This window comes from Microtus pennsylvanicus, chromosome 11 (assembly GCF_037038515.1).
Source record: "Microtus pennsylvanicus isolate mMicPen1 chromosome 11, mMicPen1.hap1, whole genome shotgun sequence".
In the NCBI taxonomy this organism is placed as follows: domain Eukaryota; kingdom Metazoa; phylum Chordata; class Mammalia; order Rodentia; family Cricetidae; genus Microtus; species Microtus pennsylvanicus.
The window spans coordinates 41,705,582-42,282,297 of record NC_134589.1 but is presented as its reverse complement, the minus strand read 5'-3'; the positions used below and the strand labels follow the sequence as shown (position 1 = coordinate 42,282,297).

At 44.1% G+C, this 576,716-nt stretch overlaps 6 protein-coding genes, 3 non-coding genes and 3 pseudogenes across 19 annotated transcripts; 4 read left to right on the top strand and 8 right to left on the bottom strand.

The window, feature by feature from the left end:
* Positions 1–34,037: 34,037 nt before the first annotated feature.
* On the bottom strand, positions 34,038–34,377 carry LOC142831889 (small ribosomal subunit protein uS10-like; annotated as a pseudogene).
* Positions 34,378–72,001: 37,624 nt separating this feature from the next.
* Wsb1 (WD repeat and SOCS box containing 1) lies at positions 72,002–88,636 on the bottom strand. 3 transcript variants are annotated; one of them, XM_075991438.1, is made up of 9 exons: positions 88,326–88,636; positions 82,234–82,402; positions 80,705–80,973; positions 78,863–78,994; positions 77,415–77,515; positions 75,009–75,181; positions 74,463–74,576; positions 73,510–73,617; positions 72,002–73,099 (listed from the first exon to the last, which is right to left on the bottom strand). In XM_075991438.1, the coding sequence occupies exons 1-9, from the start codon at positions 88,363–88,365 to the stop codon at positions 72,940–72,942; spliced, it is 1,266 nt and encodes a 421-aa protein (XP_075847553.1). In that variant the 5' UTR covers positions 88,366–88,636; the 3' UTR covers positions 72,002–72,939. The 3 variants fall into 3 exon arrangements, with proteins under 3 accessions (XP_075847553.1, XP_075847555.1, XP_075847554.1); XM_075991440.1 differs by lacking the exons at positions 77,415–77,515; positions 78,863–78,994; positions 80,705–80,973; positions 82,234–82,402; positions 88,326–88,636 and adding an exon at positions 76,423–76,542; XM_075991439.1 differs by lacking the exons at positions 77,415–77,515; positions 78,863–78,994; positions 80,705–80,973; positions 82,234–82,402; positions 88,326–88,636 and adding an exon at positions 76,411–76,498.
* On the bottom strand, positions 83,061–83,702 carry LOC142860336 (peptidyl-prolyl cis-trans isomerase A pseudogene; annotated as a pseudogene).
* Positions 88,637–192,406: 103,770 nt separating the features above from the next.
* Nf1 (neurofibromin 1) lies at positions 192,407–455,183 on the top strand. Of its 6 annotated transcripts, none has more exons than XM_075991443.1 (59): positions 192,445–193,089; positions 235,811–235,954; positions 237,877–237,960; positions 242,335–242,525; positions 245,605–245,711; positions 259,730–259,797; positions 260,019–260,094; positions 260,788–260,945; positions 264,767–264,940; positions 265,360–265,482; positions 265,943–266,017; positions 267,748–267,777; positions 273,082–273,213; positions 284,572–284,706; positions 286,979–287,092; positions 292,260–292,339; positions 295,101–295,224; positions 297,642–297,800; positions 299,986–300,235; positions 300,879–300,952; positions 301,161–301,244; positions 303,249–303,689; positions 304,070–304,209; positions 304,483–304,605; positions 305,735–305,818; positions 306,592–306,708; positions 307,638–307,819; positions 308,305–308,516; positions 313,707–313,868; positions 314,401–314,504; positions 316,707–316,842; positions 321,416–321,478; positions 326,522–326,680; positions 327,550–327,647; positions 329,199–329,345; positions 330,968–331,114; positions 332,859–332,969; positions 396,884–397,316; positions 398,092–398,432; positions 402,008–402,210; positions 408,133–408,326; positions 409,085–409,225; positions 409,896–410,175; positions 410,621–410,835; positions 411,708–411,769; positions 411,906–412,020; positions 412,666–412,767; positions 414,459–414,599; positions 416,869–416,995; positions 418,844–418,975; positions 419,863–419,998; positions 422,605–422,762; positions 429,049–429,171; positions 429,701–429,828; positions 430,158–430,258; positions 432,721–432,863; positions 433,200–433,246; positions 434,508–434,724; positions 451,641–455,183. In XM_075991443.1, exons 1-59 carry the CDS (start codon positions 193,030–193,032, stop codon positions 451,781–451,783), a joined length of 8,550 nt encoding a protein of 2,849 aa, XP_075847558.1. In that variant the 5' UTR covers positions 192,445–193,029; the 3' UTR covers positions 451,784–455,183. The 6 variants fall into 6 exon arrangements, with proteins under 6 accessions (XP_075847562.1, XP_075847558.1, XP_075847557.1 ...); XM_075991442.1 differs by having other exon boundaries at positions 192,446–193,089; positions 297,639–297,800; XM_075991447.1 differs by lacking the exon at positions 434,508–434,724 and having other exon boundaries at positions 192,407–193,089; positions 297,639–297,800.
* Positions 358,518–361,266, bottom strand: Omg (oligodendrocyte myelin glycoprotein). The gene is made up of 2 exons (XM_075991437.1): positions 361,120–361,266; positions 358,518–360,206 (listed from the first exon to the last, which is right to left on the bottom strand). The coding sequence occupies exons 1-2, from the start codon at positions 361,120–361,122 to the stop codon at positions 358,878–358,880; spliced, it is 1,332 nt and encodes a 443-aa protein (XP_075847552.1). The 5' UTR covers positions 361,123–361,266; the 3' UTR covers positions 358,518–358,877.
* Positions 372,718–381,853, bottom strand: Evi2b (ecotropic viral integration site 2B). The gene is made up of 2 exons (XM_075991436.1): positions 381,558–381,853; positions 372,718–374,439 (listed from the first exon to the last, which is right to left on the bottom strand). The coding sequence occupies exon 2, from the start codon at positions 374,421–374,423 to the stop codon at positions 373,068–373,070; it is 1,356 nt and encodes a 451-aa protein (XP_075847551.1). The 5' UTR covers positions 374,424–374,439; positions 381,558–381,853; the 3' UTR covers positions 372,718–373,067.
* Positions 387,880–391,770, bottom strand: Evi2a (ecotropic viral integration site 2A). Its single transcript, XM_075991435.1, has 2 exons — positions 391,634–391,770; positions 387,880–388,734 (listed from the first exon to the last, which is right to left on the bottom strand). The coding sequence occupies exon 2, from the start codon at positions 388,712–388,714 to the stop codon at positions 388,031–388,033; it is 684 nt and encodes a 227-aa protein (XP_075847550.1). The 5' UTR covers positions 388,715–388,734; positions 391,634–391,770; the 3' UTR covers positions 387,880–388,030.
* Positions 426,337–427,781, top strand: LOC142831888 (keratin, type II cytoskeletal 8 pseudogene; annotated as a pseudogene).
* A 10,850-nt stretch (positions 455,184–466,033) lies between the features above and the next one.
* Positions 466,034–572,698, top strand: Rab11fip4 (RAB11 family interacting protein 4). Of its 4 annotated transcripts, none has more exons than XM_075991432.1 (15): positions 466,034–466,324; positions 494,713–494,800; positions 496,137–496,225; positions 554,622–554,851; positions 559,027–559,152; positions 559,695–559,829; positions 560,005–560,040; positions 560,500–560,599; positions 560,824–560,927; positions 561,953–562,093; positions 564,345–564,426; positions 565,072–565,209; positions 565,284–565,439; positions 566,449–566,592; positions 567,483–572,698. In XM_075991432.1, exons 1-15 carry the CDS (start codon positions 466,166–466,168, stop codon positions 567,597–567,599), a joined length of 1,845 nt encoding a protein of 614 aa, XP_075847547.1. In that variant the 5' UTR covers positions 466,034–466,165; the 3' UTR covers positions 567,600–572,698. The 4 variants fall into 4 exon arrangements, with proteins under 4 accessions (XP_075847547.1, XP_075847546.1, XP_075847548.1 ...); XM_075991431.1 differs by having other exon boundaries at positions 558,958–559,152; XM_075991433.1 differs by lacking the exons at positions 466,034–466,324; positions 494,713–494,800; positions 496,137–496,225 and adding an exon at positions 532,844–533,370 and having other exon boundaries at positions 558,958–559,152.
* Positions 469,947–470,049, top strand: LOC142832009 (U6 spliceosomal RNA). Its single transcript, XR_012907108.1, has one exon. It is a non-coding gene; the product is annotated as a U6 spliceosomal RNA (small nuclear RNA).
* Positions 511,429–511,536, bottom strand: LOC142832122 (U6 spliceosomal RNA). The gene has a single exon (XR_012907199.1). It is a non-coding gene; the product is annotated as a U6 spliceosomal RNA (small nuclear RNA).
* On the bottom strand, positions 514,988–515,095 carry LOC142832012 (U6 spliceosomal RNA). The gene has a single exon (XR_012907111.1). It is a non-coding gene; the product is annotated as a U6 spliceosomal RNA (small nuclear RNA).
* Positions 572,699–576,716: the final 4,018 nt, after the last annotated feature.

Genomic DNA, 576,716 nt, shown 5'->3' with positions numbered 1-576,716 from the left:
GGTGAGAAGGCACCACATGACAGAAACACGCCCTAGGCAAAGTTCAGCAGTTCCTCAGAACCATTCTTACAGGTCGGTTGAAATCCAGAGGAGTGTCCAACCCTGCTCACTTTGCTGAAATGGTTTAGACTGGATTGTGTAGGATACATTTGAATCCTTGCCTTGCCTAAAAAGCCCTTTGTTTTGTGGGAATTGTAGGTATTTGGGGAAAAGTCCTGCAGGCAGCATTTTTGTTTGTTTTTTTCTGGCAAGTTCTGAAGGGAACACTGCGACCATACAGTGGTCAGGCTATTTCAGCAGCACATAGTTAGGAAGGGGAAATGAGCCACCACTGAGGGAAAAGTGGAGAAGAAGGTGCTGACTCCACAGGGAGAAGCTGGGGGAAGCTGGAAAAGCTGGGAGAAGCTGGGGGAAGCTGGAAAAGCTTGGGGAAGCTGGGAGAAGCTGGGGAAGTTGGGAGAAGCTGGGGAAAGCTGGAAGAAGCTGGGGAAGCTGGGAGAAGCTGGGGGAATCTGGGGAGAAGCTGGGGGAATCTGGAGAAAGCTAGGTTGTACACCAGACCTCTAGAATCCTCAGAATCCCTATCTACAAAATCACAGGGTTGAGTATCTTTCTTCTAAGGTAGCAGGTCAGACTGAGTGAACAGGGTCACATAAGCAAGCTCTGGGCCACAGGTTGTAGGAATAGAGAGAGTTCTGGTCTTATAGGAAGAGGGCTGGCTCACAGGTCCACTGACCCACCTTACACCTCTGAGACTTCTATTTTAGCATCTACAAGTCTCAATCAAGAGACACAGAAGCTGGGCTGTCAGGGCTCCTGTTGAAGGTCTACCCTAGTCTCCAGTGTTACTGTAACAAAGCACCTGAGACTGGGTGAGCTATCTATATCCATCTTCATTTAGCAAGACTGAATTTTTATATTATTATTATTGATTTCATTATTTGTGTTCTGGAGAATGTGCGAAGGTCAGGGGACCACTTGCAGGCCCGGTTCTCTGATTTGACTCTAAGGGTCCCAGAGATGGCACCTGAGTCCTCGGGTTCATCAAGAGCCGCCTTTCCCTGCTGAGCTGACTCACTGGCCTTGGTTTATTTATTCACTTGCTTTTTTGTTATTGTTTGTTTTGTTTTTGAGACAGGGCCTCATGTAGCCCAGGCTAGCCTCAGTTGTCTAAAGTTGGCTCTATAGCCCAGGAGAACACTGTTCTATTGTTCCACTTCACATGTTCAACCATTCTTCCGACTTGAAGCATGGGCATCCCTTCAGTGGGTGGCCGTGAGATTTGCACTAGGGATTTTAAAGAAAGCAAAATGTTTTCTAATGATTTTCGTTTCAGTGACTTTAGGACAAGATTAAAACTCTGAACTCTAGTGCCATTAAAAAGAAAAAAGAAAAGAAAAGAGTAGTCATATCCAGGACATACAAAGAGCTCCCCCGAGGCTGGAGAGATGGTTTGGCAGATATGAACACTGACTGCTCTTCCAGCTGGGTTCCCAGCTTCTACCCTGGACAGTTCATAACCACCTGCAATCCAGCTTCAGGATCTGATGCCCTCTTCTGGCTTCCTTATACACCCACACACGTGTGACACACACATATAAAAAGAAACCTAAGATAAACAAAACTCCTACAAAAAGATAATGCAAATACAAATAATCCACCTTAAAAATGGACCACAGGGGGGGCTGGAGAGATAGCTCAGCAGTTAAGAGCATTGCCTGCTCTTCCAAAGGTCCTGAGTTCAATTCCCAGCAACCACATGGTGGCTCACAACTATCTATAATGGGGTCTGGTGCCTTCTTCTGGCCTGCAGGCATACACATAGAATAGTATACATTATAAATAAATAAATAAATAAATAAATAAATAAATAAATGGACCACAAGGGTGGGCAAGAAGGCTCAGTGGGTAGTGGCACTTGCTGCCAAGCCCGATGACTGGAGTCCTAGTCCCAGCACATACGTGGCAGAAGAATAGAACTGATTCCCATAATTTGTCTTCCTGCCTCCACATGCATACGATGGCACATGTGTACCTGGACTCACACACACACACACACACACACACACACACACACACACACACTGTATACAGAAGTAAAGAGATGTCTTTAAAATGGACCAAAAGGGCAGAGGAGAAGGCTCAGTCAGCAAAGTGTTTGCTACTCAAGCTTGAGGACCCGAGTTTGGACTCTTGGCCACCATGTGAAAAAGCCTCGAGTCTGGGGCTGGTGAGATGCTCAGCAGGCAGAGACACTCGCAGTCTTGAGAACTGAATTCAATCCCTGGGACCATATAAGGGTAGAGAGAAAGCTCAGCCGACCCCACCAAGCTGTCCCCTGACCTCTATGCACACGGTGACAAATGAATGACATACACGCTCCTTTGTCTTTTAAAACCTGGGGCCAGCAAGATGGTTTCCTGTAAAAGGTCCTTGCCCCCAAGCCTGATGTCCTGAGCTTGATCCTTCAGACTCAGATTATAAGGAGAAAAACTACTTCCTCCAGCCTCTGACTTCCACAGGCACGCGTTACGGTGTGTGTGCCCGATCCCGAGAATGTAATTTAATTTCATGTTCGTTTACTCTCTGTCTGTCTGTCTGTCTGTCTGTCTGTCTGTCTGTCTGTGTGTGCATGTGTGTGGGGGTCTGGGGGGGGGTCTGTGGGTCAGAGAACAGCGTGTGGGAGCAGGCTGTCTCCTTCCACCATCTGGACCCTGGGATGAGCCCAGCTTGTCTGACTTGTAAATGCTAAGTCATCTCACTGGCCCAATAATAATTCTTATTATTTAGAGACCCTGCCCCAAGGTCTAAAATGCAGACAAATGGAGGGTCATAGTGAGCACTTAACTATTCCAGGACACGTATGCCCCTGTTACTGAGGTTTCTGCTTTGTCCCGAACTCGCCCACCCCTGGGTCCCTGTGTTGTAGCTCTAGTGAAAGGTCACCATTCTTCCCACAAGCAAGATGTGTCTGCTCAGGGCAGGGCCTGAGGGGCACTTTGACACCCTTCTCCCAGAGGGTTTTGGCCTTTTTACTTCTTCCCTGGCTCATTTTTATTTCTTCTTAATAATTTATTTTTATTTTATGTGCATTGGTGTTTGGCCTTCATGTATGTCTGTGTGAGGGTGTTGATTCCTCTGGAACTGAAGTTGTAAGCTGCCTTGTGGGTGCTGGGAATTGAAGCGTGGTCCTCTGGAAGAGCAGACAGTGCTCTTAACCACCAAGCCATCTCTCTACCTCTCTTATTTTTTTGTTCTTTTTTTTTTTTTTTAAAGACAAGGTCTCATGCATTTCTGCTGTGGAATAATCCTTCTGCTCACTGTAAATATGTATTACTCTCATTTGTTAATAGAGTTGACTGGCAGGACAGAGCTAACCTGCAGTGCTGATGGGAAAACTCCACCTTCTTATTCCAGGCTGGCCTTGAACTTACGATGCAGCTAAGGATGGTCTTGAACTTCAGATCCTCCCATCTACCTACAAAGCTGATATTGTGGACACAGTAGCACCATGCCTGATTTCTTGCGGGGCTGAGGGTAGATCCCTGGGCCTCCTGCGTGGTAGGCAAGCTCTCTACCAGATGCTGGCTGATAGATCGTGCCCTCAGAGAATGCACACACCCACTTCTCTCTCCTCTGTGCTGTTTTCTTTCCCTCCCTCCTTGCCTTCCTGCTTCCCTCCCTGCTTCACACCCCCCTTTGATGGTTTCTGGGCCTCTGCAAGGCTAGAAAAGCACCCAACCTTAGTGGGGGATCTCTTTATTTTTCTTCCCTGCCTTTACTTCTATCCATGTTCCTAACATGACAGGGCACATACTTGTTTACTGTCTGTCTGTCTGTCTGTCTGTCATACCAAGTGTCAGTTCCACTAGGACAGAGACCAGCTTGTTCACTACTGTGCATCAGTGCCCGGAATAAAATGCTCAGTAGACACTTGTGTCTTATTGTCACTGTGCTCTCGTGACAACCCTGGGAGTGTGTGTGTGTGTGTGTGTGTGTGTGTGTGTGTGTGTGTGTGTGTGTGCACGTGCTCATTTGTGTGCAAGTGTATTCCTCAGACACTTTTTCATTGGCTTGCAGCTCCCCAAGTGAGCTGAGCTGTCTCTGCCTCCCCCATGCTGACACTACAAGTGTGCACCCCCACACTCTGCTTTTTTGTGGGTACTGCAGATCAAACTTGGGGTCTCATACTCACCAACCAAGCTCCAACTCTGGGAGACTGTTTTAGAGAAAGTAAACTCTCACTGCCTGGCATGGTGACTGTGGTGGTTTGAATAAAATTGTCCCCACAGGCCCATAGGGGATGGCACTATTAGGAGGTGTGGCCTTATTGGGGTAGATGTGGTCTTGTTGGAGTAGATGAGTCACTGGAGGCCGGTTTTGAGGTCTCAGATGCTCAAGCCATGCCCAATGTAAGCAGTCTCTTCCTGCTGCCTGCTGATCCAGATGTAGAGATTTCAGCTCCTCTCCAGCACCACGTCTGCCTGCATGATGTCATGCTTTCTGTCATGCTGATAATGGAATAAATCTCTGGACTGTAAGCCAGCCCCAATGAAATGTTTTCTTTTCTCAGAGTTGCCGCTGTCATGGTGTCTCTTCACAGCAATAAAACCCAAACTAAGGCAGCAGCTCAAACCTTTAATGTTGACATCTAAAGGCTAGGGCAGGAAGATTGTATGCACTGCACAGTGAGTTCTAAACCAGTTTAGGCTACAGAATGAGACTTAATCTTAAACTGTCTGCCAAAAAAATATTGGAAAAAAATTAAAAAGGCATGGATCACTGGACCTAGTATTTCATATCTGTATTCAGTTCTAGGGAATCTGAAGCAGGGCTACCCCAGCTCTGGGCTAGCCTGGACTACATGATTGGTTGTTTTCTGTGTCAAACTCATCTCTAAGGGTGAGAAAGTACAGATGTATCATTCCCTTGATTTTTGTATACTGAGAAGGTCATGTTCTGAATGGTTTCAGTGACTTCCCAGAGGTCTCATGACAAACGGCTGATTTCAAACTTGAACCTGGGTCTTGGGAGCCCCAATGGCCTTTGAGCCACACAGCAGCCAACAAACAGTTCAACCTCCAGACATGACAACAGAAGGCAGAGAGCTGTCAACAGAGGAGCGAATTTGCTGGTCACTGGTGACCAGGGACCTCTTCCTCCCTGTCTCACATCCTGGGAGAGGGTGGGACACATGTTAGCTCTCCCTTAACTTGGTGGGGAAGAAGAAAGTCAGACCACAGTGTCTGACACAGCCCAACATTCCCTGCTTTCTTTTCACAGATGACCGACACTCCCAGCTATGTGTGGCCTGACATACACTCACATGAGCTTCCTTGTGCGTCGAGAGCCACAGGTCTGCCTGGCGGAGTTCCTTGAGGTAGGACGAGGGGCAGGGAGGAGCTCAAACAGGAGGAGATCTGGAGGCAGAGGCAGGAAGATGAGGAGCTTGGGGCCAATCTGAGTTTTGTGGGAAGTTGTGCAAGAGACAGAAGAAGCCATGGTGTCAAGTCTAGCAGAATGTTCTCCCGATGAGACAAAGCAAGCTGGTGTGTGGGATCAAACACAGGTGCAGTGAGCAGCCTGGCCCTGCTCAGTCCTCCAACCTGTGGGACCATTAGGGGTCTGAATTAGCCGGAAGTGCCTCACTGCTCCCTGTCACCTCCATTTAACACACGGGTTCCCGGTTCCGATTACTCATTCTGCCCAGGTGATCTACCCCAGTTCTGCCAGTGACATCACTTCCCTCAGGGCTGGCCGAAGGCTGCTGACCTCCTCCACTGCCCCTGGGATTTATCAGCAGCCTGCCTAACCTGAACCAGGAGGTCCCAGGGACTCTTTGTTCCTGGCGCAAACCTGAAGAAGGCTGTAATGTCTAATCCTGGAAGGGCCAAAGATCAAAGGGGCTGTGAAACACAAGGAGAGCCATTTTTCTCTCAATCTGAGGGTGATTGCTTCTAAGGGCAGTCAATGTAAAAACCGTGAAGACTTTTTCACGGTAAGGCATCTTCCCCTAAGAAGTCTAGAGGTCCCTGTACCCCATGAAGCTGATCAACAGACACCCAGAGACACATCTGCAGTCATGCCTTAAAACATCTTATTTTCCCAAGCCTCTCTCCCCGGAAACCATTGCAATGATCTGAGGCTCTCCAGCCCTAGCACAATGGGGGGTGTTTCCCCCTTAATTACAGAGGCGTGCTGGGAGGAGGCCAAGCTCGTGGTAAATGAAGCAAGGATTTATCAGGGAGAAGGAAGATGAAAAGAAGGCTCCAACTCGTGCTTTGCCAGAAGGAGAAGGAACACAGAGTCCTCATGCTCACGGCTCTCGTACTAAACTTAGCCAGCTCTCATGGTTCCAGAGTTGGCAAATCAGCTCATGGGGTCCTAATAAACAGTCATGGGCGCAGTGACTCACCGACAGCAGCCGTGTGCGGCATGGAGCTGCTTTCTGTCAGCCAGTACCAGGATGGTGCTGAGTCTTCTCCACACAACCGGCTTGTGGACCATGAGGTGGGACAAACTAGTGTTGTCCGAAGAGCCAGAGAGGCCTGCAGGTGACAGAGTCCAGAGCAGAGAAGGGGAGGGAGCCTCAGTGTCTGGGAGGTAAGAGCAAGGTCCTGTGAGGCCACACAGTGAGGGTATGAGCTGTCCTGGGGACTTCGTCTGAAGGGACATCATGACCAGCAGGGCATAGAAGCAAGGGAGACGGTATCATGGGGGCATTCGCAGTTGTTAGGGATCTCTCTTGCTGCTTGTAGACAGTTGGTCATCAATGGAAGCTGGTTTCCAGGAGAAGGAGCCAGGGAATGAACATCCTTCACCCTGGTTCTGACCTGGTTAGGTTGCCCTGGCCAGACTGTGCCAGAGACAATAATCAGAGCCAAAACCTAAGTCCCTGATGGAATGGATGGGCTCTGGATCCAAAGCAGCTGGAGAACCAGAACCTGCCAGCTACGTCAGGATGTTCTCTCCTGGGCTTGGAAGGATCATCAGCCATGGTGAGGTAGCAAGGGGACTCCTGGGCTGAACAGGTACTGAGAGTTCCTGGCGGAAGTCAAGACGAGCTCATCTGAGCAGCAAAGAGCAGTAGTTGACCTGGAAGGCTGAAAAGAAGGGAATGAGGGGCCCTGAAGGCTGGGAGTAGAATGAGGCAAACAAGGCAAGAATGTGCAGGCTTGCTGTGTGTGGAGAGTGATCTGGCTCCCAGGGAAATCACAGAGCCGGAGCCGAGTGAAGTGGCCTGGGGAGCATCCTAATGAAGGAGTTAGTCACAGTTCAAGAGGCCCCAGGGGAAGAACTAGGTTAATGAGAGGAGCCCACAACCGTCCATCCAACACAGGGAAGAGCGTGCCGGCAGCACTGCCAAAGCTGCCAGCGGTATAATCAGAGGCAGTGAGTTCCCCAGCAGCGGGAGGCTTCTAGCAGATCGCTTGCTGGAGAAAGAAGGAGCAGAGACTAAATCTAAGTCCCTCCCAACCTTTTCTGTCTTCTGTGTGGGTTCCCCCTGGAGATCTAAAGAGGGAGACTTGCAGGAACTCTCTGCTCTTCCCAAGTGGCACTCAGAGACCAGGAAAGTCTGAATATTGTGCCCAAGGTCACCAGAAAGCAGCAGAATCGGGAACAGAGAGCCTTGTCTGCCCCACCACCCAGGCTCCAGACTTTCCCATCTGGCTTCCCAATTGGTGTTCCGACTGGTGCTATTTTTGACTGGCTCCCTTGGCCAGGATGGAGAGTGAGACTACCAGGCTGAGCCAGCATCAGATTCTAGGGCCCAGGTGAGGCGAGAAGGGAGCCACGGGCCTGTCCTTACACCCAGGTTTGTCACCAAAAAGGGATAAGGGTGAGCCATACCCAGCCTGGTGCTGTCCCCCTGCCTGTCAGGAGGGTCTGTCATGGTCGTGCAAGAATGTACTCTGGTGTTAGCAGTCTACCCAAAGGAAATCATCTTCACTTCCTCTAGGGAACATTCAAGATCCCCAGGAGAATATTGTTCTCCAGGCCACCCAGCTGACCACCCAGCTTAGAGTTCTGTTTCCCAGAGTCCACAAACAACTGTCTGCACAGCTAGGCAAAATAGCTCACACCTGTACTCCCAGCCCCTAGGCAGGGCCGGCCAGAGGATCAAGGATTCATGGCCGGACAGAACAGCATGAGATTTTGTCTTAAAAGAAAATACTGAGAGAGAGAGAGAGAGAGAGAGAGAGAGAAGAAAAAAGGAGGAGCTGGTGAGATGGCAGCCAGGAAAGCCATGTATGTGCTATAAAGTCCGATCACGTGAGTTTTATCCCGGGAACCCACATGCTAAAAGGAAAGAATGGATTCCCACAAATTGTGTCCCATACACATGTGCCTCCCACACTAAATAAATAAATGCAATAAAATAAATGATCAATACAATAAAATCAGTCCAAAGCTCCTTTCAGATCTTTGTGGTTGTTGTTGTTGCTTCTTAGATTTATTTTGACCTATGTGCACATGTCTGTGTGAATGTGTGCCACGTGTGTGCAGATGCCTTCTGAGGCCCAAAGAGGGCTGTAAATCACCCAGAGCTGGAGTTACAGGCAGCTATGAGCTGTCCACTTCTGTGCTGGGAATCGAACTCTGGCCTCTGGAAGAACAGAGTGCTCTTGAGCCCTGAGCCATATCTCCAGCACAGCTGTCACTGTCTGATGTGTGTGTGTGTGTGTGTGTGTGTGTGTGTGTGTGTGTGTGTGTGTGATGCAGCACTGGGGCTACGGGTATATGTACATGGTTACACTGTCTTTTTTATGGTTGTTGAGTCTTTATGCTTCACTGCTAAGCCAGCCCTCTAGCCTGAAAGTGGTGTGTGTGTGTGTTTCTGGGGTACAGAAGATAAAATCCAGGGTGTCACATAAGCTACACAAGTGCTCTACCACTGAGCAACAGCCTCAGTCCTTTTCATCCTTGTGATTTTTGGGGGAAAGGATGTCCTTTGTTTGTTTTGGTTTTGACAGGGTCTCACTCTCCTGAGTGCTATAATTAAAGGCCTGTACCACCACTCTCAGCCTAAAGGACCTTGAACGCCTAAGCCTCCTCTCATCACCTCTGAAGGGCTGAAGTTCCATGCGTGTGTTGCTACACCTGGCTGTCTTTGACTAGCATGTGTTAACTGTGTGTTGATGAGGTTCAGTGTTGAATTTCCGTACGTTCTATAGTGTGCACTAATCAAAGCCAACCTGCCTGTGTCTGCTCTTTCCAACCCTTCCCAGCCTCTCTTAGTCTCCATTTTATATTCAAGCTGCCTTTTATGAGATTTACTAATGTCTTTATTTATTATGTATGTGTGTGCGTATGTTCGTATGTGTACATTCAGGTAGATGCCCCAGAAAGCCTGAAGATGGGATCAGGTCCTCTGTAACTAGAGTTACAGGTGTTTGTGAGCATCCAAAATGGGTGCAAGGAGCCAAACTCGCATCCTCTACAAAAGCAAAACGTACACTCAACCATTGAACCATCTCCCTAGCCCCTGTCAAGTCAACTCTTGGCTTCCCAACATGAGAAATAACATGTGATATTTGTCTTTCTGCATCTGGCTTATTTCAATGATAACACTCCAGTCCTAACCGTCTTCCTGCAAAAGATAGGATCTCATTCTTGACGGGCAGCGAGGCTGGTTTCACATGCTACAGGCCTACAGGTTTCTGTATGGTCTGCTGGCATCATTTCTTTGGAATATCTACCCAGAAATGGGATGGATTGTGCAATCTATCTGTTCTTAGGGCTTTGTTGTTGTTTTGGGGGTGGGGCATGGATAGTCAAGAGGACAATCTGTGAGAGTCACTTGTCTCTTCGAAATGTGGATCCAGGGGATCAAACTCAGATCGACAGCCTTGGTGGCAAATATCTTAACCCGCTGGGCCATCTGAATGACCTTCTGCTTTTTGCTTTGACAGGGACCTCCATGCTGTAGAGCAGAAATTCTCAAAGCTTATTACTCACTGAAAGGAATGACTCTTTCCTCACAACCCACAAACTAGTAGTGTGCACACTGGTGCTTAGCTTACTCTGGGCAATGCTCCTTAACTCCCTGTTCTACTTAGAAAACACTCATTGATCCCGACATACACTGAACTGATTTAATTATTCATTAATGGATCATGAGCTACAGTTTAAAAATCACTACAACTTAGACAGTCATTCTCAAAACTTTTTGAAGTCAGAATAAATAAAGAGGGTGGAAATGTTGAAGGATGAGTGAGGGGCCGGGGATGCGACTCACTGGGGAGAGTGTTTGCCGAGTGTTGTGAAGCCCTGAGCTCAATCTCAGTTCCAAGTTACCCTGGGCCTGGAACACACATCTGGAATCCCAGCACTGGGGAGGTAGAGGCACGAAGATCAGGAGTCCAAGGTCATCCTTGGCTACAAGAGACCCGTCTAAAACAAACAAACTACAAAAAAAGAGTAAGATTGTGTGTGGTGGCTCACATCCATAGTCCCAGCACTTGGGAGACTAAGTCAGGGTTGCTATGAGATCAAGGCCAACCTGGGTTATAGAGTAAAACCCCGTCCAAAACCAAAACCAAAATCCCAAACTAAGCATATATGTTGGGGCAGGCAGGCTTACTGGCACACCTGTAGTTCCAGCACTCTGGAGGTTGAGACAAGAATGATTGCCATGAGTTGGAGCCAGCCTAGGCTACAGAGCAAGACCCTGTCTTGAAATAAATAAATAGAGAAAGTGGGGAGGGATGGGTAGGATGAAGGTAGTGAGATCAGAGAGCAGGAGGGGGTGTCACACGAGTCTCAGCATGGTCGAGGAGTGATGGAGGAAGGTCATTGGTTAAAAAATAAAGAAACTGCTTGGCCTTCATAGGTTAAAACATAGGTGGGAGGAGTAAACAGAACAGAATGCTGGGAGGAAGAGGAAGTGAGCTCAGAGGCCATGCTCCCCTCTCCTGGGCAGACGCAATGAAGCAAGCCGCCAGGTCAGACATGCTGAATCTTTCCTGGTAAGCACACCTTGGGGCGCTACACACATTATTAGAAATGGGCTAGTCCAGGTGCGAGAGTTAGCCGAGAAGAAGCTAGATATAATGGGCCAAGCAGTGTTTAAAAAAATACAATTTGTGTGTTGTTATTTTGGGGCATAAGCTAGCCAGGCGACCAGGAGCTGGGGCTGCAGGAACACAGCCTGCAGCTCCTACAACAGAGAAGGACTGTCACAGAGCAGTCATTGGGATGGAGCAGGACAATAGGGGTGGGAACTCTATTCCAAGAGGTTAACAAGGAAGAGATGGGGAGGTGAACGCAGAACTTGTGGCCTCTCTTTGGAAAAGTTTGAGAGAAAAGAGAAAGTCCATTCCCTTGGATTAGGATGTGGGAGATAGCAGAGGAGCCAGCTCTCAGAACAAGGCTGGAAACCACGTCCCATTAGGGAGGGGCTGAAGCATCTAAAACTCTGCCAATCAGCATTGAGAGGGTGAAGCAAGGGATTGGAATGTCCATGGCCTGACTGAACTGTATAGCAAAACTGTCTGAAAAATCCAGCATAGCATAGTACAACACAATACAGTACAACATAGTACAAATTGCCCTCCCCAGTCTATGGTAGGGCCTCTGGTAGAGGTGAGCCTGGAGTAGAATCATGAAGTCCTACTCTTGGGGCAGAGGCCCTGACACTGCAGGTCAGAGGGAGTCACTCTCTTGAAGGGACAATTTTTTTTCTAAAATTATTATAAATGGATTTACAATAATCCATTGTAGTAGGAGGGGCGGCTTGTTGGGGTTTCCATTCTGTCCAGTTCCCACAGCTGGCAAGTCCCAAAGAAATCACACAGAGAGGTCTATATTAGGTTATAAACTGATTGACCCATTAGCTCAGGCTTTGTATTAGCTCTTGTAGCTTCTATTAACCCATTATTCTTATCTATGTTAGCCACATGGCTCAGTACCTTTTTCAGCAGTATAGGTCACATCCTGCTTTTTCAGTGGTCTGGGCAGGACTGGGGGAATGGGCTTCCTCCTTCCTAGAATTCTCCTGATTTCATCATCCTGCCTCTACTTCCTGTCTGGTTGACCCACCTATACTTCCTTTATTTAAAACACGGTTGACAGAATACAGACAATTCTCCTGCACCAATCCGTACTAGCTTCCGACTCTCAATTCTAAGTCCCTTGAGTGCTAGGATTGTAGGTATGTCCCACCATGACTGGCTGAAAAGCATTGTTTTTGCCGGGAAAGACTGTCATGTTCTCTGAAGACTACTATTCTGTTAACTGAAAGTTTGCAAGCAAATGTCTACCCACCTACTCAGGACACAATGACAAACCAGAGACAATTCCAGCTTTGACAGAACAATTCAGTTCATTATGTTCACTCAGAAAAAGAAGGGCTGTTTTATTTTTATATGCATGGGAGAGGAGAGAGAGAGAGAGAGAGAGAGAGAGAGAGAGAGAGAGAGAGAGAGAGAGAGAGAGAGACTGTGTACTTGTATGAGGTGCCCCAGAAGACCTGATGAAGGCACTGGATCCCCTGGAACTGGAGCTACAGACAGTTGCCCAGTGTGGGTACTGGGAACAGGACTCAGATCCTCTGGAAGAGCAGGGTGCTGCTGTCTTATCCACTGAATCATCCTCAAGACCTAGGCCAGGCTTTCTAATGTGACCACACTTGAGTTGGAGCGTTCCCAGTACTGAGTATAACCCTGGAAAGCTCGTGAAGTTATGGGCATGGAACTCAGTGGGCTCCGTGCAACATCTCTCTTACCTCTCTCCGGGCTGAGGGATGGCCTCCTTTCCAATGCAGTATGGAGATGATGGAGATGCGTGTGAGTGTGATTGGTACCCTGCTGGGCCCAGACAAGGGCTGGGAAGCTTCCTGGATCTGAACCCTCCAGGGCTCAGGTGAGGATGAAGGTTTTTCCCTTTGAGGGAACATGAGACAAAGGGACAGAAGCCCAGTTAAAAGTCCCAGCCCCACCTGCAGAGAGGGAATAGGCCTTATTATATGCCTGACAAGATGAAGGGCAGTCTCTGTATCTAACTCCATTCTTTTTTTTAAAGGATTTTGTTTTTATTGCGTATTTGCCTGCACGTATGTATGTATGTATATCACATGCACACACCTATTGCTGGAGGAGGCCAGAAGAGGACATCAGATCCCCTGGGACTAGAGTTCGAGATAGTTGTGAGCCCCAGTGTGGGTGCTGAGAATCAAATCCAGGTCTTCTGGAAGAGCAGGCAGTACTCTTAACCACTGAGCCATCTCGCCAGCCCCTCTAATTCTGTTCTTAAATGGTAGCAACAGCCTTCAAGATGGGTCTCTTTGGGCTGGACTTTTGTTTTATGAGAGATTTTTAAAAAAAATTTTTTTTTTGGCTTATTTACTTAAGATTTTTGGATCAGGGTTTCCTGTAGTCGAGCTAATCTCAAACTTACTATAAAATAGAGGATGACCACCAGGTGGTGGTGGCCACGCCTTTAATCCCAGCACTTGGGAGGCAGAGGCCAGCCTGGTCTACGAAGCGAGTTCCAGAACAGCCGGAGTTGTTACACAAAGAAACCCGCACGCCTTTAATCCCAGCACTCGGGGGGAGGCAGAGGCAGGCGGATCTCTGTGAGTTCGAGACCAGCCTGGTCTACAAGAGCTAGTTCCAGGACAGGCTCCAAAACCACAGAGAAACCCTGTCTCGAAAAGCCAAAAAAAGAAAAAAAGAAAAGAAACCCTGTCTCAAAAAACAAACAAACAAAAAATCTTAATTTTTTTAATAGTTACATTTCCCCCCGTGTGCGTGCATATACACCATGGTGCCCTGGTGAAGGTCAGAGGACAACCCGCGGGACTCAGTTCTCTCACTCCATCCTACAGCCCCATTGCTCTGAGGACTCTTGTTTCCAGGGCCAAGCACACTCTCTGACTTCTTCATTAGCTCCTGAGAGGCCACGTGACTCATGCTAAGCCAATCAGAGGGTCTTGCTTGCTAGGCAGCGCCATCAAGGGAGGGTCACATGGTCCAAACTGGGCTATATCATAGCTTTCCCCCAGGAGTTTCCGGGTAGAGCTGGGGCGTCATCGCCTTCCTTTCCGGGAACGCAGCACTGGAGGAACCAGCCCGGTGCCTCTGGGATCGTGTTTCCTGCCACTGAAAACACCACTCCCAGGTGGCGTAGGTGGAAACTGATTTCACCCACAAGTCCCAGAGATCCAACCACACGACCACAGTGACTTTTCACATGCAAAGCATTCCAGCAGATACCATTTCTTGAGTTGGTTCAGTAAAAATTTCCTTCAGAATATTTTAGCCCGGTGTGATTTTCTTTGGCCCCAGATGGCTATCTCAGGACCAGTCCTCAAGACCATGCTTTAGACAGAAAGAGGAGGGAAGAGGCAAGGGTAAGAACATTCTAAAAGCCCTGTTCCAAAGTTCCCACTTATATCTCATTGGCTATTCCTACAAGCCTGGAAAGTTGGGACATGGCTGGCTCCACCCATCACACTTCAGCAATAAAGAATCTCTTAGTAAAAAGAGGAAGGGGAGGGGATGTTGATGGGTGAGGGTCACCAGAGATGGCATGGGAGAGAAGCAAGGATGGGCAGGGAGCCTCTATCTGCCCTTCTTTGTCCTATGAACCAACAATATCTTTCTCTTCGTAAGAGGGAGTGAGTTGAGTTTCAGTCACCGGCCACCTGGGCATCCCTGGTTTTAGATGACCCAAACTCCTCTGTCTCCCCTGGCTCTCACCCCAGGGTTCCTCTCACAGATTTCTATGCTGCGTTTGAGCAGAAGCTTTTGGCACCAGCATCACCCTTCCTCGTGCTCCAGCTAATAAATAGCACACTGTAATTTCTATGCCAGCTCATTTCCCGCCCTTTGGGGATCCTGCCAGGAGGCCTGAGGCAGGCCCTACCCCACCTCCATTAGATCAGGAACTAATTGCGGGTGATTGGAGAGCATTCCTGGCAGGCCTGGGGAAAGCCCAGAAATGGTGAAGACTTGGGGCAGCTCCCCCAAGTCAACCCACTCAAAACAGAAGAAAAACTAGACATTATTTGCCTATGGCTTTTGAAGTTGTCCCCATGCCTGCGGCCTGACACTCAGTGGGAGTGGCCCAGGAAACAGTGAGTGGATGGTCCGAGGCCCACAGTCAGTGTAGGGCCATCTACTTACCCAATAGCAGATAAAAGACTGACTCTTTAGTACTTAGCTGGCTATTTGCCACTGATGGCTTGCCTGGAGAGGAGCAGGGGCAGTCCCGTTCCTCCTGCCAGGGTCCTCAGTGGGTGGGAAGTAAAATAAGAGCCCACTCTTAGTCAAAGCATGCATCTGAGCAAACCAATTTTCAAGCAGAGGTTGTGTTTGCTCCGAGCAGCAAGGTGTTCAGGGAAGCTGTCTGAGACCAGAGCCAGGCACCACACCCATCTTCCAGCTGAATGCCGTGACCGTGAATACCCGTTTAATCTCTCAGGCCTAGAAAACCCTAAGTCTCGGTACCTGCTCCTTCAGAAAGGCTCATGCTTTGAGAAGAGCCAAGGCTTTGGTGTTAAAGGCCTGAGTTCAAATCCCCATCTAGAGCTGCACACAATGACATATGCCAGCAATGGCAGTTCTCATATGCTAACATAGGAGGATCACTAGCTAAGGGCAGCCTAGCTACAATAGCAAGACTCTGTCTCAAAAGCAAACAAACAACCCGGGAATGCAGCTCAAGGAAGAGAGCTTGCCTTGAATTAGCCAAGCACTGTGAAATGAAAGGCAAACAAACCCCAGTGGACCTTTTCTGCCTGGTGCAGTGGTGCAACCTTCAATCCTGGCTGCCGGGTGCAGTGGTGCACACCTGTAATCCTGGCTGCCGGGTGCAGTGGTGCAACCTTCAATCCTGGCTGCCGGGTGCAGTGGTGCACACCTTCAATCCTGGCTGCCGGGTGCAGTGGTGCACACCTTCAATCCTGGCTGCTGGGTGCAGTGGTGAACACCTGCAATCCTGGCTGCTGGGTGCAGTGGTGCACACCTGCAATCCTGGCTTCTGGGTGCAGTGGTGAACACTTGCAATCCTGGCTTCTGGGTGCACACCTTCAATCCTGGCTGTTGGGTGCAGTGGTGCACACTTGTAATCCTGGCTGCTGGGTGCACACCTGCATTCCTGGCTGCTGGGTGCAGTGGTGAACACTTGCAATCCTGGCTTCTGGGTGCAGTGGTGAACACTTGCAATCCTGGCTTCTGGGTGCAGTGGTGAACACCTGCAATCCTGTCTGCCGGGTGCAGTGGTGAACACTTGCAATCCTGGCTTCTGGGTGCAGTGGTGAACACCTGCAATCCTGGCTGCCGGGTGCAGTGGTGAACACTTGCAATCCTGGCTGCTGGGTGCAGTGGTGCACACCTGCAATCCTGGCTGCCGGGTGCAGTGGTGAACACTTGCAATCCTGGCTGCTGGGTGCAGTGGTGCACACCTGCAATCCTGGCTGCCGGGTGCAGTGGTGAACACTTGCAATCCTGGCTGCTGGGTGCAGTGGTGCACACTTGCAATCCTGGCTGCCGGGTGCAGTGGTGCACACCTGCATTCCTGGCTGCTGGGTGCAGTGGTGCACACCTGTAATCCTGGCTGCTGGGTGCAGTGGTGCACACCTGCAATCCTGGCTTCTGGGTGCAGTGGTGAACACTTGCAATCCTGGCTTCTGGGTGCACACCTTCAATCCTGGCTGTTGGGTGCAGTGGTGCACACTTGTAATCCTGGCTGCTGGGTGCACACCTGCATTCCTGGCTGCTGGGTGCAGTGGTGAACACTTGCAATCCTGGCTTCTGGGTGCAGTGGTGAACACTTGCAATCCTGGCTTCTGGGTGCAGTGGTGGACACCTGCAATCCTGTCTGCCGGGTGCAGTGGTGAACACTTGCAATCCTGGCTTCTGGGTGCAGTGGTGAACACCTGCAATCCTGTCTGCCGGGTGCAGTGGTGAACACTTGCAATCCTGGCTGCTGGGTGCAGTGGTGCACACCTGCAATCCTGGCTGCCGGGTGCAGTGGTGAACACTTGCAATCCTGGCTGCTGGGTGCAGTGGTGCACACCTGCAATCCTGGCTGCTGGGTGCAGTGGTGAACACTTGCAATCCTGTCTGCCGGGTGCAGTGGTGCACACCTGCAATCCTGGCTGCTGGGTGCAGTGGTGCACACCTGCAATCCTGGCTGCCGGGTGCAGTGGTGCACACCTGTAATCCTGGCTGCTGGGTGCAGTGGTGCACACCTGTAATCCTGACTGCTGGGTGCAGTGGTGCACACCTGTAATCCTGGCTGCCGGGTGCAGTGGTGCACACTTGCAATCCTGGCTGCCGGGTGCAGTGGTGCACACCTGCAATCCTGGCTGCCGGGTGCAGTGGTGCACACCTGTAATCCTGGCTGCCGGGTGCAGTGGTGCACACCTGCAATCCTGGCTGCTGGGTGCAGTGGTGCACACCTGTAATCCTGGCTGCTGGGTGCAGTGGTGCACACCTGCAATCCTGGCTGCCGGGTGCAGTGGTGCACACTTGCAATCCTGGCTGCTGGGTGCAGTGGTGCACACCTGCAATCCTGGCTGCTGGGTGCAGTGGTGCACACCTGTAATCCTGGCTGCTGGGTGCAGTGGTGCACACCTGCAATCCTGGCTGCTGGGTGCAGTGGTGCACACCTGTAATCCTGGCTGCTGGGTGCAGTGGTGCACACCTGCAATCCTGGCTGCTGGGTGCAGTGGTGCACACTTGTAATCCTGGCTGCCGGGTGCAGTGGTGCACACCTGTAATCCTGGCTGCCGGGTGCAGTGGTGCACACTTGCAATCCTGGCTGCCGGGTGCAGTGGTGCACACCTGTAATCCTGGCTGCTGGGTGCAGTGGTGCACACTTGCAATCCTGGCATTTGGGAGGCAGAGAAAAGAGGATCAGGAGTTCAAATTCATCCTCAGCTTCATGGAGAATACAATCTTTGGTGTCCACCTAAAGATGGAAGGAGAGACCCTGTTCCACAAAGTTGTCCTTTGTCCTCTACACTTGTACCATGGAATGTGCACGCATGTGCATGTGCGCGCGCACACACATTTAAAACAAAACAACCAAACAATCAAATTCTCATTTACCGCTTACTAGCCACATGAATTTGGGCAAGAGTGTTATGCCTTCATGAGTCTCTGTGTGCTATTTGCATGCCTGGTGCCTGCAGAGGCCAGAAGAGGACATGGGATCCCCTAAAACTGGAGTTACAGATGGTTGTGAGCCTGACATATGGACACTGGGAACTGAACCCAGGTCCTCTGGGAGAACAACCAGTGCTCTTAACTGATGATCCATTGCTCCAGGGTCTGGGGAAATAATTTAATCTCTTCATTCCTCCATTTCTCATTTTAAAAATTGGGGGTAATAGCTGGGCAGTGGTGGTCCAGGCAAGGGATGTGACTGTAAAAGAATAGCCAATAAGCCAGGCACAGTTGTGTACGCCTACAGCCCCAGCATCTCGGAGGTGGAGGCGGGAGTATAGAACTTCAGGGCCAGCCTCATCTCATTTCCATGTTGAATTCAAGGCCAGTCTGGACCACAAGAGACCCTGTTTTCAAAACAAACCAGCAAAAATCCCTAAGAAGTGAGGAGATTCTAATGGACGCCAGCTGCAGCGGTTGTCAGGAAATGGTGGCATCCTGATGCTGATGGTGCTGGTTATGGTAACCACGACTCTGGTACTTAAAACAAAGGATGCCCAGGAAGTTGTAGCCACTGTTCCTGTGTTCCTGTGGGTGCTGACTGCCACTGACATGGCCCACGGACAGCGTTACATGTGACCTCAGCATACTTCCTCGTGTGAGAGCACCCTAGGGTGGGGCTGCCTTTTTACAATTTTAGTGATTTTTGTTGTATGGGAGATAAAGCCCAGTGCCTCCTGCACGCTATGCAAGCAGTCTACCAATGAACCACACCACCAGCACCATCTCAGTGATGACATCAGGATGTGCACAGGGCCCAGTACCACAGAGATGCTCAATGTCTGTGTGTGTCCTTCTATTCATCAGAGGCCATGGGGCATCTCAGCCCTGACATCCATGTATCTAGGGTGGAGATTAGGGATCCTTAGAACCAAAGCCTGGTGAATGTGAATCCCAAGATCCCCTGGTAGCTGGGGTAATTCACTACCCAAATCTCTCTTTCAGCTGGTGGAAGAGACAGATCTTTCTAGCAAACGCTAAGCCCAGTTCAGCTTAGCCACCATCTCCTGTTCCTACTCCATGCTTTCTCGGGAGCAAGCTGAATTCTGTGCTCCCTGCCCAACATTTATATTCCCAGCTATTTATAACCCTGGCTTGCAGCAGTCTGAGACCGACGCTGAATGGGTGGCGTGAAATCTGGCCTTGCACTGACGCAACAACCCCAGCGGTCCCTGGCACCCGTCCGAGCATCTCGTCTCGCAGACTGCCTTGCTTTCTTTGTATAGGCTTGTGTTTCTCTGGCTGCCATCTTTTGCTGCTCAGATCATGTTGTCCAGGGAGGGGCAAAACTCTGGTTCAGAGTTACCTAGTCCGTGGGGGCCCAACTTGTTTTGTGGGACCCTGAGAACTATGCCTCTCTTTCAAACCCCCTCTTGTAGGAAGTGAAAAGATGGCCCTAACTTTTCCTAGGGAAGTAGAGGAGAAAATGAACAACGCCCTACAGTTTGAGGAGATCAGAGATGGACGAGGGGAGGGAAGGGCGGGGCACTGTGCACAGAGAAAGTGATGGGAAGGGCAGATGCTGCCACAGTGTGCAGAAAGGCTCAAGAACTGGCCTACAACCCCAGGGCGGCCACTGTTGTGCTGGATGCTCTTGGGAAAGTTGCTTAACCTCTCTGTCAAATAAGAAGATATTAAACCGGGCTCTCTGTGAATTTAAAGACAGCCTGGTCTACAGGCCAGCCAGGACTACAGAGAGAACACGATAGAGAGAGAGAGAGAGAGAGAGAGAGAGAGAGAGAGAGAGAGAGAGAGAGAGAGAGAGAAGAGAGAGATTATATCCCACTGCTGGGTCACTGACAGGACTGACAAAGTGGGGTGGCTTTGTGTGTTTTCATAGTGCTGGGATGGAACGCAGGGCTTTACATGGGTCTCCTGCTGATGATACCGGGAGACATGGTCTCCAGATGGATTTGTGGCAACTTCAGAGCACAACCTGGGTGAAGGCAGGTAGGCTCCCCACCCCACACACGACGGCTCTCTGCAGCAAGCTGCGGGATACAAGCTGCTGCATGTCTCTCTCCTTTCTTCCCCCAGACGCTCCTGGACTACAGGAGGGAAAAGGGCTGAATCCATCCATGTCCCCCATGTGTGTGAGGGCTGTCACTCAGAAAGGTGGCCAACATGAGGAAGAGCCTTGCCATCCATTGCTCAACTGGCTGGTGGTTCCCATTCATGTTGTCGTGAGTCACAGCTGATCCCACAGTCAAAGGTGGAAGTTATACCAGGTAGGTCCTGCATGACCACAGAAGCTTCGTGGGTGGGAGGGGGAGGGACAGGATGGGATAGAGTGAGGCTCATAGGAGAGAACATGGCACCAACTGGGAGCTGAGCCCATGACTTGATCCCAGGGTCTCCTGCTGATGATACCGAGAGACATGGTCTCCAGATGGATTTGTGGCAACTTCAGAGCACAACCTGGGTGAAGGCAGGTAGGCTCCCCACCCCACACACAGTTAGTCGGAACAGGAGGGGAGACAACCGACAGCCCAGCAGACTAGCCTGAGGCTCCATTGGGAAGCCCAGAAGTCGCGGAGTGCCATGCTAAATGGAGCAGGCCAGACTCTGAGAGATGCTGCTCCTGATCCTCACACTGCCCCCTGATGGCTGGGAGGCCTGGGACAAACTCTTTGTACAAATAGGATAAACCATGATCTTTGTATGCAGAAGCACAGATAGACCTGTGTTCAGGATCAGCTTCTCAGGTGTGGGCAGAGAAACAAAGCTGAGAGACTGGCCAGCTGTGCCCCCACTCACCACAGCTTGGGGTGCCAGAGGCTGCTTGATGTAGGGAAAGAAGACTCCACCAGCTCAGTAAGCTGGTACCCTCCAATTCTTTCTTTACTTGGGGCCGCAAGATCTCCATCTGTATGAGGAGTGGTGGTGGTGGTGGTGGGGTTATAGAAAAGGAAGAGGGGGGGAGGAAAGGAGGGAAAGACACCCCAAAGCCATTCTAGGCAGAGGCAGAAAACCAAACCCACTGGCAGAACGGTACAGCATGGTCAGAACTGAACACACTGGCATTTCCTTGGCAAGGAGGGAATGGGCCAGCAAAGTCATCCCACCCCAGCCCCCTTCGCTGCTTTCAGTTTCTGTCACAATGTGATGCCAGCTCCCTGAGAGAAGCAGGCAGCTGTGAGGTTGGCTGCTAGCCCACACCAAGCTCCAAATCAGAAGCAGGCCCACCCTGTCCCAGCGGCAGCCGCTCACCTCCTCCCATTCCTGTGCTTCAGTGCCTCTCATCTCTCTTTGTGTTCTGTATCTCAAAACAGTTCCCTCTGACTGGAGAAAACTCCAGAAGCTCCTTGTCCAGTCACTGCACACGTGTCCCCCAGGGTGCTAAGCCACCCTCCAGTGTGTGCCCCTGCTTCTCGGTCTCACCTGACAGGGGACTGGGCACATCAAAAGGACAAAACTGAAGGGCTAGCCTGGTGCTCTAGTTCTGCTGCTGGACCCCAGAGGCAGCCAGGCTTCCCTGTCCACAAGGCACGGCCTGACTATATGATTCCACAGGAAGCAGCCCAAGAAGCCTGCTTCAAGGGCTGACATCTCAGAAGCTGGCCTCTCCAGCAGTACCCTTCTCTTGGGAAATTTGACTTTCCAGGGTGACACCTCCCACCCCCACCCCCACCGCAGAGCAGACAGGCCCAGTTTCATGAGTGCCTGCTCTATCGTCCGCTGTTCTCTGAGCTTGCCATGCTATATCTCACTCCATCTTCCCCATGACCTTTCGAAGTCGCCTCCTACACGTGGAAACTGAAGTGACTTACCCCAGGGCACGCAGATATCAAAGGTAAGATTTGAATCCGGCAACTCTAACTTCAGAGCCAATGCACTTTGACCAATGTCCCATCCCAGAAGAGATAGACAAGGCAGTAAAGAGAACTGTCCTCTCAATCTGATGGCCTTTAGACAAAGGGAAAGTCAGAAGCAGGGAGGCTCTGCCACTGTCACCTTTGAAGACATTCTGGAATTTTCAGTGTACAAATAAGAGAAGAAAATCAGGCTGATATGAAAGAAGGCAAGGGTGAGAGCTACTTAGGCCTGGGTCTGAAGGTCAGCTCTGCAGTTATCTGACTGACAGGCCCTTTGTGTGTGCGAGTATGCTGGAGTGTGCATGTGTGCGTGTGAGTATGTGAGTGTGTGCACGTGCAAGTGTGTGAGTGTGCATTGTGTGAGTGTGTGTGCATGTGTGTGAGTGTGCATGTGTGTGAGTGTGTGCACGTGCAAGTGTGTGAGTGTGCATGTGTGTGAGTGTGCATGTGTGTGAGTGTGCGTGAGTGTGCATTGTGTGAGTGTGCATGTGTGTGAGTGTGTGTGTGTGTGAATGTGCATGTGTGTGAGTGTGTGTGAGTGTGCATGTGTGTGAGTATACATGTGTGTGAGTGTGAATGTGTGTGAGTGTGCGTGTGTGTGAGTGTGCATGTGTGTGAGTGTGAATGTGTGTGAATGTGAGTGTGTGTGCATGCAAATGTGTGAGTGCATGTGTGTGAGTGTGCATGTGTGTGAGTGTGAGTGTGTGCATGCAAATGTGTGAGTGCATGTGTGAGTGTGCATGTGTGTGAGTGTGCATGTGTGTGAGTGTGCATGTGTGTGAGTGTGCATGTGTGTGAGTGTGTGTGAGTTTGTGTGCATGTGTGTGAGTGTGCATGTGTGTGAGTGTGTGTGAGTTTGTGTGCATGTAAATGCATGCAGGTGTATGAACAAGTATGTGAGTGTGTGCGTGTACAAGTGTGTGTGAGTGTGTGCCGTGTGTGTGCGAGTGTGAGTGTACACATGTGTGCAAGTGTGTGTGCCTGCTCAAGTGTCTGTGAGTGTGCTAGGGTGAGAGTGCGTTGCTGTGAGTGTGCATGTGTGTGCAAGTTTGTGAATGTGGTTGTTGCCATAAGTGTGTGTGAATGTGCATTGTGAGTGTGTGTGTGCAAGTGTGTGAGTGAGAGCGTGTTTGTTGCAATAAGTGGATTGTGTGATTGTGCGTGTGTGTGTGTGCGTATGAGTGTGAATACGTAATATTCTGCAGTGTCTCAGTTTAGGAAGAAGAAATTTGAACAATAGAACAAGGGAGAATGGTAAACCACTCTTTGAGGATTAAACACAAACAATCATGTGCTGGGCATAGTGGTGCACACCTTTAGTGCCAGCACTTGGGAAGCAGAGGCAGGCAGATCTCTGTGAGTTAGAGGCCAGCCTGGTCTATGTAGCAGGTTCTGAGACAGCCAGGATTACATAGAGAGACTCTGTCTCAAAAAAAAATAAATAAATAAATAAAAGCAATCAGGATTAGGCATGGTGGTGCTCGCCTTTAATCCTGGCTAGCCAGGAATTCTCTGTATAGAGTAGGTTGGCCTCCAATACACAACGGTCTCCCTGCCTCTGCCTTTGGAGCATGGAGATCAAAGGTACCCACTACCACCCACTTCTGTGAATAGGAATCGCTCTCAAGAATGAAGATGAGTAAGTGCTGGAGAGTGGCTCACCAGTTAAGAGTCCTGGCTGCTCTTCAGGAGGACCCAGGGTTGATTTCCAGAACCACGTGGCACTCACGACTGTCTGTCACTCCACTCCTAGGGAATCCAATGCCCAGGCCCACACAGAGTACACAGACTTACATTCAGGCAAAACACTCTGCTGACATACGCAATTAAAGAAGGGAGGGAGGGAGGGAGGGAGGGAGGGAGGGAGGGAGGGAGGGAGGGAGGGAGGGAAAGAGAGAGAGAGAGGAAGAAACAGAACATGAGGGCAGCGGGATGGCTTAGCAGATGACAATGCTTCCTGCCAAGCCTGGAGACCTGAGTTAGATCCCCAGGACCCATAGAGTGGAAGTGGGGGGACCGATTCTCAAGCTGTCCTCTGTGGGTCATGGCATGTGTGTACAGAAATAAATAAAATGGTTTTTTTTTTATTTTAGCCATTCTGACAGGTGTAAGATGGTATCTTAAAGTTGTCTTGATTTGCATTTCCCTGATCGCTAAGGAAGTTGAGCATGACCTTAAGTGTCTTTTGGCCCTTTGAAGTTCTTCTGTTGAGAATTCTCTGTTCAGCTCAGTGCCCCATTTTATAATTGGGTTGATTAGCCTTTTACGGTCTAGTTTCTTGAGTTCTTTATATATTTTGGAGATCAGACCTTTGTCAGTTGCGGGGTTGGTGAAGATCTTCTCCCAGTCGTACACCCACACACTGAGACAATGGGAATGTTCTATCGGGAATTCACCAAGGCCAACTGGCCTGGGTCTGAAAAAGCATGGGATAAAACCGGACTTGCTGAACATAGCGGACAATGAGGACTACTGAGAACTCAAGAACAATGGCAATGGGTTTTTGATCCTACTGCATGTACTGGCTTTGTGGGAGCCTAGGCAGTTTGGATGCTCACCTTACTAAACCTGGATGGAGGTGGGCGGTCCTTGGACTTCCCACAGGTCAGGGAACTCTGATTGCTCTTCGAGCTGATGAGGGAGAGGGACTTGATCGGGGGGAGGGGGAGGGAAATGGGAGGCGGTGGCGGGGAGGAGGCAGAAATCCTTAATAAATAAATAAATTTAAAAAAGAGAAATACATAAAATGTGACTTCAAAAAAAATTTTTTTTCAAGACAGGGTTTCTCTGTAGCTTTGGATCCTGTCCTGGAACTAGCTCTTGTAGACCAGGCTGGCCTCAAACTCACAGAGATCCACCTGCCTCTGCCTCCCAAGTACTGGGATTAAATTAAAAGAATCCATTACTTAGAAAAGGGTAGAAAGAAGATGAGGGATGGGGGATGTGGCGCAGTTGGCAGAGTGCTTGCCTAGCGTGCAAGAGGCCCCAGATTTGGGTCTTAGTACCACATAAACCGTGGGTGGTGGCACATGCCTGTAATCCCAACACCAGCAGAGGAGGAGGGTTAGAAGTCCAGGGCCGTCCTTCACTGTGCCGTGAGCGGGTCACGGGCCATGCAGCTATCATGAGACCCTGTCTCAAGAAAGTGAAAATAAACTGAGAGAATGCACGTCCCAAAGCCCTATGTTGCCTTCTTAAAGCACACGTGTTCAGCACAGAATGAAGCAACCAAGGTATCAATGTGGCTGCTCTCAATCCCTTTAGACAGATGCTGCTGTCTGAAGGGCCCAGCACAGCACTGCCCTGTGGAGTTCTGACACACGTGTCAGTGACAGCGTGAAGGACTGGAGGGCAGTAAACAGCAGAAAATAGCCCACCAAATGATGCAATATTAACTCCAACTAGACCGTGAAACCACTAAACCACTAGAGAAACCACTAGAAATGCCCAGAAACAATACATAAATTAAGGCCCAGTGTGGTTACACACGACTCTCATCCCAGAACTCTGGAGGGAAGCCAGGAGTTTGAGGCCAGGGTGAGCTGCAGAGCTAAACCGTGTTTAAAAGGGAAAATCAAACAAGGATTTTTTTTTTTTTAATTTGTGGGTATTATGAGTTTCTGTGTATTACTTGCTCAGGAGCCCACAGAGGCCAGAAGAGGGGGTCAGATCCCCTGGAGCTGAAGTCCCAGATGATTGTGAGCTGCCACTATGGGTACTGGCCACGGAACCAGGGTCTTCTGGCAGAACGTTCTCTTAACCTCCGAGTCGCCTCTCCAGCCAAAGGTAAGGAATTCTAGAGAATTTTCAATGAATTTGGAAACGGCGAAGTTGTGCTCCACTGTAAGGGGTCACACCCGGCGCTGTCACAGTTCAGAAGGCTTCCCCCCACTTCCAGCCTTCTGCCTCCCCTTGTTTTCCACCTCTTCCTCTGTACTTAACCAAGTGCCCAGGAAGGGCAGAGTAGCTGCAGTTCTCTGATGAGTCTGTACGGACACACCACACTGGCAGATAGATCCCCAGCTCTGGGCTCTGTACGGACACACCACACTGGCAGATAGATCCCCAGCTCTGGGCTGCCAATCCTCATCGGCTTCCCGGCTCCCTGGCTTGTGTTAGCCTTACATACAAGCCCCTGTTTGCCCTGCTGGGTCTTCAGACACAAGCAAAGCAGTGGAATGAGAAGACAGCAGCCAGAGCTAGGGAGCCATGGGCCCTCCTGCTCTCAGCACTCCCTTTGGCTCCTGGGGTCCCGGCCCCAGCACAGCTCTGCCAGATTTTTCTTAGCCATGCAGATGAGACATAATGACTCAGCCATGAAGTCATTCATTTATGGTTTTATTTATTTAGTACCATGGGCCTACTCTCTAGCAAAGGCTGGGGAGACGGAAATGGGAAGCCAGTATCCTACCCACATCCAACCTCCCAGTTGGCTAGGGGCCAGACACTTTCTGTAGCTAACCCTAGTGCTGTGGGCAGGCACATGGTAGCGGTAAGGGCATCATGCTGTGGAAACCGAGATGATGGACGTGGCGGGAGGCTCCTGGAGGAGGGGCAGTGCCTGTGATGAATCCTCATGGTGAGTAGAAGCAAGCCAAGTGATGAAGGGGGACCAGCCTGCACGGTGGGTGCACACCTGTGATCCCAGGGTTCAGGAGGGAGGATGAAGAGGTCCAGGCCAGTCTGGGGTGTCTTCCAAATCCGGAAGCCCATTTGAGACACTGTTTCAGAATGGGCTAACTGGTTACTTTTTGTATTGCTGTGACCAAATTCCAACAGGAAGCAATTTCAGGGAAGGATGGGGGGTTCCATTTGGCTTACAGTTTGAGGAGATACAGTCCATCATGGCATGGCAACAATAGCAGGAAACACCTGGGTACATTCATCTATAGTCAGGAAGCAGAGAGTGAACAAGAAGTGGGCCTATAAAATCTCGAGGCCCACCCCCGAGTGACCCCACTTCCTCCAGCAAAGATCAACCTTCTAAAAGTTCCACAATGTTCCCAAACAATGTCATCAGTGTTCTTGAGTCTGGGGGGTGTGGGGACGCGTCCCATTCAAGCTGTAGCACTGAAGGAACACTCAAACAGAAGGTGGGTAAGCTATTGAAAAGAGGCCCCACTCGTACAAAAGCCACAGAGCTGGGCTGTAGCCTCTCTTCTGGGCCTATGCAGGACTTCACGGTGGCTGGATCTTGGCATGAGATGGGTAGAGGTTTGGCAAGGAGACTGCAGAGGGGTGTCAGGAGCCAGGTGACGACAGCCCAGATGGTGGGGGAGTTTCTGTCATTTCTTCAGTCCTTCTGCCTTCATAATCTATTGTAAGTCAGATTGTCCTTACCTGGCCCAGACGCTCCTGGGAAGTTTTTGATGACTGGAAGTTCTCCCTAATTCAGGCCTGTTCGTCCCCAGTTTAACATCTCGGGAGTTTGTTTAGGAACAGGCAGGCTGAAGGCACTGTTCTCACAACAGTGATCAAGCCCCTGGAGGTAGTGGTTGCTGTCTCCCTGCACCCTGCCTGGGGCCTGAGCCATTTCCTGGCCTCTCCTGCCTGTCTGTGGAAAACCAGGCAGATGTGAGGCTGTCTGCCCTGTTCCACACAGTTTGAGGGTGCTTTTCAGAACCCATAGTTTATCCACTCTTTTTCTTAAACTATATTAATTTATTTTTTGAGATGGGGAACTCAGGGATCCCATGACGCCCCGAAGTCTCTGTGTAGCTGCAGACGACCTTGAACTTCTAATCCTCCTGCCTCCTGCCTGTGCAGGTGTGTGTGGCGCTGAGGTTCCAACCCAGAGCTGTGCACAGGGGGCAAGCGTTCTACCAACGGAGTTACAGTGCCAGCTGTCCGCCAGCCCCCTCCAGTCAGCTCTCTCCAATGTCTCTGTTCAGTTCTCACGGCTGCCATAGCGAGCAGCGGCAGCCAGAGTAGTGCAAGCTCTCGGTTCCAGAGGCCGGAAGTGCAAAAGCCTGCGTCTGTCTGTAGGACTGCTGTACCGAGGCTCTCAGGAGGGCTCTTCTCACCTGAGCCTGGCTTCTACACCTGTGGACAATTAATTAGTGGTGTTCCTTGACCTCACACACCCCTCTAATCTGCTTTTTATCTTTACGGGCCTCTCCCTACGTGGCCATATTTCTGCACTGACTTCCTTCTGTGTGCCTCTGCCCTTATTTTCTTAGAAGGTATCAGTTTCTAGACTCCTGGTCTACTATCATCTTGTCTTAACTCGATAGTACAAACAAATACCCTGGTCCCAAATGTAGTCACGTTGCGGGTTGATTTGCGTGTGTCTTCTGGAGGATGCGATTCCAATCCACTCCAAATGCAGCAGAAAGCAGTGCAACAGCAGGAAGCTGCCCAGGAATTGCCATGCATGGCGATGAAATTATTTATCTCTGAGCTATGAGGAAAAGCAGGGACAGAATGCACAGGAATCTGAGAAGGACTGTGCCCCGGGCTCAGGGACAGAGTCCAGACGGGAAGCTGGTATGTTCTGTCACCAGACTGTCTTGTGCTTTTCCTGGCTGCTCCTTCTACCCTGCAACCAGCAGGAGGGAAGGCGGTGCTCGGAGGAAGGAGCCAGGAGAAGCTCTGCTGGCCTTGTGTGCACGAGCCCTGGGTGGTCCCAGCATCCGAGATGCTGCGGTTGTCAGAACCGCTGCTGACCTCATCTGGGAGGCAGCAACTCTGTCTGCCGTGTAGGGAAAGACAGGAAAGACAGGAATGTTTCTCAGAAGAAAAAGAGATATAGGAAACATTCCTGGCAAAACATAGCTTTGTCTTTTTTCTGAGCCACCAACTGCCCAGTGTGGGAGGGACAGTCTCACCACCTTAGGACTTCAGAGTCTGCATGAACCCCAGGACCTTCCTGTGCTGACTAGGGCAGAGGGGCTTTACAGACAGAGCTACCCAGAGTTCGTGGCTGAGATTCAAGTCAGCTCTGTGAGACCCACAAACCCTGGCCATAGGTGTCACTTGCACGCTTCCTATGCCAGGTCACCCTGCCCCTAGAGAAAACAGGGATGACCTCTTGCTGTTGGCTACTCTGGGGCCTCCCATGATGGTTTTGATGAGAATGGTTCCCATAGGTTCATATATTGGAATGTTTTGTCCTGAGTTGGTGGAACTGTTTCAGAAGGGTTGGGAGGTATGGCCCTATTGGAAGAGGTGTGTCACTGAAAATGGGCTTTGAGGCTTCAAAAGCCCACACTATCCCCAATTAGATCTCTCTGCCTCTTTTGTGTCTCAAACTATAAGCTCTCAATACTCAGTGATACACCTGCCTGCCCATAGCCATGCTCCCCTGCTGCAATGGTCAGGCACGCGCCCACTGAAACCTTAAGCCCCAATGACCTCTTTCCTCTGTTAGTTGCTTTGGTCATAGTGTCTTCCTGAAGCAATAGAAGAGTAACTAAGACACCCCACCTCCCACATCCTGTATCAATTCTCTGTGGTGTTCACATAAGGAGACAGCCCTCCTGCGGTCAGTCTCTGAGATTTGGGCATGTAGTGTTGGGTGAAACCTTGGATCATTGGCATGGTTTCTTCCTCTTACTACCATAGTGACTGTGTGGTGGTTTGAATGGAATGCCCCCCATAGACACCTGTGTTTGAAGACTTAGTCTATAGCGAGGGGCACTATTAGAAGGTGTGACTTTGCTGGAGTGGGTGTGGCTTTGTTGGAGGAAGTGTGTCACAAGGAGGTGGGCTTTGAGGTCTCAGAAGTTCAAGCCAGTTCTTTTCTTGCCGTCTGCAGATCCAGATGTAAAACTGAGTTCTTTCTTCAGTATCACGTCTGCCTGCATGCTGCCATGCTTCCTGTCATGATGAAAATGGACTGAACCTCTGAAACTGTAAGCCTACCTAATTAAATGTTTTCCTTTTATAAGAGCTGCCGTGGTCATGGTGTCTCTTCACAGCAATAGAAACCCTGACTAAGACAGACTGGCTAAGGAACTCTCTCTAGCATGGGCTGTTCCAAAACTTGAGATCCTCCTGCCTCTGCTTTCTGAGTGCTGAGATTACAGGCAAATGCTATCACACCTGGCTCCCCTTTTCCAAGTTCACCTCTGAATACGTCCACATGGCTGGAGAAGGGAGGAGTCAGTGGTTGGTTGCTACCTCTGCCAGGAACACCCGGCCTCTGTAGTCTTCCTGAGCAGCACCTGTTTTCCGAGCTGACCCTCCATTGCCACTTTGAGACATCCTCCCCGGTCAGTTCCCTATCTGTCTCCTGATGGAGGAAGGTCATTGGTTAAATAAAAAGAAACTGCTTGGCTCTCATTGGTTAGGAGATAGGTGGGAGGAGTAAACAGAACAGAACGCTGGGAGGAAGAGGAAGTGAGCTCAGACTCCACAGCTCTCCTCTCGGGAGCAGATGCCTCAGAGAGATGCCATGCTCCCCGCTCCAGGGAAGATGCACGCTATGAAGCTCCGACCCAGGATGGACTTAGGCTAGAATCTTCCCGGTAAGACCGGTGCTATACAGATGATAAGAAATGGGCTAGTCCAGGTGCGAGAGTTAGCCTAGAAGAGGCTAGGTAGAAATGAGCCAAGCAGTGTTTAAATGAATACAGTTTGTGTGTTGTTATTTCGGGGCAAAAGCTAGCCGAGCAGGTGGCTGGGGTGTTGGGGACACAGCCCCACCGCTCATATTACTACAGTCTCCTCAGATGGATGTCCTTCAGGGACCCTTAGACTGAGCTGGCTGCTTTGCAGGCCTGACTCCCTGACAGACTGTGGGTTCCTTGAGGCCACAGGCTGTAAGTTCTTTACATCAGTACACCTAGGGCTTAGCTGTGGATGCTTAAGGTGGGCCTTGTCAGCTTGGTGGCACACATCTGGAACCCCAGCTCTCAGGAAGTGGGGGAGGAGAATTGGAAATTTGAGGCTAGTCTGGGCTACATATCAAGCCCTTGTCTCAGAAAGCCAAGGGCTGGGTTGTGGTTCGGTGGAAGACTGTGCTCTTAGCATGCACAGGGCCTTGGGTTGTTCCAAGAGAGAAATAGTGTCTCCTTGAAGTGCAAACAAGAGAAGCAAGGAAAACCCAGGAAAGAGAAAAGGGGGGAGGGAGTATGTCAGCCAGGATGGACCCTAGGCTGGGCCGGTCAGGCCTGAGACTCATCTCGACCCCACCCCTGACCACAACATTACACTCTGTTTCTGCTCGTTCTGGTTCTGCTGTTGGAAATTTTATTATGAAATAGTACACATGCCTCCCTCCGCAAAATCACACGTGGACACTCGGATGAGTTTTCAAAGTGGACACGCTCATGAGGACAGCACTGTCCTGTGGAAGATGCTCTGAACAGGTCCCCACATCTGCCTTCAGGCCCTGTGACAATAGGGTGAACACTGTTCAGACGCTCTACCAGTGACACCCCTGCCCCCTGATCCTCATACCCTGAAGAATACGACACGCGCCTTGTCGAATCTAACGTCTTTTGTTTAATGACATGACCGTGGGAGTCACTCAGCTTGGGAATTATACATTACTGCTTTGTGGAAGGACTTAAGCTTTTTCTACACATGACCTCTTTGAACCTAAGAAGATGTTTACAGTTTCTGGTACAAGGGTAGATAAAGTGGATATTCAAATCAAACATTTACTGATAATCAATCACAGAGAGTTTAATGGCCAGCCCGGAACTGGAGCTTATTCGGAAGATTTTTGTTTTGTTTTGCTTGAGCCAGGATCTCTCTGTGTAGTCCTGACTGTCCTGAATCTCCCTATGAAGGTCAAGCTGACCTTGAACTCACAGAGGTCTGCTGGCCTGGGTCACTTGGTTAGGTACTTGCAGCCAAGTTCAAGCTCTGGGGCCCACAAGACTGAGGGGGAGAACTGACTTCTGCAGGTTGTCTTCTGACTACCACACGGGGGCTGTGCTATGTATGTGCTCACATTCCTATGCACACACCTTAAATAAATAATTTAGGAAGAATTTGATCCTGGCTGAATATCTGATACCCTGGGGCATAGATCATCTTCAGTGGCTTTCCTATTAGTTGCTTGATAGTTTGAAATTTTTAAATTAAAAAACTTGATTTATTTTACATATATGAGTGTTTTACTTGCGTGTATATCTCTGTATCACATGTGTGCCCGGGAGCAGGGGGAAGACACTGTCAGGGCACATGCAGGGCCGTGACCAACTCAGCCCCATCCCCTGGAAAGCTTGCTTGACTCAGGAGTAAAGTGTGCATGGAGGGAGAGGAGCTAGAGATGTGACCACATCCTGTGACTTCACGGAAGGCCGGCTGTAAATGCCAGGAAGAGGAGGAGGGCTGGAAGAAACTTAAGAGGGACAGTTGGGGACTGAGGAGGCAGGAGGTTTTGGAGGGATGTGGGGAGAGTCAAGAGAGAAGCCTTGAAGCCAGTGGGGCTGCTTCTTAAGCTTTGCTGTCTTGGATCTGAATCCTTGTCATCATTTCCTCGGGCTAGCATGACAAAAAATAAAAATAATAAATAAATAAACAAACAAACCTGCAAACTGTGGGGGGGGGGGGAAGAACAAAGCAAAACAAACACCAGAGGCGTATCTTTTAGGGTTCTGGAGACCAGTCTGAATTCCAGGTGTGGTCTGGACCACACTCCCCTCAAGTCTTGCCTGCTTTTCCCTGCTTCTGGTGGCTTCTGTATGGTCCAGAGGCAGGTCCCGTCTCAGACCTGTGGTCCACAGTAGGACCTGCAGAGCATGGGGAGCTACAGGCAGCACCTGCATCTTTTCCTGTGAAGCACAAAGTCCCTGGCATCGCTGTCTGTCCAGTCTGCCCTCTTGTTTCCTTTGGCGGCTTATGCCATGGTGTCAGAACTAAAATGCTTGCCGAACCCCAGGTAATTCCCCTGGGTTTTCCACTAAAGTCTTTACAATTTTAGCACTTAGGATTTTGAGGGATTTGTTGTTTTCTTTTTGACAGTGTTTCAGGTTGGCCTCGAACTCTATGCAACAGAGGATGACCTTGAATTCCTGATCTCCTCCTGCCTACCTCTTCTGGTTACTTTTTAATGTGTTCCCAATGTTTTGAGTCTGATAAGCTAAGAAAGGTCCTCAGATGAATACATAGATAACACATTGGTCACGGAGCAGAGCTCCCTCCCATGCGCCTCCTCGCCCCCCTCTCCTTCCCCTCCCCCCCTTCCCCTCCCCCCCCTTCCCCCTCCGGAGTGCCCTGTGGCCCAAGCTCTTTGGGGCTGCCATTTGATGTGGGGGTGCTCCAGGTGGAAGGGAAACACACACACAGCTGCGAGGCACCCACGGACCGCAGTATGGAGACACCTTAGTTAAAGACCACAGTGCTAGAGGCCAGAAGCCGAGGGGTGGGCTCTTCAGGCTCTACAAAGCAGAGATGCTGGAGCAAGCCGCCCTGGGGATGGAACTTGTGGTCCAGAGAGAGAAATCCCCTTACAGTACAGCTGAGCAAAGCCGTCCCTGTTGCCATGGCCACCACCATTATTATCACCAGCAGCATCAATCCCCACCATGGCAGTGATGGCTAGCACATCTGGCCAAGCACGAGTGGACACAGGAAGCAACCAGAACTCTGCGGAGAGTAGCCAGTGCGAGTGGAAATTGTCAGGGCTGCTTTGGGAAATGCAGCTGTGCACGTGCCTTGCCCTTAATTCGGCAGCTGCCTTCCTGGGTCACATCCCAGTGACAGTGAGCAGCTGGGTATATTTAATCCCAGAACTCAGGAGGCAGAGGCAAGTGGATTTCTGTGAGTTCAAGACCAACCTGAGAGTTCCAGGCCAGTCAGAGCTACATGGTAAGACCCTGCCTAACCACCACCACTGTCAGCACACACACACACACACACACACACACACACACACACACTTTAAAATAAACCAATGTCAGTGAGCACATGAGCTACCTGGACACTTCCACTATAGCTGCATTCTTAATAGGCAAAAATCTGGTGGAAACCCAGCGTCCACCTACAACAGAATGAATGTGTCATGGAATATTTGCATCATGGGATGTCATCCAGCCCAACTTCTTCTTTTTTTTTTAACAACCGATTAAGTCAATTTATTAAAATAGTTGACTTAGGCATCTGCAATAGTGACTTCAACCTCCACTCCCGGCTCAGTACTGATGGAAGTAACCTGTTTAACAATCTCGGAAGGGCTGTGCAAGTCAATGAGCCGATTGTGGATTCTCATTTGGAAACAAACCCACGTCTTGGGATCTTCACCACAAGGTGTTTTTCTTGTAGTGAGTCCAGGGTCTTGGTGGGCATGTGCACTGGCCCCTTCACTTTCAGGTTCTTCTCCTTTGCGCCTCTGATCAGGTCAGCACACATCTCCAGCAACTTCACCTTGTGGCTGGTGAGCATGATTCGAATCCGGGTTCCACAGGCGTCTTTTCGGTATCTTTGAAAGCCATGGCTGCGGCATGGCTTCCTGATGGACTTGTTCCAGCAGCAACGAATAGCTGAGAGTCAGGAGGGGGAGCGGGCTGAACAGACCTCCGCGGCACACGCCACCACGCCTTAGAAAGCTAGCCAACTTCTTGCACTGTGGGTTTTGACCCGATATGGGTCATATAACTGAATGTCAGTATTGGCAATGGTGAAAGCTTTCTGAAGACACAATGGCTAAAAAGTAATTGAAAATCAAAGAAGTGACTGATCCAAGGTGTTTCTGATAGCATTTGTCCATGTCACATTGCGTGACTCTGACATACACTTTACTCTGAATACACAGCATGCATACTTTGCACATGCATGCCTGAAGGAACGTTGGCTCGGATTTGAGATTGTAGGACCTAGCCATGACAAGCTCAACAGAAGCCTGAGTCTCAGTAGTTTACCCTGCAGCAATCCATGGTTTCCATAAAAAAAACCACAAACTGAGACAACCCAGGCACCACCCAGAAGCAGACCATCCTAAAGAAATTCTGAACGCTCCAACTGTTGTAGACAGGGTCACCTGCCAGCACACACCCATCGCTTTTTACCAGGACACCCCTAGACAAATGTCAGCCTACCAGGGGGTCCTAAAATTTAGAAATCCCTCACCCCCACCTTTGCTACTATAAAAACCCAACTCCCAACTCTAACTGTTCTTGCAGAGGGCCCAGTTTTGATTCCCAGATCCACCTCCAGCTCTAGGGGATCGGAAAACTTTGACCTTCATGAGTACCAGGTACACATGTGGTACATAAGCATATATGCAGGTTATACACCCATAAAAAATAACACTAAGCAAATCTTTAAAAGACAGACAGATTGTCTTACAGGTTGAGGCAGCAGGAGCCATGGCAGGTTTACAGCAGAGGAGCCAGGAGCCTGCTGTGTGGACACAGACTCTTAAGGAGCAGGAGAAGCAAGGGAATTTCCTAAGGAGGCAATTAACTCTTGGTGACCAAACAAGAGATCAAGGGTGTAGCTAGATGGGGCATGGCCACAGAGCTGATGAGAAGCAAGCGGGATATATTTTGAAAGTAAAGATAGCTGGGTTGGATGTGGCACTTAAAACCACCACCAACAAAAACAACAACAAAAAAGCAAGGATAGAGCTGATGACGGTAATGCTAAAATCCCAGCACTTGGGAGGTGACGGATGAAGATGGTAAGTTTAGGCTATCCTGGGCTACATACTAAGACCTGTAAAAACAAAAAGAGGAAGAGAGGAAGTGGGGAGGAACAGAAGGGGGGATAGGAGGGAGGGTAGGAGAGAGAAGTAAATAGAAACAAAGGAGAAAGAGAAGGAAGGAAGGGAGGAACAAAGGAAGGAAGGAGATATTAATGATAGTGGCAGTGTGGGTGTTTAGATCTGAGAAACTGGGAGGTTGGAGATGCCACTTCCAGAGACTGGGGAAGGCATGAGGAAGTGGAGGGTACAGATGTTTGGGGTCGGACCTGTTAGTCTGAGACGCCTCTTGGATTTCCAGATGGGGACTTTAAGGTAGCAGAGTACCACAGATTGTGTGGAGAAGCCAGGGTCTGGGAGCCTGTCCATGAGCTTGGAGTGCTTTCAGGATGCCCCGCGGTCAAGCTCCCTAGGACTTTAGGACTCAAACAACATCCTGGATGTCCTTTGGGTCAACCAGCCTCCACGATGCAAGATGGTCCTACTGATGCAACCTTCTGGTATCCACACCTCACAGGATCTCCCATCCCCCACAAGCACAGACCAGAGCACAACTGAGCCATGGGACAAGCCGTTGCGGAAATGCTGGCTGACGATGACCAAGGAGAGGTCACAGGAGACGTCCTGATTGTCCCTGGCTCTTCGTAAGCATCCTGAAGCAGCTGTGTGCAGGCAGTAAGGGCCACAGCCACCACCAGCGACTGTGGCAGCCACTTTCTTCTTGCTGTAAGCAAATACCCGGCCAAAGCTACTTAACCATGGGAGCCTTGCTTTAGCCTGTGGGTGGAGAGAAGGCAAGGCAGCTGGGCTCCATCCATGGCATCAGAAGCTTGTGGCAGAACTTGTTACATATGTATCTGGGCAGCAGGAAGCAGGCCTGCGTTACCATGCCCAGTCATCTAGTCTTCCCTCGATAGCAGATGGCTTGACCATAACCTCCTGAGGGACCCTGAGTCAGAACCACAGCCGTCAGCTAAGCCTCTTCCAGATTTCCGGCCCATAAGAACTATGTGAGACAGGAAACTTAGGTTGCTGTAATCTGCTAGGGTTGTGGGATAATTTGTTATGCAGTCATACATAATGGATATGCTTTCTTTTTCAACGCTAAGGAGGCTGGGAGGGTGGCTTCTTTGACTCATACTGTCTTTTACCTCTTGGTTCCCCATATGGTCACAGGGCAGCAGCCTGCCCTGTAGATGCTTTGAATTCAGCTCACCTGGACGAGGTATGCTTCCAGCCTCTCACCAAAATGTGCCATCTCTCCTGCAGGTCACATGCTCCACAGAGGTCAGAGGTCACAAAAGCTGATAGAGTCTCGGGTCTCAATCTGCCCTCCTTCCCACTCCATCCTCACGGCCTACAGTTCCAGCAGAGGACAGGAGGACAACAGTATCACCCTGTTCGCACAGCTAACCCTGCCCTGTAGAAGCCTGGAGCCAGCAAGACAGCCTGAAGCCCTTCAGCTATGCCAGCCTCAGCAGGCACAAGGAAGGAGTCCGGGGCCGAGGAGCGCCCAAGAGATTCTCCATCCATGTCACATCATGGAGTCTGACCTGAGTCCCAACCAGGAGCTGCACCAGGCCTCACTCCGCAGTGGAATGTATCAGAGACCAGGGTCTAGGGCGAGGGCACGCCATTCAGTAGCTGCTGGCTGTGTGACCTTAGTGACTGCAGTGAGGGCACACCATTCAGTAGCTGCTGGCTGTGTGACCTTAGTGACTGCAGTGAGGGCACACCATTCAGTAGCTGCTGGCTGTGTGACCTTAGTGACCGTGGGTGAGGGCACACCATTCAGTAGCTGCTGGCTGTGTGACCTTAGTGACCGTGGGTGAGGGCACGCCATTCAGTAGCTGCTGGCTGTGTGACCTTAGTGACCGTGGGTGAGGGCACGCCATTCAGTAGCTGCTGGCTGTGTGACCTTAGTGACCGTGGGTGAGGGCACACCATTCAGTAGCTGCTGGCTGTGTGACCTTAGTGACCGTCGGTGAGGGCACACCATTCAGTAGCTGCTGGCTGTGTGACCTTAGTGACCGTGGGTGAGGGCACACCATTCAGTAGCTGCTGGCTGTGTGACCTTAGTGACCGTCGGTGAGGGCACACCATTCAGTAGCTGCTGGCTGTGTGACCTTATGTTGTCATCCTCGCCCATCCAGCCTCAGTCTTCTCAGCAATCAAATGGGAGTAGAAAGTATTGTGGAGATGGGCATTGTGGGTAAAGTGTCTGCTGTGCAAGCATGAGGACCTGAGTTCAATCCCCAGCACTTACACCAAAAACAAATGAATAGGCCAGGCGGTGGTGGCCTTTATTCCCAGCACTAGGGAGGCAGAGGCAGGTGGATCTCTGTGAGTTCGAGGCCAGCCTGGTCTATAGAGTAGTTCCAGGACAGGCTCCAAAGCTACGCAGAGAAACCCTGTCTTAAACAAACAAAACAACAAACGAACAAACAAAAAAGCAACAAGACATGCTGGCCAGGCATGGTGATACACACCTGAGGTTGACCTAGGCTTCTACATACAAGGAGCCGTAGGTGCGTTCAGGTGAAGGGGAGAAATGATTCTATAAAGTTTTCCGCAGACCTTCACATGTATGCCCAGATGCCAGCACGTGCAAACACACACACACTGGGAATGGCAGGCAGCCTATGGGTCCCTGGTACCAGATGATGTGCGGAAGCTTTGCTCTCTGTGCCGCCCAGTACATCGGGTTATTATGCTATGATGTCATGGCTGCTTGGGGACTGGATGGGGAAACCCCACACTTTCCATAGTCCTTGGTTCCTTTTTGTGACACCCAGTGACAAAGCCTTATCCCTACTACCCTTTCCAGGGCTGTTGAGAAGACAAAAATAGGAGCTTAAATGGGTAAATGTCTAAGAGACTGTGGGGTAGGAGACTGACTGATCTGGGCCTTAGAGACCATCAACTCTTTCCGTACCTTCAGCTTCTTTGTGAACAGGGATCATCTTCAGACTCCCCAAACCCTGAATTCCCCAAAATGACCAGAGGAAGTTGGGTCTTCAAGTAGGAGGTAAGAAAGTTGCTAGAGAAGTTTCTAGAAGAAAGACTTCCATCCAACTGCTTTCTTTACAATATACATCTGTTTATTTACTGAGCTATGTTTATATATAATTAAGAGTGTCACCCCTTAACGTATGTATGCGCACCTCCTTTGGGCTGGGCCCCAGCAGGCTATGAGCTGCCCTGTGGAGCTGGGAGCAGAACCTGGATCCAACAAGTGCTCATCCCGAGTCATCTCGCCAACCCCACTCTGCGCGTCTCATTGGTTAGTGCCCAGGGAAGTGGACTTAGCCCTAGCTATGCTCCGTCCTAAGCACTTTACAAAGCCCAGTGATCATCTAGGAAGCGGCTGCTATATCGGTGTGAACACCTTGTGTGGTTCCAGGTCTCCCAGCAACCTTGCAACGCAGCTGGTGGTGTCCTCATGTGACTCCCAACAACTCAACCTAAGTGAACGGAGCAGCTAGACGTGGAAGTGGATTCTGTTGGATGCCAAAGCCCATGGCTTCCGGCATGCGGTATGCTAGAAATCCCACCAGGGGGGAGGCTGCCAGGGACAGGAAGGCCCAGCTAATTTGGAAAGCCGAGGCTGAGAGGTGACCTTCATTCAGCCTTTGGGACTTCCAAAGTCTCTCCACAGGTCATAAGAAGGTATCCGGACCTCAGCAGGTGTGTGGACACTCTTCCCTCCTTCCTTCGTGTTGAAGATGAATAAACTGGATGCTAAGGGATTTATCAGGGACGTCAGCTGGCTCCTTCAATACACAACATTCCTTTAGGGAACACTTGTGTTTTACTGAGGGGCACAGCCTCGTCTTTGATCTGAAGCTAGGAGCCAAGGAATGAGAGTATTCTCCAAGCATCGACTCTGGGCCAGGGATTGTGTACATATTATCTTCTAACAACTCCAAGAACCAAATACTTCCATTTTTATTCTCAATTTACATATGTGTATGTGTGTGTGCCTTCATGTCTACATGTGTACCAGGTGCATGTGGGTGCCTGGGAAACCCAGAAGAGGGTGTTGGGTCCCCTGGAACTGCCTGATGTGGGTGCTGGAAACCAAACTTAGGCCAGTTGCAAGAGCAGCAAGTGCTCTTAACCACTAAGCCATCTTTCTGGACCCAATTCCCATTTCCAAGCTGAAGAAATTGAGGTTCAAAGAAGGGAAAAACATTGGTCAGACTGAATTTGAACTCAGATTTGGTTAACTCCAGAGTGAGCCAAACTCCTTTGACACAATGCTTTGTGGTTTGGGTTGCAGTTGGGCCACTGAGGCAGGTCAAAGTCAGGTCAAAGCTGTCCTGTTCCCCAGGTGGGAATCCAGACCAGACAATTCTAGGTACACACTAAGGATTCACTAAGGAGCACACTTCCTTCCCATGAGGCTCAGTTTTCAAGGCACGACACCAACAGAGTAGGAAGGCGTGGTCCCAGAGATGCCTCTGTTTGTGCCTTTAGCTGCAAAGCCGCAACTTGGGGACCATCTTACCCACGTGCCCATTCATTGGAGAGTGTCATCATGCCATCTCCCTAGACAGGGTCCTGTTCTAACATCTCCCAGGACCACAAACACATTTCCTTATGCTTTTCCTTCCCAGTCTTACTTTTGATTTTGGTTTTGGTTTTTGAGACAGGGTCTCACTATGTAGCCCTAGCTGACCAGGAACTCACTATATAATCTAGACTGGCCTCAGACTCACAGAAATCCTCCTGCCTCTGCCTTCCAAGTGCTGGAGTTGTAGGAAGAAGCCACCATCCTGTCCCTTTAAGAGACAAGCCCTGCCCACTGCCCCCTCCACCACCAAGACAGGTGGATCTTCCTTCTGCTTTCAGTCTGAGCTCCTTTCTTTCCATCTCTCTCTCAAAGAGTTAGCTGCTGCCATGTCTCCTCTCCTCCCCCCACCCCATCTCCTCTCTCTCTCTCTCGGTTTCTTTCCTCATCCCCCTTCTCCCTTCCTCTCCCCTTCCCTTCCATAACCCACTAAATAAATATCCAACCTCACTCTGCATGGCGTGCCTATTCATATGTCTCACACCTGCTGGGTCTGTGGCTCCTTGTGGGACTGGCTACCCCATCTCCATCTCTTACCCACCATGCAGCTCCCTGCCTAGGATCCTGGTGTGGGACAATGGTCTGTATTCTGTCAATTATATTTTAAATAAACGCTGATTGGCCCATAGCCAGGCAGGAAGTATAGGCATGACAACCAGACAGGAAGTAGAGGCAGGTCAATGAGAACAGGAAAATTCTGGGAAAAGGATGCAGTCCTAATCTAGTCACAGAAGAAGCAAGATGTGACTACCTCGCTGAAAAAGGTACCAAGCCACATGGCTAACATAGACAGGAATAATGGGCTAATATAAGATATAAGAGTTAATAAGAAGCCTGAGCTAATGGACCAATCAGTTTATAACTAATGTAGATCTCTGTGTGATTTCTTTGGGACTTAACGATTGATTGCAGGAACTGGGCAGGACAGAAACCCTGACAACAGGACCCATTTGCCCTCATGGCCCATGAGCCACTATGTGGCTCCCTGCCTGAGACTCACTGCTCCTCATGGCCCGCTGCCCACTGCTGCCACTTGGGGACCTGCAGCATTTTATTTTTACCATAACAACCATGCCTCTATACAATTGTCATCACACATTTGACTTTCATGTGTGTAATAAACATCTCTCTGTCTGTTTTGAGACCAGGGTCTCAGGCTACCCAGCGTGGCCCTAAGCTTGCTACTCCTCCAGGGTCACTTTGAACTTCTGAGCCTCTGGCCTGTACTTCCTGAAGGCTGGGATTACAGAGGCTCATGTCAGCTCCCACTTCACGCAGTGCTAGTGGTCAGTCCCAGGGCTTTGTATGAGTTAGCTGTCCTGGTCGGTTTTGTGAACTTGACACAAACCTAGGAATACTGGGGAAGAGGGAATCTTGATTGAGAAAATGCCTCAAATGCCTCCATAAAATTGACCTGTAGGCAGCACGTGGTGGCGGCACACACCTAATCCTAGTACTCAGGAAACAGAGGCAGGTGGATCTCTGTGAGTTTGAGGTCAGCCTGGTCTACAGAGTGAGTTCCAGGGCAGCCAGGGCTATTACACAGAGAAGCTCTGTTTAAAAAAGAAAAGAAAAGATTGGCCTATAGGTAAGGTAAGTCATTGTCTTTTAATTAATGATTGATGTGGAAGTGTCCCCCCACTGTGGGCAATGCCATCCTTTAGCAGGTATAAGAAGCAGTCTGAGTAAGTCATGAGGAGCAAGCTAGTAGGCAGCATTCCTTTCTGCCCTCTGCTTTAGCTCCTGTCTTGAGTCCCTTCGCTGACTTCTCTTGATGATACAGTGTGTCTTAAAAGGAATAAGATAAATTGTATCCTTTCTTCCCTGTGGTGGTTTGAACTAGAATGGCCCCTACATAGGCTCCTATGTTTGAATGCTTGGTTCCCAGTTAGTGGGTGGAACTGTTTGGGAAGGATTAGGAGGTGTGGCCTCTATGGAAAAGGTGTGCCAGTGGGTGTGGACTTTGAAGTTTCAAAAGTCCATGCCAGAGTCTCTCTCTCTCTCTCTCTCTCTCTCTCTCTCTCTCTCTCTCTGCCTCCATCTTCCAGGTCAGAGGTAAATTCTCAGCTACTGCTCCATAGCATTCCTGCTGCCATGCTTCCCACCATGATGGGAACCATCATGCTAACCCTCTGGAATGGGAAGCAAGCTCCCAGTTAAATGCTTTCTCTTATATGCCTTGGTCATGGCATCTCCTCACAGCAACAGAACAGTGACTAAGACACTGGCCAAGTTACTTGGTCACAGCACTAGAAACCCTAAGTAAGATACCATCAAAACCATGACACTGGTATCGTAGGCAATGCTCTCTGGAGCATCTTCCCTCCGGTCCAATAGGCCTAAAACCTAGAGTACAGTCAACTTCGACAGTAGTGGCGGCAGCTAACACTCAGGCATTTACTCCAGCAGCATTTACTGAATCCCAGCTCCGCTGTAGATGTCACAGATATGGCTGTGCACAGGAAATGCAGAGAGCCCTGTCCTTCATGGAGCCCAAGTTCTGAGGGACTGTTGTATGTGCATGGGCCCAGCCACCTTCCGTGGCTGAGCTCACTTGTTCCTCACACAAACTCTCGTCTTTATGGCTCTGACACCCAACCTTCAGAAGAGATGAGGAGGGGGCATAATGACCTACACGTGTTGAGCTGTGTCAGCAGTGGGCAAGGGAGGGGACACAGCTCCATGTCACTGCCTTGCAGCCCCCTCCTCCACAGGAAAAGCCAGGATTCTCCAGCACTGAGCAGAGAACTTCAGGACAAGTCTCAAGGCTATGAAGAAGCACTGGGAGTTTATTAAGAAAAAGGTTTAGATCTTTCAAAATGGCTCACGCAGAAGGGCACTCTCTAGACAGCCCGATGCTGAAAGGAGAAAGGAGAAAGCTGGCCCCACAGAGCTGTACTCTGACCTTCAAATGCACACTCTACTCCACACACATCACACACACACACTTATACATCACACCCACATCATACATACACAGACATACACATCACACACATGCATCACACACATCATACATACACACAATACACATCACACACCCACACATATGCATCACACACATACATACATGTATCACACACACATATACACATCACATACCCACACACATATATTACACACACATACATTACATCACACACACATCATACATACACATACACATCACATACCCGCATACATAGATTACACACACCATTCACATCACACACCCATATACATACATACATCACACACACATACATACATACACATCACATACCTGCATACATACATCACACCCACATATATACATCACACCCATACATACATCACACACACCATACATACACACACATCACACACACATGCATCACACACATCATACATTCATACATATCATACATGCATACATATCACACTTAAACACATCATACACACACACTTTTAAGGAAAACTACCTTAAGTAAGAAAAGAATTAACACAAATTCAAGCACAGAGCTGGGGGCCTGGAAAGAGGAGCACTTAGGGAAACAGTACACACTTACACGTGAGTGCAGACTAGCCACTGCAGGATTTTTGTGGCTTCTAGAGACTGTCCCTCCCTTCTCCCTTTTCTGGTAAAAGAGAGCACAGGGTGGTCCCTGAGGTGCCCCGCCGTGATCCGATAAGATAAACTGGAGGTCACAAAGGTTACACAGGAGGAGGATTAAGTCACAAATGCAAATGAAGCTTAGGGCCTCGCTTGCAAGATTCCCCAAAACTTGCAGTTTTACAGCTGACCGAAGAGAAGGGCCACGCTTAGTTATAATAGCTACGCCCTAAGAGTGGTCCATTACTAGCTTCATGGTTTTTAATGACTTATTTATTATTTTACATACATTGGTGTTTTGCTTGCATGCATGTCTGTGTGAGGGTGTCAAATTAGCTGGAACAGACAATTGTGAGCTGTCATGTGGGTGCTGGGAATTGAACCTGGGTCCTCTGGAAGAGCAGCCAGTGCTCTTAATGGCTGAACCATCTCTCCAGGCCCTATTTTCATGTTCTTATTTGGAATATCTCCATATGAAAGAATATTGTCTCTGTGGGCAACCTTCAGAACACATTTTGTTAGTTGTCCTGGACTTCCCAGGTTCCTGTATCCCCTTCATTTTCCAGGTCTCTCTGCCTTTCTTCCTTAGGGCTGCCTCAGATGCCAGGTCGAACAAGCCGTTTGTATTTATAATTCCTGCAGCGCAGGGAGGTCAGGAGGCCAGAGTCAGGGTTGTAGGGTGTGGTCTGAGACCTGCTGTGTCACTTCATACTCCATGGGTGGCTCTAGAAAAATAACGGATATTTCCATACTCAGTTAAGTCTGTGGGTCTCTGGAACCTGGGATGAAGCAAAGGGGGAAGCCAGAGGACTGTCATGGGTCAGGAAGGCCACTATGACTGTGGACTCCTCTTCTTCCTGGTGGGGCCCCCGCAAGTACAAGTTCCTGGAACAACCACGTCGCAGTACCCACAAGGATCACTATTTAGGGAATATGTCAGCAGACAATGTTGGAAACACCGCAGGAGGAAGAGGCCAGAGGAGTAGAGGATGAAATTACTATCTGCGGTGTGAAGCCGTGGGATCCGGTACTGAAATCCTACCCGCTGTTGGCAGGGTGTGAGAGAAACGATCCCAATCGGAATACCCCAGGTCTCTTGGTTTCCCCAGCCCAGACCATGACGACCATGACAGGTCTGCGGCTCCTGCAGGCCGCCCTGCAGGCTTTTGGCGCCCCCTGCCGGGTGGGAAGCGCCCTGCCACGCACCGAGTCTCAGCAACTTGAAAAGGTCCTGGCCCTGCTTGGGGGCAAGATTAAGTCACTAGGAAGAAAGGAAATGAGTCACCACTGTCCGCAGCTGGGGGGCGGCCCGGGGAGAGTGGCGAGGCCACAGGAACTCGGGACAATGGCGGGAAGTGAGAGGAATGTGGGCCCAGGACAACCTCCAACACCCCCTGCGCCGCGGACCAGGGAGGGAAACCTCGGAGGAACAGGGACAAGACTCTGGAAGGCACCAAGGAGTGGGACCAGAACTCCAGCAGGGTGGGCTGGACCTGGGAGGGCGAGACAAAGGCCAGTCCAGGATGCCCGTATTACCTTTCCTACATCCACTGAACTTCCTAAAACTTTAGCCAGACACTCCCGGGGAACCCGGGCAGTGAAAACCAGGCCGTGCTATCACAGCCATGGGATCTATTTTCCGGAGGGAGTGTGTTCCCTCCATAATGATGTTAGTAATCCTTGCCTGAGCCTTTAGAAGAGTTGACCTTTGGCCTCAAAATAGCTCTGGCCCCATCTGGATGAAGATAGCTAACTGTCCTTGTTGGGCCTGCTGCGTTCCCTCTCCCAAGGTAAAGTTGAGGTATGCAGTTGGAAAATGTGTTCCAAACTAGTTGTCCATTCCTTAAGTCCTAAATACTCCTTTGGTAAGTACTTAGCCCTCCATCTTGAAATAATAAGCAAACTTACATTCTGCTCGGACAAGGAGGCCTTTCCGTGTGTCTTTCTTCCAAGATGTCCACTCTACGTTGCCCCTCACCCCCAGGTGTGTGCTGAGTCCCCCAGTAGGTTTTTCTTTCCTGTTGTTCCCTCTGGCCAGTCTTGAGACAGTCACCAGGGGAAGGCATGCCCTGTGGTTGACTAGGGAAGTAAGGACTCCATGACCTGGAAATGTTCCACCGGAGAGAGGGGAGCAAGTGTAACTTCCAGGTGTGAAAACTTCTAGGTGTGCCCAAATGGCTCCTAGAGTCCTCCTGCCTATTAGGTGAAGGTGGTCCAGAGGACACCCCAGCGTACAGTCTGAGATACGCCCTAGTGGCCAGGTGACTCCTCCAAAGCCTTCCTAAAAGCTGGGTCTGTTAGGGAATTCCCTGAGCATCCCACAGGACAGGACAGCATTACCCATAATACTCTACTCCAGTAGCCTCAGCAGTGCCTAACTTCAAAGTCCTGGGGGAGCAGAGCTGCATCTAATCAATTGAGGAAGCCCCTGAGGTTGCCAAGAGTCCCCTCTCTCCGGACGGTCCCTGTGCACACAGTGCCCCCGTACGCACATTTAGAATCCACAAAGATAGTTACTCCTTTTCCTTTGCTGGGCTTCAAAGCCCCTGCCAGAGCTGAGTTCTGCCAACTGGGCACTGGTGCTAGCTGAAAGGGTTCCAGATTTGAGTGTCAAACCCTGTCTCCTGAGCATATTCAAATCTCCAAACTCCATTCTGAACGAATGGCCTTCCCTCCCTAAACAACTGGAGGTCAGGACCGCGCAGAGGCTGCAGCTCAGGAGCTGACGTCACGCATGCTCAGGCCCCACCCACTTCAGGAGGGAAAGCAGCAGGCTTGGCAGAGGGGTGGGTCACTTCAGGAACTTCCTGGAGAACAGCTGGTACTCCGCCATTCTATCTGGCCACTGTAACTGTCACTTTGAATTAAAACTAGATTCTCCTGATGTTGTGGGGGTCTATACTCTGAGAGGCTGTCCTAGGTTAGCAATATGCCTCAGGGGGCAGGAATCCTGTGGCCACTATGGGTCTCTAATGTCCCCATCCCTCGCAGCCAGTGAGTCTAACTACTTACTGAGGCAGCCTACCCGCTGAGACGCTGGTCTAAGCTGAGCTCAGAAGGCCTTCAGATGCTTTATAGTTTGGGGGAAGGGGTTGTTTAGAATATACCAGTTTTTTCCACAACTCAGACTATATTCCCCTCCTCTAGTTTGGCATAATTGTGCTATTTCCTAAGAAAACCTTATAGACTCTGGTAGCTAAGATGTTGGGGAGTATGGGGGTGGCGGTCAGAATCCAGTTCTCTCAGAGCTGCCCTCCTCTATTGCCCCACAAAGTAAAGTTGGGTATGTAAGGGAGGAGGGTGGAATGTGGGCTCACCCAGTCTCCTAAATCATGGACCAGAATCAGTCTAAACTGATAGGGGCTGCCACTAAATCCTTGGGACAAAATGGTCTCCGCCCTTCCCCACTTTTTATCCTGTATGAGATCGCTGGCCTGTGGCAGCCCCTCCCTCTCCCAGAGCCGAGGGGAAGAGCAGCCTGGTGTCTGGCAGGCCCATCCGTGTCTGTTCTGCAAACCTCTTCCTCCCCTTCCCCTCCCCCTCCCTTTGCAGCCTCACTGCCCCGCAGTTTAAACTAACCAATGAGAACACAAGTCACCCTATAAGGAGACAAAGAACCCAAAACAGTGTAAAAGGCTCTGTTCTGGAACAGCTCACGCTCTGTGGGGAATACCCCAGAGAGATGAGCTAGTACACCATAAACTGCTTCCCACAGATAAGCCGTAGCGCCCCATCTCTCTAAGCAGAAGCCTGCAACCCTCTTGTGTTTTCAGCTACTTCCTTGGGCAGAAATCCCTTCCCCTCACTCCACCGCCCACGGGGATGACTTCTACCTTTAAAGTGATCTCCATGGAATGCTTCAAAGGACACGGTGAAAAGGCAACTCAGAGACCAGGACAAGATACCTTGCAAATCGTTTATCTGGTCAGACACTGATATCCTGAACACACGCAGACTCCTCAGTAATAACAGCAGACTCAAACAACCCAACTCGAAACTTGAACAGACGTTTATCCAAGGAACATCTACAAATGGCCTGTGAGCATAGGTCAAAGGCCTGGGAGATGGCTCCTCTGTACACATGTACTGAACAGGCCTGGCAACCAGAATTTGATCCCTAGAGCCTATATGGTGGGAGGAGCGGACCAACCCCATCAGCTTGTCCTCTGGCCCTGCACGCCACAAGAGCAGTTGAAAAGATGTCTAGTAGGTCCGTTCACCAGGGAAATGAGAAACCAAACCACAAGAGCTGAGATCCCCTTTCACAGACACTGAGAGAAACAGGAGTTGCTTAAAAAAAGAGGAGAACTGGGGACGGAGAGATGGCTCAGTGATTTAGAGCACCGGTTTGGTCCTAGCGCCCCCATGGCCACCCTCAGCTGGTTCAGAAGACCCAGTGCCGGGCAATCAGATGCCTCTTCTGACCTCCCTGGGCACCAGGCACACCCATGGTGCACACACACACACACATAAAAACTGAATAAATACTGGGTGGGGGTGGGGCGTGCCTTTAGAGGCAGGTGGATCTCTGAGAGTTTGAGGACAGCCTGGTCTACACAGCGAGTTCCAGGACAGTCAGGGGTGCACAGAAAAACCCTGTCTCGAAAAAAAAAACAACAATGATAAGAAAATTAATAATTTTTTAAAGAAAAAGAAAGTGGAGAATTGAAGCTGGAAGTGATGACACAGAACGAGACACTAAACACTTGGGACGTATAAGTTCATGGTCTTCTGATACATAGTGAGTCTGAAGCCAGCTTCGGGCCCTCACAAAAGAGAGAGAGAGAGAGAGAGAGAGAGAGAGAGAGAGAGAGAGAGAGAGAGAGAGAGAGAGAGCGCTGGAGAGGAGCATTTGCCGCTCTTGAGGAGGACCCAGATTCTCACAGTCATCCAGGTCCAAGGAATCAGAAGCCCTCCTCTGACCTCCTTGGGCACCTAGAAAACATGTGGTGTGTGTGTGTGTGTGTTCAGGCAAAACACTCATGCACATAAATCTAAAAATACTTTCCGAAAAAAGAAAAGTGATTTAAAAGCATCGGAACTCTTGTGCCTATGGGCAGGGGTAGAGAAATGCGGCAGCTATTGTGGAAAACAGTATGAGGGATTGTAAGAAATTCAAGCTGGATATAATCCCAGCCCTTGGGAAGGTGAGGCAGGAGGATGGAGAGTAGAAGGTCATCCTGGACTATCCAGTGGGATGCAGTCCTGAAAAACCAGCATCACCCTCCTTCTCTTCCTCCTCCTCCTCCTCCTCCTCACCACCACGACCATCATCAACACCATCATCATCATCCTCATCAAGTAGGGCTGGAGAGATGGCTCAGCAGTGCCAAGCACTGGCTGCTCTTGCAGAAGACTTGGGCTTGAAACTCAGTACATAGTGTTTCACAACCACATGGCGCCCTCTTCTGGCCTCTGAGGGCACTGCATGCACATGGTACACATACATGCTTGCAGGCAAGACTCTTAATACACATAAAATATACATAAATAATATTTTTTAAAAAGCATACTAAAACTAGGTTGGAAGTTCTCACATGCTGCTAATTTCAGTACTGGAAAGACCGAGCACAGAAGATCACAAGTTCAAGGCCAGCCTGGGCTAGACAGTAAGTTTGAAGACATGAAAATCACACAAAATAGAGAGAGTGGGGTGGAGAGGAAAGAAAGGCAGGCAAGCAATAAAACTCCGTGTGTGTGTGTGTGTGTGTGTGTGTGTGAGAGAGAGAGAGAGAGAGAGAGAGAGAGAGAGAGAGAGAGAGAGAGAGAGAAGTGGGGGAGGAGAGTTGAAGAAATGACTTAGCTGTTAAAAGGTCCTGAGTTCATTTCCAAGCAACCACATGTGACTCACAACCGCATCTAGTGGGATCTGATGCCCTCTTCTGGCATAAAGGCGTACATGCAGATAGAGCTCTCATATACATAAAATAAATAAATCTTTAAAAAAAGGAAAAACCCAGGGGAGTTCAGGATGGCACCCCACAACCAAACAGAACTGTTTCTTCCACAAAGCATGTGGAAAATCCCATTAATTGGGATAAATTAAGATTTATATTTTTCTCAAGAGGGCAGTCACACTCACTTATTTCAAATCACCTCCAATGATCAGAAGTCAAGAGGGCCCAAAAGGCTCCTGGGAAGCCCAAGACACCCCAAATCCTACTCTACATGACATGAGCTCTTCTCTGTCTTCTCTGCTGGCCCATATCATTCTAAGAAATGTATCTGATCTCTTCAGCTAAGCTAACCAAAGGCTTCAGTAGGACAGGGGCAGCAGCCAGGAAGGGGTGCTGCTTTGAGAGACGAGAGAAATTCAGGCCACTACAGAGCCGGTACACAGAGAGCCTTGTGGTGCTCAGTTCTTCTCTCCACCACGGTAGAGGAAGAACATGAAGAATGTCTTCATTTTGTTTCCTGTCACTGTAGAAACACAGCTTAGGGGACCAGCAAGATGGCTCAGTAGGTAAAGGAGCTTGCAGCCAAGTCTGAAGACGTGGGTTCAGTCCCTGGGGCCTACATGGTGGTAGGAGAGAAAGACTCCCATCAGCTGCATGGGCTACACCTCTGACCTCCACAGGTATGATATCCCATGTGCATACTCCCCACATATATAGATACAAAACGAGTACACACACACACACACACACACACACACACACACACACACACACGTACACACTAACTTACAGGAAAAGCGCTACTCCTAGCTCAGAGTTCCAGTGATGATGGTTACAGTCCATCATTTTGGGAAGTCACAGCAACAGGAACAGGAGGCATCCACAGTCAAAAAGCAGAGGGTCATGAATGCCCAGCTCCACCCAGTCCCCTGGTCCATTGTACAGTCAAGGATTCCATTGGGGAACCATTATTGAGGTAGAAGAAATGCCAAGCAATAGAACTGATGTCATAAAGGATTCACTAGATTTACTAACAGATTTGTAGCACAGGTTCCAGTTGTTCTTAATAAAAACCCGGAGTTGGATATTAGGGAGTGAAAGCTGAGAGATCAGAGGAGCAGTACAGCCCGCCACTAGAGAGACCTTTTACCTCTACAGAACCCGCAGACTGCAAGGGCGATCCTGTCCCCAGACTGTGTCCTCTGACTGACTGCTTCAGACTGCATCCAAAGAATGCAAAGAACTCCTGTCCCCTCCCATCTTCTATTCCTCTCTCTGCCCAGCCATATCATTCCTGCCTCCACCTCCCTAGTGCTGGGTTCGCCTTTGTGTGAGCTTCTTTTATAGACTGGATCAACTTCGTGTAGCTCAGGGTGGCCTTGAACTAACAGAGATCCCTCTGCCTCTGTCTCCAGAGTCCTGGGATTAAAGGTGTGTGCCTGGCATCTCCAGGGGCTTAGCTCTGCACTCTGATCTCCAGGCAAACTCTAGTTTCTAAAACACAAACAAAATATCACCACACAAATTTGCTTAGGAGATATTGAGTCGCATAAAAGTGGAATTTAGCTAAGGGAACGATGCTTCCAAAATATCTCCAAAGAGAAGTAGCCTGCTAACCAGGCCTGCTAGAGACAAGTGAGATTCTCAGGCTAGGGTGTGAATGTTTCTTCACCAGGATTCACGAGCTGTTAGCCCCATCCCCACATTGAGGAACATGCTTCTAAGGGGCAGCTCACGGGGGCAGTCTGGGGTCACGACTACTGTTAAGTCCTGACCTACCATAAAGCCTCCAGGTCTCTTCTTGAGAAAATCAGAATTCTGATAGGTGCACAAGATAACCCAGGTAACTATTTGAAAAAAAGAACAACACTGATGTACTTAAAATAATTCTGGTAAGGTATCTGCTTTTATAAATCTCCCATCTGCCCAAGTTGCTAGACTTGTAGTCTCTTGTCTGTATTTAAATTGTTCAAAGTGTAACGTGGGGCTGAGACCTTAAAGGAATTTAAGGAAGTGTGGAATGCATAAGCATCCGGTATATATAAATTAGTAAAAGCTTTAGTTTGAGGCCAGCTCCTCTTTGAGCCAGACAAGGGCCCCTAAAGTGCCTCTCCTTCATTCAACTCCCTTGTGTTGGAGTGATTGCTCACTGGGAAGATATATTATTTCTATGCTTGTATGGTTGGTTTCAATGGTTTAAAACGGTTTAAAACAAGTTAGAATAGGGCTCACCCGAGGAGGGAGCCCCTCCTGAAGAAGTGTTCTGATCGCCTTGATGGATACTGAAAGCTGACTGTGGGCCACACCTTCTGGTGACACTGCAAATTCAAGGGGGGCTTCAGGAAGATCGTGGTGCCCTTTGCCGTCTTGAGCATCTCTTTTGTCCAGGAGTTGATGTTCCCTGTGGCTCCTCTGCTGAGAGCAGAACCAATGTTTCCAACTCCCATGGTGGACGAGGAACTAGCAGCCGTCCAGACCAGAACTACCGAGGCACGCAGCTTTGGTGCCTTGCGGCGTGAGTTCCCTTGTAAGACACAGGCCTCTTGGCACATGCGACCAAAACTTCCAGTTTGGTTCCTCCCTGGAGACAGAGACAGGCGGATCTCTGTGAGTTCGAGGCCAGCCTGATCTACAGAGCCAGTTCCGGGACAGCCTGGACTGTTACACAGAGAAAGGTTCTCTCAACACAAACAACACCAAAAATAGCCACTACAGATGTTCACAGAAGCTTTGCTCACCATGATCCCATGGTGGAGGCCACTCAGACATCTTGTCAATGAATGAACGATCAATTAATCCTTGAGAAAAACAACTTAAAAGCGGGAAGGATTTTCTTTGGCACTAGGGAATATCTTTCTGGGCATGCTGTTAGTGACCGGCCCTCTCCAACCAGACCCAACCCCCAAAGTTTCTTCCACTTCCCCAAACACTTCCACATCTAGGACCCAAACCTTCACAGCAGAGACATTTCATATTTAAGCTACAGTAAAAGGAAGAAACAAATTGTGGCACATGCACACAATGGAACGCTACTCAGGCATAAGAAAGAATAAGCGAAGTCTGGGACTAGAGCTCAGCAGTAGAGTGCCTGCATAGCGTATGTGAGGGTGTGGGGTCCATCCTCAGCATCTTCCCTCATTCTCAAAGGAGTGGATCACCCGCATATGCTACAATGCGACTAGACCTTGTGAGCGTTATGCTAAACGAAAGAGACAAAAACATCAAAGGAAAGCCTCTGGGTAAAGGCTCATTGGGTAAAGGCGCTCAGTCGCTCAATGCATTTATGATTCAGGCCTGATGATCTGAGTTGGCTCCCAGAGACCTGTGCCAAGGTGGAAGAGAGACCCAACTCCACCGAGTTGTCCTCTGACCTCCACAGGTGCACCAGGCGCACGCGCAAGCCACACAGCCAACAACACAATAATAATACGACGTTTTAAAGAGACATAAGCGGACAGTTATGATACAGTTCTGTTTATAGAAAATGTCCAGAATCGGCAAATCCATAGAGGCAGAAATCAGACTTACAGATGGGGTGATAGCTGATGGGGTCTAGGGGCTCCTTTAGCTCCAGTGTGCATTCACGCTTTGAGCTGCCGCAGGTGAGGCTGTACAACACTGTGAAGGTTCTAGATGGCACTGAACCGTTCCCTGGAACCGAACCCAGGCCCTCGCAGCCAGTGCTCTGAACTGCCGAATCTTGTCTCTGGCCGCTAAAAGTGGTGTTTGTTTTACAGGCCATAGTTTGTGGCTCCGTTTTACAAGCAGGGTCTGGCTGTAGTCCGAATGCAAACACAGAGGCAGGACGTCTCTACCTTGTTGGGCATGTAAACACCTGCTCTCACGGCACAGGTGATAACCTACCACTAAGAGTAAAATGGCACCACCTCACCTGGAGAGACGGCTCAGTGGTTAAAAGTACTGGCTGCTCGTCTAGAGGACCTGGGTTGGGTTCCCAGCACCCACATGCTGGCTAACATCATCTGTAACTCCAGTCTCAGGGACTTAACACCCTCTTCTGACCTCCTTAACTATCAGGAATGTTTGTGGTACACAGACATACATACAGGCAAAATACTTATACACATTAAATAAACAAATAAATAAGAAAAATTTTAAGCTGGGCAGTGGTGGTGCACACCTTGAATCCCAGCACGTGGGAGGCAGAGGCAGGTGGAACTCTAAGTTTAAGGCCAGCCCGGTCTATAGCATAAGTTCCAGGACAACCAGGGTTACACAGAGAAAGTCTGTCCCCAAAACAAAAAAGAAAAAGAAAAAAAATTAAAGGTGCCAACTTTAAACTTATCAAAATAATAATACATTTTTAAGTAATTAAGATCAGAATAAAAGAATCTGTGCTTGCCTTTACCAACTGTCAAGAGAAATTGGGATGGCTTGGCAAGTTGCCACTCGTGTGTGTGTGTGTGTTTGTTTTGGCGTTTAACAAATCTGACTCTGTGAAAGTCGTGTGTGTCTACCTAAGTTTCTAACAGCACGGTCACTCAGTGAGTGATCATAAACCTTTCAATCCGTTTCTGGCCACTAGAGGGCAGTGCTGCATGGAGGCTCACTTCCAGCCGCCCTGAAAGAGGCCCCTTCCTCCTCCGCCCCACACGAATCTAGCTGGGCAGATCTGGAAGGCCTCTGTCCCAGGAGAATGCGGAGAAGCTCTCGAGTCACCATGGACGCTGGCTCTGGCCCCACTGCTGCCCCCGGGGCTTGGCAGGTTGCACTGGAAAAACTGGGTCAGGCATGTGGCCTAGTTTGCTGGTTCGCAGCACAGGCCAGGGATGAACTGGGGAGTGCGAAGGGCGGCTTGGTTTGCTCCCTGGCTCATACAAGCGACAGATGTCCTAAGGGTTCCTACTAAGTGCCAGGACTTAGTGAGTGAGGGTGAGGGGACATACAGTCAATTTGGAACGAACTCCCAACGCGCAGGTCACACGAGTTCACTGTGTGTCGTCTCAGGATACCCGGCTGGGCTGCCTGGGCAGATCACCAAGTCAACCGCCTCGTTCACATATGCCGTCTGACTGCCCGGTGTGGAAGGCCGGTCTTGACACAGCAGCTGTGCTCCATCCTTGTCCAGCTGAATCCCAAATTCTTTAACAGAGCTCTCCCAACAAAAGGTTATTTAAGCAGAAAGGGAGTTTTACTCAGGTACAGGCAAGACCTTTCAAGTCTGTCGGACAGACAGGTTAGCAAGTACACATCCCACCAGCAGATAAAAGAAATGATAGCTCCTGCTTTCTTAGGCTACGGAGGGCCAGGCGGGTTTAAAAGAAGGAAGGACGCATAGGGCTTTTCCAGATTAAGAATTTTTTTTAAAAAAAAAAAGTATTGAAGCCGGGCAGTGGTGGCACACGCCTTTAATCCCAGCACTTGGGAGGCAGAGGCAGGCGGATCTCTGTGAGTTCAAGACCAGCCTGGTCTACAAGAGCTAGTTCCAGGACAGGCTCCAAAACCACAGAGAAACCCTGTCTCGAAAAACCAAAAAAAAAAAAAGTATTGAGTGTGATAGCTAATCTTGGTTGTCAACTTGACTACATCCAGAATCAACTAAACCCCAAGTAACTGGGCACGCATGCCTGTGTGGGGTTTTCTTGATCAATCACTTGAGGTGAACAATCACACCCTAAATCTGGGCCACACCTTCTGGGTGGCAGCCCACTTAAGAGGACGTGGAAGAAGGAAGCGTTTGCTTTTTGCCTGCTTATCCTCAATCTCAGCAGCAAGCTCGTCCATCCTGTTGCTGAGGCTTTCCTTGGTACTAGGACCGGCTCCTTAGGGATTCCGGTATTGACAGAAGACGGCAGCTCCTTAGGAATCTTTCAGGACTCCAGAACCAGACTGGGATTGCGGAGATGTGCCGCCTCCTTGACCAACAGGATTCTTGGCCTTCCCATAGTGAGATTGCTACTGTTGGACTATCCAGAACCCACCTGGAGTCTCTCTAATCAATCGTATATAGCCGGAGGTGCACGCCTCTAATCCCAACACTTGAGAGGCAGAGGCGCGTGGATCTCTGAGTTCAAGGTCTACCTGGTCTACAGAGTGAGTCCCAGGACAGCCAGGCTACACAGAGAAACCTTGTCTCAAACGACCAAACACACACACACACACACACACACACACACACACACACACACACTCTTATATATATCCATATATAATAAATCATGTGTATATTCATTCTTCCAGCTGTGCTCTTTTGGAGACCCTGACTGACACACTGAATGTTGTTTTCGTGTGTGTGTATGATGTGTGTGAGCACATGTGTCGCAGCACTCGGAGGTCAGAGAAAACTTGGTTGTGGCAATTCTCTCCTTCCACCTTCACACGAGATCCGGGGCTGGAACTCAAGTGGTCGGGTTAGAGGGGCAGGCACCATTACCCTCCGACAGCCCATCTGCGCTAAGCCAATCTCCTCCTTCCTGACGACCATATTTGCTCAAGTCTAGGGGTCGCCATGGAAACTGTAAGTTATCCTGGTCATGGTGAGTAGGAAACCAGGATGCGTAACCACGAGCTGGGTACCAAAACAACTGGCTGGGGGCCTTTTGCCTTGTCTGAATGAAAATTCCCAATGCACAAAAGACAGCCTTTCTTGGGGACGGCAGTTCTGGGCCCTTGAGAACAACTTGGAGGCTTATGGCTCCAAACTCTAGAGGGTAGAGCCTTATCACTCCTCCTGCCTCTGTGACCCGGATGCTGAGGTTACAGGTATACGTCACATGTCTAATTTATGTGGTGCAGGGAATTAAACCTGGGGGCTTGAGTATGTAGGAAAACTATCAACCAGCTAAGCTACAGCTGCAGCCCAGCCTTGGTTCTTAGAACAAAAGTAATTGTAGGGTTTTTGTTTTTTAGTAGTAAGTCTAAATATAGCGGGTTTTTTGTTTGTTTGTTTTTTCAAGACAGGGTTTCTCTATAGCTTTGGAGCCTGTCCTGGAGCTAGCTCTGTAGACCAGGCTGGCCTCGAACTCACAGAGATCCGCCTGCTTCTGCCTCCTGAGTGCTGGGATAAAAGGCGTGCGCCACCACTGCCGGGCAATATAGCCTTTTTGTTGTTGTTGTTTTTAATTGAGTTATACACTTTTCTCCACTCCTCTCCTTTCCTCCCCTCTCCCCTTCTACTTTCTCCCATGACCCCCATGCTCCCAATTTACTCAGGAGATCTTGTCTTTTTCTCCTTCCTATGTAGATCCATGTATGTCTCTCTCAGGGTCCTCTTTGTTGTCTACACTCTCTGGGGTTGTGACCTGTAGGCTTGTTTTTCTTCGCTCTATTTCTAAAAGCCACTTATGTGTGAATACATATTATATTTGTCTTTCTGGGTCTGGGTTACCCCACTCAATATGATTTTTTTCTAGATCCATCCATTTGCCTGCAAATTTCAAGATGTCATTATTTTTTACAGCTGTGTAGTACTCCATTGTGTAAATGTACCACATTTTCTTTATCCATTCTATGTTGAGAACCATCTAGGTTGTTTCCAGGTTCTTGCTATTACAAATAATGCTGCTATGAACACAGTTGAGCACATGTCCTTGTTACCGGTATGATTGAACGTGTTTTGGTTATATACTTAACAACAATATTACTGGGTCTTGAGGTAGATTGTTTCCTACTTTTCTGAGAAATCTCCATACTGATTTCTCAAAGAAAAAAAATCAGGAAATAATCTACCTATTTTTTTTTTTTTTGAGACAGGTTTTTCTCTGTGAAACAGTCCTGGCTGTTCTGGAACTCTGTAGCCAGGCTGGCCTCAGATTCACAAAGGTTCGCCTGCCTCTGCCTCTGATTAAAGGTGTGCGCCACCATAGCCCAGCATATTTGCAGGTTTTGTGTTATTGAATATCCCTGCTTGATAGGCATTCTCAATAAATGAAATTATGTTCATTCATCATTTTAGTGAACATCTCTAAACTTATGTTTCTTAATGACTCCCTACTTGTTTTCTTATATTTATTTTATGCTATGAAAACGATGCAAACTTGCCTTATTGGAGTTCAAAATGACTGTAAAGCAATAGAGCTGGCTCCCAGCATCAGCACCGCCTTTGGTCCCAGAGCTGCTGCTGAACAGGCAGTGATGGCTGGAGAAGACTTTCAGAGCTGCTGCGAGACTTGGAGGTGAGGACCGTAGTGGCCGGCAGCTGCAGGTTAACAGTGTCCGACTGAGAACAAGCCTCAAAGCTGATCTTATAGCTGCAGAAGAAATTTCCGAAGACCAATCAAAGATAGTTCAGCATTCAAATCACACTGGAATGGTGAAAAAAACCTCACACGGGGTGGAGGACATTGTGAGCTGACTGAAGATGTTAAGAATCTTCCTTTCAGCCGGGCGGTGGTGGCGCACACCTTTAATCCCAGCACTCGGGAGGCAGAGGCAGGTGGATCTCTGTGAGTTCAAGACCAGCCTGGTCTACAAGAGCTAGTTCCAGGACAGGCTCCAAAACCACAGAGAAATCCTGTCTCAAAAAACCAAAAAAAAAAAAAAAAAAAAAAAAAAAGAATCTTCCCTTCAGCTTTCATCTTCTCTCCCTCCCTCTCCTCCCCTTCTTTCTCTTCTCCTCCTTTATTTATCTGGACTGAAGAGATGAATCAATGGCTAAGACCGCAGCTACACTCGTGACTTGCAGACTGTAGGCAGACGTGGGTTCAGTTCCCAGCACCCACACAGCAGCTCCCAACTCCAGTCCTAAAGCATCCCATACACTCTTCTGGTCTCCTTGGGCACCGGAAATGCACATGGTACCCAGACACACATCCGGACAAAATAATCATATAAATAAAATAAGTAATTTTTAAAAGGTGTATTTGTTTTTATTTTATGCATGGAACTGTCTGACTATAGGTGTGTACACCCCAGGTCTGCCTGTTGCCTGAGGAGACCAGAGTAGGGCGTCAGGTCCCTGGGACTGAGTTGTAGACAACTATGCACTGCTATAAGGTGCTGGGAAGTGAACCCAAGTCCTCTGCCAGAGGAGCTGGTGCCGAGAGCTGGCCATCTCTCACCCCTTCTCCTCTCTTATACTAAGCACAATGAACGATTTGTAAGTCCGATTATAACATTTAGTGGGTTGTATACAACCAGCATCCATGCCAGGAGCGGTGACACACCTGTGATCCCAGCACTAGGGAGACAGAGGCTGGCAGACCTCGGAGAGGTCAAGGTCAGCTTGGTCTACCTAGTGAGCTCCCTAACAGGCCCTAGACAACTGACTCCATGGTGGAGTGCCATTTGAATCATTAAACTCAGCACAAAGACAGCACCACCTGCCAAAACGAAAACAAAGACCCGATCCATCAACGTCTGTAGTCCCGGAAAGTCTCTAAACGTGCTAACCTTGGCTTTTGGGTTCTATAGTTCCTCTTCTGGCTGACTGCTCTTGTGAACTGAACTATGTCAACCCAGGATGTGTTTTTTTGTACTTAAAAACTCACCTGAGAAAGGCTCAGGAGTACACTGGGTTCCGGAACACTCAGTGTAGCTGCTGGCCAGCGAATGAAGACTTTCTATTGACTTAAACCCATGTCTGAGTAGTCCCCTCTGGTGGATACTTCATAAGTTCCAGAACAGCATAGAGAGACCCCGTGAAACAAACAAACAAATGAAACCTCCTTAAACAACAAACAAACAGATAGCACTGTGACCACCTCGATGGATGGACAAAGAGAACATGAAGGCACCTCAAAGCAAAACTTGAATCAAAAACCAAAATCCATCTTGCTCACTGTCTGATGGTCTAACCCTCTATAGCTTCCTGAATCCCGAGGGACTTTGCATCTGAGAGGTCTGTCAGTGCAGCAGAGGGCCCCTGAACACCTCACTGCCAGCAGCCACTTGGCTCATTCCAGAGAACCTAATCACTCTATAACAATAGCACAGGGCAGTCAATAGCTAAGCCTTTGCCTCCTCCACATGGTCGCCAGACCTCTTGTAAACAAGCCAATGGCCACTTCTTGAAGCATCTTGACTGCCTGGAGTGAGGAAAAGGCTCCTACAACGTCAAGGCACAGGAAGTGCTTTCCAGGGATTTGACAAATCCCAAAGCACGCATTTTTTTACACCCCAGGAATAAACATTTATTTACCATTGGCAAAAAACCACGTTGGTTGCAATGACTCCTATTTTGATGAGTAAAGACGTGAGCCTACTTATGATGAGTTAACATTCACAGTCTGAAATCATGCTTTGTGTGTGTGTGCGTGCATGCGTGCATGTGTGTGTGTGTGTGCCAACCAAATAGCCGTTGCTGCTCTGGGGTGGTCTGCTCTTTGGCATTGGCCTCTTTCTGAAAGTCCCACGATTGAGCCTGCCGCTTCCTCCTCTCCTCGGTTCCTCTGCAGCTGCAGCCACTCTCTGCCCACGGGCTTTGCCATCTCCACCCATGATCATGGGTAGGCAAGAAAAGACGTCTGGGGACAGCACAGGAGGGCATCTCCAACTGGTCGGCAGAGCCTGGAGTTCCAGAAGGCTCCCAGGCACTCTCTGGTAACGTGCAGCTTCTGTTGTGTAGAAGGAGGGTGAGGTCAATGGGTAATCAGTTTCATGGGTTTTAGTTTTCTTTGTGACAGACTGGAAAATGCTGCTGGGGGTGTGAATGGTACAGCCTGGGTGTTCAGCCACGAGGAATGTGTGGGCCACAAATATTGTCACTGCTGGCTGGCACCAGCCACAGATCTGTTTCCTGGGGTTCGTTCTTTCTGTTTTAATATTTGTGTTTGTTCATGCACTCATTTTTGTGTGAGTGTGTGTGATGGGTGTTTGAGTACAGGTCTGTGGATGTCGCAGAGTGCCTGAGCTGGTCAGAGGACAGCCTTGGGTGTTGGGCCTCTCCTGCCCCTTGTTTGAGGCAGGTGTCTGGTGTTTGCCAAGGTGCTGTGTATTCCAAGCTGGCTGGCCCTCGAGCCTCCAGCAGACTCCTGTCTCCATCTCCCTCTCACCCCAGGAGCGTTGTGATTACAGACGCGCACCATTGTTGCAGCTTTTATGTGGGCTCTAAGATCCAGACTCAGGTCACCAGTCCTGTGTGGCCTAAACAATCTATTTGAATTTTTTTTTCTTTTGAGAGACAGAGTTTTGCTTGGTAGCCTAAGATGGCTTTGACCTCATGGGCTACCTTCCTGCCTCACTCCCCAAGTGCTAGGGTTATAGGTGTGAGCCACCAAGCTCATATCAAGGCCAGCCACTGTGAAGTATAGGTACAGCCCTCCTACCTGTCAATCATAATCCATTTGTTAGCCACAAACTTTTCTCTGAAACACTAGGGGAGCGTTCTTATTCCTTTGGACTTGCTTGAACAGTCTCTTCCTCAAGGCAGGGTGTAGCTGCCCACAAGCCTCTTAAAATTCATCCAAGTGGCTGGAGAGATGGCTCAGCAGTTAAGAGCACTGGCTGCCCTTACAGATATCCAGAGTTCAATTCCCAATACCTATATGGCTGCTTACAATGTCTCTAACTCCTGTCCTAGGGCCTCCAATGCCTTCTTCTGGTCTCTTTGGGTACCAAACAGGTACATGGTACACAGATATCTATATAGACAAAACGCCCATACACATTAAATAAATAAATTTCGTCTAATCTAGTATTGCCTAGGTGAAGTCACATGGGCATGAAGCAAGGCCTCCTGTAGTCAGAGTTGTGTCTTGAACGGCTATCATGACGATGTCCCTTGTGACCCGAGTACAGCTCTGTGTACAGTTCCCCTCCTCAAGGCCACCGAGCTCAGTGGGAGCATCTATGGGCTTGCCTACAGCACAGCAGACAAAGTCAAAGGCTCTTGCAGAAGGAGATTAAACAGGACGGGGGATGGGGACTGCAGCTGGATTGACAGAGTGCTTGCCTAATACATAAAAGCCCTGGTTTCAGTGCCCAGGGTTGCATAAAATAGGTACGCTGGCGCACTCCCGTAAGATCCCAGCACTCTGGAGGCAGAAGCACGTCATCCTTGGCTACACGGCAAGTTTGAGGCCAGCCTGGTGTATGTGAGACCCCCCAAAGGGAGAGGTGGTGGGGAGGACTTTGCAGACACTGCTGCCGCCTATAGCTTTTAGCTGTGTCCCTGGCCAACCCCACTGGGCTCCTCAGCATTGCTCCTGTGAGCTGTTTGCAGACAAAATTGCAAAGACAACAGAAAATGTCTGTGCTCCGAACATTGGCCAAAGAGGATTTGGTTAGAAAGGTCCCTCCTTTCACATATTAACTCCATGACTCACGTGCCAGGACGATGACTTCCCAGGCCATGACACTGGTGGTCAGTATGGACTTGCTACGGTGAGACATTTGCTGATGATAACTACATCCTGAAGAATCCAGTCTTGGCACCTTGTTCATGCAAATTCCAGACCACAAACATGGATGGGCCCCAGTTTTTCGTCTTACTGCTAAGCCTGAGTAACTGGTTGGATGGCAATCATGTGGTCTCTGGGAAAGCAATGGAAGGCGTGAGCATCGTGGAAGCCATGGAGCAATTTGGGCCCAGGAATGACAGGGCTAGCAAGATAGGTACCAATACTGGTTGTGAACAGCTCTGATGCACCATTGCTGACACCATGGACAGCTCTGATGCACCGCTGCTGATCGTGGACAACTCTGATGCACCGCTGCTGACCGTGGACAGCTCTAATGCACCGCTGCTGACCGTGGACAGCTCTAATGCACCGCTGCTGACCGTGGACAGCTCTAATGCACCGCTGCTGACCGTGGACAACTCTAATGCACCACTGCTGACTGTGGACAACTCTAATGCACCACTGCTGATCGTGGACAGTTCTAATGCACCATTGTTGACCGTGGACAGCTCTAATGCACTGCTGCTGACTGTGGACAACTCTGATGCACCACTACTGATCATGGACAGTTCTAATGCACCGCTGCTGACCGTGGACAGCTCTGACGCACCATTGTTGACCGTGGACAACTCTAATGCACCGCTGCTGGCCATGGACAGCTCTAGTGCACCATTGTTGACACTGTGGACAGTTCTAATGCACCACTGCTGATCGTGGACAACTCTAATGCACCATTGTTGACCGTGGACAACTCTGATGCACTGCTGCTGACCATGGACAACTCTAATGCATTGCTGCTGACCGTGGACAGCTCTATTACTTTTGACTCTACTGCATCTTAACTATTGGACCATTCCTTCAGTAGTTCAGGAGAGAACCCTCCACCCCAGCTACTCAAAGCATCCCATAATCTTTTTGCTTTTACGAAGACTGGAGTTCCTTTGATGTCTCATTTCCCCCATTCCCCTCCACGTCTAGCTGGATTGAGGAGTAAGTTTATGATTATAAATAAAAACTGAATAAGAAAAAAAGGCCATGGAGAGATGGTTCAGCAGGTAGAGGGGCCTGCACCAAAGTCAGACACCCTGAGTTCCATTCCCAGGTAGGAGAGAACCCAACTCCTTTAAGTTGTCCCCTGACTGCCACACATGTGCCATGGCATACATGAGGTGCCCCCCACATATCAAAATGTAGTGAAAATGTTTTCAAAAGAAGAAAAAAGACTTAACCAAGCTTGACAGATATTCCCAGGGACATTCAGCATAGTGTTCAGCATATTTAACAGTGAGTAACTCCTGCCCCAGAGGCCTAGGAAGAGTTGAATCCCTTTGATCTGTCTCATTTATAAAACAGGAGGGTAACCAGAAGTCAAGATGGTGGCCTCGTTGATTTGAACTGGCCTTATTCTTCCTGGCCTGATGCTCTTGTGTTTTTTTATTTTTTTTATTTTTTTCCCTCAGCTACCACTGTGAAACAAGCAGGTATCCCTGTGCACAAACTCATTATGTAGGGGTGCCAGCTCGGGGCTCAGAGCTCAAGGCTTAGGGGTAGAATGAGAAAGTGGGGATTTCTGACCGGTTCCCACCAGATGGCTTCATCCTTCCTCACTCCCTAGTCTGCGATTTGGGGCCAGGCTCTGTGTCCCTCTTCCTTAACCTCAGCCTGGAAGTGTCTTGGGAGTGGACATTTCTTTTTCTCTCCCAAATTCTCAGTCTTTTCCAAGAAAAAGAACACTTTTATCACCCGGTGCAAAAGTAGGATGAACTTCGGGGTTTCAGCAAAGCTAGAAGCAAACAGACCCGGGAGCAGACAGTGTTTGGAGAGACCTGGGAGGGGTGGGGGAGGGGATGGAATGACCTGAGTACCTAACAGGAGGTCAGCTGCAAGACTCATTGGTGTGAAAAATTGGTCTGTATTCTGTCAATTATATTTTAAATAAATGCTGATTGGCCAGTAGCCAGGCAGGAAGTATAGGTGGGTCAATGAGAATAGGAGAATTCTGGGAGGAAGGAAGCAGATTGTGCAGTACTGACCTGATCACAGAAGAAGCAAGATGTGACTGCTCCACTGAATAAGGTACTGAGCCACATGGCTAACACAGACAAGAATAATGGGCTATATAAGAGTTAATAAGAAAACAGTCAGAGAGCTGGCTGAGAGGATTGGGGCGCTGCCCGCAGAGCCCAAGGTTGCCGGTTCGAGTCCCAGGTAAGTGAGTAATGTACTGTGTGTCTGTCTGTGTCTCTGTGCTTGTGTATGAATGTCTCTGTGCTGTCTGTGTGTGTGCTGTGTGAATGACATCTGTATGCATAATTAATTGGAAAAAAGGTTTTAAAAAAAATCTCTGTGAGTTCAAGACCAGCCTGGTCTACAAGAGCTAGTTCCAGGACAGGCTCCAAAACCACAGAGAAACCCTGTCTCGAAAAAAAAAAAAGAGTTAATAAGAAGCCTGAGCTAATGGGCCAATCAGTTTATAACTAATGTAGACCTCTGTAGACCTCTGTGTGATTTCTTTGGGACTTAATGATTGCAGGAACTAGGCAGGACAGAAATCCGGACAACTCATCACCCTGTCTTTCCTTCTAGGTGTCTCTTTTCACTTCAGTCTCACCCTCTCCAGTCCCACCCTCTCCAGTCCCACCCTCTCCAGCACCACCCCTCCAGCACCACCCTCTCTGGCCCCGCCCCTCTCTGGCCCCATCCCCACCCCTCTCCAGCCTCATGCCCTCCAGTCCCATCCTCTCCAGTCCCACCCCTCTACCCACCTGAGGTTGGGCCTTATGGGTGTTTTAGTTTCCTGTCCTGTCCTGTCTCAGCCTGCACTCCTATCTAGCTGCTCCCTCATCCGCCCCACCTGCTCAAGCCTGGGTCTGATGCTAATCTCTTCCAGTTGTGGTCAAGAACTGTTACCCTCAGCTCCCAACCACAGCGTCAGAACTGTACCTCGTTGCTATGGCCTCTGATGCTAGGACTCAGAGTACTGCTCAGGAAGGAGCAAATTCCCAGCCCTAATTACTAAATATTTAGAAAACCAAAAAAAAGCATCTGTTAAAACAGTGTATGTTTATTTTAAAAGACTTAGGAGGAAGCAGATAGGTTGGCTGTATGGTGGAGGATAGCAGAGAGGCCCAGTTCAGGAGGCCTGGGCTCTGGAAAGGCTGGAGAGGCTGTGCAGGGTCCAGATGGACTGGGCCCAAAGCTGTGAGAAGTTTAAAGAGTATGGGTCTGATTTGCATCTGAAGGAACAGAGCGGCCAAAGGCTGGTGGGGACCTCGTTAGCAGGAGTGGAGCCAGGAAATTATATCTAACGGAGAGCTTGGGCACAAAATGCACACTCGTTTTCCTCTGGGAAAGAATCAGAGGTCTATCTCTGTAGAAGAGGAGGCCTCCCTGGCCTGGGAAGTAGCTCAACTGTAGATTACTTGAAGCTTGGAAGATGCCCTGAGGGAATTGGTGGAAGCAGGACAGAGTCTCCTTCAACAAGGACTCGCCTTAAAAGGAGAGAAAAGCACGCTGAAGCTTCCAGGAGGAAACAGGACCAAGTCCCCAGCAGCCAGCTCCATCTGGCTGGGACTCTTGGCTCTCACTTTGACCTTGCTGGCTGGTTGGTTCCTTCTGCACGGATGCAGGCCTGTGGCCATGGCCCAAGGGTCTGAGAGGCTGTAGCTGCCCTCTCTCCTCTGGCATGCCTCAGAGAATCCCAGGTAGGTTCACAACACCTGTGCCAGGTGGCTTACAACTGCCTGTAAATCCAGATTCAGGGGGTTTGGTGCCCCCTTATGGTTTCTGAGGGCACCCACATGCATAAGGCTTGCTCATTACACACAGACACACACACAATAAAAAACTTAAAAAAATCTTAGCCAGGCAGTGATATCTTTTATCCCAGCACTTGGGAGGCAGAGGCAGGTGGATCTCTACGAGGTTGAGGCCCTCCTGGTGTACAGAGTGAGTTTCAGGACAGCCAGGGCTACGCAAAGAAACCCTGTCTTGACAAACACACACACACACACACACACACACACACACACACACACACACACACACACACACATATATATGAGGTTTTTGAGACAGGGTCTCATTTAGATCAGGACAGCCTCAGCTTGCCTCCACCTCCCAAGTGCTGGGCACACTCACATTCAATGCCACATCTGGCCTCTGGGAGGAGAATCAAAGTCTAACTTTTCATCAGAGAAGTGTGGCAAGAATGACTGAGCTTTGCTACTGTCTTGTCCTGGCTTTGCCCCTTTCCATCAACAGCATCTGTGAGCTGACACAGAGAACTCCCATCCAGTACAATCCAGCCTCGAGGACTCTGGTCCAGATCTTCTGAACCAGTGAAGCCAATCTTGCTGGTACAGGAGGTTCCTGTGGCTTGGTCAGGTGTTGATTTTCCACAGGAGAGCTGTGAGGCCACCTCACTTCTCACCTTCAGCCCAGCCCTGCTGAATCCTGCTACAGCCTGCTTGAGTTGGATTTGTCATTCGAGCAATAAAAACGATTTGTTTGCATGAGACCTGTGTACCCAAGGACAGCAGTGTGTGTGTGTGTGTGTGTGTGTGTGTGTGTGTGTGTGTGTGTGTGTGTGTTAGGGAGGACTAATTTCCGGTGTAATTTTCCTAGGCACTGAGCAAAGGGCAGGGCACAATAGTCATTCTGTGTTCGTTTCAATTGCTTCGTTATAGTCAGGGTCATTCCTTGTTTGTTTTTTTTCCACAATCCAGTGAAAAGGGTAGGGTGTATTGGGGAAAGGTTAGCCTGACATCATGGCTGGCCTCCCTGGGAAAGGTGGCGGTCAGGGAAGTGGGCGATTGGCAGATGCACAGGCAGGAGATTGACTTGTTTTGTTTTCTGTCTAGCATCCATTTTGGGCCTCAAGACCGTCAGATCATCTCCACCTAGAAGAGGAAGTTAGTGTCTGAACTCACACAGCCATAAAAGGAAGCCGATAACATCCCAGAACTGCTGAGAGCACCGGGAAGTGGAGAGAGCCTGTGGTCCATGCTCTACAGACATCGGGACCAAATGTCAAGGAGCTGCCAGGACCCAACACTGCAGAAAGGGAGGAAGAGCCGGAGTCAGCCATGTGGGAGACACTATTACATCACTAAGCAGCCAAGCTAGCAATCACACGAGTCTTCCTCAGGGTAGCGGCCTCAGTCACCATGTCTGCCACAGCCTCTGGCATTGAGCACGCATGACCGATGACCCAGTTGAGGGAGCTGCTTTTTCCACATAGCATAAGCTTAGTGAGTGGACCCTGAGCCTCTCATCCAAACCCTGCAGCTCAGCTTACATCCATGTCTGCTCACCGCATCAAGCCTTGGCACCAACAACCAATCCTTGTGACCCAAATGCCAACAGCTCCCGTGGGAAAGCTGAAGAATCTCCTCAGGTATAAGGAATTTGCCTTCTGAATAGGGAATCAACATCTAAGAATGATTAACTTATTCGAAACAGGGCTTTATTTGAAAGTCCAAGAAGCCAGGGAAGAAATGAGCTCACACAGAATTCAGGCAAGTTTGCAATGATCTGGGGTAGCTTATCTGGGACCACCAAAGAGACCCTTTAGCTCATCGGCTATCCTGAGAGCTGGGCCCAGCTAAAATGATGGAAACCAAACCAGGCTGGGAGGAAGTAAAAGAGGCGGGACCACCTGGCTTCCTCTCTGCCTGGAGACCCCTGAAACACAGAAGGCCCACAGGAGTGGCTGATTCTCTGCCCAGCTCCACCAATATCATCCAGAAGAAAACTTGAACCCCCTGCAGAGGCAGGTATCACTGGGTGTAGAACCGACTGTCACGTCACCATGACATCCCGACAGAACCAATTTAAGGGACAAATACTCTGCCTCACTTGGTCCAGCAGGCAGAGAAGGCACGGCAGTGGGAACACGCAGCCACAGTTGTTCACACAGTGGCAGATTAGGAAGTAGAGAGAGCTAGACCAGAAGCAGGGGGAAGGCATAACCTTCAACCCCCATCCCCGCCCCAGCATTCAGTGACCTGATCCAACCAGGCAGCCCCTACCTCCAAGCATTCAGGACAAGCCTGTGGAGGAATTCTCAGATGCGAACCCTGGTGGTGGCGATGCTCAGAAGAGGCCAGCTTTCGGCTTTAGCAGAGCATACGGCTCATAGGAGGCACACCTGCCGGCGCCTTTGCTCTGTCGTTACAAAGCTCACAGATTGGGGGGCTTAGATGCCATGAACATTCTCACAGCTTTGTGGGGTACAGGTCGGATCCAGGAGCCAGCACAGTTGGGGACTGGTAAAGGCCCCTTTCACCGCCCTTTCTTATATCTTAATCGGGTAGACATGTCTCTCTAGGGTCACTTTTATAAGGACACAAATCCCATTATAAGGGCTCCCATCCTCATGCCCTGAACCACTTTCCCAAGTCCCTATTTCCTAATACCATCTCATTAGGACGGACAGTTCAACATGCGAATGGGCTGGTGGTCAGCGGCCGGTTCCTGACATACAGTAACTGTTCTTTTCCTCAGTAATTACCTCGATGGACACCGAGAACCACACGACTTTCTGGTTTCCCTTTTGTGTTTAGGGCCCTGTGGTTCCCAGTTAACATTCGCCTCAGTCCTGGCTCTATTTTCTATCTTCTTCCTTGGTCATTGCTGAATCCATCCCCCTTATTCTTGTGTACGACTGACTGGCCCGCCGCCTGCAGGGCTGAGGGCGACAATCCTTAGTCGCTACCGCACTGACTGGGAAACACAACCTGTCGGGATGGCAACTTCTGGCCCGCAGATCATTTTATTCCACAGGGGGAGAAATTCATTTTGTGTGTGTGGCCACGGGAGAGCAATTGGGTGTCTTCTTTGAGAGCCCTCCACTGCACTCCGTCAGACAGGGTCCCTAATCGATTCTGGTAGGGTGGCTGGCCTGTGAGCTCTGGGAATCTGCCTGTCTCTCCAGAGTTGGGATCACTAACTCATGTGCCAGACACTCAGTTTTTCACGTGGGTGCTGGGGATCTGAACTTAGATCCTCACGCTTGCACAGCAAGCATTTTACTGAGCCCTAAAGTTTGTTTTCTTTCTTCCTTTTTTCCCTGGCGGTGCTGTAGGTTGGCCTCCAGCATGCCGGGGAAGCACACTCGCATTCAGCTTTTTTCCCAGCCTGAAAGTGGATTTCTGTCAGTAAGCCACAAGGTAAGCATCAGCCGACTCTAGCGGGAATCCATCCTGCTAGAGATAATAACAAATGGATCAAATGACTACCACTTAAAGCTTCGCGTCGCCTGTAATATCTCTACCCCAGTGCAGACCCAATTTTTGCTTTCGCTTCTGGCTAAAGGCAAGCTTTAGAGCAAGGGATGTTTTTGTTGTTCTGGATTTTGCTAGCTTGTGTTTTGTTTTAGATTTTGTGTGTGTGTGTGTGTGTGTGTGTGTGGTTTTTTTTTTTTTTGTTTGTTTTTTGTTTTTGGTTTTTCGAGACAGGGTTTCTCTATAGCTTTGGTGCCTGTCCTGGAACTAGCTCTTGTAGACCAGGCTGGCCTCGAACTCCCAGAGATCCGCATACCTCTGCCTCCCGAGTGCTGGGATTAAAGGTGTGCGCCATCACTGCCCAGCTATTATGTGTGTGTTTTGCCTGCATGTATGTATATGGGCCACAGATGTGCCTAGTGCCTAAGGAGGTCAGAGGAAAGTGTTGCATCCCCTGGAGCTGGAGTTACAGTTGTGAACTGCCTGTGTGGGCTGGGAACAAAACCCCAGTCCTCTAGAGCAGCCAGTGCTCTTACCCACTGAGCTGGCCCTCCTGCTCATGGGCCCTGTATTAAAAGCTGACTAGCAGAACATTTATCCTAAAACCTTGAACAACCTACTTGCGGCTGCACTGAATTGAGTGCGGTTGCTGTGTACACAGTTCATACACGTTTGCTTCTGTGTGTGCGCACTCTGTAAGTATTCAGAAACACACACACACATATATATACACATGCACTTGATCGTTCCACTTTTGTTTTGAAAAGGTCACACGTTGGACGTAAGTCTCCTGCGTTCGTCACACATCAGATCTGAGTTTTGGTCACTTGTTGGCTGAGCTCTCAGTGTGGCATACACGCTGGTACTCGGTGCTCACGGAAGTCTCAGGGCAGTGGATCTGCTCCTGTGCTTACCTCTGTTTAGTGGTGGGGGTGCCCATGAGTCATGGGCCTGTGCAGGTCAGAGGGCACTGCGCCAGTCATTCTCTATTCCACCATGTAGGTTCTGAACTCAGGCCTTCAAAGCTTGGCAGCAAGGACCCACCCCCGCTGGGCAGTCTCTTCAGCCCTGGAGTAATCTACATGTTCATGATCTGCATGGCCCATAGCTACAATGCACATAGGCCAGAAGCTGGTGGGAACTGCCTGTATAGAACGCTGTGTCCCCTCTGTAATATTATTGAGTTGTGTCACCCAGCCCCTGGCCTGGGAATTACCCTGGTTCGGAATCCAGTTCCCAGCCTGCCAAGCGCTGACCCCTCCCCAGCGAGGGTCAGGACCACTCCCACAGGGTAATTAGGCTCGCGCTGGAAAAAAACAGGGTTTCTCTGTCTTCCCCTGCCATGCTCCCAGCCACCCAAGAGCGTGGCATTCACTAAATGTGGGCATTTTTGAATCGGTCTAATCTGTTTTGATTGGAGTTTTTCGCACCAGCAGAGAGGCTCGGTTAGGAAATTGTCCTAACACCCTCTAGGTATTCACTCTGATGGCCTCCATGGTTTCTGCCATATGAGACAATGTTTAACTCCTCATGCTTTTTCTTTTCTTATCCTTGAGGTCGGCTGACAGCCAAGTCCACTGCCTAGACTAAGGATCCGGCTAGTTTCCTCCAGTCCATTGTAGGTCTTGCTGCCCTCAGGGCAGCGCAGACCAGCCCAATCCAACTTTATCTCAATCACAAGCAGGCAGGAATTTCAAGGATCATAAACTGAGGGTTTGCCAACCTAAGATCAGGTTACTGGCCTTAAAGTGGTATCCATCATTAAGATAGCATGAGACACTTCTGCATTCATACCCACCCTTACAGAGTGGGAAAGCAGCTGGGACGCAGGAATAGGAGGATCTTGGGAAGTTATGGGCCACCCAGGCGAGCTACACAGTGAAACACTGTCTCAAAACACAACAACAAAAAGCCAGGCAATTAAATCTGCCAATAATCCCTTGCCAGCTCCCCAAATGGCATGGCAGAGAGAGGCAAGGAATATACAAGGGGAAAAAACCCACCTCAATTTAAAATCAGTTAGAATCTGACCCAAGAGCGAGCCCAACCACCTTTTATCCTTCCTCCTTTTTTTGGTCATGTACAACCAACATCCTGTCACTACCCACTTCCTCTAAGACAAGAAGGAAGCGGAAGTTCAGGCAAGTTTGCATTTGTCTTACATTCTGTGTGTCCCTTTCCTATGGCACCGAGTTTGCAAACAACTGGGGCCATCTCAAGCAGAGTGGACCATACAATTAAGTCTCTTTACATAACTAGTATTTGATGTGGTTAGAGAAAATAAATAATCGTGTGAAGATGAAGTATAATTTTTAAAAGCCTATTTTTATGTATTTAAATTTAAAAAACCAACACAAGAGGTTAGAGGTGCTTTTGCTTCTTGTGTAATATAGATGCCACTTGAGAAATTACTTGGATTCTTTCCTGGCTTTCATAACCACTTCTGTATACTTTAACATAGCCAACATGAAGGAATTCCAAATATTCTCAGTGAGATGGCCGTATCTTGAGACCATGCATGGCTAATGGAGTGTGGTGTGCTTCTCTGAGGACCCAGACTGCCAGTCTCTACCATTTAACCAAGCAGCTTTACCTTGAGCCCATCAGTTTCTCGAAAAGATATTCTTTAGCTCGAAGCTGTTTTCTTTTGGCCTACAGTTTTGGTGTTTCTAAATAAGCAAAACTTCTAAACAAGCCCAGAACACAAGGACACGCACGTGCTCATGAATCAATGCCTTCCTGTCACATGGTTTTTTTCCTCATTGTTTCTGCTTTGGGTGCTTGTAGGCCACCATTAACCTTTCAATGCAGCTAGACAAAATTATTACACAATGCAACACACGAAAGAGACATTTTTTGCAATGTATTTTTGTGTCTTTTAATTAAAAAACTTAAGATATAAAACAAGCATTTTACATAATGCATACATTCTCAACATCTGCAGATGAGATAAATAACAGAAGGCAAAAGCAGACATATTGTATTGCTTCTCTTTGGTAAGTCACCAATATCATTCTCTGCAAAAAACAGAATATGTGTTTGTCTTTTTTAAAAAAAACAAAAACCCATGATCTTAAAACAACTGTCCCTTAGTATTAACAAAATATTGAGCAATAATGCAGTGGGTGTAACTTCAAATTGACAAGAAAGGATAATACTTTATTCTCTGAGGGTTAAGTAGCTGCTTTCCAAAATTAAGGCCTACAGAGAAACAACCTTTTTCTAGCTACCTCTGTACTGGCTTTTTAAAAACATCACATTCAAACTCCCTGACACAATTCTTGCAGACCTTTTCATTACACAAAAACTCTCGCCAGTCTGACACCACCCATCCCGACTAATCCCATTTCCTATGAGGAGATTCTGCTTTAATTCAGCATCATCTAAACTCAGTGTCCCAATAAAAAAGACCAAAAATTCCATTGAATTTGTTCCACCAAACAGCACATATATACACCGTGGCTCTACTGGAGCAATATATACAGGTCAGAACTGAGAGTTAGAAAACTAGAACGGCCCATTCAATACATAGCAGCTTGTATCTAAATATATACAGGTATGTATATGTTTTCACAGTTAATCTTTAAAAAAAATTACATGATATGTTCAGAAATATTTCTATGGTCTATAAATAATACTTTAAAAGTTCAACTAACAAAAGAAATGAAGAGTCAATCAAATTAAATAATCTTCCGAGCCTTTAGAACAAATGCTTGCGTGGGTAAAGCTCGAGGTGTTGTCTGGTGAAGAGTGTCTGTCAGGCCCCACCAGGACAGGCAGTCTTCCTTCTAAACCCGGTAGGAGAGAAATTCCAAAACTTTGGAAGGAACCGGAAGTTTCTGGACTTCTTGGGTGGGCATCACTCTTCGGATTGACATGCGACATAGATGCTGAAGGCTAGGGACTTGCCTTGGAGTGGCCCAAAAATAAACACTTCCATCATGTGTTCTTAAGAGAGAAAAAAAAAAAAAAAACAAAGCATGGTCACCCAACTTAAACGTATTTCATGTCCTACAGCTAGCTCTGTCAGAACCACAATCTCACTTTAAATCCAGTAAGAAGTAACCAGCACAAGGCAGCAACAGGATTATAGTTTGCTTAGGAAATTTGCAGGACTGTTTGTGTTAAGAAACAAGAGAAAAAGCTGGAGAGATGGTTCAGCTGTTAAGAGCACTTGATGCTTCCAACACTCACACAATGGCTTACAAATACTGAAAACTCCAGTTCTAGACCACACCCTCTTCTGGCTCCCACAGGTACTACATGCACACGGTACAATGACATGCAAGCATAATACCCATGCACATAAACTAAAAACAAATCTTCAAAAGAAAAAGAAACAAGAAAGACGTACTTACCCGGCAGCTAAAACACTGCCATCGGTAGAAAAGGCACAGCAGAGACCATTGCTCAAAGGGGCAACTTGTACTGGACAGTCCTCATCAATTCTCCAGAACCTCACCATTCTGGAAGGGAAACAAGTCATGGAGTTGAAAGTCAGAAAGCAGTGCTTTTGTGTTGAATCACACAGCATAAACACACAAATCACTTGAGACCACGGTGACTTTGGTTGAGACAGGCTATTATGTAACCCAGGTTGGCATCACGCTCCTGATCTTCCTGCCTCTACTTCCCAAGAACTGGGATTACAGGGTCTCTATCCAGCTAATAGTAAGTTTTTGTTGCTTGAATACGGTCTCATTACATAACCCAAACTGGACAGTCTCCTAAAGTGCCAAAATCACAGGCATGAGCCTCCACATCCAACTAGCTCAGTGACACTAGTATGCTTTATATACTATTTTATATTCTATACCATTTGGTAATTTGGATGAACTCCAAAGAAATCAGAAGGCATGACTCTGTAATCTCAGTGTTTGAACCTATGATGTTCACAACTGGAAGCTTTCTCATTTTCTTACAGATAAAATGACATAATTTGCTTTATTCTTTTCTATCTTTGCTTAATCTCAAAAGCATTGACTACCAATTTGACAGACGTATGCCACCATAGTCAGCAATGCAAAAAAAAAGCAAGGTGTTGCCTAGAGAGACATTAAAACCCAGCTACAGGATGGGTATAGTGGTCCACATCAAATTCCTAGCACTCAGGAGGCAAGGGTAGAAAGATCTTAAGTTCAAGAACTACCCAGCCTACATACCAAGACCATTTTAAATACAAACAAAATAGCCAGGCCCCCACAAAAACCTGAACCTCACTAAAGAAAGGTGTTAAGACTTAAAACATGCTTTCATTAAGAATGAAACCTTTAGAAGGTATGAATAGTCAAACGATACTCCCAACACTTACTTGTCATCAGCAAGGCTTGCAACATGCAGTCCATCATGACTGAAAGACACAGCTCGTACCCATCGGTCATTTGCTCCTCCAGCAAATATCGGAGTAGGCGGGGGAAACAAGTGCCTGGGGGCAGAGACTTCTTTTCAGTGGGTTTCAGAATCAATTCAAGAAACAAAATGGCCTTGGTATCGCGTTCACTGACCTTTGAATAAGATTTAAAGTGGGCCTCTGATACAACTAAGATGGGGGAAAAGCTGTTACAGCTGAGCTAAATGTTAACAGGAAACCAGGGGTACAGTAACTGTGCTTCCCAGCTACAACTGCCAGCAAAAGCAAGGGCTTTTTCATAACATTTAAGACCAACTTCTGTTTAATAATTTTCCCAGGCATGAAACTCTAGTATATTACCATTTCTACAGAATCAGACATTTAACACCAAGACCCACCTAAAAACAGCCATATTTATCTAAAGCTTTGCACTATTCAAGTGCTCACATAACTTTTACTTTATGAGATTGCTAATTTTACATTGTTAGGGATTCTAACTGTACTCACCCGAATTCCATCAGAATGTCCCCACTGTGTGGATCCCAGACATACACACGAGTATCGTAAGATGCAGTAGCGAGCAAAGCTCCATCAGGAGAAAAGTCACAAGCTACAACATCATGGTGATGCCCTTCGAGTCTCCTTATCATGGTGTACGTATCCATATTCCAAAGGAAAACCTGCAATAATAAAAAGGCAAATGTTATAGCTTCATTTAGACACACAGAGGACAAAGGGGCATATCTTAAACTACAACTACTACTTTAATATCACATTGAATTAATTACAAATTATAAGTAATTTAAAGAATATGCTCAGTGTCGTAGATTAAAAATCAGTCTTTAAGTTAATTAAAGCAGACATGCAAATTTCTATTTCAAATGTTTCTGTTAAATGTTAATTTAAAAAATAGGCCTAAAGGGAAAATAAAGGCAATGCAATTTAACCACTGAAATCCATTTATTCCAAAACTAATTAACTAAAATTATGGTAATAAATAGGGTTAAGTATTACAAACCCCTTTCTCTTTTTTTTCCAGAAACTACCAATTTTAAAAATATATACAGACAGAAAATGTAATGTTAGCAAATTGTTACTCCATTGGCATCTCCTTTGAGATAATCACTTGTTTACAATAGGCTTGGGTCACCACCGAGAGCCTAGGAAGAGAAACAGATACTGCAAGAAAAGAGAATTTTCACAGCCAAATGTAATTTTGTTGGCAAACAACAAAGATGTTAAACTACATTACAAACGAAAATGCTATTTTATGAAAATAATGTATTTAATTACAATGCTTTTTTGTAATTAGCAGTCTTATTTTTCCAAACTGACTAGAATCATTAGTCACTTTCAGCATAAAAGTTAAATTACTTAAAAAATAAGATTACATAGAGTCTAAACTGTGCAGAAGGTTCTTTTGCTGTTTTTTCCTTTTTTTTTTTTGCTTTGAAGCAGTGTCTCACCAAGGTATCCAGGCTGTCCTTGGATTGGGATCCCCTTGCCTTAGTCTCCTGAGGAGCTCTAGACCGGATTCTAATGCTTACTGCAGTCTGCTAGATTAAGCTTGGAGGTTTACAGCAAGCCTAGTGAGACAGCTTCCCTCCTCTTGCTACTTCCTTTCTGCACACATTATTTCCAAAGGGAAATAAGTATAATAATAACTGGGTCAATGATTTAAGGTACTGCCAGCATCTTAAGAAATTCTAAAAAACAGAGGAAGCACTCAAAAGCCAGTTTCTTTACATTAAATTGGGTTCACTTGTCAGACTCTCAATTCCATCAACTGGAAAATCAATTTACTCAGGAGTCTGGATTTTACTGTGGGGAAAATTATTTTTTTTAAAGGAAAAAAAAAAGAAAAAGAAAAGAAAAGAAAGAAAAGCAGAAAGTGGACATCGACCAGCACCTGTGTACGTACAGTACACCTTGCAGCCGAATGCAAGGTTACTTCATCCTATGGTAAAGGTCGCCCCCAGCCCGGTAGCCAGAGATGCCACTCTTTCTGCCCAGCTAACACCATTGTGCGCCTGTGTGCGAGTGGTGCCAGCATAACCTCAATCACACCAATATTGCTGCCACCACCTGTGACAGGAAAAGCAAGAAGCATATGGAAAACACACAGCCTAAAATAGCAATGTAAACATCTATCTTGTTTTATGATTAAAAAAAACAAACAAACTAAGAACTAAGCTATTTGTTCTAAACTTCTAACATTCACAACTATCATTTTAACATACTTCTTGGCAAAATAAATTTGTTTTATCTAGCCACAACCCCCACCCCCATCAGTGCAAAGCGTGCTGTGATCATTAAACGTTCTGGAGATCGGCCAGTTTCATACTCAATGCTACTGCTGCGCTCTCCACATTACCCTGACTCAGAGCTAGGAAACTGACAGCTCACTGACCACACAGCCCCCAGTCACTACTTAAGCTGCCAATAGCAAGCAAGCTGTAAAACAATGTGCAGCTTCATCTAGGATCCACTCTAGCACATAAATGATTGCTAATTTTATTATGTTTTTAAATTACTTTTTTTTTTCAGTTAAATGTCCAGGATCAGCTGGGACTCAACTTAAACAAAACAGCAAACTGGACAAAACAAAAACAAAGAAAATAATTAGCAAGGAAATATCTTAACATATGGACTAGATCTTGTCTATCACATAGATCTTTCCTAGATCTCACAAAAAACTAACTAATTTTCATTTTATAAATATCTCTAAAAGCAATTCAATTACTCAATTCACAAATAACTAATTTTCTACATGCAAATTTTCTCCATCATGAAATAAAGCATTAAGATATTCATGACACCGAGCACAGACTTAATAGGTTACTTAGATTCAAAATGATTAAGCATATATTATCATCCAATTCACAATACGTGAGCAAGAACTTTGACACATACTGCTTTACTGGCTCCAACTGAACACAGCATGGAGGAGTCGGGAGAGAACGCGCAGCTGTACACCCAGTTCTGATGGCCCCGCAACACTTTCATCATGTTTCCTGAACAAAGAAACATCCGGTCAGGACAATGCACTTCAAATCAGTAACACCAACATGACTGTAGTCTACAGTTACCATAAACTACTTTTACAGCTGAAAAAAATATAGATACAGATAGATAGATACAGAGCCTTTCAATAAATATCTGCCACCTGCCTGCCCACTCTCCCTCCCTTCCTCTGTCCTTCCTTCCAAGGCAAGGTCTCTCTATGTAGCCCTGACTGGCCTTAAACTCTCAGAGTAGTATCTGTTGCTTGATAAAATTACATGGGATGGGAAACACTACTCAGTAGTCAAGAGCACACTCTGAGGTTGATACCCAGCATCCTAACTGGGTAGCTCACAACTGCCTGCAACTCAAATGCAGGAGATCCAATGCCCCTGGCCTCCTCAGGCACCCATACACACCCCCACAAGATCCACATGAATAAACATGATGACAAATAATACATCATATAATGTAAAAGCCAGGATGCTAATCTATGTCTTTAATATCAGCACTTAGGAGACAGAGCAGGTACTGTAGCCTGATGTACATTCATTTGTGCTTCTCTCCAACAAGATAAAACTTTGTAAGCATCAAGATACCATGTTTCAGGAAAAAAAAATTGAGTTCACCAACATACTTTTCTGTGAGATTAGAGGGAAAATATCTTACTTTAATAAAAGAATTTATGATCTATGCTTACCACCATTTAATCATGTTATAAATCCTGGTTTGTAAATTCGGCCACAATCTAAATTTTATTAGATGACTGAATTTGTTGCTTAAACTCTTACTTAAATTTTTTTTATTCTAAAATTTCATTTATTTAGTGCTTGTTGAATGTTTTGGCTGCATATGTCTATGAACTATGTGCATGCAGTGTCCACAGAGAACAAAAGGTGTTGGGTCCCTTGGAACTAGAGTTATGGATCTGTGGTTGCTTTCTGAGCAGTGTCAAGATGGTTTATTATTGTAACTGCTTGTTTAATCTGTATTTTTGTTTCTCAAATATTAAACTAAAAAAGAAACGTTGGTCACCAAGCCATTGGTTTGTTTTTCTGATACAGTATCAGGCTAAGTAGCCAAGTTTGGCCTAGAGCTCTCAATTTTCCTGCCTCGCCCACTAGAGCTATGATTCCAGGTGTGTTGCAGGGTGGGGCAATCCTGTGACCACTCTCAGTAGTCACACCAAGTCAGGTGTGGTGACACATGCTCTAATTCCAGCACCCAGGAGATAGGCAGGTGGATCTCTGTGAGGACTAGCCAGGACTATATAGAGACCCTGCCCCCAGTCCCCAGAAAGGAAACAAAAACACCTCACTCTCTTACATAGGTGGAACCAAGAAAAAAGACATACATACCATCATCTTTGAGGTCCCACACGCGAAGAGTTTTGTCTCTTGAAGCTGATACAAGGATTAAGCTCCCATCTGGAGCAAAAGTTAAGTCTCTGACCACTTCAACGTGGTCTACCAAATTAAGGAGGAGCTTTCCTAAAGGTGATTGAAAGGAAGAGACAAGATCAGTATTTATCTCCTATTTTTGTAGTTTTGTTACCGTAAAGAATGAACAGACAGTCTTGGGTACCCCTAGTTCTATGAAGTAAATTATGTCACTTACTAATTACTGGCTATTGTTACTTGTGAGGATTCACTACTTAGGTTTTTAAGTAATTTCCTCCCAAGATAACAAGCCCTGCATTACTAGATAAATGTAAAAGGAACTACTAAAATGCAAACACACCCTTGATCAAATTAGCACCAAGAAAGCCCTGTACACTGTCTATTCTAAGTGTTTGTACAGCATGACTTTATTGTGTGTCTGAGGACGACCTGCTGCCACTGGTTCTCTACCACGTGGCCCCTGTCAGGCGTGGCAGCAAGCACGTTTATCTGTTGAACCTCACAGCCCCCCGTACGTCTTTAAAACAGAATCAAAATGTCAACTTTTCTCTTTATTTCCTTGGCCTTGGACTATCAAATGCCCCACAAAATAAAACCTCACAACATTTAGAATTTTAACATTATCTAAACAAAAAGAGTATTTATTAGTTACTGGAAGTTTTGCTTTGAGGTAAACACAGATTTTCGCTGAGCACCTCCCTCACCCTTGGTGGAGAGGTTGAACTACGCAGTTCATGCTGCCTTCAACTTGCTATGTCTACCAGGCTGGCCACAGAGCCTTTTCAGTGCTGGGAGCACAACTGTGCATCACCACGCTCAGTCTGAACACTTCTTTAGTTTTTGAGACAGAGTCTCTCTATATAGCCCTAGCTGACCTAGAACTCACCATGTAGACCAGAATGACCTCTAACAGAGATTGGCCTGTTTCTGCCTCCTGAGTGTTAGGATTAAAGGGGTATACCACTACACCCCACCTCGAACACTTAATTGTTCAAAGAATTTAACTCATCTTTGAAGACAGGGTTTCTCATTTTTCTGTGTAGCCTGGAACTCTCTCTGTAAACCAGGCTCCTCCTGTCTCTGCCTCCTAAATATTGGGATTAAGGGCATTTGCTACCACACATGGAAAAGAATTCAAATTTCCAACCCCTAGACATTGGATAAAGAGGTTAGATATTATTAAAATCCCAGCACTCGGGAAGCAGAGGCACATGAATCTCTATGAGTTCGAAGCCAGCCTTGTCTACAAGAGCTCCAGGACAGGCTCAAAGCTACAGAGAAACCCTGTACCAAAAAAAAACAACAACAACAAAAACCCAACAACAACAACAAAACTGGGAGGTGTGGCAGCCGGCTGCAATCCTAGCATTTTGCTGAGTCATAAACTAAATTATGAGTTTATAAATACAACCCATACATGTTTTGCATACTTTATCAAGTATGAACTCTATACTATTCTCCTAAATTAAAACTATGAACTAAAGGCCGGGCGGTGGTGGCGCATGCCTTTAATCCCAGCACTCGGGAGGCAGAGGCAGGCGGATCTCTGGGAGTTCGAGGCCAGCCTGGTCTACAAGAGCTAGTTCCAGGACAGGCTCCAAAGCTACAGAGAAACCCTGTCTCGAAAAACAAACAAAAAAACAAAACAAAAAAACAAAAAAAAAAACACTATGAACTAAAGACTTAGAATAATTATAAAGATACAACCAATCCCACTTCTCTACCATAAATCCGTAAATCATAGATTCCAGTGACTATTATAAAGTAATCAGATTCACTTTTGAAATTATGAATCCATACCTGTATATACATCCCAGATTTTGATGCGACCATTGTTTAATCCCGTGGCAAGGAGTAGCTGATCCTGTCCAAATCGGAAGCGATGCCATTCTATATTAACACAGCGGCTCTGTTTTTCTGGAACTGAAGACCCAAAAGCAAGACTCCAGACTATGTCTCCACAGTCTATAATGTGTTCACGGGGCTTATTTTTCTGACCACCATTACTATTTTGTCTCGTCAATTTTTGACAGCTTGAATTGGCAACATTCTTGGAACCATGTAAAAGACTGAGGGGGAAAGATTGAAAATGAATTCTTCTTTATATTATACTTCTATATACACTAATTGTTAACACTTGTTAAATAGCTTCAACAAAACTGTAACACTATTTCTACAGATTGGAAAATTGGCACCTAAAATAGGAGGCCAGACAAGTTCAACTCATGAAAACTGTTAGCTGCAGAGAAAATCTTCAATAAGAAAGCAAGATATTGCCAGGTGGTGTTGGCACACACCTTTAATCCCAGCACTCGGGAGGCAAAGACAGGTTTATCTCTGTGAGTCGAGGTCAGCCTGGTCTACAGAGCAAGCTCCAGGACAAGCTTCCAAAGCTACAGAGAAATCCTGTCTCGAGTTCCCTGCCCCCTCAAAAAATAGGTTTTAAAGCCAATCTGGGCCACATAGCAGGACTATCTTATTAAAGAAAAACCTGTTCATATACTGTTAAGCAATAAAACGTATGAAATCCAAAGTGAATGCAAAAAACTTCACCTAACAAAGATCTGACTCAACAGGATATAACACTAATGTGAGGCACAACCTGTCTTTCCTTACAGATACACTTAACAGGAGAAAGGGTGTAGGTTAGTTGGCGAAGTATTGGCTCCAGCATATGAAGCCTTAGGGTTTAGTGGGGGAGGGGTAGGAGCATAAATGTTTGAGAAAAATATTAAAACACTCTACAATGTACAAATAAAGTCCAGACTTTGGTCTACACCATGAGATCATCTGCTACCACACCCACCCAGAGAATTCTTTTTTTCCCTTTCCTTTTTCCCAGGGTTTTTCTATTATGTAGCCCTGGCTGTCTCAGAACTCACTGTGTAGACCAGGCTGGCCTTGAACTCAAGAGATCTACTGTCTCCACCTCTCAAGTGCTGTGACTAAAGGGATGCACCACCATGGGCGGCTCAGGCAATTCTTTACAGAAACCTCAAATGCATGGATTCAAACCACAAACAAACTTGTTACAGTCTATAAAAGAAAACTTAAATATTTTATTGCCCAACACCGACAGACAAGAGTAAATTCTACAAACACAAAGAAAGAAGTCTTGGGCTGGAGAGATGGCTCAGTGGTTAAGAGCATTGCCTGCTCTTCCAAAGGTCCTGAGTTCAATTCCCAGCAACCACATGGTGGCTCACAACCATCTGTAAAGAGGTTTGGTGCCCTCTTCTGGCCTTCAGGCATACAGACAGAATATTGTATACATAATAAATAAATAAATAATTTTAAAAAAAAAAAAAAAAAAAAGAAAGAAGTCTTACAAGTTCTTAAGGCACTGCGACCACGGGACAAGCTTCACGATGCGATATCCTTGGGACCACGCAAAGTAGGAACCGTCCGGAGCGAAAGCCACAGTCCAGTTCTCACCACCACATTTCTTGTCAAAAGGAGCTGCCGGAGCTAAGAGTTCCCCTACAGTACGCGATCTCACTGAAACAAAAACGAAAACAGGGCATGATATATATATACCAACAGTGGATGGGAGATGGCCCCACGTTACTTTGGAATTTGTTGACGGTTTTCTCCTTTTCTTTTAGACAGGGCTCAGCGGGCTTTCCACCCACAGAACTTTAGAGATAATCAGCTGTAATAAAGTGGTTTTCCAATGCAAGATTAAGGATGGCAGCGGTATGGTGGGCACACCTATCTATCATCAGCACTTAGAAGGCTTAGGAAAGAGGGCGAAGAGTTCAAGGAAGTCAGGGTCACGTGAGACCTTGTCATAAAGTTTCAGGAGGTGAGGGTGGGACAACTTGGCTTTGAGACCAGCCTGGATTATACAGGCAGACCTGAAGAAAGTGAAGGGGAATGAAGGTTTTAGGAACCCTTATGCTCAGCAGTTGCTCTTGCTAGCCCCTGCTTTCGATCTTCTTCACGGCACAAACCACATCAAGAGGATTGGAATTTCAGCCACATGGTCAGCTCAAAGCCAGACCAGGTCACAAAAAAAAAAAAAGTACATACTCAGTCTTCCAGAAGGCTGGGACTCTGTCAAAGTAATTTTTTTTTCTTACTTAGTTTTTATTCATAATCATAAACTTAACTCTGCAATACAGCTAGACTTGGAGGGGAATGAGGTTTTAAAATATGGAACCCAAAGAACTTCAGTGAGAGCAGAGATTACAGGGTACTGCGAGCAGATGGGGCTGGGGTGCTCTCCTGAGCTACAGAAGGAATGGTCTGGTGGGTAAGAAGCCCGCAAGTCAAAAGAATTAGAGTTGTCCACAGTCGGAAATGGTGATCTTCTTGCTGGTCTTGCCATTCCTGGACCCAAAACGCTCCATGGCTTCCACAATGTTCATGCCTTCTTTCACCTTCCCAAAGACCACATGTTTGCCATTCAGCCACTCAGTCTTGGTGGTGCAGATAAAAAACTGGGAACCGTTTGTGTTTGGTCCAGCATTTGCCATGGACAAGATGCCAGGACCTGTATGCTTCAGGATGAAGTTCTCATCCTCAAATTTTTCTCCGTAGATGGATCTGCCGCCAGTGCCATTATGGCGTGTGAAGTCACCACCCTGGCACATGAATCCTAGAATAATCCTGTGAAAGGAAGAACCCTTATATCCAAATCCTTTCTCTCCAGTGCTCAGAGCATGAAAGTTTTCTGCTGTCTTTGGAACTTTGCAAACAGCTCGAAGGAGACGCGGCCCAAGGGCTCGCCATCGGCCGCGATGTCGGCCGCGATGTAGAAGAACACGGTGGGGTTGACCATGGCTGCAGCAAGCGGTGAGAGGGGACAGCGACGTGTGCAAAGCCTCAAAGTAATTTTTTTAAGAGCTAGAGGGAGGGAGGGCTGGAAGAGTTGGCTCAGTGGAAGAGCAAGAATGCTGCAGAGGACCTGGATTTGATCTCTAGACCCACACGGAGGCACAGCACCTCCATGGACACCAAGCCCGGATGTGGTACACACATATACACGCAGACAAAACAATCACACACACAAAGCAGCAAAAATAAACAAAGATCAAACAAACAAACAAATAAATGACAACAAAAATGGCCCAGTGGGTACATACACCTGCTGCCTACATGGGACAAGGGAAAACCCACGCTCACAATTTGTTCTCTGACCACCACATGAAATAACTGATATTGAAAAAGGGCAGAGGGAGGGCTAGAGAAATGGGTCTGAGGTTAAGAGCACTGGTTGCCCTTCCAGAGGTTCAGAGTTCAATTCCCAGCAACCACAGGGTGGCTCATAATCATATAGAATGAATCTGGTGGCCTGCAGGCATACATGCAGGCAGAACTCTGCACACATAATAAATAAATCTTCAAAAAAAAAGGCACAGGGAGAGCTGGAGCTATATATAGCTCAATAGTAGAATGCTTGCCTAGAAAGCATTCGACCCTGGTATGGGGGCAAGGAGATGATACCTTTGTGTTGTGTACTTCATCAGTAACAACTAATCTAACACCTAGCATGACAAGTGTTCAATTAACATTTACTTAGCAAACAGGAAAGCACAAGTCTGTTCCTGGCCCAACTTGATCCGTTAACAAAAGAGCATAGTTTAACCCCAAAGAAGCCTGAGAGCCAATTCCTACATTATTCTGAAATGCTTTTCTTTGATCCGTTAACAAAAGAGCATAGTTTAAACCCCCCAAAGAAGCCTGATAGCCATTTTCTACATTATTCTGAAATGTTTTTCCTTGTATGAAAATAACCATGTATTTTCACTAAAGAGAAATAGAACTACTTTATTTAAACAATACTCCCCCCTTTTGGCTTTTCAAGACAGGATTGCTTTGTGAAACAGTCCTGGTTGCCTTGGAACTCGCTTTGTAGACCAGGCTGGTTTCAAACTCAAGAGATTCGCCTGCCTCTGCCTCCCAAGTGCTGGGATTGAAGGCGTGTGCCACCGCCGCCCAGCCATTTTTTTTCCTTTTTAATAACTCAAAATCTGCTGAGCAGTGGTGTCATATACCTTTAATCCCACTAATCAGGAGGCAGGGGCAGATTTGAGGCTCGCCTGGTCTACAGAGCCCAGGGTTACACAGAGAAACCTTGCCCGGAAACAAAACAAAACAAAATCTTCCTTCTAACCTGTCCGGTCCTGATTCTGATCTGAGAACCTAACAAACAATCCTGTTCTTGTGACACACACGTGATATCTGCACTGGCGTCTTTTTCAGCTATAATATTTTTAGTTCTTCCGATCGTTCCTTAGATTACAAAAAATCGAGTCCATTTTCTATCTTTTCCCACCTTAATTAGTTCCACCACATTTTTCTGGATAGAATCCAATTAGTTGTGGCCCTTAGAAAAGTGGTACCCAGAACTGTACCCTGCACTTTCTAGTGTGGACTTGTCAAAGTGATAGATAACCCTCACTTACTCAAAAGTCAGCAACACAGCATAAGCTCACACTCATTCAACTTGCAGTCACATGAGTGTAAGATTCACTAGCAGGCGAGCCTCAGATACCTGCAGAATGGTTTCTCCACGTATAAACTTCAGGAAGAGCAGTTACAGGCTTCCTGCATTTTTCCAAGCACATACTATTACATGATCATTTCACTGGGGTTGTCTTTATCTTCCCAGTTTCCCTTAAAAACCGGGATTCCAGCCAGGCAGTGGTGATATACACCTTTAATCCCAGCACTCAGGAGGCAGAGGCAGGAGTTAGAGGCCAGCCTGGTATACAGAGTGAATTCCTGGACAAGCCAAGGCTACACAGCAAAATCCTGTCTGAAAAACAAACAAAAAACCCTGGGATTCCTGTTAAATTTCCATCTATTAGCCAAAATTCATGAATATTAGTAGAAGGGACCTTGTTCACTAATAAGGGAACTAAGTTTTAAAATTCTATTAAAAAAAAAAAAAGAAGAGGCAGGGCGGTGGTGGCGCACGCCTTTAATCCCAGCACTCGGGAGGCAGAGGCAGGAGGATCTCTGGGAGTTCGAGGCCAGCCTGGTCTACAGAGCTAGTTCTGGGACAGGCACCAAAGCTACAGAGAAACCCTGTCTCGAAAAACAAAAAGAATGGAAGTATCAATTTAAGAGAAAACCTCCAGGTTAATCTAAGTAGAATACTGTATTTCTTACACAAGATTTTTCAAATCTGTATTTTAAGGAAAATAAAAACAAAAACTCTGGCCACAATCACTTTTATCCTCTTCTTTATAAAGTGTTAATATGGAATAGGAATGTGGGATGGTGAAACACCAGGAAACAATAAGCTAACTCAGCCTCAAACGCAGGAAGTTCTAGTACCATTACAAACACTGTAAACAAATGGCCCAGTCGGTGGTTCTCTATCGCCTTTGTGCTTCCTTGTTGGCTAATAAATACACCAAATGATTCTTATACTTTAATCAGCTGTTTTAAATACGCAAGTACCGACTAGTAAAACATTATCAACCTAGAGTAAGGTTTGCACTGAAGCGCTAGCATCATAAAAAAGTATCATCTCCTGACGCCAGACTCCGCCTCAGCACACTGGGCCTGAAACACACCACGCTGTCTGCACAGGATCACATCCTGAGTCACCGCTGAACCAGGCTAACCAGATTTCAGTTCTTCTTCAGATTCCTTCCCCCAATTTCATAACCAGAAAGGAAGTGGGACAGTGCCTTCTCAGAGCGGGCAGAAGCTCACGGCAGCTATGTCCCTGTCCCAGAATCCTTTCATCATTCATGAGTCCTGCCTCCACTTTCAGCACGTACGGAAAATCCTAACTTGACAACAATTAACACTAGGGGTGAGGGTGTTTTATTCATAAACATCAAGCTATACACAGAGATAAATGTCTAACCTTGTCTCCAAGTGACACTTCAAATACAAAGAAATAAAAAGCTGGCTTACAAAAGCCATTTTGTAATGAAGACATTTGGCACTTAACTTTTTATATTACACCCTAGAAATAAGGAGATATAAAAGTGAAACTCTTAAGTAATAAGCAGCTATTTAATGAATGGTCCTATCCTAGCAGGTATTCCAAGAAGCACTATTTATTCCCTTAGAAAGAGGGCAAGAAAGTTTTCAAAGTACAGCTAAATGTACAGTGTTATGATTTAGAGGAGGAAAAACCATTTGTCAGATCACAAGAACTAGAGGGCAGGAGACACAGCTCGGTGGCAGAGTGCTTGCCTAGGATCTGGAAGGTCCTGAGTTCAAAACACTTAGTTCTAAAACACAATTAAAAGGCAGAATTTTTATGTTTTCTGTGGCTTTAACATGGCAATAAAACTAATATTAAAGTCACTGGCTAATCAGCCACTCAGCTTCACCCTTCAGGGAACAGCCCCTCCCCCAGTTCTGTTGCTGGCTATTTATGTATAGAAATGCATTCACTTCAGCTTCTCACACTTCCTAGAAATGCCTCCTCCGAACAACTGGCCGATCATACACTTCAGGAGCAGGAAAATGCAAAGGCTCCATGGTCAGTGTCCACGACCTTTCTTTTCTTTTCAACTGGATTTCACTTTGTAGCCTTGGCTACTGGAACTGCCTGCCTCTGCCTCGAGTGCTGGGCCAACTTTAAAAAAGAAAAAGGAAAGAAAAAAAAAGTAATGTCAGCGTCCTCTGAATTCACTCAATCTCATTCAAAGGCCTCAAAGGCGGCTTCTTGGAGAGGACTGAAATAATGCTAAGTGCTTTAAAGGCACTGGGCAGGTCTGGCCCACACCCTTCCACTCCCCATTGTCCTGGCTTCAGCCAGGCACGTGACAGGGTTAGCCCTTTCATCCCTACATCACAGCCCTCCTCCTCACACTCCACCTAGCCACACTGCTCCTCCCGGGAAAGAGCTAAGATGTTCCTCCTTGGAACCCTTCACTTTCACGACGCCACCCTCTAAAACACGGCTGGCACCCCTTCAGGTTCCTTTCTCCTTAGGGTGCCTGACGGACGGACGGGGAGCGGGTCCTCCTACTGCACCTCAAGACATAAAAGTTCGCTTCTTTTCCATCACACATTTAAGAGATCCTAAGATAAGCCACTTAGTCCATGCTAGCAACCCTCCCGGTTTACTACACACCCAAGCCCTAAGCCGAGAGAAGCCCAGGATCTCGGACCCGCACCGAGCTGTGCTGGTAACACTAGGGTACGCGGGACGGTGAGCGTCCAGCCCGGCCTCACGGGAACTCGGAAGGCCAGCTCTGAGACGTGGGTCCATTCACTCCCGGCCGACGCCCATCGTGGGGCCGCTTCCTCCCGCCAATCGGCGCCGACCCTCGGCTCTCCCCGCTTCTCCTGGGCCTCGGCATCGGACCCCCGCTTCTCAAGGGCCTTGGCATAGGATTTCCCGATGCCCCCCCCCCCCCGCGCGCTTCTCCCCGGGCCCCGGCGCCAGCCCCTTCGCAGCCTGCCCTCCGTTCCCGCGCTCCCTTTTCATCCTGGGCCTCACCGATCTCTTTCTCGTTGACCCTCGGGGAAAAGCTGGCCATCTATGGGGCACCGACTGATTCCGGGAAAGCGATTCGGACGCGGCGACAGAGAAGGGACTCGGTGGGGGCTAAGGGGCGTGACGCTGGCTCGGTCCTTCCCGGGTGCGGGGAGCGAATCGAGAGCGCGGGCGGCCACTGAGGACTGCCCGGGGAAAATCACTGGCAGGCCTGGGACCGAGCCACCGGGTCACACTCAGACAAAAGAGCCGGCGCGTCTTCCACTCACAGACACACACAGCCAAGCGACACCTCCGCAGTCAAACCAGACACTGAGACAAGATGGCGGGCGTCATCGATAATATCCTGGAGGCGGGGTGTGGTGCGTGACGTCAGACGGACAGGCCCCGCCTCTCGACGGAAGGGACGTGATCATCTGGGCCCACATCGTGGCGTGAGCCCTCCTCCATCTGCAATTTGCGGGCTGTTTCCAAGTCGAAGGCCCTTGCAAAGGACAAGCAGAGGCTTGTATGTCGCACGTGACCGTACAGAAAAAAGCCAAATAGACGTTTCAGGTGCTTAACTCCTTTAGCTATGTCCCTGGCTCCTCGGTGATGGGGAAGTGAAGGTTGCATTGTTAAAAGTGATGCGAAGTTAGCATGATGATGCTCCATTTCCCAGGACGTGAGCCCGCTGCTTTTAGAAAAGACTCAGTTGTTGATGGTGGAGTCCCACGGTAGTGGGGCCTCCTGAGACCTCCCCAAGTCTGCTTCTGTTCTCACTGGTCCCTAAAGTCAGGCTTTTTGAAAAGCTGGCCAATATCACCTCCACATCAGAATCTGCCCTTCCGTAGAAGTCTGGGTCTCTAGGAGACAGATAGCTATCCTCGTCAGAGAGGACAATTGTGTGTGAGTGCCCCACATGCCAATTTGAGTAATTCATTTTAGTGGCTCTCGTGGGGACTCCTTTATGGCTTGGATTTTCTCAGACACTTTTGGAAGATTATCTAGCCGACCTCTTCAGATCTCAAATGACAACGCATAGTGTATGTCCCTTGTCCATTTGCCTGAAGAAGGAATTCTTCAAATCAAGGAATGATTAATAAACATAAACCATCTCCCCTCTTTTAAAAAAAATATTTGGTTGCTTTCTGACAACATATTTATCAAGGACTTCAAGTAGGCAATCATCCTCACTGCTGAACAGAGTCGAAGGGAAGAAATGCGTACGGAACATGAGAACATAATTTCCGCTTAATTTTGTAGTATACTCATTATTTATGTGTTTATGTGTTGTGTGTACGAGGTGCGTGCATGCTTTTGCCCGAGTGTTCGCGTGTTTGAGTGTTCCTGCATGAATGCAGGCTCTTGCATGCCATAGAATGCGTGTGCAGGTCAGAGGACATCCTAGGATGCGGGTTCTTGCCTTCCGCCTTTTCTGAGACAGGGTCTCATGATTCAGTGCTGGGTACACCAGGCTGCGGTCCCTGTAACTTCTGTACTCTCCTGCTCCTGACTTCCACCTTTCTGTAGGAGTGAAGGCATGAGAGAGGTCATCTGTAATCTACTGCCTTCTGCCTTCACCTGGGTTCTGAGGATTCGAACTCAGTTTCTCAGGGTTTTTTTTTTTAATGACAAACATTTTAACCTCTGGCTCTCTTCCCAGCTTTTTTTTTTTCTGTGTGTTTTCATAAAAAAAAAACAGATGGACGTTTGCGGGGCCGAGAGGGAGGGTACAGCTCAGTTAGTGGAGTGTTTGTCTGGATACAGGAGCAATGGACTCCATCCCCAGCACCTCATAAGCCTCGCGTGATGGTACGTGCCTGAACACCCGGCACTTGGGAAGAGGAGACAAGAAGAATCAAGAGTGTAGGCCACTTCTGCTCCGAAGTTACAAGTAGGGAGCCATCCTGATCCACCAGATGAGGCTGCCCTGGTTCGTGAGATCTTTATCTTCAAAGAATCTGGAAAACTCCAGGAATTTGTGAGTCATCCTTGTATAGAAACCAGAATGGTTTTTTTTCCCCACTTTTTGAGACAGGATTTCTCTGTGTAGCCCTGGCTGTCCTAGAACTCACTCTGAAGACTAGGCTGGCTTCAAATTCACAGAGATCTGCTTGCCTCTGCCTCCTGAGTTCTGGGATTAAAGGTTCCATCAGTATAAATTCATTCACACGAATCTCATTCTGGATATTCACAAACATTGCTCTGTGTAGCTGTATCCTGTGTTGGTGACTTTTTGTCAGTTTAACACAAAACTACAGTCTTCTGGAAACAGGGAACCTCACCTGGGGTGTTGCCTCCAAAGATTTGGCCTAGGGGCGTGTCTATGGGTGTTTTCTTGATTAATGATTGATGTGAGAGGGCCCAGCCCACTGTGGGCAATGCCACTTCTGGGCAGGTGATTTTGAGTTTTATAAGGGAAAAAAAAGCCCCAAGCAAGTCAATATGTAGCAGTCCTCCACATTTCCTGCTTTAGTTTCTGTCTCCAGGTCCGTGCCCAGAGTCCCTACGAGTCTTTCTCCACGATGGACACTAACTTGTAAGCCAAACAAACTCTTTCCCCCTTGAGCTGCTTCTGGTCAGTGTTTTAGCACAGCATCAGAGAAGCAATCAAGAGATGTAGTTAGGCCCTTGGAGGCTATCTACAATTCTGAGATCGCAGTCAGATGCCAGCACACACGACGAAGGCCGACTGCTATGCAGCTCATAAACAAGGTAGGTGCATTCCCCTGATGTCAAAATATAAGCAGGCCAGCCGGGCGGTGGTGGCGCAGGCCTTTAATCCCAGCACTCGGGAGGCAGAGGCAGGCAGATCTCTGTGAGTCGAGGCCAGCCTGGTCTACAAGAGCTAGTTCCAGGACAGGCACCAAAGCTACAGAGAAACCTTGTCTCACAAAAAACCAAAACAGAGTAAACCAAACCAAAACAAAAACAAAAAGGGAAAACATATTTTGGCTCTCAGTTGTAGAGGGTCAGTCCCTGGCTGGTAGGCTCGTGTGCATGTCATGGCAACAGGAGCATGGGGTGGAAGAGGTTTATCACCTCCCTGTGAACAGGAAGCAGAGTGAGAAGACAGGAAGCCCAGGAATGACCTTTAGAGGCGCTCCTCCACTGACCTGCTTCCTCCAAATAGGCCTCCCCTTCTCAGGTTTCCACAGCCTCCCAAAATAGTACCAGTAGGTGGGAAGCAAGTCTTCAACACAGGAGTCTGTGGGGGACATTTCAGATCCAAACCACAACTTACGTAAGTCTCTGAAGTTTCAGACAAACCACTGAAAACAGGTTCAAAACTGGACCAAAGTGCTAGAGATTCTTTTTTTTTTTTTTTTTTTTTTTGGTTTTTTGAGACAGGGTATTTTTTTCTGTAGCCTTTCCCGGAACTAGCTATTCTAGACTAGGCTGGCCTCAAACTCACAGAGATCCACCTGCCTCTGCCTCCCAAGTGCTGGGATTAAAGGTGTGCGCTACCACTGCCTGGTGCAAGATTCTATCTGGATGACAAAAAAAAAAAAAAGAAAGAAATGTATCTATTTCCTGCAACTATGAGGATGTGATATTAAAGCAGCAACTAGAGTAAAGATGTAAGAAGTAGTTAATGGACCAATAAGTTTATAACTAATGTAGACTTCTGTGTATTTCTTTGGGACTGAACAGCTGCAGGACCAGGGGACAGAAACCCCTGTCAACCAAATGGGGTGCTAACGTGGGGCTGACTAAATCTACTTAAAAAACCTGAGAGAGTTTGGGAAATTAGACAGAAAAGAATAGAATTAACCATGGCTTCTTGGTAGCAGCAATTTCTTGGGTTTGCTCTGTTTGCTAGACGCAAATGCATCCCATTTGATAGGCTTCCTGACTCAGCTTTAGCTGCAGAAACTTTGCAGCCCTTTTAAGAGGCTCTGCCACAAAACAAATGAATAAGAGCCTACAGGATGCTTCTTGGTGGTGGCAGGAACCTTTGACTGCCATAGAGTTGTGGCAATAAACGTGGCTCCAACCAGGACCTCCGCCATGAGGCTGGAATCTCAGAAAGCTAAGGAATGGACTAGATCCAGCCATCAAAGCCATGGCTTTAATCCTAGCAAATTGTTGCTTAGCAAATTAAAGACTCATGTGGTCAGAAAAAGAGAGATACAGTAAAGATAGTTTCAGATGAAAAAGCCTCTAAACAGTTTACAGTATATTTAAAAATATATGCAGGTTTTGGAGAGAAGAGAAAAAAAAAGGATAGATTTCTTAAAAGAAAAAAAAGAGTAGTTGAGTGTGGTGGCACACCCCTCCCAGCACTTGGGAGGCAGAGGCAGGTGGATCTCTGTGGGTTCAAGGACAACCTGGTCTACAGAGTGAATTCCAGGATAGACGAAGATACACAGAGAAATCCTGACTCAAAAAGCCAAAAATTAAAAGTAAAAATAAAAGAAATAGAATTTAAAGTAAAGCCACGTGAGGATGGAAAACACACAGAGTTTGGATACTGTATGTCATTGTGTTGTCTCTGAATTGCTCGACAGCTGAGGAAGGAGCAATGACTCCTAAAAGACATTTGAATATAAATGCTGCTGGATTAATAAAACATAAATATTTTATAAATGCCTTGACTTCAAAATTGAAGTCAAAAGATATGTTACTTTGGAGAAGAGGTTTTGCTTTTGTTTCCACAGGCAATGAGAGGCTATGGATTCATTCTGGGCTAAGAAAAATAAGGTTTGATCAAGGAAGACACCCCACCACACACACTTAGGAGCGAATGGCCCGGATGTCTGAGTTCTATATCCAGAACAGCCTCAAGACTGATGGCTGAGATGATCAAGCCTCACAGAATACTCTGATTAGGACTTGATCGTAATTTTAAATTTCCTTCAGGTCCCCATAAGATTATCAGTACCCCCAATCAGCAGGAAGTAACCAGGAAAACTATGCCCACATTCCTCCAAAAATGGACTATGGATATTTTTCTTTGTTTAGAGTGTTGGTTACAATTTGTATGGATAATGGTCAGAAAGAAAGCTAAACAAGGGAAATTGGATTCAGGGTTCTTGTTTTGAAAAAAAGGGGGGGGGGTGAGTGCTGTGGGACAATGGCCGGTGCCCTGTCAATTATATTTTAATAGAATGCTGATTGGCCAGTGGCCAGGCAGGAAGTATAGGTAGTGTGACAGTGACCAGACAGGAGGTAGAGGTGGGGCAACAAGAATTCTGGGGAGCAGAAGTTGCAGTCTGCAGCCGTGATCGAGACACAGAGCAAGCAAGATGTGACTGCCTTGCTGAAAAAGGTACTAAACCATGTGGCTAACATAGACAAAAATAATGGGCCAATTTAAGATGTAAGAATTAGTTAATAAGAAGACTGAGCTAATGGGCCAATTTATAACAAAAAAATGATATAAAGAAAGAAAGAAAGAAAGAAAGAAAGAAAGAAAGCAACTAGCTGAGACTAAGATAAAAGGTAATTGTCAGGGTGGTGGGTGGTGGCGCATCCCTTTAATCCAGTACTCAGGAGACCAAGGCAGGTTGATTTCTGTGAGTTCAAGGCCAGCCTGGTCTACCTAGTGAATTCCGGGCTTGCCAAGGCTACATAGTGAAAAAGAGGAAAAGAGAGTGCTCATTGGTTGTCCAACTGTCACAGCCCCACTCACCACCACGATACCATACAGACATGCACACACACACACTGAACAAACACAGTTCTGAAATGTGTTATTTCCTATCACGACTCAATCTCAAAAATGAAAAAGATTGCCATGATTTTTTTTTACTTTGTATTCTCCACCACCAGTTGGAAAACATGTATGATGAACACTCGGAGTGTGTGTGTGCATAGATTTGCAAATTAGTTAAGCCCAGTGAGTTACTCACTGAGTGGTGGGATTGGAGGCCTAAGGACCACAGTTTGTTGATTTGTATAGTGTAGAGTAGCAGTTCTCAACGTGTGGGTTGCAACCCCTTTAGGGTGGAATAACCCTCTCGCGGGGGTCACCTAAGACCATCAGAAAACACACATGTTTACATTATGATTCACAACAGTAACAAAATTACAGTTATGGAGTAGCACGAACATACTTTCATGTTGGGGGTCACCGCATTTGTTAAAGGGTCACAGCATTAGGAAGGCTGAGAACCACTGCTGTAGAGGATAAAAGAAATGCTTGGTTTTCTGTTTGGACCTCTCTGCTGTTGTTACTATAACCCCTACAAGCTAATCCTTAGCTAAACCCAAGATTTTCTCTAAAATTATCCAGGGTTTGGAGCATGGAGAGATGGCTCTGTGGTTAAGAGTGCTTACTGCTCTTTCAGAGGCCCAAGTTCAGTTCCCATCACTTGGGTCAGACAGCTCATAAATGCCGATATCTCCAGGATCAGAGGATCTGACCCCTCTTTTGGCCTCTCTAAGCACCTGCACTCACATGTATATGCCCCCACAACACGCACAAATACACATAATTTTCTTAAGTATCTAGGGTTTGGATTCTGGTCTGGGTGTTTTAAAATAGGAGAATTGCAGTATTAAGTCTGAGATTCTAGATTAAAGAGAATACAATTTTCAGCCGGGAAGTTTTGGCCTTTAATCCCAGCACTTGGGAGGCAGAGGCAGGCAGATCTCTGTGAGTTTGAGGCCAGCCTGATTTACAAGAATTAGTTCCAGGACAGGCTCCAAAGCTACAGAGAAACCTGGTCTTGAAACCCACCCCACCAAAAAAGAGAGAATACAATTTTCTGATGATTCAGCTGGACAGATAGAATTTAAATACATAACTACATGCACCAATGAATGCTAATGGGCACAGTGGCTCAGGCCTTTAATCCCAGCCCTTTGGAGGTTGAGGCAGGAACTCTCTGTAAATTTGAGGCCAGCCTGATCTAGATAGCAAGTTCCAGACTAGCCAGGGATATACAGTGAGACATTTTCTCAATAAATAAATTAATTCACCTTTCAGAGGCATAGCATCAAACTCATAGTGAGAAGGGACATTAGAGATTATATACTGTGATACTATTTTAGAAACACCATCCTCATCTTCGGTAAAATGGGAATTGCTTCCTTGTATGATCAAAGACAACGAAGAAGAGAATTATTTTCTCTATACATACTTACTTTAAAAATTAATACATTTTAACCAGGCAGTGGTGGCACAGGCCTTTAATCCCAGGAGGGGTTGGCTCGGGAAGAAGAGGCAGGTGGATCTCTGAGTTTAAGGCTAGCTGGTCTACAGAGCAAGTTCCAGGACAGCCGGGCTGCCCACAGAAACCTTGTCTTGAAAAACCTAAAATAGAGGTCTGGGAAGAGGACTCAGCGGTTAAGAGCACTTAGAGGACCCAGGTTCAATTCCTAGCACCCACATGGCAGCTCACAGCTGTCTGTAACTCCAGTTCCAAGGGATATGGTACCCTCACACAGACATACAGGTGGGCACATAAAATGAATCTTTAAAATAAAAATAATGATTACATTTTATTCTGCCTCTGTCTCTGTCTCTCTATGTGTGTGTGACAAGTACCTTACCTACTGAGCCATATTGCTAGCTCTACAGATTTATTTTATTTTATTTTATTTTATGTGTATATGCTTTAGTATGTGTATTGTACCAGGTATATACATGGAGGCATGAAGAAGGTGCTGAATCCCCTGGAACTAGAGTTTCAGGTGGTTGTGAACTGGGAACTGATCTGGTCTTCTGCAAGAGCAGCAAGGGCCCTTAACCCGGAGCCATCTCTCCCGCCCATCAGGGTCATTCTGCAGTTGTTTCCCACCCACAATGCACACTCTACATTTGGGGACACACTGTCCTGTGGAGAGGCTGTTTTTACTGAAGACATGTGTAGCTCTGAGCTGTCCTGGGAGTGATTTCTTATTAATAAAGAAACTGCCTAGACCCATTTGATAGGCCAACCCTTAGGTAGGCGGAGTAAACAGAATGGAATACTGGGAGAAAGAAGCTGAGTCAAGAAGTCGCCATGGTTCTCCCACTCCAGACAGACACAGGTTAAGATCATTCCTGGTGAGCCAGCTTGTGGGCTACACAGATTAATAGAAATGGGTTAGATCAATATGTAAAAGCTAGCCAATAAGAAACTGAAACTAATGGGTCAGGCAGTGTTTCAAAGAATACAGTTTCCGTGTAATTATTTCGGGTAAAGCTAGGCGTTCAGGCGGCCGGGTGCGGGGACTCAGCCCGCTGCTCCTACTACTACAATTTTATTTTATGTGTATATGCTTTAGTATGTGTATTGTACCAGGTATATACATGGAGGCATGAAGAAGGTGCTGAATCCCCTGGAACTAGAGTTTCAGGTGGTTGTGAACTGGGAACTGATCTGGTCTTCTGCAAGAGCAGCAAGGGCCCTTAACCCGGAGCCATCTCTCCCGCCCATCAGGGTCATTCTGCAGTTGTTTCCCACCCACAATGCACACTCTACATTTGGGGACACACTGTCCTGTGGAGAGGCTGTCTTTACTGAAGACATGTGTAGCTCTGAGCTGTCCTCCGTGGGTAACATGTAATTAGACGCAGAAGCCAACTCTTATCTAACCTTGGACATTAGGGGCCTGGACTGTTATTTCTTCATCGCAATGAAATAAGCCTCATTCCAGAAAGGTTTGGAGGATCAGCACCACACAGTACACCAGTGACTAAACAAGGACAAGGAAGCTAGGGGCTGCCATTCCTTCCCCTGCTGGGAGGAGAGGAATTTTTGAGAGTCAGTTCCACAAGTCAGCAAAGGGTTAAGAGGAGCAGGCTTCACTCCCTTCCACCCATTAAAGACATCTCCATTCCTCAGATAAGAAGCTGCCTCCACAAGGTACCTACAGCTCAGCAGTGCAATGCTTGCCTAGCATGCTCAAGACCCTGTATTCCATTTCCGGCCCAGAAAAGGTGGAGGAGGAGCTGCTGGAACCCTCGTTTCTACCAAGGTTTTACATTAAAACTAGTGTGGATGGAGAGTGATTACTTAGCATACATGAAGCCCTGGGTTCGATCCCCAGCTCCACATACATAAACCAGTTGTGACGGCACTTGCCAGTAATCCCAGCACTCATAGACAGAAGCAGGAAGATAGAAGTTCAAGGTCATCCTCTGCCATCTACTGACTTCCAGGTCAGCCTGTGCTACATGAAAATGTTAACCCTACCAAGCGAGAATAAATAAGACCACTACCATAATTTTGAGCCAAATTAGGAGCTTTAATTAAATACTGCCCAGGATGATGGACTCTGGCCAGGACCATCTCTGAGAAAATGGTGATGAGTCACGTTTGGCAGAGGCTTATAAAGGCAAACACCTAAGTATTTCCCACCAGGTCCAGTCAGGAGCAAACATTCATCCTAATGTACTTCCCATCTATGGACCTCCTGCCAAGATGGGCTCAAGCACATCCCATGCAGTTGGTCAAACAAACTTATTTAATGGAGAGTAAACGCGTGACTTGTTATCTTACATAAATAGTCTCCAGCATTTCAGGTAGTGTCTGTCCTTGGGAAAGGGACTTATAAGTTAGAGGCTTTTTGTTTTATGGATCTCCTAGGCACAGTAATGAAAATTTAAAACATAGCCAGTGTGGTCGCACATGTCTTTAATTCCAGCATTTGGGAGGCATAGGCAGGCAGATCTTTGTGAGTCTGAGGTCAGCCTGATCTTCAAAGTGAGTTCCAGGACAGCCAAAGACACACAGAGAAACCCTGTCTCAAAAAACAAAAACAACAACAACAACAACAAAATCTTAAAACACAATGTTGGCTCTCACAAAACTCTGTCTCAAAAACAACTAAAAGCAAAGCAAGCTAAAACAACAACAAAAACCAGTATTTATCAGCCACTACAGAGATTCTGATTTTATTGATATCCAATTATGCTTGTTTGTTTGTTTGTTTTTTAAATGGGGGGTCTTACTGCATAGCCCTGGTTAACCTGAAATTCTCTATGTAGCCCAGGCTAGTTGGGAATTCACAGAGATCTGGCCTTCTTCTGCCTCCAGGTCTGTAACCCAACCTACTGATAGACTAAGGCAGGAGGATCCCAAATTCAAGACCCCCAACAGAGGGAGTTCAAGGCTAGCCTGAAGTATTCAGTGAGAGGGTTGGAGATTTATAGATTTTGGTAGTGTTTGCTTAGCACGGGCGTGCAGGGTCCTATGTTCAATCCCTGGGACTGGGTCAGAAAGTCAAGGTTACCCTTGGCTCTACAGGAGATCAAGACCATCCTGGTTTCCTGTGAAGTCAAGAACAAACAGTTAAGTGAACTGGTGAGTAACCAAATAAAACTGTGTAGCAGGAGCCCATTGGGACAGAGCTGGGATCGCATCACTGGGAAGGAGCCATAGCCTGGAAAAGTGCAGCCTTGGATTGAGAGCGACAAAGGCAGTGGGAAAGTCTCCAACCTCAAGGGTGGAATTTAGCTTTCTCTTCCTGACAATTCAGCTGCTGTTCTAATCTTAAAAATGCTTAGTAGGGGAAAAGAACTCTAGGAAATGCTTTATATGCCTAAGAGGAAAATAATATATGAAGACAATATTATATTATGATACTTTTCATTCATCCCACAGCCTTACTGGGTTCACTAGGCTGCGTTTGGTGGGGCGCGATGTAGTCCGATTGGTAAAGTACCTATTTGTTTAGCATGCGTGAAGTCCTAGTTTCAATGCCCAGCACCCACAAAACTGAGCACAGTACATGTTAGGGAAGCACTTTGCCAACCGAGCTACATCCTTAGCCCGTGTTTTGTTGTTTTAACATTTACTATTTGTGTGTGTGCTTGCGTGCTCTGTGCACACGCACATGCCACAGTGCATGGGTGGAAGTCAGAAGAGAACTGTGCAAGCTGGTTTTCTCCTCCCACCGTGGGGCTTCCAGGATTGAGCTCGGATCACCAGGCTCCTCAGAAAGCACCTTTACCTAATTTACCTATGAATTTTTTTTTGTTGTTGTTGTTGAATTCTTATACAATTCTCCAAATTGATGGTTTGCCAGTTCTGTGGACCTCAGCACTGAAGGGAGCCTCTTCAATAAGTTATTTTGTTTCAACAGCCTCTCAGAACTGGATTCATTTTAGCAGAGAGATTATAGATAAGAGAGGTGGCAGAGAGGGTTGTTAAGATTTTTTTCTTTGTAGCAAATTAGTCTTAAAGAACATACCATTCTTTCATCTTTTTAATCCCAGCATTTGGGAGTCAGAGACAGGCGGAGCTCTCAGAAACTGGCCTGGTCTACAGAGCAAATTCTAAGACAGCCAGGACTAAGCAGAGAAGACTGTCAGGCAGAAAACTCCATTCCAAGCCCCCTCCCCTGGAGAGGCCGCAGTCCAGACTCCAACTCCAAGAAAGCCCACCAAATGGTGACTCTTCCTCAGGGAGGGTCAAAAAAACCTGCCAAAAGGTAATCCCTCCCCAGGGAAGGTCAAGACCACTCCCACAGGCTATTTAAACTGCCCCCCAGAGAATGAACGCGTGGTCTCCTGTAGTGAGCCGGACAGGATCGCCATTACAAGATGGCGCCCACATCCTGTCTTGTTGGAAATAAACAACTCCATATTTGGCTAAGCCTTTGAGAGCTGCGTGTCCCCTGCTTCCCACATGCGCGGTGGTTTAGGGTCCCTGGGCCTATCCCGATGCAGTCTGGTGTCAGCTGTTGGTGGCAGCCAATCACAGGGTGACCCATGTGCCATTTCCATATATAAGCAGCTGCCTTAGGGCTCTCGGGCCCCCTTCGCTTCATGCTTCTCTCTCAACCAAGGGCACTCCAGTAAAGCGTGATCTGAGAAGAATCCTCATGTGGTGGTTGCTCTTTCTCGTTGGTCGAGAAGTCCGCCACAGTCTCCCAGCTTCCCATGGTCTTTTGGTTCTCTGTTCTTTTTTCTGTGTTCCCCCAGGGGCTACCGGGGAGAGCTGACAGCCATTAAACATGGGTGTCTTCTAATTTAGTCTTATTTGGTCTGACTGGGATTATTCATACTGGCAGAGAGGTTGGTTGTTAAAAAAAAAAAATACTTAACAAAAACCTGTCTCCAAAAACCAAAACAAACAAACAAACAAAAATCCTTCTGGCTTCTTATTATTTCCCAAACATGATCTTCTTCCATTAGTTGCTTTTGATCAGGGTGTTTATTCACAGACAAAAAAAAAGTAATATACACACATATACATGATTATTTTTCTCTTCCTTTTCCCTGTTGGTATGGTTGTTATTGTTGTTGTTTGAGACAGAGTCTCACTATATAGCCAACATGGAACTTAATATGGAGACCAGGCTGGTCTCATTCTTTTTCCTGCTGGAGAGATGGCCCAGTGGCTAAGAGCAGTTGTTCATGCAGAAGACTGGAATTCACATGGTGGTTCACAGCCATCCTCAGCTCCACTATCAGGGAATCTTATTTCCTCTTCTGACCTCTGAGGACACCAGATACACATGTGGTACACATGCATACATGCCAGCAAAGCATTCAAACACAAATTAAAATAAATCAAATTCCCCTCCCCACCTTTGGCTTTTTGTAGCAGGGTTTAACTCTTCATCCCAAGCTGATCTAGAACCCTGTTGGCTGGTTTTATGTAAACTTTACATAAGCTATAGTCACTTGAAAGGAAGGAATCTCAATTGAGAAAATGCCTCCATGAGATCTGGCTGTAGGGCATTTTCTTAACTAGTGATTGAGGGGGGGAGGGCCAGCACATTGTGGGTGGTGCCATCCCTGAGCTGGTGGTCCTGGGTTCCTTAAGAAAGCAGGCTGAGCAAGCTATGAGGAGCAAGCCATTAAGCAGCATACCTCCATGGCCTCTGCATCAGCTCCTGTCTCCAGGTTCCTCCTCTGTTTGATTTCCTATCCTGGTTTCCCTCAGTGATAAACTGCTACCTGGAAGTGTAAGCTAAAATAAACCCTTTCCTCCCAAAGTTGCTTTGGTCATGGTGTTTCATCACAGCAATGGTGACCCTAACTAGGTTCGTATTCCAGACTGACCTTAAACTCTTGGCAATCTTCCTGCCTCAGCCTTCTGAGTGCTAGGATTTACAGGTGTGAATTACTATGTCCAATCCCCCTGCCCCCTGCTTTCTTTGAGACAGTTTTATTCAGAATCAATTACAAACTCTCTCTAGCCAAGAGCAGCTTTGAATCCCTGGTCCTTGAGCCTCAACTGCCCAAGAGCTATTAGTGCTCCAGGTGTGACCACCAAGACTGTTTATGTAGTGCCAAGGAATACACTACCAACTCAGCTACATCCCCATCCCCATGCCAGGTTTTCTATTTTGTTTGTTTTAAAATTAGTTTTAGCCAGATGTGTTAGCAAATGCCGTTACTTCCAGTACTTAGCAGGAAGAAGCAGGTGCTCTCTGTGAGTTCAAGGCCAGCCTGATATACAGAGTGAATTCCAGGCATGTCATGGCTACATGGTGAGACCCTGTCTCAAAAAACCAATTAAGCAAAAAATGTATTTTGTGTATATGAATATTTTGCTAGGATGTGTGTCTTTGCACCATGTGTATGCTGGTGCCATTGAGGCCAAAAGAGGGCATTAGATGCCCTGGATTATAGTAATAGGAGTGGCGGGGCTGCGTCCCCAGCACCCCAGCCGCCTGACTAGCTTATGCCCCGAAATAACAACACACAAATTGTATTCTTTTAAACACTGCTTGGCCCATTATATCTAGCCTCTTCTTGGCTAACTCTCGCACTTGGACTAGCCCATTTCTAATAATCTGTGTTGCCCACGAGGTGGCTTACCAGGGAGATTCTAGCCTATGTCCATCCTGGGTTGGAGCTTCATCGTGTGTGCCTCAGAGAGCAGAGCTATCACATCAGCCCAGGAGAGGGGAGCATGGCGTCTCTGAGCTCACTTCCTCTTCCTCCCAGCATTCTGTTCTGTTTACTCCTCCCACCTATGTTTTAACCTATCAGGGCCAAGCAGTTTCTTTATTGCTTAACCAATGAAATCAACAGATTGATATATGACACTCCCACATCACTGGATCTGGAATTACAGATTGCTGTGACCCACAATGTGGGTGCTGGTAATCTGAATCTAGCTCTTAACCAATCCAACTCTCCAGACCCACAAGCTAGCACTGAAAAGCTAAGTTTAGCAAGTCATGACTCCCCTTCTTCTGGCCTCCATAGCCACTGAACACACACACACATGATCAATATCTTTCTCTCTCTCTCTCTCTCTCTCTCTCTCTCTCTCTCTCACACACACACACACACACACAAATAAACTTAAAATATTTTTTAAAGGTAAAGAGGGTGGGCCATAGTAGTACACACTTTTAACCCCAACACTCAGGAGGCAGAAACAGGCAAATCTTTAAGAGACCAGCTTGGTCTACATATACATATCCAGTTCTAGGCCAGCTTCATAGTGAGACCCTGGGTCTAGAAAGAGAGAGAGGGAGAGAGAGAGAGAGAGAGAGAGGAACATCATCCAAGGGCAGTTTTACAACACAAGTAAAGAAACTTCCAAAAGAAGTTCTACAGAAATCAAGAAGTGTTTCTAAATTCTACTGTTTGTGGAGATAGCGTGAAATTAGGGTTAAGTATAGGTGATGTAGACTCCTGTGGGACAACCCTCTGGGTCTTAAGGCCCGATGAGCTTGGCCTCCCGTGAGGAACTCTGAGGAAAGAGTCTGAGTAAAACCCAAGTCACTGTAGGCAATGTCTTCCTATCACAGTGTGGGATCTGCTCCGTACGATGGATTGACCCCATGTCTGGAGCAAACCTGATCATCCAGGGTGGGTGAAAAGGGGCTATGATTAGAGTTGAGGATCTAGGAAGAAGGGACAAAACCCACATATGACAGTAGATGACACTCAGTCTGGAGGGCAGTTATTCAAGTAACAGAGTCTCCCAGGACGGTAGGATGCAAATCAATGAAACCCCTGAATAGATTGGGCAGGAGGTCCACTAAGGCCCATAACCTTCAGGCCATGCCAGGATATCACACTGGCAGTCATCAGACAGCAGGCACGCTGTGAAGGCTTCCGTAAAGAGGCTGGCAAAGCAGCAGAATAGACGTGGTTACTTGAATGGAGACAGGCTTAAAGCCTGCCCAGTGCCTGTTCTCTTTGGCCTAGGATCCTGCTGGCCCTGGAACTGGAGGTGGAGCCAGGAGGCAGAGTGTTGCAATCAACTGATTAGATTTGTAGCTCCACAGGGCTTATTTGATGTAAGAGCATATGTGGTCAGAAATTAGATCTCTGCTGACTCCCATACAGCAGAAATTCTCCTGGTGCCCAAGATCTCCTAATAGGGATGTATAAAAGCCATGGTCTGCCTTCACCCACAGAGACCCGGGGTTGCTATGTCTGGGTGAGGAAATTGCTTTTACAACCACCCCAATGTTTCTGTGCCCCACCTTTTATTGTTGTTGTTGGGGGTAGGGGTAGTATGTGTGTTGGTAAAGGCACGTTGGCATGCCAGAGGACATAAAGGACAACTTTATGGAGTCAATTCTCTTTCCACCTTTACCTGGGATCACATTCAGGTTGCTAGGCTTGCTCCGCAAATGCTTTACCCTCTGAGCCATCTTACCCCTACCCATCCTGTTATCATTTATAAGACTGGAGTGAGCTGATGCCGGTCCCACGAGGGGCAGCGGTGGGCCTTGGTGGGTCCCCTTGGTGAGTAGCCTGAGGCTGCGTGGGACAAGATCATGCGGAGAGAGGTGGGGTATAGAGTTTATTTAGTGCATTATGGAGGAGTAAGAGAAAGGAAGAAAGGGGGAAGAGGAGAAAGGGAGGGAGAAGAGAGCAGCTTCTGCCTCTCCAGAAGAAGGAGAGAGAGAGAGAGAGAGAGAGAGAGAGAGAGAGAGAGAGAGAGAGAGAGAGAGGAGGTGGGAGATCTGCTTGCCTTGGTGGAAGCAGGGGTGGGGTGGTGGTGGGGTAGGGGTGGTGGTGGGGTAAGGGTGGTGGTGGAGTTAGGAGTGGGCGGAGCTTGTCTCTTAAAGGGACAGGGTACATAGATGACAGACCAGCCCAGCAGATTACAACACGTCCCACCTGCCCTTCCACACACATGTCAAGGATCACAGTGGGTTCAGCCTTTTTTCTTGGCTGCCTTAAGAGTTTACAAACAATATGGTTAATGTCTGAGAGGACTTAAGAGGGCCTGGAACATAACTGAAGTCAGGGAATAACTCATCAGAAGGATACTAAATAAATGTCTAGTTTATTTTTTCCAGTACTGGGAATCCAATACAGAGCCTTCTTTGTACCTGCCAGCAAGAGTTCTCCCATGTAACCACACTCCCAGCCAAACTTTGCTTCTAAACTATTGAGGTCAAACCATAGCTGCCACATCACTTAAAAATGGTAAGAATTCAAGGCATTTTCCCAGTCCTGTTTTAAAAGCTGCATATTGGTTTTTCTCTTTGGAGCCCCTCCCACTAGAGTTATTTTTCACCTTATAATCCATGTTCCTTCTGCTTAAAAAAAAATCTGTTCAGGTAACTGGAAAGATGACTCAGTGGTTAAGAATACAGCACTGCTCTTCTAGAGAACCTGGGTTTGATTCTCAGCACCCACATGGCAATTCATAACCATCTATAACTCCAGTCCCAGAGGGTCAAATGTCCTCTTCTTGCTTCCACGGGAACTGCATGCATGTACAGACAAACATGGAAGCAAAGTAATTCTAAAAGAAATCTGTTTAGGGCATTAAAAATACTTTTAAAATTATCCGTGTGTGTGTGTGTGTGTGTATGTGTGTGTGTGTTGTATGCACATGAGTGTTTGGGTGAACTCACTGCAGTCATGGAGAGGCCAGGACATTGAGTGTCCTCATTTGCTACTGTCTGTCTTCCTTAAAGCCTTAAGTCAGGGTCTCTCATTTAACAGAAGCCTGCTATGACTAAGCTGGCTGGACAGTGAGCTGGGGTTAAAAGGCTCACACACATGAGTGCCCAGCTTCTTACGTAGTTGGTAGGAATTTGACCCCAGGTTTTTCTGTTCATTGAACAAGAGCTCTTACACATTGAGGGTTACTGCGGGAGAGGGTTATGCCAAGGAGCCCCACTGCGGGTGAGAGCCCACACAGTCAAGACACTGACATGCTGTACAGACAGTGCTCCAGTGGAGAGGTTTACTGGCAGTGAGGGGAGGGAAGGGAGAGAGGGGAGAGAGAAAAGCAGAGAGCTAGAGAGAAGTGTGTGTGTGTGTGTGTGTGTGTGTGTGTGTGTGTGTGTGTGTATGGAGAGAGAGAGAGAGAGAGAGAGAGAGAGAGAGAGAGAGAGAGAGAGAGAGAGAGGCAGAGAACAAGAGAAAGAGGTGGGTGGGAGAGAAGATGAGGAAGAAAGCAGGCAGGGTAGCACCTTTTAAAGGGAAGGGCTTTGAAGCTCATGTGCACAGAGACCAGCAGGCCAGGATACTGCCTGAGTACTGGCAAGCACATGTGTGTTTGGATGACATACTCTGCCAGGTCTCCAGGGGCGGGCCAGGTGTCTGCATGTTAACAGAACCATCATCACACTTCCTAAAAATACTTACAAAAAAGTAAAAACAGGGCTGGATATGAAGGTACATGATTTCAATCCCAGCCCTCCAAGGTAGAAGCAAAGGCAGGTAGATCTCTGAGTTCCAGGTCAACCAGAAATACCTAGGCAGAACCTGTTTCATAAAATATACATGCTGGGGGGACTGGAGAGATGGCTCAGTGCTGAAGAGCACTGGCTGCTCTTCCAGAGGTCCTGAGTTCAATTCCCAGCAACCACATGGTGGCTCACAACCATCTGTAATAGATCTGGTGCTTTCTTCTGGTCTTCAGGCAGAACATTGTATACATAATAAACAAATTATAAATTAATAATAATATTAATAAAAACATCAAATGTTATTAAAGGGGACTAGCCTGCTTGGGCCTTCCCAGCAGGCAAGAAGGCCAGCCTGGGTCCTTGGGCCCGGGTTAGCGGGAGGACAGCCAGGGACCCGCTGTGGGCCCCCTCATTTTAAGGAAATAAGGGGCAGAAAGTTGGGAGAATTAAAGAAGCAGAATGGTTCCTATGCCACCGAAAGACACATAAAGGAAGAAAGTAGACAGAGTGGGTTGGGCAGATGTTGGAGGCCAACTTGCCCCCTGGGACCATGGTGATGGTGGTGAGGAGTAGATTGAAGAGGAAGTTCTGCTTACCACTCATGGACATGGCGATGTCTGGGTCAGGCTGGTACCAAGGGCCGTGTGTGGGTCTCTGGTCTTACAGCAGCCAGGACTGTGTTGATATCTATGGCTCCTTTTGCTGTCAAGAGCCATGCTGACTCCAGTGGGCTGGGCAGCCTCCTGAGGCCAAGCTCAGGCCCACGAGCCATGCTGCCACTGGGACCTTATTGATCTGGGTGGCCTTTGCTGTCACCTGGGGTCATGGTGACTGCCAGTAGCCTTTAAGTTACCTGCCCACTTGGGCGTGGCTTCTTATACTGTAAATGTCTATGTAAAGCACGCACCTGCTCCCCCCCCCGCTGGTTGCTGTTCCCCCTTCCAGCAGAGGATTGTGATCTGTGAGTCTACCCCTAAATAAATAATCCTCTGTTATACTCAATTCTGAGCACCCCACATGGATTCGGACTCCACATGGATTCGGACTCCACAGCTAACTGGTAGATGGCCTGAAGGCCTAACCGTTCCACAGCCCAGAAAGTCTTCCAACCCTGCCTGCTTGGCTTGTTTTTACCTAAGTGGATTTTTGTAAAAACCCCCACCACAGCAAAGCTAACTGCATGCAGCAACTTGGAAATTTTCCAAGCTTGCGAACATCTCTTCCCTACTGCTGTGTTCTTTGCGGCATGGTGACTCCTGTCCTTCTCTAAATCCAAGCATAGAGGCTGGAGAGATGGCTCAGAGGTTAAGAGCACTGATTGTTCTTCCAGAGGTCCTGAGTTCAATTCCCAACAACCACATAGTGGCTCACAACCATCTGTAATGAAATCTGGTGCCCTCTTCTGGCTTGCAGGCACACATGCAGACAGAACACTGTGAACAAAATAAACAAATAAATCTTAAAAAAAAATAAATCCAAGCATGTTGTTAAAAGAAAAATTCAGTTTTTGTCTCATGTCAAGAGTTGTCTAGTATGGAACAGAAAGAAGAAAGAATTCTGAGAAAAAAATTACTTTTCTTCATATCTATTTTTGTCTCTATCCCTTTCATTATATGTCTACATAAATAAGGTTGAAGTTTTCCACAATGAACAATGAAATTTCCTGCAGTAATCTTTGAAGTTTCCAGGAAGAAGATGGGGCCACACAACAACTCTACCTGGTTGATATGACCTCATGATGCTGATAGCGCTACTACAAGACCTGTTTTGGGTACCAGCTGCTCGAGATGTTTCCAACTTGGTTAGCTGAAATGGTGCACTTTTTTTTACAACGTTCTGGCCAGAACTCCAAATAGGAACCTCAGAAAAACCCTACAAAATACTCAGAGACTATTTGCAATTATACCAGACAATAATCTTGGAACTTAACCATCATTTTACTTTCATAGGATCCCATAGAAATAACATCGCCCCCATGATAGCTGGAAGTAATTCTGGAAGACAACGTCTGCTTTCCCAACAAAGTTTGTTCTCAGGGTTAGGGACACTCAGAACAAGGATGTCGACCAGGCTAAGCTGCTTCCTGAGGCCATGTCTGGGTCTGTGACCCAGCTGCAGCAGGGGTCTGTGCTGAACTTGACACAGGTTGCCCCTAGGGACCTGGAATCTGGGTCACAACCTGCGGCCTGGGTAGAGTCAAGGGGCCATGCAACAGCAGGGGCCATACAGATAAGGGAGGCGTGCACTACCACCCAAGGCCCGGGGGTCATCTGAACCAGACTGCTGACAAGAGCTGTGCCTGGGTCCGTGGCCCTACTGCAGCCAGGGTCTGCGCTGATATCTGATGCTCCTGTTGCCATAGAAGGCTGTGCAGACACCAAGGATCAAGGGCCAAACTAGTGTCCTGGGTCTATGCCGCTGCTGGGGGAAATGGTGATGTCCAGACTGAGCTGCTACTAACGACCATGTAGAGGTCCAGGGTCCTACAGTGGCTGGGGTCTGACCTGAGGTCTGGGTCCTGTATTGCCACTAATGGTCACATAGAGGCCCAGGGTTGGGGCTGCAATCTGAGGTCTTGATGGTGTCCAGTGACCACACAGCTGCTGGAACCATCCCCACCTAGATGGTCATTCTTCTTTCCACCCAGAGCGAGGATGTCACCTGCAGTACCTGAATCTCACAAGCATCAAGCTTAGTTGTAAGAGCCAGACACAGAATCATACTTATAACATATAACAGTTTTAGACGAACCCAGATAACTAACCTGCCGCGGCAGGAAGCAGACCCAGGATTTCCTGAATTCGAGTCAGGAAGTTGACTAACAGTAGCAGAATGTAATTCAGAGGAGTAATTAAAATAGTTCACATTGGGGATAAAGAGAGCTCAGCAGTTCATAGTTCTTGCTGCTCTTCCTCGGGACCTGAGTTCAGTTCCCAGCACCCCCGTTAGGCAACTCACAACTAACTGTAGCTCTAAAAGGCCCAACCCACTCTTCGGGCCTCTGAGGCAACTCACATGCACACTATCCCTTACACAGACACATACACATTAATAAAAATAAACTCTTTAAAATAGTCCACATTAGCCCTCTGGAGATGGCTCGGCCTGCACCAAGTCTAATGACCTAGGTTGAATCCCTAACACACAAGTTGGAAGGATAGGATCAACCCCTGCTGGCTGTCCTCTGGCCTTGACATGCACACCATGACGATGCTTACACACACACACACACACACACACACACACACACACACACATTCATGCATGCACATGCACACACACATAATGCCCGCTGTGGTAGAGTACACTCCTATGTATATTCCTAATCCTAATTCCAGCATTCAAAATGCTAAAACAGGAGGATTGCAAATTCAGGGTTGGCCTGGACTCTTGACTGAGTTCCATTTCAGCTTTGGCTATAGAATCTCAAAAACAAAACAAAACAAAAACAAACTGTCTCCAGTTGAGCTGATTGAGGTTTCATAGCAAGCCTCTTTTGTTATGGACATCCCTGAGACTTGGCACTCGTGGCCAGTGCTGTGGGACTCCTTCCATCTGCCACAGCTGGCTGGACATGGGACCTAGGCCAGGACTACCCTGCCCTAAAATTTTCATACAAGAACATAGAAGAGCTAATCAATCTCTTGTTGTGCCCTCATTGGCTATGAAGACCTTGGGCTGCCAGGAAGCAGGTTTGTCTCCCAGAACACTGGACGTGAGTGTTGTTGGCAAGGGCTTCTCCACAGAACGGAGTGGGTGTGGACTATAAAGTAATCACTCCAACCCACGAAGCCAAAGCGTCCATTAGTTTTTCTGTCCCTGTGATCCGGAAAATTCCAGGAACAGGACTTGGTCTAAGCGCCTTAACAGTGCCAGCGAGGGTGTGAACAGAAGAGGGGGACTTGCTGGGAATTGAACTCAGGACCTTGAATTCAAGATCCTACTGAAATTCACTCCCATCACTATTTCTAGTGTCCCAGCCAAGATTAACAAAGAAATCATAGATTATTAGGCTTAGACTTCTTGGAACAATGGTCTGAGTTAATCTACTTGCTCTTGTAAGTTACTAGAATCAATGAATTTTATACACAAGAATATGGCTGTTTCTTCTTCCTCCACCTCCTCCTCCTTCCCTCTTCTTCCTTTAGAGACAGGGTTTCCTCTTGTAGCCCAAACTAACCTTGAACTCACCATCCTCCTGCCTCCACCTCTCAAGTAATTAGATTGCAGGTGTTTGTCACCAGACCTGGCTCTTCTTGTTCTTTCTGCAGGGTTGGAGAGAAAACACGAGACACACGGCGGTCCCACGTGGGTTAACTTTAATGGGGGGGGGGTGACGACAGGTGAGGGACGGTGGTGAAGAGACGGAAGGAAAAAGGGCCGAGTTATGGCATTCCCCGTTTTTTAAAGGGGATCCAGGTGCATCTGGGAAAATGTCCTGCGCATGTGTGGCTCTCCGTCGAGCTGGGATTTGTAGTCCAGTTAAGGAATTGTCCTTCTGCACATGTGCAAACTTTTCTCCAAAAAAGAACAACAGCTCTGAACAACTCCCTGGGCAAGGCTCTTTTCAGCCCCCTTTGGCCATCTTAAGTATGTTCATGTGATAACAGATACCGGTTCCTCCTTTGTTTATGACCTCACCCTTTCTGGAGAGAAAGCTGCCAATGCTATCAAAGCCCTTAAGTCAGCCATGGTAGTTATGGAGTCCCTTGTGCACTTAAGACTGATAATGGCCCTGCCTTTGCCTCTCAACAATCCAATGACTTTCTGGGTTCTTGGAAGATTTCCCATACCACTGGTATACCCTACAATCCACAAGGACAAGCCATTGTGGAGAGACCAACAGAGCTCTTAAGGAGCTGCTGGCCAAGACTAGCTCTCCAGAGGCTAGGAGAGATCCTCATCTATCCTTAACAGAGGTCCTTTCCATATGAACTTTCTCAGTTTTGATGACAAGGGGCTCAGCCCCAGCTTACAAGCACTGGGCATCCCTGCCAAGGAACACAACCCTTCCCCTGTTGAGATGGAGAGATCCTATCTCCCTCCAATGGCAGCCTACAGCCCCCACTGCTAGCCTGTGGGAGAGGGTATGTTTGTGTTTTTTCTCAGACTGCTACAACACTAATATGGGTCCTTGAAAGAGATGTAAGCCCAGCCATGGATCAGCCTACTTCTACCAAGAAGGGAATAACCCAGGATGGGTAATATAAATACTCTCCTTTTTGCTGACATTGTCCCCCAAATACATTGATTTATTAAGGGGCAAAGGTGATGGCCTTTGGTTCCTCATTTTTTTTTAAAAAAAAGTTTGGCATAATATAAACAGGCTATTGGATCTATCCTGGATGTTCACATGTGCATTAATTGACGGGGTGGAATTGTTAACCCTTATTCTCCTTAAATGTCTCCTGCAGCAGATTCAACATCAGCGAACAACAACTAAGGCAATTGACTCTTCAGCTGTTAATGGCTCTCGGGCATCCTTCTTGCAATCTTCCAAAGGAGGTTATGCATGCCTGGTTATCTGCAATTCAAAAGGCTATTGCCTAGTCCCCCCCCCCCACCCTAGCAGCTCTTCAGAAATGAATGTTCTTCAAGGGTTAGTCAATTATGGGTAAGAGCGTGTTCGGTAGGCCAACCTAAGACAGGCACAGTCCAATTGCTGAGCCCTCCTGAGCCTGGGTCAACAAGGCCTGAGCAAAGAACTCTGGCTTCCACTGAGCGCCCTATGTAATAAATAAAAAGGGTGGGTATATAGGAAGTTAATGCCTACCAGGCCAAAAGGAGCCGACCTGGAGTCTGCCTGGTGCTGTCAGAGGTCCTGACCATGCCTAGCCAATAACAGGTGACTTAACTCAGCAGGCTCACAGCCTAGATCTGTTACTTCCTGGGTTGAGAACAACATGCAAGGGTTGGGAACATGGCCTAAATGGTGCTGGTGCATGTTGAGAACTGCTATTGTTCTCTGGCACACTGAGCAGCAGATCATTAGGACAGGGGCACCTACATGTTCTCAGGTGGCTTGTGTCATTGGGAAGGTTTGGGAAATACTGATGAGAAAGGATGGCAATGTTTAGCAACGGCCAGCAGAATCTCTCTCGCTCTCTCTAACAGATTCTCACTAGCTGATCTAGAGCTTACTGTGGAAACCAGGCTGGCCTCGAAGTTTTAGCTGTCCTCCTGCTTCTGCCTCCTGAGTGCTGAGTTCACAGGCCTGCACTAATGTGCTTGGTTCAGGGAACTCTGTTTTTTGTTTGTTTGCTTGTTTGTTTTTTCTTTCTTCTTTCTTTCCTTTTTTTTTTTGCTATTGATTTTTTTTTTATATAGATTAGGTCTCATGTAGTCCCTGATGATTGGTCCCCAAAAGACATTTTTTTGGGGTGCGTTGTATGAAATTCCCAAATATTTAATAAAAGTTTTATGATGGGGGAAAAGAAAAGCTTCTTGAGATGCATTCCCATCCCAGGTTGGGGGCTGGGGATAGGGCTCCGTGGTAAGCATGCTCCATCTGCAAGCATCAGATTCCCAGCATGGAAACCCGGGCATGGCTGAATGTACCTCTCATCCCGGCATCTAGGAGGCAGAAATGGCAGATCTGACTCCCATGTCCGCTGGCCTGATAGAAAAGGTACACTGCTGATTCAATGCGGCACTCTGGTTCAGGGAGATAAGGTGGAGTGTGATAAAGGAAATTGATCTCTGAACGCCCTCCTCTACATACGGTGTGCAGACCAGCACACTCTCAGGCATGCAGCACGCACAGAGACGTACGCACAGACACAAGAAACAGTCTTTTCTATCAAAGATGAGCAATCTGACAAAGGCCAGTATTCTATAGACTTCCCCTGTCTGTGCCTGGTAGTGGTGGCTCACGCCTTTAATCCCAGCACAGGCAGGTAGATCTCTGTGAGTTCAAGGCCAGCCTGGTCTACAGAGTGAGTTCCAAGACAGGCTCCAAAGCTACACAGAGAAACCCTGTCTCAGAAAAACAAAAACAAAAAACAAAACAAAACAAAACAAAAAAACTTCCTTTGCCCAACCCACAGATGCCAGACATTTCTAGGCTATCACACCCCTCCCCTTCACAGCCACAATCAGCCAATTACATCAGACTGTGAGGAGGCCAAGCTTGCCTGTGGAGTGATTCTAGTCACCACTCGACATTCTAATATAAGCCTAGTGAGTGTTTGCTTGCTGGGTTTGGGTCACTGTGCACCCTTTTGCAAAAGGAAATTGCCTTGAATTACTTTTGCTTTGTTTGTGAGTCTCTTTGTGCAACACTGGAAATATTCTTTTAAAACACTGCTACTCTGGTCAGGCCTGGTGGCGCACACCTTTAATTCCAGCACTCAGGAGGCAGAGGCAGTCAGGTCTCTGTGAGTTAAAAGTCAGTCTGGTCTATATAGCAAGTTCTAGGACATCTACATAGAGAGAGACCCCTTCTCAACAAACAAACAAGCAAACCCAAACCAACCTACTGTTGGACTCTAGCGTCCAAATACCGAGAAGGAGTCACCCCCAGAGACCATCTCACACACCACAGCCGATGCAAAAGCATGAGGATTTTATTAATTCTGTCATGACAGGGTCCCTCAGCATTCGGGAAGCCGAGAGACCTCGAATAGCTGGTACAGTCTACTTTTAAAGGGGCCACAGAAGCAAGGGGGTTGTTCTTTGACTATTCTGATAGGCTTATTCGAAAGGGCTATTACCAAGAATTGACTGGAGAGCTGTTGCCAGATCAGATGAGGTAAGAGGTCATTTTGACCCTGTTTCCCAGGGGACCGAACCAAAATATACGTATATGGGTAACTGTTCAGGAACTGAGTACGTGTGAGTGTAGCTGTTAGGTCCTTGGTTCCCAGGGGAGGAGGGGAAGCGCTATGGCACAGAGGCTGAGAGGATTCAGAATTGTCAAAAGTGGCTTCAGAATTGTCTTAAAGTCTTACACTACTACCACTACCAATAAAACCCCAAATAAATAAAACTCTGTCACCTTATCCAGAGGGTTTCTCTGATGAGAAGATTATTCTTTTTCTTTTTTTTTCTTTTTTCAGGTAGTCTCATGTAGCCCAGGCTGGCCTCCACCTCACAATGTAGCCAAGGATGCCCTTGGACTCCTCCTGCTCCTGCACTTATCTCCCAAGTGTTAAGATGGCAGACATATACTGTCATGCTTGGTTAATGTGAAGAATTTGGGCTCTTTGCTGAGTAAATGCAAGTTTATCTTCTCTTGTTCTGTTATGGAAATCTGAACATTTCCCAAAACTAACACCCAGCTGAGAATTTTTTTTTTGCCATGGTGTTCTCAGGAAGCGAGCAAGATTTTGTATTTTCTAGCAGACCCCTCAAAGGTCACAAGGACAGAGAATGTTTATAAAAACATCTTGTGTGCTTCTGTTCCCAGCCCACAGATCTCCTGGGAACACCAGACTCCAATAAATAAAAATAATCCAAGCTGTGGGAGAAACAGCAGGACTTCTTAGGTAGGCTGCACCACAGCCCTGACATTGTCTCCGAACCAAGGCACTGGGTTGCCAGTTTTTGTTTTTTAATTAAAGTTTATTATCTCGGAGACTGGAGAGATGGCTCAGTGGTTAAGAGTACTCTGCTCTTCCAGAGGTCTCAGTGTAATTCTCAGCACCCAAATGGCAGCTCACCATCTGATGCCCTTTTCTGGCCTGCAGGCCTACATGCAGACAAGGCACCTGCACACATTTTAAAAACAAAGTATTTGTTTGTTTGTTTGTTTTTCAAGACTGGTTTTCTCTGTGGGACAGTCCTACTGTCCTGGAACTTACTCTGTAGACCAGGCTGGTCTCGAACTCACAGAGATCTACCTGCCATTGCCTCTCAAGTGCTGGTATTAAAAGTGTCACTACCCAGCTTAAAAAAAAAATCTTAAAAACAAAATTGTGTGTATGTATGTATGTATGTGTGTGTGTATGTGTATCTGTGTGTGTGTATGTGTGTGTGTTTGCTTTTCTGTTGCTGTGATAAACACCAATACTAAAAGCAACTTGGGGAGAGTGTTTATTTCATCTTATACTTCCCGGTAACAGTCCATCACTGAGGAAGTCCAGGCTAAAGACTCATTATAGGAACCTGGAGGCAGGAGCTGATGCGGAGGCCATGGATGGGGTGATGCTTACTGGCTTACTCCTCATGGCTTGCTCAGCCTGCTTTCTTATACAACCTGCCCAGGAATAGCACTGCCCACAGCAAGCTGACCTTCACACACAAACTATGGCATATACATATACATACCAAAAAATAAATGTTCAATTCCAGCACTTAGGAGGCAGAGACAGGTGGATCTCTGTGAGTTCCAGGACAGCCAAGGCTACATGGAGAGACACCCCCCCCAGGGGAAAAAAAAACAAAACCAAAAAAACAAGCAAGCAAACATAAAAAAAATGTTAAATATGGGCTGGAGAGATGGCTCAGTGGTTAAGAGTACTTGTTCTTCCAGAGGACCCGGGTTCAGTTCCCAGCACCCGTGTTAGGTACCTGACAACCTCTTGCAGCTCCAGCACTGTGAAAACCAACATTTTCTGACTTCTGCAGATACCCACACATATTGTGAGACCAGGAGAAATGAACCTCACAGTTTAGGGGTTCTGTTTGCGGTTAAGAATAAGTTCCCGTTTGTTCTGTGTTTGTTTGACCCATCCGCACAACTGTGCTTGATCACGTGAGCAGGAAATACATCAGCATAGGTGCTTGCCCCTGATTGTACCTGATGGGAAATGCGATGAATTATGGGTTTTGCCTTTTGAAGCCTCTGCAAGGTGTGACTTGAGGCCATGCACTGGACTCACTGGACTGGAGTGTGAAACCCCGGGGAGCCATGCGGAAGACTGGAGTGTGCCAGGAGGAAAAGTCGTGCTTTCTGAGCCAAGCACATAATTTCTGGCCTTTAGGAAGACAGGCAGAACATGACCAACTTTGAAGATGGTCTTCAGAGCAAAACAGTAACAGATTAGCAGTTAAGCAAGATTGGCAGAAACTGGAGCAGGCCACAGGGGATGGGACCACCTGGGGAGGGTCCCAGGAGAGAAAGGACTAGAAGGTTAAAAAAAACAAAAACAAAAAACTGGGGACAATGACTGGATATGGCGGGGCACTCCTTTGATCTCAGCTCTAGGGAGACAAAGGCAGGTGGATCTCTGTGAGTTCGAGGCTAGCCTGGGCTACATAGCAAGTCCCAGGGTTATATAGAGAGATCTTGTCTTAAAAAGAAAAAAACCAAAAGGAAAAGAGAAAAAAAAAAGATGGTGGGGAGAAAGTAGGCCCTGGGCAGAGAAAAAAATAAACACGAAGAAATGAAAGAAAAGAACTTTAACTAGGCCAGGCGGTGGTAGCGCATGCCTTTAATCCCAGCACTTGGGAGGCAGAGGCAAGCAGATATCTGTGAGTTCAAAGCCAGCCTGGTCTACAGAACTACTGAGTAAACCTTGTCTTGAAAAACAAAACAAAACAAAAAAAAAAGATCTTTAACCAGGCATGGTGTTATATACCTGAAATCTAGCATTTGGGAGGTTGAGGCAGGAGAATTGTGAGTTTGAGACCAGCCTGGGTTACATAGTGAACCTGTGAGGAAAGAAACAAGAAGAGACTGAGAAGAGTGAGCAGCGCACCCTCTCCTCTCAGAGCATTTTATTTAGTTTCTGTTTTCTTTCTTTTCCCTTCCCTTTCCTTTTTTTTTTTTTTTTTTGGAGACAGGTTCTCTGTATGTAGCCCTAACTGTGCTGTGCTGGAACACACTGTTTAGACCAGGCAGGCCTCGAACTCTCAGAAAGCCTCTGCTTCCCGAGTGCTGGGACTAAGGGTGTGTGCCACAGCAGTTAATTCTAAAGATTTTTTAAAATTATAGTGGTTTTAGGGCTGGAGAGATGGCTCAGAGGTTAAAGATGCTGACTATTCTTCCAGAGGTCCTGAGTTCAAGTTCCAGCAACCACATGGTGGCTCACAACCATCTACAATGAGATATGGTGCCCTTTTCTGGCCTGCAGTCATACATGGGGGCAGCACATTGTATTGTATATATAATAAATAAAAAAATCTTTGAAAAAATTGTAGTGGTTTTAGATTCATTTATTTTGTATGTATGAATGCTTTGCCTATATATATGCAAGCGTGCCATGTATGGGCCTGGTGCCGGAGGTCTGAGGGGTGTCAGATCCCCTGGAACTGAAGTCACAGATGGTTTTTCTTTGTTTTTGAGGCCGGATCTCATGTAGCTAGGGCAGAACTTGAACTTCTGCTCCTCCTGCCTCCATCTTCCGAATTCTGGCATTATAGGGGTGTCCCACCATGCCTGACTACGTATCTTACTTATTTTTATTAAAATCTGAGCATAGTTGGTTCAGTTGGCACATGCCTGTAATAATTAAGGAAAAAATGACAAAAATCCAGTTTCTTAGTCATGGTCGCCACATCAGGTGCTCACTGTCCCCTGCGGCTGGTGGCCGCCGTATTGAACGGCTTGGATAGGAGGCATGCAGCATCACAGGAAATGCCTTGAGGATGGCTGTGGTCCAAAAGAGCCTTGTCTGAAACAAAGGCTGCTTGTTCCCAGCGCAGCTACATCTGACCAGATGCAGGCACTCTAAACATGCCGCTTCCTGACAGAACGAGGGGAATTCCTTCCTGACACCCACCTCCCGCACTCGGGACGTGGGCCTCTCTTAGCTGTTTCATCCGGACTCTTGGGGAACAAGGGGAAGAACTGGTTTCTGGTGTTTGTACGGTTTAGACCTGAGTGTTTTCAGACAGGATCTTCTGTAGCCCAGCTGCCACCAACTCTTATTATATTTAGTTACTTAGCTAGCTTGGGGGGGGGGATGGGATAGAAAAGACGTGAGTTTCACCCTGCAGCCCTGCTGGTACTGTCTATGCAGCTTAGACTAGCCTCAAACTCAAAGCAATATTTGGCTTCAGTCTCCTGAGCGTTTGGATTGTAGACGGGAGCCACTCCTCCCTCAAATTCTGTATAACTGAGATGATTTGGAACTCCCGATCTTCCTGCCTCCTAAGTACTAAGTGTTGAGCAAGAAACCGTGGGTTCTTCACCAAGCTGATTCGGTCTCCACACCGCCACCATCTTCCCCTCCCCAACTTGTTTGTTGTTTTGAGACAGTTTCATCTGTAGCCCACCCTGGCTTCAAAGTCATGGTAAACCTCCTGCCTCAGACTCAAAATGTTGAGCTCACAGGCATGAACTATTTTCAATGTTTTAATCCAGTCTACTTGAAGATCTTTAGAATTGATTGACAGGCTTGCTTTCTGGGACTTGAGTATTGGACGCACGCTACCCCTTCTCAAACACATTAGTTACTTCTTCAGAATTTCAATAAGGTTATTTCCTGTTTACACATGTGTTTACATGTTGCATTAGCAAAACTCAGAAAGCTTCATAGCCAACAGAGGAGCCCCTAAGTCCTAGATGAGGCATTTTTGCTAGTAAATTAACCATCTCTGGAAATGCTTGACTCTAGAATATTAAGTGAAGTGCTGTTCCATCCCTGTGGGAGGGTCAGTGGCTTGCCTGGGGAAAAGCCCTGCCTAAGGGCACTGTGCTCCCATACACCTAGGGTGGCAGGCAGGTCAAGCCCAGCAGGGACAGATGTCACATCCAGCTGGCAGCTTGCCTAAAGAGTCTAGGAAAGCTGCCACTGGCTTCCCTCTGGCTTCCAGAGGACAAGAGTCCTGGGACATCGGGATGTGTTTTGGCACCTGATGACTACAGAAGGGTACCTGTTTGACACCCAACAGTGAGCTTTGGACGTCATTGATTTCGTTACTCATTACACGTCTGTAGACTCGGGGCAAAATGGGAAGACATACCGCTGTGTAAATAGTCCGTCTCTGGGGCTCCTCCCTCTGGCCAGCACCAATCCTCTTTCGGGTGCTATCCCCCCCCTCTTCCCAGGTACCTGGACCTTTTTGATGGTCTTTTGCAGGAAGTAGAATTATTCATAGCCTGTTTATGATCCTGCTAAATGGGCTGGTTAGCATGGATCTTGAGAACTAAGGAAACAACCTAACTGTAAGTCTGAAGCCGTCAGCTCGAACTGAACTTTATGCCCTAACTCTGTCCTCACACTTGAACATCTACTCAGAGGGGCTCACCCAATGGCCTGGGTGTGATCTGCAGCATCCCATAAGGAAGGCATAGAGACTCACACCTGTAACTGCAGCACACTGGATGTGAGGGTGGCAGCGTCAGAAGTTAAAGGTTGAGATGGGGAGAAAGCTCACTCGAAGAGTGCTTGCCAAACCGAGTTTGGATCCCCAACAGTTGTGTAAGAAATCTAAATGTTGGGTATGCACATGTAATCCCAGGACAGGGGAGGTGAGGACAGACAGATCCCTGGAGCCCGCAGGCCAGCCAGCCTAGCAGAATCAGTGACCTTCGGGTTCAGCAAGGGACCCCGCCTCAAAAATCAAAACCAATCAACAACAAAATCAGTGAAGAGCAATTGAGGAAGACACCTGAAACCCACTTCTGGCCTACACACACACACATACACACACACACACACACACACACACTCACACACTTGAAACCCACTTCTGGCTTACACAAAGAGGCAGAGAGAAAAGAAAAAAGAAAAAAGGAAAAGTTTAACTTAGGTTTCTTTCTTTTTCTTTTTCTTTCTTCCTTTTATTTTTTTAGCGGGGGGAGTAGTTGAGACAGGGTTTCTCTGTGTAGCCATGGCTGTCCTGGAACTCACTCTGTAGACCAGGTTGGCCTTGAACTCACAGAAATCTGTCTGTCTCTGCCCCCCAAGTGGTGGGATTAAAGGAGTGATCCACCACCACCTGGCCTTAGGGTTTTTATTGCTGTGAATAAATGCTTTGACTGTTGTAGCAGACTTTTTCTTTTAGGGCCACCAACCAGCTCCCAAATCATGACATAGAGACTTCTTATTAGTTATGAATGCTCAGCCTGACCTTAACTTTTATTTTAATCTGTTTCTCTTTATCTACACTTTTGCTTCATGGCTTTTTACCTTCCTTTCTGTATATCTTACTTTCCTGCTGTCTCCTTGTCTGGCTAGCGGCTGCCTAGTGACTGCCTGGGGTCTATCCCGGGCATGTTCCTCTCTCCTCTCTCTCTCTCTCTCTCTCTCTCTCTCTCTCTCTCTCTCTCTCTCTCTCTCTCTTCTCTCTCTCTCCTCCCTAGAGTCCTCCTCCTATTTATTCTCTGTTCCAATCAGTGCCACCTATTCCTCTCCTGCACAGCTATTGGCTATTCAACTTCTTATCAGACCTATCAGGTGCCTTAGGTAGGCAAGGTAGAACAAACGCAACACATCTTTACATGGTAAACAAAGGCAGCAGAAACAAATGTAACACATCTTTACATCATTAACAAAGGAACAAAACAAATGTAATACATCTTTACATCATTAACAAAGGAACAAAACAAATGTAATACATCTTTACATCATTAACAAAAGAACAAAACAAATGTAACTCACTCTCACATAGTTAACCTAATATTCCACAGCATAACCAAATTAACACATTTTGCCTAGTTAAAATAATATTCACCAACAGACCATAGTATCTCTTACAAGAAAACATTTAATTGGGGCTGGCTTACAGTTCAAAGGTTTAGTCCAAAGGTTTATCATCATTGTGGGAAGCATGGCAGCATACAGGCAGACATGGTACTGGAGACGTATTTAAGAGTTCTACATGCAGATCATCAGGCAGTAGAAAAAAGAGTGAGACACTGGGCCTGGCTTGAGCATCTTACACCTCAGAAGCCACGCTAGTGATACACTTCCTCCAACGAGGCCATACCTCCTAATAGTACCACTCCCTGTGAATTTTTTACGGCCTGATAAGCCCCTCCACCGATGCAATAATCCAAATCAGACCAAATCAAACCAAATTAGAAAAAGCCCAGGTTTAATGCATGCCAGTGCTCCCAGGAGGCCTTCCAATCCCCAGAGAGGAGATGGGAAGGAAGACTGAAAAACCATGGAGACGGGGAAGGAGAACTGGAAAGACCACGTGTTCATTCTCTGGGGGACAAGTTTAAATAGTCTGTGGGAGTGGTCTTGCCCTTCTCTGGGGGAGGGGGTCACCGTTTGGTGGGCTTTCTCAGAGGTGGAGTCTGGACTGAGGTAACTCCCAGGGGAAGGGGCTTAAAATGGAACTTTCCACCCAGACATTCCAAAATGGATGCCAGGGGCTGAGGTGAAGCCCCACCCAAACATCCCAGACTCTGGATATAGGGGTGTCGGTGGCTGGGGTGATGCTCCCAACCAAACATCCCCTACAGGCCTGTGGGGGCCCTTTTTATTCAAACCACTACGAAGTTCATTCTTGGTTACACAGCAAGTTCAAGGTCAGCTGGGCTGTATGAGATCAAAATGAAAGGGAGAAAGAAAGGAAATGGGGTAAGCTGTCTGGACTGAGACTGACCTACAGAGACTTAGTAATTCACTGGAACCCACTAGTAAAGGCACAGTATGCACACCCTGTACAAGCCTCAGGGACTTTACCCATGTCTCTTCTGTATTCTTATTTGTTCTCCACAAACAGCATCTCTTGCCTGAAGCTGACTTATTGTTCCTTATATCATTGTCTGTTTTTAATTAATTTATTTAATATGTATAGGTGTTTTGGCTGCATGTATGTATGTGCTCCATGTGTATGCCTGGTGCGGCCAGAAGAGAGAGTATTTGGTTCCATAGAAATGGAATTACAGACATTTGTGAGCTGCCTTCTAGGTGCTTGAAACCCAGGTGTAACTCCAGTTGTGGGGGATCTTACTCCCTCTTGTGGCTTCTATGGGCACTGTACACATGAGTTACATATACATGCAGGCAAACTCACACACACACACAAGATAAATAAAATAAATAAATCTGAAGCTGGAGAGATGGCTCAGTGGTTAAGAGCCCTTGCTTCCCTTCCAGAGGGCCCAGGTTTGATCTTCAGAGCCCATATGGTTGCAGCCAGCCATTTGTAAATCCAGTTTCAGAGGATCCACTGTCTTCTGAACCTCTGAGGACACCAGGCACAGACATGCATGCAGGCAAAACACCTGTGCACATAAAAATTAATTAATTAATATTGTGGTTTATTTGAGAATTAAGTCCATTAAACCTAGATTTGCTCTGGCAGGCGAAAACTGGCTTATTGGATCTGAAGGTAAACGGAATAAATCAACTCACGTACATTACCGCTACCTGTTCTGTGGTGAGCCCACAAGTGCTATTCAGGTCTATTGGACTATCCATAGGAAGTGTAAACATATACTCCACTTGGACTGGCCTGTTTTGGCAGAGCTAGGGACATACTTGTCCTTTGGATAAGTCACTGTCATTTCTGTAAAAATCTTGGGAAATCATGGCTTTTCTCCCTTCTATAGTATCTCAGCAGTGTGTAAACCTGATTTCCTGTATAACAACTAGATACCTCCCCCACATTGTGAAACCATGGTGTGAAAAGGATTCAGTCAAGTTCTTGTTCTCACTGCCAAAATCTACATAAAAATAGTCCCCCACAAACTTTTGATTCACAGTGGTCACTGAGAAGAAAGGACCTCATACAGAAGGTCATATGTCTGCTCTAACAGCAGACTCAGGACTGTGTAATCTATGGTCTTCCGCTCTGACTTAACAGGCTACTAATAGTCTGTATTTACCCTTTACCTTGCTTTCAACTAACATAGGATTATACATAGCCCAGGAAATTAACTGTTTATACAAGAAGAAGGCCTGAATCATTAAAACTGGCTTCAGAGAGAAAAATTCTCACCTGGGCACCCTGCTGGAGTCAAAAGCAGGGGCCCCAGATAAGATTCCGGTTAACTCAACCAGCTAGATGCCAATGCAAATCAAGCCCACTGGTTAGTATAGCTACCAAGGCTGTGTTCCCAGCAGCAGGGGAACTCTGCAGCCACGCCCCTCTGAGACATAAGGTGCTTCCTTGCCAGATCCACCAGTTTCTTGTGACTGTGACAATGCATGCTTGATACCATTGTTACCTCCTATGGGATTATTACCTGTCTGTATGCCTGTATAAACTGACAACGTTGTGGAGATCACGCCCTTTTCTATGCCTGATGTCTGATGTCCTTATGCCCTCTTTTCACCCTTATGGCCTTACCCTTATGTCTGGGGCTTTGCCCTTACACCTTATGCCCTTCTGCTTCTTCTCCTTTTCCCTTCTTTCATCCCCCCCCCCAAATAAAGATACATGCAGGAAAAACGTACCTAAGCCGGTCAGTTTGTTCCCCCCCTCAGATCCAGTTCCCAAGCCAATCTTTGCTTGTCCTTTTCTGAACCCTGAGAGAGTGCTGAGGCTGGTATTCAGTGGCTCCCAATAATGTTCTTTATTCCTTTGCATGAAGAAACATTAGGGGTGGTCTCCACGAGGTTTCTAGATTTACAAACATAGCTGGAAAATTCCATAGACAAAGACAAAGATAATACGCAACTCAAAATCACAAAAAGGGCAGGTAGAACCTGGTAAAGCAGCACTCCTGAACAGGAGACAACACCCAGGAAAGATTCAGCATCCAAAGGGAAATACCTGACATTCCAAATGATTAGATAAAGTTACTAAACTCCCTGAACCCAGACTTCACCCAGACCTGTCTGTCTGGTAAGGCCAAGCATGCTACATTGCTCAGTGCCTGTCTTCTTTAGGAATTTCTATGTGGTCTATTAGCAAGTGATTTTGTGGGGTTGACGCTATGGAAATTTGACTGTTAGCACCAAGAGTGGATGTTATTACTTTAAGGCCTCCTGGTGTGGGGGAATGGACAGGTCATCCCGTTGCCAAGGCAGAAGTTACACTGCTGAGGTGTTTTGGGAATGAATCCCATTTTGCAGGGAGAACCAGGGCCTCACATGGTTTCCACAGATATGACAGCAACTTGTTCACTCTGAAAGACAAGTATTCCTGCAGTTCTGCCAAACAGGTTATTCCAAGTGTACATTTCCCCTGGATCTGTCTATTGGTCTGTCAGCTGTTCATTTACTGTATAGTCTTGTGGGCTCCAACAAATTAAAAAATAAATCTTCTTAAAAAATACTAACAAACTAAATGAAATTAAAATAATGCCTCCACTAGAACATATAGAGAATTCTTAAACTAAACAATAAAGAAACAAATAATTAAGCCGAGAGGTGATGACATATCCCTTTAATCCCAGCACTTGGGGGGGGCGGGGCAGAGGCAGGTGGATCTCTGTGAGTTTGAGGCCAGCCTGGTCTACAAGAGCTAGTTACAGGATGGGTTCTAAAGATACAGAGAAACCTTGTCTCGAAAAACCAAAAAAGTGCTGCAGGTCCCCAAGTGGTGGCAGTGGACAGTGGGTCCGAGACCAGGCAGGCCACAAAGGCAGCCAGTCCCAGGCAGGGAGCCCGGAGTGGCCCGCGGGCCATGAGGGCCAGTGGGTCCTAGGCAGGAAGCCACATGGCATGTGAGAGACCAAGACTGAGCAGCCAGTTTTACAAGGAGCTGCAGCCCTGATGGGTGAGAGACAGATGGATAGGCATGTGTCATACAGAGTAAGTGGGTATTTATTCAGTGGGTTATATAAGGTAAAGGGGAGAAGGGAGAAAAACAGAGAGAGAGAGAGAGAGAGAGAGAGAGAGAGAGAGAGAGAGAAATGAAAAAGGAGAAGCAGGAGAAGGGAGAGAGGCAGAAGCTGCCTCTTTGAGAGAGGCTCAGACTGGAAGTATATCTGCCTGCCTAGGCAGTGGATGGGTGAGGAGAGAGGGGCAGGACTACTCTCTTAAAGGGACAGGACAGACCATTACACACAGTGAGTTCCAGGACAGCCAGGGCTACACAGAGAAATCTTGTATTGAAAAACTGGAAAAGAAAAATAATTAAAAGTAGCCAAAGACTTTAAATTCACATTTTCCCCAAGAAGAAATATAAATTTCCAATAAACTGACAAGAGCATGCTGAAGTCCTCTATCAGAAGGAACCTGCAAATAAAAACTTCTGCGAAGGGCTAGAAAAATGGCTCTGTGATTAAAAGTACCTGCTCTTGCAGGGGACCCCATTTTGGTTCTCAGCACCCACGTGGTAGCTCACGACCATTGATAACCTCAGTTCCAAGGGAGCTGATACCTTCTTTTGGCCTCTATGGGCACCAGGCATACTTATGGTACACAGACATACATGCAGCTAAAACATGCATACACTTAAAGTAAATTAATATAATTGTTTTATAATTCAAGGGGATACCACTGAAAGACCTCCGGTGCGGGGAGACTCTCACTTAAGTCTTGGGATAACACGACCCCCCCCCCCCCCCCAGTAACTCATGAGAGACCATCCTTGCTGCAAGCACACGAGGCTTTAATTGATGAGATGAGACGGGAATCAGTGCACTGGGGCCGAGACTCATAACCCACGCAGGGGAAGAGTTAGACCCCAAGTGACCTGGAGAAGGGGTTTTTATAGGAAGAAACCACAGCCCAATAACAGGGGCAGGGAAGGTGTCACAGAAAGTCCCTAGGGGACAACTCCATGCCTCTCAAGATCACTCAAGGTCATAATCAGCTAGTTCCTAAAATCACAAGGGGGAAACTCCCTGTTTCTCAAGATTATTCTCAAGATTACAATCTAACTTTATCTTCAGCTAGTTCCTAAAACACAGTCACTGAACCGGCTAATCCTAGATTTTTGATTCTTCTCTTCCTGCTTGGATTTTTGGCTATTTTCTTCCTGCTGGGGAGGTCTGGATTTATCCAGGTCTTTCACCACCTCATAGACACTAAGATGGCTACAACCACAAGGTAAATAATAGCAAGTGTTTATGGGGATATAGAGAAACCAGAACTTTATATACACTGGGAGGGGTATAGTTCAGGCACAACACCTTGGGAGAATGTCTTACAGTTTTTTCAAAGGTGTAATTTAAAAACATTTGCCACTCTTACAGAGAACCCTGATTCTGTTCCCAGCACCCACAAGGTATATTACATATAACTGTATATAATTCCAGTTCCAGGAGAGCCTTCTTGCCTTCACAGGCTACAACATGCATCAGGTGAACATACAAATCTGTAAGTAAAAGAGTGGTATACATTTTTTTTTAAAAAAAAAGAGCTTGAAACGAACCTCAGCTTGTTATGCCCAGTCTGTGACAAGCCCAAAAGATTACCAGGGAGAGAGACCAACTCACTGAAATGTAAAAGCAAGGTTTATTGTGTGCACAATACAAGCTGGCAGGGACTTCATAAAAGCAACTAGTGTAGCAGCAAGAGACAGTACCCCACCCTTCTAGAGGTCATTACTTAAAGGTGAAGACCAGAAAAGTTACCTTAGCAGGGTGTGTGCTGGCAGGTGATCCTATCTACAACAACTGGAACAGTACAAATTTCCTTTGGATGGTCAGGTTCTGGGAGGTGCCTGGGTAGTCTCAGTTTGTATTGCCTCAGGGCAAACTACTGAGACTCAGGCCTCTATTAAGCTTGTCCTGTCTGGGTCCTACACAGCTAAATACTGTCGTTGGATAGTTTGATTGCACTCTGACTCCCCCAAGACTGCCAATAAAGTTTATTTTGAATTAGAGGGCACAGCTAGCTACTAGCCTACCAAAATTAACCATAGAGGTTTTGGAAGACATATAGAGAGATGCAGGAAGTAGTAGGGAGGGATTTAGGCAGATTCTTGGCCCTTTTGAATTGAGGACCCTCAGCCCCTGGACTGTCCACTTAAAATGGGATAACTGTGTGTACATACTGGGTGGTTTTGGGTGTCACCTTGACACAAGCCGGAGTCATCAGAGAAAGGAGCTTCAGCTGAGGAAATGCCTCCTTGGGATCCAGCTATAAGGCATTTTCTCATTTAGTGATCAATAGGGTGCAGCCCAGCCCATGGTACGTGGTGCCATCCCTGGGCTGATGGTTCTGGGTTCTATAAGAAAGCAGGCTGAGCAAGTCATAGTGAGCAAGCCAGTAAGCAGCTCCCCTCCATGGCTTCTGCATCAGCTCCTGCCTCCATGATCCTGCCCTGCTTGAGTTCCTGTCCTGACTTCCTTCAGTGATGAACAACAATGCTGAAGTGTCAGCCTAATAAACCCTGTCCTCCCCAACTTGCCTTTGGGTCATGGTGTTTCGTTGCGGCAATAGAAACCCTAAGACAATGGTCTTATGAAATAATAAAATGAGACCCAGCAATTCAGCCCTCTTCCTGTTTCTAAGCAGAGATCTCTTCCAATTATTTTAGTTCATTTATCTTCCCAGTGAGATATGAATTCGCTCAGCCAGAAAACTCGTATTTTCTCTTTGTTAACATCGAGGAAGCAGCAGGCCTTGGGCCTGACATTTCTCCAACTAGGTCAACATCGGAGAAGGCAAACAGAGCGGGCTGGTCTGACAGCTGGTCCAGCGAGGCCGCATCAGGTTGTGGGAAGCAGACAGCGAGGGCACCTCAGCCAGGCTTCTGAGGATGGGACCCCGAGGCCTTCCCTTTTCTGGTGGGCCACTATAAGGCAGCCAATAGGAAAGCACTTCCGGAGACGGTGAGGGACTCTGGGAAGCTACAGCTAGGCAGTAAGGCTGAGCCTGCTGGAACACTGAACCCAGCCCAGATACACCACCACCCGCCTTTCTTTAAGTCCTGCCGTTTAATCTTCCAATGCCTTAAGGGGTACAAAGAGGACGCTCACTGCTCCTGCTTTATCCACGATGCCGATGCCGTCTGAGCTCTGAACGGGACAGTGGAGTCGAGCATGCGTAAATTCCTGACAAAGATAAGGAGGATGCTGATGATCTGCTAGCTTCCTAACATTGGATGCAGAATTAGGGAGGGGGCGTGGCTCGGTGGTAGAGCGCCTGCCAGAGAGAGCCCAGGGCCGCCAGCGCCCAGAGCCAGGCCAGCTGGAGGACTGTAACTGCCGAGGAGTGGAAGGGAGGCCGAGCCAGGCTTAAGTAATCCTCCTTCCACACTAAATGAGTCTCTTGACACTGCCTGTCATCCAGATGTGCGGTTTCCCTTTCTCCGAATTCAGGAGATGAGGTTAGCAAGAGCCTAGATAGAGCCTGGGACTCGGGGCCTTAGGGGCTACCACAAATGAATAGATTCCTCCCCCTCCCCACCCAATCTCTCTTAACACAGCACCCAATGCCCCCCCACTTCCTCCCTAGACATATTTAGACTTGATTTCTCAATTTCACTTCCTGTGTTGCAATGTCCCCAACATGTGACTTACATTTGTCAACTCTCACCCTGTGAAGGTAGAGACAGTGGAATGCTACCTCCCACATTGCCTTCCTCCACAACAACACTGGTACACGTCAGGGCTAGACCCACCTGTCCCTTGTCCCTGTCTAGACATCTTCTCCTGTATACTGCACTTGGACCCATGCTTCCTGGTCCCAGTGCCAATAGGTGAAAGGTGTTTGTCTTCTTGGTTTTGACCACTTAGCATTTGAACTCTCCGTTTTAAAAATATTTAGAGGTGCCCCCCCCGCACACATTATATATATATCTTATTGGAAGGAATTTTTTAAAATTTACTTTTATTTTATGTGCATTAATGTTTTGCCTTCAGGTCTGTCTCTGTGAGAGTGTTAGATCTTGGAGTTACAGACAGTTGTAAGCAACATGTGGCTGCTGGGATTTGAACCCACGACCTATGGAAGAGCTGTCAGTACCCTTAACCGCTGAACCATCTCTCTCCAGACCCTGGAAGGAACATTTCTTCAGGAAAACTAACAATATTTAATTTTTGCTTTTTCAGACTTCCCTTTCCAAAAGAGTCTAGGCATGGGATTCAGGCTGGGCCAACAGAGGGACCTGTATCCCACTGAGTGGGACATGGGGGCTCTCACAAATATTGCCTGGGAAGTGAAGGAGATATTTGCATACGGAGCAGGCAAGCTGGCTGGAGCACACACACAGGTTTCGTTGCAGATGAGCTCCCACAGGGCCTTTGCCGTCCCTGACTTTGAACCCCACTTAGACTTCATGATGGTCTGTGAGCTGTCTGTTTACCCTTGAGTACACTGCCTACTGAATTCACACTCTGTGTCTGTGACTTGAAACTCGGGACCAGGATGGGTCTGCTGCTGCTGAGCCACTGGCTTGGTTCTCAGAGGTCCACACTGGGAAAAAGTTGATGCCAATAGGTCAAAGCATTTGTGAGAAGGCTCAGGTGCTCATGGCTATTGCTGGCTGCTCCTCTGGGCTTGGGAAGGTGACATAAGATATGCGAGCCCCGAGAAGAATGTGCTTTAGTCTTTGCTTCAAACCCACCCCAGCACCTGTGAGTTTGGCCAGGTCACTCCTTCCCCCCAGAGCTCAGTTGTCACCTGGTCTAGGAGACTCGAGGTCTGAGAAGCCACAGTTTCCACATCATCGATGCTTCTAGCCAGAATCCCCTCTCACTGCTCCAGGTTAATGGAGTGTGTTGTTTGTCTTTCCAATAACAATGAGGCTATAATTTAAGCAAGAAGGCTTGATGGTCTGTTCATTTTATTGCACTTGTCAGGCTGGATTTCCAAGCATAGTCTCAGATGTGTTCTGGCTTCAGAAGGCCAGGAACCAGAACTCTGCATTAGAAGGAACGAAGTGTGTATGATGTGCAAGATTTGCAGAGGGCCTGGGCTTTGGGAAGAATTCTCCTTAGGGTCGACTTGCTCTTTACTCATGCTTCTGGGGTGAAGCAGCTAACTGTGGATTGGGACTTACTCACTAGCTATCCTCTGTGCACATCATATCACACACACACACATACACACACACATACACACACATATATACACACACACATACACACACATACATACATACACACACATACATACATACACACACATACACACACATACATACACACACATACATACATACACACATACATATATACATACACACATACATACACACACATACATACACACACATATATACATACACACACATACACACACACATACATACACACACATATATACATAACACATATATACATACACACACATACATACATACATACACACACACACACACACATACACATAAATAGAAATTTTAAAAACTGACAAGCAGGATCTCCTGTGACCCAGGCTGGCTTTAAACTTGCTATGATCTCAAGATTGGCCTTGAACTCTTGATCCTCCCGTGTCTTTCTCACACAAGCTGGTATAATACCATGCCTAGAATTTCTTCAATAGAAAAGAAGAAACAAGCTTTATAGTGAGTGATATAGCTATGGATTTATCCAGTTCTGTATTTGGGAACATTCTGATTTCTCCATTTGGGTAGGAGAAGCCACCTCACTTCTCTCTAATCCGGGAAGACCTCTAGGAGGAGGCAACTTCTGGCAGATGAGAAGGGTCCTAAGGGAGCAACTGAATGAAGGTGTCGGAGGCCAGCGTGTAAGAGGGGGAGGACGTGGTGGGGGGTGGCCAGGTCATTTACAGTACTCTGGTGACTTGGCTGGATTTGGAACTGTTGGGAGGATTTTCAGCTCTGAGTGGACTGATCCTTTGTGTAAGTGAGCCACACCTGACAACATGGGGGCTCTGCTGAGGTGGGACTCGCTGACCTACAGGCTGCTGATATTAATGAGGTGGGCGGAATGGTTTAGGACTTCAGTTACAAGCTCAAGTATGTCTGAAGAGAACCTGGGCTTCTGCAGATTCAAGGAACATTAGAAAGCCAGTCCTGAATGTCAGATTTTTTTTTTTCTTAGACAGGGTTTCTCTGTGTAGCTTTGGAACCCATCCTAGAAATTGTTCTATAGACCAAGCTGGCCACCAACTCACAGAGATCCACCTGCCTCTGCCTCCTGAATGCTGGGATTAAAGGCTTGCACCACCACCAGCTGGCAGAATGTTTTAATAACAATAAATTCCCAGGCTACATTGGCTTGTTGGTTGCTCTTTGCCAAGAAGTCCCACTTTCTCTTGAAAGCAAGCCATTGGCACACACAGGTTCTTTTATTCGGATCCTCATTGCATTAACTCTCGGATCACACATTTGCACATTACACCTATAACACAATAACTATAAATATATATACATGTCACTTTCAGAGTGGTCCCAACAGCTAGGTGCTGGAGAGGCAGGGACAGGCACATCTCTGTGAGTTTGAGAATACTCTGGTCTACATAGCAAGTTTTAGGCCAGCCTGGGCTACATAATAAGACCCAGTTTAAAAACAAACAAAAAACCCAAAACCTGAAGGCCACAGCAGAGTTCAGGAGTTCAAAAGGCCTTATTGCCCACAGAGGCAGTGGGCACATCCAGATGCAGTCTCCGCAGTGGTTAGATTAGATGGGAATAGTCCAGGGGAGGGATTTTGGAGGCACCAGCACAGATGTAGGGTGACAAGTTTGCACTGAGCTTCCTGGTTGAGCCAGGCTGAGAAGATAAGGTGAGGGGCTATGGAAGCCATGGGGACAAGGAACAGGACTGGTTCCAGATGGACAAACTGATGGGCCGACAGAGTGATAAATAGGACATACTGCTAGAGGGGACCATGCTGGGCTGAGGCCCTGGGATAGTTGGAAGTTCTCTGCCTGCCAGTCCCTTGATACACATGTGAGGTGACTTGATGGTATGTGAGCAGGAGCTGTGGCCATCATGTGCTCCTCTTCATGGAGTCTAGATAAGGGTGCTGTACCCTTTGTTGGTCTTTTATGTTTGGTGAGCTCTCTGGCCTGGTTTTTCCAGTAAGATTTTAATATGTTCATACAGGTACAATTATTGTGGTAGGTTATAGGGTGGTGTCATTTCTCCTTTTAGGAACAAGTTATTTGCTAGTCTGCCTCGTGTTTGCTGAGCAGGTGGTAATGTGCACAATGAGGTACAGACTATCCTGCTCTGCAATTGCTCTCCAAGTGAAGTCAAATGCTGTGCGCAGAATGGAGACACCCGGGGGTGTTGACAGAGGTTTCTGTCCCGCCCGGTCTTGCAGCTGTTTAAAGTCCCAAAGGAACACAGAGAGACCTACATTTATTACAAACTGGTTGGCCTATTAGCTCAGACTTTCTTATCAACTAACTCTTACATTGTACATTAACCCATTATTCTTGTCTGTGTTACCATGTAGCTTGGTACCTTTTATCAGTAAGGCATTCTCATCTTCCTCTGTGTCTGGGTGATGACTGCAGACTGATCCTTACCTCATCCCAGAATTCTCATTGATGGCAGAAGGTACAAAATAATCCCACACTAGTTCAGAATTACATATAATAAAGGGTTTTTTATTTAGGGGAGACTCACAGATCACTGTCCTACATCACAGTCTTCTGTGTGAACAGGGAACAGGAACAGAGTCTAGCAGCTGGAAATAAGAGCTGGAAGCAAGAGAGTGAGTACAAGCTTTACAGCTGCATTTATAGTATAAGATATCATGCCCAAGTAGGCTGGTTATCTTAAAGGCTATTGGCTAAAGGAGCTCCAGGAGCACCTTCCCCTTTTGTTTAAATAAGAGAGTTCCAAACCCAATACAAAACTATGTACACTAGGAACAGATATCAATATAAAGTTAGAATTACAACCAGCATAAACAATATTAAGCAAGGAACATATCCTAATGTTTTAACAAACATTCTATCCTAAGGAGTCTAAGTCTTGTATTGAAAATGGCTTGGCTAGATCATAAAAGGATGATAACTATGACTATCTAATCTTCAACCCCATCAAAGGCCTGAGAAGGGAGATAATATTACTTGAGTAGGCAGGAAGTGCAATCAAGCAGCTTCCAAAATGTGCAGTAGATGACAGAGACAACTGGATACCTGAGAATCACTGGAAGTCTCATTTGCAATGTTGAAGCAACCAACTTTGGCTAGAGTAACTGACAGACCATCTTCAAAGGCAGGAAAGTTTTCAAAACCTCCTTATCCTGTCTTGGCAAGATTTGATAGTCTTTTTCTTGTATCCTGCTTATCCAGTCTGGATGTTGTGCACTTTGTCAGTGGTTGAGGAAGGGGCAGTTCCTTGCCCAAAGGCCAGTTGTGCCAAGAAGAAGACAAACTCCAAGTGGAATGTCTTTGGTGCTCTCAGGAATATATCAGTGCTGCCAGGAGCAATTGTGTCTCATGTCAACAGAACCCTAAGTTATTTAAATGCCATGTTCTACAAATCTTTGAAGTGGTTGAAGATTACCTATCTATGCACAATACAATCTCTATGTATCTAAAGAACCTAATTAGTCTGACTAAAAGTATAACAAACATGAATGACTATTGACCTATAATACCTAATACCTATATAACTTAAAGATTAAGACTTCGTATCAGAATATTAAACAATCTTTAAACAATTGTGCAGTAAAGGAAGACAATGGCCTCAAAATGTAAACAATGTATAAATATCTTGTCCAGAGGTAGAAATATATAATGCAATATGATAAATATATCCTAAAATTTTATCAATATATAAAATATCTTAAATAGAGGTAGAAACAGCATGCGTACAATATGACAAAATAAATTTGCATAGGTATACAAATATTGTAAACAGAAATAGTAGCATATTCATTATAACAAATATAATTTCAACTTGTATCAATATACAAAAATCTATACCAATATAAATTGTCCATAAATAATAGCTCACAAGTATTCACTCTATTACTCATTATTATTATTAGTGTAAATAAGTTTACACTAAATTACTTATTATCCTATTATCCCATTCAGTTTTCTCTCTTTTTTTGAGATCTCTGGGTCTGCATAATTTCCACCCCAACCCCCAACCCTATACTGTAAACCACCTTTGGGTGGGTTACTCAGTCTAGGGGTTGTAACCCACCCTGCAGTTCAATTATTCCAGGGTCCCGGAAAGGCACTATCTGGAAGATATGGGGGGAAAGAGGAAGAAGGCTAGGCAGATTTGTCGAAGCCTCTGTTTATTAGAGACAGGGCTACAGCTTATATAGGATGAGGAGTTTGGCTTGGGATGGGGGCGGGGGCATGGAATCTTGCCGCATGGTCCACGGTCATGTAGGCCAGGAGGTTACGTTTGGTCAGGTCAGGTAGGCCAGGAGTTCACAGGTTGACACACCTAGTTCTCTAGATAGTTTGGAATGTGAGGTAGGTTCCGCTAACAGATAGCTCTCTATTAACAGCTAATTGGGTGTGGGGTAGGCTCTGTCAATAGAACGATTGTCAATACAATTGGGGGGGGGGGTGTTCTCTGCAGGCTCTCCAGGGCGATGGTTCCTGTAATAATTTTAGGAGGAAACAGCTCCTGACAGATCTGCAGACTCCCCAGGGTGATGGTTCCTGTAATGATTTTAGGAGGAAACAGTTCCTGACACTATACAAGTAATAATCAACCCCACAATGGTATCCTTAACCCTGAGGAAAAACTTTTGTTATTCTTTCTACGGGGGAGAGTGGAGGGTAGAGACGAAACGCGAGAGACACACGGTGGTGCGGGGTTAGGAAGGAGACACAGACACGCGGCGGTCCCATGTGGGTGCACTTTAATGGGGGGTAACAACAAGTAAGGGACAGGTGTGAAGAGACGAGAGGGAAGAGAGGGAGAGAGAGAGCGGCTTGAGGCGACCCTCGTTTTTAACGGGGAACGCAGGGGCATCTGGGAGAAATGTCCTGCGCCTCTGCGCACTGGTATCCCTAGTCCAGAGGAATGCTGGGAGCTGTAGTCTCCAAAAGGAACAACAACTTTGTTGGGAGAGGGAATGTTGTCTTCTAGAGTTGCTTCCAGTTGTCATGGTGACACTGTTTTGTCTATGGGATTCTGTAAAAGTATCATGATGGTTAAGTTTTAATATTGTTGTTTTGTATAATTGCAAATGGCCTTTGAGTAGTCTATAGGGTCTTTTTTTTCTTTTTCTTTTCTTTCCTTTTTCTTTCTTTCTTTTTTTTAAGTTCTTATTTGGATTTCTGGCCAGAATGTCATGAGAAGATGCACCATTCCTGCAGCTGGTACCCAAAAACCGGTCTCATAGTAACATCATCAGCATCATGATGTCATATCAGCCAGGTGGAGTAATTGTGGGGCCCCAACTTCTTCCTGGAAGCTTCAAAGATTACTACAGGAAAATTTACTGTTCATTGTTGAAAACTTAAACATTCTTCTTATAGACATATATTCAATGAAAGATACAATATATACAAAATGGGCATGGATTTAATCCCAGCACTTGGGAGGCAGAGGCAGGCGGATCTCTGTGAGTTCGAGACCAGCCTGGTCTACAGAGCTAGTTCCAGGACAGGCTCCAAAACCACAGAGAAACCCTATCTCGAAAAACCAAAAAAAAAAAAAACAAAAAAAACAAAACAAAATGGGCATGGAGAAAAGTAAAATATTTCCTTAAAATCTATCTTCTTTCTATCACATACCAGATGGCTCCTGACATGAGACAGAAATTCTGAATTTTTTTTTAACAACATGCTTGTTGTTAAAAGAAGGATAGGGCATTGTCCAACTCCAAAGTCAGCTCTTATTTTTAATTAGAGATGTTTACATGTCTAGATAATCTAATTTTGCCATGTAGATGATACAGCATCATAAGTCAGATTTCTCTCTGCTTGTTGATTCTTTCTGGATAGCTATCTTTTCATCTTTAGGCATCTAGATGTCCAAGGTCTCTCAACTCTTTGAAGATGAATAGTTTCCTGCAAAGTCAAGAACAGAACCCTGCCCCAACCTTTATGAGGTTCTCTTACCACCTGTATGGTTGTCACCTCTGTCTCATGTCGGCCTTTGCCACACCTCCTACATGTACCAGAAGGCTGCGTTCTCCTATTCTTGCCATTTCTAGAAGAGACATCATTACTAGGAATTCCTTGTCTACAGTCCCTTCTTAGAAGTCCTAGTCTTCCACAATTAAGACATTTGGCATTTTGGTGTCTCCTCACACCATTGGAAATTGCTTCTCCTACCCAAGCTTCAGTACTATAGTAAAATGTTTCAACATTCATTGTATGCAGGATCCATTCATCCATGGGTGCTGATCTGACCTTTACAGACCCAAGCATCTTCTTACATTCTAAGTTGGCATTTTCAAAAGCCAAGGACTTAATTAGTACATGTCTAGCTTCAGGGTCTGTCACTCCTACTTGTACAGCCTAAGTTAATCTTTGTAAGAAGTCACTAAAGGGTTCTCTCTGGCCCTGTTATATATGACTCAGTCTTTTTTCCTGGTTCCTGAATCCTGTCCTAAGCATTTAAAGCTGCTGTGCCACATAGGGACAGGTGTGTTCATCATAACAAGTCTGTTCCTGAGGATCAGAGTAATGACCCTCACCAAGAATTTGATCTTGGGAAGTCTCAAATCCTTTTGCTTTCTCCTGTTGCTCTAAAAATTTTGCCTCTTCTCTCCAATAACACTTCCAAAGCTGCTGAGGTCCACTTTCTAGGACTGCTGAGATTAATTGAAGCCAATCGTGTGGGGTAATCTTAGTGCTTGAAGCCCACATTTTCATCATTTCCCTGACAAATGGTGAATATAGCCCATCAGAAACTATTGCTAGTTTTATTTATTTTAGATCACTCATACGTATTGGTTCCCAAGCATATTCTTTGACTACTTTAGGGTACTTTGTGCCAGATGGTCTTTTCAAAGAAATTGCCAGTTGGAATATGCATTTGAAACTCTGTATAAGTCATCCCAGGGTCTGGCATGTACTGATGAGGCTAAATCCTGTCCTTGTACCTTCTATCCCTGCTCATCAATTTCAATAGATTCCTCAATCTTTTCAATCCTTTTTTAAAATCTGGAGAGATGGTTCAGCAGTTAAGAGGTCTGGAGTTTAATTCCCAGCAACCATTTGGTGGCTTAGAACCATCTGTAATGAGATCCGGTGCCCTCTTCTGTCCTGCAGGCATGCATGCAGGCAGAACACAATATACATAGTGGATAAATACCAACTCAGCTTCACACTGACTGTGAAGTTAATGAATCCGTGTGGAGTGTGTGTGTGCCTGCGTCTGTGTGCCGTGGAGCAAGTGTGGGAGGTGGCTTTTGCCTGCCCCCTGGTGGGATCCGGGGACAGCACTCAGGCCAGGCTGCTGGCATGCCTCTAAGATCCAGGGGAACTCTTTTGTTTGCATTGAAGCTAAGGGCTCTGATTAGAGGTTCCCTACTTTCATAAGGAAACTCGGCCTCTATGGATGACAGTCCAGAGCCGTGCCTCCATCCCTGCCTGCTCCTGACATGCTTCCGCCTCTTGCCCATTTCTGAAACCCTTCCAGTCAGGGCCCCACAACCTGAGTCAGAAGGGAAGGTCCCTCCTCAGCCCCACCCAAATCCCTGTGACTTCCCTCATCCAGAGGAGATCTGCCCCCCCCCCCCCAAGAATTAGCCTGGGACTGGGGCTTGAGGGAGGAAATGAAGGAGCCATCATCCGCCCACCACTTGTCAGCGCCATGGTAGGATTGGCAGAGCAAAGCTTCACCTCCCCGGTGAAGTGAGATCCGCTGGCACTGGTATTTGCCATTAGCTAGGTCATGTAAGCCTCATGGGTAATGCTCTCCTGGCTCAGCACGGCATAGGGGTGGGAGGTGGGGGGAGGACAGTAGTGGCAGTTGTCTGTGGGAGTCTTCCTGATCACCCCTTCATTTTCCCAACACACTTTTGTTTTGTGCTGGGGCTGGAACCTCACGTGTTGGTGTACATATGCTGCCCCCACGTTATGACCCCACGCTCATCCAAAACAACCTTCCTCAGGGGATCTCCAGGCCAGCCAAGGATGTGCTGACTAGTCACAGGGGAACAGAGGCACAGCCTCTGGAGTGTTCTAGGGAAAGTCATCGATGTTAGAAAAGAGGGAGGCACGCTGAGATAAATGACTGCTTCGGGTCAGCAAGAAGGGTCCCAGTTGGGACTCCGGTTGGGGGGATGGGCAATGGTTGTCTGAGCAGGTCTTGGAATCCCCCCCCCCCACACACACACACATACACATCAACCCAAAGGGACATTTATTCTGGTTGAGTAAAGCAAGGAGACAAGGGTGAAATTCCTGGGTTAAAGTATAAAGCGTTTCCAGCCCTCCTTCCCCAGAGCCCGCCTTGTCTCTCCACTCATGTGGGAAGAAGGAGCGAGGCTGACCAGTCTTCTAGAACCTCCCACAAGTGTGGGGGCAGCTTCACCCCAGGCCCGGCATCTGAACCCTGCAGTCTGTCCACAGTCCAGTGGACTGCTCACTCAGTACCCGATTAACAGAACTGAGACAGGGACTTCATTCTAGTGGAGCAGACGAAGATACCTTACCAAGCGAGGGGTAGGAACCTGAGAAGGAATGGGGGAGAGAGATGTGTACTCTTGTAGGAGGGACTCAAGAATGGGGTTAACGGTGCGCAGAGCCTTGCACACAGACAGATTTACAAATAGAGCCTGGTATCTGGGGAAACTGAATTCAACACACACCAGCACGCATGTGTCCCTGCACACACACACACATATGCAAACACACATACACACACATGCGCACACACACACTAATCACATTGGCAGCCACAAGTGCTATGTCTGGAGAAAGTTGGCACCATTTATTAGTGGCCACAGTTAATGCTATTTATTGCCCAGTTCTCAGATGCAGAACCTGCTGCTCTGCACACCAGGCCACTGGTCCTGGCACCCAGAGCCAGGACAGAAGAAAAAGCGTGGCTGGTCTTCTGGAAGACACTTGCACAGCAGGAATTAAGCCTTTAAAGGGAAGCAGGAAGTTTCTCTTTGAATCAACTCTCCCTTCTACTTTCTTATCACCGGAGTAGCAGTCCGTTGAAGGAAAAAGAAATGTCTGTTTTATTTTACTTTATTTATTTATTTTTTTAGACCTTTGAAGGCTTTTAGGTTATGTGGATTATATAGTCCAGGCCAACTCAGTGATGATCCTCGTGCCTCAGCATCCCTGCTAAGATTCCAGGGATGATCCTCCTGCCTCAGCATCCCAAGTGCTAAGATTCCAGGGATATGCCACCATACCCAGCTGCCATCTTTTTCACCTCAGACTTTGTGTGTGCATCTTGGGAGCTCCCTAAGAAACAGGTTGGGGCAGGTCTTGCCTCTGCCCTGTCCTTGCTGAACTTTCATCCCTGTCAGGCCTGGAGATGGCTGCCTCTCTGGCTAACAGTGTACACATTTCCTTTTGAAAGCCCAGCATGACGCAGCTTCTCTCTCCTGCAGGCTGGATGAACGTGCTCATTTTGCTCTCCTCACAACCTTGGCCATCCTGTCTGGTAGAGCACAAACCTCATCCTGGAGGAGCGTGTCACAGCAGGGGACAGATGCAGCAGGTGACTGTCAAGTTGATATAAACCTAGCCAGTACAAGTGGCTAGACAAAGCATATTCAGAGGTCGGAGGTGAATCCCTGAGATGAAGAACAGTCTTCCAGGGAGCAGACAACTCAGAACAAGGTCAGTCACCGAGTGAGGCTAGACCACCAGAAGGCCTCTCAGCCAGGTCAGGGAACTGTCACCTGCAAAGGCTGGGGAAGCAGCAGAAGCGTGGAATCTAGTCTAGAACATCCCTTTTAAATGCATTAGAAAAAAAAGATTAAAAAAAAAAGCCAGGTAGTGGTGGCACATGCCTTTAATCCCAGCACTCAGGGAGGCAGAGACAGGTAGATTTCTGTGAGTTCAAGGCCAGCCTGGTCTACAGAGTAAGTTCCAGGACAGTCGGAGATACACAGAGAAACTGAGTCTCGAAAAACCAAAAGAAAAAGAGCCTGGTGGCTGGTGCGTTGGTACAAAGCTGTAATCTCAGCACATGGGAGGCAGAAACAGGAGAGTTGCTGAGAATTCAAGGCCAGTTTGGACTGCACAGTGAGACCCTGACCCACAAAGAGAACAAGAGGCATGGTGATTCTCATCCCAGTGTTCGGAAGAACCTCAATGGTTCACAAGGGAATACACACAGAGTGGAAGCATCTCTCAGAAAGATGGCTCCTCTTTTTGTGAGAAGGTTGCATCCGAACCCAAGCTGAACTTGCAACGTGTTGGGCTGGCCAACACTTAAATCAAATGGTGTCTGTGTCACACCCATCCGTGGGAACGCTGATGAGATTAGCACAAAATAGAGATGAAAGGGAACAGTACAAGAAAATGAGTCTTTTCTGTGACTTTGAGACTATGAGACTATTCTGGTCTACATAGCAAGTTCCAGAATAGTCAAGACTACAGAGAGAGGTCCTGTCTACTAAACAAGCAAACAACCAAAAGTCCCTTTCGATACCCATTTCACTAAAAACATCCATCTCTTTAGCCAGCGAGATGGCTCAGCAAGAGCAGGTGCTTGCTGCCAAGCCTGATGACCTAAGCTCATTCTCAGAACCCACGTGATGGAAGGCGAGAATCAATTCTCACAAGAGGACAAGTTGCCCTCTGACTTTTAACACACACATAGTAACACCAAAAAATGCATGTGTGCACAAACGCATACACCCAAATAAATGATATATGTTAAAATAACATTTACGATAAATCCAGGATTGATGGATGGCTCATACCTCTAATTCTTCCCCTTTGTTGAGACAGGGGGATTGCTATAAGTTCTGGGTGGGCTTCATAGTAAGTTCCAGGACAGTCTGAGCTATACTGTGAGACCCTGCCTCAAAACAAAGAAATAAAACACACACACACACACACACACACACACACACACACACGAGACAAGAACTAACCATAAGAGCAGCAGAGCCCAGGAGTCCTCACTTATGGCTCTTTTTGTTTTTGAGACAAGGACTTACTATTTTACCCAGTCTGTCCTGAAACCCCTTAGCTCAGATAATCCTCCTGTCTCAACCTCCCGAGTAATTGGGACTCCAGGTGTGTGTCCTGTACCAGCTGTTTACCTCTTAACACAGCGCAGGTTCTTTGCTGACATCTACACACAAATGCTTCACCTCATTCCATCCTCTCACCCATCTCACAGGGGTTCTCTCTCTCTCTCTCTCTCTCTCTCTCTCTCTCTCTCTCTCTCTCTCTCTCTCTCTCTGAGCCAAGATCTCACATAGTCTCAGCTGGTCTGAATTCCCAGATATCTGCTTGCTTCTGCCTCCCAAGGGCTGGGATAAAAGGCATGTGTCACCATACCAACTCTTTCTTTTTCTATTTTATTTTACTTTGTTTTGTTTTATTTTGTTGTTGTTGTTGTTTTGAGACAGGGTTTCTCTGTGTATCTCTGGCTGTCCTGGAACTCTCTCTGTAGACCAGGCTGACCTCAAACTCACAGAGATCTGTCTGTTTCTGCTTCCAGAGTGCTGGGATTGAAGGCATGCGTCACCACTGCCCAGTTCTATTTTATTTTTTGAGACAGGATTGAACTCCTAATCCTCTCAAGCACTGAAATTACAGGCATCAACCATGAAATCTGGTTTATCCTGTCCCCGTTTTTTTTTAAAGAAGATTTCTTAATCTATGTATGTGGATGTTTTGCCCGTATGTATGTGTACGACATTCATGCCTAGTGCCCACAAGGGTCGGAAGAGAGTGTCACATTCCCTGGAACTGGAGCTTTAGATGGTTGGGAGCCACCATGTGGGTGCTAAGAATCAAACCCGGTCCTCTGAGCCATCTCTCTAGTCTTAATAGTAGAACGATGTTCCTTTCTGTGCCTATGCCATTATATTTATATATGTGTGTGTGTGTGTGTGTGTGTGTGTGTGTATAGAGGGGGGAGTTCCCTGTAGCTCTAGTTGGCATGATATTTGATATGAGTGTGATATGAATAACCTTAAATGTATAGCAATCTCCTGTTTCAGCCCTCAAAGTATTGGGATTCCAGGTATCAACATCACATAACCTGTCAAATCATTTTTAATGAAAACTGGAAAAAGAGAGAGAGCAATATTAGTTCTATCCCAGAAGAGTTTTACTGAGGTTTTTTTTTTTGTTTTTTTTTTTTTTTAAAGTAAATCAGGAGCTAAAGAGATGGCTCAGAGGTTAAGAATGTTTGGTCATACAGAGGACCTGAGTTCAGTTCCCAGCACCTACAAGATGGTCCACAACTACCTGTAACTACAGTCCCAAGGGATCCAACATCATCTTCTGACCGCCTATATATGTGTGGTACACATACATAGCAGTCAGACACACACAGATAATATAAATAAATAAACCAGGTGGTGGTGGCATGTCTTTAATCTTAGCACTCGGGAGGCAGAGGCAGATGGATCTCTGTGAGTTTGAGGCCAGCCTGGTCTACAGAGAGAGTTACAGGACAGGCTTCAAAGCTACACAGAGAAACCCCTGTCTCGAAAAACCAAAATAAATAGATAAATATTTTTAAAATAAAGTAAATTAGTAAGCATAGCAACATTCAGAGATCCTTTGTTAAAAAGAGGGCTTGGCTGGCACAGTAGTGTACACCTTTCTTGAAAAATACAGAGAGAGTTGTTTTGTTTTACTTTGTTTGTTTGAGACATGGTTTCTCTCTGCAGTCTTAACTGTCCTGGAACTCCAGGCTGGCTTTGAAGTCACAGAGATTTGCCTGCCTCTGCCTCTCCTGTGCTGGGATTAAAGGCATGCGCCGCCACCACATGGCTGAGAGAGTTTTAATCCCAGCATTGAGCCAGGAAGATCACCTATTCCAGACCAGGCAGACCTCTCTCTTTCCACTGGGAGAGCTGGCCATCAAAACCAAACCAGTCCAAACAGCTTGACAGACTAGACTTTGGGGCGGCACACCTCTTTGCTTCCATCCACCCTGAGCAGAAGACCACCCTACATAGAGCGTTCTGCCAGGCAATTTCCCTTGCCCATCACGGCAGGGAGGTTTTACATTGAACAAATAAGGCAAAAAGCACACAATACTTGACTAAGCAAAGTGACAAGGGAAAACATTCACAAAACACTACAAACCAGGAAGACAGTTGATTTGAGCTTTAAGGAACCTCTCCTGACCTCTGCTGGCAATGTTTGGTATTGCACCATCGGGGTAGCTTTTTCAAAGCAACCAGCAAAATAAGAATTTTATTTATTCATTCAATTTTTCTTAGACAGGGTCTCACGTAGCCCAGGCTGGCATTGAACTCACTATGTCGCCAAGGATGACATCAAATTTCTGGTCATCTCCTCTCAGTCTCCCAAGGGCTGGGATTATGGGCTTGTGCCACCATGCATGGCTTGACATGGTACTAGGGATCAAACCCTGCACACTAGTAAGTACTCTACCAACTAAGCTAACTCTAGGCTCAAAGTAAGAATTGTAGAGTTGAAGTTTATCGAGCATCTAGTCTAAATCCCTCCTTCTAGGGATGAAAATAGCACAGTCCAGGGTTTGTTGGAGATGTTATTTCGTGGTCCTAGAGATTGAAGATAGGTCTTGCTTGTGCTAGTACTTGGCCACGGAGCCCCGAATTCAGTGTGTTTGTAGAACTCATCCAAAATCACTCAATCAGTTATACAGGGACAACAAGTTCAGGACCAGTCCCTAGAAATGCGTGACTAGTTGCGAACCCAGATTTGCAGACAGCGATTGTCCCCATTAGGGTGAGTGGGCAGGCTTTAGATCGTCCGTGGAGAATCGTCATCCTACAGCTGTGCTGGGGCTATTGCTCCCGTAGGGCACTCGCCAGTGTGAACACTATCCTGAGTGTGACCGTGAGCACCACAAGCAAACCAAAACCCACTAACATAGGAAATGTGGTGATCGGGGTTAGAGTTAGTGACTGAGGATGTAGCTAAGTCTTGAGTTTACACACACACTATTAAATAAATAGAATTTAAAGTTGAAGTTTAAATTTTTTTTATCATGGTCATAGTTATTATTTTTGTTAACTCCTATGCCTTGATCGTCTATTTTTTTGTTTTTTGTTTTTTTTCGAGACAGGGTTTCTCCGTAGCTTTTGGTTCCTGTCCTGGAACTAGCTCTTCTAGACCAGGCTGGCCTCGAACTCACAGAGATCCGCCTGCCTCTGCCTCCCGAGTGCTGGGATTAAAGGCATGCGCCACCATCGCCCGGCTTGTCTATAAATTTTAAAATTTATTTTTCCTTGCATGTGTGTGCCTGCTTTTCCGTATGTGCACTGTGGGCATGCTGTCACCCTGGAAGGTGCCAGAGCCCCTGGAACCAGAGTTCTATCCAACCTGGCTGCTGGGAGCTGAACCAGAGTCCTCTGCAAGATCAGCAAGTGCTCTTAACCACTGAGCCATCTCTCTAGCCTCTTTGTAGATTTCTGAGCACAGTAATAGACTGTGCTTGTGTGTCACAAACGTAGAGAGCTTGTTTGGTGGCTCCTCATCCTCGTTGTGTTTTGTAGACAAGCACCCCACTCCTTTGGTTCAGACAGCTTTAGTGAGCCTAGTGTCAGTGCCCACATCTGGAGTCCACATCTGGAGTCCCCAGCTCCTTTAAGCTTGTATTCTGGGCCTCCTTGAGTGCCCCAGGGTGGTGACGAGGGTGTGTGTGTCCTGGGTTACCTCCTTGTTGAGACAGAACTATAGTTCTTTCTATTGTCACATCGTTGTAGGAACCATTCCGCCAGGGTCCAGTTAGAAATAGCTACCTTACTTGACAGAAGGCCTCTAGCCGAATCTGGAACTGGCCTTTCAGCTGGTCTGACTGACCCGGGAGCTCCCAGGATCTGCCGATGTCCTTTGCCATAGTGTTGGGGGCTACAGACACCCACCGTCTCACCCAGCTCTTTGCACGGTGCTAGTGCACATGATGTCAGTAGTTGTACTTTGCCCTGTGCCTCAGCCATTGTCATCTGACCCTCCTCCAGAAGCCACTTTCAAGACGGTACCTCAAGTCTCCAAAACCAAGAGGTAAATAAATCTTTGTAAGTTAATGTCTCAGGGGTTTAGCTTTGTAATTCTCTGGTTCTTGTTTGTTTATTTATTTATTCTTTGGCTGGCGTTACAGAGCCTCAGGCATGCCAAGAAAGGGCTCTACCACTGAGCTAAACATCTCTGATCCCTATTGTAGGTGTTCTGTTGTAGCAAAGGAAGGACTAATGTGCCCCCTAGTGGCGTATTTTCTGGCTCTAGGAGCCATCCACACTTCCTTTAACTTTTTTTGGGGGGGGGTAGGGGGGTGGAGCTGGGTAGTCATACTTTAAATCTCAGCACTCAGGAGGCAGAAGCAGGTGGGACTCTGAGTTTGAGGCCAGCCTGCTCTAAAAGGTACATTCCGGGCCAGTCAGGGATACACAGAAATCTGCCTCAAAATCTTTCCTTAATTTCATTTATTCAATTTGTCTGTGTGTGTGTGTGTGTGTGTGTGTGTGTGTGTGTGTGTGTGTGTGTGGCAGAGAGAAAGAGAGAGAGAGAGAGAGAGTTTGTGAGTCACAGTGTTGAGGTCAGACAATCTGTGGGAACTTGTTTTCTGTATCACTCGGGTCCTGAGGACAGCTCCGAGCCACTCCGCTGCTTGTTCTGTTTTGTTTAATTACAGTTACTTATTTATTTGTGTGTGCAGACAAGCGTGTACCTGTGTGTGTTCCACAGTATATGTGTAGCAGTCAGAGAACAACTCTTAGGGGTAGGTTCTTCCCGGCTACCTTGAGGGATGGGAATTGAACTCAGGTCTTCAGGCAGGCACACAACTGCCTCTAGCTGCTGGACCGCAGGCACAGCTTTACTTTTGTATTATTTAATTTAAAAAATTTTAAAGGTTGCCCAGGGAGCTCCATATTGGAGGAAGCTTGCTTGCTCTCCCTGAGCAATCCACAGACCAGACTCAGATCTATCCAGCAGGGGAGCTTTCCTCCAGAAGACCAAACGTCTGCGAAGATGCTGCCAGTCATAATTCAAGGACCACCCTGAAGAATGTCGCTCACTGGAAATTCATGTTTAGAATGGGTTAGAAAATTCACCAAGTCGTGTCTGATCAGCATCCCTCCCTGATCTTGACAGCTTGCCTCATCCAGTGGGACGCTGGCCTGGGAATGAGACCCCAAAACGTTTCTCTGGTATTGCAAGAGACCTACTCTTTGACCTGTTGGGTTATAGAGCCAAGAGGGTATGAGTTTGGCATTCCCAGTGTTCCAGTCTCTAATAAAAGCCTCACTGTGGGAGAACAGGAGGCCAGGGAGGCATGTGTGTGCGCGCGTCTGTGTGTGTGTGTGTGTGTGCGCGCGCGTCTGTGTGTGTGTGTGTGTGTGTGTGTGTGCGTGTCTGTGTGTGTGTGTGTGTGTGTATGGGTGTGCATGCGCGTGTGCGTGCGTGTGTCCTGGCTCCAGTTTTCAGTGTTTCCGAGGTCCTCTCCACTCTCCTGGGCCTGCATCTCTTCCTCCACTCGCCGCTTTCCCCAGCATCTCCGAGCACTGCCCAACTCTACGTATTCCAGGCTGACTGGGCGCTCCTGCTCCTCCTGCCTCCACCTCCTCAGTGCTGGGATTGTAGGCTTGTGCTGCCGCGTTCCTTTGTTTGCACCACACCCAGCTTCGCCTCATTTTAAACTTGAGAAGTAGACAAATCTATAAGAAATAGTGAAAAGTGTAATCACTGATTAAGTCACCGAGTTAAACTTGGTGTCTTATATACAATAAGCGGCATAGACTTCTCGCATACATATTTATAAAAACTGAACACAGGCAAGGCCCCAAAGAAATGCTCAATTAATCTTAAAAAGTGACTTGGCCAAGGCCACCCACCTGGGAGGTGCTGGGATAGAAGCCTGACTCAGGCTTCCTCCTTTTTATTTTTCTCGATAATTTAATATTTTTTAGGACAAGTCAACAGTAATTCCTTCCCAAGTACCGGTCCCAAAGATAAGTACTTTAACTTGGTCATCAAAGGAGCCACTGTTGGGCTGGAGAGATGGCTCAGCGGTTAAGGGTACTGTCTGTTCTTCCAGAGGACCTACGTTCAATTCCCAAACAACCACATGGTGGCTCAAAAACCATCTATAATGAGATCTGGCTCCCTCTTCTGGCCTGCAGGGATACAGGTAGACAGAACACTGTATACATAATAAATAAATAAATCTTTTTTTTTTTTTTTGAGGGAGCCACTGTCTCAAAACCGAGAACAGTATCAATATCCAACTGGAAATAAATCAATGAGCAAATGAACTCATGAGATGAGAGACTGTGATGGTCTGAATTAGAAATATCCCACCGGGCTCAGCTATTTGAGCACTTGGTGCCCAGTTGGTGGCAATCCTTGGTGAGACTTTGGAGGAGTGGCCTTGTTGAAGGAAGTATGTCATTGGAGGCAGACTTTGAGGATTTAAAGACCCTCACTATCTTCAGCCAGCTCTCTGTTTCATGCCTTAGGTTTAAGATGTGAGCCCTTGGCTTCTGCTCCAGATGCCTTCCTTACCTGCCACAGCAGGCCCGCTTCTCCCTTATCCTCTAGAACCGTAAAATTCTTCCCTCCTGGAAGCCAGACTCTTCCCTCTGTAAGCTGCTTCTGGACATGGTTCTGTATCACGGGAACAGAGGCGTTGCCTAGGACACAGACTCACCATGGGGATGTGTATTTGACATGGTTTATGCACAAAGGTCCAGTCTCCGAGAATGTGCCCAAGACGAGGTTGTGGGAGACAGCTATTTCTTTACAAAGTGCGTGGTAGGACCGAGCAGCCATTAGAAACCATTAGAGGAAGCATTAAGACAAAGGCGGACACGTGACCAAACTGCAGGAGAACTTCCCCAGGGTGACAGGGGTCAATGGAGGACGGAGACTAGAGGGCCCTAATGGTCTTCACTTATTCTCCCTCAAAACCTTTTAAAGCATCTGTCATGGTGACCAGCCCTAGAATAATGCACATTTAATTCAGCTTATAATGCAGGGCAATCAATAACATCGTGACACAGACAGTTTATCACACGTCATCCAAAGTTTAACACAGAAATAAATTAATAATAAACACAAACCAAGCACTTAGGAATTCAATTTAAGGTTTCATCTTTCCCCACAAATCAAAATGCTTCTTATGGCTTATTAAATATTTCACGATAAAATAAAGTGGGTTTTTTTTTGTTTTCTTTTTAAATTCAGGATGGAATGGATTGGAAAATTCCTATTTTAAAAAAAGTGTAATGGCTTTGGTTTTAATAGTACTTTACAGTTCATAAGCTATCTTCACATTATATCCTGTCTTCATCCCCCTCTTCAGAGTGTTGATAATTAGGACAAGTGAATGCAGTTAGCAGAGGAGGACCCTGAACGGTGAGAACTGCGAGCCTCTGACACTTGGTCTAAGATGGGATGAGTCCAGAGAGGGACTGGTTCTGATGGAGAAGGTGGGGAGAGAGAGGCAGAATGACTATGTGGTATCCTTCCCGGAGGTCAGGCTTATCCAGGCTTGGTAAGGATGTCACCATGTTTCACTGGGGTTGTTTGTTTGTTTGTTTGTTTATTGTAGTTTTTGGACACTTTAAGTAGAGATTGTCAATCACATCTCTTGGTGGCTAGAGAGATGGCTCAGTGGTTAAGAATACTTGCTCCTCTTGCAGAGGACAGACTTCAGTTCCAAGCACCCATGTAGTTACTCACAACTGCTATTACAGTTCCAAGGGATCTGGAACTCTCTTCTGACCTCTCTGGGAACAAACACACAGGCATGCATGCAAGCAAAACATTAAAACAAAACAAAACAAAAAACCCACATCCCTTAGATGGCATATGGTCTCCATCAAGGTACTGCTCTTATCTTATTCAGTGATGGACTTTATACCCTGCCCTCATTCCACTTATATAAAACTCAAAACAGGCCAAGCTCTTCCCTCACCACCAGTGTGGAGGAAGGTAGGTCCCTCCTCCTCACCGCGCCCATAAAGTTTCGCTTTCGCCTTTATAGTGATAAGTTATTTACTTGGCAAAAATTCATTTTGAGACATGTACTTAGGACGTGTGTAGCTTTCTGTAGGTTATACAATATTAAATTATTATACCTCAAAAAATTCTGCTGGTGCCTGCCATCGAAGCAACTTGTGAGGCCGAAACAGGAAGATCACTTGAGCCAAGAGTTCAAAATCTCTTCAGGTAGCATAGCAAGACTCCCACCCCCTTGCTTTTTAAAGATTTATTTATGTACTTTATGTATGTGGGTGTTTTGTCTGCATGTGCATTTACACATCAGAAGTGGGCATCGTATCCCATGGAACTATAGTTATAGATGGCTGTGAGCCACCACGTGGGTGCTGGGAATTGAACTCAGGACTTCTGAAAGAGTAGCCAGTGCTCTTAACTGCTGATCCATCTCTCCAGCCCCAAGGCCCCATCTCTTTAAAGGTAAACATCCTGCCGGAATTTTTAACAGCGTTATACAATTTCTAGGCCAGCTGAGAACTGGGACCTTAGGATTGTTATCTTCCATTGCTTCCCTGGCATGTGACCCAAGGGAGACAGAGAAATACAGACAGGGAGACAGAGACACAGAAAGAGACAGACAGAAATTGGGAGACAGAGAAAGATAATAAATTAACACAAAAGGAATTCTCTCCCTGTTTCTTCTTCCTCTTCAGGGACTCACTCAGCACCTCCTTCTTCTGAGGTTCCCCCACATTGATTCTCTTTACCTGTGTTCAGACAGCGACCTCTGACCAAAGTGAACTGGGAGCAGAAGTAGAAGAAGTGGATGAGGAAGGAAAGGAATCAGGTTGACAATCGTGTGTGAGTCTGAATGAGGACTTCTGGGGGACGGGAGTGGGGGGAACTGTTGGTGATTTATACTTCTGGTCCTATCCTAGCATTAGGTCCTGAGTCGCCATTCTGGATAGACGCACTCACTGCTCCAGCATCCCTGACAAGTGAATGCCTGAGAGGGCGCGTAGAGAGGGTAAGCGTCTTAGTTACTGTTCTATTGCTGTGAGGAAATACCATGACCACGCGGTTTATATTTTTGGTTGTGGGCCTAGCCTTTAACGGCTGAGCCATCTCTCCAGCCCCCAAGGCAGTTTATAAAGAAAACTTTTAGCTGGGGGCTTGCTTGCAGGCTACGGTCACCATGGTGGAGAGTATAGAGTGGGCAGGCAGACAGGCAGGCATGGCACTGGAGCAGTATCTGAGAGCTCACATCTGATCCATAATTTGAAGGCAGAGGGAGTGAGACTGGGCCTGGGAAGGGCTTTGGAAACCTCAAAACCTGCCCCCAGTGATATGCTTTCTCCAACAAGGGCACACCTTCTAATCCTTCCCAAACAGTTCACCAACTGGGAAACAAACACTCATATATATTAGCCTCTGGGGGACATTCCCATTCAAGCCACCACAACAAGAGTGCCCAGGGAAATAACTTCAGATATTCAGGTCAAACCAAGCTTAGGTGCTTTACAGGTGTGTAACCCAACAAGTTCGTTAACATCTCCACATTGGATTTCCTTTTTTGCTTGCTTCTCTCCTTCCTTCCTCCCTTCTCCCTTTCTTTCATTCTTTCAGTTGGGGGAACTGAACTTCATACATGCTAGGTGTAAGCATTGTAGCTCTGCTAGAACTTGGTATCCTGGCAGTCAGGAGCCAAGGAATACTACAAAGTCATTGTAAGAGTAGCTGCTGAAGCTCTGCTCCGTGGAAAGGTTTCCCTAACGCAAGAGCACAAGTCCAATCAGGCAAGGGAGGGTTTGCCCAGCAACGTTGTTACAGCTGGGCTCAGGTTCCCCGGAATGTAACAACTCTGCACAGCAAGGGGGAAGTTTTCTCAGAAAAATGTTTCAATTCTGCTCTAGCGAAAGTTGTTACAGCGGGGTTCCATTCACACCACAGAACAGGAGATTTATCGGGAGGGAAAATCCAGGAGATGGCTGCATCTAGGGTGAGAAGTAGCAAAAGGAACAAGGTACAGAGCTTATATAGGGGTTTGGGGGGGGGGGAGCAGAGCTTTCCAAGGTGGTTTGGGATTGGAGGGTTTTTGTGGCCTGATTCTGAGACCAGTGCAGGGATTGGTGGAATTTTGTGCTCAGGAAACTCAGGGATGGGTGTGATTCTGTGCTCAGGAATTGATGGAATTCTACAGCCTGACTCTAGGGCAAGCTCAGGGATTGGTGGGATTTGAAGCCCTGGTTGTGGGGTCATCAGGGTGTTTTTAATTGGTCTTTTTTACCCTGCACTAGGCAAGTGCTCTACCACTAGGCTACATCCCCAGCACAATACTGACCATGGCATTATAGGAGACATTGCACTACGCTAGCTGATCAACGCTGGTTCTCTCGTTATATCCTTATGACCACTTTGGAGATTGTTCTCATTGTGCCTGTCTTTTTGTTGTTAGTTTTTGTGTTTGTTTTGTTTTTTGAGACAGGTTTTCCCTGTGTAGCCCTGGCTGTCCTGGAACTCTCTTTGTAGACCAGAGATCTCACAGAGATTTGCCTGCCTCTGCATCCCAAGTGCTGGATTAATGGCAATGACACTCGGCCTCACTATACCTGTCTTACAAAGAGAAAGCAAGGGATGGGAGAGATGGATCAATGGTTAAGAGCACTGGTTGTTCTTCCAGAGGACCTGGGTTCAGTTCCCAGCACCCACACGGCAGTGCATAACTGACTATAGTTCTCCCTCCAGCGGATCCGACACCCTCACACAGACATGTATGCAGGTAAAATACCAATGCACATAAAATAAAAATCATTTTAAAAACAGAAAGAAACCAAAGTAGAAGCCAACACCACAAGAAAAACAGCAACAACAGCAAAATAAACCTAATGTGATAGCTAACTCCCAGACGGCCTCATTTTTCTAACTAGGTAGCATTCCTGCCTACATCCAGCCTCTTCCCACTAGAGTGTTGTAGAAATTAGAGCATAGGGAAAGGCAACGACATCTGGGAGAGTCCAGAGAGGATGTGACAAGGCTGAGCTGGGCCAGGTGGGGAGAGGGGGAGGAGAAGACAGAGGGGAGAGAGGGAGACGAGGTGCAGCAGCCACGGAGGCCACAGGTGTAAAGGGCATGAGGAACCAAAATGTCTGGATTACATAGGGAAGGGCAAGCCCTGCCACTGGGCTGGAGAGAGTTCAGGGTAGGGGGTGGGATAAGCCAGCCAGGAGGGCCCTAGAGCAGGTAGGGATTGAGGGATGCAGGGAGAACCCGGCAGCCAGGTCTGCCTTGATATGTTAAATAGGCACCTCTGCCATTTGTCCCAGGGTTGAACCCTAACAGAAATGGCACTGGGACTTATCAGGCTTGGGTCACAAAACACACTACAATCTTCTCTTTCTCTAATGGCCTGCTCTCTGGGAAGCCAGCTGCCATATTGTGACATCACTTAAGCACTCCTTGGAGAGGATCATGGGAGGCAACTAAGGCCTTTTACCAACAGTCACAACAGTTTACAACAGTGAGTGTGCCAGAATGTCATCTTCAGATAACCGCAGCCCTGGCTGGCATCTACAACCCATGAGAGGAGTCGAGCTAAAACCAATCTCCTCACCTCCTCAGTCTACTGGCCTGAGCTGTGTGAGACAGTGAATGAAGTGCTTCTTGCTGCTCCAGGCTGTTTTGGAGCCATTTATCACATAGCATTGCATGAGTAAGACATAATAAAGCTGTCATCACTATTGTTATAAACACTTCCTGATTTTAGCTGAAGTCCGCTGTCTTGTCATGTCCGCCCTCTCTTCCACTTCCGTCTTTCCAAAGCCGCATGGAAAGAACAGTCTCTCTTCCCCATGGTCGAAATCATGACAGTTTGGATGTAACTCATTCAACTCATTAGATACCACTAAAGAACAACCACACACCAGACACCGGGGATGATAAACAGGATGGCCTGCTCAGCTTCTCCCTCAAAACACTGCCCCTTGTCCCAGGTGCTGTCCTGCTGGGGGGGAGGGGAGCGGGGCTGGAGTGGGGCTGGTTCTGCAGAGAGGTGAAGACGTCTTCTGGAAGACGGGGAGGGTGCTGAGGCTACAGGGGACAGATAGGAGTTCACTAGGGTGACATGAAGCAGAGGACTTCTAGGGACAAGCTCACTCCAACTCAAGCCCTTCTGTGGTCCTCGTGCTCTCTCTTCTCCAACTTTTCCTTTCCTTCCAATACTGAGGTTTGAACCCGGGGCCTTGCATATGCTAGGTTGCTACGTCCCTGGCCCTCTTTTTCACGGTTATATTGAGATAAGGTCTCACCAAGTAGCCTCAGGCTAGCCTCGTACTTTCGATCTCCCAAGTGTGCACTGCTACACGCTACACCCGGCTTTTCTAACTCCGGACTGCTCGTCCTCATCACCACCTCCTCCCCCTTCTTTGTAGCTGTCCTCGGAATACACCCTTTCCTGTCACATGACGGGCCTTCAGACAGAGCCAGCCCTCCAGGGTGGTCTGACCGCTGCTGAGGCAGAACCAGTCCGCACCCTTCTTTTTCTGGATGCTCTGCTTGGTCCAGGCCTGCCCGAGGCTGTTGGCACCCACATCCTCCAGCTGACTCACGCAGGTCCCCCTGGCATCTGGGCTGCTAAGCTCCTTTTCACATGCTCTTCTGCGCAGCCACATCTTCCCCAGCTTTGTATTTCTGCTGGTTTTTTCTTTTTAAAAAATTCCCCGGGGTGCTCTGAAGTTCAATAATTTGTTGCGTGCAGGCTGCTACACTGAGATCCAGGCTGTTGGCAGGGGCCACGTGGAAGCATTGTGTGCCTCCAAACAAACAAGCAAATAAATAAGAAATAAAACCCCACTTTTGTACAGGCCGTGGAAACAGAAAGCCTCTTGTCGTTCGAAGGCCATTGTGGTTAGGGGTGATTCAGACTTGCGGCAGCTCCCGTCCGCCCTCAGTATCTCCGGGGCCAGTCTGGGGTCTGAAGACGCCTTCTATGAAGCAAGGGCCAGGGTGCCTGCTGGACGCTTCAGGGGAGTTGAGTGCAGAGGAAGGAAATGGGAAGAGGATGTTTGTCTGGTTCCCCACCGCTCCCACCTTCCCCTTCAGAGAGAATCAGGCCATTGTCTAGGTGCACTGCTTGCCTTGTTTACCTTCTCAGACTCCAGTTCCAAGCAAGATTTCACTCTGCTCTCCTTCTGCGGAAAAATGACCACAGGAAGAGGCTGAGCTGCCCTTGCCAAATGTCCAGGCTCTGATCTCCTGTCCCACTTCTCCGCTTCCCCTGTCACTGGCTCTCAAAAGACAGCACAGAAGGCAAGCCTCCCCGACTCCCATCAAAGGCAGCGGAGTCATTTACCCATCCGTTCTTTTATGAATGTATCCATTCACTCAACTAGAGTTTGTTGAGAACCTGCTGTGTGCCAGCATTGTTGTAGACGCTGGTGATCCAAATAGGAAAGACACAACCCTTGACTTCGAGAGGTCACAATTCTGGGAGGAAGCCTGGCTGGATGAGAGGCTGGACGACTGGGGGTGGAAAGATAAAGAAGTACTTGACTAGGCCAGGAGAGGAATCTGAAAAGGCTTCCCACGAAAAGTACCTTGATTTTCAGGGTAAAATAAAAGTTAGCCACAGGAAATAATTATTATGGGTTTTTGTTGTTGTTGTTTGGTTGGTTGGGTTTTGGTGGGTTTTTTTGTTTTGTTTTGTTTTTTGAGACAGGGTTTCTTTCTGTAAGAGTCCTAGCTGTCCTGGAACTAGGTCTTGTAGACCAGGTTGTCCTTGAACTCAGGGAGCTCCGCCTGAGAGCTGGGATTAAAGATGTGTGCCACCACTGCCTGGCTAATTATTATATATTATAATTATATATTATTAAGCATCTTCAGCGTAGCAAGCACTGTGGTAACATTTTACCTGTGGATTATTTCATCTGAATCCTCCACGCTAAGGAGGGGCCACTGTAATCACCCCAGCTTCCCAAATGAGGAAAGCACGGTTTACAAAGGTCAATGGCTTGTGGCTTCTAACTGCGAACAAACAGCAGAAGTGAGAGCGCGAGTCGGAGTTCCCGGATTCTAGCACCTGCTCTCTTACTCAGGGCTGCCTCAGGCTGCTGTGCAGGTTGCACACCGCACACTCCAGGGATAGCCCTTCTCTTGACCATGTAGTTTGCATGTGTATATGCACCGGGAAAGAAAAATCCTCCTTTACAAAAATATGAGCAAAGGACTGTATCAAGGGGCTGGAGAGATGGCTCAGTGGTTAAGAGCATTGCCTGCTCTTCCAAAGGTCCTGAGTTCAATTCCCAGCAACCACATGGTGGCTCACAACCATCTGTAATGAGGCCTGGTGCCCTCTTCTTCAGGCAAACACGCAGACAGAATATTGTATACATAATAAATAAATACTTAAAAAAAAAAGGACTGTATCAGGAACCAACTGAGAAATGCAGCCATTTCTCAGGGCCGACCCCTCCTAAGAGAGGCGACCCCGCACCTGTAGTGGTTGTCTGGCTTTGTGCTACAGCTGATAGCCGCGAGGCAAGCTCTCCGCCAGGTGTGTGTTTCTCTTTTGACCTGTCCTAGTACGTAAAAGGCCCCAGGTCTCCAAACCTGTATTTGGCTTCCCACAGCTGGTCCAATGACAGTCACATTGCCTGAGTCACAAGGCTGAGGATAAACACAAGGTAGCCGGTGAGGGTCTGGAAGCTAGGGGAACAGAATTGCCATCGAGGCAGGAAGTGCCTGTGCTACACTGTGACAAAGACAGTTTCCCTGTGAAGAATCAAAAGACAACCCTAAGGGGAAGAGACGCTTCCACTACTCATGTAACCAGCTGGGCATCCCTCACACAAGCGAAATGTCAGCTCCTCCGCGCTGTGGAAACAAGGATCACCCGGGCTTACTGGCTTCCAGATTAGGGGAACCCCCTGGTTCAGAGAGCGATTCTGTCTCGGAAAGAGTAGGTGACAGGACACCTAATATGCTCTTCTGGCTCCCATACATGTGTGGGGGCATACACACATGCGCGGCCATATAATCACACGTGTGCGTGTGCGCGCATACACACACACAATCTGGTGAGATGATTCTGTGGATAAAAGGGTTTGCAGCAAGAGTCTGAGGACCTGACTTCAGCCCTGGAACCCAGAAAAATGAAGAGGCTCACACCTGTCACCCCAGAACTCCACTGACAAGATGGGTGGTGGAGATAAAAGACTCGGCAGGGAATTCAGGGACCAGCTAGCCTGGAATGTGCAGATTGACAGAAACAAGTCCACCTTGTGTAGCACAGATAATAAAAACTTCAGCTTGAACCCCAATATCTGTCTCGGGGTTTTTTATTATTATTCATGCTACACAACACCCTCCCAGAGGGGAAGAAAAAAGAAAAAATATTTATCTGAGTGTGGTTATACATGCCTATGATCCTGGCATTGGAGTTGGAGGCCATCTTAAGCCTACATAGGGTGTTCCAGGCCAACCTGGGTAAGGAGAAAGTCTCTGTCTCCAAAAGAAGAAGAAGATAAAAAGGGAATTCTTTGCCACTGGTTCTGGACACACATACTCAGGTAAGGACAATCCAGCAGCTTAGAACCTGGACGTTTGAAAGCACAGCTAGGAGGTGTGGGGGGCTCCAGGGCTCTCGTTAGGAAGCCCCTCAATGTTTCTCTGAAGATGTCACCTATAATGAAAATGTATGGTGCTTTTCAATTATGGTAAATGATGTGTTATGAACTTGTTAACATGCTCCTGGGTTTTCTCTAATATCAGCAAGGGAACTAACACCCAAGCGGTGACAGCGATTCAATGGCTATATCAGGCCAGAGTGAACTCACCCCTGTAGGGACAGGCGTTGGTCAATGCTACCATTTATGGCTACCTAGCGCCCAAGCCCTCTGTCTGTCTGGAGGGACTTCCCTTGGGGTTAGTCACAGCAAGCCTCTCCTCACACAGGGGAAGCCGAAAGGCCGACAGATGAACTTTTTCCCCCATGGGTCCTTAGGCAGAGCGAAGACCAATGGCAGGTTGACCAGTCACATGCTCTTGACCTAGAGTCTAGGAAGAGGTTGGCTAAAAAGGTGACTGCTTTGCATTCTGCTCCCTGGACTTCTGTATCTTTACTTGGTGTTGTTATTATGGTGGTCATGGTGGCACATTTTGGTGTATTGTCCCTCCCTCCCCTCCTCATTCCTTTCCTGTGCCTTTATTTTTCCTTTTCTATACTCTGTCGAAAAACAGGCTTCGCACATGCTAGGCAGGTTCTCTGCTAAGGAACTCCATTCTCGGCTCTTACAATATGTTATCAACTAGAGTCTCCATACTGTTCCTTCTGTCTTTATTTAAAAAATGTTAAATTATTTACTTTGATTTATGTATTTGTGTGTGTGAGCCACATATATGCAGGTGCCCATGGAGGCCGAAAGACAGTGGGAAACGGGAGTTACAAAAGTTTTTGGGTTTTTTTTTAGGGGAGGGAGGGTTGAGACAGGGTTTGTCGGTAGCTTTGGAGCCTGTCCTGGAACTCGCTCTTTAGACTGGGCTGGCCTCGAACTCACAGAGATCCACCTGTCTCTGCCTCCTGAGTGCTGGGATTAAAGGCGTGCATCACCACCACCCAGCCAAGTTACAAAAGGTTTTTAGCCACCTACTATGGGTACTGAAAGAGCAGCCAACACTCTCATCCACTGAGCAATCCCTCTGGACCTGTTTTCATTTTATTTTTTTGTCTGCTTTTCCAGCTTCTGGTAAATTCTTGGTATCTTTATAATTACTTTTCTGTTTATAGGAGCGAGCCGTTTTGAAACCAGGAATTGACTATGTACATGTTTAGGAGTGCACACCCCCAAACTGAGTTTGAGGTGTGTGACACTGGGGTAAATATAGTCTGGACACTGTACACAGTGGGTGGGAACCCAGGCTCTGCAGCGGGACCAGCTAGGGCTAGAACTTTAGCTCTGCCGCTTATTAGTGTGGTGAGCTTCCCTCTGTGCCTTATGTTTCCTCATCGGCAGGGTGCAGATACTACTTGTATGACTGTAATTGTAACAATGTGATGATGTGAGAACCCAGCCTCTGGGCCTGGGCAAGGTGGCATATACCTTTAATCTCTGTACCTGGGCAGAGGCAGGTGAATGGATCTCCCTGAGTTTGAGGCCAGCACCAATCTACATATTGAGTTCTGGGACAACCAAAGCTACAAGAAGGAGACCTTGCCTAAGATAAATAAACAAATCAATCGGTCCAGCCTCTACTCAGGCCAGCTTCCTCCCACAGATACCGACAGGCACCCTACAAAGACTGTCAGCACCCTAACAGACATCTTGGGACCGAGATTTCTCACCTGGGAAGTGAGTTAACATCAAGAGGGCTTTGGCAACACACATCCTGCTCCTCTCCCCTTCCCATACTCCTGCCTGGGAACCAAAAGGCCTGGCTCTTGATGTGAAACTTCAGAAAGCAGTAAGAACAGCCCCACATTGCCCCACGGCCTCGGATTTCTCTCCTTGGAGAGCCCGCCATGCTCTTGTCTCTTTGTCTGTCCGTCGTGTTAATAACTTTTCTAATAAACCCCTTCTTCCTAGTACCACATCTTGGCGCCCTGATGAATCTCTCCCATTTGAAACATTCCAGTAACGAGGATCAAATGTGATCATGGCTGTGAAGGATTTCACACAACGCCTGGTGAGGCTATGAGCATGAAAACGGGTGTCAATGATGGCGGTGGCTTCTCCTGCCTTCCTTCTTCCCTCCCTCTGTCTCTCTCTGTCTCTTTCTCTCCCTCCTCTAGTCAGGAACCAAACTTAGACCATGGCATTGTGGGAATGCTAAATCTTTTTTAATTTACATTTTCTTTCTTTAACTCCTTTTTTAAAAGATGATGATTTTGTTCTTTGAGACATGGTTTGATGTGAGTGTCACATATCAATCTGTTGCTTTCATTGGTTAATTAATAAAGAAACTGCTTGGCCTGGTAGGTTAGAACATAGGTGGGTGGAGTAAACAGAACAGAATGCTGGGAGGAAGAGGAAGTGAGGCAGACGCCGTGCCTTTCCTCTCCAGGGCAGATGCGATGAAGCTCCCACCCAAGATGGACATAGGCTAGAATTTCCCTGGTAAGTCACCATCTCGTGGTGTTACACACATTAATAGAAATGGGCCAAGCAGTGTTTATATGAATAGAGTTTGTGTGTTGTTATTTCGGGGGCTAAGCTAGCCAGGCAGCCGGGAGCCCCACAACAATGGTTTTATATAACAGCCTGCCTTTGAACCCCTTATGTAGCTGAGGTAGGCCTTGAACGCCTGATTCTCTTTGTGCCTGCTGAGATTCTAGGTGTGCTTATCACATTCAATGTGATTTTTAACATCAAGGAGCTTGATATCCCATAAGTCTGATTCATTCTCACTAGTTCTTTCTAAAATTCCAAGCAATGGACACGTAATGTCTTACTGAAAGGATTCTAGAAATCAGTGTGTTCAGCCTGTGGTGCTCACGGGCACTAACTCAGATACTTTCGGGCCCCTGTCATGTGCTATGGTCTTCACAATGCAGATTTCAATGCTCCCTAATGGAAAAACAGGCTGTGTCTGGAAGAAACATTCTTCAAGGGAGCAAAGTTACATTCACAGCCTAGAAGTATCTCATATCTATCCTTGCTGCCTCAAACTGGCTTCTGCAAGGAAATCTACTTTCTGGCTCTGTGGTTCCTGGAAAAGTAAATTTACTGTAAATGTGGTTAGGTTATTGTGAATCGTTTTCCAGGCTCTGGAATTCCATGAGAAATTGTTTCTAAACTTGTAAAGATAGAAACCATATGTAGCACTGATACCTGACCCACAAAGACGACGACCAGGCCTACACTATGCACATTCAAGCACACAACTCCAAATGTGTGTGTGTGTGTGTGTGTGTGTGTGTGTGTGTGTGTGAGTGTTTGTGATGCATGTGTCTGTGAACACATGTACGTGTGCATGCAGAAGCCAGATGTCAATACTGGGTGTATTCCTCCAGCACTTTCAGTTTATGTTTTTTTTATTTTTATTTTTTTTAATTTATTTATTTATTAAAGATTTCTGTCTCTTCCCCGCCATCGCCTCCCATTTCCCTCCCCCTCCCCTCAGTTTATGTTTTCAGATAAAACCTTTCACTGAACTGGGAACTCACTTATTTGGCTAGACTGGTTAGCCAGCAAGTCCCAGGGTTCCTTCTCCTGAAGCTGCCTCCCCAGTGCTGGGTATAAGTGTGCCCTATCGTGACTGTTTTGTTTTGTTTTCATGAATTCTGGGGATCAAACTCAGGGTCTCATGATTATGTGACAAGCACTTTACCCACTGAGCCATCTCCCCGGTCACATTTTTTTTAACTTTTAAAATTACTCTTATCTATTATTTGCAGATTTGAGGTGTGTGAAGGTTAGAAAACAGCCTGCAGGAACCCGTTCTTTCCTTCCACCATGTAGGTTCCGGGGATTGAAGCAAGTGCCTTTACCTTCTGAGTCATCTCCCTAGCCCCTCATTCTTAAAAAGCTATTCATTTTAATCTGTGTATGTATTTATGTGTGTGAGTGTAGTATATATATTTGTGTGTGTGTGCACACAATTTGTGTGCAGGTGCATGGGCCTGTATGCACACAGAGAGTAGAGGAGGAAGTTGGGTGTCGTGATCCATCACTCTCTGTCTTATCCCCTTGAGACAGGGTTACTCACTAAATTTGCAGCTAGATTGGTGACCAACAAGCCCAAATAATTCTGTCTCCACCACCCCAGCACTGAGGTTATAGGTTCGCAAGCAGCTGCACCTTGCTTTTTATGTGAGTGTTGTCATCCAAACCCAGGTCCCCATGCTTGCATATCAGACACTCTTTTCTTACACACTGAGCTATTGAATCCCATTCCATGAATTTGTTTTTTAAAAGCTTATTATTGTTGTTGTTGTTGTTATTATATGTGTGTACATGCATATGAGTGTGTATGTACATGTGGATGTGTACAAACATGTGGATGCCAGAAGAGGGCATTGGATTCCCTGAACTGGAGTTTCAGACAGTTGTGAGCCACCCATTGTGTGTCCTAGAAACCAAAACTCATGTCCTGTGGAAGAGAAACAAGTGCTTTAAATTGCTGAGCCATCCCTCCAGCCCGACCCTGGATTTTAAAAAAGTAAACCTTGTATGTTAGGCACCAGGTTAGGCATAAGAGAAACATTGAGAAGTGAATGACAGGGATGAGCAGGACATGGTAGGGCATACCTGTAATTCCAATATTCAGGAACCAGAGTGGGGAAAGATTGCAAATTCAAGGCTGGCCTTCAGAACAGGTGAATTCCTCCAGGGAGGCACAGAGAGGTCTCGTCTCTAAACATCATAAGCCAACCAGAGCAAGGCTGGGTTGGAGAGCTGGCTCAGCAATTGGAAGAGGGAAACTGACACAGACGAGGACACTTGGGGAGGCTTTTATGAGGAAGAACACATTGGAAACTGGGTACGGTGGCACACACCTTTAATCTTCGTGCTCCAGAGGCAGAGACAGGCAAATCTCTGTGTGATCTGAGCCAGCCTGGTTTATATAGTGAGTTCCAAGACAGCCAGGGATAAATAGTGAGATCTTGTCTTGGGAAAATAAAAAGATTCAAACACAAACACACACACACACACATTATTGATAATTTTTAAAAAGATTTATTTCTCTTATCTAATGTGTTGAATGTTTTGTCTGTGTGTGTGTGCGCACCACATGCATGACGCCTGGTACCTTCAGAGACCAGGAGAGGGCATCAGATCCCCTGGAACTCAAATTACTGATGGCTCTGAGCTGCCACGTGGATGCTAGGAACTGAATTCAGGTCCTCTGGAGCAGCCAGTGTTCTTAACTGCGAAGGCTTCTCTCCTGCCCCCAAAGCTGCAGTATTAGAGATGACTAGTAGTTGGCTAGAGGAAAAAGAAGAGCAGGCAATACAGAAAGAACATAAAGACCCTCTGGTGGGGAAGAGAGGAACATATATTACCTGTACCCATAAACACTGGCTGATGGAGCAAATACTTGCTTACAGTTCTAGAGGAGGTGGGGCCTGGGAGAATGGAGTCAATAAAGGAGACACACTAACATCTCAAGAAATAACAAACTTTTAAAAACATATTTATTTTTATTTCATGTGCATTGATTTATTTTTTTATTGATTTTTATTGAGCTCTACGTTTTTCTCTACTCCCTGCCTCTCCCCTCCCCTTCAACTTTCTCCTAAGGTCAACATGCTCCCGATTTACTCAGGAGATCTTATCTTTTTCTACTTCCCATGTAGATTAGATCTATGTATGTCTCTCTTAGAGTCCTCCTCATTGTTGTCTAGGTCCTCTGGGATTGTGATTTGTGGGCTGGTTTTCTTTGCTTTATGTTTAAAAACGACTTATGACTGAGTATATGTGATAACTGTTTTTCTGGGTCTGGGTTACCTCACTCAATATGATGTTTTCTAGCTCCATCCATTTGCCTGCAAATTTCAAGATGTTATTTTTTTCTGCTGTGTAATACTCCATTGTGTAAACGTACCACATTTTCCTTATCCATTCTTCGGTTGAGAGGCATTTAGGTTGTTTCTAGGTTCTGGCTATGATAAACAAGGCTGCTATGAACATAGTTGAGCATATGTCCTTGTGGCACAGTTGAGCATCCTTTGGATATGTACCCAAAAGTGGTATTGCTGAGTCTTGAGGAAGGTTGTTACCTAATTTTCTGAGAAATAGCCACACTGATATCCAAAGGGGTTGTACCAGCTTGCACTCCCACCAGCAATGCAGGAGTGTTCCCTTTACCCCATATCCTCTCCAGCATAAGTGTCATCAATGTTTTTGATCTTGGCCATTCTTACAGGTGTAAGATGGAATCTCAGAGTTGTTTTGATTTGCATTTCTCTGATGACTAAGGATGTTGAACATTTCCTTAAGTGTCTTTCAGCCATCTTAGATTCCTTAGAACTGTTGAGAGTTCTCTGTTTACTTATCTGGTCTTGATTTACTTTTGGTAAGCAATATTTATCCAGAAAGTTGTACATTTCCTTTAAGTTTTTCAATTTTGTGGAGTACAGGTTATCAAAATATGACCTGATGATTCTCTAGATTTCCTCCATGTCTGTTGTTATGTCCCCCTTTTCATTTCTGATTTTGTTAATTTGGATATTCTTTCTTTGCCTTTTGGTTAGTTTGGATAAAGCTACTGCTGAGCTTGCTGTCTCCGGCCCGCTCTGGACTAGGTCACCGGCTCTGTCCTGCTTCTGTGGAGTTTGGCTGTCCCAGGCCCACTCTAGCCCAGGTTGCTGACTCTCCCCACTCCTCTTCTCAAGTTGTTCTTTCTTTCTTTCTTTCTTTCTTTCTTTCTTTCTTTCTTTCTTTCTTTCTTTCTTTTTGGTGTATGTGTGTATGTGTGACAGCCCTGGCTATCCTGGAACTAGCTCTGTAGACCACATTGACCCCGAACTCCTCATTGATTTACTTTTATTTTATGTGTGTTGATGTTTTTTCTGCATAGATCTCTGTGTGAGGGTGTTGGATCCTCTGGAACTGGAATTATAGACAGTTGTGAGCTGCCATGTAGGTGATGGGAATTGAACTTGGGTCTACTAGAAGGTCACTTAATTCACCCCACAACAGCCAACTTTATTCAGAGCATCAGACAATTTATGCTCTGAGAGTTAAGAAGAGTCACGTCCAATCACAAGGGCAAGCCACACACATGGACAGCTGCATGTGGCAAAACAGCTAATCATGTTTTTCCATAGAAGCATAAACAAAAAAGGGGAGGTGATGTGGGATTCTTCTCTGTATGCTGTGAATACCATTGGTTAATAAAGAAACTGTCTTAAGCACGTGATAGGGTAGAATAGAGCTAGGTGGGGAAAACTAAACTGAATGCTGGAAGAAAGGAGGCAGAGTCAGTGGGAAGTCATAGAGCTGCCACCAGAGACAGACATGCTGAATTTTTTTTTTGAGACAAGGTTTCTCTGTAGCTTTGGTGCCTGTCCTGGAACTAGCTCTTGTAGACCAGGCCAGCCTCGAACTCACAGAGATCTGCCTGCCTCTGCCTCCCGAGTGCTGAGATTAAAGGCATGGGCCACCACTGCCCGGCTAGCATACTGAAACTTTGCCGGTAAACCACAGCCATGTTGCAATACACAGATTAATAGAAATGGGTTAATTTAATATGTAAGAGCCTGCTAGGAATATGCTAGAGTCATTGGCCAAGCAGTGTTTTAAATAGTATAGTTTCTGTGTGATTATTTCGGGGCTGAACAGCTGGGAACAAACAAGTGGCCCCTCCTACATGCACTACCATAAGTATTTTATGTGCTTTTAATCATTCCAAGGTTCTCTTGGGATAGTTAATCCTGTGGGTCCCATCTGCCAAAGGTTGTTATTGCAGGTGTTCTGGTTTCAATTGGAAATATTCCCTGCATGCTCATATTCACATTTGGCACCCAGGTGGTGGTAACTTTGGGGGTAGATTCTGGAAACTTTTGGAGGTGATGTCTAGCTGAAAGAAGTAAGTTACTAGAGTCTGGTCGTGGAGTGTCTTAAGTGCCTCTGTTTCCTGTCTTGCTCTTTCCTTCCTGGTCCACCATGATGTGAAGAGCCTGCTTCACATGTCTCTGCCCCTATGAACTGAATCTCTTCACTCTGCCTTTCTCTCCATCTCAGGCAGAAAGATTCTGAAGTTATGAGCTGAAATGAATCCATTGTTCCTCCTGTATTTTGTTTCCATTAGGTATTGTGGCCACAGCAGTTCAAAAACTAAAACAGCAGGGAAGTTGCCAAGCTGGGATTTGCACGGGCCTTCTGTCTTCAGAGTCCTGGCAACAGTTGCTGCCTCTGAGAGGCTTAAAGGTTTAATTGTGTTTATGCAGAGGAGCAAGTGGTTGCAATCGGTTAATTAACTTCTCTTGACATCCTAGATATCAAATACTTTCTCTTTTACCTTTTCTCTGGGCTCCTATTTGCAGAGAAAATGTTTGCATCCTTGCAAGTATGTAAATTTGTATGTGTCTGTGTGTGTTGCATGCAGAAGCCAGAGCAAGACATTGGATATCTTTCTCTGTCACTTTCTACTTTATTGCCTTGAGACACAGTTTTTCACTGAATTGAAAACTGTCTATATTGGCTATTTGGCTGGCCAATGAGCTCTTGGGATCCACCTACTGCTGGTCCCATCCCCAGTGCTGGGTTACAGATACACACAACCATACAAGGATGTGTCTTAAAAGTTGTAGCTTTTGACATGGGTGTCCCTAGTCTCCAGCCTCTGCATTCTGAAGGGTAATTTGCTTGTTTCCACTTGGACCATTTGGCAAGGAAGAGCAGAAACTTCTAGAAAGCTTCCACTCACCTTCAAGGTGAGCCAGGAGAGTAAATCAGGTTCCTTCTTCTCAGAGTGACAGTTGCTTAATTCCAGCAATAAACTGCCTTCCAGGGAGAAAGGACTGCTTACAGGTCCGTGTCAATTACATGGTGATTATGAAATCCCTGGTCTGACTAATCCAGTGCCTGAACCTATGATTATCTGACATGATCCAAGAATATTCAGCCTAACAGGTTCTTAGCTTCTCACTAGAGAGAAGCCAGTTGAGTCTGTGTGCCTGCAAGGCTTTCTCCTTTCCGGGTCTCCGTGGAATAGAGAGAGTGAGCACCGGTAGGATGGTTTCTGAATTAAGCTCAGTGTCCTGGGAGCTTATAGAAGGTCTAATTTTCATGGGCAACTCAAAGCTCGGGAACTCCAGTATTTAGCTTTATATAACTTGAAGTACCATGAAGGTCTTTGACCTTGAAAACTTCTTTTGGTGATTTACATTATTTTCCCATAACTAGAGTCTATGATTAGACTGTAGGTCATCCTGATAGGCCTCAGTTTTCCAAAGCACTCTGCGTTTTATACTTTTTCCTTTTAATGGTGTGTGTGTGTGTGTGTGTCTGTGTGTGTGTGTGCTGTAATTCCAGTGTGTATTCCTGCTCCTGTGGTCAGTAAGGTTCTCATTCCTTAAGATCCATCCTTCCTGTTTGGAGACAGACTCATACTGACCTGGAGCCAGAACAGAAGAACAGGCTGGCTGAGGAGATTGGTCATCTCTGAATGACTACTACCTCCCAACCCGTTTTAGAGGAAAAGGCCTGCGGCTCCTATGCATTGGTGGCTGGTGGTGTTTCTGGGGAAAAGCTGAATGGTGATTGGTTCAAAAGTTGTCTTCTGGGGGGCTGGAGAGATGGCTCAGAGGTTAAGAGCATTGCCTGCTCTTCCAAAGGTCCTGAGTTCAATTCCCAGCAACCACATGGTGGCTCACAACCATCTGTAATGAGATCTGATGCCCTCTTCTGGCCTACAGGCATATACACAGACAGAATATTGTATACATAATAAATAAATAAATATAAAAAAAAAAGTTGTCTTCTGTTGCTGGGAGCATCACGTGGTCGTTCACAGCACTTGCTGCTCTTCCAGAGGACCTGAGTTTGGTTCCCAGCACTCACATCAGATGGCTCACAAATGAATGTAATTCCAGCTCCAGGGGATCCAGCATCCTCTTCTGGCCCCTGTGGGTGCCCTTTCTACACACACACACACACATACACACACACACACACACACGAATGAATGAATGAATGAATGAATGAATGAATACAATTTTAAAAGTTGTCATCTGTAAGCAGAACAGTAGCCAATGAAACGGCCTTGTGCAATTATGGGGGGGAAAAGAAGATACCTTTCCAGGATTAGATCTGGGTGTCTTGGTCTATCTGCTAAAGACACGAAAACATGCCAAGAAGAGGGAAAACTGAAATAGTCATCACAATGGTAGAAGAGTCACCAATGAACTGGCCCAGGACCTTTGGCTGTTCCTAAATAGAAATCATGAATAGGCAAAAAAGAGCTCTTTAGGGTTGATCACTCTGGGTCCTTGGGAACCAAAGACTTATGTGTTGGGCTGATAACTATAGACATGGCTTAGCTAGAAACATGTAACTCCAGGAACTCAGGTTAGAGTCTTACTGTTCTGGGTTCCAATTGCCAATGACATTGCCCTGGCTCTAACAAGACACTGGCAACAGCCACTAACAACAACATTTAGTACCAGCCGGTGTTACAGCGTAGAAGCCTGAAGTGCTGGGACCCTTTCCCTCTACAGGGCTAATGTCATAGTGCCAGAGCTCTAAGAGCCAGGACCTCAGACACCCAGCACTCAGGGCTCGCAGCTTCTAGGGGCCCTTCCCGTCACCGGGGAACTGTCCTCTGCTCTCTTCAGCTCCTAGCTCTTTGCCTTCTTCCTTTTTCCTCTGTCTCTTGTCATGTCTGCCGCCTCTGACCCTTGCCACTGTCTGGAACTCTCCTGCTGTCCTCTTCCCACTGCCTCAGCTGCCCCACCACCTCCTCCCCTACTATCAGCTCAGGCCTTTTCTACTCGTGGTGAAAATAAAAACCAGCCTGGGTGTGGTAGTGCCTGCCTTTAATCTTAGCCCAGAAGCAGAGGTAGGTGGGTCTCTCTCTCTCTCTCTCTCTCTCTCTCTCTCTCTCTCTCTCTCTTTCTCTCTCAGATCTCCAGACCAGCAGGTATACATAGCAAGTTACAGGACAGACAAGGCTACATAGTGACACCCTGTCTCAAAAAACCAAAAACTAAAACTAAAAATAATTTTAAAATAAAATAAAAAGGAGGCAAAGAGACTGTTCAGGATAGGACTATTTTATTCTGGAACTAGTGCCTAATGTAGTGCTATCTGGGAGGAGCACAGAGGCTGTCCCCTGGCTAACTCAGAAGAGTGAGCTGACCCGCCCATCTATACAGCAAGGGGCGATGGGTGTGGCTTCTAGGTAGAGGGCTGCTTTTGCACCAGTCAGCACACTTCCTCCAATCACTGGCTTCTTCATAATTTTACTTTTATTCATTTTATTATCTTAATAACTGGGTTCTTGCTGAGTGACTGGAGAGGTGTTCTCCCTGCCAACCTGAGTGAGACTAGCTGTGGGGTTACCTGAGATTCCTTGACGTTTATTTTATTGTGAGTGCACAGTTTGTTTGGAGTGATTGTGACTGAAGCCAGGCCTCCTGGATCCGGATCTGGCTTCAGCTGCAATAGGACTTGGTTCTATTTATATTTATTTATATTTATATTTATATTGCTGTGAGCCCAGTATTGTCAAGAGTAGTCCGGAAGTATCCAGAACCACCAGGCTGTGGGAAGGCGATCTGGTCAGTTTCCAGAGGAGGGACTGGCTCAGTTCCCCACTCCAGACTCAGGGACTGAAGAGAAGACTTGCAGTTCAAAAGCCTAAACAGTCGGCCCAGTGCTTCGACTCAGCCACAAAGCAAAACACAAAGGTGCTTACAACAAAGATGTAAAGAGGGACTGGAGCAATAGCTCAGTGGTTAAGAGCACTGGTTGCTCTTTCAGAGGGATCACTAGAGGATCTGACACCCTCTTCTGGCCTTACTGGGCACCAGGCATACAAACGGTGCACAGACGTATGTACATGCCAAGCATCCATATATAGAAAATTTAAAAAAATAATTACTTTTAAAAAATTCTTGGCAGCTCACACTTGTCTGTGGCTACAGTTTCAGGAAACATAACACATAATATAAATAAATTTTAAACATTTTTGAAGGTGGAGAGATGGCTCGGCAGAGCACTGTCTTCCGGAGGACCCAGGTTCAGTTCCCATTACCACCCACATTCACAAACTATCTGTAACTCCAATTCCAGGGGATCTGACTTCACACAGACATACCTGCAGACAAAACATCAACACATAAAATAAAAAATTGAAAAATACAGACATTTAAAAGAAATCTTAAAGACAGCCCAACACAATGCTACCGTTCGTTCTTACAGGCACTTACCTATGTTTAACAGCGCTCAACTGGGCCCTCGGGCCTAGCTGCACCCCTTCACTCTTAGCCCCTTTCGGATGAGCCAGAACTGTTTGTTGCTGTCCACACCGATGTACTCATCACAAGCTTTGTTCCGCAAAGACAGGAGGACCAGAGGCAGTAGGAGGAGACGTGGCCATCGACGTAAAGGGTTGAGGATGGAGGCAGGGACTGCTGCTGGCCTTGAGAAACTGGGAGGTGGGGGAAATAGATCCTTCCCCGAAACCTCCAGGAGTCTATGTTGGAAACACGGAGCTACATTTCTGCAAGACTGAGTTCAGACTTTTCACCTCAGAAAGGGCAGGGCTGTGTATTTGTGCTGTTTGAGTCCCTGACTTTGTGGCAATCTGTTACAGCAACAGCGGGAAACTGATGCGGGACTTGGCTAAACCATAAACCTGGGTGCTCCCTTCTAAAAGACAGAAGAGAACACTGAGCACGTGACAGTGATCCCCATTAGCTTAGTATTGTGGAGAGTTTCCATATCTGCTTTGAAGAGGTCATTTACCTCTGGCCAGAAGGATCTAAGGTGAGAGAAAAGGAAGCCACAGGTGAGTTGTAGGAAACCAGGAGTATTTGCAGGGAAAAATAACTAGACGTCACCATTTTAAAACTGTCGTTAGGTGTTCACCAGAGAGGACTGCTGAGACATGGGCGTAAGCCAGTAGAAAGTCTTTCTGGTGACCACACTGGGTGTTCAGGATCCCAGCTTAGCCCTGAGCCTTCCTCAGATGAGCTCCTAAGTACAAAAATCCTGTTCTGAGTTGACATGCATCAGTTGGCAAGTAAGTCAAAAGCAAGGTTAGAACATTTTGAGATTTTCCCAGAACTGTATGTGCTTTGATGGTCTTTGTTTTAGTTTTGGCAGGTGGTGTTGCGCACAGGTTGAGTTTTGCACCCTGAATGGTACTTCCACCATGAAGTCTGTTGTGCTAAGGAATAGAGGCCTAAGGTTAGGGATCCTGTTACAAAATTACCACCATGTCAGTTGTGATGACTCCCCTCTAACCTCAGCACTCAGGGGCCCAGGCGGGCAGATCTTTGGGTGTGACTTTGAGGTCAGTCTGGTCTGTATAGTGAGTTCCAGACTAGCCAGTGAATACACAGAGAGACCCTATCTCAAGAAATAAAATGACAAACGAAAATGCCCTCCTGTAATGGGTCTTTCTCTGTCCCACCAGCCAGCTCCCAAGTAATGACATGGAGACTTCTTATTCATTGTGAAAACTCAGCCTGTAGCTTAGGCTTGTTCCTAATTAGTTCTTTTTTTTTTGTGGTTTTTCGAGACAGGGTTTCTCTGTGGTTTTGGAGCCTGTCCTGGAACTAGCTCTTGTAGACCAGGCTGGTCTCGAACTCACAGAGATCCGCTTGCCTCTGCCTCCCGAGTGCTGGGATTAAAGGCGTGCGCCACCACTGCCCGGCCCTAATTAGTTCTTATAACTTAATCCATTTACATTAATCTACATTCTGCCATGTGGCTCGTGGCTATTTCCGCTCCTCCTACACATCCTGCTTGCTCTGCGTCTCTTGGCATCTCTTCTTCTGTTCTTCCCAGAGTCCTCTCTAGCCTTGAAGTCCCAGCTAAGCTCTTCCTGCCTAGCAATTGGCCGTTCAGCTCTTTATTAAACCAGTCAGAAGGCCCTTTGCAAAGATACATCTTCACAGTGTACACAAAATCCCACAACACTCTGCTGCTATGATCACCATCAACAGTAGCTGAGATATTGTGAAAACTGAAGCCACACTTTACACACACACTCGTTTTTCTTTTGTTCAGAGTCGGGTCTAGTAGTAGATCTCACTGTTGCCATGAAATATTCTTCCAAGGAATTCTGTTTATTGTGATGAAGTCATCTCCGCGAACCTTCCTAGATGTGAATACAGCATCCCCAGCCAAGGACTCACAAAGTGCACTGGCTTTCTGGTATACCTTCCACAGGCATTCATAGAGACTGCTTTGTCAGGGAGCTCACTTTTCATCTTTTAGAAGACCCAAATAAGAACTCTGTGTTCTGTGACAGAGGGTTTTTCTTTGTTTGTTTGTTTGTTTGTTTGTTCGATATAGTGTTTCTTTGTGTAGTCCCAGACATCCTGGAACTTGCTTTGTAGACCAGACTGGCCTTGAACTCGGAGATCTGCCTGCCTCTGCCTTCAGAGAGCTGGGATTAAAGGTGTGCGCCACCACCACCTGGCTTGTTTTTGTTTATTGTGTATTGGTATTTTGCCTGCATGTATGTCTATGTGAGAATGTTGGATCCCATGAAGCTGGAGTTACAGACAACTGTGAGCTGCCAAGTCAGTGCTGGGAATAGAATCCGGATCCTCTGGAAGAGCAATCAGTGCTCTTAACCACTGAGCTATCTCTCCAGCCCTGACTTTATTTTTAATTTTCAGTTATATGTATATGTGTGTCTATGTGCATGTGAGTACAGTGACCTCACGACTAGAAGAGGATGTCAGATCCCCTGGAGCTGGAATTACAAGGCACTCTGAGCCGCCACACTGGGTGTTGGGAGAGCCAATAGGCACTGTTAGCTGCTGAGTCATCTTCCCAAGCTACTTGTGATTTTTCCTTTCCACACAGTGTCTCTCTAGATAGCCCTGAATGTCCTGGGACTCGCTGTGTAGACCCAGCTAGCTCTTTTGTTTTCTTTTACATATTTATTTTTATTTTATTATTATTTTTATATTATTATTGTCTTCTGTTTTTTTCAGACAGGATTTCTCTATATAGCTCTAGCAATCCTGAAACCTGCTAAGAAGACCAAACTGACCTCAAACTCACAGATACCCATCTGCCACTGCCTTCTGAGCTCTGTGATTAAAGGCATGTGCCAACATGCCCAATGATTATTTTTAGAGATATACTCTGTTATGCTGAGTGTTTGTTTTCTTTACACATAATTTTTCAATGATCTGTGGAGTAGCATACTAGCTAAGCACCCTACCCCTGAGAAATAACCCCAGTCCATATTTCTTTTCTTTAATTTTTTTTATTTTTATTTTATGCATATGAGTGTTTTGCTTGCTTGTATATAAGTGTGTCAGAAGAGTGCAATGGATCCCCAAGAACAGGAGTTGTAGACAGTTGTGAGCAACCTGGGAATCAAACCTGAGTCCCCTACAAGAGTTGCTACTGTTTTGTTTTTTAAAAATAATTTTATTTTTAAAAATGTGTATGGGTGTTTTACCTGCATGTATATCTGTGCACCACATGCTTGCCTGGGACCTGTAGAGGTCAGAAGAGGGTATTGTATCCCCTAGAACTGTAGTTATAGATGGTTGTGACCTAACATGTGGGTACTAAGACCTGAACAAGTTCTTAACCATTGAGCCATCTCTCTAGCCTCTAAAATTAGATTTATTCATTTATTTTATGTGTAAATGTTTTAGCTGCATATATGTATGCTCATTATATGTGTGCTTGGTCAGAAGAGGGCATTGGGACTCCTGGAATTAAAGCAAATGATGGGTGTGAGCCACCAGGTGGGGATTGGGAATTGAACCTTGGTCCCCTACAAGTACAGCAAGTGCTCTTAACTGCTGAGCCATCTCTCTAGTCCCCTGCTTTTGTTTTTGTCTTTTTAAGACATGGTTTCTCTGTGTAACAGCTCTGTCTGTCCTAGAACTCGCTTTGTAGACCAGGCTAGCCTTGAACTCACAAAGATCTGCCTGCCTTCGCCTCCTGAGTGCTGAGATTAAAGGCTTGTGCCACCACATCTGGCTTGCTTTTGTTTTTAATGCACGCCTTTCCTCATTCCTAGTAGCCTGGAGATATACAATAAAGAAAGCCTTATTACTATAATTAGAAGAATTATTCTGATAATTATTGTGTTGGTCTGTTTGGTAATAGCACACTATTCGTTGCTGATGATAGAATTCAGTGTCCTGAGTCTTAATGGTAAAGGATTCCAGCTTCATAGGCAGTAAGTTGTTCACAGGACTGCCAGCAGAGTCTGGAAAATAGACTGACCTGCACTGCCAGACACAGTCCTAGGAGAAAGACTCAATGGGCAGCAGGTACATTCTCATGGACATCTCACCAGTTGGTATCTACGTGCTGGGGGCTGGGCAGCAGAATGTCCGCTGCCATGCTGGTTATAAAAGGCAGCTCCACCTGCCTGTGGCTGCTACTGCGTCTGAGTCACCTTCCCCTCCCCAGATTCTGTACTCTGCATGAGCAGGCTGACATGTAGCAGCCTACCTACAAATAACTACCAGCACAGTGGGCTTCAGAAACGGTAAAGGTGCGTACTGTGGATTTGTCTGCAGAATCCGCCATAATGACTGTGGTAGTTTGAATGTAACTGGTCCCCATAAGCTCACTACTAGGGCATTCTTAGGAGGTGTGACTTTGTTGGAGTAGGTATGGCCTTGTTGGAGGAAGTGTGTCACTGTGGAGGCAGACTTTGAGGTTTCTTATAAGCTTAAGCCACAGCCAGTGTCTCAGACCACTTCCTGTTGCCTGCAGGATCAAGATGTAGCTTCTTCACTCTCAGCTTCTTCTCCAGCTGGCTGCCATGTCCTGTCATAGTGATAATAGATAAAACCTCTGAAATTGTAAGCGAGCCACCCCGGTTAAATGTTTTCCTTTATAAGAGCTGCCGTACGTGGTCATGGTGTCTCTTCACAGCAATGAAAGCCCTAACTAAGATAATGACTGTACCTACTTCAGGTAACATGTATGACAGAATAGTGGTAAAGACAAGAGACATAGATTAATGTGTCTAGTTAGCACTGTGCTAAACACTTCATTGCATTATCTCATTTAAGTATCCAGGTGACCCTGTGAAGGCTATTAGTGCCCTTCACACAGGGATCTAGAGAGATGGCTCAGTGGATGGGAGCACTGATTGCTTTTCCAGAGGACCCAGGTTCAATTCCCAGTACCCACATGGCAGCTTGTAACTATCTTTAATGCCAGATCCAGGGGCTCTGACACCAGGGGCAGAACACTAATGCACATAAAATAAAATAAAATAAAGACATAAAAACAAAGACCTAAATTTTCTTTGGGTTTTTTACCCTAAGTCAAACCAGGATTCATCCAGATGTCTGAGCTTTCAACTGTTATATTAATGATATTTTATTTATGTATTTTTTAAATTTTTTACTTATTGCTATTTTTGTGCCTGTGTGTGTGTGTGTGTGTGTGTGTGTGTGAGTGTGTGTGCTCACAGGGGCCCACAGAAGGCAGAAAAGTGCTTAGGATCCCCTGGAGCTGAAGCTATAACAGTTGTGAGTCATCTGATATGGGGACCAGAACTTGAGGCCTCTGTGAGAGTAGTATTTGATTTTAACCATAGTGCCCCAACCCTGTGGGAAGCACTTTTATCCACTGAGCCATCTCCCAGGACCCCTGTTATTAGTTTTCAGTCCATCTGGAAGGTCTATCTTGACTAGGCGATCTATGTTTCTTGAGCTCCTGGAAGATTCTGCCAAACTGGGACTTTGATGCTTATTTTTAACCAGAAAAAGAAATGAGATATTGTGAACACGGATAGCAAAGATGGTTCATGTGGTTCTATGTTATATTACTCTTTGTGTCCAATCTAAGGCGACAGGGTGCCAAGGAAAGGATGTGCACCAAATAGAAAAAACCAACCGGAAAGTTTTACCTGTGAAGAGAATGGAAAGAGGATCAAATTTCTCTATCCGGTCCAGTCTCTCTAGGACACTTCACGGAAAGGGGACCAGTACTTTAAAGGGCTAATCCTAACTGTAGTCAAAACTTGAATGAATTTCCTCTCTTTCCTCATTTCAAAGTCAGAGCCAGCCTGACAAGACAGGGCCTGTAGCATTACTCAACAGTCCAGCTGTGTTTCCAGCCGGAATGCCCAGGGGCAAGTGTAATTAACATTCCAAGGTGTCAATTGTTTCCCCACCACAGAAGCCCTGCAGCATCTTGCAGTGATTGAGACTCACCAACTCCGCACAGTGAACGTCAAGGCTGTGCAGAAAAATCAGCCTTCTCTACTCCGGCATTCTGCAGTGGATGGAACCCACTGAGTTACAGAATGAGAGACGCTTTGAGAGGAGGAGCATCGGCTCCAGTGTCCTCCCACCTCTTGTTTCTAAATGAGAATCCCAAACCCAGATCCACTGTAGTCCTGTTTTAATTTCATTGGAAACTTGTGTCATCCTGTTAAATCGGGGCCCACAGGAAACAGGGCCTGGCAAATCCTCGATCTCCTGGAATGGGATCCTGACACAGTACCTGGTCTGATCTGGTTTCCTTTGGGCTGAAGCATTTTCTTGTTTGCATGCAGAACAGTATGTTTTAAAATGTAATATGGAAATGACTGCAGACATATAATAAGCATTAAATGGTGTATGAACTTTTTCTTCCTTCCCTCCTTCCTTCCTTCCTTCCTTCCTTCCTTCCTTTCTTTCTTTCTTTTTTCTTTCTTTCTTTCTTTCTTTACAGTTTTGCTATACAGTCTGCCTTCAAAATCCTGGGTACAAGTAGATCTTCCTGCCTCAACTTCTTGAGTAGCTGAGAATATGGGTACATACTGCAATGTCCAGTTTATGATATATTTCTGTGTCAGCAATCTTATTTTATGTGTATGAGTGATTTTATGTGTATGAGTGATTGCCTCAAGTATATACATGTACCTGATGTCTAAGGAGGCCAGGAGAGAACATCAAAATACCAGACTGTTGTGAGCAATCATGTGGGCGCTGGGAATTCGGACCCAGACCTCCAAGAGCAGCTAAGGCTCTTAATGATTTAGCCATCTCTCCAGCTTCCAAGTCATCATTATTCACCAGCCTTAGGACTTGCAAACAGTGGTTGCATTTTTTTGCTGACTTAGTTGCTGGATTGTTGGTGCCATTTTTTTGTTGATGTGCTATGACTCTACTCTGCTATCTAAATCCATTCTGGGACAGTTGCTCTTTTACAGCCTTGGTCCTTAGTGAAAGGGATTGTACAGGTGACCTGTCAGCTCCTCCTCCCAGATCTTTATCATTTTGTTTACAAAGGCCTGCACCTGAGTCTTTTCTTTGAGATTCTGCCTTGGGGCTGCTAGAGTAGTTTGGTTTGGTTTTTTTTTTTTTCTCTCCCTCCAGCACAGAGTCTGTAAGTGCTTGGGAATTTTAATCCTTCTGTTCGGTGGAAGACCGGTTGACCAAGTTCGAGAAGCTGTGCCTTAGGTTGAAACATACTTGGGTGAGATTTTTCTATACCAGGGTCTCCTGTTGGGTGGCTTGGTCCTTCCTGTTTCCACTTTTCCCACCTCCACCCTTTTGCCCTTTCTTTTTTCTTTTCTCCTTTTCTTCCTCCCCTCCTGTCTTCTCTGTGGATGTGTGTTTGTGTTTCTGTGGCGATGTGCAAGTAGAGGCCAGAAGTCAACACTGGGAGCTGAACACCTCATTCATTGGGGCGGGATCTCTTTTTGTAAGTGGAGATCACTGATTCAGCTAAACTGGCTAGCCAGCAAGCACTGGGAAGCCTTCCCCTGGCCCTCTCAGCGCTGAGGTCACAGGTGTGCACCATGCCAGGGTGTTATTATCATTGTGGCATTTACTTATTGTATTGGCTAATTTTTATGTCAGTGTGACACAGGCGAGCCATCTTGGAAGCAGGAATTTAAATTGATTTTTTTTTTTTTTGGTTTTTCGAGACAGGGTTTCTCTGTGGTTTTGGAGCCTGTCCTTGAACTAGCTCTTGTAGACCAGGCTGGTCTCGAACTCACAGAGATCAGCCTGCCTCTGCCTCCCAAGTGCTGGGCCTGTGGCGGAGCTTGCAGAGTATTTTCTTGATTGATAATAGATGGGGGAAGGCTCAGCTCACTGTGGACAGTGCCACCCTTGGTTCGGTGGTTCTGGATGCTTTAAGAAAGCCGTTGGACAAGGCATGAGGAACAAGCTCTTATGCAGCACTCCTCCATGGCTTCTGATTAATTCAGTTCCTGCCTCCAGGTTCCTGCCCTGAATTCCTGGCCTGACTTCCCTGGATGATAGACTACAAACTGTAAGATGAAACAAACCCTTTTCCTTTCACTGAGCTTTTGGTCATGGTGATTTATCACAGCAATAGAAAGCCTAACAAAGACCCTTATTTACCCGTGTTTGTATTTTTGTCGGCACTCACATGCCACAGTGCTCATGTGGCGTTCAGAGGACAACGTTCAGCTTAGAAAACGTGAGACCCTGGGTTTGGCCTCTCGGCATCAGAATAAAGAAACAGAGTGAAAGATGCAGAACTTTATCGTTACTGGATCTGCTTGTACGACACATTGTTCATCATGTACAGTCTTTATAAGCCACATCCCCCATCTGCAAAATAAGCATTGTCTTCACAGTCCCAAATCTACTTATACTATGGTATTTGTATATGAAAATGTTACCTCACCATGTGAAGTTTTCTACCCTGAATCTGTAGGTGGTTTTTGTTTGTTTAGTTTGCTTTGCTTTGACACCAGGTCTCAGTATGTAGCCTAGATTGGCCCAGAACCCTAGATCATCCTGCCTCCGCTTCCTGAGTGCTGAGATTCAAAGTATGAATTGGCATACCAGCTCCCCATCTGCCCTGCAGAGCTGGGTATTCGGTCTAGGGCCTTGTGCGTGCTAAGCGAGTGCTCTATCAACTGAGCTTCATCTGTACTCCTTGTGTTTAATAATAATTCAATATGTTAAAAATAGCTTCATGCCTTTAAGGCAGGTAAGTTAAATGAAGGGAATAATTAAACACCGAGATAGCTCTCTTTAGGAGACTTATCTGGACTTAGATTATTGAGACTGTTTGATTCACCCGTGAGGACTAGAGAGACTTCTGTCCTGAGTTTCCCTAGCTCCCACTGCTTTAAGCCACTCTCAATTTTTAGTTCTAAAATACAGCTATCAGACCTGGGAGAACTTTGCTAAGATATCCTAGGATCATGAGTTTGTTCTTACCATTTGGTACTAATACATTGGAGTGAACTTTAGGTCAAAACCATTTACTTGAGAAATAGCTGCCCTACGGAACTAAGGAGACTCAGTGGGTTATAGAAAGAAGGAAGAGGCCATGAAAGTGGGAGTGGCACATGTTGGGAAGAAATGGCTGCCCTAGTGTTGAGAAGTGTGCTGGCAGAGTTCCAGGCCAGAGGTCTTGTGCGGTGGTGTTTGCCTGAAGATCAGAGTGCAGAGCTAAGTCACTAGGTACCAGGCGGTGGTGGCTCATACCTTTAATCTCTATACTTGGGAGTCCCATACCCTTAATCCCAGCACTAGGAAGGTGGAGACAGGAAGGGATATGGGTGGGCAGAGAGAGGAATATAAGGTGGGAGGAGACAAGAGCTCAGATGCAGTCTGAGGTTTGGTGGAGACAGTTGCAGTCCAAGGATGCAGTCTAAAGCAGTCTGAGGGGCAGTCTGAGGACAGGGTCGCCCCTTTGGTCTGAGGGTCGGTAGAGGTGAAAGCTCTAGTTGCTGACTGCACTGCTTCTCTGATCCTTCAGCTTTCACCCCCTCATGTCTGACTCCGAGATTTTATTTGTTAAGAACAATTAGAATCCATGCTACAGTCTTGTTCCACAATGATGCACTGTTTTAATGGCTCTATTTCCTAGAGTCTTTTGGATGCTTGCATGCTCCGCAGTTGCCTACAAACCAGATGGAGTCACTTGCCAAACTTACTGGCCATAGCACCCTCTCCTGAGGCCTATGACTGAAGGGACAGCTCAGCGGAGCACACTCGGAGACGCTGACCTGCTTTGCACTAGAAGCTACCTCTTTTCAGCCATCTGGTGTATTGGGTGTTGTCTTATACCAACACTATCATTTTCTACAAATATGACTTCCTTCTGCCAAAAGGATCTCATCCAGATGATCAAAGGAGAAACTTTCATGTGGTAAGTGCTACAGAAGGAAGTGAATCCTCGAGAGGAGCATCTTCATGGGCAACCTGCTGTGGGATGACCTTTTTGTATGCTGAGAGTATGTATTCCTCTCATTGGTCAATAATAAAAGCTGTTTGACCAATAGCCAGGTAGGATAAGGTTAGATGGAACAGTCAAACTGAGAACTCAGATGAAAGGAGGGAGTTGAGGGAGATGCCAGCCAGCTGCTGAATAAGAAAGATGTGTAGAAAATGAGGTAATAAGTCTTGAGCCATGTGACAAAACATAGAAATATGGGTTAATTTAAATGTAAGAGTTAGCTAGTAATAAGTCTGAACTATTGGTGGAGGATTAATAATTAATACAAGCCTCTGAGTGGTTATTTAGAAGCAGATGCAGGACAGGGCAGAACAGAGGAACCTCAGTTTACAGCAACCCATGAAACCACTTGATATTTATTTATTATTATGAACAAAATATATGTAATTTATCTAATTTACTATCTATAACACAGATATGTAGTAGATATTTTTTATTCTTCCTTACTTAAAAACTTATTGTATTTTTAATTACGTGTCTATGTGTGGGTATGTGTGCCTGAGTGCAGGTGTCCGAGGAAGCGAGGCCTGAGGCACTTGGAACCCTGAAGCTGTAACAAACAGCCTCTTGTCACAAGGAGCCTAAGTCTGGAGAAGGCAGGGGATGAGGATGCGGATGCTAGAGTCCAGAGCAGCATTCAATATGTGCAAATACTTCAACAGGTGGTGGGAGCATCATTCAGGTCTGGGGAGGTCAAGGCTAAAGTCTTAGGGGCAGAGAGGAGACTGAATGTCTCTTTTTCCTTTAATAAAATCCCTCACTATGTAGAGCAGGGTGGCTTCAAACCCACAGAGGTCTGCTTGCCTCTCTCCATCACCATGTCCAGCCCCCAACCCCTTTGAGCAGGGCCTTCAGTATGCCGATTGGCTTCAAACTCGCTGTGTAACTGGGGCGGAGATGTGGCTCAGTGGCTGTGAGGATTTGCTGCTCCTTCAGAGGATCTGAATTCAGAATTCAGTCACTCACACAGCATCTCACGACCATCTGTAACTCCAGATCCGGGGACCTGACAACCACTTCTGGGCTCCACAAGCACTGCACAACTGCTCATATGTGATGCACAGACATACATGTAGGCAAAATACCCATGCACATAAAATAAAAATAAACTTAAGAAACAAAACAAAACTATGTATCCAAGGTTGACCTTGAACTCCCCATCCTCTTGAGTGCTGGGACCACAGGCATATGCCACCCCTGGTTTCATTTACTTCTTCCTTCCTAGGCTGATCTTGAACTTGTGATCCTCCCATCTCAGTCTTCCAAGTGATACCACTACAGGCTTACACTACCAGTTCTTGCTGCTTCACTATGTTGTTCAGGTTGACTTGGAATCTGGGTTCAAGTCATTCTCATGTCTCAGGCTTCTAAGAAGTTAGAACTAGAGGTGTGCACCATACTTCACTCGGCTCCACTGGTTTTTATTTTTTGGGGGAGGTTGTTTGTTTGGGTTTTTAAGCATTATTCTTATTTTGCAAAGAAAAAGCTGAGGGTGAAGGAAGTTTAGCAACCAACACGAGGTGCTCTGCTTTATTTTGCTGATGGCAACTCTGTGCTTCAAGCCAGATCTGTTCTGGTTCAGGCCATGTACTTAACTTACCATGCCCTATGCAGCCCACCCTTATGTGTAATATAAAACAAATGGCTGGATCTTTAACATATTATTCAAATGTCTACCATGTGTTTAGATTAAACTGGAATAGAAAATTCAATCTTTTACACAGATACCTTTTGTTTTCACAGGCCAGGGATTATATAACACTAAAATCTCATCTAGGTGGTGGTAGGACACATCTTTAACCCCAGCACTCAAGAGGCAGAGGCAAGCCTGGTCTACTGAGTGAGTTCCAGGACAGCCAGGGAGGGCTGCACAGTGAAACTCTGTCTTGAAGAACCAAACAAACAAATAAACCAAAACAAAACAAAAATGCAAAAAAAAAAAATCCACTAAATCTCCTCCTTATTTAGTGAGAGCTCTGCTTTTAGAGTCTTGATGGGCAGGTCCCTGCTTGTGGAAGCAGGAGAAGGCTAAACATCCCTGCCTCTGCTTCCTGGCTTAGCTCATGGGATGCTGTAGTCAGAAAGATGCTTAGAGGCTGATAGAGTAAAGACACAGGAGACCCTAGGAGGTATCCATAGCAGATGATGTGGACTAGACTGGCAGTGGCTGTAGCTGTGGGTGATGTTCCTGTAAGTCATCACTTTGGCAGGGTTTCCTGTTGACTCAGCTCCACTAGTTCCTGCTTGCTTCCTGGGATGAGTACCCCAGATTCCCCATCCATACTGTGACCTCCAACATCCTTCCCACATGCTCCCATTCTGTTTAGGTAAACTGAAGAAGCTCAAACCAAGAACTTGACCTTGCAAAATGATGCATGCATTTGCAGTTGCATAGCTGGAGCCAAAGATAAACCTGTGTCTTTTATGCCTGAAGCTGGTTAAAAATGTTTGCTTTTCTGAGACCCAAGCTAGGATGTAGCTGTGGTTTGGGGCTTGAGTAACAGTCATCTTTTGTACATGCACGAGAAGCAATGGGTTCCAGTCTTTTCAGTCAGATCTACAGGCTTTGCTCAGAATGGCTCCATCTCTGGCATTCTCCTTAGTGCTCTACTGGACAGCTTGTAACTCTGCCCATCCTGCCTGCTTCATAGCCATGTTTTGTAACAAACCTTCTCAAATGTAGTTGGACTTTGTTTTGTAGGACCACCAGCTCCACAACAACAACATGGAGACTTTCTAAGTATGAAAGCTTAGACTTTTTTCCAAGTAGCTCTTATAGCTCCAATTGACCTGTCTCTTTTAATCTACAGTCTGCCATGTGGCTTGGTTACCTCTGTTCTATATCGCATGTCCAACTTCTTCAGAGTCCCTGGCAAAATCTGTGCACCTAGATTCCTCCTCCTCTTCCTCTCTTTCCCTGGAAATCCTATCTATCCTCTTCTGCTTAGCTATTGGGCATTCAGCTCTTTATGAAGCCAATCAGAGATACATCTTTACAGTGTACATAAATATTCCACAACAATGTTTCATATGTTGTTAACCAAATATTCCTGCCCTCTCCCAGCCAGCTTCTTTTAATGCAAGGACATGTGGCCTTCCACATCTCAGGCAGTCTGCCAGCAGGTCACAGGATGGTTTGCCACTGCGCCTATGTCCACAGAGGGTCACCATAGTAGCTTATGAGTGCTGCCCCCAGGTCTGATGCAGTCTTCTTGGTCTGAGAAGGGTCTAAACCGGTTTGAACAGGTCTGAACTGGCTGGAACCAGTCTGAACTGGTCTGAACCTCCTTCTACTCATTCTCTCTATCTACCAGCTCCACCTCCCCCTCTACTGACTAGCTATTGGTCATTCAACTTTTTGTTTGTTTGATTGCTTGTTTGTTTTTTTGAAACAGGGTTTCTCTGTGTAGCCCTGTTGTCCTGGAACTGACTCTGTAGACCAGGCTGACCTTGAACTCACAGAGATCCACCTGCCTCTGTGCTACACACAAGTTTAGGATTCCTAAGTGCTAGTATTAAAGGCATGTACCACCACTATCTGGCGGCCTTTCAGCTTTTTATTAGACCAATCAGGTGCCTTAGGCAGGCAAAGCAACACATCTTTACATGGTTAAACAAATGCAACACAGATAAATGTAACAGACCTTTACATAGTTAAATAGTCCACAACAGTTCTCCTTTGGGGCTCCACCACTTAAAGGCTATGTAGCATTACTGTGGTGCTACTGGGGGACTTTTGGGAGGCATTTGAGGCACAGCTATAAAGCTGGGAAAGCTGCATGGAAAGCTGAGGCAGGAGAGTCATTTGAGTCCAGCGTCTGAGACCTGCTTGAAATATAACAAGGCCTCACCTCCTGAATGAGAACAAGATCTAGCTACAGTCCATCCCATGTAGCTGCAAAGGCACTCACAAATGAAGGAAGACATGGATGACTGACTTCGAGTTCTCTGAAAGGAAAGCGGGTGAGACTGTGTCGCTAATGACTGAGGAGAAAACACCTTCCCCAACTGCTAGATAGCCGAGGAAGACATGTTTTTCTCAGCTGTTTGTAACTTCCTGTTTCAATGTCTAGGTCAGAGGATGTCTACCCAGGGATGAGGCTGCACGCTTACTTTTGTTGCCTAGGCATTGATAACAATTAGCCTGGAACTAATTGCTTCCAGCTGCGCCCCTTTGATTAATTCATCAAAACAAATTTGTTATGGCATGCCTGTGGTTTGATATCTGTAGAGTTAGAAACTTAGCAAGACTGCGATGAGAACAAGATGAGCATGTGCTTAACGGATCAGGGGAGGAAGGACGGGTGGACAGAGCAAGTTTCGGGAAGGGGAAAGGAGGGATATAAGGACAGGCAAAGAGAGAGCAACTACTTCTCTAGTGAAGGCTAATCCAGTACATTTCTGTCTCCGACTCTTGTTTTTCTCTTTGTACCTCTTCCCAGTGGTGGTGGTTGGATTTTTTTGTTTTGGCTTTCTTTTGACAAGGTCTTAATTAGTAACACATCTAACCTGGAATTCACAGTGTAGCCTAGGTTGTCCTCAGACACATCAATCCTCCTGTTTCAGCCTCCTGAGTCCCCTGCCTAACTTAACACAATGTTTTTCCAGTGTCTTGTTACAACAGTACTACTGAGAATTATGTAAGTACTTACAATAAGCAATCCAATAGACCCTTGGCCACAGCTGAGCAGCTCTGCACCTAGACAAAGAACCTAGCAATTGGGGGTAATAGGTGACTTAGTAGTGGTGTGTATGCTAAGCATGCATGAGTCTCTGAGTTCAATTCCTACTACCAAAAACCAAACAAACAACAACAAAAAATCCCAAACAACCTGATAACCTCCAACCCCAAATTCTAGTGTGTATTTTCCAGGTTATAATTTACAGCTCTTCTTCTCAAAGTCATTTCTCCTTCCACTCATGAGGTCCTCCTTTTGTGATACTTAGGTCTCTCAGTCTTTGCAAGTCAGAGCATCCACTGGTGTATTTAGGGCTTCTACAGCTCCGAATCCAGATGTAGATGCCTAATAGAAGAAGGGCTTCCTTGTTCGACATAACCTGGCCTCCAGAGGTGGATGATTCAGGGTCAGTATCACCGCTTGAGGAAGGATGAGGGCCCAGGCTTCTTTTAGCTTCACCTGGAGACTTTGGATTCTTAGGAGGATGAAACGCAAATGACAAAAACCGCAAGCCATTTCTGACACGCTGGGTGTCTTGTGCCACCAGTAGCTAGATCAGCATCATGGGTAGGAGCCTCTGCTGATCTGTACTTCTCTCTCTTTGCTGCCATCCCCTCAAGTTAGCCATGCTGTTTGTTTTGCTTTGAGACAAGACTTCCTGTATGTATGTATGTATGTATGTATGTTTGTATGTATACACACACACACGCACACACACACCCCACAGCTTGGCTTCAAATTCACTATGTAACTAAGGACAATCCTGAACCCCTCGTCCTCCTGAGTACTGGGATAACAGGCCAGTGCCATCATACCCAACAGCAGGCTAGTTTCAAAAATGTATGCTTTTGGTTGGGATGGACAGGAACAGGTTCTGAGGCCTCTACTTGATCTTTCCTGCTGTGAAACCTTTGTCCCAAGGCCAAAGAACAGATAACGCAATTTTACCAGCAATTAAATATGTCCACTCTGCTTCTACATGCAGTGAGGACCAGTGGACCCTTTGTTTCTCTGTTTTGATGGAAATTCAGTCTTCTTAAGTTCTTAAATTCTGGAAATTGGCTTGGATCAAGAAACTGATCATAAGAACCTGGCAGTGGTGGCTCACGCCTTTAATCCCAGCACTTGGGAGACAGAGGCAGGCAGATCTCTTGAGTTAGAGGCCAGCCTGGTCTACAGAGCAAGTTCCAGGACAGTCAGGAATACACAGAGAACTCTGTCTCAAAAAACCAGAAAAAAAAGAGAAAAAGAAAGAAAGACAGAAAGAAAGGAAGAAAGGAAGGAAGAAAGGAAGAAAGAAAGAAAGAAAGAAAGAAAGAAAAAAAGAAAGAAAGGGGGGAAAGGGAGCAGGAGAATGCTCACCAGGGGTAGCTTCTCTGACTCTTCCTCCTTTATCCTTGGGTTTTAAAAATTATACATTGGACTTGATTAGTTGCCCACTGTAGCAAGAATTTTAATTGGTCTTCATAAATAAAACCCAGAGTCAGATATTAGGGGCCGAAAGCTGAGAGATCAGAGAAGCAGAGCAGTCAGCCACTGGAGAGACCTTTTACCTCTACCTCATCCTCAGACCAAGTCTGTCCTCAGACTGCTTGCTCAGACTGCATCCTCGAACTGCACCTGTCTCCACCAAACCTCAGACTGCATCTGAGCTCCTGTCTCCTCCCATCTTATATTCCTCTCTCCACCCAGCCATATCACTCTTGTCTCCACCTCCCTAGTGCTGGGATTAAAGGCATGAGGTCTCAAGAGCTGGGATCCTCTTTGTGTGAGTTCTGTTTCTCTTTAAGACAGATTCAACCTAGTGTAGCCCAGGCTGTCCTTGAACTAACAGAGATCCCTCTTCCTCTCTCCCGAGTGCTGGGATTAAAGGTGTAGCCACCACTGCCCGGCCTCTAGACGCTTAGCTCTGTACTCTGATCTTCAGGCAAGCTTTATTTGTCAAAACACAACAAAATATCATTACAGCCCACCTATATTTCTCCTAGTGTTCTAGTAACTATGTTCATGGCTTTCTGGAGGCCAGGTTCGCTCTAATCTTGACATCTAAAACAATGCTACTTAATCTAGAATATTATAAAGCCTATTGTTCCTAACTCTAGAATATTGTCTATCAGTAGCCCTGGTCCACAGAGAACCACCGCAGGCTTCTCAGGAATGCTACACCCCCCTCACCAGTTTATGACAGAAGGCAGAACACAACCAGCTTTTTTGCGGGGGGGGGGGAATACATTGTGGATCAACTTTTTTTTTTTTTTTTTGGAGTTTTTGTATTTAGCTCAAGCTGGTCTCATACTCACTATGTTTTCCAGACTGGCCTGAAACTCATGATCCTCCTACCTGAGCACCTGAGTGCTGGGAATAAAGGTGCATGCTTCCCTGCATCTAGTTCTCTCTTATTCTGTTGTTTTCCCAGACACCTCTGATTTTTCTGTTTTGCTCAGTACAGGCCATTGCTTTCTCTAAACTTCCTGGAACCAGGCTAGTAACCCGTTAGCACCATTTCCTGGGGGCCTGGCCAAGATGTAGATACCACAGTATAGGAATGTGCTTCCATCAATAAACTGCTTTGTTTAGTATTATGTTTTCTCTTCCTCTCTCCTTTCCCAAAGCAATCTGAGAACCTGATCCCAGGCTCTCCTAGCTTCTACACACACACACACACACACACACACACACACACACACACACACACACACAGGCTGGCTTTATCTCCTTTAATATAGACATTGCTTTCCTTCCATTAGTGGTTTGGCCATTTCCTTGGTGGGGTTATTTTGTGGCTTGACCTTAGTCTGGTGCAGGTGAAAAGGTATTGTTAGATCCTGAGAAGGGCTCATTTTCTCTTGCAAGGTGGATAAACTTACGGATAAGAGATGAGGAGGCTTAGGCCTTTAATGTGGTGATCAGAGCCACTTCTGCAACCTCAGAGCACTCAAGGTGATGGTGTTTTAAGGTTTTTAGATGCCTGGAAAAAATGTCCTGGCACAGGTGTCAGAGTCCTACTTTCCCAACTGCTAGCCCGGACCTTGGCCTCTCAGACTTGCCAGAGCTGAGAATCATGTTGGAGTCCCGCTGCTCTTGTAATGAAGCCCTGTCTCGTACTCAGCCTTTCGAGATGACACTTTTTCATCCTTAGCCTTTGGCAACTAATTCTCCAAGACTTTTGTTGTCTTTCTTCATGGCCCAGGTTTCTACATCCATAGTGACACAATTTCATCTGCATATGTTGGTGTTCTGGGACAGGGTCTCACTCACTTAGTTGGTCTTGAACTTGACCTGTCCTGTCTTGATGTGGGGTTCCCCTCTGTATGCTGTGAATATGTTTTATTACCATTGGTTAATAAAGAAACTGCTTTAGCCAATGACTTAGCAGAATAGAGCCAGGTGGGAAATCTGAACAGAGATATATAGAGAGAGTAGGCAGAGTCAGTGTAGCTGCTGAAGGAGAAAGACTCTGGAATACCAGAACCTTACTGGTAGGTCATAACCTTCTGGCGATACACAGATTAATAGAAATGGGTTAATTTAAGATATGAGTTAGCCAGGAATATGCCAAAGTTATTGGCCAAGTAATGTTGTATTTAATATAGTTTCTGTGTGATTATTCAGGTCTGGGTGGCCGGGAACAAATGAACAGTCTCCATTTACAAAATGAAGCACATATATTTGGGGCTCACCAACATTTTGGGTCGGGGTGCTTGTATGCCCATTCAGGGTTAGGAGGAAAATAGCTGGGAGCATACCTGGCATTCAGCACGCCCGCTGGGCAAGCAGCTGGATCAGGTCTGCTAGGCACGCAAAAGCAGGAAAGCATTGTGGATTACTGCTACCATATACAGAGATATTTCCAGGCCATGCAGGTGTTTTTAGCTTTTACTCAGACAAAAAGGGTTTATGTGCTGCATGCTCCTTCCTAGAGTTGAGGTGGTGAGCACAGCTCCCACCCGGGAGTCCCAGAGCTGGCAGTAAGTGTATCTCCACCATATTAAAAGGCCAAGAGAGGTGGAGCCAGCATCCAGGGATGCTGCAATTATACTGTTTACAATTTTAAAATGCTCCTTGTCAGAAAAAGATTCCAGATACCCAATAAGACAGATTCAGACATAAAAGACCTCTAGACGAGACACAGTGTGTTTCAAAAATGTATGTAGACTTGGGAGGGAGAGGAAAAAGAGCATAGCCAGTTATAATATAAAAGAGTACAATCATAGATTAAAGGAGTAAAGATAATAAAATAAATATTAAACGTGTAGAAAAATAATAGAATAATAAAAATAAGCCATGCAAAGATAGAAAATACACAGAGAGTCTAGATTATGTACACTATTGTATTTTCTTTGAATTTTTTGACTGTGAATGAGCTAAGTATAGAGAGATATTTCATTATATGGGCTGCTAAGATAAATTAACATAAATATTTTAAAGGTATCTTGACTTCAAAATTTGAGTCTAAGGACATGTTACTTTGGAAAAGAGGTTCTGCTTTTGTTTCTCCAGAGGATTGGAACCTATGGATTCCTTCCAGGCTAATGTGGTTTGATGGAACAAGAGCCCTGAAAGTTCTCCATGAATCCAAAAAATATTTTGCCCAACAAAAAGCAGGAAGCAGTTTAGAGAAAACTATGCCTAAATTCTCAAAATAATTGTTTTTAAATGTTTGTTTTCATTTAAAGGGGGTTGATTATAAGTGATTGATAGTTACAGTCAACTTCTAAAACAAAAAATAAGGGGATATAATATACAGATGAATACTTTGCATTGGTTTGGATCTTGGTCTATTGATACATATTTAAGCTCGATTTGTTATGTTGTGTTTGTGTATTTCTGCTCTTGTTTAAGGTATTGTGTTTGTCCAGCTCATTTAAAAATGTAATGTATGTATAGTTAAGAAATACAGATTAATAGATAGTCATCTGTAATAAACTTTAATCATGTTAGTTAGGTTTTCTAGATATATTTCAGTTAGATAGATAATCTTCAATGCTTCAAAGACCTACAGAATATAGCATTTAAAATGTTTTAAGAACCTAGACTTTTCTCAACAGTGAGATACATCTGCTTCTGGCAGCACCAATTACATCAGAGAAGTTGATGGGCATTGAAGAAATTCGTTTTGGAATTTATCTTCAATGTGACAAGGCTAGCCATCTGGGCAAGAAACTGCTCTTTCCAGGACTGTTTTATGGTATGCTGTATGACATGCAGGAGCCACAGAAAAGTGACTACTGAACTTTCCAACAGATGGGATGGTCCTTCAGGGTTTCTGCTTCACAGAAGAAACTGCCAGACATTCTGTAGGACACAGAAGAAAGCAACTAATGAATGTTGCCATTACAAGGCAAAATGGATCTTCAAATTTCCTGCTTCATGGGAAAGTCTGCCAGATACTATGGGCCTGTAGGCTGCAAATGGATGCCCCAATGTTACAGAAGAACTTTGGGTAACTGTCCAGGCTGCAAGATGCCTCTATTAATCTTGGAGTTTTGGGAATTGCTTACAATGCACTTCCTATTTACTTAGGTAATATTTTATCTTTCTGGGGGTCTTTGAAGAGTTGAAGACAGTTATAGTTTTCCTTAGTTACGATAAAAGATACATTAGATATGAAATTTTAGACTCAAAGAAATATTGTAAGTATAATCCTGGCTTGTTACCTGTTTTGTTATATGTAATTTTACTACATTAAAGTTAAAACCTTCCTTTTTATTTACACAGAAAAGGGAAGATGATGTGTGGGATTCCTCTCTGTATGCTGTGAATATGTTTTATTACCATTAGTTAATAAAGAAGCTGCTTCAGCCAATGTTTTAACAGACTAAATCCAGGCAGGAAATCTGAACAGAGAAATATATAGAGAACAGGCAGAGTCAGGGAGATGCCTTGTAGCTGTCAAAGGAGAAAGATGCCAGAACACTGGATTGTTGGAACCTTACTGGTAGGCCATAGCCTTGTGGTGATACATAAATAACAGAAATGTGTTAATTTATGATGTAAGAGTTATCCAGGAATATGCTTAACCTACTGGCCAAGTAGTGTTGCAATTAATACAGTTTCTGTGTGATTATTTGGGTCTGGGCAGTCTCTGGCTACAGTGCCTTAATCTTCAAAATGCTAGGGTAATAGCATGTGCCCAATTCCTGTCTTTAAATGAACATTTTCCTCATATTTTAAAACACCTGCTGCGTACTGGCTTTGGGGGAGCCTAGGCAGTTTGGATGCTCACCTTACTAGACCTGGATGGAGGTGGGTGGTCCTTGGACTTCCCACATGCCAGGGAACCCTGATTGCTCTTCGAGCTGATGAGGGAGGGGGACTTGATCGGGGAAGGGGGAGGGAAATGGGAGGCGGTGGCGGGGAGGAGGCAGAAATCCTTAATAAATAAATAAATAAATAATAAATAAATAAATAAATAAATAAATAAAACACCTGCTGGTGTATTCTTCCATTGTTATTACATTTTAGTCTTCTAAAAAGTGTTTATTTTTATTTATTTGTATGCATGTGCACCTGTGCAGGTCAAGGCCTGTATGGTCCTGGGGTCCTCACTCACAGCTGATCCCAAGGTAATACAGCTTTACTGTTTCAGACTCCTCTCATGGGACTTAGAGACCAGCATCATGCAGTAATGGAGGGTGTAGGATTGAGGAGAAATAGAAGCTGGATTAAATATCATCATAGTGAAAGCTTCAGCCAATCAATTTCTTGGGAGTTGGTCCTATCAGGGAGGTCTTAAGCTCAGACAGCCTTCAAAGTGTACCCTCCCCGAAGCCACACCTAGGTTGGAAAGGCTCTCTTAGAAGTGCTGTAATGTGACATGAAGAGGCTCTCTTTAGCTGTGGGCAATTCCTATAGTGGGATTCCGAGGAGAGCTACTGGCCACTACCACCCCCAGAAGCCAGGAAACAGGTGTCTCAGCTGGAAGAGCCTGCATTCTTTGGTGTGCGGGGGTACTGAGTGGGGAGGTGCTGGACCAGTGGAGATGGGGAGAGGGTGGAATAGAGGAAATACCTCGAGACTTTGAACAAGATCCCCGAGGGGGGCTGGTGAGATGGCGCAGTGGTTAAGGACGCTGGTTGCTTTTTCAGAGGACTCTGATTTGATTCCCAGCATCCACATGGTGGCTCACAACTGTCTGTTAACTCCAGTTCCTGGGGATCTGATGCCTCTTCTGACTCTCTCAGGCACTGCATACACATGGTACTTAGCTAAACATGCAGGCAAAACACTCCTACAGACAAAAATTAAAGACTCTTGAAAAAAATTGGCAATTTTTTATTTATTGGGGGGGGACACACGAGGGCAATCCATTTAAAACTGTACTGAACACTTACATAATCCCTAATACTACTTACTTTTGACAGTGCATACAAATAGGGGAAATTCTACTTAGAAGAACATGCCTTTCCTCTAGATTACAGCTAGTCCAGTTGGTTTCCATAAGCTAAATTCAGACAGCTAACTTTGTTTGGCTGTACAGCATTGAAAAATGTGTATTGGCTGCCACAATGTCAAAATTAGAGGAATCCGTACGTAAGTTTGGATTTCTAGCTCCTCTTGGCTAACTGGAAGTTCTAGTAATATGGAGTCAACATTCTTGCATGGCAGTATTTGTCAGGAGCTGAGTGACTTCATGGATGGGGGTGGGGAGGGGACGCTCCTCAGTTAACCAGTCTATGCACCACCTCCGCTGCTGATTTGGGTTAGAGTCCCTGTCTACTACTAAGCGTTAAGGAAGCATACAGTGTAAAACAGGTTGATGGATACGTGCTATTGGTTTAAAAGACTGAGTTCAGTAGAGAAGAGGCTGGCTGAAGACTATGCCTCCATCTGCAATGAGCAGCTTGGTGTACAGAAGAGGAACAAGCACTTGGTACACACGCACAGCAAGATGCATTAATGACACCCTGACTGGAGTCTGAGTAAAGAATGGAAGAGCAAACACCAGTACTTGAAGTCAGAGAGGAACAGAGACAACCAGGGAAGAAACCAGACAAGGAGAGGAAGGAGATAGAGGACATTTAGCAATGGAATATCAGTGGAGGGAAGGGAACCCAGGGTTCAGCCATGTCCAAGAGTTTCAAAGATGAAGGCAAACCCCCAGGGTTTTTCAGAAGCAAAGGGAGGCGTGGTGCTAGATGCTTAGCAGTGAAGCAGACATGTTGGCATACTATTTGGGCAGCGAGTAAGAGCTTTCTCAGGGGTTCTGGGTGGAGGACACACAGGCGGCTGTTTTATATTCATCCACTTCTTTTCAGCATTGTCATCATTACTGACATCATCTAAAGAAATTAGCATCCACCTTGCATCCTTCGAGAAGGGATCATAGAAACGGCCTTTTGTTTTAGTCAAATGAAACATTAACTTAACATTCAATCTGAAAGATCACCAACCTACCCAGATGTGAAACTTCTCTTACAGATAGATCACTTTGTATACGGGCTTTGTGGATTTTCTGTGGTGAAATGAACATTGTGGTTTTGTATCATCTTATCACCCAGGTGGTATCTTTCTGTGTGGCCAATGTGTGTGCCCTGAGCATATACATGCTTTTGTTTGTTTTTGAGACTAGGTGCCCTGGTTGGCTTGGAACTCATGAAGATTTGCCTTCCTCTAATAAAGGAGAGCACCTACACACCCGGCCTGTGAGCACATTTTAACATTGACCTAAGTAAAGTGCACTGGGGAAAACTCATTTCAAATTCAATGTCAGATACGGAGCCCCCCACCTAGGAGTGTTTCACTGTGTAGCTCTGATTGGCCTGGAACTTTCTGTGTAGAGCAAACTACCTTTTGAAAGTACCCTCCCTTGTAAGAGTGCACAACCAATTCTACAGAAGTCCTTCAAACTCTGGTACTGGGCATTAGGAAGTCCCTGTTTCTGGCGAGGCCGATTGTCCTTAAAGCCAAACCACTCTGGTATCTATCAGCTCTGATTTTGGGGAGATCCTGGAACCTCCTGGTCCCTATTCATCAGTGAGGTAAAGCTAGTTGAGCCCTACTAGAAAGGTTGGCTGAAAGGCTGAAAGGAGACGATGAATGCGTATGTATATGTTAGGCCCTTTAAAGGCTTTTACGGTGTGGTGAATTAGTCTTCAATTTTATATTATCAGCCGTGCAAAAGTTTTCAGTTTAGTAGAGGAATTTCAGGCTGGAGATTCTAGAGTCTCTAAGAACTTGGATCGCCACTGGGTCTTGTTTTGGAATTTAAATGACCTTTAAAAAAAATCACGGATTCTCTCTTGGCCTTGTATTTTCCAGTAGCCTTCAGAAGCCCCATCGACTGCGTGGCGGTGTGTGCCTTGTTTCTTTAAGCGCCGAAGGAAGAGAGCCTGAACACAGCCTCCTCAAGAGATCAGCGGCAGAGATCAGCGCGCGGAGAGAAAGCCTAGCCTCAGGACACCCTAACTTCCAGCCCCGGGAGCAATCCAAGCCCGGAGGCCGGCGGGGGAAAGGGCTGACCGAGGCGGCGGTGGCGATGCCAGCCGACGCTCCGGAGTCGGCTCAGATTCTCCGGCCGGAGCCCCGCGCCAGGCTAGGTGGGGAGACCGGCGGCGGAGAGAGACTCGCGCCTCCGGGCCCGGAGGAGTTAGGTGACGTCACCTCCAGGAGGACTCGCTTTTTCATTAATGAAACCGGCCGGCGCGGGCGCATGCGCGGCAGGCCCCTTCCCTCTGGCTTCCCCCTCCCCTTTCCCAGCCGCGCTCTCAATCTCGAGCTCGCTCGCTCTCCCTCTCCCCAGGCCGTGGAAAGGATCCCACTTCCGGTGGGGTGTCATGGCGGCGTCTCGGACTGTGATGGCTGAGGGGAGACGGCGCTAGTGGGGAGAGCCACCCACAACCGCCCTCCCCTCCCCGGGTTCCCCTCCCCACCCCTTCCCCCAGCCTCCTCGCCAACGCCCCCTTCCCCTGTCCCCCTCCCGGCGGGCCGCGCGGGCCCCCGTCCCCACCCCCGTGGGAACGATAGCTGCCCGCACTCCTCAGCTGCTCGGCTCGCCGCTGCCTTCACCTCAGCGCCGCCCGCCCTCCGGCGGGTCCCGGACGCCGGCCCACCCGGCCATCCGCCGCCCCCGGGTCGCGGGGAGGACATGGCCGCACACAGACCGGTGGAATGGGTCCAGGCCGTGGTCAGCCGCTTCGACGAGCAGGTAACGGGCCCGCGGCGGACGGGAGGTGGGAGCGGGTGGGGGTGGGGACGCGGTGGGTGAGGGGAGGAAGGATCCGCTGCCTTGCAGGCTGCGGGGGGCTCCTCAGGCCGGAGACGGGCCGGGGAGGGGGGACACGAGGGGGCGGCCCTGGGATTCGGCGGTGCGCCGGGGCTCTCCTTCCCTCCTAAACCGGGGGGTGGGGCCTTGCCCATGTCCAGCCCTCCATCCCCTTTATCCCAGCCCTTCCGCTTGCTCTTGGGGGAATGAGTGACCTGGGGGCGCTTTCAGGGGCGCTCCATCTGGATTTAATCGTTCTTACTCCTCCCTAGTTAGGGTTTCCCTCTTCCATTAACACCCGCCACTCTCGAAACTAGGGATAACCGAAGGAACCCCCGGTCTATTTGTGTACGTACCCCCGGTAGGATCAGGATACTATCCCGTCCCACCCCCATTTTCTGCCCCTTAGGGGCAGGAGTAGGGAAAAGCACAGGTTTTCTTATTTTTCTGCTCCGGGGCGTCAGCTTGCCTGGAGACTCTCAAGTGCACACACTCTGAACATCTTTTTGATGTCCCCCCACTAGCGTCCCCATAGCCTGATGACACAAGGCTGCCCTTTACTTTGCCGTTTGCAGGGGAAATTGTGGTTCTGAAATGATTCCCCCCTTTTTCGTTCCTTGATCGTCACCATTCCCCTCTCTAGTCCCTGCTTGCCAAAAGTCCGAGGATGTGAATATTGGCTTTCTAAGTGAGATTGTTCCCGGAGTAAGGGGAGAAGGGCGAAAGGGAAGGAAACAGCAGCGTTTCGAGCTGCAGAGTAGGGACCTGAGACAGCTGGGCTGTGGTCCTGTTGCCGATAATTCTGCTCGTGGTTTGTTGTTGTTTTGACATACTTTTGACTTTCTTCACTCTCTTCAGTGCTTGAATTATGACTGCTTGAGATGGAGGGAAAAGTTTCGTAGTTTAGGAAGGTTGCTTTTTTTTTTCCGCCGTGTTTTTCCACACATTAAATTTTAAGGCTGATGAAGAGGTAAGCCACGTGTAGCCTTTCATCCCTGAGAGCTAGTTTAATTTTATGCAGCTGTAGATAGTTGTGGTTGGTTTAAAGAATGATATCTCCCCCTCCCTCTCCAGTTGTGCCCGTGTCTTCCCTTGAGGGAATTGTTTAGAATTGAGCCAGTCTATTTTCTTGGTTGGGTGCAGTCACAAAACTGATTATGGGAGTGGACAGGTAGTAGGGTTTCTCTTTAATTTGACTAGAAAATATTTGGGGGGGGTTTCGAGACAGGGTTTCTCTGTAGCTTTTGGAGCCTGTCCTGGAACTAGCTCTTGTAGATCAGGCTGACCTCGAACTCACAGAGATCCGCCTGTCTCTGCCTCCCGAGTGCTGGGATTAAAGGCATGCGCCACCACTGCCCGGCCGACTAGAAAATATTTTTATAGAACTCAATCTTTTTGACCTGACAGAGTGGGAAATAGACATAGGGCGTTAAGAACCTACATAGAGCTGAATGCAGTGGCACATGCTTTTCATCCCACACAGAGGCAGGTGGATCTCTGTGAGTTTGAGGTCAGCCTGGTCTGCATATTAAATTCCAGGATGCTAAGGTTACACAGAGAGATTCTGTCTCAAACAAACAGCTCCCCCCTCCCCCCAAAATAAAAAACCCTACATAGATAAAATAAAATTTCATAGCTGTCAGACTTCAAGGAGTTGGTTCATTCATCCTGCTCCCAGAACAAAAGGTATCTAAAAAACTGTTCTGGTAACCCCTCTGTTGGAGTAAATATTACTGTGTAAATAGGCTGAATTATAGAGCATTAGATTTAAGTAGAGCATCAAATAGAGTGTTAGATTTGAAACTTGATAGGAAAGACTCGCTGTGCAGAACTTTAAAAAAAAAAGGGCTTAAAGGGGCTCGAGAAATGGGCTCAGTGGTTAAAAGTGCTTGTTACTGAGCAGAGGACCGGGTTCAGTCTCCATCATTCATATGGTTCACATTGTAGTTTACAGTCATGTGTAACTGCAGTGTCAGGGGCTTTAATTCCCTTTCTGATCTGTGGCACCAAGCAAACATGTGGTGCACATAAATGCAGACAAAGCGCACATACACATAAAATGAAATAAGTAAACCAAAAAAGAGAAATATTAAAAATGTGCATAGACCAGCGCTTCTCAGCCTGTGAGACGAGACCCCTTTGGGGATCAAACAACCTTTTCGTGTAGGAGGTCGCCTCAGGACATCAGAAGACACAGATGTTTACATTACGATTCATAACAATGGCAAACTTATGGTTATGAAGTAGTAACAAAATAATTTTATGGTTGGGGTCACCACAACATGAGGAACTGTATTAAAAGGTTGCAGTGTTGGGAAGGTAGTGTGGGAGGTCCTTCTATGTGTTGTTTTTATTGGTTAATGAATAGTAGACAACTACTGGCATAGACAAACTAAAACTGAACTCTCAAAGAGCATAGTTTTTTTTTAAATTGATTTTCTTGAGCTCTACATTTTTTTTCTGCTCTCCTCCCTTTCTCTCCCCTCCCCTTCAACCTTCTCCCATGGTCCCCATGCTCCAAATTTACTCAGGAGATCTTGTCTTTTTCTACTTCCCATGTACATTAGGTCCATGTATGTCTCTCTTAGGGCCCTCATTGTTGTCTATGTTCTCTGGGATTGTGATTTGTAGGCTGGTTTTCTTTGTTTTATGTTTAAAAACCACTTATGAGTGAGTAATATGATAATTGTCTTTCTGGGTCTGGGTTACCTCACTCAAAATGATGTTTTCTAGCACCATCCATTTTCCTGCAAATTTCAAGATGTTATTTTTTTCTACTGTGTAGTACTCCATTATATAAATATACCACATTTTCCTTATCCATTCTTCGGTCGAGGGGCATTTAGGTTGTTTCCAGGTTCTGGCTATGACAAACAAAGCTGCTATGAACATAGTTGAGCACATGCCCTTGTGGTATGATTGAGCATGTTTATACCCAGAAGTAGTACTGTTGGGTCTTACAGTTTCAGCTCAGAATTCTGCAAGATTTTCAAAGAAGAACTAATACCAATATTCCTCAAATTGTTCCACACAATAGAAACAGAAGGAACATTGACAAACTCTTTTTATGAGGTTACAATTACCCTGATACCCAAACCACATAAAGGCATTACTGAGAAAGAAAATTGCAGACCAATCTCACTCATGAACATTGATTCAAAAATACTAAATAAAATTTTGGCAAATCGAATTCAAGAACACATCAGAACCATCATCCACCATGATCAAGTCAGATTTATCCCAGAGATGCAGGAATGGTTCAACATACAAGAATCTGTCAATGTAATCCACCATATAAACAAATTGAAAAATAAAAACCATATGATCATCTCATTAGATGCTGAAAAAGCTTTTTTTTTTTTTTTTGATTTTCGAGACAGGGTTTCTCCGTAGCTTTTTGGTTCCTGTCCTGGAACTAGCTCTTGTAGACCAGGCTGGACTAGAACTCACAGAGATCCACCTGCCTCTGCCTCCCGAGTGCTGGGATTAAAGGTGTGCGCCATCACCGCCCGGCTCCGAAAAAGCTTTTAACAAAATACAACATCCCTTCATGATAAAGGTCTTGGAGAGAGCAGGGATAAAGGAACATACCTAAACATAATAAAGGCAATATACAGCAAGTCAACAGCCAACATCAAACTAAATGGAGAGAAACTCCCAGAGATCCCACTGAAATCAGGAACAAGACAAGGTTATCTACTATTTCCATATCTGTTCAATATAGTTCTTGAGGTCCTAGATAGAGCAGTAAGAGCATAGTCTTAATGAATGATTCGCCTTGCAATTTCCCCTGATTTTAAAAGACTATTAATGTGTGTGTGTACATATATGTGTACATACATGTGTAAATATTTGTGTATAGTACTCTCACAGGCAGAAGAGGATGTTGTATCTGTTGAACCTGAGCGTTATAGGTGGGTATGAGTTTCCAACTTGGGTGCTGGAAACCAAACTCTGGATCTCTGATAGAACAACGAGCAATCTAAACCACCGAGCCGTCTTTCCAGCCCCACTAGAGTTTATCTTACTGTTAAAGTTTGTTTGTTTTTTTTTTGTTTTTGAAAAACTGCAGCTGAGAGAGGTACAGTGACATAATAGACCCGAGGAGCTTTAGTGTGAGCAATGTATTGAGTGGTAGATAATTAGGGGAGTATATTTTGTAAGGATCTCATAGAATTTGTTTTAATAAGCTATCCAGTGTAGTTAGAAGAGTTTACTGTTTTGTTTTTTCCCCTTTTGAGACAGGGTCTCACTGTGTGGTCCTGGCTTCTCTGGAGCTCTATATACAGATCAGGCTGGTGTCACATTCACAGATTCCCTAGCCAGAATTTACATTTTGACCAACGATAGAAAAAAATCCTAGTATGTACTGGTATTTTTATACATGAGAATCTTGGTTATTTCAATTATATTTTTTAAGTTTTAAACTTTCCTGTTGTTTGTAGTTGTTTCACTGGCCTCAAGGAGTGGCAAGCTGCTTCTTACTGTAGCCAGCGCATGTATGTGTGAGCTGCTTCTTACTGTAGCCAGCAAATGTATGTGTGAGCTGCTTCTTACTGTAGCCAGCAAATGTATGTGTGAGCTGCTTCTTACTGTAGCCAGCACATGTATGTGTGAGCTGCTTCTTAGTGTAGCCAGCAAATGTATGTGTGAGCTGCTTCTTACTGTAGCCAGCAAATGTATGTGTGAGCTGCTTCTTACTGTAGCCAGCACATGTATGTGTGAGCTGCTTCTTACTGTAGCCAGCACATGCACATGTGAGCTGCTTCTTACTGTAGCCAGCACATGCACATGTGAGCTGCTTCTTACTGTAGCCAGCACATGCACATGTGAGCTGCTTCTTACTGTAGCCAGCACATGCACGTGTGAGCTGCTTCAGTCATTGCAGCATGAGCACATGTTAAGATGACAGCTCAGTTTATGACTGCATAGATGGATGTGTTTGTATTACTAGCCACCATGATGACAGGCATACTGAACTCCAATGGAAATTGATTAGAAATTTGATGCAGTTTGTGCATCAGACCTGATTAAAAACAAATATAATAAGCCAGGCAGTGGTAGCACACACTTTTAATCCCAGCACTTGGGAGACAGTGACTTGTGAGTTCAAGGCTGGCTTGGTCTACAAGAGCTAGTTCCAGGACAGGCTCCAAAGCTACAGAGAAACCCTGTCTCAAAAGACAAAAAAACCAAAAATCATCCCCCCCAATCCCTCCCCCCAAACCAAACATAGTAATCTACCATGGAGCTGCGTCTCCAACCTTTCACCTTGACTTGAAAATTTATTTTGTTCATCTTGACATTTTGAGCTCATTCATGTTATCTGATTATAATGCAGGTAGGTGAAATAGTTATGTCCTAATGAGTATATGTTGCCAGTTTTAGACGTAATTCATTTTTTTTATTGGGAAATGGCATTTGCAAAGGTAGATAGAAACTGAATGGAATAGATACATATTCTGTTTCTCCTTAATCTGCTTTTAGGTTGTCAAATACGTGTTTGAGCTAAAACTGGTCCGTTTTAAGTGTATAGATTGGCCCTGTGGTTCAATAGCTGTTTTTAAAAATTATTATTATTCTATGTGTATGGGTGTTTTGTTGGCCTGTTTGTATGTGCACCACATGCATGCAGTCCTGACAGAACCCAGAAGAGGACATCTGATTCTCTGGTATTGGAGTTTCAGCAGGTTGTGAACTTCCATGTGGTGCTAGGAATTGAACCCTGGCCCTGTGCTAGGACAGCCAGTGTTTTTAACCAGCTGAGCCCTCATTAGCTCAGTTTCTTAACAAATTAAAACCAATGTGCATATCTCACCTAACTCTGTGCCTTGTTGGTTTTTGTTTTTGTTTTTTTGTTTTTGTTTTTTGAGATGGGGTTTCTCTGTGTATTTCTGGCTGTCCTTGTACTCTCTCTAGACCAGACTGGCCTTGAATTTACAGAAATCCACCTGCCTCTGCCTCCTGAGTGCTGGAATTAAAGGTGTGTGACACCACCTTCTGCAGGTTTCTCTGGGACTTTTATTTCTGGAAGAAAATAAGGAAAAACATGGATATTTGAAAGTATTTTTTAAAATAATTTATTTACTTTTATTTTATGTTCATTGGTGTTTTGCCTGCATGTATGTCTGTATGAAGGTGTTGAGTCCTCTGGAACTGAAGTTCCAGACAGCTGTGTACGGTCATGTTGGTGTTAGGAATTGAAGCAGGGTCCTTTGGAAGAGTAGCCAGTGCTCTTAAGCACTGAGCCATCTAGTTCCAAAAGTTTATTTTATTTATTTTTATTTTTAAATGATTTGTTGTAAGTAGGTTCATTTAAAGCAATATTTTTCTTTCTTCTTAGTTTTTCTTTCTTTTTGTCTGTCTTTCTTTGTTTCTTTTTGAGACAGGTTTCTCTTTATATCCTGAGCTTACCTGAAACTTGCTCTGTAAACCAGGCTGGCCTTGAACTCACAGAGACCCGCCTGCCTCTGCTTCCCAAGTGCACCATACTGCCAGACTGAGCATAGATAGTCTTTTTTTTATTTTTATTGTTCTTGAGCCAGGGTTTCTCTGTAGCTTTGGAGTCTGCCCTGGCTAGACTGGCCTCGAACTCACAGAGATCTGCCTACCTTTGCTTCCCCCCACCCCCTTGCAGGGATTAAAGGTGTGCACTACCTCCAGCCAGCCTGAGCATAGGTATTCTTAACCACTTAGCTGTCTCTCCGGTCCTAAATCGTTATTTTTATGCAGTGAGCTGGTTTAGCAGGTAAAAAAGCACTGATGACATGAGTTTGATTTTCCAGGACCCACTTGGTAGAAAGAGAAAATTGATTCCCTTTAAGTTGTTCTGTGACCTCCACAAGTTAGTTGCACTGAGGCATTCAAGTGCCCCAGAATAGTAAAAAAATAAATTTAATAAAATGCATTATTTTCCATATCTGGGCAAGTGAACCAATTATAAAAGTAAAAAAATACGTAGACTTTTTTTTTTAATTTAATGGAATAAAATTCAGTTTTTTTCCCTGATAGATTCTGGCTATGTAGCTCTGGCTGTTTGGGAGTTATGTAGAACAAGTTGGGCCTTGTACTCATAGACATCACCCCTACACTCCACCCTCGTGCTGAAATTAAAGTGTGTCCATCATGCCTGGCTGTGTAAAATCTAATTTTTAAATTTATAATAGCATGTTGTTCATCCCTATACATTGAATGCTAATCAGAATGCCCTGTGAATACTATGTGGTGAAGAGCTCACAGTAAAAAATGTTAGCTAAGTATTTTCAATTTTACAAATCCCACACTAATTGATCACATAAATTTGTAAAAATTCAAAGCTATTTTGGGTTATAAAAAGAATGTATCCTCCCTAACTACTGGTCTGCAATTTTTATAAGACTTTAAGAACATTGAAATATATCCTTTTTGTGTTGAGGGAATAATGTTTATTTTGTAATTCATCTTTTAAAGCAATTTCTTCTAGCTGATTCTCAATTGGCATCTTGTTCTCTCTACTTGATTTAGGATTTTCCCTTTCACTTTTAAACATACATTTTCCTCTCTTTGGAAATGTTTCCTTGTCCTGCAGCGTTAGACTTTCTCACTGGGAACTACTCTTCTTTCCTTGCTAGAACTGCCTATCTACTGCTCACTCAGTCATCTGCTTCATAGCTGTAAAAACTGGCTTTGCTTCTTCCCTTCTGAATTGCTACTGTCTTGAAAAGGATTTTTAAAAATTTTTTTTAAAAAAACACAGTAAGTCTTTACACAGTTGTAATAACCATTGTACTGTATCTTTGTTCCAAGTTCTCGACACAACTCGTTTGTTGTATGTACACATTCAGATCCTTATGCATCAGTGTAATAATCAGCGTGAACAGATGTTCTTCCCTCCCTCTGTCTTCCTTTTCCCCTTCCTTCTTTGAGACGCTCTTACTGGGTAGTGTGGGCTGTTCTTGAACTCTTTGGGTAGCTGAAGCTGGCTACCTCTCCCCAGCTCCCAGAGTGCTGGGGTAATAGATGTGAACTGTACCTGGCCAGATGTGCTTTTTCTTTTTCTAATAGCTTTACCTGTTATTGAACTGTGTTTCTAAACAGTAGCTTGAGTTTTGTGGTTGTTTTGTGTTTTTGTTCAAATGCCCGCTGTTAGTTCTCACATAGCTCCTCTCTTCATCTATTGAAAAGGAACTCAGGAGAAAAATCTTTAAGGTTTTTTTCAGGTTTGTTTATTTTTATTTATATTGTTTTGACAGGGTTTCTCTGTGTAGCCCTGGCTGTCCTGAAACTGACTTTGTAGACCAGGCTGGCTTCCTCTGCCTTCTGAGTGCTGGGATTAAAGGTGTGTGCCACCACTGCCCGGCAAACATTATTATCATTATTATTATTTTTAATGAAGTCTTTTAGTTTTCTTTCTTTTATAGAATTGGCCACTGAACCTAGGGTCTTGCGCATGTTAGGTAAGTGCTTGTTCACTAAGTTGGGTACTCAGCTCTTTTTATCATATTTAATTTTGAGATGGAGTCACACTAAGCCAGGCTAGACTTGAATTTGCTGTGTAGTTTAGGCTGGCCTTAAATTTCAGCTCTTCCTGCCTCAGCCTCAAGGGTAGCTAGGATTATAGGTGTGGGCTACCACACCCTGCTACAAAGTCTTTTAAAAGACACTTCTTGATTTCTTATGTGGGATTTTAATAGAACCACACTGCACATAGGCCTTAGGAGACCTGGTCGAAGAAAATTTTGTTTTGTGTTCTTATCAGATAGGGTGCAAACTTTGTGAAAACATATATTTTGAATCCAGTTTGAGATTGGATTAACTACTTTGTGATCTTGGATTTGTCACTTTTTGTTTGTTTTGTTTTTTGAGACACGGTTTCTCTATGTAACAATCCTGGCTGTCTTGGAACTCCTTTTGTAGACCAGGCTGGCCTTAAACTCCCTGAGATCTGCCTGCCTCTGCCTCCTGAGTGCTGGGATTAAAGGCGTGCACCACCAGTGACTGGCATCATTCATTCATTCATTCATTTTTGGAGACAGGGTTATGTGTTCTTGGCTGTCCTGGAACTAGTTTTGTAGACCAGGCTGGGCTCCAATTCACAGACATCCACCTGCCTCTGCCTTCTGAGTCTTGGGATTAAAGGTGTGCACAACCACAGCTTCTTATATATAGTTGGTGGCATACATGTAATATGGTCTTCAAGTTTGGGAAGTACAGTAAAATAAGGTTGTGTAAATTGGGCCAGCGTTGGACCCGTTTGTGCTTTATTTTAAGTATTCCATTTTTTGCATAGTTATATACCTTCAAGATTATTGCTATTAGCCTGGCAGTGGTGGTGCACACTTTTAATCCCAGCACTCTGGAGGCAGAAGCAGGCAGATCTCAGCGAGTTCAAGGCCAGCCAAGGCTACACAAATAAACCCTTTCTTGAAAAACAATACAAAAAATTATTACTATTATTATTAATTTTTTGTTTGGGTTTTTGAGACAGGGTTTCACTATGTGTAGCCCTGGCTATCCTGGAACTTGCTCTATAGACCAGGCTGGCCTCTGGCCTCAAACTCACAGAGATTGACCAGTCTCTGCCTCCTGTGTGTCTGTGTGTGTGTGTATGTATGTATGTATTCTGTATTATTATTATTATTATGTGTTTGTGTACACAAATGAACCATGATTTACAGAGATAAGGACAACATGTAAGAGTTGGTTCTCTTCTTTATCATGTGGATTCCAGGGATTGAACTTCGGTCAGCAGTCTTGGTAGTAAGTCATTGAGCTAACTCAACAACCCAGGATTATTTTCTTTAATTTGCTTTTGAAAAAATGTGCATTACATGAAGAATTTTGTTGTTAAAGCAGAAGCTTAGTGGTATATATAGTAAGCCATTATAATGCCTTATTTTTACATCTTTAAATTACTCAAACTGTGATGGGAGCATTCTTGTTGTAGCCTTCAGATTTGGTGTTCTGCAGTTTTGTATAGGCCATATTGTTGAATTATAACAATATGTGTTTTAAGGGTATATGGTGTTTTAATTAAAAACAGGTTTTTTCATGTGTATGCCATGCTTATTTTTCATTGAGAGTTTTGTGTTTGTATATTTATAAGACGAGGATTGAGAGGTATAGGAAGGCTTTTTTTTTTTAAACGGAAGTTTAAGAAGGAGAATGTTCTATAAAAGAAGTGGAGGGGAGGTTTGTGGTCAACTTAAACTGTTAAAAGGCTTAGGATCAATACTGAAGTAGAATATGGGCATTTTAAGCTGTTTGCAAGGGATTGACTTGTTCATAAAAGCATTGTGTTGTTTCATGTGACTTCTTTTAAAACATTCTTGTTTTTTTAGGGAAGGGAACGATGAGACATAGTTTGACCTTGAGAACTGAAAAGTTGTATTGTAGTAGTAAACGTGAACTGAAAGGTGAAACGTGAAAGGTTTCAGTGTCCTGTAAGTCCCTGTATCATTAGGGCACGGAGTCTGAAGTAATAACTGGCTTTTATTGTATTCCACTGAAGTGTCTTAGAGTGTGTGCAGTAGACTGGTTATATATTTTTTTATTTTATGTGCACTAATTTTTTAAAAATATTTATTTATTTATTTATTTTGTACGCAATATTCTGTCTGTGTGTGTTTGCAGACCAGAAGAGGGCAGCAGAGCAGACCTCATTACAGATGGTTGTGAGTCACCATGTGGTTGCTGGGAATTGAACTCATGACCTTTGGAAGAGTAGGCAATGCTCTTAACCACTGAGCCATCTCTCCAGCCCCCTGTGCACTAATGTTTTGCCATAGGTTTTGAGTCTCCTGGAACTGGAGTTACAGACAGTTGTAAGCTGCCATGTGGGTGCTGGCAATTGAACCCAGGTCCTCTGGAAGAGTAGTCATTGCCCTTAAGAGCTGAGTCATCTCTCCAGCCCCTACTGAATATATTTGACCACTTAAAATGTTCTATGTAAGCTGGGTATGGTGGTGCACAGGCTGGTGGATCTCTGAGTTCAAGGACGGCTGGTTTACATGGTTACATATATACATACACACATACACACACACAGCCCTGCGATAGATGATAAAGTTATGTGCTTTGAGTGTAAGTAAAAGTGACTTTTGAGCCTTTGGTTATACCATCAAAAGAACTGTTGAGACAGATAGCCCCAAGCTAATTTGCAATTCCACCTAGTTATAATGAAGACTTTAAAATGCTACTCCCCCTCCCCCCCATAAATTGTACTAATTACCTCTCAGTAGAAGGAAGAAACATCAGGTGCTAACTTTCAGAGTGAATGTTTTCTAGAGACCACAGTCTGGCACTCCTGGTTTGACTGAGGTTTGCTGCTACAGCCAACAAGCTGTTGCTTGCCCTTACTCATATTTTATAGCTTTGGGTGACTTAGCCTTATTGAATTCAGAGAATTTATTTTTCCTGAGGAAATGACCTCTTATTTCACCCTACCTCCTGCCCAACAACCAAACAAGATGGTATATCTAGTGCATGAGACATGATGTTGATTTCATCAATAGCAGCACAGTTATGGTGAAGAAAAAAGACTTATTTTTAATTTTAATTCTATACCTAGGTAATGATATTTTGAGTAAGTATGTCTCAACAATTTCAAGCGATGCTTTTCTGTTTAATTGTTGACAGATTTTCATGGGTTGTCCTCAAAAGTAATTGGGGCATAAGAAAATAATTTTTACCACCTCGGGTTTGCAGTAAATTTTGTAATAAAGAAAAATGCCTTTCTCTGTGCAGTAGTGTGACCTTGGCCACTTTACTCTGTATCACTTTTCTATGTTTTCATCTGTACAGCGGAAATAATAGCTGTCTTACCCACATCGTGGGCTCCTTTAGTGTATTCAGTGTGACTCTTTTACATGGTAGGACGCTATAGATAGTCACAAGAATGTATCCCATTTGTGTGGTATCTCTTCTACCCTTTCAAGCTTAACGATGATCATTTTGATATACAACTTGTAAGATGAGGGATTCTTTGATGCTGATTCTCTCTCAGCTGCGTCCTATATTTTACCTTTTATGTTCACATTAGAAAATACTGTTCCATTCTGCTTGGGTTGGCTGTGTGTTAGAGGATTTGAACACAGAATCCTTAAATTTTCAACCGAAAATATTTATTTTTGTTTGTGTGGATATGCACATGACATGGGGCATGTGTGGAGTTCAGAGGACAACTTTGTGAGTTCATTTCTCCCCTCCCACCTTTATGTCACTGAGCTTAGGTTACCAGGCCTGCATAGTAAGTGCTTTACATGCCAAGTTGTCTCCCCAGTTCCAGCCTCCCCCCCTTTTTTTTCAGTTTTTGAAGTAGGTCTACGGTAGCCCAAGTTGGTCTCAAACTTGATCTCTTGCTTTATCTTCTTTAGTGCTGAGGTTATTAGTGTGTACAAATAAGTTGGTTAGTTGGTTTTCTCCTCTTTTTTGAGGTGTGGTCTTAGGTTAATGACCTTGAACTTCTGATTTTCCTACCTCTACTTTCCAAGTGCAGGGCTCACAGATGTGCAACATCACATCTGGTTTGTGCAGTATATTCCACTTAGAATTTGATTATACTTGAAGCAGCTCTTTGAAGTTTGGTGGTATTAAAGTACCTTCTGGTGAGTTCCTGGGTGGTTTTGCTTTTATTTCTGATTCTCTACCTCTTCAGTCTTTATTTTTCTGCTTAGCAATTCTCTAGTCTTCATTTTTAATTAATTAAGACAGGGTTTCTAACTTGTTATATACCTGTGGATGACATTGAACTTCTGACCCTCCTCCTTACCTCCAGAGTTTTGAGAGTATAGTCCTGTGCGGCGCCTTTTTGCTGGGATGCTATGCAAAATACTCTACAAACTGAGCTGTATCCATAGCCTGTTGTCTTCATTTTTAGAGTATTATTCTTATCCTATTGCCTTTATCAATTCTTTTCTACTTTGGGTCTAGGAAAATGTGCTTTTATGTATTAGGCAGATCTTACTCTTTTTGGATAATTGATAAAGGAGTAAGGAAAGAGAAGCATTTGTGTTTCTTGGTTTTGGTCTTTCACAAGTGAATTTTCAGGTAATGGGGAGAGAAAATAGGTTTTATTTTGATCAAATGTTGGCAGCAAAAATCACTAAAGACCAGAGTTCTCTTTTCTACCTTGATGTAAACTACCTTTGTGAAATGTGAGTCTCCTGAATTCTGAGGCTGTTTGATATAGAAAGTGGAAGTATAATCTTGGCAGTTCAAATACTTTATAATTCTTCAAGTGTGTTATTTTTTTGTCTTTTTTTGAGTTAGTCCTCTGAAAAAATAATCCCTATCACTAATTATTTAGTCATAGAGATGTAGTTAGGAGTCTGAGATTATTTAGGTCCTGTTTCTGCCATAGCTCACACAAATACTTGTCTGGCTTCTTAGATTAGAAGCAAAGTACTAATTCATAACTGAAGATATGGGAAGTACAGTACAGTCTGAGGGGAAACGAGTTATTTGCAATGCCGCGACTTGGAAAGCATTGTTCAGTATTTATTTAGAGACAGGGTTTTACTGTGTAGCCTTTGCTAGCCTGGAACACTCTGTGTAGACCAGGCTGGATTCAAACTCAGAAATCTTCCTGCTTCTGCCTTCTGAGTGCTGGGATTAAAGGCATGTACTACCTGCCATACCTGGACAGAGCTACATTGTTTTGTAATCTTCCCTCCCTCCCTCCCTCCCTCCCTCCCTCCCTTCCTCTCTCTCTCTCTTTCTTTTTTTCGAGACAGTGTTTCTCTGTAGCTTTGGAGCCTATCCTTGTAGACCAGTCTGGCCTCGAACTCACAGAGATCCATCCGCCTCTGCCTCCCAAGTGCTGGGATTAAAGGCACGTGCCACCACCGCTTGGCCTTTTCTTTTCTTTCCTTTCCCTTCCTTTTTTAAAGATAGGGTTTCTTGTAGCTTTTGGAGTCTGTCTTAGAACTTGCTTTGTAGACCAGGCTAGCCTCGAACTCAGAGATACGCCTGTCTCTGCCTCCCAAGTGCTGGGATTAAAAGGTATGCGCCGCCACCACCTGGCTGTAATTCACTTTTTCATACTTATAATGTCAACATTATTTAGGATTACAGTTTTTACATATTTGGAAATTCTAAGGGATTACATGTAGTTTTAAAAAACATTTAAAAACACATTTCAGTTTTTTTCTATGCTGAACATGAAATTTTATATTCAGATTATTGGACTAGGGATATAGCTCAATGTAGGGGCTTTTGTACCATGCACTAGGCTCAATTTCTAGTATCCCCCCCCCAAAAAAAAACCAAACAAATTCCAGCAGTGTAAGTTTAATGTAAGAGTGTGATCTCAGTGAGGTAAATGAGTTGTGAAAAGTACAGGTGTTTGTTATATGCCTTTGGCACTATCTAGACCAGATACTGCCATTACAGATGTGAGATGAGGCTGGTGAGATGAGTTAGTGGATAAAGATGCTCGCCATTGAGCCTGACCACCTGAGTTTGATTCCTTGGATCCACATGATGGGAAGAGAGAATGGAGTTCCCTAAATTTTTCTCTCACTTCCACACATGTGCATAGGGTGCATGTACACTCATTTGCACACATAAAATGTTAAAAGGTGTGGTGAATTCAGGAGTTGTGGTACTTGCTTGTAATTGTAGCACTTGGGAGTTGAGGCAGGAGGACAAGATTTTAAGATAAGGCTGGTCTAGTGAGACCTTGTCTCCATTCCCAAATGTGAGATGAGTAAGGAAGGAACTTGATGACAACAGGGAAATCGGGGCTTGGGATGGAAGAGAGGAAGTATGGGTGAGCAGATGGAAGTTTACACTTAGCAGTATGGACAGTGTGGAGGTTTTAGCTGAATGTTGAGATCCTATCTTTGTTAATGGTTATTAATTCACTAGAATTGAGAGGTAAGGAAAGTTGAGGAGTGATGTTAGATAGTTATTCAGTTTTGGCATCAAGTTACCTAGATAAGTTTGCCAGACTAACAAATTGAGATATATGGTGCCCAGTTTAAAAACATTTTTTCTTTTGGCAGTTTGGCCTCAAACTCAGTTTGTAGCCCAGACTGGACTCAAATTTGTGATCCTCCTGACTCGGTGTCCTGAATACTGGAGACTATACTATGCCCAGTGCACAGTTAAATTTGAATGTCTTATGACAAATGAATGAAGTTCTAGTGTGTTTTTTAGATATAGTTTGAGGCACACTTATAAACAGTACTCATGGTTCTCTGAGTAGTAGCAACAATAACCTAGATATTACCTAGAGGGTGGTAGATATGGGGCAGAAGAGAAACTGAGCCAGTATACAGGTGTTTTTATTATTTATTACCTAGAGGGTGGTGGATGTGGGGCAGAAGAGAATCTGAGCCAGGATACAGAGTTTTTTTTTTTTTTTAGTTTATTTTTTTTTTTTTTTGTTTTTTGTGTTTTTTTTTTGGTTTTTCGAGACAGGGTTTCTCTGTGGCTTTGGAGCCTGTCCTGGAACTAGCTCTGTAGACCAGGCTGGTCTCGAACTCACAGAGATCCGCCTACCTCTGCCTCCCGAGTGCTGGGATTAAAGGCGTGCGCCACCATCGCCCGGCTTTTTTAGTTTATTATTCTCTCTCATATTACATCTCAACCACAGTTTCCCATCCTTCTTCTCCTCTAAGCCCCCCCCCACCTTCCCACAGAGTTTTTTTTTTTTTTTAAATGAGAAAATACCTAGAAGATTGTTAGGTAATTGTGACAGTGTTGTTAGTGGGTAGTGTATGAGTCATGAGCTTTAAGAGGAGTAAGTTTTTAAAAAGCGAAGTTTGGAATTTGGCCTTCTTCAGTCTTACATTCAGTGTTTCTAATTTTACCCTCTATAACTTGACAGTAAGTTTGTTTACTTGAAAAAAGTGCTTGAGAGCAGATACTAAGCATTCCTTACATCTACTCCTTCTTGTGTTCTTCAAACATTTTCCAGGAGACACGTTTCTGAGACATCTCACCAGCCTAATGATTTATCGATTGTGCAGTGGAAGTTAATAACTGGCATACCATTTTTTGTCTGTCTGTCTCTCTCTCTATGTTTTTTGAGATAGGGTCTCACAGTGAAGACTTGACTGGTCTGAAACTTGCTATGTAGACCAGGCTGTCCTTGAACTCATAAAGATCTGTCTGCTTCTGCCTCCTGAGTGCTAGAATTAAAGGTATGTCACCATGGCCAGCTTCCTGTCAGTATTTTAATATAAGAGGCAGTTATGAGACTTAAGTAAAGTTAATGACTTAGAAAATACTGAGGCAGAGTGTAGTGTCACGGGTATATAATTCTACTCCAGCAGAGGTAGAGGGAGGTGAATCATGAATTTTAGGTTATTCTGGGGATACACACAAGTTGAAGGATAGCATTTAAAAAACATTAAGCCCCATAGGTATCATTGCCCGGTGTTTACTTATCCCATTTCATCCATGTTGCTTGCTACCCATTTGCTGCTCGCCACCTCTCCGTTGTTTTGACGTGATCCCATATGTCATTTCAGAATAACTTTGTCTTCATGCTCAGTTAGGAATTAGAAAGCTTTACTTAGTTTTAGTTCATTATTTTATTTATTTTTTGTATTTTGTGTACACATGTGTACTTGTGTATATATATTCTCCTGTGCAGGCCAGGGATTGATGTCAGGTTTTTTCACCTTTTTAGGGCAGGGTCTCTGACTGAACCTGAAGCTCACTGATTTGGTTAGACTGGCTTGACTAGCATGTCCATGTGATCTTCTTGCTACTCTGTAGGGTTAGAGGCACACACCACCATGCACTCATGTGGATGTTTGGGGTCTAAACTCAGGTTTGCATGCTTGTATGACAAGCATTTTACCCACTGAGCCATCTGCCCAGTATGGTTTCTGATTTTCTATGGGAGTATGTTATAACACGGGTAAGTCAAATTGTCTGAGCCCTAACTATTGAATGTGTTGAGAGATGTGCTGGTTGTAGAAAGACTTGTCCCTCCCTGTCTTACAGACCCAGCTTTGTGAGAGTCAGAGATAAGGATATATGTGAAGATACTTTATGAACCTTAAACTCAAAACAAAAAAGCTGTGCATAAAACCAGACATGGTAGCACACGCCTTTCTTCCCAGCACTTAGGAGAGGCAGGTGGAGCTCTGTGAGTTTGAGGCCAACTTGGTCTATATAGCGAGTTCCAGGACAGCCAGGACTACATAAGAGGCTGTGATGGAGGGTGGAGGGGTGGTGGGGAGACCTTACACAGGTAAGATTTCATTATTAGAAGTAAACATGAAATTCCTGTAGACCTGCCAAGAAGTCACCTGTGTAATGAACACTAAGGCTGAAATACCAAGCACTATACCCCCTGCATTTAGACAGTTGAAGTAGTATTTTCTCATTCCCAGTCTGGCCTGTCTTCTGCATGACTCCTCAAAGTTCACTGACATCTCCCTCCCATATTTTCAGGTTTCCTTTGTACTCTTAAACTTAGATAAAACAGATAAATGGGCTCCTCTTTGTGCTTTAGGCAAGCCTTCTGTTGATGTTAGCAATGCTTTTCCACATCTGAAGATCATTTTCCTTCTGTTAGAGTAGTAAGTAATTCAAGGTAGAATTGAAGGGGAATGTGTTTGGGTCACCTAGTAGTGTGTACTCAAGTGCTTTCTTTTTCCCCATCCCCCTTTTTTTGTTGCTGGGGATGGAGTCCAGGGCTCTATTACATGCTGGTGAGTGCTGCCCTGTGCTAGCTTTTGTAATCCTTGATTATCTTTTTGTCCTAATATATTTTTTAAAACCTTCATGTCTTCTACTTTACCTTTCAGATTTGTAATTTGAAGTTTGAGTATTTTAGTCTTCTACCTCTTATTTTATTATGTACTGTGTATGTTCTTTTAAAAATATTCTTACTGACCTTTGGGGGAGGAGTGAGAAGTCATGGATGTAGGCCCAGTAACTTCTTTAGAAATGCTAGCTTTAAATAAGTTCACTTGAAACTTGTTTAAAAGGACTGCTTTCCTGGATCCACTAACCACCTATGAGTTTTGGATGTTTAGAAGTGGTTTTAGTTGTGAAGGGTCTCCGTAGGTAGTGGTTCTAGTTGTGAAGGGTCTCCGTAGGTAGTGGCTCTAGTTGTGAAGGATCTCCGTAGGTAGTGGTTCTAGTTGTGAAGGGTCTCCATAGGTAGTGGTTCTAGTTGTGAAGGGTCTCTGTAGGTAGTGGTTCTAGTTGTGAAGGGTCTCCGTAGGTAGTGGTTCTAGTTGTGAAGGGTCTCCGTAGGTAGTGGTTCTAGTTGTGAAGGGTCTCCGTAGGTAGTTTTCATGTAAAGCTGGGCATGTAAACTACTGTTGGGTTTACACTTCAGGACACCTGGCTTTTGGGTAGTGTTTCTTTAGGAGATGACAGCAGGACCATGTACACCACTGCAACATGTTCAAACGAAAACTGGATGGACTCCAGTACTCAACGTTTTTAAAAACACTGGAAGGCTTTTGAAGTAGTGACAACTAAATGAATTAAAATTCCAGGGATATGAGACGTTTGTAGGTGGGCTGATTATGGACAAATGGTGAAGGAAAAGCATGAACCAGAAATGAACAGACTGGACTCTTAGTAAAATTGTAGCATAATCCTTGGCCCGCTTCAAACATTGGTTGGATTGCAATGGTCATTTCCTCACCCTTTTTTTCTTAATCAAAGTAAAGACTCTCACTGAATATGAAGATATAGTCTAGAGTTTTAAGGTCCTTTCATTTGCAATATCCAGAGTACAACGGACAGTTTCTAGAGATGCAAAAAGGTAGGATAATGTGTCTATACCCAAGAAGCAAAGTCAGCTATAGAAATGGATCCAGAAAGTTGGCAGCAGATGAAGACTTACCATCAACAGCAATAAAAAAAAAACCCAACTTGTAATGTAGGGCTGGAGAGATGGCTCAATGGTTGCTGTTCTTCTAGAGGACCCAAATTTGGTTTTTAGGATCCACATTAGGCAGTACACAGCTGCCTGCAACTCTGATTCCAGGTGATCCAATGCTTTCTTCTGGCCTCAAGGACATCCCCTACACTTGTGCATCCACATCCACACACACACACACAATGAACTTTTAAGACAAAACAAAGCAGAAAATATGTAATTTGCTAAAAAAAATAGGGGAAAAGGCAAGTATGATGACTGAGAACTTCTCTGAATAATTGGAACCCATAGGAAGGAATCAAAAAAATCATTTAGGAATTAATAACAGTTATTAATTGCTTAAGGTCTTTCATTTATTTAATTAAAAAACTTAGGTTCAGGTCTCTAGGACTTTCTCCTGTCCTTGCTATACTCTTAATTGCTGTTTGTTCATTCATCTGTCTTCTTTTTTTCTGCCTCCCTCTTTCCATGCCTTCCTCCCTTGTCGTCATCATCATCATCATTATTATTTTGGAAAACAGTTCACTTGCCTACATCTGTTTAAGATCCACAAGATCTTAGGCAAGACTCTGTTGCTTTGTTCACTGCTGTATCAGTAATCAGTGGGTCAGTGACAGGAGGATTCCAGGGGCTCTCTGTCTAGCCATTCTAGCTTAATTATATATCTCCAGGTCCTGGTGAGAGAGGCTGTTTCAAACAACAAGGTGGGAGCTGTGGAAGACAGATAAACGACTAAGTGGGCAGGGGCAGTTACTTTCCAAGCATGAGGATTAGCGTTTGGAGTCCAGCACTGACATAAAAAAGGCTTCGGTGGCCATTTATATGCTGGTGGCCAACACAACAGGGAGATGGAGACAGGAGGATTGTTGGGTATAACTCTTGGCTGCTGCTGCCTGATTCATGTATCAGATATTGGATCTAGCTGGTGTGTCAATCCAAACCTTTATTAGGGGAGAATTTGAATCTGTCCTGAGTGCTTGATGCATGTGTGTGTGCGTGTGTGCATTTGCGTGTGTGTGAGTGTGTGTAGTGTTTTGCATTAACTTTTGCTCTTACACATACAATTTTAGAGACATTTCATAGATAAAGGTTTCAGTCTTCTCTGTTCCTTTATGTGACAGCAATGCCTTATTTCCTTGGTTATGGGCTGACTTAGACTGTTTAATGGAGTGACCTTTGACTTGATGTAGTACAGTGACTCTCAACCAGGGGTAATTTTGTCCCCAGAGAACATTTGACAGTGTTTGGAGATATTTTTTAATAGATACAGCTTTGGGAAGGTGATACTCATGGCATCTCATGGGTGGAGATCAGGGATCTGACCTGGATGTTGCTCAGCATCCTTTGATGTTTGGAGAGAGAGAGTGAAGGTTGGCCCTTAGCAGTACAGAACTCTCTGGTCAAAAATGTCAGTAATGCTGAGATTGAGGAAGCCTGGTTTAGTGGCTTGGAGTCAGTAATCACAAAGCAGTTTCATCCTTTTTCAAGGGATCCTGGTGGAATTGTTTCTTTCTTGGCAATCAAAGCATTTAAAGAACAGATGTCAAAGTTGGAAGTATTGGAAGCCAAACTGCCAGTAGGGCTTTTTAAGGTGGATACTGAGAGAAACTGCTTCTGTTCTTTTTTTTTTTCTTCTTCAGTTTTATGTACTCTGGCTATGGAGAAAACAGTATTTGATTCAAAGAGAAAGTGTATTCTGTCAGATAGGAGTGTCAACCTTGAATTGGTTTCTCAACTAGCACTTTCTATTAGAACATCTGCTTTTGGGTTAAGGACCACGTGGTAAGACCAGGCCATCTAAGGTCCAGAGCCTATTTGCATTGCTTCTCTTATGAAATGAGTTCTTTATTCAGAAGCATTTGTTGTTGTTTTGTTTTGTTTTATTCAGACAGGGGTTCTCTCTATATCCCTGGCTGTCCTGGAACTCGCTCTGTAGACCAGACTGGCCTCAAATTCACAGAGATCCACCTGCCTCTGCTTCCCAACAAGCTCAGAAGCACGGTTAACAGCATATCTTGTTATAAACGTGTCTCCTGAGTTTTTGGTGCTAACAGAAGCATTTCAGGAAGAGATGCAAATCTGTCTAGAACATGTTTATGTGAGCATATGAGCTACCTCTGCATGTGTAGACATATAATTTATTTTCTCTTTAAAAGCATGTTACAATATACTATCATTAGCAGTTAGCTATTGTCAATATTTTGTGAACATTTTATTTTTTAATTAAGTGGAGGGTGGGGGAGCAAGTTCTGGCATGGTATCCTTGCCTATAATCTCAACACTTGAGATGCTGAGCAAGAAAATTTCAAGTTCTGGCCAGCTTGGACTGCAGAGTAAACCCTGTCTCAAAAAAAAGAAAGAAAAAACAATATAGTTTATAATTGTCTGGCCAAGAAGTTTCTTTTAAATTACAGACTTTTAAGGAAAAGTTAAATTGTCCTTTGAGCAATATAGATCATGGTTTCCTAACCCTACTTGCTAACTCCTTTGGCTAGAGAAAATTTTACAGAGCCTAGTAGTATAGGTACATAAAATAGGTAGATAGATCAAACACTTCTTTCTAATTAATAAAAGGAAATTTAAAGAGTTCTTTGGCATAAACGTGATTTTACTATTTATTTAAAATGAATGCAGATATACTTGCTAATCAATGGATGTGATTATTTTTTGCATTAAAGTAAACCTTGTAGTTTTCGATACTGTGGGGCATAGAGTTATCTTTATTGTGTTCCAGTGTTGATATTTTGATTTGTAATTGTCATGTTGAGAATGCTGGTTTGTATAAACACATATGTAATTCAAAATTGCAGAAATATGTTTAGGGTCATTTCAGAAATTGTTAGAAATTCCTTCCTAATTCCAAGCCAAAGTCTTTGTGGGTGAGCGGGTGGGGGATTGCTAAAGCTAGCAATTCAAGGAGCAGTTAGAGGCTAGTGTCAGGTATTCTCCTCAGTTGCTGCTAGCCTTTCTCTGAGATAGGGTTCCTCACTGGGATCTTTAGTTTATCATTTTGGATAGATAGTAAGTCTCAGGGATCTACCTGTTTCTTCCTCCCCAGTGCTGAAATTTCACATGTGTGCTGTGGATGGTGGGGATAGAACTCTAATCCTCATGTTTTTATGGCAAGTAACCCATCCCTAACCCCTTGAAGAATAATTTTTGAAGTCAAACATTCTTAACACAATTCATTCTAAAGATATACTAATTTAGCCGGGCGGTGGTGGCGCACGCCTTTTAATCCCAGCACTCGGGAGGCAGAGGCAGGCGGATCTCTGTGAGTTCGAGACCAGCCTGGTCTACAAGAGCTAGTTCCAGGACAGGCTCCAAAAAAACCACAGAGAAACCCTGTCTTGAAAAACCAAAAAAAAAAAAGTATACTAATTTGATACTTGCATGCTTGAGGGGTCATGGTAGAAAAACAGGGCAAATCACTGTTTTCCATAATTAAACCTTTGTTTAATATAAGAACAAACAACCTTGTATGTATAATGAAGAGACTCCATTTAGTAATGCACAGTAATCTAGGTCTGATCCAGGGTGTTCTACATGTGTCATAATGGCATGTGCAGTTCAAAGCACACATCTTTGTGTGTTCCAAGGCTGCAGCGAAGTTTGGTGATGTAACAGGAGTGAATGCTGACAACTCATGTTTGGTTGTTGCACCTGAGAAACCTTTTATTGCTGTCAGACTCCCATGATTCATAGTTTAAGAAGTACTGGAAGCTACAGTAACTGTGAACTAGTGTGTTTTGAATTATATAATTTTTACCCATATAAATTTATCATTATTACCTTTCCAGTGTTTAAAATTTTGTTGAACTCTTCCTGGTAGAAGTCCATTGTTATGAATTATGTTGTTGAAACTTTTCTCTTAGCTTACCAAATTTAACATTTTTGGATTTATTTATTTTATGTGTGTGAGTTTTTAGCCTGCATGCATGTGTCACCACATATGTGTGTCCTTGGTGAATGCAAAGGTCAGAATTGGGTGCTGAATTCCCTGGAACTGGAGTTACAGTTATAAGCTGCCGTGTGGTTGCTGGGAATTGAACCAGCAAGAACAGGAGGTGCCCTTAACTGCTGAGCCATCTCTCCAGCCCCCTAGCCTACCAGATTTCATCAGACTCTGTTTATTAACAGGCCTGGTAATTTCAACTGTAGAGTTATGTATGTATTTCAGAAGAATAATGTAGTAATTGTACTAGGAGCATCTACTGAGCAAGACCCTGACCCTGACTGTTAAAGCATACTGGGAATCTTGAGAGATTTGGACTGAAGAACTTAAAACTGACATTCTTCCCTTCAAGGACCTATTAAAACATTATAACCACTTATAAAAACCTATTGCTTATTAGGGGTAGGAAGTTTTAGTTTTAGAACTCCAAAACCATTTTGCTAATTCTCTTCTCTATTAAGAATATTCAAGAAAGGCAAAGATTTGTGCTTCCCCCCACTGTTGTATATGTGCCATGTACACAGGAGAGACACAGCACTTACTGAATGTGCTTATGAAATAGGGTTTCTCTGTTCTCCAGTAGAACTGTCTGGCTTCTGCCAAATCTATCAGATTACAGACTGGCTCTTCATTTTTAAAATTTTGTATTTTGTATTTTCGTTTACTTTTGTATGTGTTTTTTTGTTTTGTTTTGTTTTGTTTTTGGAGACGGGGTTTCTCTGTAGTTTTGGAGCCTGTCCTGGAACTAGCTCTGTACACCAGGCTGGCCTTGAACTCACAGAGATCCACCTTTCTCTGCCTCCTTAGTGCTGGGATTAAAGGTGTGTGCCACTACTTGGCTTTACTTTTGTAAGTGTGCGGACAAGGTGGGGGCACACACGCCACAGCCTGTTAATGGAGGCCAGAAGGCAGCTCTGGGAGTTGGATTTTTTGCTTCCACCATGTGTTCTTGGGATCAAACTCAGGTTCTCAGACTTACACACTAGCACCTTTGTTCAGTGAACCATCTCGCAGGCCCTTTTGTCCCCATTCTCATATTATTATAACCAAGTCATCATACATATAACTATTTGGTTTTTTAAAAAATAAATAAAAGTTTATATCAACACTTGTAGATTAGAGTTTGGTAGAATTCCAGAAAAATTATGCCTTTCATATATGGTGCATGTAGCCTGGAGGTGATGGTGCTTGCCTTTAATCCCAGCACTCAGAAGCAGAGGCTCGTTGCTCTCTGTTAGTTCAAGGCCAGCCTGATCTACAGATCAGTTCCAGGACAGCCAGGGTTATACAGAAAAACCCTGTCTTGAGAAAACAAACAAACAAATAATAAATGTGGTATATATTAACTAATACGAGCTTCTTCTTACTAGGTCAAACTAACTAAAAACAATTTTATCCAGTGTTTTATGGTCTTAATCTGTATGTTGTCTTATGAATAAATGCTTCTAAATGGAGATTGGGACCTATAATTTGAGGGGACTTTTTACATTTTTTTTTTAAACTTCTGAAATAATCACAAAATATAGTGGATTCTCAAAAATGTGCCTGAACATTTTAAAATTGAAGGGGTTTCAGCTACAGTCCAGATATTGGATACTTTTTCTGGGAATGATTTATTTTGATTTGCTTATCCTATTGAAATCAGTCCAGCATGCAGGTTTTTAATAGTGCCCTGTTAGTCCTCCAGCTGCAGCACAGTTCTGGCTCAGATGATGTGTAATAGGCAGTCTACTGGGGAATTGAAAAAGTTTGACTTCATTGTGCGAGGGACAGGGACTCATTGAAAAGCTTTAAGTATGAATGGCATGGTCACAGTTTTTAAAAGTTACTTTATGATTCTACTGGAGATGGATTTGAGAGGACAGTATTAAAGACAATGAGAATAAGAAATTGTAATGGGAATGAAGCTCTGAAGTAGAGAATTGATTGTAGGAATTTAGGAGGCCTGAATGTAAGATATGTATAGGAGATGATGTTAGAGGACTTGAGTTAGATGATTGCATAAGGACAGGAAGAAACTAAAAGGAGTAAATTAGTTGAGTATACGGAGAAGTTGTGAATGACAGGGCTCTTTATATTTATTATGCATACAGTGTTCTGCCTGCATGTGTGTCTGCAGGCCAGAAGAGGGTGCAAGATCTCATTTCTTTTTTTTCTTTTTTCTTTCTTTCTTTCTTTCTTTCTTTCTTTCTTTCTTTCTTTCTTTCTTTCTTTCTTTCTTTCTTTTTTTGGTTTTTCGAGACACGGTTTCTCTGTAGTTTTGCAGCCTGTCCTGGAGCTAGCTCTTATAGACCAGGCTGGCCTCAAACTCAAAGAGATTCGCCTGCCTCTGCCTCCCAAGTGCTGGGATTAAAGGCGTGCGCCACCACCGCCCTGCAAGATCTCATTTCTGATGGTTGTGAGCCACCCTGTGGTTGCTGGGAACTGAACTCATGACCTCTGGAAGAGCAGCCAGTGCTCCTAACCCCCTGAGGCATCTCTCCAGGCCCTCTTTTTTTTTTTAAAGTTCTGCTAATACATGTTCATATGCATGCAGGTGTGCACATGTGTGTGGAGAGCAGAGGTCAACCTAAGGTACCATTCCTCAGGGACTATTCAGCTTTTCAAATTTTTATTTATTTTCTTACTTTGATAATTTTATACGTGAACCTCTCCTCCAAACTCTCACTTACCTTCATGTTCTCTCTCTCGTTTGCTTTCTCTCCCTCTCTCCCTCTTTTTCTTTTAAATAACCCACCTCGTCCAGTGAGTGCTGCTGGTCTGTACATTGGTATAGGACCATATATCGGCATAGACAACCTATCATGGACCACACTAAAGAAGAAATCTCTCCCTCCCTATCTTGTCCTGTTGTGTTTTTTTGTTTTGTTGTTTGTTTTTGTCACCTTGACACAAACTAGAGAGTTAGCTGGAAAAAAGCATCTCAGTTGAGAAGATCGTCCTGATTAACAGTTGATATGGGAGGATCCATCCCAGTTTGGTTGGTGCCAGCACTGGGCAGGTGATTCCGAATTGTATAAGAAAGCAGGCAAGCAAGCCATGAGAAACAAACAAGTAAGCAGCTTTCCTCTATGGTTTTTGCTTCAGTTTTTGCCTTTAGGTTTCTGCTTTGAGCTCCTGTCCTGACTTCATCAGTGATGGATTTGCCAGTTATAAGATGAAATAAATTTTTCCTGAAATTGCTTTTGTTCGTGGTATTTTATCATAGTAATAGAAACCTAATTAAGATGGGTGGTGGTGGTACAGACCTTTAATCCCAGCTCTGGGAGGCAGAGGCAGACGGATCTCCCTGGGTCTACAAAATGAGTTCCAGGGCAGCCAAGGTTGTTACACAGAGAAACCCTGTCTGGAAGAAACAAAACACAACAAACAAAAAACCCACCTAATTAAGACTTATTTTTTTTCAACAGTGTCTTTCACTGGAACCTGGGACTGGAAGATTAGGATAAGCTACTAGCCAATGAGCTCCTGGGGTCTATCTGTCTCTGCCTTCCCAATGCTAGGATGCATGTATCCCCCTTTTGATTGTGGTGCTGGAGATGGAACTCAGAGCCTTGCTCATGCTAGGCAAGTGTTCTTCCATTAAACCACATCCTCAGCCTTCAACGTTTTAAGGAGTCTTGAACAGTACATTGTTTTATTTAACTTGACTATATGTTGACAACTCTCAATTTCACCCATCTCTTTTCAATTATTAAATTGTTTGCTTATGGTCTAGAGCAATGATTCTCAACCTGTAGCAAACCTCTGTCTCCAAAAACATTTACATTATAATCCATAACAGTAGCAAAATTACAGTTATGAGGTAGCAACAAAACTAATTTTATGGTTGGGGGTCACCACAACATGAAGTTACATTGAAGATTGAAAACCACTGGTCTAGGGGAACATTCCCTTCTTTACAATTTAATTTGTTGGTTCATTTTCAGGTAAATTAAGGATGAATGTATTATGTAAAAAACATATTTTTTGAGCAGGGATGTAGCTTAGTGTCTGAGTGCAAGGGCCAGGGTTTGGTTTTGATCTTGCACCACAAAAATGTGTGTGTTTTATAATATCCACCAATCACACACACACACACACACACACACACACACACACACTTATTTGGTTTATTTTTTATATTTTGCTTTTGAGATATGGAGCTCACAATGGCCTTGAATTGACTATATCTCTGAGACTTACTTTGACTCCTGATCCTTATACTTTGACCTCTAAATGGTAGGATTACAGGCATGGGCTACTGTTGTAGAAACAATATATCAGCTGGGCGGTGGTGGCGCATACCTTTAATCTCAGCACTTCGGAGGCAGAGGCAGGTGGATCTCTGTGAGTTTAAGGCCAACCTGGTCTACAAGAACTAGTTCCAGGACAGGCTCCAAAGCTACACAGAGAAACCCTGTCTCAAAAAACGAAAAAAAGAAGAAGAAACAATATATCTTCCCTGTGAGAAATCACTCTGCATGGACAAATGAATCGAGGAAAGGCTCTTTAATAGCACTTATCCAGGGCTGGAGGGATGACTTAATTGTTAAGAGCTCTAACTGTTCTTTCAGAGAACCTGGGTTCAATTCCCAGTACCTACACAGAAGCTCACAAATGCCTGTAATTCGGGTTCCAGGGTACCCAGCACCCATGACAAAACACCAATGCACATAAAATAAAAATAAATAAAATTTAAAAATTAGCGCTTGTCTGGCTCTGGCTACTGCTGAGAGAGAAGTCAGTCTTGAATAGATTTTATTAATTTATGTACACATTAGGCTAATATATTCCACATACTTTTCATCCTTAAATCCCTTTTAGGACCCAGCCCCAGGTTACAACTTTGAACAGTTTAAACACAGAAGAAGACTGCAAAGTCTGGCCACTTGGACAGATGGACGGTTGACACAGCACTGTCAGACTTAAAAGTTACCAGTGTGTTTTTTCTAAATAGTTGTTACCCAGGGTCGTCTTGCCCACCTGGCAGAATTAATGAGCACAGGGGACTCAGTGGCATACCTGGCAGACTAGCTGTGACCCTGCACTGCCCCCTTGAACTACCCCTTAGAGCCAAGTTCTTTGATATGGGGATGGACCTAGTGACTGATTATAAGTTAAGAGTTGTCTCCTTTTGCTGTGGGAATGGAGCCTCATTGGAGGTCGGTCTTGAATAAACATCAGGAACATTCTTAGCAACCCCAAACTTCAGTTATAGTACAGTTTTCTTTCTCACAGTTTCTAACAAGTCTGTTGAGAACATGAATCTCCTAGTCATACTGGAGGCAACAGTCCTTTAGCTGAATTCTTTGTTGTGTAACTTAGTATTTCCTAAACAAGTTTATTATTATTGTTTTTTGACTTTTCAGAACAGTGTTTCTCTGTGTAGCCCAGGCTTAGAACTCACTCTGTAGATCAGACCAGCCTCAAACTCAAAGATCTGCCTGGCTCTGCCTCCTGAGTGCTGGGATTAAAGGTGTGTGCCACCATGCCTGTTTAGTAAATATTTTATGGTCAATTTTACAACTTTTTCATGTATACCCAGGACATGTGGGGAGGGGGAAGAGAGAGAGAGAGAGAGAGAGAGAGAGAGAGAGAGAGAGAGAGAGAGAAAGAGAGAATGAATATGAGAATGAATGAATCTTAATAATGGTTGTAGAACACACAAGATTTCAGTATATTCCTGGCTCCTAACTTGTAAAACCTCTTCTCAGTTCCTTCCACTGAGTCCTGCTCTCACTCCCCTCCCCCCAATTGACTAATGGAATTATTTTGGCATGGTGGTGTTAAAGGTAGACTAGTGTGGTAGTTTGACCTATTTGGCCTCCATAAGTTTATAGTGAATGATGCTATTAGGAGGAGTGGCCTTGTTGAAGTAGGTGTGGCCTTGTTAGAGGAAGTGTGCTTCTGTGGATGCAGGCTTTAAAGGTCTCATGCTAAAGTCATGCATAGTGTCTTGGACCACTTCCTGTTGCCTGTGAGTCAAGATGTAAGAACTCTCAGCTCCTTCTCCAGCACCATGTCTTCCTTTATGCTGCCTTGTCCCACCATGATGATAATGTACTAAACCTTTAAACTGTAAGACATCCAGTTAAATGTTTTCCTTTATAAGAGTTGCTGTGGTCATGGTGTCTTTTCACAACAATGGAAATCCTAACTAAGACAACTAGTTCAAAACAGACTATCTCAATGTGAAGTTGAAAGAGCTTCTATACTTAGGCCTGGAAGTTAAACTTCTGTTGGCTCTGCTCTCTGTGATTATTTCAAGTCTATTTTAATCTGTATCTTGCTTGATTATGAATGAAGTTGTTTTCATTCAGCCTGTTAAATAAACATGGCCATTAGGACACCACTAAATAGCTCCAGCTTCTTGTTTAAACCAAGTTGTAAACTTAGCATGGTAATAGGTGCATAAACTGTTACAAATGCTGTGCTACAGCTAGCACATAGCCTCTTTGTTAGCCAAATCCTATTTTTTCAACTACAGTAAAGGAGGTAAAACCTAGATGACAATCTTCACTGTTGCTTTTCTGTAATTTTAATTTAGTAAAACTGATAAATTGTGAATTCTCTTGCATTTTGTTATATCTTAAAATTTTGAATCTTGTGCAGAGCAGTGTTTACCCTAACGTTGGCAGCTCATTTTATTTTATTTATTTATTTATTTTGGTTTTTTGAGACAGGGTTTCTCTGTAGCTTTGGAGCCTGTCCTGGAACAGGCTCTTGTAGACCAGGCTGTTCTTGAACTCAGAAAGATTAGCCTGTCTCCTGAGTGCTGGGATTAAAGGCATGCGCCACCATGGCCCGGCTAAACGTTGGCAACTTGTAGTATCAATTTCTCTCCTTTATTTTGCTCCGATGTGTGTAAGAGCTTAAACATTTGAGCTCTACTCTCCCTAGTTACCCGTAGCTCTTGGTCATTTGCAATCTCTTTTTTTCTGGAAAACGTGATTTCTGCTTTTATACCATCAATGTTTTTCATTGTCTCTTCTTCATTGAATCCAACTTCTCTGTCTGCTGGTCTTCCCCCTCCCCATTCCCAGTTCCTCAGCTGGAATTCCCCTCTGGGATGGGCAAATTCCTAGTGTCTTTATTCCCAAGTGTCTTTGTACCTTTTTTCTTAGCAGATATTTCCACAGAATATATGATTCTTAAATGATGATAATTTTCTCTCAGTACAGGGACTTATCCTTTGCCTTCTGACTTCCTTTGCATTTGGTAAAAACTCAGGTGACAGCTCGGTGTTGGTGGTTCATGCCTTTAACTGCAGCACTTGAGAGGCAGAGGCAGGCAGATCTCTATGAGTTCGAGGCCAGCCTGGTCTACAGAGTGAGTTCCAGGACAGCTAAAGCTACACAAAAAAACCTTGTCTTTAAAAATAAACAAGAACTAAAACCAAAACAAATAAACAAAAAAACAACCCAAAACAAGAAAAAATTCGAATCTCCTATATTAGTTTTAATCTAACTGTCCCAGTTTGACATTTATGCATCTGCTTAAATGTCTTTAGCCTTTATTCTCAGTCTTTTAAATAATCCCTAATTTCCTTCCTCTTTTCTACATGTGTAGAAGCTAGAGGTTGGTGTTGGGGGAATCTTCCTCAGTTATTCCACCTTATTGTTTGAGACAGATGTTTGACTGATGGGCTGGCTAGTAAGATTCAGTGATCCTCCTGTCACTGCGTTCGGGTTCTGGGATTATAGGGGTGTGTCACTTTGCTCAGCTTTTGCATAGGTTCTGGGAAAAAGGCAGGTCTTGCAAGCATTGTACTGAACCATCTCCTCAACTCTCCATTTTCATTTTTTTTAAAGTATTTGTTTATTTATTATGTATACAATATTCTGTCTGCGTGTATGCCTGTAGGCCAGAAGAAGGCACCAGACCCCATTACAGATGGTTGTGAGCCACCACGTGGTTGCTGGGAATTGAACTCAGGACCTTTGGAAGAGCAGGCAATGCTCTTAACCACTAAGCCATCTCTCCAGCCCCCTCCATTTTCATTTTAATATCAGTGATAGGATATCTTACTTTTAATATGACAGAAGAGAGAAGGATTTTGAAACTTGTTGCTTGGCTTTTAAAATAATAATACCAGGAATTTTTTTTTCCAGGTGAAGATAATTGAAACATTAACTGAACTGGTGGTCTGGAAACAGCTTATTTGAAAGTCCCTTCATCCATTTAGGCTGCTGTAGTAAAGTCAGGATGGTAGGAAGTGTCTAACAGCTGACGTTATCTATCATACACTGGTAGCTGAGAAGTGCGACAGGTTTGGTGTCTGTCAAAGGGCCTGTGCCTCATAAATGTACCTTCTTGTCCTTTCTCCATAGGACCCCATTTTTATTTTTGCGGTGCTGAAGATTAAACCCAGAGCCTTCACTAGTGCTGGCAAGCGCTCTACCATTGAGATACATCCCTAGCTCTTTTTTGTTTTGTTTTGTTTTGTTTTTGAGGTGATGTTCCTTAGACTTGCTTCTTGAACTTGCTGTGTAGCTTATACTGGCCTTTAACTCATAGTCCTCTTCATTTTTCCTACCCAAGATTAGAGGCGTGAGCCATCATGTTTACTTCTCTTGGGCTTCTTCAAGACATAATCATTCTTTGAGGGCTCCATGACCTAATTATCACTCCACCTTTAAAATTATTGCAGCGAGGGCTAGGTTTCAACATATGAATAAGGGTGATGTGAAACAAGCTTTCAGACCATAGTGTTTTTTTTTTCATTGTCCTTTAGAAGTCATGTTTATCTCATATATGGGGAGAGTACCTTTGTGCTCTTCCAGTAGCACCAGGAGTCTGAACTTGTTCTGAAGTCTGCAGTGTCATTTCTTTATTATCTAAGTGAGACATAGGTGAGATTCAAGACACTGTTCATCTGGAGGCAAGTTGTCCAGCTATGAAGTTGTGAAAATTGGTTCTCTGCTTCTGAGATACAAGGATAGGACAGGCAGAGAGGATAGATCTGTTCTCAAAAGGTGAGAAATAGGAAAGAAGAAAGGGTTTGTGGATCTTGCCTGAGTAAGTCCAAAACCCAACAATGTAAACAGTGTGTCTTATGGCTCAAGAATAACTAGGTTTTACTCTGCATCTTGCCTTTTATGTACCTTGGGGTGGAGTTTGGACTTTCAAAGCCCTTGGAAGCCTTGGTGCTAATGGCTTGCTGGGTGGGTGCAATCTGTGTGGCATGGGTTGGAATGCTAGCCTGTGACTCCTCCAGGCTAGAACTATAAGTTTGCTACTCAAACCCTTCTTTTGATATGATTTTTTTCAAGCTTTGGCATTTTAAGCCTGTGACAGGAGGAACAGCACCTACAATTTCCTGAAATACCTTTGTGATCATTTTGTTATTTCGATGCTTCACATCTGGCTTAACATCAATCTGTTAAAGCATGTTGCCACAGAGAACTCTTGGATTGCTTTCCCAGACACTTGTTTTCATTTTTTACAACATGGTCAGGATGGGTACCATCCAAATGTAATATTGCTTCCCTTTTGATTATTAATTTAATCTCTAAGGCATTTCTTTCTTTAGATTTACTGTATGCAGTCAAGAGAAACCATATGGCTCTTTTTGCTTTTGTTTAGATATTTCATCAGCCAAATAGCTAATTTTATCACTCGTAAGTTCTACTTTCTGTAAAATACCAGGATATGAACACAATTCAGACTGGGTCTTTATCTCTTCTTATTTTTCAGTATTGGAGATGGAATCCAGGGCTTTGAGCACGCTAGGCAATTCTCTACTATTATGCTGTATTCAGCTGTCTTTGCCTCTTTATAACAAGGGTCTATGTTCTTCTAGTTGGCAGTGACATGTTCCTCATTTCTGAGACCTCATCAGAATGACCTTTACTGTTCATATTTCTGTCAACATTTCATTCAAAAGCATTGTGTAATCTCTGAAAAGACAGAGGCATTCTGTGTAGTCTTTTCTGTGCCTTCACCTCCGAATTGTTCTGAATGCTTTGTTTACAGTGGCAAGGCTTTTTCTACATGCTTGTCTGGTTTTTCCAGCTTGTGCCCAGTTCCAAAGCTGCTTCTGTAGTTTTAGGTTTATCTTATAACAACAGCTCTACTCTTTGGTCCTTGTTTCTGTCTTTGTTTGGGCTGTTATAACAGCATATGTAGATTGAGAAAACAATAAAAATCCCAGGTTGTGAAGGTCTGTCTGTATAGGCGGTGCTTTCTTGGTGTATTTCACCAAGTATAATAGTTCTTAAAAAATTTTACCTTCCCTCCCTCCCTCCCTCCCTTCCTCCGTCTCTCCCTCCCTCCGTCTCTCCCTCTCTTCCTCCCTTTTTTTAAAGTTCTATTTATAAGTGTGTGTCTGTGTGTGTATCTGTGTGTGTTTACACAGATGCAGGTGTCTGCAGAGGCCAGAAGTGGAAAACAGATCTCCCGAGGCTGTAGTTAGGCAGTTTCTTAACTGCTGGAGATGAATCTGGGAACTGAACTCAGGTCCTCTAGAAGAGCAAGCACATGTTCTTAAGCACTGAAACATCTCTCTAGCCTGGCTATTATTATTATTATTTAAAAATCACTGCTGCAGACAAATGGCAGTGATTTCTAGTTTTTTTTTAGTATAATTTATTTTACTTTTATTTTATGTGCACTCGTGTGTAGGAGTCAGATCCCTGGTGTGAAAGACAGTTGTGAGCTGCCATGTGGATGCTAGGAATTGAACCCAGGTTCTGTGCAAGAGCCAGTGCTTTTAACTGCTAACCCATCTCTCTAGCCCTTTTTATTATTTTTAATTATAGGTATTTTAATTTTTAGTTATGATTTCTCCTTTTACCCAGGGTGTTTTATTGTCTTTGGGATATTTTTCTAGTTATCCTTTGGTTACTTTATTTATTTTTGATTTTTCAAGACAGGGTTTCTCTATGTAGCACTGACTGTCCTGGAAAACTTTCTGTAGACCACTCTGGACTCAAACTTAGCGATCTGCCTGTCTCTGCCTCCTCAGTGCTAGGATTAGAGGTGTGCATACCACTGTTTGGCTTTATTTATTAGCTTATACTTTAATACACAAGATCAAACCAGGCAAAAAGTCAACATAGATAGGTGAGGAACTTGAGAGCCCTCATCCCTATCCATTGAGCTATTTATTGGCAGTGGATAGCTATTTAGGAGGGGAAATTCTTTCTTTGAAGATTTGGCCATTGTTGTTTGCCCACACTCCAGTAGCTTCATTTTTTTTTCCCTATCCACAATGGTTGGAATCCAGTAGCTTCATAACCATCCACATGTGGTCTGCATTGATTAGACTTAGTGGGTTATTTAAAAGAAAAAAAAATTCATGAAGTTTGGAGGTAGACATGTATGGCGGTCCTAGGATGTTGGAGGGGAGAAATGGGGGCTGTATATGATCATATTTCATTGTGTATACATGTGAAATTCTCAATAAAAATTAAATTAAAATATTTATATTTTAATTGTATTTTCTGTGAATATGGTTTGTATGTTGTTAGTATTTTCAAATTTGAACTTTTTATAATTGAACATCTTGTTAGTTACTATTGCTGTTGTAAAATTTTCCAAAATATAGTGCATTTTAGAAAACACTCTATCCCTGAGCTATAGTCCTGATCCTTTTTACTTTTAAAATTTATTTATTTGGTTATTTACAAAAAGATTTATGACCTGACAGTGGTGGCACATGCCTTTAATCCCAACACGGGGTTGGGGGGGCAGAGGCAGGCAGATCTCTGTGAGTTCAAGGCCAGCGTGGCCTACAAGAGCTAATTTCAGGACAGGCTCCAAAGCTACAGGGATCCTCTGTCTACCCCTAACAGCAGTGAGGTTAGAGGTGCATACATAATAAGGTCCAGCTTTATACTTGGGTAGCAGAGCAGCACTCAGGCTCCCATGCTTGTCCAGGAGGCACTCCTATGTTCTGAGCCAGTTCTCAAGTCCAGACTAGTAGATGTGTCAGTTCTGCTGTATACATGTTATTAGATGATAGAAGTTAGAATAGCGTGCTGTAAAATCATCCTTTGTTTCTGTTGTTTTTTGCTTCCATCACCTCCCTCCTTCTTTCCTAATTCTTTGCCCACATTGGACAAACCATCTACCACCAAGATACATACATGCCATTTCTTGTTCTTTTTTTTTTTTTTAGTATTTGGTGGACCTTTTCCATTCACTGACCATGAATCTTTGTGTTTTAAGTTTTTCTTACAAATAGTACTTGAAAAACTAGTTTGACTTTTTCTTCCAACTGGAGTGTCTATTTTATTTATTAACCATGATTACTGGGATATTTGAACTTGTATCTGCTACTTATAAGTCTTTTTTTCTCACTCCCCTCTTTGACTATGACTTTTCTTTTAGGCTCCTTTTTTCTACTTGAAGCATGTTCTTTAGAACTATTTTAAATAAGAGTCTATTGCTGTAATTGCTCTTTTTCTTTCCTTAAAATATCTTAATTTCCTCCTTATTCCTGAGTCATAATTCCACCATTATGTAGAAATCTAGGCAGTTATTTTTCTCTTCAATATGTTAAAGATACCATTTCCTTATTTTTTACTGTTGAGAATTCAGTTGTCATTATAATTGCCATAGATGCTATTTTCTCTCTGGCTGTTTTTAAGTCTTTTATCTTTTTCTTTTTCACCTTGTAACCATTTATCTGTGAGCAGTGTATGTGCATACACACAGGTGTACAGGTCAGATGACGGCTTTCATCAATCCCGTGTAGGTTCTAAGGATCAAACTCAGGTCAGCAGGCTCAGGGACATGTACTGTTGCTCAGTCATTTTGTTGGCCCATCATTGTTCATTGGCCCATGTTGTTCTTTGTTGCTATGTAGTTTCATGGAAATGTTTTAGAGGGATGCATGTGTGCATGTATGTACGTGTGTGTGTGTGTGTGTGCACACGTGTGTGAGTGATTTTAAAATTTCTTGCTTTGGTGATTAAAAGCATGTGCTGCCATGCCCAGCCCATTCTCTTTATTTTTGAAATACCATCTTTAAAATTTTTAAAGCTCTTATTTTTGAGACAAGGTTTTACTATGTAGGTCAAGGCTGTCCTCACATTTTGTATCTCTTTGCCTCATTATTCTGAATGCCTGGCATTACAGATGGGTGCCATCATATCCTTTATGAATATCTTCTGGATGTGTTAGTAAGTAACAACCTGGGATGTTTTCTTAATCATACAGAATTGATTTGTGTTTGTTTAATTTCTCTGTCTTATATTAACAGACTTTGCTTTTGTTTGATGGTTCCAGGCTGTGTGTGTGTGTGTGTGTGTGTGTGTGTGTGTTTGTTTATTTATTTATTTATTTGAGACAGAATTTCATTATGTATCCCTGGCTGGCCTAGAATTTACATATGCTGATCTCTGCCTCTGAATTCTGGGATTAAAGGCATGTGCTACCATGCCCAGCTATCTTCCCTCCCCCCCCCCTCAGCTTTATTATTTTTTAAGTTATATGTATAGTGGATCTTTATGTGGGTTTGTGCCCTTGAGTGTGGGTACCCATAGAGGCCAGAGGTATTGATTCCTCCTAAGAGTGTAATTACTGGCTCCAGGTATGGGTGCTGAGCTAAACCAGTAAGTGCTCTAAGACACTGAGACATCTTTTCAGCCTCCTAACTTTATTTTTAATTTTTGTGGTGCTCAGGACTGAATGCAGGGCCTGGCACGTAATAGGCAAGCCCTTCACTCTTAGGTATACTCTCCTCCCCCTTCTCACTTTAGTATCTTCATAGGTCTTAGATATTCTCACCCTTTCCCTCTTACCAAAGATAGTTATGTTGGGTATTGAATTCATTAATTAGCTTGATTATTATCATATTTACTCTTCCATTGCTGTGATAGAACACAGTGACCAAAGCAGTTTATAAAAGCAACTGTTTAGTTTGACTTATAGTTTCAGAGGGTTGAAGTCCATGATGTCAAGAGTGAAGCAACAGCTGAGAAATCACATCTTGATCTATAACCCTGGGACACAGAGGGAGAGCACTGGACATCTCGGGAGTCTTTTGAAACTTGAAGGCCCCCTCCCAGTGACTCACCTCCTCCAACAAGGCCATGCCTCTTCCTTTCTAAACAGTTCTACCAACTGGGAACCAAGTATTTAAATTCAAACTGCCACAATTGTGGTTATGATTTTGCAGGATATTGAAATCATGTTATGTAAGTCATATACATAAATTTTTATTTGCTAATTATGCCTTAGTAAAATGGGAAAACAAATGTAAAAGTCTACTATTAAGTGAGGGCTTGTTGGGAGCTCCTGTGCATGTGCCCATAGGGAGGTTGGTCGGCAACTTTGTAGTTGTTGACCCTCCAGATGTAAGTCTATCTGTGAAGATCCACTCTGGCTAGGATACTATGCCTTACTGGTTGCCTGGGAAGTAATGCTTAATTAAAGGATTAAGCCAAGAGACTGGTAGTTTATATTGTGGAGATTTTCACCTACTAAGGAAGTAATAGGATTATGGTAGAAAGGTTACTTTGTAGTTCAGATTTTAAAATACAGGCAAAGGAAATGGTTGTTCAATCTTTCCCTCTGAATTCACTGAGCTGTTTGTACCTAAGTCTGCAAACTTGCAGGGACCGCCTGCTGCTCTTGGACCACAGTTTGAGGAACACTGCCCTGGGTAATAAAAAGGTAGCTGTTAAAGGCAGTAAGAAAGTTAGTGTGATATAAATGGTTTATTCTTTTATTCAACAAATATTAATTAATTGCCTTAAGAAACCTTCTTAATCAAAGGATAAAACAGCTTCTGAGAAAGATAACTCTCTTGTTCCCATGGAAGTTAAAATACATGAGTGATATTCATTAAGCAATTCATCACCTAGCTAATTGTATTTGTTAGAAGAATCATATAGACATGCTGGGGATGCAGCTTAGTTGATAGAGTACTCGTGTAGTGTGCATGAAGTTGCAGGCTCACTGTAGTATTGTATAAAATCTGACATGGTCACATATGCCAGTAACTCTAGTGATTTGGAGGAGAAAGTAGGAAGATCAGAAGTTCAGGGTCATTTTTGGCTGAAATGGTGAGTTTGAGTCTGGGGTACATGAAAAAATTTTTTGAGTAAAATAAATTCTAAAAAGGTAAGATTATTGTATTTGAGAGTTTTAAAATTTTTCTTTTATGGGTTTCTTTTCAATGAGCACTTACTACTTTCCAAATTGGGGAAAAGTGAATGAAACCTTAAAAATATTTTATGCTATATTATAAATATCTTTGAATATAATAGAATATATAGATATCTTTGGATAATTGAAGATAAAGGGCTTAGGCTGCATGAAGAAAAATAATTCCCTTAGAATCATGATCTCTGTTTAGAACAAATTATGATCTACTTAAGATGTAAGATTTTAACAAATAGGAATTTATTTAAAAGAAAGCCTAATATTAAGTAAAGTACTGTGAACAATGGATAGTTTGTTTCTAGTTTCACTCAGAAATTCTCGAAAGGTCACCACCAGCTAAAATGTTTGCTTCTGTGTACATTCTAATGAGTTTCTAAAAGGCCTTTCACTCTATAATGGGAAGTAGGAGTGACATTACATTTCACTTAGTATACATACAGGAAAAAAACCCAAATAATCCTACAAGGAGTAAAAGCACTCCAACATGTCCTCTTTACATATCAGGAAACAAACACGTTTAAAAAATGTATTCTGGGGCTGGAGAGATGGCTCAGAGGTTAAGAGCACTGACTGCTCATCCAGAGGTCCTGAGTTCAATTCCCAGCAACCACATGGTGCTTCACAGCCATCTATAATGAGATCTGGTGCCCTCTTCAGGTGTGCAAACATACATGTAGGCAGAACACTGTATACATAATAAATAAATCTAAAAGAAAGTGGTTGTTTTTTAAAAAAAAGTGTATTCTGAGCTGGACAGTGGGCTAACTGGTTGAGAGCACTGGCTGCTGTTCTGGAGGATCTAGTTTGGTTCTCAGCATCCACATGGCAGCTCATGACCATCTTTAAACTTAAGTCTCAGGGGATCTGACTTCCTTTTCTGGCCTCCAAGGACACTGCACAGAATACACATTATTATTATTAATATTGTTAATACATTAAAAAGTTAAAGTATATCCTCAAATATTGTAGTTGGTTTTATTAAACAGAGGATTCTGCATCTTTGGTTACATATTACATACATAATAATGCTTTAGATAGTGTTTAATGGCCTTAAAATTATAAAGTTTTATTTTTACTTTAATGTTATTTTAAGTATACAATTGACAGTCAAAGTTATTATTCTTCTAACAAAGTTGAATGAAAAAGGTAAGCTAACTGCAAATTGCTAAACCGGGAATAATTGGTACAGGCTATAGCTAAGCTAATAGTATGTGGATCACTAAAATTGGGCAGAGTGGAGTAACAACCTGAAATTTAATATTGAGCTCATAAAATAGGCATTACATAATCACCATTTTTAAAACTGTAGGTATTAAAAAGATATCTATAGGCAAAGGTATTAGCATGGAGCCAAACTGATTTTGCCAAGAAATTAATTCTAGCTTTACTTTCCCCTGAATGGCTTGAGCTTTAGTTTATTCATTTTCATAGTATTATGAATTTCCAGCTACCCAAGTGTTTTATACACAGAAGCCTTGATTCTTCCCTTCCCCTCCTCTACTTCCCTCCTCCCCTCCTCCCCTTCTTTCCCCTCCCTTCTCCCCTCCTTTTTTTCTTGAGACAGAGTTTTTCTGTGTAGCCCTGACTGTCTTGGAACTCAACTTTGTAAACCAAGATAGTCTTGAGCTCATAGAGATCCACCTGCCTCTGTCTCCCGAGTGCTGGGATTAGCAATGTTCAGCAAGAAGCCTTGATTCTTGAAGAACCTATTTGCACTTGTACCTTATTTACCCAATCACTACTGAAGCTTCAAAAGCCAATTCCCAAATGTCGTTTCTAGATTCTCCAGATATCTACCTGACCAGAACCTGTTTCTTACCAACCTAAACTACAATCATGTTGTTTCCACAGAAAATTCTGGTTCCTTTGCTTCCTTTTCTCCCTCTGTATGCTCATTTAGTACAAACCTGTGAGGTACAGCAGAACAAGTAGACATCTTTGTACATATTTGGGGAAGAGTCTGATGAGGATGAAAAAGGTATTCCTGCAGAAAGAGAGTACCTACGCGGGGCAGCTCAACAAAGTCAGGCAATGGACAAGGAGAGACTACTCTCCAGAGGGAGGCCAGGAACAGTCAGAAATTAGTTCAACCAGGGAGGAAGGGGGAGGTAGGCCACAGGATAACAAAGCCCCACTGGAATAAGGATGGAGTTTATAAGACAGATGTCCCTAAATGGGTATCAGAAGGAGTGGTGGGCTGTGTGAATCTTCTGTATGGGAGGAGGGGGAGTGTATTAGCAGAGAGTTGGAGCAGGTTAGGGAGGATGTGCACATGGGGAAGCAATGTAGGGCAGGACAGGGTGCCCAACCATGGACATGGTAAGGAGGAAAATAAAAAAGGTGTAGGGGGGCTGGTAAGATGACTGAGCAGCAAAGGTACTTGTCACCAAAGTTGATAACCTGAGTTGGATTCCCACAACCCACGCAGTGAAATTCATTTTAAAAAACTGAGAGAAATAAGATGGTTTCATTCTTTCGTAGTTCTCTTGGCTGTCCTCCTTTTTCTTACTTACCTTTATCTAATTCTATTTTATTCACCTACTTTTCCCTATGGTCAATCTGGAGTTTAATTTCAGCACATTTTCTTCTCACTGTAGGTTGCTTCTTGGAATAACTTATTATTCATTTGGATGGTTTAGGACTTTATTGTCAAGTGGAATTTGATAGCTGCATCATATATAGCTACTTAAAGTTAAATTCAAATAAAAATCAAACATTTGATTCTTCCTCTGTACTAGCTATGTTACAGATGTTTAAAATAGCCACATATAGCTGGCTCATGGCCAAGGTGCTGGCCATTGCTGATACAGAATATCATTGCAGAAAATTCTGTTGGTTGTATTTTATAACATGCCACAGTTCTTCATATTTGACCATAAGCCTGTTGTACATGTCTATATGTAGCTGTATACATCCCCGTTTTGTTTCTAAATTGGACTGCTGTGTATTCATTGAGAATGTACTGCCTTTTGGGGAAATCTGTTTTTTACATTCATCAGGCTTTCTGCTTCCTCTATGTATTTACTTATACAACCCTGGTGTTGTGGTAAGTGTGTATTACTTGTTTATGCACACATGCACAGCCTTATTTGGGAGAACCTTGTTCTCTCTCTGTAGATCTTTGTGAGCTTCAGCTTTGCTCTTCTGTATTCTCTGTTGATTGTGTGGAGGAGCTTAGGTAACTCACAGTTGTATTGCTGCCATTTTCATCTTCTAAAATTCTCTTTTCTGAGCTTTCATGTTTTTCCTCCACAATCTTTATGGTTAACTTTATGTAATCTGATAGCTTCTGTACACTGCCTTCCGTACATACTGACCCCATCCCCTCTGAATTTGGTATTTCTTTGCTGTCAAAGTAATCCTGTCTTACTAACTTAGCAAATGTTTAGGCATATCACTTGGTCCTCTCATCTTTACTTGGGCCACTTTCAAGTGGAGATCATCTAAGGTATGGTTTTCACAGGGGAGCCTCCTTGGTTCTCTTTTAGCATTAGCAGGGTCTAACACAAACAGTGAATTGAGGTCTGATGCTCATGTACAAAATTACCCTTATGAGTTGAGTAGCAATGCTTTTCTATGTGGTGTAACTGAGTTCTTCTATAGGTCAGCCCTTCAACGAATCTGTTTTCCTGTGAGATGAATTTCTTGGTTGCTTTGCTAGTGCCCCTGTGGTATGGTTGGCAATCTTTTATTTATTTTTTAATAATTTTACTTTTTGGGCTTTTAAATTCTATTTATGTATGTATATATGTATGTATGTATGTATTTATGTTTTTTCAAGACCGGGTTTTTCTATAGCTTTGGAACCTGTCCTGAAACTAGCTCTTGTAGACCAGGCTGGCTTTGAACTCACAGAGATCCTCCTGCCTCTGCCTCCCAAGTGCTGGGATTAAAGGGGTGTGCCACCAGAACCTGGCATCAGGAAGAGGGGGTGGTTTTTACAAATATTTTTAATCTTTTATTTATTTTTTTATTTTATGCTGCTTTGGTGTTTTGCATGCATGCATGTCTGTATGAGGACATTGGATCCCCTGGAACTGGAGTTACAGATGATTGTAAACTTCTATGTGGGTGCTGGGACTTGAACCCAGGTCTTATGGAGTCAGTCTTTACTCTGTTCCTGGTTTATAGTTTGTTATATCTGAACAATTGTCTTCTGTTCTCCATTGATTACAAGTTTTCCATTGACTAGAGGTTTACAGCCTAGATTTCCTTCGTCTATTGGGTTTTTTTGTTTTATTTTTTATTTATTTTTGTTGTTGTTGTTATTGTTGTTGAGATAGAGTTTCTCTGCATAGCTCTTGCTGTCCTGGAACTCACTCTGTAGACCGGGTTGGCCTTGAACTCAGATGTCCACCTGTCACTGCCTACTAAGTCTTCGAATTAAAGGGTACCACCATTGTCTGCTGGTCTGTAGCTCTTTACATGCTTGAGCTCAGTGTGTATAGGAAAGGGTTATATGTATTTGTTGCAGACATTCTTATTGGTAATTTGGAATAACTCTGGTTCTGTGGGTTCTCCTTGGAAAGCACTGGGTAGAAGATTTGATCTTGTAGATAGAGGTTTATGACTTCCAGAAAGAAAACCAAAAATTGAAGTTGATAGAGCATTTAGGATTTATTCTGAATTCCATGTTGTATTATAAATTAGAAATTGGTATATATCTATATCTAGCTAGCCATGGTTGATAAAGATTCAAATCTAAGGTGACTTTCACTGAAAAGAATATGTTTAGTAATTTTGAAGAGTAAAGTCTTAATATTTTTCTCTTTTAGCTTCCAATAAAAACAGGACAGCAAAATACACATACCAAAGTCAGCACCGAACATAACAAGGAATGTCTGATCAACATTTCCAAGTACAAGTTTTCTCTGGTCATCAGTGGCCTCACCACCATCTTAAAGAACGTTAACAATATGGTGAGTATCTGATTACTGAACTTCTGCTTTTTGGAGAATTGGCCTATTTTGGTTCTGAATTGGAAGTTTAGAGCAGCATGTTTTAAAAGTATGGGACTGTTTTCTTAGGATTTAAGATGTGAGTCATTTCATTTTATGGTGAGCATAAGTGTAACTTAAATTTTGACTTTTTATATTTACCTTTAAAGCATCTCTTATTGCTCTTATTTCATTTTTCAGAATTCAGAATTTACATGACTTTTGTATTGTGTGTAAACTGATCATAATATAGATTCTTTCCCCCTTCTTTTCCTGCCACATCTACACCTCCAGCTGGGTAGTATGGAATCTGTTAATATGCTTTTCATTAGCCGATTCCTTGAATGTATTTGTTAACTGTTCATGTACAAATTATGTGGTGTATAAACTATGATCTTCACTCCTAAATTGTGGGATTAATTTTTATGACCATATTAATGAGTTTTCTCTCCCTTCTCGTAACCTGTAATAAATAATGATAGTCCCCTAAAAATTTATTTCCTAAAAACATAGGAACTTTTATAAAAGGGTACATTTATTTACACAATACATTTAATATTTTGCTATAGCTCTTTTTGCCTGCTGTGGAGCAAAGTAATAGAATTTTTATGTATGAGTATATGGCTGCATTCCCAGTTATACTGTAGTATTCTTATGTTTGGGATCATCTTTAAAACTGTTGTGATGTTGGCATTCACTTAGAACTTCCTGAAAAGTTAAAGGGACTGTGAGATGGTTCACACACTGGTTGGAGGTGAGAACCAGCCCCCAAAAGTTATCTGTCCTTTGTCCTCCTTGTGGACGCCATGGTGAGCCCATACTCACAATAATAACAATAAAATAAAAAAATAGAAATCTTCTTATCTATCTATCTATCTATCTATCTATCTATCTATCTATCTATCTATCTATCTAATCTAATCTAATCTAATCTATCTTGCTTTGAGACAGCGTCTCTGTGTAACCACCCTGACTGTCCTGGAACTCACTCTGTAGACCAGGCTGGCTTCAAACTCAGAGATCTGCTTGCCTCTGCCTCTCAAGTGCTGGGATTAAAGGTGTGTGACACCACCACCTGGTAAAAGTAGAAAATTGAAAAAAAAATTGTTATTGTCTTGTTATTAAGTAGATAGACGATGTAGAGTTCAGTTTGAAAGTAGTGAATGCTTAAGATTCACTGTTGTTGATGCAGCATTCAATTTTGATAAGAATTAAGAAATTAGTTGTTTTGTAGTAGAAAGAGATGGCCTGGTACAGACCTCTAACTCGTGAACTATTTTTAATCCTCATTGATTCATTACCACCTACTCCCTTCATCCTCTCCCATTTATTTTTCTTCTTCTTTTCATGTTTTCTCTCGGGTAAGTTGGGCAGGCCTTGAACTTGCTATGTTCCTAAGACTAGCCTTGAACTAGTCTTTATTTCCATAGTGTTGGGATTACCAGTGTTTTCAAACCATGACTGAACACATCATAGACATTTTATAAACATAAAGCAGCTTGTTTTACTCTTGCATAGCTAACAACAGTCTTTAGTAAATGGCCTCTATTTCTATTCACCCAGGAATTTATTTTTTGAATATTAGGGCACAGTAAGAAATAGTAGACTTAAATATCATTGAATGTAGAAGACAAAATGGAAGATCAATATTTTTTCTTGATTTTTAATCTTTTGTTTGTTTTTGAGATGGATTTTCTTGTGTTGCCCTAGCCGTTCTAGAACTAGCTCTGTAGGCCAGTGTGGCCTCGACCTCACAGAGATCCACCTGCCACTGCCTCCCAAGTGCTGGGATTAAAGGTGTGTGCCACCACCGTCTGACTGATCCTTTAGTCTTTAATATTTCATATGTGCTAATTTGTAATGAAGAGTGTTAATCAAGTTTTCTGAATATATTTTTCTTTTAGAGGATATTTGGAGAAGCTGCTGAAAAAAATTTGTATCTTTCTCAGTTGATTATATTGGATACACTGGAAAAATGTCTTGCAGGGGTAAGTAAATTCATTCTACAGTAAGCAGGTTCTGTGAATTCAATCTTAAGAATTATCTGGAGTATCAAAAGGTCAGTATGGACACTGAGCACACATGAAGAGTCTTTGTCTAAGATATATATATATATATATATATATATATATATATATATATATGTTACATTTAATACAGTTGACCTGTTGTTGCAGAATTTAGAAAAAATTATTTTATCAACTTTAGTAAAGTACATAGCTATTTAAATTTACTTAAAATGTTAAGTTTGAGCCGTTTCTGTCGCTAAATTTTTTTAAGAAAATATTTTTATGAAGAAATCATTATTTGATTAATTTCTCAGATATTATTAGCCTTGTGGCATTTTGCAGCTGAAAGAATATAATTGAGAAGTCCGAGGGCAATCTCATTTTCTTTCCTTCATGAATATGGGTTCAACTTTATACAGACTTTGAAAGTGAAATCTGTCCTTTTGACGGTAGCTACTACAGAACACTTGTGTAGATTTGAGCATTTGTAATAGGTCTATAGAGGAGTCACTGAGGACTGGGTTCTTTCCCAGGTTCCCTCTGAGAGGCTGACTATTTCAACTATAACTTTATTTGAACTTTTTCAACACCTTTTCTGTTGTGTAAAGTGTTCATATTACTCACTAACCTTAATTCTTTACCAAACATGGGTGTGTGTATATATATATATATATATATATATATATACACACACACACACACACACACACATATATATATGAAGATTTCTGCTTTAAAATTCTCTATGCCATATATGTTAGTTAATATTTTTTATTCATCACAGAATTTTGCTTTTTTTTAAAGATTTATTTATTTCTTATATATACTGTATTCTGCACCAGATCTCATTACAGATGGTTGTGAGCCACCATGTGGTTGCTGGGAATTGAATTCAGGACCTTCGGAAGAACAGGCAGTGCTCCTAACCTCTGAGCCATCTCTCCAGCCCCCTTTTTGTTTGTTTTTTGAAAGAGGGTTTTTCTGTGTTAACTGCATTGGCTGTCCTGAAACTCTTCCTATAAGACCAGGCTGGCCTCCAATTTACAGAGATCCACTTGCCTCTTCTTGCCGGTGCTGGGATTAAAGGCGCGCACCACCACCAACTGGCCAGAATTTTTTTTTTTAATTGAGAAAAGGAAAAAAAAAACAAGTTTCCACCTCCTCCCAGCCTCCCATTTCCCTCCCCCTCCTCCCACCCTTCTCCCCCTCCTCCTACCCTTCTCCCCCTCCCCCCACTCCTCTCCCCCTCCCTCTCCAGTCCAAAGAGCAGTCAGGGTTTTCTGCCCTGTGGTAAGTCCTAGGTCCTCCCCCCCTCCGTCCATATCTAGGACGTCCATATCTAGGAAGGTGAACATCCAAACTGGCTAGGCTCCCACAAAGCCAGCACATTACGTAGGATCAAAACCCCGTGCCATTGTCCTTGGCTTCTCATCAGCCCTCATTGTTCGCCATGTTCAGAGAGTCCAGTTTTATCCCATGCTTTTTCAGTCACAGTCCAGCTGGCCTTGGTGGGCTCCCAATAGATCAGCTCCACTGTCTCAGTGAGTGGGTGCACCCCTCGTGGTCCCGACTTCTTTGCTCATGTTCTCCCTCCTTCTGCTCCTCATTGGGACCTTGGGAGCTCAGTCCAGTGTTCCAGTGTGGGTCTCTGTCTCTATCTCCATCCATCACCAGATGAAGGTTCTATGATGATATGCAAGATATTCGTCATGCTTTTATTCAGTATAACTTCTCCCATTTTTATTTGTTAAAGTTCTCTACAGTAAATTTAGTTGGAAGAGATTTAAAACAAAAATTTTAAGATACTTCATGTGGATGAGTGTTTTGGCTGCTTGTGTATATATGCACCATGTGTGTTTTTATTTATATTTTTAAAAGTTCATTTTTTATTTTTATATGCATATGTATGTGTTTGCATGTGAATTTATGCACATGCGTGTAGGTGCACTCAGAGATCAAAGATTTTGAATCTCCATGGAGCTGGAATTATAGGTGGTTGTGACTCATCTAGCGTGGGTGTTGGGAATTGAACTCAGGTCCTTTGCAAGGACAGTACGTGCTCCCAACTACTGAGCCAAATTTCCAGCTCCTGTAGCGTTTATTTACTTGTTTGTTTGTGTTGGGGGGCATGCATGCATGTTATGGTGTGCCTGTGGAGGTCAGAGGACAACTTTTAGATAGTTGGTTCTCTCCTGCTTTTACGTGGGTTTTGGGGATTGAACTTGAGTCACCAGGCTTTTACAACAAGCACTCTGCTATCTTGCCATCTCAGCATATTTCAAACCCTAAAATTTTTTAGATTTATTTGTTTTATGTGTTTTATGCGTTTCATCTGCATGTATGTATTTATGTACGCAGTATGTATGTATGTATGTATGTATGTATGTATGTATTCTGTGTGTGTGCCTGGTGCCTGAGGAGGTCAAAAGAAAGTGTCAGATCCCCTGTGACTATAGTTACAGATGGTTGTGAGCCACCACATGGGTACTGACAACTGAACATGGTTCCTCTGCAAGAATAAGTGCTCTTAACCACTGAGTCATCTCTCTAGCCTCTACTATTTTAAACTCTTACTAATTTCTGGCCATATTTCAAAATTGTTAGGCAGTATTTACAAGTTTTGCACTGAAAATCATAGGAACTATTTTAGCTTGGTGTCCTCTGTTAACTTGTAAAGTGGAGTGGAAGAACAAAATCATTATATAGAGGGACAGAATTTGGAGGCTGGACATTTTTAACTTGGCAGAGGTTTAGTACTTTGTAATTTCTGGTATATCAGGCACACCCATGATTGAGTTTGGTAGGATGGCGTATTGCCTCTTTAAGTTTACACAACTTTTGCTTCATTAACATTTTTTTTTTTTTGATTGAGAGGTAATGTGTTTTGGAGAGTGATTGCTGCTGACACTCTTTAGAGGCAGTAGAATGTGATGGTGGTGTGTTTCCATGGTCTACCTTGTAGAATGTGATTAAAATACATATTACCTTCCTTGACTTGGTCTGCTCTTGAAATTAGTTTTGGTTTCTTTTTTTCTTTTCTTGCTTGTGGAGTTAAGAGATTGTACACAGGGCCTTGTGCATGTACCAGTGAGCCACATCCCTAGAACTGTGTGTCAGGTTAGTTAGCTATGCCACCTAGGAAATAATCAAGTAATATGTAAGAAAATTGGCCCAGTTTTAAAAGTTAATTGCATGGAATACAAAATTGACATATATGGTGTGTATGGGGAAAATTACTCTAGAATAAAGAAGCTGAAAGAACAGAATAGTCATGTTGAATCACTTTTGGATCCTCACTGAATTAAAAAGCTGTGAAAGACATTTTCAGTGTCATAGAATATAGCTTAGGTATTAGATGATACCTGGAATGGTATTTTTTTTGTATATAATTAGTGAAATTACCTGGCGCGAGTGAGAAGAAAACAAAGAACATGCAACAAACCCACTTAGGAGTTTATTGGGGGTGGGGCGTACAGGCCTGGTTGGTGAGGGGGGGAGGGAGGGAGGGAGAAAGGAGGAGGGAGGGAGGGAGGGAGGGAGGGAGGTAGAGGGGAGATCGCACACCTGAGCGAGCTGAAGATGGCACCTCCAGCTTTTAAGGGCTGTCTGGAGCATGCGCACAGCAGGGGGTGGCGTGGTTACGTCATACAAGATGATGGAGCAAACGCAGCTGCATCATATGTAGAAGATGCAACCATGCTGCACGTGGATCACACGGGGTCCTGTAAGATTCCTGGGACCCTTGGGCACTTCTGCTTGAGGGCTTGTCTACACACGTGTGTGGCTGAGTCATTACAATTAGTATTGAAGTTACGTTAGGGAATACCTTCATTAAAATAAGCTGACATACACAGGGCTGAGATATTATAATGTTTATAACTTATTTTGAAGTGATTTAACTTAGTATTATTTGTAGTACATAGTACATGTTTTGGTAAGATTGTCCAAAGGCCAGTGTGTTCCCCAACTAGGAGTTTCTCTGGATGTTAATGACAAATGGTACACTGTACTTACTAGTGAATAAGAATGCAGTCCATTGAGAACTCACAGGGAACAACAGGTTTCCCAAAGGGCAGGGATCAACTGATAAACAGGGAGTAATCAGGTATACGGAGCCAGTGAGGCCAGTTGGAGGGTTGGGCTTCAATTGTAATGACAGGGCGAAGGTGTCTTCTTTATTGACTATACATAGGCAAATGTTGCATATTCAAGGAAATGATACAGTTGTTAAATTCAAGTGGCGGTGTAGGTGTTCCTTCTATTTCAGCTTCTCTGTACGCTTGAAACCTAGTAACTGGAAATGTTTGCAGGTATAGTTAAAGTTTTAGAATTATGTGATTATTTCCATTTCAGCAACCAAAGGACACAATGAGATTAGATGAAACAATGCTGGTCAAACAGTTACTACCAGAAATCTGCCATTTTCTTCACACCTGTCGTGAAGGAAACCAACATGCAGCTGAACTTCGGAATTCTGCTTCTGGGGTTTTATTTTCTCTCAGCTGCAACAACTTCAATGCAGTCTTTAGTCGCATTTCTACAAGGTTAGTGTATATAAATCATGTGGGGCTATTAAGTAAAATAAATTTTAAAATTCTTGTTTGCATAAACATACTTAATAGAATGACTTTTATCTGGGTGTTTGAAGAAATTTTATGTATTTTTGACATTTTAATTATATAATATTTAGAGTTATATTGGAAATACTGATGTGTAGATATTATCAAAGTAAAAGGAAGTAATTGCAAAGTAGAATTCTCTGGAAAGTAGACTGTGTTTTAAGTGTATATGAAGCAGTACCATTTATTGAGTATTCACAGTATACGCTATCTTGCTTTTATTCTCACTATGATGTTGAAAGATAGCTGCAGGCACACAAGTTAATCCCACTCAAAAGTAAGGTATTGTCCTGGTGTGGTGGCTCACAACTTTAAAATCTCAACATTTGCGAGGCAGAGGCAGGAGGACCTCAGTGAGTTCAAGGCCAGCCTTTACATAGAGAGTTTGAAACCAATCAGGGCTACACAGTGAGACCTTGTCTTAAAAAACAAAACCAAAAATTCCTACATAGAAACAAACAAAAATTTTAAGGAATTGTGTCAAATAATGGAAGACCCCAAATTTCTAAGCCAGATAGGCATCAGGATCTACATTAGTCTCAGAATATCAGGTGTTTTCAGTATTTCTTTTTTAACTGTGTTTTATGAAATTTTTAAATTCAGTGCTTAAAAAAATGTAAGGGGCAGAAAAGATGGCTTGTGGTATAGAACATGAGTTTGCAGAGAACCTGAGTTTGGTTCCTAGTACCCGCATAGTTGACTGATAACTACAGTTACAGATAATTCAACACCCTCTCTGGACACCAGGCACACATGTGGTGCACATGTATATATATGTGGGCACCCATATGCATAAAACCAAACAAACTTTTAAAAATGTGCTTTAAATAAAACAAAAAGAAAAAAATGTGTTGGGGTAGGGAATTCACTTGGTGTAGGTAAAGGCGCTTGCTGAGTAAGCCTCTTCAACATGGATTCTACCCATGGATTCCATGTAGAAATGGGAAAGAACTAACACCACACTGTAGTCTTCTGACCTTCACATGCATACCATGATACACATGCATTTCCCTGTTTTACACACAATATGAATTTAAAAATAAATTGTAGAAAAAAATGAAATAAAAATTAGAGTTTAAACCTTCACTCGTAAGTCAAAATTTTAATCATTATAGGTGGAGAAATTAGTCTAGAATGGTGCTCAATGGGATCAAATTATAAAGTATCTGCAAGTTTCTTTCATGAAAATGGTTTGTCTTTCTTGTACAAGTACTGTCTAATGGATTCTTAATTATGATAAAATGAAAGGTATAATACAGTGCACTTAGAGATTTAGTAACTAAAAGACAAATATGGAGGAAACAATCCTTTTGATGCCTCGATTCCTCTGTCTTTGGCTTGTTAATTTTGTACCAGCCGGGCTTCTGTTGCATTCACTCTTGTTTCCTAGCAAGGTGAATGAGAATATATATCAAAATTTGAGGATTTTTGGTCCAGTGTTGAAGAACTGGTTTTTAATCTTTTTAATAAAAATGTTGTTCTATAATTATGATAGTAGGTGACAATAGTAGGTGACTATTAAAATTTTATTTAATATTATTGGTTAATGTTTATGTGACAAAACAACATTTCCATGGAGTTATTTTGAGTAAGCATATTTTTATATTCTGAGTCATTATATGCTGAGAGAGTCAGCAAGGTGACAAACAGGGAAATAGGAAACTGGAAAGTTATAGAAAGTAAAAACCCTTTCATTTTTACTATTTGAAGAAATGTCTTAAATTGAAGATAGAAAACAATAAAGAAAAATGCAGTTAGTCTATCCATGCAGGAATTGTTAATGTTTATATAACATAACAATATTTCCATGAAGTTTTTAAGTAAGTATATTGTTCTATAAAGTAAATGTCCTTTCTTTGAAAACTCTAAAGTCACCCAAGGCTTGTTCTATGAGATTGGGCAGCAGTAATTCATGTATAGACAACTTTTGTTGATTTCCCAAGTCTAGTCCATAGTGAGAGCCTTTAGGGGTCCAGCCTGAACGTATTTTCAGGATTCAGAGAAGAAGGTGTAGCTAGCGAAAGACTTAGGATCTGAGGGCAAAATGAATCTCTCACTCTGTGCTTTTCCGCATCAGTTTTATTGTTCTGTTTTTATTCTAATTCTCCTGTCCTACTTCTAAATCCTCTAGCCTTTTCTTTTAGCTTCTGTTCTAGCCTAAATACTCTTTTTCCCATGAGCCTTGAAGTGAAAAAGAAATTACAAGAATTGCCTCTCATTGATCAAAAGCACATTCCCAGGGCTAGTGACAGGGAGCCGAGCCATTGCCATGGCAACACAAGGTTCTAGGGTTCCAACAGTAAAACTGTGACTGGGGGAAGGTGGGTTGGGGAAGGCACAGTGCTTTGTGACAAACTTGATACATAGGTCTGTTGTTAGCAGAGTGGCAAGCAAAGAGTTGGCATGCTTTTCTTAGGGTGCTTTGTGTAGTATCCTTGGTTGGGCAGTTAAAGGTGCATGCTGCTAGCCTGACAATCTGAGTTCAGTTCCTGGAGCCTATGTGGTGGTAGGAGAGAACCACTTCCCACAATTTGTTTTCTGATTGCATTAGCATGCAAGCACACACACATAATAAATAATATAATTTTTTTTTAAAAAAAGAAAATTTGATGCTCAAATTATTTTGACAGTTGGGAGACTCCAGTTGTACAGCTGTATGAGTTTTGGCCTGACTACAGTAGTTACTAATTTCCTTGTGTTCAATTTCAGAAAGACCTAGACACATTGAAAATTTGTTCCAATCTTGGAATTAACTAATTTTTCCAAAAGAGCTGTGGCTAATGTAAGAAATAGAATTCAAACCTCAGTCTTAAATATATGGATGTGAAGTTTACTGGAATATCATTTTTCATCATGTTCTTTAAATTGCTTGTATTGTTTAGTTTTAAAATAAGTATGTTCTTACTTAAAATGTCTTCATTCACAAGCCCTTCATCTGTTGAATCAGAATCTTGGACTGTTCTAAGACTTAAATTTGTAAAGTATTTTTGATTTTTATTTTCAGGTTACAGGAGTTGACTGTTTGTTCAGAAGACAATGTTGATGTCCATGATATAGAATTGTTACAGTATATTAATGTGGATTGTGCAAAATTAAAACGACTTCTGAAGGGTAGGTTTTCATGTATAATATATTTGCAGTTAACATAATTAATCTCAGTATTATGAATATAATAATTCTGTTTGAAATGGATATCAAAGTAGAATTTATAGTGTGCATGTTCATGTGAAATGGCCAGTAATGCACGTGACTGACTGATTTTTGGACATTTGAATATAATGTAGTAGAGAACATGAGTTTTATCTTATTTTTGAGACAAGGTCATTGTTTATACCTGGCAGATCTGGAACTCATTTTGTAGATCAGGCTATCCTTAAACTCAGAAATACCTGCCTCTGCCTCCTGAGTTCTGGAATTAAGGGTGTGTAAGGCTTGGCTGAAAACTTGAATATTTTAAATCTTGGCAATAGAAAGTTTTCTTCAGTTACAGTTTTGCTTGTAAAGAAGTTTGTGTCTCTAGGCGGTGGTGGCACATGGTTTTAATTCCAGCAGTTGGAAAGCAGAGGCAGATGGATCTCTGCGAGTCTGAGGCCAGCTTGGTCTATAGAGTGAATTTCAGGGCAGCTAAGGCTACATAATGAGACTGCCCTGAAACAAACCAACAAACAACCTGCCCTCCCTCCCCCAATTAAAAAAAAAAAACAGAAAAAGACTATTATTCTATACATGTATATGAGGACTTGTATGTTATAATGCTGTTGTGGAGGTCAGAGATCCACTTTGTAGAATTGATTGTCTCCTTCCACCTTGGGTTCAGTGAATTGAACTCTAGCAGGTTTGTGTGGCAAGTGCTTTTATACAGAGCACTGTTGGCAGCCCCTCTTTAGCTTTTTAGGATGTATTTATGTAGGGACAATAATGTAAAATTCTGTTCTATCAATATTCTTTGATCATATTTATTATTTGCCTTTCTTTTTCATGCAGAACCTATACCTAAAATTGTGTGCATACAAGAGTGTGTTCCTAGAAAGGGTATTGTGAGGGAAGGATGAGATTTTAAGAGAGGTGAAAAATGAGTTACTGACTACATAAAATAAGAAAGATGAAGAGAGGACTCATTGGGGGAGAAATAGGAGGGTAGTAATGAGAACACATATGCATGAAGATGACAAATGACATGTTGAAACTCATTACTTGTATGCTAACCCTAAAGATTAATTTTTAAAAAATTTATGGGGCTGGAGAAATAACTAAAAAAAGAAAGAAAAGAACATGTTATGATGTAGTTCAGTAGTAGAATGCTTATATAACAAACCCACATCTGTGGGTTTGATCCCTAACTGTACCAAAAAAGTAATTTCAGATATTATTATTGAAAAATCAAGAAGTTATTTAATTAGTTTTATTAATTCTGCGCCTTGCCTTCTCAGTTAAACCTGTTTGGAAACTCAGTCACAGATATGCCCAGACCCAGTCATGTTAACAGTGAAGATTAGCCATCATAGTGACATTTTGGAAATAAATCTAGTCCAAGTTATTCATGAGTAAGGATTTGGTTAAAACAGTAGTTTTCTTAGTGATGCCTAAATCATGATAAGTAATTGAGATGGTTCTCCATGTCCAAATAAGATAAAATAAGAGTAGAGAAGAATGATTTAATTTATATTGAGACTACTTGCTCATGTTTCTAAGAAGGATTTCATCTTTATTATTTTTATATGTGTATGTGCTGTGGGCTGCAGAAGAGGGTGTTGGATTCCCTGGAGCTGGAGTTACAGGTTGTTGTGAGCTGCCATGTGTAGGTTCTGGGAAGCAGACTCAGGTCCATACAAATCAACTTGCATCCTAGCCACTGAGTCATTTCTCCAGCTTCATATTTCTCCTGTTGAATGCACTTCCCTGTCAGCATAGATTTAGAATAGATGCAGATAAGTCTATAAAATATGAAGCTAGTGTTAACTAGGCTTTTGAAAGTTAGCTGTAGGGGCTGGACAGTTGTTCAGCAGTTAAGAGCACTTACTGCTCTCATAGAGGACCTTGGTTTGGTTCCCAACACCCACATGGTGGTTAATCCATCTGTAATTCCAATTACATGAATTCCAATGTTTACTTAGACTTCTTCAGGCACCAGGCATGTTTGTGATACACTTTCATGCATAAAAAGCAAATAAAGTTAGTTCTAGATGACAATAGCAAAAGAATTGGAAAATTTCTGTGGTTAATAATTACAGTAATAGTATTCACTTCAACAAGAATTTTTTTTAGAAACTATTTAATAAGCCATATTAATTTCTGGAGATTGAGAGGCTAATAAAATTTTGAACATGTCCTTAAGAAGCTTAAGCTAGCCGGGCGGTGGTGGCGCACGCCTTTAATCCCAGCACTCGGGAGGCAGAGGCAGGCGGATCTCTGTGAGTTCGAGACCAGCCTGGTCTACAAGAGCTAGTTCCAGGACAGACTCCAAAACCACAGAGAAACCCCGTCTCGAAAAAACCACAAAAAAAAAAAAAAAAGAAGCTTAAGCTTTGAGTGCCATGTTTTCTCTGGAAACCATTCTGTAGTGAGGATTAGTGGAGGATTATGTGACATGAGCTTCTGTCACGGTATTGAGGATATGTGGGTGTGGTAGAGGTCTCCATAGGATGAGTGATATGGGAGTCAATGTTATTATTTTGGAGGTATAATAATACTTGGTTAGGATATGTAGCATTGCCAATAAATTTAAATACATAAAATTATGTGTAGGAATCCCGAAATATTATAGAGCATTTAGTTAAAGCAGAAAAGAGAAAGGACTAGAGGCAGGCGGATCTCTGTGAGTTTGGGGCCAGCCTGGTCTACAAAGAGCTAGTTCCAGGACAGGCTCCAAAGCTACAGAGAAACCCTGTCTGGGAGAGGGGGAAGAAAAGAGAAAGGATTGAGGACAGAACAGAATGGCCAACTAATTGATAAATGGAGCTTTAGGTCTACAAAGTCTCAGTTGTCAGTAAGATATACAATAAGGAATTGAAGCACATGGCTGGGGAAGTAGCTTAGTTGGTAGAGTGCTTGCCTGCTTTCCCTAAAGCCTGGGTTCAATCGCTGGCACCATGTAAACTGCTTGATAGTGCATGCCTGCAGTTCCAGCACTTCAGGGGTAGAAGCAAGAGGATTAGAAGTTCAACTGTATAAGGAATTAGCTAGAGGTTAGACTGAGATACATGAAACTTTGTCTCAAAAAAAAATCCACGCAAATTGTAGAGTGGAAGTAATTAAGTATACACACATTGGGATTGAGACTAGGTTGTTGTACACATTGATAGTATTTTAAGGGTAAAATGATGAAGATGAAAGGACTAAAGAGAGAAGTAAAGAAGTAATGCCATTGATTTCATGTCAAGAACTAGGAGTAAAGAAAAAAACAGATTTGGGGAACAAGTTTGTTCCCCATTTGTATTTGTGTTTCCCCACCCTCATCTGTATTTTCAGAAAAAGAAATCACAGTTAAAAGATAAGTATAAGAGGTGTATGTATGTGTGTGTGTGTTTGTATACATATGTATATTTATATAAAAGAGGTATATGCTTATAAGAGTATAAGTATAAAAGGACTCATTTCTATTTTAGAAACATTCTATGTAAATGTAGAACCTGGTATCCCTTCTTTAAAAGTCCTTGGGCAATGTTTTGCTGGCTTTGCTTTGGGACTTTTACGGTAGAGTGATTTGTAGAGGAGTCGTCTTTTCCAGATAAAATGTTCTTTTTAGATGTGGACAATAAATTTATAAAAGATGAGCTTAAAATGTATCCTTGGTATTTATATGGAGATACAGGTAATCTTGTACTGCAAATGCAGTCCTGAGAGTGCCTGGAGCCTCTTCTGAGTGCACTGTCATTCAAGGATAATGCATAGCTGGCAACGTGGGGCCACCTCTGATGTGACCAGTTGTGACCTTCACTTGCCTGAAACATCTCAAGTACTTTAAATACTAGGTGTATATGAGAAGGGAAGAAGGGTACTCTGGAAATGAAGATTGTGAATGGATAGTTGGAAAGAAAGATGAACCATACAGAAGAGGTCATACAGCTCAGCTGGCAGCTCCCCTCTTTTTGAAGCCTGTTGACTTAAGTATATCAGATTCCCAAAGTGGCCAGGAAGAAGTCTGAGCTTCCAGTTCAATGGAATTGTATGTTATGCCTTAGACAGAAGCTCCCCAATCCCCTTCCCCCAAAACAAGCTATTAAGCCAGCAGACTTCAGATCATTGAAACAGAAAGCAAAAACTTTCCTAGTGGGAAATATCACTCTAGGACTGGTACTGAGTGGAACCATTTTGATTTCTACCCCTTGATTCCTGGATCAGTGAATCCTGGCTATGGGAAAACCTGCGCCACATATTGGATACAGATTCAAAGCATATATTGCCACTGGAGCAACCTTCCCCTAGCCCTCCAGGGTAATGTCACCTGATTGCCATCATAACTGTGTCTTGCAAAAGCTGTTCACTATTCTATCAAAACAGCTGCTTCAGGATGTAGGGGACATACTAAGACCAGTGAATTCCATGAACGTCAGCCCACTATTAGATTTCTCTGGTTGTTAACTGATTTCCTTGGTTAGAAGCAGTTCTGTGTGGAACACCATGATGGTAAATAAGATAGTCTGTAAGTCCATGGATGGTAGTATTGGCAGAAGGAATATTTGCTGGAAAGGCAAACTCATAACCAGAGTAAGTTATCTATTCTAGTAAGGACAAAGCATTGCCCTTTTTATGGAAGAGCTCGTCTAGTGTTATCAGCCACCAAGTCTCGAGCTGGTCACCTGGGGACTCATGCCATATCTGGTCCTCAGTGTTGGTCTCTGCTGCTGGCAGATCTAGCACTCAGCAACAATTGTAATCACGGCAGCCTTAGTGAGTGTTAAGTCCATGTTGTCAGGCCCATGTATAACCTCCTTTTTTTTCCACCATGGTTACTTTGTTAATGGACAGTAACAGAGAGGGTTGGAGAAAGAAGCTGACTGTCCACAGAATGGGCCATCCTTTCTACTTCATGATTGAACTTCCACTCTCCTGAAGTCACCTTTTGATGAGCATTTACATGGGACACAAGTATCTTCAAATCTTTTGCCCATGTAGAGAGATCCGTCTACAGACTTCTTCCCAGTTGTCTTTCTCACTAACTTTTAAATCATGCTTCTTCCAAGTCCCTGACCATCCAGCTGATCCATTGGTACAGCCCATGTGTTAGAAAGCAATCATACACCTGTCCATTTTTCTTATTCTTTTAATTAATTAATTTATTTATTAAAGATTTCTCCTCCCCACTACCGCCTCCCATTTCCCTCCCCCTCCCCCGATCAAGTCCCCCTCCCTCATCAGCTCGAAGAGCAATCAGGGTTCCCTGACATGTGGGAAGTTCAAGGACCACCCACCTCCATCCAGGTCTGGTAAGGTGAGCATCCAAACTGCCTAGGCTCCCACAAAGCCAGTACGTGCAGTAGGATCAAAAACCCATTGGCATTGTTCTTGAGTTCTCAGTAGTCCTCATTGTCCACTATGTTCAGCAAGTCCAGTTTTATCCCATGCTTTTTCAGACCCAGGCCAGCTGGCCTTAGTGGGTTCCCGATAGAACATCCCCATTGTCTCAGTGTGTGGGTGCACCCCTCGCGGTCCTGAGTTCCTTGTTCGTGCTCTCTCTCCTTCTGCTCCTGATTTGGACCTTGAGATTTCAGTCCGGTGCTCCAATGTGGGTCTCTGTCTCCTTTCATCGCCTGATGAAGGTTAATATTCAGGAGGATGCCTATATGTTTGTCTTTGGATTCACCTTCTTATTTAGCTTGTCTAGGATCACAAATTATAGGCTCAATGTCCTTTATTTATGGCTAGAAACCAAATATGAGTGAGTATATCCCATGTTCCTCTTTTTGGGTCTGGCTTACCTCACTTAGGATAGTGTTTTCTATTTTCATCCATTTGTATGCAAAATTCAAGAAGTCCTTGTTTTTTACTGCTGAGTAGTACTCTAATATGTATATATTCCATACTTTCTTCATCCATTCTTCATTGAAGGGCATCTAGGTTGTTTCCAGGTTCTGGCTATTACAAACAATGCTGCTATGAACATAGTTGAGCATATACTTTTGTTGTATGATAGGGCCTCTCTTGGGTATATTCCCAAGAGTGGTATTGCTGGGTCCAGGGGTAGGTTGATTCCGAATTTCCTGAGAAACCGCCACACTGCTTTCCAGAGTGGTTGTACAAGTTTGCATTCCCACCAGCAATGGATGAGTGTACCCCTTTCTCCACAACCTCTCCAGCAAAGGCTATCATTGGTGTTTTTTATTTTAGCCATTCTGACAGGTGTAAGATGGTATCTTAAAGTTGTCTTGATTTGCATTTCGCTGATCGCTAAGGAAGTTGAGCATGACCTTAAGTGTCTTTTGGCCATTTGAACTTCTTCTGTTGAGAATTCTCTGTTCAGCTCAGTGCCCCATTTTATAATTGGGTTGATTAGTCTTTTACAGTCTAATTTCTTGAGTTCTTTATATATTTTGGAGATCAGACCTTTGTCAGTTGCGGGGTTGGTGAAGATCTTCTCCCAGTAAGTGGGTTGCCTTTTTGTCTTAGTGACAGTGTCCTTTGCTTTACAGAAGCTTGTCAGTCTCAGGAGGTCCCATTTATTCAATGAGGCCCTTAATGTCTGTGCTGGTGGGGTTATACGTAGGAAGTGGTCTCCTGTGCCCATGTATTGTAGAGTACTTCCCACTTTCTCTTCTATCAGGTTCAGTGTGTTTAGACTGATATTGAGGTCTTTAATCTATTTGGACTTGAGTTTTGTGCATGGTGATAGATATGGATCTATTTTCATTCTTCTACAGATTGACATCCAGTTTTGCCAGCACAATTTGTTGAAGATGCTCTCCTTTTTCCATTGTATACTTTTATCTCCTTTATAGAAAATCACACCTGGCCATTTTTCATTCCAAGCAAAATGTACAATCATATGTACTGTTCCAGCTTCTCCTCACATTGAAGATTTCTCTTCATTGGTATCTTTTGTGGTTATACCAGAAAGGGGTTATGCAGCAGCTGTCTATACCCAGGTGCTGTCTACATAATGTGTAGAAAGAACCATTAATAAACCAGGTCCTAAACTTTCCTTCCTCAGTCAGCTGATCATTGCGAACACCCCATGAGGTTATAGGTGCATGGTTGGAAGCAGAAGGCATTGTAACAGGAGTAGAAACCATAGCATTCGACAACTTGATATATCTTGCTTGTGACCTCAGGACCTAATTGCACCTGACCACAATATACACCACTCTCACTTGATAATAGACTAACGCACATCCTACTTTATGGCTAGAAATCAGTAATGTTCAGCTTGTAATCAGCTCATGAGAGGTAGCTCAGATAACATGATAACTTGGTGGTCTCTTCAAGAGCAGTCTCTTAATGGGAGAATAATTGTCTATAGATGACAGATCCTTGCTCCCAAATCACAAGAGTCTCTTCTGTGATTCATCTAGAGGAGTCACCTTAAGTGACATTGGGTCTACTGGATCATATGGTCCAGCTGTAGAGTAGCCTGCACAGCAGCCTTGACCTGATGAAGAAACTTCTCTTGTTCTAGGCTCCACTCAAAGCTAGCAGCTTTTTGAGTTACTTGGTATATGGGCCAGAATAACAAAACAAAGTGAGGAATATGCTACTTCCAGAAACCAAATAGGCCCACTAAGCTTTGTGTGTCTTTATTGTTGGTAGGAAGGCTCACCTTATCCTTCACAATAACTTATCCTTCGCCTTAGAAGGAATATTTCTGCATATTTCTTCCCACTGGACTTCTAGAAATTTTCCTGAGGTTAAAGAACTTGAATTTGGATTTATTTACCATTCTCCAGTGTGCATGAGTGTTAACAAACAAGTCCAAAGTGGTTGCTGCTTCCTGCTCACTTGCTTCAGTCAGCATAATGTCATTAATGTAGTGTATCAGTGTGATACTTTCTGAAGAGATGCTCAATATCCCTTCAAACTAAGCTATGACACAGGAGTGGATAGTTAGCATATCCTTGAGGTAAAACTATAAAGGTATGTATTACTTACCCTGCCATCTGAAAACAAATTGCTTCTGGTTGTTCAGATACTGAGAGAGGAATTTGCTTGACTCAAAGCTGAATACTATGTACCAGGATGTGTGTTAATCCATTTAAGTAAGCACATCTGGTACAGCAGCTGGAATTTGAGTCACTCCTTGATTAAGTTTGATAGTCAGTTGTCATTTTCTATGATCCATCTATCTTTTGCAGGGAACCAATGTAGAAATTCTGCCAACTTCTAAGTATATCTATATCAGTTATATATTCTTTTTTTGTTTTGTTTTGTTTTGATTTTTGAGACAAGGTTTTTCTGGAGCTTTTGGTGCTTGTCCTGGAACTAGCTCTTGTAGACCAGGCTGGCCTCGAACTCACGGAGATCCACCTGCCTCTGCCTCTCAAGTACTGGGATTAAAGGCATGCGCCACCACTGCCTGGCCAATTATATAATCTCAAACTGAGGAAATAACCACAGGATGAGTTTGGGGACCCACTTGACCTCTGTGAGTTGGACTAAAGCCAAAATTAAGCCCCTAAGACACATACTTTAACTGGAGGACCACAGTGCTATTTGAGATCTCTTGGAATCAGTGTCAGTTTAGAACCAATATCCAGTAGACCTTGGAAAGTCTCATTGTTTCCTTTTCTTCAGAGTACAGACTCATGTAAAAGGTCATAGGTCCATTAGGAAAGAATAAGAGAAAGGGTAACAGTAAAACTTCTAAGTATTTTAGCAAGGTCCTCAGGGGGACCTGGCCTTCTCATTCACGGGCTTCTGGGTCGTCAGACCAACTGAAGTCTGGAAATTGGTTCATAGGCTGAGATGCCCTCTTTCTTTTGTTTGTTTGGGAATTTTTCTTCTTATACAGATGTACAATAAACACATAGTAGGCTTCTTATCTAATTCATTCCTGGAAGTATCATGACTAGCCAGTACCAAAAGTTCCATAGGAGTCATACCATCATAAAAGCCACTTTGTCTGTGCTGCTTATTATGTAAATATGTTCTCCTTACTTTTGGCAATTCAGTACTGCTGCTACCTGGCTCCTTCTACTATGGGAGCCCAATTAAGCCCATCACATTTAACTTTTCCAAGTTAATAATAAAAATAGGAGCATCAGTGTCTCCAACCCTAAGGTCTGGCACAAGGAAAAGAGCTATGACAAAGATTTCAAATGGCTTATTCCCCCTCTTATAATTTTATGTCTTATAGGAGTAGTGAAAGGCTGTCTTCTGGGCCTTCCCATTGTGGAGGATTGGGTTTTATATGGTACACCATATTATATGGTACAAGCCCTAAAATCTCTTCATCAATGCTAAGCCAAGGGACACCAGGTATCCCCAGTTTTTTTTTTTTCAGTGATTGTCTTGTGCCAAGTGCTTCAATCAACCAGTCAAACTTCTGACACCTTTTTTAAACCATGAGAATTTCAATATTACACTTAGGACTTTCACTCAGTGGGTCCATATCAATAAGCTCAGCTTGATCCAGTTTTATGTTCCTTTCACATCATTAAAGATCTATTCTCATACATATTCTCCCGACTTCTGTTTGAATGAATTAAACACTCTAGTGGTGTAGCACACCTTCTTACGAATTTTACCTTTAGGAGCCTGCTTAGGCTTGATTCTACTTGTATTTTGTAGGCTACTTTTGGTGGGTACTGAGGGATCTTAGTATGGTCTTGCCTAATATTTCTTCTTAAGGGAAAGTCACAGCTAGTTTGTAGACAAGTATTAATTTCCTCAGGCAAAGGTACAGAAGGAAATACTGCAAGGGATGGGATGCATCCTCCACTAGGAGTGGGAAGACTACTTTCTCAGGTGAGATAAACCCTTCAGAATATGAGGCTTCATGAGTCCTCTGCTTTGCAGATTGGAGAAAAGGTACCCCCTTTAACAAATGGTGCTGGGGAAACTAGATTTTTATATGTGGAATGCAAATAAGTCCGTATCTCTTGCATTGCACAATAATGAATCAGTATACCAAAACCTTAATGTAGAAAGACGGCGTAGGGGCTGGAGAGATGGGTCAGCAGTTAAGAGCACTGACTGCTCTTTGAGAGGTTCTGAGTTCTCAGAAACCACATGGTGGCTAACATCCATTTATAATGAGATCTGGTGCCCTCATCTGGCGTATAGACATACTATACACATAATAAATACATCTTAAAAAAAAGACAAAGATAAAGCATTTCAGTAAATAGGCATAGACAAGAATTTCCTGAAAAGAGCTATAGCATAGGAAACAGTACCAAGATTTGACAAATAGAATCACACACCAAGCATAGGACGCACTCACTAGATTGAAGAGACCATTTACAGATTTGGAGGAAAAAATTGCCAACCTCACATCTGGCTGAGGATTGATATTTAGGATATATAAAGAACCTGTTAAAATTAAACTCTAAGACCATTCAGTCTATAGATAGACTTATGAACTGAAGAGATAGTCCCCATTAATAGAAGGAGTACAGATGACCAGTAGATACTTGGAAAATGTGTTCAACAATCAGGGAAATGTAAATTAAAACTGCTTTCAGAGTTTTTTTCACCTCAGTTGAAATTGCTATCTTCAGAAAACAAATGCTGGTGAGGACGTGATGCAAGAGGAGCCCTTATTCACTGCTTTTATGAATGTAAATTTGAATTGCTACTATGGAAATCAGTTGGGAGGGTTATTCAGAAATCCAGTAATAGACGTATGGTTTAGATACACTACTATATTGCATAGCCCAGAAATACATGTACATCCATTTTTACTGCCGCATTATTCACAGTGCCAGGAAATGATACCAGGCTGAATGTCCATCAAGAGAAGAATGGATACAAAAAAATGTGGTACAGTGAGTTGTGATAGCTACAACAGTGGGCATTTGTGTGGCATTGGGAGGGAAAGCTGGGAAGGATGGTGGTAAGGCCAAGGCCAAGTTAATTTCTTGCTCCTAGAGAGCTATATACTTGCTTGTGGGCCATGTTCACAGGCAGCATGGATAGGTAGGTGCTGCTGCTGTTATGCACAGTGCTGAAATTCTGGAGAACCTCACCCTTAAGGCATTAGAGCTGGCAGCTAATGCTTCAAGGATCTCACTAGGAAGTGTATCTCTCAGCGTCACTTGCAGCTTGCAGGCTGTGGTGAGGAGGAGTCGGATTCACTTATCAAGGCTAGGGTAGTCTGATCCCTTATATCCACAAATCTCAAATTACAAAGAAATGCCAGCAGAAAACTGCCTACGAGAGTTATTTTAACCAGCTTCCTTCCTTCCCATTGTTCTGTAACTGGAACAGAAGATAACAATGAGAACGTGGCATTTTAAAAAATAGTTAAATGGAAAAGTATAGATAATCACTGTAGCCATGATCAAAGAAATATTTGTATGTTCTTTGACTCAGAGTTTGGTGAAGTACCTTTTCATATGGCGAAGTTGTGTGTTGATTGGTCATATTTTTCCTTTGTTTTTTTATTAAAAAGAAAAGCGAATTGTATTGGCATTTCATTTGCGTTTTAATAAATAAAGCTTGCCTGAGGATCAGAAGAGTAAAACAGCCACACTGGCCAGAGTTACAGACCAGGCAGTGATGACACACACCTTTAATCCCAGTAGCCACACTAGTTTGCCCTAGAAACCAGGAGGTAGTGGTGTACACCCTCCAGAACCAGAGAGGATTATAAAATGGGAGGAGATAGCTCTCAGTCTCATTTTGAGATTCCTGGAGGATAGCCATTTTGAACTGAGGTAGAGGTAAGAGCCAGTGCCTGTCTGCTTTGCTTTTCTGACCTTTAGGTCAGAAAATTTCTGTCTGTGAATTTTTATTAATTGTGCTTCATAACATCAATGAACCATGATATATATCAGAATTTTATGCAGCTATAAAGAAAAATATAGTCATGACATTTGCAGGAAAATGGATAGAACTAGAAAACATTAAGTTAAATAAGCCTGATTCAGACAAACAAATCATGTTTCTTTCCTATATGGAACCTAGATTTAAAGGGGTAAGTTGTATGTGGGAGGTTACAAAGTGGTTCGTGATGGGGTGAAGAAGTGGATCCTAAGAGGGAGAAACAGAAGTTAATGAAATACATACCGCATGAAAGCAGAAGGGTGGATTGCTTGGTTTGGAAAACAGAGAGCCTACTAGGAGGCAGGGAATATGGAGGTAGGGTAGGGATAGTGATGGAGAGCTATATAGAATGACAAATATTCATAAAGTGCCATAATGATGCCCATTTCTTTGCATGATACCTTAAGATTAAGAAAAGGATCAAAAATAAAGTATAATCTATTTTAAATAGGTTAGCAGACTTAAAACTGCCCTGTTAGACAGTGATGAGCAAGGACATAACACAGATGGTCAGTATGCTATGTTCAGTTGACAATTTTTCTGAAAATCTGCTCTGCAGATCTCATCAAGAGTCCTTACAAACTGTTTGTCTCCTAGATAATTGCCTACCTTGAAGAAAATAATAATGTAGAAAATCTTTATATAAGTACACTGTTTACCAGTGCTACTTATAATACTGGAATACTAAAATTTACTTAGATGTGCAACTGGAAAACATTCCTTCCTTCCTCTTTCATTCATTCTTTCTTTCCTCTTCCTTTTTTTCTTTCAAGATTTGTTATGTGTGTGTCTGTGTGCATATTCTACACTGCCCTCAGAGACCAGAAGAGTGTGTTGAATCCTGTGAAGCTGAAGTTGCAGATGGTGTGATGTGGGTTCTGGGAACTGTCCTCAGGTCCTCTGAAACAGCAGCCAAACCACCTCTCCAGCCCCTGTAGTTTTTTCTTTTCCTTTTTCTTCTGAGCTTCTCTGTCCTATATGTAACTTACTATGTAGACCAGGCTATCCTCAAACTCAGAGATCCTCCTGCCTCTGCCTCCTGAATGCTATGATTAAAGATATTGCCACCGTGACTAGCTTTTTTTTTAATTAAAAATAAGATTTATTATTTTTATTTTACGTGCATGGGATTTTGCCTACACGTGTCTGTGTAGCTTGTGAGTGTCTGCTGTTTGGTGCCTGCAGAGACCAGAAGAGGGTGCCTGAGCCACCATGTGGGTGATGTGTATCAAACCCAGGTTGCCTGGAAGAGTGTCTAGTGCACTCAACCACTGAGCCATCTTTCCATCTCCATGTTTTTGGTTTTTGGGTGTGTGTGTGTGTGTGTGTGTGTGTGTGTGTGTGTGTGTGAGAGAGAGAGAGAGAGAGAGAGAGAGAGAGAGAGAGAGAGAAAGAGAGAGAGAGAGAGAGAGAGAGAGAGAGAGAGAGATTTTTTTAAAACAGGATTTCTCTGTAGCTTTGGAGCCTGTCCTGGAAATAGCTCTTGTAGACCAGGCTGGCCTCGAGCTCACAGAGATCTGCCTGCCTCTGCCTCCCAAGTGCTGGGATTAATGGCGTGCACCGCCTGGCCCATTCCCATGTTATTTATTTATTTATTTATTTGTAAACATTGAAATAATAGAGCAAAGGTAAAACCTGTAGTTCAAGGCATGTTTGCTTTTTACTTTCTTCCGTCTTTATCAATGTAGCTCATGAGTCTGGGGTTTATATTTATTTTTACTGTTAAGTTGCTTATTAATAATATTGGTGGTTTCATGCCTTTGATCCCAGCACTCAGGAGGCAGAGGCAGGTGGATCTCTGTGAGTTCGAGGCCAGCCTGGTCTATAGGGCGAGTTCCAGGACAGGCTCCAAAGCTACAGAAAAACCCTGTCTCGAAAAAACTTGAAAAAAAAAAAGAAGAAGAAGAAGAAGCAAAATAGTATATAGAATTATTTTATAGCTGGGCGGTGGTGGCGCACACCTTTAATCCCAGCACTTGGGAGGCAGAGGCAGGCGGATCTCTGTGAGTTCGAGATCACCCTGGTCTACAAGAGCTACTTCCAGGACAGGCTCCAAAACCACAGAGAAACCCTGTCTTGAAAACAAACAAACAAACAAACAAAAAAAAAAACAAAAAAAAAAAACCAAAGCAAGAATTATTTTATAATAGTTCTCAATTGTATTTGTGTTAAATAATTAAGAGTTAATAAAACAAAATTTTTCCCTCCAGAAACAGCATTTAAATTTAAAGCCCTGAAGAAGGTGGCCCAGTTAGCAGTCATAAACAGCCTAGAAAAGGTAAGCCCCAGCCTCCTGCGCACCCAGGTCTGGTGTCAGGTACAAAGTGTGCTGTGTTTATACCTTGATATAGGAAAGTCAGATCTCGTGGTAGTTTTACATTGCATGGTGAAAAGAATGCAGTACAGTATTTTTATGTAGAAAGTTTAGATTCTGTGCTATGTAATATATTGGAAATATTGACTGCTTTCATATAAAAGCACATATTTTGTTACTCATAGGCCTTTTGGAACTGGGTAGAAAACTATCCGGATGAATTTACAAAGTTATACCAAATTCCGCAGACTGATCTGGCTGGTAAGCCGAATGACTGTGTGTGGGGTGAGGGGTGCGTGTGTCTTTGTTAAGCTCTTAGAGGTAAAACATGCTGCTTTTCGCTTACTTTGTTTTAAAAGTGGCTTTTCTATCTTTTATTGTCAGCTGTTCCTCAAATAGGAGTTACGATTTTTCTCTCCTATTTCTGTATTATTTCCAGTCCTTTCCCCTTGGAGCAAGTAGGTAATAAGTTTTAAATAAAGCTCTAGTCCTTCATGTGTGATTGAATATTGATAGCTCTCTCACAGCACGTGTGTGTGTGTGTGTGAGAGAGAGAGAGAGCGAGAGAGCGAGAGAGAAATAGAGAGAGAACTTTATATTTAGGTAGGTTTGTCTGAGGAGGAAATACTATTTTTATTTTTGAATAAGATTTTTGGGGGGATACCTGCATAGCAGAGAATAGAAACTTCTGGGGAGCGGGGAATTCTTTTTTGAAGCTGCCAATTTTTTGTTCCTTTTATAAGACCCTAATAGTGTGACAAAAGCCATTCTAAAATGTGGACTTTTATAGGATGGGTCAAGGTAGCCTTTCTCACACATTCTTTTAAAACTGTGATCTTTGGGTTTTTTGTTTGTTTACTTGTTTGTTTTGTTTTCTTATAGTCTGTATTTGAATTTAATGCTAAGGATTTTCTTATCTAATAAGATCATTTACTATTTGTATTTTTTACATAGAGTGTGCAGAAAAGCTGTTTGACTTGGTGGACGGTTTTGCTGAAAGCACCAAACGTAAAGCAGCAGTTTGGCCACTCCAAATCATTCTCCTCATTTTGTGTCCAGAAATAATCCAGGATATATCCAAAGAGGGGTTTGATGAGAACAACATAAATAAGGTGAGGAGGGCAAAGAGAATGGCTGTCATTTTCTGATGGGAAGCAGCTGTTTCACTCAAGTGTACATTTTAGTTCTAGCCGTTGTGGGTCGAGCAGTTGGCTGCCTTAGCAAAGTCATGTTCACAAGTTAGTTTATTTAAAAGGATGAGTAATATACTCAGTGTCTGAAGGCTCTGAACTCTGTTTTTTTAGTACTGAGTGATATTAACTGATCATTTTTGTTAATTAAGCTTGTACTTTGCTTTATTCATCATTATAATATATTTAGAATTTATAATTTAACTTTATATTTATGTGTATAAATTGAATATAGCTTACTATTTACAAATAAATTACATAGCAAACTGCATTTTCTAAAGCTTTATGGCGATTTTTGGAAATATATATGTTGGTTTTTAGAAATATATATTTAATATGTTTTTTCATTGTGAAATATTTTTTATCCTAACAATTTTATATCTACAAAATTAATGAAAGTTCAGAAGTTTCAGTCTTTCCTATGGGCTAAAATAACCTAATTTTAAAAAATCTTATATAATCATTAGATTTTGGTGTTCCCAAGTTTTCTTTGACTTTTGCTTATTAGCATTAATTTAAAAAACTGGGATTAGCCAGGCAGTGGTGCATGCCTTTAATGCCAGCTAAGGAGTCAGTGGCAGGCAGATCTCTGTGAGTTCAAGGCCAGCCTAGTCTACAAGAGCTAGTTCCAGGACAGCCAGGGCTGTTACACAGAGAAATCCTGTCTCAAAAAACAAAACAAAACAAAAACAATAAACGAAAATCCCCCAAACCAAAAAACCCCAGGGATTTGAGAGATAGTTTATTGGTAAGAATTTCTGCTCTTCCGGGGGACCTGAGTTCAGTTTCCAGCATCCACATTAGGCAGTAACTCTTGTAACTGCAGACCCCCCCCCCCCAAAAAAAAGAAAAAAAAAACACTAAGAAGGACTAAAGAAGCTGCTCAGACACTTTCCACCAAGGCTAATAACCTAAATTGGATCCCAGATCCCACATGGTAGAAGAAGAGAATTGACTCCTACAAGTTGTCTTCTGACCCCTACAGAAATGCTCTGGTGCATTCTGACACATACAGAAAATAAATAGGTGTAAAAAAAGAAAAAAAACTTAGTAAATTGAAACAAAGAAAATTTCACTGTATATTTCACAGACAAAATTTCACACTCATTGAAAAAAGTCACTTTTCTCATATTTCTCTTCCTTCTTCCCTTTCTTCCTTCATTTATTTTTTCAATATAGAGTATCTTCTCAATATGTAGCTCTCACTGTCCTGGACATCTCTGTAGACTAAGCTGGCCTCAAACTCACAGAGTTTTTTTACCTGCCTCTGCCTCTTGAGAACTGGATTAAAGTGTGCACCATTATGTCTGGCTTTCACCCTCAGTTTTAAGCTGGCTAGTTACAGTTATATCTAGAGCTAAACTATATAGCAATCCATAATTAAATTGACACATTGATCACCTTTTCCAGGGTCTTTTGTGTGTATTTCTCTATGTAGGCTTTGTCTTTGAAATTTTCCTTTTTTTTTTAAAAAAGATTTTCATTTTAAAATTCTCTGATCAATTAAGAATGCTTGTTTGTCTTTGAGAGGACCCAGGTTCCCAGAACCCACGTAGCAGCTTACAACCACCTGTAGCTTCAATTTGGGGGACTCTGACAGCCCTCTTCTACCTGACCTCTAAAGGCACCAGGCATGTACATGGTGAGGTACATGCAAGCTAAACACTTATACATATAAGTTAAATATCCTGAACAAATATTTTAAGCTGCTACTGGGCTTAGCTTGTGGGTTTTTTCTGCCCTTGAGATTGCCCTGTTTTTGATCTGTCTTTATTTGGCTTTGAAATCAAGATACCTGCTAGCTTCACAGGCCTGAGTAGGGTTTTCTTCCCCCTTGTTTTTGATATGAATTGCCCTTGAAAGTTTGATCCTCTTGCCTCAGCTTTCCAAGTGTGGCAGCGTACTGGCCTCATACATTGAAGTAGAAAATATTCCTTTCTCTTTAAGTTTTTGGAAGTACTTGAGAAGGGTTGGTGCTAAATTTTAAAATGTTTGATAGAATTTACAAAATGAACATAGGATTCTGGATTTTTCTTTGTAAAGAGGTCTTTTATTACTGATTTATTTTTCTTAAATTTCTGTTAATGCTTTCTGTTTCTTCATGGCTTTTGCTAGACCATGTACCTATAGGAATTTGTTATTTCATTTTTATTCTGTTTATTAGTATATAATTTTTATAATATAGTCTTTTTTTCAAAATCTGTAATGTCACCACATTTAGTTTTGACTTTACTAATTTCAGCTTGCATGCATGCACAAGTGCTCTCTGTGTGTGTGTGCGTGGTGTATGTACATGTATGATGGGTGGCACACATCCATGGTGGCCTGCTTATCTCTCTGATTCTGACTTGCTTGAGCTGGCTTCTCACTGAACCTAGACCTGACTGATGGTAGTCAATAAGTCCCAACAACTTTTTTGGAGTGGCCATGTTCATCTTTTTAAATTGTTCTGGGATCTGGACACAGCTCCTTCTGCTTGTACAGCAAGTGCTTTTGCCATTTCTCTAGCCCACCTCCATCCCCGCCTAAAATCTACCCCAAAAAACTTATAAATTTTGTTGACTTTTTAAAAAATCAACTTTTGTGGGTTTTTTTTCCCTCCACTGCTATTGTATGTCTTGTTAAATTCATCTCTTCTTCAATATTTATCATCCCTGCCCTGTGCTTCTTCTGGGCTTAGCTTCCTTTTATTTTTCCAGTCCTGTTACTGATTTGAGAGCTTTCTTATTTTCATGGGTTTAAGTTTTATTCAGCACGGCCCTTGCATGATGCATTACCTTATTTTACCTGAAGGTGTTTCTAGTTTCTTTCTTCTGATGAGTTTTTTTAATTCATTATCTGCTGAGACTTTGTTTAGTTTTTACATATTTGTGAATTTTCTAGTTTTCCATAGGCTTCTGGTTTCCAGTTTCTGCTTCCCTTTACTAGAAATGACATGTTAATTTTAACCACTTTCAACATATTAAGATTTGCTCATTGGCCTAACATGTGACTCATTTTGGAAATATGTGCCATGTACACTTAAGAATATGTATTCTGGTTTTGGATAAGTTTAGCTTTTGAAATGTTAGTTTTGAAGATCTATCTGGAGATGAGATGGAAACCTGAGGTTTTCATCTAGCAGAAAATCCAAGTAAAGAAATTTGTAAGGTACAAAGAGGGTATTGAAGTCACAGAAATGTATTTTTAGATGCTGGAGAGATGGATCAGTGTTTTAAGATCACTTGTTGCTCTTGCAGAGTAACCAGGTTTGACCCTGTCCTGAACAGTTCAGAACACATCACAAAATCAGCACATAGGTGACTGAAAATTCCCAGTGGACATTGTCATCATCAGAAGAGGTCTTTGATCCATTTTGAATATACTCTTGAGTAGTAGAAAAGAATGAAACAAGTTGACATATACCACAATCACGACCGTCATATATTTAAACGTCAAAGATAACATCAAAAGGAAGATAAGATAAAACCTACTCTTATGCTGAGTTTCAATGTATAGGAAGGAATGTTTCTTTTATCACTATAGAAAGTCAACAGAGAAAGCAGAGAAAAGTGTTTTGTCTTTATGTTCTTTTTTAACTTGAGAAAGATTAAGTGATGATTCCTTAAATATGAAATGAAAGCCAAATATAAATCATTCTTTTTATAGTTTGAATTTTAGACTGCTGATAATTTGCTACTTTGTTAGATAATCTACAATAGTACAAACTAGATTTCTTGTCTTCCTAAATTTAAATTCTGTAGAAACTGTTTCTGGACAGTTTACGAAAAGCACTTGCCGGCCATGGAGGAAGCAGGCAGCTGACTGAGAGTGCTGCCATTGCTTGTGTCAAGTTGTGTAAAGCAAGCACTTACATCAACTGGGAAGATAACTCTGTCATTTTCCTACTAGTTCAGTCCATGGTTGTTGATCTTAAGGTAATATGCTCTTCTTTCCCGTCTATAGACTTTAAGTAAATTAAGTGGATAAACGTCTAGTCTGAGTATTCTGCTAAAGATAATTTCTAACTCTAAGGTAACTTTGAGGATAAGTTCAGAGGAACTGCTTTTGTTGTTACTGTGCTCATTAGATTGAGAACATGAAGAATGATGTGCAGTTTCCTTAATATATACATACGTGGGTCTTAATGTAGAAATTTTGCTTGGTGGGAATCATATGTGGTATAAGAAACCTTACCTGATATCTACTACCAGAAGTAAGCAGTATTTTGGGCTTTTTCTGTCAACTAAAGTTTACTGTAATTGATGTGGATCATGTTGATTATGTTTATATACTTTGTTAAAGAAATACTTAACGACTATTTAAAGGCCACTGTTTTCTGTTGGGATTTTTATAGAACCTGCTTTTTAATCCAAGTAAACCATTCTCTAGAGGTAGTCAACCTGCAGATGTGGACCTCATGATTGACTGTCTTGTCTCTTGCTTTCGAATAAGCCCTCATAACAACCAACACTTTAAGGTAAGAAAATTGTTTTATGCAACCATGTTTATTGATGTGGTTGTGCTTATAAAATGCAGAGACTATAAAGATGAATAGGTGTATTTTTATTAGTATTTCTTTAAAAAAACAGATTTTTAAAAAATTTTTTTATGTATCTGGATATTTTGCCTGTGTGTATGTTTGTGCACCATGTATGTGCTTGATGTGTTTAGAGACCAGAAGAGTCATTTATCTTCTGGAACTAGAGTTACAGATAGTTGTGTGCTGCCATGTGGGTCCTGGGAATTGAGCCTACGTCCTCTGCAAGAGCAGTCACTGCTCCTAGCCTGTGAGATAGCTCTCTTGCCTCTTAGTATTATCTTTTAAATATTATATATTGATGCTAATTTGAAACTGTAAATTAATTTTATCAAAAAATAATTTAAGTTTTTGCTGTTATTTTGTCCTTTTTGTGTTAATGATTTTTTCCCCCCCGCAGATATGCCTGGCTCAGAATTCACCTTCTACATTTCACTATGTGTTGGTAAACTCACTCCACCGCATCATAACCAATGTAAGTCTAAAAGGTATTCTCCATTACTAAAAAAGTACTTTTTCTTTTTTCTTTTTTTTGGTTATATATTTTTCCACTTTTTTTTTTAAAAGATTTATATATTTATTATGTTTACAGTGTTTTGCCTGATATCCCTGAAGGCTGGAAGAGGGCCCCAATGGTTGTGAGCCACCATGTGGTTGCTAGGAATTGAGCTCAGGACCTCTGGAAGAGCAGCCAGTGCTCTTATCCTCTGAGCCATCTCTTCAGCCCCTATTTTTTCCGCTTTTAAGAAAGATGCTGGTTTTAGCACAAGTTCTTTACTTAGAACCTTCTATAAAACCATGAGTGTCTTTGAGGTGGATACCAGCATGTGATCTACAGCTGTAGTTTTTATGTGTGGTCTCAACATGAGGCTCTTACTGAGAGGGAAAAAGTTAATAGACTCTTTTGGAGAGAGTAAGCCTAAAAATTTCATTAAAGTTCAAAACCCATTGACAGCAATGACACTGAAAATATAGTTTAGTACTTTCATAGCAAACTATTTGTATGTTCTGACTTACTTCAAAGGAAGAATAATCATAACATAGCCTAGTATGGCACACTTACAAATGGTTAAGCCTTGTTTGATTATACCTGTTAATCATCCTTAATTAGAATAAAATGCTAACATTTTAAAAGATGTATTCACAAGATGCAAAAGCATAGTAGAGAAAGTGAGCGAATTCTTTAGAGAGGTATTTGTGATATAAGTGTGTGAATTAAAAAGCAGACTGTAAAAACTTACTAGATGTGGACTTTAGATTTTTAAAAATTCTGCTCCTTTTATGAACTCTGTGTATTTGAATGTTCTATGATTTTATTTTTTATAGTTCTTCTTTTATCTATTGAAAGATATGCTACATTTATGAACACATTGTTTACTTTGTTCCTGCCTTCCCCCCTTAAAGTCTTTGATCATTGATACCTTGGTATATTTGTCATATTTATAAGTAAATTCCATTTTGTGACTCTTGCAAATTAAAAATAATCCCCACTTCTTCACTTACCTTGGATATATTGAATTAAACCAAATATTCCTCCCCACCACCCTTTTTTGTTTTCTTTTTAAAAAGATATTCTTGCAGGGAAAAATAACTGCCGATAAAGTCACTTAGTGATACATTCGTTTTGCTTTGTGGAGTGCTAATACATTTCAGGACAGTAATTCTCTGTTTTCAGCCTGGCTTTGTGCCTTGAAGGACATTTATCATTTTCTGCTCAGTTCATGAAACGGCAACTATGCTGTATCTCCTGCATTATGAACAGCTAAGCGCTTGGGGGAACAATACTGCCTTCAGCTGAATATTGCTGCCTTAAATTATGGGTAGACTTTATACTAAATGTGATTAGTTCCATAGAGGATAGTCTAATGAATCTGAGTGTAGATGAAATATGTTTACAGGAAAAACTTAAAAATGCTGCACACTTGCCAGTGTAATGACTCAGACCATTGTCCTTCAAAGGTGTAGTTTTAAAGTTAAAAATGAACAAACCAAAAAGATGGTTTGTCTATCCTGTAAGTTAATATGTAATTCAAAAATAAGATATTACTCCCCACTTTGATTCAAATGATAGAAAGTATTCCACTTATTAACTAAATAACTTTATAGAAATGGTTAAAACCTAATAAATCCACGTTTATAATATTTGATAGTCTGTGATTAGTTCCTTTAATTGTGAACTATTTTTGTCTGTAATTGAATACATAGAGCACTTTCAAGCATGGACTTGGCAATGCTGTAAGTGGCTGAGCTGCTCTTTTCTGGGTTCCAAGCATGCCAGAGTGTTAGTCCCTTGCATGCCTCAATGTGCCTGGTGAAAATGTGTGCACTCTCTTTAAGGAGTGCTGCATGTGTGAAAGCAGAGTGTGTCTGCATCCGGGAACATTGTGTTTATAAAGCTCCTATACTGACTTATCTTTAAATAATATATATTAGAAGCCGTTCAGTGGAATAGCTGTAAAAAACTCAAATAATGCTGGTGTCTTTTTGTTTATTTGGTTTTGTTTGTTTGTTTGTTTATTTTTGAGACAAGGTCTCACTACGTAGTGTTAGATGACCTGAAATGCACTGTTGTAGACCAGACTGGCCTTATACTTACAGAGACCCATCTATCTGGCTGTCTTCCAAATGCTGGGGTTAAAGGACTGAGCCACCACACTGGTCCTCCAAAGTGACTTTCAAGTTATACTTTAGTTATCCTCATCTCTAGAGATTGATAGGTAAATTGTTTCTTATTGGCTAGCCTAACAAATACTGATTCTCAAGCACTTTTAATTATAAAGGACTAATTAAAACAGTTGATATGCAAATTTATACAATCAAGTATTACAGAGTCATATGAATTCTTTCCTAGTTTCATGAAGTCCAGATTTTAGATTTATTTATGTATGTTTTTTAAATGATTTAGTTCAGTATGCCTTCTATGTTTTCCTTTTTCATGTCTCTTAATCCAGTTGACAGTTTTTTAAATTTTTGTGTTCCCTTCAAAGATAAAAGTTTTATTATTTTTCTGGGTTTATATAGAATTAGAACTGATGCTTGAAGTTTTATTTTGCCTCTGTGAGATGTCCTCATATACAATTTGTAAGTACTGTTTAGATATAAAACATTCCAATTTCTTTTAGAAATTCTTAGAGTCTATTCATTATTTGAATTTTGTTGCAGTGTAAGTTTTTAGCAGTTTCTAAAATGTTGTTTATACTGTCACTTTTTAAAAAATAATATGCACAAGAAAGAAACTACAGTTTTAAGATCAATGTTATAAACTTTATCTGTATAAGTTTTTTTTTGTTTGGTTATTGAGATGGGATTTCTCTGTGTGGCCCTGGCTGTTCTGAAACTCTGTAGCTCAGGCTGTCCTTGGACTCACAAAGATCCACTTGCTTCTGCCTGCCTGGATTAAAGGAGTGCACCACTGCTACTGGGTTACTGTGTAGGCTTTTTAAAGGTTAAATTAGATGTGCAGTTGGGAAATTAAGAAGTAAACATAGAAGTGAACACGCTACATCTGGGATAGTAGTTTTTTGCAGATTTTTCCTTGTAGCAGTTTATTGTAGTTTTCTTATTAATACTTCATATATTGAAGACAATCTTCTTTTAAGAGATGGTTACAGAAATATTTCCAGGGTATTTTAAAATCATTTAAATAATCTCTTGGGAATATATATATATATATTATATATTAAATATATATTATATATATTTCACTTATATGAGTATATGTTGCAGGGGAGCCTGCTTGTTCGTCCTGGCAGCCCAGGTAGCTTAGCCCTGAAATAATCACACAGAAACTGTATTCATTAAATCACTGCTTGGCCCATTAGCTCTAGCTTCTTATTAGCTAACTCCTACATCTTAATTTTAACCCATTTCTATTAATCTGTATATCACCACAAGGTTGTGGTCTACCAGCAAAGTTTCAGCATGTCTGTCTCCGGCAGTGGATCATGGCCTCTCCCTGACTCCGCCCTTCTTTCTCCCAGCAGTCAGTCCCATCCTCCCCGCCTACCTAAGTTCTGCCCTATCAACAGGCCAAGGCAGTTTTTGTGGTTTTTTTTTATTCATTAATGGTAATTGCAGCACACAGCAGGGACTCCTACATCATGTATAAGTAACTTTTTAAAATAAGTATTATTAAGGGGAAATGTCTATTTAAATTGACTAGTTTCAGAATGGACACATTTAGTAACTGATCAAAATACTAAACTTTTTAAACTAACTCAATTGATATCTAATTTTAGTGCCTGTTTTATTTGAATATGCATCCATTACTTTGAAATAAATGGATTGATTCCTTACTAAAAAGAAAATTATAAAATCATTAAATCTTAAGCCTGTAAGTTAATATTTTATACTTACTATCATGGTACATTTTACAGGTATCAAAAATGCTTACACAGAGCTGGGTATTGGTGGCGCACGCCTTTAATCCCAGCACTTGGGGGAGGCAGAGGCAGGTGGATCTCTGTGAGTTCAAGGCCAGCCTAGTCTACAAGAGCTAGTTCCAGAACAGGTTCCAAATGCTTCAGAGAAACCCTGTCTCGAACCCCCCCCCCCCCCCCCGCCAAAAAAAATGCTTGCACAGTAAACTGGTTGTGGTGGCTTAGAATTTTAGCACTTAAGAGGCTAAGGCAGGAGAATAACAAATTCTAAACTAGTTTGGGCAACATATTTGTAAATGGGAACTGCATTTTTATTTCCTGGCTTCTCATACCCAAATAATCACACAGAAACTATATTAATTACAAAACTTAGCCAATGACCGAGGAGTATTTCTAGCTAGCTCTTACATCCCAAATTTCTATGTATCTCCACCAAGTTGTGGCCTATCGGCAATGCTCTGGCATTTTTCTCCACCTTCTGAACTCCACTTTCTGAACTCCGCCTTCTGTCTCCCAGAATTCAGTTTAATTTTCTTGTCTAGCTATATTATGCCCTGCCGTAGGCCAAAGCATTTGCTTTATTAACCAATGGTAATAAAACACATTCATAACAGGGGGGTCCCACATCATTTCCTCTTTTCTGTCTAAATAAAAGGAAGGTTTTAACTTTAACATAGTAAAATTACTTATAACAAAACAGCTATCAAGCAAGAATTATAGTTACAACATTTAGTCTATTTTGGCAAAATTAAAGAAATTGACAATATTAAAAAAACAAACAGATGAAGCCAGGTGGTGGTGGTGCACGCCTTTAATCCCAACACTGGGAGGCAGAGGCAGGTGGATCTCTGTGAGTTTGAGGCCAGCCTGGTCTACAGAGCGAGTTCCAGGACAGGCTTCAAAGCTACAGAGAAACCCTGTCTCGAAAAACCAAACCAAGCAAGCAAACAAACAAAAAACCTGATGAAGATAACAACCAAAACTGAAAATAGCACTTCCCCATTCCCCAATAATTTGTATAGATTGTTTAAAAGGATGCCTGTCTCTTTAGTTTATTAATTTTTGGCACGATTTTATGCAGCATGTAGGAAGAAATAGAAACTCAGTGTACTGTTTTTTAATTAAATCATCCAGCATTTTGTTAGTTTAAAGTGATTTAAAAAACATAGAAATCCAGTGGCATTGATTCACTTGGGCATATCAGTGCCAAAGTTGAGAAATGTGTTATCTAACTGTAGTTGTTAGTGTTACCAGTTTTATCACATCTGAGGATGAGCCTTTAGCATGCCCATGAAAGGTTGTCTTGACAATGTTAATACTAGTAGGAGGGGCCCTGTCTGCTGTGTGACACCATTTCGTAGGCAGTGGAGTAGACAAAGAAGTTGGGCGCTAGAATGCATGTGTTCAGCCTGCTCTTTGTTCCTGTTTATGGGCCATGGATTTGAAGTGAGCATCTCTCTCGGATGCTGCTTCTGTTATTTCTTGCCACTATAACCTGAAACTATGAAATAAATAAACTCTTTTGCCCTTAAGTTGCTTTTGTCAGGATATTACATACAACATGAAGAGAGATGGAGACAGTGAACTATGTCAGTTTGTAGACTTAGCTAAGTTGAATAACAGAGACAGCTAAACCATAAATCCTATTATTTATAATTTTAATTAATGAATTTTTAATGTGTGCAGTTGTTTTACTTATTTGTGTATCACATGCATGTTTGTTGCCTACAGAGGCCAAAAGAGGGTGTTGGATCCACGGAAGTGGAGTTGTAGATAGTTGTGAGCTGCCATGTGGGTGCTGCCTATTGAATTGGGGTCCTCTGTAAGAGCAGCAAGTGTTTGTAACTCCTGAACTACTTCTCTGACCCCTATTTTATTTATTTTTTGAGATGAAGTCTTGTGTTGCCCAGTGTATCCTTAAACTTCCTCCTGCCTTAGCCTCTCTGTGTCAAGATTAAAGGTGTGCTCCACTATGCCTGAGTTAGTTTTGCTTTTAGGTTTCTTGTAAATAGAATTTGAAACTCAAAATACTGAGTTATGAGTGAAAACTTAAATGCTAAGACTAGCTTGATTCTGAATAAAAAATAAAGTATGAGTAGGAGGTGTGAAGCTGTTAATTTATTTATTTTTATTTATTTTTAGTATGTGAATGTTATTATATTATATTTTTAACTAGAGTATTACAAAGCTGAAAATTCATATTTTAAGCCTGTTGTTTTCATGTGTAATCTATATAAGTAGTGAAAGTTATGTGATCATTTTTCTATAAACTGATGACAAACTTTAGTGACTTTTCACAATTACCATTTTTTGAAGCATTTAAAATTGAAGTATATTAATTAATTAATTAAATTTAAAGTAAAGGTGATTAAAGCTACACTTTTAATTAAAACAGGCATCATAGGTAGGCTAAACAGAAATAGGAATATATATATATGCGTATACATATATACACACATACATAAACACACACACACATATATAAAATCCTTAGCTTCTTCTGAGGATGTAGGTGAGTGGTAGACCATGTGGTTAACGTACAAAAGCCCCAGTGGCCTCACTTTAATTTTTACAATGCTATAAATTAGGATCAGCTGTCTTTGTTTATGGTGGCCATTTAGTCTTCCATGTATTATGTGCCATCTGCTTATCAACTTTAAGATTATTGGTTAACTAATAGCTTTATTTCATTTACTAATTTCATGTTGTTGATTATTGTTGTTCGTAAGCATTTAACTAATGGTTTACATAGTCTTTCAACATTGTGTTGAATCACTTATCTCATAGAAAGCTGTGATGATAGCATTCTACCTACCAAAAAATATATAATATATGCATGTGTTTCTGAAATGTGTAAAAACACAGAAGATAAAAAGACAAAGATTGGCTAAAGAATTTTCCAAATACTTTGATTTTAAATTTAGAATGACATTATTGAGAAAGGATAGCCTCATTTGCACATGCTCATTATTATATTTTAAAGTATAGTGTGTCTGGTTAGTGTTTGACTTAAAGACATCATTTGAAGACTTTGAAAATCATATTGTGTGTTTGCATGCTCTTAGAAAGTTTCTCACAAGGCTAAAAACTAGAACTACAGTGGTGAAAGAGTATAGTCATGTGATTTTTTTTTTTATTCTGTTCTCTCGTTTTTCTCTAGTCTGCATTGGATTGGTGGCCTAAGATTGATGCTGTATATTGTCACTCAGTTGAACTTCGACATATGTTTGGTGAAACACTTAATAAAGCAATGCAGGGCTGTGGAGCGCACCCAGCAATACGAATGGCACCAGTAAGAAACCACGAGTTTTGACTTTGACCTGTCTGCTGCATTTTCAGTGTCTTCGTCTCATTCCTGCTGACTTGAGTGTGGAGGGTCGACTGACTCTTCTCTTTCCCAGGAGTGCTGTGTGTGGTCCATCGCAGTGCCACTGCTCCTGGTTAACAGGATCTGTTTTTAACTGTGTCTGTGAAGTGAGCTTAATTTTCTTAAAGAACAGTTTCCAAAAAATGCTAGTAATATCCTAGTGAATCTCACCATTCTTCTTCTGTTTTTAGTTGAACTTTTTCTTACTCAGGTGTTTTGATTTGTTTCTTGGTTTCAAGGATGAGTAATGGAACCAGACCCTTGGGTCAGAGTGAATGTCCTGATGCTGAATAGTACATAGAAAATTAGAAACTGACTAAAACAGTACTCAAAGATACATACATTTTAGTAAATACGATCGATCATTCAGTAAAATTTGAGCAAAACTTGATAGGCACTTTGACAATAATGTTTATTTAAACTTAACAAAGGCATACTTCGAAATTGTTCCATGAAATTTATTAATTTAGAATTTAAAGGTCATGGAATGTGAGTGTCCATACCTAATGATAGGATCGTGTACATGATTTCTGTCTGTATGTAGGAAGAGTTTCACATGTCAACTCTTGACATTGATTGGTGGTGCTTTGTCTTCTGCTTATTTTCTATTCTTATTGGCTGCTGTCGCTCACATGGTCAGATGCCAACCAGTCACTGTTTTGCATGGCAGTGGGCTTCTGTGGCTGTAAGTATATATGACCCCTTGTAACTACCTCAGAAAAGTCTGTTATTTCTTTGACTTTTCTGTGTATAGTTACCATTGTAGTCACATCATGTCATTCCAAAAGAAAATATAGCATGTCTTTATTGGTTTTATCTAATAAACTTTCCATCTCACACTTATAATTTAAACAGCTTCCTCCTTGGCATGCTTTTATTTCCAAGTTCCTATCATCAGTATACAAAGTATACTAAACACTTTTGTTTTATACAGTTAGGTTCACTGCTTTCCAGTTGTCAGTAGCAGTTTTTGAGGATGTAAAAAAAACAAACAAACTAGATAATCAAATGAAATTTTTTTTTTTCGAGACAGGGTTTCTCTGTAGCTTTTTTTTTTTTTTTGGTGCCTGTCCCGGAACTAGCTTTTGTAGACCAGGCTGGCCTCGAACTCCCAGAGATCCGCCTGCCTCTGCCTCCCAAGTGCTGGGATTAAAGGCGTGTGCCACCACCGCCCGGCTCAAATGAAATTTTTTATTTAAGGAGCGTTGGCATTATTTATCTCAAAAATAATAACTGAAAGGGCAAGTCATTGGTTTGTTTGTTTGTTTTTTCCTTCACTGTTGGAGATCAAGGCCAGGTCCCCCATATATGCCAGACATGTATTGTACTATACCCTCTTGGCCCAATGATATTTTATTAGATAAAATTTAATATGAAAGCTTACTTTAGTTGACCTTTTGTGATGACAAGTACACAGTATATTTTCAATTAAAAAGTTTGTCACAGGTATATATGTTAAAGGTAACATATATAATAGCTATGTAAATATTATTTAACTAGACATTAATTCCTTTAAGCTTTAGTAATTCCTTGACCTCACCCCACACTTCGGTTGTCCATTAGGAGAGCATGCTAACAGTCAAAACCAGGGCCTTTACTCTGAACAACTATACCACTGAGCTGTATCTCCAACCCCGGATTACTGTGTACTGGGATATAGTTCAGTGGTAAAGTGCTTACCTCATATACATTGGCCCTTAGGATCAATTTTCATCATTGCAAAAAAGGGTTTTGTTTTTATTACCTAAGTTTATTATATACCTCTTATGCTGGTAGGAGATATAATAGGAATTGATGAAAGAAACATATTTGCTCCTGTTTTATATCCAACCTCGTACTTCCTCCATTTAATTTTTATGTATGAGTGCTAAAACAAAATGAACCTTGTTTATTCCTTTGAACAGCTAGAGTTTTGAGTGGTAGTGTGATATGTTTGACATTTAAAAGTTTTTATTAGACTTGGTTGTTAGTTGGCTCTATTAGCCCTATAGTATACTACAATCAGTATTTTCTTAAAGCCATAATTAGAGAGGATTTCTTGTGGTTCAAGGATATCAATGATAGGAATTTTTATTTCCATTTTTATTTATTTTTGGGAATACCAATATAAGTTTAATTTCCAGAATTGCTTTTAAGCTTTTTTTTCCTTTGGGATATAGGCCATGTGGCTTTGGTTGACCTCGGACTTGCTGTCTTCCTGCTTCCACCTTCCCAATGTTTTATAAGATTTATTTTTACTATTTTTTTTGTTGTTTTTTTTTGTTTTTCGAGACAGGGTTTCTCTGTAGCTTTGGAGCCTGTCTTGGAACTCACTCTGTAGAGCAGGCTGGTCTCGAACTCACAGAGATCCGCCTGCCTCTGCCTCCCGAGTGCTGGGATTAAAGGCGTGCGCCACCATCACCCGGCCCTATTTTTACTATTTTTAATTACATGAGTATATGTGTGAGTGTGTTCACATGAATGTAATTGCCCATGTAGACCAGAGGCATCAGATTCCCCGTAGAGCTGAAGTTAAGGTGATTGTGAGCCATCTGACCTTATTGCTGGGGACTGAACTCAGGTCCCCTGATAAAGCTGTACTCACTCTTGATGACTGAGCCATCTCTCTGACTATTGCTAATGTTTTAAAGCTTTGTATATTCTTTTTTTTTTTATTTTTTTTATGGTTTATTTAACTTTATTTTATGTGCATTGGTGTGAAGGTGTCAGATCCCCTGGAACTGGATCTTCATAGACAGTTGTGAGCTGCCATGTGGGTGCTGGGAATTGAACCCGGGTCCTTGGGAAGAACAGTCAGTTCTCTTAACCGCTGAGCCACCTCTCCAGCCCGTATATTCTTATGTATAGAATTTTGAATGTATGTGTGTAATGGCTGTAGGAAAATTTTTTGCTTTTTGTAGTTGTTGTTTGTTTTGTTTCAAGACAGGGTTTTTCTGTGTAACAGCTCTGACTGTCCTGGAACTTACTTTGTAGACCAGGCTGACCTCAGAGATCTTTCTGCCTCTGCCTCCCAAGTGCTGGGATTAAAGGCATGCACCACTTCTGTCTGGCCCGGGTAAATATTTTCATCATTTCTACTTTCATATAGGAAGTAGAGAATTAATATGACCCAGTTATATAGAGTAAGGAAGTTTTAGTGTTTGGGAATCCTTAAGGTAAGCAGCACTCCTTTCTGTGCTTGTGTGCAGACAGGTGACAGATGTGCCTGGTGCTGATGCTAGGCTCACAGGCTGCTCCTTGCATTTGGAGACTTAAGAATTCAAGCCTTCACTTTGCTGCAGAAGTAGCAATCCAGAAGTTCCATGTGGCTGGGTCTCATGGAACACACCTTTAATCCCAGCTCTTAGGTAACATAGGCAGACAAATCTCCATGAATTTGAGGCCAGCACGGGCATGTAGTTTGATCATTTTTCAAAAAAACAGTTCTTTCTATCAATAGGTAATGTAATATGTGTTTCAAAGCTTGACAACTGCCTACTATTTTGGAGATAAGTTAGTTGGTATAAAGCAGTAGTTACTGGGGGCTGGAGAGAGGGCTCAGCAGTTAGGAGCACTTGTTGCTCTTAGAAAAGACCTGAGTGGTTCCCAGCCCTCGTAAGGTGGCTCATGAAGATCCTCATCTCTAGTTCCAGGGGATCTGGTGCCTCTTCTGACTTTTGCCAGCACCAGCATGTACATGGTGCACATGCATATACACAAGCAGGCAAAACATACTTATAAACCTTCTTTTAAAGCAAAAAAAAAAAAACCTAATTGTTTGGATTTTCTTTTTCTTCAACAAGATAAAAATATGTTATTTTTACTTTTAGCCAACATAGTTCCCCTTTTTGACTCTTCTACAGAGCAGCCCTGAAAATGTTTTGGATAAACTCAGCCAGTTTCCTCAGAGTTTTTATTATATATATCTTGCGTTGGATGATGGGCTTTTATTGTTTCAACTCATTGAAAGTGTTTCATTTGATTTGTTTTGATAACTAAGCAAACCAAGGTCAAATATTGTTAAAGGAATTAAAAATGTCACGTGGACAGTGAATGATCAGGCAGAGTTAGTTTTGAGGTTTTTCTGATATCCAGCCTTCATACTGTTTGTCTGGATACCATGTTTCTAAGGACTGTTTTAAATATTGCTTTTGGTTATGGGAACTAGCTGTTTTCATATGAGTACTTTACCCATGTTTCCGGGTTTTTTTTTTTACTTTAGTAATATTTTAAATTTTTGAAATATTTGTCTCATCCATGATAATTTATATTTTAAAACTAGAAATATGATTAAATAAAATTAAAGTGTGAAGTTTTTTTATTTTTGTTGTAGATGGGATCTTGGCATAGATGTTTCTTAGCATGCCTGTAAGTCAGTCTCATAGTCATGAATTAGCTGTGGTTTTGGTTCCTAATTAACTACCCGATCCTCTGACTTAGAAATTTCTTGCCTGGCACAGCTGACTGTCTTTTACTAACATGTAGCACATGTGTCAGTTTAGCACAAGTGAAGGTTTTTGTTTGTTTGTTTACATTTCTTCTTAAACTGTTTGTTAAGCAGCAAATTATTCTGGACTCTATGTAGACTACTAATGGCCATTAAATTAAAAGAAGTATTTGAAATTTCTCAAATCTTAGATTTCCTACAAGTCAATTATACTGCAGAACAATATCTAGATGTTAGTACCTGACATTAAACTAAAAATTACTTAAAAGGTGATTACTAACCAGAGAAAAGTTTTCTATCAACTGATTGTTCTTGGATTGTATGGTTCCTGTGCAAGAGCGGCATCATACACAGTTATATCATAGTAAATTTGTTCAGTGAAGGTTTCACATTCATTCAGGTTAGACTTTGAAAAAACACACACACACAGAGCTAGAGTTACTTACTCTCACTCTACTACACACACACACTCATATCTACTTTAATAAGAGCAAACATTACACAGAACTTACTAAATACATCTGATAAACATTTGCTTTAGTGTTGTAGAGTTTGAGTATTTTATTTCTTAAACATTTGAAAATTAAGACCTGTGTATCGTGGGATGTCTCATCTGGTAGTGGTTAACTGAAAGAAAATCATCTGTCTGCGGAGATGTTTGTCATGGCCAAATAAAGACTGCACAGTCTGCTGCTGCTGTATCTGTCTGTGCTCACTGCAGTTACCAGGTCAAAAGCAGAGTCTTTTTGTGATGTTATAAGACTAGAGAGAAGACAGAATGACACCGAATCCAGGATGTAATTGTTGGGATTATTTTATTTTTAATTTCTTTTAACTTTTATGGGCATTATTTTGCCTATATGTATGTCTTTGTGATGGTATCAGATCTTGGAGTTACAGACGGTTGTGAGCCACCATTTGGGTACTGGGAATTGAACCCAGGTCCCCTGGAGTCAGTACTTTTTTTTAAAATTTATTTATTTATTAAAGATTTCTGCCTCCTCCCCCTCCACCGATTAAGTCCCCCTCCCTCATCAGGCTGAAGAGCAATCAGGGTTCCCTGACCTGTGGGAAGTCCAAGGACCACCCACCTCCATCCAGGTCTGGTAAGGTGAGCATCCAAACTGCCTAGGCTCCCACAAAGCCAGTACGTGCAGTAGGATCAAAAACCCATTGGCATTGTTCTTGAGTTCTCAGTAGTCCTCATTGTCCACTATGTTCAGCAAGTCTAGTTTTATCCCATGCTTTTTCAGACCCAGGCCAGCTGGCCTTAGTGGGTTCCCGATAGAATATCCCCATTGTCTCAGTGTGTGGGTGCACCCCTCGCGGTCCTGAGTTCCTTGCTCGTGCTCTCTCTCCTGCTCCTGATTTGGACCTTGAGATTTCAGTCCAGTGCTCCAATGTGGGTCTCTGTCTCTGTCTCCTTTCATCGCCTGATGAAGGTTAATATTCAGGAGGATGCCTATATGTTTGTCTTTGGATTCACCTTCTTATTTAGCTTTTTCTAGGATCGTGAATTATAGGCTCAATGTCCTTTATTTATGGCTAGAAACCAAATATGAGTGAGTACATCCCATGTTCCTCTTTTTGGGTCTGGCTTACCTCACTTAGGATAGTGTTTTCTATTTTCATCCATTTGTATGCAAAATTCAAGAAGTCCTTGTTTTTTACTGCTGAGTAGTACTCTAATATGTATATATTCCATACTTTCTTCATCCATTCTTCATTGAAGGGCATCTAGGTTGTTTCCAGGTTCTGGCTATTACAAACAATGCTGCTATGAACATAGTTGAGCATATACTTTTGTTGTATGATAGGGCCTCTCTTGGGTATATTCCCAAGAGTGGTATTGCTGGGTCCAGGGGTAGGTTGATTCCGAATTTCCTGAGAAACCGCCACACTGCTTTCCAGAGTGGTTGTACAAGTTTGCATTTCCACCAGCAATGGATGAGTGTACCCCTTTCTCCACAACCTTTCCAGCAAAGGCTATCATTGGTGTTTTTTATTTTAGCCATTCTGACAGGTGTAAGATGGTATCTTAAAGTTGTCTTGATTTGCATTTCGCTGATTGCTAGGGAAGTTGAGCATGACCTTAAGTGTCTTTTGGCCATTTGAACTTCTTCTGTTGAGAATTCTCTGTTCAGCTCAGTGCCCCATTTTATAATTGGGTTGATTAGTCTTTTACAGTCTAATTTCTTGAGTTCTTTATATATTTTGGAGATCAGACCTTTGTCAGTTGCGGGGTTGGTGAAGATCTTCTCCCAGTAAGTGGGTTGCCTTTTTGTCTTAGTGACAGTGTCCTTTGCTTTACAGAAGCTTGTCAGTCTCAGGAGGTCCCATTTATTCAATGAGGCCCTTAATGTCTGTGCTGGTGGGGTTATACGTAGGAAGTGGTCTCCTGTGCCCATGTATTGTAGAGTACTTCCCACTTTCTCTTCTATCAGGTTCAGTGTGTTTAGACTGATATTGAGGTCTTTAATCTATTTGGACTTGAGTTTTGTGCATGGTGATAGATATGGATCTATTTTCATTCTTCTACAGATTGACATCCAGTTTTGCCAGCACAATTTGTTGAAGATGCTCTCTTTTTTCCATTGTTTACTTTTAGCTCCTTTATAAAAAATCAGGTGTTCATAGGTTTGTGGGTTAAAGTCAGGGTCTTCTATTCGATTCCATTGGTCGACTTCTCTGTTTTTATGCCAGTACCAAGCTGTTTTCAATACTGTAGCTCTGTAATAGAGTTTGAAGTCAGGGATGGTAATGCCTCCAGACGATCCTTTATTGTCTAAGATTGTTTTGGCTATCCTGGGTTTTTTGTTTTTCCATATAAAGTTGATTATTGTCTTCTCCAGATCTGTGAAGAATTTTGATGGGGATTGCATTGAATCTATAGATTGCTTTTGGTAGAATTGCCATTTTTACTATGTTGATCCTCCCAATCCAGGAGCAAGGGAGATCCTTCCAGTTTCTGGTGTCCTCTTCAATTTCTTTCTTCAAAGACTTAAAGTTCTTGTCAAATAGATCTTTCACTTCCTTGGTCAGAGTTACCCCAAGATATTTTATGCTATTTGTGGCTGTTGTGAAAGGTGATGCTTCTCTGATTTCCCTCTCTGCTTCCATATCCTTAGTGTATAGGAAGGCACCTGATTTTTTGGAGTTGATCTTGTATCCTGCCACATTACTAAAGGTGTTTATCAGCTGTAGAAGTTCTTTGGTAGAGTTTTTGGGGTCGCTTATGTATACTATCATATCATCTGCAAATAATGAAAGCTTAACTTCTTCTTTTCCAATATGAGTCCCCTTGATCCCCTTATGTTGTCTTATTGCTATTGCTAGAACTTCAAGCACTATATTGAAGAGGTATGGAGAGAGTGGACATCCTTGTCGTGTTCCTGATTTTAGTGGGATGGCTTTGAGTTTTTCTCCGTTTAATTTAATGTTAGCTGTTGGCTTGCTGTAAATAGCTTTTATTATATTTAGGTATGACCCTTGTATCCCTAATCTCTCCAAGACCTTTATCATAAAGGGGTGTTGAATTTTGTCGAATGCTTTTTCAGCATCTAATGAAATGATCCAACAATTCTCATAATTCTCTATTAGGTTTCTGTCTGATTGACCTGTCCATTGGAGAGAGAGGTGTATTGAAGTCTCCTACTACTAGTGTGTGTGGTTTGATGTCTGCCTTGAGTTTTAGTAATATTTCTTTTACATAAGTGGGTGCTTTTGTATTAGGGGCGTAGATATTCAGGATTGAGACTTCATCCTGATGAAATGTTCCTGTTATGAGTATAAAGTGTCCATCTCGATCTCTTGTAATTGATTTTAGTTTGAAGTCAGTTTTGTTAGAAATTAGTATGGCCACACCTGCTTTTTTCTTAGGACCATTTGCTTGAAAAACCTTTTCCCAACCCTTTACTCTGAGTAGATGCCTGTCTTTGTGGTTGAGATGTGTTTCTTGCCAACAGCAGAATGTTGGATCCTGTTTTCGTATCCAATCTCTTAGCCTGTGCCTTTTTATAGGTGAATTGAGACCATTAATATTAAGTGATATTAATGACCAGAGGTTGTTTACTATGGTTATTCTTATTGTTTTTGATAGTAGAGTTTGTGTGTCTCCCTTCTTTGAGTTGTGCTGGTGAAGGGTCGCTAGACGCCTGAGTTATTGTAGGCAGTGTTGGCTATGTTGGATTCCTTGGGTTGTGATTTTCCTTCTATTACTATCTGTAGTGCTGGATTTGTGGCTACGTATTTTTTAAATTTGTTCTTATCCTGGAATGTCTTGTTTTCTCCATTGATAGTGAACGATACCTTGTCTGGGTATAGTAGTTTGGGTTTGCATCCATGGTCTCTTAGTTTCTGCAGTACCTCTATCCAGAACCTTCTGGCTTTCATGGTTTCCATAGAGAAGTCGGGTGTAAGTCTGATTGGTTTACCTTTATAAGTTACTTGCCCTTTTTCCTTTGCAGCTCTTAATATTCTTTCTTTAATCTGTATATTTTGTGTTTTGATTATTATATGGCGAGGCGATGTTTTGTTTTTTTTTTTTTTGATCCAGTCTGTTTGGTTTTTCTGTATGCTTCTTGACTATTCAAGGGAATATCTTTCTTTATGTTGGGAAAGTTTTCTTCCATAATTTTATTAAAAAAGTTTTCTGGGCCTTTGAGCTGTGACTCTTCTTCTTCTATCCCTATTATTCTTAGGTTTGGTCTTTTTATTGTGTCCCATATTTCCTGAATGTTTTGTGATGAGAATTTGTTGGCTTGGCTGTTTTCTTTGATCAATGCATTTATTTTCTCTATGGTGTCTTCAGAATCTGAGATTCTTTCTTCTATCTCCTGTATTCTATTGATTATGCTTGTTTCTGTAGACTCTGCTCGTTGACCTAGATTTTCCATATTCAGCTGGTCCTCAGTTTGTGTTTTCTTCCTTGCTTCCATTTCAGTTTTCAATTCTTGAACTGTTTTCATTACCTGTTTGATCGTTTTTTCTTGGTTTCCCAGGGTATCATTTACGCATTTATTCACTTCTTCAAACTTTTTGTTATACTTTTCATCCATTTTTATAAGGGCGTTTTTTACATGTTGTTTAAGGGACTTTATTGCTTTCATAAAGTTAATTTTTTCCACTGTCTGTGTTAGGGTGTTCAAGTCCTTCTGTTGTAAGATCATTGGGTTCTGGTGTTTCCATGTTGTTTTTCAGAATGTTGGGTGAATTCTTGCCTTGGCGCCTGCCCATCTCCTCCTATCGATGCTATCTAATTGGGTTTTTTAAAACAGGAACAGGTTTTCCTGCTGTCCAGGGGTCCCCGCTTACAAAATGCCTTCTCTCCGTTTCCTGGGTCCCCCCGCTGGCCAAGATCTCTTTCGCCACTCAGAAGGGTCTTCAGGACCAGCCACCAAAACAGACTAACTCCCCCTGCCCTCTGCCCTGAGCTCCCTATCCAGCGCCCAAACAGGCTAAACTGGGCGATCCCACGGCCCCGCGGAAGGGAGGGGCAGTGAAGGAGTCCCCTGGGCGCAAGCTGGGATATGCCAGGGAGAGAGAGGTCGCAGTAGAGGAGGAGCAGCCCCAGCAGAGGGTACCAGCCCTCGCAGGCTAACTGGGGGGTTAAGGGGGTCGGAGAATGCCCTCACTCCGTTTACTGTGACCCGCCGCGGGCCAAGAACACTCTCCCCACTCAGGATGGTCTTCAGGGATAGGACCAGGCTCCCCGTTCGCCCGTGGACTTCGCCAATAAAAGGTCTACCACTCTGCAGGCCAGGCCCCCAAAAACCTACTTGATTTTGTTGTATTGTAGCGGTCTGCTCTCAGTGTGGGCTTCACTGTTTCATGCTTGGACTATCCTGCATCCGCCACTTCTGCACGCTCTGGAGTCAGTACTTTTTAACTGCTGAGCCATCTCTCCAGACCCTGCTTTTTTTTTTAATTGGCTGACATCCAGAATTAATTACTTTTTTTCCCCCTCCAGTTTTTCAAGGCAGGGTTTCTCTGTGTAACATTTCTGGCTTTACTAGATCTTGTTCTGTAGACCAGGCTGGCCTCGAACTCACTGAGATCCACCTGCCTCTGCCTCCCAGTGCTGGATCAAAGCATGAGCCATCATCACCCTGCCAGAATCAATGATTTAATCAGCCGTAGTATCTCTCTAACTGAACCACATTGTCACTAAAGAGTTCTGCTTTATGAATATTCTTAGACAAAAAGGCAAATACATGCATTCTATAACTTGAAAGAGGAAATCAGAACAAAAAATCAAGTTCACAACCAAAACTATAAACACAGAGTTTACCTACAAAAGTTCATCAATTGTAAAGAGTGTACTTTTACTTCTGTCTGAAAGTAGATGTTTAGCTCCTTTTTGCAGTATCCTGGAATTCATTGTAGTTTTTCATTTCTTTTACTACCGCCAAGAAGTGATTCATCTTACAACTGATAATGTTGCACAGTCTATTGGGGGTGTGTGTGTGTGTGATACATGCTTGCTAACTTGGGTTCCCCGGTATGTATATGTGTATAGATATGGGCCCAGTATTTTTCTCTTATGTTTTCATATTTTGAAATCCAGTTTTTTAAACCCAGGAACCAACTTGATATTATACCTTTAGTGTTTTAGATTTTAATTAAAGTTTACTAGATTATTATATAGAAGAATAATAAAAATGCTATAAAAACATTTTTTAAATGCAATGTTAAATTTATGCTTATTAACTTATGTTTCTACTAGTGTCCATTTGGTGGTATAAAATGTATCTGTTTTCAAAGCCTTTTAAATAATTTCTTCTATAAAATATAGCTATTATTTTGAATCTGATGTCTGATTCTCACTAAGGTGCTGTTATGTTTTGTTTTGTTACTAGAGTCTTACATTTAAAGAAAAAGTAACAAGCCTTAAATTTAAAGAAAAGCCTACAGACCTGGAAACAAGGAGCTATAAGTATCTTCTTTTGTCCATGGTGAAACTAATTCATGCAGATCCAAAGCTTTTGCTTTGTGTAAGTATTTTAATGAAATCCTTTGAAATTATTCCACTAATTTTGTTGAATTGAAAGGACAAAATCCTTTCTATTAGACATTGCCAAGAAAACTAATTTCCAGAGAGTCCCAATATAATCAGACCACATTTTCTAGTCTTTCCCTATTGAATGGACTTTTGTGTCATCGTTTGCCGTTGCATTATAGTCAGGCATGTTTTGGGGTCAGGTGGAACAAGGAGCTGTAAAAGCAGTATGCTCTCTATCTATACCACTCATTTTTTTCTATTACTAAGCAAGTTAGCTTTTATAGCTAGCTCCTTGTGTTCCTTCACCAGCCTTCTCTTATCTATATTAGAAAAGAAAGTAAAAATGAGAGTGGTTTTTCAATTATTGCCGTACCTCTGCTTTTTATTGCCTCAGATGATACTCTAGAGTCCTGAGAACATCATTTTGGTGCACAAAGTAATTAAGAAATAATCTAAATACTGTAACTAGCTGATAGTTACATGAAGGGATTAAATGCATAGGCTCTAGAGAAAGACTAATTAATTATTAGCTGGTGTTTTTCTTAACCTTGCATCTTAAGTTTTTCAGCTGAAATAGTAGGTAATAGTAGTTCCTACCACAGAGAGATCCTTAAGAAGAGTAAAATAGTATGTGTAAGAACAATTCCTGGCATGTAATAAGTGATAAGATTGGTTGCTGCTACTATTCATAAGAGACAGTTAATATTAACCTTAGTAATGTTTAAATAAAACAACTTGAATTGTTCATAGGATGACATGTTTAACTCTTGGGTTTTCCTAATCCTTGAAGAACACTGTCAAGCAACATTTGTTATTGCTGTACTCAGTGTCAGGCTTTTAAAATGCTTTGGTGCTTTACAGTTTTGCTGCTGTGCTCTTCAAATTACTAAAATATAGGCATTCATAACTAAATGCCTGTGGTTTCAAGAATTCTATGAGCCTCAAGTGTGTGTGTGTGAATATGTTCATGTGCACACATATGTTTTGCTTTTTGTTCTTTTTGAGACAAAAATCTTCCTGTGTATCCTGAGTTGGTCTTGAACTCGACATCCCTACTGGTATTACAGGACTTTATCATCTTGCCCCCACTCCTGAAATTTAAGAATATTTACACATGAGCTTTTTGACCTTTTGGAAAGTCCACCCAAATTTTGAGATTCTCATAGAATAGTTAGATCCTTGACTTGGAAAAATTCCATAAAATTTTTAAGTGGACTCTGAAATAATAATCCTTTTTCTCTTGTTTTCTCTGGTGTGTGGCATAAGTTATGCATCTCACTATGAATGTCACATAACACTAGGGGTGCATTGTTTACATGGCTGTAAGTTATGTTCAAGTAGGTTATTGTTTGAAGAACAAGGGTTGAATTGTTTGAGGGAAAAGAGTTCAAGTAAAGTTTTTTATTTTCCAAGAATTATGGAACTCCTTTTTGTTTTCCTTGGATGATTCTGGGGATTTAACCAGAGTCTAGCAGTCTTGTAATGCAGACAGGTATTCTACCACTGGCCTGACCCTGGCCTTTCTGGGGCTTTTGTTTTGTGTTTGGTGGAGTAGGGTAGATGGAGTTTTATTTGATAGGCAACTGTCACTACCTCTGGAAATTGCTTCTTTTACTGCCATCTAGTGGTTAAGTAACTTTACCTGGTAACCATAGGAAAATAAATTTTAAGCCTTCGTTAATAGGAGAAATATAAACACAGTCTCAATCATGGTATTTTAAAAAGTAATATGATTCTATCTTTGCTGGGATTTAAGGCACCACTACCTGACTTTAAAAAATTATATTTTTATTGAGTTACAATTCACATCGTATTAAAAAAACAGCATTTCATGATGAGGCTGTAGCCAGAGGTTCAATCCTTAGTCCTAACCCCCCCCCCCATTTGTTATTTCTAGAACATTTCAACACCGCTAAAGGAAACGGTAGCTATTTGCAGTTGGGCTTTACTTTGTGTCTCATAATCCTGCTAGTATGTTCTTTAAAAATTGAAGTTTGAGTCAGGCAGTAGTGGCGCATGCCTTTAATTCCAGCACTCAGGAGACAGAGGCTGACAGACTCTATGAGTTTGAAGCCAGCCTCGTTTACAGAGTGAGCTCCTGGATGGCCAATGCCACACAGAGAAATGCTGTCTCCAAAAGCGAGATAAAAATAAAGTTTGAAGGATGTAGGGAGATGACTCAGTGCCACATACACAGAGAGATACACATGCATATAAAAAAAAATAAATAAGATAAAAAATAGAGGTTGGTTTTTCTCTTGCAGAATCCAAGAAAACAGGGCCCTGAAACTCAAAGCAGTACAGCAGAATTAATTACAGGCCTTGTCCAACTGGTCCCTCAGTCACACATGCCAGAGATTGCTCAGGAAGCGATGGAGGTAAGGGGAAGTGAATTTTAGGTTCTTGAGAGAAAGATTGTAACTATCTCCATTCTTCTTTTTCTAGGAACTTTTTCAAGCAATTATTTGACTCTTTTATATGCTTCCTTTTAAAAAATTTATTTACTGAATTTTTAGACTGTGTGTGTGTATGTGCGCACGCTGTGCTTACAGAAGCCAAAAAAATAGTGTTGGAATTCCTGGAGCTAGAATTACAAACCATTGTGAGCCACCTGATGTGGTTGCTGTAATGTGCACTTGGGTCCTCTGCAAGAATCTTGTATACTTTTAATCCCTGAGCCCTGGAGCCATATCTCTAGTCCCTTTACTTACTTATTTGATGTTCTTTGGTGTATAGTTTCAGTGAGTGAAAAATGGATGTCTGTTCTGTAAAGGGCATGTTTATGTCTTTATGTTTTATAAGCTCCTGTGGAGGGGGACTCTATTTATTTGCTTTACATTATAGGTAGCAACAGCACAACATTGTACCAAGTATTTTTTTTAAGACTTATTTATTTTTATATAGTTATTTTTTTTGTATGGATGTTTTGTGTGCATGTATATTTATGTACTGTGTGTGTGAGTTGCCTGAGAATTCCAGAAGAGGGGAGTGGATTTGTTTTTTTGTTTTTGTTTTTAAATTGTTTGTGCATGTGGATGTCAGAAAAAATTCAGGTTTCTGTCCTTGGATGGCTACTATGTTTATCAGCTCTAGCCATCTCTCCAGCCCTTACAATTTCTTTACATTGATAGGCTTTGGGACAAGATTTGCCTATAGTTTCCTGTCCAGTATCTAAGTCCTGAAGTAATCCTCCATCTTTAGCCCTTGTACTAGCTGAAATTATACTTGTGTACCACAAGCTGTGCTGTATTTGGATTACACTGTATAAGAATTTTGGAAGTTTATGATTCCTTTATTCCTTAAATTTATTATTGTGTCTCTGTATGATGGAGTAAAGTGTGTGTACTTGCTGTAGTACCTGTCTGGAAGTCAGGGGGCAACCTTGTGGGGTTACTCTGCTTCCACTTTTGAATGGGTTCCAGGGATTGAATTGAGTGAGTTCTTCAGGCTTATGTAACAGGTACCTGATGAGCCAGAGGTAATTGATGAGAGATACTCAATGTTATTTCTAAGGGTTACTACAAACAATACTGTTAAAGTTGCTGTATCATTTTGTATTTTCATTAGCAGTATATTAGTGTTTTGGTATTTCTTCATCTAGCTGACACTTGTATTGTCTGATTTTAAAATTACAGTCAGCCTACTGTGTTAGCAAAGTTGACTTTTAAAAAATTATGTTTATAGTTGGATTTGATAACTTACGCCTTTAAACCCATCACTCAGGATTCAGAGGCAGGTAGATCTCTGAGATTGAGACCAGTTTGGTCTACAGAGTGAATTCTGACATAGCCAAGGCTACACAGAGAAACCCCACCTCAAAACAGCAACAAAATGAGATTCGCTTATTTATTGTGTGGGGGCGTGTACATACCACAGCATACATGTAGAGGTCAGAGGATAATTTGCAGGAGTTGGTTCTCTCCTTCCTTCATTGGGTCCCAGTGATCAAACTCAGGTTGTCAGGCTTGGCAGCCAGTGCACCTAAAAGTACATCTTTAATCTGAATAAAATTTACTGATATATAATTTACATATAGTAAGTAATCTAAGGCCTGGAATATATCTCTATTTGCCCCAGAAAGTTCCCTGTCTGCAGGTAGTACTCCTACCCTTGTCCACATGTACTGCTCTGATTCAGTCACTCCAGGTTAGTTCTGCATGTCTGTTTTTCATGAATAGAATTCATTAAATGTGATCTTACTTTATACCCCCCCTTAAATTAGGAAGTGGTTTTTATTATTTATTTTATATTCTTCTTTATTGTTGCACATGTTAGTTCCTTTTTCCTGATTGTTATGAATATTTCACTCATTCATTAATAGACAGCATCCATTACTACTGAACATTAGCCTTGTATTCCTTTGCAGTCCTCATCCTGTCTCATCCCTTGTCTACCCCTTGCCTCCATTTTAATTATTGATTTGTTTTGTTACTGTAGATTAGGAATAAAAGTTCTTATCTGTAGTTCAGCATAATTGTTGGAGCTGTATTGTATTAAGTAGTTGGTATTTTTTAAGGGTCATCCTATTTTGTTCTCTTTAATGTCCAATTATATGAATATAGCATTGTTTGTTTACTCATTTGTCTGTTGATGATCATTTGTGTTTTTGCTTTTGGCTGTTTAGAGATCAAACTTTTGCTGGAAGTGGTGGTACAAGCCTTCAATCCCAGCATACTAGGAGGCCGAGACAGGCCGATCTCTGTGACTTTGTTGACAGCCTGGTCTACGTGGAAAGTTCTAAACCAACCAGTGCTGTTATAGATTAAGACCTTGTTATCTAAATGATGAAGATAATGAAAAAGAAGATAAAAAGAGAAAAATGATTGGTTCTAGGTTCACTTATATATAAATTTAAGATGTGAAAAGAATTTTTTCATTTTTTTGAGTAAATTCCAACCATTGGGAAAACAGACAAACATACAAGCAAAACAAAAGCAAAATAACAGCCTGATTTACATAGAGTATTCAAGGACACTAAGGGCTACATAGGAAGACCCTGTCTAAAAATAAAATGAGTTACTGATGAGTGCAAAAACCGGATGAATCTCACAGGCATGATATTAGATGAAAATAATCAAATACAAAGAGTATACTGTTAATTTCCCTTACATAGAGACTAAAAACAAGCAAAACAGTTTGGCAATGATGTTCAGAACAGTGGCTGCTTTTACAAAGAGCTGATGCCTAGGAGATGAGTTCTGAAGGGCTTCCTGGTGTTGGCAGTGTAGAGCAGGTAGAGGTGGAAATTCTCTGAGCTCTTCTCTCCAGATTATGTCTGTACCTACATCCCTTGTGCTTCAGGCTAGAAATATTTGAAACGTTTGCCTAGAACATTTGTGCATTCCTTGTACACGCATTTGCTGTGTGTGTGTGGGGGGGGGGGTCAGCCTAGTAACTTGTTGGGAGCAAAATCCCCTGATCTGAGTGCCTACAGATGCTCTGAGCACGAGACCTTTGTTTCTGGTGGGTTTGGCTGGGACGTGGCTATCTCTATATAATCTGCCCCTGAACACAATAAAGGGGGCATTCTTGGGGAATTCAAGGATGACCCGTGTCACTGTCTCTCTATCTGTGTGTGTCTTTGTATTTTAACCTCCAGCCCCTTGCCTGAAGCTTGGGAACCTGGGTGCCAGCGCACAGAGTGCAGACACGGGGGCCCATTGCATGGCAGTAACTGATATATTGCTTGTACTCTTTTGGAGGCTCTATTCAAATATTTTGATTGCTTTCACCTAAATAATTAGTTCTTCCTTTTTTTCCTTATGTATATTATGTATAATTCAAGGTTAAAAAAAACAGAAAAATACACATACTGTTTTAATAGTATAAGGAGGACTTTAATTATTCATTAATAAGAGAATGGATTAACATTTAGGAGTGGTATTTCAATTTGGTATTTTATTAAACATCCATTAAAGTCTGTCTGAGTCATTAAGCAATATTCGAAAATATTTGTGAAACATTAGATTAGTGTAATGTGTTTGCAGCTCTGTTGAAGCAGTCAGTCATGAAGTAGTCAGTCATTGTTTTCATCAACAATGAACCACATATATTAAGGTGTTTCCCAACAAATTATATTATCTAATCACCCCATAGCCATCTTAGTTTATGCCAGTATTTTCTGTGATACTGGCATGATGACAGATTACCTTTGAGGCTCTTCTCAGGGTTTATCTATGTCAAGTGACACATGGCAGTATGGAAAATTAAAACAGGAGGACATGAAAAGGAATATAATCTCATTGAAATGGTAAAAGGTCAATAAATTTTTGTTCCCATTAATCAAAAATTTTTATTAAGTAGAGAATATGTCACCTAAGAAATCCCCAAACACCTATATCTTATTCCAGGCCAAACCATTTTATACTACAGACTTAAAATTGGGATTCGGGGTCCAGCTTCTGACTGATGCTCTTTATACTATAATATTGCTTCTCCCCTTATACTGCATGTATAATGCACATCGGAAACACAGATGTGATTTGGTAGCTTAACACCCCCTAAAAGAAAACCTTAGTATGCCTTATTTTCTTTACATATAAGACACTTCCCCCAAGTTCCCATAATAGAGAGCCAGAAACTCTGAAGCACAGAGCCCATAGGATTGCTCCTCGTTGCCTTTTATCTTTCCAGTTGTCACATGTATTTGTTTGCAAAGTTTAAATAGAATAAGAGAAAGTGAGTGCTTTAATTTCCCAATCAAATCTGTGCCACTGTTGTCAAAAACAGAAAATCCTAAAGTATTAATAATTGTACCAAGTGTTTATATAATAATGGTAAAACTGAATTTTAATTTGTGTTACTGTTTTTAAAGTGGAGACTATAAGTTACTTGTTTGTTTCAAATAACATTTCATTGATGTTTTAGTAAAAAGAGAATAAAGCACCCATATGTATGTCGACCACCGACTGAATGTACAGAGCTCAATAGAAGTTGCTATGAAATGGGGAAATAGACTTGTAATCTAGGTTGTGCAGGTTTGAACGAAGAGTCTTTGATGGTTTTAATTTATGAAATAGCATATTTATATGGTAATCACTTATTTAAAATAAGTTATTTAAGACCTGTTGGTACTACTCATGAAATACTTCAGAAATAAACTGGTGCTAGATACAAAGATTGCTTTGCTTGCCCCTCTATTAATTTTAGGAAATGACTTTTCTAACCAAAAAGTGTGTGACAACCAAGCTAATTTCTGCTGTGTTTCATTGTTTATGTTAATTTTAGGGGAGAGCATTTTGTTCTAGAGTTATTACTTATTAAAATCATGTTTATTTCTTAAAGTAGTTTGTGTATACATCTTGGTTCTGATTCATTCACATGTGTGTATGTCGCTTATGGTTGAGAATGATGGGGCACAGGGAGTTAGCTCTGAGTTTATGCTGCTCTGGAGAATTGTGTTCTTCAGATTTGCCCTCAGAGAGGTGGTTTTCTCAGCCTCTCAAAGCTACGATTACACAGCCTAATTTGTTAGCATTTGCAGAATAATTACTTAGTGTCAGTTTTCTAACAAGTTCTCAGTGAACTCTCTCCTTTAAATTTCAGGCCTTGCTGGTACTTCATCAGTTAGATAGCATCGATTTGTGGAACCCCGATGCCCCTGTAGAGACATTTTGGGAAATTAGGTATATGTACTTTCAAATTTTAATTCAGCTTAAAGTTTTAACTTTGTATTTTGTCTTTGGATATTAGATTTATAGTATTTAGTTTATTGTGATATTTATTCAGTTATACCTATAGATATTTTATGATTTTTGTATTTTATTTGGATTGAAAATATTAAGATCCTTAACTGTCATAAAATATCACATATGCACAAAGCAAAAGTTTTTAGATGGTGTTAAATTTTATCTCCCTGCTATAAGCTCTGCTATGTCATGTATTATTCTCTGTCATGTACCTCTACTCAGTTAACAATTGTGTTTGTTTTTTTGAGATAGGATTTTTTTGGGGGCGTGGGGGTGGAGAGTGGTTCAAGACAGGGTTTCTCTGTAGCTTTGGACCCAGCCCTGGAACTTTCTCTGTAGACCAGGCTAGTCTTGAACTCACAGAGACCCACCTGCCTCTGCCTCCTGAGTGCTGGGATTAAAGTTGTGCGCCACCACTGCCTGGTGATTTTTCAAGATAGGGTTTGACTATGTAGTCTTAGCTAGCCTGAAACTCTCTATGTTGATCAGGATGGCCTGGAATCATAGAGATCCATCTGCCTCTGCCTCTAGAGTGCTGGGTCTAAAGGTATGTTCTACCATGCCTGGCTACAATTAGATTTTTTCTAATTAATTAATTGTATGATTAATTTTAATTTTTTTGTTTTTTGCTTTTTGTTTTTTTTCGAGGCAGGGTTTCTCTGTGGTTTTGGAGCCTGTCCTGGAACTAGCTCTTGTAGACCAGGCTGGTCTCGAACTCACAGAGATCCGCCTGCCTCTGCCTCCTGAGTGCTGGGATTAAAGGCATGAGCCACCACCACCCGGCTGATTAATTTTAATTTTATGTTCTTTGATGTTTTGCTTATATGTATGTCTTTGTGAGGGTGTCAGATCTTGGAGTTACAGATAGTTGTTAGCTACCATGTGGGTGCTGGGAATTGAACCCAGGTCTTCTGGAAGTACAATCAGTGCTCTTAACCATCTCTCCAATCCCCTATAGTTGTAGTTTTAAATAGATTTTTAGCATTTAAGTCTAAAGTGTTAACATTTTATAATGTTGTTTTTAGTTTTTAAAGCTCTTGTTCTTAAAATAAGGCACATAGTTCAGTATGAGCTCCTGATGAGCAGGCAAGAAGTGTGGGTTCAGTCCCCAGCACTGAAAGGTGGGGGAACTGATGATTTTGTTGAATAAGTTAAAAACAGGCATATTAGTAAAATATATATACACACACATACATTCACACACAACATACACACACACACACATATATAAACTGAATAGATAGCTGTCTTTTTTAAAAAATATTTATTTATTAAGTATACAATATTCTGTCCGCATATATGCCTGCAGGCTAGAAGAGGTACCAGATCTCATTACAGATGGTTGTGAGCCACCATGTGGTTGCTGGGAATTGAACTCAGGACCTTTGTAAGAGCAGGCAATGCTCTTAACCGCTGAGCCATCTCGCCAGCCCCAGATAGCTGTCTTTTAATGAGCATTTACATCTCTAGGAAGATGTAAATCTCAGGTTTTGTTGTCTCATCATAGACTTGAGGGTACTAAGTCACTTGGAAGTGAATTTAAAACCTAACTCTAATAATGATATAATCACTGTAGCCATGTATAATTAACTTTTAATTTAACGCATTATAAAAGAAAAAACTTAAATTTTGATGTATTTTATTTAACTTGATATATATATATAAATATTTTAACATATAATTAATTAGAAAAAAATTCTATATTTTTGTTTTCATTAAGTCTTCAAAATTTGTAGTGTGGGGGCTGGAGAGATGGCTTAGAGGTTAAGAGCACTGACTATTCTTCTGGAGGTCCTGAGTTCAATTTCCAGCAACCACATCCATCTTAAATGAGATCTGGTGTCCTCTTCTGCCAGGAATGCATGTAGAAACACTGTGTGCATAATCAATAAATAAAACTTTAAAAAAATAGAACACTGGACTTTATTCCAGAGGTCTTGGATTCAGTTTAAAAAAAATGTAGTGTCTCACAGAGCACACCTCAATTTCGACAAGCTTCATTTAGAGTGTTCAAGTAGTCATGTAGGTGGTTAGTAGCTAAATTATTAGACAGTACAATTCTAGTATAGCCTAGAGAACAAACCAGCAAACTTGTTCTCTAGAGGGTGGGAAATAGGTCAGGCTTTTTAGCTCCTATTCTAACTATGCACTTTTACTTTTGGAGCAAGGAAACAGTTATAGACCACATGAGAATGAAGGAGTGTAGTTCTGTTCCACTGAAACTCTTTATGGACATTGGTGGGGTGGGTTTGTCCTGCAGGCAGTTCTTTCAGACCCTGGCTCTCAACTCTTGTATTTCTTCACAGTCTTTACTGTGCATGTGAATTTATGATTTCTTCTTACCTGCCACTGCAAGGATGGAATTCTTTTTAATTTGTTGTATTAATATTTGGATAAAACCCATGAACAAGGGAAAACAAGCCTCTAAATTTACATCTATTATGAAATAATGCCATTCTATGTATGAATTTCTTCGCAGTCTTTACTGTGCATGTGAATTTATGATTTCTTCTTACCTGCCACTGCAAGGATGGAATTCTTTTTAATTTGTTGTTATTAATATTTGGATAAAACCCATGAACAAGGGAAAACAAGCCTCTAAATTTACATCTATTATGAAATAATGCCATTCTATGTATGATTATGTCTATATTAGATTCTTGATGATTCTGTAACAATGAACTTTATGTTACTGCAGTTCACAAATGCTTTTTTTCATCTGCAAGAAATTAACTAGCCATCAAATGCTTAGTAGCACAGAAATTCTCAAGTGGTTACGGGAAATTCTGATCTGCAGGAATAAATTTCTTCTTAAAAATAAGGTAAGCAGAGTGACATTTCTTATATTGGAAATATTTGAATATTAAGGAGATGTGTTAATTTCCTTTTGTTAAACATGATAAACATCATGACCAAAACTTGGGGGATTTGGCTTACATGTCTTGATGACAGTCCATCATTGGGGGAAGCCAAGACATGGACTAAAGCAGAGGCCATGGAAGAATGCTGCTTATTGGTTCTTTGTGGCTTGTTCATTATATAACCCAAGACTACTGGGTAGCAACTTCCCCTAGTAGGTTGAACCCTCACTTATCAATTGTTAAGCAAGAAAGTGCCCCACAGACTTGTCCACAGGCCACTTCCATCGTTTGTTTGTTTGTTTTTGTTTGGTTTTTATCTTTGTTTGTTTTTCAAGGCAGGATTTCTCTGTCTGCTTTTGGTTGTCCTAGAACTCTGAGTACAAGGCCAGCCTGTCTTGTACTCACTGAGATCCAACTGACTCTGCCTCTTCAGTGGTGAGATTAAAACCCACCATGCCTGGTTTAGAGGCATATTCTTAATTAAGGTTTTCTCTTCTAAGATTACTCTAGTTTGTGCCAAGGTAACAAAAAGCTAACCAGTACAGAACCAATTTAGAAGTTTTTATTAGCTAAGTTTTATTCCACTTCATCTTCTCCCTCAGTGAAGCCCTTAAAAGAGCTGAACCTGGTAGTTCAGCATTTCAGTATTCTAGACTCTGACCTCATAATCTCAGTGTTAATGAATTCTGGTTAAATTAAGTAGGCTCTGGGTTAGTCCTGTGAAGACTGGTGGCTACTATAATCACAGAAGGCTCAAAGAATCTCTTTTCTCTGCATTCATAAGTCCACACATATCAGATTACTTGACTTTTAGGCTTAAGCTAGTCCAGGAAGTAATCTTTTGAAGAGCTAAAGCGTAAAGGTTCTTAATCTTTGTTTAATTTGTATGCCCCCCCATCAAAGGTTTTTTTTCTTTTAGCTGGGTATGGTTGCACATGCCTGTAATTCTAGTACTGTTGAGGCCTGAATGAGTTGAAGGCCAGCCTGAACTGCATAATGGATTCTAGGCCAACCTGAACTACTACACATTTGGATCTTGCTTCAAACAAGACCAGGAGATGTAGTACCTTAATGGTAGAAAACTCTAGTACTATAGGATGATTTCATCTTAATGGTAGAGAACTCTAGTACTATAGGATGATTTCGTCTTAATGGTAGAGAACTCTAGTACTATAGGATGATTTCGTCTTAATGGTAGAGAACTCTAGTACTATAGGATGATTTCGTCTTTTGGAAAGATGAGGAATCTTTTAATTGGAATAAAATTTTTTGATCTTGAACTGTTGAAACATATTGAAGTTCTGGGGGATAGGAAAGAACCTTACATTTCTTTAACATGATAGAACTTAAATGTATTCCAATGATAAGATATTAAAATTAAGAATTTTTTGTGGGGGCTGGAGAGATGACTTATTGGTTTAGAGCACCTGCTGCTCTTCCAGAGGACCAGATTTGATATTCCTAGCACCCATATGGCAACTCAGAACTCATAACAAGGCAGGGTGTGTAACAACCTGCCTCTCTAGACACATGGCATATAAACAAAAATGTAGGCAAAATACCCCCCCACCCCGACACACACACACAAAATGGAAGGAAAAAAGAAATGAGAAGAAATTTTTATGCTGGCTTTGGTCTAACAGTCAGTGTTAGTAACCTAGTAGTGGATCAAAAGTTCTCAGTTAAGGACTTGAGAAATAGTTCATCAGTTAAGAGTAGTCATAGGAACCAGGATTCAGACCCAAGCACCCAAGTAACAAGCCAGGTAGGTATCCATGTATGATATAATCTCAGCTCCTAGAATGTGGAAACTTGTAGATCCTTGGGGCTTGCTGGCTTCCATCATTGCTGAGAAATAACCCCCAAGGTCAAGGACAGACCCTGCCTCAGAGGAATAGATGGAACATGATAGAAAAGGTCACCTGACACCCATTACATGTAATATACACTCTCACATATATACACACACGAAAATATAAACACTATTTACCAGAAAATTGAATATAGAATAATTGCGTAATTCTACTACTGGATGCATGGGGGTGTCAAGTTCTGTGGCTGCTCAAATCAATGTTGTAATGCACTCAGCGTATAACTTTATCTTAAAAAGTAAAGTTCTAATTATCCTGACAAGGCAGAATTGTTGTCTGTAATTCATAGAGTATTATAGTTTTCTTGCAGTAGACTTTATTTCACTAAGCGTTTTGTGTTGGAGAATAGACAGGAGAGAGGCATTTGAAAGAAAGACTTTGCACAAAGTTATTTATTGCAGCGGGTGGATGAATACTTCAAGATGAAGCATTGGGGTCAGCCCACACTGAGCCCTTTTCTTTCCTGAAACCAGTGCTTCAGTGGGACTTACTTCTTTTTCCTAGCAGGCGGATAGAAGTTCCTGTCACTTTCTCTTCCTTTGTGGAGTAGGATGTGATGTTCCTGCTAGTGGAAATAGCTCTCAGATGTCAATGGATCATGATGAGTTACTGCGGACCTGTGCTCCTGGAGCATCTCTGCGGAAAGGAAAAGGGAATTCCTCCATGGTAGGTAAATTCCTTTGTGACTCCTGAACGAGAACATCTGCTCTTCTTTTTTGAGTGTACTTTGGTAAATTTCAGTTAAATAATATCACATGTTAGGTATGGGTTATGTAGAGTAGTTTTGTTAAATAATTTCACATGTTAGGTATGGGTTATGTAGAGTAGTTTTGTTAAATAATTTCACATGTTAGGTATGGGTTATGTAGAGTAGTTTTGTTAAATAATTTCACATGTTAGGTATGGGTTATGTAGAGTAGTTTTGTTAAATAATTTCACATGTTAGGTATGGGTTATGTAGAGTAGTTTTGTTAAATAATTTCACATGTTAGGTATGGGTTATGTAGAGTAGTTTTGTTAAATAATTTCACATGTTAGGTATGGGTTATGTAGAGTAGTTTTGTTGCTGCTCCCTGTGGAACTCTGGGCAAATTCTTCACAACTCTCTCCCTCAGTTTCTCAGATTTAAAATGGAGATAACAGGACATGGTGAAGCACACCTATTATCCCAGTGTTCCAGAGGCTGAGGCAGGAGGATCACAAGTTGCTCTTTTGTTTTTGTTTTGTTCTTGTTTTTAAAGACAGGGTATCTCTGTCTTTAATAGCTCTGGCTATTCCGGAACTTCCTGTGTATACCAGGCTGGCCTCAAATTGAGAGATCTGCCTGTACCACTACACCTGGCCTTTTAAATTTTGCTTTTTAAAAATGTATATGGATGTTTTACCTACCTGTGTATCTGTGCACTCATGTGTGCCTGGTGTCTAGAGGCCAGAAGAGGGTTTCTGATCCCATGGAACTGGAGTCACAGATGGTTGTGAGCTGCCTTGTAAGTGCTGGGACGTGAACCCAGGTCTTCTGGAAGGGCGGGCCATGCAATTAGTGCTTTTCATTGTTGGCCTTATTCTTCTCTCTCAGAGGGGAAAAGTTTGAAGCTGGTTTGGTCTATATAGTAAAGACCGTGTTTCAAGAAAACGAATAAGCAGAAAGTGATTAATAATAGTTAATTAAAAATAAATAAAACAGGTATAATATTCTTGTTCCAGAGTTGTTAGTGTTAAGCTAGGTGAAATGTCAATAGCACTTCATTATTTGAGACTGTGACTCATAGCTATAATTATTCTGATGGGAACCCTGTCAGAAAGTCTGTATTCATATGCAAAAGCTAATCTAAAGAAGGTTCAAATGAGTGAAATTAAAACAAAATATTTATTTTCTTAAATATTATGGATAAGTGATGTTAAGATTTTACTTCTTTCTCTTTTGCTTTTATTTTTGCTTATTTGTGTATACATGCATGTATTTATGTATTCATACAGTCTTGCTTTATAGCCCAGGCTAGCCTTGAATTCACTGTAATTCTCCTGCTTCAGCCTTGCAAGTGCTGTGATTATTTATTGGCATAGGCAGTCATGTTTGGTAAGTTTTAAATTGTAGATTGGGTCTCATATAGGCCAGGCTGGCTTGAATCCTCTTGCCCCTTCTATACAAGTACTGAGATTATAGGTGTATATTACTATCCCCAGCTGAACATATACTTCTATATATGAATGTCCTTAAGATATAAATCATAATATGAGCAGTTACAAAATCATTATGGAAGAATTTGTTTTTCGAACATAACCTTTTTGTCCTTAAGTTTTACTATAGCCTATTGAGGGGGAAACCCCACTAAGCCTGTAGCAACTGCAGTGTGTACTTTACCTGCATACACTGTACTTGCTTTGTAATATGTTTCTGCAGTTAATGGTTGGGGATGTCAGATCAGTATGTCTGTATTGCGGTGTTTAGTTTGTGTGTCATTGTTTCAGTCCCTGCTACCATGTGTTTATTCCTTCCTTGTAGGAAGTATGCTTCCTGTTGTTTCCTCTTCCTTTGTCTATTTTATGGTTGACTCATAAGTGGATAAAGTTTTGCTGCTGTAGACTCTGTTTTAGTGTCTCTTGTATATTTGTTATAGACTTTATTTGCATTTCTGGAATCTAAGATAATAACCTATTTGAATGGAAACACAATACCATTATGCATTTTATTGGTTCACATCATCTCATTTAGAGTAAGGTATATCAGGAAAAAATCTTATGATTAAAAAGGGGAATTCTTTTTAGGTTTGTGTGCAGTGATAGATGATACATTGTTGAGTTTATAAATAAAATCACTTACGTTGCAGATATATTCTCCCCTACCTCCTAGGATAGCACAGCAGGGTGCAGTGGAACCCCACCAATATGCCGACAAGCCCAGACCAAGCTAGAAGTGGCCTTGTACATGTTTCTGTGGAGCCCTGACACTGAAGCTGTTCTGGTTGCCATGTCCTGTTTTCGCCATCTCTGTGAGGAAGCAGATATCCGGTGTGGGGTGGATGAAGTATCAGTACACAACTTCTTACCCAACTATAACACATTCATGGAATTTGCCTCTGTTAGCAACATGATGTCAACAGGTAAATGTGGATACTTTCTCCCCCTTTCTTTTTAACTCAGTTACTTTGACTGACATTAATTCTTTTTATTTGTGTGTTTGTTTGCTTATTTATTTATTTTGGTTTTTGAGACAGGGCTCTGTGTTAACAGTCCTAGCTGTCCTGGAACTAGCTCTTGTAGACCAGGCTGGCCTCAAACTCGCAGAGATCCACCTGCCTCTGTTTTGCCGAGTGACATCAAATTATGTTTACAGTGAAGTCTGTTTAAGATAACAGTTTGAAATTTTCCAGGGCTAATTCAAACTGCCTATTTGAAATCCTTTTCTGAACAAAACAGAATGAAATTCAGAGACATTTTAAATAGAATTTTTACTGAATTTTTTTTTAATGTGCACTTTTGTTCCTGACACTGTGAATTGCTCTTAGTTGTAGACTATAGAAATCTTTCTGTTTGAATTGTAAATGAGGAGATTTTAAAGCACAGGTGGGGAGATGGCTGTTTTGGTTCCAGACTCTGTGAAGTTATAAATGAGTCCTCCTGTAGAGGCTGTGTAGAGTGTCGTCATTTGTTCATTCCTTCACTCTGCTCTGTGCAGGGCTTAGCAAGTTCCCAGTTGTGAAAAAGGCTCTAACACTAACTGGATTTGCTGTTGTCTTTGCTTAGGAAGAGCAGCACTTCAGAAGAGAGTGATGGCCCTACTAAGGCGTATTGAGCACCCCACTGCAGGAAACACTGAGGTATGGCCTTGGCGGCAGCACCCCTCCCAGGCCCCCATCCTCATGTTTGAAGCCTCCTCTTAACTATGTGATCACGAACAACTTCAGAAGCAAATCTGAGCTATGTGCATATTACATGGAGGATATTCTGCTCAAAACCTGGCAGTTACATGTTGATTTTGAGTTCACCCCTAAACTTGCTTCCTAATGATAATTAACTTCGTTTTAGGCTTGGGAAGATACACATGCAAAATGGGAACAGGCTACAAAACTAATCCTTAACTATCCGAAAACCAAAATGGAAGATGGCCAGGTGAGTTTGTTCAGTGAATTTTGGTGTATTAATTGATCTGTTGTTTCACTTAAGTAATCTTTTATGAACTACTCAGAGTAGTATACTATATAGAGTTGTTTTAAGATTATTTGTGGTTGCCGGGCGGTGGTGGTGCACACCTTTAATCCCAGCACTTGGGAGGCAGAGGCAGGCGGATCTCTGTGAGTTCGAGGCCAGCCTGGTCTACAAGAGCTAGTTCCAGGACCGGAACCAAAAAAAGCTACGGAGAAACCCTGTCTCGAAAAAAAAAAAAAAAGATTACTTGTGGTTCATCTAGGTCTGTACTGCCTAATCTTGTAACTATTACCCTCATGTATCTGTTAGAATGTTAGTTTTAACTCGTTTAAGTTAAAATAAGCTTATTTTCTCAGTTTTACAGTAGCCAAAGTTGGATAGTAGAGATGTGAAACGTTACCATCACCACAGAAATACTGAACACCTCTGTTAGAAACCACTTAGCTGGGGGACCATTCACTTACTCTTTCTTGTTCTTCCTTCATCCAAGTATTTCAGATAACTTTTAGAAAAGATGTAGCAGCTATAGGTAGAAAAATAAAGTTTCTAACAATTTTCATGTTGTTTGTTTTTAGACAAGATCTGGTTACTTATCTCTGCTTGTCTAGAATTCAATTTGTAGAACAGGCTATCCTTGAGTTTGCAGTGATTTGCCTTAACTTCCCAAATGCTGGTATTACAGATGTGTGCCACTCTGTCTGGCTCATGATGCCATATGGTTAGATACTCCTAAAAAGGATCTGGTGGGCAAACAGTTGAGCCCATTTTAATGTTAAATGCAATTTTAAACTTTGGACATTTTATTTAACTATTATCATCAAGTGTATTATTTTATTCATCAACTATCTCCAATTATGTCACCCTAGCAATGTCTAATACTTGATATTTCTGTATAATTGATATGTATCTCCCATACTGCTCTCATTATTAGATCTGTGAGAGAAATCGGTTAAGGCCAGGTGGCAGTGGTGCACATCTTTAGTCAGCACTCAGGAGGCAGAGCTAGTTGGATGAGTGAGTTCCAGGACAGTCAGGGCTACACAAGAGAAACCCTGTCTGATAACAACAAAAAAGATAAAGAAGGAAACTTTAGATCAGGAAGGTCTAGGGTGGGAATGGGGTTTCAGCTGTTTGAACTGGCGTATAATTCATACACTGTAAAATCCTCTCCTACAAAGTGTCCGATCCAGTCATTGTTCTAGTACAGTCCCAGAACTGTGCAGCTGTCAATCAATAGTCAGTTTTAATACATTCTTATCCTCTCAAAGAATGCCTCCTTCCCCAAACCTATGCCTTTTAGCTGTTTCTAGCTCTGACTTGCCATTTTTCCTACCTTTCTGTGTCTACACCTCCAGCCTTGAGTAGTAGCTGCTAATCTCTGTTTCAGTAGTACAAAATCGCCTTTTCAGGCCAATTCATACAAATGGGGTCATACATTATATGGACCTTTGTGATTGACTGTCTTTCCTCTTCACTAGTTTTAAGGTTCATCCATGGACACCAGAGGTTTTTAAAAGAAATTTGATACTTCAGGTTGACTTTATTAGTCAAGCTATGACAAAAATATATTAAATGGCTCTCTAATAACACACATGGTAGGAACTGGAGAGACAACTCAGTGGTTAAGAGCATTGGTTGCTCTTTTAGAGGACTTGGTTTTCATTCCCAGCACTTGTATGATTGCTTAGAATGGCCAGTAATAACACTTCCAGGGATCCAACATCCTTCCCTGGCCTTTTTGGGCGCCAGACATGTACATGGTACACAGATATACATGCAGGTAAAATATTTATATACATAAAATATAACTAAAAATTAAAAGAATAATAATGTAATGGTGATTTCAAGCTTTGTTTTTTACAATGTAAAATGTACTTTTCCTTCTGGAAGAAATGAGAAAGAGTAACTTGTAAGATTTTTATCCAATCTCTGTTGAATTTATGCTTTTCACAAAAATGTCTCGTTTAGGCTGCCGAAAGCCTTCATAAGACCATTGTTAAGAGGCGGATGTCCCATGTCAGTGGAGGTGGATCCATAGATTTGTCTGACACAGACTCCCTGCAAGAATGGATCAACATGACTGGCTTCCTTTGTGCACTTGGTGGGGTGTGCCTGCAGCAGAGAAGCAGCTCTGGCTTAGCGACCTACAGCCCACCCATGGGCCCTGTCAGTGAGCGCAAAGGGTCTATGATTTCCGTAATGTCTTCAGAAGGGAATGTTGATACACCTGTCAGCAGATTTATGGACCGTCTTCTGTCCTTAATGGTGTGTAACCATGAGAAAGTGGGGCTTCAGATACGGACCAATGTTAAGGACTTGGTGGGTCTGGAGTTGAGCCCTGCTCTGTATCCAATGTTGTTTAACAAACTGAAGAATACCATCAGCAAGTTTTTTGACTCTCAAGGACAGGTAACGTCTTCTCCACTTTGTTTTTTTACCCTTCTCTATGAGTACAATAATATATTTGAAATAAATGAAGACTTTCTTTCAAATTATTTAAATTATGTACCAACATGATAATCCATTTACAATCTTTCAAAATTGTCATAATTACAGAAAAAAAGAATCATGTAATCTAAGGATTGGCCTGGTTCTAAAGAACTTAGGCCCGGGGGTGTGAATGGAGTTATGACTCTTGGATGTAGGCATTAGTACCTGTGTGTATCAGCGTGTTTGTGTATTTGCCTGTGGTGTTCTTGAATGTGATAATTATGTCAGTTTCATTGTCCTATGATCTGTTTTCTGTGCATCGATGTACCATCACTAACATATTTTGTTTTTTTGTGTAGGTATTATTGACTGATAGCAATACTCAGTTTGTAGAGCAAACCATAGCTATAATGAAAAACCTGCTGGATAATCATACAGAAGGCAGCTCTGAGCATCTGGGACAAGCTAGCATTGAGACAATGATGTTAAATCTTGTCAGGTAAGCATTTTGCTACTGAGACATAGCAGAGACGGATCTTAAGAGGTAAGACCTCATATGCACAGATAATGGGAATGATAAAATAATTTGCCATTCTTTATTATAGACCCAGTGTAGTCTTTGACAATAAGGTAATCAGAAGTTGCATATGTTCCTACCTAACAAAATTTAATATTGATCATGTTTAAAATTGCATTTACTTAAAGATTAAAGAATTTAGAATACCTGAATTTTTGTCCATGTCTGATCACTTCTTATTCTGTTCTTAATTAGATATGTTCGTGTGCTTGGTAATATGGTCCATGCAATTCAAATAAAAACAAAACTGTGTCAGTTAGTTGAAGTAATGATGGCAAGAAGAGATGACCTCTCATTTTGTCAGGAGATGAAATTTAGGTGAGTTCTCAGAAGAGCAAAAAAGGGTCTTATAAATATGTGAAGTGGAATGTGTCGAAAAGTAGTAGGACTTGGTTATACGGGGGAAGGGAAGTGGGTTAAAAAGTGTTGAACAAAAACAAACAAACAAAAAAAAGCGGTGGTGGCGCACACCTTTAATCCCAGCACTTGGGAAGCAGAGGCAGGCGGGATCTCTGTGAGTTCAAAGCCAACATGGCCTGCAAGAGCTAGTTCCAAGACAGGCTCCAAAGCTACAGAGAAATCCTGTCTTGAAACCCCAAGAAGAAGAAGTGTTGTGCTAATGGGTGGTGGTACATGCCTTTAATCTCATCATTTGGGAGGCAGAGACAGGCCTATGAGTTCGAGGCCAGCTTGGTCTACACGGCACATTCCAGGACAGGCTCCAAAAGCTACAGCGAGCCGGGCGGTGGTGGCGCAGGCCTTTAATCCCAGCACTCGTGAGGCAGAGGTAGGCGGATCTCTGTGAGTTCGAGACCAGCCTGGTCTACAGAGCTAGTTCCAGGACAGGCTCCAAAGCCACAGAGAAACCCTGTCTCGAAAAACAAAAACAAGAACAAACAAAAAAAAGCTACAGCGAAACCTTGTCTCAAAAACTAAAACAAACAGAAAGAAGTGTTGTGCATATTTGGTTTTTTTCTGAATGTCTTTCCAAGTTTTTCAAAGCTCTGTGCCCATGGAAATCGGTTTTTCTGGTTTCTCTCCCTCTCATTCACCTTCCCTCCACTCCCCTCCCCTCTCCTCCCCCTCCCTCCCTTTCTTTCTTCCTTCCTTCTCCCCTTTTCTAAAACTAACTCATGGGCACTAAAAGTTCCTCTGCCAGTGAAGAGGACCAGCATCCCGGTTGTGTCTCTTTGTGCCCTTCTGACTTATATTTCATTACACCTGATCTCTTCTATAGCAGTATTTCTTCTATGAAGTCATATTGAATTTATTAACCATTTGCTCATTTGATGTATTGGCGTATACCTGCAGTTCCAAGAGTCAGAAGGCTAAGGCAGAAGAAGTGCAAGGCTATGCAACTGTACAATAAAACTCTTGTCTAAGTAATCATTCAGTAAGAGAAAGAGAGTGAATTAAAAATTTGTCCCTTTTCCTCATTATTCTGCAGGAATAAAATGGTAGAATACCTAACAGACTGGGTTATGGGAACATCAAACCAAGCAGCAGATGATGATGTAAAGTGTCTTACAAGGTAAAGAGAGAGACAAACAGATAGACAGAATGACTGACTGACTGACTGACTGACTGGCTGACTGGCTGACCTTTAAGTGCTGTCATGTTTTACCTTATTCATGAAAACGACTACAGGTATAGCTATTAAGCATTTATAGCACACTGTATTAACTTGTTTTATAGAGCGTAAGCTTTTGTATTTGAAATATATGAAGTTCTTTTTTTTCCCCAATGGAAAGACTTAGTTGACCAAATATGAGAGAGGTCTAGGGAAGTATTTTTGGCTTAGGAAAAATGATTAATAGTTATCGAGAAAGAAGATGCATAAATCAGTAGATTGTATTACTTTATGATTAGGTAAAGTATTGATTGAGGCATATAATTATGATGAGTCTTTCTAATGAATAATTTCTTTGATTTGCTTTAGTGATAGACGATCGATGCATATCAGAATTGATAACTATGATTAGTATAACATCTTCATCTTTTTCTCTGGCCAGGTATAACTTGATAGTGTATACCTTATTTTGGTTGGTTAATTAATTGAATTTTTTCATTTTTATACTGTGATGTTGGAACTTGAATCCAAGATGTATAAATGCTAAATTGGACTTTATCCTTAGCACCATACTTGTGCTACAGGTTAGTTGATTGAAAGTTTGAAGTTTTGTGTGTGTTCGAGCTTGTCATATTTCCTGATACTACTTAGGTTGTGACTACAGTTTAGTTAATGGAATAGAGAGCTCCTAAAGTTTGTGTTCGAAAGGCTCATAGTTTCTAAATTTTTTTTAGAGATTTGGACCAAGCAAGCATGGAAGCAGTAGTTTCACTCCTCGCTGGTCTTCCACTACAGCCCGAAGAAGGAGATGGGGTAGAACTGATGGAGGCCAAATCACAGCTATTTCTTAAGTAAATTTCAGCCATCAAAAACAAAAGCATAAAACAAATATAGCTTCCTCCCTCAAAGGAATTAACTGAATTGCTAATTATTGTATTTACAAGAAGACCTAACTACTTTTGTATTGTGACCATTGGCTGTTCTCATAAAACATACCATATCTACTTTTGAAATGATGGGGCCAAGATAGAAAATAATTTGTGTTCTGGTTTTTTTTTGTTTGTTAGTTAAGCTCTTTATTTTTTTTTCTTTTTTTTAAATTTATTTATTTATTAAGGATTTCTGCCTCCTCCCCGCCACTGCCTCCCATTTCCCTCCCCCTCCCCCAATCAAGTCTCCCTCCCTCATCTGCTCGAAGAGCAATCAGGGTTCCCTGACCTGTGTTCTGATTTTTAAAGAATAATGTGATCATTGTATTTTTCCTCATAACAAATCTAGATTGTTTCATTAAGTCATTTAAAATGACAATGTCTAAGCCAGGCATGGTGGCGCATACCTTTAATCCCAGTTCTTGGGAGGCAAAGGTAGGCAGATCTCTGAGTTCTAGGACAGCCTGGTCTACAAAGTGAGTTCCAGTACAGCTAGGGCTACTCAGAGAAACCCTGTCTTGAAAAAACAAAAACAACACAATAAATAAAACACAATAAACAAGACAATGTCTAAACTATTTGGAACATGAATTTTGTATGCTAAATATTAAAACTGACACATTTAACAGGAAACCTTGCACATCTTCTGTGCCTATGTCATGAAGTGAATTCTGTACTTTGTCAGGATAAAACAATTCTCACAGCATCTTAATAATGAACCACGTTGACATCTTAGGCCAAGATCAGAAGACCATGGCCATGCATATTGTCACATGATCACTCAGAATGTGTGTTTAGCTTTCTGGTTTGGGTGGCCTTCACTTTGTAAAGGTCAGTCTTTGTATTTCCAGGTACTTCACACTGTTCATGAACCTTTTGAATGACTGTAGTGAAGTTGAAGATGAAAATGCACAAGCAGGTGGCAGGAAACGTGGCATGTCTCGGAGACTGGCGTCCCTGAGGCACTGTACGGTGCTTGCAATGTCAAACTTACTCAATGCTAATGTGGACAGTGGACTCATGCACTCCATAGGTGAGATCAGGTGAAAGCTACATGTAACATTGTCCCAGCATGGTAGTGCACTACTTTAATCCCATCACCCAGGAGCAAGAAACAGAAGGATCTCTAGGAGTGTAAGGCCTGTCTGGTCTACACAGTGAGTTCCAGGCCAGTCAAAGCTACACAGTGACTCTGTTTCTAAAAAAAATATAAAACCCTAGAGAGTTGGGCTGGAGACATGGCTTAGTTGTTAAGAGCCCTGGCTGTTTTTCTAGAGGACCTGGCTTTAATTTCCAGCACCCATATGTTGGCTCACAATCACTTGTAACTCCAGTCCTAGGGAATAGATAGTGCCTCTTGGCCTCCATGGTAATCAGGCACACATGTAATGCCCAGACATGCATGCTTACAAAATACATAAGATTAAAAAGTTAAAACCTAGAGTTGACATGACATGTAAAAAGAAAATTGCTTCAGACAGTCTCTGTAGTAAATTTGTATCTAATTGTTCCTGTCAGGCTTAGGTTATCACAAGGATCTCCAGACAAGAGCTACATTTATGGAAGTTCTGACAAAAATCCTTCAACAAGGAACAGAATTCGACACACTTGCTGAAACAGTGTTGGCAGATCGGTTTGAGAGACTCGTGGAACTGGTCACAATGATGGGAGATCAAGGAGAGCTCCCTATAGCTATGGCTTTGGCCAATGTGGTCCCTTGTTCTCAGTGGGTAAGTTTATTGAGAGAGCAGTAGGGAAATAGAATGCCTGGCATATAGCCAATGTTTCAAAATAAGTTTGTTCATAAATGTTTCTTCGGTGAATTTATAAAATGTAAGAACTAGAAAAAAAGTATGCCATTCAGAGCTGAGAATGTAGCTCAGTTAGTAGAATGCTTTTCCTAGCACCACAGAAAATCATTTATGGTCGTGCATGTCTACAATTTCAGCACTGGGGGGTGGATCAGAAGTTCAAAGTCCTCCTTGGTAAGACTGTCTCACAAAATAAATGTGGGCCAGTCTGAGCCATTAAACTTTTTTTTCATCTGTAGAGAAGGGATTGGTACTCCTAGGCCCCTACTAGTGTTTTCTTTTTTTCCCACCCCAGTGAAAAAGCCCATTTAATCACCAATATAAGGAAAATGTAAAACCACTGATGTGATCTCATATCTTTATATTAGATAAAGTAATTAGTAAACATGATTTTGTTACTAATGCTAAATCTTGTAATCTGAGATTTGATTGTTTACTACCTCTGCCTTATATAATTTAGTTTTGACTTACTCATTTGCATTTGAAGTAGTACTGGATGTGGTGGCAAGTGTTTGTAATTCTAGCACTTGGGAAATGGAGGCAAGAGAATCAAAAATCAAAGGTCGTCGTTGGCTACGTAACAAGTTCAAAGCCAACTTGGGCTACATAAGAGCCTGTTTCAAAACAAGATAGACTGGTAAAATACTGTAGACATATGGTTATTTGGTCTTCCAAATTTATTTTGTGTTCTGGCAATTGATACCAGGACCTTATGCATTTTAGGCAAATCCTTTATTACTGAGCTGTACCCTCAACCCATAAAAGACAACATTCTTAATAACACATGCTAAAACTTTGAGAAAGCTTTTGTTCATTTCTGTTTTAAAAAGTCATGTGCATCCCTGTGCTGTTGCCTCTCCTTTAATCTCAGCACTGGGGAGGCAAAGACGGGTCTACCATGGCAAGTTTCAAGCCAGCTAGAGCTACAGAGTAATGCCCCCCCCCCTTTTTAAAGGTCATGTGGTTTATTTGGCCAAAAAAAAAAAGACTTTAATAAGAGTAACTTCTAATTACTAAGGTATTCTTAGTTTATGCTTAAAAGCTGTGATGGGAGGGTGAGAAACTGGAGAGATGGCTCAGTTATTAGAGCACTTGCTGCTTTTCTAGAAGATCTGACATGGATTCCCAGCTCATGGTGACTTGCAGCTTCAGTCCCTAGGCAAAACAACCATTCACATAAAACTAACAACAAAAAAATGAAGAGAACTTACCCATAAAAGGGGCTGGAGAGAAGTTTTGGTGGTTAAGAGTGCTTGCTGTTCCAGAAAAAGACTGGAGTTCACATCCCAGCACTCGACTGGACAGCTAATAAACACATGCTTACTGCCTCCAGAGAGCTGATGTCCTTTGCCTGCCTCCATGGACACATTCCCACATGTGTACCCATGCACACATTTAAAAACACGTAAATGGGGCTGGAGAGATGGCTCAGAGGTTAAGAGCACTGGCTGTACTTCCAAAGGTCCTGAGTTCAATTCCCTGAAACCACATGGTGACTCACAACCATCTGTAATGAGGTCTGGTGCCCTCTTCTGGCCTGCAGGAACATATGCAGGCAGACCACTGTATACTTAATAAATAAATAAATCTTTAAAATAAAATAAAATAAAAACACATAAATGTCAAACAGAGGCTGTAAGATCATGTTATCTAAAAATAAAACTCACGTTCTTTTCTGTGGTTTATAATCCCAACCTAACTTGGGCCTGCCTAATCTCAGCCTCCATCTAATGCTGTCCCTCTATGCTCTCACCACTTTGCCTTTCTCTATTTCTGCCCTCAAGCACCCTTGCTACTGTGGCTGCTGATTTTTAAGATGCTTCTCTGATTTTTCTGCTTCAGTTTAACTTTAGTGAGACGTAAGCTCTAGACTAACATGAGCTCTATTCTCTTCTCAGAGTTTTTTTCTTTTTGTTTTAAGATGGAAAAGGGCCTCTCTGTCTCTGGTTTGCCTGAAACTCTTATGTAGACATTCGTTTGCCTGTCTATCAAATGCTGGGATCACAGGCATGCAGCTTAACATTTGGCGTATTTATCATTGCAGTTTTATACCCATTGATTAGCAACACTCCTAAATTATCTTTTTCAAGCTTAAAATTATTTTATACATCTTCAAATGTATCATAAATATCTGATTTTTTGCATTTACCAGCATAAAAAATTTCATAGTTTTCTTAATCAAGATCTGATGATGTAGCCTAGTAGTAGAGTTCTTGTCCAGCATGTCTGAGAGCCAAAGAAGCTTAAATTTCTTCTTCCTTCCTTCCTTACTTTTTTTTTTTTTTTTGGTTTGTCGAGACAGGGTTTCTCTGTAGCTTTGGAGCCTGTCCTGGCACTAGCTCTTGTAGACCAGGCTGGTCTCGAACTCACAGAGATCCGCCTGCCTCTGCCTCCTGAGTGCTGGGATTAAAGGTGTGCGCCACCATCGCCCGGCTTTTATTTTATTTTCTTACAGTAAATATTTCTGAGCTTTCTATTAAATGACTTAAAATACTTTTTATTTATTTTCTTTTTTGGAGATAGGGTTTTTTCTGTGTAGTCCTGATTGGCCTGGGGTTCACTGTGTAGAACCAGAATATAAGTCTCAGACGGACAAAGATCCTCTGCTTCCCTATTGCAGGGATTAAAGGCATGCACTACTACACCTGGCCTCAATTACTTAAATTGTTTTTTGAGATTTTATTTATTTTTATTCTGTATGTATAAGTATTTTGCCTACATGTGTGTTTGTGTACCATGTGTGTGCAGTGCCCAAAGACCAGAAAAGCCTGTTGGATCCCCTGAAACTGGAGTTAAAAATGGTTATAAGCTGCATGTGGGTGCTGGGAATTGAACCCGGGTTCTGTAAGAACAGCAACTGCTCTCAACTGCTGATCCATCTATCCATTTTTTAAAATTACTTTTGTTCTTTGAAATTTTTGTGTTTTTTTTTTTCTTTTTCAAAACAGGGTTTCTTTGTAGCTTTGGAGCCTCTCCTGGAACTAGCTCTTGTAGACCAGGCTGGTCTCAAACTCACAGAGATCCAAGTGCCTCTGCCTCCCGAGTGCTGGGATTTCTTACATATAAACAATGTCTCTTGATCATATATACCAGTGGTTCTCAACCTTCTTAATGTCTCGACACTTTACCCCAACCTTAAAAATTATTTTCTTTGCTACCTCATAATTGATTTTGCTATTGTTGTGAATCAAAATGTAAATATCTGATATTCAACCCCTGTGAAATGGTTGTTTGACTCCCAGAGGAGTTGAGAACCACTGGCAGACACCCTTGGTTCCCCACTCCCTTTTTTCTTCTTTTTTTAAAGACAAGATAGCGATATGGCTTGGAACTCTTTTTAAAAACAAAACAAACCAACAAACAACTCAGGACCATCCACATTAGTTAGAGCATCTGAGGAAGCATGGGTACCTTCTAACCACATTTTTTGTTGTTGATGTTTTGTTTTGCTTGGGACTCTTATGTAACTTAGTCTGTCCTCAAGTTTATAATCTTCTCTGCTGCCACTTTGTGGGTACTGAGATTACAAGTGTGTTCTGTCACATTTGTTAAAACTTTATCTAAAGGTGAGCAAAAAATTACATTATTACAAAATTGACTATGTAAATACATGTTTTAAAATTCAGTTGCTCAGAATTTTCAGGATTTAGGAGAAGCGATGGGAGTAGAAAGACATTTCATATGGGGGCCTAAAAGCAGCAGCTGCTGGTGTTTCTTCTTTCTGCTTTGCTGAAATAGAAACCAGCACATCGTGGTGCTAGGCAAGCCATCCACCACCAAGCTGTATCCCAAGCCCAACCACCTCTGATTAGTCCCTCAATTCTTGTTCTTTTTACTTTACTTCCTAATGGAGGGAGGGTAGGATTTGATATTATGTCAAAGATAGCTTGTGTAACTCTAGGGTATAAAGCAGACACTGAGTCTTCATAATTCTCTGGCTTCCGGGGTATTTGTGGTCATGGTTACTCAATCTTTCCCTTACTGCACTGTCTCATTCTTTTCATCCTGGGACCAGGCCAGGCAGAGGAGAGGGCTCAGGACCATGGGGGCCTTTATTGCTGTTTAAAGGTTGAGGGTTCTTTTTATTATAGCTACCACTATTCTGTCTCCTCTTGATGTTGGGTTTAACTGTGAATTACAGTTTTATCAATTGTATAAAACACTCTTAGTTATTTGTTAGAGTTTCTAGTGCTGTGATGAAACACCATGAACAAAAGACAACTTAGGGTGAGAAGGGTTTATTTGACTTATACTTCAACATTGCTGTTCATCACTGAAGGAATTCAGGACAGGAACTCACACACAGGATCCTGGAGGCAGGAGCTGATGCAGAAGTCATGGAGGAGTGATGTTTACTGGCTTGCTTCCCGAGGCTTACTCAGCCTACCTTTTTATAGAACCCAGGACCAACAACAACAACCATGGGCTGCCCCCCCCCCCATTGATCACTAAATGAGAAAATAGAAAATGCCTTACAGCTGGATCTCCTCGAGGCATTTCCTCAGCTGAGACTCCTGCCTCTGATGACATGCTTGTGTCAAATTGACATGCAAAACCACCCAGAATGTGTACACACACACACACTCACTTCTATAAGGAACAAAAGGTAGTACCATACAAATAATAGAAAGGTTAACCTCAATCCTAACTCTTCAGCTGTGTGTAAATATGACAGAATGTTTGGATTTGAGTATCTAGCTGAGGCCTCTCTCTGTCCTCCCCTTTTCTGATTTTTAAACAGCCCTTTAGTCTTTATATTTTTGTTGTTTTTCTGCCTTGGCCATGATGTATTTAATCAGTTCTAAGAAACCAGTCTGTTCAATCTCGTCCACACATCAAAGTGAACTCTTATTTTCGTGATGTGATTAGAGCCAGATCCTGAAGTCTTTCTGTCTTCTGGTACAGCCCCATCTCTCATCTTTCCCTCAGTTACTCCTTAGTGGTAAGAGCTATTATAAACAGGTTTAAAAAGTCACCTATCATAGACATATGTAAATTTTAAGAGTTATTATCACTTACCTTGATTTAATGGGTGATTTCCAAATTTTAAATCTATCTTTTAAAAAAAAGTAAACTTATTCATACAAATACAATTTTGTTTGTTCCCAGGATGAGCTGGCTCGTGTTCTGGTTACTCTGTTTGATTCTCGGCACTTACTCTACCAGCTGCTCTGGAACATGTTTTCTAAGGAAGTGGAATTGGCAGACTCCATGCAGACTCTTTTTCGAGGCAACAGCTTGGCCAGTAAGATAATGACATTCTGCTTTAAGGTTTGTATCATTCATTCTGTGTGTATGTACGTACTAGGTTTGTCAAGAAGTTGTTATATACAGAGTGTGTTAGATTGATTACTTTTTCTATGCCAGCTGTATGGGTCTGTGTCTCACTGTGTATTTCCTTAGGTATACGGTGCTGCTTACCTACAGATGTGTCTCACTGTGCATTTCCTTAGGTATACGGTGCTACTTACCTACAGATGTGTCTCACTGTGTATTTCCTTAGGTATACGGTGCTGCTTACCTACAGATGTGTCTCACTGTGTATTTCCTTAGGTATACGGTGCTGCTTACCTACAGATGTGTCTCACTGTGCATTTCCTTAGGTATACGGTGCTACTTACCTACAGATGTGTCTCACTGTGTATTTCCTTAGGTATACGGTGCTGCTTACCTACAGATGTGTCTCACTGTGTATTTCCTTAGGTATACGGTGCTGCTTACCTACAGATGTGTCTCACTGTGTATTTCCTTAGGTATACGGTGCTGCTTACCTACAGATGTGTCTCACTATGCATTTCCTTAGGTATACGGTGCTACTTACCTACAGAAGCTACTGGATCCTTTATTGCGGATTGTGATCACATCTTCAGATTGGCAGCATGTCAGCTTTGAAGTGGATCCTACCAGGTTTGTCATCTTTACAGTTGTTCCCTCCCTGCTCCTGATTCTACATGAGGCCATCTTAATGTTCCTGTCCAAGACAATGTCACTATATAGCCAAAACTGTCCTTGAACTTATAGTCTTCTTGCCCCAACTCTGCAGTACTGGGGTTACAGAATGTAACTCTTAAAATTGTTTTTTAGTTCTTATACAAAAAGTTATGTGCAAATACATTCTTCCTTAAAGAATAAAAAACACAAACAGGTATCATTAAGGCATCTTTGAGTACCACTTATAGGTACTGTTCTGGTTTATTCTGGTTTATTAAACATGTAATTGTAGAAGATATATATTGTAATATGATTGTTCAATTTGAAAGGTACCACAATGAATCTGTGGTTTACAACTTAATTCTTTCGATTTAGCCATGGATCTTAGATCTTCCATGAAAGTCTATGAAGATTAGTTTTAATTCTCTTATATTGCTGCATGGTATTGTATAGTTTAGCTCTGTGAATACTTATCCAGTAGCATAGCTCTTTGACTTTTCCACGACTTCCTTATTTTTGTTTTGAGACAGGGTCTCACTATGTAGCTCTGGGTATCCTGGAGTTCATTCTGTAGATCAGGCTGACTTCAAACTCTGAGACAGAGATCTGCCTGCCTCTGCCTTCCAAGTGCTGGGATTAGGGCATACACCGCCATCATCTTTTAGCATTGTCTTTTTTTTCCTTTTTAATGATAGATTTATTTGTTTGTTTATTTATTATGTATACATAATATACATTGCATGCCAGAAGAGGGCACCAGACCTCATTACAGATGGTTGTAAGCCACGATATGGTTGCTGGGAATTGAACTCAGGACCTCTGGAAGAACAGCCAGTGCTCTTAACCTCTGAGCCATCTTTCCAGCTCTAGCATTGTCTTTTCTATACTCATTATTTGCTGTAGAAATGACTTTTCTAAATGAAAATGGGGCTTTTTGTTTCTTTGCTTTGTTTTGGTGGTGTTGGTAATTGTACTCAGGTACTTCTGCATGCTAGACAAGCACTGTACCCCTAAGCTTATCCCCAGCCTTAGTAGGAATCTTTTTGTCACTTATTTTATGAGAAGCCATTAGTGGTTCACCATTGATAGCAAAATATAGCACAGATTGTTTGCTTTGTATAATCCACCTTTACCTCTTCACTCATATTTCATATTCACTCTGTGCTTTCAGCTCCTGGGAAATACACATATTTAGTCATCTTGTGAGCCCAATTCTTCATTTCTCACCAGGTTCAAAATCAAGAAAGCAAGAGTATATGGCTATGGCTGAGTGGTAGATCACTTGCCTAGTAGCATGCGTTAAGGCTTTTGGTTCCCTCCTCAGCAACACAAACACACACACACACAATCTAAGAAGATATAGGAAAGGGAGATGTCCATAAATTATTTCTGATAAAAATGACTCATGATGGGCTGGAGAGATGGCTCAGTGATTAATAGCACTTGCTGTTCTTCTAGAGGATCTGAGTTCAGTTGCCAGCATCCATATCAGGTGGCTCACAACTGTCTGTAGCTGCAGCAAGGTGTTTTCTAGCCTTGGAAGGCATCTGAACATGTGGTATACACTTACACAGATTCATACACGTAATTAAAAACCTTAAACACTTGGTGAAAGGGACTTTAGATTTCTGGAGCCCTTAGCCGCCTTTACTCTTGAGGCTGAGGCCTACTCTGACGAGTCAAGATTTTAAGGTCCACGCTCCCATGTTCACAGGAAGAAAAATTGCTTAAGAATGCTAAAGGGCAGACTGGAGATATGGCTCAGTGGTTGGGAGCATCGCCTGCTCTTCCAAAGGTCCTGAGTTCAATTCCCAGCAACCACATGGTGACTCACAACCATCTGCAATGAGGTCTGGCGCCCTCTTCTGGCCTGCAGACATACGTGCAGGCAGAGCACTATATATGTAATAAATAAATCTTAAAAAAAAAAAGAATGCTAAAGGGCTACGATGTAGCTCAGTGATGGGATACTTGTCACACAGCAAAAGTTGGGAAGAAAAGAAAAGGAATACTGAAATTGATGTGAGCCACCAAAAATGGTGTTATCATCACTTCTCTTTTTTTCTTCCTTTTTTCTTTTCAAAACAAATTTGTTGTTTGAGTCATGATTAGAAAATCGTGTGAAGAGTGATTTTGTTTCACCAATCATGCTTTGGTTTTACCTTTCCTTTGTTGCAGGTTAGAACCTTCTGAGAGCCTTGATGAAAACCAGAGGAACCTCCTTCAGATGACAGAGAAGTTCTTCCATGCTATCATCAGTTCCTCCTCAGAATTCCCCTCTCAGCTTCGAAGTGTCTGCCATTGCTTATACCAGGTATGCTGACAGTTTGAGATTGCCACTCAGTCCAGAGCAATCAAGAAGATCCTCATTCTGTGCACAGTCAGCTGCTGGCCGTCATCTTCATACATAATACATTGTGGGGATGGAGAGCTGGTTCAGTAACTAAGAGCGCTGACTGCTCTTGCAGAGGACCCAGGTTTAGTTCCCAGCACCCTCATGGTGACTCATAATTCTTTGTAACTCCAGTTGCAGGGGATCCAGTGTTCTCTTTTGATCTCCTTAGAACCCAGGCATGCACATGGTACATATATATATATAATTCATACACATAAGATAAAATACACTAAAAAATAAAATTTTAAAGAACTGTTGTTAGTTGTTTTTTTTTTTTTGGAGACAGGGTTTCTCTGTGGTTTTGGAGCCTGTCCTGGAACTAGCTCTTGTAGACCAGGCTGGTCTCGAACTCACAGAGATCCACCTGCCTCTGCCTCCCGAGTGCTGGGATTAAAGGTGTGCGCCACCACGCCCGGCTTAGAACTGTTGTTAGTTTGGCTTTGAAAGAAACCTCACATTTTCTTTGGAGACATTTAAAAAACTTTAGAGCAAATTAATTTTCCTTGTGTTGAAAGTGTTAATCTCACTGGTTGAGAATAAGACCATAACCACAATTTTGAGCCAAATTTGAAGCAATCTTTAATTAAATACTGTCCAGGTCCATCCCAGGGTTCCCAGGAAATGGCCTTGAGTCACATTTTGTCAAAATCTATAAAGGCACACCCATAAGACCACTGTATTTCCTATCAGGTCCAATCAGGGGCATGTGTGTATCCTGATATACTCCCTCCCTGTGTACCTCCTGTCTACATCCAATCAGGGACAAGCATACTTCCTGACATATTTCCTGCTCATGTACCCACATGTGATCAAGCAGATCTGGTTCAGATGGGTCAAACAAACATAGGACAAATGAGAACTTATTCTTAATTGTCTTAACTGCAAATAGAACCCTTAAAATGCAAGGTAAATATTTTTCCTGCTTTGGTCTCCCATTAATTTGCAAGGTGCATTGTTCTTGTTCTTGTTCTGATTTCACAGAAAGCAGCTTAAGTCAGTGAGTGCACTGAAGTGAGGTTGTGCTTATCTTTTGCCTAAATCGCTTAGAGCATCTTTTACACTTGAGGCAAGTTTGTTTTTTTGCATTGCGAATGACTTGATCTGTAATTTTGGTTTCTGCTTTAAGAGATCATTAGTTTTGTGTCCTGTTTTCTCAAGGCAAACTAATTGTGCTGTGTATTTTATATAAAAGGCCACCATCATCCAGTAGCTAACAGATTTTCTAATACTGTCACAACAAGTAGTGCCCTGAGTTTAGATGTTCACAATGATTACTTCCATGGTAAGAGAAGAAGGCCTATGTTCTTCTGTAGCTTCTGTTTTTGATTTCATATGCAGTTTTAGAAGTAGTTTAGTTAGTCCAAGGGAGAGCCTATAAATATATATTAACTTAACAAACAGGAAAAAATACCATAGGGCCAGGGATTCAGAATAAGGGTGCAAATAGGGAAAGAATTTACACATTTATCAAAACTATATATATTTCTGGTTTTGCAGTGTCACCCCACCTTTTTATTTATTTTTTTTCCTTTTGGCTTGCGGCCTCAGTTGCTTAGAGACATTAACATCATCAGTGAAATCATCATTTTAAAAAGCTGTGTGAGGTTGCTGTGTGAATTTTTTCTCCATTGCTATTTTAAAAGACGTATCTGCTATGTCTATAAAAAGAAAACTTTGCATACATAAATATATGATAAAAATACAGTTAGCATTAAGTTTCTGGGTGTGTTATGACTTTACTGCCATTTCGAAAAGCTCTAGGAAGCTTAGGGGAGCTCCACACAATTTATCCAGCTCAGAAAGTGTGAGCCTTGCTAGAGAGTGGTTAGTTATAATGCAAAGCTTCATTGTGTTGATTGTCCTAACTTTACCCTTATGTTTCTCTTTAAATTTAAATCTATTATTTTCTTGTTTGTAAAATGAGGCTGACAAGAAACAACACACACTTAAAAATCTGCATCCCATTGATTTTCAGAAAACAAATGGGTTTCTGAAACGATAGTTGCCTTAGTTGGTTGAAGATGAATGAGGAATGTACCTGAGTGCACGGTCTGTCCTACTAGAATTTAATAGAAGCTCTTCATGTGACTGCCCCATAATGGAAAATGTATTTATATCATCAGCAAACTTGGACACCAGTTTGAGAGCATGATATTATAATGTAAAAAGAATGGGACTTGACACTTAGTAAGCACACAGGAGATAATTCATGAAGAAATAAATTTCTCATTCCTACTACCTAAGTAAGCATGATTCTTGCCGTCCTTCCTAATTAGGCACAATGAGAAATGAAGACAGCAAAGTGCTGCCTGGAGGCTTACTACCTCTGTGTGCTGTGCTGTGCTGTGCTGTGCTGTGCATTGCCTTCACACTTGAATCTTCACCTTAAAGCTTCACAGAAAAACAGAGCAAATGTTACACTATGCATTAGTTTGTAATGGGTAAACTTCATGCAGACTACTGTGAAGCAAAGCTTTTGTTATAAGTTAAGATTTTATTTTTTAATATCAAAAATTTACAGTGACTTAGTAAAGACAAAGATTGAAATAAAAAAGCTTCAGACTCAATATGTTTTCCATTAAGTCTTCTTCCTAACTTAGCTTTCCTTTTTGTTAGCTTTTGTTTTTATTCATTTTTTCCCCTCTTTTGGCTTTTATTTGCCCTTGTAACTTTGGCAGTGACATAATGGTACCCTTGTACTTTTATGCTCTGCTGGGAAGGATGGGAACCCATTTTTCTTTTTCTTAGTAAACATAGCTCCTGCTTTGGGGATCTTCTGGGGAAAATTTGAAAGCTAAGTGAGTATATTGCTAGCTAAATTTTACTGGAGTTCAGATCTGGGTCTTTCAGCTGTTTTGTATTTTGTAATCAGCTCAATTTACCTGCCTTCTTTATTTAGAAAAGATGGTTAATACTATATAGGAATAGTAGTTAAGTGTAAATGTCTGACAGATTTATAATTAAACTATTTTTTATCATTGATTAAACCATTTTTATTACATACTATTTCTTTTCCTTCTGGTATGTTTGGAACAAAGAGAACATAATCCTTAGAGTGGGTATTCAGTTCTGATAAGAAATCAGGAAACAGCTACTGTTATTTTAGTAGACATTGTCTTTCGTGGTATAGCTTCTTCTCCAGATGAGTGTGTACATGTGTGTTAAAGCTATAAATGGTAGTTACATCTCCTAGTTGAAAAAAATCCTGCATATTTACATGGTTGTACTTTTGAAAATAGCATTAAAGCCTGCAGAAAGATCCCTATCTGTTGCCTTACAAAGCTCTGCCTCCTTGGCCTAGGATGCTGTTGATATCTAGGTATATAGGAGCTATTTGGGTGGGTGGGTGGGTGGATGTATGGATGGATAAAACTGACTCTATGCTCAAGTTATTATGGGTTATAGTTTTGTATACCTTAGAACTGTTAGAATAAGATACCATGTGTCTGGATCAAAGAATTTATGTTTATGGTTAAGTTTTGTTGTTTTGAGAAAGTGTCTTTTGTAGCCTAACCTGACCTTGAACTCTTGATTCTCCTACTTTCACCTCCCAAAAACTAAGATTATAGTCGTTTCCTACCACGAATGGCTCTTTTTAGATTTTTAAAAATATTTTTAAAAAATATGCTCCAATCAGAAATTGTAATTTTGGAAGAAATCTTTATTCTAGGTTGAGTTCTGAGTGATGAAACTGACATATCTGTGTGGACTTGCATGAGTAGCTTTTGCTTTTTGGATGGGGGAGGGCATTCTGTTAAGTCATCTATAATAAGTAAAAATTTTAATCAGATTTAAGTTTGTTTCTATATTATCTATAATTTCTTAACTTTGATATTAACTTTTTATTCTAGTTGATGCTAACATTCTTTTCCCAAATACAGCAGTTTTTAATAAACTGAGTAGCACCATTGCAGGGAGCACTCTACAGACATTGGAAGATGTGAGATTATAACAATCCTCCTTTAAAGTGTCTCTAAAGATTGTTTTCTGCATATCTAGACATTTAATTTTTATTTAATAAAATCTTAATTAACTGTTAGTTATTGGAAAAAATAACTTAAGTCAATTGAAGGATACACAGAGAAGTATTTTATATATTACTATAATTATGTAGACACAAAATGTTTTCAGTGTGTGGTCTACTTCATACAAACATTTTATGTAAAACTTACCAAAAGCTAGGAATTGACTCAAATGTAAAATATTCCTCAGATTTGCTTGAGGACAGTTTTTCTATGACTTATAGCCAGAAATAGTAGACATGATTGGGTCTCAACATTTCTTGCTGTTTATTTCGTGCTTGGCTTAAAAGTGAAATAAAAGTAAAGTTCAGGATTAAACTTCATCCCTCAAAATTCAGTTTATTTCTACTTTTCTGTTGGTTCCATTTGTGTTACATTTTACCATGTAATTTTATGTACAAGCCAACATTGTTTTTGTTGCTGTATGTAGTCGGTGCTGTGACTTGTTTGTGCTCATCTCTGTTCTGTAGGCAACTTGCCACTCCCTACTGAATAAAGCTACAGTTAAAGAAAAAAAGGAAAACAAAAAATCAGTAAGTTTGGAGAACTTTTTATTAGCTGTTTCTTTTGAAGCAAACCCCAAATCTTTGCTGTTTGTTAAGAACATCTTCACTCCAGCTATTTGACCTTCACTGTAAAATCATTCTACTAATTCTGGCACAGAATAGCTCTCATTTCAATTAACCCTGGAATTAAGTTACATGGAAACATTCTCTGTGTTCCTTTGGTTTGATTTATCCCAAAGGCATTTCGTGTGCATTAATTACATTGAATACTCTTGATCTAATTTTATTGTTATTTTTAAAATTATAAATGAATGCAAAAGAAACTTAATTTCAAGGCCTTAGGGGATGCTGACTGTCTTCATTCTTGCTTCTTGTTCGCAGGTCATGTGAGTGATTTCTTTTTCTAGAAACAAAAGCATTTCTTAATCAATACATTGTGGGTGGAAATGTGTCTCCTCCTCCCCCCCGGAACTAAACATCAAACTTAGGATTTGCACATGCTATAGCTACCAAATACAGGCATCACTTTCTAAATCTAATATAAAAATTGCTAAATTTTAATTTTTGTTCCTTATGTTTTTTTCTTCATGGTCTTAGCCATCCATGATTTAGTCATTTGTGCTTACGCTATAGAAATTGTAATGCCGAAGTTACTTTTACTTCAGAGAAAAATACACATTATTACTTCATTGAAAAGAAAACTTAGTGAGGTCATGATTATATAGAAGCAGCTCATTGTACAAACATGCCTTGAATGTATTGCCTGCTTCTGACCTTGTCTTCCTGTAAAAGGAAAAAAGTTAGGATTGCCATAATTATTTTCTTCTATGAATATCATTTGTTCACATTATAACTAATATTCATTTTAAAATGAGATCTGTGGATGTGACTTACCCTTAGCTAGTTTAGTCCTGTTTTTGTTCACTTAATCCAAGTGATTATAGAGAATGTAAGTAAAACTTTCACAAGTTAGAGGTAGTTTTATTTAAAAAAAAAATTAAAATTGTGTTTGTCTGGTTTTGTCTTTCATTTCTTACTTTAGCTTTATATATAATAAAACTACAGTTTATAGTTACATTAAAATTCAAAACTAAATTAAACTTTAGAGACACATACTTTTATTATGTCCATTAAAATTTTTTTGAGTATATTAAGTACAATTGATCATCTATGAACAAATGGATTTGATTGGATGGCTCTTCTGCTTAAAACATTTTCCTTTAATGCTTCGACCTTCTAATTCTCAGCATTTGTGGGTTTAATATTATACATCATCACTGTGGACATTAATTCGCTGTTTCTAACATTCTTGTTTAATGTTATACTAATGTCATTGTGTAGCATAACATAATTAAAGTCAGGCTTTCTGTGTTTCTCTAGAGCATGTTTTACAGCTTTCTTAACATTTATTATGGTTTCATATAAACTTATTCCTTGGAATTTTTCTAGTAGTTATTTTCATATATATATGCATACATATATATTTCTGGTAACTGAATTTTTGAAATGTGTTTCACAGCACAGGTTATAGTCTTGAAGGAACTAAGGGAGTCTAATTGTCGCTACTTTGGAACAGTTTCTATAGTGTTAGTCATGCTAGTCATTGTAAAATTTAGAATGTCGTTTTTTAAGTTGTTTAACAGAATCTAATTTTTTTTCTTTTAAGAGCAAGCTGGCTTTCTTTGTAATAAATGAAATTATCGAGAAAGCTTTACTTTCTTGTGTTTAGCTCTGTTCAGCTGACACATTACAGTTGATTCGGTTTGTTACACTCAACATAATATATACTTAGATTACTGGCAAAGTCGCCTGCTTAATGCAAGCTTCACAGGATTTTTATCTGTATAGTTGGTGGTCCTCTGCTGATGTATAATTGGTTATCTGATTTTTGTAGTTCAACTTTACCAAGTGAAGCAAAGGGGGAGGGGGTGGCATTAGCTGATCATTGGTTTCAGCATTTGACTCACCCAGCATTGAGCGTACATGAAGAATATTATTTGGATCCAAATTAGATTTTTTATAGATTTAGAAATAAAGAACAACATGCTGGATGTGGTGGTACACAAGTGTAATCCTAGCACTCTTGAAGCAGATACAGGTGGTTCTCTGAGTTTGAGGCCAGCCTGGTCTACAGAGGGAGTTCCAGGATCCCCAGAGCTACACAGAGAAACCCTGTCTTGGAAAGCAAAACAAAGGCAAAGGAAAGACAAAGTGTTGGATAAAATTAAATTGATGTCAAGTAGTTGTGAAATAAAAATTTATAAATTGTTTCTTGAAACTTTTTATACAGTATCTCTATTAGTATTAAATTTGTCAGGTTTTAGTTTTAAAAATATAGATATCTCAATCAAAGAGATAGTTTACATTATATGAAACTTTTCCTGAAACATGAAGTATTGACATGAGTTATTTTTAAAGATGTGACAAATGGTTAAAAGTTGAAATTGTTTTTCAGTAATTTTGTAATACTCTTCTTGGGAAATAATTAATTCCTTAAGTTCAGAAGCTGAGTATTTTCAAATATAAACCAAGAACCACTGTAAGTTACTTTATAAGATTTTTTTTTCCCTAGAGAAAACCACAAGAAACTGCCACTTTTTGTTTTTGTGTTTTTGGAATGGGTCTCACTTCTAGCCCAGGCTGGCCTGAACTCATGGCAGCCCTCTTGCCTCAGCCTCCTTCATGCTATGTACCACCACCCAGCCTCTTAACCACTTTCAGACACACATTTTAAAGGCTGTGTGCAGCCATTATTAATATTTATGAGACACTTATGCAGACATTTAATAAACCAACTAGCTTTTTAAAGCAAACTATGATGTTGGTCCTCTTAAAACTCTATCAGGCTTTTAATGGGTTAAACTGAAAATATTACTATTTTTTTTAAAATACCCTTTTTAAAATTAAATCTAAGTGTTGGGTGGACTTGGGAGCATGACTCCTCAAGCTCTTTCTTCAGTGTTTGCTCCCAAAACACTTTATGGTCTTCTTAGCTTATTGATATCTTTGTCTCTTTTAATTAAAATTTGGAAATTCTAAAAGAACTTAGTGTCAATGTTTGTCTTTTCACATTCTAAAATTATGTGATGAATTTTTTCCTTGTTTTCTTTTTATCAGATGTGAGTTTTTAGTTCTCAAAGGTTCAGTTCTATCTGGAAGAGCAAGGACACTTGGATCATCTTCCTAATTCTGTATCTAGATCTATATTTCAACTACAGAAGATATCTATATTTAGCCAACTTCCTAGTTTCCCTGATTTCATAAGGTTGTTCTCCTTATGAAATCACCCAAAAGAACTGTAACCAAAAGAGTCTCCTTGAACATCACAGTGTAACGAACAGGGAAAGGACAAGTCACACACAGACCACCTCAAGAAATCATTTTCTGAAATCTTTCCTATTTTTTTTCATCAGAAATGATAGAATATTATTTTGAGATTATAGGCCATGGGTAATGGCACATTTAAGATGTAGATCCTAAGACTGGAGACATAGCACAGTAGTTAAGAACACTGACTGCTCCTCCGGATGATCAGCGTCAATTCCCAGCACCTAAGCAGTAGCTCAGAACCATCTGTAATGCCAGTTCCAGGAAATCAGATGCCTTGTTTTGGCCGCTGCAGGCATCAGGCATGTATGTGGTATACAGACTTACATGCCGGCAAAATGCCCACATGCATATAAAACAGTGAAGTAATAATTTAAATAAGTACAGATCCCATGAAACACAAAATGGGCCAGAATGAAATGAAATAGCCGAGTTAATTTGGAGTTGAGTCTGAATTTATGACAGGTACTGGCACCTGGTAAAGAAAAGAAAAGTGACGTGTAATTCTGCACATAAACCCAATATTCTCATTTCCTTACCCCAGGAGCCTTTGCGATGAAGAATTGGTAGTGCTCGGCCTCCACCATGACAGTTAGCCATGCCAAGCTAGAATAGCTTCTGAGATGAAAGTATCCTATGTGTTCTTGAAGTAAAAACTGTGGCCGGGTAGTGGCTGCACAAGCCTTTAATCCCAGCACTCGAGACAGAGACATGCTGATTTCTATGAGTTTGAGGTAGCCTGGTCTACAGAGCAAATTCCAGGACAGTCAGGGCGACACAGAAAAATAAAAACAAAGCAGTTTATATCTGGTACAGATAAAAATTAAATTCTAGAACAATTCTATTTCCACATGTTAGCTTAAAATGGAAAGTATTAGGAAGAGATGAAATTCAGCCAATCCTATGACATTGTTCCCATTCCGATGTGCCTGCTCCTTTATATTCTGTGCAGAGTCTTTTCTGTAGAGGGTAGGCCCGTTTTCATTGTCTTTGTATGACTTTTCAGTATGGGCAGCTATTTCCTGAGCCCTGAAACTTTTTCTTTTTTACTTTTTTGGCCAAAGAATAAATTGGGGTAGACATGGGGGTTTCTGTCTTCTGGTGGGATCCTTTTTTCTTTTAGGTCCCCAAGAGTTCCTGCTTTTCCAATGGTTTAAATAGTAGGTAGGTCCTTATATTAGGAAGCATGATCATGAAGAAAAGTTTACTGACAGGAACAAGACTTGTAAGTAGTGTTTTTCACTCAGTAGAAATCTAAGAAAAGATGTATATGGTAAGCAACTAAAATGTCTATTTTAATGGGTGTGTAAAGTGCAGCTATTTCCTGCTAGGTGTAGGATGTGTAGGAGGTGTGCCGTGAGGAACGGAACTTTCAGGGCCTGCTAAAAGTCAGATGCGCTTTCATGTCTGTTGATCTTAGGAAATATGTTCATCTTTGTGTGAAACTGAGTCTACTTTTCTTGCCCATTATGATTATAAAGTAAAAGCTTTTTTCAGGTCTCTGCTATGAGGAGGTTTTTCTTCTCTTTGATAAATTTATTTGTGCCTTAAAAATCACCTATGATTACAGTTAAGGATAAGCCTTATTTTCTGGTGTTTTGGGGGGAAAAAAGTTAAAAACAGGTCATTTTTAAGGTTGACAATTCATGTTTTGTGCAGAATTTGACCTTCAAGCTTTTGTTTGTTTCCGCTTCTTTATTTCAATGCAAACTATCTACTCAAGTCTCAACTCCTTTTTCTCAGGTGGTTAGCCAGCGTTTCCCTCAGAACAGCATCGGTGCAGTAGGAAGTGCCATGTTCCTCAGATTTATCAATCCTGCCATTGTCTCGCCATATGAAGCAGGGATTTTAGATAAAAAGCCACCACCTAGAATCGAAAGAGGCTTGAAGTTAATGTCAAAGGTGAATTATTTTTATACTCTTGCAATGTTTAATTTCCCTTCCAACTAAATTTTTAGTTTTTCATATCCAAAGTACTTTGTCTTCAGTTTGCTTTTGAAAGTTGCATGGTTTTCAGTTATGTACCTTTTGTTTTTATTTGTTTATATTGTAGAGGAATTCTTTTTATATGTACCTGATGGGCCCTGTGATAGGAAAATATATTAGCAGTTTAATGTCTGTCTTCCAGTGAGGTTTTTTTGTGTCCCTGCTCTAGAAAATTTGAGGTGGAAACAGAAATAGAGATTGTGGGATTTTTTTCTTGTTGTTATTGTTGTTAACATTTGAGACTTGGAACATGGGTCTTTGCCTAAAAGTGCTTGCCGTGCAAGCATGAGGACTGTAGTTCAGCTCCCCAGCACCTAAGTAAATGTCAGGGGGCATGATATTCAGCCTGTTATCCCAGCACTAGAGGCAGGAACAGGATCCCTGGAGCAAGCAGCTAGCTAGACTAACCGAATCCAAATACTCAAGGTTTTGTGGAGGGTGGAGAATGATGGAAGGAAACATTCAGTGTCAAACTCTGGCCTCCACAGGCATGTATGCATCTGCCAACTCACACACATGCAGACAAACATTCATATATGCATATATCACACATAAACATATATAATATAGAGATATTTGAAAATATATTTTATATATGTAACATGTATATATACTAATATTTCTATTTGTATTTTAGAGTGCTATCTAGGGTAATTTTTTTACACTAAGGAATAAATGATTTGAACTACCAGTAGAATTATCAGTGGAAAATTATAATGACTATTAATATACAGATTTAATATAGCAAATAATCTGATTACTCATAATCCTGTTTGATTATTTAGATACTTCAGAGCATTGCCAATCATGTCCTGTTCACAAAAGAAGAGCATATGAGGCCTTTTAATGATTTTGTGAAAAGCAACTTTGACTTGGCACGAAGGTATGAAACCTTGCTTGCCATGCTTCCATTTCACTCCAGTCTGTGTGTCTGGTCTACATGAAATTCTTGTGTATGATTTTAATCCCCTGTCCTTTCTAGATTAAGAACATATTTTGTCTCATTCCAGTATAAGAGACATTGTAAAATCTGTATATTCTTAATTTCATGGTAGTTTCCGTCTTTGGAAACTGAGAGGAATTGTTGGCATTTCCTAACTTTGGCATTGCTTCAGAATGGGTTCAGATTTTGTTTATTAAAAAGTAAAACCAGGGACCAGAGAGATGGCTCAGAGGTTAGGAGCACTGGCTGCTCTTCCAGAGGTACTGAGTTCAATTCCCAGCAACCACATGGTGGCTCACAGCCATCTGTAATAGGATCTGGTGTCCTCATCTGGCCTGCAGGCACACATGCAGATAGAATACTGCATTTTAGATACGTAATAAATTTACATAATAAAATGTAAAGAAAAAACTAAAACCAAATGATGCAGATAATATATTAGAATGGTTTTGGTGGTAATACTTTTTTTTTCTTAAGCTTAGAAGTTTATCTGAATTTAAAACAATTCTCTTTAAGCCAAACAATGCAAAACCAGAAGATTTTGTGATGAAGAAACAAATAACTGTTGAGGTTTTAAGACTTTAGAATATTTCTCTGCTGGATTTCCATAACTAATTTTTCACTTTCATTTTCTGAATTGTTGGATTATTTGGTTTTTTTTATTTATTTTAAAGATTTATTTATTTATTATGTACAACATTCCTTCCATGTATGCTTGCATGACAGAAGAGGGCACCAGACCTCATTACAGATGGTTGTGAGCCACCATGTGGTTGCTGGGAATTGAACTCAGGACCTCTGGAAGAGCAGTCAGTTCTCTTAACCACTGAACCATCTCTCCAGCCCTTGTTGGATTATTTGTAACCTCAGGGTAGTACTATATTTGCCAGAGTTGCTCTTAAAGAAAGATTATCTGGCAAAAGATAATTCATGTGCTTTGTGAAGATGTTAGTGCCCCGAAGTCGCTTTTCCACCATGTGAAACCTAGCTGATGTCACTGATATGTACCCTGGCCTTCTGCAGCCGCTCACTCTTTCTAGCCTTTCTGCTAAGAAATTGGAGCTATAGACTGTTGGAGGGAAAAGTAAGTGCTATTTTCAGGTAGAAAATAACTTCATGACTACTCACGGAAACTTAGGAGAACCAAAGTTCCAGTCCTGTCTCTGACAGGCAGGCAGTGTGACTTTAAGAGAGGTCTTTACCTAGTCTTTCATTTCTTTATGATACTAACCCATTTCCAGATTTTATTCATCTAAATTTGTTGTTCTACTTTTGGAGCCTACTTTGATGCTGACGTAGAAAATGAGTATCAGAAATGGAAAGCCAACTTTCTCCTTGTGCTTCTTATTTGGTTTAGGGACAGTTACTGTGGGCATAAGCCCTCCACATTTTCAGTCACTGTCCCATTACTATACTCTATATAAGTTTAGTGCATAGATGAACTTGAGTATACCTAGTGTTAAAAGCTCTAATGGTTTTGCATTTTTGCAGGTTTTTTCTTGATATAGCATCAGATTGTCCCACAAGTGATGCTGTAAATCATAGTCTTTCCTTCATCAGTGATGGTAATGTGCTTGCTTTACATCGGCTGCTTTGGAACAATCAGGAGAAAATTGGCCAGTATCTTTCCAGCAACAGGTATGTTTTGGGGGGGCCGGGAATAAACATTTAGTTTAAATTGAATTAATAATATTATTGATCTTGAATAAAGGCAGCTAAGAATTGTGATTTGAAAAGAGAAATGCAGATTACATACATACATTGCAAAAACCAACTAGTGTTAAAAGATCAATAGCACTGCTGTTGCTGTAAAGCTTGTGATGCTATTAAGTGTATGTAAAGAAAGCTTTGTGTAGGAAGTACTGAGTCAGACAGCCATGGTGCTGTGCTCTTTAATCCCAGCACTCGGGAAGCAGAGGCAGGGAATCTGAGGCCAGGCTGGATGGTCTACATAGAGAGTTTCAGGCTTGTCAGGGTTACACAGTGAGACCCTGTCTCAAAAGAGAGAAGGGATGCAAAAGAGTGAGATAGAGAATGTGAAAGAGAGAAAACAAAGCCAGTAACTAAAATTATTTTATTGTCTGTTTTAGTCAAAGCCTCTTGTGGTATAAACTACATGCTGTCCTTTCTGAGAGTTATTGCTTTTTTAGTTGTAGGATTGTAAAAGACTCTGTTTCTGTGTCTAGAGGTTCCCTTAGGTGCCAATAAAAAAATAATGTGCTTGTTTGTGAGAAAGGCAGAGACCATAACACTATAGCTAAACAGTTAGGAGATGGAAGTTTAAAAGGAAAGACTCTTTAATCCTTTATGAATTAAAAAGTAGGCATGGACATGACTGACATGTTCCACTAAAGTACAAAAAGGAAGTGCTTCATCCTTGTGACAACAAAATAACCTGGAATTTTTAAAGATGAACATTCTCTTTTCTTTGATTTGAATACATATTTGCAGTTTGATGCTAAGATTTTTTTAAATGTGCTGTTTACAAAATGATATTTCAAGTATGAAAATACAGTCAGTGATTTGACAGTTCCATGTCTGCCAGCTAACTTGAACATCATGTAATTTTGATATAACCACAGGTCTTTCTAACATTTTATTTGCTGATGGAGGGAAAGAAGGAGAGAGCAAGAACTCTTTTTTTTTTTTAAGTTTATTAGGCGGCTTTCTTCCTCCTCTTTTCTTTTTTTTTTAAATATTTATTTATTTATTTATTATGCAATATTCTTTTTGTGTGTATGCTTGAAGGCCAGATCTCATTACAGATGGTTGTGAGCCACCATGTGGTTGCTGGGAATTGAACTCAGGACCTTTGGAAGAGCAGGCAATGCTCTTAACCGCTGAGCCATCTCTCCAGCCCGCAAGAACTCTTAAGTATTCAAATATATGAGCCTATGGGGCCATTCTTACTCACACCACCATGCTGCTCTTCCAGAAGACCCAAGTTTGTTCTCAGCACCCATGTCAAGTACCTCACAACTACCTCTTAATTCCAGGTCCAGAAGATCTGAAACCCGCTTCTGGCCTCATACATACATATGCATACATAAAAAAATAAAATAAATCTTTTAAAACATATACTTTTGAGCTGGTATCACAGGTATGATCCCAGAACTAAGATACTGACATCTTTCAGTACTGCTTACAAATCTGCAAGGAATAAGTAGTTAAAAGAACAGCAACAACTGATGGTCTAAGGAGTGGTAGGCTGCCCAGGTAGTGTGAAGTACCATTTCTTAAGCATTGTCTGTTGTTGCTAGGGATCATAAAGCTGTTGGAAGACGACCTTTTGATAAGATGGCCACACTTCTTGCATACTTGGGTCCTCCAGAGCATAAGCCTGTGGCAGATACACACTGGTCCAGCCTTAACCTTACCAGTTCAAAGTTTGAAGAATTTATGACCAGGTAAAACACAACTTTAAAAGATGATTGTATGGGGGGGGGGGTGAGAAACAAAATTTACCACCAGACCTCTTATTAAATATGCTTGTATTGCATTTATATAACCATGTTTTATTTGCTTCTATATGTTGATTTTCTTATAAAAAGAATGATGTCTTACCAAATGATAGCTTCTCATCTAGCTTTAATAAGTTTTTGTGGTTTGGTTTTTTTTAAAGCTCATTTGTTTGTGTGCGCTAGTGTGCCCTTGCCCACAGCTAGTATGTGAAGTCAGAGAACACCCTATGGGAGTCATTCCTTTCCTTCCATGTGTCTCAGGGGTCAAGCTTAGATTGTCAGGTTTAGTGACAAGTACTTTTAGTTGCTAAGACATCTCGCTGACTCTCTTTGACATGTTTTTCATTTAATGCTTTCAAGAACATATAGATAACATTTTCATATTACACTTCAAAAATACATACAACTTAATTGACCTAGATTCACACTTGATTCATGTTTTTTTAATCTAAATTATAAATTTTTTCTATCATACAATTATTTTTTGAATCCTTCAAGAAGTTAATGGTTTTGCCAGGTGGTAGTAGCTCACATCTTTAATTTCAGAACTTAGGAGACAGAGGCAGTTTGGTCTCAGTGATTTCGAAGACAGCCTAATCTATAGAATGAGTTCAAGGATAACCAGGACTGTTACACAGAGAAACCCTATCTCAAAAAACCAACCCCCTCCCACACACACAAGAAAAAGTTAATGATTTTTAACCTCTTTTAGAGTAAGACTCAGAAAACACAGTACATTCTATATTTCAACAAATGTTTCTGTGGACGTTTGTTTTTGCACCTCATTTAGAGGGATCTAATCTGTGAACTCAGAGATTCTCACTGTTAGACACACAATTGATGTTTGCTAAATATGTATCTTTTTACAAATGCTACATTGGGCCTGTGAGTTGGTTGTTTTATTCATAGTATGTGCTGAAAGCAGAAAGAAAACACTCTGATCTGATATTCAGAAGTTAATTTACAAAAGTTAAGTTATATAGTAGTAAGACCTTGTTTTAGAAAGAGAGAAGGCAAGGGAAAGGGAAGATAGACTTAGAGGATCCAATCCAATGTATATCTAGTGAGTATTACAGAAGCCACATGTAGTGAGACTAGGCAGAGATAGTATATCAGTAGAGAATAATGGGTATGAATTTTTTCATTCATATCCTAGGGTTTATAAATTATTTAAAACTTACAAAAGAATCACACAGAGTTTCAGCAGAATATATCAAAATTAAGCCATGCTCTTTCAGAACTTTATTTCAGTACTTAGAGGAATTTAATGTGAAAAAAGTATTTCTAACCAGGGATACTAAGATGGACTAAAATAAAAGCTGAGTAATCATCAGGAAAAGGATGTTCATGCTGTTTGTGAAGATACATTTAATACAAATCAAAGAAGAAAACACAGGGGACAAGAGAACTTGCAGGGGCGTGGGGAAAGACCCTCAAAACCTTTTATCTGGGAAAAAATATACCACGAGTAAAAGGTAATCCTGGACTCTCTCCTTACCCAGTAGTATTGTTAGGTAACCCCATGAAAGCTCTCATGACTCAGGACAATACCTTGACATTTTACCCTTCAGAAAACCTGTTGCCTTGCCAGTATTTTATTATCCTTTAATGTTACTGTTGATTAATCCTTTGTTTTTTAGCTGCTCAGCAATCTGTGTAAAGCCTCTGTTTTACTCTGATCTTTCTTTAGGCATCAGGTACATGAGAAAGAAGAATTCAAGGCTTTGAAAACGCTAAGCATCTTCTACCAAGCTGGTACTTCCAAAGCTGGGAATCCTATTTTTTATTATGTTGCACGGAGGTAAGAGATATGTTGTAGTCTGTTTTAATAGGGTTTTTCAAATGAAGAGAAGTGGTTGGATTTATGTTTTTTCCTATTTGAATTAATATCCTTTAAAGATACACTTCCTTGGATAGTCAGCCATCTTGTTCTAAAATGCTGCTCACTGCTAGGTTTTAGACTATTCAGTTCACACTGTTGTCTCTCTTGTGCCTCAGAGTGAAATACCACCACGGGAGTTAACACAGTTAACAGAAAGAACCTTACTTTGTTTTCAGGTATATTCTGATTTCATAATATTTGTAACACAACAATTGGAACTTCCCTCTTTTAAGAAGAAAAACTTGAGCCTGTTTCTGAGAATTCTTAGCAATATATTGTGTGAGACTGCATTAGGATGATTGCAAAAATAACTCCAAGAACTGTTGGAAATGGATGTAAAGATGGACTGGAGTGGCTTAGAAAATAGGCTATGATGTCCTTAGCCATACTGTGAGCTTCTCCTTCTCCATGGCAATGGACTTGCATTGCCTCTCATGCCATGTGAAAACTTGTGTGGTGGTACTTGGTTGGTCTCTTCTTCCCATTTGAGGCATAACTCAGGAGGCTGCAGTTTGATGGAGTGATGCTACTCAGCAGCTGGAAATGTGGGAATGCCAAGGACAGCCCAGCAGCTATGAGACGTAGTCTACCTGAGTTTCCCAAGCTTAACAGAAATTGAGTAATTGTGTTAATTTGCTTAATGGTTATGATAGCAAAAACCTGGCAGTAGTTAAGAAATCCTACAAAGTAGGAGAAAAACAGAGGATGGAAGATATGGAACTTGTTTAATTACTCAGCTGTTCAGAGCAGTGGGGAACTAAGGAACAGAAAGTTACAGAAAATCGAATGTATCTTTTTTTAAATATTTATTTATTTATTTATTATGTATACAATATTCTGTCAGTGTATATGCCTGCAGGCCAGAAGAGGGCACCAGACCCCATTACAGATGGTTGTGAGCCACCATGTGGTTGCTGGGAATTGAACTCAGGACCTTTGGAAAAGCAGGCAATGCTCCTAACCTCTGAGCCATCTCTCCAGCCCATCGAATTTACCTTTGCCGTCCTTTTTAAGGAACATTATTCTAGCCAACTGTACTGGTACATTTCTAATTACAGCACTCAGAAGTCTGAGGCAGGAGCATTGTGTTGAGTTAGAAAGCCACCTGGGCTAAAGGGTGAGACCCTATCTCAAAAAGAGACACCTCCCTTCCCCCTCCCCCCAAAAAATTGGGAGGGGAAAAAAACCCTTATCGTTCCATGAAACTCTGTTTTGTCTCAGTTGCTCTTTCTCAAATTTTCTTTTTCACTTAAGCCGTGTTTGTATTTCAACTTTAAGCTTTAGTACTACCCGTGGTATCCTGACTTTCACTGTCATAGCTAAGTAGCAAGGACTGGTGAAGAGGGAGGTAGATGTGTGCCTCAGTTCCCAGCCCCTTTGAATTCTTAGTGGTTCACAGTAGCAAAAGTTAAAGGTGTGAAGGCTGGATAATTTTTCCTCCTTCAGGATGGAAACTGAGTTTGTGTTCCTTCTCTGTGGTCCTGTAAAGGCTAAGAAAAAGCAGTTGGACCTGGCTTACAGTGGGATTGGTCATTGGGGTGTCCCCAGCTGTATATTATGTCTATATAGCCTGAAAGGTTCCCATTCTGTTTCTTATTAGCTGTTCTGACCCTTCATCCTTGAGGAGGAAGTACACTTGTTAAACTGCTGTGTCTCTTGTATGATTTTGTAACAAACTAAGTTATGTTGAAGTTTTGATACTACCTTGACAAATCAAATCTTCAACTTTTAGTTTTTTGTTTGTTTGTTTGTTTTTTGCTTTATACTTTGAAATGGGACGTCAATAAATAGCCTGATTGACCTATAACTCATGATCATCCTGCCTCAGCTTCCTGGGTGCTGGTCTTTTTTTCTTTTTTTTTTTAAATGTGTATGGTCACACTGTCATCTGTCTGTCATAGGCCTGTGTGGTGCCTTCAGAGGCCAGAGAGGGCATCCGATCCCCTGGAGCTGAAATCAGAGACAGCTGTGAGCTTCCATGTGGGATCTTGGAATCAAATCTAGATCCTTAGATAAACAGCTAGTGCTTGTAACTGCTGAGCCATCTCTTCAGCTCCTGAGTGCTGGCCTTACAGTCCTGTGTCTCCATGCCTAGTGCCTTTCCTTTAGTAGAGCTCCTCCTGGCCTTTGTAGTTTTTCTGGATGTGATGCTTAACTCCAGGATAAATGGGCACAGTAGAAAGAGCAGAGAGAGGTCCTGTTTCTCACGTTCTAGTAGTAAGCCTTACCTGTACAGTCATCTAGTCAAGGAGCTCTGGAGTCTGACTCCTTTCTGGGCATTCCTGTATTTCAGTGGCCTAGACAACGATGCATTAGAAAATATTTTTGAATTGTGGATTCCAATCTCTACAGACATTCCAGGTTTAAATGTCAAATTGGCCTCATCTTCACACAATGTTTTCTTTCAGTGTCCCTTCCACTTTCTGTCATTTTAAATATTTCCCTTTCTTTCTTGCTATCTTCTTTGTTAGTCACCAAGTCTTAATTTTTACCGGTGAGATCTGATACAACAATTAAGGTATTTTAGTTTAGGCTTTGGTTACTACCAAGTCTCTCTTATTTTCCGAAAAAGATGGGCCCAAAGAAAGCATGAATCATTGGAGCCATCCCAGATATAAACAGAACTAAAGCCACTGCTGCTGCAAACACTGTATATACACTCTGTTTCTTGGCTTTGTGTTTACCTCCATTGCATGTTTTTCTGATTTCTGTATTATTTCAACTTTAACTCACCCAGTGACTGCTTTATTACTTCAGTATTGCATACTTGAAGTTCTTGAGAGGAAATACATTGGTCGACAGAAAAGAATCATTGTTAGGAAGACTTTCTGTGCTAGATGCTGACCAGCCAATAGAGATGTGGCTGCTCCAAGCCAAGTAGTGCATGTCATGTAATTCAAAATGTAGCTATTCAGTGTTCGTCAGTGACTGTCCTTAGATACAGGTTTTAATTAATTTAAATTGGATCGCCATGATCTAGTGTTACCATCTAGTACTTTGAAAATGTCTTTTTAAAAGTGTATTCATTTTTAGTTTATGTAGGTGTGTGAGTGCATATATGTATATGTATTGTTGTGTGCATGTATGTATACCTGTGAGTGGCTGGTGACCGTGAAGACCAGGAATGGGTTGCAAGTAGTAGTGGTTTGTGCTCTCTCAATCTAACAATCCCAGTAGGAAATGCCTCGCCTAGTAGCTTCAGCAAAAGTGCTTAAGCTTTGGTGGTTTGTGTTGAGTCACATATCAGTTTCCAGATCCATCACTTTAGCAAGGAAGATGGACTCTTTGGCTCTTTGGTCTTGTCATGAGCTTATGCCTGGAGCACACATGCATGGTATGAACTGAAAGGCAAGGCTGAAAGCAGGGTTTATTTTCCAGAAGAAAATTGAGCTCCTGGTACCCAAATGAAGAAAAATGGACAAGTAAGCAGGCAGAAGTAACAGAAATTCTCTACATGCACCTTTAAAAGACCCAGAAAAGGCTGACTGTGGTGGTGTAGCCTGCAGTTCCAGCACTGGGAAGGCCAAAACAGGAATTTCAAGTTCAAGACCTATGTGGGACACATAGGTAGTTTGAGGCCAGTCATGGCTTCCATCAGAACTTTTCTTACAAACAAATAAATAGACCCCAAAAAGATGAATCTGATACTTCCTTGCAAGGTGCAAAATAGTGTGTTTGTATGTGTATGTTTACAGAAATGTATATAACAACTGTACACATTAAATTGTCTATATTTGATTCTGACACTTCCTTGCAAGGTGCAAAGTAGTGTGGGTGTGTACAGAGAAATATATGTAACTATACACATTAAATTGTTTACATTTGAGCCATGAGTGTAGTTCAACAGTAGAGCATCTGTTCACCTTGCATGAGGTCCAGGGTTCAGCACCCAGACATAACACTGCCACGCAGAACACTGGGACATTGACACTGCTGATACTACTCCTCTTAGGAGAGTGAATGTGCTTGGAGAGTGTAGGGGACCAACATTATATTTCTGTCATTAACCTCTTTTTTTAAAGGTTTTGTAAGTAATTGAAAATGTAAAATCTAAGTATTTCAGTGGAGAGTTTCCTCTGTGAGATACTCTAGGTCTTCACAACTTTTTTTGTCTCCTTAATACAGATTATAGCTTGCATTTATTTAATGCTTTCTTTACATCAGACAAACTGCATATTACATAATTTTTGTTTAAACCTCACAATAATCTTCTGAGGTAGTATTAACAATACTTAACTATCAACGAAAACTCAAACCTAGCTATCTGATAATTAACCTAACTCACTGATTTGTTGCTGTTAGCATACTAAGTTTGTTGAGGTAAATAAACCCTTCCATGTCTATGAACATAAACATCCAGCCAACATTTCTTTAATCTCAGCACTTAGTTAAAAGGCAGAGGCAGGAAGATCTTGTGAGTTTGAGTCCAACTTGGTTTACATAGTGAGTTCCAGGACAGCTGAGGCTATGCAGAGAGACCCTGTCTAGGAGAAGAAAAGGAGACAAGAGAAGAGAGACCGAAGGAAAATGGTGGAAGAAGAAAGAGGGAGGAGGAGGAAAAGGAAGAGAGAAAAAAGGAAAAAAAATCCAATAAACAGTTATGAGACATTTCTCTAGATAAAATGAGTTCTTAGTTCTAAGCATCTGTTTTAAAATAGAAGTCAAGATTTACTCAGAATGCACTGTTATCATTGAATCAGTAGTATTCTGCTATCATACTCTCATGAAAACAGCATTCCACTGATGAGTATGTTTTGTAAAAGATTTATTCTTTATACTTTACCAGTGCTTTCAGTCTATTTAATGTAAAAATAGTAAAATACAATGGGCTCGGTGGTTAAGAGCACTGACTGCTCTTCCAGAGGACCCTAGTTCAATTCCCAACAACCACATGGTTACTCACCACCACCTGTAATGAGATCTGGTGCCCACTTCTGGCCTGCAGGCATTCATGCAGACAGAACACTGTATACATAATAAATAAATATTTAAAAAAATAGTAAAATGCAAAACAGCTTCCCCATACCACTCTTTATTTCCTGTCTTCTTTCCCTTTGGTTAAATGTCTCCTACGTAATTTCTTCTCATACCTTTAAAATAAAATTGGAGTTCTGATTCGGTTTGCTTACATTTAAAACATAAATGTGATATTTTGCTTATTTTGGCATTTAATGGGGTACTTATAGGAAAGAAACTATAATATTAATGTAAGGTTTAGATTTATCCAATCAAAACTTGACTGAAACCCAAATTATACTAGAATAAGGATAATTTCTTAAGCAGTAAATTAAAATAAATTTTATTTTCTTAGAGTGCTTATTATTTTGCAAATAACGTGAGGATTGAAATGAGCAGGTGTTCTAGATCATTTCTGCTTGAGTATGCACAAAAGAGTAAGAGCACTATACAAACAGAGTGAGTGAGTGCTGAACACTGGTTTGAGTGCTGTGCCGCAGTCTTTTTCAGTCATACTTATGTAGGGGCTTGAAGATGTGTTTCCTTGCCAAGTGGTCATGGAGATCAGCTCTGAAGGCGTTTGTCCCATGGTTGAGGCTGCTTCCAAGGTGAGTTGTAGTTGCAGAACTTAGGCTTGTTGTGTCCTCTGGGCTCAGAGTGGAAACTGAGGTCATCCCAAGATTTGAGTCTTCTGTAGAATTTGGGGTTGTTGACATTGAAATTGTTCCCACACATATGAGGAGCAGGCTGATGGTGAATGAATGCTTGGTCATCATTTTCCTTGGCTTTAAAATGATTATAAAATTTAATATTCAGTTCATAAACATATGGACAGTCATATATCCTTAATTGTGTTTATTTAGTATATTCATATAATATGAATAAGCTTTTTTATTATTTATAAACAAATAGCAAGCTGCTTTCCTATACATCTCCTGATAGAAGAAAGACCTGTTTTCTGTCTAGGTTACTCACTCAGGAAAAAGCATTCTGAGTTTTAGATTAGATGAGGCATTTGAAACAATAGAATGGGGTCAGTGTGACGAGCAGGGAAGCCGGGAAGGACAAAGCAGGTTGGGAGAATAGAGTTGCCAAAGGAACTAGAAGTGAAGCAGTGACTCTTTCCTCTTCACATTTCTGTGACTTCTTGTTTAACACTTTAAGATTTAACCTTATGTCACAAATTAGAATACTACTTTTAAATGTTTATACCAAAAATGGAAGCGGGATAACCTAAACCAAATGATATTCCCCAGTGCTGAGGGGTGGGGAAGAGCTGCTGTATTAGAATATTTCATAGCTTTTTAAAAAGAAGGAAATGTAAAATTGATTAAAATCAATCTGTCATTTTACAACTGGGTCTATACAAGGGGCAGAGATTCCTGTCTTAAAGTGAGCAGATCTAGAGCCCAAGTTTGAATCCTAGTCCAGTGTTCTATAGCAGATGAAGATGGAAGCACAGAGCAGATTCCTATAGCAAAGGGTTAACACTATTTCTAAAGTTAGGCCAGCTCTCTTTTAGCCTGCATTCAAATCTAATTGCTTGGTACATCTCTGATAATTCAACAGGACCCTGCTTACCATGATTAAATATTACATTTTTTAAATTCAAAGCTTAAACTTAAATTTTAGAATATATACAAGAAGTTCTAATTCATTCTAATATATAGACACTTCCAAGTTACTATTACCTTTTGATTTGGTGAAGTATTTTTGAAGATTTTTTAAGTCAGCCCTTCTTTAGTATCCTGGAGAATGGTTCTAAAAGGGAATAGAATTCTCATTCACTGTGTGCTGTTTAATATAGCAGCACCTCAGTCACATGCTCAAAGCCCCACCTCTTTGAAAATAATCAAATGAGTGTTTTCCAAACATCTAGTGTAAACAGGCTGACTTCGACAGATTAAGGAATTCAAATAAAGTATTTGTAAAATCTCTGTATTTAAAGGATCCTGTGAATATCTCACAGTAGTTATTCTTTCTGTATAAACCCTAATGGATTGCTTCATTGGATTGACTCAACTAAATGAGTATATAATTTTGCTTTGTGAGTATCATGATTTTAAATGAAGATTTAAAAATAATTGAAGAATTTTACATTTTAGGAGGTTAAATGTTGGTAAGTAAAGGTAAAAGCAGCCTCTTAGGTAAGAAATTAAACTGTGTTTGTGTGGAACTTTAAAAGGATTACACATGGAAGTGATAGTGTGATCCTGAGTTCACAAAAATTTTGCTTTTTTACAAAAAAGAATATTAAAGCACCTATCTGATGAGATTAAGAAAATTCTTTAAAGGAAACTTGTGTTTTAGTCAGTTTTTCCTAGATGAGTATACAAGGAAGTTGGGCTGTGTTTGCTAATAGAGTCACTGTGCTGGCATGCACTGAGTACAGCAAGGACGGACAGTGGTGTTAACACACAAAGTCCCTGCATAAGTGGCAGAGGAACAAGTCGATGCATGTTCCTTACTTTACTCTGTTGTGAATATTTTTTTCTGCTTTTGAATGAAAAGGCAAATGCTTCCCTTAATGGAGGGTAGTTGTGGTCATACAAAGGAAATAAACAAAAGAAGCCTCTTGGCAACCAGAGTAAATTTTATAAATCAGATGACTAAGACAATGCCTGTTACCATATCTTACCTACTTGCTTGCTCATTCTGAGGATTAACTCTGGGGAATATAGTTAAAATGGTTGTAGTGATGTTTTTGTCCTGAGCTGACTATGGTCTTATAATTAATTGTTTTTCTAATCCTGACCTTATGGATTTATCCTCTTTCTTTCTTTCTTTCTTTCTTTCTTTCTTTCTTTCTTTCTTTCTTTCTTTCTTTCTTTCTTTCTTTCTTTCTCTCCTCACTCCCCTTCCCTTCCTCCCTTCCCCCCTCTCTCCCTCCCTCTCTCTCCCTCTCCAACTCCCTCTCCCTCTCCCCCTCCCCCTCCCTCTCCCCCTCCTCTCCCTTCCACTCCCTCACATCCTCCCTTTCCTTTTTCCCCCCCTTTGAGACAGAATCTCCCTAAGTATCTTAGATGGCCTTGAGTTCATCAATTTCAGAGTGCTGAGATTACAGTGTGAACAGCCATGCCAGGCTAGTCAACTTATCGTTGTACTTCTAACCACTCAGCTTTACCTCAAGTCAGTATTTTGTCCTTCTTGTTTTTCTCATAATCAATCTCTCTCTCTCTCTCTCTCTCTCTCTCTCTCTCTCTCTCTCTCTCTCTCTCTCTCTCTCTCTGTCTCCCTCCCTCCCTCCCTCCCTCCCTCCCTCCCCCCCCCTCCCCTCTCTCTCTGCTTTGTTTTTTTGAGTTAGGTTCTCACTGTATAGCCCTGGCTCTTCTCAAAATTTATTAATTGCATTTTATCATCTAGCCAAACGGCTAGTTCACTAACCTTGAATTTCTCATTATCTGCTCTTTTTTATTAATCTTAATGCTCCTAAACAAACAGATTATTTGCCATTAGCCTTTAAAGTCCTCCATATTGTTACTCCATCTGAACTATTTCCTTCCTTGCTCATAATTCCTTCTGTGAAGGCCTCTGTTGCCAGTACCCTTTTTTAAATGTATGAACCTTCCCTGATTCTATAGAGAAGAATTAGTGATTTTAGGACTTTGCAATTATCACAGTCTGGGTTTTTTTTCTCTCCACTGTCTTCTGGCTTTGTTGTGATCAGGCACACTTCTTACTCTTTGTATTCTCTCTACCTTCTAGCATAGGAAGTAGTTATAAATAGGAGCCAATAAGTACTGGAATTAATTGAAAACCCATCAATTTCATCAGGTCTATCAACTGATATCATTAGTAATGTCTAAAGTAGCAACTATTTGGTTATTTGACTTTTTTCCACTGTATCATGAATATAAATTAGTCATATGCCTAAATTAAGATCTCACTTTTCCTTTCTAGTTCCTGTTTTATGGATCATATGCATATTTATCTCTGACAATCTAAAGTTGAATCAGTATAAGTTTGACACCCAAATTATTTGAAACACTTTACATGGGTTAGTTTGAGACTCGGACTTAGTATATTTGTGCTTCTTGCCTCCTTTGAACATATTGTCATACCATTCCTAGCAGCCTTTACTTAAGTGGTACCATGTAGCTGAGTTCTGGAGACATGAGGGGTGTGACTTTCTGGGGAGCCTACTTCTGTTCACTCTAGACAAAGAGGGAAATAACAGACCAAAGGAGGTATTCTGTCTAAGGTGAGTTTGATAAACTAGTGAGCTTATAGTATTATAGGAACATTAGTGACCCAGTCTTCAGCATCATACACACACACACAAAGCCCACTCTATTATCAGTGATGAATCTAAAACTTGCAAGGCTGGATTCTTCTCACTCCAGCAACTACTTCCTCCTTGTATTTTGTTGAAGTAGGGGAGTGGGGTTCCTGAGATTTTCCATTGTCCACATGAGAATGTTAATGGGTCCATTTTCACGAGGGTGATCACCACTGTGCTGATTCAAATTGGCAGTAATCACATCCAACCCAGAGGAAACTGCACATGTACATCGCTTTCAAGCCTAGTTTTGATTTTTCACTAGCTCTCCAGAGGTTCAGTGGAGGGCATCTCCAAAACCCTAGAAGACAGTAGATTTAGAAGGTGTTAGAGAGATGATAAATAAGCTTTTGTTGTCATCACTGGTGATATTTGGGGCCTTTTTATAATAGAGACCCGTCTGTGCTAACTATGTGCTGGATATTGTATTGTTCTACTTTTTATCCTGCTTTCTACCTGAAAGGCTGATCTGTGTAGAGCTCTATTGGCCTTTTCTCATCTCTGAGTTCCAGTTGACCAATAGAGAATACAAGGAGACTGAAGAAAGAAAGGGTAGGTGGAGAATGTGCTTTCTTGGTCACCGGGGTCTAGTTACATCCCTCCATGAGATGATGGTTTTGTTGGGCAACCTTCTCTATTATATCTGCTTTCTGGTAACTGCTCTATTTCAACTGGTGTTTATGAACCTTTTGTATTATCTTGGGCCCTCCCTTATCCTTTTTATGGAGTCTCATGAATCCTAGTTTGAGTGTTCTACCTACTAGAATTATTACTTCTCTATAGCTTATGTACTCTATAAAGTCTGAACTGTTCTGATGAATCATAAATACATCTTGCTCTAAGGATTTCAAATCAGGTATTGAGGTTTATATTGGGGTTAAGACCCACTAAACCTCTCAGGATTCAGAAGAATCACTATAGCAGATGAAAACTGGCCAAGATATCTGAGGGTAAACAAAACAAATTAGCTCACATAAATCCTTTTATCATGTCCCATTTATTCTTTCTATGCTCTCTCTAATGCTTTTTTGATGTTTCCTCCTCAATATTCCTTGCTGTTTCTCTTTGCTGTTCCTTGCTGTTCTTTCTGCTGTTCTTTGCTGCTCCTTGCTGTTCTACCCATCCCACAAGGTTGCCTGTTTATATACACAAACAGAGATAGTTAGCAATTCTCTAGGCGATAACAATAGTATCAAGCTTGCGTTTTACAGAATCACAAAAATAGGTAAGTCTGACAAAGAGGTGCATTAAGTCTTAGAGGGGGAGGCATGGCTGGGAAGCTCCCAGGCAGACACCAGGAGGATTAATTAAGAATCAATATAAAATTCTAAGAAGTTGTTTTTGTATACTAACTACATTTCTTAAGTGTAGCTAATTAAAGCTAGAAGTTTGTTTTAATAATTGTAGATAACGCAGCAGTGATGTTGCACTTTTTGAGCACTTCCGCTTCCTTCCCCAGTGGCTGGGAACACAGCATTGTGGTAACCATAGAAACCTGCGCGCCAAGGGAGGAAGGTGAAAGTGCTTGATTTGCATCAGCCTCTTGCTAGCTGAATTAAAGGAAATTTCTTTGGAGGCTTTGCTTCCAGCTCCAGCAGGGTGCCTGCCAGCACTCAGAAGAAGTAATATTTTTCCCCCCTCTGGGGCTGGTTTAGCAACTCAAAAGAAGCCTTTTTCCTGTGTCTCTAGGGTAAAGGCACAAACAGTTAATCTCATGGGCTATGATTTTATGTTAATTGAAAACATAGTGAAAGGGTTAGTAGATTACACCTTCCTGAGTCTGCTGCTAGAGAATTCAGGGCCACCCAGACTTGTTTATCAGTAAGAGCAGACATACTGTCTCTCTGCTCAGTGCCTATTCCTTAGGGTTCCTTTCTTGTCAGAGTCCTGTCAATAAGGGTAATTGTAGGGGATTGGGTTTATGTAGATTTGACTGTGAGCAAAGGTTTGGCTGAGTGACTACTTTCAAACCAAGGCCCCATAATGTGGAGAAAGTCATCCAGTGGCTAATACAGGAAAAGTCAGATTTAAAGAATGATTTATATACTGCTAGGATATTTTGGGATGAATCCCATTTGGGAAGAAATGTCATGATTTCATAAGATTTCTACAGAATTGACAGTGACTATCCAAAAGACAAGTGTTCCCAAAGCTCTGCAAATCAGGTTCTCCACCAGATCATACTACTATAGGTCTGTTGTGGTCTGTCAGCTGTACTTTTACTGTATAGTCTTGTGGATCACATCAATCAGGATTATAGATCTATACTAAATTTTCAGGTTTATTGTATTAATAACAAGATTTCTATAGACCTTATTAGAATGCCCAAGGTATGGCAAGTAGGTCCAGCCACCATTAGTTTAAGAATCTTGTATATCCTTGGGCATTGTGATGCCTGCCTTTAACCCCCAGCATTCAAGAGGCACTGGGAGGTGGACATTCATGAGTTTGAGGCCAACTTGTCTACATAGTTAGTACAAGGCTAACCAGGCCAACATAGTGAGATTCTATCTCAGAAACCAAACAGACAAGAAATGTAACCCAGCAGTTCACACTTGCTTCTCTCGCAAAGCATCTGCTTTGGTTACCAATACCCACGTGGTGGCTTACAACTACCTGCAACTTCAGTTCCAGGGAATCTGGCCTCTGCAGACTCCTGCATGCACATGACGTGTGTGTGTGTGTGTGTGTGTGTGTGTGTGTGTGTGTGTGTGTGTGTGTACTCTGGCAAGCAAACACACATAACAAATAATAAGTACATATTAAACAAAATTTGAAAAAGCAATCTTGTAATTTTAAAATTTTTTGTATTTAGAGCTGGGGTCTGGGGATTAGTAAGCAATTAGTTTCCATACTTGAATTACATTTAATTGGCTCATTTCGGAGGTATTTCCAGAGCTTTCTATATGTCTTTAATATTGATTATTCTATAACCCCTAAGAAAATGGAGGAATACAATGAACAAAATCATCTGACCAATCACAAATTTTACATATCAGCTTTTTGAGAATTCCGAATTATAGTTACAGTGCTCTAGAAACCAATTAGAGCCAGGTTTCTCTCTTGTAACTTTTCTTTTTGGTCTTTGGGGGTTTTGTCTCAGGAAAAAAAATACTTGGCTCTTACCTCAAGTGGTTATTTGTTTGCAACTTTTTGAAATGAAATCAACCTTTCTTTTTAAAAATGTTAGTAACTCTTATACCATGTATATGATCACTATACCAAGGCTTCATGTTCCTTTTAAATAGAATTTTTAATGTTTAGAAGCTAATTTACATATACCTGTTTTTTAAATTTTATTCTTGAAAACTACAGCGAAACCTTGTCTTGAGAAACCAAAAAAGAAAACCAGCTCATAAATTTTATTCTTCTTATTTTTTAAGTTTTGTATAGATGTGTATGTATGTGCATGTGAACTTTCACACATGAGTGCAGGTGCCCTCAGAGGTCAGAAGCATCAGATCCTTTGGAGTTGTGCATAGTGTGAACCTCCTGACTTGGGTGCTGAGAATCAAATTTGGGTACTCTGGAAAGGTAGCTAGTGCTCTTAACCGTTGAACCATCTCTCCAGCTGCCAGGATTATATCATGCCTCAAGTGTTTTTGGTTTGGTTTTGGTTTTACTATTAGTTTGTTGGGTCTTTTTGAAACACGATTTTTTTCCTTTTTTAAAAAATTTTTTAAAATTTATTATGTATACAATATTCTGTCTGCATATAATCCTGCAGGCCAGAAGAGGGCACAAGACCTCATTATAGGTGGTTGTGAGCCACCATGTGGTTGTTAGGAATTGAACTCTGGACCTTTGGAAGAGCTATTATTTTCTCAGTTTTTATTGACTGTTTTTTTTAAAGGTTTATTTATTTATACAGTATCCTGCCTGTAGGCCAGAAGAGGGCACCAGACCCCATTACAGATGGCTGTGAGCCACCATGTGGTTGCTGGGAATTGAACTCAGGACCTCTGGAAGAGCAGTCAATTCTCTTAACCACCGTGCCATCTCTCCAGCCCTTATTGACTGTTTTTTAAAGAAGAAAATGTGTATTGTACATGAAAAACTAGAAAGCAAAAAGTAACAAGGCTTGGAATAGTAGCACACACCTTTAATATCAGCACTCTAGGGGCAGAGATAGATTTCTGTGCCTGGGCTGCATAGTACAGTTCCAGGCCACCCAGGGCTATATAGTGATAACGGTCTTCAAAAAAAAATTTTTTTTAAGTGTTGAACTATTATATACCTATTTTTATACCATCTAACATGTATGTGCCACACTTAAAGCATGTCTAATTGTAAGCCTTTGTTCCTTAGTATCTCATACACATCCATCCACAGATGTATGCTCACCTTATTCTAAGATTTCTTAGCTAAAGCAGAATGTCAGAAGCTTCTTTGGTAAGAGGCTGTGTGCTGGCCTTAGGCTCTTGAGGTCTGGCTCTTAGTAGGTATGTGTGATCTTGGATACACATGGAAGGAAGGGATTATCAACCTTGGGGTCGCATATCTGATAGAGCTGCCTGTCAGATACTTACAATTCATAGCAATAACAAGCTTATACTTATGGCATAGCAATGAAGTAGTTTTATGGTTGGGGTCACCACAACATGAACAACTATATTAAAGGGTCACAATGATAGGAAGGTTGAGGAAGACTGCTGCTCTAGGAGCTGGCAAAGCAGCAGAGTGTGCTCGTAAGACTTAAAATGTCAAACACACATCTGGTATTACCACTGTGTGATAATAAAGTACCACTAAAACTGTTTTCTAGCTGGTTGTTAATGTCATGGTAGAATACTTGTTAGTCATCATGGTGCATGGTAACATCTATAAAAGAATGTTCTATACTTGATACCTTGTCCCTCACCTTTGCTCACCAGTGTCCTCTGCCATCCCTGGCAGACTACCATGCCTTCTATTAATAAGAGCAAACTTGAGCTTTTCACTCGGTTTATCTCAGTAACCTGAGTCTGAGTCTTGTAAGCAAGATTGCTCTCCCAAAATACGGTTGTATGTATGTATCACTGATTATAAAATTTACCCTTTTAAAGTACAGTTTCATGGATTTTAGCATATTTTGAGGTGTACTTTCATCACTGCTAATCAGTTTTAAAGAGTTTGATCATCCCCAAATAAACCTTAAAGCCATTAATAAGCACCCCCATTTCCTCCCTCTTCCTAGCACCTGACCACTGCTAATCTGCTTTGTGTCTCTATGGATTGCGTACCATAGATATTTCATTAAAAGTTAATCATACAGAATATGTTCCTTTGTGGCTTACTTCACACATATTTTCAAGGTTTCTTTGTGTTGTATCGTGAAAATTTCATTTAGTTTTGTATCCGACCAATATTCCATTGTATTACTATAGCACAGTTTATTCTTCTGTTATCTAGTTATAAAATGTTCTCCACTTCTTGGTCATTTTGCATAGCACTACTGACACTTTTATGTGTTTGTGTGGGATCTGTGTTTCCAGGTTTGTGTGTGTGTCTGTGTGGAGAGAGAGAGAGAGAGAGAGAGAGAGAGAGAGAGAGAGAGAGAGAGAGAGAGAGATGTTGAAACATGGTAATCAATCGTTAACCTCTGAGGACCTGACTATCTTTTCCCAAGTGCACATGCTATTCATTTTACTTTTCTACATAGTGCATGAGAGTTCTAGATTCTCCACACCCTGACCACATGCTTGCTGTTAGCTGTTTGTCTAGGCAAATTCTGGCAAATCCTTCCTCCTTCTGTTTCTAAATTGTACATGTTCCTAGGTTTTGCATATCTTTATGTGGATACACAAGAAATCTAGCATAGTAAATGGAACAGTGTAACAAACAGACGTCGGGTTTGTTCATTGTATTGTTTTTGATATGGGGACTTGCTTTATTACCCTGACTGATCTTGAAGTCAGGATCCTGGCTCTGTCTCCTGAGTGCTAGGATTACAGATGTTGCCACCAAGCCTAATCTAACCAATTTTTAATGATGCACAATAATATTAATTATTCATTGATAGCATTTAAACTTGCTCATTTAAACTGCAGATGTACATGGTTTTATTTGAGAAAAGAATAATTTAATATTAATGATTAGAATTGGAGTTCTAGCTAGGCGTGGTGTTGCACACTTATAATCCCAGCTACTCAGTAGTTTGAAACAGAAAACAAGAGTTCAAGCACAGCCTGGTTAATTTATGTAGACTCCACATCTTTTTTAAAGACAGGGTTTCTCTGTAGCTTTGGGGCCTGTTCTGGAACTCACAGAGATCCACCTGCCTCTGCTTCCCAAGTGCTGGGATTAAAGGAGTATACTACCACCACCTGGCAACTCTGCATCTTTTAAAAATGGAGGAAAACAAAGTAGAATCGAAGTTCTACCGTGAGCCGGGAGAGTTCTTAAGTGGTTGTCTTTTCTGTAACCCTTGGTCTGTTCTAACTTAAGACTTGTTCTTTAAAGGTGATTAGTGGTTATAATCCAGCTGCTGCTCTATTAAAAACAGGTGTTTGTTCAACTACTTTCAGGGTTAAAATCTGCCTTTTACTGGCAGTGGTGGCATACTCCTTTAATCCCAGCAATTAGGTGGATCTCTGTGAGTTTGAGGCCAGCCAGGGAAACATAGAGAAGCCCTATTTCCAAAAGCAAAAAAAAAAAAAAAAAAAAAAAAAAAAAAAATTTAACTTAAAAACTGGTTGCTTTGATGAAATAGACAGAAATTTAGGTATATCCCATGGTATACTTAAAATTAAAATCTATTACTAGTCATTTTATTATTTATATGTGAAAATATTTTTCCTAGTTTCAAGTGACTCCTTGATTTTCTAATTAATTTGTTTGAAGGAAACTTTGAGTTTTACAGTGTGTCTGTAAATTCATACTTAATGCCGTATAGCTTTCAGGTACAGCTTAAAGTCAAGCCATAGGATTTGATATGCTCTTTTAGAAAAACCATGCCATGACGAAGCATTAGCCCGTACAGTTAAATGAAATTATTTTTAAACATTTAATTGTCATTGGTATGAGGAAATACAGTTGAATATTGGGTGTCTACACAGTAGAGCTGGTAAATGGCTATGGCCGTTTGCCAGACACTCTTATACTTTATAATATCTCAGATGTGTTAGTGGTCACAGAGGCTTTGGTTGGCAAATGATAGCTTTCCCAGTGGTTATTGTGGTATATGGCTTCTTTGTTTTTCCTTACTGATGATTTGGTGTTTCCCCTTCTCTCTACTTGATGAAAAGCCATTAAATCTGAGCTTATTTTTTTGTTGAGCAAGCATTTGGTAGTCATTCAAAGTCCTTCTGCTATAGCAGTGTTCATTGTGTTTGAACTGTGACTATGGACTACAAGATAATGCAGAATAAAAAATTGTACTTCCTGATGTGATTAGCCTGATGGCCTGAGTTCAGATCCTCAGAACCCACATAAAAGCAGTGGCGTTGGGGGCTGGAGAGATGGCTCAGAGGTTGAGAGCACTGGCTGCTCATCCAGAGGTCCTGAGTTCAATTCCCAGCAACCACATGGTGGCTCACAACCATCTGTACTGAGATCTGGCGCCCTGCTCTGGCGTGCGGGCATACATCAAGGCAGAAAGTTGTATAATAAATAAATAAATCTTTAAAAAAAAAGCAGTGGTGTACATATAGCTGTACTCCCCAGCACTCCTGGGAAGATGGAAGGCGGAAACCAGTTAGACTAACATGTGCAGCACAGTAGCAGACAACAGGAAAGACCCTAACTCAAACATGGTAGAACCAGGACCAGCAGCTGAGGTTATCTGACCTCTCTACAGCTGTATGTGTACACACACACACACACACACACACGTGCGCGCGCGCGTTCTAAATTAAATCATATTTTCTATGAGATAAACAACAAATCAGCTATTTGAAGTATAACTGTGAAGAGAAGATTATGTGCCGTTATGGGTTCAATCGTTTGTCTTTGTGAGCTCATTAATGACCTCACATTTCTTTCACAGGTTTAGATCTGTGCAGATGGCTCAGCAGTTACCAACACTGGCTACTCTTACAAAAGATCTAGGTTCAATTCTCAGCACCTACATGGCAGCTCTCAATTGTCTGTAACTCCCATTCCAAGGAATCTAATGCCTTCTTCTGGCTCACTGAGTACCGGGCATACATAGTAAACTAAAATACATACAGGCAAAACATTCATAAATATAAAACAGAATAAAATTACTGAAGGCTTGTATAGCTTCCCCAGAGTGATTAATGCATTTTATTTGAACCATGCCTTGACCAGAAATTGATGTTGGATGTTGTTTTTTATTACTCTCCATCTTGTTTTTGAAACATGTTTTTTCTCTGGCCCTGGAGCTTACTGGTTTGGCTGAACTGACTGACCAGACAAACCCCCAGGATCCTCCTGTCTCCTTCCTAGGGCTGGTAGTACAGCATACTGCCACACCTAGTTTCTTATGTCCCCGGATCCAAATTCAGGTCTTCGTGCTTGCTTCGAAAGCACTTTACAGAATGAAGAACCATCTCCCCAGACCCTAACCCAGTTCTTAAAACACCCCTGTAGAATTTATATACTTTAAACTACTTTAAACAGATCACTATGTTAACAGGATAGCAGGCTTTAAATGACAAAATTTACTCCTGTTCTTTCATTAAACTACAATGCACAGTTGAACAATTTTGCTGTTTTTGTTATGTGTGCATGTTGATTTCTGTGCTTTGTGAGTAGCCTCAACAAATTCAGAATCTCAAGCCAGGGATTCTGATGAAGAAAATCGGCATTTTTTAAAATCTAGTATTTCCCACCTAGTTCTTCTGTAACACATTTTAATGAATGAAAGACAGTTGAACCAAAATGGCTTTTCTTAAAAGTTGAGTTTCTTAAAGACCTCACTTTGCTCTACAGTTTTCAGTGTGTGAAACAAATTAACACATTAATACACTGAGGTGACAGTAGGTTTCACTCCCTGGCTGACTTCATTTGAGCAAGTCACTCTACTAAAATGTTCAGGAATTTTCAGAATTAATAATAATTCGCACCTATCTAGAATTGGTTCACATGTAACTCTACAGTGCCTTGAACTAATTTCTTGCATGGCAAGTAGTACCCTAACCAGAGCCGGCCGTCATTCTGATTTTATTTCTCCCCTGAGATGAGTGGTCTTGATAAGTTGCCCAGGCTGACTTTGAACTTGTAATCCTTTTAAGTGGTAGATACTATATAAGTTTATTCTACTACATTTGACTGCCTTCATTCTTAACTTTTCTTTTATCTCCCTCAGGACTTTGCTTTGACCTAAGTAGAAGAACCATAGATTCTAGAGTAGACTTGGCTTGTCGTAAGTAGGCTATCATTAGTGCATTGGTCACATCTTTGATCTGTTCTTCTTGTTAGGTAGGAATTGAGATAAAGATAGTTAATAAAAGAAACTTGAAAGAAATAACATCAAAACTGAAATACAAAGGATGAATAGGGTTGCCAAAATAAGAAGAGGGGCATATGGCATCCCTGAAAGCCTGGTGGCCAAAGAGAGCATGTGAATGTTGAGACATGTTGTTTTACTTGGTTGACATGAGTATGAGGATGCTGAGTTTTGGTTCATAGCTGAGTTACTCTCTAAACGAATCTTGCCATTGTGTGATATGGCTATTGTATTGTCTTCCCTAGTACTGATTTTATTCCATAAGCTTTTTAAATTGTTATTTTAAGAATTATAAGATAGCACATATTTTTATTGTCTTTCTTGGTTATATGGCTGGCCATATTCTCATATTTATTATCTTGTTTTCTGTGTTGTAAACATTCTGTTTTTTTTTAATAACTAGGTGGGTCATTTTTTTAAAATATTTGTTTGTTTGTTTGTTTATTTATTTATTTATTATGTATACAACATTCTGCCTCGATGTGTGCCCACACGCCAGAGCAGGGCGCCAGATCTCAGTACAGATGGTTGTGAGCCACCATGTGGTTGCTGGGAATTGAACTCAGGACCTCTGGAAGAGCAGCCAGTACTCTTAACCTCTGAGCCATCTCTCCAGCCCATAAACATTCTGTTTTTGTCCATTACCCAGTACTGAAAACATTTTTTTTATAGTTACAGTCTCCTTTATAGTATTCTATTTTAATATTTTCATCAGGTTTGATGTTCTAAAATAAGGAATTCAGGTTTATATTGACCAATTTATTGACAATTTTTTAGTTCACTTTGTGGCATGTATCACATGAATTTAATGTTAAAGTAAAGTGTCTACCTATTTTCTTATATTTTTATATTTTATGTCTATGAATGTTTTTTGCCTGCATTTATGTATGTGTACTACATGTGTGCCTGGTGCTCAAGGAGGTCTTTAGAGGGTGTCAGATCCCTTATAACTCCAATTATGGGTGGTTGTGAGCTACCTTTAGGTGCTAGGAATCAAACTCGGATTGTTGGTGAGAGCAACAAGAGCTCTTAACCACTGATCCGTCTCTCCAGTCTGTGTCTTCCAATTTCCCTGCACTGTTCATTAAATCTTTCCTTATCCTTTTGAGCTCTCATTCTTTTTTATCCCAAAGTTAACAATGTTTAATTAATGGTGTGTACTAGGCACTATTTTAAGCACTGTGTGTCACCTTATTTTCTTTTTTTAAAATTTTTTAAAAATATTTATTTATTATATATACAATATTCTGTCTGTATGTCTGCAGGCCAGAAGAGGGCACCAGACCTCATTACAAGTGGTTGTGAGCCACCATGTGGTTGCTGGGAATTGAACTCAGGGCCTTTGGAAGTGCAGGCAATGCTCTTAACCTCTGAGCCATCTCTCCAGCCCCAGCCTTATTTTCTTTTTATAACTCTACCATGAGGCATAGAGCTGATTTTCTAAATTGCACAACTAATAAAAGGCTTTGTTGGGTGGGCTTGGTGGTGTATGCTTGAAATTCCAGCACTTAGAAAACTGAGGCAGGAAGATTGGGAGTCTGAGACCAGCCTGGGCTACGTAGTGAGATCCTATCTTAAAATGCATATACATAGGCCAGCAAGATGGCTCAGTGGGTAAAGGTGCTCACTCCAGTCTTGATAACCAAAACCCACACGATGAAAGGAGAGAACTGGCTTCGAAAAGTAATCCTTTAACCTCCACACATATACACTCTGTGATTCTCTGTCTCTCTGTCTGTCTATCTGCCTTTCTATAAATAAACAAACAAACAAACAAACAAATAAATAAATGAAATAAATAAATGTTAGGAATATTTTAGGGGCACACATGCCAGAACACACGTACAGAAAAAGTTTGTCATGTGTGGAATTCCTTCTTATGTACTCTGTGCAGCAATAGTACTTTATCATTTCTGTATTTTGGCTGTCTTCGTGTGCATCTGTTGGTGAGTTGTGTGCCCGTGTACACATGTACTAGTAATGAGACTTAAGCCCAAGGTCTCTTGAGCACATGCCCCACTATAAGATAGACCCCAGGCCCTTCCTTCCTTTCAACTGTTAGACTCCTACTCTCCTGTCTTACTATGATTGGTACAAAGATATGTCTACCATTGCTTCTGGATTTGGAAGGAAGTTTTATACCTCTTTATTTTTCCAAGTGACCCAAGTATTTTATGTCCTATTTAAAAAAGATTCTTATTGAAGTGCTTGTCAGAAAATGCTTAATTCTTAAATTATACTGTCAATGACTGCAACTTTATGGTAAACTAGTCAAGATGTGTTTTTTGTATGTAGCCTTTGGTATGTTGACGATACCAGCTAAATGAGGTTGAGTGAATGAATAAATTGGTATACCTGAACTTATTACCCCACGTTATTGTTTTTTACAGTCACCTATTTGGTCCTCCAAATTCTATGTGTATGTGATTTTTTTTGTCATTATAGTTTGTTCCTATAATTTTCTAATTATTTTGACCAACGTGTGAAAAAAGTCATTTGTGTCCATATTTATTTTGTTGTTAAAGTTGTTTCTCAAAATGTTGACAAGGTATGTTTTCAGTAAGCAATTATTTCATCTGTTAAGACTTAAGAATTTAGTTTCTTATTTTCTTAGTTATCTGTTTATGTTTTGTTCTACAGTATCCCAAATGACGGGATTTTTAAAATCTAAATATATTGATTTTTATCTTCTCCCCTTTTTCCACTTTACTATTTTAAAGAAAATTTGTTAGATTTTTGTATATGACTATTTTGCCTACAGTTATTTATGTGCACCACACATGTGTCTGGTGCCCACATTGTTTAGAAGAATGTATCAGATCCCCCTGGAACTATAGTTATGAATGGTTATGAACCATTATGTTGGTTCTGGAATCTAAACCTAGCCCCTCTGCAAGAGCAACAAGTGCTCTTAACCTTTGGGTCATCTCTCCAGCATCTGGTGTATGCGTACATGTGTGCTTGTGTGTGTTCATGTGTGTACATGTGTGCCTCAACACATATGTGGAGGTCACAGGACAACTGCTTGAAATTGATTCTCTCCTTCTACCCTTGCATGGATTCCAGGGATCAAACTTAGGTCTCTAGGCTTGCACACTAAGCCTCTTTACCCATTGAATCATTCTCTCTAGCCCCCAAGTATTGTTTTACAAGTTGGCTTATATGGAACATCACTCACTTTTTGTTGTTGTCTTTGTTGTCTGAGATTTGCAGTTGCTTATCCTTTTCAGGGGGCTTTCATGATACTCCAGGCCTGTGTCGTTTTTAACCAAATGGGTGTCTGTACAGCCTAGCTAACGTCAAGTAAATATTTTTTTCTCCACTTAAAAAGGAAACCAAACAAACAAAAATGTTTTTTGCCAACATAAGTGACCTGGTGGTTTACTATTTGTGTATATCATTCCTTAACTAGTTCTGTTTGTTTGTTTAGAGACAAAGTCTCTACATAGCCCTGTCTGTTCTGGAACTCACTGTATAGACCAGGCTGGCCTCGGACTGACTGGGATCCACCTGCTTCCACCTTCCAGGTGCTGGTATTAAAGGCCGGTGCCGTCACACCAGGCTTTTAATTTTTTTTTAAACATAATTTCTAAAGTATAAATAATGAATGATTTTAGGTGTCTACTTTTTTTGTATCCTTTAAAGGAATTTGTTGTTGATTCATAGCATCATTTAATAACACATGAATGATTAAGACTCTGAAAGCTTTGTGTGAATTATGTCATTTAATTCTCAAGAGAAAAAAAGCAACACTATTCTTGCTAACCCATTTCACAGATGAAGAGAATGAATTAGAACAGTAGAAAGTGTTTTTTGTTGGTTGTACTACTGACAGAAGTGAGTTATTTACAAAATAGAACAAAGCCTCAGAGGTGTGTGTGTGTGTGTGTGTGTGTGTGTGTGTGTGTGTATAGAACAGATATTCTTGGACTTGGGACAGACTTACATCTCGGTAAAAGTCTTTGTAAATTGATGATACCCTAAATTGAAAATGTGTTTAATATACTTAATTTATATATTCCTAGAACCCTTGAATAATTTTATAATTGGCCAAGTCATTTAGCAAAAAAAAATAAGTCTTCATACATACTGACGTATAACTACATATATTTATACACTTGAGCTCTAGGAAGAAATACTCAAGGAACACATCCCAAAATATTTGGGGGATAATAATACAATAGCATTGGGGAATTAGCCCTTTTTGAACCCTCTTTGATTAATAATGATACAAATATAATTTCCTTAGAGGGGAAGTATTATCTAATTACTTTAAGACTAGGTAATACTTCTTCCTAAAACATAGTGTAGTTGACAGATATTGTACTTGTAAATTTACCAAGTTTCTCCTCTGTATTTTGCAGACATATCTGTCAGTCAGGATGGTATTATCTGTGGTTGCTGCTAATGTTGTAATCCATAGTTAGTATTTCTTGTTGTCCCCATAGGAACTCTAAGATGTTAAACGTTTATCATCCATAATTTAAAAGTTAGCACCAAAGAATCTGGTCTTGTGAAACTCAGTGGTCTGTCAAACAAACAAACAGGTGCAGCAACAACTCAAACCATGTGCATTGTAGAGAAGGCAGTGTCTAAGCAGTCAGCATCTGTCAGGGGTAGTGGAGATACTAGATCGTTTTGGAAGGGAAAATGGACAGCATGCCCATTTGAAGACATAATGCAGTTTAAAATCATTTTAGGGGCTTTTCTTCATGGTGAGATTACTTAATATAGTGAGACAAGTTTATAGAGGCAGAAAAATATTCAGAAGCCACTGTAGAGACAATATAAAGAAAGATTTTTTTTATTGAACTATACCTGTAATTTTCCATAAACTTAATCCTTCTTTTAAAAGAAGAAAAAAAAGTTTTAGGACAGGCATAATGGTGCTTGCCTTTAATCTCAGCACTTGGAGGCAGAGGCAGGTACATATCTGGGAATTGGAGGCCAGCCTGGTCTACATAAGGAGTTCCAAGTTGGCCAGTGCTACATAGTGAGACCCCGTCTCAACACTACAATGAAAAAGGGCTTGAAGAAGTGTTCAATACTGTTACTTTGCTTTCTGAATGGAGTTGTTCTTCTGTGGCTGAGGAGTTGGCTCATTGGGTAAGGATCCGTGCTCTTCAGTGAAGCACGAGGACTGGGGTTGGGAGTCACCAGGACCCATTAAAAAATATCAGACATGGCTGCATGTGCCTGGAACCTCTAGCATTGTGGTTGGGGTGGGAACAGACAATTCACTGTTAGCTAACTTGCCACCCAGCCTAGCCAAAATGGCAAGCTTTTTGTTGTTGTTGTTTTGTTTTGTTTTTGTTTGTTTTTCCGAGGCAGGGTTTCTCTGTAGCTTTGGAGCCTGCCCTGGAACTAGCTTTTGTAGCCCAGGCTGGCCTCGAACTCATAGAGATCCACCTGCCTCTGTCTCCCGAGTGCTGGGATTAAAGGCATGCGCCACCACCGCCTGGCTGGGAAGCTTTTGTTCAGTGAGAAAACCACATCTCAAGCCAGAAAAGCAAAAAGCAATGGACCGCCGGGCGGTGGTGGTGCATGCCTTTAATCCCAGCACTCGGGAGACAGAGGCAGGCGGATCTCTATGAGTTCGAGGCCAGCCTGGTCTACAAGAGCTAGTTGCAGGACAGGAACCAAAAAGCTACAGAGAAACCCTGTCTCAAAAATCAAAAAAAAAAAAAAGCAATGGAGGAAGAGGAAGACAGCTGATTCATCCACTCTTACATGCAGACAGCCCACACATACACGCAGGGCAGGGCAGGGCAGGGCAGGGCAGGGCAGGGCAGGGCAGGGCAGGGCAGGGCAGGAGGCGGCTGTGGTCGTAATCCAGAAAAGAAGACTATTTGGATTTTTTTAAATTTAATTTTGTTTTTTTGTTTTTTTAGGAAAAAGCATAACAAGTTACTTTTGTACTTTCCCCCAAATTTAGAAATGCTTTGGGTGTGTTATTTTATATTTTAATTTAGCCTGTACTGAGGCTTTTTCTGTTAATTTTCAGCTATTTCTTATGTTGTTACTAATTCATTAAGTACTTACATATTTTGTCGAAAATTCTCACTATTTTATTCTAGCTGGAGTCCAGTACAGTTGATGTGGAGTATCAAATTTGTCCCCTGCCCAACCTTGTTAGTCCACTTTATTAGATAATTACCTAATAATTCCTTTGTGGCACCTAAGGAATCCCATTCCTTCCTTTCTTCCTTCTCTCCACCCCACAGGCTCCCTCAGAATGACCCAAGCTGTTGTTAGACTCCATGGTTTGAGCCACAAACTAATCTTACTTTAAATTTGTTAGATCAGATTGTTATAATTTCTGATTTTATAAAAGATATATCTATTAAATATTTATAAAAGATAAATTTCTCCTATAGTCATAAAATTTAACTGTAAACATTTAATTTTGAATTAATGAATGATCTATTAAATATCCATGAAAACGCTAACAAATACTTAAACTAAAACTTTTTATTCTTTTGTTTTTAATTCTTTTCTTACATAAAAAACAAAGTTAAATTTTCCTTGTTAAAATGCAAAGCCAAATGTCTCCTAGCCTTTTGAAGAGCATTTGTCCATTATACAACTGTAAAGTAGCCAAGAGTTTCTCCGAAGCAGAACATTGTTTAGATTTAAAACCACTCTAGCTTGTGGAAAATAATGATGTGTGTAACCATTTACAGAGTGGCAGCCTTGGTTCTACTGAAGTACTAAAATCCCTGAGTGCCCCACATTTCATCCACCTTAAAGCCCTATCAGGATTCTCTAAAGCAGAAATTGTTAGTTCATCTCGATTCTACTAAGTAGATTATTATAATGTCTAGAAAGTCAAGCGACACAGTTAGAGCATAGACCTTTTATTTTTTTCCCAGACATTAACAATGTAAACATACATAAAATACATATTAAAGTTTAGATGCTTTCAGCATTTGTGCAATAAGTTGAAGCCTTAAAAAGGAAACATTTCATTAAAAAAAAAAGTCATTAGTTTTACTTAAGACAGTAAAATAGCAGCAAGTACCAAGACATTGTGCACTTCTCTTAATTAAGACAAGTTACTTCATTTACATCAAATTCAGAAATACAAGACTGGCTTTCTTGAATACATAATATAGCTTGAGTCACTGGTTAGATAGGGGCATATTTTCCCAGCTATACATCAGGGAGGAAGGCTTTCCTTAGTTTCAGAAACTACAGACCCTTAAGTAACCAGCATGACCACAGCGTTGAGGATAAAGAGAAGTGAAGCATTTACTTTCCAAGCACTAGCCACAGAAGGTAGTTGAGTCTTTACATTTGCAGTGGTTTCTTCCCTCCGGAGGTTGAGGGTTGTGCTTTGTTGAGGCATTTCAGAGAAGTTATTTGGCATGCCACTGGTGATACTTAGGGTCATGGGTGTTGGGGATGATTTTGCTGCACTAGGGAGGCTCGTATTTGAAATCACTCCATCTTGGAGGTGAATAGTTAGAGTTGCAGCTGCTGCCTCATGTGAATCGGTCATTTCTGTGGATGTGTCTTCTGGATAGGGCACCAAAGCCTTACCAGTGCTAGTAAGAGTGGTACCTCTGCTTAGTGTGACACCAAATGTTGTTTCCTTTCCTCGGTATTGTTTGGGTGTTTTGGTCACTTTGGGTTGAGTTACCACACTCAGAGAGTTAATGGAGTCCACTGTGTGCATCCCACTGATAGTAAATAGGCTTGAGGTAAATCCAGGAGCTGTGGGGGATATGCTCTGTTCCTTCAGAGAAGACACTTGGTCAGAACAAGGAGTCCCTATCACATGGGCTTTTGTTTCCATCACCCACTTCAGTAAGTAAATGATGTTTTGTTTATGGTCACATGACCACCTGTTATTATGAAGCGTTATCTCTTGCAGCTGCACAAGTTGGTCAAAAGACTGATCTGGAATGAATGTGAACTTATTGTTGTGCAGGTAAAGATGGGTGAGATTTGTCAGGGTCATTAATGTCCCTGGGAGAATTTGTGTCAGTGAGTTATTAGATAGGTCCACAATAAGTAGTTTGGAGGGCATGTTGGTTGGAACTGTCCAAAGTTTGTTACTGCTGAGGTTTAGAACCTCAAGACTTCTCAAGGTATTTTTAATGAGAACAACTTTTTCCAACATATTCTTAGAAACATCCAGATATTTAAGGTTCCACTGATAAGCAGTATCAGATTTGTCAAGAAGTTTAATATTGTTGTTAGCAGCAGACATGTTCCAGAGAGACCGAGGTAACTGAGCAGGCAGACTTTCAAGCCTGTTGTTTGAAATATCCAGGGTCCTCAGATTGGTATATTTGGTTAACTGGTTATGTAGATCAGTAAAGTGATTATAAGACAAATTTAAATGTATAATGTTCTCTTGGAGTCCAGGTGGTAATGTGGTCAAGTTTCTGCCCGAACAGTCCACATGCCTGTGCCTCTCTGTGCATATACATTGGAGAGGACAAATGCATAAAATGCCAGGCGTAAGAAACAGAAGGACAAACAGGCAGGAAGACATTTTCAGTATCTGATATTCCATCAAAGCCTGAAAACAAACAGATACATCCTTCTTTTAATATGCAAATACACTTTCAGCATCTGCATGGGTCAGTTAGCATTCGGCAAAATTTTCAATAAACCTCCTTGTTGTTGAGTCCTTTTATAATTGTTCCAGTGATTAAACTAACAAAGCTGCCCTTCATTTATAGTCCAAATGCCTAATCCTTCAACTGGGGCTATGTGGTAGTTGGGGGTTGGGGGGATTGAGGGAGAGAGAGACAGAGAGAAAAAAGAGACAGAGGCAGAGGCAGAGGCAGAGGCAGAGAGAGAGAGAGAGAGAGAGAGAGAGAGAGAGAGAGGCTCTCCTGCGTTTTCTTTCTTATTTTTACCCTTTGCCGTGTTTGTTCTGATTTATCTTCTCAAAGCCTTAATAGGGACAGAATGGCATTGTCTACAAATGAGGAGCTTTATAGTCTTAGGCTGTTACTATTTTTGATAATATGTTTTCTTATTCAGAAAAAATGGCTGTCGTGTCTGTTTTTCTTAAATCTCTGCAGTATTGTAAGACACAATATGTGTGTAGTTCGAGATGTTAAAGCAGTTATATTAAAACAATATTTTGAAATTTCATCTTTTTATAGATAACTGCATCCTGGTAAAATGTTTTAATGAACTCGGAAAAATCAAGACTGAGAGCATACCTTTAAACCTCACATTTTGTAAAGTGATGTTTTTTCCAGTATATTTCAGTACCAATTCTAAAGGAAAAGATATATATATATATTTACAAAGTGAGTGGACATTAAAAAGAAAACCTCAACTACTACTGCAGCAGATTTTGGTGCATGCACTTGTTATTGAATATATTCAGTCCTAACATTGGCTTAAAGAAAAAACAAAAACGAAAAGGCAAGGAAAAATCCAAAGTCGGTCTTTTACCAATTTAAGTAGCTGCTTACCATAATGTCGTCTTCAACATCAGCATCTCATTTTCTCCGGGAAACTTGAGGCTTAAAGGTCGTCTTGTTCTGGAGAGTCGGAAGGGTTTCTGTCTGTGGGCTGTGCTTGTCTGCTCAGCTGCATTGTGTTGCTGTGAGCTGAAGCTCTGCAACCACCTGATCAGTACCACATAGGAGGACTGCAGAGCTGTCATTGGTGCTGACTCAAATTTATTGCAAGAGGTGCATACGCAACGAAATGAACATTTTTTTTTTAAATTTACAGATCTGAGAATCTCTTACATAGCTCTGATTTCCTGCTGGATGGAATACTTAATGAAAAAGGGGTTGTCGTTTCAGTGTTAAATACAGCATTTACTTCTTTCTGTATATTTCTCTGAGCTTGTGTTGCACATTTAACATTTCCTTGCTGTAATTCTTGTTAAAGCCTCTACATTCTTTTTATGTGTGGAAATACTGAAAATGGACTTAACCTTTTGTTGTGAATTGATTTCTAGGATACTAATTGAACTAATTTTAATCTATGCATTTTTATGTTCTTTTCAAAAATTGTTCAGTTGTCATGTTACCATTTTATATGTCATGATAAAATCTTGATTTTTATGTCTTCCTCCATCATTGTTATTATTATATTTAATTAGCTTTTCAAATTTATCAGCGACGTACATGTCTCATCTTACCTTTTAGGAAGTACAGGAATTCTTCAATATGATTATTTTGTTTTTAAATTCCTTATTCAAAAGATAATTTGACTAATGCTACCCACAGGTCAGTTACATTGTCCCCACACTTCATGCTCTCCCACCATTTCCTTAGTGCCGGTGTTCAAGTCCAAGATAAGCTACATTTAAAATGAGGATGCTAGACTTTAAAAACAAACCAACAAACAAGCAGAAAACAAAACAAAATAGGGTGATTTCCCTGTATATCCCTGGCTGGCCTGGAACTCAATTTGTAGATCAGGGTGGCCTAGAACTCACAGAAATCTGTCTGACTCTGCCTCTGAGTACTAGAATTAAAGATGTGCACCACCTTACCTGGCAGATACTAGATTTTTTTCCCTCCCCAATACTTGGCTTTTAGTTTTCAATCCAAATGGTTTAATAATTGTTCATATTTATATATTTGAACAGGATGGAGGTTTATTTGTTGTTTTTCCTATGATACTTACTCTGGATTTTATGGATAGAGTATTACTTTCTAGAGAGGTATTGTTGGGACTGTATAAAAGACCATTAATTTGATTTATTTTTGACTAACAGTATCAAAGCTGGAAAGGCAGCACAGACCTGTAATATCAGCACTCAGGAGGTAGAGGCAGGCAGATAGGAATTCAAGACCAGCCTAGAGTAGATGAGACCCTGTCTCAAAATATAAAATAAAACTAATACTTTTTAATTATTTACTTGGTGCTTTATATTTATATTTTATTTTTCCCAGAAAGTTAGTAGGTTTAAAAATATACCCAACAATATTTATAAAAGATAAAACCATAGTCGAATTTTATAAAATATAATTAGATTTATGGTATTTTAGGTAGACTGGTTATATAAATGATCAATTAAAACTCAAATCTAATTTACAAAAATGACTACTTTACTTTATGAAAGAAAACAAGAAAAAATGTGATATTTATTTTCAAATTGTCACCATTTTAAAACCAGCAATTAGGGGGCTGGAGAGATGGCTCAGTGATTAAGAGCATTGCCTGCTCTTCCAAAGGTCCTGAGTTCAATTCCCAGCAACCACATGGTGGCTCACAACCATCTGCAATGAGGTCTGGTGCCTGCTTCTGGCCTGCAGGCATACATGTAGAAATTGTATACATAATAAATAAATAAATATTAAAAAAAAACAAAACCCAGCAATTATTAGCATATTACATGTTGAGAAAATGTGTAGGCACTAATTAGTTTGTGTTCCCTCCCTAAATTTTGTGAACTGTCATTTTATTTGTATCGAAAAAGGAACTGATTGTATTGAAATCTACAGCTTTTCTTCTTGGACCTATCTTATAGGAGTCATCTTTTAGATAAAACCAGTGTTCCTCGAAAAGGAACTACACTCCAGAGACCTGCATCATTAGAGATTGGTATTGATTTGGTATTTCATTGCCATTTTATTTTCAGTCTTCATTTGAACTTGAGATTATTTGTATGAATTTCAGAATCTGCTCATCAGTGATGAGCCTTAAAAATAATATTTGAAATACTGCATTCGGCAGTATGTTTTGGAGGTGAGAATGGTTTGCTTTTGACAATTAGCATTCCATTTCGGCTCATGTACCAACCACTACACTTCAAGGGATAAGACTAGGATCAATTTGCCAGACCCTAAATCTCTCTTAGGAAGATCCATTATGCCATTACAGACACGGAATGACCTGTTTGTATTACACCAGTACTTTTATTTGAAAGAACATACTATGTCACTAATTAGTTAATGGGTTCAAAATTAATTTAAGCTTAGTCTTAAAACCAGCAGCAAACCCTGCCCTCCAAGGGTGTTATAACCTCTCCCCTCAGCACTGCCAACAGTAGTCCATATGTTCAAGCACATTAGGATTGGATTCTGCGGTGCTGTTTTTCATTTAGAATTTAGTATTAAAGATGACTGTAGCTTCTCAGAAAGAAAAAGGGGTTGTCGTTTCAATGTTAAATACAGCAATTCCCTCCACACACACACACCCTGTGTGATCAAGTCCAAGATAAGCTACATTTAAAATGAGGATGCTAGACTTTAAAAACAAACCAACAAACAAGCAGAAAACAAAACAAAATAGGTTGATCTCCCTGTATATCCCTGGCTGGCCCGGAACTCAATTTGTCAAACCCCCCCAGACAGGGTTTCTCTGTAGCTTTGGAGCCTGTTCTGGAACTAGCTCTTGTAGACCAGGCTGACCTCAAACTTACGGAGATCCACCTGCCTCTGCCTCCTGAGTGCTAAATACAGCAATCTTTTACACTGTTAAAGATTCTCAGAAAATTAGATAGTATGTTACTCTTTTTTATTTGTTTGTTTGATTTTTTTTTAAGATTTATTTATTTACTATGTGTACAGCATTCCTTTCATGTGTGCCCGCAGGCCAGAAGGGGGTGCCGGGTCTCATTACAGATGGTTGTGAGCCACCATGTGGTTGCTGGGAATTGAACTCAGGACCTCTGGAAGAGCAGTCAGTGCTCTTAACCACTGAGCCATTTCTCCAGCTGCTGTTTGTTTGATTTTTGAGACAGGGTCTCTCTATTATGTAGCTCTGACTGTCCTAATCTGGTCCTGTAGACCAGACTGACCTGAGACAGAGATCCACCTGCTTCTGCCTCCCAAGTGCTGGGATTAAAGGTGTGTACCACATTACCTGGCAAGAAGATTAATTTAAAAAAGAAAAAAAAAACAAGCCGGGCGGTGGTGGCGCATTCCTGTAATCCCAGCACTTGGGAGGCAGAGACAGGCGGATCTCAGTGAGTTCGAGGTCAGCCTGGTCTACCAAGGGAGTTCCAGGGCAGGCTCCAAAGCTACAGAGAAACCCTGTCTCGAAAAACCAAAAAAAAAAAAAACCAAAAAAAAAAAACAAGTATTTGTTAAAACTTACCTTATATGCTATGCAGAAGCTTTAATTACACTTTAGATAAATTCACCACAGATTATATCTGGTCTAGATTAAGAATTAAATTAGTTAACATATCTTTTGTGTCTAAGGCTATATTGTGACAGCATCGTGAGAAATACAGCAAACCACCTGCCAGGTAGTAGCCATTTCATTTCAGTCAACAGCTCCAATTTTCCTTTATTCTTGAATTGGTAACATGGAATGTTCCCCATAATTGTGAGCCTAAGTACTGTCATTGATGCAGATTCTGCATCCCATTTCTTTTTTAAAATTTATTTTATTATTTTATGTTTATGAATGTTTTACCTGTATGTGTGTCTGTGCATCACATGTGTACTGCTGACTAAGATCAGAAGAGGGCATAGGTCCCTGAGACTGCAGTTACAAAAAGGTTGTGCGATGACATATGGTTGCTGGGAGTCAAACCCTGGAAAAGCAACAAATACAAATGTTTGGTTGGTTGGTTTTGGTTGGTTTTTTTGTTGTTGTTGTTTGGGGTTTTTTTTTGTTTTTTGTTTTTTTCATTTCTCAAGACAGGATTTCTTTGTGTATTCTTGGCTGTCCTGGAATTTGCTCTGTTCTCAAACTCTCATAGATTACCTCTGTCTCCCAAGGTCTGGGATTAGAGACATGTGCCACCATTGTCCTGGCTTACAACAAATATCACAACAACTGAGAGCCATCTCTCTGTAGCACAAATAATAAAAACCCAGAGACAGATATTGGAGTTCAAATTGAAGATCAGAGAAACAACAGCCAGCCACTAGAGAGACCTTTTTTTTTTTTTTAACCTCTACCAAATCTTCACACTGAAAGGGCAAAATCCTGTGTCCACCTCCCTACTGCTGGGATTAAAGGTATGTGACTCCCAAACACTGGGATTAAAGGTGTGAGCCACCACCACCTCAATCTGTTTCTGGGTTGATTTTGTGTGGCCCAGGGTAGTCTTGAATTTACAGAGGTTCTTCTGCCTCTGTCTTCCAAATCCTGGGATTAAAGGTATGTGTCATCACTCCCTGGCCTGTATAGCTGACTAGTGTGTCTGCTTTGCCCTCTAATTTTCAGGCAAGCTTTATTTATTAAAACACAAATAATATACCATTGCATGTCTCCACCCTTCAGCATCCTTTTCTTAAAATGCTTGAGACCAGAAGTATTTCCAAGCTTGGAATTTTAAAGATATACTTACAGATGCATACATATATGCCTATTGATACACATACATATACATACATACATGCCTATTGATACACATACATATACATACATACATGCCTATTGATATACATACAGATGCATACATACATGCCTATTGATACACATACATATACATACATACATGCCTATTGATACACATACATATGCATACATACATGCCTATTGATACACATACAGATGCATACATATATGCCTATTGATACACATACAGATGCATACATACATGCCTATTGATACACATACCGATGCATACATACATGCCTATTGATACACATACATATGCATACATACATGCCTATTGAGCTTCCTTTGGGTAAAGATCTGAGCTCTTCAAAATTTTTGAGCACTCCAGATAATTTTAAATTTTTTGATTAGGATTGCATAGTCTATAATACAGTTAACTTCTGACTGAATTTCCTGCTGACAACAAATAAGAATATGGAAAAAACCATTTTTCAAATTTACTTATTTTTTTTCCATTCAAAAATTTCCACTTCCTCCCCTCCTCCCATTCCTCTCTTGCTCTCCCACTCACCTTTCTCCCTCCCCCTCCCTCCTTAAGAGAGGGCTGGGAACCCTGCCCTGTGGGAAGTCCAAGGCCCTCCCCCCCTACATCCAGGCCTAGGAAGCTTTGCATCCAAATAGACTAGGATCCCAAAAAGCCAGTACATGCAGTAGAAACAAGTCCCAGTGCCTTTATCAATGGCTTCTCAGTCAGCCCCCATTGTCAGCCACATTCTGAGAGTCTGGTTTGGTTGCATGCTCATTCAGTCCCAGTCCACCTGGATTTGGTGAGCTCTCATTAGAACAGGCACACTGTCTCAGTGGGTGGACCAACCCCTCACGGTCCAGACTTCCTTACTCATCTTCTCCCTCCTTCTGCTCTTCAACTGGACCTTGGGAGCTCAGTCCATTGCTCTGATGAGGGTCTCTGTCTCTATCTCCATCTGTCACCAGATGAAGATTCTATGGTGATATTCGAGATAATCATCAGTGTGATACTGGGGCAAGGCCAGTTCAGGCACCCTCTGCTCTGCTGCCCAAGTATGTACTCACTCATTAGTGGACTCTAGCCATAAACAAAGGACATTATGCCTATAGTTCGCAAGCCTAGAGAAGCCAAGTAACAAGGTGAACCCAAAGAAAAACATATATAGATCCTCCTGGAAATTGGAAGCAAACAGGATGGCCAGGCAAAAGTTGGGAGCATGGGGGTGAGGGTGGGGATGGGGGAAGGGGAGAGGGGGAGAGAGAAGGGAGAAAGGAAAGACTGGAGAGAGCTTGGGGGAGTGGGAGGGTGGAGATGGAAGAAGGGCGGATATAGGAGCAGGGAAAAAGATACCTACATTAAGGGAGCCATTTTAGGGTTGGCAAGAGACTTGGCTCTAGAGGGGATCCCAGGTGTCCACGGGGATGTCCCCAGCTGGAATAAACCATTTTTAAAGCATAGAACTGCCAAACTGAATTATATAAACATTTAAGTAGTTTGCTTTGTTTACCAGCCACCTTCTTAATATCTCTCTTCTTCCCTCCCTCCATCCCTCCCTCCGCTCTCTCCCTCCTTCCCTCCCTCTTTCTCCCCCACCACCTCCATGTTTGGTTTTTAGTATTTTTCAGACAGGGTTTCTCTGTGTAACAATCCTGGCTGTCCTAGAACTCGTTTTATAGACCATGCTGACCTCAAACCCACTGAGATCCGCCTGCCTCTGCCTCCCAAGTGCTGGGATTAAAGGTGTGCTTTACTACTGCCTGTCTTTTGATTTTTTTTTAATGCTGAATTATATTTTGGTTTTGATTTTTGAAATTTTTCATGTAATTGAGTTTTTCTTTTCCTTTTGTTGCTTCTAGATTTTGAGTCCCAACTTGGAAGGTGTTTTCCCACGTTGAGTTTATAAAGGAATTTAGCAGCATTTTTTTGTATCGTATTGACTTCATGCTTTCTTTTTAGATCTTCTGTCCACTTTGTGTTTATTCTAATGTTGTGTAAAATGTGAATCCAATTTTCTTTTTTCAAGTATCTATTGAGTTGTCCTAGCGCTTACTCTTACTGAGTTGGTGTTTGAGTTTATTTCTGAACATTCTGTTGTATTCATTGGTCTGTTCATACATAGCATTTCAGTTATAAATTCTCAAGTATTTTGCTACTCTACTTTTTGAGCAGAATTAAGTCTGATTTCTGACTGAGTCATTTGCTTTCTCTGGTCCTGTTTTTCTCAGTAGCTAAGAAAACCGGGGTGGTAGGGTATTACTAAATGGTCTTCCAGGCTGATACTGAAGATCTGGTTTGTTTTGTTTTGTTTTGTTTTGTTTCGAGACAGGGTTTCTCTGTGGTTTTGAGCCTGTCCTGGAACTAGCTCTTGTAGATCAGGCTGGTCTCGAACTCACAGAGATCCGCCTGCCTCTGCCTCCCAAGTGCTGGGATTAAAGGCGTGCGCCACCACCGCCCGGCTTGATACTGAAGATCTGATGAGAGCACCACTTGTATATAATATGAAGTTCCGTTGACCTATTATTCCCATTGCCTTGTTATTTTTAAGTTCTTTATTGTATGCATATGTGTAGGAATATGGGCGCTGTGGCGGGGCTGCGTCCCCAACACCCCAAGCCGCCTGCCCGGCTAGCTTATGCCCCGAAATAATTACACGGACACTGTATTCATTTAAACACTGCTTGGCTCATTTCTACCTAGCATCTTCTAGGCTAACTCTCCCACCTGGACTAGCCCATTTCTTATCATCTGTGTAGCACCGGTCTTACCGGGAAGATTCTAGCCTAAGTCCATCCTGGGTCGGAGCTTCAGAGCGTGCGTCTTCCCTGGAGCAGGTAGCATGGTGTCTCTCTTGCGTCTGTCTGCTCCGGAGAGGAGAGCTATGGAGTCTGACCTCACTTCCTCTTCCTCCCGGCATTCTGTTCTGTTTACTCCTCCCACCTATCTCCTAACCAATGAGAGCCAAGCAGCTTCTTTTTATTTAACCAATGACCTTCCTCCATCACATATGTGTGTACCACATCTGCTTAAGGTATTTGGCACACATTGTCAGGCGTGGCAGCAAGCACTTTTACTCAATGAGCTATCTCGTTGTCCCATACCTTGTTCTTTTTTCTCTTTAGCATCTTAACTTGGTAATCATTTCTCTGAAGTTCATCTTTTTACTCCCCACCCCAACATTTTCTTCTCTCTTGCATTTGTTTTATTAGTTTCCATGTCTCCCTACTGAGTAAGCAGGGATTGTCACTGCTGGGCTGCTGGGCTTCTCCAGACTTTAGCAGGGAGGATTTGCATGCAGTAAATGTGAATTTTCCCCGTGGCCCTCCCCGCAGAGAATTTCTTTAAATAAAATAATAATTTCAGTTACCTCTAGTATCTGCTATAGAGAGAACAGGAGAAAAGCTAAGAATAGCTCCTAATTTGTATAAAATTTATTTATTTGGCTCCCTCTGTCAAGATATCTCATTCATTGCTCTCCTTCTCCATCCTCCCTCCCCCAACTTGACCATCCTCTTCTCTCATGTTTTCCTCCCTCCACCTCCATTCCCTTCCTCTACCCCCCCCCCATTAATTTACCCAGGAAATCTTAACTGTTTCCTCTTCCTAGGGCGATCCCTGTGTCCCTCTTAGGGTCCTCCTTGTTACCTGGCTAATCTAGGACTGCGGATTTTAGTCCGGTTATCCTTTGCTTTACATCTAATATCCACTTATGAGTGAGTACATACTGTTTGTCGTTCTGGGCCTGGGTTATCTCACTTGGGATGTTTTTTCTTCCTAATTCCATCTATCTGCCTGTAAATTTCATGATGTAACAACTGAGTGATACTCCATTGTGGAGATGTGCCACATTTTCTTTATCTGTTTGTTCAGTTGAGGGACATAAGGCCTTACATTTTCAGAGGAGTGGATGGTAGGGTGGGATGGGGAGGAGGTGGGAAGGAGGGAAGGGAGAGGAAACTGTGGTCATGTGTAAAATGAATAAAAAAAATTAAAAATAAAAAAAGTAAATAGGAAGACAGAAAAAAAAAGATTTTCTTTCTTTGCGGCTGGAGAGTTGAGTGAGTAGTGAAGAGCTCTTGTTCTCATAGAGCCCAGGTCAGTTTCCCACCCCCACGTGGTGGCTCATTGCATTTATAGCTCCAGTTCCAGGGATCCAGTGCTCTCTTCTGTCTCCACGGGCACCAGGGAGGCACGAGTGGTAAACAGACATGCATTCGAGCAAAGTACACACATAGAACTGGAGTCATGAACAGTTGTGGACTATCATGTTGGTGCTGGGAACTGAACCTGAGTCTCTAGAAGAGCTGCAAGCTCTCTGAACCGCTGAGCCATTTCTCCAGCTCCTCCATTAACTCTTGCTTTATCTAAGAGGTATTCCTAATATCTGTTTTCAAGAGGTCAATAAGGAAAGTGTTGAAAGGGACAAAACTTTGGAAAGAGCCTTTTGGAGGGGTTTTGGTGATTTGTGGCATTTTAGACACAAACTGCAAGACCTCACTACTCTAATCAAATACTTAAAGAACAAGAAATTCGCAAAATTCCTGTATGTTGTTGTGTAAATTAGCCTTAAAATGCTGTTTGAAGACATGAAAGAAATTTTGATGTAGATGACAGAAGAGACCCAGTGTTAAAGGATGAAAAGCCACAGTGCTTGAAATAAGTAACTTGACGGGTGTTTCTGCAGTACGGGCTGTCAGTAAGAGGTGGCTTTCAAGAAATAAGATAAGCATTGTGTGTAAACTAACATTTAGGTCAGTGAGACAGCCTCACATTTAATCTCAGCACTCGGGAGGCAAAGGCAGGGGGATCTCTGTGAGTTTTAGAAAACCCTAGTTCGTATAGAGAGTTCCAGGAAGGCCAGGGCTTCTTAGAGGAACCCTATCTCAGAAAGCAGAAACAATAATTATTATTATTATGATAATTATAATAAATAAAACTCCACTGCCCAAGAGGCTGCTTGTTTTTATACCAGATGGGTTTTTAGTATTTGAACACTAATGTTACAAATGAATACTATATTATATTTTGAAATGTCACAGAATCTGTGCTCTCTTCCCTTGGACTTAAGGTCAGAATGAGAAGGAAAAGGATGTGCTTGTCAGACTTCACTGGTGTCTGCACAAAAGTAGGCCACTACCCACTCACCTCTCTACTTTGACCGAGTTTGTGCCTGCACCTATCTAGTGTCTCATACTCATCAATTGTCAGGTAATGGTTGGTTTAAAGTTGAACTTCTACATTTAAAAAGGGTGGTTGGAGCTATAGAGATGGTTCAACAGTCTGGAGAGCCTACTGCTATATTAGAGGACCCAAGTTTAGTTCCCAGCAACCATGTTAGATAACAGCTCACAATCACCTGTGACAGCAGTTACAGTGTGTCTGAAACCCTCTTATGGCCTCCACAAACACCCTCACACAGGCAGGTAGCACACACACATACACAGAGATTTTTCTTTTAACATTTCACATTGGTACACATGCGCACATGTATGGGTTTTTCTTTTTCTTTTCTTTTTTTTTTTTACCATTTCTAGATTAAATTGTGATTTTAAAGTAAGTATAGCTGGGCAATGGTGATGCACACCTTTAATTCCAGCACTCAGGAGGCAGAGTTCAAGGCCAGCCTGGTCTACAGAATGAGTTCTAGGACAGCCTGTTACCATGTCTCAAAATACAAAAATGAAATAACATAAATTTATAAATAGGTATAAAATGTGTAGCAAGAAACATACCCACCACTTCTGTTTTTTCTCTCCTTTCCTCCATAGCACTTGATTTTGTCTAGTGATTAGTTCATGCTTCCCTAGCATGTTTTTAAAAAAGTCTACATTTTGGGTCCAGTGAGATGGCTCAGTGAATAAAAGGTGCTTAATGCATTCATCTAATTATTCTTTATCAATAAAAAATTGGGAGTCAGTTATCAGGGTACGAACCTGAAAAACAGAGAAGCAACAGAGCAACCACCAGGGACTTCCTACCTCCTCTGTTCCTTCTTCCAAAAAGGCCGAGATCCTCTCTCAGCCCCGCCTTACTACTTCCTAAGTCCCCAAAACCTCTATAGTTAATTTTGGTCAGTTAGTGGCTAGCTCCACCCTTTGATTCAAAGCAAACTTTATTGTCAGAATACAATCAAACTATCACACATCAGGACTGATGACCTGAGTTCTGAATTCTGTCCTTGGGGTGGAAGGAGAAAATCAGCTTCCACAAATTGTCCTCCAACCTCCAAAAGCCACTTGTCTCCTTGCACCTTTACCCCCCACTCCCCAGCATACAAAATAAGTAAAAACAGTGTCATTTGAGGAAGACTAGGAGTAGGAAAGAAGAGTAAAGAAGTTGCAGTGGTTAAGAGCACTTACTGCTCATGCAGAAGGTTCAGATTTAGTTCCCAGCACCCACATGGTAGTTGATAAACATCGGTAACACCTGATCAAGGGATCCTGCACCCAGCATTGTCTTCTGATCTTCTCAAGCACCAGGCATATGTATGGTGCATATGTATATGTGCAGGCAAAACACTCATACACATAAATTTTTAGTTATAAAAAAAGAAAAATATGTGCATTTTATGGTAGGCCCTTACTTTTTCAGGGTAAATGCTCCCCAGCACAGCCCTCTGATTTCATTTTATATGATTTTGTGTCTGTGTGTTTCAGGAAAAACAACTGGAAATGACTTGTTCTTAGACATATAATCTCTCATTCCCATAAATCAAAAATATTTAGTATTTGAAGTATTAAAACTTAAGACTATTTAAAATTTCTCATTTCTACTACACCCAAAATTTTGAGATGGAAAAATAAAATTTTATTTAGTCAACACAAGTTTATATACAGCCTTTCAAGGGGAAAATCTATTGGGTAGCAGTAAGTATATATAGATTACATGTTTCCAAAATGGTTATGTTATTGACATATGTGTTATTCACATATATAAAAGGCACTCTGCTTTAAAAATAAGTTCTATAGCTGGTAATATACCACTCTAATAATCTACCTGTGTACATTGGCTTCACTCAGGTGTCGGGTAGTTCCTAAACAGAAGCCAATGGGTGATTCTGTGTGTTGTACCATGAACAGGAACAGGATGGAATCATCTCAGGATGGAGCACAAGCTCAAAAGCATGCCGTCACTTTACAACAGCTCTGGAGGTGGTGGTGGCAGGGAGTCGGTGAGATCCTGATGGAACTCAGGAATAGAGAACTCGTGGTGCTGAATCTCGTGATTAGACTCTTGACTGTTTATACAATCCAGTGCTGACAGAGACAAGTTAGAGTCAGGGGGTGGTGGAAATGGCTGTTGATCTTGATCTTCACATGCTCTATTTAGACTATGTGGAGATGATTGGAGATTGGTAGAATCATTTGGTAGAGGAGGTACAATTACTACTGTAGGCTTGTCAGATAGGTGCCCGTCCAGATCAAGAAGAGGAGGTGGCAAGGACAGATCTACGTCATCTGAAGAAGATATAGCTGTGCCAATTGTTGACCGATCAGCACTGTCTTCTGATACACAATTTATTTGATCTTTTCCACTCTCAGTTTTGAGGTTATTGGTATCATTGATGTGTTCACTTGATTCAAAGAGCTTAACTTCTAAGTCATCTGCTAACAGTGTGCTTTTGCTTGGTTTCCAAGTCATAAGTGAAACAACTGATGCGCGTTTTGTGGATGCTTCGCTCTCTCTAATGTTATCCATGCACATGTCTGGTGTTTCTCCATCCGCGAATGGAGACCTGCCTGCCCAGTTTTGATCATTTAAAACTGGTTTTCTCAAGTATTTCCACAGTATAACCATGAGTATAGCTACTAACATAGAAACTATTATTGTACCAATTAATATAGCAGCTACTACATTGTATTTGTTTTTTTGTGCAGTTCCTTTGCCACGTGTTGGTTCTAAAGTGAACGGTGGTGTGTTCCTTGGTGAGTTGCTAGTCTTAGGTGAATAAATAGTTGGTGTTGGTTTTATGGATTGATTATGAACAGTCTGTGGTACGGATTTCCCAAAAGAGGTAGGAGCAGATGACCGTGGTTGTTGTGTAGAAGCATAAACAGGAGGTCTTGGTGATTGTCTAGTGGAAGTATGGGTAGAAGATGATGATTGATTGGCCAAAGTGAACCCAGGTAGTGATGTTTGTGGGAAGGAGCTGTTGATTGTTGATATTGCTTGTCTGGTGATGTTATAGGTAAGTGGTCTTGCAGAAGTGTGCAATACTGGTTCTGTAGAAGAGACGTAAGCAACTGGTGTTGGTTGTCCAGGAGTGATTTTGTCAGGCAGTATATGTCGTCCGGAAGAAACATTGACTTGTGTTGTTTGACTTAAAGTATTCCCTGCTGTGTTTTGAGAATTAGTTGCATCATATAACAATGATGGTGTAAGTGAAGTGGACTGTGGTTGCTGCTTTGTTGTAATTGCTTCTGTCTCTGAGAAAAATGTATTGTTCAGGTATTGACAAAGCAAAATTAAGACAAAATACTTGGAATCCATTTCAGAATGTTCCCTCCTTACCAATGATTTCACAGTGAAAAAGAGAGAAAAGGGGAGAGAAAAGAAAGATGGTTAGCTATCATCTTAATGTCTAATTACATTTGACTCTTCATTACCTGAAATAGAGTGGTTAGGCCTTTGGTTAACTCTAGTTTATACTTGACAGAATGTAATATTCCAGTTCATACTACAACGTTTGGAGTTCCCGGGAAGTAGTCTTAATTCTTTTATAAAATCCCCCACTTAAACTGGCAGCCCCTCTAGCTTCCTTAGATTCCACTCCTTCACTCTCTCCTTAAGTGTGTAAGCTCAACCGCTTGACCCATGTGCTCTCTACTCTGTTCACTCTGTTTCTAGAAATAAGTGGTCTGCCTCAGCGGAGAGCACCAGTGACCATGGTGCCTTAAACTGTTGTCTTTCCTTTCTTCTCCCTTACTCTGTTCTTCACGTTTGACCTTACTGGCTATCCCTTCACCAGCGGTTCAGCAGCTCTGTCGTGGTCTTCTTTCCTGCCACTGTAGTCATCCCTTTCTTTCCGCAGTCACCTCAGTACAGATGCTTGATAGTCAGTCTCCCACTCTCTTTCACTTTTCTTTATTCTGCTCCTCTAAGTTTCCACTCTCAGCCTTGTTCTATAACGACCAAACCTGCACATCCAGCCTACAACTCCTTTGTGAGTCCATTTATATAACTTCTTTAGTGGACATCTCATCTATCTCATGATCAGCAAATTCAGCATATTTTTAAAAAGTGACTTTCCAGCTGGGCGCATGTCTTTAATCCTTCCAGCAACAGCAGGCAATCTCTGTGAGTTCAAAGCCAGCATGGTGTGTGTGTGTGTGTGTGTGTGTGTGTGTGTGTGTGTGTGTGTGTGTGTGTGTGTGTGTTGGAACTCACAGGACTCCAGGATAGCCAGAGCTACATAGAGAGACCCTGTCTCAAAATCATAAAAGTAATTGTAGTGATTTGATGCTTCTTCATACTCAGTAGATGAACAGAGGAACTTATTTGGCCTGGGAAGACTTTGGGAAGATTTTCCAGAGATGTTGAAGCAGATCTAAATCTTAGACTACTATAGATAAGAACCAGTTAAACACACACACACACACACACACACACACACACACACACACACACACACACACTTCCCAGCCCAAAAGGCATGCACAGGAGAGGTAGGGCACAGTATAGGCTTGTCAGCTGTCTTTTTGTGGGATGTAGTAGATGCTGAACCTTGACAACTTAAGTTCCAAAGTTGTACTCTGCTTAACTCTGCATGTAAGGTCACTTAATTTAGCTGTTTTCAGTTGCCTCACACTCTAAAGTGAGCCCTGTGCTGACATTGTCAGAGCTGAGTATAATGGGCTTGTTCTGGACATCATCACACATACACCCTATTGTCAGCTGTCTCAAATAGCAGTGCTGTTAGATACTAGTTGGCGTATATAAGAAACTAGTTTTTCCATGACTCCAAAGGTATAATAAAGGATTTTGACAATTTGAGTAGTATTTATTTCCTTATCCGTCTACCACTAGTACGGTAGGTAGATAGTATAGTAGATAATGAGACATGACATCCTTCTTGGTCTCTCCTTTCCTACCCCTCTCCTCCCTTCCTCTCCTTTCCCCTCCCCTCCCTCCCCCCCCCCTTCTTCCTTCTTTCCTTCTTTTGTGTTTTAAGAAACCCCTTCTGTCTCAACTTCCTGAGTGCTAGGATCTCAAACTTGAGCTGGAAGGACCTGAACTTACAAGAGAAAATGGTTTTTTTTTTCTTTGTCTGTCTCTTCCTTTGTATTTTCTTTCTAGTGCTTGAAGCCTAAAATTTAAAACAGATCTCTTTGAATTCCCTTGCCTGGTGCTGATTAATTACTCTTAACATGTATGATCTGGTTGCTACTTCATGTAAGGAGTCACTGTTTCTGTCTAGAGAAAAACTTACAAACCAAGCTTTAACTTTCTTTCATGCTTCCTAGATGCTTCCATGCTTCCTAAAAGATTCCATATTAAATTATGTCATCTTTGTGTTGGGGTTTTTTGTTTTGTTTTTTGTTTTGTTTTGTTTTGCCTAGTCCTCTTCCCTGCTGACTACATGTCTGAACCTATCTCTTGTTTTGTTTTTCAAGACAGGGTGTCTCTATGTAGCCCTGGATGTCTCGGAACTTACTCTATAGACCAGACTGATCTGAACCTGTCTTCATCTTCTAGACCTCAATTTGAATTCCCCTTCTTAAACCAAGTTCTCTGTAACTTACCACAGCTACAAATAGCTGTTTCCTGAATTTCCTCTGATCTTACTGACTTGCTTCTTTCTTAGGATACCTCACTCTTGCTTCTCTTTGCCTAAATAGTTGTGGGGTTTTTAAAAATTATGTTCACATTTTCTATTATTATTATTCTCATCACCTCAAACAAGATTTTTTTTAAAAAAATATTCATGAAGGTAGAAAGAAACAAAGGAAGAAAATACATATATAAGTATGCCATAAATTTGTAATTTGTGTACTTTGCTGCAAGCAAAGTGGAATGAGTTAAGCAATTTGTCTGGAGTGTGACTGTTAGTAATAGCCTGAGAATTTGTGTCCAAGACAATGTGATTCTGAAGCCTACATTCTCTCTGGTCTCCTACTGCTCATGTTTTCTTATGTTGATCCCCTATACCTTTTATATTAGTTGTCCAGTAAATATTTAATCTGTGCTGAGCCTCTTGGTTCTTTGCCATTTCACATTTATTTATTTATGTTGGTTTTTTGAAACAGGGTTTCTCCGTATAGCCCTGGCTGTCCTGGAACTCATTCTGTAGACCAGGCTGGCTTCAAACTCACAGAGATCCACCTGTTTTTGCCACCAAGTGCTGGAATTAAGGTGTGCACCACCACCACCTGGCTCACTTCTACTTTCTACTAAGATTTCTACCATAATATAAGCATAGAAAATAAAATTTAAGTAAAAAATTCTGATTTTTATTCCTTTTTCAAGATTCTTACAAGGAAACATTTGAAATTTTTGGCATGGATATGAAGGTCTGACTCATCTCTAGATGGTCATCATTCATGCTGTTCCACACAGTAATTTTTTTAGGTTACCCAAAAAAGGTTTGGTTAGAAAATGATGTTCAGAGTTTCATTTTGTAAATGTTGTTAGAAAATGCTTTCCAAAGCAGCAGAAGATATAGGCCATGAATTGTCTCTAGCTAAAAATGTTTCCTCTTTTGTGACTTTGCTTAAAATAAAGAAACCATACGGTTCCTCTTTTTAGTGAGCTGAAAAAGGAAATAGAGGAAGAACTAGCCAAAACAGGAACATAATTATAAAACCCAGTTTGGTTTGTAAGATCAAATTTTGATAGGTTCATCACCTTTAATGTCAGTAGGAAGTCAGAAACTTCATTGTTTTGTTTCCACTTATCAGTCGTAGTAAAAGCAAAACTCAGTTTTCAAATACCCTACCACTTTCTCTGGCTCATCGCTTAGCTATGTGCCCTCCTGTGATATGCTGCAGCAGAATACTAGAATCTGTGAAAGTCTTATTAAAGCAGATCAGAATACTCTAGAAAAGAAGTATCAAGACAAAAAGAAGAAATGTGGGATTTAATAATTTTGGGGAGAGGAATCTGACTTACTTTCAGAGGTGTTGGAAGCCAGCATTATCTGTAATACACAGAGTTATTAAATGTACGTGCAAACTATGTAACGAGTTTGTGCCTAAAGTGTGCACTGTTTCTGCAGAGAAAGATGGTGGTCAGTTGAATTTGGGGCAGGGGATAAAAAAGGGATAAAAAATTTAGAATATACTAGAAATGGGAATGAAAATAATTTAAAAAAATAGAACACTAAAGAGAAGTTCTACAGAAGTTTTAGGATACGGCAGATATGTGGGAAAGGATAAATCGATTAGAAAAAGTATTGAAGAAGAAGAAAGTTGGAAATGGTAGTTGCTTATTAATTATCAAGAAGTTACTAAGTAGGTAAAATGAAGTTAGGGAGAGACTGACCTGGGTAAACGAGGAGTTAGTAACTGTTATTCCCCATCACTGGCCTGTGTGGACCACCCAGGTCATTACAGGATCCCTTGTCTGCTGCAAGGGTTCTTAAGATTTCTTCCACCCTCACTGTCCCTGATATTACCCAGAACTATGCCTGCTAACTACGAAAAATGTATGCATGGTCTGTATAGACTTTTCTTAGAAATTCTTTAATCAGCTCAAGAAAATCCAGATTTCTCTGTTATATTATAAATGTTATAGCAACATTTCTCTCTGTGTTTTAGACTGACACCTGAGGTTTAAATCTGTCATTTTGGTCCTTTTTCCCCCCAGAAATTTATTTTTATTTTTAAAAAGGAGAATGTTGTTTTAGTGAACCAGTATTTGAAGCACCGCTACAGTGAAGAAGAAGCTCCCTGGCGTTAGACATGTACTTGTCACGTGCTGCCAGGGCTCAGGGCTCCAGTGATTGCCTACTATACACAAGACCCTGAATTTGACCCCCAGTACCACAAAAATACCTAAGTAAAATTGTTCCTGTTAAATTGGCTATGATAAGAAATACATCTTTTTTATAAGGAATCTAACTTTGAAAAGTATTCCTAAAGGAAAAAGGCAAGTATAGATAGTTGCATCAAAAAGTTTGTCTTTGAACTATGCATCGTGGCTCAGGTTTTTATTTTCAGCACTGGAGGCAGAGGCTAGTGAATCTCTGAAATGGAGGCTAGACTGGCATACTTTGGGAGATCCAGACCAGCCAAAGCTACACAGTGAGGCCCTGTCTCAAACAAACACACAAAATATCATGTCTTTCAGTTACTTTGATGTAAGAAAACTAAGTTATAGCTGGGTGTGAAAGTGCATACCTTTTATTCTGGGAGGCTGAGGCAGGCAAATCACTAAATCTGAGGCCAACTAGTTCTGCTTGGGGGTTTCAGGCTAGACAAGAGTGAAACCTGTCCCCCAAAAAACAAAAACAAAACCAACCAACCAAAAACAGCAATAAAGCCAGATAGTAGTGGCGCACGCCTTTAATCCCAGCATTTGGGAGGCAGAGGCAAGTGAGTCTCTGTGAGTTCGAGGCGTGTGGTCTACAGATCGAGTTCCAGGACATGCTCCAAAGCTACAGAGAAACCCTGTCTTGAACCGCCCCCCCAAATGCAAGAAAAATAAATTATAGTAAACGTAAGAGATAAATAGTATTAGTGTTATCTCTAACCAGTGAAATTTGAAGCCATAAAAAGAAGAAACCAGAAAAGGAAATTGATTTTGAATTCCAAGTAGTGTTTTAGGGCCATCTTTAATTAATCAGTAATATTAGCACATTATTACTGAACACCAAGAAAATTCCTGGCTAAAAGGATCCTTTTGCATGACCTAGGTGATTATCTTTTCATCTTCCAGATTAAACAGAGAACAGTTGGTTAACTTAGCAAACTGTCACAGCTCTAAGCAGTGGCACCAATGTGGAACCATGTACCTTTGTCTTCTGTGACATGCTGGAGCCTTTTGTAGAGTTCGGAATGAGAAAGGCTTTGTGCCAGAAAGAGACTCTTGGAAGGTCTTTGGGACAGTGTAGGTAACTTTTGGAGCTAGCTTACATGAAGAGTAGGAAAAGAAATACCAGAAAACCCACATCAGTCGCAGGGGTCTGTGTTTAGGAGTTTTGAATGGTTAGCATATAAACTGTCATAATTACAGTTTACTGAGTATTTTGTGGTACTTTTTAAAAAAGATTGAGCCTTCAAAGGCATCAGATTTATATTTAGCAAGATGACAATTGCTCACATGGTACTTCTAAGTAGAATTATGTAGGAACTTGCTGAAAACATAGAAACTGTTAAACTTGAGACTAGCCCTGTTTCAGACAAATCTGAGCTTAAAAGCATGCCTTTAATCCCAGCACTCGGGAGGCAGAGACAGGCGGATCTCTGGGAGTTCGAGGCCAGCCTGGTCTACAAGAGCTAGTTCCAGGACAGGAACCAAAAACTATGGAGAAACCCTGTCTTGAAAAAAATAAAAAAAAAAGCATCTTTATTTTTTAGTTTATTTAGCATGCATTACTTTTTTATTTTTTTATTTTTTATTTTTTGGTTTTTCAAGACAGGGTTTCTCTGTGTAGCCCTAGCTGTCTTGGAACTAGCTCTTATAGACCAGGCTGGCTTTGAACTCACAGATTCACCTGCCTTTGCATCCCAAGTGCTGGGATTAAAGGTGTTTTCCACCACCGCTGGCACAAAATGTTTTTTCTGTGGCTGTTTTTGTCTTTATATTCTTCACTAGATCAGTTTAGAGTATATGGGATAAGCACATGGAGGATGTGAATATTTGCATGCCTGTTTTCTCATATTAGTTTTGCTTTATGGAGCTTTTTAAATGACATAATGGTTGTAGGCCATAATTATTACTTACATATAAAATTCCTTTTATATAAAAAACACATAGTAAGTATTCATCTAATTTATTTCCCATAGTGTATAAACTAAAAGGGATAAGCAAATAAGAATAGTTTAGGCTAGGCATGGTGGTTCATGCTTTTATTCCTAGTACTTGTGATATAAAGACTAAAGAATCTCTTGAGATAGAGGCCAGACTGGCCTACATATTGAAACCCTGACTTCTTTAAAAAAAAAAAAAAGAAAGAAAAGAAAAAGTAAATTGATACAATAATTTAAATCTATACGAGAAGAAAGCTATTATAGACAGTAAATTAGCCTCTTTTTTTCTCCTTTGTGGTACTGCAGCTCAGACCCAGGGCATTACACATGTTGGGAAGCTCTGCCACTGACCTGTCGTCCCAGCCCCTAGAATTCTTCAGCAGCATTTTCAAGGCTGTTAATTCAGTCATGGAATTTATTTTATTTTTAACTTTAAGTTTTTTTAAATTATTAAAGTAATGTTAACAGATATTTTGACTGGGTAAACTTCAAGGGGCTGGTAATAGTAAAACCTTGATAAAAATCTTTCAGATAATATCAACCCCAACATAAATTTTTAAAATTCTGTATAGCAGAGCCACAAAAGAACCTTCTGTAGTCATCTTTAAACTGTCAAGAGCTGAATTCAACTGTAAAACATTAATGATACTTGATTCTTAAAATAAATTTCCGATAAGCAAAAATGAAATGAAGTGGCCTGTGTAGGTCTTCTTACCTGCTAGCTTCTCTCGCACGATGCAGACTCTTCGTCCCACAGGACACGTTGGTGACTCAGAGTAGAAATGGTCCTCTAGCACACTGAAATGGTTTCTGTGCAGCAGAGGAAGTTTATCAGTAGCAGTTCCAGGAAGTGCAATAAGCCACAGAATGACTAAGAAATGGACTCCTTCAACAGAGCCACTTTTGAAACGCAGTCTATATAACGCAAGTGCTTTTAACTGATGTTTATAAATAAGCATCCATTGCTCTCCGGTCATGTGATTCTAGAATCCAAATACTCAGAATGGAGTCCTGTCGAGAAATTAGTTTTCTAAGAAGAGGTTTATAGCTGAGTTTCCCCAAAGGCTAATTTCTTAATTGGAAAAAGTAAGTGGTATTTACTTATATGGAGGAAGCTTTGTGTGTAACCCACAGCACTAAAATACTAAAATAATATCAAAATCAAATTGTTAAAAATTGCTTAATTATACTTTAGTTGGTTTGTGCTCTGCCTGTACCTTACTTGAGTGATGCTGACGAGGAAATACTATTAAGATACACTGGTCAAGTCGGGCGATGGTGGGGCAATGCCTTTAATCCCAGCACTTGGGAGGCAGAGGCAGGTGGATCTCTGTGAGTTCGAGACCAGCCTGGTCTACAAGAGCTAGTTCCAGGATAGGCTCCAAAACCACAGAGAAACCCTGTCTCAAAAAACCAAAAAAAAAAAAAAAAAGATACACTGGTCAACATAAGAAGCATCATCTTATCCAGTGCTTGCAAGTAAACACCACTCACTAGGCAGCAGCTCTGCCAAGTGCCCTAGCTTTAGCCCCAATACTACTTTTTTTTTTCTTCCGGTTTTTCAAGACAGGGTTTCTCTGGAACTTTACAGCTTGTCTGGGAACTGTCTTTTGTAGACCAGGCTGGCCTTGAACTCACAGAGATTTGCCTGCTTCTGCCTCCCAAGTGCTGGGTTTAAAGGACTGTGCCACCACTGCCTAGCTCCAATACTACTTTTAAAAAAAATCTATTTTAATTTTTATGTACAGGTATGCCACATGTGTGTGGGTACCCTTAGAGACCAGAAGAGGGTGCTGGAGAAGAAGATGGTGGATCCTCTTAAACTGAGCTGCTCTTGGTTGTGAGCTGTACCTGGACACAGCGAACTCAGATCCTCTAGAAAAACAGCAAGCTCTTTTTAACTATTTATTAAGCTATCTTTCCAGTCTCCCAAAAACTTTTTTAAATAAGAAATTTTAGATAAGACTAAGCAAAGTAATTGAAGAGTGTGTCTCTCTAAATGAAAGTTTCCCTAAGCAAGTCTTTTCCTAGCCTCTTCCTGATCTAAAAAGTAGAAATTGTAATCCTAATTTATTATGGGATTTAAATCCTCATGCATGGTAGAGACAGTAAATATCAATACATGGGACACTTTCAGACTAGTCACTGTCAAGGAACATGGGTTATTAGGATTTAATTCTTAACTTTAAGTGACTTATAACTTGGCACAGAAAGAATAATAGAACGCAGCTAGGCGTTGTGACGCAAGCCTTTAATCCCAGCATTCGGGAGACAGAGGCAGGTGGATCTCTGTGAGTTCGGGGCCAGCCTAGTCTACAAGAGCTAGTTCCAGGACAGGCTCCAAAGCTACAGAGAAACCCTGTCTCAAAGAGAGAGAGAGAGAGAGAGAGAGAGAGAGAGAGAGAGAGAGAGAGAGAGAGAGAGAGAGAGAGAGAGAGAGAGAGAGAGAGAGAGGAGAATAATAGAATGCAATAAAAATGTTATAAAGCAGTCTTTTTTGAGATTTATTTATTTTATTATGTATACAGTGTTCTGTCTGCATGTACACTGCATACCAGAAGAGGTCACCAGATCTCATTACGGACAGACGGTTATGAGCCACTGTATGATTGCTGGGAATTGAACTCAGGTCCTCTGGAAGAACAGCCAGTACTCTTAACCGTTGAGCCATCTCTCCAGCCCCTATAAAGCAATCTTTTTCATTGGAGGGAGAAAGTTTGTCTAATCATGTGCCCCAGACTGATCTTGAATTTTCACTGTTCTTGTAAGAGTGCTGGGATGACAGGTGCCACCATCACGCCTTCTGTTGCAAAGGTTTTAAATTAGATTTTGTTGGTTAGTTGGTTGGTTGGTTGGTTTTTGAGACAGAGTTTCTCTGTGTAACTCTGGCTGTCCCCTGGAACTTGCTCCGTAGACCAGGTTGGCCTGGAATTCACAGAGATCCACCTGCCTCTGCCTCCCGAGTGCTGGGATTAAAGGCGTGTGCCACCACCACCTGGCTATTGGTTGGTTTTCAAGACAGGATTTCTCTTTGTAACCCTGGATGTCTTAGAACTTGCTCTGTAGACCAGGTTGGCCTGGAACTTACAGAGATCTGCCTGTTTCTGTCTCCCATGTGCTAGGGCTAAAGGCATGTGTTCCTACTTCTGATTTAATTTAGTATTTTTAATTTACTTTTAAATCTTTAGATTAAGATGTTAATCATTTTATCTAAGAGTGGAAAATAAAAATTGTTTCGTTTGAAATCAACTTAGGAAATTATGAATCTGTAGCCATCTTTAACCCTTCTTTTTATAAACTCCCACAGAAGGCATCATGCTTAGGGTGTATGCTAACAAACCAAATATGGAGTCGTGAATTTTAAATACTCCTCTAGTGCATAAAAGTCTTCTGTTTTATTTAAAATGGTTGATCAATATGTTTAATATGAAGGTAGTTTCTTTGTCAATTCCTTGTCTTTAGGGAAAGGTTGTTTTGTTTTAATTTCCTCTGACAAGTATTTGTTTATAACAGTTATCTCAAAGAGGATCACTGAGTTATTCTTTCATCCAACCTCAGATACTTAATTTGCATAAAATGGGAACATTGCCCATAGTCATTTTTAATCTGTTTTACTTTTTTTTTCCAGAGTGAAGTTGGATATTTATTTAGTTATGAAGGGGGAAAGGGAGAAGGGAGAAGGGGGGGGGAGGGAGAGAGAAACAGACAGACAGAAGGGGGAGGAGAGGAGCCATGACAGCAGCTACCTCTTTGGCAGAGAGATGGAAAAGGAAGGCCAGTTTTACTCTTGAAAAGACAACCAGAATCTGGCTTGATGATAGATGATACATGCCTGCAATCTCAGCACTAAGGTGGTAGAGCAGGAGGCTCAAGTGTCTTGGAGATCATTATATGTAGTGAATTTGAGGCCAGCCTGAGTTACAGAACATCCTGTCATAAACAAAAGACTCACTCCACCCACTTACCCCCTAAAAGCAAAAGAACTAGAACAAAGAAACAAGAGGTAATAGGAGGAAAAAAGACAGTAGTGTACCCTGATCTTTCTGTCTCTCGTGCTTTACTTTTTCATTTTGTTGACATTTTGCTTTACCTGGTGTAATGTTGTTATGATTTACTGTTTAGGGGATTAGTGTTTGTTTGTTTGTTTGTTTTAAAGCTGGTAGTAAATTGCTAAAAAAGTTGTTATTAGCAGTTAAGAGCACTGGCTGCTCTTTCAGAGGATCAAGTTCAATTTCAACACCCACATGGTAGCTCATAACCATCTGTAACTCCAATCCCAGAGATGATCTGATGCCCTCTTTTTGCCTCTGTGGGCACCAGGCACACATGTAGTACATAGACACACATGTAGGCAAAACATCCATACGCATTAAGAAAGAAAATAAATTTGATTGCATGTGCCCCTCAACACATAGTTATTTAAAGATGTTTTAAGTCACAGAGCTTGACAGAAGTGAATGTGATTGTCAAGGATCATACCATCTAAGTAGTTAGGAACAAATTCCCAGTAATTATCTTGTAACTGTAGTCAGAAGTAGGGGATAGAAATTAAGTATTGGTATTAACTTTTTTAAAAAAATCAGACCTGTTACACAGAGAAACCCTGTTTCAAAAAAAATTATTCTGATATGTAGCCAGGATGAATCATTAATCAAGAAAGGATTGTTAAGGGGCTGGAGGGATAGCTCAGCAGTTAATGGCACTGGCTGCTCTTATAGAGGACCCAGGTTTGATTCCCCAAACCATTTTACAACTCACAACTGTTTGTAACTTCAGTTCCAGGGGGTCCAACAGCTTTTTCTGGCCTCCAAGGGTCACACTGCATGCATGTGGTGCACAAACATATATGCAAGCAAGACACTCACGTAAAATAAAAAAATAAGTCTTTAAAGGAGCATACTTCACTTGCATAGATCCTGGGTCCAGTTCCCAGGACTTACCTCAGGTGCTTCATAATCACCTGTAACTCCAGCTCCAGAAGGGCTGTGTGAGGGCTGCACTCACACGTATATACACACAGTTAAAAATAAAGGGATGAGAATATGGTTTTGGTAAAATCTTTTCTTTGGTGCTAGCTAGCATATTGCACAGAATAAAGCTAGTTAAGGAATGGGATTTAAGTGAAGCTTAGCTATTAGTTGATACTTCCCTTTTCAGTTTTACTAGACACTTGGAAAGTTTCTCAAGTCAGCTTTTGTGATGTGCTTTATTGAAATAAAGGGCTTGACTTGAAATGTCAGTTATTATTTTACTTAAAGGCAGTTTTTTTCAAAGCTTAAGCAATTACCTTTTTACCAGATCTGATCAAATGCATGTACACATGCACACACCTCACTTCCCTTTACTCATGCTGCTTTTGAAATTAAAAGTGAAATTGATCATTTTAAGTTACTTAGCATCCTTGCAGTCTAAATATTAACCAACTTTAAGGCATTTGTTATGTTTTGTTGTTGTTAATGCTTGAGATGGCCTCACTATGCATGCTAGTCTAGCCTCAAATTCAGAATTCCTTTAATTGACCTTCCCAAATGTTGGGATTATAGGTGCATGCTACCACACTTGGCCAGTGCTTGTTGTTAATCTTCTAATAAATAGTATGTATGCAAAAGATAAATGTTATGATTTTTTAAAATTATTTTATGTATATCGGTTTTTTATGTATATGCATTTATATCTGTATACAGTGTATACGCCCGTTGTCTAAGGAAGCCAGGATCCCCTGGAACTGGAGTTACAGCCATCTGTGAGCCTTGTGTGAGTCCTAGGAATAGAACCTAGGTCCTTTTGAAAACCAGCCAGTGCTCTCACTTTTGAACCATCTCTTCAGCCTCTTCAAATATTACTCTTTTTTTTTCAAAAAAATGTATTTCATTTTTACTTATATGTATTTGCATGTATAAGAAATATTTTCAATCCTTTTTTATTTTTTCTTTAAGTTTTATTTTTATGTATATTGGTATTTTACCTGCATATATATCTATGTGAAGGCACCATATCCCCTGGAACTGGAGTTACAGACAGTTGTAAGCTGCCATGTGGGTGCTGGGAATTGAACCCAGGTCCTCAAGAAAAACAGCCAATGCTCTTAATCACTGAGCCATGCTCCCAGCCCTCAAATATTACTCTTAAACACTAAAACATTTTTATGTTTAGCCTTCGGTTGTAAGTGTGAATCTCATCTGTTTTAGTTGTGTTGTTTTTTTTTTTTTAAGATTTATTTATTATGTCTACAACATTCTGCCTCCATGTATGCCCGCACGCCAGAAGAGGGCGACAGATCTCATTACAGATGGTTGTGAGCCACCATGTGGTTGCTGGGAATTGAATTCAGGACCTCTGGAAGAGCATCTCTCCAGCCCTGTTTTCTTTTTTATAATGTATTCTAGGATGGTATAAATGCAAGATACATGGCCAACTTTGTTCTAATTTTTTTCATTTATTGGAAAACATGAAGTTTTAGTTTATTATGTATAGTAGAAAAGCACTTTGGTCTTCTGCCATATGTAAAGGTAAAGAGAAGTAACCTAATGTTAGCTGTGCTAGGATACAAACTGGTATGGGTTCTACCTCATCTAGTGAGAATGTACCATTGCATTACACAATTGAATTCTACATTGCCACCTAGAGAATGGAGACACATGGTCTCCAGGTTTCACATGGTCTCCCTTCTCTCTCTTCCCTTCTCCATGTTTTCCTAGGGCTACCTGGGAGCACTCCATGAAACATGGGCATCTTTTAATTAGGTCTGATTGGAATTATTTGCGTCAGCGGAGAGGTTTGGCGTTTTAAGAATATACTTAGCAATTAGGAATTTGACTTCTAGGGATTATGGCATCTGCTTGGCTCTAAGGACTTAATAGACCCCTTCCAAGTTCAAGTACATTCAGACAAAGGTCACCTGTTGCTGGACAGGAGTATTTAGTTACCTCTTTCTATTAGTTTCTTCTGCTGCTGTTGTTTTATTTACTTTTTTAAACAATATGCAGTGTGAAACAGAAATGAAGTTTTAGGTAACTTCAGCAGACATATATTTTCCTTTCTGTTTTTTTTGATGCTAAACTACACGTCAGATTTTTTTCATCAGACATCTGAACAAACAATTGGTTTTAAATACCACCACCAGCCAACTTTCTTTTCAACCCAGCCTTCCCCATTGCTGCTTTGCATTTCCCTTTCCTAACGCGTGGTCTAGTTGAGTTTTTCAGTTCCTTCTTCATGCTTCCTTTCCCTGGTAGCTGGGAGTACACCAGTAGATTGCATCAGAAGCTTGGAGCCTGTGAGCTCTTTTGCTCTTTTCCAAGTGTCCGATTCTGCAGTCCAGAGCCCACTGCTTGCCAGAAAGTCACCATTGCTCCGAGGCTGGCGCTTGCCTACTTGTTTTGACCTTCTGAGAGATGATACTTTGTTTGCCAGAACAACAGTTGATAGAAATAGAAGAGTACAGATAAGAAAAAGTACAGCAATTACAATTAAGCAAATTAGCATGGCCATGTTGCTGTTGTTTTTCTCACAGACTTCCTTTTTAAAAGTTTCCCTATGACTTTTGCTTGTGCTTTCAATGATCTCTGCTGTTGGAGAACTGTTTCTGAAGTCGTGGGGCCCGGAGGACTTTGATGTAGATGTCTGGGCTAAAGACACAGCGGGAGATGATGCAAGTATGCCTGTGGAGCTCACTCTGTGATCCACTGTAGGGCTGACAGGGTCTGTGCTCCTCTCACTTTGATGTCTGCTCGTGCTGTTTTTATTACCAGAGCCCCAAGCAGTGACATTGTCAGCCAACAGATGTGTATAGTTTGCTTTTGTTCCTGGAGGCAAGGTACACACTGTTGTCATCAGGAAAAGGAGACGCAGGTACTGTCCTGTATGCTCCATGCCCACTGGTATACTGTTATCTGTTAAGACAGCAATATCAATCAGTAGTTTGTGGAAGAATAGCACAGAATAATTGTAGTTATGGGACTGCATTTGAGACAGCGCAAGGAAATTAGAAATCCATGCCTACTATTTGCTATTGGACCCTTTCCAACTGAAGTTTTTTTATTTTTAACTGAATTTCTATCCCTGCTCTTAGATTATATATAAACATTTTAATTTTGTTGTACATTTTGATGCTGTAATTTAGCATTTACAAATATCTCTTAGGCATTTTTAACTGTGTATCATAGCTTTACATATCTTCCTATTAAGGACACATCATAGACCTCAGCTTGGAGTGAGCTGCTTCTGCTTCTGTGCTTGTGATTCCTCATTTAAGGCTCTTTTTTACTGAAGCATCCACCCTCTGAGTTGCACGTCCTCATCTTGAAGTAAAGGAGAACTTAGCCTTGAAAGTTTTGTTTCAAGTATAAAAAGAAATTACAAGTGGCTTTTTGTGGGAGAGGAGGGTGGATATTTGGTAGAGATTGAAAGCAAGATTGTACATCAAGTAGGAATTTAAAGTGCTGTTTGGTCTTTCCAGTTGTGACATTAAAACAGCCTTAGAATCTAGTCCTAGCTTTTGTGACTGCAGCTTTGTGTGCTTATTCCACCTCTATTGCTTTAGTTGACAGTGACTTTCCAAATAGCAGAGGCAGGATTGTTCTCTCAATCTAGAAATCAGGAAGAACAAAACATTTTTTCAGGCTGGGCGGTGGTGGCACACACCTTTAATCCCAGCACTTGGGAGGCAGAGACAGGCAGATCTCTATGAGTTCGAGGCCAGCCTGTTCTACAAGAGCTAGCTAGTTCCAGAACAGACTCCAAAACTACAGTGAAACCCCATCTCGAAACCCCCCCCCAAAAAAAGATTTCTTCTGTACTTAAAAGTTCTACAAATGGCAGCCACCTTTGTTTTTATTTTATTTTATTTTTATTTTTTTGATTTTTTTCGAGACAGGGTTTCTCTGTCGCTTTGGAGTCTCCCCTGGAACTAGCTCTTGTAGACCAGGCTGGCCTCAAACTCACAGAGATCCACCAGCCTCTGCCTCCTGAGTGCTGGGATTAAAGGCGTGCGCCACTACTGCCCAGCTGTTGTCATTTTATAACTTGCATTCTTCCCCCACCTCATTTTAACACAAATCTACAAAAAAAATTATAAAGAAAAATTTTTAAAAATTGGTTATCAGACTTTTGGGTTCTTAGAATACAGTGGCTGTGACTGTAAGCAGCTCTTAACGTTAGAAGGTTGAGATTCAACAGTGAAAATGCATCCGTGTAGTAGTTCATGTCCAGCACTCACCTCAACCCTCCACCCCCCAAAAATTGAAATTTAGTTTTGGACTCAGGTTTCTAGAAACCAGTACATAAAAAGACAAAGTCTGTTCTTAGTTCCTGTTATTGGCCATCTGCTTAGAGATCTTGCTAGGGTTGTCATTGTCTGCCTTAGGTAGAGCTAACCTAGCAAGAGACATTTGGCACCTTTAGTGAACTGAATTGTTTCTCTGCTTTAAGAGATTAGCCTGCCTCTGCCTCCTGGGTCCTTGGATCACGTGTGCATATGTGACCAGGCCTGAAGGCATTCATGTGTGCGTGTGTGCATGTGTGACCAGGTTTGGCTGAGTTGCTTCTTGTGCTATGGGAGTTCTCCAGAGCAACTTTTGAGATAGTATTTTATTCAGAGCATAAATGAGGAGACTTAGATCAAACACTAGATTGTTCTAAGAATGAATGGGTTGTCTTGTTAAGCACCCTGTGTGTTTTATAGATGTTGTTTTCAAACTGGAATATATGAGGGAGTCTTTTTTTCAGGTCTAGGGTAGGGTGTGAGATTCTGTCTCTAAACCACTCCAAGTGCCACTCTGGCAGTTATACTGGAGCAGGGTGGTTTTCTATGGGACACTATATGCCACTACACAGTATCTGAATGCTAGTGAACAGAAATTGAGACTAACAGGTGTGTTAAGTTGCACAGACAAAAATAACATATTGTAAATGATGCTAACTGTAAACTAACTCTGAGTGGAGAGGGACTAAAAACCAGCAAAATTTTTACCTAATGTTCTGGGATCCAGATCATTATCAGGATTATGACTATTGGTAGACACTTCAAGATACAGTGCTCTGACTTTTGTGTAATAGCATTCAGCTTCAGTCTTCAAGTTGAATGATAGGATTCTCTTGATACTTTGAGTTGTTCACAAAAAGAAGCACTTTTAATTGGGTTATTAAGAAATGCCCATCATTTTCTGCCAGAGTAGATTCATGCATTCAATGTTAAAATGACTTACAGTATGTTATTCAAATCATATTAGTTAATTCACAGTGCAGTATACATCACTGTATCTACATGCTAGCAGTGTACCACGGGACACATAATAGGCCTGCTGTTGATTGTCTTCAGCCAGATGTGCTGCCATGCCCCAGTAAACAAGCTGCTGACAAAATGAGACTTTCTCTTATGCTCACAGATGCCTGAGAACTGAGGACTATTCCTACATCTCTTTTATGCCCTAGAGACCAGGTTGGGTTAGCAAGATTTTGGCTTTCTGGTTTTGTTTTTGTCTCATCATTTTTAGTCACATTTATAATGCCTAAAGTCTAGTAATGAGAAATATATTTCCCTATTTAAAAGACAAATGAAACTTTTCAACTCATTTGAGTCCTCATTCTAGTTTAAAACTTCATTTTAATAATTATAAATTCTCCTAGCTCTAATTGCTTATGCTATTTACATAATTTTCCATAATAGGATAGAAAAACAACAATTCTGCTTTGTTAGATCTATGCATCTTAAAAAAAAAAACACTTCCTCAACACTAATCTGAACAGAGTTATGAGAGAAAAGGAATGAGAAAAGCCACGTGTATGACCTACCTTACAAATGCTCTGCCACGCTCTTTATTTAATCAACCACTTCTTTTCTTCTTTTCTTACTTAAAGTAGAACAGTTTGAAGACTACAAAACTGAAATCTGCAGTTTTTTAGAAGGATGCGTACAGCTAGTTTTCCACTTTTCGAACCAAACCACAGATGACACATTTCCTTTCCGCTGCGACTCAACACACGTCACGTGGAAGGCAGAAGCTCCAACTGCTCTAGCTGGCTCTGGGGTGACAAGAAGCTTTGTAGAGCAAATCTCCACCCCCAGAATGGGGAGGGCTTTCCACTTTGTTTCTTTTGACCTCTTTTGGCTGATTGCTTTTGCCTGCTATTTGCTTTTGAAATTAGTATTATTCGGTGGAAATTATGTGAAGACATCAAGGCATTGGAATCATTTTTAGACTTTTATTTTGTGCCACAGACAGATATTAAAACATAAATGTGGAGTCCTTGTAGGTATTTGTCAGATAGGAGAACCAGTCACACACATAACTGGCATTTCAAACTGGAAACTGCAACAGTGATTTGAACTCGAGGATGCTTGCAGGGTGTGGTATGTGCACAGGTCCTGGCATCACCTTCGATTAGACATGTCTAGAATAGATTTACACTGTCTTCTGTGGTAACAGCTTTGTGGCTCTGTAGATGTTAGCAGAGACCTGGATTATACCAGATCCTCTCCATTCATATCACACTTTAGATCCTTTCATAGTCTTGGATTTACTTCTAATTTTACTTCCACTATAGTGATATACCTAGACTACTAAACATCTGTACTAGCCCTAGGTATTCCATGTATCTTAGATAGAACTCTATAATCATATCCCTCTTTTTTTAATGAGCACCACACTAATGAACTGAACTAATTGTCCATGTCCTCATTTTTTAAAAAACAAACAAAAAACTTTGAATTTACATAATTTAAAATTTTAATTATATTTATGAGTGTTGCTAGGGACTAATCTCAGTATCTTTTGCCTGCCAAACAGGCATTTTTTAAAATATTTATTTATTATGTATACAATATTCTGTCTGTGTGTATGTCTGTAGGCCAGAAGAGGGCACCAGACCTCATTCCAGATGGTTGTGAGCCACCATGTGGTTGCCAGGAATTGAACTCAGGACCTTTGTAAGAGCAGGCAATGATCTTAACCACTGAGCCATCTCTCAGGCCCCCAGACAGACATTTATAGCAAAGTTCTATCCCTAACCCTCTTGGTTTATTTTACATCTTTTATTTATTGTTACTATGTATATATGTACTTGACATTGAGTCTGGACAGGGGAGAGACTGAATGTGTGTGCCATGGCATGACTGTGGAGATCAGGGGACAAGTACATGGAATCACCTCCCTCCTTTTACCTTTATTTGGTTCTGAGGTCACCAGGTTTGCATGGTAAGCATCTTTACCTACTGGGCCAGCCCTCTGACCTCCTCTCCTTTTTATTTTGAGTTAGAGTTTCATTAAGTTGCCTGTAGCATGACTATTGAAAACCCAGAGTCAGATATAGGGGTTAAAGCTGAAGATCAGAGAAGCAGAGCAGTCAGCCTCTAGCGAGACCTTTACCTCTACCAATGCTCAGACTGAAAGGGCCATCCTCAGACTGCCTAGATTGTATTGTGTGTCTCCACCAAACCTCAGTCTCCATACTCTAGTGAGTTCCTGTCTCTTCCCTTCATATTCCTCTCTCTGCCCAGCCATATCTACCACTCCTTGGCCTCTAGTGGCTTAGCTTTGCATTCTGATCCTCAGGCAATCTTTATTTATTAAAATAATTATCACTACAGTTGCCCGTGATGACTTTGAAGATTTTTTGTTGATTTGTTTTCTGAAACAGGTTCTCATGTAATCAAAGCTGGCCTAGAGTTCACTATGTAGCTGAGGATGACCTTGCCTTTATGATCATCCTCCCTTCCTCCCAATGTGCTAGGGTTGCAGGCTTGTAGCATACGTGCAAATGCCAACGATTGAACCCAAGCCTTCATATATTCACTAGGCAAGTACTCTACTAACTGAGCAAAACCCCAGCCTCCTTGTTTCTTACTAAAAGTTGAAAAAGTTGCCCATAGTGATTCCACAATACTTATGTAAGATGGGAAAGTTGTTTAAAACAACAAAAATGCCACGCTCCCTATGTATATTCATGTTTAGTAGGCCTATGCTGGGATCAGCCATTTTATTTTTATTTAGCAAGCTGGACAGCTGGCTCTGACACTGAACATCCACAAAACATAACTTGAGAAATGCACAATGCCCAGACAAAGACTGAGCCTTTGATGGCCTTCATAGTTTTAGCATCACTTATTACCCACCTGCATCTCTCAGAACTTAGCTGTGTAGACCTAATGCTATAGTACAACGTAGCTACCTCTCATCAATCCCTGGCTTTTCTTGTTGAATTCAGACTTCCTTCTCCCAGATTCCACCACTGACTCTTCAGTGTATCTACATAGCTTTCACTCAGCTCGCCAATTCATGTTGGCCTCTCCTCCTTTTAAACTTCTTGCTTTTTTTCCTCTCTGTTGTCCGTCTAGTGAGTAATGTAGGACATACATGCAGGCTGAACATCCCTTGTCCAAACTGCTTATGTCCAGACAGGTGTGCAGTTTTAGTTTTCCTTTGGATTTTGCAACATTTATGTTTACATATACATACAATGAAATTTTGAATGGACGGTGGTGAATACAAAACACAGAACTCATTTGTTTCATATATACCTCCTGCATGTGTAACTGAAGCAGACTTACACTGTTAGTGTATCTAAGAGTATCAGGTTTGTGTTTCCTATCCTGGCATCCTGAGCCACTCAAAGTTTTTTTCAGAGTAGGAATGCCCAACCTGTGTATTTTCTTTTTCTTTTACTATCTTAAAATATTCCTTTCATCTTAAAAATATTTCAACTTGTCATTTTATTCTTTCACAACAGTATTAAAATTTCTTACACAAAGATATTTATCATGTCTCAGAGACAATCAAGAGATGAGAACAGTAGGCCTGAGTTAATATAAGTGTTTGGATCAGAGTCAAGCACCACATTCTTCAGAGCTTCCTTTCTGTGCCTACTTGTGTTGATTAATGTTCTTTCAGTCCTAAGCAATGTATGACTGTGGGACTCCAAGGAAGCCCCGAGTGAATATGTAATGACCATATGAAGTCCTAAGTGAATGAGTAATGTTGTTTGAATCCATGTGAATGGCAAAGCCTCTTCTCTCCCCCGCTCCCCTCCCTACACACATAGACCCGTGTTAAAGCTCAGAAGGATGTAAAGCCTTCCTCTGGTCCCTGAGGATGTTGGCAGTGTATGCAAAAATGAGTATTTACCAATAATTGGCCAGTGTGTGCCAAAACTAGCAACTGCCTCTCCCTTCTCCCTGATCTGTAAAGCCCAAGACTGCTCACCTACAGAGGCCTCCTACCAAGACTGATTAACCTAGGCTGTACCTAATAAACTTCCTGAGAATTCTGGGTTGTTTCTGTCGTTGGTGTAAGTCCTTCAGAGCATGCATAGCCCACCTGATCCCAGCTTTTCTGTACATGCATCTGTGTCAGTCCTTTATTCATTCCCTCACTGCCCCAGCCAGTTTTCCATAACCCAAGCCAAGTGGACGTGGTATATGACCTAATGTGGTTTTATCAAACCATGGAACTTACTAGCTTACACAGTCTGGGGGAAAACCTAACCATAGGAGAGATTTTTATCTATGACTCAGATTATGGCCAAGACCCCAGACCGTCTTTTCATTTCTCAACTCCTCTCAGGTTTTGAGGCATGCTTTTCCATCATATCCTAAGATGAGTTAATTCCCAGGACTGTATATTTTCTTAATTACAAACATGGGGGAAGGCTCTCCAACCCCGACAATCTAAACTAACCTGTGAATTGGACCTCTTGACTTTACTGTCCTGACTTGAGTCTTGGTGTTCAAGGTCAGATAAATGGGCTGACTAAAACTTCTGGGCACCTTTTTCAGCCAGCGGCTTCTCTGAGAAATATGATGCACCCAGGCGCCTTCTCCCTGTCTGCTGTCTTCCTTCTTTCTTGGTGGGCAGATTTGTTGTTATTTTCAAAACTCTTAAGGCAGTTTGTTCCTTCTCTCTTTAGCCTTATTGACCACACTATCTAAGAAATATAAGCATAAATCTACACTTCGAATAATTGTTTTATATGATTGTCCTCTTTAAAAAGTTAATCAGGCCAGAGAGATGGCTCAGCTGTGAAAGGCTAGCCTCACAACCAAAAATACAAGAAAATTAATCATAAAATTTTTAAAAGGGGCCGGCGAGATGGCTCAGCAGGTAAAGATGTTTTCATTGCAAGCCTGACAACCAGAGTGCAATTTCCAGAACATACATGGTAGAGAGAGGGGAACCGACTCTGACCTCCACAGGTGTCTAATTGTTCTTAAGAATAAAAACTCAAAGTCAGCTATCGGGTGAAAACTGAAGGATCAGAGAAGCAAAGCAGCCAGCTAGCCACTAGAGAGTTCTTACCTTTACCAATGCTCAGACCAAAGGGATTATCTTGTCTCTACAAAACCTCAGACTGGGTCGGGCGGTGGTGGCGCATGCCTTTAATTCCAGCACTTGGGAGGCAGAGGCAGGCGGATCTCTGTGAGTTCGAGACCAGCCTGGTCTACAGAGCTAGTTCCAGGACAGGCTCCAAAGCCACAGAGAAACCCTGTCTCAAAAAACCAAAAAAAAGAAAAAAACCTCAGACTGCATCTGCCTCCACAAATCCTCAGCCTGAATCCTCAGACTGCATCTCAAACTGAATCTCGGACTGCATCTGAGCTCCTGTTTCCTCCCATTTTGAATTCCTATCTCTGCCAAGCCATATCCCTCCTATCTCCACATCCCTAGTGCTGGGATTAAAGGCCTTTGATCCCAGGTGCTGGGATCACCTTTGAGCTCTGTTTCTCTTTTAGACACATTCAAGGCCCTGAGTGGCCTTGAACTCACAGAAATCTTCCTCTGTCTATTGAGAACTAGGATTAAAGGTGTGTGCCACAACTGCCTAGCTTCTCTGGCTGACTCATAGCTCTGCACTCTGATCTTCAGGCAAGCTTTACTTGTTAGATTACAAATAAAATATCACTAGTCTTCTGGCCTCCACATGCATGCATGTGCTCATACATGCATGCATGCATGCATAATTAATAAAAGTGAAACAAAAGAAAAGATATTTATATTCCATATATTCAGAAATCTTAACAATGTTTATCCTTTTTGTTGCCTTCCTTAGGTTCAAAACTGGCCAAATCAATGGTGATTTGCTGATATACCATGTCTTGCTGACTTTAAAGCCATATTATGCAAAGCCATATGAAATTGTAGTGGACCTTACCCATACTGGACCTAGCAATCGCTTTAAAACAGACTTCCTCTCTAAGTGGTTTGTTGTTTTTCCTGGCTTCGCTTACGACAATGTGTCTGCAGTCTATGTCTATAACTGTAACTCCTGGGTCAGGGAGTACACCAAGTACCACGAGCGGCTGCTGACTGGCCTGAAGGGCAGCAAACGGCTTATTTTTATAGACTGCCCCGGGAAGCTGGCTGAGCACATAGAACATGAGCAACAGAAACTCCCTGCTGCCACCTTGGCTCTGGAAGAGGACCTAAAGGTGTTCCACAATGCTCTCAAGCTAGCTCACAAAGACACCAAAGTCTCTATTAAGGTAACTTCCCATCTATTTTTGAATGATTTGGTGCCTTTCCTGACCAACCAGTTTATAGTCTGACCTCTACAGGTATTACTGTAGTTGCATATCCAATATCAGTTATATCCAGATGTTGAAAGACAAAGTTTTCTGTCTTTCTTGTGGTCCTGCAAAAGGTGTGAAAAGTATTCACTTAAAAGACACTTATGGGGGCTGGTGTCCAGAGGTCTAGGGTTCAATTCCCAGCACCCACATAGTGGCTCATAACCGTCTGTAGCTTCAGTTCCTGAGGGCGCCAGACACATGTGACGCACAGATACGTATGCAATCAAACACTCATACAAATAAAATAGATTAACTTTTAAGGCACTGAAGGTCAGGCTAGAGGCAGAAGAATGCTGTAGTTCCTCTTTGTGACTCTGCCCAGCAGTCAAGTGTGCAGAGTGGAAAGGACCGACTGATGGTTCTCTTAATCAGTTCATGTTTTTTCAGAGTAGTGAGTTTGACCCATTCTATCACCTGTTTATGGAATGCCTGGCCTTTTTTATAGAATAATTCTTTTCTGATGGTGTCAGTTTCTTTTGAGTATATTTATAAGTAATTGTTAAGTAATTTGAATATCTAATGATACTATAATATATAATATATATAGTATATTATATATATGAATATATAATAGTAACATTTAAATGGCAAACATCATGTGGGGGTGCTTGGGTGAGTTGGCTTTGAGCCTTATGAGAATTCTATATAATGGAATTTAATTCTCCTCTTCCTCACTACCATTTTTCAGGTTGGTTCTACTGCTGTTCAAGTAACCTCAGCAGAGAGAACAAAAGTATTGGGGCAATCCGTCTTTTTAAATGACATCTACTATGCTTCTGAAATCGAAGAGATCTGCCTCGTGGATGAGAACCAGTTCACCTTAACCATTGCAAACCAAGGCACACCACTTACCTTCATGCATCAGGAGTGTGAAGCCATTGTCCAGTCTATCATTCATATCAGGACCCGCTGGGAGCTGTCACAGCCTGACTCCATCCCCCAGCATACCAAGATTCGACCAAAAGATGTTCCTGGGACACTGCTTAATATTGCATTACTTAATTTAGGCAGTTCAGACCCTAGTCTACGGTAGGTATTTCTCTCCCTCACTTCCCCCTCTTTTCTTTTTTAATTATCTTTTAAGTTCACTTCAGGTTAAATAGTGTATCACTATTCACTGAGAGTATCATTGTTTAGAGGAGGAAGGCCTAAAGTTTAGTGACCCAAATGCATTACTACTGTCTACCTATTTCACTTTAGTAAGATTCTCTAAAGAAATTGTATGTTGGTCTCCTTTGCCTCAGTGGCAGAAGCAACATGACAAAAAGGATATCATCCACTGCAAAGCGTCCCAGTAAAATACACACACAGTATGTCACTGCTGTGGCCCTAAATTGCCCTCCAGATGACCTGTGGCCAAGTAGAAGACAATGTATAACTGAGGGGCTGAAGCAAACACTGCTGGGACTTGGTGAATGAGGCACCTAAACATTGTCTTAGAGATTCAGATGTGGATCCCATGAAGGAACAACAACTGAACCCACGAGGGCAGCTGTGGTAGAACCCAGTGTAGCTCAAGGTTTCAACCATCAGCCCTAAGATAACAGTTTCAGAACTGTTTTTAAAAAGATTCTTCCTAGCCGGGCTATGTGGTGCACGCCTTTAATCCCAGCATTCGGGAGGCAGAGGCAGGTGGATCTCTGTGAGTTCGAGACCAGCCTGGTCTACAGAGCTAGTTCCAGGACAGGCTCCAAAGCTGCAGCGAAACCCTGTCTTGAAAAACCAAAAAAAAAAAAAAAAAAAAAAAAAAAAATTTCCTTCCCTCCCCATCTTCCCCTTCCTCCCTCATTTTCATTCCTCTGAGCACAGTCTAATTGGTTCTGTTTGGGCATTGTGATCTGCTGTGGTCTGCTGTGTCAGCCTGTAGAGCCAGCAGATTTGGCTTTGGTGTGGAGATACTATTTTCACTTCTCATGCCTGAACTCTCCTTTTTGGTAACAGTAACGTGCCTTCCTACTGCACCTGTAAAGATTTGATAAGTAGCGTTTGTGGTCGGATAGTACAACACTAATGAGCAGTTTGTGTTTAGAGAATAGTATTTTTCCCCATCCCTTCTTGTCTCTCCTTGGTTCCCCATTTCCTTTTTCTTCCCTCTCCTTTTCTTGTTTAGCTGGTTTTTTATCTTAGATATCTTGGGAATGTCAAGATTTTTACTAATGGAGATGGAACATTCCTAATCTAAAATCCAAAATCTGAAGCGTCTTGTGTATTTTGTCCAGATTTATAACATGACATTTTTTATTAAGATGGGCTCTCATTCTATAGCTCTGGCTGGTCTAGAACTTGCTGGGATTAAAGTCACTTACCACCACACCCAGCCTATTTCAGAGTTTTTAATTAACTGCAAAATCTATGTAAATATTTCAAACCCAGAAGACACATCTGATCATGATCATTTGAGGTAAGAGATACTAGACTTAGGAACTCTTTCTTAGGATATATATGTCATAGCTTAGGTTTCATAGTAGGCCTTTTAGGCTTTCAATTTTTCCTTTATTTAAAAGAAAAGATATATGTCCAGCATGATGACTCCATGGTAAAGAAGTGTTTGACTAACATTGTGGAAGACTGACTTTTGACATTCTTGTATGTGTTCTGGCTTGTTTGTGTCTACATATATGCAGACACACACAAATAAATAAATGTAATTAAAAAATTTTAAGTCAGATGTATAGCATATACTTTTCACACTTGCATGCAGGAAGCACACACAGATATATCTCTGTGAGTTCTAGGCCAGACTAGTCTACATAGCAAACTCTGGTTCAGCCAGGACTACATTGTGAGACCCTGTCTTGGGGTAGGGGAGAGATCTCAAGATCAATAATCAACAGAATTTCTTTACTTATATAGGCTTCATGGAATCCCCCAAAAAGGCTCACTAAATTTTATGTGTGCTTGACTTCCCTTTTCCCGGAAGGCTCTCTGACACATAGTCCAAGTTACAGGAGCCCAGATGGTTTTTTTTTTAATGATTTATTTTATTTTTATGTGCATTGATGTTTTGCCTGCATGTGTGTCTGTATGAGGGTGTCGGATCCCCTGGAACTGGAGTTACAGACAGTTGTGAGCTGCCGTGTAGGTGCTGGGAATTGATCCCAGGTCCTCTGGAAGAACAGCTGACCCATATCTCCAGCCCCAGGAGCCATTTTTTATAGTTCTTAAATAATGTAAAATAACATTAACATAGTATGACTTTAAGTTTCTACTAGTTAGTGGAAGATAAATTCACGAGAATTGACATTAGTGTTCTCGTTTTAGGAAAATTGAGCTATGAAACTGTCTTTGTTCTCAATTCCAAGGAGTTTTTTTTTATTATTATTATTTATAAATCAGGTTTTCTGGTTTTAGGGACAGGGTCTTTCTAGCCTGGAATTTACAATCCTCCCAGCTTGGACTGCTAAATTCTAGGATTACAGACCTGTGCCGTATGCCTTGCCCTGTGACATCTTTGTTAAATAATGCTAATGGCTATCTCACTATTATTTGAGTGAAATTGTACCATTTTCTAGTGACAAAGCAAGCAGATAGCTTTCAGTTGTTGGTAAAGCATATCATACCAGAAGAAAAAAACACTTAGACAAACAAATTTCCATGACTTTTTCCTCTGTTTCAACATGGCAAAAATTCAGAGGTAATGAAAATCTGAAATTTACTGAATAACCCAACAGGTTTTTGTTTTGTTTTGGTGTGTGTGTGTGTTTTAAACTTGAGCTTATTATTTGGTATGGGATAAGGCGGTGTGGGATGGAGTGGAATGGGATGGAATTGGGAGTGGGGGCATTATTTTGGGATGTTAGATATCAAACCGGGGCCTCCCACATGTAAGGAAAGCACTGTACCACTGAAGTTCTTTAAACTTCTGATTTGCTTAAATATGTTTGTATATATTTGTAACTTAATTTTTTGTTCTAATAGACCATAGGTAACGTATGATTGGCTTCAATGGTTTTATATAATAGAATGAAGTCACAGAGCAGAAGGTGTAGCTACATTTTTTTAACTTTGATTTTAACTACTAGTTTGCAGTGAAAATTGTAGGACACCCAGACATTTTGGTGATATCCTTACTTGAACACCTAACATTATAATCTGATTAAATGCCTTCTCTTAAAAAATGAAGGGATCTCATTATGTAGCCCTGACTGGCCTGGAACTCGTAAGAGATCTACCTCCTTTGCCTTCTGAGTGCCAGGATGAAAGGCATGTGCCACCAGGCCTCTTTCTCTCTTAGTCTCTATTTCACTGGGCCACCAGAGAGTAACCACCCGCAGAGTTTTGACCTCACTGAAAACACGGCATGCCTTTATTTTGTCATTTGTTCCTGTTGATTCACCTAATCCCTAAATCTTTGCTGGTTTATGCTCCTGTGAAATTTTCTAGAAAGGCCTACTACACCTGCCTGTCTTAGGAGCCTTGTGGGCTCTTGTGGTATCAATTTCATGAATCTCTTGTTTGGGGCTTACTCTATATTCTGTCTCTAGTCAATCGTAACACTGAAAAAGAATTAACTGTGCTTTGTAATACAATCTTGAGTTGTATGTTGTGGGAAAAATAAAATTACAAAAGAAATTTAAAACAATCTCCTTTGCATTTTCTCTTAGGTCTGCTGCCTATAATCTTCTGTGTGCCTTAACTTGTACCTTTAATTTAAAAATTGAGGGCCAGTTACTAGAGACATCAGGGTTATGCATCCCTGCCAACAACACCCTCTTTATTGTCTCAATCAGTAAGACGCTTGCAGCCAATGAGCCACACCTCACCTTAGAGTTTTTGGAAGAGTGTATTTCTGGATTTAGCAAATCTAGTAAGTAATGATTTTCTTTAATGCTCAAAATGATTCTAAGAAATTCAAAGAACTTTTTTTGTTTGGAAATTTACCAGTGGTCTTTCACTTACTTTATTTGTGCTTTTTAAAAACTTTCCTCCTCCCCCCCCCTTTGGTGTGGGTACCCTGTAACTGAAGGACTTCTGAAAGAAAATCTTAGTGTGATGTACAGAGAAGCCTGTCAGAACTCTGTCAGGAAGTTCAGGGAGCAGGGGGGTCCTCTTCCCTGCACTTCAAGGATTCCTTCTTTATTTCCACTACATAAACTTTAGTGTTTCTTCTTATAGACAGAAATTGAACACATCTCCTTGATTATTAAGGAAATTGTTACTTTTCTTTTCTATAGCTGACTTTGAACTGTGGTTTTTATTGGACATTTGTGTTTCATAAAGAATGTCACAGAAGATGATGCTAGATCCGACATCAGTCCCAAGTTTGTTTTAATAAGTCCCATTCATTTACTACCTATTCTTTTTATCTGTCCACCTTCACACCCTGTAGTAGCATAGATGATGTTCTTCACCTGGCTCCATTCCCAACATTTCCTTCTCTGTTCCGCCCTATAACACAAAAAGCTTTTTTCCCTTCATTCTCCATTCAAACACATTTCTTAATATTTTAGTATTAGGTTTTTAAATGCTTTTCACAAATCATTAAGATTATGCCAGATATGTTTTGTTCTGTTTTTTTGTTTTGGGGTTTTTTTTAATCAAGCAAAAGATGTAGGAGTGTAACTCTGATAAGACCTTGTATACGTTTGGCAAAAGAAGAAAAGTGCAAAGCTTTATTAATAACTAAATGTCTGAAGATGTTTGAGTGTGTGAGCAGGCATGCTGTGTTCCTGTATAAACAGCTCTTGTGAAATCATTTCAGATTTAATCTAACCCCATCAAAGTAGCTATGGAATTTCAAATTTTCAAATGATTTTATATTCTTGTGAAAATGAATAGCTGAGAAAATATTGAAAAGAAAGGAAGTACAAATATTACAGATGTCTTTACATCTGTACACATTATAATGACACGGTATCAAAACATGGATGTTCACAAATCAGCAGACAGATCGATCCACTTAAGAGAAGCAGACAGCTGAAACTTCACAAACTGCTTGGGAAGATGAAACCATCTAAATGAGTTTAGGAAATGAGCTAAGTTAGGCTATTTACACAACAGATACCAGAGTAAGTTCTGGTTATATTTAAGAATTGAATATAAATCTAGAAGCGTTAATAAAAAAAGTGGGCACTTAGTTGCTTTTATGAAAGTGGAATAGGTAAAACAAACACTTCATGAGACTTTGGAATACACAAAGAGTACAAATGCAAAAAAAGAAAACAAACAATGAATGCCCAAACTAGAGCTGCAGATGACTTTGGAGAGACTGTGGAAAGCTGAGTGTTCTTAGTTGAGAAGAGCTCTGTCGGTTTGTGAGTCACAGAACCATGTCCATCATACTAAGAAAAGAATTTTTAAGTTTGTTACTTAAAAAATACATATTAAAAGTATTGTGAAATGACTGATTAGGTATCAGATTGAAAAATACTTTTAAAGATTAAATCCTGATGGTCAATAGCATTGAAACAAGGGTGATTTTTCTAGAAAGACTTTTAAGTAGATTAGACCCTTAAGAATATTCACATCTTCAGGAGCCAGCAAGGTAACTCAGTAGGTAAAGGTACTTGCCACAAAGCCTGGCAATCTGAGTTCAATCCCCAGAGCCCATGTAAAGGTGAAAAGGGGAAGCCAACCCCACAAAGTTATCCTCTGACCTCCCCAGGGCTCTCCCCCCCACACACACTTTTAAAAAGAGTTAATGGTGAGATGTGTGTGGCATACTGTTTTTATGTTGATGTTTTAAAACTAAGGTCTATCTTGTTATAGTAAAGTGTGCGGGTATTAAGTGAGTAGGTGAGCTTTGACAGTGTCTTCTAAATCACAGCCCACAATATTTCTAGTGTCCAGAAGCCTCTCTCAATACTACCCCTCACCAAAGTGACCTTTTATGACCTCCATTGTCATGTATTCATTTTGCCTACTTTCCAATTTATTAAAGCTACTTAATAGAAGAAAAGAGTTGGAAAATCAAACGAGCAAACAAATTAAGGTGCTGGTTCTCTTTAATATAGAAAATATGATGCCATTAAAAGTGATTGGATCCAAAGTTTCAGTTTGGAAAAGTGAAGGTGGTGGCACACACCTTTAATCCCAGCACTCAGGAGGCAGAGGCAGGTGGATCTCTGTGGGTTTGAGGCCAGCCTGGTCTGCAGAACAAGTTCCAGAAATGGCTCCATAGCTACTGAGAAACCTCTCAAATAAATAAATAAATGAATGAATGAATGAATAAATAAATAAATAAACAAGAAGTTTAAAGAATGGGTGGTAGTGGTAGTCACGTAACAATTTGAATGTACTTTATGCCACCAAACTATATACTTAAAAATGTTAGATGGAATGGCCATGCATGGCAGTGTATACTTTTAATTCCAGCACTAAGGAGGCAAAGGCATGTGGAACTCTGTGAGTTTGAGGACAGCCAGGGCTATGTAGAGAGACCCTATCTAAAACAAAACAACAACAACAAAATTTAAAGGTTAGAATATGTTTCAGTACAGTTTTTTGTTTGTTTTTGTTTTGTTTTTTTGTTTTGTTTTGAGACAAGTTTCTCTGTTGCCTTGGCTATCATGGAACTCACTCTGTAAATCAGGTTTGGTGTGGACCACTACTTCTGGTTTGGTTTACTGACTTTTAAAATTATTTCTTCAGCTGGGCGGTGTTGACACACACCCTTAATCCCAGCACTCCAAAAGCAGAGGCAAGCAGAGCTTTTGAGTTCAAGGCCATCCTGGTCCACAGAGTGAGTTTCAGGACAGCCAAGGCTATACAGGCCTTGTCTCGAAAAAAACCAAACAAGGAAAAAAATATTTTTTCAAAGCTTAGTATCTTTACCTCCTATCTAAATGTTTGTCCAGGCCTAATTCAAGTTAACATTCGTTGCTTTCAGCCTCCCCTCCATTTCTTCATGGTAAAATCGTTGCTGCGACTGGAGAGGTGGGGCAGCAGTTATAAATACTAGCTGCTCTTCCAGAGGTCCTGGGTCTGTATAAATAAATACAAATAAAGCTTGCCTGAAGAGCAGAGTGCAGAGCTAAGCCACTAGAGGCCAGGGAGTGGTGGCACACATTTTTAATCCCAGGATTTGGAAGACAGAGGCAGATGGATCTCTGTTAGTTCAAGGCCACCCTGAGCTACACAAAATTGATCCAGTCTAAAAGAAATTGTTGGAGGAAGGGCCACTTGTTGGTTCCTGGCCACTTAGCCCCGAAATAATTGAACAGAAACTATTCATTAAATCACTGCTTGGCCCATTGTTTCTAGCTTTTTTTTGGCTAACTCTTACATGTTAATTTAACCCATTTTTATTAATCTGTGTATCACCAAAAGGTTGTGGTCTACCAGCAAAGTTTCAGCATGTCTGTCCCTGGCAGTAGATCATGGCCTCTCCCTGACTCTGCCTTCCTTTTACCTTGCTATAAGCCAAGCCAGTTTCTTTATTTATTAACCAATAAAAGCAACACATAGACAGAAGGACCTCCACCATTTCCCCTTTTCTGTTTAAACAAAAAGGAAGGCTTTAACTTTAACATAGTAAAATTACATATAACAAAACAGGTATTAAGCAAGAATTATAGTTATAATATTTATATCTACTTTATCTTTTATAAATAAGGAAAACTATAATTATTACTATCAATTCTTTAACTCTGTCAAAGACTCCAGAAGGATATAATATTACCTAAGTAAACAGGAAGAGCATTTTAAGCAACTTCCAAAACTCTAGAATAGACAGAGATATCTTGCTACCTGGACAGTCACCTAAGTTCTTTTGTATACCGTTGGAGCATCCATCTTTAGCCTACAGGCCCATAGTATCCAGCAGACTTTTCTATGAAGCAGGAAATTTTAAAGACAGTTCCACCTATATTGGCAGTTTGTCAGTCACTTTCTTCTGTGTCCTGCAGAACGTCTATTGAGTCTTTCATGAAGCAGGAACCCTGAAGGATCGTCTCACCTTTAGGCAAGTTTAGCAGTCATCTCTCTGTGGGTCCTGTATGTTCAGTTTATCAAGCAGTCCAGGCAGGAGCAGTTTCTTGCCCAAATGGCTAGCAAACTCCATAAGGAGCCTCTTCGATGCCCATTTTCCTCTTGAAGTAATTGGTGTTGCCAGGAGCAGATGTGTCTCATTGTCCATAAAAAGTCCTAAGTTATTAAAACATTGAAATGTCATATTTTGAAAGTCTCTGAAAGATTTGAAGAATACCTATATAACTGAAATATATTTTTATATATATAAATATATATATTTAACCTAATATAAGTACAAGCTTGACTATTACAGATAAAAAGTACCTCATTTGACTGGGTTTTGTTAGTCAAATTGTTTGTATTCTTTTTCAGAGTTTTGAATTTTTCTTTTAATTGATCAGTGTCAGTCTGTAAAGACTGTATTATTTCTAAAAGTGCCTCATTTTGGGCCATATTATCAAACCATGTTTTTAAGGAGAAAATATGGAGGACAAAACTAATCCCCAGAATCAAATATGATAGGAGGAAAATCATATAAACCTTGCACGACATTGTACATAGTATAACTAAAAAAGCTAGTGAATTTTTGGATTCTTAGATTGTAATTTTTACTTTTAAATTATAAATTTATAATTTATAGTTTTTATTTTAAATCTTACCTGTGGTTGAGTTAGCTGGAGTAAGTGCAATAACCATTACATGCCAGTAGGTGTCGCTGTGCACTTGTAGTCATGTGGCTGATTTGAATCTGATTTGGGTGTCAAATACTGAAAGATGTTTAAATTAAAACAGTCATTTAGTGTAAATCACAGATTCTGTGCTTCCCAGGGGAGCTGTTTGGCAGCCACATGAGACAGTCAGTGGAGGGAGGCGAGCACCTCCTGTTGGGGACAGAGGGTATGTTGCCTGTGGTGGCAGTGGCAGCACTGGGCACGAATTCCTCGGCCTTTTTCTGCCTTAGCCTCCTGCATCTCTCCACCCACCTCAGACCCTGAAGTCAGCCAGTAGTGATTACTCAGGGTGGGGAATTTTATACCCAAAATGAACAGCATGGAGCCTGACCACAGCTTGCCCGACGTTGGGTGCCAACTGTAGAAATTAGCTCAATGCAGGAAATAACCAGGCTAGTTAAAGGATAAAACAATTATATTTTTATTTATTATAAGGGGAAAACTCATAAAACAGAAACAAGAAGTCCAAGCTCAGCTGTACCCCAGCGAGAATCACACAGACAGCGAGCACCTGGCTCATGCCCCAGTTTTCTCTCAGGCTCCAGAAAGACGCACCTTAACTGGGATCCACCTCTTAAAGATAATTGGCTAACAAGGTTTCTCCATCAAGAAATAGCTCACACAAAGGTGATCCCAGCACTTGGGATCATAGGCCTTTAATCCCAGCACTAGGGTGGTGGAGACAGGAGTGACATGGCTGAGGGGAGAGAGGAATATAAGGCTCAGTGCAGTCTTAGGTTTGGTGGATACAGATGCAGTCCGAAGATATAGTCTGAGGTGCATCTTAGGACAGGATTGCCCCTTTGGTCTGAAAATTTGGTAGAGGTAAAAGGTCTTTCCTAGTGACTTGCTACACTGCTTCTTTGATCTCTCAGCTTTCACCTCCTAATATCTGACTCTGGGTTTTTATTATTAAGAACAATTAGAATTCGTGCTACATGGATCTGATTCCCAACACCCATGTAATTGAGTACCAGTCAAGCATGTGGTGCACAGATACACATGTACACAAAATACTCAGACACATAAAAAATAAAATTTTATAATTTTCATTGACTATCTGTATTAATTCAGTATTTTCTCCACAGGTATTGAATTGAAGCACCTTTGTTTGGAATATATGACTCCATGGCTGTCAAATCTAGTTCGTTTTTGTAAACATAATGATGATGCTAAACGACAAAGGGTTACTGCCATCCTTGATAAGCTAATAACAATGACTATAAATGAGAAGCAGATGTACCCTTCTATTCAAGCGAAAATATGGGGAAGCCTTGGGCAGGTACTGAATTTGCACTGATATTCACCTAGTACCTCCTTGTGCTACTAACTCTTAGTGCCCACATTATACAGAGCATAACATTCTCTCCTTCAGAAGCATGCAGATACATTCCCAACCCTGCAAATAGTTAATGTATTTCAGAGCTCTCCTTGTTGTATAATTGTATAGAGTTTAACTGTAGAAACCTGTTGTCGTTTGTCATAAATAGTGTTTAAATATGTACTCCATTCCCTATACACCACAGATCTCAGTAAATGCTTCTTAATGCTGTTGTTCAGAACATTTGGTTTCATTTACAATTGGAGCATAAGCTATGATACAACTTTCCTTAATCTGACAAAGGAAGTGCATATTATTCCTTAGAATAATCAATTAAGGAAGCAGTCCTTACTAGACAATGCTGTGAATGTCTAAGTGATAGTAAATGACTATGGAGCCAATTTCCTGGTTGTGTGATGTGGTTAAAGTCATTAGATTGCTCGTGTATTACTATCTCAGATGAGCAGAGAGGCACTTTCTGAGTGACTGAAGATAGGCACGCACAGATATTTAAACTCTAAACACTGGTCTTAGTCTAAAGGAATCAGGGAGCAGCCTCCTACTGTCCTGGATAGTTTACAGGTCTCTAAGACTAGAACTTTGAAAATCTGGAGGAAAACAGGGTGTCTCTACTTCTTTGACTCCTTTGAGTGTTTCTTCATTGAAAATTAAGCCATCAGTATGCTTGAAAACAGCAAGACTTTCCCTTGTTTCGCCAGATCACAGATCTGCTGGATGTTGTGCTTGACAGTTTCATCAAAACCAGTGCTACAGGAGGGTTAGGGTCTATCAAGGCTGAGGTGATGGCAGATACAGCTGTGGCTTTGGCTTCTGGAAATGTGAAATTGGTGTCAAGTAAGGTAACCACTTTTTCTGTACCTCTTGGACTATGCCGTAGTACTTCTGTTTATCATCCTGAGAGGTTTTGTCTTGTAACTAGCTAAGGTTAAGCTTACTTATTTAAGAGAAAGTGGGGTATGGGTGTGTGTTCTGTGGCTTATTATATGTAGAAGTCAAAGGATAACCTGTAGGAGTTGGTTCTCTCATTCCGCCTGATGGGTCCCAAGGATCAAACCCAAGGTTTGGCTTTTTTTTATAACAAATATCACTTAATGACATGATGAACATTAACTATTTCTAGAAAATTTATGTACATATGTGTGTGCATGTAAACATACAGAGTATCCTGATTTTCAGGCGTGTATGAGAGATATTCCAACATGCAACTTAGCCTGCTGAGCCATCTTATCAATTTTTTTTATTTTTTTAAGATTTATTTTTCTTTTATGTGTGTGTGAGTGGACGTGTGTGTCCCACGTGTGCTCATTTTCTGCAGAGGCCAGAAGAGGGTGTTAGATCCCCTGCAACTGAAAATGCAGATGGTTGTTAGTTGCTATTTGGGTACTAGAGACCAAAGTCCTCAGCAAGATCAGCCAGTGCTTTTAACCTTTGAGCTCTCTCCAACCCCCTGAACTTTTTTTATGAAGAAACTTTTAGTCTCGTGTTTTTAAAACATGTTCTTCTTTACAGGTTATTGGACGGATGTGTAAAATAATAGACAAGACTTGCTTGTCTCCAACTCCAACTTTAGAACAACATCTGATGTGGGATGATATTGCTATTTTAGCCCGCTACATGCTGATGCTGTCCTTCAACAACTCCCTCGATGTGGCAGCTCATCTGCCCTATCTCTTCCATGTTGTTACGTTCTTAGTAGCCACGGGTCCGTTGTCCCTTCGAGCGTCCACACATGGGTTGGTCATTAATATCATTCACTCTCTGTGTACTTGTTCACAACTTCATTTTAGTGGTAAGTTTCTAGAAGGTAATCTGGTTTTGTTGTTGTTATTGTTGTTTTCGTTTTTAACTAGTTCTTTTCTCAGTTTTACCTTACCTGACTGTTGTAGGTTTATTACTGTGATTGTATCATCTCACCAGGCATAGAAGCAGTAATTTGAAATTCTATCAAAGAAAAGAATAGAAATTATTTCCATGCCATGGCAAGCTATAATAAAAGTTTTCTATGTCTCATGCAGATAGTAATAATTATCATCTAGTCTAAAAGCTTGTTGTAATTAATAGTGCTGCATTACTGGTGCCAGGATGTTATTTAACTGCTAATATAATACATCTAGAGATTTGACTCAGGCAGCATGGCTGTGTGATGTCTACATGATATTTATATTTTCTTGAATTCAAGATGAAACATAACACTTTAGAATTAAAATTTTGATTATTTTCTGTTTCTTTTACAGAAGAGACCAAGCAAGTTTTAAGGCTCAGTCTAACAGAATTCTCATTACCCAAATTTTACTTACTGTTTGGCATTAGCAAAGTTAAGTCAGCTGCTGTCATCGCCTTCCGTTCCAGTTACCGGGACCGATCTTTCTCCCCAGGCTCCTATGAGAGGGAGACTTTTGCTTTGACATCCCTGGAAACAGTCACAGAGGCTTTATTGGAGATCATGGAGGTACAGAAGGGAAAATGACAAGAAACTAAACTAAAATCATATTTAAAATATGTAATATGTAGGGTGTAGTGGCATAAACCTTTAATCTTAGCATTCAGGAGACAGAAGCAGGTGGATTTCTGTGAGTTTCAAGCCAACTGAGTGTATTAGGGAATTCTGGGCCAGCCAGAGCTACATAGTAATACTTTGTCTGAAAAATAATTTTCTGATATACGGAGGAAATGCTGGTTCGTTCTGCTATATTAAACATAGAACTTAAGGTATTTCTTTAAAATGTGGGGTTTTTTTGTTTGTTTGGTTTTTTTTTGGTTTTTTTTTTTTTTTTTGGTTTTTCAAGACAGGGTTTCTCTGTGGCTTTGGAGACTGTCCTGGAACTAGCTCTTGTAAATCAGGCTGGTCTCGAACTCACAGAGATCCGCCTGCCTCTGCCTCCCGAGTGCTGGGATTAAAGGCGTGCGCCACCACCGCCCGGCTAATGTGTTCATTTTTTAAATTAGATTTATTTTACTTTATGTGTATAAATGTTTTGCCTACATGTATGTTTGTGCACCATATGTGGTGCACAAGGGTCAGAAGAGGAGTTCACAAGAGGAGGACATCCGATTCCCTAGACCTGGAATTATGAATGGTTATGAACCACTTTGTGGATTCTGGGAACAGAACCTATATTCTCTTCAAGAACATCAAGTGCTCTTATCTGCTGAGCCATCTCTTCAGTCCGTGGAATGTGTTTTTTATAATATAAATATCACTTAATGACATGATGAACATAAATATTTCTAGAAACATTCGTGTGCATATATATATATGTATATGTGTGTGTGTGTATATATATGTATATAAATAAACATACAGAGTATCCTGTTTTTCAGGCATGTATGAGAGATATTCCAACATGCAAGTGGCTGGATCAGTGGACAGAACTAGCACAAAGGTGTGTCCTAAGTTAAACAAACTGTAAAAGTATGTGTATTGTTGAAAATAGCTCTTGCAGCATAATTTAATTAGTCTTGTATTTATTGTGTACATAAACAAAGATTTTTATAAGTTCTTTGACTTTTTAATTTCAGATTTGCATTTCAGTACAACCCATCCCTGCAGCCAAGAGCTCTTGTGGTGTTTGGCTGTATTAGCAAACGTGTGTCTCACGGGCAGATAAAGCAGATTATCCGAATTCTTAGCAAGGTACTTACTCTATTTTACATAAAGATTTGTCCCAAATTATAAACTATAACTTCCAGTTTTTGAAAACAATCAAAATTTAAATAATATATTTTGAAACAATTTTTTCCTTATTGTAATTCTTTGAAGTGATGAAATCTTATCAGGAGAAAATACCTTTAAGTTCAATGTGGTGACGAAGGCCTTTAACCCCAGCACTCTGGATACAGAGGCAGATGGATCTCTGTGAGTTTGAGGCCAACCTGGTCTCAACCTCACAGTGAGTTCCAGAGTAGCCAGCACTACATAATAGAGAGAACTTGTCTCAAAAATAACAAAAAAAGAGAAATACCTTTTAAAAAGAATGTTTGGCTTTTTTTCTAATCAAGTATACTTAATAGTCTATCAGTTCTCAAAGCCATATAGCCTTATATAAAGCTACATAAGCTCATAATGAATATAATAATGCTCTTCTTACTAGAATGTAATATAGAAATATTTTTAAAATAAGAAACCAATTATACAGTGTTCACCATTTTTAGAAATAGTTTGTCAAATAAACTACTTGTCAAATACCTAAATGTTTCTCAGCTAAATCTGAGAGTCATTGTAGGAGCTAATGTTTTATTTCCATGAAAAGTCAAATAAAGATTTCTGTCTTCCTGAAAGGCGCTTGAAAGCTGCTTAAAAGGTCCTGACACGTACAACAGTCAAGTTCTGATAGAAGCCACAGTGATAGCCCTGACCAAATTACAGCCGCTTCTCAATAAGGTGATGATCGTATCAAGCATGAGTTTATTCATTTGGGGCATTGTTACCATGTGTCTTTTCTTGTACAGAGTTTAGAAAATATGATGAGTTTGAAAGAGTTTATAAAGAAGAAATTATAGTCAAAGTGGAGTGATGTTGCTGGGCCCTAACGTCTTTCTTGTTGGAGGGGAAGTTGTGGTGAGAAGGGGTAGTGTCAGCGTCTCAGACACTGACAGTCAGAAGGCAGACAGCTGACTTGTTTATTTAACAACGAGGGGAAGCTCATACACCCTCCCAGCACCCAAGCGTTCCCAGCAATTGACATTGCATGGTCACTCCTCATTGACTATGCAGAAACAGAACCTCTGACAGTACCAGGTACTCTAGGTCGGCTCCTCTCAGTCTAGTAGACCTTAACTTCTTACAGTTTCTTGTCATAGACTTAGAAAACAGGATGGATTAGCATAGCATGGTGGCCACACCTTTAGTCCTAGCATTCATGAAGTAGAGGCAGGTCAGTCTCCATGCGTGTGAGGCCAGCCTGGTCTACATAGCAAATCCCAGGACATCCTGGTAGAGAATACCTGTCTCAAAGAGAAAGGAAGAGGGCTGGAAGAAGAATGGGGGAGAGGAAAGGAAAAATAAAAAGGAGGGTAGATTGAAAAGAGGTTGTGAAGAAAAAACTGTCACAAGAGTTAGTTGTTTGTGGTAGAGGAAGTATAGCACATCTTTCCTCCTAGGCTTATTTGTTTGTAGTGTTTTTTCTCTTTGCTACTAAAAAAGATAAGTATAAATTCTTAATTCTTTCATCTAATAATTTGTTGAACATCTTCTGTGTATCTGGTAGAGAGATATATTAAACATAGTTAATAAAGTGTCCTGTATCTTAGATGGTTGTGGATATTGAGAAGTGAACAAATAAAGTCAGTAGACCACTACTTAATGTGTTAGTGATCCCTAATTACTATAGAGAAATGTGAAGCCAGAAGTATGCCTATGCCTGGTCATCAAAAGAGTTTGTATGCTGGACTAGTGTGTAGTGCGAAGAGATAGCACTTGCTTAGCATGTACGAGAGAGACCCTGGGTTCATCTCCACCGAGAGAGGAGGGAGGGGAGTGAAGGAGAGAAGGAGTTAAGAGTTTATACTAGTAAGAATGAGAAGTTGAAAGGGTAGAATCTAACTAGATTTAGAAATAAGCAGGACAGTGGAGTGGTGGATAGACCATTCTAGTAGAGAGGTGATAGAGAAAATTGTAAAGGTTGAATAGAATTAATCTAATATTCAATAGTCTTCAGAAAGGAGTTTGGAAATGATCATTTCCTAGTAGCCAGTATGATAACAACAGGACACAGTTAGCCTAGAGTGCACAGTGGATCAGAGAAGGGAGAAACTGCACACTGAAGGAAAGTTAGCTTGGGTCTGCAGTGGTGACAGAAATGGCAGGTGTCAGCGACTACTGTAAAAGAGTCAGCAAACTCTGGAGACTAAATTTGGCATCCAGAATTGGGAGAAATCCCAGAGGAAGCTCAGGCTCTTAGCCTAGCTGATGATATTTTTAATTAGACACGTGGATGGGTCCAAGTGCTTATCTTGTCTACTCATGTTTCCCAAAGGAGTAAAAACACAGAAATTTGGTGAGGTATCCTTCTTTGTTTTATGCTGTAAAATGCATGGTTTGCCACCTAACCTGGAGTGTATCTCCTTTACCAGGACTCCCCACTGCACAAAGCCCTCTTTTGGGTTGCCGTGGCTGTGCTACAGTTAGATGAAGTCAACTTGTATTCAGCAGGTACTGCACTTCTGGAACAGAACCTGCATACCTTAGATAGTCTTCGGATATTTAATGACAAGGTGAGTTGACTTTCCTATGAGCTCCATATTGCTCATGGTAAGTCTTTTTTTCCTGCTTGTCCATAATCTAAGTATGAGTTTAATGCATTTTATTGTAAGTATAGTTTCTTAGTAGATCAGTAAAAGCTATTTAATCCTTAGTTCCTATATAGAAATAGCCAAGAACAATATGTCCTGCTCTTAGTGATTGAAATAGTAATAAGTAGGGCTGGAAAGATGACTCAGCAGTTGGGAACACTGATTGTTCTTCCCAGCACCCATATGGCAACATATCACAATCATCTCTTAACTCCAGTCCCAGGAATCCAGTGCCCTCTGTGACTTCCTTGGACACTGCACACACGTGATACACAAACATACATGGAAGCAAAACACCGATGAACATGAAATAAATAAATATATTTTTTCTTAATTTTAAAGTAGTATTGAGGAGTAATAATAGCTACCACACCAAGCTCTGTGCATTCCTTATTGCTGATTTTCATTCACTATCCCTATTTATTTTTATTTGTAATATATGTTAGACTTTTTATTTATTCAATAATAAAACTTATTTTTATTGAAAAATTATCCTTAGTGAAAAATCTGTATAATTAGTAACAGATAATGGAAGTTGGAGAACCTAAAGAAGTTTTGTATACTTAACTTTATTAGTTTGTCCCCCCTTCCCTCCTGTTTTCCCTAATCTCACTTTAAAGAATACCATTAATAGCCATCTTCACATTTATTAACCTAGATAGGGGCTGGATTTTGGCTCAGAGTATAGAGGATAAAATTAAACAGTACAAAATTGGACTAGTGGTGTGGCTTACGACCGAGCCTGAAAACCTGAATTCAAGTCTCAAGACTTACATAATGACATAGTAGAAGCATATGTACACTAAATAAATGAAAAATATTGTTTCAAAACCAATACAAAATTATATTCCTTTTGTTTTGGAGAAAAATAGAAATAGCCTAAGAGAAAAGAGAAGATTCTTTTGAAAAGAGGATGTGTGTGTACATGTGCTTACATTATATTTGAAATTTCCTTGAAATGAACTGAACTGAACTATGGGGAAACAGAGCGTGACCTAAGTATGAAGGTACTTGTTCAGTGTATATAATGTGGTGCAGACACAAAACAACTGGAGGTCTAGGAAGTGTGGAAACAGTGATAGGTAGAAGACACCTTGAAGTTTATCAGTCAGACCTATTCATAGAAAGAGAAAGGAGTAAAATGTTAGCGTCTGGAATATGTCTGGTTCTGAGCCAGCCCCATGTTCTCCAGCTTCATTGTTTTGCTCTGGAGTTGTCTTGAGACAGTGGTGCTTCCAGTAGAGACTAACTGTTGGCTATTTGTATTTTAAGAATATTTACAAATAAAATAGATGTCTTTAAAGCAACTGCCTTGCTATTTTCTTTCTTTCACATGTATTTTTGTGTTTGTTGGGGTGAGTCACATCACAGTATGTATGGGGGTAAGAGGACAATTTGTGGGAGTCATCTCTCTTACCATGTGGATTCCAAGACTAGAATTCAGGTGATCCGACTTGAGAGGCTAATCTTGACACCAAGGCCCCAAAGTACTAGGAATCAGAGTTAATAAAGATTTATTGAGATCACTAGGATATTCTCCGGGATGGTAGAGTCAGGGTAATAGTGCACACCTCTGGGCCCTGCTACTTGAGAGGCTAAAACAGACATTTTAAACCTACATGGGCAACATAGTGAGTCTCTGTGTGAGTTTGGTAGCAATTAGCTGGGCATTGTGGCTGGTGGCTATAATGTTAGCGCTTGAAAGGTTATAGACAGAAGGTGTTGGCTTTTATGTAACTTTCCTATGCAGCAGGTTCAAGGTCAGCCTGGGATAGATGGGATTTCATTTACCAAAAACAAACAATAGAACAATAGCTCAAAACTGTGTATCATGGGACTGCAGACGCAGCTCAGTGGTAGAGTGTTTGCCTAGCATGCATGCATGAGGCCCTGGGTTCAGTTCCTAGCACACCCAACACACACACAAATTGTGTTGTAAATCAAAGCAATTTGAGTTTTCCACTATCTTATTACTTATCTTTTTGACTATCTTATATTTATAGTACACTAAATGTTCTTATGGGATTTTCTGTTAACTAAAAATTTCTCTGAAAAAGTAAGTTTTTAAATAAAGTGTCTGAGCCAGAAGTATATATAGCTTAGTTGATTTTGGGTTCCAGTACTGAGAAATGAAAAAGGAAACTTTTGTGTAAAGTCCATCAACTACCTATCTGCCAATTGTTTTTAATAGAGTCCAGAAGAAGTATTTATGGCGATCCGGAATCCTCTGGAATGGCACTGCAAGCAAATGGATCACTTTGTTGGACTTAATTTCAACTCTAACTTTAATTTTGCACTAGTTGGACACCTCTTAAAAGGTAAAGAAAGACTCCTTTTGTCGGGACATTTCATGAAATAGTATTGAAAAGCCAGAAATTACTAAAAGGAATTGATTACTTGAGATAAATTAACATAATCTAACCCATATGTTTTACTTTAATCGGAAGCCATATCTACATGAGTTGTTTCAATTAGTATTTAACTAGAATCTAATTTCCATAACAGATTTTAAAAGAGCAAAATAAGTGATAGTAAAATTCATAAGTACTGAGCACTTAATTGCTGTTATTGGTTAGTAATACACTGCATATTCATGTTATTTCATATATGTATGTTACAGAATGTTGTACAGATTTAATCACAAAAGGCTGAAGGATTAGCTCAATTGTAGAACCTTGTTTAAGGTCTTGGGTTCAGTCTCCAGCATTGCCAAGGAGTAAAAGGGATTTCCAGTTAGTGTGCATTAATGTTCAGATATGATCCTAGTTACTCTTCAACTTGTTTCTAGCACGTTCTCTATCAGCACTCTTGTACTATGCTCCCGCTGCTGTGTACTGTGTACCTTAGAGCATCACCATTCTGGTACTGCTCTTCCATATTTCATTGTTTTTATAGTCAACCATCTCCACTAGACTAGAGCTAACTCACTGTCTTACCTAGCTTTAGCTTCTCATTACTGACTTCAGAGCTTCATAACCATATTCTATTAAGGTGGGCAGGTTTTCTTGTTTTGTTTTTTAATTCATTCATTTTTTTACATACCAATCCCAGTTCCCCCTCTGTCAGCGCTTTCCGCTCCCTCCCCATTTCCTCCTACCCCACCTCTGATCCATTCCTTCGAGAAGTTAAGGCCTCCCCTGGGAAGTCAACTAGGACTGTCCTATCCCCTTGTTGAGACAGGCCAAGGCCCCCACCCACACATTCCCAGCCCGACCCATGCCTAGACTGAGCAAGGTATCTCTACATAGAGAATGGGCTCTACAAAGTCAGTTCATGCATTAGAGTTAGATTCTGGTCCCACTGCCCATGGCCCCAAATGCTGCCCAAGCCACACCATTGTCAAGGTGGGCAGTTTTTTATAAAATAAATAAATAAATATATGTATATTAAGCTCAGTGTGGTGGTACACACATTTAATCCTAGCACTTGGGAATCAGAAGCAGGTAGATCTCTGTGAGTTCAAGGCCAGCCTAGTCCAGAGCTACATAGTGAGACTTTGTTTCAAAAATCAAAGAACAAAAGCCCAAACCAAACAAGGAAGAAAATAGAAAAAGAAGAAATAATTTTTAAAGACCCGCTTGTTTTTACTTTATGTGCATGAATGTTTAGAGTATTTTGCCTGTGTGCGTGTATATGTAACACCTGCGAGCTTGTTACCTGAGGTGGCTATAAGACACACTGGATCCCCTGGAACTGGAAGTATAGGTGGCTGTGAGCCACTTTGTGGGGTGCGGGAACCATGCTCTGGTGCTCTGTAAGAGCAACCAGCTCTTAACTGCTGAGCCATTGCTCCAGACCCAAAGAAGAAATACTTTTTAAGTAGTAGAGCCCTAATTTCACATGAAATCTCAAGGGGACCTCTGATGCTTAGTTTTTGTTTGTACTTATTCCTAACCTCTGTGCTTGTTTAGGAAATGAAAATTCAACAATGCCAGCATCTTTCCTAATGCCCTCTCCTTTAGGGTTTCAGGGAGTATCCTCTTGTACACATGTGGGGTACTTACTCTTACGTATAATTAACTCCACATTTTTATGTTCACATTCACAAAGGGCTATTCTTGGATAGCAGGAATTTTCCTTTTCTTATAGTTACTTGTCACAGCAGAAAAGCTCAAACATCTGTTCATGAACTAAGTTAACTTGTTATTTGTTTCTTCTTTTTATAGGGTACAGGCATCCTTCACCTGCCATTGTTGCAAGAACAGTCAGAATTTTGCATACACTGCTAACTCTTGTTAACAAACATAGAAATTGTGACAAATTTGAGGTGAACACACAGAGTGTGGCTTACTTAGCAGGTAAAAGCTCAAAACTGACAAAATTAGTCTACCTCTATTGTTGGCTTAGGATCACCAAGATACCCATGCCTAGCTTCAGGTCTTTGCATTAGTTCGTTGGCTAAATAGAGCATTCACAGTTCAGTTCTTTGATATTTAAAATTGTAATGATTTTGCCAAAATGTTTTTGATCATAAAAGAATTTGCATTGGGATCTGAAATATCCTAAAATTGGATTGCTTCAGCCTATCATCTCAGGCCTTCATAGTCTTCTATTCTGTCCTCTATCTAAATTTCATGAACATCTCCTTTTATAGCCTCTCCAAAAGGACAGGCTATTTCAAGCCAATCTACTTACTGTCTCCTACAGGGCTTTCTGCCTCTTTAATACTCATTCTTTGTGCTCTTTTACCTGGGATGCCTGTCCCATCCCCACCATTTACTAAACTAAATCTGTCTTACCTGATATTTACTGTATTCTGCTCAGACAATGTAGTTTGATGGAAGATGCCTATTTTCACTTTAACAAATTTTCGTTTCCAGTTTTTTGTTTCAAGCATGTAACCTTGAGGAAACCATTTTACATTCCAGAATATTTTTATCAGTGCATTTCAGATACATGCCCTGCCTGCTTTTTGTGATTATTGAAACCAAATAGGCAATCAAGTACCTGAGAAAGTAAGGTGTTTATCAAATTTCTTTGTGTGTTTCATGTTTATGTAGACTATAAACTCTAAAGGATAAGTCTGTTCTGCAGGTATATAGACTTCAATCTCACACTGTCCAAGTCTTTTTATGTGTACATGTAATAGTAATATCCTTTTAAGTTTGCAAGAAATGAACCCTGTTTTAGGTCACATTTGTGTTTTTTACAATTTTTTTAAATCTGCTTTTCCTTTTCCTGTTAGCTCTACTCACAGTGTCCGAAGAGGTTCGAAGTCGGTGTAGCCTCAAGCATAGGAAGTCCCTTCTTCTTACTGATATTTCAATGGAAAATGTTCCTATGGATACATATCCCATTCATCATGGTGACCCTAGCTATAGGTAAGTGGACATGGTATCATAATTATAGTCAGGCTTCAATTTCCCTGTGATAGAAGCTAGCAGCAAAGTAATCCAGCAGCTCAAGATGGTCTAGCAAGTGTAGAAATCAAAGCTTTCTCCTAGAGGAACACTATTTTATATGGGTTGTATTAAAGTCATTCTAGTCTGTTCTGATATTATCATTAGTTCACCTCTTTAAACACAGAACACTTGAATAATGGAAGAAAGACTATCCTGAAAGGTTTGGTTGCAGAAAAGGACCTGGGAGAAAACTAACATGAAATAGAAGCATCGTTGCATGCCTAAAGACTTAAGTGATATGGGGCAGAAGAGCTGACTCAGCGTTTTAAAGCATTTATTTTTGTTTTTGTTTTTTAAGATTTATTTACTATGTATGCAGTGTTCTGACCTTGCAGGTGAAAAGAGGGCACCAGATCTCATTATAGATGGCTGTGAGCCACCCTGTGGTTGAGCCATTGATCTTAACCTTTGAGCCTTCTCTCCAGCCCACTACTTGTATTCTTGCAAAGGACCTGGGTTCAGTTCCCATCACCCATGTGGTTGCTCACAGCCATCTGTACCTGAAGTTCCAGAGACTCTGACACCCTCTTGACCACCATGGGGCACACACATGGCAAATATACATGCATGTAGGCAAAACACTCATACATGTGAAGTAAATAAAATCTTTTTAAAAAAAAGTGATATAAATTGTTAAAAACATTTGCATGCACTGTTTACTAATGTCATTACATTAGAACCTTTCTATGGTGTAGTTTTGTTGTTGTTGCTTTGATACAAGGTCTGACTTTATGTCCCTGGATGGTCTGGAACTCAGTATGTAGAGTAGATGACCTTAAACTCACAGAGATCTGCTTCCACCAAGTTCTGGGGTTAAAGGCCTTTACCACCATACCCAGCTTCTATAATGTAGGTCTATATGAGAGAATCATAAAACTCTGTCTACTATTACATGTGGCTTCATCTAGGATTTTTTTTCCCCAATGTAACTGCTATCTTTGGGGGATTGTTCTATAATATGAATTAAACAAAAATATATTTGTGGTTTGGATACACAGTGTTGAACATAAGAAAATGATCTTTGAGAGATCATGTCATTAAACTTACTAATATCTTTCTTTTTGATTGTAAGAAGACCTCACCAGCCCTTGACAGCAACAGTGTATGCAAGTTTTCCCCATAGACACAGTGTTCTATGTGTCTATTTCTTCAGTTATTCACATGAGTTTATTTTCTTGCTTTAGTTATTGAAAGGAAAAAGTAACTTAGTTGCCTGTATTTTGGGAAAACTTAATTCTCAATCTTAATTTTATTGGTTTTTAAATGATGTAATAATACAAATGCTTATTTAGACTTTATTTTTTCTGATTATAAAATTCAGTGCAAATGGGCAGTGGTGGTACATACCTTTAACCCCAGAAGCAGAAGCAGGTGGTGGATCTCTGTGAATTCGAGGCCAACTTGGTCTACAATGCAAGTTTCAGGACAACCAGGACTGTTACACAGAGAAACCCTGTCTTGAAAAACCAGGGGAAAAAAAAAGAAAAGAAGGAAATTCAATGCAATAAGTTCAAGAGATCTATTATTCAACATAAGTTAATGACAGTGTATTTAACATATATCTGAAAAGTGCTAAGGTAAAGGTAAAAGATGTTAGTGTTCTCACTGCAATGCATGAAAAATATGTAGGGTAATACATGTCCTAAGTTTGCATATTTTAGGCATGCCACATGTGTACATTTTAAAAATCATGTTGCACACTGTAGAAATAATGCAATTTTTATTTGTTAAATTGGAAAATTTGGAGTCATGTGTGGTGGCAAATGCCTGTAGTCCCAATACTTAGGAGATAGAAGTAGGAAGATCAGGAATTCAAGTGAGTTTGAGGCCAGCCTTGGCTACATATGGCCCTGTGTCAAAAACGAAACAGAAGCTGGAGATGTAGCTTGGTTGGTAGAGAAATCTTTTCTAATATGTGTATGGCCCTAAGTTTAATCCCCAGTACTTCAGAAAGCTGACTGTGGTAGCACACACCTGTCAACTCAGCACTTGGGAAGTTTAGTGTCATCCTTGACTTCATAGTGAGTTTCAGGCCAGCCTGGACTACATGAGACCTTATCTCAATCAATCAATAAATATATAAGTAGTTCGGGGTTTAGAACACTTGCCATGCATTTGTGAGGTTCTGGATCCAATCCCTGTACTGCAGGAAAGAAAAAGCAAAATTATGCAGTATAGATCTTCCTATGTAACATTGATACTTCCGGGAGTACATTAGGAGTTGTACCCTAAGAGCCAACTGTAGTGTAGTGGTACATATCTGTAACGCTAGCACTCTGGAAACTAAGGCAGAAGGATTAGAAGTTCAAGACCATCCAACTTGGAATGCATAACAAGTTCGAGCCAGCCTGGGCAACTTAATGGGAACTTAGCAAGTTTGTGTCCTATAGCCCTTTAAAGTGCAGTTTTCAGACTAATTTGTTGCCATCATCAGGAAATAGGATAGCTATTAGGAATGAGTGAACAGTAGTTATATTTGTCATCTTCTTGTTAATTAATTCTTCTAAATTATTTAAATCTCCCAGGACACTAAAGGAGAACCAGCCATGGTCTTCTCCCAAAGGTTCAGAAGGATACCTTGCAGCAACCTACCAATCTGTAGGCCAGACCAGTCCCCGGGCCAGGAAATCCATGAGCTTGGACATGGGGCAGCCTTCTCAAGCCAACACAAAGAAATTGCTTGGTTAGTTTATCTTGATTTCATGTCAAGTTTTACATTATTATTGCTGTGATAAATGGTTAACTACTTTCTCTCTTGGAATTATTTGAAACTATATCATCAACGTTTACTGTTTTGATGTAACAAAAGCTTTTGTGACTTTTTAATTTCATTTATTTACTTTATATGTATGAGTGTTTTGCCTGCATTTGTATAGATGTATACCACATGTGTGCCTGGTGCCTGTGGTTTCCAGAAGGGCATCATATTCCTTGGAACTGAAGTTACAGACATTTGTGAGCTTCCTGTTCTTGCTGGGAACAGAACCTGGATCCCTGGAAGAGTGACATGTGTTTTAATAACCAAGCCATCTCTTCAGCCCTTGTGTGGCTTTTATAAGGGAGTTTGATTTTGATAGATCAGTTCAGCTATATCTTTGAGAATGAAACTTTGGAATGGCTTTTAATTTAATTTGATTTTTAGTTCTATGTTTTTCATTTTCTACTTTTAAGTATTGTGGCCTTTGAGTTTTTGGGCAACAGACAGTATAAGAGTCATTACAGCTGGGCGGTGGTGGCACACGCCTTTAATCCCAGCACTCGGGAGGCAGAGGCAGGCGGATCTCTGTGAGTTCGAGACCAGCCTGGTCTACAAAAGCTAGTTCCGGGACAGGCACCAAAGCTACAGAGAAACCCTGTCTCGAAAAACCAAAAAAAAAAAAAAAAAAAAGTCATTACAGATACCTAGAAGAAAGGGAGCATTGTTGTACTAGGGCTCTATAATGGTAACTTTCCCTAAATTATCATTTTGAAAACAGAATGTATCAACTGAGCTATGAAACCAGTCACCATATTTTCTTTGAAACAAAAAAGATATTTTTCAATTAATAAGGATATTCCTTTTAGAGATACATGTTTGTGGGTACATACACACACATTAGAGGAGAGCCTTGTGTTGTCAGCTCACTCCATCAAACCTTTATATTCTGAGCATTGAACTCAGATTGTCAGGCCCTAAGGCAGGCACCTTTCCACACTGAGCCATCTAGCCAGCCCAAGATGCAATTTTTGACAGTTAATGTTGCTCAGTTCATGAATATTCCTCTGAGAAATAAACCTACAATACTGAGTCCTCTCATTTCTGGTAACTGATAAGTGAATTCCTGAAAGAGACCATCCACTGACCCACAGAGCAAGTGTGAGGTACTGCTTGCCTTTCATTGGCTGCCATTTTCATTGTTACTCGGATATATTGGAATCTGTGATCATTAATGTAAATGTGGATTTCGGTTACCCATGCAAGCGTACTTAGTAACTTCAGATAGTATTGTGAAAATGTTTGTGTTCATAAGGCAATTGGTGAGCAGACAACAAAGTGTAACACGAATAGCCTTTCAGTAAATGTTGAAAGAAGAAATAACAAATGCCAGTCATTGTTACACAGGTCTGTCATCTTCTATTGAGTTCCTTTCTGCTAACCCTTTGTCATCAGTAATGCTGGGACTTTCCCAGCTACTTTGTGTTTTGTAATTATGGACTTTCATATCAAGGAAGTTGTAAGTGAAAATTTAACCTCAGAGAAAATATGGTATTAAATTCCTTCAAACTGTATTCTAGGTAGAAAATATAGGGTCTCTGTTCAACAAAGGGGTTATCCTTTGTTGGCTATGACTTAAAATCAGCTGATGACAACAGTATATGCCAGATAGCATTAAAATGATAGTGTTTTGATGAAGAAACTGAGGATCTTACGAAATTAAGAGGTAATATTTGAGCCGGATCTTAAGATGTGGTACATAGAGCCAGATAGACATAATACGGAAGGGTGTGCATTCAAGAGAAGAAGTGCGATGGTTGAGGAGAGCGGGAGAGCAGATGTGGTAGACCAGATGGAGTGTTACAGGAAAGTCACGTGGGAAATGAGGCTTGAGAAGTCATTGTGGCCATGAAGACTGTCATGGCTGGGCATGGTGGCTCCATTTTAATCCCAGCACTTGGAAGCAAAGGTGCATCTCTCTTAGGCCAGCTTAGTCCATACTGTGAGTTCCAGAACAGCCAAGGCTTTGTAGAGAGATTCTGTCTCAACACAACAGCAAAGACTCTGCCATGATGAGAAATGTATCATATCATACATCCAACAGAGATCTTTTTTTGTTGTTGTTGTTTTGTTTTGTTTTTCAAGACAGGGTTTCTCTGTAGCTTTGGTGCCTGTCCCGGAACTAGCTCTTGTAGACCAGGCTGGCCTCGAACTCCCAGAGATCCGCCTGCCTCTGCCTCCCAAGTGCTGGGATTAAAGGCGTGCGCCACCACTGCCCGGCTCCAACAGAAGTCTTGAATTAAGGAAGGAACAAAATGTGATTTTTATTTTTTGGAACATTTTCCCAATAGCAGTGTGGAGTAAGGGGACCATTTATAAGATTGACTTAGCAATCTAAGAGAAAAAATAAACAGTGCCAGCTCACACTAAGGCAGAACCTCTGGGAAAATAGAATCCAGTGTGAGGTATTTTCACAGGAGAGTGGACAGAAAAGAGTTGATGCCTCACTAATGAATCAGGTGGGAAGAGAGGACTGTAAAGATGCCATAGGTTTCTGGCTTCAGAAGCTGGCAATCAGATATGATCGTGCTGCTTATGATTCTCATGAGGTAGAAGCAGGTGGAGCACAAGAAGAGGCCAGCCTAGATCACATAGCATGTTTCAGGCTAGTCCAGGCTACATAGTGGACCTTGTTGATAAATAAGATAAAAGTTGAATAGCACTTACAGACTAGGCTGGAACTATCGTTTTTCACTATAAGGTATATATATTCAAAGGAGATCAGATCAGCGTGTTGAAACAGCTGCATTCTGTGTGGTTGCAGGACTCACAAAGAGCAAAAAAACCAAAGCAACCTCAGTGTCCATCTGTTAATGAATAGATAAAGCATATTTTTAATTCGGATTTATAAATAATAGCCGTAAAATGGGTAGAATTAGAGATTACTGTGTTAAATAACTCAGGCACAAAACCAAACACTGCATGATGTCACTCAAATGTGAAAGATAAAATGTGGCTCTCATGTTAAGGATAGATTGATGGTCCCCGGAGACTGGTGGGCACTGAGGAGCAGGAGCCCTGCTTTGCTGTTGCACATTGGACAGCCGTGGAGAGCAGCAGTTCGCCATACATTTCAAAGCTGAAAGAAAGGTTTTGTGTGTGTTCTCCTTAAAGAACTGATAGCTGGAAGTGGTAGGGCACACCATTAATTCCAGCAATTGGAAAGCAGTGGCAGAAGGATCTCTATGAGTTTGAAGCCAGCTTGATCTATATAGCATGTTCAAAGACAGCCAGAGCTACATAATAGAGAGATGCTGTCTCAAAAAACAAAAACAAACGATAACTATTTGAAGAGTTAGATAATTGAATTATAGGAAGAGGAGTAGATCACCCAGGAACTAGTACAATTAAAGTAAAAGAAAAGAGAAGGACAAATCAATGGAATGACCACCTTCCTCCAAACACTATAGAGAGCACTAATGGGATAAAGGGTCTTTACTAGGCACTGTCCCATGGCCTAAAACCAGCTGCTACACTTGCTCTCAAACCTCCAGACTTCACCATGTCCATCAGGATGACCCAGAAGTCCTACAAGGTGTCCACCTCCGGTCTCCAGACCTTCAGCACTCATACATGCGTGCACCTGGTGTGCACATCAGCTTTTTCAGCCTTCCCGGGCTGGATAGCAGCAGCTTCTAGGGAAGCCTGGGACCAGCATGGGTCTGGGTGGCTTCAGTAGGGCTAGTGTAGGGGACATCACAGAAGTCATCGTGAATCAGAGCCTGCTGAACCCCTTGAAGCTAGAAGTGGATCCCAACATCCAGGCTGTGCACACTCAGGAGAAGGAGCAGATTAAATCCCTTAACAACGAGTTTGCCTCCTTCATTGACAAGGTGCACTTCTTGGAGCAACTGAACAAGATGCTAGAGACCAAGTGGATGGAGCCTATTGCAGCAGCCGAAGACACTGAGGGGCAACATGAACATGTTTGAGAGCTATATCAATAACCTTCAATGGCAACTGGAAGCCCTGGGCCAGGAGAAGCTGAAGCTGGAGGCAGAGCTTGGCAACATGCAGGACCTGGTAGAGGACTTAAAGAATAAATATAAGGATGAGATCAACAAGCATACAGAGATGGAGAACAAATTTGTCCTCATCAAGAAGGATGTGGATGAAGCATACATGAACAAAGTGAAACAGGAGCCCCACCTGGAAGAGCTGACTGATGAAACAACTTCCTTCAGCAGATCCATGAAGAGGAGATCTGCGAGCTGCAGTCTCAGATCGCAGACACATATGTGGTGCTGTCTATGGACAACACTTTCTTCCTGATCGTGGACAGCATCATTGCTGAAGTCCGTGCTCAGTGTGAGGACATCACCAACTGCAGCCAGGCTGAGGCTGAAAGCATGTATCAGATTAAGTACAAGCAATTACAGACTCTGGCTGGGAAGCATGGGCATGACTTGCGCCACACAAAGACCGAGATCTCTGTGACGAACCACAGCATCAACTGCCTGCAGGTGGAGATTGAAGATCTCAAAGGCCGGAAAGCAACCCTGGAGGTTGCCATCACTGATGCTGAGCTACTTGAGGAGATAGCCATTAAGAATGCCAATGGTCCAGATGGAGGCTGCCCTGAAGCAGGCCAAGCAGGCCATGACCCAGCAGCTGCACAAGTACCAGGAGCTGATGAACATCAAGCTGGCACTTGACATTGAGATCGCCACCTACCACAAGCTACCTGGAGGATGAGAAGAGCAGGCTGGAATCTGGAATGCAGAGCTTTGAGTATCCATACAAAGACCACCAGTGACTACTCAGGAGGGCTCAGCCTATGGAGGACTTACCAGCCCTGGCTTCAGATATGGCATGAGCTCCTTCCAGCCCAACTTCAGCTCTGTTGGGGGCTCCAGCTCTTTTAGTCACACCAAGGCTATGGTTGTGAAGATTGACACCCACGAGGCGAAGCTGGTATCAGAGTCCTCTGATACCCTGTCCAAGTGAAGGACTACTGGAGCTATTGCCAGCCTGTGCTCCTGCAGCTGCCCAGGGCTCACAGAGGAGACAGCTGTATGGCAGAGTGCAGGGAATGAGGGACCCACCAGAGGAACAGCCCAAGCCCTCTGATCAACCTTGGGAGAAATCTTCCATCTGTCATACCCCTCTGGCCCCCGCCTCCTCCCAAACCCAATACAATTGTATTTTCCAAAATAAGGTCTCAGCTGGACCCATCCAAAAAAAAAAAAAGTGTTTCAAAAAAGCAGTTTTCATCCTGGTCAGTACAGGATCCTTAGCAGTGTGATCTCAGGCTGACCTCTTAACCACTCATGGCTTCTTCCATTCACACGAAAGGTAGAGGCTGGACAAGATTCTTCTAGATGCTTTTGGCCTTGTGATTTGTGATTATTTATTACTCTTAGTACATGAAGTCAGAACATTCTAATTATCAAATCACTTGTCTGATTTTGTAATATTGGCTTCACTTCTGGTTTTTAAAGTGAGTTCATTTAAGGTATGCATTACAAACTTTTTCTTTTACTGTGTGTGTATTTCTGAGCGTTAAACCCCTATGCTCACTAGACAAGTACACCACCACTGAGCTACATACTCACCTCCACATTGTTATTTAGAACTGCACCAAGCAAAAAGAGACATTCTCTGAATCTAAAGAGCAAAGATAGATCATAATGTGATATAAATACTTCTCCTTTAAATAAGAGAAGGACATTTAAATACCACTATATGTGATTGAGGAACTCAAGGCCAAGTGTGAGACAGGACAGCTTGCTGCACTTTTGAAATGTCTCCTTATATATCTAATTTTTAGTACTTCTGGGCATACATATCTTGAACGATTAAAGTCAAATTTTAATTTTTACCTGTTATGAAGATTGTTGATCTGTTTTGACGTTTTCTTGACACCAACTTAATCTCATTACCTGAACAGGCTGTTCAGGTTTTTCTACAGTTCCCACAGACCAAAATCTCCTCCTTGTCTTTGTTACCAATACTTACCCTTCTCGATGGAGTCTAGTTTATCCTCAAGATAGTAAATATAATCTCAAGCTTTTTAGACCCGTAAAGACTTTACTCTCCTGGAAAGCTGTGGGCCAGACCCCTTGAAGAGGAAATGGAGAGTGCCGTCTAGACTCCGTTCCAGGGATGTTCCGCTTGCTTCAGGCCCTTCCCTGCAAGCTTACATTATTAGGATATTATTATTTGTAGACACTGCTGTTAATGAACTTTCATCTGTTATAACTTTTATTTATAGGAACAAGAAAAAGTTTTGATCACTTGATATCAGACACAAAGGCTCCTAAAAGACAAGAAATGGAATCAGGGATCACAACACCCCCCAAAATGAGAAGAGTGGCAGAAACTGATTATGAAATGGGTGAGACACAAAGCTGATAAATAATCTAGATCACTGCAGACAGAGAAGACACATTTATTTCCAGCAGTCCTTATGGTCTTTATTGTACGGTATAGAAATGCATACTCTTGTTCCAAAGATAAGCTCTCTATAGCCCTTAAATTGGCAGTAAAAGTAATTGACCAGAGGACTATGTTGAAGGGGCAAAGGCAGAGGGATCACAAATTTGAGATCTGAGCCAGGTGGTGGTGGCACATGCCTTTAATCCTAACATTCAGGAAACAGAGGCAGGTGGATCTCCAGGTTTGAGACAAATCTGATCTAACTGTGAAACCATGCCTCAAAAAAAGGTTACTAGATAGACAGACAGACAGATAGATAATACAGCACTGTCAATCACTAGCTGATAGTTATATTAGTGCATAGTAACTCTGTATGATACTTATATTGATAATTAAGATCTATTTAAAGAACTGTTGAATTTAAGATATAACATTAAAATATGTTGAGTAAAGTGACTGTAGGTACTCTACTTCATGTCCTACTGCAGAAACCCAAAGGATTTCCTCACAGCAGCACCCACATTTACGGAAAGTCTCAGTGTCTGAATCAAATGTTCTGTTGGATGAAGAAGTACTTACTGACCCAAAGATCCAAGCACTGCTTCTTACTGTTCTGGTAAGGAACCCCTCACCTTTGCCTATCTGTTTGTTCATTTACTTATTTTTGTGGCAGGGTCTCACTGTGTAGCCCTGGTTGTCCTAGAACTCACTGTGCAGACCAGTCTGGCCTTGAACTCACAGAGATCCATCTACTTCTGCCTCCTGAGTACTGGGATTAAAGACATGTGCCACCTCTACTCCTGGCAGAACTTTCTCTTTTTGAGGGTTTCCCTGCTCAAATTCTTAGCAGCCCCTTAAATATTACAAATATGAAAGGAAGATGTTTTTACTTCACCAAAATATAAAGATTCAGTCATAACATGTTTACTCTTTGCATCTTGGCAGGCTACACTGGTAAAATATACTACAGATGAATTTGATCAACGAATTCTTTATGAATACCTAGCAGAAGCCAGTGTTGTGTTTCCCAAAGTGTTCCCTGTTGTGTAAGTATCTCCTCTTGTTTGTCCTTAGCCTCTGGGTCTGTCTTTGTGTCGGTTGCTCTAAAAAGGTACAGGAAGTGTATTTCAGTGATAGCTACTACCTGAGTGGGGAATGGAGCTAGTGTTTTTAACCAGATAGAGAAATGGCTAGTGATTTTAAGGCTTGGGACTACAGCTCGGTAGAACACATGCTTAGCATGCACAAGGGCCCAAGGTTGATCCCCAGCCCCCAAAACAAAAACCGTAGCTGTGGGGCTGAAGAGATAGCTCAGCAGTTAGGAGCATGTACTGGTTTTGCAGAGGACCTGAGTTCCATTCCCAGCGCATCCTTTTCTGACCTCGGAGGACACTGAACACATATTCACATTTACCCACACACAAACAGACATGCAAACACATGATTGAAAAGAAAAATCTTAAAACCTGTAATTTAATAGTGACTACAGCTATATTTTTTTCTCCCTAATCTTACTGATTACTTTAGTGGGTTATCTTAATGAGTATTGTACAGTTTTCACAGGAGCAAACTGATAGATTGCTATGTTTAAACCAGCCTGCTTAGTTTTCTTTGTGTAATGGTGAGGGGGGGATGCCCAAATCTTTTCTTTTAAATATTTGACTTATTTTAGTGCACACGTGCATATGTACTATGGTATACATGTGGAGGTGAGTCAATACTCTTCTTCCACATGTTTGCTCCTGGAGATGAAACTCGGGTCATCAGACTTGACAACTGTCACCTTATCCACTGAGCCATCTTGCTAGCCCTTTGTTTTCTTTTTCGTAGGATTTCTGTATTTATTCACAGCTGAGTGAAAACAGAATTGACCTCTTATCTAGGAGGTTGGTTTTACTCTCAACACTTGAACTTCAAAGTATTTGCTCTCATTTGATTTCTGTTGCTGTGATAAAAACACTGACCAAAATAGCTTGGGGGAAAGGACTAGAGAGCTAGCTCCACAGTTGAAAGCATGTCTGCTTTTCCAGAGAATGACTCCCAACACCCATATGGTATTTCACAACTGTCTGTAATTCTAGGTACAGGGAATTTGATACCCACTTCTGGCCTCTGTGTTCACCAGGCTCTCATGTGGTACACAGACATACATGTAGACAAAATTCTCATACACATAAAACAAATTTTAAAAAAAGAAAAGAATAGCAACTTGGTAAGGGAAGGTATTATTTCATCTTACGAGTTAGAATCCAATCATTGAGGGAAGCCAGGGCAGGAACTAGAGCAGAGACCATGGAAGAATGCTGCCTACTGGCTTGTTCAGTTACCTTTCTCATACATCCCAGGCCCACCAGCCCAGGGCTGGCACAGTCCACAGTGGACTGGGACCTCTACATCAGTTAGAAATCGAGAAAACGTTACACAGACCATTCTGATAGGAACAGTTCTTCAGTTGAGAGTCCTTCTTCCTGGGTATGTCAGCTGACAACTCTTACAGAAAGTTGTTGGCAAATTTAAAAAACTGTAAAAGGGCATTTGTGTGGAATGCAGAGCAATAGAGTTCAAGGTGAAGGATGGACATAGGGCATAGGTCTGGCTAAAGCCTTTGTGTATGCCATTGTTAAATATTGAGTTTATATCCCTTTGTTGGGAAATTTTTAATTGGTAATGAGGTTACTATGGAAATATACTCTGGCTATTATGTTGAGAATGAGTTGGAAGAAACAGTATGTTGATTCAGAAAGATTGTAATAAGGATACTATTCCAGGAGGCCAGTATCTGGAGTATAAGGAGAGGTAGAATTGAAAGCACATTTAGGAGGAAAGAATTCTAGAGGTTGTCCATGCAGGTCCCTAAGGAGTACTGCTAGATGGATGGTTTGCATGTTAAAATGGATGGTAGTGGTTTCGTTGCTGAGATAAAAATCTTGGGAGAATCCGATACCCATGAAGGGGAAGTAGAATGAACCTGGTGTTGGACATTTTTAAACAGTTATGTCAAACAACTGAAGATACTGTAAGCACACTTTAGCTTATAAACCTGAGTACATCAGTGTAGCTTATTGAACATCCAGCATTTGTTGTTTAATCTCATTTTAAAGTTTCTGAATTTCACATATCTGGATGTTACTTTTTAAATAGATTTTTATTAGTAGATTGCACCTGATTTGGAAATGATTTCTTTGTAAGGTTCCACATTCTACCCCTTCCAAACTAATTGTGCTTTCCTTAGCAAAATTCAGTCTGATTTGGCACTAATTAGTATTAAAATTTGAGTTTATCCCTCGAAGCGTATACAAGCAGACAGCAGAGGACATAGAGGGTCCAGAGTGTGTTAAAACGAAAGGCAGTCCACTCACACACACTCATTCACTAGATGGCTTAAAAAAGCACCAGAAAGTTAACAGCGCTTGTCTTCAGTTTTGCCACATTGTTCTAAGGAATATATATTATGCTTTCCAGTAAATCTTTTTATTTAATGTTCCTCTGTTTACTTTTTTTTTTTTAGGCACAATTTGTTGGACTCTAAGATCAATACCCTCTTGTCATTGTGCCAAGATCCAAATTTGTTAAATCCAATCCATGGAATTGTGCAGAGTGTGGTGTATCATGAGGAATCCCCTCCACAGTACCAAACATCTTACCTGCAAAGTAACTAAGTATACCAGGAGAGGACCTGATAGCCTGCAGCTGTGGCACTGTTGTACAAGCACTGATGTAGAATTCTCTAGAAGTGATAGGCTCCTTCCTACTTCTCTCCCTCCCTTCATGTCATTTTCTGACTCTAAGTTATATGTTCAGTAAGATAACTGCTTGACCACTTTATTAAAATGCTAAGCCTATTTTAAGAACATTTTAGTCATCTTTGACACTCATTTTAAAATGTCTTAAATATATGCATAGATTCTGTCGGCTATACAAGCTTAATTTCCATTACTATCTAAAGCTGCCTTGCTTGTTGTAAGAGTAGCATTTGATGTTTTACAGGTTTTGGTTTCAATGGCTTATGGCGGTTTGCAGGACCCTTTTCAAAGGTAAGAAAAAAGACTTTTCTCTAATTTTGATAAGCCAGAGTCTTTAGCTATATTTGTGAGCTTGTTTCAGAGCACACACTATCCTCAAACCAAAGTACCATCTCAAACACAATGTTTTAGAAAGATTTTTCCAAAAGAGGCAATACCTTTAATATGTTTATCTATTAATTTTTATTTTAAAGTATTGAATTCAGGCTTGACTTCTCAGAAGGGTGTGATAAAGCCTCTATGAAACTTTCTGCTTGTAGACCAGTGGTTCTTAGCCTGTGGGTCATGACTCCTTTGGGGCGACATAATCAGATATTCACATTACGATTCATAACAGTAACAAAATTATAGTTATGAAGTAGCAACGAAATAAGTTTATGTTTAGGGATGACCACAACATGAGGAACTGTATTAAAGGGTCGCAGCATCAGATTGAGAACCACTGCTGGACCTCTACATGTGCCAGCAACTCACACACCTGTCTGGTGACTAGCAAAGAGCATGATGCCTGTTAAAATCTACCTCAGGGGCACATTTTTACATCCAACTATTATATTGAGTTTGTTCTTCACTGTTCATTTTCTTTGACTAGCATTTGTTGGTGTACTGCATGAATTTGTGTTTATTATTTTTTTGTAGGTGGTCTCTTTTAAAATAATTGAAGTTCCTTGAAGGCAGGGCTTCTGCCCCCCCCCCCCCACACACAGTATCCTAGATACTGGGGTGTTAAATCTTGATGAGCTATCTTTATCTCATTCCAGTTTTAAGGGTTAGATTTAGTTTATTTGTAATAACTGTTGATATGCATAGGTTGTCATTAAAAAGATGGGCCTGAAGTCACAGAAGTGTGTTATGCAGAAGTTTTTAACAGGTGGATGGTTGTTATCTGCTGAGCCCCTCTGTGTCTCTGGGGGCATCTGAGTAGCAGCTGGCCTGATGGTGCTCTGCCCACTTTCTCTTCTTTGGGAAACTGGCTAGACATCATTGCTGAGGACTACATTGTCTGTGGATTCAAACCCTCTGTCTGGGCATGGCTTTCAGAAATTGCAGGTTCATCTGGAAGCTTTTAGGGGAAGCTAAATAAAATTTCAAGCTTTAAATTCCATGGTTGTCTCTAAATACTACTCCAGTCCCCCTTTTTAATGGTCTAGAATATAAACAAAGGAAGAAAGCAAAGCAGTCAACCAAGCCCCAGATATCAGTTAACCTTTCTTGGCTTCAGAGGGAATTTTTTTAAAATGGAGCTAAAATAATGTCCTATTTTCCATTACAGCAAACACAAATCCCAGACTATGCTGAGCTTATTGTTAAGTTTCTTGATGCCTTGATTGACACGTACTTGCCTGGAATTGATGAAGAAGCCAGTGAGGAGTCCCTCCTGACACCCACATCTCCTTACCCTCCTGCACTGCAGAGCCAGCTTAGTATCACTGCCAACCTTAACCTCTCTAATTCCATGACCTCACTTGCAACTTCCCAGCATTCCCCAGGTCAGTAAATGTGATCTTTCTGTGACTTTGAGCAATGACGCTAAGATACCAACATTAGGAACTCCCTTGTGGTCAGATTATAGCAGATTTTGCTCCTTCTCCTCATGAGGTTCACTTTACATTTCTTTACTATGTAACTGACCTTTGTTACTCTTCAGAGCTGTCTGCTTGCCAACAAGTTGGATAAAAGAGAGGGAAATACGGAGTGATATTTAGTATCCACATAGGTTTGGACCAAAAGGACAAACTAAGCTACATTACCTATAAATGAACAGCTATACTAACACAACCCTAAGTACTTACATGTCTCTGATGCAGCATACTATAAACACACACACACATACAAAGTCTAGTCATCACCCCGCTTTATTGATGGTAGCAACAAGTCAGCCATCCATAGACCATAGACTAGCCTAAAGATCTGGGATTATGTAAACAACCAGACCCTAAAAAAAAAAAATCCTTACAAAAAAATTACATCTTGGAGCTGCAGAGATGACTATGTTGGTAGAATACTTCCCTTGAAAACTTAAGGACCTGAGTTAAATCCTCAAAACCAACATTTAAGAAAAAAAAAACACTTGTGTTGGTACATGCTTGTAATCCTAGCACCCAGGAGATAGATAGTCTAGCCTCCTTGGTAATTTCCAGGACAGTGAGACTCTCTGTTTCACAGAAAGGTAGACTTGAGGAACAACACACACACAGAGGAAATCTTAAAACCCACCATTATAATCCTTCTGTAGTCACTCTTGGATTGATCAGATGGGGAAAGTGGACTGGCGACATTTTATTTTTATTTATTTTTATTTTGATACAGGGTCTCACTTTCTAATTCCAGCTGACCTAGAACTCTGTAGACTGGGCTGGCCTAAACTCACAGAGATCCACGTGCTTTACTGTCCAGTGCCAGGATTGAAGATGAATGCACTCATGGATGATGAAATTTAGAAGTCAGTACACTGAATAGCAATAGCTAAGAGCCCCTGAGGTACTGAAAGAAAACAGATGGCAGAAATGGCCCCTGCCCAGCTCCAAGCTCAGTTACTGTCTAAAGGAATGGCTTTATACAGCTCTGGTTGACCTAGAGTGCTTACTATAGAACATTAACTCTGTTGTGTGAGTTGTGAAGATAGTAACACTGAAAAGCTCATGCTTGGGTCGTGTGCTCTATTGAAAAGATTTTCTTCTAAGTTTGTAAAAATGTTTAAAAAGGATTCATTACTTAAGTTACCTAAGTTTCATTATCTGAAAAGGCCGTGTGTGATGATCCCAATCTATAGGGAAAATCTTTGAAGTGGTGTGCATAGTCCGTGTCAGTGCTAGCTGTTAGTGCACGTTTTCCTACACGAATCAGGATCTATAAATAGACTCTGTGAATAGTTGTCACAGTGTTACATGAACATTTCCATGACGTGGTAGTTTGAAGATGCTAAAGAAAAAAGCAAGGTAGAATACCCAACTTATATTATACACTATTTTGTAAAACAATTATATTCAATTCTTGTTTTGTTTTTCAAGACAGATTTTCTCTATTTAGCCCTGGCTTCCCTGAAACTCAACTCTCTAGACCAGGCTGGCCTCAGACTCACAGAACTCTTCCTGCCTCTGCCTCCCCAAATGCTGAGATTAAAATTGTGCGCCACCACCACCCAGCTATATTCAGTTCTTAAACTTTCTTTCTGAATTATCAATTGGGTGATTGTTTTATCTCCCAGTAGTCTGCCCATTTTTCCCCCATATCACCAGTGTGTTTGCTGCATCCCTTGTTCTCTAGGGCAAGTGTGATCCTACACCAGCATCAGCATCATTTGAAATTAGGTGCTTGAGCTTCCCGTGCCTCCTATGTAAAATCCCAAGCATGGAGCCCAGTCAGCCTCATGATGAACATGGGTAATTCTTGTGCACGCTGGGCTTTAAGAAGCTACCATAGTGGGCTGGAGAGGTGGCTCAGAGGTTAATAGCACTGGCTGCTCTTCCAGAGGTCCTGAGTTCAATTCCCAGCAACCACATGATGGCTCACAACTATCTTTAATGAGATCTGATCCCTCTACTGGCCTATAGGATATATGTAGGCAGAATACTATATACATAATAAATAAATAAATCTTTAAAAAAAAAAAGAAGCTACCATAGTTTCTGTCTGTGCTCCTAATGTGTGACTTGTGTTGCAGCCCTCAGACTCCCTTGCTTTAGCCTAATGATGAGCAAAGAAGCTTGTATGAAAGTCATGTTGAATCTTTTTTCCAGGAGTGGGAGGAGGGACGTTGAGCATGGGCTCACTCAGTATGTAACCCTGACTGTCCTGGAACTCACTTTGTAGACCAGGCTGGCTTCAGACTTAAAGAGTTACACCTGCCTCTGCCTTCTGAGTACTGGGATTAAAGATGTGTGCTTAGCTGTATGTTGAATCTTCATAGCACTTTTATTCCAAGTCCTCTCCCTACATCCTCTTCAGATATCAGAGAATGAACATATTAGAAAGATTCAGAAAAAGGTTGGTAATGGAGCTCAGTGGTGTAAGGTCATAGGTTTAATCCTCACCATAAAAAGAAAGGTATGGTGGCTCATACCTGGAATCCCAGGCAAGAGAACCACTTTTTTTAAATTCTTTTTTTAAATTGATATTTATTGAGCTCTACATATTTCTCTGCTTCCCTCCCTACCACCCCCCCACGCCTTTAATCCTCCCCCAAGGTCGCTATGCTCCCAATTTACTCATAAAGATCTTGTCTTTTTCTACTTTCTACTTCCCATGTAGATTAGATCTATGTAAGTTTCTCTTAGTGTCCGCATTGTTGTCTAAGTTCTCTGGGATTGTGATTTGTAGGCTGGTTTTCTTTGCTTTATGTTTAAAAACCACCTATGAGTGAGTATATGCAATAATTTTCTTTCTGTGTCTGGGTTACCTCACTCAAAATAATGTTTTCTAGCTCCATTCGTTTGCCTGCAAAATTCAAGCTGTTATTATTCTTTTCTGCTGTGTAGTACTCCATTGTGTAAATGTAACACATTTTCCTTATCCATTTTTTGGTCTAGGGGCATTTAGGTTGTTTCCAGGTTCTGGCTATGACAAACAAAGCTGCTATGAACATAGTTGAGCACATGTCTGTAGAAGGAGCTGTGGGCTGCTTCCTCCGCCCAGCTCCCCGCCACCGGCTAGCTTTACCCAAAATAATTACACAGAAACTGTATTCATTTAAACACTGCCTGGCCCATTAGTTCTAGCCTCGTATTGGCTAACTCTCACATCTTGATTAACCCATTTCTAATAATCTGTGTAGCATCACGAGGTGGTGGCTTACTGGGAAAGATTCAGCATGTCTGACCTGGCAGCTGGCTCCATGGCATCTGCATGACTCTGCTTTCTTTCTCCCAGCATTCTGTTCGGTCTACTCCACCTATCTAAATTCTGCCCTATCAAAAGGCCAAGGCAGGGGCTGGAGAGATGGCTCAGTGGTTAAGAGCATTGCCTGCTCTTCCAAAGATCCTGAGTTCAATTCCCAGCAACCACATGGTGGCTCACAACCATCTGTAAAAAGGTCTGGCGCCCTCTTCTGGCCTTCAGGCATACAGACAGAATATTGTATACATAATAAATAAATAAATAAATAAATAAATAAATAAATAAATAAATAAATAAATAAATATTTTAAAGAAAAACAAAAAAAAAGGCCAAGGCAATTTCTGTATTAACCAATAAAACAACAGATAGATAGAAGACCCTCCTACATCACATGTCCTTGTGGGACGATTGAGCATCCTTTGGGTATATACCCAAAAGTGGTATTACTGGGTCTTGAGGAAGGTTGTTTCCTAATTTTCTGAGAAATCACCACACTGACATCCAAAGGGGTTGTACCAGCTTGCATTCCCACCAGCAATTCAGGAGTGTTCCCTTTTCTCCACAACCTCTCCAGCATAAGTTGTTGTCAGTGTTTTTGATTTTGGCCATTCTTGCAGGTGTAAGATGGAATCTCAGAGTTGTTTTGATTTGCATTTCTCTGATGTCTAAGGATGTTGAACATTTTCTTAAGTGTCTTCTAGCCATTTTAGATTCTTCTATTGAGAGTTCTCTGTTTAGGTCTGTACTCCATTTTTTTTTAGTTGGATTATGTGATCTTTTGGTGTCCAATTTCTTGAGTTCTTTGAATATTTTAGAGATCAGACCTCTGTCTGATGTGGGGTTAGTGAAGATCTTTTCCCATTCTGTAGGCTGTCATTTTTTCTTGTTGACCATGTCCTTTGCTTTACAGAAGCTTTTCAGTTTCAGGAGGTCCCATTTATTAATTGTTTCTCTCAGTGTCTGTGCTGCTGGGGTTCTATTTAGGAAGTGGTTCCCTGTGCCAATGCGTCCAAGTGTACTTCCCAATTTCTCTTCTATAAAGTTCAGTGTGGCTGGCTTTATATTGAAGTCTTTGATCCATTTTGACTTGAGTTTTGTGCATGGTGATAGATATGAGTCTATTTTTATTCTTCTACATGTTGATATCCAGTTATGTCAGGACCACTTGTTTTTTTTAAATATTTATTTATATATATTTATTATGTATTCTGTCTGTGTGCATGTCTGCAGGTCAGAAGAGGGCACCAGACCTCATTACAGATGGTTGTGAGCCACCGTGTGGTTGCTGGGAATTGAACTCAGAACCTTTTGGAAGAGCAGGCAATGCTCTTAACCACTGAGCCATCTCTCCAGCCCCTCAGGACCACTTGTTAAATATGCTTTCTTTTTTCCAGTTGATATTTTTTGCTTCTTTATCAAAGATCAGGTGTTCAAAGATGTGTGGATTGATATCCGGGTCTTCTATTCGGTTCCATTGGTGGTCCTCCTGTCTGTTTTTATGCCAATACCAGGCTGTTTTCAGTACTATAGCTCTGTAGTAGAGTTTGAAGTCAGGGATTGTGATGCCTCCAGAAGTTCTTTTATTGTACAAGATTGTTTTGGCTATCCTGGGTATTTTGCTTTTCCATATGAAGTTGAGTATCATTCTTTTGAGGTCTTTGAAGAATTTTGCTGGGCATTGCATTGAATCTTGTTTTTGGTAAGATCACCATTTTTACTATGTTAATTCTGCCTACCCAAGAGCATGGGAGATCTTTCCACTTTCTGGTGTCTTCTTCAATTTTTTTTCTCAAAGATTTAAAGTTCCTGTCATACAAGTCTTCCACTTGTTTGGTTAGAGTTACTCCGAGATATTTTATGCTATTTGTGGCTATTGTGAAGGTTGTTGATTCTCTGATTTCTTTCCCAGCCCTTTTACCTTCTGTGTACAGGAGGGCTACTGATTTTTTTGAGTTAATCTTGTATCCTGCTACATTATTGAAAGTGTTTGAGTTGTAGAAGTTCCTTGGTAGAATTTTTGGGATCACTTATTTAAACTAACATATCATCAGCAGTGAGAGTTTGACTTCATTTCCAATTTGTATCCCTTTGATCTCCCTTTGGTGTCTTATTGTTCTAGCTAGGACCTCAAGAACTATATTGAATAGATATGGAGAGAGTGGACAACCTTGTCTTGTTCCTAATTTCAGTGGAATCGGTGGGAGTGTCTCTCCATTTAGTTTGATGTAGGCTGTTGGCTTGCTATATATTGCCTTAATTATGTTTAGGTATGTTCCTTGTATCCCTGCTCTCTCCAAGACCTTTATCATGAAGGGATGTTGTATTTTGTCAAAAGCTTTTTCGGCATCTAATGAGATGATCATGTGGTTTTTATTTTTCAGCTTGTTTATATGGTGGATTACGTTGACAGATTTTTGTATGTTGAACCATCCCTGCATCTGTGGGATGAAGCTGACTTAATCATGGTGGATGATGGTTCTGATGTGTTCTTGGATTCGATTTGCCAGTATTTCATTTAGTATTTTTGCATCAGTGTTCATGAGTGAGATTGGTCTGTAATTCTCTTTCTTAGTAATGTCTTTCTGTGGTTTGGGTATCAGGGTAATTGTAACCTCATAAAAAGAGTTTGGCAATGTTCCTTCTGTTTGTATTGTGTGGAACAATTTGAGGAGTATTGGTATTAGTTCTTCTCTGAAAGTCTTGTAGAATTGTGAGCTGAAACCATCTGGTCCTGGGCTTTTTTTTTGTTGGGAGACTTTTGATGACTGTTTCTATTTCTTCAGCAGTTATAGGTCTGTTTAATTTGCTTATCTGGTCTTGATTTAATTTTGGTAAGTGATATTATCCAGAAAGTTGTCCATTTCCTTTAAGTTTTCCAATTTTGTGGAGTACAGGTTTTCAAAATATGATCTGATGATCCTCTGTATTTCCTCCATGTCTGTTTTTATGTCCCCCTTTTCATTTCTTATTTTGTTAATTTGGATATTCTCTTTGTCTTTTGGTTAGTTGGGATAAACGATTGTCTATTTTGTTGATTTTTCTCGAAGAACCAACTCTTTGTCTCATTGACTCTTTGTATTGTTTTCTTTGTTTCTATTTTGTTGATTTCAGCTCTCAAATTGATTATTTTCTGCTGTCTAGTTCTCTTAGGTGAGTTTGCTTTTTTTCGTTCTAATGTTTTCAAATGTTCTGTTAATTCACTAGTGTAGGATTTTTCCAGCTTCTTTATGTAGGCGTTTAGTGCTATGAACTTCCCTCTTACCACTGCTTTCATTGTGTCCCATAAATTTGGGTATGTTGTGTGGTCATTTTCATTGAATTTTAGGAAGTCTTTCCTTTCCCCCTTTATTTCTTCCTTCACCCATTGATGGTTCAGGTGAGCATTGTTTAATTTCCATGTGTTTGGGGTTTTCTGGAATTAGTATTGCTGTTGAATTCTAGTTTTAAAGCATGGTGATCTGATAAGGTACATTGGGTTAGTCCAGTTTTTTTGTATTTGTTGAGGTTTGTTTTGTTACCGAGTATGTGGTCGATTTTTGAGAAGGTTCCATGAGAAGAAGGTATATTCTTTTCTGTTTGGATGGAATATTCTATAGATGTCTGTTAAGTCCATTTGAGTCATAACAACTGTTAGTTCTCTTATTTCTCTGTTCATTTTTTGTCTGATTGACCTGTCCAGTGGTGAGGGGGGAGTGTTGAAGTCTCCCACTCCCTTCTGACCAGTGTGTGGGGTTGAATATATGATTTAAGCTTTAGAAATGTTTCTTTGACATATGAGGGTGCCCTTGTATTTGGGGCATAGATGTTCAGTATTGAAATTTCCTCTTGATGGATTTTTTCCTGTGACTAATATGAAATGACCTTCTATGTCTCTTTTGACTGATTTTAGTTTGAAGTCTATTTTGTTAGATATTAGGATAGCTACACCCACTTGTTTCTTAGGTCCATTTGATTGGTATATTCTTTTCCCAACCCTTTACTCTGAGACGATGTCTGTCTTTGAGTTTGAGATGCGTTTCTTGTATGCAGAAGAAGGATGGATTCTGTTTTCTTATCCAGTCTGTTAGCCTGTGCCTTTTTATAGGTGAGTTGAGTCCATTTACATTAAGGGATATTAATGACCAGTGGTTGCTGTCTCCTGTTAATTTAGTTTTCATCGTTGGTAATGTTAATTTGTGCATTTTTTTCTTCTTCGGGGTTTGCTTTAAGAGATCATCAATTGTCTGTTTTTGTTGGTGTAGCCATCTTCCTTGTGTTAGAGTTTTCCTATTAGTATTTTGTGTAGGGCTGGGTTTGTGGCTAGGTATTGGTGAAATCTAGATTTGTCATGGAATATCTTGTTTTGTTCTTCTATGATGATTGACAGTTTTGCTGGGTATAGTAGTCTGGGCTGGCGTTTGTGGTCTCTTAATGTCTGCAAAATGCTTGACCATGACCTTCTGGCTTTGATCGTCTCCCATGAGAAGTCAGGTGTAATTCTGGTAGGTCTGCCTTTATATGTTACTTGACCTTTTTCCTTTGCAGCTCTTAATATTCTTTCTTTACGGGGCTGGAGAAATGGCTCAGTGGTTAAGAACATTGCCTGCTCTTCCAAAGGTTCTGAGTTCAATTCCCAGCAACCACATGGTGGCTCACAACCATCTGTAAGGAGGTCTGGTGCCCTCTTCTGGCCTTCAGGCATACATGCAGAAAGAATATTGTATACATAATAAATAAATAAATATTTTTTATTCTTTCTTTAGCCAGGCGATGGTGGTGCACGCCTTTAATCCCAGCACTAGGGAGGCAGAGGCAGGCGGATCTCTGTGAGTTCGAGACCAGCCTGGTCTACAAGAGCTAGTTCCAGGACAGGCTCCAAAGCCACAGAGAAGCCTTGTCTCGAAAAACCAAAAAAAAAAAAATCTTTCTTTACTCTGTATGTTTAGTTTTGATTATTATGTGGCGAGAGGACTTTTTTTTTGATTCAGTCTATTTGGTGTTCTGTAAGCTTCTTGCATCTTCATAGTCATATCTCTCTTTAGGTAGGGAAAGTTTTCTTCTATGATTTTGTTAAATACATTTTCTGTGCCTTTGAGTTAAACAACTTCTCCTACTTCTATACCTATTATTCTAAGATTTGGCCTTTTCATGGTGTCCCATATTTCATGGATATTTTGGGTTAAGCTTTAGTTAGATTTAATGTTTTCTTTACCTGATGAGTCTATTTCCTTTATTGTATCTTCAGCGCTTGAGATTCTCTCTTCTATTTCTTGTATTCTGCTCTTCATGCTTGCGTTTGTAGTTCCTGATCTTTTTCTCATGATTTCTGTTTCTGTAATTTCTTCAGCTTGTGTTTTCTTTATTCTTTCTATTTCAGTTTTTAAGTCCCGGATAGTTTCTTTTATATGTTTGATTTCTTTTTCTTGGTTTTTTTTTTAAGTGATTTGCTGATATCTTCCAGTTTTTTGTTTGTCTTTTCCTCAATTTCTTAAGGGAATTTCTCATTTCATCTTTAAGGATTTCAAACATTCTCTTGAAGTTAATTTTTAGGCCATTTTCTTCACTTCATCCTTATTTGGTTGCTCAGGTCTTGCTGTTGTAGTGTCTTTTGGTTTTACTGGTGTTGTGTTCCTCTTAGTGGTGTTGCGTGTGTTCTTACCTTTTCTACTCATCTTTTCCTCTAATAGATGTGGTTGGGGCTGTCTGAGATTCTGTTGAACAATCTTCTAGGTGAATCCAATGAATCCAAAGCTCAGGTGGTTGTTCCTCATGGTACAGTCAGTGCCACCGTTCTAGTTAACCTGTTGGTTACTCCTGTTCCTAGAGATAGCTCAGTGCTCCTGTGCTTTGCTCTGCTTCCTTGGAGTTTGCTGTCTAGGGCCTTCTTTGGCCTAGGTTGCTGGCTTTGATCTGTTTCTGTAAATCCTTGTCTGGATTCCCTCCTGCAGAAGGCCCTGGCTTGGAGTTGGACCTGTTCTGGTGGAGATCGCTGACTCTGGATCTGGTCACTGGCTCAGTTCTGATCGGCCAGGCCAGTGTTCTGGGACTGGGTTGGCTCCCAGGACTGGATTTGGTCCTGGCTTCTGCTCCCAGTGGAGCTTGTTTCCTCACGCCCTCTCCTGTGAAATTTGTTGTCCAAGGTGGAGTTTCTTGCCTCAGGGCAACTTTGGCCTAGGTTACTGGCTTTGACCTGTATCTGTAAATCCTGGTCTAGATTCCCTCCTGCAGAAGTCCCTGGGTTGGAGTTGGACCTGGAAAGGTTTCTGGTTCCTCTCTATTGCCTAGGAGGTTCCAGGCTTGGGTGTGCCCAGAATGTAAAGGACCTGCTTACTTCCTCAGATGTCTTAGACTCACGCTTGGACCCTCAGGGGTTCCAGGTTCCTGCCTATTCCCTTTGATATCCCAGACTAATGCCCAAACCCACAGAGGTCCTGGCTCAGGCCTATTCTCTCTGAGACCCCAGACTTGCTCCTGGCCCCGCCCAGATCTCTGGTTTCTGCCTATTACCTCGGAGGACCCAGGTTCACTCATGCCCAGACTGGCAGAGGTCCTGGCTCTGGCCTAGTTCCTGGGAGGTCCTAGACTCTCGCCCAGACCCACCGGGGTGTTAGCTTAAGTCTACTCCCTTGAAGGCCTCAGATTCACATCCGGCCCCTCAGCAATCTCTGGCTCTGGCTCACTTATTCAGCGGTTACTCCCCTGTACCTGTTCCAGTGGAGATTGTTGACTCTGGATCTGATCGCTGGCTCAATCCTGTTCCGCTTGTGTCCCAGGTTTGTCCCTGGGTTTGCTCCTGGCTTCTGCTGCTGGTGGAGCTTGTTCTCTCTGTGTCCTAGGTAGCTGGTTCAGTCCCTCTGTGGTTCCAGTGGAGATTGCAGACTCTGAGTCAGGTCGTTGGCTCAATCCAGGTCTGCCAGTAAGCACAATTTTGTTTTGTTTTGTTTTTCGAGATAGGGTTTCTCTGTAGCTTTGGAGCCTATCATGGAACTAGCTCCTGTAGACCAGGCTGGCCTCGAACTCGGAGAACTGCTTTGAATTTGAGCCCAACATGGACTACAGAGTGAGACCCTATCTTTAAATTTAAAAAAAAAAAGAAAGCTAAACAGAACTATATATACTTAATACTTCCTGAGTAGTTTAATATATCCATTTCCAAAGTATTAAAATCAGCTGTATTCTCTTATTATAGTATCTTCAATTTCTACATTATTTAGGAAGCATTTGAACACCCTTTTCCCCTTGGCATCCTTTCTAGCTCTCTGGCTAGCCTTAATCTCGTAGCAATCCTCTTGCTTCAGCCTCTGAAGGTGTGTGCCACACAAAACTGTGAACACTTATTGTGTAAGTATGGATTGCACATGCTCACACATTTAAAGTCTTCCTTTACAAGTTTTTAAAATGTATATGAATATTGTGTGTGTGTATACACACACACACACACACACACACACACACACACACACACATATATATATATATATATATGTATGTATATGCATCATGTGCATGCATTTTCTGAAGAGACCAAAAGAAGGCATGAGATCCTCTGGAACTGAAGTTAAAAAGGGTTGTGAGCTGCCATGTGGGTGCTAGGAATTGAACTCAGGTCCTCTGAGCGAGCAGCCAGTGCTCTTAACCTCTGAGCAATGTCTCCAGCCCTTACTTTCATACATTTAAAGATGAGAGATTCCCTAATTACAAGGACTTGAGAGTTTTTGCCTGTGGATGTCAGTATTGAGTCTTAAGTGAAAATTAATTCTTTCCAGTCTGTGGTGTTTAACAGATTCTAAGACACAGTTGTCTTTAGTTTTTCTTAAACACAAGATTAATATTCTACTACTATGTAGTAAATATCTAAAATTGGAACCAATAAAAAGGCTCAGTGTAAACTGGGCGATGGTGGCACATGCCTTTAATCCCAGCACGCAGGAAGCAGAGACAGGAAAGTCTCTGAGTGCCAGAACAGACAGCACTACACAAAGAAATAATGTCTTGAAAAGCAAACAAACAAGTTTCAGTAGCTATAGGTGCTTGCCAGCAGTTCAGTTCCCACAGTGTGAACTGACCCCAAGAGCTGTCTTCTGACAGCCATTCTTCAGCTGCACGGTGAGTTCCAGGCCAGTCTGGGCTATGTTATGGGAAGCTCTATGTGTCTGTCCGACATATATTCACAGCAGCAGAGTCGCCAGCCTCTCAGGGCTCTCCGAGTGCAAGGATGCATGGTATGACTATGTGATGCTTTGTGATACTTCTCATGCTGTGCTAGGGACATGCTTGGGAGAATCAGTATTGTTCTTAGGAAATTAATGGTTAGAGTTCCACAAATAAAGCCAGCTTCCTTGTGAATACCAGGGATGGTAGTCAGTATCCAGTGTGCAGCAGCTTTCTCCCTGCTTCCAGCTCTGCCCTTCCTTCCTTCCTTCCTTCCTTCCTTCCTTCCTTCCTTCCTTCCATCTTTCCTTCCTTCCTTCCATCTATCCTTCCTTCCTTCCATCTTTCCTTCCTTCCATCTATCCTTCCTTCCTTCCATCTTTCCTTCCTTCCATCTTTCCTTCCTTCCTTCCATCTTTCCTTCCTTCCTTCCATCTTTCCTTCCTTCCATCTTTCCTTCCTTTCATCTTTCCTTCCTCCTTCCTTCCTTCCATCTTTCCTTCCTTCCTTCCTTCCTTCCATCTTTCCTTCCTTCCATCTTTCCTTCCTTCCTTCCATCTTTCCTTCCTTCCTTCCTTCCTTCCTTCCATCTTTCCTTCCTTCCGTCTTTCCTTCCATCTTTCCTTCCTTCCTTCCTTCCTTCCTTCCTTCCTTCCTTCCATCTTTCCTTCCTTCCTTCCTTCCTTCCTTCCTTCCTTCCTTCCTTCCATCTTTCCTTCCTTCCTTCCATCTTTTCTTCCTTCCTTCCTTCCATCTTTCCTTCCTTCCATCCTTCCTTCCTTCCATCTTTCCTTCCTTCCTTCCTTCCCTCCTTCCCTCCTTCCCTCCTTCCCCCAGCTCCTCTGTGTGCACTAAGCCAGCAGTTTTCAAGCAGCTCCTCTCTCATCAAGCCCTCGCCTCCCCATCTTTGTACAAAACATTGCTTCTTCAACACTCAAGCTGGACCCTTAGCATGAGGCTCCCCCAGCACCAGTCCTGGAAACTCAGTGTTGCTTAGACACCGCAGGAACTTGGGAAGTTGTTGCTTGGTCAGGTCTTGGGGCTCACAGAACTACCTGGCCAGTGTGTCCTATTTTAGTTAAATTACCATGTCTCCCTGCCTTAGTTTGCTGTCCTGGCCTTAGACTAACACAGCAGGTTAACAGAAACTCAGGGAATATCAACGGAGACACAGGCTATGGGCTTTGAGGAAGTTTTTTTAGCTTAGAAAATAATTGTGTGCCCACCCCCAATAAAGCCAACCCCATCCTAAGACTGATTGTACATTCTGTCACTTGTGATTTAAAGATGGATGTCATTAATGAACTAGCACTAGGAAGGACTGGAGGAAATGTAGCACATCACTGCCTGCTTCTCCCATTGTTACCTAGAGAGGTGAGACCGCACATGAAAAAGAAATGCCAGCATTAGGGAAAGCCCATACATTCTGAAAACTCCTACAGTTCTAAATTTGTATATCCAGCTCAAAACATAAATATTTCTACTTGGAATAGCTCCATGACTATAGCTTATGTAACTATCATACTTAGCTTTTCTTTAGGGTGTTTTGTGTTTCCTTACGTTAGCTTTAGTCATCTTATAAATCGCAGTATTAGATTTGAGTCCTGTACATGTCTCCTAAAACTTCATTTGCTAGCTACTTAATCTCTTTCATTCCAGGTATCAAAAACAATTTATTTTTAAAAAAGTAATTATTTTATCTGTGCAATTCAGAAATATCCTTCACATAGATTGCTACCCAGCTTTTCTCACAGCCCTGTAAAATAGACAATGTGTTGCACTTAACCCTCAGAATGAAAGCAGAAGCCAGGGGGATGGCAGGTAGCTTAGAATCTAGTACAAGCAGCTTTTTATGGTTCTATTTTCAGCGCCCAAAAAGTTCATCTGAATAATTAATCCTTACTCTGGAGGCAGCAAGAGTTCTGCTCCAGTTAAGACTGGGGCTTTAGGGCTGAGACTGTAGCCTGGTGGTGGAGCACTGTGTAGCATACAGAGGCCCTCAGCTCACTCTTGGCACCACATAGAAGACGTCAGCTTTGTCCTTCAGCATGGTTGCCCACTCGTGGAGAAAAGAGTTTTCTGACAGGTTTGCCCTGTTGTATGTAGGGAACTGATGGAGGCAGGTAGGAACCCAGAGTCAGATACCAGGGTAAAATGCTGAAAGATCAGAGAGACAAAAGAAGCAAGCCACAGCCGCCTCGCCAACTTCCCAGCCAAAAAGGGGCCAAGCTCCTGTCTCTGTCCTGCTTTATCACTTCCTCTCTCCGCTCAGCCATACCATTTCCTGTTTCCTCCTTCCATTGTTGGGATTAAAGGTGTGTGCCACCACTGCCTGGCCTCTGTGGTTAACTGGTGGCTAGCTCCACCCTCCGATCATCAGGCAGACTTCCTTTGTCAGAGCACAGACAAGATATCAGCACACCCCAGTGAGCTGCTGCACAAGGGCTGGAGTTGGGATTGTCACTGTCTCACCTTTAGCACACCTTTGGGCAGATGACTCAGTATTTCCTTGAAGTGTTTTAGTATTTATTTGTTATTTGCCACAGCAGTAGCTTTAAGTCAGTAGTGTCAAAATAGAGAAGTTCTGATACCTGCCTTCAAGGAACTCAGGCTCTAGTAGGGAGGCAGGCAAGCATCTAGAGTATAATTGGGCAGATCTTATCCCAGCTCATTCAGTACAGTGTTGACCCAAATGCCTGTTAGTATCTTTCTTCATCTGGAGCCAGCTCAGCACAGTGCTGTTAATGCTAGGCCACAGTGTCCGTCTTCTACCCTGCGTCCTTGTAACTGGCTGCCTGCTGAGTATAGCCTGCTGCTGCGAGTTGAGATTGTCAGCTCCCGACACAGAAGCTTAAGCTTTGTTTCCTTTGTGTAGTGACTCAGAGTTTTGCTTTTGTACCCATGAAGGGAAGAGGAATTACTGCCTTAGGGAGAGGAGAGTGCGGACGTAGAGCTTCCGAGAGGCCAGTCTGAAGTAAGACCTGTGCCAGCACGGAGATTCTGGCTATGTGAGCAATCTGCTGTCCTCCAGCAGCATATGGAGGTGTTCCTAAACTCCATCTTAGAGGTAGAAAAGAACACTGCCAAAAGTTCAGAAGAAAATTAATATGAGCACTAGGTTCATTCTGTTACTAGCTCTGCTTTCCCAGTACTTTGTATGTTGGTATAAATATAATTCATTTTTCTGCTTTTTAAAAAATGGCTCTCCCCAAACTTGTTTTAAATATCTCCCTTTTATTTATTCTTTGACAATTTTATACACATATACAGTGTTCTCTAAAATGTTTATGCAGCCTCCTCCTGGGTCTTTCACAGTAAGATCTTCACAGTTAGACTTAGGAAGCCTGGCATACTGTTTTGCCTTCCCACTTCCTCATTAGGAAATAAGATGTAACAGCTTCCTATTAAGGAAGTAACCTCCGTTGAAGAAGTGCTGGACTTGAACATACAGCTCACTTGCAGATATCAGGGAATGGATGGGTACGCTAATGTCAGGCACACTGACAGCCTGTGGTCATTTCACAGGGAAGAAGCTAGCTGAGAAACATTTCTCTTTCTAATAAGGCATGTGGTGTCATCCCGCCTTGCCAAGTAAGGACTGCATGCTTCGGGGCTGTGCACTAGTTATTGCATTTTGAACTGGAAGGAAACATTTAGCCGACAATTATTGCAAGTGATTAGCCAAATTTTATAAGAAAACAAAAATGGATGGTGACCGGTCCCTTTTTGGGTGTTTTCACTCCAGCCGAAGAGATAAGCTGCTTGCTTATATACGTGTGGTTGTGGGCAAGAGCTAGCACCCATATAGGAGACAGAGATTGGCTCTGGTGGGATCAAAGGAAACAGGAGAGGCGACAGAAGATGGGAGCGGAACTGTATTGGAATTGGAGGGTCGACTTCAAATGCAATATGTGGCTTTTGGAGAACAGTAATCCCAGCCTCAGTTCTCTTGATGAGCCCACAGATTGCCGCATGGACCTATTTTATTTCCTCTAACATAATAAACACCTCTTGTCTTGAAATAATACTTTCTTGCCCCCAAATGAAAATGTTTCCATTCCCAAATGTAATGATTCTTTTAAAATTCAAGCAGTCCACACAAAAAGAAAGTTAAAGCTACCCCTGGAACAAGTACGCTGTCAGAGTGTACCATGTGGAGAGGTGCTTCCCTGTCCTTCCTTTCTGTACTTGGATCACCTCTCCTCTTGTGTCTTCCTTCTGTGGCTGAACATTTGTACCCCCGCTGGAGCGTTTCCCATCAGTAGTTGTGCTAGAAGTGAGTCTGATGTCTGTTTGGGAAGCAAATTTTATTGAAGGGTAGTGGGCAGAAAAGTACACAGATCCTAAGTTTACAGTGTAATAAACTTTTTAGAAGAAAATCCATTCAAAATCAAGATCCAGGGCCAGGCATAGTAGTGCACTCCTGTAAGTCCAGTACTCTGAAGGCAGAGGCAGGCAGACCCCTATGAGTTCCAGGACAGCCTAGTCTACATACCAAGGTCCAGGACAGCCAGGTCTACACAGAGAGGCCCTGCTCAATCGGCCAATAAGTGGTCAATGAATCAGTCAATAAATGATCAAGATCCATATGAAGGATCATGCTAACTACTACCCACACCTCCTCAGGCACTGCTTTCCTATAAGCTTTACCAATATGATGAAATCTTTTTGTTTGGTTTTGTTTTATTTTTCGAGACAAGAATTTCTCTGTAACTTTGGAGACTGTCATGGAACTTTGTCTGTAGACCAGGCTGGCCTCGCACTCACAGAGATCCACCTGCCTCTGCCTCACAAGTACTGGGATTAAAGGCGTGCGCCACCACTGCCTGGCTGAGATCTTTTTTTTTTTAATCTCCCGTTTTGTTCTAATTACCTTTCTGAAAATATCACTTACATTATTTATAAATTCATTATAGGACCCTGAGAGAAATGTTACCTGCTTGGTTAAGGTTAAGAATTGTGTGGTGGCTTGTCATGGTTGAAAAGGAGCAAAGGTCCCAGAGCATAGCCCTGTGGTAGAGGACCTTTCCAGAAAATGCTTTCATTCCTCCAGCACAGGCACTGAGGGCAATAACGTGAAAAGCACCCACCTTTTTCTGAAATGGCAGATAAACAGAAAGGTAGAGACTGTTTGTGACTTTTACAGATGTGTGGCTGGAAGCTGCCCTCTGCTGGACACTTCTGGTATGGCTGGAAGAGTGCTCTCCAGGTGTCCCTGGTGGCCTCCATTCAGCTGTTCTTGCAACTTCTTTTTTCTCTTATGCTATTTTACTGCAGTGATAACAAATTCAGCTTAGCACAGTGTGAGGTCCTATTCATGACGAGGCCTTTATAAACATTCTAGAAGTTTACTATAAGATGGAGTGTTCTGGAACCATTCACCAGGTTATATCACACACACAAGTAATAAGAGGAGTAACCAACTGCTCTTTCTCTCCAGGAATCGACAAGGAGAACGTTGAACTCTCCCCCACCACTGGCCACTGTAACAGTGGACGAACTCGCCATGGATCCGCAAGCCAAGTGCAGAAGCAGAGAAGCGCTGGCAGTTTCAAACGTAATAGCATTAAGAAGATCGTGTGAAGCTTTCTTTCTTTCACTTTTTAAACCAACCTAATCTGGGCTTCTCACTAGTGACCCTTCCCTGACCTGGTCCTGTCCCACAATGCACTGCTGCACTTCGTGTCTTATGAACCCATCCAGTCTGCCACGTTGCCAGACTATCAACTCTTGGAAGCATTGCCTAAATTTAATGCTGCTTTTCTTAAATGTTTTTCCTTCTACTTTGGCATGTGTCTGGTGTGAGCACCTGTTCGGACAACTGCAAAGAAAGCAGGTCAGTAGCCCTGAACTGAGAGCATGGATTGTGGGAGCGGATGAGCCGTCCGGTGCTGCTGCTGCGGCTGCAGGCCGTGCATGGAGGCTGGCCTTCTTTGTCCCTTGTCCTACAGAGTGAAGTGCTTGTCTTAGTTACACACTTTCCAAGCTTGGGGGAGAAAGAAGATTTTAACCCCAGTGTATTTAATCTTCTAGCTGTGGACTTTTTTTTACCTTATGAAGTTGAAGGAACCATAGAGGTCAAGCCTCAATGAATTTACACCATAAAGCCACAAGCCAGGTACTTGGGGGAGGGGGATAAACTAGTATTTTGTAATGGGTTCTTAAGAAATACTAACATTTGAGTATTAGCAATAATTACAGGAAAATAAGCATGACCACATACATCTTAACATTGCTGAATTAAAGCTATCGGTTCTGAGGCCTTATTCATACTTGGTCATCCAAACTAGGTAATCTTTTTTCCTGTTGATTATCTTTTAATCTTTACATATGAAGGCATTCTGTTCTTTTTTGTAAGCGAAGACTATACTAAGTATAGTAACTACACTTGTTTTTGCACTTGCTTTCTCCTCCTCTTTCCTAAGTGATTCTGAGCAGGGTAATTAGCAGACAGAGTGTGGAAACTTGTTTCCAGAAGCTAATTTTCATAGCTGTTTCCATTGGCTCCAAAGCAAAATGGAATGGTACGTGACTTAGGGTAGCTGATATTTTTATTTTGTTAAATAATTTTCCAAGAAACAGAATATGCTGTATATTATCATAAATTTCTTTGCTAAGATGTATTTTTTAAATCTTTTCATCTTCCTCCTCTCCTCCAAATAAAATCAGGAATCTCTAGCAGAACATTTGGATTCTATCTGATAGGGTTACATTTAATCACTGTGAAGTCTGGTCAGCTGCGTGGTGTGCCAGTAAGGGGCCTCTAGCGTTGCTGCTGTGCAGAGGGGCATGGATGAGCGTGCCACAGGCCCTCCCAGGAGATGCGCATCCAGCTGCTTCATGGTACCTGCAGTATGCAAAACAGTTGACTTGAGTGAGCGCAGTAGTATGTGGATGCTCTCATTTAAGATTGACTATATTTATTTTTAAAAGGTATTATCCCTCTACTCCCAGGTTCCCTTCATATATTAAGATATGGCTTTGGGAGGAACAAAAAGAAACCCGGGGGGGGAGGGGGCTGTAGTGCTAGCTCACTAGTGGATTTCAGTAAATTAAACTCCACAGCTAAGTCAGTAAATAATGGTACATTTAAGTGTTCTGACTTTAATAATATAACACATTTCACATTTATCCATACAGTAACATTGTAATATGTTAATGTAAATAAAATTGCTTTTGATATTCAGAAATAACAAGAATTTAATTTTTTTAATTTGTTTACAGTCCTGGGAAAAGTAAGAACCATTTGCCAAAATAAAAGGAAAAACCCTTAGTATTAATAGTGATTTTAACACAGACTCATTGGAAAAATACTGAAAACAGAGGCAGAGAAGTAAGCTTTTGTTTCCAGCTGTTGTGAGGAGTCCATCAGAATAGCATGTCAGAGACAGCAAGGCTGTAATGGCTGAGAGTCTAGGCTGCTGGGGCACACCACCACAGCTCTGGTTCCTGCAAGCAGCCGTGGGCAGGGTGAGGCTTTTCCGTAACATTGGTTGCTCATTTTTCCTCTTAGGAGACTGGTGCATCTGATGGTGGCTATTACCACTCCTTCGCCTCTCCCATCAAAACAGGGAAACTTGTAAATGTAGCGCGTTTTCTGTAAGGGGTTCCCCACGGTACTACAGTTCTTAAACATCCCCCATTTGAGCATTTGAGCTCCCCTTGGAAAGACCAAATGGAGCCACCTCCAAATTTGAAAATACGTCTGGCCAACACATTCAAGCAACTCCTGAAGAGTTCAGTTGTAACTAGTGTACAGAACTTCCAGCTTTTTTTTCTATGTGTGTATTTTCGAGACAGGGTTTCTCTGTGTAGCCCTGGCTGTCCCAGAACACTGTAAACCAGGCTGGCCTTGAACTCACAGAGATCCGCCTGCCTCTGCCTGGGATCAAAGGTTGCGCCACCATCGCCTGGCAGAACTTGCACCTTTTAAGGAAAGTAACTTTCTAAGCAGCTGAAGCTAAGGAGCCTAAGCTGCCCACTTAGGCTTGTCACCAGCTGCCCACTCCCCCAGAAGGAGGCGCCTGTCAGTCCCACTTCTCCCAATTTCAAGAGCACCCGGAGTTCTGAGTGATGCCCATTTTACATCATTCAGTGGGAGTTCTGCAATTTGTTCTCAGTTTGTGTTTCCCTGACTTAAAAGAACAGGAACTGCCATGTTTGTGTTGTGATGACCCATCTGTTGGCCAGTGCTCCTGTCCCGGGCTTCCCTGCCCTCCACTGTGGGAACGTAGCACTCTGCTGACTAGTTAGTTACTCTCGCCTATGCATTGCTGAGCTGGGGAGCAAGGACACCACAGTACAGTCGGTGCTCCCACCTCTGGGATGAACGAACTAGTCGGGGACGGGAGCCAACAGCCCTTTCCTCCAGTGTTAGGGTTGCAAGTTCCTGTGGGAGTTTTGTCTGGGGGGTTTGGGTTTTGTTTTTTTTTTCTTTTCCTACATTTACCCCCAAGCATATTGAAGCATGTCTTACTCAATATTATGCAATGGACTTATACAAAAATCCACTTAGTGTCAGCCACACAATTTTTTTAATGCAGTATATTCACCTGTAAATAGTTTGTGTAAAATTTGACAGAAAAGTCTATTTACTACATTGTAAATACATGTGATGATATATTGTATTATTTTGCTTTTTTGTAAAGCAGTTAGTTGCTGTACATGGATAACAAACAAAAATTTGGTTATTCTGGTGTTCGTATTGCTAACTTCTTCCTGCGACTGCGTTACATCATTTAAAGAAAATGCTGTGTGTTGTAAACTGACCTTGTATATGATAACTTTCCTTCCCAGTGGGCAGTTCCCTGCCTCCAGCCTTGTTGATATTGTAACCAGCAGGAGAAATTCTGCCCGGACACACAGACTCCGTCACTCTGGGGAAATCCATAGAAATCTGTTTCAGATCATTGTCCCCGCCTCCTCCCCTCCTATGTATGTCCTCCCACCCCCCTTTTTTAAGTAAAATGTAAATTCAATCTGCTTTAAACTGTGAGGCGTTTTTACTATCTCCATATGCATCAGACTGTTTTTTTTACTTCCTCCGGGTCTTTTAAAACTTTGGGCCATTTAAACCCTTTCAGGTGTATTGTGGATTACCTCACCCTAAGGGAAAGAAAGATCTTTCTCTGGAAGTAAAATCACTTGGGTGGAATAAATGCGGCCCTGTCAAACACAGAGGTGGCTGTCACTCTGGGATACGTAGGCTTATTTTCCCAGGAGTCGTCAGCGCCAGGGCTCCCTGATGTCAGTTTATTCTGCACCGCCACCACCGCCACCACCACCGGAGGAGGGCCAGTTCCTCCAGTTACGATAGGAAGGTCACACTGGAGTCTTAACCTAGGTCCTTTCTGCTCACAAGTCGGAGTGTAGCTAAGCATAAATCCTCTACTGCCTGGATTCCTCTGTTCAAAGACACGCCTTCAATAATTGAGCCTAACCCTGAACCAGGCATTGAAAGAAATGTGGCCTCACCCACTAGAGACTTGCGATTCCGTGGGGAAAACAGCCACATAACTGATGGGCATGTGTCTTAAGATATGGATGGGGGTTGAGAGGTGCAGTGGCAAACAGTAACTGAGAATTTGGGGCTTGGAGATAATCAGGAAGTGTGTGTGTGCAGGGACTAATGATGAGAAAGGTTCCGCTGTCTTTAGTGCCTGGGAGGAACCTATCTAGGCAGTAAAGGAACTGGTCCCAGCAGGAAGCAGCCACAGGCCTGGCTTCCTGGGTTCCCACTGTCCTCCAGAATCTCATTTAAGGACAGAGCTCAACCACACTTCCCACAAGAAAGATACTTTAGCCCAAGGTCACAGATACAGGCCTCTTTCCAGATCCTTGATTCTAGACGCTTCAGTCTGGCTCAGAGTTGAGATAGAATTAGCCTTACTGCGGATCTCTGTGAGTTCGAGACCAGCCTGGTCTACAGAGCTAGTTCCAGGACAGGCTCCAAAGCCACAGAGAAACCCTGTCTCGAAAAAAACAAAAAAAAAAAAAAAAAAAAGAATTAGCCTTACTGGCTTGTTCGTCTGGGGAACAAAGGCAGAAGGGAGTGTAGGGGGATCTCAGCCTCCACCCAAACTCCAGCACCACCACCCATACACACGGGTTCTGCAGGAGACAAGAATCATAGCTAAAAGAGCTGAAGAGAGAGCTCAGTGGTTAAGAACACGGGTTGCTTTTGTAAAAGGCTCAGATTTGATTCCTGGCACCCACACGGTGGCTCACAGCCAGCTGTAACTCCAGTTCCGGGGATCTGATGCCCTCTCCTGACCTTCCTGGGTACTGCATGTATATGGTGCCCTTATGCAGGCAAAACATCCATGTACATAAAAATAAGTCTTTTTTTTTTAATCGTCACCAAAACATGACCTTTGAGTTTGTAGTAATCAGTCATTTGGTGACTCCTATGCTCCTGGTTTTCCAAGATACACTGGAGCCTCAGTATCTTGTGGAAGTGTTCTGACTCCTGCCAGCCATGGTGAAACCATGTCTGCCTGATCCTCCTAGCTCCCTGGTTAGACTGCGGGCTCAGACAAGGGAAGGCCTTGCTCAGAAAAGCTCAGTAACACTTATGAAATAACATTTAAAGTTCTGTGTTACAGGGGAACAACACAGAAAATCAGCAAAGAAGCCCTCATTCACAACAGGATCTCCAGTGCAAAATCCCAGACAAAATAGAGGTGACCTGTGTAAAAGACCTATGGGAAACCTCTGAGCCTAGGGCCGGGGTGTAGCGCCATGGGAGACTGCGCTAGAGATGGTGTGGGGGTGGGGGAGAAGTGAAAAACCAAAGCCCAACTCCAGAGCTCACAGAAATTTCACTAACAGTGGTTTCCAGACTACTCCAGCAACTTTCACAAACAACCACACACATGCAAAAAGAAATAGGTCATTTCACCCACAAAAAGCAAAAAAGGAAGACATAGCGGGACAGCCTTTCTGCTTTAAGAAAGGCACAGTTTGCCTTGTTTGTTACGCTATTGCTCCTGCCCAGTATGTGCGTGCCCAGCCATTGGGAGTGTGCCACCCAGAGGGAAAGGGACTGAGCAAACACTGATCGCTGAGCTGGGTGGCACACCCTGTTAATCCCCAACACTCAGGAGGCCAAGGCAGGAGGACTACGGTGGCCTGCAGGGTCAGACTCGCTCTCAAGAAAAATGAAAAGATCCCTCAAGAGAATGGCTCCTTCCTGTCCTCCATCATGTCTCATATTACAAACAGAGCCTGGCTCCCCACCTCTAAAATATCCCTTAGCTCCCGACCCCAAAAACCTTAGGAATAAGCAAGAAAGCACAGCTGAGGGAAAGACACTATGAGAATATTTCCAAGGAAACTCTAGAAATAAGACAGCTTTGAGAACATCCAGAACTGGTAGAATAGGAGCAAGACCGGAAATGGTGATGCTCGGTAGATGTGGTTGGGATGCACGGTACACTTGGACGAAATTGTACACTGAGGGGTACTTTGAAAACCGATAGTAGTTGGTAAGTCCTCGGCGGCAGGCAGAGCACTCGGCAGACGTGTGCAAAATCCTGCGGTCAAACCCTAGCACTGGAAAGAGTCAAAACTTACTGTTGTGATTGAATTGGAACAGGTCCACTTTATACTATGCTTCGTATGTGATTGCACACACACACACAATTTTATCCACTTCAAATCTCATTTTCTACTTTGCTATTTATCTGTCACCAGCCAGCAGGGGGCTCTGCTCAGCCACTTTTGTTGAGGCCCTTGTGCAAAGGCTGGGACCGCACTGCCCCATCCACCCCGCAGAAAGGGGATTGCACGACAGGCGCGCTGGGCAATACAGTGTCGGCTAGCCACAAGCAGCTGCTGAACATGTAAGGGGTGATTATGAGGATTAGAAGCTCATCTTAAAAACAAACAGCAACAACAACAAAATAATGCTATCTATCTCTGTGTCCCCCTGACTGACTGGAACTCACCATGGAGACCAGGCTGGCCTCAAACTCACAGAGATCCACCTCCCTCTGCTGTCTGGGATTAAAGGCGTGCACCGCCACATCCAGCTTGATGAGTGCAGTTTTTGATCCCGGGAGATGGCAGCGGGTCAGAGTGCTTCTCTTCAAGTGTGAGGACCGAGTTTGAATCCTCAGTCCACACATAAAAAGCTGAATGTGGCTGCACACGCTTGTGATCCCAGCACGAGGAACGGATGGATCTCCCAATCCTTGCTGGCCAGCCAACCTAGCAGGAGCCACAAAAATTCCAGGGCAGCGAGATGAAGAGGACACCTGAAGCCCTCCTGTGGCTGTCCTCCTCCTGGCCTCAGCATGCACACGCCTGTACACAGGCACTTCCACACCAAAGCTCACATACTGCAAAGGAAGGAGGGAAGCGGGGGAGGTGCATTTTCCACTTGGATGGCATGTGAATGGTAAGGTGCGGTTCACAGCCGCCAGGCTGCACAGATCACACACCTGCTCTCACAGTTCCCTGCCCTTCCACATGCTTTCCCCAAGTCATGCGGGTCACAAGGAACTGTCCTCTGTCCATAATGAGGTGTGCTGGAGACGCTGGCACAGACGGCAACAGTCGCCCCAATAGAGGACCTGCGTCTTCTCAGCGGAAGACATCTTCTCATTCCTGCTTGGATGGCCTCACAGGTTCCCTGGTCTCAGGCCCAGAAAACAAAACCCCATGCCAAATTAAAAGGCTCTTTCTCAGCCTCAATAAATAACTCATAAAAAATTAATTTTAAGAAAAGACAAAGCTAGGGAAAAAATGGTCAAGGAATATGAATGAGTAAGCCATAAGTGCCACACATTCTGAGGACTGTATGAAGAAATCCACACGCCTGTTAGTAAACAGGAAGCGCAGACTGGCTAGTTTTATGTCTACTTGACACAGCTAGGATTAACTGAAAGGAGGGAATGGCTATGGAGGCATTGCCTCCTTTAGATCCTGCTGGGGGGCATTTTCTTAATTAGTGATTGACAGGAAAGGGCCCAGCCCAATGTGGGTGGGGCCACCCCTGGGCTAGTGGTCCTGGGTCCTGTAAGAAAGCAGGCTGATCTCTGAGTTCCAGGCCAGCCTGGTCTACAGAGCGAGTTCCAGGACAGCCAGGGCTACAAAGAGAAACCCTGTTTCCAAAAACCAAAAGGGGAAAAGAAAAGAGAAAGAAAGGAAGAAAGGAAGGAAGGAAGGAAGGAAGGAAGGAAGGAAGGAAGGAAGGAAGGAAATTAAAGCAGGCTGAGCAAGGCGGTAAGTAGCACCCTCCAGGGCCTCTACATTCGCTCCTGCCTCCAGGTTCCTGCCCTGCTTGAGTTCCGTCCCTGACTTCCTTCAGTGATGGACTAGGTAGAGTGTGAAGGTGTAGCCCAAATAAACCCTTTCCTCCCCAAGCTGCTTTTGTTTATTGTGTTTCATCGCAGTGGTAGATACCCCAACTAAGACCAAGAGCAAGCTCAAATAAAAATGGGATACGTTTTTATTTTCTTGAAATGGGGTCTTGCTTGCTGTGTTGGATTCCTGGGCTGGGACTACACGTGTGAGCTGAAGCACCTGCCTTGAATGCTGTCCCACCTGTCAAATGAGCAGAAACAGGAATAACCCCACTGTGGTGCCGCGGGCTCGCGTGTGACGGGGTACCGTTTTTCTCTGTCACCAGCCTTAAAGATGTCTACCATTGCTTTAGAACCACTCTAGGAATAGAACACAGAGGAATAAGTCATGAGGAGGCTGTGACTTTGATTGATGTTAGAACCCCTGAAGATAACCAAAATGCTAGGGTTTTCTACACTCATCTAACATGGTGGTTCTCAACCTCATAATGCTGTGACCCTTTAATATATGCCATGGTGACCCCAACCATAAACTTATTTTGGTTGCTGCTCCATAACTGTGATTTTGCTACTGTTCGGATTGTAACGTGAATATAGTGTTTCCTGATGACCAAGAACTGCTGATCTGTTTCCAGAAATGACCATTTCCACTACGTAGCCTCTGAAAATGGACACAGCTGAGGTGTAGCGCAGTGGTAGAGCATTTTCCTGGAGGGCTGGGTTTGATCTTCAGGACTGAAGAAAGGGAGTTCCAGGACTGCAGCTTCAGGAGCTCTGGCTGTCCTGGAACTCGCTCTGTAGACCAGGCTGGCCTGGAACTCAGAGATCAGCCTGCTTTCTTACAGGACCCAGGACCACTAGCCCAGGGGTGGCCCCACCCACATTGGGCTGGGCCCTTTCCTGTCAATCACTAATTAAGAAAATGCCCCCCAGCAGGATCTAAAGGAGGCAATGCCTCCATAGCTATTTCCTCCTTTCAGTTAATCCTAGCTATGTCAAGTAGACATAAAACTAGCCAGTCTGCGCTTCCTGTTTACTAACAGGCATGTGGAGGACTTTATCATACAGTCCTTAGCATCAATAACATTTCGGTTGAGAGGGAATACCTCTAAAATAATCCAGAGTGTTTATGTTGCATATGAGGGTTAGCCCCCATTATGTGAATAAAAAATGTGTCTACATATAGTTAGATAATTTCAGTGAAGACTAGGATGATGGGTAATGCAGCCAACGGTAATAATGATGGGTAAGTTATGTTGCTTTTTTTAAAAAAAATACGTTTTTATTTTATGTATATGGTGCTCTATTTGCATGTACACCTTCAGGCCAGAAGAGGGTATCAGATCCCATTACAGATGCCGTGAACCACCACGTGGTTGCTGGAACTTGAACTCAGGACCTCTGGAAGAACAACCAATGCTCTTAACCCCTGAGCCATCTCTCCAGCCCAGGTCTTGTTTCTTTTAACAATTTGCCTATGTTTTAACAATTTGCCTATGTTTTTACAGAAAAATGTTACAACTTTAAAAATTAAAGTCAGAGACACATAGGTATGAAACGAAACCCATTACTCTATATGCTAGCCTTAGGTTTCTTAAAATAAAAAATTAAAAACAAAAATAATTAGGTTGTTTTTAATCACACTGGTGGTACGACAGTTATGATAATGGAGTTGAGTCAGATGGTGGGTTTCTTTTTTCTTTTTTCAAAAAGTAGGGTTTTTTTTTTTGAGCATAGTGGTACATATTTTTAATCCCGGAGCTGAGGAGGCAGAGACAGGAGGGTTCCTGGAGTTCGCCAGGCAGCTACCATAGCCTACTGTGCAGGTCCTAGTGAGAGACCCTGTCCCACACACCAGGTGGGAGGAGCTGGAGTGATGCCGATGGCTCAATGGCTGAGACACCGGCTGCTCTCCCAGGGGACCTCACTTCCGTTCCTTGCACCCACACTGGCAGCTCACATGGCCTGTATGTAACGGAAGATGTCCTCTTCTGACATCCTCACTAGCGTGTGGCATACTCTCGCCCAAGCATACACAAATACACATAAGGAAAAATAAATGTAACAAGAAACCAAGGTGGCTCCTCAGGAATGAATCATGCATGCACCGTACACATAGGTGCATATGCTCACACAACAACACCCACATGGGAGGTTTTTAGCTAGGTTAGATTCCAGGGAACTGGGTTTATTCCTCCTTCTTTGGAGGAATATTTGCAAGATTGACATTAAGCGGCCCGAGGCCTGGCAAACGGAGCCAGAGAGGCCAGCGGTCATTACAGCCCTTCCCTCCGCTCTCAGGACCTCTGCTCACGGGCTCCCCACACTGTCAGCCTGGTGAGGCGGCTCTCAGGCTGCTGAGGGGCCTGAAAACACACCTGTGTACATGAAGTGGTAATCTAATTAATCTTAATCAATAAAAACCAGGAGTCAAATATTGGGGTAAAGACCTGAAAGACCAGAGAACCTGGAGCAGCCGCCAGTTGCTTTTTTTCTCTCGTTTCTCTGTCCAAAAGGGCTGAGATCCTGCCTACACTCCACCCAATCACTTCCTGTCCCCACCTCTCAAGTGCTAGGATTAAAGTTTTCTATGGTTAACTAGTGACTAGCTCTGCCCTCTGATCTCTGGGCAAGATTTGCCAGAACACAAACACAATATACCACGACGTGTCCACAAGAACACAGGGCAGGGTGCACACTGCTCAGGGTGTGCACTCCTGAGCCCGGGCACTGGCCTCAGTTCTTTGGTCTTGAAGCCACTGCTGCCTCCTGTTCTCCCTCACCTCTCTGAGGGCACTCACAGCCTGTGAACAATGCCTTCAGCCCCGAGAAGGGGACTGGTGTCCTGGCCAGAGCAAGGGGGATGAATGGGCAGGCCTTACCACTAGCTATGAGAACACTTGTGAAGGAAGGGCCAGCAGAGCAAGGGGGACAGCTGATTCAGGAGGGCTTCTTGGATGAGGCGACCAAGGATGGAGAAGGGAGGACCATCCAGAGGGGGGAACAGCCTGTGGCAGCTGTGAGTGTCCACTGATGAGCTCCCGTGGGAGGTAATTGCTCAGCAAAGCAGAGCCTGTGTGCACACAGCAGCGGCACTGCACACACAGGGCCTTCTGGCTGCAGCCCAGGCTGAGGATGTGGGTTTTTTTTTTTCTCTTAGGCAGAAGGAGCAAAAGAGAAGCAGAAACTAGAGAATACAGAACTGGGCAACCTGCAGGGGTGTATGTATGTGGGGGGGGGGGGTCTGCTTTGGAAACCTTAAAGACTCTAGACATAAATGCTAGTGCCCTGCCCACAGGCCACCTTCAGGGGCCCTTTCTGAGTCTTTAAAGGGTGTGTGTGGTAGCACATGCCTTTAATCCCAGCACTTCAGGAGCAGATGCAGTTCCAGGCCGGCCAGGGCTACATAGTGAGAACTTGTCTCAAATAAATAAATAATAATAATAATGGTGATGATAATAATAATTAATGGGGGCTGGAAATATGGCTTCAGGGGTTCAGAGCACCAGCTGCCCTTCCAGAGGACCAAGGTTGGTCCCCAGCACCCATAAGGCAGCTCCCAACTATCTGTAACTCCAGTCCCAGGGAATCTGACGCTCTCTTGTAGCTTCCTGGAGTGCTGCGTGCCCATCAGGCTGAGACATACACACGGGCCAATCACACACACACATAAAATACATTAAAATTTTTTAAAATTAAAATGGAAGAATCCTGGAAGGAACTTCAGCTTCCTGCTTCTGTGAGTTGGAGGGGTTCTGGGTAGGCACCCTTCCTCACCCAAGCTCCTGCAGGCAAGGAAGGAGGAGGTCTCTCAGATACAGTGCCACCCCAGTGTAGCCCAGGCCTGCCAGGGGCCCATCACCCCCAGGACCTACTGTGTGAGTGTGCTCGCTACACTCTGCAGCCAAGACAGGTGACAGGGAAAGAATTTCACCACCTTCTCCAAGGTGATAATTATTCACGGGCTGAGAAACAACTGCAGGCTGTGAGGAGGGAGAACCTGTGAGTCCTGCTCCACTTCTGGGCAGCCTGGATGGTACGGTTAAGACTCGTGACTCATGAACGGACTGCAAAGGAAATGCGCCCCTTTGGGGCTGGGATGCAGCTCAGTTGGTGGAGAATATGCAAGAGTCCCCGAGCTGCATCATCAGCATCATGGCATGGCGCAGGCCTGGAATCCTAGCTCTTGGGAGGTGGAGGAAAGAGGATCCAAACTTTAGGATCATCATTGACCACACGGCAAATGGGAGACCCTAACTCAGCAGGACATTGCCTGCAGACTGACTATGAGCCTGTACCCAGGACACACAGATAGGACACTGGGTGCCAGACCCTGGGCGAGATGCAATACACACAAGCTCTCATTAAACACCTACCAGATCTCTGCGAAGTAGAAAATGCAACTGATGTGAGCATCACGGGGCTGAAAGAGCATCAGGCCTCTGCTGGGCTCAGCGGTTGATATGACTCAGTATCAACAATTCACACCACGTGCTATTAATATTCACTGTGGGCTCCCACAAACTACCCAAAGCTTGGAGGCTTAAAAAAAAAAAAAAACAGAAACGTTTTTTCCTTTCTGGAAGCCAGGAGGTCAAATGCATGTGTTGACATGGCTGCGCCCTTGCGGAGGCTTTCAGGAGATTCCCTGAGCTCTCCAACTTTTGGCGGCTGCTGGCTTCCAGAGCTATGACCGAAGACCTCTTGGTTCTGCCCGTGGTCACGGTTGTCACGGCACCCTCTTGTGTTGCTGAGCTTGCCTCTGATTCTTCCTAAGGGTTCACGAGTTAGGATCCTCACAAAGGCGCGCGGAGAGTGCAGAGACCCAAACAAGGACAAGGCTTCCTATAGGAGCTGCCGCCTCCACAGAACCTGGAAGGGAATAAGCCACAGGAAGTGGAAGAGGCAGTGGGAAGTGTGAGTGACCCCCAGGCCTGGGAGTCGCTGGAGCGAGGGAGCAAACAGTGGTTAAGGAGAGGCCGGGGTCAGGTGTGGTGGCCTTTAGTCTCTGCACGAGCCAGCCTGGGCTACCGAGCTCAAAACTGACCCAGGATCTGATAAGTGGGGGGTAGAGGTGTCTTTGGAATTTGTTTCCATTCTGTCTTGGTGGAGAACTTGGAATGTGGTCATGGGCGGCAGACGTGGTTCCCCTGGAACTGACCTGAGGCCCTACCTAAGCCAGTTGAGGTGAGTGAGGTCTCTGGCTTTCCAGGGCTTCCTTCTGGGGGTTGTGTTGCCAGGGTGGGCTCTGAGAGATATTCTTGCAGCTCCCACAGGGGCCAAACCCCAACTGCCACCACCTTTCATTTTTCATTCATTCATTCATTCATTCATTCATTCATTCATTCATTCATTCATGTGTTAGTACCTCACAGAGAAGCATCTTGCCCTCAGAAAATACCTACTTCCCAGACAGTACACCTGCCCTCTCCAATGGCCGGCATCATGAACACACTACGCGCTGACCCTCAAACCCTCACAGCTTTCTTCCTAGGGAGAACTGACCTCTGGAAGAATGAGAGCACCAGCTGGGAACAGCCTGGTTCACCCGGGAGTCAGGATTCCAGGGGAGACCCAGCAATCCCTGCGCAGGGCATGCATATTGAGGGTTGCCCTGAAGATCAGAGTGCATACAGGCTCAGAGAGAGGAGGCCCTGCCGTCCTTGTGCAGAACAGGGTCCTGGTCCTCTACTCTCCCCTGTCCAGGACACTGAATTGCTCTGGGCTCCTGTAAGAATGTGGCTGACAATCTGCTCTGGGCTCACATTTGACATGCTAACTCTAGCAGTTTCAGAAATAGTGGGGTTTGGAAGACGGGCTCAGAGCTTAGGTGAACCAAAAAGACGAGGCTTCCCTGAGGAAGACAGCTGCGCTGATCTGGAGGTGTGCTCGGGCAAGGTCTGTGCCTGAGCAGGGGACAATCAGGCCTTATGGCTTGTCGGCGCTGAACGAGGTGGTAGGTGGACAGGGACTGCACCTGGGTTCTGCAGGGCCCGATGGCGCTCAGCTGAACTTCGCCAAGGGGGCACTACACAGGTTGGGTCACCACACTCAGGATGGAGTCCTGGGCTCTGAGGAGCTGCCAGAGACGTGCGAGAGGACAGGAGCTCCGGGTTCCCAAGCCATAGGTATTCCTGAGTCCTGATGACACCAAGCCTAATGGAAGACCTCAATCTTTCTTCCTCCCGCCTACTTTTAGTCCCCTCCACCCGCCACCCTTCCAGGGTCCCCGCACCTCCTCACTGCGCTGCTCCCTTTCCGTCGACAAGCTGCGTGGCCCCTCCGCAGCATCTCTGCTTCCCGGGAGGTGAATGTAGCAATCAAACGCACTAAGGTAGGGACACCTGCAACACCCAGAACTAACAAAGGACGGACGTGTACCCTGGCTAGTCGCGGGGTGTTCGAGCGGCGCGGGGGCCGGGCCCCCCCAATCACTCCGCGTTGAGGTCTAGGAGGGGCGGGGCCTGGGGCGGCTCGGGTCCTTTTGTCTGCAGCCCCGCCCCGCCCCGCCCCCACGCGGGCCCGCGGCGCGCGGCAGACACGAGCGGCTGACACGAGCGGCCGCCGCTGGCGGAGGCTGCGCGCCGCAGACCCGGGAGGTGCGAGCGCGATGGCGGCGGCGGCAGCGCGGGGCTCGGGCTAGCTGCGGGCGGCGCGGATGGCGGGCGGCGCGGGCTGGGCGGGCGCCCCCGCGGCTCTGCTGCGCTCCGTGCGCCGCCTGCGCGAAGTCTTCGAGGTGTGCGGCCGCGACCCCGACGGCTTTCTACGCGTGGAGCGCGTCGCGGCGCTCGGCCTGCGCTTCGGCCAAGGCGAGGAGGTAAGGAGCTCGCGCGCGCGTCCCCATGCTGGGGGAACCGCAGGGACCCCGTGCTGTCACACCCCGGGCCTGTGCGTCACATGGCACGCTCGCGGTGACCGGCCTGTGCACCTGCCCTTCCCTCCGGGCCATCCCCAATCAGAGGAGCTCTTAAATCTAGCCTCTGGACACCCCATCCCACACAAATCAAGTCGCAGGGGTATGTGTGCACCGCACCAGGCCTAGGGGTGACAGAGACAAGCAAGGGTGATCTGCAGCCTCTGGTCCTTAGCCGCACCTACCCAACCTAGAACAGAAGGAGATATCTGCTTGGGGCCACCCTGGATTCTGGCCCAGTTCCTAGTGACCTCCCACTCAAGCTAGATGGGCAGGCCCGACTGGCAGCGGGCTGTGCTGCCTGCAGTGGGCCAGCCAGGACCACGCTGGGGAGTGGTTAGCTGAGCCTCTGGTGTGGGTGTAAGGTCGCATGGGTGGCACAGAGCAGAACTGTGGGCGCTGTTAGTCTGTCTAGAATGGCAGGATCTGAACTGCCAGTGTGTGATGAATAACTGGCCATTGGGCTAGTGTCCGTGACTGAGGGGAGGACAAGGCACTGTGTGCATGCAGCCCCGCCGTGGTCAGCATCTCCTGGATTCAGAAGCCCCTGCTGAGCTGTGGGTTTCCAAGGCCATCTGAGACCTCAGGCCCTATGTGGGGAGCTTAGGACCTTGGTCTCCAGTGAGTACTAGGTGGCTCTGTTCTCAGGACAGGTCAGAATGGCATTTTAGAACATGGGAGGGAGGAGCTGGGCTGGTGCCTTCTTGTCACCTGACAAGTGTAAGGTAATAACAAACCCTTTCTAGGTAGCTGGGCACTGGCTAGAACCTGGGAATCCCCAAGAGCAGAAGGTGGAGGAGGGAGGCAGGTGTGGGTCCCCCATCCCAGGAAGCCCATTCTCTACCTTTCCCTGCTTTCCTCGGGGCATTTGCCGCTGCTACCTCCGCTTTTCTTGTACAGAGGTTAGCAGAATCTCTCTTCTTGGCCATCATCTCCCACTGGAGCAGGCTGAGCATCCCCTAACACAGGAGGCCGCAGGCTGAGCATCTCCCTAGCACAGGAGGCCGCAGACTGTGCAGTCCCTAGCGCAGGAGACCACAGGGTGTGTAGCCCCTAGCACAGGAGGCCACAGGCTGAGCATCCCTTAACGCAGGAGGCCACGTGCTGAGCAACCCTAGCACAGGAGGCTGCAGACTGTGCAGTCCCTAGCACAGGAGGCTTCAGGTTGCTGGTGTGGAACCTCCTCCTTGCTTTGGCTGGAATCTGGAATTCCAGAATCAGAGACCCTCAGATATAGGAATGGCCTCACTGCAATCTCTGGCAGTCGGCCAAAGCCCTGTAACCATATCCCCAGGCTGGACAGACCCCTCCTGTCCTTAGATCCTCCTCCCTCTATACTTCAGAAAGAAACCTACTTGTCACTTACTCATCGTGTTTCTGCATGGGGACTCACCTGGGTTTCCCTTCTGCACTGTAGCCTTTAACTATCTGCCCTGTGCCTTCTTACGCTGAAGCCATTTCCAGCTCCAGCCCATGCAGCGGAGGCCAGGTTTCCGCCGATGTCACTGATGCGTTGTCTGACTGTTTTCCTAGCACTGGCAGGGCTGGACCTGGTCAGTCCACACTCTGGGGAGGGACTGCCTTTCCAGTGTTTCTGCACACTCTACTCACACCAGGTTTTTTGCTGCTAAAACCTCAGGGATCTGTTTGAAAACTTCAGCCTAGGCAGAGCTCCTCCACCCTGGGGCTGGCCAGTGATTCCCTTTCTTACTAAGTTATGTGGACAGTCGAAAATAGATCGGTTATAGTCCTGTCCCCCAGGGAGGTGACACTCTGGTCACCTCCTTCACGAGCTACTCCTGTGCTTAGATGTAGCTTTCTCCATGAAATGAGGTCATACTGCACCATGTATTCTAACCTAGCCCCTCCCTCAAGTGATCCTCACATAAACTATCATATTTATTATGCAGACCCTTTCCACGTTTCTCTATTTAGCCCCCAAATGTCCACTTCTGACTTTTTTTAAAGCTCATTCTCTCTCCAGGACTGTGTAGTGCATCTGATCCACGTGACTCTGGCCCAGTCCCCTCCTGGGTCCAGACTTTAAAAGCGTCAGGCCTATTGTCTCTCATTATTTCCTTAAATCTAAGCCTGTGGCTCTTCCCTCTTTCCTGCTCAGCTTCATCTTGCTTGCTCCTAAGCTCCTCCATCCTCACTGCTGCCAGAGGCAGCTCTAGCTGTCTGTGCGCGAATCCTCCCGCAAGGGGCAAGAGAGAATGCCGGGACGCAGGGCAGGACCACGGACAGGGCCTGGGCTCCGAGGGGCTGTTCTGCGGTTCTGCAATCTCCATACGGAGGACCCGTGGAAAACACAGTTTACCACACATCAAATTCTCAAATACACTGAAGCACTGCTCCTCAAAATAGGGTTCCTTCCAAAGTGCTGTGGGCTCAGACTGTTTCGATCGTGTTTGCTTACACATCTGCCTGTGACATTGATTCCCAACCCATTGGTGCGTGAGAGACAATGATTGATCATTTGTTAGACATGAGGGTCACTGTCTACATTTTACTAACTGCGCTGGCTACCAGGGAGATCAGGATCAAACACAGTAGGTTTGAGAGTATGAAACAAATACCCATGAGAGCATCCGTAAGTAGATGAATTAATAATGCAGAAGTCTCCCATACAGGAGAACGGGAGGAGCTGATGTCCTCGGGTGGTAGAGTGCTTTGCTGTCATGTGTGAACCCTGGATTTGATTCTCAGAGCTACATTCAAAAACAAAACAAAAACAAAAGAATGGATATGGCTGCTTAAGATTGGACCAGTCAAAATCCCGCCATGGGGTGCGGGGGAACTCCCAAGGCCCCAGACCTCCATAAACGTTTATAGGCAGTTAATAGTACCTATGGGGGAGGGCTCATGAGGACTCTCTCTCTCGCTCTAAAGATCTGTAGACAGTTGATGGCTGCTGGGGGAAGAGGAGCCGTTTTCTTTAAAGATGTAGCCACTGGTAAGGAGGCCTCTCACCCGTGTTCCTGTAAGCAACCCTGGTGGAATTCATTGCATAATCAAGATGAGAAACAGGGGTGGGGAGGACATGCAGGAGGGGAAAGGTGGTTCATTGGGAAGAGGATGGTTAGTGGGAGGAGGGCAAGAGGTTCGTGGAGGATAACGTGATGGAAATACATCCGGTACATGTACCAGAATGTCATAACCAATCTCATCATGACGTATACCAGTACAGGTTAATAGAACAAAAATATAGAGGCAGACATGGCATCACACACCTGTAACCCTAGCACTTGGGAGGCAGAGGCAGGAGGATCAGACATTCAAGGTTGGGGCTGGGAAGTTGGCTCAGCAGGTACAAGCTTGCTACAGAAGCCTGGTGGCCTGAGTTCAGTCCCCCGGATCCCACAGTGGAAGGAAAGAGATGTGAATCCTGAAGGTAGTCCTCTGAGTGCCACGTGTGTGTCCACACACACATCATGAGAAAGAGAAACTCAAGGCCATCCTTGGTTACATAGGCAATTCGTGGCCAGCCTGGGATAATGAGACCCTGTCTCCAAAGGGGAAAAAGGTGCTCGCTCTGGCAGCACATATACTAAAATTGGAACGATCCAAAGATTAGCATGGCTCCTGTGCAAGGATGAACGCAAATTCATGAAGTGTTCCATATTTAAAGTAAATAAACAAACATATAATTTGTGTGCGATAATTCCTCATCGCTGAGGGGAAGCTTGACTCCCCACCCTGGGAATGAGCTATGCCTTGACTTCCTAGGAATCCGGCAGGATAAGAGGGGAAAGGGCAACTTGATAGGGAGAAACCTGGCAAATACCACCCCAGAAGGTCACCAAGGTCAATGCCAACCCTCACTGTGAAGGGACAAGAGAACTCCACTCAGCTCACAACTGTGGTGGTGTGATTGTTCTAAGAGAAACAGCAGACAACCCCACACACACCACCTGAGGACATCCTACCAGGTTCTCACCAGAGCTCCTTAACATGGCCAAGGGGAGTGAAGGGTGTCTAATTGTGTCATCCTGCATGAGTCCTGGACAAGAAGAGGACACTAGTTAAACAGTCAGGAGGTCTGAAGTATGGGCTTCATTGATCATGTCGTGTGTCTACCAGATGGGCCTCCTGTGGTCCCCTGATTTGATAACCTAAGATCTTGGTGCCACCCTGAGGTCTCTGTCAATGATATGATTGTTCCCAGGACACAGGCTGTAGATCAGGAGGAAGCACTCAGCCTTCCTGCCCCTGTCTCACTTGCTGGGATCTCTGCAGGATGTGTGAAGCTGCAATAAAGAAGAATTTGATTTTCCAGACTTCCAAAGCAGCAAGAGGTACCCTCGGAGGGTGTAGTGGGTAGGGGACCCTGAAGTGAGCAGGCTTCCATGCAGTCCCCTGGATCTCTGGTCTGTGGGATGGAAGTTTACCACATACTGCAGGGGTGCAGAGCGGTCTTCAGGCCCAGCCTAGCGATTAGGCCCAGGAGCTCTCCCCAGCACAGAAGCAGAGGAGGAGAAAGGAGATGGGGCTGTGGAAAGAGATGGAAAGAGGGGTCTTCACCTGGGGATGCAGCACTGAAATCCAGCTGGGCCAGGTTAATCCTGTGGCCTGCCCAGGTCTGGTGGCTCCACAGGAACACCCCAGCTGTCTCTTCCGTCTTCTACCCATTCATCGTTTCCTGTACCTGCGTGTCTGCTTTGCGGGTTCGTCCACCCACCTAGCCACCTGCCAGCAATTCCTCCATTCCTTCTTCATTGTGTGCTCACCCGCTGTCTCAGGCAGGGTTTCTGTTGCTCTGATGAAACACCACGACCAAAGCGTCTTGGGGAGGAAAGGGGTTACTGGGCTTACACTTCCTTATCATTGTTCATCACTGAAGGAAGTCTGGACAGGAACTCAAACAGGGCAGGAACCTGGAGGCAGGAGCTGATGCAGAGCCTATGGAGGGGTGTTGCTTACTGACTTGCTCTCCATGGCTTGCTCAGCCTTTTTTCTTATAAAACCCAGGACCACCAGCCCAGGATGGCACCATCTACAATGGACGGGGCCCTCACCCATCAATCATTAATTAAGAAAATGCCTTACACGTTTCTGTAAAGCCTGATCTTTACATTGTATTTATTTTATGTGCATTGGTGTTCTAATGTGTGTCTATGTGAGGGTGTCAGATCTCCTGAAACTGGAGTTACAGAGTTGTGAGCTACCATGTGAGTGTTGGGACTTGAACTCTGGGTCCTCTGAAAGAACAGCCAGTGGCTCCTAACTGCTGAGCCATCTCTCCAGCCTGGAGGCATTTTCTTTTCTTTTTTCTTTTTTTGGAGGCATTTTCTTAACTGAGATTTTTTTCCTCTCAGATGGCTTTAGCTATGTTAAGTTGACATGAAACTGTCCAGCCACCCACCCTTCTCTAGCCATCTGACTGTCCATTCATCCCCCCACTGAACTCCAATCCAGTGTTTGCTGCTGGAGTACATCAGGACAAGTACAGACTCGGGGCGGGACTGGCATTTCCATGGGGTGCCGAGTGGTTGGTTGTGTGTAGGAAAGTCACAGGAAGGGCAAGGAGAGTGAGAACTCAGACCCGAACAGGGGCAGATGGTGACCAGAGGGACAAAACAGGACTGCCTGGTTCTTATGTTAGAAGGACAGCAACATCCCAGCACATGTTGTCCTGGCCAGCATGAACTATTTTTGTAATTTCTCACGTCTACAGGCTGTTAGTGGTGGTAGGACTGGAGTCTTCCTGACAGGAGCTGCAGCCTGGATTAAAAAGAATCCAAGGGTGCTTGTTAGGGCCGTCAGACCCATCTGCCTCTCTGTAAAGTAAGTTCACAGAGCTGAAGAGATGGCCTAGTGATCGCTGCTCTTGCAGAAGACTTGGTTTGGTTCCCAGGACTCCATGGCAGCTCACAGCCAGCCTGTAACTCCAGTTCCTGGGGATCCAGCGCCCTCTTCTTGGCCTTCCTGAGCACTAAACTCCACTAGCTACGCAGGTAAACATTCATACGTGTAAAATTTTTTGTTGCTTTTCATGTGTATAGGTGTTTTGCCTGTGTTCATATCTGTGTACCACGTATGTGCCTGGTGCCCAAGAAGGACAGAAGGGGTATGAGATTCCTGGAACTGGAGTTATAGATGGTTATGAGCTGCCATGTGGGGCAGGGAATTGAACTCAGGTGCTCTTAACTGCTGAGCCATCTCTCCAGCCCAGATTTTTGTTTGTTTGTGTGTTTGAGACAAGGTTTCTCTGTGAAACCCTGGCTGTCCTGGAACTCATACTGTAGACTAGGCTAGCCTCAGATGCAGAGATCCACCTGCCTCTGTCTCCTGAATGCTGGAATTAAAGGAATACGCCACCACCGCCCAGCTTAAAATTTTTAAATCATCTTTCAAAAAGGATTCATAAACTGGAGGTCAAGGCCATTCTTTGAGGGTTTGTTTCTTCTCTGCTTCTCCTGTCCCTTTCTATATGGTACTTTCTACTGCAGGCTCCCCTGCGCAAGAGCAGAGTTCTTTCAGCCTCCACTGGTGGTTTCTATGGACAGAAAGACTAAGGAACGGACACATTCATCCTTCAGCAGCCAGAAGATCTGGGAGCTGAAGTGACTTGGGCAGGACCCACAGTGAACACAGGTCCTTCTGGTTCCAAAGCTGCCTTCTTACTGGTGCAAGAGCTGGTGTCATAGGCTCTCGGAGGTGGGGGATGGGAGAAACCGCAGCAGAGGGTTCATTGGCTTTCCGAGGCTAGAGTGGCCGGGTAGGAGGCAGGACTGAGCGGAAATAGCGTGGGATCTGTGACCCCTGTTGGAGTGCCGCAGTCAAAAGGGAAGACAAGAAGCTGGCTCAGGGGCCCACAGGATTTGAGGCTTGGGGTTGGGGAGGCTGCCAGTAGCCACACCCTGTTCTGTTTCCGTGGGCCAGAGGAGGTTTTCTCAAGGTGCTCAGCATTCTGCCTTCCCACGAGCTCACTCCTCAGTAGACAGTCTGTTCCGTGTATCCCACCTGCATATTAGTGCTAGCCAATTGGCTGTGCCTTGGGCTGGGGAGGCCGCTGGCTACAGGCATCTCCCCGACTGTGGTACTCCAAGAAGTTACTCTGCGGTCTGCCCCCTTGTGCAGTGGGACTGCTGGCTGCAATGCTTGCTGGGTCCTTAACACTGCGCTGGCACACGGTGAGAGCGCAAGTGACTGATGGGCAGGGTGTCCATTTCCCTTCCCACATGTCGTTTCTAGAGCCTCCTCCGTGTCACACTGGTGCCTACAGGATCCACAGATGAACAGGTCATTCCTGACCTTAGAGAGCTCCCTAACGGGGCAGGAAGGCTAGGGGAGGAACCTGGGTGGGTTTTTTGTTTGTTTGTTTGTTTGTTTGTTTTCGGGGGTGAGTTGGTGGCTTTTTTTAACTTTTGTGTGTGAGTGTGATTTTTATTGACAGTTTGTACTTGGAAATGTTGATGGAGAACAGCGTGACGCTTCTGTACATACATGTATTGTGGAATAAGCAAATCAAGCCATTAACCTACTTCCTCCCGTTCTCGGCATTTCGATTTGGTGAGAACATTGAAAACCCGCTCTTGGCGTATGAAATTAGCGCAGCCACCTGGCAGGCAGTAGATGGTCAGGGCCTAGTCCTCCTGTCTAACCAGACCATTTTCTGACCCCTTCACCCAGTAATCCCTTTTGCTGGTGTAAGCCGATGAGCTGGGTCCTGGCATGGTGGAGTCCCAGGGCTCAGCCCTCCCGAGATGACAGCCTCCAGAGGATGGAAGGAAGGTGGGGGACACTAGGGCCTATGTCTGTTCCCACTGGCTGAGCCTCCTTTGGCCCTGCTCACTGTCCCAGGGATTGGACTGTGGTGTGGGTGTCTCGGAGCCCCTGACCCCAGCTGCACACTGTCAGCCATTCCCCCCCTCCACCATCAGGATTGAACCCAGGGCCTTCAGCGTGCCAAGCAAAAGCAGTGACATTGAGCTACACCCTCAGCCCTAAATTTTCATTTTTAACTGCTGCTGTGGCTGTTGTTACTGTGTGTGTGTGTGTGTGTGTGTGTGTGTGTGTGTGTGTGTGTGTGTACATGCCCGCGTGTGCATTCGTGCACTGCTGAGAACTTGGTCTACTACTGAGCTGTCCCCACCCTGTCTTCGGAGGTTTGCCCCTCACCCCTCTCCTACCCAAAGCTCATGGATTCTTCCCTTTCTGACAGGCTGTTATCCAGGTCACTGTTCTTGATGCTCAAGGGTTTCCTTTGCTTTGTTTTAGTGTAGAATCATAACATTTTGATGTTTTTATTTGATATAATCTTTTCTAATTTATGGTGCTAAGGCTGGAACCCATGGCATTTACCACAGACCCACATCCTAGCCCATCACTGCCTTGCTTTCATTGTTGTTTTGTTTGAGACAGGGTCTCATGTGACCCAACTGGCCTCAGACTGCAGCCAAGGATGACTTTGTCCTTCCAGTCTTCCTTTCTACACCTCCCAAGTGCTGGGATTACTGGCATGGGCCACAGATTCTGTTTAGGTGCTGTGGGCTGAACCCAGGGCTTTTGTATGCTAGGTGACAATCTACCAAATAAATCACACAGTTAGCCCCTCATTTCCCCTCCCCACTTTTGGGGGGGTTTGAGACAGGGTTTCTCTATGTGGCCTTGGCTATTCTAGAACCACTCTGTAGACCATGCTGGTCTCAAACTCACAGATATCTACCTGCTGGGGTTAAAGGCGTGCACCACCACCACCCAACTCTCATCAGTCTCTTTAAAAGAACTCCCTGAGGCTGGAATTATATCTCAGTAGTGTGTTTGCTAGCCTGTATGATACCTGGGGTGTGACCCCCAGCACCACAAAGATGATAGTGGATGGATGGAGAGAGAGAGAGAGAAAGAGAGAGGGGTGGGGGAGGGCTCTGACATTCTCTAACATTTATGGGATTTATGTTTATTTATAGACAAAGTCATGCTGTGTTGTTCAGGCTGACCATGAACTCACAATTCTCCTGCCTCAGCCTCCTGAGTGCTGAGATTATTGGTATGCACCACACTCCTGTTTCCATTAATATGTTTTAAAGTACATAGCTCTGTTTCAGGGTCTTTAATAAATATTACTTTTAACCCACTAACTTAGACAAAAAATATTAAAAATTAGTATCTAGGAATTATACTATTTTTTTTTTGTTTTTTTGAGACAAGGTTTCTCTGTAGCTTTGGAGCCTGTCCTGGAACTAGCTCTTGTAGACCAGGCTGGCCTTGAACTCACAGAGATCCGCCTGCCTCTGCCTCCCAAGTGTTGAGATTAAATGCATGCGCCACCACCGCCCGGCTGTGTTTATTTGTTTTTAAATTAATTTATTTTTCCTTTTTATGTGTATGGGTGTTTTACAGGCATGTCTATTCACCATGCACACATAGCGCCTATAGAGTCCAGAAGAGGGCATCGGATCACCTGGGAGTTACAGGTGGTGTGAGCCACCATGTGGGTGCTGGGAATTGAACCCAGGACCTCTGGAAGAACAGCCAGTGCTTTTAACTGCTGAGCCATCTCTCCAGCCCCCATTGCTTGTTTACTTGTTGTTTTTGAGACAGGGTCTTGCTATGTATTCCTGATGGCCTCAGACTCACAGAGCCCCACCTACCTGTCCAATAAGTGCTGGGGTTAACGGCGTTTGCCACCACATCTGGCCCCTTATTGGAGCAGGCTTTCTTTGGGGCCGCCAACCAGCTCCCAAATCATGACACGGAAACCTATTATTAGTTATGAATGCTCGACTTTAGCTTAGGCCCATCCCACCAGCTCTTGTAACTTATTTTAGCCTGTTTCTTTTCATCTATGCTTTGCCTCGGGGCTTTTTACCTTTCATTCTGTGTGTCCTACTCCTTGTCTGGCTGGCTGCTGCCTAGTTGTCTGTCTGTCTGTCTGTCTGGCTGGCTGTCTGGCTGGCTGTCTGGCTGACTGGCTGTCTGGCTGGCTGTATTGCTGACTGGCTGACTGGCTGTCTGGCTGGCTGTATTGCTGACTGGCTGACTGGCTGGCTGGCTGGCTGGCTGGCTGGCTGGCTGGCTGGCTGGCTGGCTGGCTGGCTGGCTAGCTGTCTGACTGGCTGGCTGGATGTCTGGCTGTCTGGTTGTCTGGCTGGCTGGCTGACTGACTGTCTGGCTGGCTGACTGTCTGTCTGTCTGGCTGACTGTCTGTCTGTCTGTCTGTCTGGCTGGCTGTCTGACTGGCTGGCTGGCTGGCTGACTGATTGACTGTCTGGCTGACTGACTGTCTGTCTGTCTGTCTGTCTGACTGACTGGCTGTCTGGCTGGCTGACTGATTGGCTGTCTGGCTGACTGACTGTCTGTCTGTCTGTCTGTCTGTTTGTCTGTCTGTCTGTCTGACTGACTGGCTGACTGGCTGTCTGGCTGACTGACTGGCTGGCTGTCTGGCTGGCTGACTGGCTGGCCCTGGGCATCTCCCTCTTTTTCTCTCTCATTCTCCCTCTCTCTCTTCTCTCTTCTACTTATTCTCTCTGCCTGCCAGCCCTGCCTAGCCCTCTATTGCCTACCTATTGACTGTTTAACTTTTTATTAGACCAATCAGGTGCCTTAGACAGGCAGAGCAACACGTCTTTACATGGTTAAACAAATGCAGCGCAGATAAATACAACACATCTTTGCCTAGTTAAACAAATATTCCACAACACACCTATTATTACTATTATTATTATTTAGTTATATGTTACTGGCATTTAGGAATATAGTTTATTTTTGCCAGTTTGTCTCCTATTTCATCACTAGTATGAATTCATTTATTCTAGTCATTCTCCAGTTGATTTTTTTGGATTTTCTAGGTAAACGCGTCCTCTTCAAAGGTAGTTAGTGCCTTTCTTCTGACATGCAAGACAGGATGAGCATGGGAGACATGTCCTATGTGGCATGAGGAAGGGAGGCATGTTGGGACATTGGCCACACGGCCCCAGCCAGAGTCAGGAAAGCAGGCTAGGCTAGGGTAGGGGACTGGGTGCTGCTACCACAGTGGCAGGCAGCGTTGGGCGGGAGGTGACAGTTACGGCTGAGGTTGGGGCTGATGTAGAGGGAAGGGGGTGGCAATAAGCAGTCAGGTGTCTTAGCTGCAGATCTGTCGAGACTTCAGCACACCAAACAAGATAACCAGGATGGAAGTGCACAGCAGAATGGACAGGTTGATGCTAGGCTTGGGTGTCAGGCTCTAGCCTTGGGTACAGAGTTGGCTGGCATCCAGAGCAGCCGTGGAGCCCAGATAGCTCCTTGCCCTCTGCAGTGGTCTAGACTGTTGGTCGAGCCAGTAGGTGTGAGGGCTGGTGGGGGCCGGCGGAGTCAGGGCTTCGTCATTCTTTCCTTATCACGTGAAAAGCGGGGTGAACCTGAGAGACGGCTCAGCAGGTAGACATTGCATGCCGGCCCCAGAGCCCAAGTTTGATCCCTGGATTGTACAAGGTGGCAGGAGAGAGTTGACCTCTGACCTCTGCATCTACATTCATACACACGTACACTTTTTTACTGAGGTGACTATAACTTATCACCATTAAATGTCATGTTGGTAGTTGGCTTCTCCTGCCCTGGCCTTTTTTGGTTTTATGGAAGAGCAGAAAGCTCACTGTGGTAAATGACTTCTCAACAGCTACTAAATGGTTTTTTGCCGCAATTGCCGTTTTTCAGTTGACGCAGAGTTGGTAAGTCTGGAGTGGGGACATGTGTTTGTGTTTTCAGTGTTTGACTGGTGATGGCAGTGGGATCTGCAGTTCAGGGCGATCTTTGAATGTGTGTGCAGTCCCAGACCAGAAAGAGTGACATAAGACCTTTTCTCAAACAAAACAAAACCAACCAAACTAAAACAAACAAGAAAGCAAAGAGGAAAGAGTTCTCTGAAAGCGCTCGTCTCTGCTCCCGCACCTGAAGTTGGGGTTTGCCGGCCAGATGTGAGGTCCTGGCCTGGGAGCCCGCAGGGCTCTGTGGCCCACACTCCCTAAGCAGGGAATTATTTCCGTTGGTCGCTCTCTGTGAGACCGAGCACTGTGTGTACCAAGGGTATGGCCAGCATTAGTGAACACCTGAGTGAGTGATTAGACAAAGTGCCGGGGCCAGCCCAGAGACTGCCTGCTCGGTTTGGTCCTGTCAACGTGGGGTTTACAAGCCGTCTCCTCTGCTTCCCCAGACACCAGTGAAGCTTTTGGGAGGCTGATGGCTGTTGGGGTCCATTACTTGAGGTCTGGAATTGGAGAGACCACAGTGGACTCTGAATTTTGCAACCTGCCGGATGTGTCCTCCAATCCGTTAGCCTTGTCTGTGACGTGGGGCTCCCCTCGCAGATGTGGGGTGGCCACTGTGCACGTGAGCGAAAGACTGAGGACCACGCGCTTGGCACAGGACAGGAGTGACATGTCCTAAGCCCCTTGTTCTGGGAGTGTAACTGTGGACACCATGGCCTTAGGCACTTTTAGAAGGGGCAGTAACACAGGATGGACTCAGACCCTTGGGGATGGGCCACAGTGGCATTGCTTCTACAGATGCCAGCCATGTGACCCAAGGCCACGGCGATGGTGGCGGTGGCGGTGGTGGCGGTGGCGGCGGTGGTGGCAGTGGTGGTAATGTGGCGGTGGTGGTGGTGGTGGTGGTGGTGGCAGTGGTGGTAATGTGGCGGTGGTGGCAGTGGTGGTGGTGGTGGTGGTAATGTGGCGGTGGTCGTGGTGGTGGTAATGTGGCGGTGGTCGTGGTGGTGGTGGTAATGTGGCGGTGGTGGTGGTGGTGGTGGTGGTAATGTGGCGGTGGTCGTGGTGGTGGTGGTGGTAATGTGGCGGTGGTCGTGGTGGTGGTGGTAATGTGGCGGTGGTGGTGGTGGTGGTGGTGGTAATGTGGCGGTGGTCGTGGTGGTGGTGGTGGTAATGTGGCGGTGGTCGTGGTGGTGGTGGTAATGTGGCGGTGGTGGTGGTGGTGGTGGTGGTGGTGGCAGTGGTGGTAATGTGGCGGTGGTGGCAGTGGTGGTGGTGGTGGTGGTGGCAGTGGTGGCGGTGGTGGCGGTGGTGGCAGCGGTGGCGGTGGTGGCGGTGGCGGTGGTGGCGGAGGCAGCGGTGGCGGTGGTGGCAGTGGCGGCGGTGGCGGAGGCGGTGGTGGCGGTGGTGGCAGTGGCGGCGGCGTTGGTGGAGGCGGTGGAGGCGGCGGCGGCGGCGGCGGCGGCGGCGGCGGCGGCGGCGGCGGCGGCGGTGGCGGCGGCCGTGGTGGTGGTGGTGATGGTGGTGGTGGTGGTGATGGTGGTGGCGGCGGCGGCGGCGGCGGCCGCGGCAGCGGTGGTGGCGGTGATCGTGGTGGTGGCGGTGGTGGCGGTGGTGGCGGCGGCGATGGTGGTGGCGGTGGTGGTAATGTGGCGGTGGCATGCGGGTACAGGGTAGGGTGAATTGGTGGTATCACATAGAATGGTGGTGCTGCCACTCAGCATGGCAGGTGCACAGTAAATTGAATGGTGGTGTCACGTGTCACATAGATGATACAGAGCTCTTATGAGTTCTGGCTTCACTTTCTAACAGGCTGGTGTCAATTTGCCCTTGGTGTTCTCATCAGTGGAAATGGGCCTAATAATAGAAACTGCTCCATAGACTTGTGCAGCGTGTCTGGATTGACTCAGTTCATGCTCTTAGGAGTACCAGGCTCAGAGTAACTGTTTCTGTTGCCGGCTATTATTGTGTCATTATTATCATTACTATGACTCTGGGGACCCCACTCTGGGGAGGTTGGTGTGGTGGGAGGGGCTGGTAGAGGATGCCAGTCTGCCCTGGGGGAAGAGGATAGGTGGGGTGATGGCACAGCCTTCTGTTGCTGCTGGGGCTATTTCCCTCCCCACACCTAACGGCCCTGAAATCAGCTCAGAAAACCTGAGTATGCTCAAAGACAGGGCCCTCAGAGGAGGCCAACGCTGCCGCTTCCTGCCTGGCAGAGTCCAGCAGCTGCTCAGCCCCGTTTGCTCCATTTCCTCAGGATTTACAGAGGATCTTTGAACGCATAGATTGCAGGGTTTCCCTGCTGGCTGCCAGGCTGAGCAGATCTGAGTTGGGGTTTGTAGCATAGGGCTGTGCCTTCAGAGGGCCTGGACCTCAGTGCGTACCTCTCTCCCGGCCTGGAAGTGTGTTAGAGGTGCTCCGTGGCTTTGTGTTTCCTGGTCCCTGGGACCTTGCTCTGGCCCTCCCTGCTCTGCCCCGCCTCCAGTCTTCATGCCCGCTTTGGGAGAGGAGATCTGAATTATGAATCAAGGTCTGAATCTTGTATGCAGCCTCTCACCCCATCTGGTGCTGCAGTATCTGCTGGAGAAGGGTTTGCATCTGCAGAGAGCCCTCGCTAGAACAGACCTGAGCTTTTCCTGGTCCCTAAGGAACTTCCCCAGCTGACTTCAGGGCCTCCTGCTATGGAGAAATGGTGGCAGCAACCAAGAGGCAGCTCTGGGTCCTGGCCCTGGTTCCCTGCAGCCATGCTTGGGAGTCCAGAACCACCAGCTTCTTCACTTAGGAAGTTGCTCGGTCACGGAGACCATCCAAATCTGCCCTCCTGAGATGTGTGGGTGTTGTCTGGCTGGAGCTGCCCTAGGAGTTGCTGGCAGTGGGTGATGGGCAGGTGGATTATATGTGCTCACTAAGGACTGGCAACCCCTCACCTGGATTCTGTCTCTGCTGCCACAATGGCCTGCTTAGTGTCATGTGCAAAGGAGAGCAGCTGTAAGGGGCAGTGCCCAGGATGTGGAAGGGAGAGGAAGCTCCATGAGCAGGGGCCAGGAGAAGCCAGTGTAAGGCTCTGACTAGCCTTGTGTGTCTCACGCAGACTTACTAACCTGAGAAGGCGTGCATGTGTGTGCGCATGTGCGTGTGATGTACTTGTTTATGTGGATGTGTGCACACATGTGAGTTTTTGTGCACACATGAGACCCTGCATGCTGAAACCAGAGGTCATGTTCAGTATCTTTTCTCTGTCGCTCCTCACGTGTGTGTGTGTGTGTGTGTGTGTGTGTGTGGTATATTTCTTTTTCTAAGATGATTACCAGAGCATTGTTGTTACGGAGAGAGGAGCAATAAAAGGACTGAGGGTGCGTTTCAGTTTACAGCTGGATTCTGAGCAGATTGAGTCTGCCGCGCTTCTCCGGCCCCGCTGTTCCTCCTGTTGGTGTATAGTTATAGTCAGGGCTTATGTAAAAGTGGAAGATAATTAAAGTTTTTTTTAAAGATTTATTTATTTATTTATTTATACAACTTTCTGCCTCCATGTATACCCATACGCCAGAGGAGAGCGCCAGATCTCATTACAGATGGTTTGGAGCCACCATGTGGTTGCTGGGAATTGAACTCAGGACCTCTGGAAGAGCAGACAGTGCTCTTAACCACTGAGCCATCTCTCCAGCCCCGAAGATAATTAAAATTATCGAGGTGTATTCATATACACTGTCAGCAGAATACAGCCACATCTTAAATCTCTTTACTCTTTTCCTAAAGATATTGTTTATTATTTGTGAATTTTGTGTGATGTATTTTGATATTTATCTCCCCTTCCCCAGTCCCTCCCAAACCCACTCAACTATCTGCCCTCTTTTAAATATTTTATTATTAATTTTTTTAACCCACGGAGTCCAACTTGTGCCATCCAAACACTCTTGTGTGGGGCCAGCTTCTGGAGTATCATTTACTTACGGGGGTCGCACCTTTACGGAAAGCTCCCGCTCCAGGGTCCCATCTGGTGTCTCTTGCTGGTGGCTCCTCGGCTAAGGGTGGGGCTTGTCTCCCCTCCATGTTGGGTATTTGTCTGACTTGCGCTCACGCAGGTCTTGGGCATGCTGTCACAGCCTCCGTGAGTTCATACCTGCAGCTTCCCTGTTGTGTGCAGAAAATGCTGTTTCCTCTGGTCACCCACTGCCTCTGGCTCTTACACTCTTTCCATCCCCACTTCCAAAATGACCCCTGAGCCTCAGGAGGAAGGGGTGTGACACCCATGTCCCATTTAGGGCTCAGCACTCTCCACTCTTAGTCTGTGCACCTTGACCAGTCCTGGGTCTCTGTGTTAATTGTCATTTGCTACAAAAGCTACTTCTCAGACGAGGGAGAAAGATGCGCTGACCTATGGGTGTAGCAGTGAGCCGTTAGGAGTAGGTTCAGAGGGCACAGCCTTGCCCTCATCACCTCTAACCTCCCTAGTGCCCCAAAAACCCAAGTAGCAGGCACGGATTGTACTCTCTTCTAGACTCAGCTTCAGAATTCAGGATAGGTCTATGGGTGCCAACTAGAGCTTTGTCAGTCCAAGGATGGCTGGGATTGTCATCTGCTAGGAGAAATTAGAAAGGCAGGTTTGGCCGGGTGGTGGTAGTGCACACCTTTAATCCCAGCACTCGGGAGGCAGAGGCAGGCGGATCTCTGGGTGTTTGAGGCCAGCCTGGTCTACAAGAGCTAGTTCCAGGACAGGCTTTAAAGCTACAGAGAAACCCTGTCTTGAAAAAAAAAGAAAAAGAAAAGAAAAGAAAGAAAGAAAGACAGGCAGGCTCAAGAGGGCTGGGAATGTGGCTCAGCTGGCAGACGGCCAGACTAGCGTACACCAAGCCCTGTCTTTGATCCCCAGCATGGCATGAAGCCAGGCATGAGTGGTGCATGGTGGCATTACCCAGCACTCCACAGGTAGACACAAGACAAGGAGTTCAAGGCCACCCTTTGGCTACCTGAGAGCCTTCCTCAAAAAGGGGGGGCAGAAATGCAGTCTGAGGCCACGGCCTTGCGGAGTGGGGGCCTCCACCCAGCCCAGAGGCCCAGCGTCTCTCAACCTCTGTTCTGTTGGCAGCTCGGAATGGAGGTTTCCATGTCTTCCCTGCCCACAGACAGACTAGGATTGGTGCTTGTGCCTTTGAGCCGTCACCCATCCCTGTGCCTTGTACCCAGCTGCCCGCACCCTGTGGCCCTCATAGCACACGTGGAGCCTGGTGGTGACTGGGTGACTGGGAGAAGAGGCTGTGTTTGCGGCCATGAGGACAGACAGACCTTCTCCTTCACATTCCACCTCTCCTCTCTATCCCCACACGGCCCTGGCAGCTCCTCCGGACTGTGGTAGTTCCATCATGATCTCTCTACCTCCTCCCCTCTATCATGAGTTTCCAGCACTTTCCTAGGTATAAGCCTGGGTCCCTGGGCCCCTGCTAATCCCTACCCTCATCCCCACCAGAGGGGATAGGGATTTTTCTGGCCCTTCTCCATGGCCGGCCTTCCCTGTCCTCCAGGTCCTCCAGCTCCCAAAGTGACTGCTGGATCCTCAGCTGACTGGTACCGCTAGAACCTGCCTAAGCTACTGTCCACCCTCCCATGTCTTCTTGTTCTACCCACTTTTTTCTCTGACCCCCTGGCATTGCCCATAGCCGCAAATTTGTGTCCATCCTTTAGGTCCAGCACAGCCACCTCAACTGGTTGTCCCCATGTGAAGTCCCCAGCCCTCTGGACTCTGCTTCAAGTTCCTGCTGTCAGGATTCAGGAACCATCTCTTCTTAAGGGTTACATTATGGTGGCTTCTGTCTTATTTACCCCTGAAATACTGTGAGTCTTCCCTTTTAAAAGAACTGCTTTGCCACTGCCACCGCCACCCTGCTTGAGTTTTAAGATGATCCACTTCCGTTTTTAAATTCAGCCGGTTGAAAAGGCTTGTGTAGAAGCGGGGGATTAGCCACCGGCATGTGGAGAGAGCTCTGCAGAGAGCGGCTCCATGGCCTGGGCAGTTCTGCTTCTCTGGAGCCCGCATAGTTCTAAATTCCAGCCTATAATGAGGTGGAATCTGTCGTTCTGAGGGTGAGTCATTTGTCTTTGCTCACACAGCTGGTGAACAGAAGGGGGGGGGGGATTCCAGCCCAGCTCTGTCTACCACAGAGACCAGGAATGACATATGGCCCAGACATGTGGGAGTGTGATCAGTCACCTAGATGCTTTTATGCTCTCCCAGAGACTGTTTTTATTTTACTCATAATGTACAGCAGGACATCCGGCCTTTCCCTGGGAGCTTCCTGGGAGCTCGTCATTCTCCCCCATGGGGCTGAAGAAATGTTTGCTGAAGGCAGGGACGGAGGACAGATACATGGAGAGGCAGTCCACTTCAGGGGCCACCACATTCCTGTCGTGGTCATACTATTCAGACACTAAACAAAGCCCTCGTGGGTGGCCAGAGGGACTTCCACTGTAGCAATTCAGATAGATGGAGGGGCTGCTGGTGACACCTGGACATCGCAGAGTCTTGAAAAGGCTGTAGCTGTGGCTTAGATGAGGCTGCACTGCCCAGGACGGGGTAGCCAGGGTGCCGGGTTTGGGCCATCGTACCAGGTCTCCTTTTTTGATATCTGATCCAGTCATAGATGTCTCAGTACTCCATGGTCCCTCTTTACTGTGCTCTAAATACCTTAACTCATGAAATTTCCTTCTGTCCCCATCTTCTTATCCAGCAGGTCCTTGGTGTGTGTGTGTGTGTGTGTGTGTGTGTGTGTGTGTGTGTGTGTGTGTGTGTGTATGGGGTTGTGCACACACGAGTGTGCAGGCACCAGATCCTGTGCCTATGCAAGAGGCCAGAAGAGGATGACAGACAGATAGCCTACTCTGTTACTCTTCCTTATTCCTTTGAGACAGGGTCTCTCACTGAACCTAGCTCTAGGCTGGTTGCCAGCAAGCCCCAGTGATCTCCCAACTCCATCCCCCACAGCACTGGGGGTGCACATAAAAGCCATACCCAGCTTTTTACAGCACATTTGTTAGGCCCAAGCTCGGGTTCTCATGCATATCCAGCAGGTGCTCTTACCCACTGAGCCATCTCTTCAGCTCAAAGAGAGTTCTTCATTAGGGACCCTCAGCTTTAGGAACCCCAAGCCCCATACATGTTTCAAATGCTGAGAAAAGGGCCTGCATGCCTGCATGTATGTATGCATGGATATGCATATGTATGTTTGTATGTACGTATGCATTATATATTGAGAAGGCAAGGGCCAAACGTAGGGCAGCTCAAGGGTTGCTTCCTTCATTGGCTCAGAGGCGTCATCCAGGACGAAGCCTCCTTCTGTTGCCTTCCCCATGCAGCCAGAGATGTGGCCTCTCTGTATGACTGGTTCTCCATTCTCCATCAGAAGCCCCTGCAAATTTTCCCTCCTCTCTCACTGACTAGAGGTTTAGCATACATTTGCCTAAACCAAACACTGGCCAGAGATACGTGTCCATCTGACAAGTTTGGCCCAATTAGAACTCCCAGCCCTGATTGAGGTACCCTGAAGCACCTGGTCAAAGAAAAGATGGATCCCTGGACCCCACCACCGCTGCCCTGGCCAGGAGGAGCGGAAGATGGTCAGCAGGCTCTTCAGTTTTTGCCGTGATTTGGGGGGCTTGGTCGAGTAGTCACTCTGCGGGGCCCAGTGCAGCGGCCTTGGAGGAGAAGTTGGTTTCTTTTCATTCCTTCCATTGGCTGTTTCTGTAGTCTTCATCTCTTTGCTACCCTCGTGTGCACCCCAAAGAGCCCTGGGGAGACATTCCAACCATATAGACTCCCAAGGCTGGTTTTAGTGTTTGTTATTCAACACTCTCATTTCCCAAAGGGGAAATGGAGGCACAGAGTGAGAAGGAGCTCGCCAAGACTCCTTATCAAGGAAATGGCTAGCGGCGCTACAAACGGTGTACCTCTCCATCTCTCTTAAGTACCCTTTGCTCCTGACATCCTCCACTAGCATGTCGACGATGCTCATTTTACTTTGCCAAGCTATTGTCTTAGTTCATCCTCACCATGGCCCTGGGAGTCAGCATTGTAGATGTTTGGAAATGGACTTAGATAATATGACTGTCATCACACAGAATATAATGCTCTCGGTGTTCTGTGGTGTGCAGGCTTTGGGATCGGTGATCAACAGAACGACTGGACTCTTCAGCCTGCCTTGGGGTGTAGGGACTGGCGGGGCCCTTCCCTTGCCCTGTCTGTACCTGGCTTTGCTGATACTCTTGCCTGGCTCCCCTGCCCTCCCTCCCTCCCTCCCTGAGAATTAATGGGGAGAGGTCAGTAGCTGCCTGCACCCTTTGTCTCCTAGGCTCTAGAACACTGGCCTCTTTGTGCGCTGACACCAGGCAGTTGGGCTGCTTAGGAAAGTGGATAAACAAGCAGCTGGGGCCTTTGGCCCTGAGGCCCCTGGGGAGGGCCAGAGCCTTCTGGGTGGGTGGCAGGAGGAGAGACTGACATACAAGCCAGGGGTAGGAGGCCAGGGTGGGAGAGGGGAAGGACCAGCTGTTTCTCAGTGGTTCTTAGCCTTCCTCACACTGCAACGTTTTGATATACAGTTCCTCATGTTGTGGTGACCCCCCAACCACAATTTTATTCTGTTTTGTTTTTGATTTTCGAGACAGGGTTTCTCTGTAGCTTTGGAGCCTGTCCCGGAACTCACTTTGTAGATCAGGCTGGCCTCCAACTCACAAAGATCCGCCTGCTTCTACCTCCTGAGTGCTGGGATTAAAGGTGTGCGCCACCACTGCCCAGCCTAAAATTATTTTTGTTGCTACTTCATAACTGTAATTTTGCTACTGTTATGAGTCATAGTGTAAATATTTTTAAAAATAGAGGTTTGTCAGAAGGGTCGCGATCCACAGGATGAGAACCACTGTTCTAGGCTGCGGAGAAGGCTCAGAGGAAGAGGAGTTGCCAACAGCTAAGATGGTCACGCTGTTGGGATAAAACATTGCAGCCAGCCTGAGGCCAGACGCTCAGATAACCTTCCTCCTCCTCAGTGCTGAAGTAACAAGGGGCCACCAAACCCACATCATGCAGGGGACCTGAGAGTCTCCCATCTTAGCTCCATGTCCAGCCTCAGGCCTCAGATCTCAGGGACAGCCATGGTTTGCTTTAGCCATCCCAGGCCACTTGCCTTTGCTGGATTTCCTCTCTCTCCACTCCCTTTGCTGTTTGCAATACCTACTTCCCCTCTGCTAGCTAGCTCCCAGCACCCTGAACCGCTGGTCCAGGGACCTTAGCTGCCCCTGTTCTATGTTCTGTACCTGAGTTCTCACAGCATGTCTTCAGACCTCCATTCTGGCCGCTTTCCTTGTCCTAAAGTGCTTCTGAGGACAGGATCATTGGGATCAGCAGCTGGATGAGACATCTCTTAATTTCTTAAAAAATTTATATGTATATGTGTATTACCTGCATGTACGTCTATATACCACTTACCTGGTGTCTGTGGGGGTCAGAAGACAGATCTCCTGGAACTGGAGTTAGAGATGGGTGCGCCACAGTATGGGTGTTGGGATTGAACCCAGGTCATCTGGTAAGGCAAGTGCTCTTAACCATGGAGCCATCTCTGTAGCCCTATTTATTTGTATTGTCCGTGTATGGGTGTTTAACCTGTGTGTATGTGTGTACATCATTTGTATTCAGTACGTGTGGAGCCAGAAGAGGGTGTCAGATCCCTTGGAACTGGAGTTACAGATGTTCGCAAGCTACCGTATGTGTTGGGGGATGTTATTTTAAGATGTGTTGTTTTGTTTACGCTGTATTTGTTTAACTCTGTGAAGCTGTGATTCTTTGTCTAAAACACCTCATGGTCCTAATAAAGAGCTGGACAGCCAATAGCGAGGCAGGAGCAAGGATAGGCATGGCTGGCAGGCAGAATATAAATAGAAGGGGAAACAAGGAAAAGAAGGAGCGGAAAGAGAACGAGGAGATAAGGAAGTCGGAAGCCAGCCGAGCTAAGGCCAGGCATTCATAACTGAGAATAACCCTCCGTGTTCTGTGTGTGTTTACTTGGGAGCTAGGTGGTGGGCCCCCCAAAAAAGACAAAAGAGTAAAACATCACACTGCACATATGGGCACTGGGAATTGAACACTGCTCCTCTGGATGAGCGATCAGCACTCTTACTCAGGAGCCACCTCTCCAGCCTCCTCTTTTAAAAAATAACATGTGTGTGCGTTGCTCACACATGAGCATGGGTGCATGTGGAGGCCAAAAGAGGACATTGATGTCTTCCTCTGTCGCTCTTGACCTCACTGCCATGAGGCTGAGTCTCTCACTGGACCTGCGTCATTTCAGCTAAGCCAGCTGGACAGGGTCTGTCTGTCTCTCTTGGCCCCCTAATGCTGAGATTATAGGCATATGTAGCCATGCCCTGCTTTTTTATGTGAGTGCTGGGAATTCTAATTCAGGTCTTCATGCTTGCTCAGCAGACTCTTACCCACCGAGTCATGTCATTGGAGTCACCCAGACACAGCCGTGGTGTGTGCCTTCCCGTCACAGTGCACGTCGCTTACCACCCACTTGGAGGAAAGTTGAGATGTTTCGAGATTGGAACATACGTAGAAAGTTGCTGTAGTCGTCTGTGCATCGTTCCTGGGTCTGTAAATAGGGTTTCATTTTTCTGGGATAGAACTATTCTTACTTTAGCAAGAGGTTTTTAAAAACTTTTTTTCATTATTTTTAATTATGCTAGCCTGGCGGTGGTGGCGCACGCAGGCCTTTAATCCCAGCACTCAGGAGACTGAGGCGGGTGGATCTCTGTGAGTGTGAGGCCAGCCTGGTCTACAAGAGCTAGTTCCAGGACAGGCTCCAGAGCAACACAGAGAAACCCTGTCTCAGAAAAACAAACAAACAAAACAACAGCAACAAAATTATGCATGTGTGTGTGTCTGTGTGCACACATGCTTGTTCGTGTAGCACCTGCAGAAGCTAGAGGTGTCGTCAGACCCCTGGAGCTGGAGTTACAGGCAGCTGTGATCTGCCTCCCGATGTGGGTGCCGCATACTGAACTCAGCCCCATGCAAGAGCAGTGTGTACCCTCAACTGTTGAGCCATCTCTACAACTCCCTTGCTAAAAGATTTTAATCATGGGCTTGTGAGACGGCTCATCTGTTAAAGATGCTTGTCGCAAAGCCTGATGACCCGAGTTTGATTCTGGGATCCACACAGTGGAAGGCTAGAACTGATGCTGTCTCTGGCTCTGCAGGAACCTGCGCTCTTGTGTGCACTCCACCTCCCCCACCCCCGCCACACACAAGTAATTAAACAATAAAATAAAATCATAGTAAAACAACTTCACCAGTGCTTCATGGAGGACGGTTGTCAACTGCCTTAAAAAACTTTTGATACCCTAATTTTAATATCCAGTTCCCAAATCAAAATAACACAACAAGCCTTTGCTGATAACTGCTAACAGCTGGATCATCTTGGCTCAGTAGCTGTTAGTCTTTTCCAGTACACGTTATTACTATCTTTTCCTGTTTGTGTTTTGAATAATTTTGATTATTTAACTAGGTCCTCTTTCCATGGTGTGGGGTTGTTTTTAATTAGGAAATTAGTCCAGTTAGGTTGAAACCTGGCATCCCCGCTTGTCCTCTGTAAGCAGCTATTCTAACTTAGCCAGTCCACCCCCAAAGCCTTTGCCATGTGTTCGGTGCCTCCCCCAGGATACACACCCAGGGCCGGGCCAGTCCACTCCCCAGTCAGCAGCTCAGTTCTGGGCTGACCTGCGGCTAGCTCCGCAGCTCCGCAGCTCACACGGGCAGCTCATGGCAGGGCTCAGGACTTCAGCTGCACTCTAAGGGTCCTCCTCCACCCCCTAGCTCCATCTTCTCCGTGTCCTGCCCTGTCCAGTTCCTAGGGGCTCCTTTTCCTACCTCACCCCTACCCAACATCTGTCCCCCACTACTCCACCACCGCCACACACAGAGACTGTGTGACTGCGGCCACCACTCAGCTTTGGGACCTGAGTTTGCCTTGTGGGGAAGACAAAATAGCAAAAGAAACAGACAGACAGACATCAGACACACAGGAAAAGGGGAGAGAAAGGAACAAGTGGGCATTTCCTCAGTTCATGTGTCGGACGAACTGCTCCTCAGCTTTGCGTCAGAAAGAGGGCTCCTTTCGGAGTCCCCTCTCTTCTCATCTGCAGCTCAGGAAAGGAAAAGCTAAGAGAATCCCTAAGATTCGAGTTCTTGTTTTCCCTCAGTCCGCCTTGTAGAGTCTCAGCTCCTTAAGTCCTCCTGTGGTGCTCAGCATTGTTAATGGGAGAGACGGAATTGGGGTGCTTATTGTAGCCCCCCAGAGCCCGGTTGGTTTTACTTGTGTTTAGGGATTTGTTTAGGGACAGGTTTCCCTGTGTGGACTAGGCAGAGCATTCTGCTGGAGGTCACCCCACATGCCACACTACACCCTTCTTCCTTGGATGTTAATGCGGGCATCTCTTAACAGATTTGAAGTCTGCAGCTTGTCTGGGATGCTAGGCCGCAACCTTTCTTTTAGCAGTAATTTTTTCTTTAATGTTCAAATTCTTAAGCAAAGGTTCTCTAGACTTTGCCAGTTTTTCTAGTGAAAATTTCTTATTTTTGTTCTTTCTGTAGTTGGAGCAAGCCCCTGACCTTACAAATGATCACAGTCGTTTCAGTAGCAATAACTACTGGAGGTCGCCTGGGCTCAGCTGCCTCCTGGTGGTTGTATGACCTTGACCCCAGACGCCAGAGAGACTTGTGTGTTTCCTCATCTGTAAAATGGAAATAAGAATTCTGTCCGGGATCCAGAGGCCGGTGAGGCTGAACTGCTCTGCAGAGTGAGCAACAGGGCCTGTGCTCGCCCCAGTAGGAACGGCTGATATTTAGTCAGCACCTTGAGGTGCTGAGAGCCTGCTTCTCTCCGTGTCCAGAGAGGCAGCTGAGACCTCCAGGAGCAAAGGGCTGCTTAGCCTTCCCTGGCTTGCCAGTCCTGCCTGGCGGAGGTGCGGGAGGCCAGCCGAGGTCAGGGGGAGATCTTGCTGGTGAGCAGACCACAGCCTGGCTCCCAGCATCCTCCCATCGGAGAGATGTGCCTCTGGGGAATGAATGGACAAGACCGGCCTGGAGAGAAGAGCACCAGAAATAGAAGGGGAAGCCTGGGACTGAATGGTTCCCAATACGAAAGATCATTATTTCTCTGCCAGTCCCCCTGGCAGCAAGCTGCTGGGCCAGCTGTGTGCACTTCGGCTGTTCCCACCATCCCTGCCAGGCCTGGAGCTGGCTCTCTCCTCTCATGGGAGCCAGAGGAGCCCAGGACTGCCTGGCATCCACGCATGCTGGCTCAGTGCCATCTGCTGTACTCCCCGCGATGAGGGAGCCCCTTCCCCTTCCTGGGACTTGGCTTCCTTGCCCCATCAGCAGGCACAGCCCCAGATGCACTGCAGATTACCAGTGTCAAAGTCAGGCATCCCCCGGCTCCTCTTTCTGTGTGTTTTGGGTTTACTGGTTTTGCTTGTTTTCTGAGACAGGGTCTCTTTTGTAGCCTAGGCTGACTTCAAATACCATCGTCCAGGCACCTGTATATTTCTTGGACCATGTGAGGGATAGAGGCCAGGGCTTGCACACACAGGCCCACAGAGTGACATCCCCAGCCCAGAGCTGTCTCCACACAGTGGGTAGGGGAGTTGAATCGGTACCGCGTGCACACAGGCTGGTGAGAGCCTGACTCTGGCCTCTGCTGCAGAGGGCGGGGTGGCAGTGGGTTGTAGCTGCTGGTCCTCTAGGGTCAGGAAGACCTGGTTCAGTAGCTCCCACTGCTGGTGGCTTAATTTCCCTGAGCCTCAGTATCCTCAACTTCGGCATGGGGACTGTCATAGCGGCCACTGTTTAGATGGTTCACACTGCAGGGTTTCACCCCTTTCCACGTGACACTGCTGGAGTCTCATTTAAAAAGCCATTGCGAGGGGCTGGAGAGATGGCTCAGAGGTTAAGAGCACTAGCTGCTCTTCCAGAGGTCCTGAGTTCAATTCCCAGCAACCACATGGTGGCTCACAACCATCTATAATGAGATCTGGTGCCTCTTCTGGTGTATATATGTTAACAGAACATTGTGTGCATAATATATAAATAAATCTTTTAAAAAAAAGCCATTGCGAACAGTTGTGGTCTTTATGAATGCGAACTGCATGCGATACAGAAATTTACTAAGTGCACTGTCTCCACAAAGCTGTCTTACAGTTTTCGTGGCTGCAGCCCTAGGGCTGCCATCCTTGAGAGCTTCGTGGAAGAAGAGAGTCACAAGCACTGAACTCCTAACTGCAGCCTGGAACACACCTTTAGGTTCTCAACCTGTGGTCGCCTCCCCTTTGGAGGTCAAACGACCCTTTCATAGGATTCATGTCAGATATCCTACGTATCAGATATTTAATTATGACTCATAACAGTAGCAAAATTACAGCTGTGAAGTAAAAACAAAATTAATTTTATGGTTGGGGGTCACAGAATGAGGAACTGTAGTAAAGGGTCTCAGCCTTAGGAAGGTTGGGAACCCCTGCTGTGGACTATGTGGTGGTCCTTAGAACCTGACTGACATCTATCTGTCATCTGTCACCCTCAGCCTCCACATCTGTCCTAGCTTTCTCTGGAGTCAGAGGATGTACAGCCTGACCCAGTGATGTCCCCACTCCTAGTCCTGTGGATTACAAAACCCTGCTGCCCCTCCTAGCACGTGGGGTTGGAGCTCATCTTCAGTCACTGAGCACTCTGGAGTGAGATCCTAGAGCGGGGGTGCGGGGGTCAGGGTATTCCAGGCCCTCCTTGCATTCACAGGCTCTCTGTACGGTGGGGAGGGGGTAGCAGGAGGGGAGGAGGAGGGTGGCCAGCTGGAGCTGTGGGGGAGCTCCCCCACAGGCTGCAGGTGGCACCTGGGAAGTACTATTCTCAGAAGCCGCGTCATTGCCTGGCAATGCCAGTGGCTTCCATGGTAGTGGGGGTGGAGCAGGGCCAACAGCTGCAGTGCCGAGTGTTCTCTGGCCTTGCCTGAGCTGGCAAAAGCCTCTTCCCTCTTACCTGAACTTCTGCAGCCCCATGGAGACTGAGGGGAAGGGACTGGGACTTCCTCTGTCTCTGGACCTCTGCTCTAGCATCCTAACCTTATAGTTGGGGATGCCTGGATCCAATGGATAGTCCACTAGGTACCAGGTTCAGAGACTTCTTAGGACCTTGTGCAGCCCCTGGGTCATCCCTCAGCCTTAGACCTGGCAGAGTGGAGAAGCAGGCTAACTGGAATAGAGGTACACACAACCACCGTGCACAGGGGTGGAGAGGTGGCTGCGTAGCGGCTGTGCTCACTGAAGCCTGCTGGGCGACGACTGCCGTGGCCAGGGATTCGGATGCCTGTTGCAGCTGCCATGCTGGACAAGCATCCTGTGCAGGAAAAGTCTGGGAGCAGATGCGTCTTCCCACCTGTCTGTGCTTTGGCACAAGCGACTAGCAGAGTGGAAGGGACGGCAGGCCTGCCTGTGGCGCTGGCACCCCAGCAGTGATAGATCCCTGGGCTGTGTGCTGAGTTTGTGTTCCCAGCATGCTCTCATACCAACACCTGCAGCATAGCCAGAGTGAATTCCAGAAAGAGCGCGTCCTTGTTTTGTGAACCCTTTCCGGAGAAACATAGATGCAAACACCTGTTCTGCGTCCTGTAGGGCACCAGCGACAAACCAAAGTACAGTTTGGGGAGCCACTGAGTTTATCGGGCTTACTTATGAAGCAAGGGTGACCCCAAAGCAACTGCGTCACCAGACAGTCTCACCCTACCATGAATGATGGTTTCGGAAGATGGTGGTGACCGGGGGAAGCTACCTAATGAGGGGCATGAGTGTAGGTGTGTGTCCGTGTGACCCTGCGTAACTAGCTAGCTACCACTGTCACCATTCAAGTGTCAGGCAAGTGGGAGGCGCTCAGTGCTCAGTTTAATGAATGAGTGAATGTGTGAGTGAGTGAACGTATGAATGAATGTATGAATGAATGAGTATTTTAGAAAACTGCTACTAAGGTACAAGCTAACTTGGAAAAAATGTCAAGAAGCTGAACTTCATAGACTGGGGACATAGCTCCAGGAGAATTCAGTTCTAAGCCAGTGTGTGCTACACAGCCAGACTCTGTCTACAAAACAGACAGTGAACCTGGTAGCAGACTGTTGGCTTTCAGTGTGCCGTCTTTGGGGCAGGGTTTGGAGAAGCCTGTGGGACAACACCCTGCACGGATGAGGCCCTCTTGATTTTTTTCTTACTTGAGTCTTTAAAAAAACAAAAAAACCCTATCTTTTCTGATTTAACATACCAATCCCAGTTTCCACTACCTTCTCGCCCTCCGTACCTCTCTCCGCCTCCCCTCCTCATCCTCTATCCTACCCCCTCTGCCTCCCCTCCCCCACCCCCATTCTCCATCCAATTTGAGTCCTAAACAGGGGGGAATAACATGACCCCAGGTGAAAAGCCTAAGTTGGTCCTTTTGGCTTAATTAGTGGGAGTCACCCCCCCTCCATTCCACCTGGGCCCTTGGGGTGTTCATGGAGCCTCACACAGGTCCTCTTTTCCTTCCAGGTGGAAAAACTTGTGAAGTGTTTGGATCCCAATGACCTGGGCAGAATCAACTTCAAGGACTTTTGCCGAGGAGTGTTCGCCATGAAAGGTGAGGTCCTCTTTGGGATCCTAACTGCCTAGGAGGCCAGGACACAGGGGTTCCAGAGCCTTGGGTGGGTCCCAGAAATGGGCTCTGTTCAAGGTCTTGGGCAAGTGTTGTGCTTGGAGCTATGGCTCTCTCTGAGCCTCTGCCTCAGGGCCCCACCACCAGGGCAGGACGACCTTTCTGTCCCCATTCTCAGCTTCTCTTTTCCCCTCTCTGCTGCTAGGCCGGCTGTGCTCCACCCACAGGAGTTCCCCTAGACTTCCCACTTCAGCTCCAGCATGGGGGTAGACGGGTAAGGAAGGTTAAGGGATTGGGGTTTGCTCAATCAGTGGTGGAGCCCTTGCCTAACCAGTGCAAAGCTCTGGGCTCCATTGCCAACAATGGGAGGGGAAGAAATAGTGAAATGAATCCAGTTCTGGCAACAGCTGGATGGAGTGGCTGCCATGTCTCTTTTCTCTTAGGGGTCCCTTCTTTATTTACTGCCCTCTCTCCTTTTAGCCCTTCCTAATCCTTCCTTCCCCCATTTCTTTTTCTTTTCTTTTCAAAATTTCAATATCAGTTCTGAGAAAGTCCTAGAAATCAGAATTTTGGTACTCAACCGTCCATCACCGCCCCTCCAGGCCCTGAGCAGTCAGGATGCCTTCTGGGCATCCCCTGGGCTCCCCTGGCCCCGGGGAGAACATGCAGCTACTTCCAGAGGCTTCCTGTCAGCAGTGAAGGAGGCCAGGCTCTCCCTTCTGTGCTGAGGTCTGGGCAAGCACATCTCTGCAGCATCCTCTGGAAGTAGGGAAGAGCAAGAATTCCCAAGCAGAAGTGAGAGGGAAGCAGAAGTTCACTGGGGAAACTGAGGCAGCACAGAAACCCCCGCTAAGATTTTCTACCGGGATTTGTTTGATTCTGTGGGCCAGCTCAGACCATTCCTGCCCTGTGCCTGTGCTGAGTCCCTGGTCCAGTATAACCAGCAGAGAGGCCGCTGTGTAGCTGGGTCAGGAGGGTGGAAGAGCCTGCTGACATCCTAAGAGTGGCCCTATCTAGGGTTTGGGGGGCTGGTAGGGAACATGCAGGTAGCCCCTTTACTCAGCCTGCTTCTGCATTTGTGAGTGCCCCTCTCTGTGTCCCCACTGGGGTTAGTCCTATGGGAGTTTTCATGCCTTTCAGATACCTTATACAGTGCCCTGAACCAGCCCCATACAGCTGGGCATCTCGTTCCTGCCACTGTGCTGGAGACATGGGCTACCTGCTTCCTCCATCCGTTCCCTCCACGGCCCCTTAGTCAGAAAGAAGGACAGCCATGTGGGCTGAGGTTCATACCACTCACTGTCTGTCTGTCTGTCCACAGGGTGCGAGGAGCTGCTGAAGGATGTGCTGTCAGTGGAGAGCGCGGGGACCCTGCCGTGTTCCCCCGAGATCCCAGACTGTGTGGAGCAGGTAAGGGCTGTGGCTCAGTGCCTCCTGCCCTTGGTTGTCCTTCTTGTTATTGGCATCTGGGCTTGGCTTTGCAGGCTCTAGAAGGGCTGGGACTTCCTCTGATGGCCTCTGGCATCAAAGTCAAAAAGGCTCTTTGGGAGATGGTGGTACATGCCACTAAACCTAGTCCTCTGGAGGCTGAAGCAGGGAGATTGCCATAGGTTTGAGGCCAGCCTGGGCAACATAGCAATCCCTTAGGAAGGCACGGTGGGATTGGAGCCGGGGCCACTTCCTCCGCTTTATTGGTGGTGCTGAGGAGAAGCTGAGGAGAAACCATGGACTTGAGGTCAGATGGGCAGGGTGAGAAGTTTTTTCCTTTTCTCGTGATCCACTGTGTCTGTGCATGTGTGTGTGCACACACACAAAAAAAATAAATTTATAATTAAAAATTTAAATTTTTAAAATTAGTTTTCATAGCCCAGTCTCTAGTCCCCTCTTCCACCTAGAGGTGGGGAGTTGGAGGGGCTGAAAGTCCCAAGCGTGGTCTTTCTGTGACCAACCCCAGCCTGCAGCATCAAGAGGTACCGCCTTCAGTCACCTCACTAGCCTAAGCTCAGGTGTGGACAACAGGAAGTGGTTAGACATAACGGCACTCCTATCAGGAATGGCGGGGGCTCCAGAAGCTCTGTGCCTCCTTGCTTTCTGTTGCTGTGATAAACACCATGAAGGGAAGCAAGTTAGGGAGATCACGCTCCATCACGGGACACGCCAAGGAGTTGCGCAAGTGGGAACCAAGGCCGTGGAGGGACCCGGTTTACTGATGTGCCATCTACTTCTACACACACACACATATATATTACATTCTCTTTCAATTCATTCTGTTGTTATTACCAAATGATGTGTTTATAAAACATTGAACTATTTTTACAAACACAGCTTCGTACTGCAGCGACAGATTTAAATGCACTATCTACGGTCTCTAGGGAACCTTCTGGCCAGAGGAGGACTATTTTGGTTTCTCACCCAAGTTAGCTCCAAAACCTCTCTGGCTCTGGGTTAGTATTTCATCCAGAGGCTGCTTCCCCCTGGAAAATGAAATAAGCCTAGGACCACATCAGCTGATGGCAGGGTTCACTGGATACTTTTGGGTGGTGGAGTCCAAGTGAGCTTCTATGGGGCAGGACTTGGGGGGGGATTGATAAGGGGTCCCATAATGCTGAGGGAGACCAAGCAGACTGTTGGAGAAGACCAAGGCCCTGTCAAGAGACAAATTGGCCGGGCAGTGGTTGCACATGCCTTTAATCCCAGAACTCAGGAGGCAGAGGCAGGTGGATCTCTGAGTTGGAGGCCAGCCTGGTCTACAAGAGCTAGTTCCAGGACAGCCAAGGCTACAGAGAAACCTGTCTTGAAAAACCAAATTAAACAAACAAACAAAAAAAGAACTGTGAATAATCTAGTGATCGTGATGATCAGGACTGGGGTGTAACCTGGTGGCGATTGTTTACCTAGATTATCATGATTGATCCTGTCAGCCTGACCAGAAGCACCTAGATTAGAAAGAGCCATCTCAGGGTGTATGGGGGAGGGAGGGAGAGAGAGTTAGCTGAAAGATCTTCCTGGCTGTATGGCAACACCGTCCCGCCGGCTGGAGTAAAAGGACAAGAAAGGGGAAAGCCGATAGAGCAGGTTTCCCATGTGCACACACAGACACAGACACACCACACACTTTCCCCCCACTCTCTCCCCCCCACACACTTTCCCCTGCAACACACACACTTTTCCTCACACTACACACACCTCCCCTCACACCTTTCCCCTCCAAACACACACACCTCCCCCACGCCCCTTCCCCATCACCTCCTCTCCATCCCTGAAGGCTCCTTGGCCACTCTGAGGTTTGCAGCCTCTGCCACAAATTCCTGTTACCATGTTGCTCTGTCTTACCTCAGGCTCCAAGCAATGAATCCCAGAGAGACTCTGAAACCATGAGCCAAAATAAATCAGTTCCTTCCTTCCTTCCTTCCTTCCTTCCTTCCTTCCTTCCTTCCTTCCTTCCTCCCTCCCTCCCTCCCTCCCTCCCTCCCTCCCTCTCTCCCTCCCTCCCTCTCTCCCTCTGTCCCTTCCTTCCTTCCGCCCATCTGTCCTCCCTCCCTCCCTCCCTCCCTCCCTCCCTCCCTCCCTCCCTCCCTCCTTCCTTCCTTCCTTCCTTCCTTGTTTTTCTCAGACCTCTGTCACCAAGACAGCAGATCTGATACGTAGGTCTAGCACAGGAAAAGAACAGTGGGTTTTGTAAGGTGGGAACTATTATGGGTCTGGGGTCATTCGGAGATTCACCTGTCTAACCATGAATAAAATTGAATAAATAAGAGGCTTTACTAAATACTGATCAGGACCATGGATACTGGCCAGGTCCATACTTGAGACTCATGCTCAGAGTATGGCCCTGATTCATTCATCAGTCAAGGGCTTATAAAAGCGAAAGTTCGTCCAATCACCGGAAAGTATGCGTCCTGACATATTTCGTGCTTATGTACCTCCCTCCTATGTGTGATCGAGCACACATCCTCTGTTGTTGGGGCGTCCAAGCTTATGTATAGAAGCGAAAGCTTGTGGCTTGTTAGACGCAGCCCAAGCATTCCAGGAAGTTATCTGTCCCTGGGTAAATAGGGCTGACACAGCAGAGGCATTTTCGTTTTATAGACCTCTTAAGTGCAGTAATTAGAACCTAAAACAAAGCTTAGCCATCACAGGAACAAGGAAGCTGAATAATAGGGACACAAAGCTGATTGGCCCCCATCAAACTGCTTTCTTTTCCCTTTTTTTTTAAAAACGGTTAAGGGAGCAAAGGACTTCCTTATCATGCCAGCTAAAACTCTCCTGATTCTGGGAAGGCCACACAACAGCTTAGGTTCCGTTTTGGTGTCGCAAACATCATCACGAAGCAGGCTCTTTTGATCCAGTTTGCTTCGTGCATAGACCTGGCCACACCAAGGGCCACCTGTGAACTTCATTTAACAGTTTGAGGGTGACAGAGACTAAAGTCACAGCCTGTGTGGGGCCAGGTGTCCAGACTGTGCTCAACATGAGACCTCTTAGAGGTGGGCCAGGATAACTGGGGCTTGTGAGCAAGGACTCCAGATCTGCCTTACTGGGCCCAGTGCATGGAGGGGGGTGTATTTGGGGCCAGCGGAACCAGATCTGGGACAGAGAACCCCCAACATGGGGCAGACACTAAGTGACCCAGGTGTGTTTTGGGGTACAGCCTTCGTGGAGGATGCAGAATGAGTAGGCTATAGCCTGTGCCATCATTTAAAATGGGGTCCATACCTGACTTTGGCCATTTGGCCAGTCATACAACCTCAGCAAGTTTCCCGCAACATCTCAGAACCTCTGTTTCCTTGGCTAGAAAGCAAGACTTGCTCAACCAGTCTAGGTCTGAGCACTGATCCTCACCCCTACTCCCACCCTTACCCCCATTGCCACCGCTACCCCACCCCTACCCTGTAAGCCTCTTCATCCGGTTTACTTTGGGGTTCCAATGTTTCAAAAGCCCTTGCTGAGTCGTTGGAAAACAGAGAAGCCCTGAGGCCAGGGTTAACCCAGGGGTACTCAGGATCAGAGACATGCCCCCAAGCTCCCGCTGGTTTTGTGACAACCAAGCGCTCGAGCACAGCCAGAAAAAAATCATGCATTCAGTAAAAAGGGGAAATACCTTCCAGGAAGGATTTTTTTTTGTAAAGTGATATGTTTTTGTTGTTATTGTTTTCCAAAATTCAGAAGTTCCAGGGAGGCAAAAGATGGGGGTCAGTCATCACGGCAACCTTGACTCTTTCCTGTGGGACTGTATAATGTGAATGTTTGTGGCTTTGGGGTTTCAGCCTCTTCCAGGCAAACCTCTTTCCGTCGTCCACACAGCTCTGGGCCCTACAAGTGGCTCAACTGGCCAGAGCACCTAGCCCAAGTGGTGGACATGGTAGGTGACCTGGTTTGTTTGCCTTAGTCAGACAGCTTGGTGGACCTGGGCTAGCTCCTTCCTGTGGGCTCCTGAGTGTCACCAAACCAACCAGGCAGAGTGAGTCCTCAGAGTGCACTGGAATTCTGGCTCCTAGAACAGATTGGGCAGAACCATAGATCTTCAGAGGCAGCATCTTCAAAGGGAGCTAATGCTACGGTCCTAATGCTACGGGCCAGGCACCCCATACCTTGCTGTGCTCCATATGTCCCCTAGGGGTCAGCCTGAGACTGAAACCAAGAAGCCGGCCAGCTTCTGGTTCCTTTGAGTGTCTGGTGGGTCTGTGGGGAATACTGATCTGAGCAGTGTGGCTTCGGGAGGTAAAGGATGGTAATTGGCTGGATGTCAGGACTGCAGCCGAGCCCCCTGGGTGGAGGGAGGTGAACCCTTCAGGGTGTGGGCACCACTTCCAGCCTCATGGCTTGGTGGGAGTCACCTTGTGTCAGTAAAATGCTTTCCTATTGGCTATAGGGCGGGCCTCTGCTGTCTGCCCTTCTTCCCCGTCCCATGGAGCCCCTGATGCTGGGCACCACCCTGGGTCTTTGACTTGGGAGAATCCTTTCTGGATGTTTCTGTAATGTTTCTGGATGTTCCTGTGCAGTACTGGTGTCTGACTGCCGTGGATGCCTGTGTCCTCAGAGCCTGTCACACCTGTCAGGGAGAGCATCACTGAGCGCTACTGAACACCTGTTGAGTGTGTTTCTCAATTCAGAAAATGTTGGTCTGGCGAGAGGATGCCCAGGTGTCCAGGGATGGTGTCTCTGGGACAAGTCTCTCCCGAGCCCAGTCTGTTCTAAAGGTCTGTCTTGTGTAGTCCCCAGTCCATATGGTGAGGAGGGCTGAGGAGATATGGGCCCGTGGGTATCAAAACAAGGGGATGCTGGTCAGGGGATGTAGTCACCGTTGGCAGGCAGTTAAGCAAAAACTAACTCAGAACTGAGATTCTGGGTGTTTGGTCATCCATCTACATAGGCAGATTAATAGGGGACCCATTAAACCAAAGGGTGCAGGCCACTTGCTCCTCCTGTGCCAATGTCAGAATCTAGTGTCCTCATTCACCCAAGCCCAGGCCAGAAGGTCACCCATGATGTCCTCACGTGCTGCAGCCTCCAGCCCCCTGCTCCCCACGACCCCCTCTTCTGTCACAGCCACCATCTACCCAGTCACCTGCTAGCTCTGCTGTTCGCTTTTCACAGTCACAGTGTGTGGCCCTCCTAACAAGGGAGGAAATGTAACCTCAGGTCCTACCTGCTTCTCACTGTAGTGTATCTCCCTCCCCAAAACTGGTGGCGCCGACCTTCTCTTTACTTTTGGCGTGTGAACCTGGAAGCGCACGGTGGAGGTCAAAGGAGGGCACACAGTGCCCACTTCTGTCGCTGCTCTTCCTTTGAGACACAGTCACTCCCTGAACCTGCAGCCCAGGTTTCCTTGTCCCTGTTCCCCTCAGTGCTGGGCTCACAGATGTGGGTGCTGGGCTCACAGGTGTGGTGGGATATGTCTGTTTGTTACATGGGTGCTGGGCTCACAGGTGTGGTGGGATATGTCTGTTTGTTACATGGGTGCTGGGCTCACAGGTGTGGTGGGATTATGTCTGTTTGTTACATGGGTGCTGGGGTCACAGGTGTGGTGGGATTATGTCTGTTTGTTACATGGGTGCTGGGCTCACAGGTGTGGTGGGATATGTCTGTTTGTTACATGGGTGCTGGGGTCACAGGTGTGGGTGGGATTATGTCTGTTTGTTACATGGGTGCTGGGGTCACAGGTGTGGTGGGATATGTCTGTTTGTTACATGGGTGCTGGGCTCACAGGTGTGGTGGGATTATGTCTGTTTGTTACATGGGTGCTGGGGTCACAGGTGTGGGTGGGATTATGTCTGTTTGTTACATGGGTGCTGGGGTCACAGGTGTGGTGGGATTATGTCTGTTTGTTACATGGGTGCTGGGCTCACAGGTGTGGTGGGATTATGTCTGTTTGTTACATGGGTGCTGGGGTCACAGGTGTGGGTGGGATTATGTCTGTTTGTTACATGGGTGCTGGGGTCACAGGTGTGGTGGGATTATGTCTGTTTATTACGTGGATGCTGGACTCACAGGTGTGGGTGAGATTATGCCCGTTTGTTACATGGTTAGCAGGGTCTGAGAGTCGATCTTCAGGCCTCATGCTTGCACACCTAGCACCCCGACTACTGACCCATCTCTCCAGCCTCCATCTGCTTACTTCCTGGGAAGGCTGTGTTCTATCTCTCCTCCAGGCCTTTGTGAGGTTTGCCTTTCTTCTGGGCCATCTGCTCTGCCCCCTGACCGTCACAGGCTGCCTGGTATTTTTGTGTTTTAAAACTTCCTCAGGCACCCTGTTTTCCCAGCACCCTTGGCTCTGGCCTGAGGATCTTCACTGGGCTTTCTGGGGGCCTGAGCGGGTGGCAGTCACTGCCTCAATCTTACTGTGCAGATGGTTCTGTGTGTGCTGTGGGGTTCTAACGATGCCAGAGTGCTAACAATGACATCAGGGCCCCGTCGTCGCCTCTCCTCCTCTGTATCCAAGAGCGTTTATCTAAGCATCTAGAAGATTAGATATCTAGAAATGGAATCAGAGCAAAGACTGTGCAGATTTTCATTTCTGAAATAGATTTTTGTTGCTGTTGTTACTTCGAGACAGGGTCTCACTCTGTGGCTCTAACTATTTTTGAACTCGATATAAAGCCCAGGCTGGCCTGGCATTCACTGTGTAGCCCAGGTTGACCTTGAAATAACAGTAAGTAATCCTTCTGCCTCACCCACCCAACCCTGGGATTATAGACATGAGCCATCTTAAAATAAACGTTTAGCCCTAGAGAGGTGGTTCAGGGGTTAAGAGCGCTGGATGATTTTCCACGGGACCCAGATTTGGTTCTGAGCATCCACATGACAGCTCACAGCTATCTATAACTCCAGTCCCAGGTGATCCAGTACCCTCTTCTGACGTCTGTGGTCACTGCATGCATGTGGCACACATGCATACATACAAGAAAAACACATAAATAAAATACACATAAAATAAAAATAAATAAATCTTTTAAAAATAGATTTGTAATAGTTTTGTAATTTTTTTGTTTTTAATGGGTGCAGCCGAGAAGACTGTATCAAGTCTGTTTTCCAATTGTACAATACAAAGACTGAATAATACACAAGTGCTGTTCGCTCCCCATCACCAGATCCTCACTGCCGTCTCCCCCAAGGACAACTCATTATTACTTATTATTCCCTATGGCTGACACATACATTTTAAGGTGACTTTGAGAATTAACAGAAGCAATGTAATAATCATACTTGTCCCTAAGTCTGTCTCCCCGTCGTCATTAAATACTCTGTGAAGCTACAAGGTCCTGGCATGAAAGTCAACATACAGAGCAATAGGACAGAACAGGGAGCCGGAACAAGTCCCCACTGGCAGCCCACCTCGATCCTGACAAAGGTGGAGTGAGAACAGTCCCTTCAGTTTGTGATGCTGAGAAAACTGGATAGCACATATAGAAGAAGGAAGAATAGACTTCTGTCCTCCTCTAGGATGGGTTAAAGGCTGACTGTTTAAAGTTTTATTAGACTATAACCACGTCCACTTGCTTCTTTTTTCTTTTTTTTTTCTTGTTTGTTTGTTTGGTTTTCTGTTTTATTTTGGGAGATAGATAGGGTCTCTGTGTAGCCTTGGCTAGTCTGTAGACCAGGTTGACCAGGGATCAGCCTGCTCTGCCTCCACAGTGCTAAAACTAAAGGTGTGCACGGCACACCCAGTCCTATTGAAAGACCCTCGACGAGGACCTTTTGTCGGGAGGAGACCTCCCCAACGCCAAGGAACAGGCCGAGACTGCACGGATGCAAATCGCAAGAGGTTTATTGAGTAGACACAGGTACCTGCAGGCAGCAAGATCTCTTGGAAGACTTGCGCGCCTGCCAACTGGAGGGCAGGTTTTTTATAGGGAAGAGCAAAAAGCAAGTTTACAGAAGCAAAAGCGTGGTTATCGGAATGAGGTGGGGGGGGGGGATGAATGGTTTCCTCTCTCAGCATGGATGTGTGGCAACAGTCATCCTGTTCCTATCTTATAGATATCCTGTTTTGCAGTCAACCTGCTTTGTTGATGTCCTATCTTATTGATATCCTGCCTTGCAGTCTTCCTATCTCATAGACATTCTGCTCTCTCAAGCACATGGGATGTTCTTACGAAAGCAAACAGGACGTTCCCCCGGGAGCATGCTAGCTGCGGGTTTTGAGGAGGGGGTCTGTAGGGTCTTTCACTATGACTGTTTTCAAACATGACAGCAGGTTTGAGTTAGAACCAACCCTTGGTATCTGCAGGGGATTGGTTCCAGGACCGATAAGGACACCTAAACTCATGGGTGCTCAAGCATCGTATATAAAATTGCATAGCGTTTGCATATAGCCCAAGCACATCCTCTGGTGTCTCTGCTGTCATCTCTAAGTTCCTTGTAATAACTAAAGCAATGCAGATGCTATGCAAATACCTACTACAGCTCACACACTAGGAGAAAGGAGATGGAAACAAGCCCGGAGGTGTCCAGTACTTCCTCCTTCTCAGTGGTCTGTTTGCTGGTGTGACTTAGTGCTGGGAGCCATCTTGAACCTAGGACCTAGAATATGCTAAGCATGGGCTCTCCCTCTGAGCTACACCTCCAGCGTTTCTGATTCGTGCTTGGTTGAGGACAATGGACGATGCTGACTGTGGCTGCCTCTGCGTCTGTCCGTCCGTCCATCCGTGTGAAATGCGTGCTGCTGCTTTTCAGGAAAGAGTTCCCTGCTACCCGCAAGTGCAAACTCTTCATTGAAAGGAAACAAACAGTAATGCTGCCGACACGCCCACCAGTTCCTCTCTGAGAAGCTCATCAAGATTTCCTTAGGTCCTTTTAAAAATATATATATATATATTTTTAAAGATTTATTTATTTATTATGTATACAACATTCTGCCTCGATGTATGCCCGCACGCCAGAGCAGGGCGCCAGATCTCAGTACAGATGGTTGTGAGCCACCATGTGGTTGCTGGGAATTGAACTCAGGACCTCTGGAAGAGCAGCCAGTGCTCTTAACCTCTCCAGCCCCTAAAAAAATATTTTGCTTTTATTCTATTTATGTGTATATATATGTGGGTTTGGGCCAGAAGAGGGCATTTGATGCCCTGGGTCTGGAGTTACAGACAGTTATAAGCTACCCAGCATGGATGCTGAGAGCCAAACTCATGTTCCCTAAAAGAACAGGAAGAGATTTTTAACAACTGAGCCATCTCTCCAGCTCCCTGGTTTTACTGTTTTTGCATTTATTTATTTGTGTGTGTGTGTGTGTGTGTGTGTGTGTGTGCAGGCACACTATGCCACAGTGGGCCTGTGCAAGTCAGGGGACAATATGAGAGTCAGTTCTGTCCCTCTGCCATGTGGGTCCTGAGAATCTAACTCAGGTGCCAGGCTTGAGGCAGGTCCCTTTACCTGCTGAGCCAGCACCCCAGCTCCTGAGCCTCCCAGCTCCCCACCTGTGGGCACTGGCATTGCTGGTTTCTCAAAATCAAACCTGAGAGGTTGGAGCTAATAAGAACCCCTCTTTTGGACTGTAATTATATCGGACTTTGGCAGGTTGTGGTGGCATACACCTTTAATCCCAGTATCTGGAGGTGGAAGCAGGTGAATCTCTGTGACTTCCAAGCCAGCCTGGTCTGCATATCAAGTTCCAGGCCAGCCAAGGCTATATAGTGAGACCCTGCCTCTAAATAAATAAATAGATAGATAGATAGATAGATAGATAGATAGATAGATAGATAAAAATGTGCCTTCTTGGTGTGAATTTTAGTCACTAAGAGGTTTTTTCTTGGGACTGGAGAAATGACTCAGTGGTTCAGAGCCCTTAATGCTCTTGTATAGGATCCAGGCTCAGTTCCTAGCACCTACATGCAGCTCACGGCTGTGTGTAACTCCAGATCTGACACCATCCTCTGGCCTCTGCCAGTACCAGGCACATATGTTGTGCTCATGTACACACAGGCAAACATGTCTACATAAGTAAATCCTTCTCTCTTGGGCTACTGAGGTAACTCAGTGGATAGTGCCTGCCGCCAAGCCTGAGTTCCACCCCCAGGACCCACAAGGTGGGAGAAAAGGGACATTCCTACAGGTTGTCCTGAAATCCTTGCAAGGCTGTGCTGGCATAGCCTCCATCCCCTAACATACACAGTAGCAAAGCTAGTGGGGTCTGGGGGGACCAGGGCTTTATCTTGGATGCCACATGGCTTCTGCTCACATTCAGAGGACACTGCCAAAGCCCATCTTGTCAGAGCAGGCCTGTCTGCCCCGTACCCAGCCTAAGAGCTAAGCATCCCAGACCACCACCCCTTTATCCTCCACCCAGAAGCATATTCCTAAGGCCACTCATGACAAACTGCACCTTTTTTAGGGGGGGTTCAAGACAGGCCCCTTCACAGTTTCTCTGTGTACCTTTTTTTTCATTTTTTAATAATAGAGACAAACTTTATTAACCTTTTTTTTATTTATTATGTATACAGTATTCTGTCTGTGTATGCCTGAAGGCCAGAAGAGGGCACCAGACCCCATTATAGATGGTTGTGAGCCACCATGTGGTTGCTGGGAATTGAACTCAGGACCTTTGGAAGAGCAGGCAATGCTCTTAACCTCTGAGCTATCTCTCCAGCCCTCTGTGTAGCTTTTGAAGTCTGTCCTAGAACTCACTCTGTAGACCAGACTGGCCTCAAACTCACAGAAATCTGTCTCTCTCTGCTTCCCAAGTGCTGGGATTACAGGCGAGCACCACCACCACCTGGCTGACAAGCTGCACTTTTAAGTTCTAAGAATACGTTTTTCTGAAAGACAGTCTTGCGACTGCAGAGCGTGGCGGTTCGGGGGTGGCATCCCAATGTGTGTGGGGTGGCAATGAGAGGAAGGACCTGTCCTTAATTGTTTCCACGTGTGTGCTCCCTGTCTCTTCTTTGTTCCCACAAATGTTCCCTCCAAAAACAAACAAACAAACCCCCAAATCCCTGCTTTATCCTAAGGCTCAGAGCTCCTGGAAGAAAACCTTCAGGAAGTAGTTGAACTCTGAGCCTGACCAGCTAAACAGAGCAGCCCAGGAGTGGAGCCCAGCCCACAGGGCTGCCCCCAGCCATCCAGCCCCTCACCTCCTGCTCTGACCATTCCCTGTGAAGTCTGGGCTGAGCTGGTCTGAGGTTTCTGTCTCCCAGGACAGCCCCACCCCATGCTCAGGTGCATCCTTATGACTTAGCCTTGCTATGGGAGGGCTCCATGAAGCTGTCGGGAGTGGGCTCATAGGTTCTACCTTTTCTGAGCCCAGAGGAGGGAAATATTTTGGTTTTGTTAATCATTTATGTGCCCAACTGTGCTGTCTCTCTTCAGCAAACATTCTTTCACAGACCACACATACTCTGGTCCCTTTAGTCCTGTGAACCTTCCCTCATCAGTGCACTAAATCTCTGTAGGAAATCTGTAGGAAAAACATGTCACACATACATGTACACATGCATGTGCACATGTAAGAGTTAGCTTTCAGAAACAACACAGCCTGAACCAGTGTTCTCAGGCCTGGCTGCACACTGGAATCAGGAAGGAACTGTCAAAAAAACAAAACAAAACAAAACCTCAAGTCCTACTGCACAGAGATTCTCATTTCATTCTCTCTCTCTCTCTCTCTCTCTCTCTCTCTCTCTCTCTCTCTCTCTCTCTCTCCCTCTCTCTCTCTCTTTTCCCCAGGTAATTCTAACACAAATTCACTGTCTAAACCATTGTCCTCAAGCTTTGGGGCTTGTTAGGGTGACCTGGGAGTTTGTAAGAGTCTCCATAATCAGGCAGGGCCTCTGACCCAGGAGGTGACCTCTGTGTTTTGAAGTCCTCAGGGTAATTCCATGAAACCACAGAGCATTGGACTCTGCCCTCTGGCCAGTGCCTGTCAGTGCTTTCTCTGAGTAAGGAAGTGGAGGCCTGGTAAGAAGAATCTTGTCCCTTGCAAATGCAAATGGCCCTTGCTTGGCCTGCTGTGTGTTCACATGTCCCTGGCATTTTTGTTTTTCTGTGGTTTGGTGGATATCCTCTGGCCACAGTTTGGGATTGTACCCTGGCCCAAAGCATTCGTAGTCCTATAGAACAAGCCAGCTTGTTGGATTGATTCTCAGCTGAGGAAGGACGCAGTCCTGGATGCAGTGAGCGTGCCTTTGCTATCCAGACAGAGGGCTGTAGAGTCACTGGGATGCTGTGCTCTGACTTTATAATTTAAAAAGCTTTCAACTTTTAGAAAAATTATAAGAGCAAAACAAATCCATTTATTTAAACTCAGCAATTAGCGTGTGTGTGTGTGTGTGTGTGTGTGTGTGTGTGTGTGTGTGTGTGTTTATTGCTGGGGAATTTGTTTGCCTGTTTTGGTGGGCCATATAAAAGTTGCAAACAGAATGACATTTGATTCTAAAATTTGCTATTTGTTTGAGACTGGGTCTCATGTAGGCCAGGCTAGCCTCAATTTTGCTGTGGAAAGGAGGTCAACCTTGAAATACTGTGACCCTCCTGCCTTCCCGAGTGTTGTTCGCCACCTCACCTGGCCTTAATTTTTAAATTCTGGATGGTCCTAAGCCCAAGGGCCTTCTCCCACATAACCACAACAGTCTTGTCACTTGCAGGGAATTTAGGACGGATGCAACATAACATCTAATATAAACTACATCCATATTTCCCCAGCCTCTAGCTTCTTGTTCTGACCTCGGATCTAAGCCAGAATCACACAATATTTTCAGCTGTCAAATCTCTTCAGTGACCTCAGCCTAGAATAGTGAGTTGTTCCGCAGCCTCCTTTGGGCCATATCTCCTCCTTCTTGGAGCTGAGCTGAGAATATCATAGCAGGTTATAGAAAACTGTAAGACAGGGCTCATACCAGGGACCTCCCTCTCTGTCTGGTGCCTTACCTGAGGGACCGTAGGACGTGATGGAAGTGCCCGTGACATGGCAGATGGTGCCTTTGCAGACGTGTGCCTGAGGGAGGTCCCAGCCTGGTCCTACACTCTCCAGTCTACTCCTGCACTCCAGGAATGTACTTCTTAGGCTCCCCATCTAGTTGCTCAGCTCAAAGGTCAATTGTCATTAATTAATCCATCCTTGCTCCCTCTTCTTCCTCCTCCCTCACCTGGAGCACTACAAAGGTCTATGGATTTGATCTAGAATATGTCTTGAGTCACCCATGCCCTTCTCCCGACCCTTGCCAAGCCCGTAGCTGCCTTCCAACCCACATCTTACACTCTCTTGCCTTTCTGTGACAAATTTTCCATCCAACTGCCAGAATTGTCCTCTAAGCCTCTAACTTGGAACTTGCCGAGGGGGACAGAAGCAGGAGACGCAGCTCCACTCTGCCCACAGCAGCCTGACGAGTTCCCTCATCTTTTAAGGGCCTCAGTTCAGGCCAAACTAGGACTTGCGGCTGTGACACAGAAACAAATTTTAGGCTAAGCCGTATGAAGCAGAGTTTACCCATCCGTTATAAGATGTTTTTAATATAGATTTTAACCATGAGGGGAGTACTTAGAAATAAAGCCAGATGCACTGGATAGCATGGGTGTGGGTTCTCTGAGAGAGAGAGAGAGAGAGAGAGAGAGAGAGAGAGAGAGAGAGAGAGACTTACTTTATAGTCTTTAGATAATTGTAGGTAGGACTTTGGTGGGGTTTGAGACTATTATCTCCAAAAGGTTGCTAAGAAACCCAAATGAGATCACAGGATGGCTCCTATAGACTCCCGACAGGATTATGGCCGATGAGGTCACAGAGATACAAGGAGGCAGCAAAGTTAACAGCCTTGAGATCCCCAGAAAACACCTGAGGAAAGGCGGGAGAGCCTGCCCAAGCTCATAACTCATCCAGGCCTTGATGTTAATCCAAGAGCCATTGATGTCAGCGTCAAAGGTCCATATGAGAGGGATAGTGACATCATGCTAGCAACTACAACGCTAATGCTAGTTGCGGTGGGATTCTGGCGTCTCGACGGAGAGGCTTTAGCCAGGCTGCTGAGGGAGGGCTCCTTCAGGATAGTCACACTCGGTCACTAAGAGAAGTCAGAGCGAGAGCTCCAGGCAGGAGCAGGGCAGAGGCCGTGGAGGAATGCCGCTTACTGCCTTGCTCTGCCTGCTTCTTTTATACCCCAGGATCACCTGCCCAAAGATGGCACAGACCCCACAGACTGGGTCCTCCCACATCAATTATTGATCAAAACAATGCCCCACAGCCAATCTGATAGAATTTTCCTCACTTAAGATTCCCTCGTCCCAGATATATCCAGGTTTGTGTCAGGTCAATAAACCAACCTGTGCATTTAGACGATTCTCCTACCCCCGACCCTGTCTGCCCTTTGTGATCAGGTACTACCACCAGTGCCCTCTTCCTGCCCGTCCACCCGGTCACATCCCTCACACCGGACACTCATCTCTCTAGTCTCTCTCATCCACGTCCAGAACCTCCCCTGGGACCCCAAGTGTGTGCCTCCAACACTCCGCACCGTTCCTGGTGCACAGCAGGGGCATGCTGTCTGAGTGGATGCATCCCAGATGGAAGGTCGCCCCTGTGCCAGGGAGGGACTCGTTCCAACCTAGAAACCCAGGAGCTCTTAAGAGACCAGGTCAGAGGCCTCAAAATTCACACCATGCATGGGTGCTTGGGAAAGACTCCTAAAGAGAGCTAGCAGGAGGCCCAGAACCCCTCCCAGCTACACGGGGACTTTGTTCTCAGACTTTGTCCCCTCCTTTCTCGGAATCTCTAGTGATAGTGTCCACACTGCTGACCAAGCTTCACCCGTGCCCTCTGCCTGGCCTCACCCTTAGATGCCGTAGACATCGCTGGGGCCACTCCTCACCGCATCTCCTCCATCCACCAGCGTGCCATTTCCAGCCTGGCTGGCACTCTCATGTGCAGCGAGGCCCTCCGGGTTCCTGTCTCCACTTCTCTACTGCAGTGACAGACAGGACAGACTCTGCCAGGAACGGTACTCAGCTTCCTGTTTCTCTGATCCGCTCTCTCTCTCTGTACCTCCCTCTCAGCAGAAAGCCAGGCCCTGTCTCTGCTAGGGATTAGAAGGCAGTGCCTACCAATCAACTGACCGTCATTGGTTTTGGGAAGTAGACAAAAGTAAGCCTATTTGACCGGCCTTGGCGGCAGAGTTAATTCGTGTTTGTTTGTTTTATATATGGAGCCCTTCACGAATTTGCACGCCAGCCTTGTGCAGGGGGCCATGCTAATCTTCTCTGTATTTTTCCAGTTTTAGTATATGTGCTGCTGAAGTGAGCACTCATGATTGTTTATTTGAGATGGAAATCTCCACGTGGTCCAGTCTGGCTTCAAACTTCTGCCTTGGGCAATCTTCCTACCTCAGCTTCCAAAGTAGCTGTATTAGTAGTAGGTGTATGCCACCATGCTGGGTTCCAAATTGTGATTTTCTTTAATAAACATTATTTTTTTTTTAAAAAAAAAGATATTTATTTATTCAGTTAGGTTTTTTTTGAGACAGAATCTCTCTATTATATAGCTCTGGCTGTTCTAGAATTCACTATGTAAAGCAGGCTGGCCTTGAACTCACAGAGATCCTCGCTGAGTTCCTCTGGAGTGCTGGGATTAGAGATGTGTACCACTCTGTACAGCCTATCTATTTTTATTTTATGTGTATGAGTATTTTGCCTGCTTTTAAGCGTGCCACATGTGTGCCGTACCCACCGAGGCCGGAAGAGCGCATTGGATCCCCTGGAACCATAATCTCAGTTGTAAACTGTCATATGGGTGCTGGGAATTGAACCCATGTCCTCTGGAAGAGCAGCCAATGCTCTTAACCACTGGAGCCATCTCTCTACCCACCCACCCACCCCAAATTGTGAAATTAAACTTGGGAGCAAGGCTTTGGGGCCTCAGTATCCTGGGTTGGGCCGACAGCAAAAATCCCTTTCTTTACCACTATTTTTCCTGCCTGGGAGTGGTTATTGGTGTTTCTCCAGGAATACCTGCAGAGCACAGCCTAGAAAATGCTGGAATTTCAGATTATAAAGCAGATTTTAGTTGGCTGATATCTTTTGCCCCAGGGGTGCTGGGCTCCCGCGGTGGTCAGTCCTATATCCCTGACCGACACCCACCGTTGTCCCCACCCCTTTGACATCAGCTGCTCCTGCTGAACTGGGAAACTCAACCTTAGGCCTTCCTGCAGGGTGGAGACCATCTGATCCCAGGGGAGAAATGTTTAGAGGGCTCCTTAAAGGTAAACAGCTGAGCTCATTTGGTTCCTGCTACATTCTTGTGACCAGGAAAACGAAAACGGCTAAAATACTATGATAGAGCATAACCCTTTGGATTTGTGTGGGCAGCATGCTAGAGCCTGACCCCAGGGCCTCTGGTATGGAGGTGCAAGCCCTCCATCGCCAGGTTAGCCCTTTGCACGCTGTGGGAGGAGGAATGGTCTCTGCAGGAGAGTAAGAGGGTTTTCTCTACTCTCCCAGACCCTCTCTCTAGAACCCTCAAATTACACTGACCAAAGAAATCTCAATATCACTCAGTCTTTCTCTCTCCCTCTCTCCTCCTCTCTCTGCCCTCCACTCTCCTCTCTCTTTCCTCTCTGCCCTCCCTCTGGTCTCTCTGTATATGTGTCTCTGCCTGACCCCCCACAACACACACACACACACACACACACACACACACACACACACACACACACACACTATGTAGTTAACCTTCAGCCTGAACTTGCTTTGTATCCAAGGCTGGGGATCAGCATCCTTGCTGTTCTCGTTTTGTCATAAACTTACAAATTCATGTCGTCACTCTCCCCTCCTCCTCTTTTTTGATTTTTTTTTAACTTCTTATTTTTCTCTGTTTAAATTTTAGATGAAGTCTTTCTGTAGCCTAAGCTAGGCTTGATCTCATAGCAACCCTCCTACCTCAGCCTCCTAAGGGCTGGGATTACAGGCACGAACTGCGATGCCTGGCTCAAGTCTTCTTCATGAAGGGCGATATCTAGCCTGCTTCTCCACATGTGATGTCTGCTATTTCTCTATTGTCTTTAACTCAGAAGAATCTTATATCAGCCAGGCATGGTGGTGCACACTTTTAATCCCAGCCCTCAAGAGGCGGAGGCAGGAGGTTCACTGAGTTTGAGACCAGCCTAGTCTACAGAGACACTTCCAGGATAGCCAGGGGTAGACAGGGAAACCCTGTCTCAAAACAAAACAACCCACAAAATAATACTATGTTAAAGTAGCATATTTGGGGGTCTGTTTAGTTCCTCCCAGGTCCTTGTCTCAGTCTCTCTCTAAGGCCCATCATACAGAGACCTCCATGTCTACCTGAACTAAGTCTCTTGGCCCAACAGTGTAGGAAGCTGAGTATTTACCCTGCCCAGGCTGCCTTGCTCACCCCAGGCGTGCCTTGCCCCAGCACTGTAGTTACAGGCTTCCTGCCGGAGGGCTCTCCTGAAGCAGTTGTTTGCTTGAAGTTTACTTACTTTTGTTTTATATGTATGGGTATTTCATTCGCATGCATGCCCCTGTACCTTACATGTGCAGTGCCCGAGGAGGGCAGAAAAGGACATCGCATTCCCTGGAAAGGGAGTTATGAATGGTTTGAGCCACCGTGCAGGGGGATGCTGGGAACTGAACCTGGTCCTCTGCAAGAGCAACGGCTGCTCTTACCCGTTGCTCCTTCTCTCCCGCTCCCAGAATGACGTTTTTAATGTTAGCTGAAGTGCTGTGAAGATGAGTGGCGGGTTAGAGGCATGTTGTCAGTGTTGGGGCTGATGGCAAGTGGCTGCCCTTCCACCTGCAGGGCCTCTGTCCTGACTGTAGGCAGGAGCTCAGCTCCTGGTGACATGGGACACCTCAGGAAGAAAGTAGAGCCTCCTCCTTTAGAGCTCCCGCCTCTCTCCGGAGTCCTGCTCCAGGCTTGGCTATCTGGGCTCTCCCGAGTCCTGCTCCAGGCTTGGCTATCTGGGCTCTCCCTTCTCCATCCCATCCCCACCACTCCACGGGAAGCGCCCTGTGGGGGGTGTGAGTGGTAGCTCCCTGGCACTCGCCCCTGGAACCTTCTTTACGAGCTGAATCTGTCCTCTGCTCAGACATTCTGCGCTGGGCTTGGCACCCGCTCTTTCCTAATGGACCCTCGTCAGATGGTGAGAATCACTCCAGTTAGCACGAGTTCCCCTGTGAGGCCTGCGAATCCACATGCTGTCTGTCTGTCTGTCTGTCTGTCTGTCTGTCTGTCAGTGTGACTGCTGCCCTCCTTTTTCTCTGTGGCTTATTTTTATCTTGTTGGTCCCACTCTGAGTATGTCTTTTATCGTAAATAATTTTACAGATGTCAAGGAAAAAATCCACAATGAATTATAATTAAGGAAGGAGAGGTTGTATTGGAAAAGAAGTAAGGAAGTCTTCAGTAGGAAAGAGGCTGTTGCCATAGGGATGAGACTGGACCTGAATGGCCAGCATTACCAGGGGTTTCCTTTTGTTTTTGAAGCTAGGTCTCAAGTGGGCCAGGCTGGCCTGGAGCTCACTGTGTAGCCAAGAATGGTCTTTTAAAACTTTTTTTTTGTAAAGTACCTACTTTTATTAAAAATATGGGACTCTTCCCAGGCAGTGGTGGTGCACATCTTTAATCCCAGGACTCAGGAGGCAGAGGCAGGTGGATCTTGGTGAGTTTGAAGTCAGCCTGGAATGAGTTCCAGGATAGCCAGGGCTGTTACACAGTGAAACCCTGTCTCAAAGAAAAAAATAAATGGGACACTTAACGAGTTTGTGTGTCGCCCTTTGCACAGGGGCCATGCTAACCCGCTCTGTATTGCTCCAGCTTTAGTTTGTGTGCTGCTGAAGCGAGCACCCCAGGATGATCTTAAGCTGGTCCTCTCCTCCCTGCCCCCGAATCCTAGGATTCCAGGCATGTACCACCATACCAGAGCTTCACACATGTGAAGCAAACACGCTACCCACTGAGCTACATTCCCAGCCAGCATTTATAGGGTAGAAGAGGCCCTGAGTAGGGTAGGTGGCAGGGTCACAGAACACTGTATCTCTAAGGTTGACTTCTTAGGACAGTGGGGGTGTGCTTGTCCTGCTCAAGTACAATTTAGGGACAAGTGCTTTGCTCAGGTAAAGAATGAGAGCTTGAAGCTTGGAAGTGTGGTGCCTCCTGTCCCTGGGACAAGCTTGAACCCTCTGCAGGGCGGGACCAGCCTCACTGGAACACAGTCTACAGATACAGGGACTCAGCTCACTGTGAACATCATAGTCTACAGATACAGGGACTCAGCTCACTGTGAACATCATAGTCTACAGATACAGGGACTCAGCTCACTGTGAACACAGTCTACACTTACAGGGACTCAGCTCACTGTGAACACAGTCTACACTTACAGGGACTCAGCTCACTGTGAACATAGTCTACAGATACAGGGACCCTGGGGTCTGTGAGATGCGTAGGCTGTGTGGTACTGTATCCTTATCCAAACAGTATCCTTATTTGAAAAATAGTGATAAAATGCATATCAGATTAAATTGTTTTTGTTGTTGTTGATCACTAGATTCAGGTGGTCAGAGCTATCTCTGGTTCACTTCTGTGCCTTGAGGAATGACACACTAGCACTGGGTGACTTTGTTGAAACAATGAAGGGCCCTTGGACCAGAGCTCATCAATAACTTGTATACAGAGCCCAGTACCTGCTCCTACCTGATACTTAGTGTCTCTGGCAACAAGATCCTCCCACCTGCAAACTGGTGCTCCCTCCCTCTCCTAGGTGGCCTTCCTTCTACCTCTGCTGTGTTCCCTGGGAACAGGTTCCCCCAGCCCTCCCCTGCACCAGGACACGCCTGTCTAGGGCATCCTCTCTGGAGCACAGGGACACTTGGACCATTGTTCTTGTGATTCCTGAGATCAATGACTACTAACACTCACTCCTGCATTCTGGTCACTGCCACCTTCCCAGAGGAAAACGAGACAGGTGCCTCAGTGCCAGGTTGGACGGGATAAGTGGTTGCCGCCTCCCCAGGCCCTGACCAGTGTCTAAAGCCTGACAAGGTTTGGGGTAAGGTACTTCAAGTTCTTGTGTAAGGCACCCATTGGGAAAAAAAAATCTGTCTTTAAATCCAGGCGGTGGTGGTGCATGCCTTCAACCCCAGCACTTGGGAGTCAGAGACAGGTGAATCTCTGTAAGTTTGGGTGTGTGGTACAGATAATTCCAGTGCTGAGGCCCAGGCCAGGAGGTGGAGAGTTGCAGGCCAGCCCATGTTAGGAACCAGGGACTTGTCTCCAAACAACAGCCAAACGATTAAGTAAATAAGTAAGTAAAGCCGGACGGTGGTGGCGCACGCCTTTAATCCCAGTACTCGGGAGGCAGAGGCAGGCAGATCTCTGTGAGTTTGAGACCAGCCTGGTCTACAAGAGCTAGTTCTAGGACAGGCTCCAAAGCCACAGAGAAACCCTGTCTCGAAAAAAAAAAAGTAAGTAAGTAGTCTTTGGGTCAGATGGAGTAGCAACTCAGACCCATGTGACACCTTGGCTTTTGAAAAATGGCTCTGAACTTAAAGTCCCCACCCCAGAGGTAGAGGTTAGGCAGTAAAACCCCTCCCCAGCCTGGCCTGGCTTCTCCTCACTGTCTATAACTCCAGCCCCCATGGACCCTTCAGACTCAGCCCCTAAAGCACACAGCTAAAAAGCACTATGAGACACAGGATACTTCCGGGAACTTGGCTATACAAGGCATTCTGGGAATCCTTAAGAGACTGGTTTCCTCGGCACAGAGCCCCTCAGAGCTGTGACAAACCAAGCCCCTCTGAACTCTCAAATGGAATGGGGAGGTGTTTGCACTCACACTTGACTGGGGAGGCCATTCCTCTCCACCAGAACACACATGGGACAGCTAAAGGCCTTGCCGTTCCCCTCGTGACTTGTGCCCATCCATATGTGTGTCCTGGTAGCTGATTAGACCACCCAGCCTGGGCTGCACAGATTCCTACATTCTGACCTCCAGGCAATTTATGCATGTGCCCTGTCTACTGGACGCGCTGGTAGGTCGCATATGGGCTCACCGGGAGAGCCTTAAAGTCTCCCAGATTTAATTGGTCTGCAGTTTGACCAGTCATTGGGAGTTTGCCAAGCTGCCCTGGTGGTTTTAAGGTGCAGCCAGCTGTACGGTTGCATGCGCAGTTCTCAGCTGTGTGTGCGTCATGTGGGGGGTGGGGCACACGTGCCACAGTACATGTGAAAGTCGGAGGACAACCTTGGGGAGTCGGTTCTCCCCGCCTTTATTTGGGTACCAGGGATCAAACGCAGGTCTCCAGGCTTACACTGCAAGCACTTTTACCGGCTGTCTTGTTGGCTCCTAGACCCCTCCCCCAAAAGCCTTCTTTGATCCTGACCATGAAGTCAGCTCTGTACTTTGCCGCTGCCATCTCGGGGTTCCAGTAGACTGTCCCCAGAACAGTAAAGCTCGAATCATCAGGGCAGGGAAACCGTCCAGGCATGGTCCTCTTACAAAACAAGCACCCTTCGGAGGGAGACCCCAGGGTTCCAGGACTTGGTTGGAGTGTTCTCACTTGGCCCAAGAGCCACAGTCCCTGAACCCCCTCCGTCCTGCAGAGCGAACTGCGCTACCTTTCTCCCGGTCCATCTGTTTCTCCTTGCTAGACCCCAAGCCTGACAGCTATCCCATTGTGCCTTCACATGTGTGAATGTGGCCAGGAGAAGCCGTGTCGTGTCCTGTGCTATCAGGGTAAGGGACTCCCGGCCTCCTATGGCCTGTCAAACAGCACCTCGCGTGCACAGCTAGCAGCCACCTTCCCATCGTGTGGGCCCACTCCTCACAGGGCAGCTGCTACTGCCAGGGCTATTTTACTGTTATTCCTCCCTCCGGGAGCTTGTAATCGAAGGGCAGTATCAGCGCCGCTGCTTGTCACAGGGAGCAGAGATGATGGGCCGCTATTCTCAGCCAGACTCTGGGAGGGAGTCAGGGACTGGCACCATTTGGGCAACGGTTAAGACTTTCATCTCTTAGACGAGGACACGGGTTGTATAGGACCTGTGCCTTCTTCAGGGCTGCTCCCTTAAACTCTGCTCTAGTTCAGGGTCTTCCCCTGGCCCTGTGACAGCGCTGTCCTCACACCTTGGCTGGCTGAGTGCAGGCTGCAAGCTCCATTCACTGTCCCACAATCCTGGGCGGACTTGAGAAATCAGAATGCTGAGAAGCTCGCTTGACTGGCCTCAGGTTTAGAGTCACAGCTGTTCCCACCCGTCCCCAGGTCCACGCTCCCCAGTCCTGCAGCACAGTCAGCCCCCAGGCTTCCCAGCCCCACCAGCCAGCTTCCACTCTCCACTCCCAGAGTCACCGAGCAGCACAGCTGACAGTCCTGGGGAGGGGACAGTTAGACAACCGGTACACGGTTTGCCTCTTTGCTGCCTCTAGTTTCCTGACTTGTTTTCTCACCTGCAGGAGGGTGGGACCCCCTCCCTGTGTGCTGTTAGTGAAAGCGTTATTGCAAAGGTTAGCTTTGTTAAAACAAATTTTAGCAGCCAGGATGTAGCTTATTGGTAGAGAACTCACTTAGCGTTCACGAATCCTTGAGTTTGATTCTCAGTGTGACATACACCAGGCCTGGTGCGTTCTCAGCACTAGAGAAGGAGAGGCAAGAGGACCAGAAGTTCAAGGCTACACATACATAGAATAATTCAAGGCCAGCCTGTGCTGTGTTAGATGCCAACTTTAAATTTTTAATTTAAAGAAAGGATTTATTTTATGTGTTTGGGTGTTTTGCCTGCATGTGTGTATGTGTGTGTACCATATGTGTGCCTGGTGCTTGTGGAGGCCAGAAGAGGGTATCAGATTCCCCTGGAACTGAAGTTACAGACATTTGTGAGCTACCGTATGGGTTCTGGGAACCAAATGTAAGACCTTGAAAAGTATTCTTATCCTGCTGAGTCATCTCCTAAGCACTAAAATGTTAATCTTAAAGAATTATTTTATTTATTTATTTTGAACTGATTTTCTTTGTGTAGCCTTGGCTCTCTTGGAACTAGCTCTGTAGACCAGGCTGGCCTCGTACTCACAGAAATCTGCTGTTCTTTTGATGTTTTAAAACAGACTTTCTCTCTGTAGCCCAGGCTAGCTGTGAACTGCCTCAGCCTCCTGAGTTGCTAGGATTCCACATGCCTGTTGAGCCTGTTGTGAGGCCGAGAGAGGTGAAGAGATTTTCCCAAGCCTTCTGGTAAAGTTATTCAGTCGGTTGCCCTTCTGGCAAGTGGCCCGCGTGTGTGTGTGTGTGTGTGTGTGTGTGTGTGTGTGTGTGTGTGTGTGTGTGTGTGTGCGTGCCACCGCACCCCTGCTGGCCAGCTGCAGCTCAGCTGGCGGTTTAGCACAGCTTGGCCTTGAAAGACCCTCCACACTCCCCATCTTCTCGTTGCTGGCCACACACACCGTGTGGGCTCTGATAAATTTCCAATCCCATTCGCCAGGCCGGAGCCCTGTAGAGAAAACAGGAGCTGTCTAGAGAAAGCAGGTGGCCCTACAGAGCAGCGGCACTCAGCTTCCCAGGGGTCTGAATGTCCCTCAGGGACACGAGGCCCCACGGGAAGCTGCCACCCTCAGTCTAGAAAGCCGGCCGTTTGTTATGCTAATGTGCACCGACACACAAAACTTCCCCAGTTTCTGGAAGAATTCACACTTGGAATCTTTGCCTTTGGTCTAAGCGGCCTGTGAACCTTACCCCCTGTCTGGCTCTGGGTGGGTGCCACCAGGACCCTCAGCTCAGAAAAGCTGGGACTCCTAGAGTCTCACTTTCTCCCTCTGCCTTCACTCTCTCTTCTGACGGGCTCTCCTGCTGTACTTGGTGGAGGGCTACCTTTGTGAGCTCGTCCCTGATGGCCCTCGGAAAGGGCTTTGTGTCCTGTCTCTTTGGGCTGCTCGTGGAGCGTCCCGCACTGCACCCACTGCCCACTGGTCTCCCCATCCCAGCTGCTCAGGAAGGGCCGCTCCTTTGCGACCTTTTTCTCTGCTTTCATCCCCGCTGTGATGGAATGGGGCCAGAGGTCAGTGGCAGCCAGCTCGGGGCCCATTCTAATGAAGGAAATTGAATGCCTGGGCAGCTGAACTGGCCTCTTGCAAATGGCTAAGGGAGAGCCTGCCCTCACGGAGAGCGTGCCAGCTCTTATTTGCCCCAGCCTGGTATTCTTAGACACCGACTGGGCCATGGGGCCCCAAAGGAGTGGCCCAGGAAGGGGAAGGTGACAGAAAGCAGGTTTATTTGGGGTGAGTGGTGCCTTCCATGGCATGGTGCCTCCAGAGACTGGAAGAACATACAATATGTCTGGGGTGAGAGTCAGGGCTCAGATCTAGCGGGGTTCTGATGCCAAACTCTCGGGACTCTGGACTTGGGACCCTTCTGATCAGAGGTTCTCCCTCCCTCTTCACAGAAGGCTACCCAGCTGCAAAGGCGCTCCCTGGGCAACTGCATATTGACCCTATCCAGGGCTCCTTCTGCTGTGCAGAGTGGAAAAGGCTTGGAAGATAGGCAGGCTAGCATCCTGGCCTTGCATGTCCTCTGGTGGGTATATGCCCACGGGAAGAATGGTATATCCTCAGGTACATCCACATGGGATGGGACCAAAAGCTCTTTGCAGCATAGCCTAGTTTTGTACAGGAACACACTGGCAGGGCCCCTCTCACACACTTGAGAGGTGTGGAGCTGAAGCTTGAGGAACTTGCACTGAAGACGCAGCCAGCTGCACCCTGCCTGGTGGACCAAGAAGGTAGAGCAGGCTAACCAATACCAAGCTCCTTCCAGCCCCTGCAGTCAGTCTCTGGGAAGCGCTCACTTTTGTCACCATCACCTCTCCGGCTGGAGTGACACTGAACACACACACTGCACCCTCCACCCCTGCCTTCGCGGTCTCACCTCAGAAGTGCTATGATAGCCTGTGCTCAGAGCAGCACCGGGCCTACAGTGAGTCCCAGCAAACAGTAACCAAGGAACAAGCCTCTCCCTAAGGTTCCCATCGGCCAGCAAAGGGGAAGTTGATAGTAGCTCTCATGAGGTACCATGAGAAAGTTGCTACCTAGCAGGAGGGCTGGACAGCAAATGCTGTTCCAGCCACCAGCTACCATGTGTTTGGAACCTGACCCTGAATGTTCCTTCTGTGAGCAAAATGGCTTAACAGTTAAGCACAATTGCTGCTCTTACAGAGAACCTGAGTTTGGTTCCCAGCACCTATGTCGGGCAGCTCACAAGTGCCTGTAGCTCTGGTATTAGATAGGGGGTGTCAGGGTGCTTCTGGCCACCTCAGACACCAGCCTGACTCTGCACATACCCACACACAAACACATAGACACATAATTCAAAATCATGAAAAATATTTTAAAGGTTGGGGCTAGGGTGTAGCTCAGTGTTGGAATACTCCTTAACATGTGTGAGACCTGGGCCTTGATGCACAACACCAAGGCAGAAGAAGGTCGGCCATGTAGAAATAGAGAACAGAAGGGTTCCCGGGAACGGGTTTGGAAGTGGTGGAGAGAGGTGGTAGACAGGATGAATGAGTCTAAGGAGCTGATGCCCAGCCTGTGGCCGGAGCTGATAGGAGTGAATCTTAGGGACTCTGCTTCAAGAGCAGAGTTGCTTTCGGGATGGCAGGGTTGTGTGACATGGTAATAACTCTCCCGCTGTAGTTGTTGTGCTATAGATGAAGCTTACATGCAATATATATTTTTAAAATTTGTGTTGAGAGGCTAGTAGCTTGGTCTACAGTGGTGACAGCGTTGAGTACAGACTCAGGACCTGCTGAGAAAGGCTGAGAGTGGGCTGGTCACTCAATGAGAACTGTGTAAATGCCTGTGTAGTTAGCTAGCTAAGTGCAATGGGAGTGGGGCCGAGGGACATGGCAGCTTTCGGGGGACACTAGGCATCTGGTATGTGGACATGTTCCCTTTGGATGCCTCTCAGATACTGGGGCCATGTTATCAACAAGTGGAAGCAGTCACTCAGACCCCTGTGGGTTCCAGGCCTTCATTCTCCTGTCTTCAGAAGTGTGAGCTATCGTAGGCTCACCCTAGGGGCCACCTCTGGAGCCCTCTGCCTTTCATGGCTGGCCAAGAGAGATACAAAACGTCTACCTCCTTGCTTCTTTTTTGGACCACTTGGCAAGATCATTCCTACTCTGGGGCCCTGTGAGATCCCCTGAAGTCCTCTGCCTCCTGCTTTCTAAGGTCTGATGGCTAGGACACCCCAACAACTTCCTCCAAGCAGCTGGGTGCAGGGATCTGGAGCTCAGGGCAGAGGTCCAGACTGGCCATCAACACACAATGGGATGTAAAGCCACAGGCCAGACAAGACACCCCATCCCCAGGGAAAAAGAAAAGGACGGGGCTTGAAGCCCGAGGCAGACTACATCTGAACTGAGGCAGGCACAGGGGGAAGTCTGTACCTCCAGGGGGCTCAGGTGTTGAAGATTTCTGGGTCATCGCAGAAGTTGGTATTCGCTGATTCAGGGCTGGTGGCAACTTTCTATAAAGTGCAACCACCGCTAATAACGAGAGGGGCTGGATACGGTGGTGTGTGCCTGTCATTCCAGAACTCCGGGAAGCTGCACCAGGAGGGTCAGGATTTAAAAGTCCTGTTTTAGCCAAACAAAATGAAAATAAAATAAAACAGAGGCTGGGGGTGTAACTCAGTCAGTAGAACGCTTGGCTAGCCTGCACAAGGCTCCTGGGTTCGACTCTCAGCACCACATAAGACTGGACACCGCAGTGCATCCCTGTAATCTTCACACTCAGGAGGTGGCAGGAGCATAAGGAGCTGAAGATTTATCCCAGTTACATATCCAGTTTAAAGCCAGCCTAGAATACACGAGGCCTCAAAAGCAAACAAATGGGCAGGAGAGGTGGCTCAACCATGGAAGACTTAAGGCAACCAAAGAGGAAACAAAACCAGAATAACACCAGGGGACTGAGCTGCCATCTGCCCTGCCATTCGGGTGAGAGCCCCAAGCTGAGGACCTAGGGAAGTACAGGTAGTCTGCAACTGAGCTGTTGGGGGCTGTAGCCTGAGCAGAGTGGATGCCAGGGGGCCTCACCCCTATGAATGTAGCCTTGTGGTTAAGTTGGGAAAGCAGGAAGCCTGGCCTGAAGACAGCCTCTTTTTAGGGCACCCTCCTCCCCACAAAGGGCCTCCTCTGGGCTCAGCCTCTCCAGTTTCCACCTGAACACAGTGGCTCAGTGTCCCGAGGCCAGGCAGGCGGCTTTGCTTTTCCTCTGCTGAGCCCAGCCCTGGCAGAGAAGCCACAAAGGACTTGTGTGTGTGTGCCGAGAGGAGAGAGGCCAGCCCTGGTCCCCACACCAGCCTGTCCCTCTGTTTATCCAGGGATAGACTGGGCAGGCCCAAATAAACTGGTGGCATTGGGCCCTCCTGGAGTTGCTCCAGGCTCTCTGCCTTACTGATGCTGGGTCTTGGCCGGCCTACAGGCCTGTTGCTTTCATCTGTCTGCCGTGGCTTGGGGTGTTTTCCACGGATGTGATTAAGGAGACAATTTTGAGGGATTTGCTTGCTTTCAGAGTGGAATTATAAGCCTTTTAGTGTCTTCTGATCTGAAAAACCAGTCTACACCCATCCATATCCAGCAGTAGTTGTTGGGTGTGTGAGTGCGCGCGCATGTGCGTTTTTCCTAAGACTAACGACCAGCTCCTCGGGAGTGTCCATCCCTTGCGGAGGATCTCAGTTTGGGCTCAGAATGAAGCAGATAGCTAGAATTTCAGGAGCATGCTAAGGGGTGTCAGAGAGCCTCGTGCGAGAACCCAGCCCGCATGTCCATTCATGGGACTGAGGAGGGGCTAAAAGTGGACACAGCTGAGGTCTGTGTGGGCATGTCCCCAAGACCTGGTGTGAGCGCACTGTGAAAAGCCCCTGAGCTGGACAGTGGACTCCTGCTGTACAGGTGACAGAGCAAAGCGGAAGCCCTCCTGGCCCAGGCAGATCAGAGGCAGGTCTCAGCTCTGTCTTCAGGCCTTGCCACTCCACTCTTCCTCACCTGTGGTATGGACCCAGTGACAGCTGAGGGGTAGCTGGTGAGAGCGAGAAGCGCGGAGAGGGAGGCACGCAGCAGATGGGCAATGATTGGTGGTTCTTGTTAAGAATCAGCTGCCGGAGGCTGGGTGCGGTGGTACGCACCCTTTAATCCCACGCCTGGGAGGCAGAGGCGGGTGATCTCTGTGGACTAACTAGAGGCCAGCCTGATCTACATAGCAAGTCCCAGCTACACAGAGAAACTCTGTCTTTAAAACAAACAACAATACTTTAAAAAAGGAAATTATCCTCACTGGGGTCCAGGCCCCATGGGACAGAGGGGGTCTCCCAGATCTGTTCTGGGAAAAGGCCTTTGGGTCTGGAAGGAGGTCTCTTTAATACGCTCAGCTGTCTCCTTTCAAATGTCTTGAAGCTGGGCATGATGTCACAAGCCTACACTCAGGAGACAGACGACAGGATCATCATAGGGTTGCCGTCAGCGTGGGCTACGCTGCAAGACTCTATCTCCAAAAGCCTAGAGAGCAGGGCAGTAGTGGCACACGCCTTTAATCCCAGCACTCAGGAGGCAGAGGCAGGCAGATCTCTGTGAGTTCAAAGCCAGCCTGGTCTAAGAGTGAGTTCCAGGATAGCCAGGGCTGTCACACAAAGAAACCCCCGTCCCAACAAAACAAAAAAGCCTAGGGATAAGCATCTTAGGAACCCTCCAGAAGGTTCTGCTAATCCACACCCTCTGCTCTCCACATGTGTAAGTGATCCTCTGTCCCAGACACATGAGGGACTGGAGTTCAAAGACAGCCAGGGATAGGGCCCTTGTCCTTGGGAATTGCAGCCTGCGGGCCCAGGGACCTGATCAGGGCCAGCACACATCGTCTTCATCACAGCCTCAGACCTGGTGCCTCAGGCATAGAGACCATGATCCAGGGAGTCCTCCTCCCTTGACCAGACAGAGAGTCTGGAGGTCACAGCTCAGTGGAGTTCTGCAGGATTAACAGGAGCTTTCCCCTTAGCCCGAAGGGACCAAGCATTTGATAATAAAGCAATGTTCTCAGTCTGCTCCCATCACCTCCACCAAGCTTTGTGATTATGGGTGAGCCATTTCTTTTATGTAGGCATCAATTTCCCACCTATTTCCTCTTATTTTTATTTTCTGACAAGCCACCCCTTTTGAGACTTTGTTCTTGAAAAGTGGGGATTGAACCTGGGGCCTGGCACATTCAAGCTAAGTGCTCTATACTGAGCTTACCCCTCAGCACTTTCTGGCTCTCGGTACTTGGCTTGCCCTGGGGGCCATTGTGTAGCTGAGCCAGGCCCAGAGACCGCTCACATCTCACAAGCCCTACACCCCTGGGTGGCTGCACAGAGTCCTTGAGGACCCATATGCCCAGCCCTGGCCCTGTGGTGGGTTGCTGATGAGAGAGGGGTAAAGGTAAAGAAGGCCTGGCCTCTGCCAGAATCGTAGCTGAAGGGAAAGAGGCCAGCAGCGGCCCTGATGATGGCCGAGTAACAGCTGTCCAGGCAGCAAGGAGGTACACAGTGACCCTTTCCAGACGCAAAAACAGAAATTGCCTAAATCCTGGGGCTGATAATCTTTGCACCCCAGAGCCTCTTTATCTGTTCCTACATTGCCCCCCCACCCCCGTTTCCTTCCTTCCTCCTCCCTCCTCTCCCTCCTTTTATGTGCTGGTGTCGCTGTTGTTTTGAAGATAGGTTTTAGGCCATAGCCCTAGCACTCACGATGTGGCCCAGACTGGCCTTGACCCTTTTCTTCAGAGCACGAGCTTGCTAGCCTGACTTCCCTGGTACAGTGCCAGTTCTGGAGCACCCAGCTGAGACTTTGTACTGCTCTCAGCTGTACCCACAAGACCCACAGCAGCATCGGACACTTTGGACATTTTCATCCGTTAGGCAGGAGTGAAGGAACAGTGATGCCTTCTGCCGTGATCACACGCTTCCCATCCACAGACTCACCTGAGCATTTTTACCCAGGGCCATGAGCATCTGTCTCTTTCCATTTGCATTAAATTGAAAGCAGCCAGTGGGCAGTCGTAGGCTCTGAGTGATTCAGTGAGCAGGGTGGGTCAGGGACCACTGCTTCTACAAGCTGGCAGTGAATTGACCCGGGTAGGGTGACCTATCCCTACTACCCCGGGCCAGGGGGAGGTGAGAAGTGAGTCTGGGAAGTGTTTACACTGCCGTGGGTGTGGTGTGCAGTTGCCTGAAATCACCAAAGGGAGGGAAGGATGTTCCCTTCTAGTCCTCCCAATTCTGAATCAAAAGGAACCCTGTCTCTCTCCCTTCCCCAATCATCTCTTCTCGGGTGACTGTGTGACTCAGAGATGTGTGTCAAAGAGGAAGCCTGGCTTTGCTCACCATCATCCCCTCCTGTCGGGTTTGAATGACTCAGAAAACCCACTCTTCACGTGGGCACCGGAGCTACAGGCCCAGCATGGTGGCCCATGCCTTTAGTCCTAGCACTTGGGAGGCAGAGGCAGGCAGCTTTCTATGCATTAGGGGCTAGCCTTTTCTACAAAGCACATTCCAGGAAAGGCCAGCTAAAGTTACATAGTGACACTCTGCCAAAAGAAAGGAAAAAAGAAAGAAAGAAAGAAAGAAAGAAAGAAAGAAAGAAAGAAAGAAAGAAAGAAAGAACGAACATGGAGCTGGTGTCCTGAAGACCTGGTCCCACCCAAACTGCTCAGGATCCCGATGGCCACAGAGGACAGATATTGTTGCAAGGTCTATCCCTGGGGTAGCAGAGGGTGTGGAGGTGGAGGAATCCCCCTATCCAGCCCCAACTTTGCAGGGAAGGCTTTATGGACCTGGGAGAGCTGACCAAGGCTTAGGAGCAGGAGAGAGGATGGTCCTGCTTCCCAGGTAGAGGCTAGGTCTGTGCCAGCCTGGCACAAACCCGATAGAGAGGAAGGGCTCAGGCTTCCGGAGCCTCCCAGGTTTCTTGAGTAGGAGACTAGAAATAAGTTTCTTTTGGGGTGACAGGCCACTGCCGTTTAGGCTCCTGCCGGCCTGCTTGTTCCTCTCTCCTTTTCCTAGGCCACTGTACAGTCACTGTGTTCTGGGACTGGAAGCTGAGACTTAAGTCACAGCTGGCACTTTCTAAGTGTGTGTACTCCAGGAACCTCTGAGAGAGGTGACAGAGGACAGGAGCATGTGGTACAGTCCCAGCAGGTTTTGCTGCACGGCCACACTATTGAACAGGAGCCATGTCCAGGGTGTGTGTGTGTTGACAGAAGCAACCCACTCATGTGGCCCAGCGTGACTGATGTTGACAGTTCTAGTTTGAAGTGACTGAAGTCCATCACAGAGAGACTGAAGCTAGGAGGGGGAAGGGCAAACCTGGCTAAGATCCTGCCTGTCACAGGTGGACTGGACAGCAGGGAGGAGTGAAACTATTCCCGACTTGGGGTTGCTCTCAGGGTGTGGTGAGCCTGGAGAAGAGGTTATAAATGTGACCTCACATGGAAGACCATATGTCAAGTAGACAGAAGCGAAACTGAAACTCTTTTATTGTTTTAATCTTAAGAAATGTCATTGGAACCGGATGGTGGTGGTGCATGCCTTTAATCTTAGCACCCAGGGAGGCAGAGGCAAGTGACTTTACTGGATGAGCTGTCTTGTTGACCATTTATTTCTTTACTTGTTTGTTTGTTTCCACTGTAAGTATGTACGTGACGCTGGGTCGCATGTGCCACCAAGTGCATACAGAAGTCAGAAGGCAGCTTTGTGAAGTAGGGTGTATTTTCCTTTTAAAGTTATGTGTATATGTATCTGTGTGTGGATATGTACGTGTGAGTACCAGTGCCCTCTAGTCTAGAAGAGGGCATTGGATCCCTGGAGCCTGAGTTACAGACAGTCGTAGGCTTCCTGATGCAGGTGCTGGGAACTGAGCTGGGTCCTCTACACTCTTAACCACGGAGCCACTCCCCTCTCATCGGTTGCCTTCATCTCTTCTCAGGCAGAGTTTCCACTGAACCCAGGGAGGATCAGAGAACCGAGTTGGAGACCCCTGAGGCCAGACTTAGGGGGCTGTTTCCGATTGCTGTCAGCATCCAGCTGTTCTCTGCTCGCTCAGCTAAGGGTGGCAGGCATCGGTTGCTGGGGTCGGGGTTGTGTTAACAGTGAATAAGGTGCCCCTTCCCTGCGTCCAATGAGCTGCGGGGTGCTGGCAGTGGAGAAAACGTGGTTCTAGGTTAGGAGGAATGTTGTAACCCAACCTGACCATCCTGCTCACTGATGTTTCCTCTGTCCGCCTCTACCAACTCAGACATCCAACTCATAGGAGTATGGTGTGCCCACACCCACAGGAAAGTTGGTCCCATGACAGAAAGAATCACTCTTCAGAGTGGCTAGGCCATCCAAAAGTTAGTTTTGGATACACTCTCCGGAAGAGGATTTGGTTTGAATTTGTTTCTCCTCAAAAAGAAAGTCAGGCAGTGGTGGCACACGCCTTTAATCCCAGCCCTCAGGAGGCAGAGGCAGGTGGATCTCTTGTGAGTTCGAGGCCAGTCTAGTCTACAACCAGAGGTGTTACACAGAGAAACCCTGTCTCAGAAAAGAAAAGAAAAGAAAAAGAAAGTGAGCTCCTTTAGGAGACTCAGGCCACTAGGCTAGCAGGCTGGGAAAGGCGGCTCCCTGCCACTCCCCATCCCTGCCCCTCCCCATCCCTGCCCCTCCCCATCCCTGCCCCTCCCCATCCCTGCTCATCTTACTTTCAGCCAAACCAGAGCAGGAAGGAGATGATGTTTAGTGCACATCTCCCTGTGTGGTTTGGAAACGCCCCAGCCCCCTCTGAGCCTCAGTCTCCCTGCCCATAAAAGAGGCAGAAGAGTTTTCTTGCCTTAATACAGTTTGACTCCGCAATACGTAAAACATACTTAAAGGACCGGTCTACTAAGACAGCTACCTGATGTCCCTAGCCTCAAAGACAAGGGCAGGGTGCTCTGCTGAGGAGAAGAACTATATTTCCTGTTAGCTCACTCGTGCTGGGTACTGAACCAGTACTTTGGGCATGCTAGACAAGATGTCTTCCCGCAGTGTCACATCCCCAGCTCCTTTCTGTTAACTCCTTCAGACTTGTTCTCTGTGGGGTTTTGATGTTGTCTGATTGTCTTTATTTTTGGTCTTTTTGAGACAGTCTCATGGTGCAACCTTGGCTGGCCTAGAATTATTACATAAACCAGGCTTGCACCATCATACTGGGCTTTGCTGCAGTTATTGTTTTGAGACAATGTCACGTAGCACAGACTGTTCTCAAACTATGTAGCTGAGGCTGATCCTCTGCCTCCACCTTCTACAAATTGAGGTGATAGGCATCCGCTTCCATGCCTGGCATTATAGGTGTTTTGTTATGGTTTTGTTTATATTTGTTTTTTGCGTTAGAGTACAGGGTGGCCCCAACTGGCTTTTACACTCACTATCTTAGCTGAGGATAACCTTGAACTCTTTGTCCTTCTGCTTCTACCTCCCAAGTGCTGGGCTTCCACACAATGCATTACAGCCCTTTGAACCAGGGACACGGAGATTTGCCTGAACTCCTGGGTCTCCACATGTTATTCAATTCTTGAAGTCACTCGGTCCAGTTAGCACCTCCACCTCAACATCATTGGTCCCTTGAACGCTGCTGGCAGGTGGCAAGTTTCTCCTGGAAGTTAGGGGTAAATTCCCCCACAAACCCTTTCGGTTCCTCCCTGCTCTCCTTTCAACCCTTTGCCACCAGGATAGAGTTGGATGGGGTTAGTGGAGGTGAGGAGCAGAACTGTTCTTTAACCAGACGCTCAGGGAGTGAAGAGTGTACAGAAAGGGGAATTTTGGAAGATTCTTCACTGCAGACCCGTCTTCAGCTTTCCCAAGGTCATACATTTTGGTGGAGGTCCTTATCACATTGGCATCTGCATCGGGCATTCCCCTGGCATGCTGACCGTAGTCTGGGCCTCCCTGCTCCTACTGCCCGGGGAGTGTGTTAAATCTTCCTGCAGGGAGTTTCTCAGACTGCCTGAAGCTTTTTGGTTGTTAACCCTTCATATAGTTAATAATGACTTCTATTTCCTGAGCTGAGTGTCTGACATCCCAGACTCTACACTAAGGACTTTTTGATTTTATTTTGATCTTCCTAACGTTAAAAATGTTTACAATTGCTGGGCAACAGTGGTGTACCCCTCTAGTCTTAGGACTCTGGAGGCAGATCTCTGAGTCTGAAGCCAGTATGATTTACAGAGTGAGTTCCAGGACAGCCAGAAAAAATGCTTTCTCAAAAAAACCGAAACAAACACAAAAAGTTAAAAAAAATCACTGGTCCAATCTAAAATGCCCATCATTGTTACCTCTGAAATCCTGAAATGTCTTACCAGTGTTCTCTTGAGTGTATATATGAGCTAAACTCAGTTTGCCCAGGGGCTTTTAGCCATGGCCCTTGGTTCTGGGGCCCACAGAGCTAAGACTGAGTTAGACAGCTGGCAAGTGCTGCCGGGGCAGGCAACAGGGGCTGTCAGTGTGGGGTATGGGGTAACAGAATGCTGAAGTATGACCGGCATTGCATTGGACAGGTACTTTACCATCTCACCCGGAGCTCACACCTGAAAGAGGAAGCGTCTTATTTCAATTTTACAGAGGAAGAAACTGAGGCTCCCGCACATTGGGCAACTTCCTGGTGGTGAACCGAAGGCGGCGGCAGTGTTCAAGGCGTCCCAGCACCCCAGCACTTGGCCTTTTGGTTTCATTGTTGTTGAGAAAATGTCTCACTCTGTAGCACAGACTGCCCCCAAACTCATGGCAATCCTCCAGCCTCAGACTCTGTTGGGGTTATTGGCATAAACTACCATGTCCAGGCTCACTTTGGTTTTCAGGACCAATAACCCTCTTCCTGTGAGAAAAACAAAGAGGGCCCCACCGACACCATCCACTCTGTAGAATTCTTAAATATGTTATCTGGACAGGGACACTTAGAAACGAGTGTATGCTTAACTGGACCAGTGATTTCAAATGTTTTAAAAGCCATGGCTGGGTCTCCTGGCTTGGGGTGGGCCAGGAGGGACTTGCCAGCTCTCATTTTCCCTCACTGTTTTTGTTGAATGGCAGTAGAGACCCAGGAGGAACATTGCCTTGGGTTCTGCTCTCTGGAGTAGTCCAGAATATGGGCCTTGGAAGCAAAGGCAATCCAGGGTAGGTCGCCTGAATTTAGCCACAAATGACACCACTGGAGCCTGCTGAGCCCGGGTCTCAGGGCTGAGCACTCAAGCATTTGAGAGTCCTGCCTTTGCCTAGGGCTTAACATTCAGTGTACGCCCTGCGAGAGAGTACACAGCAAGCCAGGCAGTGGACTGTGGCGTTCCCCTCTTTCAGAAAGGTAATGGGAACTCCCAGGACAAAGAGCAGACAAGCAGGCCTCAAACCCAGGTCTGCCTTCCTCCAGAGCTAAGATTCAGTTCATTGACTCTGCCCACCCAGGACTGTGGGGCTGGACAGAGGGGAGTGTAAGAAACAGTCGGTGGTGTCTTGAGCACAGTTCCAAAGGTCATATAGAAACTACAAGACGTAAATTTAGAGAAGGCCTCAGGGGATGGAATTTCCCCCCTCACAGACCTTACCAGGAAGTTCCCCCTCACAGACCTAAGGCTGTCCAAGCAAAGCTGCAGCGCTAGTGGGCTTTGATCAGGTAAATAGAGAGGTAACTGGGAATTTACTGCAGGACGCGCAGTGGTGAGAAAGGAGTTGAGAATAGAGGACTAGAGCGGTGGGTCTCACCTTCCTAGTGCTGCGACCCTTTAACACAGTTCCTCATGCTGTCGGACCCCAACCATAAACTTGTTTTTGTTGCTACTTCATAACTATAGTTTTGCTACTGTTGTGAATTGTAATGTAAATATCTGGTATAAGACCGGGAGGTTGGGAAACACTAACAGAGCATGTGGGCAAGCAGCAGAAAGAGGAGTGTGTGTGCGTGTGTGCGCGCGCGTGGTATGTGTATGTGCATGTGTGTGGCGTGTGTGCGTGCATGTGTGTGTGCGCGTGTGTATGGTGTGTGTGTGGTGTGTGTGTGTGATGTGACGCCACCCTGCCCATTCCAACCATACCCAAGTGCTTGCTTGCATCATTTTGTAGACCAGTAAGACCTCAGAAGGTAGCTTGGGGCCTGTCAGTTAGGAAAGTAATCTGTTTTCTCCAGTTGTGTAAGGCGCTGTCAAGTTGAAGGGAAGCTGCGTTCTTAACGTTTGCTGTTTTGCTTTAGTCCTAACATTTCTGCCTCCTTTTAATCTCGAGTGATGTGAAGGCCTGAAAGAGTAGCGTTTCTGACGGAAGCTCAACTTTCTGTTGTGTTCGCTCGTTTTGTTGCCACTTGTATCTTGGTGCTGGACTAACTATGGGTAGCTTTCCTTGGCGTGAAGGGAGAAAAGTTGTTGGTAGGTCTGAGGCTAACCAAATCAGACTCCAGCTGGTGGTGGGTTGGGGCCGGGTTTGGCAGCCTTTCCTTCCTGAGCTTGAGCCGGCTGGGCAGTGCTGCCTGAATCTCGCCCAGTAGTGACGTCCGTGACGCTGCACTGAGCCGGCGGGAGAGTAAGCGCAAACTCTGGTCTTCTTTGAAGCCGGCCGGAATCCCCCTACCCCGGCTGCAGCGACTGCAAGCTCGGGCGAGCTCCACCCACCGAGGCGCCAATCCTACGGCCATTGGCGGATACCGCCTCCACCACCTGCCCCTTACCTTGGGTGGGCGGGGCTACCTGGGCCCCGCCCCCGCGGCTCGGGTTCCCAGACCGCCGGGCTTCAGGACCCGCCCCCTGCACGGAGGCCCTGCCGCCAGATCCTCGGCAGCACCGGCGCCTCGTGATGTCACGGCAGCTTTGATACAAAGAGCCCCTTCGGCCCACGCGGGTCTCCCGGCAACGGGTGCAGGCGGAGGCGGGACCGGCGGCTTCCACTGGTGCGGAGCAGCGCGCCGCCCGGATTGTTTTCGGAAGACGGTGCTGGCTTGGTCCCTGCGCGCCCTACCCGACCCTACTCGACTGGCGCCTGGCTTCTATTCCATCTGCAGCAGCCCGATCCGCGGCCGGTCGGGGGATGCGCACCCCGCCGGCTTCCGGATGCCAGGTAAGTGGCGGCCTCGGACGCACCTGGCCTGGACCCGGGAGCTGGAAGTTGGAGGATCCGTCGGTCGCATCTACCCTCTCCACGCCGACCGGGTAGATTGGGGTACCTGCGCTGTCTGGCGGGGACTCAAAGGCGAAGCCACTGACCCCTCTGTCCGCTCCGGGGGCCCTCGGCCCAGCGCCCAGGTGGGTGCATGAGCGGTACCAGCTTGATGCCCGAGCAGGGTTACTGCACTCCCTACGGCACTGTTTGCAGAAGTGCTTTAGGGGGATTTGGTGGGGCTGGAAGGGGGCTTGTGCTCCCCCTCTCCACCCCAGACACACACATCAGCGCCCTGCTTTTGGCTGGGCTGCTTCCCTAGAGAGCTGTGCATGGCGAAGTTTTTCCGTAGGTGGTGGCGACCGCGCGGAGCCTGTTTTTTTTGCTGTTCCTCTCTCCCGGGGTATCTGAAGGGTCTGAAGACAGCCAGCCAGTTAGGGATTTGAGACAGGACCTGCCTACCCTCAGAGCGACGCTGCTTTGGGTGGAGGTGTGCGCAGGCTGCCGGCTTACGTCCTTCAGCCCTCTAAAAGCCTACAGTCCACCTCGGTGTAAGTTGACCCAACTGCTTCTCTGCTGCGACAAGTGTCTCCCAGGGCCTAGCATCTCTGCTTCTGTATACCTGGTTCCCACACAGCCCTAGACCGTGTTCCATACCATCGTCACACCTTTCCATTCCCACTTCTGGACCTGCTTTTTCCCAAAGAGCTGGAAATGACTCGTCCCAGGACTCGGAGGGTCTCGCCTGAGTCCATTGATTTATAGACCTCCTCAAAGGAGCCGAGGGATTTTGGGGGCGGGGCGGGGAGTCCTGCTGTGTGCTTCTTGCATTCCTTTTGAATTGGGCCCCACATTCCACTGGATCTGGTGGAACCTCTGCCTCCCTTCACCGAGCAGGAGGCAGGTGATAATTGCTTGGGTTTCCTCATTCCCTTTGCCAATTTCCAGGGCCCTCCCCGGGAGAAAGATGTGTTTCTCTGATTGCTAGGGAAAGGAATCTCTGTGGGGAGGGCTTTACGACTGCTAAGACCTCTGCTGTGGGCTGTCTCCTCAACCCACTCTCACTAGCCGAGATCTCCTGATTCAGCCCTCCCCCCCCCCCCCCCCCCCCCCGTTCTGGTCTGTGGCACCCAGACTTTAACCTGCTCATTGAATGCAGAGTTAAATAACTAGGAAAATTTACGTGGGACACGTCCTTGCCCTCCCTGGGACATTGAGTTCGTGGATCTAATCTGACACTTCCCAACTATCTTGAACGCTTGGGCCAGTTCTTGTGAATACTTTGAGGTTGAGGACAGAGTGACCTGTAGGAGTGGAGTACGCTGGTGAAGAACGTGGGGCTGGTGCACCTAAGCAGCCCAGCTTGGTTGGGTTGGCTGCCTGGTGGAAACCAGTCTGGAGTTTTGGGTTCTGGGTTTAGGTGTAAGGACCTGAGTAAAACCTGAGTGATAAGACTGGCCTTCCGGGCAGAGATGGTTTACTAGCCAGGCCAGATAAGCAAATTGGAAAGGCTGACCTTTGCCCCAAGGGAGATCTTACTGGACAGACTGCCTGGAGCCTGTCCTTGGAAAGGACTTTTAGCCAGGGAAGGAGGAAAGACTGAAGTTCAAGGGACCAGAGTGGTTTGCACTGTCTTTGTGTGTGGGGGAAGCTCTACAGGGCAATTGCACGGGGTTGGCAAGGGTTCCCGTCTGATCTAGGTCTAAGGCAGGCTGGCACCTTCTGGCCTTTCGCTGTCCTGGGAGGCTCTTTCTCTCTACTCCTTTGTCATCCCCACGCTCGTGATGGTGAGGAGTGCCTTGTTTGGGGGGTGGAAGTCCCTCTTGGTAGCCTCCTGTGCCTATGGTTTCTTCATAGTGAATCTTGCCTTGCAGGGTTTGGGAATTTTCCGTCAGTGTATTTATTTTAGGTGAGGGTCAGGAGGAGCTGGAGTGGGAGAGATTCCCCGTGAGACTCAGGTGGACAGGCGTCTTCGGGGTAGAGTTGGAATAGTCCAGGCAGAGTCCCACTCCACACTCTAGTCTATGCTGTCTCCTGGCACAGGGCTTGTGTTTCAAACAGGAAGATTTCTCGTCTGGCCCACTACCTGGCATTAGTGGGGGCTACTACCCTGGCCTCACACAGGACCCTGAGGGTGGTGTTGTTTTCCCTGGGTTAGCTCTGCTAACTCTTGACTCAGTAAATAGGTCTTTATGGTGTCAAATCACTGGCCATGAAATGAGGAAGACTGCTCAGGTGTCACTGCTGGATGACTGAGGGCCCTGCCCTGACCAGCTGGGTGTGTTCTGTCATGCCCACCTGGTATTGCACTGGACATTGTAATCTTTCCTGGATGGCACTGCAGTCTCCTCTGTCAGGTGGCGTTTCAGGGCAGAGCACTTTTCCCACGTTGCCCGCCACAGGGCGAGTGGTGCTTCATTCAGTCATTCATTCATTCCATAGAAACTTAGGTATCCGGTTTGTGCCTGCTCCTGTGCTCCGTGTTGCGGCTCTGTCAGTGAATGAGATGGATGTGCGCCCTTGCTTCATGGGGCCACGTTATGGGAGTGAGGCAAACCACCTGGACACCAGGCAACTGGAGAGCAAGGAGGGAGGGAGAACGGAGGGGAGCTGGATTTAAACAGTGGCCAGGGAAGTCACTGCTGAGAAGGGACATCTTGACAGAAAAAGAACAGACAGAGGGAACAGCGACTGTAAAGGCCCCGAAGTGTGCATCACGTCTAACACGGTGTACCCAGCCGGACTGCAGGGTTTAGCTGTGCTCGGAGAAGATTGAGCAGGCAGGGGAATAAGCTCTGAGGTGCCGAGGGATACCTGCTGCTACCAGGCAGCAGGGGAACGGGGTGGAGCAATAGTGGCTCAAGTCACCTTTCATGGCTCTGCTGTCTTATACTCCTTGGTGTCGAGGGGCAAATGCAATCTCTCAGGGAAAAGATGTCTATGTGACGCTGCTCTGAGCTTCCTGCCCCAGCCTGGGTCTGGTCCCATAAACCTGTCCACGTGACTGTGGATGGGTTCAAATCACGTGGTTTCCACCACCCAACCGAAAGCAGTAAAGCCTTGCTGGTGACATGCTGGCAGCTGTGTCTTGGAGCTGATAGCTGCTTGGAGTCCATCCTTGTTCATACTGTTGCTAACAGGTGGGGGAAGTCCTGTTCTAAGACCCACTAAGTAGTCTACATGCTGACTGTCTCCATCGCTCTCCAGATCCCCTTTTGGCCCCAGATGCCCTAGACATCCCGCTACCAGTCTACTATGTGTTGGCCCAGAGACATAGTTGTGTGTGCATGACCTCCAGCCTCAGCCGTGTCCAGCAGGTGGGGTCAGGTGATGGCAGCATGTCTAACCCTGCATTCGACTTCCCTCAGCAAAGACGACGTTCTCCGTTTTTGGTCAGAGATTTAATTTATTCAACCGGCATTGTCTTCTCAGACAAGTGAGTTCTTTCCCAAGCGGGTTGACATTATCCAAATAAAAACAGAGATCTGACAGTGTGGTGCTTTGAAAGAAAGTGGCCCCCAAGGGAGTGGCGATGTTCGGAGGCTTGGCCTTGTTGGAGGAGACTGTGAGGTCTGTTTTCTCAGGCTTCATTCAGCGTGATGGCCAGTCTACTTCCTGTTGCCTCTGAGTCAAAAGATGTAGCTCCAGTACCTGCATGCTGCCATGCTCCCCGCCATTTTTATAACAGACCAAGCCTCCGAAACTGTAAGCAAGCCGTCCCCACTAAGTATTTTCTTTATAAGAGTTGCTGTGGTCATGGTGTCTCCTCAGCAATATAAACTCTAGCTAAGACAGATAGTTTCTGTGGTTTTGTCTGTGGGAGCCTTATTTTTAAAATCTTTTAAAGCCAGGCTGTGGTGGTGCACACCTTTAATCCCAGCACTGAGGAGGCAAAGGCAGGTAAATCTCTGTAAATTTGGGGCCAGCCTGGTTTACAGAGCTAGCTAGTTCCAGAACAATCAGGACTACACAGAGAAACCCTAGCTTGAAAAAAAAATTAAGCATCTTTTGTTTTTTAAAGGTTTATTATTATTTTTGGTTATGTGTAGGTGTGTATGTCCATGTGGGGGTACATGCATGTGAGTATGGGTGTCCTCAGAGGCATCCAATGCCCCTGGAGTTGGAGAGTTGGATTACAGACAGTATGGGCCACCTGACGTGTGTGCTGAGAACCCGACTCAGGTCCTCTGAACCACTGAGCCATCTCCATCCCTTCAATTTTTTTTTGAAGTAAGTGTGTGTGCACATGAATGTACACCTGAGTGCAGGTGAGTGTGTGTGCACATGCATGTACACCTGAGTACAGGTGAATGTGTGTGCACATGCATGTACACCTGAGTGCAGGTGAGTGTATGCACATGCATGTACACCTGAATGCAGGTGAGTGTGTGTGCACATGCGTGTACACCTGAGTGCAGGTGAGTGTATGCGTACATGCATGTACACCTGAGTGCAGGTGAGTGTATGCGTACATGCATGTACACCTGAGTGCAGGTGACTGTGTGTGCACATGCATGTACACCTGAGTGCAGGTGAGTGTGTGTGCACATGCATGTACACCTGAGTGCAGGTGAGTGTATGCGTACATGAATGTACACCTGAGTGCAGGTGACTGTGTGTGCACATGCATGTACACCTGAGTGCAGGTGAGTGTGTGCGTACATGCATGTACACCTGAGTGCAGGTGAGTGTGTGTGCACATGCATGTACACCTGAGTGCAGGTGAGTGTATGTGCACATGAATGTACACCTGAGTGCAGGTGAGTGTGTGTGCACATGCATGTACACCTGAGTGCAGGTGCTGGCAGAGGCCAGAGGAATTGGACCTCCCTGGACTTACAGGCAGCTGTGAGCACCTGACATGGGTGCTAAGAATCTAAAGCCAGGTCCTCTAGAAGAGCAGAAAATGCTCTTAACCTCTGAGATGTCTCTCTAGCACCCCCCCCCTTCTTTAAAAATAAAGACCGGGGGGGAAACAAACAAACAAAAAACCTAGGACACCGCTATGCAGTCCTGGAAGGCTTGGCAATCGTTTTGTAGACTAAGTTGGTCTAGAACTTGCAGAGATCCCCCTGCCTCTTCCTTCCCAGCGCTGGGATAACAGAATGTGTTACCATGCCTGCCTGAGCTTTTATCTTTTAAGGGACTAAAAGAGGAAGCCCTAAGCAGAACCAGGGTGTGGAAGAAGGCAGGGTGTTCTCTGGTCATCTTGCCCTCTGCCCCCATGTCCTACAAGCCTGGTGTCATAAAATGAGATCCCACACTTTGTAGCCCAGCTGGCTGGAGTGGAAAGGGATGAGAGCCAAAGGAAGGTAATGTGTCTGTGTGTGTGTCTGCTCTTGGTTCCCACTTGAGTCCATGTTCAGCTGGGAAAGCATAGAAGTTTTTCCTTTGTTTCCGCTCCCCGGTTTCCCCGAGAGAAATGTCTGTGTCAACCTCCAGCCTGTCCTGGTTTCACACACACACACACACACACACACACACACACACAGAGAGAGAGAGAGAGAGAGAGAGAGAGAGAGAGAGAGAGAGAGAGAGAGAGAGAGAGAGTCGCAGGGTCTGTGTTCTCAGGGTAGAAAAACAGGTTTGGGAGCCTGAAAACATCTGAGGACCTGGGCTTCTTCATCTGTGGCAGGAGGACACCTGCCTCCCAAGCATGCCTGCTGACCTGACCTAATGTAAGACCTGAAGGGCACTCGCGGCAGTGCTGGTGCCAGTAGGTGCTGGCATTTCAGACCCTGCACACTTCCCGGCTTTTTCTTGGAATTTTTAGTCCCCAACAGAGCGGCTAGCAGGTATCGTCTTGATGAAACAGGAAGTCTAGGGTGGGGTGGGTGGTACTGCACCTCCTGAGGGTCTGTGCCTGAGAAGCACAGTGCCTTCATTTTTTAAACCAGCTTGGTCTCTGAACATCAACCTTGGGGGTCCAAGTGACTGGCGCCTGCATGGCAATCTGTGAACAAGATGCAGAACACATTCTGAGGTGACAGCCTTACCCCCAGGGGCTCGGTGTGGAGCTCGGTGTGGGTCTGCACTTGGCCCTTGCTCTCGGAGCCTGCCCACTCTGCATAGCTCTGCACAGGCTGTATTACTATACAAGGCAGAGCGGCCTCTGGTCCTCTGCCTGACCACCCCTCACTCCAGCTGTGACCTGCCTGTGCCCGCACCTGTGCCCGCGCCTGTGCCCTGGGTAAAGGCTCACTTGGAGCAGGGCTGCTGTCTGCCCAGCAGCTCACAATCTGCCTTATTAAAGCCCCACGGTTTCAGATAACTGCAGAGGCCGCGGGAGGTCTGGAGAGGGGCCAGGCTAAAAGGTGCAGGCTGTGCAGCCACTGGCCACATTAGGTAACTGTCCTTGGTAGTCTTCCAAGGAGCCAGGCGTACCTGCTTGTCCAGCCTGGCCACTTTGAGCTCTGCAGCTCCGCTGAAGTGTGGCCAGACAGCCTGACTTGGCCGGTACAGTGGGTGGTGGTCAGAACAGCTTCTGCCTGGCAATGCGAGGTAACAACCTTGAGGTGACAGCCTTGTGTGCTGCAGAGTCCTGGCCTGCGAGGCGGGCTGGGCCAGCACATCCTTGTGTAGTTATCTGGGCATCTGTTCCAATTATTAGCAAAGGCTCGAAGGCTCTAACAGCAGCAGTGTAGGGGGCACCAAGAATGTATATACATGTATGTGCACATGCTCAGTAGTGCTCGTGTGTACTAGTGTGTGTTCAGGGGGAAGCTCCACCTCAGTCCCCCCTCCTCCCATCCGCCTCTCTCCAAACCCTGCCCCCTTCTCAGAAAACCTGCTGTTTGGAGGCTCCTTCCCCAGAAATGCTCAAGACCACACCTCGGGGTATTTAAACTGCGCTCTAGAGCTCTGCCGTGCAGTTTTTGGTTTCTTTTCCTCCATCTCCTCTCTGGGGGATGGAGAATCACCCAGGAGCAGTTTACCGATAAACCTGGACTTTTAATGTTTAATTCTGTTTGATTTGGATTACTGCATTGGTGGAGAGGCTTAATATCGGGGTCATATGAATGTGTGTGTATGAATTGGCCACCATTGGCACATACAGTATAAGGATTACTGGATCCCCATCCCCACTTAGGCCAGATTTGGAGACACCTTTCTCCTTTCGCATGTTGACATCTCAGATTGGGGTGTGTTGTACATGTGGTGGTGTGTGTTGGAACTTAGCTGACAGCACCTTTTCGTTCTTGGTGCACTTAAAATATCAGTGCATCTAAAACAGAGGTGTCTTAGAATTAATGAAGCCCAGAAACTAGGTAACCTCTGGAGAGATTATATAATTTGCCCAGTTTCTGCAAAGCAGGAGCAGTAGAGCCTCCTGCAGGGGCAGCAAAATTGATTGAGGCATGGTGTTATGTGGTTCAAACGGGCAAGCTTGCATACCAGACTCGTGGCTGAGATCCCAGTGTGCTCCGCAGCTGTGTGGTCCTGGGAGAGCAGAACAGCCTCTCTGAGCCTCAGGTTCCTCTTACATGGGACCATGGGCCCTATTTGTTACCAAGGGGGATTGTCACTGGTCAGCGTTGTTCTCCTGCTGGGTATCATCTCAGTTTACGCAGTCCTTCCCCTAGACAAAAAAAGGGAGAACAGGGAGCGGTTACCTCCCCAATGTGGCAGCAGGACACTTGATGTGACAAGAGCCTCTTAGTAGTTAAAATTGGTGGTGGTTTGCCTCTCTTGTCTCTGTACACACGTGTTCCTGGTGCCTGCAGAGGCCAGAAGAGGGCGTTGGATCCCCCAGGACTGGAGTTACAAGTGATCTTTAGCCACCTTGTGGGTATCTGGAATGGAACCCAGGTTCTCTGGAAGATCACTGAGTCCTCTTAACTGCTGAGCCATCTTTCTAGCCTCCTTGACTAGTTTATAATCCTCGGGTAGACCCTTCCCTTCCCTCCTTTTCTCCCTGTGCCTGAGTTTTTGTTTTTACGTGTGCTTTCTTTTAGCAGCTTTCTTGTAGATCTGTTTCCACCCCTCTTTCCACATGGAGTCTCTTTGGAGTGTCCTCGGATAGGGAAAGACAAGAGGATTGCCCTTGGGTCTGTGCTGTGTTTTCTGGACCTTCTGCCCAAGTTCCAGTGTCACCAACACTGCTGATACCTGTTTGGGCAGCCTGCATGTCTCAGTTTTGGATCCTCCAGTGCTCAGAGTTGTCCACTGCGGTGTTGGGCAGTCACCAAGAGTTTGGGGACTTTTCTGAGCCCTCCTCACTGTGCTAAAATCAGACACGATCATAACTGGAGGTTTCTTGCCTGACGCCAGTTCCCAAATAACCATTCAGAGGCTCAATATTAATTACAAACTGTTAATAATAAGCTCAGGCTTATTATTAACCAACTCTTACAACTTAAATTAACCCATTTCTGTTTTTCTGTATTTTACCGCGAGGCTCCTGGCTTGTTACCTCACATCTTACTTCCCCAGCGGCTGCTGGCATCTCCCTGACTCCGCCTTCTTTCTCCCTGTATTTCTGCTTGGATTTCGGGCCTGGCTCTACTCTGCCTGGCTATTGGCCAAACTAGCTTCTTTATTAACCAATGGTAATAAAGCATATTCAGAGCACACAGAGAGGCATCCCGCATCATCTGATCTTCAGGCCTCAGCCCTTATGTGTGTCCCTTGTCCATCTGAGTTTTCCCCCTTTGTGTAGATGATACACATGGTAGGCGCTTAGCAGCTGGCCCTTCTCGCTTGGTTGTGATGACTTTGTGCTTCTCTAAGTGACAGGGATCACAGAAGGGGTTGGCTGACGGTTCTGTTGCGTTAAATGCTCTGAGATGGATGGAGGAGCTCTGGTCAGGGAGAGGTGGCACAGTCACCTCTGGGCACCAGGTTGCCATCATTGGGTGGAGGCTTCAGAGCTGGCAGGATGGAGGTGAAGAGTAGGCTGAGCCCCGAGCCTTTAGGGACTCTGGGGGACAATATGTGGATAGCTGGACCTGGCTGGGACACTCATTGAGGTAGAAGCAGGGTTTGGAGGCGGTGGACCATGCTTGAGGTCCTGGGAGACAGGTCTTTGGAACATCCAGAATATGGCACGTTGCCAGGGCCTCTGGAGGATCAGGCTTTCAGAGTAAGTAGTGGCTTGAAACCTTGTTTCCTTTGATTCCCCTCTCAGTCTCTTTCCTGCCTTCTCCTAAGGTTCCAGTAGCCATTAGCCAAGTTGTCTACCTTCTACGCAGTCAGGGATTCACCACTCCCTCTTTCATACATACACCCTGGTACTGCGGAGGGTGGGCGAGGTAACAGGAGCTTGGGGCACGGCAGAGGAAGACCTTGACTGCCCATCTGAGGAGCCAGGTGGGCAGGCTCAGCTCTTTGAAGGCTTCTCGTGTATCCCCTGTGGTTCTTCATCCTTTTGAGCCCCAGGCTATGGCTGTCCTCGGACCTAATGTCCTCTTACCTGCCCCGTACTTGGCAGAGTTTCGGAGGGCACTAGCAGAGGCCCCAGGACAGGAAGGACCTCAGATGAAGCCGGCAGGAGGAGGGCTGGAGCCCTGGGCTGATGAGAGGTACGGACTACAGGAGGGAAGGGGTCTGGCTACAGGGCCTAGGTGGTGCCTGCGGTGAGGGCCGTGAAGCTGCTGGCTCTCCAGCCGGCCCTCTCATCCGTCTGCTCCTTTGTCTGCTCCAGGCAGGGCCTCCCCAGCAGCTGTGGGTGAACACTGGCACCTCATTGGGCCATCCATGGCCTGAGGGTTTCTGTGGCAGAGGGAGGAGGGTAGGTCCCCTCTTGGCTTCGGGTTTCAGGCTATGTGTCACTCTACCCAGGGACACTCCCCAACAGTAGCCTCTCCAGGAGTTCCACACCACCTCTCTTGAGACTACCCACGCAGAGGGCAGCGAGCTGGCCGCTGCTTCCCAGACCTTCACCTGAAATCTGTACCTCTCCTGTCACAGTGATAAAATGAGGAGCTCCCCAAGCCAGCCCCAAGAGCGCTGGGCCATGTGAATAACTCAGCCCTCACTTCAAACAGCCACGTTTTTTAAAAGCTATAATTTGTAGCCCAAAATAGCTGCCTGTTCCAGGAGGAGCCAGGAGAGCCCTTGTGCGGGCTTCAGTGTAGTCTGTGCATTTTGCTTTGACGAGAACACGTGAGTTGCCCCGGCCCACAGATTTTCTCAGGAGATCCTGAGGCACGGTGACTGGTAGGAACAGAATCTTCCTGGGGCGCTTGGAGAATTTTCTTTGAGAACTCGGGGTTAGGTGTAGTGGCGAGCCTTTCATTCCAGCACTTACGAGGTAGAGGCAGGCAGGTTTTTGTGTGTTCCAGGCCAGCCAAGTGTACACACACAACAAGATCTTGTCTCAAACACAAACAAGGGAGATAATTTAGATGGGATATCTGAAGTTAGGGAGTACAGATTTAGGTGCTTGTGGCCCTGACTTGGTAGATAGATGTAGACGGAAAGAGGGAAAATGGCCATCGATCGAGGGAAGCCTGAACTGCACTTGGAATACTGTTCTCTGTGGCGAGGCCTCTTTACAGGCTTTGGGGGGAAAGCAAGCGTTTTCTATGATGCGTGGAGCAGGGTGGTCACGGGTGGTCTTACTTTCTCCAGGTTTGGCTCCGCAAGTCCTCTCTGTGTGTGAGGAGATCCACGTGGGTGAGGGAACCCCAGGTTAACAGGAAATGCCTCCCTGGACCCTCTGCTTCTCAGTGGCTGGCATGCTTGGAATTCTTGGGGCTAGCTGCCGCTTTGGTTTCCAGATGTGGAAGTAATTTAAATTCTGTTTTCATAAACCCTGGGAGTTTGTCTCCGAAGTCCACGTGCTCGTTTGAAAAAATCAAGGTCATTGACTTAACTAGTAGGGAAGGGGTAGACCAGATATCCTCTTTGAATTCTTCTTATTAAAAACTCGTTTGACTGAGGTGCTTGGGTATGAGACCCTGGGTTTTGGTACAGTCACCCCTCATCCAGGGCAGAGTTGAAGGTGGCTTCACCTCCTCTCCTGTGACTTTGTCTTGGAGATAATTCAGCCAGTCTGCTGCATCCATAGTCACGGTCACTGACCCTGGACATCCGTGGGAGCAGGGAAGGAAGGCCCTCGGGAGGCTGGCATCACAGCTATGCAGAGTGCCCACGTGTCCCCAGAGTGGTAGAGACCCTCCATCCTGCCGTGGCCACAACAAAGGGAAGAAATCTGCTCTGGATTTTAAGTAGCCAGAAATAATGGCTAGTGTGGAGAAACTGGAAATATCTTCCTTAATTACCGGCCCCTTCTGGCCACAGAGGTGACCGCCCCAGGATCAGAGGCTGTGCATCCAGGGCCTGTGGCCTGAGGCTGCCTGCCAGCTCGGCTTTTGTTCCCAGTCCCTGTTCACAGCTGTTTTATAACCCACGAGCAGGGTTGTGGACAACGTCACCTCTGCTGTTGCACTGTCTGACGGCACTGGCAGGGTTCGTTGTTGTTGTTTTTTGTTTGTTTTTCTTGAGACAGGACTGTTCTGGAACTCACTCTGTAGACCAGGCTGGCCTCAAACTCAGATCACTGGCCTCTGCCTCCCAAGTGTTGGGATTAAAGATGTGCACCACTATACCCAGCCTTGGCACCATCAGTTTTTAATATCTATGATTTCCGTGTGTGGGTGTGTGTGTGAGCCCCTGTGTGCCTCTGTTTGTAGGTGTGGTCGTGGAGAGCTGGGTGAAAACACCCACTGATTGAGAATTCCCGCAGGCAACTCCTGAAGCAAAGAGGAAGACTATTGGTTGCTGGGGCCGTCATATCAAAGTACTTCAGGCCTAGTGGTTTAGATACTTAAAATAGATTTTCTCAGGCTCTGAAAGCTACGTTTGAGACCAAGGTGTCAACAGGATTGACTCTTCTAAAGTTTATCCTTGTTAGTATGGTCCTCCGCCTCACCCCAAATCCTCATCTAATTTCTTGACAGTCTTCTCTCCTGCTTGTTTTGAGTTGTTTTTTGTTTGTTTTGTTTTGTTTGTTTGAAGTGGGGTCTCATGTAGCCCAGGCTGGCATCAGACTTGCCATGTGGCTCTCAGAGATTGCACTGAATTCCCGGCACCCCTGCCTCTGCCTCCAGAGTGTTGGGACTAGAGGTGTGCACCACCACGTCCAGCTGTTTATATAATTTTTAAATGGTGCAAAATTTGCCAGAACTCTTATACTTTTCTGTAGTCAGTTGGGCACACGGAGGACAAGCTGTCTTCTGTTCCCTGTTTGTTTTGTTGGGGTAGAGACTGCATGACGCATGCGGAGCCGCACAGGGTGGGAACAAAGGTCCCACCTCTGAGCTGCATCCCCAGCCCTCCTTAAAGTTTGCTTATAACACACCCTAAAAGAGGAACACCCAACATGATGGTGGTGCCGGTACCACTGTCTCCCCCGGGAAGCTGTTGAAGGTAGGCCTGGCCACATTTTCAGCCAATCGGCTCTTTCTTAGCCTGCAGTGTCTTGCCCTAGGCTCAGCTCCACAAGGGCTTACCATGTATTCCTCCCTATCTCTACGGCTCACCCAACATGTTGTTAGAAACGCTTTCATTAACCTCTTTCATCTTGGAAATGGAAACCTTCCCAGACCTCCTAACCAGAGACAGATCCCATCTGAGTTTGATGTCGCCCCTGTGTGACTTGATGTTACACTGCGTGAGGTTGGCTCTAGGACCTCCCCCTTTAATCTGCTTCCACGGCTTTCTCCCTTTCATTCTAGGCAGGGCTTCACTCTAGCCCAGACTGGCTGGATCTGTCTCTGTAGTCCAGGCTGGTCTCAGTCTCACAGTGCTCCCTTTCCTTAGTCTCCTGAGTGCAGGGTCACAGGTATGAGCCGTGGCCACTTCTTTTTGTGGCCCACCGGGCCAGTTGTGTCGTAGAAGGTAGTATGTTTGTTTTTGGTCCATTTTTCCTCAGTGGCATGTAATTTGTGGTATGTTCCTTCCCATTTAGTAAATTAGATGCTAGGGCTTATTAGATGCTAGCCATTTTATTAACTGTTTTGCTGAGACCCTCTTGCTGTGGGCCAGTGCCTGTCTCTTCCCCTTGATGATGCTATTTGACGGCTATGTTAAAGGAGTACTAGCCTGCTCCTGCACAAAGACCTGAGGGGGTTTCTGTGCTTTCCTGTGGCCTGCAGTGAGGAGTGTGTGTGTGTGGGGGGGGGGCTCTGGTACTGTGCAAGTGTCCTGTTTCCCTTCAGCCTCTGCTCTGTTGGCTTTGTTCCGCTGCAGTTGCTGGGAAGTGTGCTGTGTGAGCCCGGCTTGATGTTCTCTCCCCTCTAGCGGCCCATTGCTTGTTCCATCCACACCGAGGGAGGTAAACTAAAATCGCCAGCTCTAGGTTCTGTGGAGTTTTGCTGTATGTATTTTGAAACCGCTAAGAGATGCATAAATATGTGTGGGGGGGTTACATCTTGGTAAATGGATCCTACACTATGTTTAAGTGCCTCCTACCTCTTAAAGTGCTTCTGAGATTAGCATGGCCCTGTCCGCTTCCTTGCTTGGTATGGTGGGGAGGGCCATGGCTCAGCCATGGGGCTTCCGCTTTACCTACATAAGGCCTCCTGGGTTCTACTGCCTTTAAGCTCCACTTGGTCAGTAGCCCTCCCCCTCCCCCCGTCAAAGACACAGGACTGTGGGCAGTCAAAGGTTTGGCATTGATTGGTTTCTAGCTCAGGCACTGGCTCAGCCAAAGCTGCACCGCCTGGGTCTCCCTCAGACCCTCCTTGGTGTCGCCCCTTACTCCAGCCCTTATGTAATGACTTGGCCCTTTAGATCCCTTAGCACTGCTCCTGCCTCTGTTCCTTTGGGGAATTTGCCCGTCTCTGGGCTCTGCTTTGGGCTCTTTGCTGTCTCTGCAGCATGTCTCCCTCCTCTAATCCTCTGCTGCTTCCTGTCAGCAGGTGAGAGGTGAGTGGTGTGGAACTGGAGAGGAAGACAGTTGACATGGGACTGAAAGAGTATGTGGACTTCCACATTTGTGGCTGTGGCTTGGGCAGTGGCTGGCTAGTTCTGAGTGTCCGTACTCTATTTAAATAGCACTGGAGGCCCGAGAAACCCCCGGCATGACATTCTCTTCTGCCGCTGCCCAGCACCAGGCGGAAGTCTCCCAGAGAGCCTGCCCGAACACCCTGTTCTCCCCTTCCATACATGTGACCAATGAGGAGATGCCCATTGTTGCCGACTTCCCCCTCCTGGGACTGCAGGTCCCAGTGATGTTGACAGCAACATTGGAGTTGCTGCGCTGAGATCAACTCCTGGGTGCTCCTGCTGATGGGTGTCTTGAGCTAAGGTGAGACCCTCTCTTGGGGTTCAGGAGCAGACATACATGGAACCCAGGGCCCAAACCCTACCTTGACTGCCATTCCATCTGGGAAGGAACCACCGTATAATATGTTCTGTCGTCTGACCTACATCTGACCTGAGCAGGGAGCTCAGGGTTACAGAGCTTTGATCTCTCAGGATAAGGCCACTCTCAGAGCAAGGGAGGTGGTTTCGTGACCAACTCCCCTGTGAGTTCCCTTAGCCTTGGAGGCGGGTCAAGGTTCTGTTCTTCTGTGTGGATGCCAACCCCAACTCCTCAGCCCCACCTTTGGGCTTTGATTGGCACTGGGTAGCCCTTTGAAGAACCAAGATTCTCATCACCACTGGTGACATCTGGTCGCTGTGTTTAGCGGGGCCTGACTTCCAGCAGGGTTGACAGCCACAGTGGAAGTTACAGTCAGGGTTGCTTCCCAGCCACCATGGTCACCATTTTTCTGTGCGGAGAGCAGCCAAGCCGTAGTGGGCTGTGAGGGTATCTCTGGGCAGTCTCATCTCACCTTCTTTGAATTCGGGGTGTTGGTACCACAAGCTCCCCTCAGAGGAGATTCCTGCGGCCCAAAGGAAAAACCTGTTATGACCCTGGCCTGTCCCGTGTCTCCAGGCTATTAGCTGGCTAGGTACACAGATTCCATTACTGGCCTGGCCCGGCAGCCATCGCACTTCTCCCCAGTGTGAGGCTTGGCCTGTGCCTACCCACAGCCTCTTCTCTGCAGTGGGAGGTCCACGTGTACCCATGGGTGCCTGGTTTCAAGGGAAGCTGAAATGTGCCCGCCCAGGTTATTTTTACCCAGCTCTGTCCCCACAGAGCTTCGCTTTGGCTCCAAGTCACCGCCCGCGGAGTGGAGCCTGTTGCCAGGGCTGGGGGTGGATGAGCCCGCGCCTCAGGGCCTCCTGGACACCCTTCCCTAGGCAGCATCTCATCTTAACACTTATTACAGGGTGTGACTATTGTGCCAACAGACCTGCCAAGGCAGTGGGTTGGAGAGGGCCCGGTGTAGGAGGAAGTAAGCTAGCCTCCCAGAGCTGTCCTCCCTCCCAGAGCTGTCCTCCCTGGGGCTGGATAGAATTCAGGATGCTCAGATGTACCCCTTTGTATCATCCTTTAACATCCTAGTGACAGTAATAGCTCACATTCATCAACCCCTTCCCATACATTCTAAGACTGATGGCCGCTCAGTAACCTAAAGGCCACAGTGCTCATGCTTGGTGAAGCGTGACTCGAACCCACTCTAGATCATGCCTCAACACCCACCATCTCTCTGTCATGCTCTCGGCGTCCTTCAGAAGTGAGGTGCTGTCCCACAGGCACTCACCACGGATGCTTGAGACGAGGCTCGGGAATGAAACTCCTCATCCGGTAGTCACCCCACCAGGCAGTGAGCACACCAGAGTCGTCTGCACGAGGCCTTAGATGCCCTTCTGTTGATGGCGTACGCCTCTGACGCCCTGCGGCTTGATTCAAGAAGTTCTGAGTCCTCACCTGCCATGGGCCCCTGCGCTGCCGACTGCTGGGGTTCAGATGCTGACCTCCCTGTGGTCACGGCTTCAGTCTCTGCTCTTTTGGGGGAACGGAAACAGGTAGTCACTCTGTACAGTCAGTGTTCTCTGTACATCGCCTGCCAGGAAACTTAGGGTGTGTGACCTTGAGACTGTTCACTCCACCCCTTTATCCCCCACATCCTCCATGAGGTGGCTGAGAGTGAAGACCAAATCAAACTGTTTAGTTTGGGTCCTGCTATACCTCCTGGCTGCGTGGCAGGGACAGTGGGCCTTTGTAAGCCTCTCTGAGGGCCCCCCCATGTGTACTGATACTTGGTCTTTTCAACAGCCCTTGAATTCAGCCCTTTCCAGCTTCCTACAGAGGAAGGGGTGGCTGTGGGGCCTACTGATGGGTGAACACAGCTCTTGAGACTGGAGAGGGCTCCACGGGCAGGCTGTGTGCCTGCTGGCAACCCCTTCCAGCTGGGGCCAGTTCTGTCCAGCCCCAGATGAGAACAAAGTGGAAAAGTGGAGGTGGAGACACTTGGGGTGGGGGGTGGGGCGGGGGGAGGGAGGGAGGCTGGGTCCTATTTCCCTGGGCTTGGGTATAGTACTGTCTCCAGCATTCCCTGCCCTTGGATTAGCCACTGGGCCCAAACAAGTATATATCTCAGGATCTTGCTAGCTGACCAGCCAAGGACCCATGGCGGGTGGGACAATCTAGGCTCTGAATACAGAGCCTCCCACAGCTGCTGACTGCCATACAGCCTCTCGGGCAGAAATGACAGTTCCTGTTCCTAGGGGAAATCCCGGGGACACAGAAATGGTCTACTAGGACTGATTTGCCAGGCTTCAGAGCTGTGCTCTCCACTGGTCCCCGCCGCACGGGTTCCCCAGGGCTTGCTTACCCAGCGGCATACTGCATCTACTTTCTCTTCCGTCCGCCTCTGACCCCGAGGCTGGGAAAGAAGGGTTCCCTGAGATTGTTTGGACACAAATAAGCCATGGTGTTATGGACACGAGCTCTGTGCTTAAAGTCACCTCTTTGTCCTCAGGGACAGAGCCCTGGGAAACGATAGGGCCACAGACAGAGCCACATTGCCTGCTGAGGACCCTGCCCTCCTGAAGCTTCTTAAAGACCAACCTGTCCGTACAGACTCTGAGGAGGCTGCATAAGCCCCAGGCTTGGGGACCTATACTGGCTGCTGGGGCAGTATGATGACTGGATGCTCTTGTGTAGTATTTGTCTGTCTGTCAGTCTGTCTTTCTGTCTGTCTCTCCCCCTACATATTGGTGATCAGGACAAGAAAGGAGAGTTCTGGAAACTAGAGTCTCAGAACCATAAACTCTGGAAACTCAGCCTCCTGGGATGCCCATGTCCTGTCCTGCCAGCCCTCTGGGCAGATCCTGGGCACCATGAGGGATGCAGGGTGAGGATGTCTACTTTCTGCGTCTCCAGCCAGAGTGGTGATCAGGTGGGATGATGACAGCCTTGTCTTCTATCTCACTACAGAGAGTACTTTGGGGAGAGACTCTGGCCACCTGGGGGCTGCTGAAACCAGCCTTGATTAGTTCAGGACCAAGGCCCAAATCTTGCGTCAGCCTGAGTAGAATTTCCATAGCATCCCCCAGGCAGTTCGTCCTCAGCTCCTACATAGTCCCCAAAGCTCTCCAATACACAGCAAGGCCGCCTCTGCCGGAGTCGCACGGAACAGGTTTCTCTTTGAGGGTGGTCTTGCCAGGGAGAGCGTCCCTTCCCTATGCAACCTAATAATGCTGAAGGAGGATTACTGACTCAGGTGGGTTCCTGTGTCTTGTTCTCCCTGCCTGAGAGGAAGGAGCACAGGTTGGAGGTCAGAGGCCTCTTCTCTGCCTCCCAGAATTGCTTCCCTTCCTTCAGGTGTTCGAGGTGGGAGCTTCTGGCCCAGCGCTTTCTCACCCTTCCCAGAGGCCTGGTCTGCCTGGTGAGGAGGGTCTGCTTGGGGACAGACCTGGACCAGCCCCGTCCTGTTTGGTCTCTTTCCTTATTGCTTTCTATTACTTTAATTTGGGGCGAAGCTGCAAGAATTGGTTTTGAAGCTGTAATTAAAATTTCCACTTGCCTTAGGCAAACAATTGTGGATTGAATGAAAAGAGGGTGTTAATAAAGGAGGACGTTAATTTTAAAGGAAAATGTTGTTGAGTGGGTGTGTGGGCATACACCTGTGGACACAGAGCGAGGCGGCTGATGGAGCTCCAGACTTGGCACGGCTGAGCCTTGGCTTCAGATCTGAGCAGGGCCCTTTGTAAGCTGGACCGCTTCAGCAGCCACCTGCCTCCTTGAACCTCGTCTTTCTCGGGCATTAGATGAGACAGGAACGGGCATGCGTGTCCTGTATACCTCATGCCACCCTCGCAGGGCTGCTATGGGACAGAGTGCTTGGTGAGAAGGTGATGGGCGGGCAGATGTGTGCTCCCCTCAAAAGTCTGCCCAGAAGGAGGGTGGTCTGGTCTTGGGGCATGAGGGATGTTTGGGGCATTTCTTCTGTCCTGTGACGGAGATAGCCCCGTTGAGGCCACTTTTCCCACCCTGTCAGGAGCTAGTGTGGCTTGCCGGAGTGTTGATCACAATGCTGCTGTGGGGCGGGATGCTGGGTGAGCTCCGGTGTGCCTTGGCCTCAGTGAGACAGGACACCTAGGTTCCCAGGTGAAGCCTGTCATCTAGAAAGGGTGTGGAAGGGGTAGGCCTGGGACTGAGGTGAAGGTCAGGTGCAACCTGTGGCTGGACAAGTGGCATTCCTGGCAATTGTCACGTGCTCACCTTGACTGCCTATCTGTCAGGTGGACTTTACAGGTCCTCGTAGCGGGCAATGGCATAGAGTACTCGTGCTGCTCCCTTGGGGTATGGGCCACCTCCTCTTACCCCCATGAGTGCCCTTGTGCTAAGCAACCTCTCCCGTGGGGGTGGCTGTGTGTACATGGAAACGCGGAATGTCGCGTTAGGAGGGGCCCCAGGCATCATCGGTAGCATCTAGTTCCTAGAGAGTGACTCACCTCCCTGTCACACCCAGATCTGAAAGCCAGTGGAGTGTGAAGGCAGCAGTGATAAAGGAAACTGTGTGGCAGCCAGAAGCAGCCCGGGCCCTCTGCCCACTCTACCAGCCAGAGATCTCTGGCAGGCTACTCTTTGAACTCCCGTGTCTCCATCAGTAAAACGGGACTAGACAGCCGCCCTGGAGAGCTGTCCCAAGCAAAAGTAGGACAGCATGAACTCTGCCCGGGCTCTGGCGTACTACGGTTGTTCTAGTGCATTGGTCTGCTCTGTTTGGGGTGGGCTTGTGCGTGCTGAGAGAGGGCTTTGATGAGTTAGGAGCCATGTGCGATGGATCAGAACGCGTGGGTGGGAAAGACCCGCAAACATCCCTTGATCTTTACCAACGGGATTGCCCAGCACTGATTTCATCTGTGTTCAGCTGAGTTTTGGCACAGGGAGGAACCAAGTTTGTTAATCACCTTCTCTTCGTAGCCCCCAGGTCTTCTCGAGATAGGCCCAGCCTGTCTCCGAGTGGCTTCCTGTAGTGTCTTGTAACCTTTTCTTGTGGGCACTTTTCAAGACTTTCAAGGCTCTGCCTCTGGCCCCCTGGTAGCCCTGGTATACGAGGGAAACGTTTTTAGTAGAGTTCTCCGTCAGCCCTAGACATAGAGTGTATGGTAGGACAGGTAGAAGCAGAGCCCCAGGGAGTGCCCACCTACTCAGAAGCCAGGAGATGGTTTCCTGAGGCCGCCCCTCAAGTTTAGGTAAGGAAGCTCAGCCTGAAGCAAGGGGTGCAGACAAATCTTGCAGCATATCAGCAGTAAAAGTGTATTCTTTGCATTGGCCTGACCATCTCAGGCCCAGAAGTGGGAGCTCGTGGCTGGTGTGTGACAGACTGCTCCTGTCCACTCACTCTAAATAGGGGGCCCGTGACAGATGCCAGCAAAGTCCATCTAGTGAACCAACGAGTTTTATTGGGGTTACTTACAGGAGTATCACCAAAATCCACCCCACAAAATCTGGGAACCTGGAGCATACTGCACAGCCTACAAGGCAGCTCAGTAGGGGGGACTGTGTCCTTTCCAGGGGCCTTGGTCGGACTAAGCCTCTTCCAGGCAGCTCCATGGTCTCTGTTTCTTTCAGGCTGCTTGACTGGTCTCTACTTGTTGGAGCTTGGCTTGTCTGCCGGCTGTCTTGGGAGGCAGGGGCCTAAAGAATCTGGTCAGTTTCAGGGAGCTCCTGAAACTGTTTTGAGTTGTTTACTTTCTGACTTAAAAAGGTGGAGATGGATTATATATCTGCTATACAACTGCTGGCAACATGGCTTCTGGCAAAGAAATAAGTAACAGAAATTGTCACCATTTTCTTTCTTGTGAAACATGATATCACCATAAAGTCCTGTCCCGCCTAGGACTCAGTGTGTAGGTTATGCTAACTTCAAACTTACAGCAATCCTTCTGCCTTTTCTTCCAAGTGCTGGGAGTGCCCACTGTGCGCCACAGGCAAACAGGGAATAGTGGACGCAGAGGTCCTGTAAGGGTCCATTGCCATTCGTTTGCTTGCTTTTTGAGACAGGACCTCACTGTAAATGTTGCAGCTCTGAAGGGAGAGGTATCCTGGCAGTCGGGAACCAAGGACTACCACAAAGTCACACTGCACAGCAAACCTCACACGAGAGATTTATTGGGAAGACACAAGAGGGTGTCTCTGGTCTCTGCTCAGGGGAAAAGCAGCAAGAACTAAGTGGGAGGCAGGCTTATATAGTTTTTTGGACGAACGGTTTTCCAGGGTGGAGATTTCAGGGTCGGGATTGATGGGATTTCAAGTCCTGAGCTTGTGGGGAGCACAAGGGTTAGTGGGATTTCAAGCTCAGGGATTGGTGGGTCTCCAAACCCAGAAGTGAGTTCAGACTTTTTATCCTACACTCAGTGTATAGCTTTGGCTGGCCTTGAACTCACTTTGTAGACCAGGCTGACCTCAAACTCACAGAGAACAGATCTTTCTTCTTCCTTCCGAGTGCTGGGCTTGAAGGCCTGCATGAAATCCCATGGCCATCTTGGTTTACAGAAGAGGTGCTGAGGTTCTCCGGCTGTGCAGGATCTTGGAGGGGGCACCTAGATTTCTCTGCACTGTCTTGCCTCAGGTTCCTCCTGAGAGGTCAGGGTTGTCCCTGACAGCTGACTAGGGTGGGTCTACCCACAGTGCGGATCCTGTGCAGGCTGTGATGGGGGCTCTGCCTGGGAGACAAGCCCCTTACTGTACTCTCAGGAGTCAGCTGCCAGGAGAAGCCCTCATGGCTAACCAGACATCCTTATATCTAGCCGCTCCAGTTCTTGGCCCTCCTGCCTCCCGGTACCTGCAGATGTCCTTATGGACCAGAGTATTGAGTCCCAGGGAGCCAGCCTCTCTCATTCTGTCCTTCTGTGTTTGCCAGGCCAGCGACATCTCCAGCTCTACGTTTGCTGATGGCGAGCTCCTCCCCAGGGAACCCGGCTTCTTCCAGGAAGACGAGGAGGAAGCAATGACACTGGCCCTGCCTGAGGGACCCCAGGAGTTAGAGATGGACACCCCCATGGAGAGCAGCCAGGGCCTGGAGGGTTCTGGCAGGAGCCCTGGCGATGAGAAGGAGCCTGAGCTGGGAGGTCTGTTCCTGCCAGAGGACAAGTGAGTGAGCAGAACGGCATGTGGCCCCAGGGCCAGAAGTGTGGTTCTCGGAAGGCTCTCCAGCAAGTACATGGCACACCTTGTCAGGGTGGCACCGAAGTTGTTACTGCCCCAGGTTTCTGGATAGTAGGGATGATTCTAGAATTGCAGGCCACTGTGCAAACGTTAGCTTTCTTTGGCGGGGCCAGGGAGTTGGAGACAAGGTCTCAGAATGTATCCCTGATGGCCTTAGAACTTGCCATGTAGACCAAGCTGGCCTTGAACACACAGAGATCTGCCTGCCTCTGTCTTCTGGAATTAAAGGCGAGCATCACCACGTGTGGCTCTCAGAACTCTACTTCTAATGGTTGCTCAGTGATGTGGGGTATATGAACTCGTTTAGTTTCAAAAAGCAGGTTAGGGCCAAGGGTGTAGCTTAGTGGTAGAGAAGAGCACCTAACTTATCATGTGATTCCAGCACTGCTTTAAAAAGATGTCGTAGGATATGCCTGGGAAAATGATCTTAGAAACTGAGCAGTGGTGATTTCTGGGAGGTGGGTTTATCATTTAAGTTACTGTCCATAGTCTGTATTTCAACACTGATGATATGATTGTATAGGAAGTGTTTTAAAACAGTAGTAAGGTCTGAGTGGACTCGTCTATATCTGTAACTCTGTGGTAGAGCAATTGTCTTGCATTGCCAAAGCCTTCAGTTCAAGCCCCAACACTGGGAAGAGGAAGAAGATGGTGGACTCTTGCCTAGCTTCTCGGCAGAGAGCAGTGCCCATGTTCAGTTTGGTGTCAGCAGAAAGGAATCTCTTTGAGGGGGGTGGGAGGGAGAAAGGGGAGAAGGGGAGCAAGCAAGGAGTTCTCGTAGTGGTTTTGAGCCACATGAAATTGCCAACTTCTGATTTGGTTGGTTTGGTTTTTCAAGACAGGATTTCTCTGTGTAGTCCTGGCTGTCCTGTAACTCACTCTGAGACCAGGTTGGTCTCAAAATCAAGAGGTCCACCCTCCTGCCTGTGCCTCCTGACTGTTGGGATTAAAGGTGTGCACCACCACTGCTGGACAAATTGCCAACTTTTAATCATCTCAAACCTCATAAAAAAAATTAACTTCCATAATTGAACCACCTATGCGTTTCTGAATACCAAGCTCCTTGTACTTGCATGGTTTTCAGAGTCAGGATACTATTAAGGGGCCCTTTGGAGTGGACTGTCTATGTAGAGGGTCCTGAAGCAGGCATCAACTGTGTCTCTGACCAGCTGACACAGGAACAGAGGTTCAGGAATCGCCACAGGTCTGGTAGCCATCACTTGCCAGTGGATGGCCTTTTGTTTCCTGTGACTAATCACCAGGGCTGGGGACCAAGAATTTGTGGGGTTTTTGTTGTTGTTGTTTTGTTTTTAATTATTAAAGAGTTATTTATTTATTTTTAAATTTATTTCATTTTATTTTTTTGGTTTTTCAATACAGGGTTTCTCTGTGTAGCCCTAGAACTCACTTTGTAGAACAGGCTGGCCTTGAGTTCAAGGATCTGGCTGCCTCTGTCTCCCAAGTGCTGGGATTAAAGGTGTGTGCCACCAACATACCTGATGTATTTTTAGATTTATTTTTGTATATATGAGTGTTTGCCTCCATGTATATATGTGCACCAACCACATGTGTGCCTGTTGCCCACAGATGGCAAAAGAGAGTGTGAGTTACAGTTGGTTGTGAACTGCCAAACCTGAGTTCCCTGCAAGATCAACAAGTGCCCTTAACCATTGAGCCATCTTTAGCCTGAGTTGTGTGTGTTTAAGAGTATTTTATTAGACTGGGCAGTGGTGGCACATGCCTTTAATCCCAGTACTTGGGAGGCAGAGGTAGGTGGATCTCTGTGAGTTCAAGGTCAGACTGGTCTACAAAAGTTTCAGGACAAGTTCCAGGACAGGCTCCAAAGCTACAGAGAAATCCTGCCTTGAAAAAGAAAAAAGATTTTATTTTATTTTTTCTCTGTGTGTTGGATAAATAGAGGCCCAAAGAGGGCGTCTGTGAGTCTATAGGGGGGCATTTTCAATGCTGGGGCCTGAAATTAGCTCCTCTTACGAGCAATATGTTCTCTTACCTGTTGCCATCTCCCCAGCCCTGCTGAAGTTTTACCAACATTTATTGGGGAAAGAGAGCATTGTGAGCCATTCAGCCTGAGATACAGAGGACCCCGAGGGGAGGCAAAGTGTGAATAAATAAAATGCAGGTTGGAACTAAGGACTGAATCCTTAATACCCTGTCTTTAGTGCTGTCATCCTTAAACAGAAGCCGGGGTTCCCTGGAGCCAAGCTTTGGGAACTAACACTGATCCTGAGCTGGGGAAGTCATGATCTGTGGATGAGGAGAGTGTTTACTGTGACTGGGAAGATGAACTCAGGCAGGCTCTGGGCTGAGCCTCTCTTTGCTCTCCGCTCGTAGATAGCCCCAGCCAACCAAGCTTCCCTAAATCATATGGGTTACCCATGAGAGGTCCCAGAGCAGTGGTTCCCAATCTGTGGTTGCTACCCCTGGGTTGTCAAATGACCCTTTGACAGCGGTCACATATCAGATGCCCTACATATCAGGTATTTACATTATAATTCATAACAGTAGCAAAATTATAGTTACGTAGTAGTAATGAAAGTAATTTTATGGTTGGGGTCACCACAACATGAGGAACTGTATTAAAGGGCCACAGATTAGGAAGGCTGAGGACTATTGCCCTCGAGTCTGGCGTCTTTGACAGATATTCTTTAGAAGTAGGCATCTTTGGGCTAGAAATGCCCCTTATAAATGGGGGGCTGATTCTCATCTGGTAGCTCATTGTTGCTTGTTGTGATAAAGATAATGCGGGCCAGAGAGCTGACTCAGTGGGTGAAGGTGCTTGCCAGATGACAGATGACCTGAGTACAGAACTAGTATACAAAGCCTTGAGCATCTGTAACCGCGGTGCGCATCTGTAACGGCAGTGTGCATCTGTAACCGCGGTGCGCATCTGTAACCACGGTGCGCATCTGTAACCGCGGTGCGCATCTGTAACCGCGGTGAGCATCTGTAACCGCGGTGTGTATCTGTAACCGTGGTGTGCATCTATAACGGCGGTGTGCATCTGTAACCGCGGTGTGTATCTGTAACCGCAGCGCTCCTTCAGAAAGTCAGGAGCATCGAGCAGGCCAGCTGGCCTGGAAGAGTCTGCTTTCCCCTGACTCCACACATGGGCTGTTGCGCAGGGATGTCTGCATGCACACGTGTGCACACGGACACATGAATGCACACACTAATAGTAATAACAAATAAATTTTTAGAAATTAAGAGATAGTTAAAAGTTGGAAAAAGTGGAATGGGAGAAAACAGCCAGCACCCTTACCCAAGCCTGTTTATCATGATACTGCTTGTATTTTCTACTTTTTAAAAAAGATTTATTTATTTATTATGTATACAGCATTCCTTCCATGTATGCCTGCATACCAGAAGGGAACACCAGACCTCAATACAGATGGCTGTGAGCCACCATGTGGTTGCTGGGAATTGAACTGAGGACCTCTGGAAGAGTAGTCAGTGCTCTTAAGCACTTTTTTTTTTAAAGACTGGGGGTTGCTATGTAGCCCTGGCTGGCCTGGAATGCTCTGTGTAGACCAGGCTGGTCTTAAATTTTTAAAGATCTACTTGCCTCTGTCTCCTGAGTTCTAAAATTAAAGGCTTGCGCCATCATTGCCAACATAGTAAAACCCTGTCACAAAATAAATAAGTTTATTAATTACTAAGTCTCAAAGCTTGTCTAACTTATCATTGATACTTATTTCTCTACCTTCTTGCCAATATTTGCATAAGCCTTTCAACAATCATTTGATACTCTATAATTTAATAATTTGAATCACTGGTACAAATTCTATTACTCTAACTATAATTATAGTGCAATTTTAATCTATCTGTTGCTTAATCATCAAGTAATAACCAGTATTTTGTTGTTTCTTATGGTGGAAATTTCTGGAACATGTGGCTGTTCCCCTTAGGATGAGGTCCTCAAGGTCCAAAGATCTAGACTTGGCCAGGCTCCCGCTGTGTGTAGGGCCAGGCTGCTCTCTGCCCTTCACTAACTGGGTGCTTACGACCCTCAGGTCCCTGGTCCTCACTCCATCCATGACCACATCAGACCTTTCCACTCACTCCACCGCCTCTCTCATCAGCAACGAGGAGCAGTTCGAAGACTACGGAGAGGGGGATGACGTAGACTGTGCTCCCAGCAGCCCCTGCCCTGATGACGAGACCAGAACCAACGTCTACTCAGATCTAGGATCGTCAGTGTCTTCCAGGTGGCCCCCTTGCTCTGGGGTAGCATTTGGAGTCCAGGGAAAATGGCAGAACCAGTCTAGACTCACCCCAGTGGGTCAGACAGACAAACATCATCCTTCCCTCTGTCCAGGGCTACGTGGCTCTATTGGCATCTGGGGTGCCACCTTCTCCTATCCTGGGGTCAGGTTTGCCCTTTCCCCTTTTATCTTGGGGAACAAACAGTTAACTGGTCTATGAGTCTGCAGATCCTGGGGGGTGTCTATGTCACCGTGCTTCCTAGTACCTCTATACTAAAGGCCTTCCAAGTGACCCTCTGTGGCCCCTTCTCACCTGCCCAAGTCATTCCTTCCCGTGACATTAGCTCTCAGTATGCCTTATCTGTTAACTGGGCTCGTTTCTCCCAGCTTTCTCTGACAACCGTGGGAACAGGGTGCTCTGATTTATTTCCATTCCTCTATCCCAAAGTAGAAATAGATAGAGGAAGTAGATAGAGCAAGCGCAGCAGGACGGGCAGGGCACAGCCTGCCAGCAGCGTAGAGTGACACCCTCTCCTCCGGTGCAGTGCGGGGCAGACCCCAAGGAAGATGCGCCACGCCTACAACAGCGAGCTGCTGGACGTATACTGCTCTCAGTGCTGCAAGAAGATCAACCTGCTGAATGACCTGGAGGCCCGGCTGAAAAACCTAAAGGCCAACAGGTGAGGCCGCAGCCCAGAGAGGCAGGGCTAGCAAGGCAGACTCTGTGTGGGCAGGTATGTGGGTGTCCGAGCAGGGCTGGGCGTTCACGGCGGCACATTGACACCACACCAATGAACGGTGCCCCTCGGTACCCAGTGTCCACCTTCTCAGTGACTGTGTCCCCTCTTTCTCTAGCCCCAACCGGAAGATCTCAAGTACAGCTTTCGGACGGTAAGACCCTCCTGGGCGACAAGGAGCTGGGTGCTTTCCACCTTCACTTCTGCTGTCCTGGGGCCAGGGCTCCGTGGTGGCAGCCCAGACTCAGCCTGTGCACGCTGTTAGCCAAGCGAGCAGGCTGCCGTGAGGCCATCCTCAGCTGCTTTCCTGCAGAGCCAGCATCTGTAGGTCCTCACTGCTTCAGCTTTAGTGGCTTTTCTCGGGTGCCCTGAGGACCATAGTCCAGCCCATGGCTGTTGGTGCCTTCCCTTCCACAGAGGACCTGGGCTTGGGGAATGCTCTGTCCACCATCCTTAGAGTAGACTGTCATCTGGGTGGGAAGGTCAGGTGGAGCGTTCCTCCTGTGACCTCCTTCTTGGCAGCCCCGGTACCAAATACTCACCCAGCCCATAGCCTGAGTTGGGGCCCCAGACTCTGGCAGACTTGGCAGACAGGTGCCCTCCGCCCCCACAGGCAGCTCATGCACAACAGTAACTTCAGCAGCAGTAACGGCAGCACCGAGGACCTGTTCCGGGACAGCATTGACTCCTGCGACAATGACATCACGGAGAAGGTGAGCCCTGGGGCCCTCTGTGCCTTCCTGGGATGAGCGGGGGTGGACCCTGGATCCACTTGGGCACTCAGGGTGGGGAAGGGCCCTGATCACACACCCCCTCCTCTCCAGATGTGACTGCTCTTTTAGCCTCGTTCACTTGGGGATATTTGTCACGAGCTTTCCTAGATTGTCAGTTCTCTGGCTTCGACGCCTTTTCTAATGTTTTACCCCGCACGCTGCAGGTGAGCTTCCTAGAAAAGAAGGTGACAGAGCTGGAGAATGATAGCCTGACCAGTGGGGACCTGAAGAGCAAGCTGAAACAGGAGAATATGCAGCTGGTGCACAGGTCTGGTGGAAGGTGGCTCTGGGAAGGGGGAGTTGTCACCACTGCCGGCAGAGAAGCCTCAGTCTTTCTGACTCGGAGGCACTTAGCCTCGATTCCAGACCCGATAGAGTCTGTGCTCAGTGCACAGCCCGGGACTTGTGGCTCTCGCTGCGTAAGAGCAGCGGTTCTTAACCTGTAGGTCTCGACCCCTTTGGGGTCGCATATCAGATCTCCTGCATATTAATGATTCATGACAATAGCAAAATTACAGTAATGAAGTAGCAACAAAATAATTTTATGGTGGGGGTCACCACAGCATATGAGGGACTGTATTAAAGGGTCATAGCATTAGGAGGGTTGAGAACCACTGGACTACAGTGACTAGAGCCTGGCTTCCTTCCTGGGAACATGCCCTGTGGTGGGGAGTGGAAGGCAGGAGGACCCAGGTGGTACTGCGTGTGGCCTGGTGGTGGTGGTATAGATGGACACCAGGGTCCCTGGGAGGGATGCTCTCCCATGCTGGCTGGCTTCCACAGGGGCAAGAAACTTGGTAGACTTCTCTGGGTCCGGGTCCCACACCCATAGCCTTTTCGTATGCCCCAGCTCAGCCTGGTGGACGGACTGTGAGCAGTTGGACAACTGTAGGCTTTCAATAGTCAGGCTTGGGCTATGACTCCAGGGGACCTGGCCTTTACCTGGCTCTGGATTTCTTACAGCCACATGCCTAAGTCGTCAGAGGGGTGCTGGGCAGGAAGTCAGCAGAAAAGAGAGAGTAAGACGTAGGAGCCGTTGTGTTGCTGCGGCCAGGCCTGCTGCTTCACTGTTGTGGCCTCACTCCCCTCTGGAGCGTCTCCACTGGATCTGCTTCTCCCTCGAGTATGATTGACACACTTCTCAGATGTCACAGTGTCCCTGATTTACCTGTCAGCCAAGCTCATGGCCCACAGCACAGCCATATATGAGGGGCTTCAGTGGGGTAGGCCTTCTTGAATACGGTGAGAGTATGTGAAGCTTGCCCTGACTGGAGTTGTTTGTGCCTACCTCAGGGTGCATGAGCTGGAGGAGATGGTGAAGGATCAGGAGACCACAGCAGAGCAGGCACTGGAGGAGGAGGCGCGACGACATCGTGAGGTCTACTGCAAGCTGGAGCGGGAGAAGAGCACGGAGCTGGAGCTGCTCAACACCAGGTAGGCTCCAGGCCTTGTGCCCGCTGTGCCCGCTGCGCCCCGCTGCCCTGGCAGCCCTTGGGTAGTGCTGGTTCCACGTATTTTCAGTAAACTGAGCCTACCACTCTAGCATTTCTGCCTCAGATACTAAAATTGCGCAGGCCTGCTGTTGAGGGAGCAGGCAGGATGCTGTTCATAAGAGCCTGGTCATTGAGCAGAAGGCAGGGGCCCAGGTCTAGGCCTGGAGCTCCCCCTGCTGTCAGATCCTAGGTAACATAGGTAAACAGCCTCCAAAGGGGTTGTGATCTGCAGGTTACTATTTGCATATGGCTCTGAGGCTGGTGTCCTAAGGACTTTTCTCTTCAGTACCCCTGCTTTCGTGACTACAAACTCAAGAGAGGGGTAGCTGGGACCAGAGAGGCAGAGGTAGGAAGACCGTGTGGGCAGGGCCTGAAGCAGGCACACAGAACATCAGGTTCTGAGTAGTCTAACTGCTACCCTTCCCAGCTCCGTGTGGAGGCATGGATGGTACTTCCAGTCACTGGCTTATACTCCCCTCCTTACTGCTTGCCAGCTCCATGGAGATCCCGACTCCTCTGGCCCTTGTCTGGAGGCCTCCTTAGGGTACCCCAGGGCCTCATGAAGGTCATGGAAAACCTCTCCAGAATGGGGCAACACCTGGGGTGGAGCAAGAATGAGACACAGTTCCGCACAGTCCCAGGAGCCCTCTCACCTGCCTAGGGATCCACCTGAGTGCAGTCCTCCCCGGGAGTCCCTGCAGGATTGCTGTCACAAATACTCCAGGAGAGGATTATTGCCTCTGAGGCAGAGATAGCTGCAGCGAGCTCTTGGGATTCCCGACAGGCTTGGGGATGGAGACCAGAGAGCAGACATGGTCGTAGCCTTCAGACGGCACATGTTAGCAGAAGCAGCCCGGCTATACCAGACATAGGAGGACTGCTCCTCCACCTAGAGGAAACCCGCTTCCCCATTGTTTCATGAAGGATCTTTTTTTTTTTTTTTTTTTTTTTTTGATTTTTCGAGACAGGGTTTCTCTGTAGCTTTTGGTTCCTGTCCTGGAACTAGCTCTTGTAGACCAGGCTGGCCTCGAACTCACAGAGATCCGCCTGCCTCTGCCTCCCGAGTGCTGGGATTAAAGGCGTGCGCCACCACCGCCCGGCTGAAGGATCTTTTGTGTGTGCATATGTGTGTTCACATGTATGCATGTGTGTGGAGATCAGATTTCATAAATTTTTAGATTTTGAAATACATATTCATATATACATATCTTGGAGATAGGACCCTATCTAAATATGAAATTCTTTTCTCTTTCTTTCCTCCCCTCCCCTCTCCTTTCTTGGTTTTTTGAGACAGGGTTTCTCTGTGTAACCATGGCTGTTCTGGGGCTTACTCTGTAGACCAGGCTGGCCTCAGACTTAGTGTCTGCCTCCTGAGTGCTGGAATTAAAGGAGTGTGCCACCCTCAGCCCCACACTCCTTTGTTTCTAAAACAGCTTATGGGACTGGGGAGATGCTCAGTGGGTAAAGTGCTTGCCACAGAAGAATTTGAATCCCCTGAACCCACATAAAACCAAACACAGCGGTGTGTTTTCGTAATCCCAGTGTTCTGCAGCAGAGATAGGAGAACTCTCAGAAGTTGGAGGGCTAGCTGGCCTGGCAAAACCAACAACAGATCCTATCTCAAACAATGTAAAGGTGACCCTTGACATTTGCAATGTGGCATGTGTACACACACATACAGGACCATGCACACATACTGTATACACATACAAAATTAAAAAGTAACTTATAGCCTAAAAGTAATTACATACAAATTTATATATAAAAACGTAATAAATAATGTATAATATTTTATATATATATTGCGATAGCCTCATCACGTAACTCTGGCCGGTCTGGAACTTGCTATGTAAACCAGTCTGTTCTCCAAATCAACAAAGACCCACCTCCCTCTGCCTCCCGAGTTAGTGCTGGGATTAAGGCGTGCTCCATCACTCTTGGCTAATAATTTTATACATGAAACAGTTTTGCGATAATATGGGATTTTGGTTTGTGGCATCATCATGTTGCCACAAAGTTTTGGGTTTTGGAACATTTTGGACGCTGTACCTGAGTTATCCCGTGAGATATTTACTTTGTCTCAGTCTTTCTCCCAGTTGGTAGTTTCTTTCTTCTGGAAGCAGAGACTGGCTGCCTTCTCTGTAGTCGGTTCCACTCTGGCTCCTCAGCTCTGCGTCGTTTTTCTTTCCCAGGGTGCAGCAGTTAGAAGAAGAAAATACTGATCTGAGAACAACGGTGGCTCGACTGAAGTCACAGACGGAGAAACTGGATGAGGTGGGCGGGGAGGGGGGCGGGCTCGGGGGCGGGCTCCTGGGGGGGGGGACGAGATGATGGGGTACTCCTGGAGAGATGGTGGTCAGAGAGGGCCTTTTGGTCATAGTCTCTGGAATACTAAAGTGTTTCACTTCAGAGGAAAAGGAAATGCAGGGTGTGGTGGCACACACCTGTCAATCCTAGCCCTGGGGCGGTGAAGGCAAGAATGGCAAGAGTTCGGGGTCATTGTTTGCTACGTCAGGAGCTTTTAGGCTAACCTAGGGTATATGAGAGTTTTGTCTTAAACAAAAAGTTTTTAAATTAAAAAGGAAGGAAACGTGAATAATGACTTTCTGAATATACAAAATTTCAAGTTTTCTACAGTGAAATATAATCTGTATTATATATTGTAAATGCTTTATATTGTGGATTTTTTTTTTTGGAAGATGGTGTTTGGGCTAACAGCTTCTTCTCAGGCTCTGCCTAACACCACTGAAAAAACATCTGGGACATTTCCTAGGGCATTTCCTGCTATGTTTCTAGAATGTTCTTTGAGGGCATCCCCGCAAGGTGGCTGCTCTGCCCGGCCATTTGCCACACCAAGGTCCTCCAGAGCGTTAGGGCCCTCTGGAAATGCTCGCCCTGACGAGGTCTGCCTGACTCTAGGAACGGCAGCGCATGTCTGACCGTCTGGAGGACACCAGCCTACGCCTCAAGGACGAGATGGACCTCTACAAGCGCATGATGGACAAGCTGCGGCAGAACCGCCTGGAGTTCCAGAAGGAGCGGGAAGCGACGCAGGAGGTGAGTCACGGGTCGGGTTCCTAGGGCTCCCCTCGCTGTCTCTGCTGCAGCCGACAGGCTTCTCTCCCTCACAGCTCATTGAGGACTTGCGGAGGGAGCTGGAACACCTGCAGATGTACAAGCTGGACTGTGAGCGGCCAGGTAGGGGCCGCAGCTCATCCGGCCTTGGCGAGTTCAACGCCAGAGCGCGAGAGGTGGAACTCGAGCACGAGGTGAAGCGTCTGAAGCAGGTAGGCCGCAGAGCCACTGTCCAGGGGCTTTGAAGAGCGACCGAGTTAGCCATGTGGGCCTCTGTTTGGAAGTCACAGGGAGGGAGCCATGAGGAGCAGCTCACCTCCTGTCTGCTCTTCTCAGCAGCCTGATTGCCGGAGCCCGTCATCCCATCCCACACTCTGCAAGCTGCTTACCTCTGGCTACAGTAAATGGTCCTTGGGCTTTTAGGTCCCTGTCCTGTCCTGGGTGTTGGGATGAGGAAACCATCCCCAAGCTGCAGGTTCAGGCTTGGCTGAGCTGAGGCTCTGGCAGACAGGACCTAAGCTTGTATTCTGCTTCTCATAGTGTCCCCAAACTGTGTTGTTGCAGCCTGGGTTAAGTGTGGAATCCGGAAGGGGCAGTGGCTCAAGAAGGGAGTGAAACCCAAACTCAGGCAGACCTATGGGCCAGAGTCTGGGCATGGATCACACCTGAGCTCCTTCACCCAGGCAGAGGCCCTAGTGGCCATCTTCTGAGTACAACTAGCCTATCACCCACCCAGGAGGGGCTCCCAGGTCCCTGTGGTGAGCTATAGGCAAGAACTGGAGGGGGCACCTATGTCTGCTGCCTTCAGTGTGTCTTGAAACAGCTACCACTAAGGCTGTAGGAGGAGCCAGGAAAACCAACTGTCCTTCCTGCAGAGAATCCAGAATGGCACGCCCTTCAGCCAGGTCCCGGACTGCAGGCCGAGCAGCTGGTGGATAGTGCCTCCCCATAGGACCCAAGAGGGGAAAGACTTCTGCCTTCCTGGTTCTCCCAAGCAGGGCTGCAATTCCCCTTCTAACTGAGGACTGTGGCATGCCACACCTCTGGGCCAGGCCTCAGTTTTCTGTGGCCCTGCTAGGCTGTGTGGCCTGTAGGCCTGCTGACCTAGCAGTGGCGCTCTGAGGGAGGATCCTGGTGGCCTGAGGACACAGACAGGGAGCGCTGGGTTCCGTGGCTCCAGGTGCTTCCCTTAGCTCGTGTGCTCTTGCTCTGCTCCCACAGGAGAATCACAAACTGCGGGATCAGAACGATGACTTGAATGGACAGATCCTGAGCCTCAGCCTATATGAGGCCAAGAACCTCTTTGCCACCCAGACCAAAGCCCAGTCTCTGGCTGCAGAAATCGACACAGCATCTCGCGATGAGGTAGCCTTTCCCTTCATCCCCTTGGACGCTCACACTGGTGTCTGGTCTCCATTCTGTGGGTCCTGTCCCTAACCCCCATCTGCTGGGACCATGAACCCCAGGCTACAGAGGATCTGAAAGGTAGGCTAAGGCCTGGCCGCAATAGTCCTCCGCTTCCTGCTCACAGTAATGGCGCAGCTGAGCAGGAGACAGCGCGCGGAGGGGCTTCGACCTCTTTCCTTGAGTGGAGCTCAAGTCAGACATCCTCCTGGACTTAACCCACCTGGATGGTAGCCAGAATTTCTTCAACATCTGCTTTTGCACGTTTACCTGGTCTCTTAGCGTGCAGCTTCATAAACACTTCCCTGTGACATGTAGAAATAACCAGAGTTAGTGGCAGGAAAGGGGCCCAGCTCCCAACACTATAGGCCATCTTTTCTGCCTCAAATACAAAACACTCAGCTGCATTTAAGTGTGAAACAGACCTTGTGTACCCGAATCTTGCCTCCATCTGAGATTCAGAGCTAAGGGCCAACCTCCGGCCTCAGGGAGATCTAGGAGAGCAGGCAACTCTATAGGGTTGGGACAGCAGTTTGGCTGCACCTAAATGTCATGGTGAGAGCCACTGAATAAGGCAGGGCTGGAGTGAGGAGGCACTATTCTGGACAGAGGAAAGACTAGCAGCCCCAGGCATCTTCTGGACCTGGGGCCTGTGCCCATTAGCCCTGATTATAAGTACATCCAGCCAGTGTTCCCAGTCTTTATGAAGATTTCCCCATGTGTTAGCCCCTCTTCAGGTCATTGATACTGATGACCTTCAGGCTGACCCGGGCCCCTCTGTCATTGGTCATTGGCCCACCGTAAGCCCAGCCTGGACCCAGCCTCTAACCCACCTTTCTCATTCCCTTCAGCTAATGGAGGCCCTGAAGGAGCAGGAGGAGATCAACTTCCGACTGAGACAGTACATGGACAAGATTATCCTGGCTATACTGGACCATAACCCCTCCATCCTGGAGATCAAACACTGAGCCAGGGCTGGCTGCAGAGCGGCCATTGGACCTGGGACCCAGGGGTAGGCCTGCCTGAAGATGAAGATGCAGGCAGGACCCCACACCCACTCTGTAAATGTACCTCTGACCACCCTGTGTGTGTGTGCTGGTGTGTGTGCAGGACCGCGCACACAGGCAGAGGAGTGAGCTCGGGGCCGTGGCTGTGGGTGACAACCCATGGTGAGCAGTGTGTGCACTTTGCAGTCCCTCTGTGAGGCGCCGAGGGGGCTGGCTATGGGAGGGACTCTCAGGAGTTACAGCAAGGACTGGAAGCTCGCGTTTAGCATACTGATGAAATGATTCTACCTCTGTGGATAAGGGTTAGCAGACGCTCTCAGGAGATGTGTCGTCCGTCCCGTCCCCCGTCCCCCCCAGAGTGGGGACAAAATTGTTACATTCTCCAGAATTTGGTGTCCTTGCCAGCCTTTCGGGCTACCTTTCAAATCCAGGTTTTTTAAGCTCAGAGGAGGAAGGGGTGTTTGTGGGTAGCCCTCTGGGGTGCAGGTAAACGGGGTCCAATGGACTCAGGTCTACAGCTGGTGTGCACTGTCCATGCCTTCGTAGTTTTCCATGTCCTTCCCAGCCTTGCTTTCCTACCTCCCCTGTCTGGTTTGGCTTCAGTTTGTTTTGAAGACAGGAAATATTCACAGCATTCACTCGGGGGTGGAAGGAAGGCCAAGAAGAAGGGTGGAGTGCCCAAGGCAGGTGTTAACACTGGGGGCCAAAGGGAGTGATTGCCTGGGAGACACGTGTTCCCGTGGCTGTGTCTTAACAGCTTACAGATGCGCCTTGGGGAGGGCAGGCGTGGGGGGGGGCGGAGGGAGAGGTAGCCACACCCCTTCTTGCAGCTCTCAGGCACACCTGAACCTGGACCCCCACTAGAGAGCAGGCTCTGCTGCTAGGAGGTCCAATGGAGAACTGGGGGAACTTTAGTCTTCTGTGCTGTGAATACGTGGTGGGCATTCCCTCCCGCCCAGATTTTTTTTTTTACGAATGTGATCTTTTGTTGAGGCATCTGGGCGTAGATGCTGTACCTGGACTGTTGCAGTTCATCTCAGTTTATATGGTTTGTGTTCGGCTTCCTCTTCCCCAGTGCAGATAAACATGGACGGTCTTAAGTCTTCCCCTCTTGCTTGTTTTCTTGAGCACATCTTATGTAATAGAAAGGAAGGTCTGGAGATGTTGGGGAGGCTAGTGAGCAGCAGGGGGTCAGTGGGGGGTAAAGAAGGGACAGAGGCAGGGCTGTGGCCTTTCAGCCCCCTCACTGTGCTGCCCTTAGCTCTGCAGATCTGTTTTAATTGTGTGCACAGAGTTGTCTTGTGTTGTGTAGATGGCGGGTGGGTTGCCTTGCCCTGGGCTGCCTGGGTGAGCCACACCAGGAAGACAGGAAGGCTTGATCTTAAAGGTGCAGGTCTCCGTGAGCATTCCCTGGGTCTAGGAAGAGAGAGAAGGGGTAGGTAGGGAGACTTGAGGATGTGTCAGTAGGAAGGTTGATCCAGGTGTCGTGCTGGCAGGAGCGGGGCAGAGGCCAAGTGAGTGTCGGTCCTGGTCTGTGGGGGCTGCTTTGTACTTGAAATTGTATGGGCCTCCAGTTTCACTGGTGTGTAAGTTTCCAGAGAGGCCAGAGGCCAGTGTCACAGTGGAACAGAGGAAGAAGGAACTTCTGTCAAGGCAACACACAGCCTTGGCCCACATTGTTGGGCTGCAAGAATGGGCTCCCTGAGAAAATGCCAAGTTTGGAGGCCCCCATGGACGTGGACCCTTTCTGTAGGCCTCTGGAAGTTGACTTCTGAGGGCAGGACTGGCTTCCAGGCCTCACACACCTCAGCCAGAATATACTTGAGAAAACTTGTTAACTTGGCCTAAGAGCATATGTGTTGTTTCTTGTAGTGGTGGCAGTGGGTTTTTGTTTTATTTTGGAGACAGGGTCTTACACAGTAGCTCTGACTGCCCTGGAATCATGGTAGGCCTCTTGCCTTAGCCTCCAGAGCGCTGAGCTTACAGGCCTGAGTCACCACTCCTAGTTTGTTTTTAAAATGTTTTTCTGGGCTTGAAAGCCCAGGGCTCCTAGCGCGACATCACTCTTGAGAGATCGCAGAACTCTGCTTGGTTGGGAGAGTCTGACTTCTGTTCTGCCTCCCTGGCTCACTTTCCGTTTGGTTAGATTTGAATTTCAGATAAACAAGTGGTTTTAACGTTTAGAATCACGATGTTCCAAGCCATGCTTGGTACTTTGGGAGCTTTTTACTATTCTGATCCTCACGTGTTCTAACAGTTGTTAGAGGTGTGGCCCGGGCCTCGGAATGCTTTAAGAATGCCCCAGGTGATATTAACTTAGCTAAGTGCCCTCTGCCGGGGTATTGCTTTTGCCAGATCAGACGACTCCCTAGGGGAAGGGTCAGCAGTGACGTGCCAGGATCCGAGGAGTCTGGGACGGGGCAGCAGATGCTCTTTTTATGTGACGCTCAGCGTCCTTGTGTTCCATCAGAAGCCAAACAGAGTGAACTGATGTGTCCCTGTGTCTGTTTCCTTTTAGCTCAGAATTAGCTGGGTTTTATTTTGAACTGGTAGCTTTCCTTGAGATTCTACAGAAGAAATTCCTTTTTAAAATTTTATTTTTGACACGCCAAAAACACAAAGCTCAAGAACCAAGCAGAACACCAGGACTCGAGACTGGGTTCGCCAGTTTGGCTGTGTGCTGGAGTCACCCGAGGAAGTTCTGAAAAAACATCTGATGTGGAGGGCTTGGGAGTGTGGTACAGGGGCAGAGTGCCTGGTACGGGGCTTAGTCCCTGGCTGCGTGAAAGCTGATGATAGGACCCACCCCAAGTCCCTCTGTGGCTGGCGGCGTGGGCAGCATGGGTGGCCCAGCACCTGTATGTGCGTCGCTCTTCCCGTGCTGTTCATGGGCAGCTCAAGTAGAGAAACCACGTGAATGTCCGCAGGCTTGAGCAGGGCTGTTTGAGAAGCTTGTCTTAGACTGAGGTGATGGAAGGTGGACGGCTTTGGGTAATTATGCCCCAGGAGAGAGTCCAGCTGCCCTCACTAGCCTGGACATCTGTATCCCCTAGTGGCTCCCTGCCTGGGATGCCCAGAGTCACAGGAAACAGGTGCCAGCTGTCGAGCCCATTGCAAAGTGGGGGCAGGTAATGAGCTGAGAGCTGGGCCTGGACAGCAGCGTCAGGTGCAGTGGCCTCTTGCCTCCGTGGCTTTGTCCATGTTCTGTCTGCAGTGAGGGTGTCCCAGTTGCTTCTGTCAGTGTCAAGTCACCCAGTTCACGCCGTGGAGGCTCTGGGTGATACTCCTATGATCTGTGATCGTGCTGGTTCCAGTGGTCCAGGGGATGTTGTTACACACTGGGCTCTGTAGGGGATCTGCAGGCTCTTCAGCAAGGCCCCCAGAAACAGGGGGAATTCCTCCTTGAGGCATTGGCAAATTTCCACTTATGTAGACATGGCTGATGGGACCTGGGAAAGGTTTAGGGTAGTCACCAGGCCATCCCAACAGATACCCAGTGACTCTGTAGAAGTTAGGTGAAGCTCCTTAGGGCTTCAACGCTGCCCCTTCTTCCCAGTCTTTCCTTCTACCCTTACTGGGGTCCAAGGACTTGCCTCTGGCGGCTCCTCAGGTTGGTACCACTAACGTGTTCACCAAGGGGCCTCAAGTTACGAGTGGCCAAATCTTGGCAGGACCTCCCTGTCCTGCCTCCTGTCTTGACGGTGCATGCAATGGATATGTTGGGGAAGGTGGGGCCAGCCTGCCCTACCTTCAGGGCAGGACAGCTCGTGGTTCTGCCATCTCAGCTGCCCAGCTAAGAAAACAGCCACTTCTAGAAGGCTTTGTTTCTGAAAGCATAGCAAGGTGACAGCCTTTGTCACCCTATTCACCAGGAGCTGGGTATCTTTGATGTACTGTCCTTGTGGGCTCCTCTTCCCATTGTGACTGTAATGTAGGGATGTCTACCCCAGAGGTACCAGCTTGGTGGGGCAACATCCCATGCCACCTCTCTGATGGCTCTGCCTCTTGCTGGGGCCATCTGCTTTCCTGTTCTGCACAGGCTGGGTTTTGTCTGCATGGTTTGGGGTCCTTGTGCCTTTTTTCCCTTGTGGACCACACAGAATTCTGTTATCCACTGCCCCCTTTTGTACACCCCCTTCCCCATCTCCCCAGTCCTGTGTGTACTCATGTGTGCAGCCTTGTGCCTCCACTGAGGCCGGTTGGCAGACCCTGCTTCCCCATAGGTCCCCCAGCCTCTGTTGACTTGGTAACTTTTGTACAGGATCTTTTGTTACAGTCTTAAGCACAGGGAACACTTAGTCCCTGTGTACCTGCAGCTAGTTTAGAAGCTCTGCGTCCCAGACAAGGGTAGCTTTGTGTAGGCCAGCTTCTTCCACAAGCCTCGTCTGTGTGGGTGTGGATATTTATAGAAGACATCACCTTTAACCCGGCACTGGCCCCAGCAGGGGGTTACAGGTCTGCCAGACCCCATGCATGGCTCTTCTGGAGGAAGCCCCAGCCATGTGGTTTCCAGTGCTCTGCAATACATTTGGGTTTAGGGCCACTGTGTCTGGTGTCTTCCCCCAATCCCCGTGTGTGCTGAAGGAAGTCATTTGCTACTGTCCCTGCCTACTCTTATCACCTGTCCAGCCCTCCCTTGTCTGCTGGTGCTCAGACCAGAGTGCCGTTACTCACCAGACTGATGTCAGGACCTGGACAGGACAGGACAGCGTGTGCCGAGGACACACAGCCTGCTGGCTCCCAACTTCAGCTCTTCGCGCTCTGGGGCTGGGCCTACTGGGGCCCAGGTGGAAGAAGCTACCAGCGATAGGTTCTGATTTTCCAGGAATTCCATCTGGGGCTTTGCCCCAGAAGCCAGTAATTGCAAATGGCCTTAGCTTTGGGATTGGAAAGGAACTTCCACTTTAGACCCCAGGGAGGGGAGAGGGGTGAATCCCAGGCCCTGAACTGTTTGCCTCCAGCCTGTTCTGTCCTGAAACAGGCTTTCAGCGTGGGCACCTTCCAAGGAACTGTAATGTACAGACCACAGTGTAAATAAATAGTTGGCTTTTTGTTCCTGACTTGAGTGAATTTCTGTGGGGGAACATGAAATGGGGATGGGAATGGAGGAGGTGGAGGAAGAAAGGCAGGCTTGTGTTCTGGCTTCAGGGTGACATTTCTCTTAGGAAAAAGTCTCTTTATGGTGTGTAATAACTGAGGTGGTTAGTGCTGCCCCCTAGAGGAAGAGCATAGCAGGGTCTGGCTGCAGTCAGCCCTGGCCTGCTTTTCCTAGAGATGTGGCTCACAAACTCCCATGTTAACCCCCCACCCCCACCCGCCAGTTCCAGGCTCAGGACTGTGATTGAAAACTGTCCTTCTGCAGCAGTGTTCTCTCTCAGTGAGGGCTTTCCAGGGCTCGCAGTGTCCCTGGGTCATGCTCCCGTCATCCACTTTGACCAAGCTCAGGTGCTCCTACTTAAACTGCTTTCCCTGGCAAGATGAATTGTGCTATGCCATGGATCACCGTGACAGCTTAGGACCCAAGGTTTCTACCCTTTTGAAATGTCAGGATAGAAGAGCTCACTGGTCACCAGGCCGGGTATCTTGGCCCATATATCCTCCCCACGCAGACCCTGTGCTGTGGGAGCTCTGGGGTGGACAGGTGACAAGTTTACCTGCCTGCTGGGCCCACAGGGCCACTGTCAAGTGCAGACTTGGAGGTTCTGCACTTCTCTCCTCAGTGTGGTCTTGTTACCTGGGGCCTCCACACTGACAAATATATAGGATAACCTAATGAAGTTAACTTGACTAAATTTGAACTATTGGAACTGTATTACATCTCTATGGACCCAAATAAGGCCCTCTTCAGTCCACAGGTACATTGTCTCTGGAAGCTACAACTCACAGCCCCCACTGAAGATGCCATTGTCTCTGCTGCAGTACTGGAAGGCATGGGAGGAAGCTCAGCAGATGGAGATGGGCCCACCCTCGGTTCACCAGGGCCTCCCAGGTGGCCAGTCTGGCAGCCTGATCCTGGCCCCTGGAGTATGAGGAGTTGGCTGCCTCTAGACCTCCACTCAGGTGGAACCAGCGTCTTGACTGCTGGACAGAAAATAATTTCAGGTTAAGTTCATATGAAACAGCTGGGTTTATTAAATAGAGATGGCAATCAGAGTTCTTAACATGTTTGAAACAGCCTGAACATGGAGAGAATGGGCAGGAGATGGGCCTCAAGGATCTTAACATTGTAGCGATATATGTCATTTTGTGGCTTTTGAAGTTACAGTGGTCAAAGAGTATAACTTAGAAAGTAAGCTGTGTTTAAAATATATATGTAGGCTGGGCATGGTGGCGCATCTTTAATCTTAGCAATTGGGAGGCAGAGGCAGGCGGATCTCTTAGGAGTTCACAGGCAGCATGGGCTGCACAGTGAGACTCTCAAACTACCAGTTTTGTTATGAGTGCTGGGAACTGAACTCAGGTCCACGCAAGAGCAGTCAGTGCTCTTAACCACAGAGCCATCTTTCCAGCCCTGTGATAAATATTTTTTCAGTTCATGTTTGCTTTATCTACAGCACAGAGCTCACAGAAGCTGGGTACATGGGGGTCACTGTGGGCCAGGTAGAGTTGAAGCGCTGGCTCACAACAGATGAGGACACGGAGCCAGTCCGGGGACCCAGCTTGCCAGTCACCCAGAATTCCTGCTCTGCTGATAAGGAGGATCATCACGGAGCAGGACTAGACTTGCTCAAGTGAGGGAGGGACTGCTGTCCTGGAGAGGCATCAAGAAGGCAGAGCACACGTGGAGCCCCAAAGCTAGGGCACCTCTCCCTAACGGCTGTACGGAGGGTGTAGCAGGAGGGGTAGGCACCCAAGAGTGGGGAGCTGGCTCACTCGGGAAGAACAGGACAGGTCTGGGAAGGATAAGGACTCACTGCAACCCAGCTTAGCTGCCTGGGTGGGCGAGAGGGTCAGCAGTTGGCCACATTCCTGGGTAAACTAGGCCTTGGCCCAGCATTTGGCCTGTGCTGCTTGGCAGTTGCCAGACAACTGGTAGTGGGGTACTGCGACTTCCCTTTCCACCCTGATCAGCCCTGGTTCTTGTTCCAAGTTCCAGGTTTATGTGCTACCTTTGGTGTCACTGTAAGCACGACTTCTGTTTTTAATTTTTTTTTAAGTCAGGTGCATGACTTTAAGCCCAGCACAAGGAGGCAGAGGCAAGCCAATCTTTGAGTTCAGTGCCCGCCCAGTCTGCAAAATGAGTTTAAGGCCAACCAAAGCTACAAAGAGAGTCCTTGTCTCAATCCTCCCCAATAAATAAAAGTTTTGAAGTATTGGAGGTTTCTTCTTGGTGTGTTTGTATGTGTATGTTCTTACTTGTGGATAGTGCAGGTAGACATGCCACAGTGCATGTCTGGAGGTCAGCAACTGTGGGTATTGGTCCTCATCTACCACGTTTGAGAAGTTTCTTTGTTAGCGCCTGCGCACACCATGCCCACAAAGCTTCCAGGTGTCTCCTGTCTCACTGTAGCAGCGTGGGGTCACAAACACCACTCAGGCTGGCTTTACAGGGGTTCTTGGGCCTTGAACTCACATCCTGACACTAGCATGGCACTGAAGAGTGCAAGAGCACAAACTCTGAGCCCACTTACATAGTACAGGTTACAGGGTGACGCCGTGCCTTGGAGAATACGGTCTGGTCGGTCTACAGACCCGGGAAAAACAGTCGGCTGTTTAGAGCTTGAAACAGTGGGCTCAGGTGCATGCCGACAGGTGCGTGCTCGGCAGGCTTTCCCGTCTCCCTGTCACGTGCCCCTTTCCCTAAAGGAACCCACCTGAGCAGAACTGGCTCCTGAAGTCAGCCAAGCTGAGTTCTTTCTGCTCAGAAGCCCCATAGGCAGCCCTCACTGTCTGCCACTGTAAGGTCACATTCAGGGAAAAACTCCCATAGCCTGCAGCAGCTGGGGGTGATACCTTCAGAGGATTCTGCCTTCTCTGGGTCTCCCGAGAAAGTCAAGTCGATGAATCTCTTGATCCTGGTTCTCCTGGGAGCCCTTCTTTCCCCCTTCAAGTATGTTGGTAAGTACACACCAAGCCAGGAACGGTGGTACAACCTGTGATCCTGGCACTGGGGGCGGAAGCAGGCAAGAGAATCAGAAGTTCTAGGCCAGTCTGGGCTTCATGAGACTTTCTTTTTCTTTCTTAAAAAAAAAAAATGGTAGCGGGGAGAACAAATATCATACCATTAAGTAGAAAAGTCAGGGAGAGACTAAACTATGCTAGCTACAGTGTGGAAGGCAATCTAAGGTGTCTGAAAGTGTGGCTACCAACTCTCTGAAAGGTTGTGAGTTGCATCCGGTCCCTGCCCCAGTATTAGCAGACTTATTTGGAGCTTTGTGGTGTCTGGAAATCTGATCAGCGGGAAAGGCGTCAGGCTGTTATAGTACTAAAGGAAAAATTGGTCCGGTTGGCCTTTCCCACGGCTGGGAACCAACCTGAAGAGTGAAAAATGAAGCAGCCTTTAGACTGCATTTTTATCAGTGTGCCCATGTGTGGGCGTGGGTGTGCCATGTAGTGTGTGGAGGCCAGAGAACAGCTGGCAGGAGTTGGTTCTCTCCACACTATGAACTCAGGTCGTCAGGCTTGGCATCGGATGCCTTTCCTCACTGAACCATCTCTAGTCTGTGTCCATTTTTTTGAGAGTCTCAAATAGCTCTTGCTGGTCTTGAATTTCGGATCCCTTTGCCTCCACCTCCAGAGTGCTTGGATTGCAGTCATATGCATGCCCAGCTGCTTGTTCTATTTTTAATTCATTCGGGACCAGGGTTAATAGCTAACACCTATTTTATGGACGAAGAAACAGATTAAATGGTGGCAGTAGGGATGCTGGCCATGCTCCTGTCGTATGTACTCAGCACCTCTACAGTTTTATCTCCTCCATGCAGTAACGGCCGGCCTCCAACCTAGACTAGACACGAGGGCTGTATGTGACCCCCCTCAATGCACCTCTATCACCCCTGTGCTTTGCAGTGAGAATGGTTTAAATTTTCCAAGTCCAAGTTCAGCTGGCAGGCCTTCTGCTGGCTGTGTCTGGCTGAC

What these genes read in the sequence shown, in the direction of transcription:
- Wsb1 (XM_075991438.1), bottom strand. Translation starts at nt 88,365, where the DNA reads ATGGCCAGCTTTTCCCCGAGGGTCAACGAGAAAGAGATCG. An exon ending in GACATTCTGATGGAATTCGG is followed by an intron (nt 74,577 to 75,008) that starts GTGAGTACAGTT and finishes CTCTGCCCCCAG; the next exon opens with GCACTTGTTTCCCCCGCCTA. An exon ending in GCAAGCCTTGCTGATGACAA is followed by an intron (nt 73,618 to 74,462) that starts GTAAGTGTTGGG and finishes TTTCCCTTCCAG; the next exon opens with AATGGTGAGGTTCTGGAGAA.
- Nf1 (XM_075991442.1), top strand. Translation starts at nt 193,030, where the DNA reads ATGGCCGCACACAGACCGGTGGAATGGGTCCAGGCCGTGGTCAGCCGC. An exon ending in TAATGACATTCTGCTTTAAG is followed by an intron (nt 313,869 to 314,400) that starts GTTTGTATCATT and finishes GCATTTCCTTAG; the next exon opens with GTATACGGTGCTACTTACCT. An exon ending in TCTGCCATTGCTTATACCAG is followed by an intron (nt 316,843 to 321,415) that starts GTATGCTGACAG and finishes TCTGTTCTGTAG; the next exon opens with GCAACTTGCCACTCCCTACT.
- Evi2b (XM_075991436.1), bottom strand. Translation starts at nt 374,423, where the DNA reads ATGGATTCCAAGTATTTTGTCTTAATTTTGCTTTGTCAATACCTGAAC.
- Evi2a (XM_075991435.1), bottom strand. Translation starts at nt 388,714, where the DNA reads ATGGAGCATACAGGACAGTACCTGCGTCTCCTTTTCCTGATGACAACA.
- Rab11fip4 (XM_075991431.1), top strand. Translation starts at nt 466,166, where the DNA reads ATGGCGGGCGGCGCGGGCTGGGCGGGCGCCCCCGCGGCTCTGCTGCGC. An exon ending in AGGAGTGTTCGCCATGAAAG is followed by an intron (nt 494,801 to 496,136) that starts GTGAGGTCCTCT and finishes GTCTGTCCACAG; the next exon opens with GGTGCGAGGAGCTGCTGAAG. An exon ending in AGGTGAAGCGTCTGAAGCAG is followed by an intron (nt 565,440 to 566,448) that starts GTAGGCCGCAGA and finishes CTGCTCCCACAG; the next exon opens with GAGAATCACAAACTGCGGGA.